A 558,997-nucleotide genomic window follows, 5' to 3' on the forward strand; every position below is an offset into this window, starting at 1 on the left:
GCGTGGCGCAGGTCGGCGCGGCGGGCAGAGGCGGCGCAAAGCCGGGGCAGCGGCGGCCAGCCGGCAGCGCCTGGGAGAGCAAGCAGCGCATGCCCAGCGCAGGCAGCCCCTGGCCGGCAGCACATGCGTGGTGCAGGGCGGCTCTAACGAGCGGGGCCAGCGCGGTGCAGGGGCATGAGCCGGGGCTTGCCAAATTGCTCTCAGCGCAGCGGGCACTCGGGGCATAAGCCGCGGTTTGTAGGGTTGCTTTGAACACCGCTAGCTGATAGCACAGCTAGCAAGAGCACGGTACAAATTGGCATTTGCAAGCAAGCACCGCTGGTTGGTAAGGGGCAGGAACCACCTGCAGGCAGCCAGCAAGCCCACCTGGACTAAGAGTTAAGTGTTTGCTGTGCGATAACACTGCCCTTCAGTCTTGACAGCTGTTACTAGGAGAGCCTTTGCATTAAGGGTTTTGCTGCTGCTTTTTTTTTTTTTTTTTTTTTGGTACAAGCTGAAATAAATGGGCAGGAGATCTTTCTCCTCTTTAATGCCTTTATTTAAAAGGATGAGCTCAGGTGGAGAGCAATCGACAGGTTGTGCCCACGCCGCTGCTGCTCCCAGGAGTGGCACAGAGGAGGAGGGTGATGCAGCTTTGTCCGCTGGTCTGCAGGCAGAGCTGGGGATTCCATCCTCTTGAGAGATTAGGAGATTCCACCTTTTTGGTCCATCACCTTGGTTCCTCTCTCTAGTCAAGATTCTTTCAGGTGAGGGTGAGAAGCAAAAAGGATCCAAGCAGGCATTGGACTATGCTCCCATCCTTAGACATGACCTACGTACCCATAGTTCTATGTTGGCTCGTTGTTTTTAGGGGTTTCCCTGGAACACTGCAAAATTTGGTGCAATGCATTTGTCATCTGCATACTCGCTCTGATGCCACTCCCATTCTCCTGGTACTTGCAGGGTCCCGGCATCCCTCCCTGGCAAGCCTCAGGGGGACAAGGGTTAAACGGTAACCATTAACAGGTAATTGAAGAAGAACTCTTAACAATGAAGCTAACTTAACAGCAACTGGTCCAACTTGTTTTAACTCTGCAATCTGAAAAAAAATAGATAACAATTTATTCATAACACAAGCGAGAGGTGATTTGCCCATGGTTGCTGCCTAACTTCAAGCCTGGGCTGGGAGAGCCCGGCCTCCGAGACATGCTCTACACAGGTGGTTTCAGCTTGAACCGAGTCAGTCTCTTCATCCATCAGGGGCTGGGTAGTCATAGAATGGGAGGATGGAGGGAGAGACAGAGTGTTCTTGGGAGGGATATACCACAGTTCAACACGTTGCTATCGAGCCTTTGACTGGGAACACCCCGCAGCTGAAAGAGTGCTTAGAAACGCCTTGACCTGGGGGCTTGAAGGGGTGATTCCCTGTCTTGAGTGCAGACTGACAGCTTTTCACTGGGAGCCAGACTGGCACACAGCTTGGGTTCTCCTTCAGTGCAGAAAGTGTCAGAGGAGGTGGTATTGTGTTTCATATAGACAGAGACCTGCATGCCGTGCATGTACCCCTGAACTCCCAAGATACCATAACCAAGAGGTACATGCAAGGTGTGAAATAGTGAATTTAATCTGTGGAAAAAGTCACCTAGACCCTGAGACATGGGAAGACATCTTTGAAGAGGGTTGGGAAAGGATAAAGGAGTGGCACAGCCGCATCAAAAGGAAGGATTGAGGAATTTTTTTCTTTTCTTTTCTCCCCAGTGGTTTGGATTGTACCCATAGGAGTTTGTAACTTTGTGTGGGACTGAGCAAACAACAAACAAGTAAAAGTTAATGGTGGATTGTTATATATTAATTATGAAAGTAATTTGTATTTAATGTTAATAACACTTAATTAATTAAAGTATTCTTGATTGTTAAATTGGTTATTAATATTTTTATACATTGATTATTTGATTAATTATTACTTTTTAAAAATAACTCTGAAGAAGGGGAAAAAAAGGAATTTTGATTTGAGACTCACATCTGGACATTCGGAACTGAGTAAGCTAAAGCTTGCTCTAAAAAGACATCATGGGAACAAGGCAGAGTTAGGAAGTACCTAAAGCCAGCCCATTCGGGTGTGTCTTAGCACATTGGAGAGAAATAGCAGGCAAAGGGGGCAGGCCAAATTTTTAAAAAGCCTAATTATATATTGCTCCCATTGGTGGCCATTCTATCACCTGGAGGATGGGGCAAGGTGGCCTCCTACAGGTACATTGGAATAGAATACCCTGTTACAGCTAATGTTGTTTCTATGGAGGGAAGGGAAATGGGAGGAGGTTTCTTATTGTGATATGCTTTTCTCCCTCCAAAATAACCCTGATTGGCAAAGGGACTGTGGCCTCAGAGCCCCCTCTGACCCCCTCGTTTTGGCTCTTGAAAGAGAAAACAGAAGCAAAATGGGAGAACTGAAATGGGGCTGCTCGGCCTGTACCATAAGACAGAGATGCAGCAGGACAGATAAAGTTTATCGCACAGCACTAGAGGAACAAGAACAAGATCTAGCTGACCTATTTAGCCCTCACTTGGGAGGGCAGAGGGGAAGGGGTAGAGACTTGGGAGGGGCTCCATCTACACCACCTCCACCACCTCCACCACCTCCACCACCTAGTCAACCTCTTCCACTACTACTCCTACTCCTACTCCTACTCCTCCTCCTTTGGAGAGGACACCAGCTCCAACCCCTCCAGGCATCCCAATAGCATCCCGAACCAGAGGACAAATACTGCAGGTCCCTTTGCAGGAGACAGTAAAACCAGGCAGAGAAATGATATTAGTTAAGGTGCCCTTCTCCACCCTTGGTTTGGAAGCATGGGAAAGGGTTGCAGGAAAGTACCAAAGTTACTCCATTTCCCACCCCACTCATTCTGTGCACTTTGTATCTTTCACTATTTACTCCTGTGAAAACTTTTCCCCTCCCATCCCTCTCCATATAGCTGTGCACAAAAAGTGTAACTTTCCCCAGAGATCTCGCACTCGCCCTGGTGTCCCTCTGCTGGTGGTTACCCGAACCTGCTGTCTCTCCGGTCCACCGTCTGTCCCTCAGCCTACCCTCCATGTATTCCTATCCTTTTTGGACCCTGCAATAAATCAGTTGAAATTATCCAGGACTCGAGCTGCCCTCCTTCTATCTGGTGAAGAGAAACATCTAGCCGGGTTCCAGCGGGTCAAAATCCTGACCCCGGCAGTTGGCGCCCTGGAACAGGGACTCTGGACTCTGTCTCCTTTGTCCTGGAGAGCGTCTCCTGAAAACCGAAATTCTGCGAGAAGCGATTTTTGGGAAATAAGCGCCGTTCCGAGCCAGCCCTTCAGGAGTGAAGCTTTCGTTAAAGGAAGCCATCTCCCCGAGGCTGCAGTGACGACTGGACGTTTGTGAGTTTCCACATCGACTTGAGAGAGCAGGTATTCTACAAGCTGATGGATCACTGTGCTTCACCAGCCTTTTCTGAGGACTTTTCGCAAGCAGCGTGTTACTATTGTTCCGGTGTGGTGAGTTTGCAGCAGGGTGCTGCATGTTATCCTGGGGGGGTGGGGATGAGCACTGCTCGTGTGTTTTTTACTTTCTGTTTTGTGTTTTACCTCAGAAAAGAGCAATTTAAGTGGTGAGAACAATGGGAAACAAACTTTCTCCTTCTGAGAAGAAGTTTTATACCCAAATTAGAGCTTCTGTTTTGTTAGAAAATATTTCTGTTAAGAAGAGAGAGCTGAAAGCCTTTGTTAAGTTGTTGTTCATGCATTTTCCAAATGCGGGTAGAGAGGAAGTGTTATCAGTTGCCTTTTGGGGAAAGGTGGGGCATTGCATTTATCAATGGCAAGTGTCGAGGGACTTGGGAGTGGCAAACTTTTACCCTGTTTTCGACGTCATATATGAGTTTGTGAAAAGGAAGGAAGGAGTTAAGAACCCTAGTTTGCCTTCCCTGTGTTCCTCCCCTTCCGATCCTATTCCCTCTTCCCCCAAGGACCAGACAGGACTCAGATCTTGCCCAAAACTTGCACAAGGTGGTAACCTGCTCCCTGCTGGCTCCTGCCTGGCTCAAATCCCTCGTCCAGCTGATGCTGGCCACGTCAGTTTGGATCCTGCCCTTACCCTCGCTCCTAAATCCCCTGATTCCGGTTTGGATTCCTGTTGTAATGTTTATAGTTGTCCCGATTTGGGGTCACAAAATGGCTGCCCTCCCTGATTTAAGGGTGAAAAATGATGGCTCATCTTTTCCAGTTTTGTCCTCAGTCCCAGCCACCACCTCTGAGGCTTTTCCAGTTGTGTGCTCCTTCCCTGCGTCGGGTTCCCCCCTTCACTCGCATTGTCGGGATTTGCCCCCTCTGCCCCTCCCCTCTCTGACGTGTTACTGGGAAAGCCTTCGGGGGCAGCTCGGTTTCTTCAGATAGTCACACCCCATGGGGTGGATCTAGCCATTCGTCATCGGGCCACACCTCGGGGGAAGGGACAGATTGCGCGTCGGCAGAACCCACCCCTTCAACCCCTCCTACTCCTTCCCTTTCCCACGGTGCCCGTGACGGGAAGGCAGTCACCTTGGTCGGCAAAAATTCCAGCCATCGGTCCCCGACAGCCAAAGCAAAAATCCACGCGCTCTCTCACTCCGCTTCATCCGGTGAGGATGAGGACAGAAGCAGCCCCGGTAAAAACCTCCAGCCGCATGAGAACTGGGGCAGGATCTGGGAAGAAGCAGTAAGGGATGGAGACCTGGAGTTAGTGAGAGATTTAGATTTGTTAGCCGCGCCATTCGTCTATGACACCAATGACCAAGCGCGGTGGGAATCTATTCCATACACAGAGTTAAAAGAGCTGGAAAAAATTACTTAAACCTTTGATTAAAAAACACTACCACCTAGCACAGATTTTCGAAGAGGATGACATTTTAAAGGCATTGGCAGGGGAGGGTGAATATTCTAAGCCTGCAGTACAAGCAGAACTCCCTGCTGAAATCTTAAATGACGTAAAAGCTGTTGGCAAATCTGCATTGCCGAGAATCCGAGATGGGAGCAGCCCTTTGCATAATTTCTCTGCCATTGTGCAGGGAGTGGTTGAATACTTAATAAAATTTGTAGATCAATTGCATGAAGCTATCGAGAGACAAACTGACAACAAACAAGCCAGAGACGAATCAATACGCAAAATGGCAATGACAAATGCTAATGCAGAAAAAAAAAGATTTAAGAGCATCACCTCAGGATCCTGAGTCAACCATAGCCCAAATGGTTGACGCATGCACAAAAGCATCATCCCTAGAGACTACACTTGCCTTTGCAGTGAGCAAGGGAGTGGGAGAAGCCATGACAAACATTAGCAATGTCCGTTGCTTTTACTGCGGCCAACTTGGACATTTCCAGAAAGACTGTCCTCATCTTCCTTTTGGGCAATTTATTAACTATTTATTAACTATTAACCTCCTAGGCCTCCTCCTTTCCAACAGTCCTATCGGCCCACATACAACTTTCAGCAGCAATATTATCAGCCGATCCAGGGAAACGCTTGGCAGAGCGCGGGGCCACACCGCGCGACAACAGCAAATTACCGGCCTTGCCTGCAAAGCCCACCTCAGCTGCCAGCCATCCAGGAGTCCCCCGCCCCAACAGGCTCCTCGCAGAGGACCGCAGTCATGAGGACAGACTCCGGTTGTTCCGCAGAACCCAGAACTTTTCCCAAAGCCTCCGACCAGTGTTAGTAAGTTCTGTCCATCTGCTTTTCCCCGACGAACATCTAGTTTGAGTTCCAGCTGGGTACCTTGAGCCCCCTGTCCACCATCAACCAACTACAGTCCTGCTGTTTGGGGACAGTGAACACACTCCAGATCAGATAAGTATATTACCAGAAGTTGTGACTGTAAATCCAGGCAATGAAATTACTGTGTCAGTTGTTTGTTACAATCCACCATTTACACTGTTCAAATTCTCACCTTTTCCACAAATGTTAATTTTACCCCACCAGGATTCAGAGGTTGACCCTGATTCCAATTTTGATGTGTTTGCATGTCACTTGATTTGTAAAGACAAACCCCTGATTGATTCTTGTATTTCCAAAAATGGGAAATCCATTGAACTTCGTCTCATGGCTGACACAGGAGTGGATGTTACTATCCTCCCCAGGGCAAAGTGGCCCCGTGACTGGGCGCTGGTGTCCCCTTGTGGCACAATCTCCAGTGTTGGTGGAGCTGTCAATTCCATGAGAAGATCTCATCTGGTAAGCATAGAGGGGCCTGAGGGGCAAGTCTCCACCATCTGACCGTTTGTTGTGTCATCCAATATCTCCCTATTAGGCAGGGATGTTTTATCCCAGTGAGGTGCCCGCCTTGATATCCCTGACCCCAAGTGGGATTTTTAGCATGGGCCACTGCAGAGTGAACTTCCTGAATTTCACTGAATTGGAAAACCAATGTTCCGATGTGGATGGATCAGTGGCCCCTCCCATTAAACAAATTAAATGCGCTCATCGAATCAGTCGAGGAGCAAGAACAACATGGGCATTTAGTTCCATCAACTAGCCCGTGGAATACCCCAGTTTTGTCATCCGAAAGCATGGCAAAGACAGCTGATGTCTACTCCAAGACCTTTGAAAAATTAATGAGGTTATTGAGGATATGGCCCCGTCAGCCTGGTAAAGAGAATGGACAGTGACACCAGAGCCAGCATGCAAATGAGAAATGCCTTGCACCCTGGGTTTTTACAGTTTTACAGTTTTTACAAGAAAAACCCCTAAAATCACGAGCCAACAAGTGACTTAAGTGGAGTCTAAGGATGGGAGCATAGTCCCGTACCTGCTTGGACCTTTTTGTTTCTCACCCTAACCTAAAAAGATACTGATTAAAGAGACACCCCGGGTTTTTAAACAAACAAGCTAGGACTCTACGACTCTCCCGTGAGGACAGAGTCCCCAGCTCTGTCTGCAGACCAGCGGACAAAGCTGCATCATCCTCCTCCTTCGTGCCACGCCTGGGAGCAACGGCGGTGTGGGTGCGACCTGTCAATTTCTCCCCACCTGAGCTGATTCTTATTAATAAAGACATTAAAAAGGAGAAAGATCTCCTGCCCATTTATTTCACTGCACACCTTGGGAGAGATCCCAAACCCTCTGCATGCCTCACACAGGATTCCAAATCCCTTGCATGACTTGAAGTGGACCCCAGTGCCCTCCATGCCTCAGAGGAAACCTAAAATATCCCTGGGTGTGCCACAAGGGACCCCAGCCCCTCGTGCACCTTAGGGGGACTCCAAAGCCCCCACGTGCCCTACAGGAAAGTCCAAGCCAGCTATGCCGAGTGTTTTGACCTGGAAATAAAGTCTGGTTGCACCTGGGTTGTTGTGTCTCTGGGGCTGCTCGCCAGCCCTGTCGGACCCTGAGGCCACACAGCCCTTCCCTTCCCTTCCCTTCCCTTCCCTTCCCTTCCCTTCCCTTCCCTTCCCTTCCCTTCCCTTCCCTTCCCTTCCCTTCCCTTCCCTTCCCTTCCCTTCCCTTCCCTTCCCTTCCCTTCCCTTCCCTTCCCTTCCCTTCCCTTCCCTTCCCTTCCCTTCCCTTCCCTTCCCTTCCCTTCCCTTCCCTTCCCTTCCCTTCCCTTCCCTTCCCTTCCCTTCCCTTCCCTTCCCTTCCCTTCCCTTCCCTTCCCTTCCCTTCCTTCTGGCCCTGGCTGAGAGCAGCAGACCCTGTGCAGCACCCTGCATTGGTGATGGCCCATCAATTAGGTCCTATCAAGTGTGTTAATTAGGGAGAAGCTTTGTTTTGCCTGCTGACATTGCTGGTCAGGCTGTGTCCCTGGAGATACTCTTGATGGCTTCCCTCTTTTCCTGGGCATGGCACTGGAGGAGGTCTGGGCCCAGATGATCCCATGGAAGGAAATGTCCCTCAGCCCAGGGACGCTCAGCATGGGCTGCCCCATCCCCTCGGGGCCCCACCGCTGGTCGCAGCAGCCCCTGCCTGGCTCCTGCCTGCCCACACCATGCCCATCCCCAGCTGCCCCTGGGCACGGAGCTCAGCCAGTGCTGGTGCCAGGTGGGCTTTGCTGCTACTGCCATCAGAGACTGGGGTGACAGCTCCATCTCTTTATTACAAGGGAAGAGGTGATTTTGGAAGCTCTCAGACAGTGCTAACTTGAGCACTTCTAAATCCTGTTCTAGGGCTTTCACCTTCAGCCCTGCATGGAGTGCTGGGCCTGTCGCCTCAAAGCACCACAGGGGTTGGAGGGGCAAATATACACTCATCAGACTCATCATCAGACTCAGAGCTGCTGCTATTGCTCTTCTGGCTGTAGAGGTCTCGTGACCAGCCACTAGCTTTCAGCTTTTCTTCAAGGTGGTGCCTGTGAAGAGAGGAGGTGGCTGAGGCCCCAGCTGCCAGTGGCACACAGGGACCCTCGTGCACAGCAGGGCCCAGAGCTGGCAAGGCTCCCCAGCACGGCTGGAGCTGCTGGCACAGCTGGGCCCAGCTGGACAGCTGCCCCTCAAGGCCCCGGCCAGCAGGGCACGGCTCTGGGCAGGGTCCCTGGCCAGGAGCGGGCCCCAGAGCGCCTCTGCCTTTCAAGGGCAACCTCGGCCCTGCTCTTTCTCCTCCCCACCTCCCTCTGCCTCTGCCCCGTGCCCCTGGGGCTGCTCTTGGCCAGGCAGCCTCAGTGGGAGCCAGCTCTGGGTGCAGCCCCAGCGGGGCCCCCAGGACAAGGCCCAGCAATTGAGAGGCCAGTGGAAGCACTGGGCAGCAGCAGAACCCTCAGTAGAGTTATTTGGAGAACCATGGACTGGCCACAACTCCACTGCAATCTCGCTGGGAATGTTCCCTGTCTGCAGTAGACTTTCAAAAGAAGCTGTTTGAGGGGGAGAGCAACAAAACATTCACCGTCTTCTCTTCCAGGAATACCAGATTCCAATGCAGCACAACGTGAAGACAAGCTCCCCACCAGCCACAATGGCCATTAACTCCAACAAACAGCGAGTTCCCTGACACAAACCGCTTCTGAGGCCCTTCTGGGCATCGGGAACACGTGTTGTGCTGCCGGCTACATCTGTGGGAGCAATGGGGAGCGTGAGCGCGTGCTGTGCTGCACTGCTGAGCTGGCAGCACGGTGGATACGGGCAGGACGTTCTCTGTTTCCACCAGAGCTGGGGCCTGCAGGCACCTTGCCGGCCCTTGGCACAGGCTGTGCCAGCCAACAAAGCCCAGCAGGCCGGGAGGAGAGCCCGGGGGCAGCGCAGCTGCTTGGGCAGTGGCTGCTGCCAGGGACAGGGGCCAAAGCCATCCCTGAGCAGCCACTGCCAGCCCTGGCCCTCCCTGCCCCGTGACAGCTCCCCCAGCCCCAGGGGACAGGCTCAGGCCCTGTCAGGACCCAGCACAGCCCCTGCTCAGTCGGGAGCCAGGTCTGGCTCTGGCCCTGGGCTGGCGGCAGGGCTCCCGCTCGGGGCTGCTCCTGTGCCTTGGGCCTCTGGGCACTCAGGGCCAGCTCCGCAGCAGCTGCAGCGCGAGGGACATTGCTGCACCTGTCTCGTTTCCCTGGGGCTCTGAACGAGTTCCAGAGGCCTGGAAGCCGAGGCGCCTCCAGCTTTGGCTGCTGCCAGGCTGGGCAAGGGCAGGCCCTGGGGGAAGAGGTGCTGCCACACAGCCCCGGCCAGGGCTGAGCCTGGCACAGCAATTACCTGCTGTGCCTGTGCCCGTGTCTGGCTTTGCCTTCTTTCCTGCAGCAGGGGCTGCCAATGAGCCACTGCTTCTCCCTAGGTGTTCCTCTATCTGCACAGCCTTTTGGTCCATCACTTGAGAAACATAAAACAACAGCTGGATCAGATGGAACAATTCACCATTTCTTTGGTGCCATCTTCAGGGCAGCCTGATAATCAAAAATGGGGATAAGATTCACAAAATATCTGGGCTTTTGGGGCTGGGCCAGGGCCCTCCCTCCTCCAAACAACTGGTAGTGCTGAGCATAAATTGTGAGGGGCAAGCGTAGGATGAGTCAAACACGTGCATTGTTTTGTGCTGTCACCTGCAGCTCTGTCTCGCTGGCCAAGTTTTGGGCTCATGAGCTGGCAGCTCTCCTAGGGAGGAAAGCCTTGACTTACCTTCACCATCTCCCAGAGGCTCAGTCCTGGACATGGGTTGGGAAGCCAGATCATTTTCACCAACCGAGTTAGCTGCAAAGAAAGCCAGGAGGCAACAGCTCCTGTGACCCTGCTGAAGATTCTCCTTCAGGCCCGAGTGGCAGTGAGGGCACCTGGGTGATTGGTGCCCTCCAAAGCACTCCCTCAGCTCTGCCTTCCACTCTGGAGCAGGGGCAGGGGGACCTCGTGCCTGCAGTGGCCCCACACTGGGATGGAAGGAGCCCCTTGCAGGGCAGTTGGGGCAGAAAGGACTCCCTGGAGCTGCCAGCAGCTCTAAACCCAGACCTGGGAAGGGCCAGGGCTTGGCAGTGGCAGCAGGAGCAGCTCAGGCTCCTTGGGGCTGGCAAAGGAGCTGCCAAAGGCTCAGCCCCGGGGCACAGCCCTGGGCCCGGCCCCTTCCCTCTCTGCTCTTCTCCCTGGCTGCACAGAGCACATGGAAGGACACACTGGCATTGCACACAGGAGGAAGATTGAAAGCTAAATGCTCCTTCCTCCCACTGACAGTGATCCTGTGGGATCCCTCAGAGCTCCAGAAGGGAGCAGGGGAAGATTTCCAGATTACTTTAACCCTGAGATTATGTGAAAGGGAAATGTAGCATGAGCAAGCTCTTGCACATGGACATTGATTATTCTGTCAGGAAAGTCACATTGAACTTGCCTTCGGCATCCTCCAAGGACTTAAAATGGTTATGCACCAGGACTTCCAAATAATCCATATCAGGATCCCAATCTAGAAGGGAGCAGAGATCAGAACGATATCAGTTGCATGCTGGGATCCCCTTCTGCCACAGAAGACTGGGCACTACAAGGGGGTCGGGTAAGACCGTGGGAGCCAGATGTGAATGGACATGGCCAAAGCTGCACAGGGGCCTGGGGAGCTCTGGACTGGCTCCTGATTACCCTCCACACTCTTTCCCTGCCCTCAGCAACATCCCAGGGAGGGGTGGCTGGAGCAGCACAGGGCCCCGAGGCTCTCTCCCTCACACACAGAGGAAATCCTCCCTAAAGCCCTGGGGAAAACTGCAGCAGGCAGTGCCACAGCTATCCATCCCTACCTCCCTCCCTCTGTCCCTCTTGCCCTCCTTCTGTGGGGACACCCCCCAGATCCCAAGGGCAAACAGCCAGGCCCTCTCAGGACACACTGGAACCTTGCTCTCCCTCTCTGTCCTTTCCCCACCGTGGGCACCCCGTGCAGTCGCTCCCAGGTTTCAGGACATGTCTCCCATGGAGGGACCCCAGCAGGACTGCTCAGGACCCAAGTGCCCTGAGCCTGCTCGGGATAATTCCCCTGGGCTGTGCCGCTCTAGTCCAGGCTGTGCCCGCACTGCCAAGCAGCAGAGAGGGCAGCTCAAGCTTCAGCAGGGCTCAGGCCCAGAGGCACAGCAATTACCTCCTGTGCCTGTGCCTGGCATGGCATCCCTTTCTGCAGCCGAGACTGGCACGGAACCACTGCTTCCTCTGGGGAGTGCTTCCATCTGCACAGGCTCTACTTTCATTTCTGGGGAAAGGAAGAGGGACAGCTGGATCAGATGGAGGTACTCCCCATTGGATAGGTGTCATCTTCAGGTGGGAATGCTTGTCGAAGTCATGGATAGGCTTCAGGAAATCAGATGGGCTTTGGGGTCTCTCCCTAAAACCCTTCCTCCTCCAAACAGTTGTGCCTCCTGATCTCCCTGGACACCAGGAAATTGTGGGGAATCTCAGGGTGAGCATGTCCTGTTGTGCAATTGGAGCTGCCTGTGAGCTAATGCCCAATGCCTTCCTGCAGGGGCTGGGCAGAAGCTGCAGCCAGGCCAGGCTGGGAAGCAGCCCTGCAGGGCGTGAATGCAGCAGCGGGGCAGCGAGGCTGCCATGGATCCCTTCCCGCTGTGCCGGGCACGGAGTGTCCAGATGTGCAGCCAAAGCCCCTGGCTGCTGTGTGCCAGGGGAAGCATGAGGGAAATGCACCCACCACGGCGTCTCTCCAGATCATTCAGCATCTGGTCCACAAGTTCAGAAGGCGTCAGGGATTCATTTTCTCCTTTAGCGTGGGTCTGTCCTGTTGGAGGACCTTAAGAGAAAGCACTTTGATTTCCCAGGAATGGATCCCACAAAAGCAGGGCTCAGCCTGTGGGGTCAGCAGGGACACACTACTCACCCCTGCCATGGTAATCGGGCTTGTGTGCTTCATCCAGCCCAGGAGCTGGAAAATTCCCCTCGGCAGACACATCTGTAACACAACAGCCACAGAAGCTTCTGTCACCTGGTTCTTGCCAGATTGTCAATTACTATTCTATGGTAAATATAGATATCTTACCTGGATCCAATCTATCTTCCAGCCAAGGTGCCAGAAAAACATTTCTAGCATCCCAATCTACAAGGGAGCACAGATCAGAATAATTTCTGTGGTATCAACTGACAGAATGAGAGGACACAGTCCTAAGCTTGCCAAGAGAAATATACGCTGGATATTAGGAAAAAGCATTTTACAGAAAGTGTGGTGAAGTACTGGAACAGTTTGCCCGGGGAGGTGGTGGAGTTATCATTCCTGGATGTGTTTTAAAAAAGACTGGAAGTGGCACTCCATGCCATAGTGTAGTTGAGGTTTTAGGGATGGGTTGGACTTGATGATCTTGATGGTCTCTTCGAACCCAGTGATTCCGTGATTCCGTAATTCATAGTGTGCTGGGATCCCCTTCCGTCTTAGGGAACTGGGCACTGCAGGGGGCTGGGTAAGGCCATGGGAGTCAGATGTGAATGGACATGGCCAAAGCTGCACAGGGGCCTGGGGAGCTCTGGGCTGGCTCCTGGTCACTCTCCACACTCTTTCCCTATCCTGTGCAACATTCCAGGAGAGGAATATGGGGTTGCCCAGGGCCTATTGGGACTCTCTCCCTCACACACAGAGAAAACCATCCCCAGCGCTTCCCAGGGAGCAGGGAGCGCTGTGCCGGGAAAGGGCCGCCAGGCTGCCGGCTCACCTGCTCCCTGCGCTTGCAGCGGAGCAGCCTGGGCAGCCCTGGCAGGCAGGGCCACGGCCAGGAGCAGCAGGAGTAGGAGGCGCAGAGCAAGGGCCATGCTGCCTTGCCCTCTGCCAGTCCCACAGCTCTTGCTGCCACCGCTGTCCCGACACCGCTGTCCCAACGTCAGCACCGCAGCTGCCACCGCCGCTGCTGCCGCAACAGTTGTGCTCAGGGACTGATGCTGGCTCCTTGTGCTGCTGTGCAACCACGGGGCTCTGGCACCTCTGGCACTTCTGTGACCTCAGGGCCTGCTGAGAGCTCAGCCTGCTGTGACCCCAGAGCCCTGCTGTGACCTCATGGCCTCAGCTGTACCCCCAGAGTGTGCGCCTGTCTGCATGAATGGACTGCCCTGATTGTAAATGTTGTGCTTCATCAAAGGGCCATTCCTCAGTGAAACCTTATTTTTCACCTACTGACATTGCTGGTCAGGCTCTGTCTCTGGAGGAGCTCAGAATTCATACAGAATTCACAGAATGACCAGGTTGGAAGAGACCTTCAATATCATCCAGTCCAACCCATGTCCCAACACCACAACTAAACCATGGCACTGAGTGTCACATTCAGTCTTTCTTTTAAACCCATCCAGGGATGGTGACTCCACCACCTCCCCTGGCAGGCCATTCCAGAATTTTATCACTCTTTCTGTGGAAAACATTTTCCTAATATCCAACCTACATTTCCCTTGATGCAGCTTGAGACTGTGTCCTCTGGTTCTGTCAGAGCTGCCTGGAGAAAGAAACCAACCCCACTTGACTACAACTACCCTTCAGGGAGCTGTGGAGTGATAAGGTCACCTCGGACTCTCCTTTTCTCCAGGGTAAACACCCCCAGCTCTCTCAGTCATTCCTCACCAGGGCTTGTGCTCCCAGCCCCTCACCATCCTCGTTGCCCCCTCTGGATGTGCTCGAGCGACTCAATGTCCTTCCCAATCTGATGGCCCAGAACTGGACACAGCACTCGAGGTGCGGCCTCACCAGTGCCAAGAACAGGGACAGAATGACCTCCCTGCTCCTGCTGGCCACAGGAGTTCCTGACACAGGCCATGAGCCATTGGCCTCCTTGGCCACCAGGCCACACTGCTGGCTCATGTTCAGCTGGCTGTGACCGGTGCCCCCAGGTCCCTTTCTGCCTGGCCACTGTCCAGCCACACTATCCCCAGCCTAGAACACTGCAGGTGCTTCTCGTGGCCAAAGTGCAGCACTGGGCACTTGCACCTACTGAGCTTCATCCCACTGGACTCTGCCCATCGCTCCAACCATTCCAGGTCTCCCTGCAGAGCCCTCCTACCTTCCGACAGATCAACACACTCTCCCAGCTTAGTGTTGTCTGCAGATTTGCTAATGAAAGACTCAATCCCCTCATCCATGTTGTCAATAAAAGCATTGACCAGAGCTGGCCCCAGCACAGAGCCCGCAGGGACACCACTGGTGACTGGCTGCCAGCTGGGTGCAGCACCGTTCACCAGCCCTCTCTGGGCCAGCCATCCAGCCAGTTCTGAGTCCAGCAAAGAGTGTTCCTCTCCCGGCCCTGGGCTGCAGCTTTTCCAGGAGCGTGCTGTGGAAGACAGTGCAAAGGCCTTTCTGCAGTCCAAATAGACACATCCACAGCCTTTCCTGCATCCACCAGGCAGGTCACTTGCTCATGAAAGGAGATCAGGTTGGTCGGACACGACCTACCCCTCCTAAACCCCTGCTGGCTGGGTCTGATATCCTGGCCATCCTGCAAGTGCTGTGTGATGGCACTCAGTATAAACTGTTCCATCACCTTACTGGGTACTGAGGTCAGACTGACTGGCCTATGATTACCAGGATCCTCCTTCCCACCCTTGTTGTACGTGGGTGTCACATTGGGCAGCTTCCAGTCTTCTGGAACCTCACCAGTGAGCCAGGACTGCTGATAAATGATGGAGAGCGGCTTCACCAGCTCATCTGCCAGCTCCCTCATCACCCTGGGGTGGATCCCATCTGGCCCCATAGATTTAGGAACATCCAAGCAGCTCAGCAGTTCTCTGGCTGCCTCCTCTTGGCTAACAGGGGGCCCATTCTGCTCCCTGACACCATCTACCAGCCCAGCAGGACACTTGTCCTGAGGACAAGTTGTCTTCCTACTAAAGACTGAGGCAAAGAAGGTGTTCAGCGCCTCTGCCTTGTCCTCATCTGCAGTTCCTAAGTTCCCTCCCACATCAAACAAAGAACAAAGGTTGGTCTAACCCTTCCTTTTATGGGTGATATATTTGTAAATACATTTTTTTATTATCAGAACAGAAGTCGCCATTTACAGAAGTCGCCATTTAAATTTCAAACTGAGCTTTGGCCTCCCTAATTTTTTTTTTTCCTACGTGCTCTAGCAGCTCCTTTAAAAACTTCCTGAGAGACTTGACCCTCCTTCCAAAGATGACACATCCTCTTTTTATTCCTAAATTCCTCCAAAGCCTCCTTGCCCATCCAGGCTGGGCGTTTGCCTCATTGACTCATCCTTTGGCACCCAGGGACAGACTGTTCCTGTGCCCTCAAGATCTCTGTTTTGAAGCATGCCCACCTTTCCTGGACTCCTTGGTTTTTAAGGGCTGCTTGCCAAGGAACTCTCTGAAGAAGTCTCCTAAACAGGCCAAAGTCTGCCCTCTGAAAGTCATGTGTAAAAGTCTTATTGATGTTCCTCCTGTTTTCACAAAATACCAAGAATTCTTGATACATTGGTGTTCCCCTGTCTGAGACATAACATACAACAGACCACTCGTGTTTCCTCAGAAAAACAGCCTTGTTTATTGTCTGGAGTGTTCTTTTATAGCCCATTCAAATCTCCTGGGCCAAGACAGCTCATTGGTCTATCTGTGTGCCCCCAGACTCTGAACCAAGACAATGTCTGCATCCTAGGAGAGTTCCCACTGCATGTGAGCTTCTGTCAGTCAGACACAGAGGCTAGTTCATGGAGCTGAGCTGGACTGCTTCTTAGAACTTGATTAATGCTGACTACAGATCAGCTTGCAATGCAACAAACTCTATCATTTCATGATCACTGTGCCCCAAGCGTCCTCCAGCCACCACATGTCCCCCCAGCCCACCTCTATCTGCAAACAGCAGATCTAACATAGTCCCTCCCCTGCTGGGCTCACCCACCAGCTGCAACCAACACTTGTCCTCCACACACTCCACAAATTTCCTGGGCTGCTTTTTTTCTGTTGTATTAAGTTCCCAGCAGATGTCTGGCAAGTTGAAGTCACCTACAAGAACAAGGGCTGATGATCCTGAAACATCCTCTAGCTGTTTATAGAATGAGCTGTCCACCACTTCTTCCAGGTTGGGTGGATGATAGCAGACTCCCAGTAGGATGTCAGCCTTGTTGGCCTTCCCCCTAATGCTCACCCATAGGCATTTCACCTCATCATCATTAATTTCAATATCCATGGTGTCCAAAGCCTCCCTAATATAAAGAGCCACGCCTCCACCTCTTCTCCCTTTCCTGTCTCTCCTGAAGAGCTTGTAGCCATCCAGTGTAGTGCTCCAGCCATGTGAGGCATCCCACCACGTTTCTGTGATGGCAATGACATCACAGCTCTGCTGCTGGACCATGGCCTTCAGCTCTTGCTGTTTGTTACCCATGCTGTGTGCACTGCTATCCATGCACCTCAGCTGGGCTGCTGATTTCATCCCTAACTCAGGCTTACCACCCTTGGGCCTGCTTCCAGACAGCCCAGCCGCATCCCGTTCCCTCTTCAAACCTACTTTAAAGCCCTCTCAACAAGTTCTGCAAGCTCATCAGCTAAAAAACTTCTGCCCTTAACAGAGAGCTGGAGCCCATCTGGTTCCAGCAGGCCAGGTGCCATCAAAGCTGCACCATGATCAAAGAATCCAAAATTCTGCCAATGACACCAGCCCTTGAGCCACTTGTTGATGATATGAGCTCTCCTATTGCTTTCACCATTTTTCTCAGCCACCAAAGGGACTGAGGAAAAAACTACCTGTGTCCCTGTCCTATCAACCACTTGTCCCTGTGCCCTAAAGTCCCTTTCAATGGTCCTGACACTCCTCTTCTCAATCTCATCACTGCCAGCCGGGAGTTTCAACAGTGGATAATAATCAGAGGACTGAATCAGCCCAGGAAGTCCCTCAGGAATATCCTGCACCTGGGCCCCAGGGAGGCATCAGACCTCTCTGTGGGGTGGGTCCAGTTGACATGGGGCCCTCTGTTCCCCTCAGAAGGGAGTCACCCACCACGATTACCCTTCTCTCCTTTTTGATGTTAGAGCTGGCAATCCAAGTTACAGATTAATCATAATTAGGAGGCTCTCCGGACAGATAATTTTCTTCTTGATCATTTGGCTGACTCTCTAGATCCAGGGGCTCATACCTTTTCTGAAGGGGCCCCTGGCTAGGGGACGGGGGTTGGGACGAATTTTTATCATAACCTCCCTTTGCAGGGACCATTTCCACTCCCCTTCATCTACCAGGTGTCCTTCTCTTGCCTGACAGTGTGCGGCATAGGAGTCCTGTGACTCTTGCTGGGCCTTCCGTAAGGATGGAAGGGCTGAACTCCACCAATCTATTTCCCTTTCACTTTCCCTGATACTCCTTAGTCTTTAAACTTCCTCCCTAAGCTCAGCCACCAGTGAAAGGAGATCATTCACCTGTTCACACCGCAGGCAGCTTTTCTCCGCACTGCCCCCTGAAACCACTGCTAAGCTCAAACACTCTGCATAGGAATGGGTCAGGACAGATACATCCTTTTTGGAGGGTTCCACCTAGTTACATGCACTTGTACTAACTACAGTTTTCGATTGCGTAAAAGCCATTACTACCAGAAAGTCCAAAGCCAAGCAACCAACAGAAACACTGCAAACAACACACAGTAAACCTCCCTAGCAAGAAAACCTGCAACCCTGCCTGCTTGCCCTGCCTGTGCAAGCTGCCTCGTGAATTGTCCCTCAGAGACATGCCATGGCCCTGTTTGCCCACTCCTGTTTGCCGTAAACCCTAGAGGCCTCTTTTAATCCGCTGGCTAACCAAGGAGGGAGGAAGCTGCACCCCATCCCTGCGTAACTCACAGGCTCTTGATGGCTTCCCTCTTTTCCTGGGCATGCCACTGGAGGAGGTCCAGGCCCAGATGGTCCCAGGGAAGGAAATGTCCCTCAGCCGAGGGACGCTCAGCATGGGCTGCCCCATCCTCCCCGGGGACCCGCCACTGGTCACAGCAGCCCCTGCCTGGCTCCTGCCTGCCCACACCGTGGCCATCCACAGCTGTCCCTGGGCACGGAACTCAGCCAGTGCTAATCCTGGCTGGGCTTTGCTGCTGCTACCACTCGGACACTGGGGTGACAGCTCCATCTCTTTAGTGCAAGAGAAGAGCTGGGCCAAGCCCTGCCCACCTTCAGTAGGGGCCAGAGAGCAGGGCCAGTGCCCTCAAGGGGAGAGGACCTTGTCTGGCTGGAGGCAGCATCTGCACAGCAACAAGCTGTTAAAGCAGCTGGGACAGGGACATCGGGCATGGGCATGGAGATGTGCGATGCAATTAGAGGTCCAGTTCTCCCTTAGGTGTTTGGCAGGACATATGAAGGGAGAAAGATACAACTGTGAAAGAGGCCATGGCAAGTGACACAGTGAACAGAGGCTCTGCTATACCTATCATGCACTGCTTGTGCCCATCCTGCAAGCAGAAAATCATTGGGATTCATCAAAGTGGAATCAGGGCATTTGTTCCTGTCTTGCTTTGAACCTCTACAAGATCCGTGGGGAGAGTGAGCCCGTGCTGTGCTGCACTGCTGAGCTGGCAGCACAGTGGATACAGGCAGGACGTTCTCTGTTTCCCCCAGAGCTGGGGCCTGCAGGCACCTTGCCAGCCCTTGGCACAGGCTGTGCCAGCCAACAAAGCCCAGCAGACCGGGAGGAGAGCCCGGGGGCAGCGCAGCTGCTTGGGCAGTGGCGGCTGCCAGGGACACGGGCCAAAGCCATCCCTGAGCAGCCACTGCCAGCCCTGGCCCTCCCTGCCCCGTCACAGCTCCCCCAGCCCCAGGGGACAGGCTCAGGCCCACTAAGGACACACTGGAGCCTTGCTCTCCCCCTCTGTCCTGTCCTCACCATGGTCACCCCATGCAGTCACTCCCAGGTTTCAGGATGTGTCTCCCATGGAGGGACCCCAGCAGGACTGCTCAGAACCTGAGTGCCCTGAGCCTGCTTGGGATAATTCCCCTGAGATATGCCGGTCATGCCTGGGCTGTGTAAGACTAAACATTAAGAATTAAAAGCAATTTTACTTTTTATTGCCAAAGTGTCAGAAGATTCTAGGTTTCCCTGACTGTAAAGCTACTTTATCAATTACAGAACTGTTGGAGGAAAGGGGAACAAATATCTGGTGTCCGTATTCTATGAAAAACTCTCCTCAATGCTACAAAGGAAAAATATATCTAAATGTTTTAAAATGAAAGACAAAGATAACATGAGGGTGCTGTTGGTCTGATGAGCCCCATGCCCAGCTGCTGCCTGCCCATGCCTGGCTGTGCCCAGACGAGCAGCTCCGCCAGTGCTGGTGGTAGCACACAGACACCTGAGCTGAAGCTGGGCTCGAGCCTGTGATAGATGAATAATGCGACAGTTGACTCTCACAATAAAGGAGAAATATCATGTATATTTGTTAAGAGAAGTTTTATATATAGATAGATATGTTTTACCCCTTGTTTTGTTGTTATCTTGGGATTACCTGAGTTTGAGACATTTAAGAGGGTCACCTTGCTACGACAGCAGCACCTGACCTCCAAGCGAGATGTAAGGAAGTAAACTCCAGCACTGGGCATCAAAGAAGGAGCCGATGGACAGAACTTTAAGAAGGGCAAAAGAGTTAAAAGGTGAGACCTCCATTGTGTGGATGAGAATGTGGTGGGAAAAATCCTCTACTCCCGGCACAGTAACATTGTCTTTATTCAGTGTCCTGTTATATTTCTAATAAGGTTTTTAATAAACATCTAAAATTTTTACAAGTAAATATAACTTTTCGAATAATCCATTCCCTGGCTAGAGGGCTGCACCTCCTGTCCTGGATGGGCAGCTAGGCCAGTCCCTTCAGGGAGAGACGGATCTGTTCTAGGCAGTGGTTGTAGCATACTTCCAGCTATGAGCTGGTAATACACCTGTGGAAGGGACAACGGATACTGGCACGGAGATGCATGATGACAGGCCAAGTTCCCCATGACTGAGGTATATGGCTGGACTAGGGAAGTTCCAGAGGTGCTCCTGTGGAGAGAGGAGGTGGCCGAGGCCCCAGCTGCCAGTGGCACACAGGGACCCTCGTGCACAGCAGGGCCCAGAGCTGGCAAGGCTCCCCAGCACGGCTGGAGCTGCTGGCACAGCTGGGCCCAGCTGGACAGCTGCCCCTCAAGGCCCCGGCCAGCAGGGCACGGCTCTGGGCAGGGTCCCTGGCCAGGAGCGGGCCCCAAAGCGCCTCTGCCTTTCAAGGGCAACCTCGGCCCTGCTCTTTCTCCTCCCCACCTCCCTCTGCCTCTGCCCCGTGCCCCTGGGGCTGCTCTTGGCCAGGCAGCCTCAGTGGGAGCCAGCACTGGCTGCAGCCCCAGCGGGGCCCGCAGGACAAGGCCCAGCAATTGAGAGGCCACTGGAAGCACTGGGCAGCAGCAGAACCCTCAGCAGAGTTGTTTGGAGAACCATGGACTGGCCACAGCTCCAATGCAGCCTCATTGGGAATGGTTCCTGTCTACATTAGACTTTCAAAAGAATCTCTTTCAGGGAAAGATGACCACTCACCATTTCTTCTTCCAGTTACACCAGATTTTGACACAGCACAACATGAGAATAAGGTCCAAAAACAGCAGGCCTGCCATTAAGCCTGCCCAGCAGCCTGTTCCAATATAGAAGCCCCTTCTGAGGCCCTTCTGGGCATCGGGAACACGTGTTGTGGTGCTGGCTGCATCTGTGGGAGCAATGGGGAGCGTGAGCCCATGCTGTGCTGCACTGCTGAGCTGGCAGCACGGTGGATACGGGCAGGACGTTCTCTGTTTCCCCCAGAGCTGGGGCCTGCAGGCACCTTGCCGGCCCTTGGCACAGGCTGTGCCAGCCAACAAAGCCCAGCAGGCCGGGAGGAGAGCCCGGGGGCAGCGCAGCTGCTTGGGCAGTGGCTGCTGCCAGGGACAGGGGCCAAAGCCATCCCTGAGCAGCCACTGCCAGCCCTGGCCCTCCCTGCCCCGTGACAGCTCCCCCAGCCCCAGGGGACAGGCTCAGGCCCTGTCAGGACCCAGCGCAGCCCCTGCCCAGTCGGGAGCCAGGGCTGGCTCTGGCCCTGGGCTGGCAGCAGGGCTCCCGCTCGGGGCTGCTCCTGTGCCTTGGGCCTCTGGGCACTCAGGGCCAGCTCCGCAGCAGCTGCAGCGCCAGGGACGTTGCTGCACCAGTCCCGTTTCCCCAGGGCTCTGAACCAGCTCCAGAGGCCTGGAAGCCGAAGCGCCTCCAGCTTTGGCTGCTGCCGGGCCGGGCAAGGGCAGGCCCTGGGGGAAGAGCTGCTGCCACACAGCCCCAGCCAGGGCTGAGCCCGGCACAGCAATTACCTGCTGTGCCTGTGCCCATGTCTGCCATCGCCTTCCTCCCTGCAGCAGGGGCTGCCAATGAGCCCCTGCTTCCTTGGGGAAACACCTCCTTCAGCCCTGCCTTTTGGTCCATCACTTGAGAAACAAAAAAGGACAGTTGGATCAGATGGAACCATTCCCCATTCCTTTGCTGGCATCTTCAAGGCAGCATGCTTATCAAAAATTGGGAAATGATTTACAAAGTATCTGGGCTTTTGTGTCTGGGCCAGGGCCCTCCCTTCCCCAGACAGCTGCCAGTGCTGAGCAGAAATCATGAGGGGATCGTGCAGGGCAAGAGGACACACGTGCATGGTTCTGTGCTGGCACCTGCAGCGCTGCCTCTGTGGCCAAGCTTTGGGCTCTTGAGCTGGCAACTCTTCCAGGGGAAAGGTCTTGACCTACCCTCAGCATGGCCCAGAGACTCAATCCTGAACGTGGGTTGGGAAGCCAGATCACTTTCACCAACCGGGTTAGCTGCAAAGAACGGCAGGACAGAAGAGCTGCTGTGACCCTGCTGAAGATTCTCCTTCAGGCCTGAGTGGCAGTGAGGGCACTTGGGTGACTGGTGCCCTCCAAAGCACTCCCTCAGCTCTGCCTCCCACTCAGGAGCAGGGGGACCTCGTGCCTGCAGTGGCCCCACACTGGGATGGAAGGGGCCCCTTGGGGGGCTGTGTGGGCAGAAAGGACTCCCTGGAGCTGCCAGCAGCTCTAAACCCAGACCCGGGCAGGGCCAGGGCTTGGCAGTGGCAGCAGGAGCAGCTCAGGCTCCTTGGGGCTGGCAAAGGAGCTGCCAAAGGCTCAGCCCCGGGGCACAGCCCTGGGCCCGGCCCCTTCCCTCTCTGCTCTTCTCCCTGGCTGCACAGAGCACATGGAAGGACACACTGGCATTGCACACGGGAGGAAGATGGACAGATAAATGCTCCTTCCTCCCACTGCCAGCAATCCTGTGGGATCACTGTAGGGTACAAGAGTAGAAATTTGGAGGCTAGGATTTCCACAATCCATCAAACTTCAGAGGATCTCAAGGGAAATGACAGAGGAATATTACTCTGGACAATGATTACACTTGGACAATGATTGCTCTGTTAGCAAAGTGTTGCTGAAAACCTACCATCACCAAGCTCCAACATCCTTAAACTGTGCTTTAACAGCGTTTCCCAGTGATGGAAGTCACGTTCCCAATCTAGAAAGGAGCAGAGATGGGAACTGTTCCATGCTGTGCTGGGATCCCCTTGTATAGGGAACCGAGCACTGCAAGGGGGTCAGGTAATGCTGTGTGCCTGCACTGCCAAGCAGCAGAGAGGGCAGCTGAAGCCTCAGCAGGGCTCAGGCGCAGAGGCACAGCAATTACCTCCTGTGCCTGTGCCTGGCATGGCCTCCCTTCCTGCAGCAGAGGCTACCATGGAGCCACTGCTTCCTCTGGGAAACTCAGCCTTCAGCACAGGCTCTCCTTCCATGTCTGCAGAAAGGAAAAAGGACAGGTGAATTAGGTGGGGTTGTTTCCCAATGGGAATGTGGCATCCTCAGGAGGCAATGCTTGTCTAAGTAATGGATAAGATTAAGGAGAAAGACCAGGGCCCTGCCTCCTCCAAAGAGCTGCCCCTCCAGATGCGCTCACAGACTGGGAAAGTGCAGGGGATCTCAGGGTGGGCCATGGTGCAGTTTGGGCTCCCTGGCAGCTGATGCCAAATGCCTTCCTGCAGAGGCTGGGCAGAAGCTGCAGCCAGGCCAGACTGGGAAACAGCCCTGCAGCGCGTCAAAGCAGCAGCAGCAGCATGGGGCAGCGAGGCTGCCATGGATCCCTTCCCGCTGTGCCGGGCACGGCGTGTCCAGATGTGCAGCCAAAGCCCCCGGCTGCTGAGTCCCAGGGGAAGCATGAGGGAAATGCACCCACCACGTTGTCTCTCCAGGTCACTCCAGATCCTGTCCATCTGTTTGGATGCCTCCAGGGACTTGCTGTCTCCTCTAGGTTTGTTCCTCCCTCTCGGAGGACCTTAAGAAAAGCATTTGCATTTCAGGTGAATGGATCCCACAGAACCAGGGCTCAGCCTGTGGGGTCAGCAGGCACACACTACTCACCCCTGCCATGGGAGCGGGGCTTGTGTGCAGCAACCAGGAAAGGAGCCTGAAAAGTCTTTCCTGCAGACACACCTGTAATTCAACAGCCACAGAAGCTCCTGTCACCTGCTTCCTGCCAGGTTCTCAATGATTATTATTTTAGCAACATTGACAACATACCTGCTGGAGGGTTAAGAGCCTGGAAATCTTCATTAAGCCAAGCTGCTGAAGAAGCCTTCCTAGTATGCTCATCTAGAGGGGAGCACAGATCTGATCAGACCCATTTCCATGGTGTGCTGGGATTCCCCTCTCCCTTAGAGAACTGGGCACTGTAAGGGGGTCGGGTAAGGCCTTGGCTGCCAGATGTCAGTGGACAAGGCCAAAGCTGCACAGGGGCCTGGGGAGCTCTGGACTGGCTCTGGTCACTCTCCACCCTCTTTGCAGGCCCTGTGCAACATCCCTGGATGGGTGGCTGGAGGAGCCCAGGGACCATGGGGGCTCTCTCACTCCCACACAGGAAACCCTCCCTAAAGCCCTGGGCAAAACCATCCCCAGCGCTTCCCGGGGAGCAGGGAGCGCTGTCCCGGGAAAGGGCAGCCAGGCTGCCGGCTCACCTGCTCGCCGCGCTTGGAGTGGAGCAGCCTGGGCAGCCCTGGTAGACAGGGCCACGGCCAGGAGGAGCAGGAGGAAGAGGCGCAGAGCAAGGGCCATGGTGCCTTGCCCTCTGCCAGTCCCGCAGCTCTTGCTGCCACTGCTGTCCCGACACCTCTGTCCCAATGTCAGCACCGCTGCTGCCACCGCTGCTGCAGCCGCAACAGTTGTGCTCAGGGACTGACTGCTGGCTCCCTGTGCTGCTGTGCAACCACGGGGCTCTGGCGCCTCTGTGATCTCAGAGCCTTCTGTGACCTCAAGGCCAGGGTGGAATTGTTTTTGGAGCTGGATCTGCCTTCTTCGGAAGGGAGCTCATCCTGCCCAGCTGCTCTGCCCAAGGGCTGTGACACAGTCCCAGCTCAGCTGATCTCACTGGTTGGGGCATGAAGAGATGCAGAGCAGCCCTGCCGAAAAGGACTTGATGTTGCAGCCAGATGAGAGGCTGGAGATGTGCCAGCCATGTGCTTCCAAAGGAGAGTGCCCAGCAGGTTGAAGGAGGTGATTCCACCTCTCTGCTCAGGTAAGACCCTGCTGGGAGTACTCTGGAAGGGGTTTTATAGTGATTTCTGTGAGCCATCAAGAAGTTTGATAACAAGATCCATGTTTACCCCTGAAAGAATTTCCTACCAATGTTTTTGACATGAAAACCAAGAAAGAAAGATAAATAAGAGAAACTTGCAACTCCCTATTCCAATGAGCATTTTGCTTGTCTCTTGTGACCAATGAATAAAGTGTAAACATAAGAGCTTTGTAAGAATGCAGAAAAAGCATGCAGGCTAGAATAAAAACAGGGTTTGAAGCCTTCTGGAAATGGAGTGTGTTGCTTTGTAGTGTCTCGGTCTCTACCACGACAGAGTACTGCATCCTGCTCTGGGTCCCCAAGGCAGGAAGGACATGGACATGTTGGATCTAGTCCAGAGGAGGGGCAAAATGCTCTGAGGGCTGGAGCCCTTCTGCTTTGGAGACAGGCTGGGAGAGCTGACAGTGTTCAGCCTGGAAGAGAGAAGACTCCAGGGACACCTGATTGCTGCCTTTCAGGGCCTTCTGAGCGCTTGTAAAGAGATGGGACAGAATTTTTAGTAGAGTCTTTTGTGACCAAACCGAGGGGGAATGGTTTTAATCTAAAAGATGGTAAATTCAGACTAGATGAAAGAAACACATTTTTTACACTGTTTGTTATGAAAACCTGGCACAGGTTGCCCAGAGAGCTGGACATCCATCCCTGCAGACATTCAAACTCCTGCTCAGAGCAACCTGACCTAGTTCAAGGTGTCCCTGCTCACTGCAGGCCATTGGGACTAGATGGCCTTTAAATGTCCCTTCCAACCCAAGCCATTCTGTGCTCCTGTGCACCATCAAAGCAGTGCTGCATTAGTGCTGGGCTGATTATGCTGGCACCTGTATTTTGGTACTTGTGCCATTTAGCAATTGGCCACGAGAGGATTGATGGGCTGGGCAGTGAAGTCTGCAAATAACAGTGTGCTCAAGGAGAAAAAGGAGAGCAACACGGCTTCCAGTTCAGATAAATGCCAGCATTTTGCTGCCCATTCCTGGTTAGAGAAATAAAGGAATGTCCTGAAGATCCCTTCATGTGGGTTCATTATTGGCCGTATCAGTACTTGTGTTCTGTAAAACAGGTTAAGTTGTTACAGCTTCTTGCCACATTTATCCCTGGATAAAACCCAAATACTGCATTGCTCCTTGTCTACTTTCTTCCAAGTCAAGGCAAATTTTGTTCATTACTGTGTGGGACATATTCATGTGTTCACAAGCAAATTCCTCTTGCCACTCACACAATGGCAAGACTGCTTTGTTGATTTGCTCTAATTGGACTGTAATTAAGGCTACCTCTCACTAGAATTAAAGCTGATGCATTGGGAGGCAAAGTGTTGAGACATTTCTCCTGGAATCTGGCACTGTAAAGAGTTGTTCTGTAAGTAAATGACATCCAAAGACAGGTGTAGTCTACCATACTTCTGGCATACTAGAAGTGAGAAAAAACCCTTTGAATCTGGATTTTATCCTTTCTTCTTTCTCCTCCTCCTCCTAGGAATTTTAATCTCTGAGGTCTAAGCTCTTCAGCTGCCTCACAAACATTGTTTTAATTCAGACAGTCATCCATGCAGTGAGCCACAAATCAGGACCGTGGTGTGAACCTTGAAGCAATGTAGGTTTATAGCACTGAAAATAATAATCCAATACCCAGGTTAAGCTAAGCATTTCCCAAAAACTCCACATGTCCTCAGATATGTTTCAAAAGGAATCACCGTTATAGGTGGGAGTGGGCAGAAAGAGTGTCATCAAAATAAAAAATTCAGCTTTCTGAGATCTTTATATTCCTATAAAAAGAGAGTCCAAGTTGTTCATGTATGGAACATTAACTAGGAAGTGAATGACAGATTGTGAAAATAATTACTTGGGGAATGAATAACCATAAATAATAACAAGTTTACATATAGGTAATAAGTAAACTGTTATAAAATGAGCGCAATGGGCCAGTCGGGTCAATTATATAGCCAATTTATTAATACAGAAAAGAGAAAGCAAATCGCAGCGCTGGGCGGCAGGGGAGTCCTCGCTCCACCAACTGCCGCGCCGAAAATTGTTCCGTTCCCCCTTTTGTACCCTCCCGCTTTCTTAGCCCCGTCGCATTTCCGGTGCTTCTCCGCGCATGTCCGCCCGGTTGTTAGAGGGTCTCTTTCTGCCTCCTGGTGGTCGTCGAATAGGGCCTCTGGTACTTTTCCTCGGCGCCCCCCTCTCTGGGAACCTGGGACTGGGAACAACTTGTATTTTGATTAGCTCAGCAATGTTTAGTCTCATATGTTATCGCATGCTAGTTGGCGGTTACTTATTTACATTATGTTTCCTCCTGTTTTCAGTGAACAAGAAGGTCACATTCCCATCACAACCTTATGCTCTCTCCTGTTTTTAGTGAACAAAAAGGGCACATTCCCATCACATAAACCATCATGCTAAGAAAAAAAACAGACCTGCCAAAATAAAAACCAATAAGGCTGTTTCATATGTCTGAATAGAAAAAAAAAATACTGAAAAGAATCAGAGATCCTCAAGGGCATTGCTATATATAGAAACTTCCAGCTATTCGGAAAAAATGAAGGAAACTGTAGTGTGCAATAAACAGAGGTAACCTGGAATTTATTGGTGGATTTGTTGCAGAATTTCAGAGAGCAGACTGGAAAAGCATAGGGGTTGATCAGACCATGTGTGGGCATTTACAGCAGTCTGATGGATGTTTCTGGGACCAACTGCAGGAAGGAAAAGCAGCACACAATTCCTGGGACAATCTCTTTGCTGGCTGTGGACTTTTTGACAGCCTGTCCCCTGGGGCTGGGGGAGCTGTGACGGGGCAGGGAGGGCCAGGGCTGGCAGTGGCTGCTCAGGGATGGCTTTGGCCCCTGTCCCTGGCAGCAGCCACTGCCCAAGCAGCTGCGCTGCCCCCGGGCTCTCCTCCCGGCCTGCTGGGCTTTGTTGGCTGGCACAGCCTGTGCCAAGGGCCGGCAAGGTGCCTGCAGGCCCCAGCTCTGGGGGAAACAGAGAACGTCCTGCCCGTATCCACCGTGCTGCCAGCTCAGCAGTGCAGCACAGCATGGGCTCACGCTCCCCATTGCTCCCACAGATGCAGCCGGCACCACAACACGTGTTCCCAATGCCCAGAAGGGCCTCGGAAGGTGTTGCTATTTTTGGAACCCTCTGTTTGCATGGGATAAGGGCAAGTTTGGCTATCTGTTTCTGCCAGGAAATTATTTGAAGAGCTCATCCGAGCCTTGACTCAGAGCTTCTCCATTGCAGTTCATGTTGTAATAAATAGGTGTGATTCCTGCTGATAAAATTGTAAAGTAATCAATATTGATATAATAATTAATATTTGGAAACAGTAAAACCGTTAGAAGGTGTAATGCCAAGGAAGAAAGGGAGAGGAGGGGCTCCCCCCCTTCTCCTGCAGATGTTCAGAACAGGAAGAAGCAAGAGATAAGTATTACTGAATTTAGTTAGAAGAGAGGAAAGTTTGGTTGGACATCCAGGAAAATGTTAATTATAGGAGATTTATTGCTTTGATGCTAGAACATAGTATTGGCTTGTATGATATTAGCTTTGGTTTACATTATACCAGCTTGGTGCGCATGTGTAATCCAAAAGGTGAATCAAAGGACATCGAGGAAGAGGAGAGGCCTTCATCAGAGATGACCCCAAAGAACAGTGCAACCACCTAAAAAACGGTGGAGCATGCGTGGTAAAAGTGATAATGAAGGTGGAGATACAAGTGTGACAAATTGAAAATGGGAAGAGATGGTGATGATGTACAGTGTAAAAAGAAGAATTTTAGGCTTGGCAATTTGTATGTGAGGGGACAGGGGTCGAGCCCTGCCCTCCGTACCCCCCGTGTACCCCGCACGGTTATTTTTCCTTATGCGCTATTATAAGAACCAAATTATCCCTTATCATAACCAAATTATATTGTCAATATTTTGAGTGGATTCAATTTCATATACTTTTCAGCTACTTCATTAAAATTGCTGCAACATTTAATTTGCTTGGTTTTCTTTCATGATACAGTAATTGGAGAAATATAACAAAATTTTTGACTGTAATTCAGTCCTAGCAGTCAGTTTTATACCCCTCCCCTTATTTTCTATTGTTATAGCATATTTTATTACCAAGGGCTTGCTCCTTTCCCCCCTGTGATGTTGGTTTTGCCCCACTTGTCCATCTCTCCAAAGACCTGCCCTTTTGTTCACTGTTCCTCCTCCCATTGCATGTCAGTCCCTCTCCAAGCCTGCCCCTTGCTCTAGAAATTTCCCTATCAATTTTGTATCCTTCGGAACCCCATTGGTTTGTTTAAGTTCTTCCCCTCCCCTGTAATCCCCAATTGGTTTAAACCTTGTATTCCCTGCCTGGTGTTCCACCCTCAGTTTCTCCCAATTGGCTAAAGATTGTATCCTGCCCTGGGACCCTGCCAAGTTTGTAAGTTGGTGTATGCCTTTAATGCAGTGTTGGCCTGGCCCTGATGGTCTGTAGAGTAATCACCTTAGGAAAACATAGAGCAGACCTCACCCTGTTCCTTGTCCCTACCCTCAGGACAGTCCTACCCCCAAGGCAGTCCACCTGTGCTGTAGAGCAGCTGTGCCCTGCAGCCACAGCCCAGATTCGACAGTTTTCTGGGGGTGGCCCAGTGCCACTGTGGGTGTGGGCAGCTAGTGGGGCTGAAGAAATGGGGCAACACAGCACTTCCCAAATCAGCTCTTCTGTTGCAGTAGAGAGATGCAGCTGTGACCAGATTGTCCTGGTGGTAGCAGCAGCAAAGCCCACCCGGCAGCAGCACTGGCTGAGCTCCATGTCCAGGAGCAGCCATGGATGGCCACGGTGTGGGCAGGCAGGAGCCAGGCAGGGGCTGCTGTGCCCAGCGGCGGGGCCCCGAGGGGATGGGGGAGCCCATGCTGAGCGTCCCTGGGCTGAGGGCACATTTCCTTCTGGGGGATCATCTGGGCCTGGACCTGAAGAGGCACAAAGGGATATTTTGGGGTCCCTGATGAGGGTTCCAGGAGTCCCGGATGTTTTAAATGAATTAGCTTTTTCTGATTAATACGGAGAATTTATTCCATAATTAAAATTCAGTCGTAGAAAATCTAGAAGCAAATATCAGATTTGGCCCTGAACCAGGCTGACAGCGTCAGGTGAGACAGGTGGGGCATTTCTCTCCCCTGTGCATCACGAAGGGACAGCTCTCTCAAAGTCTTTTTTGTCCATTTCCAAGCTCCAAGCGGTGTGGAGGGCAGGAGTTTTTCTGCTTTCTTATGGTTGTTTTTATCCTTTTTGCATATTCATGTATTTTTTTTCCTTTCTTGCTGCAGCTCTTGCTGAGAGTTTCCCCAAAACTGGTAAAAAATTCACTTTGTTAGAGGAAAATCTCCTGCAATATGCATTCTAGGAGGCACACATTTATCTTATAGATTATGCAAATTGAATGCACATTGCTGAGGTTTGGTCAGAGAAATAATCTTCTGGAATCAGCATTTTTGGGGACGAATATTCAGGCTAGGATTTTGGTGCATGTTGATTGCCCTGAACCCTCCTTTGTTATGCTAGGATTTTCATTAGGCGAGATTACTGTAGTCTCAGCATGAATTTGTGCATACAATCTATCAGAATCCCTCCCTTTCTCTATTAATTTATTAAATTTGTACTTTTAGGATACACTTTGACAAAGCTTACTTATTTTCTAATTTTATGTTTAGTATTTATAAAACTTAACAACTACACTTTCATACTACTAGTCAGGGTCTAAAATTAACAGCTCTTCTCATAAGGTAGATTATTCTAAATCTTTAATTTCTTTTCTTTGGATTGTCAATTATATTTTTTTATATCAATGCATGTGCTTATTGTACTTTAGATATATTTTGACTCCATAGTCGTTTAAGGCTGGTAATATTTGTAAAATAAGTTTTTCATGTTTTCTTATGTTGCCTGCTAAAATGTGTCTTTATAACTGTCTCATGTTCTTGTTTTCTAATTCTTGAGCAATTTGCTTTATTCTACTCTCAGGATTTATTTCTTCTCTAGCTCTTCCAGAACAAAAAGTTTTAATATATTGCTTACAAATTTTGCCATTTTATTCTTTTTGCTCTATTTCACATTTTCTTTATTCCAGTGTCTTTTACTACTCATAGTGCACCTTCTGAATTTGTTAAAATTATAGCGTACTACACTAACTTGGGAGTGTGCATATGGCTCATTCTTTTTGGGCTTGGATGACTGATACAGTGACAATAATCCTCTGCAGTTTTAACACTCTAGCTCTCTCAAAGCCCCTTTGGGTTGCAGCCAAAGGGCCAAGATGTGTATCTTCTTGCTAGCAGAGCTTACACCTTGGGATCTAGTCACTGGTGTCATTCGTCTCATTATCAGTATTTACTTCATAAGATTTATAAGAGCCTTTTAAATTGTTTTTCAGGATTTAGGATAGCATCTGCTTATTTCTAATTATTATAATTTTATTTCTTTGACATTTTAGCTCTAAAGTTGTAATTAGTCTGTACACTTCTCTTTCTTTCAGCTATACTTGGCTTTTTTCCTTTATTTTAATTTGATCCTTATTAAATATCTAACGGCTTTTGTTATATCCTATCTGATTTAATGTTACTTTTAGTGTTTCTTGGAACTTAAATCTGGTTTGTATCTTATATACTTAATTTTTTTCCGATTTTTCACGAATCATATTATTGTTCTAATATATTCTTTACAGTGTTTCATTAGCTTTTACTTCTATTAATTTTGTCTGTTATAACAAAAGCACTAAAATATTTTATTTTTTGAAATAAATTTGCATATCACACCTTAAATATTCAGTTCACTTAAAACAACCTCATGAATAATACAGTTTAAAATAAAATATTTTACTTCTCATACCAATGGGTTTTACAGCTTACAAGCTTAGGTATTAACATGCATCAGTCTATTTTACTTCAAGGAGTAGTGGTGACTTTTTAGTGAGGTTTGGCTGGTGTTTCTGCTGGTGGATTTACAGGTCTTCTGTCCTGCCTTTCTTTGCAGCTGAACCTGCTGGTGAAGGTGGTGCAGCTTCCCAAGCCACGTCCAGGACTGAGGCTCTGGGAGATGCTGAGGGTAGGTCAAGGCCTTTCCCCTGGGAGAGCTGCCAGCTCAGAGCCCAAAGCTGGGCCAGGGGGACATTGCTGCAGGTGCCAGCACAGAACCATGCACGTGTGTGCCCTCGCCCTGCGCGATCCCCTCACCGCTGCTGCGGCTCAGTGGTGCCCGTGCAGATCAGCAGAGATGGCAGAAGCTTCTGTGGCTGTTGAGTTACAGGTGTGTCTGCAGGGAGGACTTCTCCAGCTCCTTTGCTGATTCCTACACAGAAGCCTGGCAACCATTGCAGAGGTGAGTAGTGTGTCCCTGCTGATCACACAAGTTGAGCTCTGCTTTTGTGGGATCTGTTCCTGGGAAATGGAATTCTGTTGCTCTAAGGTCCTCCGAGGGGAAAGAACAAAGCTACAGGACACCAGAAACCCCATGAGCCATCCGAAAACATGAGGCAAATGCTGAAGGAAATGCAGCAGGCAGGAGAAGGTGGGTGCATTTCCCTCATGCTTCCCCTGGGTCTCAGCATCTGGGGGCTTTGGCTGCACATCTGGACACGCCGTGCCCGGCACAGCAGGAAGGGACCCATGGCAGCCTCGCTGCCCCGCTGCTGCTTTCACGCCCTGCAGGGCTGTTTCCCAGCCTGGCCTGGCTGCAATTCCTCCCCAGCCTCTGCAGGATGGAATTTGGCATCAGCTGATAGGGTGCCCCAACTGTACCGTGGGCCTGAGATCCCCTGCAATTTTCCAGTCGCCGGATAGAACAGAAAGGGCACCAGTTTGGAGAAGGGAGGGCCCTGGCCTTCCCAAAATGTTTATAGGGATTTCCTGATTCTTAGCCATGTCTTTGACAAGCATTCCCTCCTGAAGGCCTCACCTCCCCAGTGGGGAACTACCCCACCTGATCCAGCTGTCCCTCTTCCTTTCTGCAGAAGTGGATGCAGAGGCTGGGCATAAGGCGGCGTTTCCCAGAGGAAGCAGTGGTTCCATGCCAGCCTCTGCTGCAGGAAGGGAGGCCATGCCAGGCATAGGCCCAGGAGGTAATTGCTGTGCCTCTGGGCCTGAGCCCGGCTGAGGCTTGAGCTGCCCTCTCTGCTGCTTGGCAGTGCGGGCACAGCCTGGACAAGTCAGGCACAGCCCAGGGGAATTATCCCGAGCAGGCTCAGGGCACTTGGGTACTGAGCAGTCCTGCTGGGGTCCCTCCATGGGAGACATGTCCTGAAACCTGGCAGTGACTGCATGGGGTGCCCACGGTGGGGAAAGGACAGAGGGGGAGAGCAAGGCTCCAGTGTGTCCTGAGAGGGCCTGGCTGTTTGCCCTTGGGATCTGGGAGCTGTCCCAGCAGAAGGAGGACAGGAGGGACACAGGGCAGGATGGATACTTGTGTCACTGCCTGCTGCAGTTTTCCCCGGGGTTTTAGAGAGGATTTCCTCTGTGTCTGAGGGAGAGAACCCCAGGGCCCTGTGCTGCTCCAGCCACCCCTCCCAGGGATGTTGCTGAGCGCAGGGAAAGAGTGTGGAGAGTGATCAGGAGCCAGCCCAGAGCTCCCCAGGCCCCTGGGCACCTTTGGCCATGTCCATTCACATCTGGCTCCCACGGCCTTAGCCGACCCCCTTGCTGTGCCCAGTTCCCTGTGGCAGAAGGGGATCCCAGCACACCCTGGAAAGTGTTCTCATCTGTGCTCCGTTCTCGATGAGGTGTCTGGGAAGGCTTCTCCATCAGCTTGGATGAATAAAGTTTTGAAGCCCTTGGAGCCTCCTGCAGGTATGTTCTCAGTGTGCCACCAAGGAAGAATTGTAGACAAGTGGGCAGGAACCAGGTGACAGAAGCTTCTGTGGCTGTTGTGTTACAGATGTGTCTACAGGGAGGACTTCTCCAGCTCCTACCTGGGATGCTGCACTCAAGCCCAGCTCCCATCACAGGGGTGAGTAGTGTGTCCCTGCTGACCCCAAAGGTTGAGCCTTGCTTTTGTGGGATCCATTCCGGGAAATGGAAATATTTTTCTCTAAGGTACTCCAACAGGGAAGATCCAAGACAGAACAGACAAGATATTCCTGGAGTCACCCAAAGAGATGAGGCAAGAGCTGAAGGAACTCCTGCAGACAAGACAAGGTGGGTGCATTTCCCTCATGCTTCCCCTGGGACTCAGCAGCCGGGGGCTTTGGCTGCACATCTGGACACTCCGTGCCCGGCACAGCGGGAAGGGATCCATGGCAGCCTCGCTGCCCCGCTGCTGCTTTCACGCCCTGCAGGGCTGTTTCCCAGCCTGGCCTGGCTGCAGCTTCTGCCCAGCCTCTGCAGGAAGGCATTTGGCATCAGCTGGCAGGCAGCCCAAACTGTAACACACCCTGAGATCCCCCACTATATCCAGCCCTGCAGATTAGGAAAAGGGTGGCTGTTTGGAGGTGGAAGTGCTCACATCATGCCACTGTAATCTGGCCATTTTCCTGCTCCATCAATTTCACAAACATTACCTCTGGTGCCACCACCCAATTGGGAACAGCTCCATCTGATGCAGGTGTCTCCCTTCCTTTGCCAAGAGATGGACATAGTGCTTCAGTGGAAGGTGGCATTTCTTGAAGGAAGCACTCCATCTTCAGTGCCAGCCCCTGCTGCAGGCAGGAAGGCGATGGCAGACACGGGCACAGGCACAGCAGGTAATTGCTGTGCCGGGCTCAGCCCTGGCCGGGGCTGTGTGGCAGCAGCTCTTCCCCCAGGGCCTGCCCTTGCCCGGCCCGGCAGCAGCCACAGCTGGAGGCGCCTCGGCTTCCAGGCCTCTGGAACTCGTTCAGAGCCCCGGGGAAACGGGACTGGTGCAGCAACGTCCCTCGCACTGCAGCTGCTGCGGAGCTGGCCCTGAGTGCCCAGAGGCCCAAGGCACAGGAGCAGCCCCGAGCGGGAGCCCTGCTGCCAGCCCAGGGCCAGAGCCAGCCCTGGCACACAATGGAAACAGTTCTCATCTGGGTTTGCTTCCAGACTGGGATGCTGGGAAGGATTCTCCATTAGCCTGGCGCTATGAAGTTGTGAAGCCCTCTGAGCATTGTGCAGGTATGTTCTCACTGTCCCACCAAGGCGTAATGTTTGACTGACTGGTCAGGACCAGGTGACAGAAGCTTCTCTGGCTGTTGTGTTCCAGATGTGTCTGCAGGGACGACTTCACCAACTCCTACCTTGGATGCTGCACAAAAGCCCAGCTCCCATCACAGAAGTGAGTAGTGTGTCCCTGCTGACCCCACAGGCTGAGCCCTGCTTTTGTGGGGTCCATTCCTGGGAAATGGAACTACTTTCTCTTAAGGTCCTCCGACAGGAGAGACCAAAGACATGGCAGGCAAGAAATTCCAGGACCCATTAGAAATCCTGTGGCAAATGCTGAAGGAACGTCTGCAGAGAAGACAAGGTGGGTGCATTTCCCTCATGGTTCCCCTGGGACTCAGCAGCCAGGCGCTTTGGCTGCACATCTGGACACACCGTGCCCGGCACAGCAGGAAGGGATCCATGGCAGCCTCGCTGCCCCACTGCTGCTTTCACGCCCTGCAGGGCGGTTTCCCAGCCTGGCCTGGCTGCAGCTTCTGCCCAGCCTCTGCAGGAAGGCATTTGGCATCAGCTGACAGGCAACCCCAATTGCACCACAGTCCATGCCCACCCTCAGATCCCCTGCAATTTCCTGATGTCCAGGCAGATCAGATGTCGGGGCTGTTTGAGGAAGGAAGCAGCCTTGGGTTGTCCCAAAATCCTGGTTGTTTTCTGATCCTTATCCATTCCTTTCACAAGTGATGCTTCACCTTCCCCATTCCCAGTGAGGAATGTTTCCATCTGATCCAGCTGTCTCTTTTCCATTCTCCAGAAATGAAAGGAGAGCCTGTGGAGAAAGAAGCATTTCCCGGAGGAAGCAGGGGCTTCGTGGCAACCTCTGCTGCAGGAAGGGAGGCCATGCCAGGCACAGACACAGGAGGTAATTGCTTTGCTTCTGGGCCTGAGCCCAGCTGAGGCTTGAGCTGCCCTCTCTGCTGCTTGGCAGTGCGGGCACAGCCTGGACTAGAGCGGCACAGCCCAGGGGAATTATCCCGAGCAGGCTCAGGGCACTCGGGTACTGAGCAGTCCTGCTGAGGTCCCTCCATGGGAGACACGTCCTGAAACCTGGCAGTGACTGCATGGGGTGCCCACAGTGGGGAAAGGACAGAGGGGGAGAGCAAGGCTCCAGTGTGTCCTGAGAGGGCCTGGCTGTTTGCCCTTGGGATCTGGGAGCTGTCCCAGCAGAAGGAGGGCAGGAGGGAGTGTAGGAGGGAGGAATAGCTGTGGCACTGCCTGCTGCAGTTTTCCCCAGGGCTTTAGGGAGGATTTTCTGTGAGTTTGAGGGAGAGAGCCCCGGGGCCCTGTGGTGCTCCAGCCGCCCCTCCCAGGGATGTTGCTGAGGGCAGGGAAAGAGTGTGGAGAGTGACCAGGAGCCAGCCCAGAGCTCCCCAGGCCCCTGTGCAGCTTTGGCCATGTCCATTCACATCTGGCTCCCATGGCCTTACCCGACCCCCTTGCAGTGCCCTTTTCCCTGTAGCATTAGGGGTTCCCAGCATGCCACAGATATGGTTGTGATCTCTGCTCCCTTTTAGACTGGAATCGTGACATGGGTTTTCAGGAAGTCCTGATGAAGGATGGTTTGAAGTTCCTGGGGGATGCTGGAGGCAAGTTTTCATTCTGCCTTTCCTGAGTGAATAATCAGGATCAATGCAACAAAAGCTCATTTATAAACCATTTCCCTTAACATTATGTAAGGGCTGAAGGATTCTGAGAATCTTTCCCTGCTCCCTTCTGGATCCCTGAGGGATCCCACAGGATCACTGTCAGTGGGAGGAAGGAGCATTGATCTTTCAGTCCTCCTCCCGTGTGCTGTGCCGGTGTGTCCTTCCGTGTGCTCTGTGCAGTCAAAGAGAAGAGCAGAGAGGGAAGGGGCCGGGCCCAGGGCTGTGCCCCGGGGCTGACCCTTGTGGGCAACCTGAGGATCTCCTGCAGTGCCACAGGAGCTCTTCTGTCCTGCCTTTCTTTGCAGCTGAACCTGCCGGTGAAGGCCCCACATCCAGGATGGAGGCTCTGGGAGATGCTGAGGGTAGGTCAAGGCCTTTCCCCTGGGAGAGCTGCCAGCTCAGAGCCCAAAGCTGGGCCAGGGGGGCATCGCTGCAGGTGCCAGCACAGAACCATGCACGTGTGTGCCCTCGCCCTGTGTGATTCCCCCACCACGCCTGTGGCTCAGTGGTGCCCGTGCAGATCAGCAGAGATGGCAGAAGCTTCTGTGGCTGTTGAGTTACAGGTGTGTCTGCAGGGAGGACTTCTCCAGCTCCAGGGCTGGATGCTTGGCCCCAACCCAGCTCCCATGGCAGGGGTGAGTAGTGTGTCGCTTCTGACCTCACAGGCTGAGCCCTGCTTTTGTGGGATCCATTCCTGGGAAATGGAACTACTTTCTCTTAAGGTCCTCCAAAAGGAAAGACCCAAGTTTTTGCCGCCAAAAAGTCTCATGACTCAGATGAATTCCTGAGACAAACACAGAAGGAAGCACCTGGAGGATAAGGTGGGTGCGTTTCCCTCATGCTTCCCCTGGGACTCAGCAGCCGGGAGCTTTGGCTGCACATCTGGACACGCCGTGCCCGGCACAGCAGGAAGGGATCCATGGCAGCCTCGCTGCCCCGCTGCTGCTTTCACGCCCTGCAGGGCTGTTTCCCAGCCTGGCCTGGCTGCAATTCCTCCCCAGCCTCTGCAGGATGGAATTTGGCATCAGCTGATAGGGTGCCCCAACTGTACCGTGGGCCTGAGATCCCCTGCCATTTCCCAGTCTCTGAGAAGATCAGGAGGTGCAGCTGTTTGCACAAGGGAGTGCACTGGCCCAGCCCCAATTACCTGGGCTTTTTCCTGATCTTTACCTGTGACTTAGACAAGCATTGCCTCCTGAAGGTGCCACCTCCCCAGTGGGGAATATTTCCATTTAATCCGGTTGTCCCATTTTTCCTTTTTCAAGTGATGGAGCTAAAGGCTGTTCAGGAGGAGGAACACTCTGGGAGAAGCAGTGGCTCATTGGCAGCCCTAGCTGCAGGAAGGAAGGCAATGCCAGACACGGGCACAGGCACAGCAGGTAATTGCTGTGCCGGGCTCAGCCCTGGCCGGGGCTGTGTGGCAGCAGCTCTTCCCCCAGGGCCTGCCCTTGCCCAGCCCGGCAGCAGCCACAGCTGGAGGTGCCTCGGCTTCCAGGCCTCTGGAACTCGTTCAGAGCCCCGGGGAAACGGGACTGGTGCAGCAACGTCCCTCGCACTGCAGCTGCTGCGGAGCTGGCCCTGAGTGCCCAGAGGCCCAAGGCACAGGAGCAGCCCCGAGCGGGAGCCCTGCTGCCAGCCCAGGGCCAGAGCCAGCCCTGGCACACAATGGAAACAGTTCTCATCTGGGTTTGCTTCCAGACTGGGATGCTGGGAAGGATTCTCCATTAGCCTGGCGCTATGAAGTTGTGAAGCCCTCTGAGCATTGTGCAGGTATGTTCTCACTGTCCCACCAAGGCGTAATGTTTGACTGACTGGTCAGGACCAGGTGACAGAAGCTTCTCTGGCTGTTGTGTTCCAGATGTGTCTGCAGGGACGACTTCACCAACTCCTACCTTGGATGCTGCACAAAAGCCCAGCTCCCATCACAGGAGTGAGTAGTGTGTCCCTGCTGACCCCACAGGCTGAGCCCTGCTTTTGTGGGGTCCATTCCTGGGAAATGGAACTACTTTCTCTTAAGGTCCTCCGACAGGAGAGACCAAAGACATGGCAGGCAAGAAATTCCAGGACCCATTAGAAATCCTGTGGCAAATGCTGAAGGAACGTCTGCAGAGAAGACAAGGTGGGTGCATTTCCCTCATGGTTCCCCTGGGACTCAGCAGCCAGGCGCTTTGGCTGCACATCTGGACACACCGTGCCCGGCACAGCAGGAAGGGATCCATGGCAGCCTCGCTGCCCCACTGCTGCTTTCACGCCCTGCAGGGCGGTTTCCCAGCCTGGCCTGGCTGCAGCTTCTGCCCAGCCTCTGCAGGAAGGCATTTGGCATCAGCTGACAGGCAACCCCAATTGCACCACAGTCCATGCCCACCCTCAGATCCCCTGCAATTTCCTGATGTCCAGGCAGATCAGATGTCGGGGCTGTTTGAGGAAGGAAGCAGCCTTGGGTTGTCCCAAAATCCTGGTTGTTTTCTGATCCTTTTCCATTCCTTTCACAAGTGATGCTTCACCTTCCCCATTCCCAGTGAGGAATGTTTCCATCTGATCCAGCTGTCTCTTTTCCATTCTCCAGAAATGAAAGGAGAGCCTGTGGAGAAAGAAGCATTTCCCGGAGGAAGCAGGGGCTTCGTGGCAACCTCTGCTGCAGGAAGGGAGGCCATGCCAGGCACAGACACAGGAGGTAATTGCTTTGCTTCTGGGCCTGAGCCCAGCTGAGGCTTGAGCTGCCCTCTCTGCTGCTTGGCAGTGCGGGCACAGCCTGGACTAGAGCGGCACAGCCCAGGGGAATTATCCCGAGCAGGCTCAGGGCACTCGGGTACTGAGCAGTCCTGCTGAGGTCCCTCCATGGGAGACACGTCCTGAAACCTGGCAGTGACTGCATGGGGTGCCCACAGTGGGGAAAGGACAGAGGGGGAGAGCAAGGCTCCAGTGTGTCCTGAGAGGGCCTGGCTGTTTGCCCTTGGGATCTGGGAGCTGTCCCAGCAGAAGGAGGGCAGGAGGGAGTGTAGGAGGGAGGAATAGCTGTGGCACTGCCTGCTGCAGTTTTCCCCAGGGCTTTAGGGAGGATTTTCTGTGAGTTTGAGGGAGAGAGCCCCGGGGCCCTGTGGTGCTCCAGCCGCCCCTCCCAGGGATATTGCTGAGGGCAGGGAAAGAGTGTGGAGAGTGACCAGGAGCCAGCCCAGAGCTCCCCAGGCCCCTGTGCAGCTTTGGCCATGTCCATTCACATCTGGCTCCCATGGCCTTACCCGACCCCCTTGCAGTGCCCTTTTCCCTGTAGCATTAGGGGTTCCCAGCATGCCACAGATATGGTTGTGATCTCTGCTCCCTTTTAGACTGGAATCGTGACATGGGTTTTCAGGAAGTCCTGATGAAGGATGGTTTGAAGTTCCTGGGGGATGCTGGAGGCAAGTTTTCATTCTGCCTTTCCTGAGTGAATAATCAGGATCAATGCAACAAAAGCTCATTTATAAACCATTTCCCTTAACATTATGTAAGGGCTGAAGGATTCTGAGAATCTTTCCCTGCTCCCTTCTGGATCCCTGAGGGATCCCACAGGATCACTGTCAGTGGGAGGAAGGAGCATTGATCTTTCAGTCCTCCTCCCGTGTGCTGTGCCGGTGTGTCCTTCCGTGTGCTCTGTGCAGTCAAAGAGAAGAGCAGAGAGGGAAGGGGCCGGGCCCAGGGCTGTGCCCCGGGGCTGACCCTTGTGGGCAACCTGAGGATCTCCTGCAGTGCCACAGGAGCTCTTCTGTCCTGCCTTTCTTTGCAGCTGAACCTGCCGGTGAAGGCCCCACATCCAGGATGGAGGCTCTGGGAGATGCTGAGGGTAGGTCAAGGCCTTTCCCCTGGGAGAGCTGCCAGCTCAGAGCCCAAAGCTGGGCCAGGGGGGCATCGCTGCAGGTGCCAGCACAGAACCATGCACGTGTGTGCCCTCACCCTGTGTGATTCCCCCACCACGCCTGTGGCTCAGTGGTGCCCGTGCAGATCAGCAGAGATGGCAGAAGCTTCTGTGGCTGTTGAGTTACAGGTGTGTCTGCAGGGAGGACTTCTCCAGCTCCAGGGCTGGATGCTTGGCCCCAACCCAGCTCCCATGGCAGGGGTGAGTAGTGTGTCGCTTCTGACCTCACAGGCTGAGCCCTGCTTTTGTGGGATCCATTCCTGGGAAATGGAACTACTTTCTCTTAAGGTCCTCCAAAAGGAAAGACCCAAGTTTTTGCCGCCAAAAAGTCTCATGACTCAGATGAATTCCTGAGACAAACACAGAAGGAAGCACCTGGAGGATAAGGTGGGTGCGTTTCCCTCATGCTTCCCCTGGGACTCAGCAGCCGGGAGCTTTGGCTGCACATCAGGACACGCCGTGCCCGGCACAGCAGGAAGGGATCCATGGCAGCCTCGCTGCCCCGCTGCTGCTTTCACGCCCTGCAGGGCTGTTTCCCAGCCTGGCCTGGCTGCAATTCCTCCCCAGCCTCTGCAGGATGGAATTTGGCATCAGCTGATAGGGTGCCCCAACTGTACCGTGGGCCTGAGATCCCCTGCCATTTCCCAGTCTCTGAGAAGATCAGGAGGTGCAGCTGTTTGCACAAGGGAGTGCACTGGCCCAGCCCCAATTACCTGGGCTTTTTCCTGATCTTTACCTGTGACTTAGACAAGCATTGCCTCCTGAAGGTGCCAGCTCCCCAGTGGGGAATATTTCCATTTAATCCGGTTGTCCCATTTTTCCTTTTTCAAGTGATGGAGCTAAAGGCTGTTCAGGAGGAGGAACACTCTGGGAGAAGCAGTGGCTCATTGGCAGCCCTAGCTGCAGGAAGGAAGGCGATGGCAGACACGGGCACAGGCACAGCAGGTAATTGCTGTGCCGGGCTCAGCCCTGGCCGGGGCTGTGTGGCAGCAGCTCTTCCCCCAGGGCCTGCCCTTGCCCAGCCCGGCAGCAGCCAAAGCTGGAGGCGCCTCGGCTTCCAGGCCTCTGGAGCTGGTTCAGAGCCCCGGGGAAACGGGACTGGTGCAGCAACGTCCCTGGCGCTGCAGCTGCTGCGGAGCTGGCCCTGAGTGCCCAGAGGCCCAAGGCACAGGAGCAGCCCCGAGCGGGAGCCCTGCCGCCAGCCCAGGGCCAGAGCCAGCCCTGGCTCCCGACTGAGCAGGGACTGCGCTGGGTCCTGACAGGGCCTGAGCCTGTCCCCTGGGGCTGGGGGAGCTGTCACGGGGCAGGGAGGGCCAGGGCTGGCAGTGGCTGCTCAGGGATGGCTTTGGCCCGTGTCCCTGGCAGCAGCCACTGCCCAAGCAGCTGCGCTGCCCCCGGGCTCTCCTCCCGGCCTGCTGGGCTTTGTTGGCTGGCACAGCCTGTGCCAAGGGCCGGCAAGGTGCCTGCAGGCCCCAGCTCTGGGGGAAACAGAGAACATCCTGCCCGTATCCACCGTGCTGCCAGCTCAGCAGTGCAGCACAGCACAGGCTCACGCTCCCCATCGCTCCCACAGATGCAGCCGGCACCACAAGACCTGTTCCCAATGCCCAGGATGGCCTCGGAAGGGGTTTCTGTCAGGGAACCAGCTGCTGGCTAGGGTTACTGGCAGGCGTGCTTTGTTTGGAGCTTGTCTTCATGTTGTGCTGCTTTGGAATCGGGTATTCCTGGAACAGAAAACAGTGAGTGTTTTGTGCTCTCCCCCTCCAACAGCTTCTTTTGAAAGTCTAACGTGGTTAGGGAACATTCCCATTGAGGCTGCAGTGGGGTTGTGGCCAGTCCATGATTGTCCAAAGAACTCTGCTGAGGTTTCTGCTGCTGCCCAGTGCTTCCATTGGCCTCTCAATTGCTGGGCCTTGTCCTGGGGGCCCCGCTGGGGCTTCAGCCAGAGCTGGCTCCCACTGAGGCTGCCTGGCCAAGAGCAGCCCCAGGGGCACGGGGCAGAGGCAGAGGGAGGTGGGGAGGAGAAAGAGCAGGGCCGAGGTTGCCCTTGAAAGGCAGAGGCGCTCTGGGGCCCGCTCCTGGCCAGGGACCCTGCCCAGAGCCGTGCCCTGCTGGCCGGGGCCTTGAGGGGCAGCTGTCCAGTTGGGCCCAGCTGTGCCAGCAGCTCCAGCCGTGCTGGGGAGCCTTGCCAGCTCTGGGCCCTGCTGTGCACGAGGGTCCCTGTGTGCCACTGGCAGCTGGGGCCTCAGCCACCTCCTCTCTGCACAGGAGCACCTCGGGACACGAGTTGGAAGACGGTGGCTGCACCTCACAGCCAGACAGCGTGAGCAGCTCCTCCAGCAGCAGTAACGGCCTGGACAGCCCTCTCAAGTCTTCTGTGAAGAGGACCCCAGAACCACCGTCGACAAGGAAGCCTCTTATTGCCCCATAGATCCCACTGCCACCTGCTCTCCCCATGGGCCTCCCCAAGCTGCCTTCATTCCTTTTTTTCTCTCCGTCTGTCCCATCCCAGCCAACCCGAGTTCCTCTAGGGACCCCAGGACCTGCCCAGCACCTTCCAGCACCTCCTGAGACCAACACATCCCTTCCTCTGCCCCTGAGCCCCCTGGCCTTTCCCTCTAGGCAACACTGAAGGTGACACCCCACCCCCCCCACCCTCCCCCCCCCTCCAACTCCCACTTGCAGGGTAGGCAATGGCCCATTCCTGTGTTGAAATAAAGAGATGGATTTGTGTCCTAGTTTGAAAGCAAAACCAGTGAGAGGCTCCAAGTCAGAAATAGAATTTTTTAGGAAAAGGGAAAAAAAAAACAAAATACATGCAATAATACAAAAGAAAAACCACTGACAGGCTCAGAATACAGCCTGCTGACACCCTGCTAGTTAGGGTGGTGGTAGCAGTCCAGATGAAATGGACTTTTGGAAGTGGTGATCCTGTAGAAACAATCTGGTAGCTCTCATCCTCTGGAAAAGCAGTGGGTAAGGGCAGATGTTCCTCTGGGAATCCAGTGGAAAGACTGCTTGTTGTGTCCCAAAACCCAGATTATATCCAGCTGGGGATGCTTAGCTCCTCCCCCATGGGCAGAGCATCTCACAGTTGGCTGATATCATTCTGCCTCATGCTGTGGGTCCTTGATTAGCCATGAAACAGAAATGGCTCTGGGAGGGAGTTATCTCTGACTCATGTGGCAAGACATTGATGGGCCCATTAACAGGAGATAAGGAAGAAACAATGCCCCTCCTGGTTTCAGCAGCTCTTGAGGATGGGATTAGAATACATCTTTACACTGCAGCCTAGGACAAGCGGTCACCCCAGTGTCCAGGTGGCAGCAGCAGCAAAGCCCACCCAGCACCAGCACTGACTGAGCTCCATGCCCAGGAGGAGCCGTGGATGCCCACGGTGTGGGCAGGCAGAAGCCAGGCAGGGGTTGCTGTTGAAATGGAGGTTTTGGGGGGTTCAATTAAGTTAGCAATATATGGACTAAGCATTTAAATTTTAAATTGTAGAATTATGTGTTGAATTTTAACCTTTTACTTAAGAAACGTCTGCCATGGTACAAAGGGCATAGGAAAATGCAGATATCTGAAGCTTCTTGCTATGAAGGACAATACCAGTGTAATAAATAGGGCAGGAGATCTTTCTCCTTTATAATGCCTTTATTAAAATATTCAGCTCAGGCTGGGGAGAAACGACAGGTCGCCTGCATCCCCGCTGCTCCCAGGAGTGGCACGAAGGAGGAGGATGATGCAGCTGTGTCCGCTAGTATGCAGGCAGAGCTGGGGCTTCCGTCCTCGAGGGAGTAGTGGGAATTCTGCTTTTTTGGTCTAACATTCCAGGTCCTCTTTCTAGCTGACATCCTTTCAGGTTAGGGTGAGGAGTAAAAAGGATCTTAGCAGATACTGGATTAAGTTCCTCACATTTAGACATTACTTAGGTTTCTTAATTCCATGTTGACTTGTTTTTTTAGGGTTTCTTTTCCTGTAAAATTGCAAACTTTGGTGAAATGCATTCTCATCTGCATACTAGCTCTGACGTCACCCCCTCTACCCTGCTACCTGCAGGCTCTGGGGAAGCAGCAGGGGGACAATTGCGCTTGATTTCTAACCATTAACAGGTAATTGAAGAAAAACTATTAACAAGAGGTGATTGCAACATGAAGCTAGCAACAACAAATAGTCAACATTTCAACTCGCAACAACTGGCCCAACCTGTTTAACTTTGTAGCCTTAAAAAAATGGATAATCTGTTGGGGCGAACACCCCAGGTGTGGAGACACGAGGCTTGACTCCATTTCAGAAGGCTGATTTATTTTATATTCTATTAAGATAGTACATTAAAACTATACTAAAAGAACAGAGAGGAAAAAATGACCAGAAGGCTACAAAGAAGAAGAATAGAATGGAATGCATAACAAAAATCTTGTGACTGCTCACAGGCTCAACACAGTTGGCTATGATTGGTCATCAAGTGAAAACAATCCACATGGACCAATGGAAGATGCACCTGTTGCATTCCACAGCAGCAGCTAGTTATTGTTTACATTTCTTTCCTGAGGCCCTCAGCTCCTCAGGAGGGGAAAAATCCTAGGAAAGGATTTTTAATAAAATATCATAGCTACAGATGAATGTTTTACTCATAACACCAGGAGAAGACCAGGGAATGCAGGAAGCCTAGACTAAGGAGCTCCTCTGTCTCCAAGCTGATCCAAACCAACAGACGTACTCAGATAAGCACCAAGGGACCACAGTGCACACACAAAGGAGAAAAGTTCAAAAGTTCAGTCATGAGCAAGACCACAGCCTTCAGCCTCAGAGACCACCAAAGACCCCAGTGTGACCACCACAGGAAACAACGCGTGCCTGATGGAGAAGGAAGACTCGCTCACAATATGATGATCGACAAGTCTCGTCTTTATTCCCGAATCACCATTTATTATACACCTTTTAATTAGCTCATGCATAGTGCAAAATCCCAGCTCACCATTGGCTAACTAGCTATCAGCTAACTACGTGCTTTTTTTGGTATAACTATCACCACTTTCCCAGGCTATCCCGCTCCACCACCTGTGTCTGTGCATTTCTTCATCCGTGGGCCAAGGACACACAGTTTAATTGGAATGGCAACTCCCCTCATTCTCTATCTCGGTCAAATTAATCTCACTGTGAGCTTTAGCTCGGAGCCAGCTTGTTACAAAGCTCTCAACATTTCCCCCGTTTTCTTTTTGGGCCAGAAGTGTTGTTTTCCAAGCCCTTTCCATCATCTGACTCACCATTCTTTGTATGCAATTAAGCAAGCATGGTAATACAAGCATTAACAATACTATCACACAATATCTCTATAGCATATTGATACAGAATGATCTGATAAATTCATAGAACACATACTCTCAAATTCTTCACAACCATGGCCTTGAGCTAATAATAAGAAATCGATTGCTGCTCTATTCTGCAATACTGCATGATTTACACTTTGTACATCTTGAGACAGCATGTCCAATACCTGGGAGGTGGCGTTCAGTTCGTCTTTGGCCCAGCAGCCTAATTGCTTGGCCAAATTCATGGCCTTATTAGCTGCCCTTCCAGGTAAAAGTGTAGCTACTACTACCTGTTTCAGCTTGCTCCAGAATGTGGGTTGCCCTATTTGGCAGTCCCTCTGGAGCGAAGAGAACAGGACTTAAGTTGCTTGATGCAGTCGTCTAGTGCCTCCTCAACCCCACAGTCTTTTTTAATCGGTCCTACAGTGGATGTCTGTGTGAGGGGCACAAGCTTTCGACAGCGCGAAGCTATTATGTGAGTACGCACTTGCTTTTCTACTCACTCACACAAGGTCTTAAGTTGCCAAGTAACATATGCCAAAATAATTTGCTCCGGGGCTTCATATAAGTCTAACGATCCTCTCAAATCAAGCCCTGTAAAATCCCTTAGTGCTCGCTGCCACGAGTTCTGCAAGTTCCAGGAGAATCGGCAGCTTGGGCACCAGTTCTGCCGAACAGTCGATTGCTCCAACCAAAACACCTTATTACAGCCTCCACAGTCTAGCACGATCCATGCAGCGCATTTATTGTCCCCACAGTCCAAGCATGGCTGTGATTGAGGGGCTTTTACTTCTACCGTAACGTCCTGACACCACTCGATCCAATTGTCAGGAAGATGAACACAGGCACATCGCACGTCGTTAGAGTAGGGCTGGAGGCGTTGCAAATAGGGCCGCAATATCAGCGTCAGTTTGTTGTGCACCCTCTCTTTGTCCTCCGGTGACAAGGCCGCAATGGTCCTGAACATCAGCTCGAGTCCACTTCACAGGGATCCACAAGGGTCCTGTTGGAGAGGAAACACAAAGATATCCCCTCCCCCAGTATAGTACCGTGGCAGCTACTCCTGCTACATAAAGGGAGTCAGTCACAATATTCAAAGGACCTTTTAAATTCATCATTGCCCATACTACAGCTAAAAGTTCCAATGTCTGTAGACTGTCCCTGGCATCTGCATCCAACAAATGTTGTCGCCACTGTCCTTGCTGTTTCCATGTCACGGCTGCTCTCCTGGAGTTTTTACCAGCATCCGTAAAGGCCGTGATAGCCCCCCTTAATGGTGACAGACTCCGAATGGGCTTTGTTATCCAGTCCCATTCTGTCATCCACTGGAGGGGACTAGGATGCAGTTTCCCAGTCTCCACGACAGCTCCAGCTCCTAAAAGGGCTTCTTGGAGCTCCCCAGAGTTCACCAAATACCAGTCAAGCATGTCCTTTTTGATGGGCAATGGTATTGTGGAAGGCTCTGCTCCTGTAACTTGGATTGCCCTAAAACGTCCTTTCTGTATGAGGGATGCAATCATTTCAATTTTCAGTCTCACAGTTCTCTGTTGCTGTAGCGGTGGAGAGAGCCAGTCCAATACCCTGAGCTCCCCCGTTTTCTTTTCAAGCTGAGACAGGGCACCTGTTAAAACAGAAACAAATCCCACATCCCTGCAGGACTGAAGAATCTTCTCAAAATCCTGGAGGTGAAGAATGGGTCCTGGTTTCATTTTGCAATGTTACATAAAGAAATGTTAAAATAAAAGTAATTAGGAATTAATTTAGATAATACACACAATCAACAACACATACAAGATCAGAAAATTACTAAACACTACAACACTGAACTCTTATCCCAGAGTCTGCGACAGCTGATAAATCTTAAAATGACAGAGAATTGGAGAAATCATGTCCGGATTCATGTTTCTCCAAATTACCTCTGAAAATGGCTCAGCTGTCATAGATGGTCAAATCGCCAAGTCAAAAGGACTTGAATACTTTTTGATGCAGAAAACATCTGGGTGGATTGTCAGTCACTCCATCCAAATAGAGTTAGAACTTGGCCAGAGCTCGAACTCTAATTGGTGAGTGTCACTTAACATACCTTTTAAACAGGACTTTTAAAAACAACTGTTATAAACAAGAAACCTTAGGGTTACAAATCAATCAAACCAGCAAATAATTGAATCCTTCTGAAGTTTCTGTCAAGACAGAGATTTTCCAAACACAGCAAACTTCTTGAATTCTCTGCCGGAGTATTCCTGTAATAATAATTAAAAGAACTACAAAACTGGCAATTTGGATAAAAACCCTCAGAAACATCAAAATAGTTAGGAAATAAAAAGACAGGATTTTGAAGAGACACGTGTCTTGCAGGTGATCACACAAAAAAAATAGAAAAACACATGAAAGCCGGCTGCAAACACCACAACAACACACCAACAACAACTCTCATCACAAAAATCTGAAAACTCCCTAACAAGAAGTGCTTGAAGGGGTTAAGACAACCTTCCCAAAGTATTCATCTAGTATTAACAACAATCACTATCTATCAGCATTACTTACAAAAACCGAAAATAACAAAGGTTATAAACTTAATATAAATAATTCTTAAAACTTTGAATCATTGGGGAATTGACTGATGACCCCACAACAGGGTCTGATTCACTTTTCCCAAATGCTTTGTCTTCCAAGACACCTTGAGTAATTAAATCTTTACTAATACTTTCATCTTTACATGACATTTTGTTTCCCTGGGAACAATTTTTTACAATAGAAGCAGTTCCCTTTTTTCTTTTTTTTTTTTGGTTTTTTTTTTTTGTTTTTTTTTTTTTTTGTTTTGTTTTGTTTTGTTTTGTTTTTTTGATGAATCCAGCTGGCATTTTGTTACACTGAGATTTCTTACTGATTGACAACAATCATTAACTGATGGATAACAGGCTGGTAAGGCTGGACAGTTTGCATAGATATTTTAAAACAAAACTGAGAAAGATGACAGATAATTTCAAACACAAATAATTTCACTTAAAATAAGGACATTACAAAAACAATTAGCACATTTACATCCATTTATCTAATGCCATCTCTTAATGAATAAAAGAGAGCAAAGACCATAAAGACCATAGTATACAGAAATATTACAGTTTAAATCTTCTCACATGTAGTCCAAACAGAAACTAGGAAGTTTATTTAGATTCTGTTCCCTTAAAAGGTTGTTCCTCCCTCAGGTAAGGGAAAGGCAATTAAGTCATCAAACTTTAAGCCATCAAACCCAAATACTCAATCACTTTTAAAAAAGCAAACACATTTACAAAAAAAAAAAAAAACCAAACCGGTAAACAAACTGTAAAGCCTGTGGAACAGTTGGGTGAAATGCCCCGTATAACATCTGGATGAAGCACTGTGTGAATTTTCAGAAGTTTTCTATCCTGATCTTGAAGGAAAAAATTCCTGACCTGTTTTTTCTCAGACACTTGTTTGAATTGTTGCGATGGGCTGTCTGCTGTGGTTGCTAGGCAGCTGTGACAGGGCGGTGCCCTGAGGAATGTCTGCCCACGCCCGTCCCCGCCTGCTCCGGCACAGCCTCAGTCTGCGCTACCTCGGGGGTGCGGAAAGGAACGCTCTCGCCCGGACCCGCGCAGCCCCGATCTCCTTTGGGCTCCGCTCCGCCTGGGTCTCCGCTCGGGCTGGTTCCCCCTGGCTCTGCGCCAACACCCGCAGCCAGCAGGAGAATGTCCCACACCGCTGGTGTTCTTGTGCGCTTGAGAAAGGTGAAAAAGCCCTCCCAGCTCCAGCTTTCGGGTTTCGCGTTACTGGTGCGCGTCCGCCGCCGCTATCACTGGCACTGCGCTTGTCGCTGCCACGTATTTGGCCCCCACGTCTCGCTTTGGCTGGTCCGGGCCCTGGCTGGCACTTCCCTTGCGATCTGTGTGCTTTCCCCATGGACAGCTGCCGTGCAAGTTTTTGTCACCGTGCGCGTCACTGGACCCGCGGTGCACATGCCCGCCGCCGGCACCAAGCATGCCACCACTGCCACACGCGTTCTCGCCGCCGCGTCTGCCCCGGGCTCTCCCGCAGCCCCTGTCGCCCTCCTGGTCCCGAACTTACGCCACTCTGTTAATTCATGTACTGTATAAGGATTTTGAGAAACTCCTTGTGAATACCCATAAGCTAACAACTGTGGGAGCTCTTTCTGCAAGTCTATGTTCTTAAACTGATGCTTTTTTAAAAAGCAAACAAATAAATCATATTCTGCTTGCCTTTCCATTTCCATTTCCATTTCCATTTTCGAGAATATCGACGTTTTTGCAGCCCTTCAAGGTCTCGGCAGCACATATTGGCCGGGCTCTTCTATAAGGTCACCCAGGGCGCGGCACCTTTCGCTTTTTCAACGGTGCTTATTCGCCGTCCTTGCTGCTATAGGACCCGAACTCGTTCACCAATCCACCGTGGTTGCTGTTACCGGTTTCACGTCCGGGGTCACCATTTGAGGTAATTGGCAGAAGAAATGCGGCACTCAATATGAGTGATCAGCAAATCTCAAAACTTTATTGATAGGCACATACATTTATATTGGTGCTAATGAGGCCAATACATATTGCAAAAGGCGAGCTCATTATTGGTTAGTTACTTATCAGCTAACTACGCCTACCTTAGCATTCTTGTGGCTACTATGTTGCAGCTGTCCACATCTTTTCTTCATATTTCTAACTAACGATCCTCTCCCCCATCCTGATGTTGCACCAAGGGCACAGTGCCCTTGCCAGGTTGGGACACTGACTGCTGACTCCTATCCTCATCTCCTTCTTGCTTAACTAACAGTATTATATCAGTGTGACCTTTGTCAACTGGCTAGCTGTTCACAAATTCCTCCACAAAAGTTCTCTGTTCTATTCCAGCTCTGGGCTTTTTTCCCATACTGCGTGCGACAAGACTGTAATTTTTATTATAATTATAGTCGCTGTTATCCATCTAATTTTTAAGAAGGCTCCTGTGATTGATAGGACATTCCTTCCCCTCTCACACAGCCCGGCTCCAGCTTTCCGCTCCTTGATGCTCCTCTCTTGAAGCTCTTCAGGGAGGGACTGCCACGACCTAAGTCACCACCTCAGGTCTCCTTGATGTGCTCACTGCTGGACAGCCATCCCTCGCAGAACATCTTTCCCTCTCTGCCCAGACCTTCCTGATTCAGGGCAGCATCCCAAATGAGCTCCCAGAGAAGTTTCTGCATGTCACTGCTAGCCAGCGTGTCCCCGTGCTGGTGCAGGAAAGCTTTGTGAACGGCCACTGCTGGAAAAGCAGGCTGAGGTGGCACAAGCAGCTCCTGCACTGCAGTGCAAGCTTCTCAGAGCTCCTGTCACAGCCCCAGCCCTGCTCCCAGCTCTGTGCATTCTGCCCCAACAGAAACAGCCGCACCAGGCAAGAATTTACTGCTTTTGGAAAAATATTTATTTATCAAGATCAAGAAAACAATCATTATCTGCTAATACCAAGTATCACTATCACTAAATGTACCACTATCACAAAAACAATCACCATCCTCCAATATTAACTATCACTATCGCTAATACAATCACTATCCCCTAATATCAAATAACGCTATCATTAAAACCATCACTATCCTCTAATATTAACTATCACTATCATTAAAACAACCACCACCCTCTAATATCAAGTGTCCCTATCACTATCACTAAAAGAATCACTACCACTATCACTATTTATGGCTATCACTATCACTAATCATCTATCACTATCACTAATCATCATCCTCTAAGAGATAGTAGTCCTGCTGGTATTGGTAGGAGGGGCAAGAGGATGCTGTGGGCTGAGGTGACTCCAGGGAAATCCAGTGGTCCCGTGAAGAGGTGTTGTCAGCCAGAGCACAGAAGGAGCAGGTGGGCAGAGGTGACGGGTCTGCGCTCATGTTCTTGTACAGCTGGGCGAGCTCTGCTGCAAAGAGCTCAGGAAACAGGCGGCAGCTGTCCCTGAACCCGTTGCCTTGGGCTCTCTCGCAGCTTCCGGCTCCTTCTCCTGACTCTGCTTCACCTCTAGGCTGACCACAGCTTTCCCAGGAAGAGTCCCAGTCCTGTCCTGTTGCCTCTTTGTCCTCCTGGCTCCTCCTGTAGAAACAGATTTCCAAGAAGACTCCTCACAGATAGGAATTTGGAGCACAGTTTCCTCAGAGCCCTGCTAGGAGCCGCCTGGGCGCTCCTGCATGCTGCAAAGACTTCCTTGCCAATGGCAGCAATTAATAACTCACCTGTCTCTCTTCAGCAGCTGATGCATGACTAGATAGCCAGACACTGCCCCAAGCAGAAGCAAAGCTGAGGCTGCTACTGTCCCTACTAGGATGTAGTACTTGCTCGGGTCACAGTGTCCAGCAGTCTCGGCTTTTTGCCCACCGGATGACCCTGGCAGGAGAAGAGACAATGCAAGAGTCAGCGTTTGTGCTCTGCACTAGGCATAACCCCACAGTGTGCTTCAGCTGCCCAAGGACTGGCACTGCTAGTGGATCAGAACTGACATCTGATGTTGTCTTCAGAGATGGCTTCCTCTGGCTCTGGTGTCTTAGCATCAGGGACCAAGAGGGATCCCATCAAGCTCTCATGCACAAGAGCCCAGTGTGTGCCAGGGAGCAGCACTGCCCCATCTACTCCTCCGGGCTGCAGGCCCGGGCTGCGTGCTGGGCACCTGCAATTCACCCATGGAGAGCACTGCAGGGATACAGCAGAAATGCTGCTCTTTGCCCAAGACAGCATCTAGCAAGCACTCACCTGAATATTCCTCAGGCTCAGCAAGTGTCCTGGTGTCCTCTATTGGTTCTCTTTTTTCATGTGAGCCTGGCACAATGTCACTTTCTTCCACAGCTAAGGTCTCCGGCACAGTCTCAGAATCTGTCTCTTCAGAAAAACAAAACATTGCACACATTAACCAGAAGCCACTGCCCCTCAGCACAAGCACGGTACCATGGCCTGGGCATTCCGGCAGGCGGCGCTGACGAGGCCGCTGTCCCCCCCAAGACAGGAGGAATCGACAGCTGGATTTTCTGCAGTGCAACAAGAAGTGCAGACCCAAACCAGCCAAGACTTAATCAACCAAATGACCCACAGAAGGAGTACCTTCAGGTTCCCCCTCACCCTTGGACTCCAGCTTCAACCCGTCCCTGAGCCTGAGCTTTGCAAGGGGCAGCCAAGGCTTGCTCTGATGTCATTGCTGCTTCCATGCTGTGCTGAGCGTGTGGCGAACCCAAATTCAGCACTGGCCTTTGCCCAACATCTGGATGCCAATGTCTGCACAGAGCAGCCCTGGCCAGGAATGCTGCAACTGCAGCAGCAGCTGGAGAAGCCCCTGGCAGTCATCTGGAAGCACAGCTGCGAGCGGAGGCTGTGCTGGACCATCTCTAGGGCTCCCTGCAGGAGCTGTGAAATGGAGTGGGCCTGCAGCAGGACTCTGACTGAGTGCTTCTGCCTGTCCAGGATACAGCACATGCCTACAGGAAGCAAAAGCTCAGCTTCCCGGCTGCCAGGGTTAACAGAGTGGGATATACTAACCAGATGGGGCTTCATGCAAGGCTGCCAGGAGCTCCTCTGGAACATCCGGCAATCCTTCAGGGAACTCTTCAGGAACCTTGTCATCGTTCATCCCTATTGTTAGATTTACAAAAGCACGTTAACCCATGACGGTATTTTTCTCGTGAATAAAACAGGGAAAAGGGGCGCTCCTTTTTGTGAAGGCAGGACAGACTGACTACTCACGCTTGAGGTACCAGCTCGGAGTCAGCACGGTATCTGCCCCTCGCTCAGGGGCTGAAAGAGCACTCTCTGTGTCCACAACTACAACCAAACACCCACAAGAAGTTACCATCACGTGCACTGCCCTCATGGGCACACCTCAAGGCCTGGATGTGGAAGGCACTGATAGGGCACGCTCAAGCAGGTCTGCATCCTCACAGCTGCAGGGGGGTCTGGCTGCCCTTGGGACACTGAGCTGGTAGCTCCCACATGAAGGGAAAAGCCGTGGCGTGCCCACATGATCTGTGTGCGGGTCAGCCCTGGAGCCGGGCCAGAAGGCTGGACACCCAGAGCAGAGGGACGGACAGCCACTGCTGAGTGATGGAGAACTGGTGCTGAGCTTCCGGGCCTGACCCGACCCTCCCCACATCCTTGCTCCTTAGGAAGCTCTCTCCATGCTGCACCCTAAAGCAGCTGCAGCCCCTCACACCTCCCCTGGAGCCTCTGCCCCTCTGCCTGCCCCGTGCTGCCTTCCTGGCTCAGCCATCCCTGCTCCCGGCCCCGCTGCTGCCAGCCAGGGCTGTGTGCTGGCCCCTGCCTGCCTACCTGCTCCCTGCCCAGCTGCTGGAGCACTCTGGGCATTCTGGGCTGGCAGGGCCACGAGAAAGAGCAGCAGGAGGTAGCGGCTCAGGACCATGATCCCCCCTGCTAGCAACACTCTGCTGCTGCTGCTGCTGCTGCTGCTGCTGCTGCTGCTGCTGCTGCTGCTGCTGCTGCTGCTGCTGCTGCTGCTGCAGTGTTGCCCAGAGCGAGCACTGAAGAGCACAGTGGGGCTCTGGAACCTGACATCAAACAGAGCTCTGTGACCTCAGAACAAAGTGATGGCTGTGAAGGTCCCAATGTACACCCACGTTGCCTGTGAATTCCTGCACCTCCCCTCTACTGAATTTCCTTATTCTGCACAGGAATGGAAGGAGCCAAATGGAGAAGGGCTGGAGTATTTTGGAGGCAGCATTGTGCATGGGAATGCAGAGGCACTCATGTCTTATTCCTCAGAAATTCCCTAGAAGAAGACCTGGATGAAGGCTGCTGTAAAAAGCCCAAATTCAAGAGTGTTTCTTTGGTAGTATTTTTGTCTGAAAGAATTGTGGCAAAAACCTGCTTTTCCCATGACTTCTGCTACACTTTCATGACCTTTGATGGCAGCACTGCTTCCATCCTCCACTGTCACCCAAACATGGCTGTGCAGTGCTGACGCATCTCCCCCGTCAGCCTGGTTTACTCCCTTTATCACTTCCAATGCTACTTAAAGCTCTCTCAAGGAGCCCTGCTAACTCTGGAGCCAAGAGCCTTTTTCCCTTTCAGGCAGATGTAGCCCATGTGCCACCATCAGGCCTGCTGTCCTGTAGAGTAACCCATGGTCAAACTCCCACACTGTTGCTGGGAACACCAGGCTGCCGCCTTTTCACCTCTAGAGCCTTCCTGGGTCTGGCTCACTGCACGTGGCGGAAGAAAATACCACATGCGCCCCAGATCCCTCAAGCAGTCATCCAGAGCCCCTGAGATCCCTCTGCCTTGTCCTCGGACACCATCAGGCACCGCCACGGGACACACACAAATGTCTTGGTTGCTGCAGATATCAGGTAACACTGCTGGCCTTTTAGCCGAGCAGCTCTTCTGGCAAATAAATATGCACTAAGCTGCCACGCCATGGTCAATAGTGCTTAAAACAAAACCAGTAATTAAGCAGAGATTGATGTCACTCCCCCAGACCAATGACCAGGGGCAAATCCCTTTGGCTCAGTCTGCAGCAATGACCTTGAGTGGTGTCCCCACTGCAGGGAGGAATCTCCACACGCCCAAGAAGGGAAATGTCAGGAGATGCTGCCATTAAAATTTGGGACGGGGCATTTCTCGTCTCAAGTGCTGCCCTGTCACTCAGATGTGCCCAGGCTGGGCCAGCTCAGCAGCTCTGCAGAAGCTCTCAGTGGTGTTGCTTGGTTGTTCCTTTCTTTGGGGATTTTTTCAGTTCTGCCACAGCTTCAGCTCCCTCTGAGGATGTGTAACTTTGGAATGGAGCAGTCAGGCTGGTTTCAGCATTATTCATCCAAAAGCAGCATGACCCCCCTCCTTCATTTCCCACTGGGGGCTTTGCAAACAGGGCCTTGCTGGAGCCCACTGCAGGCACAGCCTCCTGCTCCAGCAGGAACTGCCTTTCCTGTGCCATCAGCAGGGCAGGTCCCGCTGCAGGAAAAGCCCCAGGCCAGCCCCAGCACAGGGAAGGGCTCGGGCACAAGGGCAGAGTGCCGTGCTGGGAGCTGTGCCAGGCAGAGCCTGAGGCACCAAAGGCACCGTGGCAGCAGCAGCTGCTTGCAGGGCATGGCCAGAAGCCTCCCTTGGCAGCCCGGCCTGGTGGCCAGCACTGCAGAGCTGCTGCCTCAGGGGTCCTTTCTGCCTGGGCTCTGAAAAGCCACTTCTGCTCCAGGAGCCTGCCTGGGAAGCCATTGGCCCCAGCACCTTGGGGACAAGATATGAATGACAAAACTCTTCATGCCAGCAGAGACAAGGCAGGGGCAGAGGAAAGGGCAGAGCCAGGCCCAGGGGACAGGGCTGCCATGGTGATGGCTGTGAGGTCACTGCCCCTGCAGCAGCCTGGCTGCCCTCAGCAGACATTCTGGCCAGAAGCGTTGTGAGGGCACCCAGCACATCAGAGACCCCACACAACAGGAATTCTGTGCTTGGGGAGGGGAAAGGGTTTCGCTATGTCAGGCTGCACAAAGCTCCTGCTCTTGGACAATTCTCTGGAAAAACAGTTGCAGTTTTGGGCCACTCTCATAATTGTAAAATATTTTCTTCTTTTAACAAATGTAAATCCACCCTCATTCAGTTGAAAGATGTTGGCCCTTGTCCTGTCACTGCAAGATTTGGGAGAAAATAACTTTGACTACTATTTTTCCATTTTCACAGACCTTGGAGAAGACTGAAAAATCTCCCAAGATGGGGTTTGGAGGCCTCTTCACATAACCAGCAGGGAGAGGCTGATGGCTCTGGGCTCAGTGGTGTGGAGACTGAGGACAGAACAGGAATAGCCTGGGAGGGAGTGAAGGGTGGTTTCAGAGAGGCTGGAGCTTTTCTTCATAGAGAATATAAGCATGAGAAGGCAATAATGGCACCAAGGGCAGCTGGGGAGGCCCAGACTGAATGCCATGAGAAAGGAATTTCCCTGCCAGGGCAGGGCTGTGGTGCAACACATCCCCCAGAAGGAGCCTGGAGCACCCCAAGGCTTTGTGTGGCAGGCAGAGGCAGGCAGGAGGCAGAGCTGTCAGCAAAGGAAGGGGCCAGCCAGGTGGGGCAGCGGGGGATGAGGACAGCCTGCAGGGACAGAGGCCAGGGCAGGGACACCATAGGACAGCCTGGGCTGCACAGGGCACAGGGATGGGCAGCAGCTGCCAGGCCCTGACAGAGCCACCTTGGGCAGCATTTTGGCCACGGCTGCTGGCCCTGGGCCTGAGCCAGGAGGGGACAAGTGACCCTGGCAGGCCTGGGGCCTCCTTGCCTCCTTGTCCCTGCTCAGCAGCCTGGCAGGGGCCGCCCCATGGTCCTGCCCTTGGCATTGCACATCCCCACATCCCAGAGCCCATCCCGGGAAGAGCCCTGAGCGAGGAGGGAGGGACAGGATCTGCCTGGCCAGGGGCTGGGGCTCAGGCCTTGGCCCTTTGCATTCCTGAAACACATCCAGGTTTGCTCAGCACCAGAGACACCTTTCCCTTGCTTGTCTGAAGCTGTCATCACTGCCTCCAGTGTTCTGCTCTATCTGGAACCTGGGGACACTTTCACATGAGTTTTATCCCTCAGTGGACCCCATTTAAACTACAAGAAATGTCTATGTTTCAGCTTAACTTGGAGCTCTTGAGAAGTTTTTTGAGCACACTCTGAAGGACTGAGTCTGATGCAAAGAGCACAAAGCCCCAGAGGGTGATTAAAGTCCTGGTGCTGTGTCTGTGCTGCTGAGCTGGGCCGGGCTCCTGGCCCAGATGCAGCTCCTGGCAAGGGCAGCGCTGCAGAGAGACAGCTCTGGCCAGGAGCAGCTCCGGGCACAGCCCAGCAGGGCTGGGGCACTGCCAGGGCAGCTCAGGGACACCAGCAGGGCACAGGCAGAGCTGACAGGGCTCAGCACTGGCAGGGGCTGGGGGATGTCCCAGAGGGGGCTGTGTCACAGCAGCACCTCTATGGCTGTCTCATGGAGGCACAGAGCAGCTGTGATGTCAGCAAGGGGCTGTGTGACAGCACAGAGTGCAATGTGTGAGGTCACAGATTGGGCTATGACACCACAGAGTTTGTTGTGTGAGGTCACTGGGCAGCTACAGCATCATAGAGGGGATTCTCTGTGACATCACAGAGCAGGCTGTGACATCATGGCATGGCTGTATGACATCATAAAACAGGCTGTGAGGTCAAAGTGTGTGCTGTGACATTACAGAGTGGCAGTATGACATCACAGAGAGGGTTTTGTGACATCACTGAGGGTGTTGTGACATCACAGAACTGTCTGTGACATCATAGAGTAGGGTGTGAGGCCATGGAGCAGAGTCTGCCGTCATGGAGGGTGGCTCTGTGACATAAGAGAGTGGGTTGTGACATCACCAGGTGATGGAGCAACATCATAGAGCCAGGTGTGCAATCACAGAACAGACTGTGACATCACAGGGTGACTTTGTGACATCACCAAATCTTCTGTGACATCACAGAGCAGCTTTATGATATCACAGACTGATATCCCAGCACTGGCCCTGTGATATCATGAAGGGGTTTTGTGACATCACAGAGCAGCTGTGTGTGTCATCACTGAGTTGCCAGTGATTTCATAGAGTAGGCTCTGTGACATCATAGGCTGGACATCATAGAATGGATTCTGCCATCACAGGGTATCTGTGTCACATCACAGAGGGGTTGTGACATCATAGAATGGCTGTGTGACATCCAGGATAGGTTGTGTGATATCACAACATTATCTGTGACATCATAACGAGGGCTGTGACATCACAAATGGGCTGTGTGACATCACTGGGGTTTTGTGACATCACAATGGGCTGTGTGACATCACAGGGGCTTTGTGACATCACAGGGAATGTGTGACATCACAATGGGGCTGTGTGATGTCACAGGGGGTTGTGTGACATTACAGGGGCTGTGTGAGGTCACTGGGGAGGTCACTCTGCCCCAGCCCCCCTCACAGCTCCCCCAGAGCAGTCCAACCCTGCTCGTGCACAGCGGGGTCCCCTGTCCCCCCTGTCCCCCCGCTCCCGGCGCCGCAGCCTCCCCCAGAGGATGTTCCACGAGATCGACCCCAGAGCCTGACACGGGGACGGGGGGCTGGGGCTGTGGGGGTGGGAGGGGGGCACAGGGACCCCCCGGCAGTGTCTGTGTGTCCCCCAGGGCCAGAGTCCGGGCCAGGGCTCCTTCACCCTGTTACGAACGAGGGCTTGAGAACGCTGAAAAAATCCCTGGGAAAAGATCAGCAACAACCAGATTTAATATTAAGCGACAGCATCACAAAGTTCCTTGGCAAGAGTCACTCTGCTCCTGACTGGACACTTCAGGCACACCGGGGGAACAAAGCATCAACAAAACCAAACCAAATCCAGGCAAATAAAGCAGAAATGAACTAAGAACGGTCCCTGTGTATGTGTGTGTGTGTGACACAAGGACAGTGAGGACAAGGATAAAAGGAATATGATCTAAAAGCTGAACAGAGCTCAAACTTAACAGGACTTAACTAATACCTTAACCTTAACTTCTCCCGTAAACTTAACAATTTAGTAAAAGAACAACACTTAACAGTCTTTAACCTCATTTATAACCTATGACTAAATAATTTAACAGTGGAATAACACTTAACAATAGTCATCTTAGCTAATAACTTAAATTAAACCTAACAAATTAGCAAAAGAGCAACTCTTAGAAGCAATTAACTTATCTTAGACCTTGTGACTTAACCTCACCTACAGGCCTGACTGACTCAGCTATGCAAGGCACTCCAACCCCTCCGAGAGCAGCATTTCTGCCACATTTCCCCAGCACAGGCACTCCTGTGTGCACACAGACACAAAGAGTCAGTGCAAGGCACCTGTGAGAAATTCCCCTGAGGGCAGGAAATGCTCCCTGTGGATGCTTTGGCATCTCCCCAGCGGGTGAAGGGTTGAGCCTGGAGGAGTGGGGGGATCGGCCCAGGCTCCCTCGTTGTTCAGGATCCCCGAGTGCAGCAAACGGGAGAGTTCCCGGCTGGGAGAGGCCCCACTCAGAGGGAGTCGCTGGCCCAGGAGAGCTCCAAGGGGCTCCTTTTGCAGCGCTGTTTGTAGGGCCCCAAGAGAGGGGCTCCAGTCACAGCAATGGTTCATCCTGGCCGCACCTGGCATCAACAGCTTTCTTTGGCACTGTGAGAACAGGGATGTTGTGCCACTGAGGGAACAAAACCAGTTCCCAGGGCTGCTCCTACAGAAAGCAGGAGCTGGTTGGGCAGCAGCAGTGCCTGGAGCAGACAGTGTTTGTGCTGAGCTGCAGAGGAGCTGAGCCCAGGGGCTGTTGGCCAAGGCTGAGACCCAAGGAGCATTTCTGAGCTGGCAGGGCGGCCTGAGAAGGGGAAGGGGGGAATGCAGCAGCACAGGGCCCATGGAACCAAGGGACCATGGTGACACTGTGAGACCCTATAGTGCCAAAGGTCCATTGTGACACTGTGAGACCCTATAGTGCCAAAGGTCCATTGTGACATTGCAAGGCCTCATGGCACAATGGAGAGGCCATTAAGAGACATCACAGCCTCATGGAACCAAGGGGCCATTGTGACACACAATGGAGTCAGGGGATCATGGAGACCATTGTGACACTATGAGGCCCCATGGAATAAGCAAAGCATTGTGACTCTGAGAGGCCTCATGGAACCAGTGAGATCATTGTGATCCTGGGGGTCCCCACAGAACCAAGAGGACCATTGTGATCTTGTGGGGCCTTGTGAAAGCAAGAGGCCTTTGTGACACTGCAGGGCTGCATGGAGCCAAAGGTTCATTGTGACATTGTGGGGCCTGGTGTCATCAGTGGTCCATTGTGACACTGTGGAGGCAAAGGAGACCATTGTGACACTGCAAAACCCCGTGGTCAAAAGGTCCATTGTAACACTGCAGTCTCATGGAATAGAGGAGTCACGTGTCATTGTGGGGCCTGGGGAACCACAGAGACCACAGTGACACTGCAAGGCCTTATGGAATTGTTGGGACCATTGTGAAACTTCAGGGCCTTCTGCAACCCAGGAGCCATTGTGACATTGTGTGACCCCATTGAACCAAAGCACCATTGTAACACTGCAGGACCCCATGGAATCAAATCACCATTAGGACACTGTGGGGCTCTGTGGAACCAAGGGGACCATGGTGATACTGCAGGGCCTCTTAAAACCACGGCAACACAGAAGAGGTCTGGCTGGTTTGGCCTCCCATGGACTGCCTGACTGGTCCAACTGACCATGGCATGTTGAAGGCCTCTTCTCTTCTGCTGTTGAAACACTGGTGCTCCATACTTTCTTTCATATGGAAAAGATCTGTCCTTCTCCTGCAGGCATCCATGGCCAGAACTGGGATTTCATCTCCAGATTTCCTTATATCTAGGGATTATTCCCATAGGAATATTGCCAGGACAAGACTGGCTGACAACGGTTTCATGAGGGTCACCTCTCATCAGTCCCCAAATCTCTGGGGAAGGCTCCATGCTTTCCTTCTTGTGGAAAGAACTGCCCTGCTTCTCCAGGCACCCATGGCTGAGATTGGGCTTCCACCTCCAAAATTCCCTACATCCAAAGACTGCTCCCAGACAAAATCTGCCATTGCTGACAAGTCTGGCTGGCCTAGTGAGACTCTCACCTGCCTTCCAAACACTGGGGCTCTGTGCTTTCCTTCCTATGGAAAAGAGCTCTCCTTCCTTTCCAGGTGCCCATGGCCAGAACTGGGATTTCACCTCCAACATTGCATCCTGTGACAGACTGCAGGAGATTGTTGGCTCAAAACATTTCATGTGTCGGGGAGGAATGGGCAGATCCAGCCTTGCCCTGCCCTGGAGCACTGCCCTGCCCTGGAGCACTGCCCTGCCCTGGAACCCCATTCCCCCCAGAGCCTCTCTCCCAGCCCAGCAGTGGCTGCCAGTCCCTGGCACAGCACAGGCAATGCTCCACAGCCACCTCTGGAGCCCCAGCCCAGCTTCTGAGTGACCAAATGACACCAAGTCCCACCTGGGGGAAGGGCCCAGCAAGACCAAGGGGTATTGAAGGCTGACCACAAGGCAAGCACACATCTTGACCCTACCTCCTCTTGGCATTTCCATCTGAACTGCTAGAGTCCAGGAGTTGGTAGCTCTGTCTGTGCTTCTATAAATCTTATTTTTCTTTCTCTCTTTCTGTGTCTACTTCTTCTATTTTTGTCCTCTTGCAAACTCTGACTAGCTTTAAATTGAACAGGTTTAGAGTTTGTGAAGTTGAACAGGGCAAGTTATTGCTTTGAGAAGTGTTTTTTGGTGATTGAATGATGCATTAAACATTTTGACTAAATTTCTCTGATTTTCTAAAGTTGCCAGTAAAGGCTGTTTTGTTGTTTTGAGCTCCTCAGAATCTCTTGTTGGTATTGTTCCCGTGCACCCAACTCAGAGTACACAAACAACTGTAATTCCTTTTGAATGTCTCCTTGAGAGAGTTTTTTAGTGGATGGGGGTCAGGGCCTTTTCAATCCTGCTTGGCACAGCCCAGGCAGGGCTTTCCCAGCCACATTCCACACTCCATTGCCCAGCTGGAGCCGCTGGTGCCTCTGAGTTCTGCTGGCCCAGCCCCAGGGACGCTCTCCTTGTCTGCCCATTCCCCCACGGTCTCTGGGCAGGGATGGCCTCAGTGGGGGCTGCTGACATCCTCAGCAACTTGGAGGCTGCTGCTGGATTTCACTGCTCCCGAGGCTTGTTCATCCTTCAGCTCTTCAGTGCAGGAATTCAGTGTCCCAGGGCTCATTCACATTCAGAACACCTTAACAAGCCAAGCCTCTGCGGATAGTTGTTTTCAAATCAATTTTTTCAAATAAACCTTTCAAATAATTGTGGTTAATTAGACTGATTTCAGGAGTGTATTCAAACTGAATACATTCTACTTTCAAGGACAGTGAGAAAACATTTTTAGGTCCTGTTTAGGGTTTTTTTCCTCTTAATAAATGGATATGTGCAATCTCCAATTGATATTGAATCCAAGTACCTCCTCATGCAGATATGAAAATCAAGGCCCTCCATGGCTGACAATCAATCAGACTCTGTCCCTACCCCCACCCCACCATTTCCCCCATCCAAGCCCTGGCACTCCGAGCAGCCTCGTGCAAATCTGAGCTCCCTCCAGCCCAGGCTGGACCTGCAGCTTTCAGCTCCTTGGCTCCAGCTCCCACCTGCTTTCCTTGGAGAAGGAGCTGCCTGAGACACAGAGGGATGTTCATTGATTGTCAGCCAACAAAGCCAAGGGAAGGCACAGCTCCATCAAATGCAGAAGTCATTCTTCTCCCTGGCTCTGCCCTGGCCCTGATCCCCACAGCCTGTCCTGTGTCCTTCATCCCTCATTTGCCAGGCACTTTCTGGGACAAGGGAGCTCTGCTCTGGCTATGGAGGGAGGTCCAAGTGCAGCCACTGGAGAGGGAACCACAACTCATCAGGTTTGTGCCCTTTGAGGAACCAGGAATTGGTGAGACTGAGAGGCACATAAAGGTTTCTCTTCATGACCAACATAAAAAATGTGAATGTGGTAAAATTTATGAAACAGCAAAACACTTTCCTCAGCTCCTTTTGATATCCCAGAAACATCTGACATGTTCACCACCAACAAAGGATTGCCACACAGGAAGGATTTTAGACAAAGACATAAGAAGAGGTGATAGAAAAGATAAAACTAAAACTAAGATGTTGACAAAGGAGGTATTTAAACTTCTGAAAGATTTGGATACTCCCCAAGTATCCCAAAGAACCTCAAAGCATGAAGCCAGTCAAGGCAGATGCATTGGAATGACCAGAGAACATCTGCAGGAGGAAAACTGGGAGCAAGAGGAAGGACAAAGCTCCAGCTGCTCTAAATGAAGAGATGTCGTTAGACATGGCCATTTAAACAACAGAGCTGAAAACACCTTAAGGAAGGTGGTCATGTAATATTAGAGTGAATGTTAGTGCCAGAAGTAGAGGGGAAGATCAGTATTTTTCGTCCTGCCATCAGGAGAAGAATCCATGAGATCCAGGAAATTCCTGTTCCTCCCAGGAAAACTTTGCCATTTTTTCAAAACTCCAATGACCCAGATAAAAAAGATTTGCAAGGATATTATGAAAGTAATAGGTATTAAAGCCTGTGCCCCTTTCCAGGCAGACATCAGTTGTGTGCCCATGAACAGGCAGTGCCACTTGTGCCCTGAGGTGCCCAGCTGGGATTGGATTTCTCCGAGAGCACCTGAGGGAGAGCAGAGCACCTTGCAAGCTGCAGGTCCCTGCCAGCCCCACAGGGCTCCTGTCCCATCAACATCTGCTCTGCTCCAGTGTGAAACAGGGCCCAGCATGGTGCTGGGATCATCAGAGAGCTGAGGTGTGTGCTGGAATTCAATGCCCTCCCCATGCCACAGCAGCCCTGCATTTCCCTGCTCCAGCCTTGGTCACCAGCACAGCCATGGAGGCTCTTTGGGCTCCTGACTGTTCCTGCAGCCCCCAAGGGCAGCTGAGCTCTGCCTGTGGCACAGTCAGCCCTGGCCAGCGCAGGCCATGCTCAGCAATTGCTTGTGTGTGCCTGGCCTTGCTGTCAGCCCCGGCAGCGGCTGCGTGGCCCCTTGGTGGCCCTGTGCTGGCCCAGCCATGGCGGCCCAGCCCCTGTGCAGGCCCAGCCCAGGCCAGGAGCATTGCAGCTGGGAACGGCCCCTGTGCCGTGGTGCCCACAGCAGCCTTGGGGCTCTGTGCCCCATGGCCTCCCTGCTGGGCAGCCTCTGCCAGCTCCTGCACAGCCCCTGGCACCTGTGGGCCTGCACAGACAGCCCTGCCCCGGGCTCTGCCGGCCTCTGGGCCAGCAGAGAGGCCGGCCAGGGCTGGCCATGGCCGGGAACAGGCCCTGAGCCCTGCAGGAGGATGGAGCTGGGCCACAGCCAAACTCAGCCCAGGGCAAAGCTGGGCTCAGCAGCCAGGGCTGCCAAGGGCTGGGCACAGAGGCTGGCGGTGACAAATGTCCTGGGCCCCCTCCCTGCTCTGTCCGTGCCCCCAAGGGCACAGAGCAGCCTCCTCTCTGGGGCACTTGCCTGTTTTCAATGCCTTGCACAGGCGCTGGCCCTGCCCCACAAGGCCTGGCCTGAGTCCCGCCCCTGCACGCTCAGCCAGGCTGAGATGGACACTGATGGTTTCTGGGGCAGGCTCTCTAAGCCCAGCCCAGCTCCCTGCAAGCTCTGCCAGCTGCCCTGAGCTCTGGGCAGCACCAAGGGCCTCTCCCCAGCCCAGCCCAGCCGGCTCTGGCCCCACAGCTCTGCTCAGGCCAGGCTGCTCTGGCCACTGGCCCCACGGCCTCAGCCCCTGCCAAGGGCACAGCAGCAGCTGCAGCTCACACAGGACTCAGCTCCAGCCATGGGGGAAGGTGCTGGGCCAAGGCCAAAGGAGGCTCCCTTGGTGCCCTGCTCCCCTCTGGCTCAGGTGCTGAGAGCTCTGCAGCCCCTGCTGCCATCCCATGTGCCCAGGGCAGCACAAGAGCCCCGGCCTTGGGGCCCTCAAGAGCTGCTCCTGCTCCAGGCCCAGGGCCCATCCCAAAGCTGGGGCAGCCACAAAGCTGTGCCCATTGCTGTTCATTGCTGCTCTGATGGGGATGGACCCTCAGCCCCTTGGAGGTTGATGATGAATTTTCCTCCTGCAGATGCCTCTTCTTTCTTGAGCTCTTCAGTTCAGGAATTCAGTGAGAAAAGCTCATAAATATTTGTTCAACATGCCCAAAGAAGAAAAGCCATTTGGAATAACAGAAGTTTTCAAGTTTTCTGTAATTAATTAGACAGATATATGAAGTGTATTCAAAGTGAATATGCTATATTGAAAACAATGCAGAGAGAACAGTTTGTTCTGTTTAATTTTTTCTCCTGTTTATAGATTTATATCAGCAATGTCCAGTTGATATTGACCCCCAGCACCTTCTAATGTAGACTGAATAGCTATGAAAATCAAGACCCTTCATGGCTGAGAGTCAATCAGACTGTGTCTCCTGCCCCCTCCCCACCATTTCCCTCATCCAACCCCTGGTACTCCTATGGACCAGGAATGGTGTGGCCAGCAGGACCAGGACAGCAATTCTTCCCCTGTGCTAGGCGCTGGTTGGGCAGCACTTTGGGTGCTGTGTCCAGTTCTGGGACCCCAAATTTAGCAAGAACGTGGAGGGGCTGGAGTGTGTCCAGAGAAGGGCAACAAGGATGGTGAAGGGTCTGGAGCAAAAATCCTGTGAAGAGAGGCTGAGGGAGCTGGGGTTGTTTATCCTGGAGAAGAGGAGGCCCGGGGGAGACAAGGTGGTGTCAGGGCACAGGTTGGACTTGATGATCTCCAAGGTCTTTTCCAGCCTTGCTGATTCTGGGATTCTCTGAAACCACGCTTGGAGCAGTTCCACAATGAGCCCTGGGCCTCCTCTTCAGAAGCTCCAGCAGCTCAGGTCCCTCAGCTTCTCCTGCCAGCACCAAAGCCCATCCTGTCATTCCTGCAGAGCCTCTGCAGCTCCTCCTCATTGCCCAGAACAGGGAGCCCCACATGCAGACACAGCAGCCCAGATGTGCCCCCCTGGCCTGGGGTGCCTCTGGCAAGGGAGCAGCATGAGGCACTGCAGGAGCCTGCAGACAATTCCTGCAGCACTTGGAGGATGATCCTGCTACCCAAGGGACGTTCCTGTGGTGCCAAGTCAGGAACTGCAATGGGGAGTGGGGCCAGAGAGGAAAGGGCAAAAAGGGATGGGCTGTTTGCAGGGCAGGGAACAGAGATGGGGAATAGGAAGAAATCTGGATCAGGGATGGGTAAAGAAAGCAGAGGTGAAGCCAGGGAAATGCTTGTGGCAGTTTGGGGGTGGCTGCCAGGCAGCCCTGGCTCTGAGCAACAGCGTCTGCAGTGGGACAGGAATCTCCCAGCTGATGGGAACAAACTTTCTGGCTGACTGCAGAGGCCAGGACAAAGCTGAGTGGTTTCCCTGGTGTCCCCCAGCCCTTGCTAGCCCCAGGGGCTGATGGCATTTGTGCTCCCTCAGGTTCATGTCCCCACAGCAGCAGCATGGGGGTGCTCCCGCCTGCTCTGTGCAATGCAAACAGGGGCTCCTGAGCCAGTGCTGCCGTGTCTGTGCCTGCAAGGATGCGGCACCTCTGTGAGCTGGTGGAGAGGCCAGGGCTGCAGAGGGGGGATGTTGTTGGCAGCTCCATGAGGACGCTCTGGGACGCTGCCCTGGGCTGTGCAGCGCACTGGGGATGGATCAGCCCCTGCTCTGCTGCTCCTTCCCGTCTCCCCCAGGGCCCTTGCAGAGCCCCAGCCATGCTGTTTGCCCCCAGCCTGCCCACGGCCAGCCTGGGGCTGCTCACCCTGGGGCTTTTCTGTGCTGAGCATTGGCCTGGCCGTGTTCTTGAGAGAGCCTGGGCAAGGAGCCTGGAGCCCCCAGGGCCTGGCCTGAGGCGTCAGCGCTGCCCCAGCAGTGCCCATGGCCTGTCCCTGCTGCAGCCCCGGCACTGCCACCCCCAGGACTGTGCCCGGCCCCGAGAGCACTCAGGCCCTGCAGCAACACCAGGGCCACCAGGGCAGCGGGGCAGGGCCACGGCAGCAGCACTGGCAACACCAAGTGCTGCTGCTGCTGCTGGGCACAGCTGCTGTGCCAGCACTGATCTGCCCCAGCTCTGCACACAGACATTGCTGCTGCAGCTCCAGAGAAGGCAACAAAAGGGGGATCTCTGCAGAAAACTCTGCTGGGAGATTCTAAATTCGTCTAAAGCCACTGAGAGCACAGCTCCTCATTGTCACAGTCTGCTGCCACTGAATGTGGAGAGAAAAAAAGTCAGAAATAGCAGAAACAATGATCTAGCTTTAGGAAGAATATTAAAAAAAAAAAAAAAGACAGGGAAATCAAAGAACCAAACCAACAGAACTATCAAAGATTGATTTTGTTACAAGTGATTTGCAGAAATTGGCCAGCAGTTTAATGCTTCCTAAGATGTCCAGTCATCAGTCTCCTCACTGCAGCCTTGAGCTCCTGGTTCCTCAGGCTGTAGATGAGGGCATTCAGGGCTGGAGGCACCACCGAATACAGAACTGACACCAACAGATCCAGGCATGCAGAGGAAATGGAGGAGGGTTTCAGGCAGGCAAATAGTGCAGTGCTGAGAAATGCATTTCCTCCTGCATTTTTCCTTTTCAGATTCTTTCAGTCATCTCTTGAGAGGTACCGTTTGTTCTGGGGCTTTTCATGAACTGATTGTATTCTTGATTTAGATGGAGACTGTAGAATTGATTTCAGATGTAGAAGAATCTGAACTGAACACAGAAACAAACTCCTTCTGTCAGCCCATTTTCATCTTCTAGATCACTTTCAAGATGTCCTTGGGAGTGTTGGAATGATTATCACACAGCTCTCCACTTCTGGCTGCAGTCTCTGGAGATTCTTTCTTTGCATTCAGTCAGGCTTGCACTCCCTAAGAGTTCCTGGTAGCCTGTCATATTTTCTTAGGGTAGAACAGTAACAATAAAAATGTTACCAATGGCACAACTGCCCAGCCCACAAGGAAAAGAAAAGAACAAGCTGCCAAATTCTTCAAATATTTGTCCTGCTTTGCTGCAAGTGTTGTGCTGCACCCACAGTGTGGAAAGCTGCAGTTGGTGGCTGTCATGGTTTGACCCTGGCACAATGCCAGGGCCCCCATGAAGGGTATATTTCCTAAATGGTTGCTGTGAGATGTGACCCAGGAACAGAACAAAGCAGGCTCCCATTCGGGGATGGAGGGAAAAACACAACACTTTATTTATTACAAATCTAGAAAGGAACACATACCAAGCTAAGAATGAAAACCTTCCAAATACCTTCCTCCTCCCCCTCCCTTTTCTCCACAGATTCACCACCCCTCAAATTATCAACCCTCAAATCCATCAGGGAGAGAGGAGTCCCCCCTTGCCTCATGGGCCTCCCCCGGAAGCACAATTAAAACCTCCTGTGCTTCCGCGTCACCCATGGCCCCACCCAGAGAACATCGGCCCTCGTGACTTCTCCCCCCATGTCCAGTGCTCTCACCACTGGACACGGGCCAGGACTGCTTTTAGGGCTCCCCGTTTAAAGATGCTCCACCCACTTCCAGAAACAGCAGTCTCTCAACTCTGGGACACCAGTCCCCCCCATATTTCACCCCCTGGGGCCGAGGGGCCTCGTGAACAGTGTTAACTTTGGGACACCAGTCCCCCCCAAATTTCACCCCCTGGGGCCGAGGGTCCTCATGAACAGAGATCTTCCTCTCCATGGAGACAGAGGGCATCTCACACCCCCTTCAGCCGTCTCTGTTCACGCCGCTGCTTCACTCTTGACTCCCAGGTGTTGCCTCCCCCTAAATACAGTCTCTGGGTCACAGGGAAAAAACACGGGTCTGTCCATGGCTATACAAGAAAGAGTCCAGCCCAAAGCCACTCCATCATCTCTTCCACTCAGGATTCTTCTCTCCTCTTCCAGCTTTCCTCACGCTTGCCCATTTCATCTCTCATCTCTCTCTCACCTCATCCTGATTCAGGAGGATTCAGTATTTGTAAGGTTTCTATTAGTCTACAAAGGGGTTAAAATCTTCACTTCTGCCTGTCCAGGACTCCCACAGCTGCCAGGCACCTCTCTGCCGCATCCCCCGCTTCTGGCCGGCTGAGCTGCCAGCACAATCTCTGTCCCTCTCTCCGGGGGGGCTGCCCAGACATCTCAAGTCTCATCAACCCCTGCATGTTCTCCTCCACCTCTGCACCTTTTGGGGCTCCCGGCCTCCTCCCTGTCATGGCCTCCCCCACCCAGGCGCAGCTGGGCAGGGGAGAGGTCAGACTCTACTCACCAACGCCGGATTCCCAAAGAGGAAGTTCTCTGGGAATCTCCTGCTTTTAACCCCCGTGTGTTCTCAGAGGCGTATCCAGATCCTCAATGGCCACATCACATGCCAATTTTGAATTTGGCCACTGATTGGCCCGACTTAGACCTTTCCAGAAACACATTTCCGGGCCAAACCACGACAACACCCAGAGTTGAGGCTTACAGGCATTGATAGAGGTACTCATAAGCTTTCTCAGCAGTTTCTATTCCCAATTTTTACATCACAATTCTATACACTATTACGATTTAGTTTTTCTCAGGATGTATCCCAGAAAGGAGTATCCCCAGATGGTGGGGTCCGGCTTCCGAAAGAAGAAAGAAGTCTCCCAGCTGGTGAGGTCCCGATTCCAGACGTGGGTCCACCTTTTAATTGCAAATCCCATAGCAGTGATGTCCAGCTTCCCTTGGTCGACACTATCAATCCTTGAGTAGATGTTCATCTTCCTTTCTCAAGCTGCTTTTCACTGTTTTTTAATGTATCAAGATAAGCATGTTTCCTTTTTATATATTCTAAATCTATCGTTTCAAAGATCCTTACTACAAGCAATATTCTAAAATTATACTTCAAGAGGTTATTATTGCAAAACTCTTTAAGGCTTAGCTACAAGCAGAAAGTTCCTGTCAAACAGCAACATCCTTAAAGCTTTAATTCAAATGATCCTAAATCAACTGAAGACTTACAAAGGGTAATTGCGAACAAAGGATTGGTTCAAAGGCCTTCTTCCATGCTTTACCTCCTCAGTTATTTATTAGAATTCGTCTTTATAACTGTCCCATGGTCAGTTTCCACACGTATCACAATCACAAATAGAGACGTTGCCTCTATGAACCTGACAGAAACACAGCTTTGTATTTCACAATTGCACTGCTGGCATGGCATTGGTCATCCATTCAAATCATTTCCCCATGGAATTCCCAGGGCGATGGGTTAGTGGGAGATCCATGCATGGAAGTCTCACCTGGCTGGGATGAGAGAGATCCGGCCATGGAAATTCCATGGCAATTTCTGCATACCCAAGGCCCTTATTCCTGAATCCCACTTCTCCACAGGAACTCCCCTCCTCTCCTTTGTGCTCCAGAGCCTCCCGACCATGTCTGATGGATTTTGGGAGCTCTTCCCCATATCTGTGTCTCAGGGAATGCTTCATCTACTCCACCATGATCCCTTTGCATTCCCAGCACCTCTGGCTGATCCAGGTGGCACCGTCGGACACTGCAAAGCTCCCGGGTCCCAGCTGGAAGGAGATGAAATCCCACCCCTTGAAGCCATAGAGATCCCATCCCAGCCCCTCAGAGTCCTCCATTCCCACAGATCCCAGCCCAGTGCCCCCCGCTCTGGTTGTACCGGCCCCGTCTCCAGGGCACTGTCGGCCACGGGCCGGTTCCTGTCCTTGAGCCGGGGCTGGCTATCCCAATATCCCAGCTCTGGCTATCCCAATATCCCAGTCCTGGCTATCCCAATATCCCAGCACTGGCTATCCCAATGTCCCAGCTCTGGCTATCCCAATATCCCAGCCCTGGCTATCCCAATATCCCAGCTCTGGCTATCCCAATATCCCAGCCGTGGCTATCCTAGTATCACAGCCCTGGCTATCCCAGTATCACAGCCCTGGCTATCCCAGTATCCCAGCCCTGGCTATCCCAATATCCCAGCTCAGCTCCCCCCACCATCCCCGCTCTCTGCGGCTCCATCCGGCCCCGCTCGCTGCTCCAGCGCTCGCAGGGGTCCCGTCCACGTCCCCCACAATCAAGGACTGGGGGACCCCGGGCCATGTTGTATTGTGTTTTATTCTCCTTGTTCTCAGTTTGCAATGGTTTCCCTGATGTAGCCCCGCTTCTTTCCTGACAATGCTTTGCCCCAAGTGCCTTCCCTCCTCCCTGTGGCTGCAGAGCCATTCCCCAGTCTCCTCCCTGGGCCCCTGTCAATCCCTCGGCCTCCCTTCCCCTCTTTCCAGAATCTTCCCCCAGGGGCGTGGAGTGATTGGGCAGAGGTCAGGGCCCTCCCTTAAGGTGCTTCCTCATTTGTGCTCCTTCATGTCCCTCGGCCCGGTTTGCACAGCCCCGTTTCCCCCATTGGTTGTTGGATGTATCTTTGCCTTGTTTGCGCCCCCCTTTCCAAGCTGGTACCGGGGCTGAGTGTGTGCTGTGTGCAGCAGGTTGCCCTGAGGGTCAGAGCTGCCCTGAGCCCTGAAATAAACCTTGGCTTTCCCCTGCCCAGAGTGGGCCCTTTCTTCCTGCAGCAGCGTCTGCCAGCTGCTCCTGTGGTTTAGGGCTGGCAGCCCCGGCCGCTCTCCTGTAGCCCGGGCACAGGGGAGTGTCCCCCGCAGTCGAGCGTGTCGGGCTGGGCGGGCAGGGCCCGAACGGGCACTGAGAGGACGCGGCGACAGGGCCGGGCTGCGACAGCGCCGCTGCCAGGTACTGCAGGGAGTGCAGAACTGGGGGGACAGCGAGATCGGGGAGCTGGGGGCTGAACGTGAGAGACTGGGGATCCAGGGGGGTCAAGAGGCCAAGGAAAGGGGGACTTGAAGGGCTGGCCGAGCTGGGAAGGAGGTTCAGGGGCTCAGAGTCAAGGAAAGGGGGTGCAGGGACTGGGAGAGCTGGGATGGGGTGTGCAGGGAATCCTGTGCCCAGGAAAGGGGGTGCCAGGGTGTACTGGGAGTGAAAAAAGGGGCGTCTGGGGGCTGGGAAATGCAGGAATGGGGGCCCAGGGGGCCCAGGTCAGGGAAAAGGGTGGGGCTGGGTGCTGGGAGAGGCGGTGGCCGGGAAAAAGTTGAGATGGTGCCAGATAAGGAGGTGCAGGGGGGGTCTCAGTGCTGGGCAATGGGGTAAAAGGGGGTCTGGGGTCTCAGGAATGGGGGTGCAGGGGAGGCTCAGGGTCATGGAAATGGGGGGCAGGGAAGGGGAGAGATAGAACAGAGTTCCAGGGGGCCTGGAGCCCAGGAAAGGGGGGTCCAGGGTTTCCCGAAAAAGGTGGGACATGGGAAAGGGACACCCAGGATGTTCAGGAAGGAGGAGTTCAGGGCATCTCTGGTTTTGAAGAAGGATGGGACTGGGGGCAGGGAAGGGCTGGAATGGGGGTCCAAGGTGTTCCAGGTCGTCCCAGGGTCAGGCACACGGGAACTCTGGAGGTGCTTTGGGATGTGGAGCTCAGCCCAAATATTCTGGGGGGGTGCCTGGGTTGGGATTTTTTGGGGGGATGTTTGGAGAATGAGGAGCTCCAAGGCTGAGCGGAAAAGGCCCCTTGGGGGGACATCGGGGGGTGGCGGTGGCGGCTGGCGGCAGAGGCAGCCTGGAGGAGCAGAGCCCTGTGTCCCCCAGGAGCCCAAAGTGGGGAGCCCAGAGAGGGGGGAGCGCCGCCATGGGCGGGAGCCTGCAGAGGCTGGAGAGGGGCAGGGGGGACTCCTTGGAGCCCCTGCAGCCCGGAGCAGAGCATGAGGGGAGAAGGGAGCCCAAAATGGAGCCCAAAAAGCCCCGGCAGCCCTGAATGGGGAGCGAAGAGGGGGCAGCTTTTGGAATTGCTGGGACTGCCAGCAGGCTGGGGAGGGCGGGCACCGAGGAGAAGGGGGACCCCCAATGCAAGCGTGACCCCAGCAGCTGGGACAGGGGGAACCCCGAACACCTGAGGGGAGGGTCCAGGTACGGGGAATTCCTGGGAGGCTTTTTAGGGCTGAATCTTGGTGTTTGGGAGATATTTCTGGAGCCCAGATGGCCGGTGATTTGTAGAGATGGACTTGGGCAGAGGGACCTTCAAACTCATCGTCCTCATCCCTTGTTTTTACCAAATTAGGATTTCCCATTGCCAGTTCTTGTGAGGCTGTGAGGAAGAGGAAGATGTCCCTGAACACTGAGGCAGGTGAGAAGGAAGTCAGTGCCCCTTTGGCCTCTGTGCTGCTCCATCTCCCAGCCCAGCAGGGCCCCGGCTGCAGGACAGCCTGGGGGCATCTCCTTGCCCTTGCCTGTGGCCCGGAGGCAAATGCCATCCTGTCCTTGTCCTTCCTCCCCCAGAGCAGGAGCTGAGGATGGAGAGTGGGGAGGACAAATCCCCGCGGCAGAACCTCGTGGCAGAGGCCGTTTTGAGCGGCTCCACGGCGCAGGAACCCCACGGGGAGGAAAAGCCCCGGAGATGCCGCACGAGGAGGTGCTGCAAACGCAGCTGGCAGGGATCTGAGGTGGAAAGAGCCAGCCTGGGCCGGGAAGGCGGCCGGAGATGGAGCCACAGCTCGGAGCTGGTGGTCCGTGAGGAGGTTCCTGATGGGGAGAAGCCCCACAAGTGCGAGGAGTGTGGGAAGAGCTTCAGGTGGAACTCCCACCTGATCATCCACCAGAGGAGCCACACTGGGGAGCGGCCCTACGAGTGTGATCAGTGCAGGAAGAGGTTTCAGACCAGCTCCAGTCTCCTCAAGCACCAGCGCACGCACACAGAGGAGAGGCCCTTCCGCTGCCCCGACTGCGGGCAGGGCTTCAGGCACAACTCCAGTCTTGTCGTGCACCGGCGCATCCACACTGGGGAGAGGCCCCACGAGTGTGAGGAATGTGGGAAGAGCTTCAGGCAGAGCTCCAATCTGATCCAGCACCAGAGGACCCACACTGGGGAACGGCCCTACGAGTGTGGGGAGTGTGGGAAGAGCTTCAGACATCTCTCCAGCCTGATTGTCCACCAAAAGATCCACACTGGGGAGAGGCCCTACGAGTGTTCCAAGTGGGGGAAGGGGTTTCAGACCCGCTTCCATCTTTTCCGTCACTATCAGAGTCACACAGAGGAGAGGCCCTTCTGCTGCCCCGACTGCGGGAAGGGATTCAGGCACAACTCCAACCTCGTCACCCACCGGCGCATCCACACTGGGGAGAGGCCCTACGAGTGTCCCCAGTGTGGGAAGAGCTTCTCCAGCAGCTCTAACTTGACCCAACACCAACGGAGGCACCGGTGAGGGAAGCCCTGCGAGTGCCCCGAGTGCGGGAAGAGCTTCGTGCGCTGCTCCAGCTCCATCCAGCTCATAAATGTATGAGAAATTCTAGTGGTGCTGGGTTTTGTGTTTAGTATGTTTGTAATACAAATTATTTTACTAAGGTGTGTTAGATTGTATGTTAGTTTTCTCTCTAGTACATTAGTTATTGAGTTAAAACTTTCAACAAGTATTTCCTGGTATATTATTTGCTTATTTATATTTATGGATAATGGTATACAAATAGTTGTTGATTTAGGTTGACTCATTATTGGAGTACTGTAAGTAAGAGTCAAAATTATAATATTTCATTTTAATTATAATTTATTTCTTTTTAATGATATTTTGTTGATTTAGAATTGTAATCTAATTTATTGATAGAATAGGAAGGAAATTCAAGGACAAGAACAGTTTTTCTTAGCTGGGAATTGGAATTCCAGACACTGGGAGTGGGTGCAGGACCACACAGACTGGGATCAAACATGGACTGGGATCAAATATGGACTGGGACCGTATGGAATGGGACCATACAGCTCAGCATGATACAGATTGGGATAAACTGGATTGAGATTACATGGACTGGGGTTGCACACGCTGGGGTTGCACACACTGGGGTTGCACACACTGGGGTTGAACAGGCTGGGGCTGCACAGCCTGGGGTTGCACACACCGGGGTTGCACACACTGGGATCAGACGGGCTGGAAAAGCATTGGCTGCCTTTGGCTGCCTTTGGCTCCATCCACGTCTAAAGGCGGCCACATCAAGTTGGCTTCATCCTGTTTGGGGCTCCCATCCCCCTCTTTGCCCCGCTCTCCCGCCCCTTCCCCATCGTTCCCCCCATCCCCAATCCCCTCCCCCGTGTTTGGGTTTGGGGGTTCCAGCCCCTCCTGCTCCGTTTGGGGGTCCCGACCCCGCTTTGGTTTAATTTGGGGCCCCGCCCCCCTTCTCCCCGCGCCCCCCGCTCCCCCCGCGGCCGGGGGCGCTGCCAGCACCACCAGTGCCACCAGTGCGGCCCCGGCTGCCCCCGCACGCCCCATCCCCATGCCCAGGGTCACCTCCCCCCTCCCCAAATTCCGCTGCCGGGGAGCGCTGGGCGCTGCGGCTCTGCCCGGCAACCGATGAGTCACAGCCGCGCCGGGCGCTGATTGGCTGCACATCGCCGGGCGGGGCCCAAGCGCCGAGCTCCCGCCCGGCAACTGGATCGGCACCAGCGCCGCGCGCTCTGATTGGCCAGCATCTCTTTTGGGCTGGGGCGGCAGGAGCTGGGCACCCCCAGGAGCCCCTCGGCTTTGGGGCTCTCGATCCCCGCTCGGCCCTCGGGCCGGCCCTGGGGCCACCCCAACACCCCCGCCATGGGCAGGGTCCCCGCAGCCCTTCGGAACCGCCAGCAATGGGCTGCGAGCGGCAGCAGCCGCCCCGAAAAGGGATTGAAGGGGCCGGGCCGGCGATGGGGGAGGCTCTGGCCATGGCTCCGCTCCGGCCTGCGCCGGGCTGCCATTGAGGGAGGCTCCGTTCAGCGCCTGCCGAGGGGCTGGCACTGCGGCAGGGGCTGGCACTGCGGAGGGGCCGCGGTTGTGGCCATGGGGCCGTGCCGGGACTGCGGCGGGGTCTCTCCCTGCCACTGGGCTCCGCCACTGGCTCACGGTCTCTCCCCTTCCCGATCCCGATCCCATTCCTGTTCCCCATCCCCATCCCGCCGCTGTTTCCAGGGAATGGCTCCGATCTCAGCCCCGACCCCAAAGCCGGGGGGTCAAACATTGGGGTCAAACACCCCAAATCCTGGGGTCAGCTGCCCCCGACCCCAAATCCTGGGGGTCCAAACACGGGGGGATCAAACACCCCCAAACCCAAACTCGGGGATCTCAACCTCCCCCCATGCCCGAACCCCAAATTTTAGGATCAAACCCTCCAAATCCCAGATCCTGGGGTGTCAAACACTCCCCAGTTCCCAAACGTTGGGGTTAAATCCCCCTGACCCCAAATCCTGGGGTTTGAAATATCCTTGGTGTCCAACTGCCCTGATCCCAAAGTCTGGGGGTCGGACACCCTGATCCCAAATCATGGGGTCAGTTCCCCCAAATCCCAAACCCTGGAGTGTCAAACCGCCCCAATCCCCAACGTTTGGAGTTATGACCCCCCAAACTCCTACCTCCCCCAAATCCACTCCAGTCCCGAGGCACAGTGGGGTTTGTTTGGGGTTTGTTTGGGGTTATTTGGGGTTTATTTGGGGCAGCTCCAGGTGCAATGTCTGCAGAGAGACCCTGGGTACAATGCTGGGAAGAAAAGGGGGACTGGGGTGGGAATTGGGGGATTCAGGATAGGGAAAGGTTCTGGGTGGGAAAAGGGGAATTGGGTGAGGAAAAGGAGGTTTGGGGGTAGGATTGTGGTGAAGAAAAAGGATTTAGGATGGTAAAAAGAGAATTTGGGACAAACAAAGAAGGATTTGGAATGGAAAAGGGGATTTGGGATGGAAAAGTAGATGTGGGATGCAAAAAGAATGATTTGGGGTGGAAAACAGGATTTGGGGTGGGGAACTGTGGTGGGAAGGGGAAATTTTGGGATGGGAAAAGGGACTTGAGAACACAGAAAGTATTTGGGGTTGAAAAAAGAGGATTTGGGGCCAAAAAAAGAGATTTGGGATGAAAAGAGATTTTGTGGTTGAAAAAAAGGAAGACTTGGGACAAAAAAGGGATGACTTGGGATAAAAGAAGGAGGATTAAGGATAAAAGAGGAGGATTTGGGGTGAGCTGAACTTACCTGGGGGAGCCGGACCGTTTTTGGGGCAGTTTTATTTTGGGGTATTTCTATGGCATTTGGGAGCAGTTTTATAGGGTTTAGGGTGTTTTGGGGTGGTTTCTGTAGGATTTTTGGGTGTTTCAATGGGATTTGGGGGTGTTTAGGTGGGGTTTGGGGTGCCGTGGGTCACCTTTTGGCGCAGGAGATCTTCCTGGCGCTGCTCTGGGTGATGCTGGAGCCCTGCAGGGCCTCGCGGGCGGCGCCCGCCTGCACCTCGGTGTCCAACTGCAGCCAGGCGATGTCGCGGCGCCCGGGCACCAGCGCAACTCCTGGAACCGGGAACCTGGGATGGGCACGGGGCCAGGAGAGCCCCAGACACCGGGAACGTTCCTGAGAAACCCGGGAATGTTCCTGAGAAACCCGGGAATGTTCCCTGAGAAACCTGGGAATGCTCCCTGAGAAACCTGGGAATGTTCCTGAGAAACCCGGGAATGTTCCCTGAGAAACCCAGGAATGTTCCTGAGAAACCCGGGAATGTTCCCTGAGAAACCTGAGAATGTTCCCCAGAAACCCGGGAACGTTCCTGAGAAACCCGGGAATGTTCCCTGAGAAACCCGGGAATGTTCCTGAGAAACCCGGGAATGTTCCCTGAGAAACCCGGGAATGTTCCCTGAGAAATCCGGGAATGTTCCCTGAGAAACCCGGGAACGTTCCTGAGAAACCCGGGAACGTTCCTGAGAAACCCGGGAATGTTCCTGAGAAACCCGGGAATGTTCCCTGAGAAACCTGGGAATGTTCCCCAGAAACTCGGGAACGTTCCCTGAGAAAGCCGGGAATGTTCCCTGAGAAACCCGGGAATGTTCCTGAGAAACCCGGGAACGTTCCCTGAGCAACCCGGGAATGTTCCCTGAGAAACCCGGGAATGTTCCCTGAGAAACCCGGGAATGTTCCCTGAGAAACCTGGGAACGTTCCCTGAGAAACCCGGGAATGTCCCCTGAGAAACCTGGGAATGTTCCCTGAGAAACCCGGGAACCTTCCCTGAGAAACCCGGGAATGTTCCCCTGAGAAACCTGGGAATGTTCCCTGAGAAACCCGGGAACGTTCCTGAGAATCCCGGGAATGTTCCCCAGACACCTGGGAATCTTCCCCAGAAACCTGAGAATGTTCCCCAAAAAATCCAGAATTGCTCCCCCAAAAATTCAGAAGTGTTCTCCAAAAAATGTCCAGAGACATTCTCAAAAAGAAATCCTGAACTATTCCCCCAAAAATTCAGACATGCCTCCCAAAGAAATCCAGAAATGTTCCCCCAAAAATCCTGGTACATTCCCCCAAAAATGAGAAACTTTCTCCAGAAAATCCAGAAACATTCCTCCCCCCAAAAATCCAAACCCAACCTGTTCCAAATCCAGGGGGCAAAAAAAAAAAAAAAAAGGTCCAGAAACATTCCCAAAAATCCAGAAACACCACCCCCCCCCCCCGCAAAAAATATCCAGAAACATTCCTCAAAAAATCCCCAAATCCCCCCTCAAAAAAATTTCCAGAAAGCCCCCTCTAAATAATCCAGATGTCCCCCTGCAAAAATTCAGAAATTCCCCCCAAAAAATCAGAAATTTCCTCCCCCCAAATCCTGGTATTTTCCCCCAAAAACCCACAAATTCCCCCTAATACACTCAGACATTCCCCCCAGAATCCCGATCCTTTCCCAAAACAATCCAGCCCCAAGCCCCCCTCACCCCTCTCACCCCCCAAGCCCCAAAATCCCCCAAAGCCCAGAGCCCGCCTGGATTCCCCGGAATCCCCGGGATGCCGGGATTGCCCCGGATCTCACTGGTGCAGAGCACGGAGAGCATCAGCTCCTCGGGCTCCTCAGGGAGCTGGGGCAGGAACAGGATGTGCTTCGGGGCTTTTCCCACAGCTGGGGAAACGGCAGAAAAACCCCAAAATCGGCAACAAATCTGCCCCAAACCTGCCCCAGCCAGGCCCAAAATCTGCCCAAAGTCACTCTGGATACACACCAAAAAATCTGCCCAAAATCCTGAGAAAATCCTGAGAAAAAAACCACAAAAATCCCACCAAAAACAAAACAAAACAAAACAAAACAAAACAAAACAAAACAAAACAAAACAAAACAAAACAAAACAAAACCACAACAATCCCCACAAAATCCCCCCTCCAAATAAAACCCACAAAAAATTCCCAAAAAATCCCTTAAAAAAACCCCACAAAAATCTCCCATAATCCAAAAAAATCCCAAAAAGGACCAACAAAAATCTGCCCAAGATCCCACCAAAATTCCAAAAACCCCCTCAGAAATCTAACCAAAATCCCACTAAAATCTCCCTTTAAAAATCCCACCAAGAACCCCCAACAAAATCCAATAAGAATCTCCTCAAAATCCTCACAAAAATCCTACCAACCCCCCCCCAAAATCCCACCCAAAAATCCCCCCAAAATTCCTGCAAAAATTCCACAAAGAATCCTCAAAAATCCCCCAAAATTCACCTAAACCCCACAAAAATGATACAAAAATTGCCCCAAAATCCACCATAGAATCCTCCCAAAATCCCATGGAATCCACAGAAAAAAAAATCCCTACAAATCACTCAAATTAGCCCACAAAAATTTCCCCAAAAACCCAGAAAAGCCACCCCAAATCCACTCAAGAAATCCACACCAAAATCCCACCAAACCCCTCTTAAATCCCCCCAAAGTGCCCCCAAGTCCCTTCAAATCCCACCCAAAGTCTGAGGAAATCCACCCAAAAATCCCCACAGGAACTTCCCTCAGAATCCCCGCAGAGCCCAACAGAATCTCCCCCAGCCCCCCAGCAATCCCCCCGGACCCCTCAAAGTGCCCCAGCCCCAGCAGAACCTCCCTCCCCTGCGCTGCCCCTGCGCTCCGGCCCCGCTCTCTTTGGGGCCGGGGCCTCTCCCCCCTTGGCTCCGCGCTTGTCCCGCTCCCGCTCCCGCTCCACCAACGTTCCCTTCCCCTCGGCCGCGCTGGCCGAGCCCGGCCGGGCGTGCTGGATCCGCTGGGACGGCACATTCCCGCCCGGGGCATCGGGGCCATGCCAGGCCCTTGGGGCATCTCCAGCAGGGACTGCGGGCACTGCCCAGAGGCATTTGGGGCTTTGCCAGGGCTCTGCGGGGCTGCCCGGGGACCTGGGGCTGCCCGGGGATCTGGGGAGGCTCCAGAGGGATCTGGGGAGGCTCCAGAGGGGATCTGGGGAGGCTCCAGAGGGGATCTGGGGAGGCTCCAGAGGGATCTGGGGAGGCTCCAGGGGGATCTGGGGAGGATCCAGAGGGATCTGGGGAGGCTCCAGGGGGATCTGGGGAGGATCCAGAGGGACCTGGGGAGGCTCCAGAGGGGATCTGGGGAGGCTCCAGAGGGGATCTGGGGAGGCTCCAGAGGGGATCTGGGGAGGCTCCAGGGGGATCTGGGGAGGCTCCAGAGGGATCTGGGGAGGCTCCAGAGGGGATCTGGGGAGGCTCCAGGGGCCTGGGGGGTGGTTCCAGGGGACTGGGGGGTGGTTCCAGTGGATTTGGGATCGCTCCAGGGGGATTTGGGGATGGTTCAGGGGGTTTTGGGGCTGTTCCCCAGGATTTTGGGAGGATCTGGGAGAGGTTCCAGAGGGGATTTGGGGCTTTCTGAGGGGTTTGGGGGAATTCAGAGGGACTTGGGGGAGTTCCAAGAGAGATTTTGGGGTTTTTCAAGGGATTTTCAGGTGTTCTGAGGGGTTTGGGGAGATTCCAGACAGGATTTGGGGCAGTCCCAAGAGCAATTAGGGACGTTACTGAGGGATTTTGTCAAGTCCTAGAAGGAATTTGGGGAATTTCAGGAGGATTTGGGGGGAATTCAGAGGAACTTGGGAGGTTCCAACAGGGATCTGGGGTCATTCCCAGGGGATTGGGGGTGGATTTCTGGCTGCATTTCTGTTTCTTCCCCAGATTTCAGGCTTTTGCCCAAAATTTCATGTTTTTCCAAGAATCTGTGGATTTTCCCCTGGGTTTGGGTCTCACTCTAGAGTAGAAGGGGAAGGTTTGGGAGATTCAGGGTGAATTCTGGGGGGTCCCTGGCTGGATTTGGGTGTTTTCCACGGGGTTTTGGGTGGGTTCCCAACTGAATTGTGGGGTTTTTTTCCCCAGAAATTAAGGATTTTTTCCAAAATTGGGGTATTTTACCCAGGATTCTGCTCTCACCATGGGTTTGTCCCAGAAGGGGAAACTTTGGGGGAGGTTCTAGCAGGATTTTAGGGATGCTTGAGACTGGATTTGGGTTTTTTCCAAGGATTCTGGGGGGTTTTCCCCCCAGAATTTTAGGATTGTCCCCAAAATTACAAGACTTCTACATGGATTTCTCTCTCACCGTGGGCTTGTCGTAGAATAGGAAGCTTTGGTGGATTTGGGGTGAATTCAGGTGGTTTCTGGTTGGATTTGGGGTTATCTGAGGCTGGATTTTGTTTTTTTCCCCACAAATTCAGTTTTTTTCCCAAAGATTTGGGGATTATTTCACAGAATTTGAGTTTTTTGCCCCAGAATTTCTGTCTCACATTTGGCTTGTCATAGAAGGGGAAGCTTTGGGGGTTCCTGGCTGGATTTTCAGGGTGTTCCCAATTAGATTTCAGAGATTCCTGAGGGGATTTTGGGGGAATTCTGGGTTGTTTTTTTTTTTTCCCCTCGGGATTTTTGGGTTTTTCCCAGAATTCCAGGATTTTCCCAGGATTTCTGTCTCACCATGGCTTGTCGTAGCAGGGAAAGCTTTGGGGTGTTCAGGGTGAGTTTGGAGGGATTTCAAGTTGGGTTTTGGGGATATCTGAGGGCAGATCTGGGCGGTTTTCCCCAGAATTCCCGTTCTTTCCCAAGATGCCAGAACTGCCCCAGTCTCTGTCTCCCGTGGGCTGCCGTGGAAGGGGAAGCCCTGCAGGGAGCGCGGGGCGTTGGTGCCGCTGCTCATCTCCTCGGAGGGGACGAAGGCCTGGCCCCGCAGGCGGAGACTGCGCCGCACCAAAATGTCCAAAATCTGCCCAAAGGGCCAGAAAATGGCGCCCAGGGACTGCTCCAGCTCTGGGGACAGAGGAAACACAGTGACACTGGGGACACGGGACACCACAGGGACACTGGGGACAGCCACGCCAAAATGTCCAAACTCCACCCAGACTGGGAGAACACGGCCCAGAGGGACTGCTCCAGCTCTGGGGACACCGTGAGAGTGGGGACAGCGACAGGGACAGCAGGGACAGGAACTGCTTCAGCTCTGGCAGCAACGGGGACAGGTGACAACGGGCACAGGGACAGCTCCAGCTCTGGGGACACAGGGACAGAGCGAGGGGACAGACACTGCTCCAGCTCTGGGGACAGGGACAGGTGACAACACAGACAGACACTGCTCAGCTCTGGGGACACAGGGACAGGTGACAACACAGACAGACACTGCTCCAGCTCTGGGGACAGGGACAGGTGACAACACAGACAGACACTGCTCCAGCTCTGGGGACAGGGACAGGTGACAACACAGACAGACACTGCTCCAGCTCTGGGGACACAGGGACAGGTGACAACACAGACAGACACTGCTCCAGCTCTGGGGACAGGGACAGGTGACAACACAGACAGACACTGCTCAGCTCTGGGGACAGGGACAGGTGACAACACAGACAGACACTGCTCCAGCTCTGGGGACACAGGGGACACAGGGACAGGTGCCAGCGGGAACAGGAACAGCTCCAGCTCTGGGGACACAGGCACAGCTGGCACAGGGACAGGTGACAATGGGGACAGAGAGCGCTGCAGCTCTGGGGACACACAGGGCACAGCCTGAGCCCCTGGGGACACCCAGGGACACTCTCAGCCCCCCAGCGTCCTTCCGGCTCTTCTCCTCCAGGCTGTTGGTGCAGATGCTGTGGTCGGGCCGGGGGTCCTGCCCCGCCATGGCCGGGACCCCTCTGTGGGGACAGGGGGGCTTCAGGGGGCGCCGGGGGGGCTGCGACCCCTTCACCCCCTGGCACCCCCCTTCAGGTGCCCCCAGAGCCCAAATCACCCCAGACCCACCTGAACCCCCCCAATTACCCTCAGACCCCCCAGTTCCCCACAAAATTGACCCCAGACCCACCTGAAACCCCCCAAATCCCATCAGACTGCCCCAAATCCCCCTCAGACCCCTCAATCCCCCCCAGAACCTGGGAAATCCCCTCAGACTCCCCCAAATTCCCCCCAGATCCCCCCAGTTCCTCTCACAATCCCCCAGAATCCCCTCAGACCCCTGCAATTCCCCTCAGATCCCCCAAAACCCACCTGAGAACGCTCCAGACCCTCTCGAGCTCCCCCAAAGCTCCCTAAAGCCCCCTCAGACCCACCAAAGCCCCCTCAGACCCCCTCACGCCCCCCAAACCCCCCGCACAGCCCCTGTTTCCCGTCCATCCCCCCAAATCCCCCGTTTCTCCTCAGGCCGCCCCAGGCCCGCCTCAGACCCGCCCCAAACCCCCCCGGTTTCCCCCGGCCCCCCCTCAGCTCCCTCCTGCCCCGCCCTCCCCTCACCATCTCCCGCCTCCGCCGCGCGCGCCGGCTCCCCCAGCCAATAGCGGCGCGCCCCGCCCCGCCCCAGCCAATGAGGGCGCGGCTCCCCTCAGCGCCGCCCGCCTCCCCGCGCCGCGGCAGCCAATGAGCAGCGAGCCCCTCCGGGCCGGGGCCGGGCCGGGGCCGGGCGGGTCCCGCGGGCGGCGCGGGGAGCGCGGGGGATCCGCGGCACGAACAAACTCCGCGCTTCGGGAAAGCTGCACCGCCGCTGGGTTTGTGACAGCGCCGCCGGGAGCCGCTCCCTGGGAGTGACACGCGTGCCTCCGGCAGCCCCAGAGCCCTTTCTGTCTCCCTCTCGAATGCGCGTGTGTGCAATGCCACCGCGGGTTCGTACATATTCGTTCCACGGATTTCGCCTGACGTTTGCTGCTCGTGTTTTTTATTAGCAGGGGTTCCCGGGTTGTTCTGCTCTGTTTTCCCGCAGCAGCCTCTCCGCTGCTGCAGAGTTCAGCCCCGTATCTCTGTCCCTGGCTGCAGCAGTTTCTCCGAGCAAAGGCTCGGTGCGAGAGCGGCGCTCGGAGCACACAGCTGTGTGTGCGGGCTGCAGCCTGCACCCCGAGATGTGCATTGCCCCTGCACCGAGATGGATTCCTGCTCTGCAACATCTACACTCTGTCCCACCACCCCAACTCCTTCCCTGCCCACCCAAATCCCCTTTTCCCACCCAGAATCTTTCCCCATCCTGAATCCCCCAATTCCCACCCCAGCCCCCCTTTTCTTCCCAGCATTGTACCCAGGGTCTCTCTGCAGACATTGCACCTGGAGCTGCCCCAAATAAACTCCAAATAACCCCAAACAAACCCCGGTGTGCCTTGGGACTGGAGTGGCTTTGGGGGAGGTAGGAGTTGGTGGGGTCATAACTCCAAACGTTGGGCACTGGGGGAGGTTTGATCCTAAAATTTGGAGTTTGAGGCGGTTTGACACTGCAGGGTTTGGGATTTGGGGGGACTGACCCCAGGATTCAGGATCAGGGCAGTTGGACACCCCGGATGTTTCAAACCCCAGGATTTGGGGTCAGGGGGATTTAACCCCAACATTTGGGAACTGGGGAGTGTTTGACACCCCAGGATCTGGGATTTGGAGGGTTTGATCCTAAAATTTGGGGTTCGGGCTGGGGGGGCGGAGGCTGAGATCCCCGAGTTTGGGTTTGGGGGTGTTTGATCCCCCCGTGTTTGCACCCCCAGGATTTGGGGTCGGGGGCAGCTGACCCCAGGATTTGGGGTGTTTGACCCCAATGTTTGACCCCCCGGCTTTGGGGTCGGGGTTGAGATCGGAGCCATTCCCTGGAAACAGCGGCGGGATCGGGCTGGGGAACAGGAATGGGATCGGGATGGGGAAGGGGAGAGACCCTGAGCCAGTGGCGGAGCCCAGTGGCAGGGAGAGACCCCGCCGCAGTCCCGGCACGGCCCCATGGCCACAACCGCGGCCCCTCCGCAGTGCCAGCCCCTGCCGCAGTGCCAGCCCCTCGGCAGGCGCTGAACGGAGCCTCCCTCAATGGCAGCCCGGCGCAGGCCGGAGCGGAGCCATGGCCAGAGCCTCCCCCATCGCCGGCCCGGCCCCTTCAATCCCTTTTCGGGGCGGCTGCTGCCGCTCGCAGCCCATTGCTGGCGGTTCCGAAGGGCTGCGGGGACCCTGCCCATGGCGGGGGTGTTGGGGTGGCCCCAGGGCCGGCCCGAGGGCCGAGCGGGGATCGAGAGCCCCAAAGCCGAGGGGCTCCTGGGGGTGCCCAGCTCCTGCCGCCCCCAGCCCAAAAGAGATGCTGGCCAATCAGAGCGCGCGGCGCTGGTGCCGATCCAGTTGCCGGGCGGGAGCTCGGCGCTTGGGCCCCGCCCGGCGATGTGCAGCCAATCAGCGCCCGGCGCGGCTGTGACTCATCGGTTGCCGGGCAGAGCCGCAGCGCCCAGCGCTCCCCGGCAGCGGAATTTGGGGAGGGGGGAGGTGACCCTGGGCATGGGGATGGGGCGTGCGGGGGCAGCCGGGGCCGCACTGGTGGCACTGGTGGTGCTGGCAGCGCCCCCGGCCGCGGGGGGAGCGGGGGGCGCGGGGAGAAGGGGGGCGGGGCCCCAAATTAAACCAAAGGGGGGTCGGGACCCCCAAACGGAGCAGGAGGGGCTGGAACCCCCAAACCCAAACACAGGGGAGGGGATTGGGGATGGGGGGAACGATGGGGAAGGGGCGGGAGAGCGGGGGAAAGAGGGGGATGGGAGCCCCAAACAGGATGAAGCCAACTTGATGTGGCCGCCTTTAGACGTGGATGGAGCCAAAGGCAGCCAAAGGCAGCCAATGCTTTTCCAGCCCGTCTGATCCCAGTGTGTGCAACCCCAGTGTGTGCAACCCCAGTGTGTGCAACCCCAGCGTGTGCAACCCCAGCGTGTGCAACCCCGGCGTGTGCAACCCCAGCCTGTGCAACCCCAGCCTGTGCAACCCCAGCTTGTGCCATCCCAGTCTGTGCCATCCCAATCCATAGGATCCCAGTCCATATTTGATCCCAGTCCATATCTGACCCCAGTCTGTGTGGTCCTGCACACACACCTAGCATCTGGAATTCCATTTCCCAGCAAGGAAAACATTTTCCTCTCCTCGAACTTCCTTACTATACTCTCAAGAAATGATAATAAAATAAGAAATCAATAAATTATAATTAAAATGAAATGAATTATTATAAAAATGAAATATAATAATTTTGACTCTTACTTACAATACTCCAATAATGGGTCAACCTAAAACAACAACTATTAGTATACCATTATCCATAAATATAAATAAGCAAATTATATGCCAGGAAATACCTGTTGAAAGTTTTAACTCAGCAGTTAATACACTTTAGATAAAAAATATCTAAGAAAACAAACACACAATCTAACAAACCTTAGTAGAACAATTCATATTACAAACATACTAAACACGAAACCAAGCACCACTAGAATTTCTCCTACATTTTAACCAAACAATTAAACTTTAATAACACCCTTAACTACTCTAAAACAATTCAAATTTTTTTTTTTTAAATTTAATTGTGGGTGAGTGGTTTTATCTGGATATTGATTTCTGATTGTTTGGGTCAGATGATTTAAAAAATGGGATTTTTATATTACATACATGCCACCCAGCCAGCCCCACACAATCCCCATCCCACCGCTCCCAATTGGGATCCCACTGCTCCCAATCCCCTTCCAACCCCATCTCACCCTGGTGGCTGTGGAATGGAGTGAGATTGGCCTGGGATTGAGTTTTTCTGAGGTGGGAACAAGCAATTTGAAGTGGGACTGAGCCTTTATGGGTTAAAATTAAGTTGTTTTCAGTGGGATTTGAGTGGTTTTGAGGTGACAGATCCATCCCTCTTGGCTTTTGGAGGGCAAAGAGAGGAAGAACAGAAAAAAATTAAAGCCAAACCAAAAGGAGAAGCAGCCAGGTGTGTTCCCAACAGGGATCACAGGGAATGTGGGTCACCAGGGCTGTGCCCAGCGTGGCTCCTGCAGTGGGGGATGGAGCTGGAGCAGCGCACGAAGCTCTTCCCGCACTCGGGGCACTCGCAGGGCTTCCCTCACTGGTGCCTCCGTTGATGTTTGGTCAAGGTAGAGGACTGAGAGAAGCTCTTCCCACACTGGGGACACTCGTAGGGCCTCTCCCCGCTGTGGATGCGCCGGTGGGTGACGAGGTGGGAGTTGTGCCTGAATCCCTTCCCACAGTCGGGGCAGCAGAAGGGCCTCTCCTCTGTGTGACTCTGATAGTGCCGGAAAAGATGGGAGCGGATCTGAAACCCCTTCCCACACTTGGAACACTCGTAGGGCCTCTCCCCAGTGTGGATCTTTTGGTGCAAAATCAGATTGGCGCGATGTCTGAATCTCTTCCCACACTCCCCACACTCGTAGGGCCGTTCCCCAGTGTGGGTCCTCTGGTGCTGGATCAGGTGGGAGCTCTGCCTGAAGCTCTTCCCACATTCCTCACACTCGTGGGGCCTCTCCCCAGTGTGGATGAGCCGGTGGGTGACAAGATGGGAGTTCTGCCTGAAGCCCTGCCCGCAGTCGGGGCAGCGGAAGGGCCTCTCCTCTGTGTGCGTGCGCTGGTGCTTGAGGAGATCAGAGCTGCTCTGAAACCTCTTCCTGCACTGATCACACTCGTAGGGCCGTTCCCCAGTGTGGCTCCTCTGGTGGATTATCAGTTCAGAGTTCCACCTGAAGCTCTTCCCACACTCCAAGCACTTGTGGGGCTTCTCCCCATCAGGAACCTCCTCATGGACCACCAGCTCCGAGCTCTGGCTCCATCTCCGGCCGCCTTCCCGGCCCAGGCTGGCTCTTTCCCCCTCAGATCCCCACCAGCTGCGTTTGCAGCCCCTCCTCGTGCGGCATCTCCGGGGCTTTTCCTCCCCGTTGGGTTCCTGCACCGTGGAGCCGCTCAAAACGGCCTCTGCCACGAGGTTCTGCTGCGGGGATTTGTCCTCCCTGCTCTCCATGCTCAGCTCCTGCTCTGGGGGAGGAAGGACAAGGACAGGATGGCATTTGCCTCCGGGCCACAGGCAAGGGCAAGGAGATGCCCCCAGGCTGTCCTGCAGCAGGGGCCCTGCTGGGCTGGGAGATGGAGCAGGAGAGAGGGGAAAGGGGCACTGACTTCCTCCTCACCTGACTCAGTGTTCAGGGGCATCTTCCTCTTCCTCACAGCCTCACAAGAACTGGCAATGGGAAATCCTGGTTTGGGAAAAACAAGGGCTGAGGACGATGAGTTTGAAGGTCTTTCTGCCCAAGTCCATCTCTACAAGTCACCGGCCATCTGGGCTCCAGAAATATCTCCCAAACACCAAGATTCAGCCTTGGAAAAGCCTCCCAGGAATTCCCTGTACCTGGACCCTACCCTCTGCTGTTCAGGGTTCCCCCTGTCCCAGCTGCTGGGGTCACGCTTGCATTGGGGTCCCCCTTCTCCTTGGTGCCCGCCCTCCCCAGCCTGCTGGCAGTCCCAGCAATCCCAAAAGCTGCCCCCTCTTCGCTCCCCATTCAGGGATGCCGGGGCTTTTCGGGCTCCCTTTTGGGCTCCCTTCTCCCCTCATGCTCTGCTCCGGGCTGCAGGGGCTCCAAGGAGTCCCCCCTGCCCCTCTCCAGCCTCTGCAGCCTCCCGCCAATGGCGGCGCTCCCCCCTCTCTGGGCTCCCCACTTTGGGCTCCTGGGGGACACAGGGCTCTGCTCCTCCAGGCTGCCTCTGCCGCCAGCCGCCAGCGCCACCCCCCGATGTCCCCCCGAGGGGCCTTTTCCGCTCAGCCTTGGAGTTCCTCATTCTCCAAACATTCCCCCCAAAAAATCCCAACCCAGGCACCCCCAGAATATTTGGGCTGAGCTCCACCTCTCTGGGCACCTCCAGACTTCCCATGTGCCTGGGATAGCCTGACCCTGGGACGACCTGGAACACTTTGGACCCCCATTCCATCCTTTCCCTGCCCCCAGCCCCATCCTTCTGCAAAACCAGAGATGCCCTGAACTCCCCCTTCACGAACAACCCGGGTGTCCCTATGCCATGTCCCACCTTTTTTGGGAAACCCTGGACCCCCCATTCCTGGGCTCCAGGCCCCCTGGAACTCTGTTCTATCTCTCCCCATCTCTGCCCCCCATTTCCGTGACCCTGAGCCTCCCCTGCACCCCCATTCCTGAGACCCCAGACCCCCTTTTACCCCATTGCCCAGCACTGAGACCCCCCTGCACCCCCTAATCCAGCGCCAACTCAACCTTTCCCTGGCCCCCGCCTCTCCCAGCACCCAGCCCTACTCTTTTCCCTGACCTGGGCCCCCTGGGCCCCCATTCCTGCATTTCCCAGCCCCCAGACGCCCCTTTTTTCACTCCCAGTACACCCTGGCACCCCCTTTCCTGGGCACAGGATTCCCTGCACACCCCATCCCAGCTCTCCCAGGCCCTGCAGCCCCTTTCCTTGACTCTGAGCCCCTGAACCTCCTTCCCAGCTCGGCCAGCCCTTCAAGTCCCCCTTTCCTTGGCCTCTTGACCCCCCTGGATCCCCAGTCTCTCACGTTCAGCCCCCCAGCTCCCCGATCTCGCTGTCCCCCCAGTTCTGCACTCCCTGCAGTACCTGGCAGCGGCGCTGTCGCAGCCCGGCCCTGTCGCCGCGTCCTCTCAGTGCCCGTTCGGGCCCTGCCCGCCCAGCCCGACACGCTGGACTGCGGGGGACACTCCCCTGTGCCCGGGCTACAGGAGAGCGGCCGGGGCTGCCAGCCCTAAACCACAGGAGCAGCTGGCAGACGCTGCTGCAGGAAGAAAGGGCCCACTCTGGGCAGGGGAAAGCCAAGGTTTATTTCAGGGCTCAGGGCAGCTCTGACCCTCAGGGCAACCTGCTGCACACAGCACACACTCAGCCCCTGCACCAGCTTGGAAAGGGGGGCGCAAACAAGGCAAAGATACATCCAACAACCAATGGGGGAAACGGGGGTGTGCAAACCGGGCAGATGGACATGAAGGAGCACAAATGAGGAAGCACCTTAAGGGAGGGCCCTGACCTCTGCCCAATCACTCCACGCCCCTGGGGGAAGATTCTGGAAAGAGGGGAAGGGAGGCCGAGGGATTGACAGGGGCCCAGGGAGGAGACTGGGGAAAGGCTCTGCAGCCACAGGGAGGATGGACATGGGCGAGGAGGGAAGTCACTCGGGGGAAAGCATTTTCAGGAAAGAAGCGGGGCTACATCAGGGAAACCATTGCAAACTGAGAACAAGGAGAATAAAACACAATAGAACACGGCCCGGGGTCCCCCAGTCCTTGATTGTGGGGGACGTGGACGGGACCCCTGCGAGCGCTGGGGCAGCAAGCGGGGCCGGATGGAGCCGCAGAGAGCGGGGATGGTGGGGGGAGCTGAGCTGGGATATTGGGATAGCCAGGGCTGGGATATTGGGATAGCCAGGGCTGGGATATTGGGATAGCCAGAGCTGGGATACTGGGATAGCCAGGGCTGGGATACGGGGATAGCCAGGGCTGGGATATTGGGATAGCCAGGGATGGGACATTGGGATTGCAAGGGCTGGGATATTGGGATAGCCAGGGCTGGGATATTGGGATAGCCAGAGCTGGGATATTGGGATAGCCAGCCCTGGCTCAAGGACAGGAACCGGCCCGTGGCCGACAGTGCCCTGGAGCCGGGGCCGGTACAACCAGAGCCGGGGGCTGGGCTGGGATCTGTGGGAATGGAGGACTCTGAGGGGCTGGGATGGGATCTCTATGGCTTCAAGGGGTGGGATTTCATCTCCTTCCAGCTGGGACCCGGGAGCTTTGCAGTGTCCGACGGTGCCACCTGGATCAGCCAGAGGTGCTGGGAATGCAAAGGGATCATGGTGGAGCAGATGAAGCACTCCCTGAGACACAGATATGGGGAAGAGCTCCCAAAATCCATCAGACATGGTCAGGAGGCTCTGGAGCACAAAGGAGAGGAGGGGAGTTCCTGTGGAAATGTGGGATTGAGGAATAAGGGCCTTGGGTATGCAGAAATTGCCATGGAATTTCCATGGCCGGATCTCTCTCATCCCAGCCAGGTGAGACTTCCATGCATGGATCTCCCACTAACCCATCGCCCTGGGAATTCCATGGGGAAATGATTTGAATGGATGACCAATGCCATGCCAGCAGTGCAATTGTGAAATACAAAGCTGTGTTTCTGTCAGGTTCATAGAGGCAACGTCTCTATTTGTGATTGTGATACGTGTGGAAACTGACCATGGGACAGTCATAAAGACGAATTCTAATAAATAACTGAGGAGGTAAAGCATGGAAGAAGGCCTTTGAACCAATCCTTTGTTCGCAATTACCCTTTGTAAGTCTTCAGTTGAATTAGGATCATTTGAATTAAAGCTTTAAGGATGTTGCTGTTTGACAGGAACTTTCTGCTTGTAGCTAAGCCTTAAAGAGTTTTGCAATAATAACCTCTTGAAGTATAATTTTAGAATATTGCTTGTAGTAAGGATCTTTGAAACGATAGGTTTAGAATATATAAAAAGGAAACATGCTTATCTTGATACATTAAAAAACAGTGAAAAGCAGGTTAAGAAAGGAAGATGAACATCTACTCAAGGATTGATAGTGTCGACCAAGGGAAGCTGGACATCACTGTTATGGGATTTGCAATTAAAAGGTGGACCCACGTCTGGAATCGGGACCTCACCAGCTGGGAGACTTCTTTCTTCTTTCGGAAGCCGGACCCCACCATCTGGGGATACTCCTTTCTGGGATACATCCTGAGAAAAACTAAATCATAATAGTGTATAGAATTGTGATGTAAAAATTGGGAATAGAAACTGCTGAGAAAGCTTATGAGTACCTCTATCAATGCCTGTAAGCCTCAACTCTGGGTGTTGTCGTGGTTTGGCCCGGAAATGTGTTTCTGGAAAGGTCTAAGTCGGGCCAATCAGTGGCCAAATTCAAAATTGGCATGTGATGTGGCCATTGAGGATCTGGATACGCCTCTGAGAACACACGGGGGTTAAAAGCAGGAGATTCCCAGAGAACTTCCTCTTTGGGAATCCGGCGTTGGTGAGTAGAGTCTGACCTCTCCCCTGCCCAGCTGCGCCTGGGTGGGGGAGGCCAGGACAGGGAGGAGGCCGGGAGCCCCAAAAGGTGCAGAGGTGGAGGAGAACATGCAGGGGTTGATGAGACTTGGGATGTCTGGGCAGCCCCCCCAGAGAGAGGGACAGAGATTGTGCTGGCAGCTCAGCCGGCCAGAAGCGGGGGATGCGGCAGAGAGGTGCCTGGCAGCTGTGGGAGTCCTGGACAGGCAGAAGTGAAGATTTTAACCCCTTTGTAGACTAATAGAAACCTTACAAATACTGAATCCTCTTGAATCAGGATGAGGTGAGAGAGAGATGAGAGATGAAATGGGCAAGCGTGAGGAAAGCTGGAAGAGGAGAGAAGAATCCTGAGTGGAAGAGATGATGGAGTGGCCTTGGGCTGGACTCTTTCTTGTATAGCCATGGACAGACCCGTGGTTTTTCCCTGTGACCCAGAGACTGTATTTAGGGGGAGGCAACACCGGGAGTCAAGAGTGAAGCAGCAGCGTGAACAGAAACGGCTGAAGGGGGTGTGAGATGCCCTCTGTCTCCACGGAGAGGAAGATCTCTGTTCACAAGGCCCCTCGGCTCCAGGGGGTGAAATGTGGGGGGGACTGGTGTCCCAGAGTTGAGAGACTGCTGTTTCTGGAAGTGGGTGGAGCATCTTTAAACGGGGAGCCCTAAAAGCAGTCCTGGCCCGTGCCCAGTGGTGAGAGCACTGGACATGGGGGGAGAAGTCACGAGGGCCGATGTTCTCTGGGTGGGGCCATGGGTGACGCGGAAGCACAGGAGGTTTTAATTGTGCTTCCGGGGGAGGCCCATGAGGCAAGGGGGGACTCCTCTCTCCCTGATGGATTTGAGGGTTGATAATTTGAGGGGTGGTGAATCTGTGGAGAAAAGGGAGGGGGAGGAGGAAGGTATCTGGAAGGTTTTCATTCTTAGCTTGGTATGTGTTCCTTTCTAGATTTGTAATAAATAAAGTGTTGTGTTTTTCCCTCCATCCCCGAATGGGAGCCTGCTTTGTTCTGTTCCCGGATCACATCTCACAGCAACCATTTAGGAAATATAGCCTTCATGGGGGCCCTGGCATTGTGCCAGGGTCAAACCATGACAGCCACCAACTGCAGCTTTCCACACTGTGGGTGCAACACAACACTTGCAGCAAAGCAGGACAAATATTTGAAGAATTTGGCAGCTTGTTCTTTTCTTTTCCTTGTGGGCTGGGCAGTTGTGCCATTGGTGACATTTTTATTGTTACTGTTCTACCCTAAGAAAATATTACAGGCTACCAGGAACTCTTAGGGAGTGCAAGCCTGACTGAATGCAAAGAAAGAATCTCCAGAGCCTGCAGCCAGAAGTGGAGAGCTGTGTGATAATGATTCCAACACTCCCAAGGACATCTTGAAAGTGATCTAGAAGATGAAAATGGGCTGACAGAAGGAGTTTGTTTCTGTGTTCAGTTCAGATTCTTCTACATCTGAAATCAATTCTACAGTCTCCATCTAAATCAAGAGTACAATCAGTTCATGAAAAGCCCCAGAACAAACGGTACCTCTCAAGAGATGACTGAAAGAATCTGAAAAGGAAAAATGCAGGAGGAAATGCATTTCTCAGCACTGCAGTATTTGCCTGCCTGAAACCCTCCTCCATTTCCGCCCCATGCCTGGATCTGTTGGTGTCAGTTCTGTATTCGGTGGTGCCTCCAGCCCTGAATCCCCTCATCTACAGCCTGAGGAACCAGGAGCTCAAGGCTGCAGTGAGGAGACTGATGACTGGACATCTTAGGAAGCATTAAACTGCTGGCCAATTTCTGCAAATCACTTGTAACAAAATCAATCTTTGATAGTTCTGTTGGTTTGGTTCTTTGATTTCCCTGTCTTTTTTTTTTTTTAATATTCTTCCTAAAGCTAGATCATTGTTTCTGCTATTTCTGACTTTTTTTCTCTCCACATTCAGTGGCAGCAGACTGTGACAATGAGGAGCTGTGCTCTCAGTGGCTTTAGACGAATTTAGAATCTCCCAGCAGAGTTTTCTGCAGAGATGCCCTTTTGTTGCCTTCTCTGGAGCTGCAGCAGCAATGTCTGTGTGCAGAGCTGGGGCAGATCAGTGCTGGCACAGCAGCTGTGCCCAGCTGCAGCAGCAGCAGCACTTGGTGTTGCCAGTGCTGCTGCCGTGGCCCTGCCCCGCTGCCCTGGTGGCCCTGGTGTTGCTGCAGGGCCTGAGTGCTCTCGGGGCCGGGCACAGTCCTGGGGGTGGCAGTGCCGGGGCTGCAGCAGGGACAGGCCATGGGCACTGCTGGGGCAGCGCTGACGCCTCAGGCCAGGCCCTGGGGGCTCCAGGCTCCTTGCCCAGGCTCTCTCAAGAACACGGCCAGGCCAATGCTCAGCACAGAAAAGCCCCAGGGTGAGCAGCCCCAGGCTGGCCGTGGGCAGGCTGGGGGCAAACAGCATGGCTGGGGCTGTGCAAGGGCCCTGGGGGAGACGGGAAGGAGCAGCAGAGCAGGGGCTGATCCATCCCCAGGGTGCTGCACAGCCCAGGGCAGCGTCCCAGAGCGTCCTCATGGAGCTGCCAACAACATCCCCCCCTGCAGCCCTGGCCTCTCCCCCAGCTCACAGAGGTGCCGCATCCTTGCAGGCACAGACACGGCAGCACTGGCTCAGGAGCCCCTGTTTGCATTGCACAGAGCAGGCAGGAGCACCCCCATGCTGCTGCTGTGGGGACATGAACCTGAGGGAGCACAAATGCCATCAGCCCCTGGGGCCAGCAAGGGCTGGGGGACACCAGGGAAACCACTCAGCTTTGTCCTGGCCTCTGCAGTCAGCCAGAAAGTTTATTCCCATCAGCTGGGAGTTTCCTGTCCCACTGCAGACGCTGTTGCTCAGAGCCAGGGCTGCCTGGCAGCCACCCCCAAACTGCCCCAAGCATTTCCCTGGCTTCACCTCTGCTTTCTTTACCCATCCCTGATCCAGATTTCTTCCTATTCCCCATCTCTGTTCCCTCCCCTGCAAACAGCCCATCCCTGTTTGCCCTTTCCTCTCTGGCCCCACTCCCCATTGCAGTTCCTGACTTGGAACCATGGGAATGTCCCTTGGGGAGCAGGATCATCCTCCAAGTGCTGCAGGAATTGTCTGCAGGCTCCTGCAGTGCCTGGTGCTGCTCCCTTGCCAGAGGCACCCCAGGCCAGGGGGGCACATCTGGGCTGCTGTGTCTGCCTGTGGGGCTCCCTGTTCTGGGCAATGAGGAGGAGCTGCAGAGGCTCTGCGGACTGACAGGATGGGTTTTGGGGCTGGCAGGAGAAGCTGAGGCACCTGGGCTGCTCGAGCTTCTGAAGAGGAGGGCCAGGGCTGATCGTGCAACTGCTGCAAGGGTGGTTTCAGAGAATCCCAGAATCAGCAAGGTTGGAAAAGACCTTGGAGATCATCAAGTCCAACCTGTGCCCTGACACCACCTTGTCTCCCCCGGGCCACCTCTTCTACAGGATAAACAACCCCAGCTCCCTCAGCCTCTCTTCACAGGATTTTTGCTCCAGACCCTTCACCAGCCTTGTTGCCCTTCTCTGGACACACTCCAGCCCCTCCACGTTCTTGCTAAATTTGGGGTCCCAGAACTGGACACAGCACCCAAAGTGCTGCCCAACCAGCGCCCAGCACAGGGGAAGAATTGCTCTCCTGGTCCTGCTGGTGACACCATTCCTGGTCCATAGGAGTGCCAGGGGTTGGATGAGGGAAATGGTGGGGAGGGGGCAGGAGACACAGTCTGATTGACTCTCAGCCATGAAGGGTCTTGATTTTCATAGCTATTCAGTCTGCATTAGAAGGTGCTGGGGGTCAATATCAACTGGACATTGCTGATATAAATCTATAAACAGGAGAAAAACATTAAACAGAACAAACTGTTCTCTCTGCATTGTTTTCAAGACAGTATATACACTTTGAATACACTTCAGATATCTGTCTAATTAATTACAGAAAACTTGAAAACTTCTGTTATTCCAAATGGCTTTTCTTCTTTGGGCATGTTGAAGAAATGTTTATGAGCTTTTCTCACTGAATTCCTGAACTGAAGAGCTCAAGAAAGAAGAGGCCTTGGGAGTCGGAAAATTCATCATCAACCTCCAAGGGGCTGAGGATCCATCCCCATCAGAGCAGCAATGATCAGCAATGGGCACAGCTTTGTGGCTGCCCCAGCTTTGGGATAGGCCCTGGGCCTGGAGCAGGAGCAGCTCTTGAGGGCCCCAAGGCCGGGGCTCTTGTGCTGCCCTGGGCACATGGGATGGCAGCAGGGGCTGCAGAGCTCTCAGCACCTGAGCCAGAGGGGAGCAGGGCAGCCAGGGAGCCTCCTTTGGCCTTGTCCCAGCACCTTCCCCCATGGCTGGGCTGAGTCCTGTGTGAGCTGCAGCTGCTGCTGTGCCCTTGGCAGGGGCTGAGGCCGTGGGGCCAGTGGCCAGGGCAGCCTGGCCTGAGCAGAGCTGTGGGGCCAGAGCCCACTGGGCTGGGCTGGGGAGAGGCCCTTGGTGCTGCCCAGAGCTCAGGGCAGCTGGCAGAGCTTGCAGGGAGCTGGGCTGGGCTCAGAGAGCCTGCCCCAGAAACCATCAGTGTCCATCTCAGCCTGGCGGAGCGTGCAGGGGCAGGACTCAGCCCAGGCCTTGTGGGGCAGGGCCAGCGCCTGTGCAAGGCATTGCAAACAGGCAAGTGCCCCAGAGAGGAGGCTGCTCTGTGCCCTTGGGGGCACGGACAGAGCAGGGAGGGGGCCCAGGACATTTGTCACCGCCAGCCTCTGTGCCCAGCCCTTGGCAGCCCTGGCTGCTGAGCCCAGCTTTGCCCTGGGCTGAGTTTGGCTGTGGCCCAGCTCCATCCTCCTGCGGGGCTCAGGGCCTGTTCCCGGCCATGGCCAGCCCTGGCCGGCCTCTCTGCTGGCCCAGAGGCCGGCAGAGCCCGGGGCAGGGCTGTCAGTGCAGGCCCACAGGTGCCAGGGGCTGTGCAGGAGCTGGCAGAGGCTGCCCAGCAGGGAGGCCATGGGGCACAGAGCCCCAAGGCTGCTGTGGGCAGCACGGCACAGGGGCCGTTCCCAGCCGCAATGCTCCTGGCCTGGGCTGGGCCTGCACAGGGGCTGGGCCACCATGGCTGGGCCAGCACAGGGCCACCAAGGGGCCACGCAGCCGCTGCCGGGGATGACAGCAAGGCCAGGCACACACAAGCAATTGCTGAGCATGGCCTGCGCTGGCCAGGGCTGACTGTGCCACAGGCAGAGCTCAGCTGCCCTTGGGGGCTGCAGGAACAGTCAGGAGCCCAAAGAGCCTCCATGGCTGTGCTGGAGACCAAGGCTGCAGCAGGGAAATGCAGGGCTGCTGCGGCATGGGGAGGGCATTGAATTCCAGCACACACCTCAGCTCTCTGATGATCCCAGCACCATGCTGGGCCCTGTTTCAGACTGGAGCAGAGCAGATGTTGATGGGACAGGAGCCCTGTGGGGCTCTCAGGGACCTGCAGCTTGCAAGGTGCTCTGCTCTCCCTCAGGTGCTCTCAGAGAGATCCAATCCCAGCTGGGCACCTCAGGGCACAAGTGGCACTGCCTGTTCATGGGCACACAACTGATGTCTGCCTGGAGAGGGGCACAGGTTTTAATACCTATTACTTTCATAATATACTTGCAAATCTTTTTTATCTGGGTCATTGGAGTTTTGAAAAAATGGCAAAGTTTTCCTGGGAGGAACAGGAATTTCCTGGATCTCATGGATTCTTCTCCTGATGGCAGGACGAAAAATACTGATCTTCCCCTCTACTTTTGGCACTAACATTCACTCTAATATTACATGACCACCTTCCTTAAGGTGTTTTCAGCTCTGTTGTTTAATTGGCCATGTCTAACGACATCTCTTCATTTAGAGCAGCTGGAGCTTTGTCCTTCCTCTTGCTCCCAGTTTTCCTCCTGCAGATGTTCTCTGGTCATTCCAATGCATCTGCCTTGACTGGCTTCATGCTTTGAGGTTCTTTGGGATACTTGGGGAGTATCCCAATCTTTCAGAAGTTTAAATACCTCCTTGGTCAACATCTTAGTTTTAGTTTTATCTTTTCTATCACCTCTTCTTATGTCTTTGTCTAAAATCCTTCCTGTATGGCAATCCTTTGTTGGTGGTGAACATGTCAGATGTTTCTGGGATATCAAAAGGAGCTGAGGAAAGTGTTTTGCTGTTTCATAAATTTTACCACATTCACATTTTTTATGTTGGTCATGAAGAGAAACCTTTATGTGCCTCTGAGTCTCACCAATTCCTGGTTCCTCAAAGGGCACAAACCTGATGAGTTGTGGTTCCCTCTCCAGTGGCTGCACTTGGACCTCCCTCCATAGCCAGAGCAGAGCTCCCATGTCCCAGAAAGTGCCTGGCAAATGAGGGATGAAGGACACAGGACAGGCTGTGGGGATCAGGGCCAGGGCAGAGCCAGGGAGAAGAATGACTTCTGCATTTGATGGAGCTGTGCCTTCCCTTGGCTTTGTTGGCTGACAAGAAATGAACATCCCTCTGTGTCTCAGGCAGCTCCTTCTCCAAGGAAAGCAAGTGGGAGTTGGAGCCAAGGAGCTGAAAGCTGCAGGTCCAGCCTGGGCTGGAGGGAGCTGAGATTTGCACAGGGCTGCTCTGAGTGCCAGGGCTTGAATGGGGGAAATGGTGGGGTGGGGGTAGGGACAGAGTCTGATTGACTGTCAACCATGGAGGGCCTTGATTTTCATATCTGCATGAGGAGGTACGTGGATTCAATATCAATTGGAGATTGCACATATCCATTTATTAACAGGAAAAAAACCCTAAACAGGACCTAAAAATGTTTTCTCACTGTCCTTGAAAGTAGAATGTATTCAGTTTGAATACACTCCTGAAATCAGTCTAATTAACCACAATTATTTGAAAGGTTTATTTGAAAAAATTGATTTGAAAACAACTATCCCCAGAGGCTTGGCTTTTTAAGGTGTTCTGAATGTGAATGAGCCCTGGGACACTGAATTCCTGCACTGAAGAGCTGAAGGCTGAACAAGCCTCTGCAGCAGTGAAATCCAGCAGCAGCCTCCAAGTTGCTGAGGATGTCAGCAGCCCCCCCTGAGGCCATCCCTGCCCAGAGACTGTGGGGGAATGGGTAGACAAGGAGAGCATCCCTGGGGCTGGGCCAGCAGAACTCAGAGGCACCAGCGGCTCCAGCTGGGCAATGGAGTGTGGAATGTGGCTGGGAAAGCCCTGCCTGGGCTGTGCCAAGCAGGATTGAAAAGGCCCTGACCCCCATCCACTAAAAAACTCTCTCAAGGAGACATTCAAAAGGAATTACAGTTGTTTGTGTACTCTGAGTTGGATGCACGGGAACAATACCAACAAGAGATTCTGAGGAGCTCAAAACAACAAAACAGCCTTTACTGGCAACTTTAGAAAATCAGAGAAATTTAGTCAAAATGTTTAATGCATCATTCAATCACCAAAAAACACTTCTCAAAGCAATAACTTGCCCTGTTCCACTTCACAAACTCTAAACCTGTTCAATTTAAAGCTAGTCAGAGTTTGCAAGAGGACAAAAATAGAAGAAGTAGACACAGAAAGAGAGAAAGAAAAATAAGATTTATAGAAGCACAGACAGAACTACCAACTCCTGGACTCTAGCAGTTCAGATGGAAATGCCAAGAGGGGGTAGGGTCAAGATGTGTGTTTGCCTTGTGGTCAGCCTTCAATACCCCTTGGTCTTGCTGGGCCCTTCCCCAGGTGGGACTTGGTGTCATTTGGTCAATAGGAGCTGGGCTGGGGCTCCAGAGGTGGCTGTGGAGCATTGCCTGTGCTGTGCCAGGGACTGGCAGCCACTGCTGGGCTGGGATAGAGGCTCTGGGGGGAATGGGGTTCCAGGGCAGGGCAGTGCTCCAGGGCAGGGCAGTGCTCCAGAGCAGGGCAAGGCTGGATCTGCCCATTCCTCCCCGACACATGAAATGTTTTGAGCCAACAATCTCCTGCAGTCTGTCACAGGATGCAATGTTGGAGGTGAAATCCCAGTTCTGGCCATGGGCACCTGGAAAGGAAGGACAGCTCTTTTCCATAGGAAGGAAAGCACAGAGCCCCAGTGTTTGGAAGGCAGGTGAGAGTCTCACTAGGCCAGCCAGACTTGTCAGCAATGGCAGATTTTGTCAGGGAGAAGTCTTTGGAGGTAGGGAATTTTGGAGGTGGAAGCCCAATCTCCGCCATGGGTGCCTGGAGAAGCAGGGCAGTTCTTTCCACAAGAAGGAAAGCATAGAGCCTTCCCAAGAGATTTGGGGACTGATGATAGGTGACCCTCATGAAACCGTTGTCAGCCAGTCTTGTCCTGGCAATATTCCTATGGGAATAATCCCTGGATATAAGGAAATCTGGAGATGAAATCCCAGTTCTGGCCATGGATGCCTGCAGGAGAAGGACAGATCTTTTCCATATGAAAGAAAGTATGGAGCACCAGTGTTTCAACAGCAGAAGAGAAGAGGCCTTCAACATGCCATTGTCAGTTCGACCAGTCAGGCAGTCCATGGGAGGCCAAACCAGCCAGACCTCTTCTGTGTTGCCGTGGTTTTAAGAGGCCCTGCAGTATCACCAAGGTCCCCTTGGTTCCACAGGGCCCCACAGTGTCCTAATGGTGATTTGATTCCATGGGGTCCAGCAGTGTTACAATGGTGCTTTGGTTCAATGGGGTCACACAATGTCACAATGGCTCCTGGGTTGCAGAAGGTCCGAATGTCACAATGGTCCCAACAATTCCATAAGGCCTTGCAGTGTCACTGTGGTCTCTGTGGTTCCCCAGGCCCCACAATGACACGTGACTCCTCTATTCCATGAGACTGCAGTGTTACAATGGACCTTTGGACCACGGGGTTTTGCAGTGTCACAATGGTCTCCTTTGGCTCCACAGAGACACAATGGACCACTGATGACACCAGGCCCCACAATGTCACAATGAACCTTTGGCTCCATGCAGCCCTGCAGTGTCACAAAGGCCTCTTGCTTTCACAGGGCCCCACAACATCACAATGGTCCTCTTGGTTCTGTGGGGACCCCCAGGGTCACAATGGTCTCACTGGTTTTATGAGGCCTCTCAGAGTCACAATGCTTTGCTTATTCCATGGGGCCTCATAGTGTCACAATGGTCTCCATGAACCCCTGACTCCATTGTGTGTCACAATGGCCCCTTGGTTCCATGAGGCTGTGAAGTCTCTTAATGGTCTCTCCATTGTGCCATGAGGCCTTGCAATGTCACAATGGACCTTTGGCACTATAGGGTCTCACAGTGTCACTATGGTCCCTGGGTGTCACAGGGCCCCACAGTGTCACCATGGTCCCTTGGTTCCATGGGCCCTGTGCTGCTGCATTCCCCCCTCCCCTGCTCAGGCCGCCCTGCCAGCTCAGAAATGCTCCTTGGGCCTCGGCCTTGGCCAACAGCCCCTGGGCTCAGCTCCTCTGCAGCTCAGCACAAACACTGTCTGCTCCAGGAACTTCTGTGCCCAACCAGCTCCTGGTTGCTGGAGGAGCAGCCCGGGGAACTGATTTTGTTCCCTCAGTGGCACAGCATCCCTGTTCTCACAGTGCCAAAGAAAGCTGTTGATGCCAAGTGCAGCCAGGATGAACCATTGCTGTGACTGGAGCCCCTCTCTTGGGGCCCTACAAACAGCGCTGCAAAAGGAGCCCCTTGGAGCTCTCCTGGGCCAGCGACTCCCTCTGAGTGGGGCCTCTCCCAGCCGGGAACTCTCCCGTTTGCTGCACTCGGGGATCCTGAACAACGAGGGAGCCTGGGCTGATCCCCCCACTCCTCCAGGCTCAGCCCTTCACCTGCTGGGGAGATGCCAAAGCATCCACAGGGAGCATTTCCTGCCCTCAGGGGAATTTCTCACAGGTGCCTTGCACTGACTCTTTGTGTCTGTGTGCACACAGGAGTGCCTGTGCTGGGGAGATGTGGCAGAAATGCTGCTCTCGGAGGGGTTGGAGTGCCTTGCATAGCTGAGTCAGTCAGGCCTGTAAGTGAGGTTAAGTCATGAGGTCTAAGCTAAGTTAATTGCTTCTAAGAGTTGCTCTTTTGCTAATTTGTTAGGTTTAATTTAAGTTATTAGCTAAGATGACTATTGTTAAGTGTTATTCCACTGTTAAATTATTTAGTCATAAGTTATAAATGAGGTTAAAGACTGTTAATTGTTGTTCTATTACTAAATTGTTAAGTTTACGGGAGAAGTTAAGGTTAAGGTATTAGTTAAGTCCTGTTAAGTTTGAGCTCTGTTCAGCTTTTAGATCATATTCCTTTTATCCTTGTCCTCACTGTCCTTGTGTCACACACACACACATACACAGGGACCGTTCTTGGTTCATTTCTGCTTTATTTGCCTGGATTTGGTTTGGTTTTGTTGTTGCTTTGTTCCCCCGGTGTGCCTGAAGTGTCCAGTCAGGAGCAGAGTGACTCTTGCCAAGGAACTTTGTGATGCTGTCGCTTAATATTAAATCTGGTTGTTGCTGATCTTTTCCCAGGGATTTTTTCAGCGCTCTCAAGCCCCTGATCGTAACAGGGTGAAGGAGCCCTGGCTCAGGCTCTGGCCCTGGGGGACACACAGACCCTGCTGGGGGGTCCCTGTGCCCCTGTCCCACCCCCACAGCCCCAGCCCCCCGTCCCCGTGTCAGGCTCTGGGGTCGATCTCGTGGAACATCCTCTGGGGGAGGCTGCGGCGCCGGGGGCGGGGGGACCCGGGGGGACAGGGGACCCCGCTGTGCACGAGCAGGGTTGGACTGCTCTGGGGGAGCTGTGAGGGGGGCTGGGGCAGAGTGACCTCCCCAGTGACTCACAGAGCCCCTGTGATGTCACACAATCCCCTGTGACATCACACAGGCCCATTGTGATGTCACACATTCCCTGTGACGTCACAAAGCCCCTGTGATGTCACACAGCCCATTGTAATGTCACAAAACCCCAGTGATGTCACACAGCCCATTTGTGATGTCACAGCCCTCATTATGATATCACAGATAATGTTGTGATATCACACAACTTATCCTGGATGTCACACAGCCATTCTATGATGTCACAACCCCTCTGTGATGTGACACAGATACCCTGTGATGGCAGAATCCATTCTATGATGTCCAGCCTATGATGTCACAGAGCCTACTCTATGAAATCACTGGCAACTCAGTGATGACGCACACAGCTGCTCTGTGATGTCACAAAACCCCTTCATGGTATCACAGGGCCAGTGCTGGGATATCAGTCTGTGATATCATAAAGCTGCTCTGTGATGTCACAGAAGATTTGGTGATGTCACAAAGTCACCCTGTGATGTCACAGTCTGTTCTGTGATTGCACACCTGGCTCTATGATGTTGCTCCATCACCTGGTGATGTCACAACCCACTCTCTTATGTCACAGAGCCACCCTCCATGACAGCAGACTCTGCTCCATGGCCTCACACCCTACTCTATGATGTCACAGACAGTTCTGTGATGTCACAACACCCTCAGTGATGTCACAAAACCCTCTCTGTGATGTCATACTGCCACTCTGTAATGTCACAGCACACACTTTGACATCACAGCCTGCTCTATGATGTCATACAGCCATGCCATGATGTCACAGCCTGCTCTGTGATGTCACACAATCCCCTCTATGATGCTGTAGCTGCTCAATGACCTCACACAACAAACTCTGTGGTGTCATAGCCCAACCTGTGACCTCACACAGCTCACTCTGTGCTGTCACACAGCCCCTTGCTGACATCACAGCTGCTCTGTGCCTCTAGGACACAGCCACAGAGGTGCCGCTGTGACACAGCCCCCTCTGGGACATCCCCCAGCCCCTGCCAGTGCTGAGCCCTGTCAGCTCTGTCTGTGCCCTGCTGGTGTCCCTGAGCTGCCCTGGCAGTGCCCCAGCCCTGCTGGGCTGTGCCCAGGAGCTGCTCCTGGCCAGAGCTGTCTCTCTGCAGCGCTGCCCTTGCCAGGAGCTGCCTCTGGGCCAGGAGCCCGGCCCAGCTCAGCAGCACAGACACAGCACCAGGACTTTAATCACCCTCTGGGGCTTTGTGCTCTTTGCATCAGACTCAGTCCCTCAGAGTGTGCTCAAAAAACTTCTCAGGGACTCAAAAGGGAGTGAAAACACTGAAGTTTCTCATACTTAAAATAGATCCTTTTGAAGGACAGGACCAAAAAAGTATCCCCATGTTCCAGGTAAAGCAGAACACTGGAGGCAGTGATGACAGCTGGGGAGAAGCAAGGGAAAGGTGTTTCTGATGCTGAGCAAACCTGTGCCTCTGTCCCTGCAGGCTGTCCTCATCCCCCGCTGCCCCACCTGGCTGGCCCCTTCCTTTGCTGACAGCTCTGCCTCCTGCCTGCCTCTGCCTGCCCACACAGAGCCTTGGGCTGCTCCAGGCTCCTTCTGGGGGTCGTGTTGTACCACAGCCCGGCCCTGGCAGGGAAATTCCTTTCTCCTGGTGTCCAGTCTGGGCTTCCCCAGCTGCACATGGTGCCTCTCTCTGTTTTATACAATGAAGAAAAACTCCAGCCTCTCTGAAACCACCCTTCAATCCCTCCCAGGCAACTCCTGTTCTGTCCTCAGTCTCAACACCACTGAGCCCAGAGCCATCAGCCTCTCCCTGCTGGTTATGTGATGAGGCCTCCAAACCCCATCTTGGGAGATTTTTGGGTCCTCATCAAGATCTGTGAAAATGGAAAAATAGTGGCCAAAGTTATTTTTTTCCAAATCTTGCAGTGACAGAACAAGAGTCAATATTTCTAAACTGAGTGAGGGTGGATTTACTTTGTTGAAAGGAGGAAATATTTTACAATGATGAGAGTGGCACAAAACAGCAACTTTTTCCAGAGAAGTGGATTCCCTATCACAGCACTACTCCAAGATCAGGAGCTTTGTGCAGCCTGACCCAGTGAAACCCTCTCATCCCCAAAAACAGAATTCCTGTTGTGTGGGTTCTCTGCTGTGCTGGGTGCCCTCACAACGCTTCTGGCCAGAATGTCTGCTGAGGGCAGCCAGGCTGCTGCAGGGGCAGTGACCTCTCAGCCATCACCATGGCAGCCCTGTCCCCTGGGCCTGGCTCTGCCCTTTCCTCTGCCCCTGCCTTGTCTCTGCTGGCATGAAGAGTTTTCTCATTCATATCTTGTCCCCAAGGTGCTGGGGCCAATGGCTTCCCAGGCAGGCTCCAGGAGCAGAAGTGGCTTTTCAGAGCCCAGGCAGAAATGAGCCCTGAGGCAGCAGCTCTGCAGTGCTGGCCACCAGGCCGGGCTGCCAAGGGAGGCTTCTGGCCATGCCCTGCAAGCAGCTGCTGCTGCCAAGGTGCCTTTGGTGCCTCAGGCTCTGCCTGGCACAGCTCCCAGCACGGCACTCTGCCCTTGTGCCCGAGCCCTTCCCTGTGCTGGGGCTGGCCTGGGGCTTTTCCTGCAGCGGGACCTGCCCTGCTCCTGGCACAGGAAAGGCAGTTCCTGCTGGAGCAGGAGGCTCTGCCTGCAATGGGCTCCAACAACTCCAGCAAGCTCTGTTGACATCAAATTGCTTCCTAGATCACTATATTTTAATAATTGTTATAGCTCCTATACTGTGGAGTAAATGACTCTCTTTTTTTAAATTTAATCTGTGGTGTAAACAAACCATTCTGTCTAATCATGATCAGAATCAATTAGAGCTGTATTTATATAAATTTATCTAGAATTCCATTGATAATCCTGTGGGACAAATTGCATTAAGGTTCAATTCTACCTGTCCAATCTTCTACACCTTTGACAAAGTCTGGGGCTGGGATTGGATCCAGCCACTCCCACTCTCCTGTACTAAAATAAATTTTGGAAGCCTAGGGGCCCTGCAGGGATTTGAGGATCCATGGTGGCTGTTGGGTGTCATTTCCCCATCTCATGACTCAGCAGGAGTTTCTCCAACAAAGAAATAAAGCTTTTGTCTGAAGCTGCCACTGTGCCCATGACAGGAACCCCTGTGAGTGTCTGGGACATCCCGGCTCTTTGGCAGCCTGGGGACTCCTGCGATGTCACCGTGCAGCCCCTGTGAGTGCCTGTGACAGATGGGTGCCTTTGCAGCCCAAGGTCCCCTGGGATGTCACCATGGAATGGCTGTGACTGCCTCTGACCACAGGGCTCTTTACCATCCCCAGAAACCCCTGGGAGGTCTCCATGGAGTCCCTGTTTCTGCCTGTGCCATTCCAGCTCTTGAACAGCCTGGAGTCTCCTGGAATGTCCCCATGGAACCCCTCTGAGGGCCTGTGACAAATCTGATCCTTAGCAGGCAACCATGCCGAGCCCCCTGCTGCTATGGTCAGTTTCCATGGCAACCATCCCCAGACCCTGCTGCTATGCTCAGTTTCCATGGCAACCATCCCCAGCCCCCTGTTGCCATGCTCAGTCCCTCGGCAGCTCCATGCACACCCCAGGCCAGGGGTGGGTGCCATGGACACCAGCTCAGGCCTGCAGCCAGAGCCCGTTGCCATGGCAACCATTGGCAGCCCCATCCCCAGGGTCATGGGATCCCAGATCCACAGAATTGGCTGAGCTGGGAGGGACCCATCAGGATCCTGGAGTCCAACTGCTGGCCCTGCACAGGACACCCCAACAATGCCAGCCTGGGCCTGGCAGCGCTGGCCAAACGCTGCTGGAGCTCAGAGAGCCCTGGAGCTGGGAGCCTTCCCTGGGGAGCCTGGGCACTGCCCCAGCAGCCTCTGGGCAAAAACCTTTTCCTGAGATCCAACCTGAGCCTGCCCCGACTCAGCTGCAGCCGTTCCCTCCAGTCCTGTCCCTGGGCACCAGAGGGAAGAGGTTCCCACAGCCCCAGCCAGGGACCCGCTCCCAAGGCTGTTGCCATGGCCAGCAGGGCTGGGACCAGCTGGGATGCTCGGTTTCCATGGGCCGGGGTTCAGAAATGGGATTCCCCAATTTCCTGCTCCCTCTAAAACCACGCTGCCGCTCGCTGCCCTCCCGCCTCCCATGGAAAGAACCAAAGGCAAAGATCCCAGGCTGGGATAAGAACGATTTACTGGGAACAGCAATGAGATAAGGAATAAACAGGAAAAAAAGCAATATTGATAACAGAAGGGATAAGAAAAACTATTTACAGGGAAAAGTACAACATCACCACTGAGTGGCTCTTCCTGGCCACGTATTTCCTCCTGCCTGGAAAGGACACCTTTCTCCTCAGGGAGAGAGAGAGAGTCCCTTTCCTGCCCCTGGCAATGACATGAGGTGGGAGTGAATGTAATGACACGGCTCTGGCCAGACCCTCTTGTTCTTCAATCCTACATCAGGTCACTAGCAGGGGCAGGAAAAGTGACAAGTGTCTTCCCACCATGGATCACAGGGAACATGGATCAGCAGGTCTCTTCCCAATGCGGGTTCTCCAATGGGGGATGAAGCTGGAGCAGCACACGAGGCTCTTCCCACACTCAGGGCACTTGCAGGACTTCCCTTACCGGTGACTCTGTTGGTGTTTGGTCAAGTTAGAGCTGTGGGTAAAGCTCTTCCCACACTGGGGACACTCGTAGGGCCTCTCCCCGCTGTGGATGCACCGGTGCCTGGCGAAGTTTGAGTTGCACTTGAAGCCCTTCCTGCAGTCTGGGCAGCGGAAGGGCCTCTCCTCTGTGTGAATCCATTGATGCTGGAGGAGACTGGAGCTGGTCTGAAACCTCTTCTGACACTCGGGACAGTCATAGGGCCTCTCCCCGGTATGGATGCGTTAGTGAGTGATGAGCTCAGAGCTGCACCTGAAGCCTTTCCCACACTCCCCACACTCGTAGGGCCGTTCCCCAGTGTGGGTTCTCTGGTGCACGATCAGGCTGGTGATCCACCAGAAGCTCTTCCCACACTCCAAGCACCTGTGAGGCTTCTCCCCATCAGGAACCTGCTCATGGACCACCAGCTCCGAGCTCTGGCTGAAGCTCTGTCCACCTTCCTGGCACAGGGTGGATCTTTACTCCTCAGAGCAACCTGGGCTGCGTTTGCAGCCCCTCCTCGTGCAGGATCTCCAGGGCTTTTCCTCCCCGTTGGGTTCCTGCGCCATGGAGCTGCTCAAAACGGCCTCTGCCACGAGGTTCTGCCGCGGGGATTTGTCCTCCCTGCTCTCCATGCTCAGCTCCTGCTCTGGGGGAGGAAGGACAAGGACAGGATGGCATTTGCCACGGGCCACAGGCAAGGGCAAGGAGATGCCCCCAGGCTGTCCTGCAGCCAGGGCTGTGCTGGGCTGGGAGATGGAGCAGGAGAGAGGGGAAAGGGGCACTGACTTCCTCCTCACCTGCTTGCATGTTCTGGGGCATTTTCCTCACAGCCTCAGTGGGGGTTGGCAATGGAAATCCTGGTTTGAGGAAAACAAAGGATGAGCAAATTGAGTTTGAAGGTCCCTCTGCCCAAGTCCATCACTACAAGTCACCGGGCATCGGGGCTCCAGAAAAACCTCCCAAACACCAAGATTCAGGGCTGAAAAAGCCTCCCAGGAATTCCCTGTCCCTGCTCCCTCCCTTCTGCTGTTCAGGGTTCCCCCTGTCCCAGCTGCTGGGGTCACGCTTGCATTGGGGGTCCCCCTTCTCCTCGGTGCCCGCCCTCCCCAGCCTGCTGGCAGTCCCAGCAATCCCAAAAGCTGCCCCCTCTTCGCTCCCCATTCAGGGCTGCCGGGGCTTTTCGGCTCCCTTTTGGGCTCCCTTCTCCCCTCATGCTCTGCTCCGGGCTGCAGGGGCTCCAAGGAGTCCCCCCTGCCCCTCTCCAGCCTCTGCAGGCTCCCGCCCATGGCGGCGCTCTCCCCTCTCTGGGCTCCCCACTTTGGGCTCCTGGGGGACACAGGGCTCTGCTCCTCCAGGCTGCCTCTGCCGCCAGCCGCCACCGCCACCCCCCGATGTCCCCCCGAGGGGCCTTTTCCGCTCAGCCTCGCACTTCTTCATTCTCCAAACATCCCCCCAAAAAATCCAACTGGGAGGAACTGGGAGTGACTGGGAACATGCTGGTGGTCACTGGAAACAACTGGGCTTCTACTGGGATCAACTGGGATCATGCTGGAGGTGACTGGGATCATCCTGGCAGTGAGTGCCACTGCACTGAGGCTGACTGGGAGTGCTTGGCAGCAAATGGGATCATACTGGGGAATAATGGGAGGGACTGGGAACATGCTGGAGGGAACTGGGATGCACTGGGAGATACTGGGAGTGACTGGAACCAAAGGGAGGGTGAAAGAGAGCAACTGGAACCATGTGGAGCACAACTGGTTCATACTGGCAGGGACTGGGAGCACACTGGGCTCATCTCTGGATCATACTGGGAGGGACTGGACTAATACTGGGAGAATCTGTGTGTGACTGGGAACACACCCTGCACATCATCCCCCATACTGGGACTGACTGGGAGCAACTGGGATTATACTGGGACCACACTGGGAGGGCTGGCATGTGACTGGGATCCAACTGGAGCTTACTGGGATCATATTGGGGTTGAAAGGGAGTGACTGGGATCACACTTTGGGCTACTGGGAGCACCTGAGAGAAACTGGGATCATGCTGCAAGAAAACTGGAGGAACTGGGCAGGACTGGATGCATGCTGGAGGCAGCTGGGATATTCTGGGCGTGACTGGGGGATCACACTGGGAGAACTGACACCTTCCTGGGGCCACTGGCAGCGCCTGGGAATGACTGCAGACATGCTGGGACAAGGTGGGAAATGTTGGGGGGTTTTGTGGATTTTGGGGGTTTTATTGGCACTTTGGGGGGGGTGTTGTTCTGGGGGTGTTTGGGGGTTTATTGATTTTTTTTTTTTTGTATTTTGGAAAGTTTCTGGGAGTTTTTATGGGATTTCTAGGAGATTTTGAGGCATTTACTTGAATTGAGGGGGCTTTTATTGGGATTCATTGGGGATTTGGGTTTTTTCAGAATTTTCGTGGGATTTTTGGGGTTTTGTGGGTTTTTTTGGGTGTTGCCATGATTTCTTTGGGTGTTGGGGGGCGGGATTTTATGGGATTTTGATTATTTAGGGGACATTTTTAGGGGGATTTGCAGGGTTTCACCGGGATTTTGGGCGTTATTGAGATTTCAAAAGATTTTGTGGGCTTTTATTGGGATTCTAGGGTGTTCTAATGGGATTTTGTGAGATTTATTTTGGATTTCATGAGTTTTATTGGGACTTTTGGGGCCTTTAAGGAGATTTTGATGCCTCTCAGTCCTTCCGCTAACCCTGGCACAACCCCAAAGGCCCCAGACGCCCAAATCCCCCACAAATTCCACTAAAAATCCCAAATTCCTCAAGAAATTACAGTAGGATCCTCCAAAACCCCAGAGAATCCCTCAAAATCCCAGTGAAACCCACCAAAACTCAAAAAAACTCCCCAAAATTTCACTAAACCCTCTCAAATCGCAACGCCCCCCAAGCCCTAATACAATCCCCCAAAATCCAAAACTCCCCAAATCCACAAAACCCCCAAAATCCCATAAACCCCCCGAAACACAATAGTTCTCTCCGAAACCCCAATAATACCCCCTCAACTTCCATCAAAACCCTCCAAAGCTCTAAAAAAGCCCTCCTAAAATCCCCAAAAACCCTCCCAAAATTGCCCCCAGAACCCCCCAGACTCTCTGGGGCCGTCCTGGGTCAGGGGCACCGGCCGGTGGAACAGGAGCCACCTCAGGGGCCCTCGGAGCTCTGTGGGGAGGGGGCACCATGGGAGACCCCCAAAAACGGGAGGGGGGGCTGGGAACCCCCAGGATCCCCAAATCTCCCCCCGGAACCCCAAATCCCCCTGAAAAGCCCCCAAGGTTGGCCCAGGACCACCCTGGAACCCCAAAGTCCCCCCAGCACCCCCAGGACCCCCCTCGAGACCCCGCTCGGGACCCCTCCCCACCCCCAGATCCCCCCACAGTGCCCCAGGACCCCTCCCCAGACCCTCCCTGACCCCTCACGATCCCCCAGCCAAGACCCCTCCCCAGACCCCGCCCCACACCCCGGAACCCTCCCCAAAGCCCCCCCAGCCCCCCGGACCCTCCCACGCCCCCCGATCCCCTCTCAGCCCCTCCCGGCCCTGTCCCGGCCGCCTCAGCAGCTCCCGGAGCGCTCCGGCCGCTCCCAGCGCCGCCCCCGCTCTCTGCAGCGCCCGGCACGGCACCGCCGCTGCGGCTCGCCTCTGATTGGCTGCAGCGCCGCGGGGAGGCGGGCGCTGCTGAGGGGAGCCGCGCCCTCATTGGTTGGTTCGGAGCGAGGCGTGCCGCTATTGGCTGGGGAGCCCGTGCAGGCGGCGGAGGGGGGAGATTCAGAGGCGAGCGCGGCTGAGGAGGGCGCTGAGGGGAAACTGGGGGGGTTTGGGGCGGTCTGAGGAGAAATTGGGGATTTTGGGGAGATTGACGGGAAATAGGGCGGTGTGCGGTGGGTTTCGGGGGAGTGAGGGGGTCTGAGGGGGCTTTAGGGATCTTTGGGGGCAGCTTGAGAGGGTCTGGAGTGTTCTCAGGTGGGTTTAGGGGGATCTGAGGGGAATTGGGAGGGTCTGAGGGGATTCTGGGGGATTGTGAGAGGAGCTGGGGGGCTCTGGGCGGTTCTGAGGTGCATCTGGGGGGATTTAGCGGAGTGTGAGGGGATTTCCCAGGGTTTGGGGGGGATTGAGGGGTCTGAGGGGGATTTGGGGCAGTCTGATGGATTTGAGGGGGGTCTCAGGTAGGTCTGGGGTAAATTTTGTGGAGAACTGGGGGGTCTGAGGGTCCCGGGAAGGTTTTGGGGGTCCAGGGTGATCCTGGGCCAACCTTGGGGGGGTTTGCGGCTCCCGGAGGGGTCCCGGGGGAGATTTGGGGGTCCCGGGGGGTCCCAGGCCCCCCCTGAACCGGGGTCTGGGGGTTTTGGGGCGAGGGGGCACAACAGGGGTTCCAGGCCCCCCTCCCGTTTTTGGGGGTCTCCCATGGTGCCCCCTCCCCACAGAGCTCCGAGGGCCCCTGAGGTGGCTCCTGTTCCACCGGCCGGTGCCCCTGACCCAGGACGGCCCCAGAGAGTCGGGGGGGATTTGGGGGGGCATTTTTGGGATTTTGGGGCAATTTTGATGAATTTTAGGAGGTTTTTTGGGGATTATCTTGGGGCTTCTTTAGGGCTTTATTGGGTATTTGATGGAAGTTGAGGGGGAATTATAGAGGTTTTGGAGAGAATTATTGGGTTTTGGGGGGTTATGGGATTTTGGGGGTTTTGTGGATTTGGGGAGTTTTGGATTTTGGGGGATTTTATTGGGGCTTGGGGGTTGGGTTTTGAGGGGGTTTAGTGAAATTTTGGGGAGTTTTTTTGAGTTTTGGTGGGTTTCACTGGGATTTTGTGGGTTTTTCTGGGGTTTTGGAGGATCTCATTGTAATTTCTTGAGGAATTTGGGATTTTTAATGGAATTTGTGGGGGATTTGGGCGTCTGGGGGCTTTGGGGTTGGCCCAGGGTTTGCGGAAGCGCTGAGAGGCATCAAAATCTCCTTAAAAGCCCCAAAAGTCCCAATAAAACTCATGAAATCCAAAACAAATCTCACAAAATCCCATTAGAACACCCTAGAATCCAAATAAAAGCTCAAAAAATCTTTTGAAATCTCACTAACCCCCAAAATCCCGATGAAACCCTACAAATTCCCATAAAAATGTCCCTTAAATAATAAAAAAACCCATAAAATCTCCCCCCAACACCCAAAGAAATCATGGCAATACCCAAAAAACCCACAAAACCCCAAAAATCCCACGAAAATTCTGAAAAAACCCAAATCCCCAATGAATCCCACTAAAAGCCCCCACAATTCCAGTGAAACGCCTCAAAATCTCCTAGAAATCCCAATAAAACTTCCAGAATTTCTGAGAATCCCAGAAAAACAAGGAAAATCCCACTAAAACCTTACAAAATACAAAAAAAAAAAAAATCAATAAACCCCCAAACACCCCCAGAACAACACCCCCCCCAAAGTGCCAATAAAACCCCCAAAATCCAAACCCCCCAAAATCCACACAACCCCCCAACATTTCCCACCTTGTCCCAGCATGTCTGCAGTCATTCCCAGGCGCTGCCAGGGGCCCCAGGAAGGTGTCAGTTCTCCCAGTGTGATCCCCCAGTCATGCCCAGAATATCCCAGCTGCCTCCAGCATGCATCCAGTCCTGCCCAGTTCCTCCAGTTTGCTTGCAGCATGATCCCAGTTTCTCTCAGGTGCTCCCAGTAGCCCAAAGTGTGATCCCAGTCACTCCCTTTCAACCCCAATATGATCCCAGTAAGCTCCAGTTGGATCCCAGTCACATGCCAGCCCTCCCAGTGTGGTCCCAGTATAATCCCAGTTGCTCCCAGTCAGGCCCAGTACGGGGGATGATGTGCAGGGTGTGTTCCCAGTCGCTCTCAGATTCTCCCAGTATTAGTCCAGTCCCTCCCAGTATGATCCAAAGATGAGCCCAGTGTGCTCCCAGTCCCTGCCAGTATGAACCAGTTGTGCTCCACCTGGTTCCAGTGGCTCTCTTTCATCCTCCCTTTGGTTCCAGTCACTCCCAGTATCTCCCAGTGCATCCCAGTTCCCTCCAGCATGTTCCCAGTCCCTCCCATTATTCCCCAGTATGATCCCATTTGCTGCCAAGCACTCCCAGTCAGCCTCAGTGCAGTGGCACTCACTGCCAGGATGATCCCAGTCACCTCCAGCATGATCCCAGTTGATCCCAGTATAAGCGCAGTTTTTTCAGTGACCACCAGCATGCTCCCAGCCACTCCCAGTTCCTCCCAGTTGGGTTTTTTGGGGGGATGTTTGGAGAATGAAGAAGTGCAAGGCTGAGCGGAAAAGGCCCCTCGGGGGGACATCGGGGGGTGGCGGTGGCGGCTGGCGGCAGAGGCAGCCTGGAGGAGCAGAGCCCTGTGTCCCCCAGGAGCCCAAAGTGGGGAGCCCAGAGAGGGGGGAGCGCCGCCATGGGCGGGAGCCTGCAGAGGCTGGAGAGGGGCAGGGGGGACTCCTTGGAGCCCCTGCAGCCCGGAGCAGAGCATGAGGGGAGAAGGGAGCCCAAAAGGGAGCCCAAAGAGCCCCGGCATCCCTGAATGGGGAGCGAAGAGGGGGCAGCTTTTGGGATTGCTGGGACTGCCAGCAGGCTGGGGAGGGCGGGCACCGAGGAGAAGGGGGACCCCCAATGCAAGCGTGACCCCAGCAGCTGGGACAGGGGGAACCCCCAACACCTGAGGGGAGGGAGCAGGGACAGGGAACTCCTGGGAGGCTTTTTCCAGGCAGACTCGTGGCTTTTGGGAGGTTTTTCTGGAGCCCCAATGGCCGGTGACTTGTAGTGATGCACTTGGGCAGAGGGACCTTCAGACTCAATGTGCTCATCCTTTGTTTTCCTCAAACCAGGATTTCCATTGCCAACCCCCACTGAGGCTGTGAGGAAAATGCCCCAGAACATGCAAGCAGGTGAGGAGGAAGTCAGTGCCCCTTTCCCCTCTCTCCTGCTCCATCTCCCAGCCCAGCACAGCCCTGGCTGCAGGACAGCCTGGGGGCATCTCCTTGCCCTTGCCTGTGGCCCGTGGCAAATGCCATCCTGTCCTTGTCCTTCCTCCCCCAGAGCAGGAGCTGAGCATGGAGAGCAGGGAGGACAAATCCCCGCGGCAGAACCTCGTGGCAGAGGCCGTTTTGAGCGGCTCCACGGTGCAAGAACCCAACGGGGAGGAAAAGCCCTGGAGATCCTGCACGAGGAGGGGCTGCAAACACAGCCCAGGTTGCTCTGAGGAGTAAAGATCCACCCTGTGCCAGGAAGGTGGACAGAGCTTCAGCCAGAGCTTGGAGCTGGTGGTCCATGAGCAGGTTCCTGATGGGGAGAAGCCTCACAGGTGCTTGGAGTTTGGGAAGAGCTTCTGGTGGATCACCAGCCTGATCGTGCACCAGAGAACCCACACTGGGGAACGGCCCTACGAGTGTGGGGAGTGTGGGAAAGGCTTCAGGTGCAGCTCTGAGCTCATCACTCACTAACGCATCCATACCGGGGAGAGGCCCTATGACTGTCCCGAGTGTCAGAAGAGGTTTCAGACCAGCTCCAGTCTCCTCCAGCATCAATGGATTCACACAGAGGAGAGGCCCTTCCGCTGCCCAGACTGCAGGAAGGGCTTCAAGTGCAACTCAAACTTCGCCAGGCACCGGTGCATCCACAGCGGGGAGAGGCCCTACGAGTGTCCCCAGTGTGGGAAGAGCTTTACCCACAGCTCTAACTTGACCAAACACCAACAGAGTCACCAGTAAGGGAAGTCCTGCAAGTGCCCTGAGTGTGGGAAGAGCCTCGTGTGCTGCTCCAGCTTCATCCCCCATTGGAGAACCCGCATTGGGAAGAGACCTGCTGATCCATGTTCCCTGTGATCCATGGTGGGAAGACACTTGCCACTTTTCCTGCCCCTGCTAGTGACCTGATGTAGGATTGAAGAACAAGAGGGTCTGGCCAGAGCCGTGTCATTACATTCACTCCCACCTCAGGTCATTGCCAGGGGCAGGAAAGGGACTCTCTCTCTCTCTCCCTGAGGAGAAAGGTGTCCTTTCCAGGCAGGAGGAAATACGTGGCCAGGAAGAGCCACTCAGTGGTGATGTTGTACTTTTCCCTGTAAATAGTTTTTCTTATCCCTTCTGTTATCAATATTGCTTTTTTTCCTGTTTATTCCTTATCTCATTGCTGTTCCCAGTAAATTGTTCTTATCCCAGCCTTTGGGATCTTTGCCTTTTGTGCTTTCCATGGGAGGCGGGAGGGCAGCAAGCGGCAGCGTGGTTTTAGAGGGAGCAGGAAATTGGGGAATCCCATTCCTGAACCCCGGCCCATGGAAACCGAGCATCCCAGCTGGTCCCAGCCCTGCTGGCCATGGCAACAGCCTTGGGAGCGGGTCCCTGGCTGGGGCTGTGGGAACCTCTTCCCTCTGGTGCCCAGGGACAGGACTGGAGGGAGCGGCTGCAGCTGAGTTGGGGCAGGCTCAGGTTGGATCTCAGGAAAAGGTTTTTGCCCAGAGGCTGCTGGGGCAGTGCCCAGGCTCCCCAGGGAAGGCTCCCAGCTCCAGGGCTCTCTGAGCTCCAGCAGCGTTTGCCAGCGCTGCCAGGCCCAGGCTGGCATTGTTGGGGTGTCCTGTGCAGGGCCAGCAGTTGGACTCCAGGATCCTGATGGGTCCCTCCCAGCTCAGCCAATTCTGTGGATCTGGGATCCCATGACCCTGGGGATGGGGCTGCCAATGGTTGCCATGGCAACGGGCTCTGGCTGCAGGCCTGAGCTGGTGTCCATGGCACCCACCCCTGGCCTGGGGTGTGCATGGAGCTGCCGAGGGACTGAGCATGGCAACAGGGGCTGGGGATGGTTGCCATGGAAACTGACCATAGCAACAGGGGGCTGGGGATGGTTGCCTGCTAAGGATCAGATTTGTCACAGGCCCTCAGAGGGGTTCCATGGGGACATTCCAGGAGATTCCAGGCTGTTCAAGAGCTGGAATGTCACAGGCAGAGACAAGGGCTCCATGGACACCTCCCAGGGGTTTCTGGGGATGGTAAAGAGCTGTGTGCTCAGAGGCAGTCACAGCCATTCCATGGTGACATCCCAGGGGACCTTGCGCTGCAAAGGCACTGATCTGTCACAGGCACTGACGGGGGCTCCACGGTGACATCGCAGGAGTCCCCAGGCTGCCAAAGAGCCGGGATGTCCCAGACACTCACAGGGGTTCCTGTCATGGGCACAGTGGGAGCCTCAGGCAAAAGCTTTATTTCTTTGTTGGAGAAACTCCTGCTGAGTCATGAGATGGAGAAATGACACCCAACAGCCACCATGGATCCTCAAATCCCTGCAGGGCCCCTAGACTTCCAAAATTTATTTTAGTACAGGAGAGTGGGAGTGGCTGGATCCAATCCCAGCCCCAGACTTTGTCAAAGGTGTAAAAGATTGGACAGGTAGAATTGAACCTTAATGCAATTTGTCCCACAGGATTATCGATGGAATTCTAGATAAATTTATAAAAATACAGCTCTAATTGATTCTGATCATGATTAGACGGAATGGTTTGTTTACACCACAGATTAAATTTTAAAAAAGAGAGTAATTTACTCCACAGTATAGGAGCTATAACAATTATTAGAATATAGTGATCTAGGAAGCAATTTTGATGTCAACAGAGCTTGCTGGAGTTGTTGGAGCCCATTGCAGGCAGAGCCTCCTGCTCCAGCAGGAACTGCCTTTCCTGTGCCAGGAGCAGGGCAGGTCCTGCTGCAGGAAAAGCCCCAGGCCAGCCCCAGCACAGGGAAGGGCTCGGGCACAAGGGCAGAGTGCCGTGCTGGGAGCTGTGCCAGGCAGAGCCTGAGGCACCAAAGGCACCTTGGCAGCAGCAGCTGCTTGCAGAGCATGGCCAGAAGCCTCCCTTGGCAGCCCGGCCTGGTGGCCAGCACTGCAGAGCTGCTGCCTCAGGGCTCATTTCTGCCTGGGCTCTGAAAAGCCACTTCTGCTCCAGGAGCCTGCCTGGGAAGCCATTGGCCCCAGCACCTTGGGGACAAGATATGAATGACAAAACTCTTCATGCCAGCAGAGACAAGGCAGGGGCAGAGGAAAGGGGAGAGCCAGGCCCAGGGGACAGGGCTGCCATGGTGATGGCTGTGAGGTCACTGCCCCTGCAGCAGCCTGGCTGCCCTCAGCAGACATTCTGGCCAGAAGCTTTGTGAGGGCACCCAGCACATCAGAGAACCCACACAACAGGAATTCTGTCCTTGGGGATGAGAGGGTTTCACTGGGTCAGGCTGCACAAAGCTCCTGATCTTGGAGTAGTGCTGTGATAGGGAATCCACTTCTCTGGAAAAAGTTGCCGTTTTGTGCCACTCTCATCATTGTAAAATATTTCCTCCTTTCAACAAAGTAAATCCACCCTCATTCAGTTTAGCAATATTGACTCTTGTTCTGTCACAGCGAGATTTGGAAAAAAATAACTTTGGCCACTATTTTTCCTTTTTCACAGACCTTGGAGAAGACAGAAAAATCTCCCAAGATGGGGTTTGGAGGCCTCATCACATAACCAGCAGGGAGAGGCTGATGGCTCTGGGCTCAGTGGTGTTGAGACTGAGGACAGAACAGGAGTTGCCTGGGAGGGATTGAAGGGTGGTTTCAGAGAGGCTGGAGTTTTTCTTCCTTGTATAAAACAGAGAGAGGCACCATGTGCAGCTGGGGTGGTCCAGACTGGACACCATGAGAAAGGAATTTCCCTGCCAGGGCCGGGCTGTGGTACAACACATCCCCCAGAAGGAGCCTGGAGCAGCCCAAGGCTTTGTGTGGGCAGGCAGAGGCAGGCAGGAGGCAGAGCTGTCAGCAAAGGAAGGGGCCAGCCAGGTGGGGCAGCGGGGGATGAGGACAGCCTGCAGGGACAGAGGCACAGGATTGCTCAGCATCAGAAACACCTTTCCCTTGCTTGTCCCCACCTGTCATCACTGCCTCCAGTGTTCTGCTTTACCTGGAACATGGGGATACTTTTTTGGTCCTGTCCCTCAAAAGGATCTATTTTAAGTATGAGAAACTTCAGTGTTTCACTCCCTTTTGAGTCTCTGAGAAGTTTTTTGAGCACACTCTGAAGGACTGAGTCTGATGCAAAGAGCACCAAAGCCCCAGAGGGTGATTAAAGTCCTGGTGCTGTGTCTGTGCTGCTGAGCTGGGCCGGGCTCCTGGCCCAGAGGCAGCTCCTGGCAAGGGCAGCGCTGCAGAGAGACAGCTCTGGCCAGGAGCAGCTCCTGGGCCCAGCCCAGCAGGGCTGGGGCACTGCCAGGGCAGCTCAGGGACACCAGCAGGGCACAGGCAGAGCTGACAGGGCTCAGCACTGGCAGGGGCTGGGGGATGTCCCAGAGGGGGCTGTGTCACAGCGGCACCTCTGTGGCTGTGTCCTAGAGGCACAGAGCAGCTGTGATGTCAGCAAGGGGGTGTGTGACAGCACAGAGTGGGCTGTGTGAGGTCACAGATTGGGCTATGACATCACAGAGTTTGTTGTGTGAGGTCATTGAGCAGTTACAGCATCATAGAGGGGATTCTCTGTGACATCACAGAGCAGGCTGTGACATCATGGCATGGCTGTATGACATCATAGAGCAGACTGTGAGGTCAAAGTGTGTGCTGTGACATTACAGAGTGGCAGTATGACATCACAGAGAGGGTTTTGTGACATCACTGAGGGTGTTGTGACATCACAGAGCTGTCTGTTATGTCACAGAATGGGATGGGAGGCCATGGAGCAGAGTCTGCCATCATGGAGGGTGGCTCTGTGACATAAGAGAGTGGGTTGTCACATCACCAGATGATGGAGCAACATCATAGAGCCAGGTGTGCAATCACAGAACAGACTGTGACATCACAGGGTGACTTTGTGACATCACCAAATCTTCTGTGACATCACAGAGCAGCTTTATGATATCACAGACTGATATCCCAGCACTGGCCCTGTGATACCATGAAGGGGCTTTGTGACATCACAGAGCAGCTGTGTGTGTCATCACTGAGTTGCCAGTGATTTCATAGAGTAGGCTCTGTGACATCATAGCTGGACATCATAGAATGGATTCTGCCATCACAGGGTATCTGTGTCACATCACAGAGGGGTTGTGACATCATAGAATGGCTGTGTGACATCCAGGATAGGTTGTGTGATATCACAACATTATCTGTGACATCATAATGAGGGCTGTGACATCACAAATGGGCTGTGTGACATCACTGGGGTTTTGTGACATCACAATGGGCTGTGTGACATCACAGGGGCTTTGTGACATCACAGGGAATGTGTGACATCACAATGGGCCTGTGTGATGTCACAGGGGGTTGTGTGACATCACAGGGGCTGTGTGAGGTCACTGGGGAGGTCACTCTGCCCCAGCCCCCCTCACAGCTCCCCCAGAGCAGTCCAAGGCTGCTCGTGCACAGCGGGGTCCCCTGTCCCCCCGGGTCCCCCCGCTCCCGGTGCCGCAGCCTCCCCCAGAGGATGTTCCACGAGATCGACCCCAGAGCCCGGCACGGGGCCGGGGGGCTGGGGCTGTGGGGGTGGGACAGGGGCACAGGGACCCCCCAGCAGTGTCTGTGTGTCCCCCAGGGCCAGAGCCTGGGCCAGGGCTCCTTCACCCTGCTATGAACGAGGGCTTGAGAGCGCTGAAAAAATCCCTGGGAAAAGATCAGCAACAACCAGATTTAATATTAAGCGACAGCATCACAAAGTTCCTTGGCAAGAGTCACTCTGCTCCTGACTGGACACTTCAGGCACACCGGGGGAACAAAGCAACAACAAAACCAAACCAAATCCAGGTAAATAAAGCAGAAATTAACCAAAAACTGTCCCTGTGAATGTGTGTGTGTGTGACACAAGGACAGTGAGGGCAAGGATAAAAGGAATATGATCTAAAAGCTGAACAGAGCTCAAACTTAACAGGACTTAACTAATACCTTAACCTTAACTTCTACCGTAAACTTAAGAATTTAGCAAAAGAACAGCACTTAACAGTCTTTAACCTCATTTATACCCTATGACTAAATAATTTAACAGTGGAATAACACTTAACAATAGTCGTCTTAGCTAATAAATTAAACCTAACAAATTAGCAAAAGAGCAACTCTTAGAAGCAATTAACTTATCTTAGACCTTGTGACTTAACCTTTCTTACAGGCCTGACAGACTCAGCTATCCAAGGCACTCCAACCCCTCCGAGAGCAGCATTTCTGCCACATCTCCCCAGCACAGGCACTCCTGTGTGCACACAGACACAAAGAGTCAGTGCAAGGCACCTGTGAGAAATTCCCCTGAGGGCAGGAAATGCTCCCTGTGGATGCTTTGGCATCTCCCCAGCGGGTGAAGGGTTGAGCCTGGAGGAGTGGGGGGATCGGCCCAGGCTCCCTCGTTGTTCAGGATCCCCGAGTGCAGCAAACGGGAGAGTTCCCGGCTGGGAGAGGCCCCACTCAGAGGGAGTCGCTGGCCCAGGAGAGCTCCAAGGGGCTCCTTTTGCAGCGCTGTTTGTAGGGCCCCAAGAGAGGGGCTGCAGTCACAGCAATGGTTCATCCTGGCCGCACTTGGCATCAACAGCTTTCTTTGGCAGTGTGAGAACTGTTGTGCCACTGAGGGAACACAAACAGTTCCCAGGGCTGCTCCTCCAGCATCCAGGAGCTGGTTGGGCACAGAAGTTCCTGGAGCAGACAGTGTTTGTGCTGAGCTGCAGAGGAGCTGAGCCCAGGGGCTGTTGGCCAAGGCCGAGGCCCAAGGAGCATTTCTGAGCTGGCAGGGCGGCCTGAGAAGGGGAGGGGGGAATGCAGCAGCACAGGGCCCATGGAACCAAGGGACCATGGTGACACTGTGGGGCCCATGGAACCAAGGGACCATGGTGACACTGTGAGACCCTATAGTGCCAAAGGTCCATTGTGACATTGCAAGGCCTCATGGCACAATGGAGAGACCATTAAGAGACTTCACAGCCTCATGGAACCAAGGGGCCATTGTGACACACAATGGAGTCAGGGGATCATGGAGACCATTGTGACACTGTGAGGCCCCATGAAATAAGCAAAGCATTGTGACTCTGAGAGGCCTCATGGAACCAGTGAGACCAATGTGACCCTGGGGGTCCCCACAGAACCAAGAGGACCATTGTGATCTTGTGGGGCCTTGTGAAAGCAAGAGGCCTTTGTGACACTGCAGGGCTGCATGGAGCCAAAGGTTCATTGTGACATTGTGGGGCCTGGTGTCATCAGTGGTCCATTGTGACACTGTGGAGGCAAAGGAGACCATTGTGACACTGCAAAACCCCGTGGTCCAAAGGTCCATTGTAACACTGCAGTCTCATGGAATAGAGGAGTCACGTGTCATTGTGGGGCCTGGGGAACCACAGAGACCATTGTGACACTGCAAGGCTTTATGGAATTGTTGGGACCATTGTGAAACTTCAGGGCCTTCTGCAACCTAGGAGCTATTGTGACATTGTGTGACCCCATTGAACCAAAGCACCATTGTAACACTGCAGGACCCCATGGAATCAAATCACCATTAGGACACTGTGGGGCCCTGTGGAACCAAGGGGACCATGGTGATACTGCAGGGCCTCTTAAAACCACGGCAACACAGAAGAGGTCTGGCTGGTTTGGCCTCCCATGGACTGCCTGACTGGTCCAACTGACCATGGCATGTTGAAGGCCTCTTCTCTTCTGCTGTTGAAACACTGGTGCTCCATACTTTCTTTCATATGGAAAAGATCTGTCCTTCTCCTGCAGGCATCCATGGCCAGAACTGGGATTTCATCTCCAGATTTCCTTATATCTAGGGATTATTCCCATAGGAATATTGCCAGGACAAGACTGGCTGACAACGGTTTAATGAGGGTCACCTCTCATCAGTCCCCAAATCTCTGGGGAAGGCTCCATGCTTTCCTTCTTGTGGAAAGAACTGCCCTGCTTTTCCAGGCACCCATGGCTGAGATTGGGCTTCCACCTCCAAAATTCCCTACATCCAAAGACTGCTCCCAGACAAAATCTGCCATTGCTGACAAGTCTGGCTGGCCTAGTGAGACTCTCACCTGCCTTCCAAACACTGGGGCTCTGTGCTTTCCTTCCTATGGAAAAGAGCTGTCCTTCCTTTCCAGGTGCCCATGGCCAGAACTGGGATTTCACCTCCAACATTGCATCCTGTGACAGACTGCAGGAGATTGTTGGCTGGGAACATTTCATGTGTCGGGGAGGAATGGGCAGGTCCAGCCTTGCCCTGCCCTGGAGCACTGCCCTGCCCTGGAGCACTGCCCTGCCCTGGAACCCCATTCCCCCCAGAGCCTCTCTCCCAGCCCAGCAGTGGCTGCCAGTCCCTGGCACAGCACAGGCAATGCTCCACAGCCACCTCTGGAGCCCCAGCCCAACTCCTGAGTGACCAAATGAGCCCAAGTCCCACCTGGGGGAAGGGCCCAGCAAGACCAAGGGGTATTGAAGGCTGACCACAAGGCAAGCACACATCTTGACCCTACCTTCTCTTGGCATTTCCATCTGAACTGCTAGAGTCCAGGAGTTGGTAGCTCTGTCTGTGCTTCTATAAATCTTATTTTTCTTTCTCTCTTTCTGTGTCTACTTCTTCTATTTTTGTCCTCTTGCAAACTCTGACTAGCTTTAAATTGAACAGGTTTAGAGTTTGTGAAGTCGAACAGGGCAAGTTATTGCTTTGAGAAGTGTTTTTTGGTGATTGAATGATGCATTAAACATTTTGACTAAATTTCTCTGATTTTCTAAAGTTGCCAGTAAAGGCTGTTTTGTTGTTTTGAGCTCCTCAGAATCTCTTGTTGGTATTGTTCCCGTGCATCCAACTCAGAGTACACAAACAACTGTAATTCCTTTTGAATGTCTCCTTGAGAGAGTTTTTTAGTGGATGGGGGTCAGGGCCTTTTCAATCCTGCTTGGCACAGCCCAGGCAGGGCTTTCCCAGCCACATTCCACACTCCATTGCCCAGCTGGAGCCGCTGGTGCCTCTGAGTTCTGCTGGCCCAGCCCCAGGGACGCTCTCCTTGTCTGCCCATTCCCCCACGGTCTCTGGGCAGGGATGGCCTCAGTGGGGGCTGCTGACATCCTCAGCAACTTGGAGGCTGCTGCTGGATTTCACTGCTCCAGAGGCTTGTTCAGCCTTCAGCTCTTCAGTGCAGGAATTCAGTGTCCCAGGGCTCATTCACATTCAGAACACCTTAACAAGCCAAGCCTCTGGGGATAGTTGTTTTCAAATCAATTTTTTCAAATAAACCTTTCAAATAATTGTGGTTAATTAGACTGATTTCAGGAGTGTATTCAAACTGAATACATTCTACTTTCAAGGACAGTGAGAAAACATTTTTAGGTCCTGTTTAGGGTTTTTTTCCTCTTAATAAATGGATATGTGCAATCTCCAATTGATATTGAATCCAAGTACCTCCTCATGCAGATATGAAAATCAAGGCCCTCCATGGCTGACAATCAATCAGACTCTGTCCCTACCCCCACCCCACCATTTCCCCCATCCAAGCCCTGGCACTCAGAGCAGCCCTGTGCCAATCTCAGCTCCCTCCAGCCCAGGCTGGACCTGCAGCTTTCAGCTCCTTGGCTCCAACTCCCACTTGCTTTCCTTGGAGAAGGAGCTGCCTGAGACACAGAGGGATGTTCATTGATTGTCAGCCAACAAAGCCAAGGGAAGGCACAGCTCCATCAAATGCAAAAGTCATTCTTCTCCCTGGCTCTGCCCTGGCCCTGATCCCCACAGCCTGTCCTGTGTCCTTCATCCCTCCTTTGCCAGGCACTTTCTGGGACAAGGGAGCTCTGCTCTGGCTATGGAGGGAGGTCCAAGTGCAGCCACTGGAGAGGGAACCACAACTCATCAGGTTTGTGCCCTTTGAGGAACCAGGAATTGGTGAGACTCAGAGGCACATAAAGGTTTCTCTTCATGACCAACATAAAAAATGTGAATGTGATAAAATTTATGAAACAGCAAAACACTTTCCTCAGCTCCTTTTGATATCCCAGAAACATCTGACATGTTCACCACCAACAAAGGATTGCCATACAGGAAGGATTTTAGACAAAGACATAAGAAGAGGTGATAGAAAAGATAAAACTAAAACTAAGATGTTGACAAAGGAGGTATTTAAACTTCTGAAAGATTGGGATACTCCCCAAGTATCCCAAAGAACCTCAAAGCATGAAGCCAGTCAAGGCAGATGCATTGGAATGACCAGAGAACATCTGCAGGAGGAAAACTGGGAGCAAGAGGAAGGAGAAAGCTCCAGCTGCTCTAAATGAAGAGATGTCGTTAGACATGGCCATTTAAACAACAGCGCTGAAAACACCTTAAGGAAGGTGGTCATTGTTATAAATGAGCGCAATGGGCCAGTCGGGTCAATTATATAGCCAATTTAATAATACAGAAAAGAGAAAGCAAAATCGCAGCGCTGGGCGGCGGGGGAGTCCTTGCTCCACCAACTACCGCGCCGAAAACTGTTCCGTTCCCCTTTTTGTACCCTCCCGCGCTCCTAGCCCCGTCGCATTTCCGGTGCTTCTCCGCGCATGTCCACCAGGTTGTTAGAGGGTCTCCTTCTGCCTCCTGGTGGTCGTCGAATAGGGCCTCCGGTACTTTTCCTCGGCGCCCCCCTCTCTGGGAATCTGGGCTGGGAACAACTTGTATTTTGATTAGCTCAGCAATGTTTAGTCTCATATGTTATCGCATGGCAGTTGGCAGTTACTTATTTACATTATGTTTCCTCCTGTTTTTAGTGAACAAGAAGGTCACATTCCCATCACAACCTTATGTTTTCTCCTGTTTTCAGTGAACAAAAAGGTCATATTCCCATCACAAACCCCCCTTTTTTTCTATGTCACTATTTTTGTTCACTGAATCTGGCAAGCTCCTTTCTGCTGAGCTCTAAGTAGTCCTCTGTGTTCCCATCGCTTAGAGGTTCATACCTTGCCTTAATGAGCATGAGGTGGGCGGCTTCCAATCTCCCCTTTACCACATTAATCAATCTATTAAATATGCAAGGCCCGAAAGTGATTGTTAGGATGAACAATATGAGAGGTCCCGCTATAGTGGACAGGAGTGTGGTGAGCCAAGGGGAGCGGTTGAACCATGATTCGTACCAGTTTTGTTGTGCTTCCCTTTCCCTTTTTCGCTTCTCCAATTGTTTTCTGAGCTCGGCCATGGTATCTATCACTATTCCAGTGTGGTCTGCATATGTGCAACATTCCTCTTGTAATGCTACGCACAACCCTCCTTGTTGTAGAAACAGTATATCCAATCCCCGTCTGTTCTGGAGTACTACTTCCAATAAAGATCTTACTGATTTGACTAGTCCATCTATTGCCTTTTCGATTCTACTTAGATCTTCATCTACTGAGGCTCTCAAGTCTTTCATACCCCGTTGCTGGTTTATTAGGGCAGTTGCCCCTGTTCCTACTCCTGCTCCTCCTAAGCCCAATAGGACGGCTACTGTGAGAGCTGTGGCCGTAAAGGGTTCTCGTTTCACTAAATGATGTTCAGGAGTGATCTGGTGTTCATATATGTATTCCTTTGGATGGTATATAATTCGGGGAACTATCACAACCTGTATGCAATATTCGGATGACTCATTGAAATGAGGTATAGATATACATGGAGTGACTCCCAGTGTATTGCATACCCATTTGGCATTTACTGCAGGGAGAAGCCACTTAGCCGGTTTTTCAGACTTAACGGTTGTCATATCTATTTCACACAGATGTTTTTTGTCTGATGGAATTTTTCCTACGCACCTCCCTTTCCCTGTTACCTGAACTATTGATATCCCTGGGGTTCTGTCCTGGCCTCTCTTCCAAAGGCACTCCCGTGGATTGGTTCCGTTAATCCTCCTAGGTTTTGCTGTAGTTCCTAAAGCTTCATAAAAAGGCGGGTTAACAGTATAGCACAACCAGCACTCATTGGTTAAATTTGGGTTCGTAGTATTGAGAACTCTGAATGTAGCTTGCATCACTTTCCACAGCATACTATACTCCCGAGCAGGTGGAGCTGTTAGTGGCCATTCTCCCGACTGAGTCGGCTTCCTTGTGTGATTTTCTACTAATGAATAATTGCCCCTTTCTCCCTTTCTCCCTTCTTCAGTAAGTACGGGGTTCGGCCCCACAGGTTCCGGATCATGAGGGACTGGCTCTTTTCTTATTAGAAAATGCCCTCCCCGATCCTTTCCTGGTTCCCATAATCTTGCCCCCCAGGTTTTTCCTGTGACCCAGACTGGATCGTTAATTTTGTCATTGGTCACGTTTATCTGAATGGACTGGCAGTTCCCCCCCGTTGTCACTCCGCCGGCAAAATCAAATCGGGGAGGGGTACAGCCCCATGGGTACCATCCGACTCTTATATATGAGTCCCTCCCTCCTCCTGGGGTAAAGCCATGAGCTATAGTTTCACATCCCCAATATCCACAATAAAAGTGTCCAGGATAGTTGCAGTATGGTTTCCCTGGGTTCGACGCTGGGCACATATAAAACCCTATCCTATTTAAACAGGGTTGAGTCTGGATAATGTCACATGGCTGACACCTAAAGGAGGGGACTCCTGAAGTTGTAGTTGTTGCTATGACTCGTTGATCTTCCCATCTGATAAGTGACCATTTGAAGGGTTCGTGGCTTACGCTGTCCCCTAGTGTTTCCCTGATTAATAACCATATCATCAATATTCGCATTAAAGTTGAGTAACATCCACTGCCAGTATGGGTATAAATAATCAGCCTGTCCAATTTTACCCTTCCTTCAACTTGAGTCCCCTGGCCCTTTTGATCCCTGCCTGTAAGCTCTATTGGTGCTCCCATTTTGTGAAGTTCCATCCTTCCACTAAGTATCCCTCCGCCTAGCTCGTCAACTAGTTTGCGGCTAGTTACGAGGGTTGTTATCTTCTCGGTGGCAAGGATCTTCTGAGGGATGGAGTTTACACCTCTTTCACCTCTTAAGGAAGTTGCACCTGTAGCTGTTGTTTCGCTCGCGAGTTTACCCTCACAAGGACCAAGAGACTGGTTAGGATACTCTGGAGTCTGTTCCCAAGTTATCCCTCCCAATAAGGTTGGCAAGTATTTTCTGGGAGCCCTCCCTCTCTGGCAGTGGACTCACCACAACCTTTCACAAAGTTTATGACAGGGACGGATTGACCCGGCTTTTCTTGATATGTAGGCATTCAAATTTAGCAATCCAATTATTTAAAGCTGTGTCTGGGTCTGTGTCTTTTCCTAGGGGTCCGACTATTGAGGTCCTTAAGTGTGGTACCGTATGTCGGCACCTTGCAGTTAGAATACGGGAATTGGCGATCTGTCGGCACTTTTTCAACCAACATTTAATTTGCCACCTTGCCCATGCTAACAAGAGCTGTTCTGGGGTCTCATACACACCCCGAAATTGAGTATAAGGTATTCCGTTCTCTCTTTCTAATGCTAGAGCCCAATCTCCCCTCCTAATATCCTTGCCTGCACACCTCCCGCACCACAAGTGATATATCGACCTTTGTTCTATCCAATAAACCTTATTACAACCTCCGCATTTAAAGGCTACCCATGCCTCACAAAGTTCTTTTCCACAGCTACAGCAGGGACTGTGTCTAAGAGGTCGGAACGAGGGTTCCTCTCGGGGTTCATAAGTTTCAATCCACCAAACCCAATTGTCTGGAGGGTTCGTTATGGCTTCTCGAGCTGCTGAGTTGAAGCGTGCTAAGCTTAGTAGATACGGCTGCAAAGTCAATGACAGTTTCTGCTGGACCCTCCTTTGGTCCGCTGGTCCTAGCCTTTCCCATTGCTCAGTCATCGGGATGACGGCCCATTTCTGGTGTTTTGGTGAATGTCAGTCTTAGGCCGTCTGGGGGTCCTTTTATTCTCCACTGAGAGTTCTGTGGATGCTCAGGGAAGTTGGAAGGGTTCACTGGTCCTTTTACTCGACTGGCGTGAGTCCACCCTTTTTCGGCAGTTCTCACAGCAGTGTCTGTGGTGAGCAGGGTGAGATATGGGCCTTCCCACCTTGGGGTTAAAGGATTTTCCTTCCAACTCTTGATTAACACCCAGTCTCCTGGCTGAACCTGGTGTAATACAAGATTCAAAGGAGGTTGTTGAACCCACATTCCCTTTTCCCACAGTTTCTTCCTGTATTTTTCCAAGGTAACCAAATAACTGTTCAAACTCTTATTACTGATATTGGGGTTTATCTGTACTTTTTCCAAGTTGTATGGCATTCCATATAGCATCTCAAAGGGGGATAGCCCTGTGTCTGCCCGGGGTTGTGTCCTAATGTTTAGTAATGCCAGGGGTATACACTTTACCCAGGACAATTTAGTTTCTAATACTAATTTGGTTAGCTGTTTTTTTATTTCCCCGTTCATTCTTTCCACCCTTCCCGAACTCTGGGGATGATAGGGGGTATGTTGCTCCCACCTTATTCCTAGGGAGTCGGCTAGATCTTGGGTTACCTTTGAGGTGAAATGCGGCCCTTTGTCTGAGTCTATGGTTTCAGGTACCCCATATCTTGGCACTATTTCCTCTAATAGGATTCTTACTACAGTATGGGCGGTTTCCCTGGTAGTTGGGAATGCTTCTACATAATGGGTAAGGTGGTCCACCATTACCAAAAGGTATCGTGTCCGCCCTACCTTTGGAAGTTCAGTGAAGTCAATTTGTATGTGTGAGAATGGTCTCTTTGCCAACGGCCGACCTCCTGGGGGCAACTTCCTCAGGTTGCTTCGATTAACCTGTAAACATGTTGGGCAACTCTTGGTAATGTATTTGGCAATATCATGTAGCCCTATAGTCATATATTGGGTTGCGAAGTGGTCTGCTAACCCAATGTGTACCTTGGTGTAGTTTATACAGGACTCTTTGGGCTACGGCTTTTGGCAATATTTTCCGCTTATCCCGAGTTACCCATTCCCCATTGAGTTTAGACAGTCCCATTTTCTTCAATTTGTCCTCCTCTTCAGGAGTGAAGACCAGTGCTGGATCTTCCTGACTATCCTGCTCCCTTGGTTTTTCTCTTAAGAGCATTTCTCTAGCCGCTGCTCGTTTAGCCTCTTGATCTGCTGCATTATTACCCCTAGTCTTGAGGTCTGTTCCTACTTGGTGGCCTTTCAAATGTACTACTGCTATCCTTTTTGGTCCCCTCAGGGCTTGCAGTACTTCAGTTAACAATTGTTGATGGACTAATCCCTTCCCTTGTGAGTTTACTAATCCCCTTTCTTCCCATAATTTTCCAAAGGTATGTACCACCCCAAACCCATATCTAGAATCGGTATATATCGTTCCCTCTTTCCCTTTTAAGAGCTTCAAAGCTCTTAGAATAGCGTATAGTTCACAGGCTTGTGCTGACCAGGATTTATCTAAGGCCCCTGATTCCACTACTTGTAAGTTTGTGCCCCCAATAATAGCGTATCCTGATTGGCGTTTCCCATCTACCACCCGGGAGGACCCATCTATGAACAACTTTTCTCCTTCGTCTAGCTCTTCTTCTTCCAGGTCAGGCCTAATCTTGGTTTGTTCTTCAATAGTTATTAAGCAATCATGTATTAAAGGTGCTTCTTCTACATTCCCGAACAAAAAGGTAGCCGGATTTTGAATAGCAGTTGTTTCTAAGGTAAAATTTGGTGCTTCTAGTAAAATCCCCTCATATTTCAGGAGCCTAGCATCTGATATCCATTTATCTGCCTTTTGCTGCATTACGCTCCTGATATTATGGGGGGGAGAAAACCTTAAGACTACTGTTAAAGGTAATTTTCCTAGCTTCTTCAACTAATAAAGCGCATCCGGCTAACATTTGTAAACACGTAGGCCATCCCCTGCTTACGGGGTCCAAAAGTTTCGATAAGTACGCTACAGGTTTCCTCTTGTCTGCCCATTCTTGGGTTAGTACTCCAAAGGCAATTCCCCCTTCTATATTAACGAATAAATAAAAGGGTCTTTTTAAGTCAGGGAGACTTAGAACTGGAGCATGCACCAAGCTTTCCTTTAATTCTTTCAGGTTTTCTGTATCCTCCTGAGTCCATTTCATCCACCCATCCTGAGTCAGTTTTTGGTATAAAAACCTGGCCTTACTACTGTAATTCTCTATCCATTGTCTACAGTATCCTGTTAAGCCTAAGATTTGTCTGATTTGTCTCTTATTCCTGGGGATTGGCAATGATAGAATAGCCTGCACCCTTTCCGGATCTATCCTTTTCTCACCTCGTCTCAAATAGTGTCCTAAGTACTTTACCTCTTCCTCTACAAACTGCAGCTTAGCCTTCGAAACCTTTAGTCCTTTAAGCCCCAGGAAATTCAAAAGTTTTATACTTTCTCTTCTTACTCCTTCCTCATCTTTCCCTGCTAACAATAGATCGTCTACATATTGTATCAGGGTTATCCCAGGTTCAGTTTGGTAATCCTCCAAAATTTGTTCCAAAGCTTGTCCAAATAAATTGGGAGATTCTGTAAAACCCTGGGGTAACACCGTCCATCTAAGCTGTTGTTTTCTCCCTGTCTCTGGGTCTTCCCATTTGAAGGCGAAATAATCCCTGCTTGCTTCATCTAAGGGGCAAGCCCAAAAGGCATCCTTCAGGTCGATTACACTGTACCAATGGTTATCCGGGCTTAGTTTGCTCAATAATGTGTAAGGGTTAGCCACCACGGGGAACCTAGCTATCGTCCTCTTGTTTATTTCTCTCAGGTCATGTACTAAGAGATAAGACCCGTTTGATTTCTTCACTGGTAAAATTGGGGTATTATAAGGGGACATACAGGGCTCTAATAATCCTTGTTTGATTAGTCGATCGATTTCCGGTTTCAACCCTTTTCTCCCTTCCAAGGACATCGGGTATTGTTTTATTCTTACTGGAATCTCCGGATTTCTAATGGTTACCTTGAAGGGGGTAATTTCTAATCTGCCGGCACTATCCGGATTATACCATACTTCAGGGTTGATTTTTCTCTCATCTTCTAATCTTAGGGGACACAACTTAATCTGGATCTCCTGTTCTACCACCTTGATTTGAATACCTAATTCTACAATCATATCTCTACCTAATAGGTTATAATCTGATTCTGGTACTAATAGAAAATCCCCAATACCCATCTTGGAGTCCGATTCTACTACTACCTCTTTTATAACTTTAACTTCGAACGGTTCCCCTTTTGCTCCCACTACTGTAACAGTTTCCCTAGATAACTTACACCCTTTAGGTAATGACTGGAGTGTGGACCTTTCAGCTCCAGTATCAACCAGGAAGGTAATATCCTGGCCCTGGGGACCCACCTTCAATTTTACCAAGGGCTCCCTTTGATGTTTCTGGGTCCCCAAGAGATAGAGCCCCTGACCCCCCTAGTCCTCCTTGAACTCCTTCTCGTCCCGAATCCGCGTCCGACATTCCCTCTTAAAGTGTCCTCTCCGTCCGCAGTAAAAGCACACTTTCAATTCCTGTTTATCCCGTGGGCTTTTCTGCCCACTCCGCCTCAATTCCCTTCTGTCTTGTTCGGGTCTCCTATCCGTTCCCTGGCTTTCGCGCACTGCCGCCATCATTATTCGGGCTTGTCTCCTATCTCGCTCTTCCTCTCTCCTCACATACACTCTTTGGGCTTCTCTTAGCAACTCGTCTAACCCTCTGTCTTGCCAATTCTCTAATTTCTGTATTTTCCTTCTGATGTCTTCCCAGGATTTAGAAACAAAGTGTACCTTTAGCACTGCCTGTCCCATCTGTCCATCTGGATCCATTCCTGAATACAACTGAAAATTCTTCCTTAATCTTTCTAGCCATTCAGTGGGGGTCTCATCCTTTTTCTGTCTTTCATTAAAGGCTTTATTGATATTCTGTCCTCTTGGAACAGACTCCCTGATTCCTTGCACAATTATTCTTCTGAGATCTTGCATGTGCACTCTATGGGCCGGGTTCTGATGATCCCAATTAGGATTTTGTAATGGCCATTTTATATCTGCTGCCGGCCCCTGCGCGTGTTGCGCATCCCAGATGCGCATTCCCTCCCTTCTAATCATATTTTTTTCCTCTGCCGTGAATAGGATATTCAATATAGATTGTAATTCCTCCCAGGTGTACATATTGGGTCCTAAGAATTGATCTACCCGCTCGGCCACTCCAAGCGGGTCCTCCAAGAGGTGTCCCATTTCTTTCTTAAATTCCCTAACATCTCCTGAGCTTAGGGGCACCGATACAAACCCTATGCCGGCCTGGGGTCCCCCCATAGGCATTTCTCTTAAGGGGTATAAACCTTTCTTGGTTCGACTTCGAGTCATTGGCCCTGTATATTCGGGCCCATCCGAATCCGAGTCTGTCCCTGCTGGTGCATTCGGAGGAGTCTCCGCTGCCTGTGCTTGGGGTGGGAGTACATAAGGTGGGGGTGGCACTAAAGTGTCTTCTGGTTTATTCCCCTTTTTCTTACTCTTATTCCCTTTCGATGTTTCAGAACGTTTGAAGAGAAACACTTCGGGTCTCTCTGCCCAAACTTTAGCATAATTACTCTCCTCCTGAGCACAGGGGGGTTCTCTACTATTTACCCAAATGTTTAAGGTTTGCCTTACCCAGTCTTCTGAAGAGCCAAATACAGGCCAAAACACCCTCTTGGAGATTTCTTTCCCTCCCCATACTTCCATGCAATAGTGAATCATTTTAGCCTTATCCTTGTCCCGTGTGCCTGGAAAGTGTCGCCAGTTTTCTATCATAAACCCTAAAGGGCTTTCTCTAGGTATCGGAGGGAGTTTCACCTCGGCAGGGGGCTTACTCTTCCCCTGTCCCATTCTTCCGGAGTGCCTTCTTTCACACAATCAACTTTCGCTTCCCCTGGTTCGTGGCCCAAGCCCTCGCGGGTCTGTGGGAAACGCACTACTGGGGGTCCGCACTCACTTGGAAAGTCTGGCTGCCAGCTCTCCTCTCACACACCACACACTCGCCGCACTCCGGGATCCCAACCCCACCCGGACGGATCCCGTAATACTTACGCGTCCCGCGTCTTCGTCCGGACTTTGTGCACAAATCTTTTAAGGGGTCTCCTTGGGCCCGCAACCTCCCTTTGCTTCCTCCTTTCCTCTTTTCGGGGTTCGTCGGACGGGGCCGGGAGCGGGTCCCTCAGGTCCCGGGGCCTCCGAATCGGAGGGGCGCCCCTTCCGGTATTGAGAGACCCCTCCGACGGCCACCGATCCGAGTCACGGCACCAAGTTGTTATAAATGAGCGCAATGGGCCAGTCGGGTCAATTATATAGCCAATTTATTAATACAGAAAAGAGAAAGCAAATTGCAGCGCTGGGCGGCAGGGGAGTCCTCGCTCCACCAACTGCCGCGCCGAAAGCTGTTCCGTTCCCCTTTTTGTACCCTCCCGCTTTCTTAGCCCCGTCGCATTTCCGGTGCTTCTCCGCGCATGTCCACCAGGTTGTTAGAGGGTCTCCTTCTGCCTCCTGGTGGTCGTCGAATAGGGCCTCTGGTACTTTTCCTCGGCGCCCCCCTCTCTGGGAACCTGGGACTGGGAACAACTTGTATTTTGATTAGCTCAGCAATGTTTAGTCTCATATGTTATCGCATGCTAGTTGGCGGTTACTTGTTTACATTATGTTTCCTCCTGTTTTTAGTGAACAAGAAGGTCACATTCCCATCACAACCTTATGCTCTCTCCTGTTTTTAGTGAACAAAAAAAGCACATTCCCATCACAGTCTGAACTAGAGATTTCTTGCAAAGCTTTTACCTTTGGGGCAATCCTTTGTAGTTTGAAAGGTTCTCTTACCTTGATCCTTTTAAATTTGGAGGTGAACATGTAATTTGCTTTTTCTTTTTTCTCCAAAAGCCCAGCATTTCAGCTGGAGAGTGGTAGCTGTCCCAAAAGAAATAACTAGAGCAGGGTTGAGCTGTTGAAGGATTTTTAGGTTTCCCTGTTGTGGTTTGCTTTGGGTTTTTTTAAAAATGTTTCTTGCCTGCTTCCTGGGACAGAGAAAACAGTTATGGAGCTCTGGACGGCTGGCAGAAACCTCTCCAAGCCCAAGGCTGATGGAGTCTGGCAGGATCCCAGCACTACAGCCCATGTATGTATGTCTGGATGCATGGGGAATGCCACCTGAGTCCCCTGGGAGTGTTGGAAAATGTCAGCCAAGCCCCCAGCAGTGTCAGGGAAACATTCCTGATAAATACCTGGTGGAGCTGCAGAGTTTCTGCTGTTGGGCCCTGGGGGGGCTGTGCTGGCTGTCACTGCCTGGGTCTGCCCCTGGGTGCCTCAAATCTGCCCTTTTTGCTTGCCTTCTCTGTCTTTTCCTCTCCCACTGTGCTTTTTGCATGCCCACAGGGTGTTCACCCCTGTCCTCTGCAGTTCCTCAGTGCAAGCAGTTGCAGCTGCTGCAGCAGCTCAGTGTCATCCCTGGGCTGCCTTTAGAGCAGACCTGCTCCAGCCTGGATTGGGAAGGGCTGGATCAAAGCATTTCTCAGTTCAAGGTGCCAGCAGCCAGCCAGGGGCTGCATCCTGAGCAGGAGCTGCTGGTGCAGGTGTCCCTCCCTCCCACTGCAGGTCCCTGTTCACAGTTATCTTCTTTTCCAGAGATGAGCTTCACCCACCTCAATTCACTCCCCATCCACCAAAGGAGATGAGAACATGTTTGCATTGCCCAGCGTCTCGATGGAGGCACTTCAGGGCTGGAAAGCAGGAGGCAGCCACAGCCCTGACTGAAGAGCAGGATTTGACCCAGTCTTCAGGAGTAGAGGTAGATTTTCTTGTACACCTACTGCTTGTGCTGCCTCCTTAGCCTGCCACCAGCAAGTCATGCTCCTGCTGAGCTCCCTTTTTGCTGCCCTGCTGTCCTGTGCCCTGACAGTGGCTGGGCAGCAGGGCCAGTGGCTGGACATGGGGCAGTGGGAGGGAGAAATAGGAGAGTTTTCCTTGGAGAAGCTCACTCAGATCCTACAGGCCTGTGTTGAGTGTGGGATTTTTTGTTTTGTTGCCTTCCCAATGCAAGATGAGGCTTTCATCTGCATCATGATGGGAAGAGCTGCAGCTTCCTTGGCAGAGCAAGCTGGGATGAGTCCTGATCTCCATGTGCCCTCTTCCCAGCCCAGCCAGACTCCCTGTTTGCAGGTCTCTGCTGTCACCCGAGAGCTGCTCTTGCACTGCTGGCCCTGAAGCTGTCTTACAAACTGAGACTTGGCAAAGTGGCTGTCTCTTCCGGCAGGCATAGAGAATGGCTTGTTTTTCAGGTGCCACCACAAGCTCCTGCAAACCCTCACCTCCCAGCAGGCCTGGAGGGATTCAGGTGCTGCGTGGGCGCACCGCACACTGCCCTGGGAGCGGAGAAGGGAAGAGGGAATCTGTCTCCCTTGCACGCTGTCAGTGTGGCAAGCAGGGCTGGAGCTGCCAGTGCCACTGGTGGCCCTGAGCATTGGCCACAGAGGGGCCTCCCATCCCTGCAGGCCCAGCACAAAGTGCTGCTGGAGCAGCTGGGTGTTGGAGAGGCCGTGCAGGACACGTTGTGGGGCTGCCCAAGGACGCTGTGCAGCACCTATGGAGGGCACTGCTCCCCCTGCAACTCCTCAGGTGGTCCAGAGGAAGGTTTTGCAGGAGCTTTTGCTGTAGCACCTTGAGGAAGCAGCATTTAAATCAGAGAGAGAGGGGAAGAGCCTCAGGAGTCAGATGAGCTGGGCTGGGAGTCCTTTGCTCAGCTCCAAGAGCTCTCACTCTGAGTCTCCTCCTTTTCTAAAAGCAGTAAGTTTTGAAACTTTTTCAAGGCAAGTTGTGCATCAGAGAGAATTTCTAGTGCCAGGAGACATCCCAGTTCACTTTCATGTAAGGTACTCATGAATGCATTGACCCGTGAGGATGGGAGGAGATTTTCCCCATGGTCCCTGCACTGGTCAGTGGCATGGATGCAGGATGAGATCAGGGTGATTCTGGCAGTGTTTGGGGAATAGGCCCCTCTGGCTGCAGCTGCACTTTGCTCCAAGCTGCTCTTCTGCATCCATTTCCATGCTCAACACCTCCATCTCTCCTGTCTTCCATGCAGGCTTCCAGTAACCTGCCAGTGTCAGGTGTGCTGCAGCCAGGAGAGAGCCAGCAGGTCTCCTTGCCCTTCTCTGGCCACCTCAACAGCATCTCCAGTGCCACGGCGCTGTGCCACGTGGAGGGAGGCCCCAGCTCCGAGGTGCTGGTGCCCGGGGAGGCCTCACGTGCCAGCTGCTCCCCGAGCCCCCAGGAGATCAACTGTGGCTCTGGGGCACCTCTCAGGGAGAGGTGAGTAAGCCTTCCATGGGTTCCTGCTCTCCATGGCTTACTGTCCCTGCAGGGCTTCCCTGCTCCAAGGACTCTGAGCTCAGAGGTGCTGCATAGCAAAGGCCAGAAGCAGCACAGGGATGGCCACTCTTGGCTCCCTGGCTCCCAAGAGAGGAAGCACCTTCTTCTGTTGGGACAGAGCATCTTCTTCTCTAGTTTAGTGGTGAGCCCTCCTGGCTCAGATGCTGCCTGCAGGGAGCTGGGCTCTGGCCCTGCCTTGGCACTGCCTCTAGAGGTGTCTTTAGCTCCATGGTGTTGAGTCACATCTTCTTCATCATCTCCCTTCTTCACCAAAACAGTGGGACTGTGGTGTGGGCCGGCGTGGGGCACAGACCAAACCTTGGTTTGGGTGCTGGTGCTGCCACAGATGAAGTCCTTGCAGTGCTGATCTGCCAGGGTTCTCCTGATGGTGGGACAGCAGCCATAAAAGCTCCTGTCCTTGGGGCTCCCCTTCAGCTGCAGCAGTGGGCAAGCACAGGAGAAGCTCTGCTCCAGCAGGGCAGCCCAGCTCAGGACACACAGGCAAAGTGTGAGCTGGGAGTGGAGGCTGCTTAAAGCAAGCCTGTGCATCAGGACTTCCTTCAGGCCAGGCTGAAGTTGGTTTCATGGGGAGGAGAGGGACGAGGCTGCTTCAGATGGTTTCCATGGCAGACAGCAGCAGCTGGCTTGGTCACAGCTGGCTTCCAGCAGGAAATCTGGCTGACAAGAGCCTGTCTTGCAGGAGAGCACTTCCTGCAGCCTTTGCTTTCTGACTGATGGGATTATTCTCATTTAGGATCAGGCTATGAGTTGTTAAAACCGAGGCTCACGGACAGTGACTCTCTAACTCATTGAAGTTAGAAAGTGGTATGTTTATTAACCCCGGCGGGCGGCACCAGAGTCGTCCCTACAAGGCGTGACTGCGCTGTGCAAGGTTCTTTGCCCTCTCTTTATTTCCCAGGATCTTACACACAATACATGTGCACAACCCCAGCACCTTCCCTCCCCGCTCTGTATTAAAATGAGGTCATTAGTCCTTCACACCTGTGCAATTCTTCTCTGGAATTGGGTCGGTGGTCTCCAATTGGGCCAGTGGTCTTAAGGGATGAAGTCAGGAATGTCTTCATCAGGTCTCTGTGACCCTCTGGCACCATCCAAGGTCCCCTGCTTAGTGACTGATTGACATAAAGCCCAGGTGCTAACCATTGTTCTGCTGGTTTCAAGATGTTCTTCTAACAGTTCACTTACTCCACTTCCTTCTATCAAGAAGCTCATCATGGTAAACAATATAACAATCAGCTCTGGCTGAAGCATCTAATCATCATTAACCTATGGTCTGCCTGTCTAACTGACATCCTGATCAATGTGAATTGCTTCTAAGCCTCAGCTGAAATCCGAACTCATTGAAATCCTGCTTCAGCTCTGCCCAGGGAGAAGGGGGCTGAATGAGCTGAGTAAGAATTGCAGGAGAGATCAGCAGACGTTGGCACTCTGTGCTCTGCTTGAAACTGGGAAGTCAAGAGACAAAGGGCGTTTTCAGGCACAGCGCAGAGAGCTGGTGGATCAGCCTTTGGCAGTGGGCTGGAGGTGTCTGGCTGTGCCTGGAGAGGGAGCTTGCACAGTCAAGCCCTTCTGACGGCAAGGCTCAGGCTTGGCTGGTCCTGGAGGTGCCCTTCCACCACTGCCCTCCCTTGGGATGTTCCCAACCTCTGTGGGTTGAGGAGAATTCACGGAAATGGTCTGGCACTGCTGCCTGGCCTCAGGGTCAAGGAATGAAGTGCAGGGCCAGCCAGGACGAGTGAGCCCAAGGTTCTGGTGGTGACTCTCAGCCATGTTTTCTGTTTTGTCTGCAGAAGGGAGCTGAAGCGGCCGGCTCCAAAGCTTGAGGAGGAGACAAAAGCCTTGGCGGAGGAAAGAGAAGGGGAAAACCAAACCCCCAGAGAAGAAGGAAAGCAAGGCCCCAGAGAAGAAGGACACCAAAATCCCAGAGCGGATGGAAACCAAAGCCCCAGACAAGATTGAAAACAAACTCCCAGAAAAGAAAAACAAACATCCAGAAAAGAAGGAAATCAAATTCCCAGAGAGGAAGGAAAGCAAGGCCCCAGAGAAGAAGGACACCAAAGCATTATTAGAGAAGAAGGAAACTAAATTCCCAGAGAAGAAGGAAACCAAAGCTCCAGAGAAGATTGAAAACAAACTCCCAGAAAAGAAATACAAACCTCCAGAGAAGAGGGAATCCAAATTCCCAGAGAAGAAGGAAACCAAAGCTCCAGAGAAGATTGGAAACAAACTCCCAGAAAAGAAATACAAACCTCCAGAAAAGAGGGAAATCAAAATCGCAGAGAGGAAGGAAAGCAAAGCACCAGAGAGGAAGGAATTGAAAATCCTAAAGAAGGAAACCAAATCTCCAGAGAAGAGAAGCAAAGCTCCAGAAAAGAAGGAAACCAAATGCCCAGAGAGGAAGGAAATCAAAATCCCAGAGAAGGAAACCAAGGCACCAAAAAAGAAGGAACCCAAAGCCCCAAAGAAGGGGGAAGCCAAAGTGCCAGAGAAGAGAGAGACCAAAGCCCCAAAGAAGAAGGAACCCAAAGCCCCAAAGAAGGGGGAAGCCAAAGCCTGAAAGAAGGGAGGAACCAAAATCCCAGAGAACCCAGCTGAGCTGGAGAAGAATTCTTTATTTTATTCACACAACTTATTTTATACAGTTTGACAAACCTAATGTGCCACTTTAGTTAGTTAATAGATTTCTTATTATTAGTTATGCCAATTATTCTGTTGGATAATAAAATATATTTTACTTGTGCATCAAATCTCTCTGTTGTATTGTTTGTATTGTTACCTATTCTCTTCATTGATTCTCATGGGACAAATCCCTTGTTCTTGCAGGTGCATTTGTTTTTCACCCTCAGATCAGATTGTTCACCAAGTCTCATTCTCAAAATAACTTCACATGGGAACTTGTGACTTCTTAGCTGCACTTAGAAGAGATGACAGGCCAGCTGTTAATATAGCAGAACAAGGCCTGGTTTCATAAAGCCTTTCTTTTATCATTATTCTACCTGTCTCTGACATCTCCCCTTTTTCTTCATTTAAAAAAAGCTCCTATGTTCTGATGTTGAAACAGCTCACTCTTGGGAGGGTATGATCTCATGAAGGTTTTCACTGGTTATCTGTTAGATGTAGGGTAAGATACATAAAAGACCAATTACAATCAACAAAACTTACCCAATTCTGTCAAGTCATTGACACAGGGTTTTGCAGCATGAGCAAACAAAAGAATAATGTCCAATGTCTCTTAGGGAAATGGAAAGAAATGGCCATTGTTTCCAATCAGCTGAGAAGTAGGAGAAGGTCCATTAGCTGGAAATGTTGATCTTGGACATCACTGAATGTCCTCCTGGAGCTGGAACAGGGAAGGACTGAAGAAGGTTGGGAGGAGCACTGTCCCATGATGATGCCATGAGGCTTTTGTTGGCCAATTGCCTCTGTCAGTTTCCAGGCGCAGCTGTGTCTTGGCAGTCCTACTCCTGTTCCTGTTCTGGCCACAAAGGCTGCAAGGGGATGAGGTTATTTCTCTTTCCACTGGGCCTCATTTCTTCAGAGCTGATCAGTATCTGATGGAATGAACAGGTGACTGCTTTGAGCTGTTGGTGATAAAACACAGGCATCTCTTCTCCTGAAGTTAATGAATCAATTAGGCTTCCCTGTGGGACACTCCATTGGGATTTAGATGGGATGATCTTTTCTCCAAATTTCTAATGTAAATATTGCATGATTCAAAATGATTAGTCGTCCAAATTTCTCATGTACATATTGCATTATTTGAATGTTCTTAAGGCATTCATTCCTCTCCTTTTTGTTTTTTAAGAATGAGATGCATGTCTTTTATGAGTATGAAAAAATATCATAGTAAAATAATACATGTAGTGGACAAGTAACTTAGAGCAATTAGGAATAATTTGGATACAACGATCAGGAATATTTCCAATAGCAGACAAAACTAACAACATAGGTGGAATGAAATAAATAGCAATCTCTGAAATAATGTACCATCACCCCAGAGTCTGCAAACAGCTGACAAACCTCGATTCAGTGGGGACTTGGATAATTATTTCCAGATAATAATTCCCAAGCTCCCTTTAAAAATAGTTCTACTGTCATGTATGGAGGGTCAAATTGCAAAGTCAAAGCAACTCAAATCTAGTTTTGATGCAGAAAACATCTGGGTCTGTTGGCTAATTCCTCTCCAGGTAGAGTTAAGGCCTGGCCACCACCCAAGCTCTAAGTGGGAGAGAATTCTCTAAATGTAATTTTAAACAAGGCTCCTAAGAATAGCACTTAGGAGCAAAGGTCTAGGGGTGAAAGACTGATGAACCATCCAATAGCTGTCTCCTCCAGAATTTCCTCAGCATGGAGATGCTTTAAACACAGCAAACTGTTGGAGTGGTTCTGTAATAACAATTGGGACTGCATCTGATTGCTTAAAGTAGATGTCACAATACCATCAGTTTAGAGGAGGCTTCTGACAAAGCTGAGATATCATTTCCTGGAACTCTGAAAAATACTTGAAAATCATGAGGCAGCACTAGGTCAAACCATGGAGCCCCAGTGCAGAGCCCAGCTAGAGGGGTAGTCTGGTCTAAGAGATACATGAGCAGCTAGAGAACAAAGGAGGGATCCTGAAACGACACGTGTCTTGTAGATAATTACACCAAAAGATGGTAAAACATATGAAAAGCTGGCTATAAAAACAGGAATACAAACATGAATGTATTTATGACAGAAAAAATGCAACAAAGGAAAACACTGAACAGCTCACTCATAAAATTTATGATACCTCAGATTAAATTACACTGAAATCTGATATAAATTCCTTTGGACAGTGATAGAGCTTAACAAGATGAACTTGATAAAACTCAGCCCTAAAAGGATTTCTGTCGCCAGCCGGGGCTGTGTACAAATCCCGAACGGGACGGGACTGCTGAGGAACGTGCCTTGGGCTGTTTTATTTTCCAGCATCAGTCTCGTTACATGGTTATGACAATGGGAAGATGCCAGCAGCTCACATGCCAGGCAGCAGACTAAGAAATTAATGTTACAACTCTATAAGTTTTTTGACCAATCACACAAAGCAAAAGCATATTTGACAGCAGTTGCATCCAACCACGATAAGCACACATACCTTTGGTTAAAACAATGCTTGCTTATTTCAAATACAATACCTGCGTCTAAGCATTAAACACAATGCACAGAGCTCCATTATTCAGCTTAGAACTTCCTAATATCTCGCTAGATATACTTTTCTGTAGCATAGGGAGTTATTCTAGCCAAGCATTAATAGACAAACCATTGTTTTATTTGGCCTTACTTTTCTACTTCTTACCTAATTTCTCTGTTGACCAATCTTATGGCTACTGTATAATCACAGTTCTGCTGTCTCTGAGGCCTGCCTTTTGCAGCTTTCCCAAAACCCTCTGATTTTAAGGATTCCCACAATTCCCCCTCTCAGTTCACCTTAAAGAAACCTTCATAACCATGTCATTTATTAACTACTTTGTGTTTTGTAGCTGTACTATAATATATCTGCTTATTACTTGCTTAAAGCATCTTTTTGCTTGCACTAAGCATTACTATATTACAACACAGCAATTTTAATGCAGTGAAAGTCCAGTCAGTTCAAAGGGCATAAGTCATGTCTGATAACAATTACAAGACATTGTTCAAAAAAGTCTCGTCAGTTCCAAGGTCTTAATTCAAAACCTTCCTCCATGTCTACACCTTCATCCACCATCTCAGTGAGATTTCAAGAACTCTCTGTGAATCCATTTCCTACCTCTCTCCTGTATGATAGAAACTTCTTTGATAGTTTTGTCCATCATTTGTCACACACACCAAAGTATGCAAGGAATTACTACCAGTATCACCACCAAAACACCCAACACATACAAACCTGTTTTACAAAGTTCCCTTAGCCAAGGTGCAAAGCTCCATTCTTGGAACAAATCACCTAACCAGGACCCACCATCTTCTTTAATTTCAGCTGCCAAATCTTTCAGCTTTTGTATGCTTTTGTGGATGGATTCAGAATGATCACACAGGTTCATACAACACAATCCTTTAAATTCTTCACAACCGTGTCCGTGTGCCAGTAAGAAAATCCATTGCTGCTCTGTTTTGAAGGGCAGCATGTCTAACACTGTTAACATCTGTCAGCATATCACTGATTGCAGTGGATGTGGCATTAGTTTGTTTACTCAGCCAACATCCAGCCCCATCGAATTGTTTCAATGCCATTGGTGAAGCCAGCTGGGGTAAAAACAAACATGCTGAAACCATTTTGTCAGCATTCCAAGGCATGAAATCCCTCTTACAGTTCTCATCATAATGATGAGCAGATCTTGTTCCCTATGTTTCTTCTTAATGACTGCTTTAGCAGTAGGGGCTATCCCAGTGAGCATTCCAGTGCTACATGGGCCACCTTCAAGGCGTGATGGAATGCCCTGCCCAGCCCTATCTCCACCAATGAACCAACATCCTTTTGACAATTGTCGTGGATATTAGTCAGCCTCGGAAAGCACATCCCAACTGTTTGAATAATTACACCAACAACTTGAATTTCTGTATGCAAAACAATGGGGAGTAACTTTGTACTTTGGAGGATCACCTTCTTGCCAATCATTAGCTGTAAACGTAAGGTAGAAATCCATTGTTAAAGGACCAAGGATTTGTAATTCTTGGGCTTCAGACGATGCTTTGGGATGTTCTTTGGCCCAAATGTTCCAATTCAATACAGGATTGCTCCCATTGTCAATTTCACCAGGCATCCTACTGGATTGCTTTTTGATCACAGGCAAATCCTCTACTGGCACCAACTAGACAGGTTGAGAAAGGCTTTTCTGGTTCCAGGTTAGGCAAACATATGGTGTCCGAGCCTGCTGCCCTGGCTAAGGTCACCCAAACATTTGATTTTGGTTGTTCCACAGGAAAATCTGCACTACAAGAAGTAATTAAAACCAACCAACACCAGTGTAACGTTCGATTTTGCTCCATCCTTTTCATGAGCTAATTTTTGGCAAAAAATCCTCCCATATATATCAGTTTAAAAACTTTGCTTTTGACCTTAAAATAACATTTCACCTTTGAAAGTCTAATAGAGGGGATAAAACAAAAACCACACTTTTGCCAAAAATCAGCTCTATGAAACCAACAATTGACACATCTATAAATAGCATGAAATCAGAGTTTGCAGTCTCACATTGGTTGCCAAAATCTGTCTTGCTTTGCTGTCACTATAGGACACGAAACCACAGGACGTGGACATGCTGCTCTTCCAAGGCAAGAAAAGGCCTTTTTTATTTCTGACTCCAACATTTATACATTTCCAAAAGTGACAGTGGATTGGAGGCTGAAAGTGCCACCCCTCCAACGACACTGGACAAACCAACAGTCCATCAAATTTCTCCTCCTCCATAAACAAATGAAAAACAATAAGTTATTTACATCAAGTGTGTGAGAAAGTTCGTTAGAAGAATGCAAACATCAGAAGGCTTAGAAAATCTTAAAAAACCAGGGCGACAGTTTGGAAAGCCAGGTGTCTGCTGAGGAAGGCAGGAGCCTCCCCTGAAATGGAAGATGTCAAGCCCCTCCCTCCAAATTATTATAATTTTGAAATTAAAAGGCTCTCAGGCAAAGATATGGGAATAGGAATAACAGTTCTTTACTAGGAAAACTAAAACTACAAATGCAGTAGTACAGACAAAAAAACCCTGGCAGGGTCAGAACAGGAGCTGACACCCTGAGGGTCAGGGTGCTGGCAGCAGTCCCACTGAACGGGGGCTGCAGCCTCCTGCAGTGCCAGGTTGGCTCTGCTGGAGCAGGGATCCTGTGGAAGGGTGGAGTTTTCCTCTGGAGCTCCAGGGGGGCTGTAGCTGCCGTCCGGGGGCAGCTCCGGGAGCGGGAGGGGCAGGATCCGGGAAACGGCGGCTGGGAAGGGACCGGCACGGACTGGGACATGCTGGGATGGACTGGGACAGGCTGGGATGGACTGGGACAGGCATGGACTGGGACAGGCTGGGATGGACTGGGACAGGCATGGACTGGGACAGGCTGGGATGGACTAGGACAGGCTGGGATGGACTGGGACAGGCATGGACTGGGACAGGCACGGACTGGGACGGACTGGGACAGGCATGGACTGGGACAGGCTGGGATGGACTGGGACAGGCTGGGATGGACTGGGACAGGCATGGGCTGGGACAGGCTGGGATGGACTGGGACAGGCTGGGATGGACTGGGACAGGCATGGACTGGGACAGGCACGGACTGGGACAGGCTGGGATGGACTGGGACAGGCATGGACTGGGACAGGCTGGGATGGACTGGGACAGGCATGGACTGGGACAGGCATGGACTGGGACAGGCACGGACTGGGACAGGCTGGGATGGACTGGGACAGGCATGGGCTGGGACAGGCATGGACTGGGACAGGCTGGGATGGACTGGGACAGGCTGGGATGGACTGGGACACACCGGGACACACTGGAATACAGCACGCCCAGGACTGGGATCCACTGGGAGCAGGATCAGAGCACTGGGACCCCGCAGGACCAGAACTGGGACAACAGGGATAATAATGGAAGAAACTGGGATATACTGGGAGTGTCTGTAACCATACTGGGGGTGACTGGTTTGACTGGGACCGTGCTGGGGGAGAATGGGATCACACTTGGAATGACTGGGCCTGTGCTAGGGGCAACTGGGAGCAACTGGGATCCGACTGGGAGCAACTGGGAGTATGCTAGGAGCAACTGGGATCATCGTGGCATCAGAGCAGGATCATACTGGGAGTGACTGGGTCTGTGTTAGAGGCAACTGGGATCATCCTGGGACCAAATGGGACCATGCTGGGGACAACTGGGATCATACTGGGAGCAACTTGGACCACACTGAGGGTGACTAGGGTCATACTGGGATCATATTGGAAGTCACCAGGAGCAAGCTGAGAACAGCTGGGACCATGTTGGGGCAACTGGGATATACGGGCAGTAACTGGAATCATGCTGGAGGTGACTGGGAGTCGCTGTGAGCAACTGGAATCATGGTGGAAGCTACTGGGAGCAACTGGGAGTGCGTGGAAGAACACTGGGGGCAACTGGGATATACTGGGAGCGACCAGGAGTGACTGGAATCACAGAGCAACCACAAAGGAAGCTACTGGAATAGTACTGGGACTATCTGGGAGTGACTGGGATCATACTGGGAGAGGCTGGAACCATCCTAGGGGTGAATGGTAACACCTGGGACCATGCTGGGATCATTCTGGGTGTGACTGGGATCATACTGGGTGTGACTGGGAGCCACAGGGCCCATGCTGGGAGTGACCTGGGCACCCCTAGTGGAACTGGGGCAACTGGCCCAGCTGGGGCTCAGGGTTGTTCTCCCCCAGGGCTGCCCCGGGTCCTGCTGCCACCTCTGACCTCAGAGAGCCAGGGGACAGGGGACAGGGACAGGGAAAGGGGACAGGGGACAGGGACAGGGGAGAGCTGAGGGACAGGGGACAGGAGACAGGAACAGGGGACAGGTGAGGGACAGGGACAGGGACAGGGACAGGGAAGAGCCAGGGAACACGGCCTGGCCGAGGGACACTGAGCACCAGCACTTGGGGCTGTTGCCCTTGGGCTCCCAGCACAGCCCAGGGGCAGAATCCCCTCCAGAAACTGTTGTTTGCTTTCAGCTTTGCTCTGCAACATTCCCCAGGAGCCCCTGCAGCGGCTGCAGCCCGGCCGGGTGCCCGGGGCCACCAAAGCCGCTCCGGCAGTGCCCTCCTGCCCCGGGCAGGGCACACAACAGCCAAGGAAAGGCTCCTGCTGGGCTCAGGGCAGGCACAGGGCACTCCCCTGGCGCTGCCACGGGCACAGCAGAGCCGGCCTGGGCACAGCATTGGCATCCATGTCCCATGCAATCCCAGCAGGGATTATGGCTCATTGTGTTACAAATGAGAAGCTTGATTAGGCCAATATTCAAGCAGCAATCAATTTATTAATTAATATGGTAAAGTATGAGCAATACAGGCTGGGTACAGTGGGGGAAGTTTTGCCTCCAACTGCACACCCATAGTTGAGGCTTACAGGCATTGATAGGGGTACTCATAAGCTTTCTCAGCAGTTTCCATTCCCAATTTTTACATCACAATTCTATACACTATTATGATTTAGTTTTTCTCAGGATGTATCCCAGAAAGGAGTATCCCCAGATGGTGGGGTCTGGCTTCCGAAAGAAGAAAGAAGTCTCCCAGCTGGTGAGGTCCCGATTCCAGATGTGGGTCCACCTTTTAATTGCAAATCTCATAACAGTGATATCCAACTTCCCTTGGTCAAAACTATCAATCCTTGAGTAGATGTTCATCTTCCTTTCTCAAACTGCTTTTCACTGTTTTGTTAATGCGTTGAGATAAGCATGTTTCCTTTTTATATATTCTAAATCTATAGTTTCAAAGATCCTTACTACAAGCAATATTCTAAAATTATACTTCAAGAGGTTATTACTGCAAAACTCATTAAGGCTTAGCTACAAGCAGAAAGTTCCTGTCAAACAGCAACATCCTTAAAGCTTTAATTCAAATGATCCTAAATCAACTGAAGACTTACAAAGGGTAATTGCGAACAAAGGATTGGTTCAAAGGCCTTCTTCCATGCTTTACCTCCTCAGTTATTTATTAGAATTCGTCTTTATGACTGTCCCATGGTCAGTTTCCACACGTATCACAATCACAAATACACACGTTGCCTCTATGAACCTGACAGAAACACAGCTTTGTATTTCACAATTGCACTGCTGGCATGGCATTGGTCATCAATTCAAATAATTTCCCCATGGAATTCCCATGGCAATGGGTTAGGGGGAGATCTATCCATGGAATTCTCACCTGGCTGGGATGAGAGAGATCCGGCCATGGAAATTCCATGGCAATTTCTGCATTCCCAAGGCCCCCATTCCTGAATCCCACACTCGCACAGGAACTCCCCTCCTCCTCCCACACCCACCTTTGTGCTCCAGAGCCTCCTGACCATGTCTGATGGATTTTGGGAGCTCTTCCACACAGCTGTGTCCCAGGGAATGCTTCATCTGCTCCACCATGATCCCTTTGCATTCCCAGCACCTCTGGCTGATCCAGGTGGCACCGTCGGACACTGCAAAGCTCCCGGGTCCCAGCTGGAAGGAGATGAAATCCCACCCCTCGTAGCCTCACCCAGGGGATCCATGGACATTCTGTGGGACAGGAGTTCACAGCTGGAAACCACCTGCAGCCTGTGGAGACCTGGGAACGAGGAGAGGACGGACCCAGGGAGTCGTGTCCCAGCACCAGGGAGCCCCTTGGAGCTCCCTGCATTCCAATTCCAGCCCCACGGATCACCCCCATCCCCAGAGATCCCATCCCAGCCCCTCAGAGTCCTCCATCCCCAGAGATCCCATCCCAGCCCCTCAGAGTCCTCCATTCCCACAGATCCCAGCCCAGTCCCACGGGACGTCTGGAGCCTGGGAGCCACGGGATGGGGAGAAAAAGGGGAGCAGGGGGTCCTGATGTCCAGAAATGGGGGATTCAGGGGGTCCCTGTGCAGGATACGGGGAGCAGGGGGGTGCGGTGCCGGCAGTGGCAGCTCAGGGTCCCGGTGCCGGGGGTCCCGCTCCCCCCTCGCCCCCAGGAGCGCCCCCAGCCCCAGCGCTGGAGCATCACTCAGGAGCTGCTCCCAGTACGGTCCCAGCACAGCCCAGTCTCTCCCAGGGATCCCACTGCTGGCATCCCCCGCTCTGCGTCCCGAGCTGTCCCGGCTCCAGCCCCGCTCCTGCGCGGGCTGCGAGGGCTCCGGGAGCGGGGGAGGAGGAGGAGGAGGGAGGAAGGGGCGGAGCGGCAGCAGGAAGCTCCGGGAGGAGGAGAAAAGGAATCTCGTGGCCCTGGCGGTTCCTGAAGCCGCCGCAGCCCCGGGAGCATCGCCCCCCATCCCGCAGGTGCCCGGGGAGGGGGAGCTCGGCCCGAATATCCCGGGGGTGCCTGGGTTTGGGGTTTTTTGGGGGATGTTTGCAGCTGGCAGGGCTCCAAAGCCCAGCCGCAGATGGCCCTCGGGGGCACATCGGGGGTCCCCGGGTGGGGTTTTTGGGGGGTCCCGGTGCGGGTGGCGGCAGAGCCCCGGCGGGGGGCGGGGGGATGCGGGTCCCCCGGGTGGGGGTTGGGCTTCCCGGCCGGGCCCCCCGAGCTCTGCCGGGGCCGCGTGGGGACCGGGGAGCGGCGGCAGCGGCGGGGGGACACCGGTTTGGGGAGCCCCGGGAGAGCCGCGGCTCCCCTGAGCCGAGCCCAGAGAGAGGAGAGCCCCAGGAGGGCAAAGCGGGACCCCGAGAGGGGGGGACCCCTGGGATTGCCGGGACCCGGCAGTGGGGGGTGCTGGGGCTGGAGGGGCGGGATGGCCGGGAAAGGGGTTCGGGGGTGCCGGTGCCGGCAGTGGCTGCTCCCAGTATGAGCCCAGTCACTCCCAGTCATTGCCTGTGATGATGGAATGTGCCCCCAGCAAGGTCCCAGTTGATCCCAGTTCCTCCCGCTTCCATCCAGTGTGTTCCCAGTTCTCCCAGTTGCCCCTAGCATAGTCCAAGTAATCCCCAGTATGATCCCAGTCTCTTCCAGTAGGATCCCAGTCACTTCCACTTGCCCCTGTCATGTTCCCAGTTCCCCCAGCACATTCCCAGTGGCTCCCAGTCTGGTCCCAGTCACCACCCAGATGGTCTCAGACACTCCCAGTATATCCCAGTTGAACATTCTCATCGTCATTGCCAGGCACTCCCAGTTACCTCAGCATGGTTCACTTACCCTCAGTTTTATCCCAGTTGCTCCCAGTTCCTCTAATTATGTCCCCAGTTGGCTCCCAGCATGGGCCTGGGAGCTCCCAGTAACCCCCAGTCAGGGTCCAGTCACCCCCACTCTAATCCCAGTACGATCGTAGCCACTCCCAGTATGATCCCAGTCTGATGCCAGTGCCCTCCCCTCCAGTGTGATCCCAGCTGCTCCCTGTCAATTCCAGCATGACCCCAGTAGCCTCCAGGATGATCTCAGTGACTCCCTGTCTCTCCCAGTACATCCCAATTACTTCCAGCTTTTTCCCAATCCCACTTTCTTCCAGTTGCTTTCAACACGATTGAAGTTGCTCACAGGCACTCCCAGTCAATCCCAGCATGATTCCAGTCACCCTCAGAGGGTTCCCAGTTGCTCCCAGCATGGCTTGAGCTGTTCCCAGTGTGGTTCCATCACTCTGCTATGGGTACAGACACTCCCAGTACGGTCCCAGTTGGAGCCAGTTGCCCCTGTTCTAGTCCCAGTCACTCCCCAGATGATCCCAGTCCCTCCCAGCACGGTCCCACTCACTCCCAGTTGTCCCGAGTGCTCTCCAGCATGGTCCCGGTTGTTCTCAGTGTAGTTCCAGTCCCCCCAGGATGGTCACAGACACTCCCAGTATATCCCAGTTGCCCCCAGCATGTCTGCAGTCATTTCCAGGCACTGCCAGTGGCCCCAGGAAGGTGTCAGTTCTCCCAGTGTGATCCCCCAGTCATGCCCAGAATATCCCAGCTGCCTCCAGCATGCATCCAGTCCTTCCCAGTTCCTCCAGTTTGCTTGCAGAATGATCCCAGTTTCTCTCAGTTGCTCCCAGTAGCCCAAAGTGTGATCCCAGTCACTCCCTTTCAACCCCAATATGATCCCAGTAAGCTCCAGTTTGATCCCAGTCACATGCCAGCCCTCCCAGTGTGGTCCCAGTATAATGCCAGTTGCTTCCAGTCTCTCCCAGTATGGTCCCAGCTGCCTCCAGCATGGTTCCAATTGCTTCCTGGATCAACCCAGTCAGTTCCAGTATGGGGGATGATGTGCAGGGTGTGTTCCCAGTCACTCTCAGATTCTCCCAGTATTAGTCCAGTCCCTCCCAGTGTGATCCAAAGATGAGCCCAGTGTGCTCCCAGTCCCTGCCAGTATGAACCAGTTGTGCTCCACATGGTTCCAGTGGCTCTCTTTCATCCTCCCTTTGGTTACAGAGGTTACAGACACTCCCAGTTCCTTCCAGTATGATCCCATTTGCTGCCAAGCACTCCCAGTCAGCCTCAGTGCAGTGGCACTCACTGCCAGGATGATCCCAGTCATCTCCAGCATGATCCCAGTTGATCCCAGTAGAAGCCCAGTTTTTTCCAGTGACCACCAGCATGTTCCCAGTCACTCCCAGTTCCTCCCAGTTTGGTTTTTTGGGGGGTTGTTTGGAGAATGAAGAAGTGCACGGCTGAGCGGAAAAGGCCCCTCGGGGGGACATCGGGGGGTGGCGGTGGCGGCTGGCGGCAGAGGCAGCCTGGAGGAGCAGAGCCCTGTGTCCCCCAGGAGCCCAAAGTGGGGAGCCCAGAGAGGGGGGAGCGCCGCCATGGGCGGGAGCCTGCAGAGGCTGGAGAGGGGCAGGGGGGACTCCTTGGAGCCCCTGCAGCCCGGAGCAGAGCATGAGGGGAGCAGGGAGCCCAAAAGGGAGCCCAAAAAGCCCCGGCATCCCTGAATGGGGAGTGGAGAGGGGGCAGCTTTTGGGATTGCTGGGACTGCCAGCAGGCTGGAGAGGGCGGGCACCGAGGAGAAGGGGGACCCCCAATGCAAGCGTGACCCCAGCAGCTGGGACAGGGGGAAGCCTGAACAGCAGAGGGGAGGGAGCAGGGGTGGGGAACTCCTGGGGAGGGTTTTTCAGGGCTGAATCTTGGTGTTTGGGAGATTTTTCTGGTGCCCAGATGGCCGGTGGCTTGCAGAGATGGACTTGGGCAGAGGGACCTTCAAACTCAATGTGCTCATCCTTTGTTTTCCTCAAACCAGGATTTCCATTGCCAACCCCCATTGAGGCTGTGAGGAAAATGCCCCAGAACATGCAAGCAGGTGAGGAGGAAGTCAGTGCCCCTTTCCTCTCTCTCCTGCTCCATCTCCCAGCCCAGCAGGGCCCCGGCTGCAGGACAGCCTGGGGGCATCTCCTTGCCCTTGCCTGTGGCCCGGAGGCAAATGCCATCCTGTCCTTGTCCTTCCTCCCCCAGAGCAGGAGCTGAGCATGGAGAGCAGGGAGGACAAATCCCCGCGGCAGAACCTCGTGGCAGAGGCCGTTTTGAACGGCTCCACGGCGCCGGAACCCAACGGGGAGGAAAAGCCCCGGAGATGCCGCACGAGGAGGGGCTGCAAACGCAGCTGGCGGGGATCTGAGGGGGAAAGAGCCAGCCTGGGCCGGGAAGGCGGCCGGAGATGGAGCCAGAGCTCAGAGCTGGTGGTCCATGAGGAGGTTCCTGATGGGGAGAAGCCCCACAAGTGCAAGGAGTGTGGGAAGAGCTTCAGCAGGAGCTCCAACCTGATCATCCACCAGAGGACCCACACTGGGGAACGGCCCTACGAGTGTGATCAGTGCAGGAAGAGGTTTCAGAGCAGCTCAAATCTCCTCCTGCACCAGCGCACGCACACAGAGGAGAGGCCCTTCCGCTGCCCCGACTGTGGGCAGGGCTTCAGGCACAACTCCCATCTTGTCCTGCACCGGCGCATCCACACTGGGGAGAGGCCCCACGAGTGTGAGGAATGTGAGAAGAGCTTCAGGCACAGCTCCACGCTGATCCAGCACCTGAGGACCCACACTGGGGAGAGGCCCCATGAGTGTGAGGAATGTGGGAAGAGCTTCAGGCAGAGCTCCACCCTGATCCAGCACAAGAGAACCCACACTGGGGAACGGCCCTACGAGTGTGGGGAGTGTGGGAAGAGCTTCAGCCACCGTTCCAACCTGCTCGTCCACCAAAAGATCCACACTGGGGAGAGGCCCTACGAATGTTCCAAGTGTGGGAAGGGGTTTCTGATCCGCTCCCGTCTCCTCCAGCACTATCAGAGTCACACAGAGGAGAGGCCCTTCTGCTGCCCCGACTGCGGGAAGGGATTCAGGCACAACTCCACCCTCGCCACCCACCGGCGCATCCACACTGGGGAGAGACCCTACGAGTGTCCCCAGTGTGGGAAGAGCTTCTCCAGGAGCTCTCACTTGACCCAACACCAACGGAGGCACCGGTGAGGGAAGCCCTGCGAGTGCCCCGAGTGCGGGAAGAGCTTCGTGCGCTGCTCCAGCTCCATCCCCCACTGCAGGAGCCACGCTGGGCACAGCCCTGGTGACCCACATTCCCTGTGATCCATGGTGGGAACACACCTGCCCGCTTGTCCTTTTGGTTTGGCCTTGATTTTTTTCTGTTCTTCCTCTCTTTGCCCTCCAAAAGGCATGAGGGATGGATCTGTCACCTCAAAACCACTCACATCCCACTGAAAACAACTGAATTTTAACCCATAAAGGCTCAATCCCTCCTCAAATTGCTTGTTCCCTCCTCAAAAAAACTCAATCCCAGGCCAAACTCACTCAATTCCACAGCCCCCAGAATGAGGTGGGGTTGGGAGGGGATTGGGAGCAGTGGGATCCCAATTGAGAGCACTGGGATGGGGATTGTGTGGGGCTGGCTGGGTGGGATGTATTTGACAGCAAATAAAACTTTCAGAGTTACTGATTTCTGTCCCATTCATTTTCAGTCAGTTCTGTTTGCAGAGTGCCGCCTTCTCAGCTGATTAATTTGCTATAAAAATCCCATTTTTCAAATCATCTAACCCAAACAATTCAAAAACCAATATCCAAATATAGCACTCAACTACATTAAATTTTGAAAAATATTTGGAATTGTTTGAGAGTACTTAAGGGTGTTATTAAAGTTTAATTGTTTGGTTAAAATGTAGGAGAAATTCTAGTGGTGCTTGGTTTTGTGTTTAGTATGTTTGTAATATGAATTGTTTTACTAAGGTGTGTTAGATTGTATGTTAGCTTTTTAGATATTTTTAATCTGAAGTATATTAGTTACTGCGTTAAAACTTTCAGAAGGTATTTCTTAGTATATAATTTGTTTCTATTTATTGGTAAAGTTATAGTAATAGTTATTGTTGTTTTGGCTTGAATCGTTGGAGTAATGTAAGAAAAAATATTTCATTTTTATTATAATTGATTTCATTGTAATTATAGTTTATTGATTTATAATTTTGTTGTCAGTTGTTGAGAGGATAGGAAGGAAGTTCAAGGGCAGGAACGTTTTTTTCCCCAGCTTGTGCAGCCCAAGTCTGGGTGCCATTCAGCCCAGAGCTATGGGATAATATTGTAGTGCCTCCCACACACATTCTGCCTCCAAGAAAAGTTTGGCTTGGCTTATCAGAGTGAAATAAATAGAAGCGTAATAAAATGGACAGTTAAACTCAACCCTCTTGAATGACTCTCTTGCTTTCCAGTGTCAATCCTGCACATCATGCTCCCAAGACTTGTTACGAACAAGTGTCTGAGATTGCTTAAAAATTCTGAGGCAAGGTTCAGCAAAAACCAGATTAAATATTAAGCAACAGCTCAAGAAAATTCATTGGCAACATTCCCACTATTACTTACTATTTGGTTAAGGAACAACATGGGAAAAAAAAGGCAAGAAACAAAATTCAGTCAATCAAATGAGAAACATTCTGAGAATTATGTGTGTGTGTGTGTGTTTAGGTGCATTTGAGAAAGGGACAGAAAGGACAAGGATCAAAAGGAATACGGCCTAAAAGCTTAACAGCACTGGAGCTGAGCAGTGGTTAAACTGGAGCCTCCAGGAGTGGGCTCTTGGCCCAGGATCCATGGCTGCTCAGTCATGCTGCCAGTGCAGCAGCTCGAGAGCGCGCTGGCTCTGCGAGGCCCCACTCAGAGGGAGGTTGCTGCTGGCACCTCTGGGCTCCAGGAGAGCCCCAGGAACCTCCTTTGGGAGCGCTGTTCATGGGCCACAGGCGAGGGGCCTCAGCCATCAACGCTTCATCGTGGCCGCACCGTGGGTCAGCAGCCTGGCTCTGAGAGTGGGAGAAGGAGGATGTCATGCCATTGAGGCAGGAAAAGCGGTTTCCAAGGCAGTTCACAGGACACCCCAGGAGCTGGTCAGACAGCACAAGTGCCTGGCAGCGCTCGGTGTCTCTGGGAAGCTCAAGAGGAGCTGGGCCCAGGGGCTGCTCAGCAAGGCCCAGGCTTGACAAGCGTTTCTCAGGTCACCGTGTGGCCGGACAAGGCCGGGGCCATTCACCACCACAATCTGAAGCACGAGGTTTTGATGTAGGGTAAAAAGCCATGGCCCAGTGGAAGTGGGCCGTGTCCTCAGGCCTGTGGGAGAATCACAATGCAGATCCTTGTGCTACTGATTCCATCGCTCCCATTTTTCTGAGTTCTTGGTGGCAAGGTCACTTAGGTTAGACACACAGCTCTCTGAAGCTTTCTGCACAATGAATTAAAGAGAGATTACACATCCCTGATCGTGTTCTGTTACAGTTTAACTGATTGATTTAAGAAATTTCTGGAGCAGAAAACTTGCTTCCTCAGATATTTACTGTGTGTGGCACCAAGCACAGAGGAGAGATTTAATGTCAAAGGCATGGCCCAGGCAATGCTCTTTTGACGAGTTCTGCCCTGAGCTTTCCTGAGGAAGATCTGAAAGGTTCGATGTCACTGGCACAAGCTCCTGCAGTGGCTGCTGGCCAGCAGAGCAGGGCTGTCAGCTGTGCAACAAGTGTTGCCACAAGCAGCAGCTCAGCCAGGGCAGCAAATCAAGAGCTGGGAAGGAGCTGATCTGAAGGCCAAACCTCCTTAGCTCCTAAAAGAGCTGGAACAGTTCCTCATTCCAATGAGGTGCAGTGTTGGACATGGCTCTGTGTGAGCACTGGACACAAGTTGCTCCCACTGAGTGCTGTGATGGTTTCTGCAGGAGCTCTGGGCTCCTGTGTGTGCTGGACACAATGAGGAGAGAAGGAGCCAAGTGCACTGACACACCTTTGCCTTGAGCATGACCCGGCCTGGACCAAACACACTGCAAGCTTTCCCCTTTGGCCCATGTCTCAAAATGTCAGGTCAGCTGTTGGACGACTCAGGTTGCTTTGGTGTCAAGGAATTTCCCTCAGAAATACTGGGTTTGTCTTCCTCTCTGCCTTCCCCTCAGCAGCCTTGGGGCTGCTCCTGTGAAGCCATGGGTCTCACACAGTTTGGGAGAACTTAATACAGGACACTCTGCAATGAGTCATCTCCTCTAAAGTGTTCCAACAATCCCCTTCCAGTAACAGGAAATGAACACTAATACATGAAAGTGGAAAAAAATTGCAACATTTTATTAACAAGCAGAATAGCTGAAAAGCAAGCAAAAAGGCCAGTGAGTTCTAGATATCAAACTGCCAGACCTCACCGTCCCCCTGCTGGGACAAAGACCCAGAATGCCGGAGGAAAATCCCCCCAGGACACGCGTTACAAGGGGGTGCTGGGTTCTCCCTCAGGAAGAACAGGAACTGTCACGGAGCAGCTGCAGCAGCAGATGAAAGCTCCATGCTTGTCCAGCGTCGACTTTCTCCCAGAGGCAGAGCTCTGTGGAGCGGTCACGGCAGGTGAAGCAGCTGGGCTGGAGCCCCTCGGTGTCTTTTCTCCCCGGCGTGGCTCAGCTCACGCTCTTGGGCTGGGAGCGGGGCTGCTCCACTCCTGCCGGCACCGTGTCCCTGGGCTTGGACAGTTTTCTTCCAGGAGAGCCCAGCATGCTGTTACACAGATCTCTCATAAAGGCCCAAACCAACTCCAAACACTCTGCCCACAGCAGCGTTTCACAAAGGGCTGCAGAAATCCAGGACAGCTGCAAGTGAGTGTCAGACGGCTTTTGTCTTGTTCTAGCCAGCAGAATTCTTGATGATCTGATGCAATTTTATTCAGATGTAACAGAGGAGCTGTGGTTTTTTATTGAAATATTTCATGATGAGTAACAAGCCTTGGGAGCATGAGGTACAGGACTGATGTGTGAAAGCATGAGCATATCCTCCAAAGTGACCAGTGTAATTGTCCATTTTATTACCCTTGTATTTATTCCACACTAATAAGCAAACTCAAGCTTTGCTTGGATATAAAACAGGCACGGCATACCCTACGGTCGCTTGCAGGGTCGCCAGGGCTGGCAGTGACAAAGCAGGCAGTCTGCTTCACTGTGAATCACTACAGATCTGCATCACAATGTGTTTTTAAGTAGCATGGTATTATTAAGATCTCCTTTTCTGCACGAGATACAAAAAGGAGGTTCTGAAATGATTTCCATGCAAGCAGGCCGTAAAGAACTGACCCTGCTATCCTAACGAAGCTTTGGCTTTGGCAATTGCACTCTTCCCATTCATCTTTTGACACAGACACTCCAGGTTTCCCCACACCCCTGCAAGGCTGGCAATCCCTGTTTCCCATTTACTGTTCTTCCCTAGAGCAAGTACAGTGGCTGCTTTGAAACTAAAAGCCCTGAGATCTGGGCAACTTGAAGGAGCATGAAATGCTAATTAAGATTTCCCATTGGTAATACCCAGGTCTGCACTCCCCAGAGCTCTGAAGCAGCAGCAGGAGGGCCATGCATCATTCCTGTTGGTGGATGTTCATGTTGCTGGTGTGCAAGAGCAATGGCTTTGAGGAGGGACAAAAATGCCCCTATTCAAACAGTGGCTGTGCAAGGAGATGTGAAGTTTCACTGCCTTTTTTAGGATAGTTTAGAAAGATCTAAGGATCTAAGAGATCCATACTGTGGCATGGAGCAGGTCCCTAATTTTGTCTCCAGAGAAATCCCCAAAGGACACATCTGCTCTGCTGGTGATGGCAACCCCATAAGCTCGTGGAGTTGTTTTCCCTGCAACATGCCAGCCTGCCTGGGCTTTACTAGGCCAGGACTAGACCCATAGCAATGCCAACACATGCAGCCACGTGACACCGAGTCAGACAAAGTTTTCCTTCAGAAAACTCAATTAACACATTCACATGCAGTTTCTTCTAGAAGATCAGAAGCTGGCAACCATGAGGACTTTGCTGTCAAAAGGTTACAGTTTGCACTGGGCCCAGAAATATTTTTCCCTAAGGAAAAACAAATTGAAATGTGAAGTTTAAATCTTCAAATGACTATGAAAGGAAACTGTGGAATAATTTCTGGAAAGGCAGCATTGTCAATGATCATGCAGCCCAGCAAGAGCTGGAGCGGAATCCAGAATTGCTTGTTCCAGCTATGCAGGAATTCATTACCCTGGCAAGCACTGGTCCATGGGAACAAATGATCCCATAGCCCTGGGCTGAATGGCACCCAGGCTGCAGTGGAGATAGATTTCAGGAACCCTTGTCACTTGTTATTGGCCTCACAGCCCACTCACCCCTTGGCAAGCAAGTTGCAAAAAACACTGTTGGACTGCTGTCCTGGGTAAATCTACATACAGATGACTTTTCCAAAGCAGGGCATCTTTTCCCAGTGAAATACACATCCTCTTCTTACCTATGAAATTGTGCCTGAAGTCACCTGTGAGCCAGATCTGTGTGAGATTGCAAAGGAGCAAAGCTTTGGCATTTGGGCACACTTGTCTTGGTTTCTTTGCTCAGGGCTTTGTTGAGCACAGAACACATCCATGTAGAAAACTTTTGACTCTACAGGATCTTTTGTTTCTATTGTCCCCCAAACATGTCAATGTGTGGCCCTGTTGTAATGCTAAGTAACAAAGAGCAGCACAAATGACACAAAGAAAACGTGGCAAAAGAGGAAGAGGAGATGCGCAGTGAGGAAAGGATGTGGTGAGACACTGGCACATCAAGCAAGCTGCACTCCCATAATCTCTAGGCTGGCAGGTCCTGGTCTCACATTCTCCTTTTGGCTTATTTAAATTAATATTTTTTTCTAATCATCAAAATAAAATATATACAATTATAAAGATGTCATCAATATTGAAAGATACAATCAAAACCTTTATTCAAAACGACATCTAAATATCAGAATATAAATCCATCTCTAACTATGAAGCCTAACACATAAATCCTATTCTTGTGACACTCTTCAGACACGCAGCAGCTTCTTCCTGAGCTTGGAGGAATTAGAGCTCTTCTGGATGGGAGACAAAGACTTTGTGGGTAAGAGAACATTGGAAGTGTCCAGAGAAAACTGCTTGGTAAGGCTGTAGGCAGTCAGATCTGCAAAGGAGAGACACAAAGTGTAACAGAGCCAGCAATACAAAACAAAATCATGTGAAGCTCCATATTTCATGGGACAGACTTCCTGGAAACTTCTAAATAGCTGCATATGGAAACATGCTCTTGCTGGCAGACATTTGGAGTAGGCCATAGGAAAAACCCTGCCCCACTTCCAGAGAGGCACCCCAGGAGCAGCCTGGCCTCTGGGCTGCCCTGGGACAGCAGGGAGCCCAGAGCCCTGTGCTCTCCAGCAATGGCTCAGCTGCACATGCACCCTCCTGCTCCTCTCCCTGCCCCACAGCTGAGCAGCCCTCCAGCTGCACGGGGCACTGGCAGCAGCACAGCTCATTGCAGGGCCACGTGCAGGGCACAGCTGTTCCCTGGCAATGTGCACAGCCTGGCTGGGCTGCCACAAGACCCTTCCTCCCAGCAGAGAGCGGCCCAGCTCCCCCCTCACCTCTGTGTGAGGCTGAGCCAGGCTCACCTTGCCCTCAGTCTGGAATTGCTCCAGGCCCCCCATGTCATGACTAAGAAGGGAAGTGGAGAGAGCAGGGGAAGATGCACACCCTTCCTTAGGCATCCACAGCTCCTCTGGGCAACTTGTTCCCAGTGCCTCAACAGCCTCACTGTAGAGAATTTCTTCCTAGAAAATTGCAAAGAGGATAAAAATGCTTCTGTAAATCCATCAGCAACAAAAGGAGGGCTAAGGAGAATCTCTGTCTTTTCCTGGATGTGGGTGGAAACACAGAACAAAGAATGAGGGAAAGACTGAAGACCTTAGTGCACTCTTCCCTGGGTAAAAACTGTCAGGATGGCCAGGCCCAGGGAGGAGTGGAATTCAATGGAATTAAATCCAGCTGGTGCCTGGTCACAAGTGGTGTTCCCCAGGGCTCAGCACTGGGCCCAGTTGTGTTTCTCATCTTTGCCAACAATGGGAAAGAGAGGATCAAGGGCACCTCAGGCAGTTTACAGACGATGCCAAGCTGGGTGGGAGTGCTGATCTGCCCGAGGGCAGGAAGTCTCTGCAGAGGGATCTGGACAGGCTGGATCATGGGCTGAGGCCACTTGCATGAGGTTCAAGAGGGTGAAGTGCCCGTCCTCCCCTGGGGCCACAGCACCCCCATGGATGGCTGCAGGCTGGGGGCAGAGTGGCTGGGAAGCCGCCCAGCAGAAGAGCACCTGGGGGTTCTGGTTGGCAGTGGCTGAGAGCCAGGGTGCCCAGGTGGCCAAGAATGCCAATAGCATCCCGTCCTGGGATAGGCTTTAGGGGTGGCCTTGGCAGTGTCAGCAGTCTCAGATTATTGGAAGGACTCTATGATCTTAAAGGTCTTTTCCAGTGGAAACCCTTCTGCAATTCTAAACTTCTATTCATGCTTTTGAAGGATGCAGTCCCAAATAGACCTGCATTTGTGTTTTTAAGGAATTTAGCATTGACCTCTCCTTGAAAGTAATAGGAATCAGGCTTTAAATGTTTTCAAAAGACTTTTATTCCTTGATCTTAAGCTGTGTGTTTGAATTGAGGTGCTTTTGTACAGGAAGTGGTTTTTTGGACCATGGGATAAATACAGGCAATTTAGCTGCAATGGCACTTGTTTCATCTGCTTTTCTGCATCCTTTTCCCATGGGTGGCAGATTTGGGAGTATTTTCTTGTGCTTTGACTTCTGGCTCAGACTTGCTCATGGATGTGCTGTAAAATTTTATCTACCCCTTAGTGAAAAATGCTTGTAAACTGGTGGGAATTGCTAGAGACAAGAATTACAAACCAGTCCCCAGTATGATTAGCCCAGTGTCCCTGCTTAAATCAGGTATGCTTATATTAAAAAGGAGCAAACTATTTTAACTCTCCTGCCCACTCCACTTAAAAAAAAAAAAAAAAATTTGTAGCTCTTGGGGCAAGTCCTGTGTGCCATTCCAACTCTGTTATCAAATGTGTGAAGTGATGCTGCTGCTGTAGGAGCAGCCTGAGTTGAGTGGGAGCAACTCCAAAGCACTGGGTTCTACAGCAGTGGGCATGGTGGGAGGCTTGCCTCTGCTGCCATGGCCATCCAGCCATGGGGAGAGCAGCTGCTGGGGCTTCCCCCTTCTGCCAACAGCAGTCTGCCTCCAACACGTGGACTGTGTGGCCATGATTTTGCCAGAAAGTGGGAAATGCATCGTTTGAATGTATTTTGATGTTGTGTGACATCACCTGACTGGAGCGGTTTGGTGGGCAGGACGCCCTGTGGGCAGGGCCGTGGCAGGGATCAGTGGCTGGCACTGGCACTGGCAGTGTTATTTTCCCAGGCAGGCTCCTGATACAGCTGTGGGGGAAGGCAGCAGCAGCTGTACCAGCCCAGAGAGCAGCAGCACATGGGGGAGACCCTCACTGCAAAGAGCCTGTCACCCCCTTTGCTCCCCCCATGGCAGCACAAGATGATTCCAGCAGGTGAAAGGCTGCCGCAGCCTGGAGACTCCTTCAGCCAGCACTTGTTGCAATCTCCTTGCTGCAGCTGTCCTGGAGGATGTTGGCCTGCAGAGGTGGTGCCAATGCCCAGGAATGCTGCTCGGCTCAGGGGCAGGGTGTGTACAAAGCTGCATTCAGAGCGCTGATCGCCAGACCCCGGAGCCGCTGGCAAGGGCAGCAGCTCTTCTTCATTCTGTGCAGGAGAGAGGCCAGCCTTGGAGCCTGGCCCTGGGGACAGGGAAACGCTCTGAGTATAGGTTTGAATTTTCAGGGACAGTCCAAATGAGAATTGCTTTGAGGCAGGTGTTGTAATGTTGGGTTTGGGTGTGTCTGCAGGAAAGAAAACAGGAATAAACCCCTTGCACAACAACGGAGAACTTTGCATGGCCAATTTACACCCTACAGATACACTGATCATGTCAGCCCACTGAACACTGGGGGCATCTAATGCAGAGATCTTTGAATAGATAAGAGAGATGAGACTTGAAGAATAATTTTGCAGATGCTGAAGAAGGGATCAGACCCACGTGTCCCGTGGGTTAGGCTTAGTTCTGCCAAATCAAGGATGATTAGTTTTATCTGCTCTGTTGGAGAGTATTTTAGAATGACCTGCCAAGTGCTATTTCTATTAAGAAAATTTTGAATTGTCAGGAACTGCCAGGGTCAGAAATGTTTTGAGGAAGATGATGTTTATGTTGGGTTTGGGTGTCTCTGCAATCAAGAAAGCAGGAAATAAACCCCTGGAACAATGAAGCAGAGCAAAAGTGGAATGTTTGGATGGTCAATTTGTTCCCTAAAGCTATCGGCCAGCTGAATTCTGGGGTCATCTCCTGGGGAGTGTGAGGCTGTTTTTACTTCCACCGCCCGGTGCCATTCTTTGTGTCCCAGCACTTTGTTTGATGTGAAGAGAAATTAACCAATTCCCACATCAACCAGCTGCAACCCAGAACTGAGTGGGAATTACAGAAATAAAGGACTTGAAAAATAGATTTGGAGAGGGTTTACTTCCTAGGCAGTGTGAAACCCTCAGGCCTGGCCAGGCTGGGCTCAGAGCTGGCTGCCCTTGGGAAGGGAAGGGGATGGAGTTGGGGTGGGGTTTTGCAGCCATGGAAATGAGAGAGCCGCAGGCTATTGCATCACAAAGGGGCAGCCCCATGGGCTGTTGTGTCACCAAGGGGCAGCCCCACGCTGGGGCTGTGAAGGCTGTGAAGGTTGTGGCTGGCACGGCCACAGCGGCAGCAGACGCGTCTGGCTCTGCCTCTCTGTGCCGAGCGCTGGCGATCGGAGTCACCCGGCCTTGTTCTGAGGCTGGGCACCAAGCTCCTGTCACTGGCTACACTGAGAGTGTTCCCAGAGTCAAACCCAGATCCTTCTGCCAGGCAGAAGCACGGGTTTGAAGATGGACTTTACTGGAAAAGGAAAAACCTCTGAAGGAAAAGGTGAGGATAGGAAGGAGCTGAAAGGCTGAAGCCAAATGGAAAAACAATCCCACCATATTTCAGGGAAAACTGGTCCATGGTGCTCAGTGCTGGCTCTGGGTCAGAGTAGGTGGCTGACAGATACAGATGATCGTGCAAGGATGCCCATGGCATCACAACATTCTGTCATTAGTTTACTCTGCTTTCTCCTTTTTGACAGCAGCCAAATCACTCATACTGTCAGCCAGGACAGGGACTGTGGCCACAGCTGAGCACAGATTGGACATGGTCATGACATGCAAGTCCTGTTGCTTTCCTTGCCATCAATGTCAGCTCTCACTACAGATAAATTTCCCATTCTTCCTCTGCTTGCTGGTCAGGTCCAACCCTGAGGATGGTATTACAGTGCTACAGAAACACCAATAAGGCCTGCCTGTTGCTGACAGGACTTGGTGGTTTACAGAAATAGCAGTCACAGCTGTGTGGGTTTTTCCTGTGGATTCACAGGCCAGACTGAAGAAGGAATATTTTCTCCTCTTATCATTGGAGCCTTCGCCTTTTCCCTTCAGACTTGCCAGCTTCATACTGTTGATAGGAATTAAATGCAGGCTAGTTCCATGAAAAATGCACCCAAATACATTTTCTCTAAAATTAAAAATTATTCCCCTTGAGTGCCACACCCATTAGATGTGTTAATGATAAAGGTGGGAATTCACCTAACTCCTTCCCTTGTGAGCATGGCTCAGCCTCACACAGAGGTGAGGGGGTAGAGCTGGGCCAATCTCTGGTGGGAGGAAGGGTCTTGTGGCAGCCCAGCCAGGCTGTGCACATTGCCAGGGAACAGCTGTGCCCTGCATGTGGCCCTGCAATGAGCTGTGCTGCTGCCAGTGCCTGTGGAGCTGGAGGGCTGCTCAGCTGTGGGGCAGGGAGAGGAGCAGGAGGGTGCATGTGCAGCTGAGCCATTGCTGGAGAGCACAGGGCTCTGGGCTCCCTGCTGTCCCAGGGCAGCCCAGAGGCCAGGGTGCTCCTGTGGCAGCCCTGTGGAAGTGGGTCAGGGTTTTCTCCTGGCCTGCCTCAAGTGCCTGCCAGCAGGAGCATATCTCCCTGTGCAGCTGTTTAGAAGTTTGCAGGGAATGTGTCCCATGAGACATGGAACTTCAGATGCTTTAGGTTTGCATTTTGGTTTCACTTATATTTTGTGTCTCCACGTTGCAGGCCTGTCTGGCTACCCTCTTGCCAAGAGGTTTTCCCTGGCAAGTCCCTCAATGCTCCTTCCCTCCAAGCCATTGCCTCCCATCCAGAAGAGCTCTCCTTCTACCAAGCCAAGCCTGATATGCAGCGGAGAGCAGGAGAATGGGAAAGATGGCATTGGCTATGCTGAGAACAGGAGAAAAGAAGAGGAGCTGAGTTCAGAGGGACAAGGACATAAGGTAAGGAGACCAAGCTAAGAGCAGTGTGGTCAATTTTCAGTTTCTGTGCTGTCAGCAGAGCTCTCAGACCTTTTCCCTGACTGGAAATGTCCCTCTCACTGAAGTTGAACAGGTCCTGATTTGGTTCTTTAGCTGGCCCAGAAATAATGGGATACAAACAAAGGGTGTGCATCTGCCCCTGCTGCCTCCATTCCCATTCCTGGCCATGGCATGGGGGCCCTGGAGGAACTTGGGCAGGCAGAGACCTTGCAGAGAGCAGCAGGGCAGGGAGCTGTGCTGAACATCCTAAAAGCCAGTGAGGCTGAGATGGTGGATGTGTGGGGGCTGGAGAGCAGCGAGCATCCCGAGAGCTCAGCAGCAGCATCTGGGCTCAAAGGCTGCTGGGGAAGTGTAGGAGGGAAGGGCAGCAGCAGCAGAAATGAGGGGCTTGAGAAGAGCAGGTTTTGGGCTCCCGCAGAATGGCTTTGTGGGGACATGACTGGAGATCAGCACTGGCTGTGAGGTACCTTAGAGGCAGGGAGTTATAAAGCCTCTCCCATGACATCCAAAATGCCCGTGGAGGCAGTGGCACCTCAGAACAACTTGATGTCAAACATGAGAATGCCAGCAGGGAATGCAGCCACTCTTTTATAAAACTGAGCACAAGGGGAGAGGTGCCAAATGTGTGCCATGGTCTCTCCCTCACCATCTCCCTTTCCATTCTCCCTCCTGGGCCAAGCTGCTCCATCAGTTTTCCTTGACTTTTCCTGCCAGGACACAGTTAAATGCATTTCTAAATGTCTTGAGGCATGAATGGGGACAAGGCTGCATGCTTGATCTGAGCACTGTGTTCTACTCTTTGCAGGCTTCCTTGATGTGTTCCAGTGGAGGGGATATGAAGAAGGGGTTATTGGGACCACCTCTGATCCCCCCCATAGGCAAGGCAGTAAGTCCCTCTCTTGGCAGTGCTGCGGGCTCTCTGCAAAGCTCTCCGCAGCTGGAATTCCAGGAGTCCCAGGAGATGAGGTAAGCCAAGGTGTCTGCTGCTGCTGCAGTGTGCTGTTCACCTGTGTGTTCCCATCCCAAAGTGTGGTTATTTTGCACAGGCAGGTGTCCCATGTGTTTAGGCAAACCTCTGTGTATTCCCCATTTTGCCCATCTATGATGACCCAGCACAATGTCAAAGCCAGCACCGATGTGCCAAGAGCAGAGGTGGTGGTGGGGAAGAGGAGGCAGGGCTTCAAAGCACCTCAAGATGGGTCCTCTGCTGCACTTGGCTATTGATTCCCTTTGTAATGGTTGTGCTGTTATTTGAGAAGTGAATTGCATGGGTCTGGGTCCTGCAGATGTTTGAATGCTGTCTTTCTTGGCTGTTAACTTCTGCACCCATGAGATTATGTATGGGCCAATACTGGCTACTGGAGAGGGGTTTGCAAATTCAGGTGCTGCTTCTGTAAACATCAGGGGTAATTTCTCTGTGCCTGGGCCTCCACTGTGAAATGAGATGCCAGAGAAGTTTTGGGGTATAGATGTATAATCAGATCAATGTTTAATATTTTGATCTGGGCTTAAGATCAAAGAGGGCAAGGTGGTAGACAAGAGTTATAGGACCGTACCTGATGGAAAGATATTGGCTTGGATATGTGAGAGAAAATGTAGCTGTGTGATAACAATAAAAAAGGAGACACAAAAGTATAATTTGAATTAGAAATCTTTGGGAGGGCTTTTAAAGTGCAATCTGAATATCCTCCCCTAGCAGCTGAGTTGGAAAAAGCCTTTTTGTTCTTGAAAGAGCCAGGAGGTGTCATAGCATTCTCGGAGACAGCAGTGCTCTGACCACATGTAGCATGAGACTGTCACCTCAGGTTTAGGCATGAGCAGGCAAAGTCAAGCTTTGGCACCTGTACAAAAGTAGCTGCCCTCCATACAGTCTCGTGTCTCAGCTGAGCAGCTCTTGCTGTTTCAGTGTGGCTGTAGGAGCCACTTGGCTCCAAAAGGAGAGACAGCAGAATTGGGGAGTTAGGATGCAAGTTGAGGAATGACTGATGGTGGTGAGGAAGAGGAGGCAGGACTTCAAAGCACCTCAAGATGAGTCTTCTGCTGGACTTGGCTATTGTTTCATACAGAGCTTGGCCAGCTCTCTGTGACTCCTGCAATGGAAAGCTTAAGGAAAATTAATCAGCTTTGCATCCTGGTGTGTTTCTGTGTTGCATTTCCTCATTCATCAGAGTGCCCATGCTAAGAAGGTTTATCTCTTTTCATGGTACAGGCATTCCCTCCCTTCTCTTTCTACCTCCTCACATGTTCATTGTCCTCCATTTTCTGCAGGCCAAGATCCAGCAGCAGAAGCAAGGAGGAGAACTCTGAACATGCAGGTAGGTACAGGGCATGTTTGTCCTAAAATGACCATTGTGGTCTTGACTTAGAGGTGACATTTGGAAAGCTTGATTAAAACCCATTCTTTTTTAAATTTCTTTAAATGCATTTCAGTTTTTTGACGGGCTCAGTGGACTCTCCCAGAGCCCAGTCACTGGGAGTGTTCTCTGGTGGTGCAGTGAAAATTCCTCCACTTTGCAGGCGTGACTAGGTTCATTTTGTCCAAGTCTTTCCGGCCATGTCCCTCTTCGCTCCTTCCCTCAAAGCCATTGCCTCCCATCTGGATCAGCTCTCCTTCTTCTAACAATAATAAAATGTACAACATGGAGCAAGAGAACAAGGACATTGGCACTGGCTATGATAATGACAGTAGAAAACACCAGCAGCAGAGTTCAGAAGGAAAAAGTTGTAAGGAGACCAAACTAAGTCCTGTGCAGTAGATTTTCAGTTTATGTGCTGTAGGCAGAGATTGGAGATCTTTTCCTGTGGTGTGACCTCAGGGAAGCAGCTGAGCCAAAGAAGATCTCAGCTGGACACTGTGCTTCAGGCTGTCTCTGCAGTGGCTGTGGAGTGCAGACTTCATATCCTCAGCATGTGTCAATAACAGGAGAGGTCTTTGAATGGTTTCTGGGCTCTGTTGTGGTTCCTCCTCTGTCTCATGGCTGAGAAAACACCAACAAGCAGTCAGAGCAGCTAAAGTTGTCCAATCTGGACAAGCTGTCCTTCTAGATTTAGTAACCTGTGGGTATCTGTGAGCCATGTCTATGTCTTGGTGGTGTTTTTTGTCAGCTGTGTCTGGTTGGGATGGAAAAAGGTCTTTGCTGGAGCAGGCAGTCCTGCAAAGTCAGTTCCAGGTTGTCTCAGCTTTTGACTTGTACAGCCATGCCCTCTGCACAGTTGTCTCTGCTGCTATTTCTAGACATCATCAGCTTCTGGGCAGCTGTGTGCTGTGGCATGGCTTTGTTTATTAGGTTCTGTTTTGTGGGGCCAGGGTTTTATGAGCCTTCAAAAGGGAACCTAATACACCCAAGGATAGCTTAGCTATTACCTTTGGAGGCGAAGAATGAGCAGGATGGCTTCTGCTGCAGTGTTTGAAACAAAAAGGTTTAATAAAAGGCAAAATAACAAACAGAAAATCCGAGCCAGGTACAGAGGTCTGTTCCTTCTTGAAAACACATTCACAAAAGCCTCGTGGTTCTTTTGTTCTCTTTTTTTCTACCTTATGGCCCAGGCGGGACGTTTTGGTTTCTATCCAATTAGGTGATCCCAAGGTTTTAGTGAAGCCTCTGGGGTCCTATAAGGTGGCTTTTCACCTGATTGTTGAGAGAAACTTCTGGGCTTCTTTCCTTTTTGGGGGGACAAAGGCTAGCTTTACCACTCTGTCATTAGGGGGCACTCTCCTGCACTCCTACACTATAGCTTTAGAATATATCAAAAGGAAACATGCTTATCTGGACGCCTTAACAAAACAGAGAAAAGCATCTTGAGAAAGGAAGATGAACATCAACTCAAGGACTGATAGTTTCGAACAAGGGAAGCTGGACATCACTGTTAGGAGATTTATAGTCCTTGCAATTAAAAGGTGGACCCACATCTGGAATCTGGACCTCACCAGTTGGGAGACTTCTTCTTCTTTTGGAAGCTGGACCCCACCATCTGAGGATACTCCTTTCTGGGATACATCCTGAGAAAAACTAAATCACAATAGTGTATAGAATTGTAACATAAAAATTGGGAATAGAAATTGCTGATGAGTAAAAACAGGAAATAGAAATTGCTGAGAAAGCTTATGAGTACCCCTATAAATAACTGTAAGCCTCAAGTATCAGTGTGCAGTTGGAGGGAAAATTTCCCCCACTGTAGCCAGCACTGCATTGCTCATACTTTACCATATTAAATTAATAAATTGATCACTGCTTGAACATTGGCCTTGTCAAGCTTCTCATTTATAACACCTTAGATAAACAAAACTCTCCCCCACCAAGGAATCCACAACTTGGTTATAAACTTCCTTCTCCCTCGCAGACAGTCTCGCTGTTCCCCATTGTACCCAAGTCGGGTTCATCCCGGCCACTAGAATACTCAGAGTGAGACAATCTGCTAGACTTTTTTCCACCCAATCCCCTAGGTAAAACAAAAACTAAAGGAAAAACACCCAAGAATCACCAGCCTGAGGAGTTTTTAATGTTGTGCACTATGCCTCCCCTACTCCCCGAGAGTCACCCCCACCCAATTTTAAGGTACCGCAGTCTGGTCTGTCCCAGCCTTTGGAATACTCACGAAACCAAAGATTCTTGGAAACGAAAATCTCGGAGGTAGTCCTTGATCCAGGGGAAACCTCCTCTCACATCTGGAATGGATGGGGTTGACTTTCCTGCCTGCTGGGAGCTGCAGCAAGCAGAAAGTGTGCGAATTCACCAGCAGCCCTTGACAGACCATGACCTTCACTTGGCAGGGGCGTCCCTGCACCCTGCAGACAGTCCTTTCCATGGGGTCTGTGCCCCCATGGCTGGGCGCCAAGCTGACATGTGCACCAGTGTGCCCCAATCCCTGGAGGCAATCGGGGCAGGTGCCAGAAGTGGCCGTGCCCTACCTCTGCCGCTGGCTGGCACGGTCACGGTGCAGCTGCTTGAAACGCGGGCTCAACGCCTAAGAATCCTGATAAAGGAAATAAGGAATGACCCTGTGCTGGCTTTTCCGAGCTGCTTTATTTCTGTCCCGTGCGAGGATGGCACTGCTTGGAATCGGCAGCATGGCACAGGAGCTGTTCTTTCCCACGGTGGCAGCAGCGCTGGCGTGAGTCAGATGGCGCAGCACTCCCAGGCAGCGGCAGCACGGCGGTGACAGTCTCTGTCTTCACGGTGGTGACAGTCTCTCTCCTCGCAGTGGTGACAGTCTCTCTCCTCACGACGGTGACAGTCTCTCTCCTGGAGGCGGTGACATTCTCTCTCCTGGCGGCGGGGACAGTCTCTCTCCTGGAGGCGGTGACAGTCTCTCTCCTCACGGCGGTGACAGTCTCTCTCTCTCCTCACGGCGGTGACAGTCTCTCTCCTCACGGTGCTGGCAGCAGCGGTGCTCGTGTGAGCGATCCCCCTCTTGCCAGGAGCCGCGGCCGCATGGGAGGCGGCAGCAGTGCTGGCGGCGTGGGCAGGAGCGAGGTGGCCGATGCCGCGCGAGGTGACCTCCTGGGCAATGAGGAGGAGCTGCAGAGGCTCTGCAGGACTGACAGGATGGGCTTTGGGGCTGGGAGGAGAAGCTGAGGGACCTGGGCTGCTGGAGCTTCTGAAGAGGAGGCCCAGGGCTCATCCTGCAACTGCTCCAAGCGTGGTTTCAGAGAATCACAGAATCAGCAAGGTTGGAAAAGACCTTGGACATCAAGTGCAATCTGTGCCCTGACACCGCCTTGTGTCCCCTGGGCCTCCTCTTCTCCAGGATAAACACTCTCTCACGTGCTCCTCAAAGGACTTATATTCCAGACCCCTCACCAGCCTTGTTGCCTTCTCTGGACATGCTCCAGCCCCTCCATGTCCTTCCTAAATTGGGGGCCCAGAACTGGACACAGCATTTGAGGTGTGGACTCACCAGCGCCCAGCACAGGGGAAGAATCACTGCCCTGCTCCTGCTGGCCACACCATTCCTGACCCAGGCCAGGAGCCATTGGCCTTCTTGGCCACCTGGGCACACTGCTGCCTCATGTCCAGCCTGCTGTCCCTCAGTCCCTGCAGGTCCCTTTCTGCCTGGCTGCTGTCCAGCCACTCTGTCCCCAGCCTGTAGCGCTGCAGGGGTTGTTGTGGCCAAAGTGCAGGACCTGGCACTTGGTCTTGTTCAACCTCACCTTGTTACATTTGGGCCCTGGATCCAGCCTGTCCAGGTCCCTGTGCAGAGCCCTCCTACCCTCCAGCAGATCCACACTCACACCCAGCTTGGTGTCATCTGCAAATGTACTGATGCTGGACTCAGACCCCTCACCCAGATCATCAGTGCAGATACTGAAATCCACGCTGGCTGGCTCTGATCCCTCAGCCATCCTGTGGGTGCCTTGTGATGGATGTCAAGGTGATCTGTTCCATTACCTTGCCGGGCACTGAGGTCAGGCTTACAAGGCCTGGAGTTCCCCAGATCCTTCTTCCAGCCCTTCTTGGGGATGGGCTCACATTGGCACCTCCACTCCTCTGGGACCTCCCTGCTGAGCCAGGACTGATGGTAAATGATGGAGAGCAGCCTGGGGAGCTCATCCACCAGATCCCTCATCCCTCTAGGATGGATCCCATCTGATCCCATCCACCTGTGAGCATCTGAGTGGCTCAGCAGGTCTCCAGCTGCTTCCTCTTGGATTCCAGGGGGCCGTTCTGCTGCCTGTGCTCATCTACCAGCTCAGGAGAACACTTGTCCTGAGGACAACCTGTCCTAATATTGAAAACTGAGACAAACAAGGTGTTAAGTAGCTCAGCCTTTTCCTTATATTTAGGTATTTTATTCTCCACTGCATCCAATACAACGTAGAGGTTCTCCTTATCCCTCCTTTTGCCATTAATTTTTTAATTTTTTTTTTTTTTTAATAGAAGCCACCATGTGAAGTTCTAACTGACTTATCACCTCTCCACTTTTCTTTCTGTGTAACCTAACATCGTCTTTGGAAACTTCCTGAGTTTTAAATAATTTTTTCCCATGAGTCCCCACAAAAGCTCCATGGGCAGCCAGAACAGTAATTTTTCTCACCAGCTCATCTTTTGCCACACTGGGACAGCCTGCTCCTTTCTTCTTAAGATTATTTTCTTGAAATGACTCTCTCCTTTCTGGACCCCTTTGTTTTTAAGGGCTGTTTCCCTTTAAAAGATCAGTACCTGATTCGGTACTCCCCAAATATGCATCCTAAACAGGCCAAAGTCTGCCCCTCCTAATTTTAGTGCAGAAGTTTTGTTGCTGCCCCTCCTGCTTACCCAGAATATTGAAAACTTGATTATTTCATGGTCACTGTGCCCCAAGCAACCTCTGAGCCCCACATCTGCCACCAGCCCTTCTCTGTTTGTGAACATCAGGAGACAGAGATTTCCTTGGCAGTGGGAGTGTTACCAGAAATTCGGTAAAACAGAAAACTCCTTAACACCAATGCAGCATTAAGCAGCATTATTTATTCAGGCGGATGCACGGGGGAGAGCTCCTCCCAAAGCCGTGCAGGCTGAGTACAGGAAGGTTTTTGTTTATTTTCTGTATTTTGCACACATATTCATTGATTGTCCTGGACTAAGCATACATATGATAATCATTTCCCAGAATCATTAAAATATTTCCCCTCCCCTTTACCCATGCGTTCTTCTGTCCTGGGGGTGTCTCTGGTGGTCCCTGGTGGTCTGGACCCCAATATTCCAGTGGGCCTGGCTGAGCTGGCAGGACATCGAGGCTGGTGAGCTTCCAGTTCCCCTCCTCACACAATGGGCATTGAGTGATTTCCATAGGCCTGGGGTTTTGGAGAACAAGCTCCAGGTGTCAGCTCACCTGGTGTAGGCAATTGATCATTTGGTAACATGAGGTCACAGAGTGGGCTATGACATCACTAAGCGGGTTCACAGACATCACAGATGTGAGGTCATGAAGAAGCTATGACATAATAAGCCACCTCTGTGACACCACAGAGCCAGCTGTGACATCACAGGGCAGAGGTCTGACATCACAGCTCAAACTATGACATCACAGAGCAGGCTGTGACATCAGAGACCAGCTGTGTGACACTACAGAATGGGCTGTGACATCACAGAGGGGCTGTGTGACATCCCAGGAGGGCTGTGTGAGGTCACTGGGTTGCTCACTCCGCCCCAGCTCCCCTCACAGTTTCTCCCAACAAATCCAATGCTGTTCATGCTCAGCAGGGTCCCTGTCCCCCGGTATCTGCCCAGCCCACCTGGAGCCACAGCCTCCACCGAAGGATGTTCCACAGGATCCACCCCAGAGTCTGACATGGGGACAAGGGGGCAGGGCTGTGTGACCAGGACATCAAGGACGTGGATTATCCAGGTCACTGTAGCCTGGTTTGGGTTCCCCAGGGCAGGAAAGATGTCTGGCAGCTGGAGCAGGGTTAGGGAAGGGCCTCCAAGGTGGGGCTGGAGCCCTTGGGCTGTGAGCAGAGCCTGAGGGAGCTGGGCTTGTCCAGCCCAGAGCAGGGAAGGCTGAGGGGCTCCTCATCCCAGCCTGGCAGTGCCAGCCAGGAGGGGATGGAGAACACAGAGCCAGGCTCTTCACAGGGGGGCCTGGTGGGAGACAGAAGCCAATGGGTGGAAGGGGAAGCAGGGGAGATCAGCCAGGACAGGAGGAGATGAAATGAATCAGGCTGGTTTCAGCATTTCCTCAACACCAAAAGCAGCCTGACCTCCCTTCTCCATCCACCACTGGCAGCTTTGCAAATCGGGAATTGTTGCAGCTGTTTTGCCCCCACTCCAGGATGAGCATCCTGAAACAAAAATTTAATTGTGTTTATCACAAAACCACATTGGTCTGAAATTAATTTTAGTATGGAAATCACTTGTGGATGGTGGACTCATCAGACACTGCTGGGATGTTGCACATGGCTCAGGGAAGAGCGTGATTGTTATTAAATTGCGTCCTGTTCAACTATGGTCTGTTGACCATGAAGAGAAACTTTCTGTGCTTCTGAGTCTCACCAATTCCTGACCCCCAAAGGACACAATCCTGATGAGTTGTGGTTCCCACTCCAGTGGCTGCACTTGCACCTCCCTCCATTGCCAGAGCAGAGCTCCCTTGTCCCAGAAAGTCCCTGACAATGCAGGGATGAAGGAAACAGGCCCAGCACATTTGTCACCACCAGCCTCTGTGCCCAGCCCTTGGCAGCCCTGGCTGCTGAGCCCAGCTTTGCCCTGGGCTGAGTTTGGCTGTGGCCCAGCTCCATCCTCCTGCGGGGCTCAGGGCCTGTTCCCGGCCATGGCCAGCCCTGGCCAGCCTCTCTGCTGGCCCAGAGGCCGGCAGAGCCCGGGGCAGGGCTGTCTGAGCAGGCCCACAGGTGCCAGGGGCTGTGCAGGAGCTGGCAGAGGCTGCCCAGCAGGGAGGCCATGGGGCACAGAGCCCCAAGGCTGCTGTGGGCACCACGGCACAGGGGCCGTTCCCAGCCGCAATGCTCCTGGCCTGGGCTGGGCCTGCACAGGGGCTGGGCCACCATGGCTGGGCCAGCACAGGGCCACCAAGGGGCCACGCAGCCGCTGCCGGGGCTGACAGCAAGGCCAGGCACACACAAGCAATTGCTGAGCATGGCCTGCACTGGCCAGGGCTTACTGTGCCACAGGCAGAGCTCAGCTGCCCTTGGAGGCTGCAGGAACAGTCAGGAGCCCAAAGAGCCTTCATGGCTGTGCTGGAGACCAAGGCTGGAGCAGGGAAATGCAGGGCTGCTGCAGCATGGGGAGGCCATTGAATTCCAGCACACACCTCAGCTCTCTGATGATCCCGGCACCATGCTGGGCCCTGTTTCAGACTGGAGCAGAGCAGATGTTGATGGGACAGGAGCCCTGTGGGGCTGGCAGGGACCTGCAGCTTGCAAGGTGCTCTGCTCTCCCTCAGGTGCTCTCGGAGAGATCCAATCCCAGCTGGGCACCTCAGGGCACACGTGGCACTGCCTGTTCATGGGCACACAACTGATGGCTGCCTGGAAAGGGGCACAAGTGTTAATACCTGTTAGTTTCATAATATACAATCACATCTTTATTATCTGGGTCATTTGAGTACTTTTAAGGAATGGCAAAGTTTTCCCACAAGGAAGAGGAATTTCCTGGAGTTGTACTGATGGGAGGAGGAGAAATACTCATCTTGCCTGGTACTGGTGTCACCAATATTCTGTTTATTATTTTCTCTCCCTCTTCCTTCAGATGTTTGCAGCTCTCTTTGTTGAAATGGCCATGTCAAAGGACATCTCTTCCTTTAGAGCAGGTGGATTTATGTACTTCCTACTGCTCTCAGATTTCTTCTTTCAGGAAGTCTCTGGTCATTCAAGTGCCTCTCAGTTTACTGGTTTCATGCTTTGATCTGCAGGTAGTTTCCCAATCATTCTGAAGTTCATATAAATATATAATTAATCGTCATCTTAATTGTGTATATATCTATCACAGAATTACCTTTTCTGGTGTCTTTGTCCAAAACTGTTCCTGTACAGAAATCCCTTGGGGATGGTGGACATGTCAGATGCTGCAGGGACATCTCAGAGAGCCGAGGGAAGAACTGTGATGGTGATTAAACTGTTCAAATATTCAACCTGTGTTTGTTGGGAAGAAACCTTTCTGTGCCTCTGAGTGTCACCAGGCCCTGAGACCAAAGGACACAAACCCAATGAGTTGTGGCTCCCACTTGGACCTTGGCTCTGCACAGGAGAGCTCTTCATCCATTTTCTCTCTTTTCTTCCCTCTGGGCAAGGAGGGAGCTCATGACTTCAGCACGTGACTTGTGTGTGCAAAGAACAAATCTGGGCAGAATCAGGGCAGGGAGGGTTTGGGGGGACCTTGGGATCTGTGCTGGGCACAGAAGGTGTTTTCCATTGCTCTGAGACTGTCTGCTATGGAAAGTGGACTTAATACCCAGCAGAGGAATGACTTTTGCATTTGATGGAGCTGTGCCTTCCCTTGGGTTCTATTGGCTGACAATAAATGAACATCCCTCTGTGTCTCAGGCAGCTCCTTCTCCAAGGAAAGCAGGTGGGAGTTGGAGCCAAGGAGCTGAAAGCTGCAGGTCCAACCTGGGCTGGACGGAGCTGTGATTTGCACAAGGCTGCTCTGAGTGCCAGGGCTTGGATGTGGGAAATGGTGGGGTGGGATTAGGGACAAAATCTGATTGATTGTCAGCCATGGACAGTCTTGATTTTCATATCTGCATGAGGAGGTACTTGGATTCAATATCAATTGGAGATTGCACATATCCATTTATTAACAGGAAAAAAAAACCCTAAACAGGACCTAAAAATGTTTTCTCACTGTCCTTGAAAGTAGAATTTATTCAGTTTGAATACACTCCTGAAATCAGTCTAATTAAACACAATTATTTGAAAGGTTTATTTGAAAAAATTGATTTGAAAACAACTATCCCCAGAGGCTTGGCTTGTTAAGGTGTTCTGAATGTTAATGAGCCCTGGGACACTGAATTCCTGCACTGAAGAGCTGAAGGCTGAACGAGCCTCTGCAGCACTGAAATTCAGCAGCAGCCTCCAAGGTGCTGAGGATGTCAGCAGCCCCCACTGAGGCCATCCCTGCCCAGAGACCGTGGGGGAATGGGCAGACAAGGAGAGCGTCCCTGGGGCTGGGCCAGCAGAACTCAGAGGCACCAGCGGCTCCAGCTGGGCAATGGAGTGTGGAATGTGGCTGGGAAAGCCCTGCCTGGGCTGTGCCAAGCAGGATTGAAAAGGTCCTGACCCCCATCCACTAAAAAACTCTCTCAAGGAGACATTTAAAAGGAATTACAGTTGTTTGTGTACTCTGAGTTGGATGCACGGGAACAATACCAACAAGAGATTCTGAGGAGCTCAAAACAACAAAACAGCCTTTACTGGCAACTTTAGAAAATCAGAGAAATTTAGTCAAAATGTTTAATGCATCATTCAATCACCAAAAAACACTTCTCAAAGCAATAACGTGCCCTGTTCCACTTCACAAACTCTAAACCTGTTCAATTTAAAGCTAGTCAGAGTTTGTAAGAGGACAAAAATAGAAGAAGTAGACACAGAAAGAGAGAAAGAAAAATAAGATTTATAGAAGCACAGACAGAGCTACTGTCCTGGCTTGTAAAATAAGCATGTATTCTATTTTGCCATCTGTTGGGAGTTAGGCAGTTTTTTCTTATCTCTTTCAGGAACAATGACACTGCCCGGAAGACAATGTCCTGCTAATGGGCTATATAATGTCCTGGCTTGTAAAATAAGCATGTATTCTATTTTTGCCATCTGTTGGGGGTTAGGCAGTTTTTCTTATCTCTTTCAAGAACAATGACACTGCCAGGAAGACAATGTCCTGCTAATGGGCTATTGAATCACTCACTGTGGCTGGTAAGATTAGTTACATCATCCCATTGGGAGATGCTCCACCCAGAGGGAGGAGCCAAGCATCCCTGCCACCATAAAACAAGCACTTCTGAGACCACAGACAGCCTTCTTCGCTGGATTTCCGAGAGGAATCAGGAACCGAGGCCCAGCTGCTCCTTCGCCGCATTTTCGGAAGGGATCTACATCCTTCTGCAGATCGCCACTCCAGGAGGAGCAGCCACCTTTTGGCTGGACTGCTATCAGCACCCTGACTTCTCAGGGTGTCAGGTTTTTTCTCACTTTGCCAGTGGTTGTTTTGCTTGTACTAAATTACATTGTTATTTAGTTTTTTTTTCTTCCTAGTAAAGAACTGTTATTCCCGTTCCCATATCTTTGCCTGAGAGCCCTTTTTAATTCTGAAGTTGTGATAATTCGGAGGGAGGGGGTTTACCTTCTCCATTTCACAGGAGGCTTTTGCCTTCCTTCACAGGCTCCTGTCTTTTCAAACCAAGACAGATTTTGGCGCCCAACGTGAGCCACGAGGGCATTGAGAAAAAAAGGGATTAACAGTTCTTAGGTAGTTTAATTTTTAAGTACCGCCATGTGGTCTAGTTTTCCCTGGTTTGGGTGGCAAGTGGTCGCCAGTGTATACTTCCCGTTTACAGGCCCTTATCTAAATATGGGTCCTATAACTAAGGCCACTGTGTTTGTTATCAAGTTTGTCCTCTGGGTGAAGGATTCATGGATCTTTAATTTCCTCTGGATGGCAGGTACATGGATTCAGAGCTATCACACACTAACTGCATGTTTTTGGAGTTACTTTAATAATGGTACCTACTGTGAGGAAATGACACGGGGGGAAACTTTCTCCCAACCTTTTAACCATCTTTTTGGGTCTGCTCCACCAGTTTTCGAAGGGTTAAGATCCACTCTAAGTGCTAATGATATCATACAATGGGTGGTGTTGCTGATATGCCTGTTATGTTTAGCACTCAGAGATAAGAGAAGATTAACCTGGATAACTACCCTGACACCTACACCAGAGATGAGGGATGCTGCTGCAGAGCCTGACACTACCCCAGAGACTGGAGATGCTACTGCTCCAGAGCCTGCCCCTGCCCCACAGCCTGCCTCAGAAACGAACCACCCAGATTGGGTGAGGGTGCTGGTTAAGGAGATGCAGGAGATGCAAGAGATGCTGAAGGGGTGCATTTCACCAGCTGGTGAGAAACCCGCCCTTTGCCGTGAAGAGGGACAGTCTAATAGTACAGCTGTGGAACCCACAAATGTTACAACTGTCCAGGTTCCAGCTGAACCACAAAGGCAGTCACAGCCAGCAGCAGTTGCCCCGGTAGAAACAAGGAGGTCTAAGATGAAAGCAGAGCACCCAGATAGAGATAGGAATGGAGGAACCTCACAACCCACAGGGGAGCCAGAAGTTGCGATCATCACCGAGTCCCTGACGTACGAAAGTCTCCGTAATCTGCACAAAGACATTGTGCGACGAGGGCGTGAGGCTTATACTACCTGGCTACTCCGGGTCTGGGACCTTATGGGTACAGGTGTGCAGCTGGACGGTGGTGAGGCAAGGAACTTGGGACCCTTAACCGAGGACTCAGGTATGAATCAGATTTTTGTAAGGGAGCCAGGATCCCTTTCTCTCTGGGAGCGGCTTTTAATGAGTGTCAGAGAGAGGTTTGTCCACAGGGAGAGAATGCAGGAGCACCACCATAGAATGCGTTGGAAGACCCTGGAGGAAGGGATCCAACAGTTAAGGGAAGTGGCAGTATTAGAGGTACTCTTTGGGAGGGATGGACAACATAATAATGACCCCGACAAGGTCAGGTGCACAGGGCAAATGCTGTGGAGTCTGGCAAATCTGGGGCCATCTCAGTACACCACTTTCATTGCAACAATTGATGCTGACACTAACCGAGAGACAGTGGGTTCTGTTGCCAACAAACTTAGAAATTATGAGAGTATGATTAATGGCCCAATGCAGGCTCATATCTCAGCTGTGATTAAGGAGTTCAAAGAAGAGATGAGGGAGGAAATGAGGAAGGTTCATGCAGCACCCGTACGAGTCACAGGCCCCAAAGTCAGAGCCCAACATTCCCCAGCTAGAGAGAGAGGGTACACCCCAAGGGCTAATCTGTGGTTCTTCCTGCGTGACCACGGGGAAGACATGGGGAGGTGGGATGGGAAACCCACTTCTGTCCTGGCAGCATGGGTCCGTCAACTCAAGGAGGGAAACTCTAACCGGGGGAGTTCCACCAAGGTGAAGGTAGCCTCAACCTCCCATGACCAAGCTTTTGGGTACGATCTGTCAGATCCCCTTGAAGGGACCTCTAGGATGTATACCCAGGAGAGGAATAATAACCAGTGTTAGAGGGGCCCTGCCTCTAGCCAGGGAGAGGCATGGGAAAACCGGATCTTCTGGACAGTGTGGATCCGATGGCCTGGCACATCAGAGCCACAAAAATACGATGCCCTAGTTGATACTGGTGCACAGTGTACCCTGATACCATCGGGACATGTGGGGGCAGAGCCTGTTTCTATTGCTGGTGTGACAGGGGGATCACAGCAATTGACCCTGGTGGAAGCCGAGGTGAGCCTGACTGGGAAGGAGTGGCAGAAACATCCTATAGTGACTGGCCCAGAGGCCCCGTGTATTCTGGGCATAGACTTCCTCCGGAACGGCTATTACAAAGACCCAAAGGGACTCAGGTGGGCTTTTGGCATAGCTGCTGTAGAGGCAGGGGACATTAAGCAATTGAACACCTTGCCTGGACTGTCAGAAAACCCGTCTGCAGTAGGACTCCTGAGGGTGGAAGAGCAACTCGTGCCAATTGCGACCTCGACAGTGCACCGCCGGCAGTATCGGACGGATCGAGATGCCGTGATCCCCATCCACAGAATGATTCGTGAGCTGGAGAGCCAAGGGGTGGTCAGCAAAACCCACTCACCCTTCAACAGCCCCATCTGGCCTGTGCGCAAATCTGACGGAGAATGGAGATTGACTGTGGACTATCGTGCCTTGAATGAAGTGACTCCACCGCTGAGCGCCGCTGTACCGGATATGCTGGAACTCCAGTACGAGCTGGAGTCCAAGGCAGCGAAGTGGTATGCCACTATTGATATTGCTAATGCGTTTTTCTCCATTCCTCTGGCAGCAGAATGCAGGCCTCAGTTTGCTTTCACCTGGAGGGGCGTGCAGTACACCTGGAACCGACTGCCCCAGGGGTGGAAACACAGTCCCACTATCTGCCATGGACTGATCCAGACTGCACTAGAAAAGGGTGAGGCTCCAGAACACCTGCAGTACATCGATGACATCATTGTGTGGGGGAACACAGCGGCAGAAGTGTTTGAGAAAGGTAAGAGGATCATCCAGATACTGCTAGAATCTGGCTTCGCCATCAAGAAGAGCAAAGTCAAGGGACCTGCCCGAGAAATCCAGTTCCTGGGAGTGAAATGGCAAGACGGACGGCGCCAGATTCCCACTGAAGTCATTAACAAGATCACCGCTATGTCCCCACCAACCAGCAAGAAGGAAACACAAGCTTTCCTAGGTGCCATAGGTTTTTGGAGGATGCACATTCCCGAGTATAGCCAGATTGTGAGCCCTCTTTACCTGGTTACCCGCAAAAAGAACGATTTCCACTGGGGCCCTGAGCAGCAACAAGCCTTCACCCAGATCAAGCAGGAGATCGCTCATGCTGTAGCCCTTGGCCCAGTCAGAACGGGACCAGAAGTCAAAAATGTGCTCTACTCTGCAGCCGGGAACAATGGTTTGTCCTGGAGCCTTTGGCAGAAGGTGCCTGGTGAGACTCGAGGTCGACCATTGGGATTCTGGAGCCGAAGTTTCAAAGGGTCCGAAGCCAACTACACCCCAACGGAGAAGGAAATCTTGGCTGCCTATGAAGGAGTTCAAGCCGCCTCGGAGGTGATTGGCACAGAAGCACAACTCCTCCTGGCACCCCGACTACCAGTGCTGGGGTGGATGTTCAAAGGAAAGGTTCCTACTACCCACCACGCCACCGACGCCACATGGAGCAAATGGATTGCCCTCATCACCCAGCGCGCCCGTATTGGAAACCTGAATCGCCCTGGGATTTTAGAGATAATCACGAACTGGCCAGAAGGTGAAAACTTTAGTCTCACTGACGATGAGGAGCAGGTACAAGCGACAAGAGCTGAAGAAGCTCCACCCTATAACCAACTACCAGCAGAGGAAACACGCTACGCTCTTTTCACTGACGGTTCTTGTCGCATCGTAGGGATGAACCGGAAGTGGAAAGCAGCCGTATAGAGCCCCACACAACAGGTTGCACAAGCTACCGAAGGAGAAGGTGGATCGAGCCAACTTGCTGAACTCAAGGCCGTTCAGCTGGCCCTGGACATTGCTGAAAGGGAGAGGTGGCCAAAGCTCTACCTTTATACTGATTCATGGATGGTAGCCAATGCTCTATGGGGCTGGCTGGGAAGGTGGAGAAAAGCCAACTGGCAACGTAAAGGAAAACCAATCTGGGCTGCTGATATATGGAAAGACATTGCCTCTCGGGTGGAGAAACTAACGGTGAAAGTCCGTCATGTAGATGCCCATGTCCCCAAAAGTCGGGCTAATGAGGAACACCGAAACAACGAGCAGGTAGATCAGGCAGCGAGAATAGAAGTGTCAAAGATAGACTTAGATTGGCACCATAAGGGGGAGTTGTTCCTGGCTCGATGGGCTCACGATGCCTCGGGTCATCAGGGCAGAGATGCCACCTACAAGTGGGCACGAGACCGAGGGGTGGATCTAACCATGGACAGTATTTCTCAGGTTATCCACGACTGTGAGACGTGTGCTGCCATCAAACAGGCCAAGCGGGTGAAGCCCCTGTGGTATGGGGGGCGGTGGTCCAAGTACAAGTATGGGGAGGCCTGGCAGATTGACTACATCACACTGCCCCAGACACGCCAAGGCAAGCGCTATGTGCTGACCATGGTGGAAGCCACCACTGGATGGCTAGAGACCTACCCTGTACCTCATGCCACTGCCCGGAACACCATCTTAGGCCTGGAAAAGCAAGTCCTATGGAGACATGGCACACCTGAAAGGATTGAATCTGACAATGGCACCCATTTCAAGAACGGCCTTATCAACACCTGGGCCAGAGAACATGGTATCGAATGGATATATCATATCCCCTATCATGCTCCAGCTGCTGGCAAAGTTGAACGGTGCAACGGACTCCTTAAGACTACCCTGAAAGCACTTGGTGGGGGAACATTTAGAAACTGGGAAAATAACCTGGCAAAAGCAACCTGGATGGTCAACACCCGAGGGTCCATCAATCGAGCTGGCCCTGCCCAGTCTGAACCCTTGCACACAATAGATGGAGATAAAGTCCCTGTGGTACATATGAAGGGTATTTTAGGGAAAGTTGTCTGGATTAATCCCACCTCAGGCAGAGACAAACCCATCCGTGGGATTGTTTTTGCTCAAGGACCTGGTTACACTTGGTGGGTAATGCAGAAAGATGGGGAAACCCGTTGTGTACCACAGGGAAACCTGGTCTTAAGTGAAAACTGAGTATAAGATTTCATTGTGACACAGATGGAAATAGAATAAGGGATGGATAATGTCCTGGCTTGTAAAATAAGCATGTATTCTATTTTGCCATCTATTGGGGGTTAGGCAGTTTTTTCTTATCTCTTTCAGGAACAATGACACTGCCCGGAAGACAATGTCCTGCTAATGGGCTATATAATGTCCTGGCTTGTAAAATAAGCATGTATTCTTTTTTGCCATCTGTTGGGGGTTAGGCAGTTTTTCTTATCTCTTTCAAGAACAATGACACTGCCAGGAAGACAATATCCTGCTAATGGGCTATTGAATTACTCACTGTGGCTGGTAAGATTAGTTACATCATCCCATTGGGAGATGCTCCACCCAGAGGGAGGAGCCAAGCATCCCTGCCACCATAAAACAAGCACTTCTGAGACCACAGACAGCCTTCTTCGCTGGATTTCCGAGAGGAATCAGGAACCGAGGCCCAGCTCCTCCTTCGCCGCATTTTCGGAAGGGATCTACATCCTTCTGCAGATCGCCACTCCAGGAGGAGCAGCCACCTTTTGGCTGGACTGCTATCAGCACCCTGACTTCTCAGGGTGTCAGGTTTTTTCTCACTTTGCCAGTGGTTGTTTTGCTTGTACTAAATTACATTGTTATTTAGTTTTTTTTCTTCCTAGTAAAGAACTGTTATTCCCGTTCCCATATCTTTGCCTGAGAGCCCTTTTTAATTCTGAAGTTGTGATAATTCGGAGGGAGGGGGTTTACCTTCTCCATTTCACAGGAGGCTTTTGCCTTCCTTCACAGGCTCCTGTCTTTTCAAACCAAGACAGCTACCAACTCCTGGACTCCAGCAGTTCAGATGGAAATGCCAAGAGGAGGTAGGGTCAAGATGTGTGCTTGCCTTGTGGTCAGCCTTCAATACCCCTTGGTGTTCTGGGGCCCTTCCCCAGGTGGGACTTGGGCTCATTTGGTCACTCAGGAGCTGGGCTGGGGCTCCAGAGGTGGCTGTGGAGCATTGCCTGTGCTGTGCCAGGGACTGGCAGCCACTGCTGGGCTGGGAGAGAGGCTCTGGGGGGAATGGGGTTCCAGGGCAGGGCAGTGCTCCAGGGCAGGGCAGTGCTCCAGGGCAGGGCAAGGCTGGATCTGCCCATTCCTCCCCAACACATGAAATGTTTTGAGCCAACAATCTCCTGCAGTCTGTCACAGGATGCAATGTTGGAGGTGAAATCCCAGTTCTGGCCATGGGCACCTGGAAAGGTCCTCTTGGTTCTGTGGGAACCCCCAGGGTCACAATGGTCTCACTGGTTCCATGAGGCCTCTCAGAGTCACAATGCTTTGCTTATTCCATGGGGCCTCACAGTGTCACAATGGTCTCCATGATCCCCTGACTCCATTGTGTGTCACAATGGCCCCTTGGTTCCATGAGGCTGTGAAGTCTCTTAATGGTCCCTCCATTGTGCCATGAGGCCTTGCAATGTCACAATGGACCTTTGGCACTATAGGGTCTCACAGTGTCACAATGGTCCCTTGGTCTCACAGGGCCCCACAGTGTCACAATGGTCCCTGGGTGTCACAGGGCCCCACAGTGTCACCATGGTCCCTTGCTTCCATGGGCCCTGTGCTGCTGCATTCCCCCCTCCCCTTCTCAGCCCGCCCTGCCAGCTCAGAAATGCTCCTTGGGCCTCGGCCTTGGCCAACAGCCCCTGGGCTCAGCTCCTCTGCAGCTCAGCACAAACACTGTCTGCTCCAGGCACTGCTGTGCCCAACCAGCTCCTGGTTTCTGGAGGAGCAGCCCTGGGAACTGGTTTTGTTCCCTCAGTGGCACAGCATCCCTGTTCTCACACTGCCAAAGAAAGCTGTTGATGCCAAGTGCGGCCAGGATGAACCATTGCTGTGACTGCAGCCCCTCTCTTGGGGCCCTACAAACAGCGCTGCAAAAGGAGCCCCTTGGAGCTCTCCTGGGCCAGCGACTCCCTCTGAGTGGGGCCTCTCCCAGCCGGGAACTCTCCCGTTTGCTGCACTCGGGGATCCTGAACAACGAGGGAGCCTGGGCCGATCCCCCCACTCCTGCAGGCTCAACCCTTCACCCGCTGGGGAGATGCCAAAGGATCCACAGGGAGCATTTCCTGCCCCCAGGGGAATTTCTCACAGGTGCCTTGCACTGACTCTTTGTGTCTGTGTGCACAGAGGAGTGCCTGTGCTGGGGAAATGTGGCAGAAATGCTGCTCTCGGAGGGGTTGGAGTGCCTTGGATAGCTGAGTCAGTCAGGCCTGTAGGTGAGGTTAAGTCACAAGGTCTAAGCTAAGTGAAAAGTTCTAAGAGTTGTTCTGAGTGTTGTTCTGAGTGTTCTAAGAGTTGTTCTAAGTGAACTGCTTCTAAGAGTTGTTCTTTGGCTAAGTTGTTAAGTTTAATATAAGTTACAAGCTAAGATAAATATTGTTAAGTGTTATTCCTCTTTTAAATTGATAAGTCATAGGTTTTAAGTTAGGTTAAATAGTGTTAAGTGCTGTTCTTTTGAAAAATTGTGAAGTTGAAGGTATCAGTTAAGGTTAAGGTGTAAGTTAAGTCCTGTTGAGTTTGAGCTCTGTTCAGCTTTTAGGCCGTATTCCTTTTATCCTTGCCCTCACTGTCCTTGTGTCACACACACACAGAGGGACATTTCATGGTTCATTTGTGGTTGGATTACCTGGATTTTGTATGGTTTTGTTGTTACTGTGTTTCCTTGTTGTGCCTGAAGTGTCCAATCAAGAATGTCTCTTGCCAAGGAACTTTGTGGTGCTGTCCCTTAATATTAAATCTGGTTTTTGCTGATCCCTTGCTGGGGATATTATCAGCGCTCTCAAGCCCTCATTCAGACCAGGGTGAAGGAGCCTTGGCCCAGGCTCTGGCCCTGGGGGACACAGGGACACTGCTGGGGGGTCCCTGTGCCCCTCTCCCACCCCCACAGCCCCAGCCCCCCGTCCCCGTGTCAGGCTCTGGGGTCGATCTCGTGGAACATCCTCTGGGGGAGGCTGCGGAGCCGGGGGCGGGGGAACCTGGGGGGACAGGGGACCCCGCTGTGCACGAGCAGGGTTGGACTGCTCTGGGGGAGCTGTGAGGGGGGCTGGGGCAGAGTGACCGCCTCAGTGACCTCACACATCCCCTGTGATGCCATAGCCCCCTATAATGTCGCACAGACCCCTTGCAATGTCACAGAGCCATCTCTGTGACTGCACAGAGCCCCCCTTTGATGTCACACAGCCTTCTGTGATGTCACATCCCACTCTGAGACCCCTTTGATATCAAAGAGCCAAATAGAGTCAACAGATGTCACAGAGCCAACTCTGGGATGTCACCCTGGAATGTCATGCTGCTGCACTGTGATGTCACAGAAGACTCTGTGACATCAGAATGTTACCATGTGACATCACAGTCTGTTCTGTGATGTCACAGCCTGCTCTATGATGTTACACAGCAACCCAGTGATGTCCCAACCCACTCTCTGATCTCACAGAGCCACCCTCCATGATGGCTGAATCTGCTCCATGGCCTCACACCCTACTCTATGATGTCACAGCGAGCTGTGTGATGTCACAACCCCATCAGTGATGTCACTAAACCCTCTCTGTGATGTCATACTGCCACTCTGTAATGTCACAGCACACACTTTGACATCACAGCCTGCGCTATGATGTCATACAGCCATGCCATGATGTCACAGCCTGCTCTGTGATGTCACACAATCCCCTCTGTGATGCTCTAGCTGCTCGACAACCTCACACAACAAACCCTGTGATGTCATAGCCCAACCTGTGACCTCACACAGCTCACTCTGTGCTGTCACACAGCCCCATGCTGACATCACAGCTGCTCTGTGCCTCTAGGACACAGCCACAGAGGTGCTGCTCTGACATAGCCCCCTCTGGGACATCCCCCAGCCCCTGCCAGTGCTGATCCCTGTCAGCTCTGTCTGTGCCCTGCTGGTGTCCCTGAGCTGCCCTGGCAGTGCCCCAGCCCTGCTGGGCTGTGCCCAGGAGCTGCTCCTGGCCAGAGCTGTCTCTCTGCAGCGCTGCCCTTGCCAGGAGCTGCCTCTGGGCCAGGAGCCCGGCCCAGCTCAGCAGCACAGACACAGCACCAGGACTTTAATCACCCTCTGGGGCTTTGCTGCTCTTTGTGTCTGCCATGGCCAAAGTGCTGCCCAAGGTGGCTCTGTCAGGGCCTTGCAGCTGCTGCCCATCCCTGTGCCCTGTGCAGCCCAGGCTGTCCTACGGTGTCCCTGCCCTGGCCTCTGTCCCTGCAGGCTGTCCTCATCCCCCGCTGCCCCACCTGGCTGGCCCCTTCCTTTGCTGACAGCTCTGCCGCCTGCCCGCCTCTGCCTGCCACACAAAGCCTTGGCCTTGATACCAAAAGGGCTAATTCAATTTTTACCATGCCTGTGAACTTTTAGCACAGGAACAAGGCATGCAAGGGCTGCTCTCCCAGCAAGGATGGTTGGAAGAGAAGAGGACATTTGCCCAAAGAATGCAGAGAAAAAAGAAGGACTGAAACTGGGACCTTGGGGTGGATTTTATGGACATGGGTAAATTGTAATACACATTTAGCAACTCTATATAAGCAACACACTGGTAGAATTACATGTCCACATAAGGTTAGGAGTTATCCCTCACTAAACCTCAGGCCTGAATAAATTATCCCCTCTTAAAGAGCAAATTAGTGTTAAGGAGAATTATTCTGATATTTCGGAGATTTGGTGATGGCAGGGCCTCATGGAACCAAGGAGTCAGCTGCGACACTGTTCACACTCATGGAACACAGGGTCCATTGTGACACAGAAGAACCTCATGGAACCAAAATCCATTTTGGCACACTGGGGCCACATTGAACCAATGGCCCATTGTGACACTGCGGATCCAAGGAGATCACTGTGACCCTGAGAAACCTCTCGGAACCAAGGGGCCGTTCTGACACAGCAAGGCCTCGTGGAACCCTGGGTCCATTGTGACACTGCAGAACCTCACGGAACCAAGGTGACCATGATCTACTACAGAACCTTACAGAACCAAGGGACCATGGTGACACTGCAGAACCTCGTGGAACCAAGAGTCCATTGTTACACTGTGGGGCCCTGTGGAACCAAGGGGACCACAGTGACTTTGGGGGGCCGCATGGAACAATGGAAACTTTTCTGACACTTTAGGACCCACAGGAACCAATGGGCCATTATGGCATGGCAGGGCCTCATGGAATCAAGGGGGCTACAGTGAACACTGTGGGTCTCCATGGGATGAAGGGTCCAATGAAACCAAGGATAACATTGTGACACTCTGGGGCATCATGGTGAATCATTAAAACTGAAAATCATGCACAAAGACTCTAACCAGTCCAAGTTAGAAAGTGGTGTGTTTATTATTGCCGGGGTCGGCTGTTACTTGTCTCTGCCCCAGCACGGGAAAAAGTGGTTCCAGGTAGGCTGCGCTCTCGAAGAAGGAGTCTGGACTCTTGCTTTTAGGTCTTCAGTCGAGTTTATTATTTCTTATCTACAAAGATTTTCTGTCTGTCCAGCTGAGGTCTGATCAGCAAGACAGCCAAAGGCACTCTCCCCCGCCCACGAGGCGGTTGTGTCTTTTATAATGAAAACTACGTATTAGATATTTACCTTTAATTCCCAATACTTTCTGCCCTTGTTGGCAAGTGTACTCTTTCTATGAACCAATCCACACATGCCAACATCATCCTGAACATGGATGCCAAGGAGAAGAAAGAAGAAGGACAGGGCACGCCCAAATTCCTCCATCTTGGGACTCCTGATCCATGCACAGAATTCTAGACCCCCCTGTACAATACATAAAACCCCCCCGTACAGTGCATTCTAACTTAAGTTCTAACAAGTGAATAACATCCCCTCACCATTCAGACTTGAAACTCCCTCATCTCTTCACATTCAGGTGTCATTTCTTTAAAAGGATCAAAGTCAAGCCCCAGGTACTTTTGGCAACATTCCAGGGCCTCCGAGCCCCCCAAGGGTTGTCTCGGTAGCTCTGGACATCCGGAGTGATGTACTGAGTTCCCACAATTATGCTGGCAGGCAGCACAGGGCAGTTGTTCTTGAAATGTGTGACAATGTTGTACAAGGATTTTTGCCTTCTATTTCCCAAAATAATACATATGCAAAACCCAGCACCTCCCCTCCCCGCTCTGTATTAAAATGAGGTCATTAGTCCTTCACGCCTGCGCAGTTCTTCTCTGGAATTGGGTCGGTGGTCTCCAGTTGGGTAGGTGGTCTTAAGGGATGAAGTCAGGAATGTCTTCATCAGGTCTCTGTGACCCTCTGGCACCATCCAAGGCTCCCTGCTTCATGATGGATTGACACAGAGTCCAGGTGCTGGGCATAGTTCTACTGGTTTCAGTATGTTCCTATAATGGTTCGCTTGCTCCACTTCCTTCTACAAATGAGCTCATAGTATAACAATTAGCTTTAGGTTAAGCATCTAATAATCATTAACCTATTGTTGGTGTATTTAACTTCAATATGAACTGGTTCTAACCCTCAACTAAAATCTTGACCCTTTAAAATCATGATTCAGAAGAAGTTAGGCTTCTTCCTTTTATGAGCTATAGCTGCTCTAATATTTCTTCCTTGCTTGATGCTGTTTCATTTGGCTCATCACCAGTGCAGTTCAAGGCCTGCAAGTAGTGACCATGCCCATGGACCAAAAGATGACTACATCTAAAACGGCACAAAGGATTATGGTGTTAAAGAAACAAAGTAATTCAGAAGACCCCTTCAAATAAGCGAGATTGACTTGTGAAAAAAAAGAGCAAATAATGAAGGCTAGAAAACAAGGAATATTGCTCAAGCCAAATGATTTATAAAAAGAAAAAGGGAGGACTGTGAAAAATGCATATTATATGACGGACTCTTTGCAAATATTAAAAGCAATACTGTATGCGTTGTGTTGGAAAGTTATGTTGTATTAATTTGTAGTACTGTATTAATCCTTTTAACAGGCTATTGCTTTTAAGGGTTAATCCTTTGCTAGGGAGGTGTGCTTTTGTGTGGCAGAGAGCAAAACACACCAAGACGTCTGTAATTCTATGCTTTTTATGGTCCTTTATTATACTAACTCTGACTGTCCAAGTTCTTATAGCTCTAATTATTATTACTATTTTCATAATTATTTTATTATTATTAAAATTTTAAAATTTTAGAACAAGCGATTGGCATTTTTCAAGATGAATCAGAGGAAAATTAAAGCCAAACCAAAAGGAGAAGCGGGCAGGTGTGTTCCCAGCATGGATCACAGGGAATGTGGGTCACCAGGGCTGTGCCCAGCGTGGCTCCTGCAGTGGGGGATGGAGCTGGAGCAGCGCACGAAGCTCTTCCCGCACTCGGGGCACTCGCAGGGCTTCCCTCACCGGTGCCTCCGTTGGTGTTGGGTCAAGTGAGAGCTGCTGGAGAAGCTCTTCCCACACTGGGGACACTCGTAGGGTCTCTCCCCAGTGTGGATGCGCCGGTGGGTGACAAGGTGGGAGTTGTGCCTGAAGCCCTGCCCGCAGTCGGGGCAGCAGAAGGGCCTCTCCTCTGTGTGACACTGATAGTGCTGGAAAAGATGGGAGCGGATCTGAAACCCCTTCCCACACTCCCCACACTCGTAGGGCCGTTCCCCAGCGTGCATCCTCTGGTGGCTGATCAGGGTGGAGCTGTGCCTGAAGCTCTTCCCACATTCCTCACACTCGTGGGGCCTCTCCCCAGTGTGGATGCGCCGGTGCAGGACAAGATTGCAGTTGTGCCTGAAGCCCTGCCCACAGTCGGGGCAGCGGAAGGGCCTCTCCTCTGTGTGCGTGTGCTGGTGCACGAGGAGATGGGAGCTGCTATGAAACCTCTTCCTGCACTGATCACACTCGTGGGGCCCTTCCCCAGTGTGGCTCCTCTGGTGCTGGATCAGGTTGGAACTTATCCTGAAGCTCTTCCCACACTCCAAGCACGTGTGGGGCTTCTCCCCATCAGGAACCTCCTCATGGACCACCAGCTCTGAGCTCTGGCTCCATCTCCGGCCACCTTCCCGGCCCAGGCTGGCTCTTTCCCCCTCAGATCCCCGCCATCTGCGTTTGCAGCCCCTCCTTGTGCGGCATCTCCGGGGCTTTTCCTCCCCGTTGGGTTCCTGCGCCGTGGAGCCGATCAAAACGGCCTCTGCCACGAGGTTCTGCTGTGCTGGGCTGGGAGATGGAGCAGGAGAAAGGGGGAAAGGGGCACTGACTTCCTCCTCACCTGCATCAGTGTCCAGGGACATCTTCCTCTTCCTCAGAAGAAGTGACAGCGGGCAATCCTGGTTTGGGATGAGCACATTGAGTTTGAAGGTCCCTCTGCCCAAATCCATCTCTACAAGTCACCAGAAAACTAGGCTCCAGAAAAACATCCCAAACACCAAGATTCAGTGATGAAAAACCCTCCCCAGGAGTTCCCCACCCCTGCTCCCTCCCCTCTGCTGTTCGGAGTTCCCCCTGTCCCAGCTGCTGGGGTCACGCTGGCATTGGGGGTCCCCCTTCTCCTCGGTGCCCGCCCTCCCCAGCCGGCTGGCAGTCCCAGCAATCCCAAAAGCTGTCCCCTCTTCGCTCCCCATTCAGGGATGCCGGGGCTTTTTGGGCTCCCTTTTGGGCTCCCTTCTCCCCTCATTCTCTGCTCTGGGCTGCAGGGGCTCCAAGGAGTCCCCCCTGCCCCTCTCCAGCCTCTGCAGGCTCCCGCCCATGGCGGCGCTCCCCCCTCTCTGGGCTCCCCACTTTGGGCTCCTGGGGGACACAGGGCTCTGCTCCTCCAGGCTGCCTCTGCCGCCAGCCGCCACCGCCACCCCCCGATGTCCCCCCGAGGGGCCTTTTCCGCTCAGCCTTGCACTTCTTCATTCTCCAAACATCCCCCAACAAAAAACCCAGCCCAGGGACCCCCCGGGATATCTGGGCCGAGCTCCCCCTCCCCGCTCACCTGCGCCATGGGGGGCGATGATCCCACAGGTGGGGGCTGCGAATGCACGGAGGGCTCGACCGCGTGCTTCCTGCGGCTCAGCCTTGATCCGCTTTTGTCCCTCCTCTTCCTCTTCCTGGCCCTTCTCCTATTCCATCTCCCCGCCTCCTCCTAATCCTTCTCCTCCCGAACCACACCTCCTTCTCCTTCTGTGGCTGCTCTCTCTCCGCCTTCCCCCTCCTATTCCATCTCCCCTCCCACCCTCCTCCTCCCTAATCCCGCCTCCTCCTCCTCCTTCATCCCTGCCCTTGGCTCCCTCCTCCTCCTCCCCCAGCAGCAGCGACCCCCTCGCTGCCCCGTTCCCGGAGCCCTCGCAGCCCGCGGCAGGAGCGGGGCTGGAGCCGGCACAGCTCGGCACGGGCAGCGCGGGGCTCTCGGCTGCTCCCGGCCGCTGCGGAGAAGGGGGGAAGCCGGCCCGAGCAAAAGGAGAGGCAAACTGCGACAACTGGGGGCCCCCCATCCAAACTGGGCCTTGCTGGGGAGCCTGCCTGGGCACTGCCAGCCCTTGGGGCTCCTCTCGGCACAGCCGGGAGCGGGGAACGCACAGAGGGCTGCGGGATCCCAGCGCTGGCAGCACTGCCACGGACTGGGCTCTGCTGGGACCATACTGGGATCATACTGGGAGTGACTGGGACTGCACTGGGTTTGTTCTGGGATCATACTGGGATCACACTTGGACTGTACTGGCTTTGTACTGATATCATTCTGGGATCATACTGGGAGTGAGCAGGAGCCTGCAGAGGCAATTGAGACCATGGTAGGGGCAAATGGGATCTACTGGGAATGACAGGGATTATGCTGAGGGTGACTGGGAGCAGCTGGGAGCAACTGGGATCATGACAGGAGCAACTGGGAGTGGCTGGCTGCATGCTGGGAGTGACTGGAAACAACTGGGCTTCTACTGGGATCAGCTGGGATCACGCTGGAGGTGACTGGGATCATCCTGGCAGTGAGTGCCACTGCACTGAGGCTGACTGGGAGTGCTTGGCAGCAAATGGGATCATACTGGGGAATAATGGGAGGGACTGGCGACATGCTGGAGGGAACTGGCATACACTGGGAGATACTTGGAGTGACTGGAACCAAAGGGAGGGTGAAAGAGAGCCACTGGAACCATGTGGAGCACAACTGGTTCATACTGGCAGGGACTGGGAGCACACTGGGCTCATCTTTGGATCACACTGGGAGGGACTGGAGTGATACTGGGAGAAGCTGAGAGCGACTGGGAACACACCCTGCACATCATCCCCCATACTGGGAGAGACTGGGAGCAACTGGGATTGTACTGGGAGCACACTGGGAGGGCTGGCATGTGACTGGGATCCAACTGGAGCTTACTGGGATCATATTGGGGTTGAAAGGGAGTGACTGGGATCACACTTTGGGCTACTGGGAGCACCTGAGAGAAACTGGGATCATGCTGCAAGCAAACTGGAGGAACTGGGCAGGACTGGATGCATGCTGGAGGCAGCTGGGATATTCTGGGCATGACTGGAGGATCCCACTGGGAGAACTGACACCTTCCTGGGGCCACTGGCAGCGCCTGGGAATGACTGCAGACATGCTGGGACAAGGTGGGAAATGTTGGGGGGTTGTGTGGATTTTGGGGGGTTTGGATTTTGGGGGTTTTATTGGCACTTTGGGGGGGGGGGTTGTTCTCGGGGTGTTTGGGGATTTATTGAATTTTTTTTTTTGTATTTTGGAAGGTTTTACTGAGATTTTCCTGGTTTTTTTTTTTTGGATTCTCAGAAATTCTGGGAGTTTTTTTGGGATTTCTAGGAGATTTTGAGGCATTTCACTGGAATTGTGGGGGCTTTTAGTGGGATTCATTGGGGATTTGTTTTTTTTCAGAAGTTTCATGGGATTTTTTGAGTTTTGTGGGTTTTTTTGGGTGTTGCCATGATTTCTTTGGGTGTTGGGGGGGGGATTATATGGGATTTTTATTATTTAGGGGACATTTTTGGGGGATTTGCAGGGTTTCATCTGGATTTTGGGGGTTCTTGAGATTTCAAAAGATTCTGTGGGCTTTTATTGGGATTCTAGGGTGTTCTAATGGGATTTTGTGAGAATTAATTCGGATTTCATGAGTTTTATGGGACTTTTGGGGCTTTTAAGGAGATTTTGATGCCTCTCAGCCCTTCCGCAAACCCTGGGACAACCCCAAAGGCCCCAGACCCCCAAATGCCCCACAAATTCCACTAAAAATCCCAAATTCCTCAAGAAATAACAATAAGATCCTCCAAAACCCCAGAAAAACCCACAAAATCCCAGTGAAACCCACCCAAACTCAAAAAAACTCCCCAAATTTCACTAAACCCCCTGAAAAACCAACCCCCCCAAGCCCAATAAAATCTCCCAAAATACAAAACTCCCCAAATCCACAAAACCCCCAACATCCCATAACCCCCCAAAACCCAATAATTCTCTCCAAAACCTCTATAATTCCCACTAAACTTCCATCAAATACCCAATAAAGCCCAAAAAAAAGGCCCAAGATAATCCCCAAAAACCCTCCCAGAATTGCATCAAAATTGCCCCAAAATGCCCCAGATCCCAAAAATGCCCCCCAAAATCCCCCCAGACTCTCTGGGGCCGTCCTGGGTCAGGGGCTCCGGCCGGTGGAACAGGAGCCACCTCAGGGGCCCTCGGAGCTCTGTGGGGAGGGGGCACCATAGGAGACCCCCAGAAACGGGAGGGGGGGGTGGAACCCCTGTTGTGCCCCCTCGCCCCGAAACCCCCAGACCCCGGTTCAGGGGGGGCCTGGGACCCCCCGGGACCCCCAAATCTCCCCCGGGACCCCTCCGGGAGCCCCAAACCCCCCCAAGGTTGGCCCAGGATCACCCTGGACCCCCAAAACATTCCCGGGACCCTCAGACCCCCCAGTTCCCCACAAAATTGACCCCAGACCCACCTGAGACCCCCCTCAAATCCATCAGACTGCCCCAAATCCCCCTCAGCCCCCTCAATCCCCCCCAAACCCTGGGAAATTCCCTCACACTCCGCTAAAGCCCCCCAGATGCACCTCAGAACCCCCCAGAGCCCCCCAGCTCCTCTCACAATCCCCCAAAATCGCCTCAGACCCTCCCAATTCCCCTCAGATCCCCCTAAACCCACCTGAGAACACCCAGACCCTGTCAAGCTGCCCCCAAAGATCCCTAAAGCCCCCTCAGACCCACCAAAGCCCCCTCGGACCCCCTCACGCCCCCCAAACCCACCGCACACCCCTCTATTTCCCGTCAATCTCCCCAAAATCCCCAATTTCTCCTCAGACCGCCCCAAACCCCCCCAGTTTCCCCTCAGCGCCCTCCTCAGCCGCGCTCGCCTCTGAATCTCCCGCCTCCGCCGCCTGCACGGGCTCCCCAGCCAATAGCGGCGCGCCCCGGCCCGAACCAGCCAATGAGAGCGCGGCTCCCCTCAGCAGCGCCCGCCTCCCCGCGGCGCTGCAGCCAATCAGAGGCGAGCCGCAGCGGCGGTGCCGTGCCGGGCGCTGCAGAGAGCGGGGGCGGCGCTGGGAGCGGCCGGAGCGCTCCGGGAGCTGCTGAGGCGGCCGGGACAGGGCCGGGAGGGGCTGAGAGGGGATCGGGGGGCGTGGGAGGGTCCGGGGGGCTGGGGGGCCTTTGGGGAGGGTTCCGGGGTGTGGGGCGGGGTCTGGGGAGGGGTCTTGGCTGGGGGATCGTGAGGGGTCAGGGAGGGTCTGGGGAGGGGTCCTGGGGCACTGTGGGGGGATCTGGGGGTGGGGAGGGGTCCTGAGAGGGGTCTCGAGGGGGGTCCTGGGGGTGCTGGGGGGACTTTGGGGTTCCAGGGTGGTCCTGGGCCAACCTTGGGGGCTTTTCAGGGGGATTTGGGGTTCCCGGGGGAGATTTGGGGATCCTGGGGGTTCCCAGCCCCCCGCTCCCGTTTTTGGGGGTCTCCCATGGTGCCCCCTCCCCACAGAGCTCCGAGGGCCCCTGAGGTGGCTCCTGTTCCACCGGCCGGTGCCCCTGACCCAGGACGGCCCCCGAGAGTCTGGGGGGATTTTAGGAGGGCTTTTTTAAGGGCTTTGGAGGGTTTTGATTGAAGTTGAGGGGCTATTAGTGGGGTTTTGGAGAGAACTATTGTGTTTCAGGAGGTTATGTGAATTTGGGAGTTTTGTGGATTTGGGGAGTTTTGGATTTTGGGGGATTTTATTGGGGCTTGGTGGGGTTGGTTTTTGAGGAGGTTTAGTGAAATTTTGGGGAGTTTTTTTGAGTTTTGGTGGATTTCACTGGAATTTTGTGGGGTTTTGGAGGATCTTATTGTAATTTCTTGAGGAATTTGAGATTTTTAGTGGAATTTGTGGGGGATTTGGGCGTCTGGGGCCTTTGGGGTTGTCCCAGGGTTTGCGGAAGGGCTGAGAGGCATCAAAATCTCCTTAAAAGCCCCAAAAGTCCCAATAAAACTCATGAAATCTGAAATAAATATGACAAAAACCCATGAGAACACCCTAGAATCCCAATAAAAGCCCACAAAATCTTTTGAAATCCCAATAACCCCCAAAATTCCCATGAAACTCCATAAATCCCCTCAAAAATGTCCCCTAAATAATAAAAATCCCATAAAATCCCCCCGAAGACCCAAAGAAATCATGGCAACACTCAAAAAAACCCCACAAAACCCCAAAAATCCCACAAAAATTCTGAAAAAAACCAAATCCCCAATGAATCCCACTAAGAGCTCCCACAATTCCAGTAAAATGCCTCAAAATCTCCTAGAAATCCCAATAAAACACCCCAGAATTTCTGAGAATCCCAAAAAAACCAAGTAAAATCCCAGTAAAACCTCCCAAAATACAAAAAAAAAAAATTCAATAAACCTCCAAACACCCCAGAACAACACCCCCCCCAAAGCACCAATAAAACCCCCAAAATCCAAACCCCCCAAAATCCACACAACCCCCCAACATTTCCCACCTTGTCCCAGCATGTCTGCAGTCATTCCCAGGCGCTGCCAGGGGCCCCAGGAAGGTGTCAGTTCTCCCAGTGTGATCCCCCAGTCATGCCCAGAATATCCCAGCTGCCTCCAGCATGCATCCAGTCCTCCCAGTTCCTCCAGTTTGCTTGCAGCATGATCCCAGTTTCTCTCAGGGGCTCCCAGTAGCCCAAAGTGTGATCCCAGTCGCTCCCTTTGAACCCCAGTATGATCCCAGTAAGCTCCAGTTGGATCCCAGTCACATGCCAGCCCTCCCAGTGTGCTCCCAGTATAATCCCAGTTGCTCCCAGTCAGGCCCAGTATGGGGGATGATGTGCAGGGTGTGTTCCCAGTCGCTCTCAGATTCTCCCAGTATTAGTCCAGTCCCTCCCAGTATGATCCTGAGATGAGCCCAGTGTGCTCCCAGTCCCTGCCAGTATGAACCAGTTGTGCTCCACCTGGTTCCAGTGGCTCTCTTTCACCCTCCCTTTGGTTCCAGTCACTCCCAGTATCTCCCAGTGTATGCCAGTTCCCTCCAGCATGCTCCCAGTCCCTCCCATTATTCCCCAGTATGATCCCATTTGCTGCCAAGCACTCCCAGTCAGCCTCAGTGCAGTGGCACTCACTGCCAGGATGATCCCAGTCACCTCCAGCGTGATCCCAGTTGTTTCCAGTCACTCCCAGCATGCAGCCAGCCACTCCCAGTTGCTCCTGGCATGATCCCAGTTGCTCCCAGCTGCTCCCAGTCACCCTCAGCATAATCCCAGTCACTCCCAGTAGATCCCATTTGCCCCTACCATGGTCTCAATTGCCTCTGCAGGCTCCTGCTCACTCCCAGTATGATCCCAGAATGATATCAGTACAAAGTCAGTACAGTCCAAGTATGATCCCAGTATGATCCCAGAACAAACCCAGTAGAGTCCCAGTCACTCCCAGTATGGTCCCAGTATGGTCCCAGCAGAGCCCAGTCCCTGGCAGTGCTGCCAGCGCTGGGATCCCGCAGCCCTCTGTGCGTTCCCCGCTCCCGGCTGTGCCGAGAGGAGCCCCAAGGGCTGGCAGTGCCCAGGCAGGCTCCCCAGCAAGGCCCAGTTTGGATGGGGGGCCCCCAGTTGTCGCAGTTTGCCTCTCCTTTTGCCCGGGCCGGCTTCCCCCCTTCTCCGCAGCGGCCGGGAGCAGCCGAGAGCCCCGCGCTGCCCGTGCCGAGCTGTGCCGGCTCCAGCCCCGCTCCTGCCGCGGGCTGCGAGGGCTCCGGGAACGGGGCAGCGAGGGGGTCGCTGCTGCTGCGGGAGGAGGAGGAGGGAGCCAAGGGCAGGGATGAAGGAGGAGGAGGAGGCGGGCAGAGGGAGGAGGAGGGTGGGAGGGGAGATGGAAGAGGAGGGGGAAGGCGGAGAGAGAGCAGCCACAGAAGGAGAAGGAGGTGTGGTTAGGGAGGAGAAGGATTAGGAGGAGGCAGGGGGATGGAATAGGAGAAGGGGCAGGAAGAGGAAGAGGAGGGACAGAGGCGGATCAAGGCTGAGCAGCAGGAAGCACGCGGTCGAGCCCTCCGTGCATTCGCAGCCCCCACCTGTGGGATCATCGCCCCCCATGGCGCAGGTGAGCGGGGAGGGGGAGCTCGGCCCAGATATCCCGGGGGGTCCCTGGGTTGGGATTTTTGGGGGGATGTTTGGAGAATGAAGAAGTGCAAGGCTGAGCGGAAAAGGCCCCTCGGGGGGACATCGGGGGGTGGCGGTGGCGGCTGGCGGCAGAGGCAGCCTGGAGGAGCAGAGCCCTGTGTCCCCCAGGAGCCCAAAGTGGGGAGCCCAGAGAGGGGGGAGCGCCGCCATGGGCGGGAGCCTGCAGAGGCTGGAGAGGGGCAGGGGGGACTCCTTGGAGCCCCTGCAGCCCGGAGCAGAGAATGAGGGGAGAAGGGAGCCCAGAAGGGAGCCCAAAAAGCCCCGGCATCCCTGAATGGGCAGAGCGAAGAGGGGGCAGCTTTTGGGATTGCTGGGACTGCCAGCAGGCTGGGGAGGGCGGGCACCGAGGAGAAGGGGGACCCCCAATGCAAGCGTGACCCCAGCAGCTGGGACAGGGGCAACCCTGAATACCAGAGCGGAGGGAGCAGGGTTGGGGAACTCCTGGGGAGGGTTTTTCAGCCCTGAATCTTGGTGTTTGGGAGGTTTTCTGGAGCCTAGGTCGCTGGTGGCTTGTAGAGATGGACTTGGGTAGCGGGGCTTTCACAGTCAACGTTCTCATCCCTAGTTTTCCCCAAACCAGGATTTCCCATTGTCACTTCTTGTGAGCCTGTGAGAGAGAGGAAGATGTCCCTGGACACAGAGTCAGGTGTGGAGGAAGTCAGTGCCCCTTTCCCCCTTTCTCCTGCTCCGTCTCCCAGCCCAGCCCAGCAGAACCTCGTGGCAGAGGCCGTTTTGAGCGGCTCCACGGCGCAGGAACCCAACGGGGAGGAAAAGCCCCGGAGATGCCGCACGAGGAGGGGCTGCAAACGCAGATGGCAGGGATCTGAGGGGGAAAGAGCCAGCCTGGGCCGGGAAGGCGGCCGGAGATGGAGCCAGAGCTCGGAGCTGGTGGTCCATGAGCAGCTCCGTGATGGGGAGAAGCCCCACACGTGCGAGGAGTGTGGGAAGATCTTCAGGTGCAGGTCCAGCCTGATCAGGCACCAGGTGATCCACACTGGGGAACGGCCCTAGGAGTGTGATCAGTGCAGGAAGAGGTTTCAGACCAGCTCCAGTCTCCTCGTGCACCAGCGCACGCACACAGAGGAGAGGCCCTTCCGCTGCCCCGACTGCGGGCAGGGCTTCAGGCGGAACTCCCATCTTGTCAGGCACCGGCGCATCCACACTGGGGAGAGGCCCCACGAGTGTGAGGAATGTGGGAAGAGATTCAGGCAGAGCTCTACCCTGATCCAGCACCTGAGGACCCACACTGGGGAACGGCCCTACGAGTGTGGGGAGTGTGGGAAGAGCTTCAGCCAGCATTCCAGCCTGATTGTCCACCAAAAGATCCACACTGGGGAGAGGCCCTACGCGTGTTCCAAGTGTGGGAAGGGGTTTCGGATCCGCTCCCATCTCTTCCAGCACTATCAGAGTCACACAGAAGAGAGGCCCTTCTGCTGCCCCGACTGCGGGAAGGGATTCAGGCAGAACTCCAACCTCGTCACCCACCGGCGCATCCACACTGGGGAGAGGCCCCACAAGTGTGAGGAATGTGGGAAGAGCTTCAGCCGGAGCTCCCACCTGATCCAGCACAAGAGAACCCACACTGGGGAACGGCCCTACGAGTGTGGGGAGTGTGGGAAGAGATTCAGACATCGCGCCAATCTGATTTTGCACCAAAAGATCCACACTGGGGAGAGGCCCTACGAGTGTTCCAAGTGTGGGAAGGGGTTTCGGATCCGCTTCCGTCTTTTCCGACACTATCAGAGTCACACAGAGGAGAGGCCCTTCTGCTGCCCCGACTGCGGGAAGGGATTCAGGCAGAACTCCAACCTCGTCACCCACCGGCGCATCCACACTGGGGAGAGGCCCTACGAGTGTCCCCAGTGTGGGAAGAGCTTCTCCAGCAGCTCTCACTTGACCCGACACCAACGGAGGCACCGGTGAGGGAAGCCCTGCGAGTGCCCCGAGTGCGGGAAGAGCTTCGTGCGCTGCTCCAGCTCCATTCCCCACTGCAGGAGCCACGCTGGGCACAGCCCTGGTGACCCACATTCCCTGTGATCCATGGTGGGAACACACCTGCCTGATTCTCCATTTGGTTTGGCCTTAATTTTTTTCTGTTCTTCCTCTCTTTGCCCTCCAAAAGCCAAGAGGGATGGATCTGTCGCCTCAAAACCACTCAAATCCCACTGAAAACTACTGAATTTTTGCCCATAAAGGTTCAATCCCTCCTCAAATTGCTTGTTCCCTCCTCAGAAAAACTCAATCCCAGGCCAAACTCACTCCAGTCCACAGCCACCAGGGTGAGATGGGGTTGGAAGGGGATTGGGAGAAGTGGTATCCCAATTGGGAGCAGTGGGATGGGGATTGTGTGGGGCTGGCTGGGTGGGATGTATTTGACAGCAAATAAAACTTTCAGAGTTACTGATTTCTGTCCCATTCATTTTCAGTCAGTTCTTTTTGCAGAGTGCCTCCTCCTCAGCTGATTAATTTGCTATAAAAATCCCATTTTTTAAATCATCTAACCCAAACAATCCAAAAACCAATATCCAAATAAAAGCACTCACCTACAATTAAATTTTAAAAAATAATTTGAATTGTTTTAGAGTACTTTAGGGTGTTATTAAAGTTTAATTGTTTGGTTAAAATGTATGAGAAATTCTAGTGGTGCTTGGTTTTGTGTTTAGTGTGTTTGTAATATGAATTGTTTTACTAAGGTGTGTTAGATTGTATGACAGTTTTTTTAGATATTTTTAATCTAAGGTATATTAGTTACTGCATGAAAAGTTTCAGAAGATAGTTCTTAATATATAATTTGTTTATATTTATTGGTAATATTATAGTAATAGTTATTGTTTTCGCTTGAATCATTGGAGTATCGGAAGGAAAAATATTTCATTTTTATTATAATTGATTTCATTTTAATTATAGTTTATTGATTTATAATTTTGTTTTCAGTTGTTGAGAGGATAGGAAGGAAATTCAAGGGCAGGAACATCTTTTTCCCCAGCTTGTGCAGCCCAAGTCTGGGTGCCATTCAGCCCAGAGCTATGGGATAATATTGTAGTGCCTCCCACACACATTCTGCCTCCAAGAAAAGTTTGGCTTGGCTTATTAGAGTGAAATAAATAGAAGCGTAATAAAATGGACAGTTAAACTCATCCCTCTTGAATGACTCTTGCTTTCCAGTGTCAATCCTGCACCTCATGCTCCCAAGGCTTGTTACAAACAAGTGTCTGAGATTGCTTAAAAATTCCCAGGCAAGGTTCAGTAAAAACCAGCTTGAATATTAAGCAACAGCTCAAGAAAATTCATTGGCAACATTCCCACTATTACTTACTATTTGGTTAAGGAACAACATGGGGAAAAAAAGCAAGGAACGAAATTCAGTCAATCAAATGAGAAACATTCTGAGAATTATGTGTGTGTGTTTATGTGTGTTTAGGTGCATTTGAGAAAGGGACAGAAAGGACAAGGATCAAAAGGAATATGGCCTAAAAGCTTAACAGCACTGGAGCTGAGCAGTGGTTAAACTGGAGCCTCCAGGAGTGGGCTCTTGGCCCAGGATCCATGGCTGCTCAGTCATGCTGCCAGTGCAGCAGCTCGAGAGCGCGCTGGCTCTGCGAGGCCCCACTCAGAGGGAGGTTGCTGCTGGCACCTCTGGGCTCCAGGAGAGCCCCAAGGGCCTCCTTTGGGAGCGCTGTTCATGGGCCACAGGCGAGGGGCCTCAGCCATCAAGGCTTCATCGTGGCCGCACCGTGGGTCAGCAGCCTGGCTCTGAGAGTGGGAGAAGGAGGATGTCATGCCATTGAGGCAGGAAAAGCGGTTTCCAAGGCAGTTCACAGGACACCCCAGGAGCTGGTCAGACAGCACAAGTGCCTGGCAGCGCTCGGTGTCTCTGGGAAGCTCAAGAGGAGCTGGGCCCAGGGGCTGCTCAGCAAGGCCCAGGCCTGACAAGCGTTTCTCAGGTCACCGTGTGGCCGGACAAGGCCGGGGCCATTCGCCACCACAATCTGAAGCACGAGGTTTTGATGTAGGGTAAAAAGCCATGGCCCAGTGGAAGTGGGCCGTGTCCTCAGGCCTGTGGGAGAATCACAATGCAGATCCTTGTGCTACTGATTCCATCTCTCCCACTTTTCTGAGTTCTTGGTGGCAAGGTCATTTAGGTTAGACACACAGCTCTCTGAAGCTTTCTGCAAATGAATTAAAGTGAGATTACACATCCCAAATCGTGTTCTGTTACAGTTTAACTGATTGATTTAAGGAATTTCTGGAGTAGAAAACTTGCTTCCTCAGATATTTACTGTGTGTGGCACCAAGCACAAAGGAGAGATTTAATGTCAAAGGCATGGCCCAGGCAATGCTCTTTTGACAAGTTCTGCCCTGAGCTGTCCTGAGGAAGATCTGAAAGGTTCCATGTCACTGGCACAAACTCCTGCAGTGGCTGCTGGCCAGCAGAGCAGGGCTGGCAGCTGTGCAACAAGTGTTGCCACAAGCAGCAGCTCAGCCAGGGCAGCAAATCAAGAGCTGGGAAGGAGCTGATCTGAAGGCCAAACCTCCTTAGCTCCTAAAAGAGCTGGAACAGTTCCTCATTCCAATGAGGTGCAGTGTTGGACACAGCTCTGTGTGAGCACTGGACACAAGTTGCTCCCACTGAGTGCTGTGATGGTTTCTGCAGGAGCTCTGGGCTCCTGTGTGTGCTGGACACAATGAGGAGAGAAGGAGCCAAGTGCACTGACATACCTTAGCCTTGAGCATGACCCGGCCTGGACCAAACACTCTGCAAGGTTTCCCCTTTGGCCCATGTCTCAAAATGTCAGGTCAGCTGTTGGACGACTCAGGTTGCTTTGGTGTCAAGGAATTTCCCTCAGAAATACTGGGTTGGTCTTCCTCTGTGCCTTCCCCTCAGCAGCCTTGGGGCTGCTCCTGTGTGAAGCCATGTGTCTCACACAGTTTGGGAGAACTTAATACAGGACACTCTGCCATGAGTCGTCTCCTCTAAAGTGTTCCAACAATCCCCTTCCAGTAACAGGAAATTAATACTAATAGATGAAAGTGGAAAAAATTTGCAACAGTTTATTAAGAAGCGGAATAGCTAAAAAGCAAGCAAAAAGGCCAGTGAGTTCTAGATATCAAACTTCCAGACCTCACCGTCCCCCTGCTGGGACAAAGACCCAGAATGCCGGAGGAAAATCCCCCCAGGACACGTGTTACAAGGTGGTGCTGGGTTCTCCCTCAGGAAGAACAGGAGCTGTCACGGAGCAGTTGCAGCAGCAGATGAAAGCTCCATGCTTGTCCAGCGTCGACTTTCTCCCAGAGGCAGAGCTCTGTGGAGCGGTCACGGCAGGTGAAGCAGCTGGGCTGGAGCCCCTCGGTGTCTTTTCTCCCCGGCGTGGCTCAGCTCACGCTCTGGGGCTGGGAGCGGGGCTGCTCCACTCCTGCCGGCACCATGTCCCTGGGCTTGGACAGTTTTCTGCCAGGAGAGCCCAGCATGCTGTTACACAGATCTCTCATAAAGGCCCAAACCAACTCCAAACACTCTGCCCACAGCAGCGTTTCACAAAGGGCTGCAGAAATCCAGGACAGCTGCAAGTGAGTGTCAGACGGCTTTTGTCTTGTTCTAGCCAGCAGAATTCTTGATGATCTGATGCAATTTTATTCAGATGTATCAGAGGAGCTGTGGTTTTTTATTGAAATATTTCATGATGAGTAACAAGCCTTGGGAGCATGAGGTACAGGACTGATGTGTGAAAGCATGAGCATATCCTCCAAAGTGACCAGTGTAATTGTCCATTTTATTACCCTTGTATTTATTCCACACTAATAAGCAAACTCAAGCTTTGCTTGGATATAAAACAGGCACGGCATACCCTACGGTCTCTTGCAGGGTCGCCAGGGCTGGCAGTGACAAAGCAGGCAGTCTGCTTCACTGTGAATCACTACAGATCTGCATCACAATGTGTTTTTAAGTAGCATGGTATTATTAAGATCTCCTTTTCTGCACGAGATACAAAAAGGAGGTTCTGAAATGATTTCCATGCAAGCAGGCAATAAAGAACTGACCCTGCTATCCTAACGAAGCTTTGGCTTTGGCAATTGCACTCTTCCCATTCATCTTTTGACACAGACACTCCAGGTTTTCCCCACACCTCTGCAAGGCTGGCAATCGCTGTTTCCCATTTACTGTTCTTCCCTAGAGCAAGTACAGTGGCTGCTTTGAAACTAAAAGCCCTGAGATCTGGGCATCTTGAAGGAGCATGAAATGCTAATTAAGATTTCCCATTGGTAATACCCAGGTCTGCACTCCCCAGAGCTCTGAAGCAGCAGCAGGAGGGCCATGCATCATTCCTGTTGGTGGATGTTCATGTTGCTGGTGTGCAAGAGCAATGGCTTTGAGGAGGGACAAAAATGCCCCTATTCAAACAGTGGCTGTGCAAGGAGATGTGAAGTTTCACTGCCTTTTTTAGGATAGTTTAGAAAGATCTAAGGATCTAAGAGATCCATACTGTGGCATGGAGCAGGTCCCTAATTTTGTCTCCAGAGAAATCCCCAAAGGACACATCTGCTCTGCTGGTGATGGCAACCCCATAAGCTCGTGGAGTTGTTTTCCCTGCAACATGCCAGCCTGCCTGGGCTTTACTAGGCCAGGACTAGACCCAGAGCTATGTCAACACATGCAGCCACGTGACACAGAGTCAGACAAAGTTTTCCTTCAGAAAACTCAATTAACAGATTCACATGCAGTTTCTTCTAGAACATCAGAAGCTGGCAACCATGAAGACTTTGCTGTCAAAAGGTTACAGTTTGCACTGGGCCCAGAAGTATTTTTCCCTAAGGAAAAACAAATTGAAATGTGAAGTTTAAATCTTCAAATGACTATGAAAGGAAACTGTGGAATAATTTCTGGAAAGGCAGCATTGTCAATGATCATGCAGCCCACCAAGAGCTGGAGCGGAATCCAGAATTGCTTGTTCCAGCTATGCAGGAATTCATTACCCTGGCAAGCACTGGTCCATGGGAACAAATGATCCCATAGCCCTGGGCTGAATGGTACCCAGGCTGCAGTGGAAATAGATTTCAGGAACCCTTGTCACTTGTTATTGGCCTCACAGCCCACTCATCCCTTGGCAAGCAAGTTGCAAAAAACACTGTTGGACTGCTGTCCTGGGTAAATCTACATACAGATGACTTTTCCAAAGCAGGGCATCTTTTCCCAGTGAAATACACATCCTCTTCTTACCTATGAAATTGTGCCTGAAGTCACCTGTGAGCCAGATCTGTGTGAGATTGCAAAGGAGCAAAGCTTTGGCATTTGGGCACACTTCTCTTGGTTTCTTTGCTCAGGGCTTTGTTGAGCACAGAACACATCCAGGTAGAAAACTTTTGACTCTACAGGATCTTTTGTTTCTATTGTCCCCCAAACATGTCAATGTGTGGCCCTGTTGTAATGCTAAGTAACAAAGAGCAGCACAAATGACACAAAGAAAACGTGGCAAAAGAGGAAGAGGAGATGCGCAGTGAGGAAAGGATGTGGTGAGACACTGGCACATCAAGCAAGCTGCACTCCCATAATCTCTAGGCTGGCAGGTCCTGGTCTCACATTCTCCTTTTGGCTTATTTAAATTAATATTTTTTTCTAATCATCAAAATAAAATATATACAATTATAAAGATGTCATCAATATTGAAAGATACAATCAAAACCTTTATTCAAAACGACATCTAAATATTAGAATATAAATCCATCTCTAACTATGAAGCCTAACACATAAATCATATTCTTGTGACACTCTTCAGACAGGCAGCAGCTTCTTCCTGAGCTTGGAGGAATTAGAGCTCTTCTGGATGGGAGACAAAGACTTTGTGGGTAAGAGAACATTGGAAGTGTCCAGAGAAAATTATTTGGTAAGGCTGTAGGCAGTCAGATCTGCAAATGGGAGACACAAAGTGTAACAGAGCCAGCAATACAAACCTAAAGCACCTGAAGCTCCATATTTCATGGAACACATTTCCTGGAAACTTCTAAATAGCTGCATATGGAAACATGCTCTTGCTGGCAGACACTTGTAGTAGGCCATAGGAAAAACCCTGCCCCACTTCCACAGAGGCACCCCAGGAACAGCCTGGCCTCTGGGCTGCCCTGGGACAGCAGGGAGCCCAGAGCCCTGTGCTCTCCAGCAATGGCTCAGCTGCACATGCACCCTCCTGCTCCTCTCCCTGCCCCACAGCTGAGCAGCCCTCCAGCTCCACGGGGCACTGCCAGCAGCACAGCTCAATGCAGGGCCACATGCAGGGTACAGCTGTTCCCTGGCAATGTGCACAGCCTGGCTGGGCTGCCACAAGACCCTTCCTCCCAGCAGAGAGCGGCCCAGCTCCCCCCTCACCTGTGTGTGAGCCTGAGCCAAGCTTGGCCTTAACCTTGTCCTCAGTCTGGAGTTGCTTCAGGCCCCACACGCCAGGACTAGGAAGGGCGATGGAGAGAGCAGGGGCAGATGCACGCCCTTCCTTAGTCTTGTCATTTTTGGCACAGCTAAGAGGTCGCATCCGGAGGTGTCCAACTCAGCCCTTGGTCAGCTTTCTGGAGAACACGATGGCTTCACCAGCCCAAAAGGCTGTTGAGGTTTTCCCGCAGGTGGGGAGGCTTGCTGGCAGCACACTTCCTCAGCTGGGTGCCCATCACCTCGCAGAGGGCACAGGCCAGCTTGGTGAGCACCGTGCGGACGCTGGCGCTTGGCACAGGCAGCGCCTTGTTCTCCAGGCAGGACCAGAGCACAGGCAGGGCGCAGCGCTGGACCGCTGCAGGGCTCCTGGCATGAACCCACTCCACCAGCACTGCCGGGAGAGAGACACAGCTCCTTACCCACCAGCCTCCATGCCAACAGGGATCTGCCTCTGCTTGTGCTTCTTGGGAGCCTCTCTGGCTGAGGTCAGTGAAACAGCACACAGAGCCCCATGACCCAGAAACGGGCAATGCAGCTGGTCATCCTTGAAACAGAACCACCAACCCCTCAGGACTAATTTGTCCAACCAGAGCCTTGTCCCTGTGGCAGACTTTGTACCTTTCCTAAAGCATTTCACAATCTGTTTCTGCAAGAACAATGACTGAAATGTCAAATTGCTTTTTATTTCCATTAAGAAGTTGTCTAAATCCACACTGAAGATTTGGAAATGCACCCTAGAGAGGCAATTGAGAGATTTCTAATAAGAGGGATGATTCAATTTTTGTAACTTTGATGTCAAGGGCCAGAAGTCTAACCTGGCTCTCCCCTTTGCTCAGTGGTGCACAGCAAAGGGCAGCATTAGAACCCACTTCAAAACTCCAGCCCACCAGAGATGGGTGCTGCCTGACAGCTGGATGAGAAACACCAGTGACTAGCTGGTGGCTTTGGCAGAATGCTTTTGAGGCTTCCAACAAAATGCTGTTTCAAACCTCAGGGTGTCTTAGAGAATTACCCAGACCCCATTGCTGTGGCATTTGGACATCTCCACATTTTAATGGCATTTCCACTCCCAGTGTTAATGGCATTTTTTCTTATAATGTCCACTGAAAAAGGGGCATAGCAGGAGAAAAATGCTGCACAGCAGATGGAAATTTAACCAAAACACAAGTGTTTTCTCACATTGTCTCTGAAATTTGCACTCTGCTCATTTTCTGAACTGAACCATATCAAACACAGACAAAAATTTACTACCAACAGGCTTCTTGCATGGCAGATTGGGCTGGGAGATCAAAACCTGAAATGCTCTGGAGACCATTCTTCTTTTCTGATCAGGCAAAATGTTATGTAGTAGCCATTTATCATCCTGTGCTGGAAGAGACTTCATTTTCTCTATGCTGTTAATCCACCAGCACCTTAATGCAACAATTCAGCATTGAAACAGCTCCTGAAAGACCCCAAACCAATTCTGCTAAGCAGGGAAAGGGTTATGGTACCCCTTTCTAAATGGGAGTTCATTTGAGTTTAAATGTAATTAAAGACATTGGTGACTATTGAAGGTGAGGAACAGCTGTCTGTTCCTACTAAATCTCAGAGAGAACATCTGCTCTTTCTAAAGTAGTCCTAATTTATGCTTAATTCTTTTATTTGAAAAAGAGATCCAAAGAACTGCAAAACTAAATTCCCTGTTGCTGGAGATCTATTTTATTCAAATGCTCTATAACGGGCCTTTGACATTCCTAATCACTGAACATGCCCTTTTGAGATTCCTAATGAAGACACAAAGTTATGACACCTTGCATCTAAAGATGCTGGCATAATTAGCAGTGGATTTAGCCCCAGCTAAAGCAAGGCTAACAATTGTCTTCTCTGCTATATATTGAGATTGTAATTTTTCCATTCTTTGGCTACTGCTGACATAGCAAGCTCCTCTGAGGAATCCATTAACAGCTGCATTTGTAGCATTTGGGACAGCGCAGACACAGGCAGACACTGTTTGCACACCCTGAAATGCTCACTCCAATGCCACTTGGATTCCAGCACAGGCAGGGAGCCCCAGCACTCTGCTTCTGCCCCTGTGCCCCCAAAGGCTGCCTTGCACTAAATCCGTGCCTCTAAGACGTGTGTTGAGTTTTGACCTAAGCTGTGACCCCCAGGCTCTGCATGGCTCAGCCTCAAAACTTCCCAAGAGAAAAACAAGAATTCTGTGAGAACAAAACAAACTGATTCCCTGAAACAGCGTTTGCCACCATTTTCCCTAAAGGATCACAGATGTCCCTGAGCTCCCAAGAGAGGAGCCAGCTGGGGTATTTGAGCCCTCCCTTTCCTACAGCTGGGTTCTGAGATGCCCCAGTGAGGGCTCAGCCCTGAGGCCGAGCGCTGCCCCAGCTCAGGTGCTGCACAGCTCTGCAGCAGCCAGGGAAACCTGCCAAATACACCTGCCTTGGGCACTGGGCAGGAAGGACAAGCTCAGCACCTCCTGATGTGGAGGAGCTACTCTGCTGTCTGCTCACAGGCATTCCCTGTAAATACTCCCTCGGAGACCTCTTGGCTTAGAAGGGGAGGCCATACCTGCGATACTCCCGGTGCCATCCAGCAGAGCTTGGCCACTCAGATGACTCCATTGGTGGCTGAACTCTTTCAGCAGTGATACTTTATCTACAAGTGAAACACATGTTTCTGCTCACTTGTCTGAGGTCATAGGAGAAAGGAGAGTGGGGAGGGAAAGGGCAGGGCAACCCCATTTTGTCAAAGAAAGTAAATTTCTGCTGATTTCTGAATTGTTATTGACTTTTCTTCCTGCCTACTTGGCAGGGTTTCAAATTCCAAAAGAAAAGCTCTCCTTTCACATTTGCAAATCCAAACTCATCTCCTGTACCAGGAGCTATGTTAAAGCATTTCACATCAGGGACCTCAAGAGGAGTTCAGTCACATGTAAGAAGCAGTGGAAAGGTTTTGCATCCCAGAGCAAAAAGGAAGAAGCCCATCCTTGGCACACAGAAAGGCACTGAGTCAGGCAGTTCATGACTTCACAGAGCAGCTGAGGTGGAGAAAGTGGAAACTCCCCCTGAAGATCTGTCACCTCAACACTCCATTTTTCAGGCATTTTCAGAGCTGACATAAGTCTATGTGGCAAAGGAATTTAGAGCAGCCCTTGCCCATGTAGTTCTTTGCTATTGCCATTTTGCCCCACACAAAACAACACGTAGAACAAGGCATCGTTGCAGCTGGATTTAGACTTGCTTGTTACAAAAAAATTAACTTGGTGAATCATAAATTCCCCTTTGAAAAAAGAAGAGAAAGAAGAAAGGTAGAACATAGGCAGCTAATGCCTATAATGTAGAGCCTGCCAGGTGGCTGCTCTGCAGACACTCTGATGGGCCAGTGCCCCTTCATGCCAACAGCAAAGCTGTTCATTTGGGAATTCAAATGGGGACCAAGAAAACTGCAAAACCCCTTTCCCTCTGAATTGTAGCAAAGTTGTAGTCCAGGACTTGCTCTTCAGAGCTGCAACACAGAGCCAAGGGCTGCTGGGACTGTTGGGCAATGCTGCTGCACATTCCAGCCTGCTGGGGACTGGTGCATAAGGACTGCACCTGCACAGCTTCTGTGGCTGCCAGCTGGAGCCTTCCACAGACAACAGCAGCTGCCAAGGCACTCAGCGTTCTCTTGTGTGGGAGAGACAGAGGCACAGGAGAGGAGAGTCCTTGCCAGGGCTCAGCCTTACCCAGATGAGCAATGGATTCTTCCAGTGCGTTCACAGCTGCGGCATGAACCCCGGGATCCTTTGAGTTCAGGTTCTTTGTTATTCCCTGCACCAAAGGGATCATCACCGGGTTCAGGGCATCTTCCAGGAGGCTGATGATTTCAGCCAGCACGTCCAGCGCCTTCTGCTTCACTTTCTTGTGGCTGTCAGATATTCTCAGGACAAAATAATCAAAAATCTGTGAAGACAACAAGCAACATGAAAGCTGGATTAGAATGTCTTTGTTTGAAGAGTGGATATAGCACTCAGCAATGTAAAAGATGAAAGTGATCCTCTCTCTCAGGTCAGCCCTTGCTTGCACAATTTCACTCTTTTCCTGTGGGCCACTCACTGGAATGGTAGCGCAACCTCATGCTGCTTGAAAGATTTTCTTCTGTTTTTAAGAGGTTTGGCTGGGGACAGATGAGTTCCTATTGTATTTCTCTCCATCTAGAAATCATTAAATCAATTCCATTTGTTAATGCAAAAGGCTACCTTTGCTTTACAAGTATGTAAGCAGATATTTAAAATGCCCATTTTTCTATACAGTTGCCTCAATACTGAGGGCAGCTATGATTTTGGCAAAACTATGGCTGGAGAAGATCTAAGTTTGATGTTGTCTGTCTCACAACCTGTGTCTGGAGAAGGGCAGGGCTCTGATCAACTCTTCCAGGATCCAGATAATTTCTCTAACAAAGAGGGAGATTTCTGAAATGAAATGTGCTGTACCGCTCTCCTTAGAGCAGGTTCAGTCCCTTGACAGCCACAGCATCAGGCACCGTATTCTGGACAAAGGGAAAAAGCAGCTACTGGGAGGAGAAAGGATGGATCTGTCCTTAGCTGTTTTCTTCCTTTCCAAAGAGAACAAAAGGTCCCCAAGAAGGGTGAGCACTGTCTTTACCAAGAGGAATAGGGACAAGTGGAAATGAGTTCCGTAGTTGTGTCTGAGCAAGACAAGATGGAGTTTACAGAAAAATTCTTTCAAAAAAGCTGGCTTTAAACCAACCCAGCCTAATACTTCTCTTCCCCATGCAAATCCATCATTTCTCTAGAGAACAACAGCCATGCTTTCAGTGGCTGGATTCTTTTCACTTAACCCAACTAGCAGTAGGAGACAGCAGCAATTACAGCAGCAGAAAATGCTGCCATCATCTGATGAGCAGCATCAGTGGGCACCTGCCAGACAAATGCAGCTGGACTAAAAAAACTTGTCCTGAAGCCTGAACCTGGTATAAATTTGTCTGGGTAAGAGGGACCAGCCTGTCCCAAACAGCCAGGATGGAGTGCCAAGACTCACTGAATTAACTTTACTTCTGCAGCCTTAGGAAAGGAGCTAAAGGAAAGGGACAATGAAGACACCCTACATACTTGGACAATGTTAGTGGAGATGAGCTGGGGGCTGGTTTTGCACAGGTCTAGGAGGAGTGCCACTCCTTCCATGCGTGTCTGAAACCCCTTGGCTTCCAGGAGATGGTAAAGCTTCTGGAGCGGCTCCGTTTCTCCCACAGCTGCAGGCAGCGTGACCTGGGCTTTGGCACGGTGTGCGAGGCGTCCATCAGAGGTAGGTTTCACCCTGGAAAATAAATCCAAATTAGGACCTGTTGGTGACAATGCCTTCAGTTAATTGTGAGCAAAACAGCTTGAGGAGCTTTCCTATGATGTTATTTCAAGCTAGAAAATCATGAGGCTCGGAAGAACAACATGGACCTTGTGACTATCATTATGGGAGACAATCTGCAAGGAACATTCTCACAGTGCTCACTCAGGAAAACCAAGGATGAGATGCATCTGATCTATCTTCAGATGGCTTCCAAGGCACACGAGTTACATTGCTTTGTGGGGAAAGAGAGACACTACTTCCAAGTTTAAATGCCTCTTCATATGGGACGTGTGTGCCTTATAATAAGGAAACTCATCACTCTGGAGAAGTGTCTCTACAAGCAGGCATGACAATCTGCAAAAGCAGCTCAGATGCATCTGAACAGATGAACAGGGGCATATCTGAAGGATCCAGAAAATCAGTAACAGAGATAAAACCAGAAGCCAGACATCCCAGAACTATGCTCACATTTTGTTTGCTTCCCTAGAGACTAGATGCACAGCTCAACAACCCCACAGGGAACAATTCTCCTGGATCAACCTGTCTCTTCCATGAGCATGGAAAGATGCTAGAGCCATGCTACTGAGGCATGTGGTCACGTTCCTGCCACTGCTGAGCACGACAGAGCTAAATAAATCCCCTCTGTTATCAGAGGAGCATAGGTAGCTCTGCCACTGGCATGAAGAGACAGCAAGGACCAAATTCCTGTCTTAAATGCTGATTGCAGCACAGGGGGAAATAAACCAAACACGCTTTCCATCGAGCAACATATATGAAGGACAGGAATATCAAGACAAAACGTCCACTTTGAGACAGCTGTTGACCAAAGTTGCAAAGGAATTGCCTTGCTACTTCCTACTCAAACTTGGTACAGTCTGAGGGTAAGAAAACCATCATTCAGCCAGGCCAAATCACATGGATGAGACCTGCATCTTTGAGGAATGGCACCTTGCTTCTAGTCCGGGACTTCTCATCAAAACACCCATCTGAAAAAGACTCCACTCAGATTAAAAAAAAACCCAAACGCCCTAGTTCAATTTACTTGTCCCAAGTCAGGCAGCAGAAAATTGGACCTCTCCTAGCCTCCACAACCCCGCCCTTGCCACTGCACTGGATCATCTGAGCTGCAACCAATGGATGTCTTTTTGTCTCTCCATTTTTTGTGGAAAGCCCTCCAGAGAAGTTGTGTTCAGCGTAATGCAGAAGTAGACATTTTTTATCCTAGAGCATTTGTAGGGAAAGGAAACAATCTCTGGCACTGGTCATCTCTGCCAGAAAGATTTGCCTGAGGAAGAGGCATGTAAAGCTTGTCATGTGCTTTGTCACATCTGACAAAAGTGCTCAGTACCGTTTGCTAGAAGGCAATGTGGCCTGGGGCTTCTTGGAGCCATCATTCCTCTTCTCCACCGGCTCCTTGGCATATGGGCGTTCACCCTTATGGTTTTCCATCCCCTAAAGAGACATAAAGAAACCCCATCAATCTTTAGGATATAAAACAGGAAATTCCTGTTTAAAACACAACTTAGAACCAGAATCACTGCGACCAAGGCCTAGGGAAAGATTTCCTAACTTACAGAAATAAACAGACCAGAGATTCAGTGATGCCAGCTCTTTGTTTTCAATAGCCCAAGGCAGGTTATGGGTGCTACCACACTGAGCAGCAGTCTAAAATCCCAAATTCATTAGTCCTGAGCACAAATGGGAATAATGCAAACTGGTAGGCAATGAGTGGTCTTAAAGGAAGCAGCAGAAAAAGTTGGACTCTTTGGGGGTTGGCCCATTGTGTTGGAAGTTGATTTGGTTCAACACTCACTCTCCCTGTACCTGAACAAAGGCACATTTCCTTCTATAATGTTGATTAAAAAAAATTAAATCCCCCTCCTAACAAACAAAGGATTTTTCACTGGATGCTGCTGAATTCACCAAGCTTCTTCCAGCTCCACAGGGCTTGACAGCAGGGCAGTATTCCCAAAAGACAGACAGTAATTGTAGTAACTAGGATTGACTTGGACATCTTTTGTATATTTGGAAATTTTCTTGGTACTACTGCTTCCATGTCTTTTGCAAAGACTCTGTTATCTTCAGACTCTGTTATGTTCAATTCTCACTTAATTGCTTTACTGGGGGCAGAGCAGGGAGAACGTGTGGGGGCTTACTCTTAAAGGTAAACCCATTTTCTCCTCTTTCCCTTTCCTCTTTGTGACCCATATTCAGAATATTCAAAACCCCACTTACTCCCTAATAATAGCAGTTTCTTTGTGGCCTGCAGATGAACAGGCTGAGGATTAACAGCTCATTCCCAGAAGCAAAATGATTCAGCAGAAGAGGAATGAGATAAAGACACATTGGGTATGCTTGACCTCATGTAAGCAGTGGCAATACTTGCACAAAGGAGACATTTCTCCTGTCAAGCACTTACTTTCTTCTTAATTCTTGTCAGAATATCTTCCAGGTCACGCGTGGAAAGAGATTGTTCCAGAAGCATTTTAAATTTTTGATGGCTCAGCAACATCTTCACCATCTCCTGTCCATAATGCCTGAGGAAGGATAGAAGGAAGGGCAGGAGAAAGGGAGACAGGAAGGGAGGGAGGGAGGCAGAAAGGAAGGCAGGCAGGAAGGAAAGAAAAGTGAAGAAAGGAAGAGTGTTAACAGAAGAGGCTGACACCTTAAACTCATCAGGTGCAACCCCTGCATGAGAAGGCATTACCTACTCAGCAAAGAGGGAGATTTACCTCCACTTGACACTGCACAGTGCTGTCAGCTGAACACAAGAGGCAAGAGGAGAATGTGGGGCCACAGAAAAATACCATTTCACTCTGACACTGTGGGTGTTCCCAGGGAATAAGCAAAACACATCTGCTTTGTTGTCAGAGCCTATTAGCAGTGTCTTGCTGCCATTGCACAAAAATTTGCCTTTCTTTAACTGGCAGGGAAGCCAGGACAAAACACCTCTTGCATCCTATTGCTTATTCTATACTATATGTATGCACAGGGGTAGCTAGTTGCTCTGGTGTTCTTGGCAGCTATTCATGGGAATTTCATCATCAAAGTAAGGGGATTTTGGTGGTTTGGGTTGATTTTGCCACTAGGAAACCACAGTTTTCTTCAAGAAGAAATTTGGAGGTCATTGAGCCACAGATAACAGCATTCTAGAAATCTGCAGAAGGGGTTTTAGAAAGAGGGAATACATTGTCTAAAGACCCCTGAAATATTTCTAGGAATGTCTTAAGTTAATGAGAAACAGATGTTTGGGATCCTTCAGTGATGAATATTAGCCAACTCTTTGGCTTTGTGTTTTGCACCTAAGGCCAATCAGAACTGTTGGACTGGCTAATCTGAGCTCTTTTGATCTCAGTAAAGAATCCTTCAAGTCACAGGAAGTTGGCAATGCTCCTTCTTGCTGGCCAACCTCAGGTTACCCAGTACAGTCATTTCCCCAGGCATTCCAGAGCAGTGGTCACAGCACCAAGGCTGACTGAACTCGAGAAGCATTTGGACAATGCACTCAGGCACATGGAGTGACTCTTGGGGTGCCCTGCACACGGCTGGGAGCTGGACTGGATGACCCTGATAGGTGCCTTCTAACTGGGCATATTCTGTGATTCTATGACCCTTATCCACACAGTGAGGTCACTTATTATTGCCTTGAGTTTCCACACTTTTCTGGTTTTACATTTAAAGCCAAACACAAAACGGTTTTCCTGTTTCAGGAAGTGAAATGAAGATCATTACCTTGTGTCCTGGTGACAGTCCTGAGCAAGCGTCCCTGCCACCTGTGCCAGTCTCTCAGCCCTGGCTGTGCCTGCCAGCTTCGTGACTCCCATTTTCTGCATCAGGGACAGGAGGAGTTGGGCCGCACACTTCCGCACCTGGGCGTAGCGGCTCCTGGGAAGGAGAGAGCAAACCCTGGGGCACGGGGAGAAGGAGCAGCAGCAGCACAGGCCTTGGCCAGAGCCTGCTCCCTGTCCTTGCTGGGGGAAGGGGGCCTGGCTTCTCCCTGCAGCTGCCGACACCTGCAGAAGGTTCTGGCCTCAGATAAACACAAAGTTAGCATTGGGCTGCTCTGTGCAATGATCCTGATGATCCTGAAGGACCCCTTCCAACTGGCCATATTCTATAGTTCTGTGATTCTGAGAACTAATAGGCTGCAGGAGGGCAGAAATAGGTGACAAGAGGAAAGAAATGAGGTTGATCAGAGAATGAAGTCACTGAGTTCCCAGAATGTTGTATTGTGCTTTTTTTTTTATTAGTAGGTTTATGGTTTGATTTGTGATTTGGTGGCTTTCCTTGGTGCTGTTTTCCTTTTTTTTCCGCCTTTCCCCAGCTATTTCGTCAGCTAGATTCTAGTTTCTATTTCTCCAAACTTTAGCCACTTATTGAAACCGCTTTTCCTCCCTTGGAATGTTATTGTTTCACTGCTGTTATCTCCGCCTAGGATTTTTACTCCCAACTCTCCTGATTTGTTGAAAGTTGCGCCTTCCCCTGAGACCTGCCCACACTTAAAAGTCTTTGTTTGCCCCTTGATCGGGGTCCCAGGAGAGGAAAAGGGGAAGTTTACCATCAAATAAAGTTTCCCTGGGACCCGTGTGCGCTGCCTGTGTTTTATATTGCGCCGAAACAATTGACAACTGGGATTCAACGGAGCTCCAGGGGGAACCTGCCGCCACCCCCCTCTTGTCATCAGCTAGCCGGGAAGCGGCAGTTTCGCGTTCCCAACATGGGGCAAGATAAGATCATTTACGAGCTCCTTTTATGACTCTAAGAGGAGCCCATCAGTGAATTTTATGGTTCTATGGACTTTCTCCGCCCTTCCTTCTCACTCAGAAGCGGAGAAAGAAAGCTTGCAGAAGACTCGACTGAGTCAGGACTTTGCGCAGACAGCAGGAAAAAAGCTGCTGGGCTCCTGCAGCAAGGCAAGGTGTGTGCACTGGGACAAGCACACCAGGGACCCACAGTGGCTGCGCCCTCAGTCTTGGGAACAGGCTTTGGAGCACCGGGAACATCCAAGTCCCTGGAGGCAGCAAGCCGAGGAAGAGAAAGTCCCCAGTCTGTCAGCGATCAGAACATCAGTTTCAGCACACCCTGATGAGAAGTGGAACTGCCATGGTGGTCAACCAGCGTCACTCATCCGGCAGAAGTGGGCTGGCTGGACGGATGTCTTGTCTCCCAGGAAAAATCGGCCAGAGGCCCGGCGCCAGTGGGTGAGCTGTGCCACAGCGGGGGTTTTTCTCTTTTTTCTTTTTTCTATCCCTGGCGGGTGGAATTTTCTCAAGGGCCCGTGGCCAGGCCCATGAGGATCTTTATCTCTGGCACGTTTCCCTCTCCCACCTCATCAGAAGGTCCTCCTCTTGTCCTTCTAAGAAGGACAGGAGCAAGACAAAAGACTTTCACAGGTCAGCAGCACACTGGAATTCCCCTGTTCCCTTGTCCCTCAGACTTTGCAAAAAAACCCTTCCCCGCCCCACCTCCCTGGGAGCTGGCTGGCCGCACTGCTCCGAGCGCCCGGCCGCTCACTGTCCAGGCCTCACTGGGGAACTGCAGCGAGTCAGGCCCCCCACCCCGCTCTTTGTCTGAGATGGAGGATGGCCACTCCACCTTAGACACGCTTTCCCCCCTGCCTTCTTTTCCGCTCCTGAATCTCTCCGGCAGCCCATCCTCCCCTGAGGGGGCCACATTCCACGGGGAAGGTGTCAGCCCGTTCCTGCTGAGGGGGAGGCGTGGGTCTGAAGCAATGTCTGCTCCTTCTCCCAGTTCCGCCTCTGGGGACGAGGACCCCAACCCGGCCCCTGCCCAGAAACCGCTCTCCTTGAGAGCCCCCTCCCCTCGGGAGGGGAGCCCTGCGGGGAAGAGGGAGAATTGGAAACCCGATCTGGTAATCGCAGTCTTGCTTTCCCCCACAGGGCAGCGGGCCCGGATCCATCCCCTCACATAACCCTAATCACTTGAGCAGCCAGCAATTGCTTTACAACATCTTCTGTGAAATTCAGATTGAATTAGCATTTAATTTTTATAAAAGACCTTTTAAATAATTTAGGATTTTAAAAAACCCTTGTAAGAAATTTTCAAATTATAGACTTGTGAATTTTAGTGATTGCAAGAAACAAGAAGTAAGCAGAGAACCAAAAGAACAATTTAGAAGGTTTTGTTATTTTTATGCAACTTTATCTATTTTTAATAATTAAAGTATTTTAATTTTTAACTCTAAGAAGTGCTGCTCAAGTTTCCCTCTCCAGTTTCCTAGTCAAACCTTACCCAATGTTCCTTTTAATTTTATATCACTATATATTGGCAAAAGCACAAATTTTAATTCAGTTTATATTTTTACAAAATTGACAAGTTTAAAAATTCAATTATAGAATTATCCTTTAAACCCTGGGTATTGCCTTTTTGCAAAGGGCCCTGCAAAGGCCATACTCACAGTGATGATATTAAAGGGTGAACTGAAAGTTTTTGCTTTAAATTAATTAGAGGTTTTATAACAATTGAGTTTTAATAATAATTAGTTTGTTAATTTGAAAAGTTATTAATGTGATTTGAAAATGCAAAATACCTTTTTAAAGGTTTTTAAGCAGTTTTTTTTTACAGAAGTAAAAGATTATTCATTTGATTAAATTTATAAAAGTTCAATTACTATACAGGTTTTCAGTTTTGAAGAATTAAGTGGTTTTATTTTGAACATGTTTTTGTATGGTTTTTAAAAAAATGAGTCATTTGTCATATTTGAAATCATTTTGGAAAATTAACCCAGTTGTTCAGTTGTATGTTTTAGAAAGAAGAATGTTATAACTACACTGAAGTCTACTATGCTACACTTGATCATGACCATTTTCTGAACTGAATTTCCTTGAAGAGAGAAAACCTTCAAACTTGAGTTTCCCAACAGAAGAACAAGATAACTGAAGTTTTGAAACAGAGAAGAAGATCCGCCAAATTGATGTGAAGAACATCTCATTGCTTTGCTTTGTATTATGAAATAAATTGTAGCTGTATTAATAAAAGAAATGTTAAATTGTTAAAAAAATAGTAACCAAGAGCCAATGGGTTTTTAATCAATTTAATACCATACCTTCAAGTTTTAAATCATAAGTTTTGAGTCAAAATGAAAAGAAAATTTATATTTATTTTACATGAAATAAATTTGTTTGTTTTACACATTTAACTCCTGGAAACTATGAAATATCTTTCTATGGAACATCCTTTTATGAAACGGTAAGCATTCTATGAAATGTTAAATTCTTTTTAAGTTTGTCACTTTTGAGTTTTTGTTTGACAATTTAAAACAATTTTTAATTACCTTTTGAGCCCAATTTTTACCAGCTAATTATTCAAAAATTAAGATATTATTTCACAGTGAATTGAAGAAATGAATAAAATGATAGTTAAAATACATAATCAGTGAAAAACAAGACAAGTATAAGCTAAATTAGACATATCCAAAATTATTTGAGTTTTTGAAAAATTTTTAAATTATAATTAGTTTTATTTTACGTTTGTAAAATTTTATGATTAATTACACTAATACCTTTTGTTCTTTCAGTTAAACTTTAATGTCGTTTTTGTATTTAAGAACGGGCAGATGTTGTATCATGCTTTTTGGTTTATTAGTAGGTTTATGGTTTGATTTGTGATTTGGTGGTTTTCCTTGGTCTCCGCCTTTTCCCAGTTATTTTGTCAGCTAGACTCTAGTTTCTATTTCTCCAAACTTTAGCCACTTATTGAAACCGCTTTTCCTCCTTTGGAATGTTATTGGTTCACTGCTGTTATCCCTGCCTAGCATTTTTACTCCCAACTCTCCTGATTTGTTGAAAGTTGTGCCTACCCCTGACCTCCCCCCGCATAGCAGTCTTTGTTTGCCCCTTGATCGGGGTCCCAGGAGAGGAAAAGGGGAAGTTTACCATCAAATAAAGTTTCCCTGGGACCCGTGTGCGCTGCCTGTGTTTTATATTGCACCAAAACAATTGACAACTGGGATTCAACGGAGCTCCAGGGGGAACCTGCCGCCACCCCCCTCTTGTCATCAGCTAGCTGGGAAGCGGCGGTCCTAGGCATGAAGATGCTCAGGATCTTCCACAGGTGCTCAGCAGGCAGTAGAATTGCGGCTGGATGTCACTCTGGAAATGCCAGTGGCTCAGCTGAGAGCTCTGGCACTGACTGACACTGCACTGAGAGGGGCCACAGTCCTGCAAGGGTCTTTCATCAGGAGCAAAGAGCAGCCTGGAGGGTGGGCAATGCTGGATCTGTACCACTGCGTGCTCATCCTTCACCTGAATGTGGAGCTGCCCCCAAAGTTGCCATGGATCACTTTTTCTTTTTCTCCTCTTGGGTATTTTGGAGCAGCTGTTCTATGTGGCTTTTGATGGTGATCCTGTGGCAAGCAGCCATTTGCTGCTGTGCTATCCTCACAACTAATACAATCTCTTCATTTCCGTTGGTTTTATTTGGGGTTCTTTATCTATTTGTTGGATCAGTTTGCATGGGTTTGTTTGTTTCTTTATTTGTTTGGGTTTTTGTCTGATTTGGTTTGAGGATTTTGTTTGCTTTTTTAGAAATGACTGGTGAAATTGACAAAGCCAAACTCAAGACAATGTAAACCATGATCAGCCTTCCAGAAATTACTTTTGGCTGGGTTTAGCTGCACCCCCCAGGCTCAGGATCACTAGTATATTTTCAGGTTTTGCTCTGCATATCAGCCTGCCCAGAAGCTGCTTGGTGTTTCACAAATGGAGAAGACAATGGACATTGTGCCAAGCTTCCTTTCCAACAGAAAAACCTGGGTCAGCATGACAGAAAAGAAGAAACAAAAAATCACCAGTTAGAAGAGAACCAGTGTCCCACCAGCTTCCTCTCCACTGTTATTAATTTTGTACATTTAGAGGCAAACGTGGGTCTAAAGCTTGCATCTCTCAGTTCCTGATGCTATTTGCTACCCTGCAGCCTTGACTGGCCCTGATGTGACTGACTGCTGGGCAAGTGGGGCTGGGGATGCTCAGCCTGGAGAGAGGAGACACTGGGAGGCCTCCCTGTGGCTCTGCAGGACTGGAAGGGTCCCGCAGGAAAGAAGGGGACAGAGTGTTCAGCAGGGCCTGTGCTGACAGGACAAGGGGGGATGGCTTTCAACTGCAGCAGGTTGATTGAAGCTGCATCTAGGGAAGCTGCTCTTTTCCACTGGGGGTGGTGGGGCACTGGCCCAGGCTGTGCACAGAGGCTGTGCATGCCCCATCCTTGGCAACAGGGCTCTGAGCAGCACGCTCTGGGGGAAGACTGCTCAGCTGGGAACAAGATGTTGTTCTTCAGGCTCCCTTGCAAGCCCAACCGTTCAGGGACTCCATCATTCCATGGTCTCCACTGTCCACTTCAGATGGAGCCTGGGAACTGTGATGTCACAGCCCACGCTCCAGCTGGAACGTCCAGCGCCCAGCAAAGGGCACAACACAACCATTGGCCGCTGTGTTTGCACACTCTTCACCCTGCTCCTGCCCACTCTGCTTGTCACCTGCCCCCTGATAACCCCATCACTCCTGAAAGATCCTTAGTGCCTGGATTTTGTCATCCAGCCCTGCAGGATGCTCCCATTTGTCCTGAGGAAGGTATGGTGCCATTCCATGGAGGTGGACACTCCCCACCTGCCTGGGTGGAATGGAGCTCTGTGGGGATGGAGTGGGACAGGGACCCCACTCTGAGGTTTTGCTACCTCTGCAGGCTGTCCCAGACGGAGAGGAGGAGATGGAGGTAGATGCAAAGATTGATATGGAGGAGGAGATGGAGGTGGATGTGGAGGTGGAAGAAGAGATGGAAGTGGATGTGGAAGAGTCCATTGAGGATATGGATATTGATTAAAAAGGTGAGGAAGAGGCCATGATCTTGGCATGAAGAGCAATGCCAGCAGCAGGACAGGCAGAGTGGGTCTCCTGCTGCCAGGCTGGGGCTGGGCTGGGTGCTCCCTGCTCAGGGACATTGTAGCCAGGGCACGGGATTCTGGTGGCCATCCACAGCCTGTCCTCTGCCTGCTTTGCTCCACACAAGCTCCATGCCAGACCCAGCCAGGCTCAGTTCTGCTAGCAGAGTCCTGCTGCTGGGCCAGCTGTGCCAGCCTGGGGGCACATGCAAGAGCCCTCTGTGCCTGACTGGAGTGACCGTGGCATTTGCTTTTCTTCCAGGTGCGACGGACACCACAGAGACATCACCCTTTTGTATATATGTTCTGCAGTTTGTTGTTTTTCTTTAGAATATAGAGTTTAGGGCAATTTTTGACTTCTGTAAATACGTTTCACATAGTTTTGCTAGGTAGGTTTTTCTGTATATATGTTCTATCGATTGTTGTTGTCACAAATATTCTTACAATGTAAATATCTTCTGTATTTTTGCTGCTGTTTTTCTGTAATAAACAAATTTTATTTTTCACACCCCAGTTCTCCTTGTATTTGCTTCAGGCACAGGCAGCATTTTCCCAAGTTGTAGTTTCCACTTGCTCCAGGTTCCCAGGGCTGGAGGTCACAAGTAGATGAAGGGGAAAAAATCCACAATTAAGAGTGTCCATGACACCCAGAGCCAAAAGAAGCCCAGGGGATCAGGAAAGAGGGAAGCACGTGCTCCAAACAACAGCAGAAATGAAGTGAGAGCTCTGGAGGGAACAAAAGAAAGAGGCAGCCTGAAGAAAGGAAAAAACGTCTCCCCACAAGTTGTTTTGCTTTTTTTCATTGAGAGTCTCTTGTATCATGTGGTGGAAACCCAGAAAAATAAAGGTCAGGAGAAGCATGGTTTATTGGGAACATTGCTGCATAGTAGACAATCCTTGTGCAAATCAGTCCATGCAGCACTCACATATTGAATTGCTTCTCTTCCTGGGGATGCAGAGTTGCTTTATTTACTCCAAGCAAGATTTTCTCCCTCCTCCCTGGCAAAGAACAAGCTCCCATCCTGGCAAGCGCTCGCTGCTTTCCTTAACACTCATCACAGCCATGCTAAGGAGAGTGGAGCAGGTTACTTTATCACTTGTTGCAAGTTCTAAGTCCTTCTTAGATAAGGACCATGCTCAGCTGAGTGACAGTGAAGCAAAATGGCAAGCCAGGAATACATTGCCCTGCACATAACATCCTCCATTCCCATGGATGGTTTCTCACTGGCACACAGGAGGAAGGAAGGAACCCAAATGCATCATTGTACATCAAGTCATACGTGTTGAGGGATGAACAGATCTCACGGGGATATGGAAACCCCCCTGAAAAGCTGTTCAGAGAAATCCTGAGCTGTTTTGTGGTCCTAGGCATGAAGATTTAGGCTCAGGATCTTCCACAGGTGCTCAGCAGGCAGTAGGATTGCGGCTGGATGTCACTCTGCAAATGCCAGTGGCTCAGCTGAGAGCTCTGGCAGTGACTGACACTGCACTGAGAGGGGCCACAGTCCTGCAAGGGTCTTTCATCAGGAGCAAAGAGCAGCCTGGAGGGTGGGCAATGCTGGATCTGTACCACTGCGTGCTCATCCTTCACCTGAATGTGGAGCTGCCCCCCAGGTTGCCATGGATCCCTTTTTCTTTTTCTCCTCTTGGGTATATTTTGGAGCAGCTGTTCTATGTGGCTTTTGATGGTGATCCTGCGGCAAGCAGCCATTTGCCTGCTGTGCTATCCTCACAACTAATACTAACTCCTCATTCCCTCTAGTTTTATTTGGGGTTTTTGATCTATTTGTTGGACTGGTTTGCGTGGGTTTGTTGGTTTGCATGGGTTTTTGTCTGATTTGGTTTGAGGATTTTGTTTGCTTTTTTAGAAATGACTGGTGAAGTTTTCCAAACTCAAGAAAATGTAAAGCAGGCTTGACTTTGCAGAAATTACTTTGGGCTGGGTTTAGCTGCATCCCCCAGGCTCAGGATCACTAGTATATTTTCAGGTTTCGCTCTGCATATCAGCCTGCCCAGAAGCTGCTTGGTGTTTCACAAATGGAGAAGACAATGGACATTGTGCCAAGCTTCCTTTCCAACAGAAAAACCTGCGTCAGCATGACAGAAAAGAAGAAACAAAAAATCACCACTCAGAAGAGAACCAGTGTCCCACCATCTTCCTCTCCACTGTTATTAATTTTGTACATTTAGAGGCAAACGTGGGTCTAAAGCTTGCATCTCTCAGTTCCTGATGCTATTTGCTACCCTGCAGCCTTGACTGGCCCTGATGTGACTGACTGCTGGGCAAGTGGGACTGGGGATGCTCAGCCTGGAGAGAGGAGACACTGGGAGGCCTCCCTGTGGCTCTGCAGGACTGGAAGGGTCCCGCAGGAAAGAAGGGGACAGAGTGTTCAGCAGGGCCTGTGCTGACAGGACAAGGGGGGATGGCTTTCAACTGCAGCAGGTTGATTGAAGCTGCATCTAGGGAAGCTGCTCTTTTCCACTGGGGGTGGTGGGGCACTGGCCCAGGCTGTGCACAGAGGCTGTGCATGCCCCATCCTTGGCAACAGGGCTCTGAGCAGCACGCTCTGGGGGAAGACTGCTCAGCTGGGAACAAGATGTTGTTCTTCAGGCTCCCTTGCAAGCCCAACCGTTCAGGGACTCCATCATTCCATGGTCTCCACTGTCCACTTCAGATGGAGCCTGGGAACTGTGATGTCACAGCCCACGCTCCAGCTAGAACGTCCAGCGCCCAGCAAAGGGCACAACACAACCATTGGCCATTGTGTTTGCACACTCTTCACCCTGCTCCTGCCCACTCTGCTTGTCACCTGCCCCCTGATAACCCCATCACTCCTGAAAGATCCTGAGTGCCTGGATTTTGTCATCCAGCCCTGCAGGATGCTCCCATTTGTCCTGAGGAAGGTCTGGTGCCATTCCATGGAGGTGGACACTCCCCACCTGCCTGGGTGGAATGGAGCTCTGTGGGGATGGAGTGGGACAGGGACCCCACTCTGAGGTTTTGCTACCTCTGCAGGCTGTCCCAGACAGAGAGGAGGAGATGGAGGTGGATATTGAGATTGATATGGAGGAGGACATGGAGACGGAGGGAGCAGACACTGGAGAGGAGGAGATGGAGGTGGATGTGGATGAGGAGGAAGAGATGGACCTTGATATGGACGAGTCCATTGAGGACATGGACATTGATTAAAAAGGTGAGGAAGAGGCCATGGTCTTGGCATGAAGAGCAATGCCAGCAGCAGGACAGGCAGAGTGGGTCTCCTGCTGCCAGGCTGGGGCTGGGCTGGGTGCTCCCTGCTCAGGGACATTGTAGCCAGGGCACTGGATTCTGGTGGCCATCCACAGCCTGTCCTCTGCCTGCTTTGCTCCACACAAGCTCCATGCCAGACCCAGCCAGGCTCAGTTCTGCTAGCAGAGTCCTGCTGCTGGGCCAGCTGTGCCAGCCTAGGGGCACATGCAAGAGCCCTCTGTGCCTGACTGGAGTGACCATGGCATTTGCTTTTCTTCCAGGTGCGACGGACACCACAGAGACACCACCCTTTTGTATATATGTTCTACAGTTTGTTGTTTTTCTTTAGAATATAGAGTTTAGGGCAATTTTTGACTTCTGTAAATACGTTTCACATAGTTTTGCTAGGTAGGTTTTTCTGTATATATGTTCTATCGATTGTTGTTGTCACAAATATTCTTACAATGTAAATATCTTCTGTATTTTTGCTGCTGTTTTTCTGTAATAAACAAATTTTATTTTTCACACCCCAGTTCTCCTTGTATTTGCTTCAGGCACAGGCAGCATTTTCCCAAGTTGTAGTTTCCACTTGCTCCAGGTTCCCAGGGCTGGAGGTCACAAGTAGATGAAGGGGAAAAAATCCACAATTAAGAGTGTCCATGACACCCAGAGCCAAAAGAAGCCCAGGGGATCAGGAAAGAGGGAAGCACGTGCTCCAAACAACAGCAGAAATGAAGTGAGAGCTCTGGAGGGAACAAAAGAAAGAGGCAGCCTGAAGAAAGGAAAAAACGTCTCCCCACAGGGTGTTTTACTTTTTTTCATTGAGAGTCTCTTGTATCATGTGGTGGAAACCCAGAAAAATAAAGGTCAGGAGAAGCATGGTTTATTGGGAACATTGCTGCATAGTAGACAATCCTTGTGCAAATCAGTCCATGCAGCACTCACATATTGAATTGCTTCTCTTCCTGGGGATGCAGAGTTGCTTTATTTACTCCAAGCAAGATTTTCTCCCTCCTCCCTGGCAAAGAACAAGCTCCCATCCTGGCAAGCGCTCGCTGCTTTCCTTAACACTCATCACAGCCATGCTAAGGAGAGTGGAGCAGGTTACTTTATCACTTGTTGCAAGTTCTAAGTCCTTCTTAGATAAGGACCATGCTCAGCTGAGTGACAGTGAAGCAAAATGGCAAGCCAGGAATACATTGCCCTGCACATAACATCCTCCATTCCCATGGATGCTTTCTCACTGGCACACAGGAGGAAGGAAGGAACCCAAATGCATCATTGTACATCAAGTCATACGTGTTGAGGGATGAACAGATCTCACAGGGATATGGAAACCCCCCTGAAAAGCTGTTCAGAGAAATCCTGAGCTGTTTTGTGGTCCTAGGCATGAAGATTTAGGCTCAGGATCTTCCACAGGTGCTCAGCAGGCAGTAGGATTGCGGCTGGATGTCACTCTGCAAATGCCAGTGGCTCAGCTGAGAGCTCTGGCAGTGACTGACACTGCACTGAGAGGGGCCACAGTCCTGCAAGGGTCTTTCATCAGGAGCAAAGAGCAGCCTGGAGGGTGGGCAATGCTGGATCTGTACCACTGCGTGCTCATCCTTCACCTGAATGTGGAGCTGCCCCCAAAGTTGCCATGCATCCCTTTTTCTTTTTCTCCTCTTGGGTATATTTTGGAGCAGCTGTTCTATGTGGCTTTTGATGGTGATCCTGTGGCAAGCAGCCATTTGCCTGCTGTGCTATCCTCACAACTAATACTAACTCCTCATTCCCTGTAGTTTTATTTGGGGGTTTTGATCTATTTGTTGGACTGGTTTGCGTGGGTTTGTTTGTTTGTTTGCATGGGTTTTTGTCTGATTTGGTTTGAGGATTTTGTTTGCTTTTTTATAAATGACTGGTGAAGTTTTCCAAACTCAAGAAAATGTAAAGCAGGCTTGACTTTGCAGAAATTACTTTGGGCTGGGTTTAGCTGCATCCCCCAGGCTCAGGATCACTAGTATATTTTCAGGTTTTCCTCTGCATATCAGCCTGCCCAGAAGCTGCTTGGTGTTTCACAAATGGAGAAGACAATGGACATTGTGCCAAGCTTCCTTTCCAACAGAAAAACCTGGGTCAGCATGACAGAAAAGAAGAAACAAAAAATCACCAGTTAGAAGAGAACCAGTGTCCCACCATCTTCCTCTCCACTGTTCTTAATTTTGTACATTTAGAGGCAAACGTGGGTCTAAAGCTTGCATCTCTCAGTTCCTGATGCTATTTGCTAGCCTGCAGCCTTGACTGGCCCTGATGTGACTGACTGCTGGGCAAGTGGGGCTGGGGATGCTCAGCCTGGAGAGAGGAGACACTGGGAGGCCTCACTGTGGCTCTGCAGGACTGGAAGGGTCCCGCAGGAAAGAAGGGGACAGAGTGTTCAGCAGGGCCTGTGCTGACAGGACAAGGGGGGATGGCTTTCATCTGCAGCAGGTTGATTGAAGCTGCATCTAGGGAAGCTGCTCTTTTCCACTGGGGGTGGTGGGGCACTGGCCCAGGCTGTGCACAGAGGCTGTGCATGCCCCATCCTTGGCAACAGGGCTCTGAGCAGCACGCTCTGGGGGAAGACTGCTCAGCTGGGAACAAGATGTTGTTCTTCAGGCTCCCTTGCAAGCCCAACCGTTCAGGGACTCCATCATTCCATGGTCTCCACTGTCCACTTCAGATGGAGCCTGGGAACTGTGATGTCACAGCCCACGCTCCAGCTGGAACGTCCAGCGCCCAGCAAAGGGCACAACACAACCCTTGGCCGCTGTGTTTGCACACTCTTCACGCTGCTCCTGCCCACTCTGCTTGTCACCTGCCCCCTGATAACCTCATCACTCCTGAAAGATCCTTAGTGCCTGGATTTTGTCATCCAGCCCTGCAGGATGCTCCCATTTGTCCTGAGGAAGGTCTGGTGCCATTCCATGGAGGTGGACACTCCCCACCTGCCTGGGTGGGCTGGAGCTCTGTAGGCATGGAGTGGGACAGGGACCCCACTCTGAGGTTTTGCTACCTCTGCAGGCTGTCCCAGACAGAGAGGAGGAGATGGAGGTAGATGCAAAGATTGATATGGAGGAGGAGATGGAGGTGGATGTGGAGGTGGAAGAAGAGATGGACGTTGATATGGACGAGTCCATTGAGGACATGGACATTGATTAAAAAGGTGAGGAAGAGGCCATGATCTTGGCATGAAGAGCAATGCCAGCAGCAGGACAGGCAGAGTGGGTCTCCTGCTGCCAGGCTGGGGCTGGGCTGGGTGCTCCCTGCTCAGGGACATTGTAGCCAGGGCACTGGATTCTGGTGGCCATCCACAGCCGGTCCTCTGCCTGCTTTGCTCCACACAAGCACCATCCCAGACCCAGCCAGGCTCAGTTCTGCTAGCAGAGTCCTGCTGCTGGGCCAGCATGTGCCAGCCTAGGGGCACATGCAAGAGCCCTCTGTGCCTGACTGGAGTGACCGTGGCATTTGCTTTTCTTCCAGGTGCGACGGACACCACAGAGACACCACCCTTTTGTATATATGTTCTGCAGTTTGTTGTTGTTCTTTAGAATATAGATTGTAGGGCTATTTTTGACTTCTGTAAATACGTTTCCCATAGTTTTGCTAGGTAGGTTTTTATGTATATATGTTCTATCGATTGTTGTTGTTACAAATATTCTTACAATGTAAATATCTTCTGTATTTTTGCTGCTGTTTTTCTGTAATAAACAAATTTTATTTTTCACACCCCAGTTCTCCTTGTATTTGCTTCAGACACAGGCAGCATTTTGCCAAGTTGTAGATTCCACTTGCTCCAGGTTCCCAGGGCTGGAGGTCAGAAGTAGATGAAGGGGAAAAAAATCCACAATTAAGAGTGTCCACGACACCCAGAGCCAAAAGAAGCCCAGGGGATCAGGAAAGAGGGAATCACGTGCTCCAAACAACAGCAGAAATGAAGTGAGAGCTCTGGAGGGAACAAAAGAAAGAGGCAGCCTGAAGAAAGGAAAAAACGTCTCCCCACAAGTTGTTCTGTTTTTTTCATTGAGAGTCTCCTGTATCATGTGGTGGAAACCCAGAAAAATAAAGGTCAGGAGAAGCATGGTTTATGGGGAACATTGCTGCATAGTAGACAATCCTTGTGCAAATCAGTCCATGCAGCACTCACATATTGAATTGCTTCTCTTCCTGGGGATGCAGAGTTGCTTTATTTACTCCAAGCAAGATTTTCTGCCTCCTCCCTGTCAAAGAACAAGCTCCCATCCTGGCAAGCGCTCGCTGCTTTCCTTAACACTCATCACAGCCATGCTAAGGAGAGTGGAGCAGGTTAATTAATCACTTGTTGCAAGTTGTAAGTCCTTCTTAGATAAGGACCATGCTCAGCTGAGTGAGAGTGAAGCAAAATGGCAAGCCAGGAATACATTGCCCTGCACACAACATCCTCCATTCCCATGGATGGTTTCTCACTGGCACACAGGAGGAAGGAAGGAACCCAAATGCATCATTGTACATCAAGTCATACGTGTTGAGGGATGAACAGATCTCACGGGGATATGGAAACCCCCCCTGAAAACCAGTTCAGAGAAATCCTGAGCTGTTTTGTGGTCCTAGGCATGAAGATTTAGGCTCAGGATCTTCCACAGGTGCTCAGCAGGCAGCAGGATTGTGGCTGGATGTCACTCTGCAAATGCCAGTGGCTCAGCTGAGAGCTCTGGCAGTGACTGACACTGCACTGAGAGGGGCCACAGTCCTGCAAGGGTCTTTCATCAGGAGCAAAGAGCAGCCTGGAGGGTGGGCAATGCTGGATCTGTACCACTGCGTGCTCATCCTTCACCTGAATGTGGAGCTGCCCCCCAAGTTGCCATGGATCACTTTTTCTTTTTCTCCTCTTGGGTATATTTTGGAGCAGCTGTTCTATGTGGCTTTTGATGGTGATCCTGTGGCAAGCAGCCATTTGCCTGCTGTGCTATCCTCACAACTAATACTAACTCCTCATTCCCTGTAGTTTTATTTGGGGTTTTTGATCTATTTGTTGGACTGGTTTGCGTGGGTTTGTTTGTTTGTATGGGTTTTGTCTGATTTGGTTTGAGGATTTTGTTTGCTTTTTTAGAAATGACTGGTGAAGTTTTCCAAACTCAAGAAAATGTAAAGCAGGCTCGAATTTGCAGAAATTACTTTGGGCTGGGTTTAGCTGCATCCCCCAGACTCAGGATCACTAGTAGATTTTCAGGTTTTGCTCTGCATATCAGCCTGCCCAGAATCTGCTTGGTGTTTCACAAATGGAGAAGACAAGGGACATTGTGCCAAGCTTCCTTTCCAACAGAAAAACCTGGGTCAGCATGACAGAAAAGAAGAAACAAAAAATCACCAGTTAGAAGAGAACCAGTGTCCCACCATCTTCCTCTCCACTGTTATTAATTTTGTACGTTTAGAGGCAAACGTGGGTCTAAAGCTTGCATCTCTCAGTTCCTGATGCTATTTGCTACCCTGCAGCCTTGACTGGCCCTGATGTGACTGACTGCTGGGCAAGTGGGGCTGGGGATGCTCAGCCTGGAGAGAGGAGACACTGGGAGGCCTCACTGTGGCTCTGCAGGACTGGAAGGGTCCCGCAGGAAAGAAGGGGACAGAGTGTTCAGCAGGGCCTGTGCTGACAGGACAAGGGGGGATGGCTTTCAACTGCAGCAGGTTGATTGAAGCTGCATCTAGGGAAGCTGCTCTTTTCCACTGGGGGTGGTGGGGCACTGGCCCAGGCTGTGCACAGAGGCTGTGCATGCCCCATCCTTGGCAACAGGGCTCTGAGCAGCACGCTCTGGGGGACGACTGCTCAGCTGGGAACAAGATGTTGTTCTTCAGGCTCCCTTGCAAGCCCAACCGTTCAGGGACTCCATCATTCCATGGTCTCCACTGTCCACTTCAGATGGAGCCTGGGAACTGTGATGTCACAGCCCACGCTCCAGCTGGAACGTCCAGCGCCCAGCAAAGGGCACAACACAACCATTGGCTGCTGTGTTTGCACACTCTTCACCCTGCTCCTGCCCACTCTGCTTGTCACCTGCCCCCTGATAACCCCATCACTCCTGAAAGATCCTTAGTGCCTGGATTTTGTCATCCAGCCCTGCAGGATGCTCCCATTTGTCCTGAGGAAGGTATGGTGCCATTCCATGGAGGTGGACACTCCCCACCTGTCTGGGTGGACTGGAGCTCTGTGGGGATGGAGTGGGACAGGGACCCCACTCTGAGGTTTTGCTACCTCTGCAGGCTGTCCCAGACAGAGAGGAGGAGATGGAGGTAGATGCCAAGATTGATATGGAGGAGGAGATGGAGGTGGATGTGGATGAGGAGGAAGAGATGGAAGTGGATGTGGAAGAGTCCATTGAGGACATGGACATTGATTAAAAAGGTGAGGAAGAGGCCATGATCTTGGCATGAAGAGCAATGGCAGCAGCAGGACAGGAGGAGTGGGTCTCCTGCTGCCAGGCTGGGGCTGGGCTGGGTGCTCCCTGCTCAGGGACATTGTAGCCAGGGCACTGGATTCTGGTGGCCATCCACAGCCTGTCCTGTGCCTGCTTTGCTCCACACAAGCTCCATGCCAGACCCAGCCAGGCTCAGTTCTGCTAGCAGAGTCCTGCTGCTGGGCCAGCTGTGCCAGCCTGGGGGCACATGCAAGAGCCCTCTGTGCCTGACTGGAGTGACCGTGGCATTTGCTTTTCTTCCAGGTGCAATGGACATCACAGAGACACCACCCTTTTGTATATATGTTCTTCAGTTTGTTTTTTTTCTTTAGTATATAGAGTTTAGGGCAATTTTTGACTTCTGTAAATACGTTTCCCATAGTTTTGCTAGGTAGGTTTTTATGTATATATGTTCTATCGATTGTTGTTGTTACAAATATTCTTACAATGTAAATATCTTCTGTATTTTTGCTGCTGTTTTTCTGTAATAAACAAATTTTATTTTTCACACCCCAGTTCTCCTTGTATTTGCTTCAGGCACAGGCAGCATTTTGCAAAGTTGTAGTTTCCACTTGCTCCAGGTTCCCAGGGCTGGAGGTCACAAGTAGATGAAGGGGAAAAAATCCACAATTAAGAGTGTCCATGACACCCAGAGCCAAAAGAAGCCCAGGGGATCAGGAAAGAGGGAAGCACGTGCTCCAAACAACAGCAGAAATGAAGTGAGAGCTCTGGAGGGAACAAAAGAAAGAGGCAGCCTGAAGAAAGGAAAAAACGTCTCCCCACAAGTTGTTTTGCTTTTTTTCATTGAGAGTCTCTTGTATCATGTGGTGGAAACCCAGAAAAATAAAGGTCAGGAGAAGCATGGTTTATGGGGAACATTGCTGCATAGTAGACAATCCTTGTGCAAATCAGTCCATGCAGCACTCACATATTGAATTGCTTCTCTTCCTGGGGATGCAGAGTTGCTTTATTTACTCCAAGCAAGATTTTCTCCCTCCTCCCTGGCAAAGAACAAGCTCCCATCCTGGCAAGCGCTCGCTGCTTTCCTTAACACTCACCACGCCCATGCTAAGGAGAGTGGAGCAGGTTAATTTATCACTTGTTGCAAGTTCTAAGTCCTTCTTAGATAAGGACCATGCTCAGCTGAGTGACAGTGAAGCAAAATGGCAAGCCAGGAATACATTGCCCTGCACACAACATCCTCCATTCCCATGGATGGTTTCTCACTGGCACACAGGAGGAAGGAAGGAACCCAAATGCATCATTGTACATCAAGTCATACGTGTTGAGGGATGAACAGATCTCACGGGGATATGGAAACCCCCCCTGAAAACCAGCTCAGAGAAATCCTGAGCTGTTTTGTGGTCCTAGGCATGAAGATTTAGGCTCAGGATCTTCCACAGGTGCTCAGCAGGCAGTAGGATTGCGGCTGGATGTCACTCTGCAAATGCCAGTGGCTCAGCTGAGAGCTCTGGCAGTGACTGACACTGCACTGAGAGGGGCCACAGTCCTGCAAGGGTCTTTCATCAGGAGCAAAGAGCAGCCTGGAGGGTGGGCAATGCTGGATCTGTACCACTGCGTGCTCATCCTTCACCTGAATGTGGAGCTGCCCCCAAAGTTGCCATGCATCACTTTTTCTTTTTCTCCTCTTGGGTATATTTTGGAGCAGCTGTTCTATGTGGCTTTTGATGGTGATCCTGTGGCAAGCAGCCATTTGCCTGCTGTGCTATCCTCACAACTAATACTAACTCCTCATTCCCTGTAGTTTTATTTGGGGTTTTTGATCTTTTTGTTGGACTGGTTTGCGTGGGTTTGTTTGTTTGTATGGGTTTTTGTCTGATTTGGTTTGAGGATTTTGTTTGCTTTTTTAGAAATGACTGGTGAAGTTTTCCAAACTCAAGAAAATGTAAAGCAGGCTTGACTTTGCAGAAATTACTTTGGGCTGGGTTTAGCTGCATCCCCCAGGCTCAGGATCACTAGTATATTTTCAGGTTTTGCTCTGCATATCAGCCTGCCCAGAATCTGCTTGGTGTTTCACAAATGGAGAAGACAATGGACATTGTGCCAAGCTTCCTTTCCAACAGAAAAACCTGGGTCAGCATGACAGAAAAGAAGAAACAAAAAATCACCAGTTAGAAGAGAACCAGTGTCCCACCATCTTCCTCTCCACTGTTATTAATTTTGTACATTTAGAGGCAAACGTGGGTCTAAAGCTTGCATCTCTCAGTTCCTGATGCTATTTGCTACCCTGCAGCCTTGACTGGCCCTGATGTGACTGACTGCTGGGCAAGTGGGGCTGGGGATGCTCAGCCTGGAGAGAGGAGACACTGGGAGGCCTCACTGTGGCTCTGCAGGACTGGAAGGGTCCCGCAGGAAAGAAGGGGACAGAGTGTTCAGCAGGGCCTGTGCTGACAGGACAAGGGGGGCTGGCTTTCAACTGCAGCAGGTTGATTGAAGCTGCATCTAGGGAAGCTGCTCTTTTCCACTGGGGGTGGTGGGGCACTGGCCCAGGCTGCGCACAGAGGCTGATCATGCCCCATCCTTGGCAACAGGGCTCTGAGCAGCACGCTCTGGGGGAAGACTGCTCAGCTGGGAACAAGATGTTGTTCTTCAGGCTCCCTTGCAAGCCCAACCGTTCAGGGACTCCATCATTCCATGGTCTCCACTGTCCACTTCAGATGGAGCCTGGGAACTGTGATGTCACAGCCCACGCTCCAGCTGGAACGTCCAGCGCCCAGCAAAGAGCACAACACAACCATTGGCCGTTGTGTTTGCACACTCTTCACGCTGCTCCTGCCCACTCTGCTTGTCACCTGCCCCCTGATAACCCCATCACTCCTGAAAGATCCTTAGTGCCTGGATTTTGTCATCCAGCCCTGCAGGATGCTCCCATTTGTCCTGAGGAAGGTATGGTGCCATTCCATGGAGGTGGACACTCCCCACCTGCCTGGGTGGGCTGGAGCTCTGTGGGGATGGAGTGGGACAGGGACCCCACTCTGAGGTTTTGCTACCTCTGCAGGCTGTCCCAGACAGAGAGGAGGAGATGGAGGTAGATGCAAAGATTGATATGGAGGAGGAGATGGAGGTGGATGTGGAGGTGGAAGAAGAGATGGAGGTGGATGTGGAAGAGTCCATTGAGGACATGGACATTGATTAAAAAGGTGAGGAAGAGGCCATGATCTTGGCATGAAGAGCAATGCCAGCAGCAGGACAGGCAGAGTGGGTCTCCTGCTGCCAGGCTGGGGCTGGGCTGGGTGCTCCCTGCTCAGGGACATTGTAGCCAGGGCACTGGATTCCGGTGGCCATCCACAGCCTGTCCTGTGCCTGCTTTGCTCCACACAAGCTCCATGCCAGACCCAGCCAGGCTCAGTTCTGCTAGCAGAGTCCTGCTGCTGGGCCAGCTGTGCCAGCCTAGGGGCACATGCAAGAGCCCTCTGTGCCTGACTGGAGTGACCGTGGCATTTGCTTTTCTTCCAGGTGCGATGGACATCATGGACAGAGATGCCACCCTTTTGTACATACCTTTTACATTTTGTTGTTGTCTTATAGGTTTTAGGGCTTTTTGACTTCTGTAAATATGTTTCATCTATTTTTGCTAGATAGGTTCTTATGTATATATGTTCTATCGATTGTTGTTGTTGCAAATATTCTTACAATGTAAATATCTTCTGTATTTTTGCTGCTGCTTTTCTGTAATAAACAAATTTTATTTTTCACACCCCAGTTCTCCTTGCATTTGCTTCAGGCACAGGCAGCATTTTGCCAAGTTGTAGTTTCCACTTGCTCCAGGTTCCCAGGGCTGGAGGTCCCTGGCATAGCCACCCCGGGAGTGGGGGTCCCTGTGCACAGAGGGGTCCCACTGACAGAGGTGAGCCTCTCCTTGCAGTTTCTCTGGACACACTTGGGAGCTGTAGGGGCAAAGCCCAGCGTACCCTGGCCCACGGATCCCATGTTGGAGCAGGGCTGAGCCTGTGGGGTCCTGCAGAGCCTCAGCCTTGGCTCTTCCCTGGGCAGCCCCAGGGCTAAGGAGGGAGCACTGGGTTGTGGGCAAGCCCTGCTCCTGGGCACCCTGAGGGGCTGGAGCCAGCCTGGAGGGAGCCTCAGCCCTACATGGACCACGATTTCCTTTGGAAACCCCCCTCTGTCCGCAGACTCTGCTGAGCACAAGAATTGATCCTCCTAGTTCAAGGTTTGACGTTCATTGGCACAAATGTGTCCCTTGCACTTTCTAGCACAGCAAATGTCAGTGCTTGTAATCCCTGTTCTGCACACTCTGCTCAGGCAGCAAAACATCTGAACCTGAGGGAACATCTTGAATTAGCACCAACCTGCAGAGAGCTCCAGGGGGAGAACCTACCCCCAAGCACCCAGAGAAATACTTGACACTGATAGTCTGGGGCAGAGCTGAAACTAAAGTATTTTAATGCCAAGAGAGAGGAATTTGTATTGCTGAATTCATTCAGCAAGAACAAGAATGGGAGCTTTTGGTCTCCTCACCTGCCACAGATGTGTATTGCCAAGGTTTGCTTCTGGCTTATGACTGTTTTAGATTAATCTGTTCAGAACTCTGATGCTGTTCCTGGCTAAGGTGCAGAGATGATATTTCAGAGCCAGATGAGCTCAGCACATCTTGTGCAATGCAGAATGTCCAGAGCCAGACATTCAGGCCATGCAAACTGATACGTTTTCATCTCTGTGCAAAGATCAGTATTAGGACATCAATGATGTACCACACACTTCTCAGAGCTGTCCCTTTCATCCAGCTCTCCCCAGTCACTTCACAGACTTCACTCCAAGCAGTTTCTGATAGAGCTCAGTAGCACATGGGATTTAATCCTGGTTTTTCTTCATCTTCTCCAGAGCTACCTCCAGACACGGTGTGTGGGCACTGTCTGACAGCAGCAGCATTAACGTGTCACCTCCCTGACACTGAGGTTCATGTCACAACTTTTCATCAAAAGCAGCAAATCAATGATTCCCACTGGGTCCCACACAGCTCCATGGGGAGTTTGTGTGGCTGCAGTACCAGCACCAGCCCTGGTCCTCAGGAATTTCAGGAGGAGATAGAGAAGGAACCATCCATTCACAGGGAAGAACATCCGTTTGCAGGGCCCAGATCCCCACAACAGAGTCCCCAGACTCTGCATTTACACTTTGGCCTCTGTGCCTTACTTTTCCTCTCACTAAAGTCCTGCCAGTTTCCCTCATGCTCAGGTTCCCAAGATAATTCAAACCAGCTTTAGGAGCAGGGATAGGTGATGGGAACTGTCCCAAGGCTTGACAAATTCTCAGGCCTGACAATTCCAGCCAAGGAGAGAGGAAAATCATGCATGAAAGAGGTGTGAAATCAAAGCAGTAATCAAATTGAGGTATAATGAGAGCAGCTGAAGCGGTTTCCAATGTTCAGAACAAGATTAGCAGCGCCAGGCACAGGAGGGATGTGACATTTTCCCTGCTGTAACAACTCTGTGATGCAAATTGCATCTCAAATCCTCCTCCCCAGCTCTGGGACCTGTTCAGCCACAAACGTGGTGCTGAATTTTTAAAGCAAAGTGGAAGCTGGTCAGAGAGCTGGTTTGCAAAAAAAAATCACAGAGGGCAGTTTGGAAGCACCAGCTGGAGCAGAGAGAGGCAGAGCCTGGCCCTGAGGTGCAGCACAGCCAAACATGCCTGAAACTCTAAGAAATTAAAGAACTTGCCACTTGTTTTCCCTCAGGAGCTACAGAAGGTGCTTTATGGAATCCCTGCCTCCTTCACACTGTATCAGCATGCAGGAGAGTGCAGGGATGAAGATTACAGCACCTTCTGCTGCTGCTTCCATCTCCTGACTCAAATCTCACCAAAATCTGTCACTATTGGGCCTCCCAAAGTCTGAGATTCACTTGGTCCTTGCAGGATTTCGGTTCTGAGGAGCATGAAGGGAGATAAAGGCACTTGCAGACACCAGAGATGCAGTTGGTGCCTGAGGTGCATTTCACTGCCCAGGTTAGTGCCTCTAGAACCATCCAAATCAGCCCCTTGGAGAGCACCAAGCCAAGAGCAGAACACCAGGGCCTGCACATGGCTGGAAATGCCATTGTTTAATATTCCTCTCCCAGTCTCTCATTTCATGGTGCCATTGCAGGGGTTAATCCCATCACTCAGCAGCAATTCTTGGCAATCAGCTTCAGATGGATTTTTAGTGCTGAGCAAATAAGAGGCAATTTTACTTTGTCTCCAATGAATGAAATTTCACCTAAATCAGACAAACTCTGTGTTCTGAGGCTGGTCAGGCACTCACCACTGCCAGGTCCCCAAGCCTGGATGTCAAACTGCTCTAATATTGAAAAGTTAAATTTATTTATCTTTGTGTACAAGGTTATTCTTTCTCAAAGCAATTGGGATCCATAGAATTGTATTTCCAAGCACTAAACTCAGACCAGCCACAAAGAGCACAAGAGACAAGCAAAGAAATAAAGATTTCTAAGGAGATGGAAATTGAATGCTGAGGTTTTCCCATTATAGAGTTCCATAAATTATCACCTGCCAGTTCCTTGCCTTCACTTGTGTGGCCACCACTGAATACACTTACAGATAAGAAAATGTTTGTCCTCCTGAAAACTGGGACCAGAAGTAGAAAAAGGCTCAGATATCTGAATTAAAAGGCAACATAATGAAAAGAGCTTCCTCATAAGAGCAAGATATGATGGACAGCAGGAATGGCTGAAGTCAGCAGAGATAAGTCCATGAACTATTCATGCTACAAAGATTTCTGACAAAACCTCCAATAACCCAAAAGCAATGTTTTGTCGGGCAAAGCTGATAGGAACCCTGTGCATTTAATTCAGTCATTGACAGCAAATGGAGATCAGCTTGAAGCTCCTTTGGTCCACTACTACTTATTTTTTTTCACCCAGCAAATGAAATTACATCTACTCTTTGGGAAGAAATTACTGCTTTGAGTGGTTCAAGGCAAAGAGTTTCTTCCCATACCCACTCGTAATCAGTCACCAAGAGAAATATTTTCTAAAAAGGTTTCTTCAAAATTTTGGAGTGACTTTCAACATAAATAACTTGGTTATTTTGCTCAAAATGATAAGGGAATTGAATTGGGCTCCCTCAGCTTTCAAAGAAGTGTTTCTTCCTAGTTCTTCACAAAGACGAACAAAACACTTTGTTGCAGCACACTGAAGGGAGGAAGAGGTTCCTTTCCCCCTGAGCTGCACAATAGGAGACAATTTTGTCGCCAAGAGGGAATAAACCCCAGCCAATTTCCAGGGTTTTTTTTGTGTAAGGGAAAAGCTCTGAGGATCGCAGCTGTGGGAGTCACAGAGAGGGAGGAGCAGGGATCTGCTGGGGGTTTTTGGGCTGGGGACAGATGAAAGACATGTTCAAGCAAAACCTGTGAGAGCTCAAGACTCCATCCCTCAGAGGAGAAACTCAGTTTGACCCAAATGCCATTCAAATCCAACAAACATTGAGGCATTTCCCGAAACTCTGCTGGGCCATCAGGTACCCCCCAAATCACTCTGTGGGACCAGGGCAGCAGGTCCCTGGCATGGGACAGAGATGCTCCCCTGGGAAACTGCCTGCATTGCCCGTGGGACTCAAGATCTACTTCTGAAGACCCCAACATCCAAAAAACTCCACACTAAAAGCCTTTAATTTGGGCTTTCACTTCTCCACTTGTCTGTTGTCACTAGGCAGCTGCTCCAGTTCAACACCCTTCTGATGGGTACAAATGTTCTCCTAATTTCCAGCCTAAACAGGAAGTTACTTCCATTCATTCTTCTCTAAGTACTGGGAGCTTGTACCTGATTTGCTCTTCCTCTCCTAGTGTGCATTTGTGCAGATAAAATGCCTAAGCCAGGAGTATTTCCTTCTTTAAATCATGTCATTTATTTCATTCCCATACAGTTGCACGGATTTAGCACTGGCTCAACACTCAGAATGTTGACAGCACAAAGTCCAGTTCTCACACCAACTCCTCCAAGTTTTGTACCAATTCTGCAAAGAAGGAAATACAGCAAAGAAATTCCAAACAGGAGCCCTAATAAAGATAATAAAATGCCACATGCCTATGTTTGCTGCAGGGAAGAACAGTGCTATTTATTCAATCATTACAAACAATTAAAGCAGCAGAGGGGAGGAAGACAGTGCTATCGTTGGCAGCTCCCCAGTCCTCTGCCCCTGGCATTAATTTCATAAAGCACAAATCTCCCAGCAGAAATCCCTCAGCAATTGATTTCCTCCTCGTGGAACACAGCAGGCACACACCCTGGCTTTCCTGGCCAGAAAAGAAGAATTTGCCTCGATGTTTTTCCCAGGCACGCAGCTGTGATGTCAAATTCCCCTCCCTGCCCTGCCAGGAGATTCCTCAAGTGACAAGTTTCTGTAGGGTGACAACCCTCTGGAGAGGCACAGAGAGCTTTGTGTCAGTGTAAGTCACCCCCACAAGGGCACATCCCTCATTCAGGCTCCATCTTTGTTCACAAGCAGTTCCCAGCAGAAAATTCGCAGTGATTGCATTTCCCCAGAACAGGTAATTTCAAGCACGTTTTTCTCTTGAGCTGTTCTGCCTTTCACAAAAGCAGCATGCCAGGGATTGCTTTGGAGCATCAGGAAACATAGCAACACCCAACAGCCAAGACCATCCAAAGCCACTTATCAGCTCATCCCTACATCTCCTGGACTCACTTGAATGCCCGGGAGAGTCTGAAAAGCCAACTGTTTTCCAAGAAACTTGTTGTTTGTTGTGCAATTGAAAGGTAAATGACAGGGACAACCAGCCCCACACAGGTGCCTCAGGCAGGGGAAGGAGCAGGAGGGATCCATCCCCAACTGGCAGAGGTGCAGCTCAAGTGATGCTCACTCACTATTTGGGTTGCTTTTTGTTGCTTTTACATTAACAACGCATCTCCACACCACAACTGTTCTCCCTCCCTGCAGCCACATGGAAAAAATTCGGTGGTCTCTCACCTCTTTCTGTCCTCTCTCTGCCTGAAATAATTTTTTTCCCTCATACAACCAGCAAAACAGGGGTTGTTTTCATGCTGGAAATAAGTCCACAAACTCTTGACTGATTTCAATAAGGAGAACATCACTACAAACCACCCATTACTCAGATGCCCCAAGGCAGCAGGGGAGGGAAATTTGACAACAGAGGTGCAACACCAGCCGTGGGTAACAGCATCACATTCTGCCTCTCTCACGGATGCTTTTCTTTCCAGTCCAGAAAATTCCCTGTCCTTTTTAGGGCTGTAGAAGGCTGCTGTCTGCCCCACAAAATGAGGAGCAAACCAAGCAGCAATGCTGCAGAACATCTCTGTTCCTATGATATTATTCTGCTGAAGCCATAAATTTGCAGAAGAATGGGTACTGCCAACTCATGATTGCAGAGGAGGGAGTTCGTCACATGCTCCTTGTAAATTAGGATTTATCAGAGATGGAGAATTGATTGCCAAGTAACCTGCAGAGACACAAAACTGCTCTGCAGTTTTCTAGGACTCATTGAGCAGTACTAAAAGGTTATTGATGCAGTTGGGGAGTGTTTCTGTACAGGATGTGCACCTCCTGACATCCCAGGCAAGGAAAAATTTACTTAACATTTGCAAGGAGAAAGCAATTCTTATTTAAAAAAAAAAAAAAAAAAAAAAGGAAAAAATAAATAGAAAATCAAGTTCATGGCAAAGAGCCTCAGTAAGAGTTTGCAGAATTTGGTGAAAACAGGTCATTTACAAGGAAATCATTTTCATCTGCCTTCCAGTGGCATTGTGAAGCAGGTGGAGATGGAGATGTCTCAGGCACTGAGTGTGTTCCTTACTGACAAAATGACACTGATATTACCAAGTATCAGAAGTGAAAAACTTCAGTGATAACTCAGCCCTCCAACACAAAACACCTTCTCCCACGCAGTCAGCACTTGTCTGAAATCATTCCCCTTGGCAGGAGGCCCTGCATGGCCTGGCTGCAGCCATCGTGCTGCTCCTACTCCCTCCCAGCATGATCCCAGTATGGTCCCAGTACAGCCCAGTCACTCCTACTCCTGGCATCCCCTCTCTGCATTCCGCCCTGTCCCGGCTCCATCTCCGCTCCTCCCGCGGGCTGCGAGGGCTTCGGAAACGGGGGAGGAGGAGGAGGGAGGGAGGAAGAGGTTGAGCGGGAGAGGAGAGAGGGAACCACGCCGCTCCAGTGCTTCCTGAACCCGCAGCGCCCTCCTGCCAGGGAGCTGTGCAGAGCCACAAGGTCCCCCCGAGCCTCCTCCTCTCCAGGCTGAGCCCCTTTCCCAGCTCGCTCAGCCCCTCCGGCTGTTCCAGCCGGGACAGAACACTAGTGCTACACAGAGAGCAAGGGACAGACCTGACAGAGGTGCCTCTAGCACCACATTTTAGGCTTTCGCTAATACTTACAGAAAGACTCTTCAGAAAGTTACGGCAGTAGTTCAAGTGACAATCTCCTTTGAAAATCACTGTGGTACGGCCCCGGCCCGAACCCACCCGGCCCCCCCTGAACCCGCCCGGCCCCGCTGGAACCTGCCCGGCCCCGCCGGAACCCGCCTGGCCCTGCCGGAACCCGGCCTGGCCCCGAGGTTCTGGCGCTGTGGTTGCCTGGTAACCGCGCGGGCGGCAGCGTCTGTGACAGCGGCGCTGCCTCAGTTGCCCGAGAACGCGGCCCTGGCTGGGTGTGCGCAGCCTGGGCTCGTACAGGCAGCTACACTGGGCCATTCGCCAAGTGAATTGTTCGCGGAGCATTGGTCTCTGCCAGCGAGTCCTTTGAATTCGCGGAGCATTGTGCCCCGCTGAGAATTCCTGAAAGTGCAGAGCATTGGCCTCTGCAAACAACATCCTGCACGTGCAGAGCATTGGCCTCTGCTAGGAGTCCTCAATTCGCGGAGCATTGGTCTCTGCAGAGGATTCCTCAACGTGCAGAGCATTGGCCTCTGGAAAAGAGCGTGAATTTCCTTTGAAGGTAAAGATTGACTAAAGTTGAACTGTTTGGTTTTGTCTCATGTGCACTCTGAGACAGAAGGCCAAAGGGAAATACAGGATGGGATAATGCCAGTCTTCTGGTGCAGCAGTTCAGTGGCATGCACAGCTGAGTGGATGAACAATAGTTCGTCTACTGATTGTGCTTTTTTCTTGCACTGAAGAAATGCAACATTTTCTAAATGTACTCATCTATACTTTTTTTTCCCTATAGTGATTGCTTAAATTGCTTCAAGGTGAATGAGTTCTGTTCAAGTTTCCGTGGGTTGTTATCATCTGGTTATTAAAATGATTAGGGAGAGGCCTCTGAATTGAGGTGCAAACGAGGCAATTTGCCAAAGTGAGTAGTCTGGATTTTATGGAACAATAAATGTGAGGAAGAGAGAGAAAGGAATAGAAAAAGGCGGGGGTGGGGTGAAGGGGGTGGAGATGGGGTTGGGAAGAGGGGGAAGAAAGCGAATGACAGAGACAGATTAAGTAAAAAATATCACCATTCCATGGATCCCATTGGCATACCATAAAATCCTCTTCTGGTCTTCTCTGTGGTGAGGTCTCGCAAAATATAAGATTCCAATGGATGAATGCAAATTTGGGCAAGATGGGACTGCCCAGGTACCTCCCTGGGGTGGGGCAAGTTTGACTGTCTATTGCTACTTTCAAATAATAGAAAAACATTAGCACCAGTATATCCTTTGAGTCTGCCATGAATTGGGTTGTGGATTTTTGGATATGTTGTGCTACTTTGCATGCCCTGCAATCATCTGGTGCAAGGGCTCAGGAATGGCTCTGGGGGCACTTTGGGGGTCTTTGATGGGCTATGACACCCCCTGAGCTGCCCCTGATGGGAATGTCCCCTGGATGTGGCCTTCTGGGGGTGGGGGGTTTTAGAGCTGAGCCAGTTTGTGGGAGGGAGGATGGGTGTCCACTGCCCCTTACCAGAGGTTGCGCCACAGACCCTAAATTTCCTGCTGCCCCTCTGTTGATGGGAGGTTTGTGTGCAAACCTGGCCTCAGCAGAGGAGTCTGTGGCTATGACCTGCCCAGCCTGAAGGCAGACAGAGCTGATTTTCAGGAGAGCTGCTGGCTTTGGCTTTGTTGTGGATCTATCTTTCTCCCTTGGCCTTGTTCACTTCTCTGGAGACCTGAGCTAATGGGACAATAGTGTCACCTTTATCTTGTCTCAAGTTCCCTTGTGGGGCTGAACTCCCAGTCCCAATTCCAGTCAGGAGGCATTTTCAGGGAAGGGTGGGCTTGGGTGCTCTCAGCTTCTTTATAGAGTTTTGTCACAGTGGGCAAAACGTCCTTTATAGCAATATTTAAGCCATGAGCCATAACATTGCAGTCTCTCCCAAGTCCAGTGAGGACCAGCTGAGAGAGCAGGGGGTGTTTAGCCTAAAGAAGAGGAGGCCCACTCAAGCTGATTTTAAGTAATATTTAAGCTACAGCTGTGTCTGCTCTAAGCATTATTAATGTTCAGCTTTTTAGCTCCAGGTTTCAGCAAGATCCATTTTTGAATTGCACAAGGTGAATTGCACACAATATTTGCACATCTAGTCCAAATAAAGTCCAACTAGAGGCCTAACAATACTAGCTACTTATGCCAAACAAGCACTTAGCTACTTTCAAATGATATAAAATGCTTAGCAGCATATATGCCTTGAGTGTGTCATGAATTGGGTTCTGGATTTTCAGAGTTCCATTGTTCTCCTTCCAGTTTTGCTGAGGCCTTGTCGCTCCTCTGTGACATCCTCCCTTCAAAATGGATTCTGGATTCCCAAAAAAGACACCAACACCTCGTCTTTTGCTGAGGGAAAGACTGCAGCCTAACACTGTGAGTAGCCAGTGGGGCTGTGCTCAGGCTGGCAAGTGCCCTGGTGTCCCTGGTGTCCCTGCCCCTGTTGTCCAGCAGCGCTGGGAAGCTGCAGAGCCCCTGCCCAGCTCTTTGTGCCGTGCTGCTGTTGGTGGGGGCTGTCCTGGTGCAGGAGGGAACAGTGTGTGATGTTTCAGGGACAGCCCAGCGCCTTGCCTGGCTGTGCCACGGGAGCCAAGTGAAAGCAATGTGCAGCTGAAGCCCTCAGCATGTGCTTCTGTGCCTGCCCTTTGCCACAGGAATTCCTTCTGTCAGGCTGGGCACTGCCCTGTGCTGCTGTGACCAACCTGCCCTTGGGCACCTGGGCATGTGGGGGGAGAGCTCAAACTGTGCCCAAAGCCTTGAGAGCCAAGGCTGGTTCCAGCCAGAAGAGCTCCCAAAGCAGCTGTGCTCTCTCAGCTCCTGGGTGGGCACAGCTCCAGCCCTGCAGGCAGCACTGCAGTCAGGGCCACCAAGGTCCCTTGCTGTCTGGAGCTCACTTGGCTGAAGATGCCCCAGTGCTGAGGCTCTGCCAAGGAGATGCCTCTGTTTTCTTCTCTGGAGGGCTCTGTCAGCCCAGACAGAGGAAACAAATGCTCATTAACAGAGAGAGCTAAAACTTGGACACATTCCTGTGCACCTCCCTCTTGGTACAGCTTTTCTTTCTTGCTTCTCTTGGACTCAGCCAGCAGTGCTGTCTCCTGCTGTGAGTTGTGAGTGTTGTGCAGGGATGGAGTTGGGGAAGTTCTGAGAGCTCCTTCCCACTCTCTGTAAAGGTCACTGCCTCAATCCTATGAAACATAAGAGGAAACAAATGGCCAAAGAGCAGAAATCCCCAAACATGTCACATCAGATCACAGAGAGACTAATGGGACACAGCCATGTGGTTGGAGTATGTGTATTGCACCCTGTATTATTAATTTATTCTTGCTATGCATTTCAGCAAGTAACTTCCAGGGCTTCCAGAACTATCCTAGTGGCTGTGATCACAAATTATTTGCCAGTGCCACTTGCTCAAGAAATGCCTTTCTGAACAAGCACATCTCTGAGCTTCTTGCTGATATGTTTTTTTTGGGTTTGTTTTGCCTTTCAGCTGTTTCCCTCTAAGTTCCAGCAGGACAAGTTTGCAAACACGAAGAAGGAGGCCAGCACTGGGGGGAGTATTCTGCCCAGAATTGGCCCATGGATAGACCTGAGCAAGACTGGTCCAAAGGTAGCCTTTTCCTGCTCTTTTCCTTTCTGTTTGATGGCAAGTTTGAAGAGGGTGTGTGCTTGTGACAGGTTTGCCTCCAGCAAAACACCTCCGTGTCCAGGTGCTGTTGTCATTGCAAGCTGCTGGCAGTGGTGGACTGGGAGTCCTGATGTGCACTGAGGCAACACAAATAACCTCTGCTGCAGCTGCTGGGCTGTGCTGGAGTGTGGCTGCCATTGCTAAAACAATGGGGGAAGGCTGGGGACACAAAGGCACAGCATTGCCATGTGCCATTCCCCTGCTGAAGGAGCCACCTCTTGCTTTGGTGTGGTCACCATCAAACGCTCGGGGTCACAGGATTCCCTCCACAGTGGCAGCATTGGCCTTGGAAGGCCCAGGACTTGCAGGAATTCCTTCAGATTTAGCAAAACCAATTGCATTCCTGCTTTGGGTTGGAACAATGTGTTGGACCCTGACGGGGTGTTAGATTTTGCAGGCTGCCAGATGTGCAGGGGACTCAGCCTGGGCAGAGGGGAATGGATGTGCTTTCTGTGGATCAGTGCCTACTTAGAGGTGTGTTTCAAGCTGCTTTTGTGGCAGGACTGGCTCAGTAGAAAGCACAGTCCAAAAGGGTAGGTGACCAAGGTGGGCTGTTGTTATGAATGAGGTCCTATATGTCTAATTTAATAAACCACAAAATTAGAATTTAGCAGCAATTTTAATTGAGCAGCAATTTTATATAAAATTATGCAATCAAATGTAATCAAATAGATGCAAAATAATTTGGCAGTGGTTAGGATAAAGCACAAGCAAAACTGATTGGGGTACAATCAGGGTATGGGGGGGTTTCTCACCCTGCCTCCCGTACAAAAGAGAAAAGAACCCAAACACAACTTATATACTGTATGCTAATCCATGTTCATCAACAATTTTTTGTAAATCTCCTCCTATTTTCAATTCTTGAAATCTATATCATTGTACTGCACAGTGCATGCTCAGCTTGTTTCCAAGGGGTCTTTTGGCTTTTCACTGGTTGCTTCCGACGAAGGCTTCTCCTCATCGTCACTGTCCTTTGAACAACCCCACAGGCTGCACATGCGTCCCAGGTCTTGTGTTATAGAAGCCAGCATTATATTCCAAAAATAAGCTATATTATTTCATAAACACCTAGAATCATCCTAATTTTGTCCATTTCAAGGCCAATTCTTTAATTATCCCGAGGCCTATTCCGTTTTGGGATTTTACTTATCTCACACTACATCCTGTCTCCTATTTTCTCATGAACATCTGAAAACATCTGTTTTGTGACACTAATTACATATCCTTTTCCTCTAGGACTTTTTAACATATATTTTCTAAAATATCGGTATAGTTCCAATTGTTAGCACGAATCCCATTCATTTATCACACTGTTGAGCAGTGAATTGGCAGCAAGAGACATTGAACACACTGGTTAAGGATTGCCTTGGAGAGGGGCGTTGGGAACACCTCAGGGAAGGGCACAAGTGGGGGACAGTGTGCTGCAGGCACTCCCTTCAGCAGACTGTGTCTGCCCTGGAGTCACACAGGAGAGCTGCTGGTGTCTCTGCAGTGACAGCAGTGTGGCTGGAGAAGGGCAGAATTTTCTCCAAGTAATGTCTCTGCTCCAGAAGCATTTGCTGCTGTTGTGTCATTCCAGACATGCCACTACAATGGTATCAAGTAAGGTAGCAATAATTACAAGAAAGCACCTGTTTAAAGCTCATGGAAAAAGGAGATACCAACTCTACTTTTACCCAAGTTGCTGAGAAAATAACTGAACCTTATCCTCATTCAGCATTCACTTCATTTGTCTTTTTCCTAACTTCTGTGGTACTTTATTTTTGCCTTTACCTCTGTTAGAAATGCACTCACTTTTAAATACAATGAAAGGGGACAAAATCATTGAAGCAAAAGGAAACTGTTTATTAGTAAGGACTCAGCTGAGCCGGGCGTGTCTCCCTCCCCATGGAGATGAACAAACACAGCCTCTGAGAAAATGGCAATCTTTCTATCCCCTTTATACCCGGTGAGGGCTGTTCTGTCCCCTTGCCCTTTGGATGGGTACTTGGGAACTTCCATTCCCTCCAAACGCCAGTTTTTCTGTCCCCTCCCCTCTCACCCTGCTTCCTTTCGGTCAGGTCTTCAACCCTGTTCCTCTCACAGCAACACCCAAGAAACCAACCTGAACAAATCCAAACCCCAAACAACACAGAGAATCAACAACTTTCATTCTTTAACTTGATAACCTTTTGGCTTCAGCCAAATATCACCTCATCTCTCACACCTCCTCTGCTACTGGTGCCTAAGTTCTAGATCAAAAAAGGTATTTGCAGTTGTGTGGGCCTTGGTTTCCCTGTGTCAGAGTGAAGGACATCGCAAAATCGTTTCCCATGGAGTCTGATGTAAATGTATGGGTTTTACTTACTCCATGAGTGCTCAGGCAGTGCCCCAGAGCTCTGTGACCGCATGGGCACAGGGCTGTGCTTAAGGTAAGTGCTGCCTGGCATTGTGGAGAATGAAAGCTGGAGAAATACATGTCAAAAGAGCAGCTTGGCTCGAGCCTGCTCTGTGTGGCCAGCAGCTCTCCATCAGCTCCGAGCAGAGGTGGGTGAGCCACTGTTTGCCCAGTGTGGGCTGGGCAGATGTGCTCCCCCAGAGTCTGCACTTCACTGGGGTCAGTGTAAGATTGTCCTTCATGAGCCTTCCTCCCAGCAGCTGAAGCTGTCCCTGCTCTCTCTCGCCTCTCCAGCTGCCGTCAGCTCCCCCAAAGCAGAACTTGTTGCAGATTTCCCCACCAGAGGTGATATTTCAGAACTTCAACACTCATGATGTCTCTGAAATGACAGTGTCTCTCATGAATGTGGACAAGGTAAGTGCTGGGACATGGAGCTTTATCGGTTTCTCTGGGTCGGGATTGAAGGCACTCGAGATGGTAGTTCACGTTCAGACTCAGGTGTTTATTATTTCTTATCAGTAAAACAGTCTCACAACCATGAGTTCGGCAGCTTGTCATTAGCAAGGCACAAAATGGCTAACAATCTCTTGTTACAAAGTCTTTTAAGACTAAGCTATCCAATTCAGAAAGGACACCTGGATTATTTTCCCTTTAAAGCCAATAACTGATCCCTGGAAGCATGCAATGCGGACTTTTCTGCCCAATTACACAATGCCACCCAAACCCATGAAGAACAAGGAAGAAGAAGTATGAAGAAGAAACTCAGGATGACACCCTGTGCCCTCCATCTTGCTTCTATCCACAAAAATCCCAAAACCTAAATTTCTCAGCAAGTGATACACCTACACTACTCTCTATAATCTATTTCACGCTTTTGTGGATTCTAGCCTATATTGACGTCTAGGAAAGTTTCTCCATGAATGAGGGTCAAAGTCAGTGCTCCCCCGGGGGTCAGGACAGCCCAGAGCAGACAGAGAAATATTCCCAGTGCCCTGGCCTAGGTTTCTACAGAGCTTTAACACTGTGCTGGAAGAGGAGAGAGCTGTAATTCCCGAAGTGTACAGCAATACAGGGTATCTGCTGCAGCACGTCCAGAAGAAAATGTCTCAGCACCTTTGTTCTGCAAGATGGTGGAAACCTTCCTGTGCTGGGAATTCTCCCCTGACTTTGGCCATGTGTTGACGGTATCTGTCCCAAAGGAGGTGCCTTCTCTTGAAAGCTCTGGATTGGTAGGAGTGTTGAGGCCTGTACAGTTCTTATCTGCTCTCGTGCTTTGCCTTGAGTGTTTACCACCTCCTGTGTCTCCTTGGTTAATCTTGGCTCCTCTGCCTCTCTCAGCCTGTTGGGCTCCCTTTGTGCAGCTCACAGTCAAAGCTCAGGGGCTGAGTCTTCTGCACTTTATGCTGGAATAACTTTTCATTAATGGCATTGGCACTGCAGGAGGTGTGTTGTGAAGCAGCCCTGGAATCAGAGTGACGTAGCAGAAGCAGCGGGAGCCCTTTAGGTGCCACTTGAGGCTCCTGCTAAGCTTCATCCAGCTCTGCTCAGCTTTTCCAAAAGCAACACTGTGCTCTGCTTTCCCTTTGGAGAACCACAGCACATCCAAAGCCGTGTGCTCCTGGAGGTTTTCATCTTCACTTGTAGAAATTGTGGTTGTTTTGCAGTTTGCCAAGAGAGCTTTGAGGGGAAAAGTTGAAAAATGTCAGCAGTTGTGTTCCAGTGTAAAGAGGAAAACAGAGACCATTGGAATTTCAGTCAGGGAAAACATTTTCTAAAAAGAGGCTTGTGCCAAGAGTGGGCTGGTGAGAAGAGACAGGAGGGAGTCAAAGTCATCTGGTTTAGACTTGTTGAGAGCATTTTGGTGCTCATTGGTTGATGATATCAGTGTGCTAGAAAATGCTTGTTTGCTGTGTCTGTGTATCGCAGAGGGCAGAACCTGGCATGATGGCTGCAGGCAGGAATGCCCAGCAGCCCAGCTTGCCTGCACAGGCAGCAAGAATCCCTGGAGAGCCAAAATTGTCTTTCAGTATTGGAACCACACTGCTGGTCCTGTTTCTCCAGGCAGAAAATGCCTTTGAAGCCCATAGTGATAGGCACAGCCTGTCTGTGTTTCTGTCACTTTTGACAAGCTGATTGCTCTCATGGTTTTATGACTCTTCCTTGCTGCTTTACTGCCCATTTAAATTCTCTTTGCCACCTCCTTGTTTTAGGGGTTGTCCTGCTGTGTTCCTTCTTTGGCTTTTCAGGTTTGCTTTTATTCCCAGTAAGGCCACAGTGTTTGGTCTCCTTTCTTGCTGGTCTGCCTGCATGACTGTATCCCCAGAACATCCCTACCCAAACCTGATGTACTAGAAGGGAATTCCTTCCTTCCCCCAGGACAATGTGCTGGTTTGCTTTCAGGGAGCACATTCCCCCTCTGGAACACGACTGCATGGCTGTGTGCTGGCAGGAGCCAGCAGGTTTTTTGGCCTTGTTGAATGTGCAGATGACTTGGTTCAGGTGCTCTGTCTCCATCCTGCTGCTGCTGACCTGCTCGGCCCTTCCTTCCCACCAGGCACCGCCCTACTGGGCCTGGTCAGAATGCTGGAGCCAGACAGAAGGAATTTGAGTTCACCCTCATGAATTTTGTGCCTGTACATGCACAGCTGAAAGTGCTTTGGAAAAGGGGTCAAGGAGGGATGACACCAGGGCATGGACAGGTCTCCTCTCATCCTGTTTCCACAAGTGACAAAATCATTGTTTCATGTCTTTCCTGCAGTTTCCTCATGTGGTGAAGGTCTCCATGGAGAGATCACCTTACTTCCAGGTCATGGGCTCCAACGATGCCTACCGTCTCCTGGTGCCGGCCGTGTCTGTCCCTGTGCGCATCCGCTTCAGCCCCGGCGAGAACAAGGTGAGCCTGGAGGAGCCAAAACACAGAATGCTCTCCAAAGCCACTGTTTTCCCTGCACTCTGGGTGCAGCCCATTCCGTGCTGGGAGCTTGGCTCCAGGCCGTGGGCAGGCAGCCTGCAGCCAGTCCCAGCTTGGCACGGGCTGCCAGGCACTGCAGCCAGGCCTGACAGGCTCTGCTTCCCCTCCCTGCACATCCCTGAGCATTGCCAAGGGAAGATGCCCAGGGAGCAGGATGAAAATGACAGAGGGCTGTTGATAGATGTTGGGCCATCTCTAGGTACAGTGGAAGGGGGTTCATGATGATGGAAAACACTGGAGGAACAAAGAGGTCTGAGAGCTTTCCTCCTTCCTGCCTGGCAAGAGCTTCCCTGCCTCCCCCTGGCTGGAGCAAGGACGGTGCTTTTTCCCAGCCTCTGTTCTGCAGCCTTGCAGCTCTGCTGTGCCAGAGCACAAGTGAGCATGGTGCAGCTGCAGGGCCAGGGCAGAGGATGTGCTGTGCCCGTGAGCCCGGCCTGGCACAGGCACCCTGGGCTCTGGGTGCCCTTGGCCAGCAGGAGGTTGCTGAGCTGCAGGGACTTGGACAGCTGCCTGCAGGAGCTGGTGTAGGGCAGGTGCAAGCTGCAGGCAGAGCTGTGAGCCCAGAGCCCGTGGCAGTGACGCTGCTGTGCCTCTGTCTTCATGCCTGTGCCTGTGCTTGCTCTGTCAGCTGGCACCCATTGCGTGCCAAAGGTGCTTTTGTGTGCAGGTTTGAACAGCAGTGCTGAGGCCCTGGCAAGTCTGATCTCAGTGCTGGGATCTGCATGCTTGTTCATCCAGAAGGGTTTAGGCCGTGGCATGGAAGGGAGGAAGCCTTGCAGGGAAACAAAGAGAGGCTCTTTCCAGCAGCATCCTGCTGCCTCTTAGCACTGTTCTCCTCCTGACTTGGTTGGAGAGGAGTTCTGAGGCAGCTGATGTTTCTACATCAAGCCAGAGGTGCAGGATCTCTTTGGGTGCAGCTGTTTTCTCATCTTCCTTTTGCTGCTTCGAGTCAGTTGAACACTTTGTCCTATTCTCAAACAGTGGGAATATAGAAAGCTGAAGAGGAATGTCCTGTGTTCCCTAGCTCCATGTTCCTTAGAAGGGACTTAGGAATTCTTTAACATCATTAAAATGTAGAGTAAAAATGATGGTGGCCTAGGGCAGTTCTCTGGATGACCAAGTGACAGAAGAGCTTAATGCCACTGAGATAGGTTTTGCAAAGTGTGCTAGTGCCTCTAAAATGTGACATATCAGTAGAGCTTAGTGTTCATTTAGGGTGGGATAGGTAAATTGATGCCCTTGAAGGGTTATAGGAAATGGTTTTTCTTCTGCCATGGGGACGGCACTAAATGCCCTGTGCTGAGGCAGTTTCTTTTCCTGCAGGATTATTCCCACCAGCTGGTCTGTGTCACTGAAAGGGAAAGGATAGTGGTGCCAATTCGGGCCATTGCTGCCCGAGCTGTCCTGGACTTCCCTGACCAGCTGGACTTCTCCACATGTCCAGTCAAGAGCAGCACCCAGAAGACTCTGCTGCTCCGCAACACCGGGAACCTGGAAGCTCGTTTCCAGCTGAGCACCCAGAGGTGAGGATCTGTCCTTGTGCAAAACACCTTTGGGTGATAACCGGGCTGGGAAAGAGCAACAAAAGGAGCCTGAGCATCCCTGCAGCCCTGGCTGGAAGGGAGCAGGATGGATGGCAGCTGCTCTCGCTTTCGGTCTTCTGAGCAGGATGCAGCCTTTGAGCTTTCTCTGTCCCAGCTTTCCTGGAGGCTGCTGCAACATGTTGGCAGCTGGCTTGCACCCTGCTGAGCACAAGCAGCTCCTGAAATGCTTTCTCAGCACTGTCAGCCAAACAGAGCCATTCTCTGGGAGGCCACAGGCACGTGGCTTTGCAGGGGTCCCTGCATCAGATGCCCAACATGAGCTGTGCTGCAGGCAGCCAGTGCAGTCCTGTTCCTGAAGCTGATCTGCTTTCCCTTGTCAGCTGAGGGCATCAGTCACCTCTTGTGTTCCATGATGAACCTTTGAAAGCCAGTTTAAAATTTCAAACAGAGATTTAAATCTCTGAATAAGGTTGTGCCCCCTTTTCCTTGAGATTTCTTTTTGAATACTCTGAAGTTCCTGTGTTTCTGCTGGTTTTTTTCATTTTGGTTTAAGTGTTTGACAAAAGATCATGAATTCTTCCTTGGGAACTTTCATGAAGGTCGAGCTCCTCTAATGCCTATCAATATACCACATGCCCATGGGTACTTGCAGAGGTGTGTAGGAAATATGAGACATTTAGTGAATATTTGAAAAGCAATTGGGCTGATTTAGAAGATAAAAGTATAGAATAACTTTTGGAGGGGAGCTCTGGCAATCATCTGAGCAGACACACTGCTCAAAGCAAGAGCAGTGTCTGGGGATTGCCAGGTGCCATTGGGAGATCTGGACCTGCCTTTAGATGCCATGCAAGGAAACAAACATCCAAAGGGCCGTAGTTAAAAAGCAGAAGAAAACAACCTATTGAAACCCTCTCCATACCTTATCTTTTCTGCCTGTCAGTAGTGCGGTAGTGCCTGTCAGGGTGCAGTAGTGATTCATTGAAAGGGTAGATCTAACAGGATGAGAACTATCTTAAGGAACAGCTCACAATTCACAGATAAAAGGCCAAAAATTTAGCTTGCCAGCCCCATCTATTGGCACTGGTATTTTCATTTGGTTATTCCAATGTCAGGGATGTCTCCTTCACAGCTCTTCTATCTGTGGGCTCAGGGAACAGCTTAGTGATGTTGGCTGAAATTCAGAGGAGTTAAGTTCAGCTGTAGAGCTTGTGTCCTTGGGTCTTGGGGAGCCAGGTCTGTGTGAGAGATGACTGCTCCAGCAGGAACAGAGGAGTCTGGTGGGTACAGCCCGGGCTGGGATGTAGGAGATGCAGGGGCTGATTTGCACTTGGTTTTTCAGTCCTGAAAACTGAGTGCTGAACTTGGCTGGATCCTCTTCTCCTGATCATTTGAAAAGAAGAAGATCCCTTCTTTCTCAGGCAAGCCCTGAAGTCTCCCCCAGGAGTGTTATTGCCATCCTGCCATCTGAGGGCAGGAGCATGTAACATGGGGCAGCAGTGGGAATGGAATGGAATGGAATGGAATGGAATGGAATGGAATGGAATGGAATGGAATGGAATGGAATGGAATGGAATGGAATGGAATGGAATGTAGTGCTGAAGTGTGGCCAGGGATTCCCTTAACTGGCAGCTTCTCTGTTCCAGTGAAATTTTTGGCAGAAGAATAAGAACAAAATGCTGTGCCTTGCCCAGAGCAGGCACTGATCCCCGAGCCCCAGCAGAGAGCTGCAGCAGCCCTGGCATCAGCCCTGGAGCACATGCAGGAGCTCTGGGGCTGCTGGGGCCTTGTCTTTCCACCCCTCTCTCCAAAGCCTCACATCCAGCACATAAGCACTGCTGTCCTAAGGCTTCTCCCTCAGCCAGCAGGGATGTTCTCACCAGTGGTAATGGGAACTGGTCAGGCCCATCATTGCAGCAATAGGTCCTTCATGAGCTGAACCTGAAGCAAGTTCATCACTGCTGACATGAACAAAGTTCAGCTTGGCAGATGTTCTCTTTATTTTTGTGTGTGATGCATTCATCACCAAAGTCCCCAGAAGACACTTGGAAGTGACAGATTGAGCAGCAGCAAAGCACCAAGGCCAGGAACTTTTGTTTCCTCAGTGGGGCTGTACAAAAGCACAAAGGCCAGCAGCTGCTGGGCAGAAGCACATTTCCCCTGAGCTCTCCCTGAGCATCAAAGCAGAGAGTCTTGTGTTTGTCAGGCAAGAGCTGTTCACCTGGTGACCAATCCTGATTGCTCCCGTTAAATCCAAAGTGCACCAACACATCTGTATAATTATTTCCAACACATTGCACAGAGTTTCTCTGCTGGGCCAAGCAAACAGTTACCAGCGTGGGTGACAACCCACAGTCCCAGACTGCATTGCTGGTAAATACAGAGAAACCTCCTGTTCTGCTTCCTTGATGTGCTCCTGTTCATGGTGCTTCATTGAGCTGGGATTGGATCCTTCAGACTGGAAATGGCATCCTCCTTTTGGGTTTCCATGTCACTGTATTGCTCTAATGTGCATTTGCACTCTTTCAGAGTTTTGACTGCTCCCTTTCTTAGCGTAGCTTTCATTGAAGTACTGCTAAAATGTGCCCTTTTTAGGCTCAATCAGGATCTTTTCAAGGTAAAACACACCAAAGAACCACACTGCAAATTCAACAGTAATTATTCCTTGGTCTGTAAAAAAGGATTAATACAACATCACTTTCCAACATCACACATATAGTATTCATTTTAATATTTGCAAAAAGCCAATAATATAATAGGCATTTTTCACAGTGCTGGTAACACGGAGCTGCAACCCAACTCTGTCTCCACTTCCCAGGGAAGTCCTGCTCCATAATCTTTATCTGCCTCCCCCAGCAGCTCAGTGGGAGGAAAAGCCACTTGAAGTGGCTGGTGGATTGTCCCTCAGTTTTGGCAGAGGCTTTGAGCCAGGAGGTTCCCTTGAGGGATTCTGGCTTTGGAAAGCTCTCCTGAGCCTGCAGGTGTGGAGTAAAACTACCTGCTGTGCCAGTGAACAGCAAGTTATCCTGTGATCCCTCTGAGACCCCCAGGGCTTGGGGTCAGCCCTTGCTGGGGAGCGGCTGCTTGTGAGAAATAGCCACTCACTTTTCCTAAGTTTAGAAAGGTTGATTAAACCTTATCAAAAATACAACAGAAGACTGGATAGAGAAGATGTTACGGAAGGATTTGCCCCACTGTGTGCTCACCCACACAATGGAGGTTTTGCCTTTTAACCCTTTAGCCTCTCCCAAAATTCTGACCATCGACCCCTTCTTCGCTGTCCTGTGGTGGAGTTCACTTCCTCCAGTCTTGATTGGAGGTCAGATGTCACCATGGTGACAAGCCGACCCTCCCAAATATCCCAACCCCAGCTGTCCCTTGATAACAACTCAGGGGGTATAAAACCTTTTCTTAACCTATAGACATGGTATTGGTCTGTTAATGGTGAGAGTCAGTCGTGGCATTGCTCATCTGTCACACTGCTGCTCCTCCCCAGGTGCTTTGCTCTCCTGCACTCGCACTTCTCTCTGCAAATCTGTGGCTTATTAAACGACCTGCTGGCTTTGTCTCTCCTCTGGCTGCAGGCAGAGTCTTTTTGGGCAGTCACAGAGAGAGCTGCGGCAGGAAAAATTAATGGAGGAGAAAGAAACAGGGAAGGAGAAGGGCTCTTGTGAAGATCGTGCTGCCCTCCTTAGAGCCTCGGGGGAGATGGCAAAGGTGCACCAGGACCCCATGTTCTCTGATGACGTTTTTTTCATTGAGCCAATGGTAAGTGATAGCTGAGAACCTCATTTTCCTCCTCTTCCTCCTCTCCCTCTTCCTCCTCCCACCCACTCCAATCCTGGCTGTGGTCACTGGGCAGATCCTCAGCTGGTCCCACATGCTGGGAGGGAGGGAATTGAGTTTCTGGTGCAGCTGCAGATCTCACCTAAAAATGCTAAAATGCTCAAAGCATTTCTGGCCTGCAGGCTCAAGGCAGGGCTGGGAGCCTGACAAAGCCGAGCTCTGCTGCCAGGGCTGGAGCTCAGGGCACTCCGTGCGTGTCCTTGCAGTGTCACAGGGAGCAGTTCTTGTAGGCAGGGGCTGCCCCCACACGTGGGGCTCAGCAGAGGCTGTTGCAGCACTGCCAGCTCACACACTGACCTGAAGCTGGCAATGGTTGGCTGGGAAAAGGAGGCCAAACTCAGCCCAAGGTTAATCCCAGAAATGCCAATGGCCTCCTGTAACCACGCCTTGCACTATTTCTGAGTCTGCCTTCCAGTGTCATCTGAGAGCCTGGACACAAGGCTGGAAGGTTTCACTGGGCCTTTTGAGTTCTCCTGCACACAGGGACAGAAAACCTTTTCCTTTTCTGTTTCTGCAAGCAAACTGCCACGTGCTGCCAGCAGCCAGAGCCCTGATTCTGAGCACTGGCATTGTGAGAGATGATGAATGCCTGGTGTCTGCACAGTGCAAAATCCCTTCTCCCCTTGGAGTAAAGCCCAGAATAATCCCAACCTCTGCTTTCTTTCAAAACAGGTTAAACTAATATTTTTATTTCTGGGGAAGGGGATCATGATCTCTCCTTGTGAAGAGCCACCAGTGCACATTGGCAGTTACATCCCACTGCAGCTGACAGCAGCATGATGTGAGCAAGAGCTTGTGTCAGAGCAGTAGGAAATTGTGGAGAGTGGCAGCTGACCAGCATTGAGAGCTTCCAGCACTGTGTTGAGCTGCCTTTGGAGGGTTTCCTTGGGCTCCTTGTGTTGTTCACTCATCACTGACGCTCTAAACAAAGGCTTACAGGACTATGGTTGAAAACAAGAAATGTGAAGTTTGAAGAGAAATGTTTTTCTGTTTCTGTTGTAGGAGGGAGAAATCGAGCCGGATGGTTTGGCCAAAATCAAGATGACTTTCAAACCCCTGGAAGCAGTGGAGTATCAAAGTATGGCTTACTGCAGCATCTCAGGTGCAGCTCCTTTGCCCTGCTTCTCCCCCTCAGTGCAGCCATGGTGCAAGCCTGAGCCCACTGGGCTGCCCTGGCAGTGCTGGGAAGAGTCCCTGGCCAGCAGGGCAGTGCTGGCACATCCCCAGTGGCCCTGCAGCTCCCAGGGAGTGTCCCGTGCAAGGCCAGGGCTCAGAGTGCTGTGTCTGGGTTCCTGATCCCAGCACAGCCCAGGAAGTGCAGGGAGAGGTTTTCATGCCATGCCTTTGCCAGCATTTCCTCAAAGGCCAGAGAGCTGCAGAGCAGAACAGCTTTAGTGAACAAGCACTAAGCCCCTGCAGGCCCCTGGCCTCCAGGACGGCTCCACTGGACATGGATCCATCATCAGGTGGCAGGAGCTGGGTTAGAAATGTGCTCCCTGAGCCTGGATCAGCTCCCACTGGCCAGACAGCACCAGAGCAGAGGGGGCTGAGCCCCACTGAGCCCAGGCTGTTGGTAGAAGGAGCAGCCTTGGCCAGCAGCTGCTTCTCTCCCTGTGTGGGAGCTGTCACCTTGCAGCTCTCAGTCTGTGGAAACAGAGCCCAGTGCTGAGGGTCAGAAGGTGAGGACTTGGGCAACAAAGTCCTGTGCTGCTGGGCCAGGTAGTTTGGTAATTGCCAAGCTCTGGATGAGCTTTGTGCCTTCACTGAATGGATTTCCAAGCTCCTCTAGGTGCATGGGAAGGAAAGCACAGAATCCTAGGATGTTAAGGATGGAGTGGACCTTAAAGATCATCTAGTGCCAAGGCCCCTGCCATGGGCAGGGACACCTCCCCCTAGAGCAGGTAGCTGCAAGCCCCATCCAGCCTGGCTTTGAACACTTGCAGGGCTGGGACCTGCACAACTTCCCTGGGGAACCTGCTCCAGTGTCTCACCACCCTCACAGGAAAAAATATCATCCCAAATATCTAACCTAAATTTCCTTTCCTTCAATTTCTACCCATTACTCCTTGGCCTGCCACTCCAGGACCCCAGAGATGTTTGAAACTCAGCAAACTTGTGGCTCCCATTGGAAACCAGCCCGAGGAATGGGTTAGGAATTACAAGTGAGCCCCAAGGGATATCTGCTGAGGGAAGAGAAGGGTCCATATCTTGTCCTGCAGCATCAGGAGCTGGTTGCATCCAGCTCAGAGTCAGGGACTAGCACTGAGGCAGCCTGGAAAAGACAGTGTGACAGAGGGAATGCTTGTACTGAAATGGACATCTCTCCCCAGGCCGTGAGAGCAGGCTGCCCCTGCAGCTCAGAGGGGAAGGCCAAGGACCCTTGGTGGAGCTCAGCTCTGACACTCTGGAGCTTGGGGACATTTTTGTCAACACCCCCCATGTCTGTGAGGTGAGCAGCAGGGCTGGGGATGGATGCTGATGGCTCCTGAGGCAGCAGCAAGCCTGGTGGAGCTGTGGAATTCCTGCCAAGCTGGGCAGTTGTGAGCAGGGAATATTTGATGTGCTGGTCCAATCTGGGGGGTCAGAAAGGTGTGTCTGTTGTTCATGAAGCCCCAGCCCCTGCTTTTGGGCAGCCTTCCTTAGGGATCAGCTGGGAGGCTTCCTGCAAAACAAGCCCTTGGCAGCACTGGGTGCAAAAGCTGCATGTCCAGAGGCTTTTGTGGCAGTGCCAGACACAAGGCACCTTTGGACTGGGCTCTGCAGAAGCAGCTGGAACCAACTGGCTGCCTTTGAGCTTCAGTCCACTGCCAACAGCTTCCAGTCAAGGGTCTCCTGCTCATTCCTGGAAGTCCCAGGAAAGCCTTGGGAGTTCTGTGCCTTGCTGACCAGTCCCACACTTCAGCCTTGGTGCATCTCTGGCTCTGGAAAGAGAAAAGTGTTCCTGGGAATAAAGCAAAGGATTTTTCTACCTATTTGCCTCCACCCCCCAATAGTGTCAAGCTTGTAAAAAAATCATGAAAGAGCAACTGAAAAGAGGTAGGAAATGAGGCACTGCATCAGGGCAAACACTTTCAAAAGCTTGACTGTAGAAGAGAAAGACACCCTGAGTTTTCTTACCAAAAGATGGTGCTGTCTGTACATTTTGCTGCTGATGCCTCATTATCAATGTCTTGTTTTCATGGTGTGGGAAAAGGTGAATGAGGTGATGGTGCTGTTGGAGCTGTGCAGGCTGGGGCAGCAGCAGCTCAGTGCTGATTCACCAGGCAGCTGCAATCACCCCACGTTGCTCTCAGGGCCAGGTCTCCATGAGCTGGGTGATGCTGCCCAGAGGTGCACTGCTCTGTGTCCATGGGATAACCCCAGGGTGACTGCAGGTCTGTGCAGCTGCCACTGCTTTGCATGAAAACCCAAAGGCAGAACTTGTCCTCTTGTATCTTTTGACTTGTGCCATTCAGCAGCACAAAGCATCTTCTGCCTTTTCTGGCTGTTCATTGCATCCTTAGACAATAACTCCCAAGAAGGGAAGATTCCACATGGATTTCCACTTTGCTTTCTTGCTGCTGCAGGTGAACCTGATCAACCAAGGAGCTCTTGATGCTCCCTTCAGATACATCCCTGCAGCCACAAAGGTGGGCTTGGGCTTCAAGCTGGCACCCCAGGAGGGCATCATTGCAGCAGGTGGGAGCCAGACTCTCCAGATCTCCTTCAGTGCCACCGTGTTGGGGAGGTTTGAGGAAGAATTCCGGTTCAGTGTGGCTGGATCTCCTACGCCTGCCATCCTGACCATCAGGTAAGGACCCTGGGAGCTTGGTGGGCACATCTGCAGCTGTCTCTGGGACATGCCCCAGCTATCCCCTGTTGGGGTGGAGCAGAGAGAAAAGGTGTTTGCTGAGGTCTTCATCTCTGCTCTGATGCTGGCATTGCTTTAGTGGGAGGATGCCTCCTGCCCTGTGTGGTACCTGGAGCTGGAATGACTCCTCCCTGCAGGGATCTCCCTCTGCCCTGGGCCATGGCAGGCAGTGGGATGGATCAGCTTTGGGCAGCAGCTGCTCTGGGATGTCCCAGCTGAAGAGCCAGCAAGGCCCCCAGGGCTTTGGAGATGGGCCAGCCTGGGGCATTCTGCAGCAGCAGCAGTGCTTTTAAAAACTTCTGTCAATAATCCATGCCAGATGGGCAGCAGCAGCCTCACCTCCCCTCTCCTGGCCATGCTGTGGGGGACAAGCTGTGCTCCCTGCTGCTGTGCCCAGAGGGCTCTGGTGCCTCCTGTGCACAGCCAGGCAAGGGCTGATGTGGGAGTCAGGGAACTGTGCAGCAGGAACTGTGCCAAGGACTTGGGCACCATCCCCTGGGCTGGTGCCATGGCAAGAGATCATCCTGGCCCAGCACAAGGGACAAGGGATGATGATAGGGGAGGCAGAGCTCAGTGCTCAGCACCACAGCAGCACGAGGTCCTGTCCCTGCCAGCCTGAGCCATGTGCTGCTAGGATAATGCAGTGGGAGCAGGAGAGCTGATGCTGGCTGCTCTGCAGCTTTGGAGCTAGGCTGCTGCTCTTGGGAGGCACTGGGGCAAGGCAGTGAAGAAATGAAAGCAATCTGCACTGGATTATAGCAGTAAGATGAGGGAGATAGATGAAAAAGAACAAGGAAGTTATTACTTAGCAAGAGCAAAGTGGTGAGTAGATCTGCCCCCAGTGGAGAAAGAATGATGATGGCTTTGTTCTTGGAGGAAAAGTGCTGCTTTTTTATTTTGGAGATCAAGAGGGAACCTTCCACCATCCAATAAGTGATTCTCCTCTGTCCCTCCCCTAAACTGGTGATGGGGTGTTTGTGCATCAGCAGCTTTCTCCTTGAGCAAGGGCAGGTGTCTCTTGTTGAGATGTGTGGAGCAGAGCCAGGGGCAGTGCTGTGAATCCAACAGAAGGCACAGGTCACTGGGCCTGGATTTTTAACCACAAGGCAGAGTGGGCATGGATTGGCATCAGCCATGAAATCAACTGGTGAGTGTTGTGCAGCTTCAAGTGCTGCTTTCAGTGGGTGTTGGTGACTTTTGCAGTGTGTCTGCTGAGTTCAAGGACAGGTGAGGTGCTGTGCTAGATTCAGGACCCCCTTGTTTGGTTGTTGAAGCTGTTGCTCTTGGCTGTGCCAGCTGCTGCACTGCTGACAAGCTGCTCCTTTCCTCTAGGATTCATCTGTGCCCTGTGTAGAAGTGTTGCTGCTCTTTTCAGAGGATGTTTGGGGCTGCCCTGGGTTCATGGCTCACAACTGTGTCTGTAATGATGGTGTGGGTCAAACTCTGCTGAGAAAGCTCCTCCATGGGAACAGCAGTTCCAGCTAAGAAGTAGCAAGGCAGGAACCTGTGGCTGGCAGGGCTGGTTACAGAAGTTTGTGGGGACACCTTGATGCCCATCCCATTGCAGATGGGGAAACTGAGGCCCGGAGCCATGTCTGGCTGTGTGTTCAGGGTCCTTCATGGGACCAGCAGCATCCCGGGGGCTTTTCCTGCCTGCCCTGTGCCCAGAGCCCATCAGTGGCTGTTGGCTGCTGGCCACTTGGCTTTAGCTGCCTCCTGTGCCCAGGGGCACTGTGCTGAGCACATGGTGTGTGCTGGTTTGAAAGGCACGGTGCCCTGACCCCAGGTTTGTGCCCCTGAGCCACGACAGCCGGAGCTTTGCAATTCCTTGAACCAAGGCATTTCCTGCTCTGTCCTCGCCATGCAGGGGCAGCGTCACTGGACCCAGTTTGCACTTCGACCTCCCTGAGCTCGACTTCGGGGACATCTCCTTTGGTGAGTGCTGCCTGGGCTGGGACACAGCGGGAGGGATCTGTGCCTTCCAAGGGAAAAGCATCCCTCCCTCCTGCTCTGCCCCAGCAGCCTCTTCAGGGTGGGAACTGCAGGGCTGCTGGTGCTGCAGGGAGCATTTGGCCATTGTCAGATCAAACAGAAGCAAGGCTGAGAAAGTCAGGATTTTCTGGTGTCTCTGTCCTGCTTGAAAAGACAGATGTCTGCCAAGGAAGGTGGGGATCTTCCTGGAATGGAAAGATGAGCCCCTGCCTCCAAATGATGATACCTTTGAAATTACAGGGCTCAAACGATGGGGAAAGGAATAACAGTTCTTTCCTAGACTATATCAGGAGAGCCCAGAGAACAGGAGCAGATGTTTACCAGCCGCCAAGTCCCGTTTTTTCCCTTTGGTGCAGTGAGGATCCCAGCAGGAGGAGCTGTGGGCTCTGGCAGGGCAGTGATCCCCTGCCAGCCGGCAGCGGCAGGGAAGGAGGGAAGGAGGGAAATGCTCCTTTTGCAGAGGGACAGAGGGCAGGGGGATGTGGGCAGTGGCTCAGAGCAGCAGGCAGCAGCGGGGAAGGCAGGCAGGGTGGGTGCCAGGCTGAGCTGCAGCCAGGGCAGTGCCGGGCCAAGCACACAACCTCCCGCAGCAGCACGCGGCCGAGCTCCCATCCCCGAGCGGGAGGAAGGGAAGCTCCGCTCCCTGCCCAGCCTCAGCTCCCACTGCACAGCGCCCACGGCATCACGCCACAGCTGCCAAAAACCCCCAAGGGAAAAGCCCACCCCCAGGGCCAAAACCCCCAAACCCCCTATCCCCCTTCCCAGACCAAGGGGAGCATTCACTACCAAGCCTGAACCCAGAACAAGGAAGGTCATGAACTTTTTAAGGAAACTACTTGCCTTTCCTGAGCTGCTTCTTCCCCACCCTGCATCACCATGGAGGCACTTGTCAAGTTGCCTTTTTGAAGAAATGAAACAAGAAAGGCAACCAATGGAACTATGGTTCTGAACCAGGAGATTGATCCTGCTGGATCTGCTTTCATTCCTAAGGTCTCTTCAGCTGAAGGCAGCTGTTGTATCTTTGCTTCTTTGGAACTGTTGACTGTTGTCTGCATGCCGTGAGCTCAGTCTCATTGCAGGTTTTGCCATCTGTGTTTGTCCTTGTTGTGCCTCTCTTGCCTCCCTGCTGGAGTCACTGCTGGAGCTGGCAGTGCTCACTGGGATGGGCACAGAGAAGCTCTGGGCTGCAGCTGCAGTTGTTTTTTCTCCCCATCTGTGTTCCAGTGCCTCTTGGTGAGCAGGCCTGGGGAGAAGTCTCCTCCCCACAGAGCTGGCCAGCCCAGCCAGATGTCCACTGCAGAGCAGCTTGTGGCTGCTCTCCGGGCTCTGCAGGACATCCCCACCATGAGTGGCTGCATCTCTGGCTTTCCAGCATGGAAAGCAAATCCCAGAGCTCCAGTGGGGTAAAGCCTTGCAAGCAGCAACCCCAGTGAGCAGCATGGGTGTGATGTCCCCATTTGTTGGGTGAGGTGGGACCTGGTTCCTCATTGCCAATCTCCAAGCAAGGCTTGGTGTGCCCCCAGTTGAGTGGGCTCTGAGCTGTCTCGTGCTCAGTCTGTTTGGCCCAAACCAAGAGATGCCTTAAAGATCCTGCAGAGAGAAGCTGCATTGAGGTGCTTTGCCTCACGTTCTAGTTCCTGATTCCATCCTCACTGTCTTTTGCTGTAGCTTCTTCTCAACGCTGACTCACTGTTTATCTTTCTGGAAAAGGGTGGGAGTGTTGTCAGGCTTAACAGGGAATTTGACAGCTTGAATTCTCAGAGGAAATGCTCGGTCTGGGTGCACACTCATCACTGGGAGATCACTGGTGCTGGTTTGGGGCAGGTGAGGCAGCTCCTCCCCATCGCCAAGAGAGAAGCTTGCAGTGTTCAGCAGGGCTAGGAGTGGGCATTTTCAAGGCTGCAGTCTGCAATCTGTGTCAAAGGGAACTGAGTGACGATTCATTCCTCATGCAGCTTCTGGCTGAGCTGTAGTTCAGATAATCCAGAGCTGAACTCCAGTGCCACTTTCATCGTGCCAGGCCATTCCCAGCAGGAGTCATGCCACGATGGGAGCCTCAATGGATGTTGGTGTCCTTTCCTAGGCTTTCCCTACACCCAGCGCTGCCGGCTCACTAACAGCTCCCCGGTGCCCGTGACGTTCCAGCTCCGCATGTCGTTCGATGGCACGCAGCCGGCCGTGGACAGCGTCGATCAGATCCGCTGCCACAGTGACCCAGCCTGGAGGAAGGGCATTCACTTGTATGTGGAGCCCCGGGAGTTTACAATCACTCCCAGCCAAGGGACCATCCTGCCCCAGGGACACCAGGACATCCAGGTACGGGCAGAGTGCAGCCAGAGACGCTTCAGCACCAGGGCTGCAGCTGCACTGCAGTGTGGGAGGGCTTTAGCTCTGCTGCAGCTTTGAGCATGGTGTGAGTGAGAGAGCTGCATTGCTCTGAGGCCTCTGCTAGCTGCCTTACTCGGGATGTTCCTCAAGGAGCACTGTTTTCTTTCCAAAATCATATGCTGAGGTCACATACCATATGGTCAAGGCCAGAAGTCACTCTTGGCTTCTTGAGAGCCATTTATTTGATTGCAAGTGGGCAGAGCAAAGATGAGGGCAAAAGGTGGCTGTTAGAGGGATGTCATTGTAGAAAGCAGTTAGCTTTTCTTCTTGGTCTCATTTCCCCTCTCCTGGGGAGCAGAAGGATTTGTGTTCACTGCAGGAATCTCCAGTGGGGACAAAAAACTCTGCAGCCATGAACTGCCCAGCACCTGCTGGGCCACACTTTGCCCTCAGCTTCCTGCTGTAAAGCTGAACTCGTGTTCAAGTCAGATTTCTTCTGCATTGATGTCATTGTAGTCAGATGAGAAATTGGCCCCTTAATTTGAATACAGTGGTGCGTAGAGCTTTAGTCTAATGTTTTAATGTAGCTGAGCTATGCCCTGATAGCAAGGTGTGTTTAACACATCTGCTATTGCCAGAAGGCTTTTGTTGCTTTGAGACTGTGCTCTACACATGGAGCAGCAGCAGAATTAATACAAAATCTTCCCTCAAGAGCTGGAGGATATCACATGTGGATAATGAGCTTTTGTAAGGAAGAATTTCCTGTTCTTCTCTTCCACCAGGTGACCCTGTGTTCCAACTCGGTGATGGAGTTTTATAGGAAAATGCTGGTGGATCTGGAGGGTTTTGGCAAGGGAGTGGCATCACTGGTCATCACAGCCAGGTACCAGCCCTTCCCTGGCCTCCCCCAGCCCCTGCCTTGCCCAGGCTTTGCTGGCTGCAGCTGCCAAGGAGAAGTGCTGGATCACGAGCTCATGTTGTGCCAGCTGGGCATGAGAAGAGCAGAGCTTGGACAGCAGCCTGTGGTGAAAAGCAGCCCTGCTCCCAGCCCAGCAGGGTCCTGGGCCCTTTTCTGAAGGCACCAGGAATGAGATCATTTCTTGGCCTGCTTTTGGTGCTTGAGGTGGAACAAATTTCCCCAGGGCCTCCTCTCCTTCTTGCTGCAAGAGGTGGAGTTGTGCTGGGTGCGAGCACCGTGCATTGGTTTGGGACACAGCAAGCAGCCTGCTGAGAGCCAGGCTCTGGTTCTGTTCATGAGGGCACGTGGCAGGGGGGAAGTGGCTGCCAGCAAGAGTGCTGAGGGCAAGGTCTCAGGAGGGGAAAGCAGCCATTGGTGTGGCAGCTCAGCTCTAGATTTTCTCCTTCCCTCTGCTTTCCATTGTGAGCTTGAATGTTCTCAGGGTTGAGAGCAAAAGTGGTTGTTGCTGCAGCAGAATTCCATCCTGCTGTGCTGCTGTGGGTGTCAGTGGAATGCCAGGAGGGATGCAGTTCCCTGGTGCTGTTCCCTCTCCCAGGCAGAGCCATCCAGGCAGCGCCTGGGCTGGCATTTTGTCAAGCAGGTGGGGCTGGGGACAGTCAGTGCCTGGAGCTGTGGAGGGAAGGAGCCAGGGAGCTGTAGGGCCTGGGAGGGGCTGATCAGCCACTCTGGAGGGCAGCTGGTGTCTCGTGCCCTCCAAGGCTGGGGCAAGCAGCTGAGTTCCCAGGCAGGGCAACAGCACCATGGCAGAGAAGGGAGTCATTTTTCCTGGGCACTGGAGTTGTGTGCTCCTTGAGCCTTAGTGAGCTCTGATCCTTGTTGGGATGGCTCCCCTAGAGCTCATGGATCTGGGAGTGTTACAGGAGTCCTTGCAAGCCTTCCTGGGGAAAGGAGGGGCTGAGGCAGCTGTGGGACAAAGTGCTCTGCCTGGGGCACTTGGCAGCCTCTGGGTGCTGCCTCTCAGGGTTTGCCCCTCCTTGACAAGACCTGTTGGAGTGGGAAGATGTAGAAGGCAATTTATCACTGCAGGGCTGTTATGCTCTGTTTTACAATCTTTGGGGGTAAATGTTCTCCATTCTCTCAGTATCTCTGATTCCCCTGGGCTCATCTCTTTGTCCAGATGTCTCGTTCCAAAGCTGCAAGTGTCCCCCCACGTGCTGCAATATGATGAGTGCCTCCTGAAGGTGCCATATGAGAAGAAGTTCATCATTAGGAATCCCAGCCACCTGCCTGGCTGCTACGGGCTCATTGAACAGGTTTGGCCTCCCATCCACCTCCCCCTCTCAAATATTATTGAGGAGCTTATTAGGGGAAAAAAGGATTTGAACATGACCTTGCTGGTTTCTATTCAGTCTTAAAGATCTGCTGAGAACAGGATCCTACCCGAATGTAAACTTGAGGATGCAGTTTAACCTGCTGAGGGAACAGTTGATGTTCTAGTCTTCAGGGTGTTTTCTTGTGGGAGATCTTAGAGGGTTGTGAAAGCTGCTGCATCCACAGACACCAGTGCCTGTGCTAGCAGCCTCCTTGCAGGATGCCCTGGGAATGCTAAGCCTACAGTTCTTGCATCTTGTTTGTGCCTTTTACCTTTGTCCTGGGCATTTTTAAACACGTGTGTCAGTTGCTGTTGCGGTGGATGTTAGGGAGTGTAAAGTTTCTTCAGAGGTGCCTCTGAAGCTGCATTTCATTGTGTCTCTTGCAGAAACGCAAGGAGGACGCTGCTGTGCTCTACTCCAGCCCCAGGCCCTGTGGGATTGTCCAGCCTCACAGCACTGCAGAGATCCCAGTGCTGGTGGAAGTGCAGGCGCTGGGCGCGCATCGCACCAATGTTCTCATCGGCGTGTTCGGGGATGAGAGAAACCCACTGGTGAGTGCAGGGGAGATGTGTGCCTCTGTGCAGCTGCTCCTGGCAGGCTGCAAAGGGCACGGGGATTCTCCCGGGGAAAACAGGCACAGGCTGCTGTGGAGAAGGCCAGGAGGGATGGGTGGCACAAACAGCTCGTGCCTCACGGGTGGTAATCTCAGTGTCTGGCACAGAATGTCGTTGGTCTGAGCTGGAATCCAGGGCCACTTTAGTGCATTACTCTTGAAAATGCTGTTAACTTTGGAAACATCTGTTTGGAAATGGCATCTCTCTGAGCACAAAAGGGGATGTCAGAAGACTTCTGGGAACCTTGAGCTTTCTGTCAAGGAAAGGAAAGCTGGCATTTGAAGAGTGGTTGCAAGGATTGAAACTGACATTAAAACATAAGGAAATGACAATGCCAAATTCCCTGAATGGCACCAAACATCTGAACCTGGGCCATTGTGGCACTGCATGTAAATCAGTGAAGAGGAAGGACAGGCAAGGCAGGCTGTGCCAGGGAGCCTGAGGTTTGACAGAACAGTTGCTTTCAACTCTCAGACTGCTTACCTTAAAGAGGAGGGCTTCTCCCCACCAGAGGAACCAGTTGTTTAACTGTCAGCCTGGTCTGAACTAGAGATTTCTTGCAAAGCTTTTACCTTTGGGGCAATCCTTTGTAGTTTGAAAGATTCTCTTACCTTGATCCTTTTAAATTTGGAGGTGAACATGTGATTATCTTTTTCTTTTTTCTCCAAAAGCCCAGCATTTCAGCTGGAGAGTGGTAGCTGTCCCTAAAGAAATAACTAGAGCAGGGTTGAGCTGTTGAACGATTTTTAGGTTTCCCTGTTGTGGTTTGCTTTGGGTTTTTTTAAAAATGTTTCTTGCCTGCTTCCTGGGACAGAGAAAACAGTTATGGAGCTCTGGACGGCTGGCAGAAACCTCGCCAAGCCCAAGGCTGATGGAGTCTGGCAGGATCCCAGCACTACAGCCCATGTATGTATGTCTGGATGCATGGGGAATGCCACCTGAGTCCCCTGGGAGTGTTGGAAAATGTCAGCCAAGCCCCCAGCAGTGTCAGGGAAACATTCCTGATAAATACCTGGTGGAGCTGCAGAGTTTCTGCTGTTGGGCCCTGGGGGGCTGTGCTGGCTGTCACTGCCTGGGTCTGCCCCTGGATGTCTCAAATCTGCCCTTTTTGCTTGCCTTCTCTGTCTTTTCCTCTCCCACTGTGCTTTTTGCATGCCCACAGGGTGTTCATCCCTGTCCTCTGCAGTTCCTCAGTGCAAGCAGTTGCAGCTGCTGCAGCAGCTCAGTGTCATCCCTGGGCTGCCTTTAGAGCAGACCTGCTCCAGCCTGGATTGGGAAGGGCTGGATCAAAGCATTTCTCAGTTCAAGGTGCCAGCAGCCAGCCAGGGGCTGCATCCTGAGCAGGAGCTGCTGGTGCAGGTGTCCCTCCCTCCCACTGCAGGTCCCTGTTCACAGTTATCTTCTTTTCCAGAGATGAGCTTCACCCACCTCAATTCACTCCCCAACCACCAAAGGAGATGAGAACATGTTTGCATTGCCCAGCGTCTCGATGGAGGCACTTCAAGGCTGGAAAGCAGGAGGCAGCCACAGCCCTGACTGAAGAGCAGGATTTGACCCAGTCTTCAGGAGCAGAGGTAGATTTTCTTGTACACCTACTGCTTGTGCTGCCTCCCAGCCTGCCACCAGCAAGTCATGCTCCTGCTGAGCTCCCTTTTTGCTGCCCTGCTGTCCTGTGCCCTGACAGTGGCTGGGCAGCAGGGCCAGTGGGTGGACATGGGGGAGTGGGAGGGAGAAATAGGAGAGTTTTCCTTGGAGAAGCTCACTCAGATCCTACAGGCCTGTGCTGAGTGTGGGATTTTTTGTCTTGTTGCCTTCCCAATGCAAGATGAGGCTTTCATCTGCATCATGATGGGAAGAGCTGCAGCTTCCTTGGCAGAGCAAGCTGGGATGAGTCCTGATCTCCATGTGCCCTCTTCCCAGCCCAGCCAGACTCCCTGTTTGCAGCTCTCTGCTGTCACCCGAGAGCTGCTCTTGCACTGCTGGCCCTGAAGCTGTCTTACAAACTGGGACTTGGCAAAGTGGCTGTCTTTTCCTGCAGGCGTAGGGAATGGCTTGTTTTTCAGGTGCCACCACAAGCTCCTGCAAACCCTCACCTCCCAGCAGGCCTGGAGGGATTCAGGTGCTGCGTGGACGCACCGCACACTGCCCTGGGAGCGGAGAAGGGAAGAGGGAATCTGTCTCCCTTGCACACTGTCAGTGTGGCAAGCAGGGCTGGAGCTGCCAGTGCCACTGGTGGCCCTGAGCATTGGCCACAGAGGGGCCTCCCATCCCTGCAGGCCCAGCACAAAGTGCTGCTGGAGCAGCTGGGTGTTGGAGAGGCCGTGCAGGACACGTTGTGGGGCTGCCCAAGGACGCTGTGCAGCACCTATGGAGGGCACTGCTCCCCCTGCAACTCTTCAGGTGGTCCAGAGGAAGGTTTTGCAGGAGCTTTTGCTGTAGCACCTTGAGGGAGCAGCATTTAAATCAGAGAGAGAGGGGCAGAGCCTCAGGAGTCAGATGAGCTGGGCTGGGAGTCCTTTGCTCAGCTCCAAGAGCTCTCACTCTGAGTCTCCTCCTTTTCTAAAAGCAGTAAGTTTTGAAACTTTTTCAAGGCAAGTTGTGCATCAGAGAGAATTTCGAGTGCCAGGAGACATCCCAGTTCACTTTCATGTCATGTACTCATGAATGCATTGACCCGTGAGGATGGGAGGAGATTTTCCCCATGGTCCCTGCACTGGTCAGTGGCATGGATGCAGGATGAGATCAGGGTGATTCTGGCAGTGTTTGGGGAATAGGCCCCTCTGGCTGCAGCTGCACTTTGCTCCAAGCTGCTCTTCTGCATCCATTTCCATGCTCAACACCTCCATCTCTCCTGTCTTCCATGCAGGCTTCCAGTATCCTGCCAGTGTCAGGTGTGCTGCAGCCAGGAGAGAGCCAGCAGGTCTCCTTGCCCTTCTCTGGCCACCTCAACAGCATCTCCAGTGCCACGGCGCTGTGCCACGTGGAGGGAGGCCCCAGCTCCGAGGTGCTGGTGCCCGGGGAGGCCTCACGTGCCAGCTGCTCCCCGAGCCCCCAGGAGATCAACTGTGGCTCTGGGGCACCTCTCAGGGAGAGGTGAGTAAGCCTTCCATGGGTTCCTGCTCTCCATGGCTTACTGTCCCTGCAGGGCTTCCCTGCTCCAAGGACTCTGAGCTCAGAGGTGCTGCATAGCAAAGGCCAGAAGCAGCACAGGGATGGCCACTCTTGGCTCCCTGGCTCCCAAGAGAGGAAGCACCTTCTTCTGTTGGGACAGAGCATCTTCTTCTCTAGTTTAGTGGTGAGCCCTCCTGGCTCAGATGCTGCCTGCAGGGAGCTGGGCTCTGGCCCTGCCTTGGCACTGCCTCTAGAGGTGTCTTTAGCTCCATGGTGTTGAATTGCATCTTCTTCATCATCTCCCTTCTTCACCAAAACACTGGGACTGTGGTGTGGGCAGGCGTGGGGCACAGACCAAACCTTGGTTTGGGTGCTGGTGCTGCCACAGATGAAGTCCTTGCAGTGCTGATCTGCCAGGGTTCTCCTGATGGTGGGGCAGCAGCCATAAAAGCTCCTGTCCTTGGGGCTCCCCTTCAGCTGCAGCAGTGGGCAAGCACAGGAGAAGCTCTGCTCCAGCAGGGCAGCCCAGCTCAGGACACACAGGCAAAGTGTGAGCTGGGAGTGGAGGCTGCTTAAAGCAAGCCTGTGCATCAGGAGTTCCTTCAGGCCAGGCTGAAGTTGGTTTCATGGGGAGGAGAGGGACGAGGCTGCTTCAGATGGTTTCCATGGCAGACAGCAGCAGCTGGCTTGGTCACAGCTGGCTTCCAGCAGGAAATCTGGCTGACAAGAGCCTGTCTTGCAGGAGAGAAATTCCTGCAGCCTTTGCTTTCTGACTGATGGGATTACTCTCATTTAGGATCAGACTATGAGTTGTTAAAACCGAGGCTCACGGACAGAGACTCTCTAACTCATTAAAGTTAGAAAGTGGTATGTTTATTAACCCCGGCGGGCGGCACCAGAGTCGTCCCTACAAGGTGTGACCACGCTGTACAAGGTTCTTTGCCCTCTTACACACAATACATGTGCACAACCCCAGCACCTGCCCTCCCCGCTCTGTATTAAAATGAGGTCATTAGTCCTTCACACCTGTGCAATTCTTCTCTGGAATTGGGTCGGTGGTCTCCAATTGGGCCAGTGGTCTTAAGGGATGAAGTCAGCAATGTCTTCATCAGGTCTCTGTGACCCTCTGGCACCATCCAAGGTCCCCTGCTTAGTGACTGATTGACATCAAGCCCAGGTGCTAACCATTGTTCTGCTGGTTTCAAGATGTTCTTCTAACAGTTCACTTACTCCACTTCCTTCTATCAAGAAGCTCATCATGGTAAACAATACAACAATCAGCTCTGGCTGAAGCATCTCATCATCATTAACCTGTGGTCTACCTGTCTAACTGACTTCCTGATCAATGTGAATTGCTTCTAAGCCTCAGCTGAAATCCGAACTCATTGAAATCCTGCTTCAGCTCTGCCCAGGGAGAAGGGGGCTGAATGAGCTGAGTAAGAATTGCAGGAGAGATCAGCAGACGTTGGCACTCTGTGCTCTGCTTGAAACTGGGAAGTGAAGAGACAAAGGGCGTTTTCAGGCACAGCACAGAGAGCTGGTGGATCGGCCTTTGGCAGTGGGCTGGAGGTGTCTGGCTGTGCCTGGAGAGGCAGCTTGCACAGTCAAGCCCTTCTGATGGCAAGGCTCAGGCTTGGCTGGTCCTGGAGGTGCCCTTCCACCCCTGCCCTCCCTTGGGATGTTCCCAACCTCTGTGGGTTGAGGAGAATTCACAGAAATGGTCTGGCGCTGCTGCCTGGCCCCAGCGTCAAGGAATGAAGTGCAGGGCCAGCCAGGACGAGTGAGCCCAAGGTTCTGGTGCTGACTCTCAGCCATGTTTTCTGTTTTGTCTGCAGAAGGGAGCTGAAGCGGCCAGCTCCAAAGCTTGAGGAGGAGACAAAAGCCTTGGCGGAGGAAGAGAGGCAGAAGGAGAAAGAGAAGCAGAAGAAAGAAAAGAAGGGTGTCTCTGTGGGGAAGGAACCTCCAAAAGCAGAGAAGGGGAAAACCAAACCCACAGAGAAGAAGGAAAGCAAGGCCCCAGAGAAGAAGGACACCAAAATCTCAGAGCAGATGGAAACCAAAGCCCCAGACAAGATAGAAACCAAACTCCCAGAAAAGAAAAACAAACATCCAGAAAAGAAGGAAACCAAATTCCCAGAGAGGAAGGAAAGCAAGGCCCCAGAGAAGAAGGACACCAAAGCATTATTAGAGAAGAAGGAAACTAAATTCCCTGAGAAGAAGGAAACCAAAGCTCCAGAGAAGATTGAAAACAAACTCCCAGAAAAGAAATACAAACATCCAGAAAAGAGGGAATCCAAATTCCCAGAGAAGAAGGAAACCAAAGCTCCAGAGAAGATTGAAAACAAACTCCCAGAAAAGAAATACAAACCTCCAGAAAAGAGGGAAATCAAAATCCCAGAGAGGAAGGAAAGCAAAGCACCAGAGAGGAAGGAATTGAAAATCCTAAAGAAGGAAACCAAATCTCCAGAGAAGAGAAGCAAACCTCCAGAAAAGAAGGAAACCAAATGCCCAGAGAGGAAGGAAATCAAAATCCCAGAGAAGGAAACCAAGGCACCAAAAAAGAAGGAACCCAAAGCCCCAAAGAATGGGGAAGCCAAAGTGCCAGAGAAGAGAGAGACCAAAGCCCCAAAGAAGAAGGAACCCAAAGCCCCAAAGAAGAAGGAACCCAAAGCCCCAAAGAAGGGAGGAACCAAAATCCTAGAGAACCCAGCTGAGCTGGAGAAGAACTCTTTATTTTATTCACACAACTTATTTTATACAGTTTGACAAACCTAATGTGCCACATTAGTTAGTTAATAGATTTCTTATTATTAGTTATGCCAGTTATTCTGTTGGATAATAAAATATATTTTACTTGTGCACCAAATCTCTCTGTTGTATTGTTTGTATTGTTACCTATTCTCTTCACTGATTCTCATGGGACAAATCCCTTGTTCTTGCAGGTGCATTTGTTTTTCACCCTCAGAACAGATTGTTCACCAAGTCTCATTCTCAAAATAACTTCACATGGGAACTTGTGACTGCTTAGCTGCACTTAGAAGAGATGACAGGCCAGCTGTTAATATAGCAGAACAAGGCCTGGTTTCATAAGGCCTTTCTTTTATCATTATTCTACCTGTCTCTGACATCTCCCCCTTTTTGTTCATTTAAAAAAGGCTCCTATGTTCTGATATTGAAACAGCACACTCTTGGGAATGTATGATCTCACGAAGGTTTTCACTGGTGATCTGTTAGATATGGGATAAGATACATGAAAGACCAATTACAATCAACAAAACTTACCCAGTTCTGTCAAGTCATTGACACAGGGTTTTGCAGCATGAGCAAACAAAAGAATAATGTCCAATGTCTCTTAGGGAAATGGAAAGAAATGACCATTGTTTCCAATTAGCTGAGAAGTAGGAGAAGGTCCATTAGCTGGAAATGTTGATCTTGGACATCACTGAATGTCCTCCTGGAGCTGGAACAGGGAAGAACTGAAGAAGGTTGGGAGGAGCACTGTCCCATGATGATGCCATGAGGCTTTTGTTGGCCAATTGCCTCTGTCAGTTTCCAGGCACAGCTGTGTCTTGGCAGTCCTACTCCTGTTCCTGTTCTGGCCACAAAGGCTGCAAGGGGATGAGGTTATTTCTCTTTCCACTGGGCTTCATTTCTTCAGAGCTGATCAGTATCTGATGGAATGAACAGGTGACTGCTTTGAGCTGTTGGTGATAAAACACAGGCATCTCTTCTCCTGAAGTTAATGAATCAGTTAGGCTTCCCTGTGGGACACTCCATTGGGATTTAGATGGGATGATCTTTTTTCCAAGTTTCTAATGTAAATATTGCATGATTCAAAATGGTTAGTCGTCCAAACTTCTTATGTACATATTGCATTATTTGAATGTTCTTAAGGCATTCATTCCTTTTTTTTTTTTTTTAATAAGAATGAGATGCATGTCTTTTGTTATGAGTATAAAGAAACATCGTAGCAAAATAATACATGTAGTGGACAAAATACTTAGAGCAATTAGGAATAATTTGGATACAACGATCAGGAATATTCCTAATAGCAGACAAAACTAACAACATAGGTGGAATGAAATAAATAGAAATCTCTGAAATAATGTACCATCATCCCAGAGTCTGCAAACAGCTGACAAACCTCCATTCAGTGGGGACTTGGATAATTATTTCCAGAAAATATTTCCCAAGCTCCCTTTAAAAATAGTTCAACTGTCATGTACAGACGGTGAAATTGCAAAGTCAAAGCAACTCAAATCCAGTTTTGATGCAGAAAACATCTGGGTCTGTTGGCTAATTCCTGTCCAGGTAGAGCTAAGGCCTGGCCACCACCCAAGCTCTAAGTGGGAGAGAATTCCATAAATGTAATTTTAAACAAGGCTCCTAAGAATAGCACTTAGGAGTAAAGGTCTAGGGGTGAAAGACTGATGGACCATCCAATAGCTGTCTCCTCCAGAATTTCCTCAGCATGGAGATGCTTTAAACACAGCAAACTGTTGGAGTGGTTCTGTAATAACAATTGGGACTGCATCTGATTGCTTAGAGTAGATGTCACAATACCATCAGTTTAGAGAAGACTTCTGACAAAGCTGAGATATCATTTCCTGGAACTCTGAAAAATACTTAAAAACCATGAGGCAGCACTGGGTCAAACCATGGAGCCCCAGTGCAGAGCCCAGCTAGAGGGGTAGTCTGGTCTAAGAGATACATGAGCAGCTAGAAAACAAAAGAAGGATCCTGAAATGACACGTGTCTTGTAGATAATTACACCAAAAGAAGGTAAAGCATATGAAAAGCTGGCTATAAAAACAATGTATTTATGACAGAAAAATGCAACAAAGGAAAACACTGAACAGCTCACTCGTAAAATTTATGATACCTCAGATTAAATAACACTCAAAACTGATATAAATTCCTTTGGACAGCAATAGAGCTTAACAAGATGAACTTAATAAAACTCAGCCCTAAAAGGATTTCAAATTAATAAACATAATTTCATTATCTCCTTAGTAGAACAAAAAGCACACTCGAGAGAACTCAAATTTAATCACTATTAATACCGAACATAACTGGATCCATAAAAAGCTGGAAAAGAACATTGTTCAAACTAAGTAAAACTGAAACTTAACAGAAATAAAATCTACCAAAATTTACTTAATAAAACTTAGCCTTATTCAATTTAACAGAATGGAACTGAGCATTACAATTTTGGGTGTTAATTTAACAGAATTAAAATGGACATCCTTAAAAGTTATAGATATGACATGATGTAACTCAGTCTAAGGTTATTAACACAAAAAGACAACTTAAAGGTGAATAAGGCATAAATGAAATAACAGCCTGATGGTGTCATGGAGGGATTAAAGTAGTAACAAGCATATTAGAATTATAAGTAAACCAGTTATGAGTAAAACCCATGGTAACTGCAAATTCCATGGAAACAGAAATTCAGTAGAACTTTTTAAAGTCCAGGGTTACTGGGAAATAAATATAATAACATGCACTTTAGCATATTGCTGAACAACCCAACTGCTTTTAGTGACTGTATCTGGCATCATTTTATATGGCAAATGTGTTAGCAATCTTGTTAGAGATCAGACCATGTTAAAATTAGATAGGTAATAAGGCGCTGCATTTACTGCTTTTCAACCTCTCCAGTAACTGTAAAACCATATAAAACAATCAGAATTTAGTCAGAAACTAAAATAAACTTTTAAAAACCCTAGAGCACCACGTTTTCAAGGCACACAAACACAGCTCTGGGCCAGAGCGGGGCCTGTGCCGCCCATGGGGGAGAGGGAAGGCGCTGCCCACAGGGAAACTATGGGGAGAACAGAGGACATCTAAACTGCAATAACACAACTGTACACCAATAAAGCTTCTCTCAACATTCACACAGTATTCATCCCTTAATTGCCAGAGCCAATCATCCCATTTTCCATCTCCCAGCAGGGCCCTGCGGCCGTGAATCCAGCCCGCCGGGGCTGGCCCGGCTCGGCTGCCACAGCCCTCCGGGGCCGCTGCACCTCTGCTCCCCAAACACTGCGGGGAAAAGAGCAGGGGAAAAGCAGCAACACACAACAAACCCTACAACCTGCACACAAAAGATAAACACAGAAGAGGCACAAGCTGCATTTTATTGCACCTTCTGCCAACAAAGTCACTGACTGAGAGTTGCATTTCCAAGGCCAAGATCTGTCTTTTGAGTAACTTCACATCCAGAAATACCATTTTTATTAGATGTGTGCAAGGCCAGGCCTCATTGGAGGCACAGCTTTTCTCGCAACTCTGCCTCATCTTGAACTGAAAAAGAATTAAGCAGTGTGCTCATGAGTTTGGCATCTCAGCCAGAAAGGCCAGGTATTAGAGGGAAGAAGTCAGCCTACAAAATCTGATTATTTTTTCTCTTCCATTGGTCTGTCAATAATGATAATCAGAATATATTTCTACATGTTAATATGAAGGTGCTTGTATTTACATAAGCAGTAATGAATCTGTAAAGGCTTTTGAATTTTCTTCAAGGGCAAGGAAATTTGAACCAATAACCCTTTCTTAACAGAGAGGCCCAGTTTAACTTTTCACTGAAGATGTTAAACCCAAGGGCAGTTCATGTAATGCTGTCTTCACATGTTGCTGTAGAGACAGACAAGACACCTATTTCTTCATGCACAACAGCCCATCTTTATTCTTCACAGCTCATATTTCTATGGTTTTCTGAAGGCATTGTGTTTCATTTTAATTGGTTAGTAACTTACTGCAACTCAGTTCATTGGTTAGTAGTTGCTCATGTAGGTGTCAGTCAAAACCTTTCCTCTCTAACGCTGTTTCCATTCTTGTCTCCTGCATAGAAGATGTGGGTAGAAGTCTTTCCTCTCACAGGTGCAAATTCCTTTCTCACAGGAACTTGTCAGGCTAGCTGTTAGCTGTACTTAGCCCAAGCAGCAGGCCTGAGCCATCATTTTACAAGGGTAACAAGGCTCTTCTTTTATAGGGCTTTACCTATATGCAACACTGACATACGGTTATTTCAATCTTAAAGAATCATCTTTAATTTCTTTCACGTGAATTTTGACCTCTGTAATATTTGTGTATGGTAGATTTGGAGTTCAACTCTGTTTTGACTCATGCCTTCATAGAATCCCAGACTCATGGAATCATTCAGGCTGGGAAAGCTGTGTGAGACCATGGAGTCCCAGCTGTGCCCGATGCCCACCTTGTCCCTGAGGCGACTCCGGCGTTTCGGGGTCTCCCCGGCCCCGGCTGCCGTGGGTGCCCAAGACAGAGAAGTCCAATTCAGCACGACCTGTCCGGGCCCCTCAGGCAGGCCCCAGAGCTGCAGGCAGTCTTAGCAAGCTCAGCTCTTTAGTGAGATCAGCTCTTTAGTGATTCTCAGCTCATTTGTGATTTCAGCTCTTGGCTTGCTGAGTGCCTTTGGCAGACACAGGAAGAGAGAGGAGAAGGCTGTGTGAGGTTCCACAGAGATGTCTTTATTGATGTCTTCTGAGAAGGTCTCAGGGACAGCTCTTCTGCAGAACTGGGCAGAAGTAGGGCTTTATATAGGGTACAGGAGTTTTAGAAACAGTCCAATAGTGAGGGTCGAGGCAAAAGTGACCTGTGGGCTTAGAGAGATAAGCAAGGCTCCGAGGGTGGAAGAGGGGATTCTTAGGTCCAGTCATCATGACCAGACATTTCCTGTCTTAGGCTGCTGAACACCAGGGAGGCATTGCAGGCCCTGGGCCTGCTACAACTCCACTTTCTGTATTTAGAAAAAAGGCCTTCCCTATAGTTCTTTTAAACCAATGGAAAAGGCATGAGAACATAGCTAATACAATGACAATTACAAGGAAAATCCACAACATTCCCTTAACCAAAGATGCAACCCATCCTGTGCATCCCCATTGACCGAAAAGGTCATTGACCCAGTCTGGGCTGTTTTCTACTTTTCAGTCCTTCACCAGTTCCTTCAGTTTCTGGATGTTTGCGTGGATGGATTCCCAATGTGAAGAGAGATTGAAGCAGCACATCCCTTCCAAGTCTTGGCAGCCGTGTCCGTGGGCAAGCAGCAGGAAGTCAATTGCTGCTCGATTTTGGAGTGGTGCATGTCTTGTGGTTTCTTCTTCCTTTCAAAGATCCCTCAGGGCAGCCAATGTAGCGCTGGCTTGCTTACTGAGCCAGCACCCAGGGTGATTCACTTCACCAAGGGCTTTAGCTGCAGTTACCCATGGTAGGAATAGGGAGACAGCAATCCTTTTTGGTTTGTTCCAATCGTATAATATGGGATTGCCATTTTCATCAAATTCTGTGTAGGATCTTTTGTGCCATTTTCATTCACTTTCTTTTTTTCAGTTATGTAGCAAGGTTATATTTGATGTGTGAGTAGAAAGTTTTCCAAGGGTACAGGGACCTCCCTGTAGCCATGAGGGGATCCCAGCCCATACTCGGTCACCACAGATGAGAAACGTTCCTTGGGTAGTACTTTGGGGTGAAGAGAGGATACAGAGATCACACGAGTAGTGTAATTACACCAATCAGGAGGGTTATAGGCTTTGTTAATTGGTGATGTGTCTTTCTGGTATCTGGTTTTGGTCTGGTCAATTTCTGGCCAATTATTTTTTGGATGTCTAAAGTAAATTTGACACAGTATGTTGCCTTGGAGGACCCCATCAGGTCCAATTCTTGGGGTTCCTCGAGAGCACTGGGCAGCATTTTTGTCCACTGGTCCCAGGTGCCCACCAGGTTGGGTCTCTTACCTGTGGTGAGGAGGAGCTCTGAGTTATAGACGGGCCAGGCATCGGCTGCGAAGGGAATTCCTACCAGACAGGTGGGAAGTGGGTTATCCATGCTTCCCATGGATAAGCACATGTTATCCTGTTTCAATGTCCTTGCTGAGGTTACCCAGACATTGTGGCCAGGCTGTGGGCTGATCCAGCCAATGGCACACGGTACGTGAGGAACATCCAGGCAGCAGTGAGGACAGCACCAACGGAGACATTTTTCATCTCTGGACAGGAATGGGGCTTCTGATAGGGAATATAAGCAAAATTTGTTATCTTGATGGTGGGAGGGGAGGGTTAGGGTTTTCTCCTTTGTTCCTTTCCTCGGTTCCTTCCCCTCCCCTTTTTTTTTTTTTTTACTTTCTTTTATTTTTTTTTTTAATTTTTCCTTAAACTAAGGATGGGGGAGTGGGTATAAAGTTAGGAGTTTTTGGTAAGAGTTGAGAAAGGGGAATAATAGGGCTTTTTAGCATATAAAGTGATAATAACATATAATTCAGAGAACAATTTTGTGTTCAGGCTGTGTCTGGCAGTAAACATGTTGCAGCAGAATGTTGTTCAGCTTTCTGTTTTGTCTGCTGTCCCGTGATGGGATGGTCTTTTCTTCTGTATGTGGACATTTGGCAACGTCTTCGTCTCCAGGCAGAACTGGTCTGGTTTTGAGGAGGTCTTGTGTTTGACTCAGGGGAATTCTTGTCAGTGTTTGTGGGAGTGGCTTTTGCAGTGCCTAGGTATGGTTTGTTTTTTCCTGGGTGCCATCCAGGAGCAGATGGTAGTAGAACACAGGCATCCCCTCTTCCCCAGGTAATCAATTGGAAAGGCCCAGAAATTTGATGTGTTTCTGGGTCCTTCCCCAGCACAGGTGGTTTCTCAGTGAACTTTGCTTGGGTGGTATTTGCAAAGTGGTGAAGTATTGGGGGGTCAGGCTCTGTTGTACAATTTAGGAAGTTGATGACGTAGAGAGCCTTGCAAAGTCTTTCCACTGGAGATTTGATTTTTGTTTCTCTTTGTTGCTGATTGAGGACTCTTTTGAGGGTTTGATGTGTCCTTTCTACGATGGATTGTCCTGTGGGATTTGCAGGTATGCCTTTCTTGTGTTCTATTCCCCACTCACTGAAGAACTCTTTTAACTTACAAGAGGTATAGGCAGGTCCATTATCAGCCTTGATCTCCTTTGGTGCTCCCAGGGTAGCGAAGGCAAGGAGGAAATGTTTAAGGGTGTGCTGTGTGGTCTCTCCTGGATGAGCTGGTGCAAATACTGCTCCTGAAAACGTATCGACCGATACGTACACGTATTTTGATCTCCGAAAAAGTGGGAAGTGGGTCACATCTGTCTGGCACAGCTGGCAGCTCTTCAGGCCTCAGGGATTGACTCCTGTCCCCATAGATGGTATCTGGTAGTTTTGGCAGTTCAGACATGTGGCAACAAGAGCTTTTGCTTGATCTTTTGAGAGCTTGAACATTCTGATAAGGGCAGGCACATTTTGATGAATGTGCTGGCAAGCCTGGGCAACGATCTCAGGGACATTAGCAGTTTCTATTGCCACGGCCAATGCATGTAATTCCCTGTTCCCTCCTGTGATGATACCTGGGAGGTCGGTGTGTGACCTCACGTGCATGATATGGTAAGGTTGCTTTCTGTGGGAGATTAAGTGTGTTAATGCACAAATCAGTTGGTGTAACTTTGGATTGGAAACCTCTTTGAGAAGAGCATGTTTGCTCTCATACTACACCACTCAGCCAAGAGCACCCTGTTACCTTTGGGGACACCCCTTAAATACCTTTTCCCTTACATCAGCCTGTTGCATATTCATAGACACTCATGCACAGCAAACTTTCCCCCAAACTAGTTTACATGTTCCAAGAACTGTTTGGCATGGCTCCTCCTTGCATCTGCTTTTTTAGAGCATGCAGATTCCTTGGCTGTGGTTTCAGTCCATTCTTATCACCTCCAGTTTTTGGGCCTTGCTCCACTCTGCCTTCAGACGCTGAGTGCTGACAGTTGGCAGATCTGTACAGGTGTCCTCATCTTGTGTTCATTGGATGTTATCCCATCCAAGCAGGCATTTTAACACAACCAGCCATTTCACTAAGCTTAATTAACAACAGAAATATAAACTATGTCTTTAGAACAAAGTTACTTTAGCACCACACATATAAAATCCATTTTATTATTTGAGCAAAGACAATATTCTAATATGTATCAATAACAGGGTGAAGGAGCCCTGGCCCAGGCTCTGGCCCTGGGGGACACAGGGACACTGCTGGGGGGTCCCTGTGCCCCTGTCCCACCCCCACAGCCCCAGCCCCCCGTCCCCGTGTCAGGCTCTGGGGTCGATCTCGTGGAACATCCTCTGGGGGAGGCTGCGACGCCGGGGGCGGGGGGACCCGGGGGGACAGGGGACCCCGCTGTGCACGAGCAGGGTTGGACTGCTCTGGGGGAGCTGTGAGGGGGGCTGGGGCAGAGTGACCTCCCCAGTGACCTCACACTGCCCCTGTGATGACACACAGCCCCAGTGATGTCACACAGGCCCATTGTGATGTCACACATCCCCTGTGATGTCACAAAGCCCCTGTGATGTCACACAGCCCCTGTGATGTCACACAGCCCCAGTGATGTCACATAACATCCTGTGATGTCACACAGGCACTGTGATGTCACACAGACACTGTGATGTCACACATCCACCAGTGATGTCACAGGCTACCTGTGATTTCATACAGCCACCTGTGATGTCACGCAGCCTGCTATGTGATGTCACAGAGCAGCTTTGTGATGTCACAGTAACCCTGTGATGTCACAGCATTCTCTGTGACATCACACAGCTGATCTGTGACATCACACAGCTGATCTGTGATGTCACACTCTATGTCACAACCCTCATTCTGATGTCACACAACCACCTTCTATGATGTCACAGCTAGCTCTGTGATGTCTCAACCCCCTCACTGATGTCACACAGCCCACTCTGTGCTGTCACACAGCCCCTTGCTGACATCACAGCTGCTCTGTGCCTCTAGGACACAGCCACAGAGGTGCTGCTGTGACACAGCCCCCTCTGGGACATCCCCCAGCCCCTGCCAGTGCTGAGCCCTGTCAGCTCTGCCTGTGCCCTGCTGGTGTCCCTGAGCTGCCCTGGCAGTGCCCCAGCCCTGCTGGGCTGTGCACAGGAGCTGCTCCTGGCCAGAGCTGTCTCTCTGCAGCGCTGCCCTTGCCAGGAGCTGCCTCTGGGCCAGGAGCCCGGCCCAGCTCAGCAGCACAGACACAGCACCAGGACTTTAATCACCCTCTGGGGCTTTGCTGCTCTTTGCATCAGACTCAGTCCCTCAGAGTGTGCTCAAAGAACTTCTCAAGAGCTCAAAGTGAGATTGAAATACTGAAGGTTCTTGTACTTTAAATAGATCCTGTGAGGGACAGGACTGAGAGAGTGTCCCCAGGTTCCAGGGAGAGCAGAACACTGGAGGCAGCGATGACAGCTGGGGACAAGCAAGGCAAGCTCAGTCTCTGGTGCTGAGCAAACCTGGATGTGTTTCAGGAATGCAAAGGGCCAAGGCCTGAGCCCCAGCCCCTGGCCAGGCAGATCCTGTCCCTCCCTCCTCGCTCAGGGCTCTTCCCGGGATGGGCTCTGGGATGTGGGGATGTGCAATGCCAAGGGCAGCACCATGGGGTGGCCCCTGCCAGGCTGCTGAGCAGGGACAAGGAGGCAATGAGGCCCCAGGGCTGCCAGGGTCACTTGTCCCCTCCTGGCTCAGGCCCAGGGCCAGCAGCCATGGCCAAAGTGCTGCCCTAGGTGGCTCTGTCAGGGCCTGGCAGCTGCTGCCCATCCCTGTGCCCTGTGCAGCCCAGGCTGTCCTACGGTGTCCCTGCCCTGGCCTCTGTCCCTGCAGGCTGTCCTCATCCCCCGCTGCCCCACCTGGCTGGCCCCTTCCTTTGCTGACAGCTCTGCCTCCTGCCTGCCTCTGCCTGCCACACAAAGCCTTGGCCTTGATACCAAAAGGGCTAATTTAATTTTTTCCATGCCTGTGAACTTTTAGCACAGGAACAAGGCATGCAGGGGCTGCTTTCCCAGCAAGGATGGTTGGAAGAGAAGAGGACATCTGGCCAAAGAATGCAGAGAAAAAAGAAGGACTGAAACTGGGAACTTGGGGTGGGTTTTATGGACATGGGTAAATTGTAATACACATTTAGCAACTCTATATAAGCACACACTGGTAGAATTACATGTCCATATAAGGTTAGGAGTTATCCCTCACTAAACCTCAGGCCTGAATAAATGATCCCCTCTTAAAGAGCAAATTATATTAAGGAGCCTTATTCTGATATTTCAGAGGTTTGGTGATGGCAGGGCCTCATGGAACCAAAGAGTCAGCTGCAACACTGTGCACACTCATGGAACACAGGGTCCATTCTGACATGGCAGAACCTCATGGAACCAAAATCCATTTTGGCACACTGGGGCCACATTGAACCAATGGCCCGTTGTGACACTGCGGATCCAAGGAGACCATTGTGACTGAGGAACCTCATGGAACCAAGAGTCCATTGTTACACTGTGGGGCCCTGTGGACCCAAGGGGACCACAGTGATTTTGGGGGGGCTCAGGGAACAGTGGAAACTCTTCTGACATTTAGGACCCACTGGAACCAAGGGGCCATTACGGCATGGCAGGGCCTCATGGAATCAAGGGGGCTACAGTGAGCACTGTGGATCTCCATGGGATGAAGGGTCCAATGAAACCAAGGATAACATTGTGACACTCTGGGGCATCATGGTGAATCATTAAAACTGAAAATCATGCACAAAGACTCTAACTAGTCCAAGTTAGAAAGTGGTGTGTTTATTACGCTGGCAGGCAGCACAGGGCAGTTGTTCCCGAAATGTGTGACAGTGTTGTACAAGGATTTTTGCCTTCTATTTCCCAAAATAATACATATGCAAAACCCAGCACCTCCCCTCCCCGCTCTGTATTAAAATGAGGTCATTAGTCCTTCACACCTGCGCAATTCTTCTCTGGAATTGGGTCGGTGGTCTCCAATTGGGTAGGTGGTCTTAAGGGATGAAGTCAGGAATGTCTTCATCAGCTCTCTGTGACCCTCTGGCACCATCCAAGGCTCCCTGCTTCATGATGGATTGACACAGAGTCCAGGTGCTGGGCATTGTTCTACTGGTTTCAGTATGTTCCTCTAATGGTTCGCTTGCTCCACTTCCTTCTACAAATGAGCTCATAGTATAACAATTAGCTTTAGGTTAAGCATCTAATAATCATTAACCTAGTGTTGGTGTATCTAACTTCATTATGAACTGGTTCAAACACTCAACTAAAATCTTGACCCTTTAAAATCATGATTCAGAAGAAGTTAGGCTTCTTCCTTTTATGAGCTATAGCTGCTCTAATATTTCTTCCTTGCTTGATGCTGTTTCATTTGGCTCATCACTAGTGCAGTTCAAGGCCTGCAAGTAGTGACCATGCCCATGGACCAAAAGACGACTACATCTAAAACAGCACAAAGGATTATGGTGTTAAAGAAACAAAGACATTCAGAAGACCCCTTCAAAGAAGCGAGATTGATTTGTGAAAAAAATGAGCGAATAATGAAGGCTAGAAAACAAGGAATATTGCTCAAGCCAAATGATTTATAAAAAGAAAGAGGGAGGATTGTGAAAAATGCATATTATATGACGGACTCTTTGCAAATATTAAAACGAATACTGTATGTGATGTCTTGGAAAGTTATGTTGTATTAATTTGTAGTACTGTATTAATCCTTTTTACGTAGTGTGGTAAATATAGTTTTAGGCTATAACACAATATTAAAATAGAAACTGCAATGTAAGATACTTTTTCTAACTAGATCAAGGAATGGATAAGATAATCTAGAAATTCTTTGCACTGAAATAACAGCAACAAGACACCAAAATCCCAAGAGAATAATTATTGCCTCCCTATTGGAAAAAAACAGACTTCGAGGAGCCAAAATATTGATGGACAAAATGAGGGGTGAAGTTGACAATAACCAGAAAACACGTTTGTTTAAAAAGAATTTTTGAATCATGTGATCATGAGATATATGAATATGCAACAGGCTATTGCTTTTAAGGGTTAATCCTTTCTTAGCGAGGTGTGCTTTTGTGTGGCAGAGTGCAAAACACACCAAGACGTCTGTAATTCCACGCTTTTTATGGTCCTTTATTATCCTAACTCTAATTGTCCAAGTTCTTATAGCTCTAATTATTATTACTATTTTCATAACTATTTTATTATTACTAAAATTTCAAAATTTTAGAACAAGCGATTGGCATTTTTCAAGATGAATCAGAGGAAAATTAAGGCCAAACCAAAAGGACAAGCAGCCAGGTGTGTTCCCAACAGGGATCACAGGGAATGTGGGTCACCAGGGCTGTGCCCGGCGTGGGTCCTGCAGTGGGGGATGGAACTGGAGCAGCGCACGAAGCTCTTCCCGCACTCGGGGCACTCGCAGGGCTTCCCTCACCGGTGCCTCCGTTGGTGTTGGGTCAAGTGAGAGCTCCTGGAGAAGCTCTTCCCACACTGGGGACACTCGTAGGGCCTCTCCCCAGTGTGGATGCGCTGGTGGGTGACGAGGGTGGAGTTCTGCCTGAATCCCTTCCCGCAGTCTGGGCAGCAGAAGGGCCTCTCCTCTGTGTGAGTCTGATAGTGCTGGAGGAGATAGGAGCGGATCCGAAACTCCTTCCCGCACTTGGAACACTCGTAGGGCCTCTCCCCAGAGTGGATCTTTTGGTGCCTGATCAGGTTGGAATGCTGGCTGAATCTCTTCCCACACTCCCCACACTCGTAGGGCCGTTCCCCAGTGTGGATCCTCTGGTGCTGGATCAGGTGCGAGCTCTGCCTGAAGCTCTTCCCACATTCCTCACACTCGTGGGGCCTCTCCCCAGTGTGGATGCGCCGGTGCAGGACAAGATGGCAGTTTTGCCTGAAGCCCTGCCCGCAGTCGGGGCAGCGGAAGGGCCTCTCCTCTGTGTGCGTGCGCTGGTGCTTGAGGAGATGAGAGCTGCTCTGAAACCTCTTCCTGCACTGATCACACTCGTAGGGCTGTTCCCCAGTGTGGCTCCTCTGGTGCACAATCAGGCTGGAGCTCCACCTGAAGCTCTTCCCACACTCCTCGCACGTGTGGGGCATCTCCCCATTAGGAACCTCCTCATGGACCACCAGCTGCGAGCTCTGGCTCCATCTCCGGCCGCCTTCCTGGCCCAGGCTGGCTCTTTCCCCCTCAGATCCCCGCCATCTGCGTTTGCAGCCCCTCCTTGTGCAGGATCTCCAGGGCTTTTCCTCCCCGTTGGCTTCCTGCGCCGTGGAGCCGCTCAAAACGGCCTCTGCCACGAGGTTCTGCTCTGCTGAGCTGGGAGATGGAGCAGGAGAAAGGGGGAAAGGGGCACTGACTTCCTCCTCACCTGCCTCAGTGTCCAGGGACATCTTCCTCTCTCTCACAGCCTCACAAGAAGTGACAATGGGAAATCCTGGATTGGGGAAAACTAGGGATGAGAACGTTAACTGTGAAGGCCCCACTGCCCAAGTGCATCTCTACAAGCCACCAGCGACCTAGGCTCCAGAAAACCTCCCAAACACCAAGATTCAGGGCTGAAAAACCCTCCCCAGGAGTTCCCCACCCCTGCTCCCTCCCCTCTGCTGTTCAGGGTTGCCCCTGTCCCAGCTGCTGGGGTCACGCTTGCATTGGGGGTCCCCCTTCTCCTCGGTGCCCGCCCTCCCCAGCCTGCTGGCAGTCCCAGCAATCCCAAAAGCTGCCCCCTCTTCACTCCCCATTCAGGGATGCCGGGGCTTTTTGGGCTCCCTTTTGGGCTCCCTTCTCCCCTCATGCTCTGCTCCGGGCTGCAGGGGCTCCAAGGAGTCCCCCCTGCCCCTCTCCAGCCTCTGCAGGCTCCCGCCCATGGCGGCGCTCCCCCCTCTCTGGGCTCCCCACTTTGGGCTCCTGGGGGACACAGGGCTCTGCTCCTCCAGGCTGCCTCTGCCGCCAGCCGCCACCGCCACCCCCCGATGTCCCCCCGAGGGGCCTTTTCCGCTCAGCCTTGCATTTCTTCATTCTCCAAACATCCCCCCAAAACATCCCAGCCCAGGGACCCCCCGGGATATCTGGGCCGAGCTCCCCCTCCCCGCTCACCTGCGCCATGGGGGCGATGATCCCACAGGTGGGGGCTGCGAATGCACGGAGGGCTCGACCGCGTGCTTCCTGCTGCTCAGCCTTCATCCGCCTCGGTCCCTCCTCTTCCTCTTCCTGTCCCTTCTCCTATTCCATCCCCCCGCCTCCTCCTAATCCTTCTCCTCCCTAACCACACCTCCTTCTCCTTCTGTGGCTGCTCTCTCTCCGCCTTCCCCCTCCTCTTCCATCTCCCCTCCCACCCTCCTCCCCCCTAATCCCGCCTCCTCCTCCTCCTTCATCCCTGCCCTTGGCTCCCTCCTCCTCCTCCCGCAGCAGCAGCGACCCCCTCGCTGCCCCGTTCCCGGAGCCCTCGCAGCCCGCGGCAGGAGCGGGGCTGGAGCCGGCACAGCTCGGCACGGGCAGCGCGGGGCTCTCGGCTGCTCCCGGCCGCTGCGGAGAAGGGGGGAAGCCGGCCCGGGCAAAAGGAGAGGCAAACTGCGACAACTGGGGGCCCCACATCCAAACTGGGCCTTGCTGGGGAGCCTGCCTGGGCACTGCCAGCCCTTGGGGCTCCTCTCGGCACAGCCGGGAGCGGGGAACGCTCAGAGGGCTGCGGGATCCCAGCGCTGGCAGCACTGCCAGGGACTGGGCTCTGCTGGGAGCATACTGGGACCATACTGGGAGTGACTGGGACTCTACTGGTTTGTTCTGGGATCATACTGGAATCATACTTGGACTGTACTGACTTTGTACTGATATCATTCTGGGATCATGCTGGAAGTGAGCAGGAGCCCGCAGAGGCAATTGAGACCATGGTAGGGGCAAATGGGATCTACTGGGAATGACAGGGATTATGCTGAGGGTGACTGGGAGCAGCTGGGAGCAACTGGGATCATGACAGGAGCAACTGGGAGTGGCTGGCTGCATGCTGGGAGTGACTGGAAACAACTGGGATCACGCTGGAGGTGACTGGGATCATCCTGGCAGTGAGTGCCACTGCACTGAGGCTGACTGGGAGTGCTTGGCAGTAAATGGAATCATACTGGGGAATAATGGGAGGGACTGGCAACATGCTGGGGGGAACTGGGATACACTGGGAGATACTGGGAGTGACTGGAACCAAAGGGAGGGTGAAAGAGAGCCACTGGAACCATGTGGAGCACAACTGGTTCATACTGGCAGGGACTGGGAGCACACTGGGCTCATCTCTGGATCATACTGGGAGGGACTGGACTAATACTGGGAGAAGCTGAGAGCGACTGGGAACACACCCTGCACATCATCCCCCATACTGGGCCTGACTGGGAGCAACTGGGATTATACTGGGAGCACACTGGGAGGGCTGGCATGTGACTGGGATCCAACTGGAGCTTACTGGGATCATATTGGGATTGAAAGGGAGTGACTGGGATCACACTGTGGGCTACTGGGAGCACCTGAGAGAAACTGGGATCATGCTGCAAGCAAACTGGAGGAACTGGGCAGGACTGGATGCATGCTGGAGGCAGCTGGGATATTCTGGGCATGACTGGGGGATCACACTGGGAGAACTGACACCTTCCTGGGGCCACTGGCAGCGCCTGGAAATGACTGCAGACATGCTGGGACAAGGTGGGAAATGTTGGGGGGTTGTGTGGATTTTGGGGGGTTTGGATTTTGGGGGTTTTATTGGCGCTTTGGGGGGGGTGTTGTTCTGGGGGTGTTTGGGGGTTTATTGTTTTGGGTTTTTTTATTTTTTGTATTTTGGAAGGTTTTACTGAGATTTTCCTGGTTTTTTTTAGGATTCTCAGAAATTCTGGGAGTTTTTATGGGATTTCTAGGAGATTTTGAGGCATTTCACTGGAATTGTGGGGGCTTTTAGTGGGATTGATTGGGGATTTGGTTTTTTTCAGAATTTTCATGGGTATTTTGGGGTCTTGTAAGTTTTTTTGGGTGTTGGCATGATTTCTTTGGGTGTTGGCATGATTTCTTTGGGTGTTGGGGGGGATTTTATGGGATTTTTATTATTTAGGGGACATTTCTGGGGGGATTTACGGGGTTTCATCAGGATTTTGGGGGTTCTTGAGATTTCAAAAGATTTTGTGGGCTTTTATTGGGATTCTAGGGTGTTTTAATGGGATTTTGTGAGATTTATTTTGGATTTCATGAGTTTTATGGGACTTTTGGGGCTTTTAAGGAGATTTTGATGCCTCTCAGCCCTTCCGCATACCCTGGGCCAACCCCAAAGACCCCAGACCCCCAAATCCCCCACAAATTCCACTAAAAATCCCAAATTCCTCAAGAAATTGCAATAAGATCCTCCAAAACCCCGGAGAACACCACAAAATCCCAGTGAAACACATCAAAACTCAAAAACCTCCCCAAAATTTCACTAAACCCCCTCAAAAACCAACCCCCAAGCCCCAATAAAATCTCCCAAAATCCAAAACTCCCCAGTTCCATAAAACCCCCAAAATCCCATAACCCCCCAAAACCCAATAATTCTCTCCAAAACCCCAATAATTCCTCCTGAACTTCTATCAAATACCCAATAAAGCCCTAAAGAAGCCCCAAGATAATCCCCAAAAACCCTCCTAAAATTCATCAAAATTGCCACAAAATCCCAAAATTGCCCCCCAAAATCCCCCCAGACTCTCTGGGGCCGTCCTGGGTCAGGGGCTCCGGCCGGTGGAACAGGAGCCACCTCAGGGGCCCTCGGAGCTCTGTGGGGAGGGGGCACCATGGGAGACCCCCAAAAACGGGAGGGGGGGGTGGAACCCCTGTTGTGCCCCCTCGCCCCGAAACCCCCAGACCCCGGTTCAGGGGGGGCCTGGGACCCCCCGGGACCCCCAAATCTCCCCCGGGACCCCTCCGGGAGCCCCAAACCCCCCCAAGGTTGGCCCAGGATCACCCTGGACCCCCAAAACCTTCCCGGGACCCTCAGACCCCCCAGTTCCCCACAAAATTGACCCCAGACCCACCTGAGACCCCCCTCAAATCCATCAGACTGCCCCAAATCCCCCTCAGACCCCTCAATCCCCCCCAAACCCTGGGAAATGCCCTCACACTCCGCTAAATCCCCCCAGATGCACCTCAGAACCCCCCAGAGCCCCCCAGCTCCTCTCACAATCCCCCAAAATCGCCTCAGACCCTCCCAATTCCTCTCAGATCCCCCTAAACCCACCTGAGAACACTCCAGACCCTCTCAAGCTGCCCCCAAAGATCCCTAAAGCCCCCTCAGACCCACCAAAGCCACCTCGGACCCCCTCACGCCCCCCAAACCCACCGCACACCCCCCTATTTCCCGTCAATCTCCCCAAAATCCCCAATTTCTCCTCAGACCGCCCCAAACCCCCCCAGTTTCCCCTCAGCGCCCTCCTCAGCCGCGCTCGCCTCTGAATCTCCCGCCTCCGCCGCCTGCACGGGCTCCCCAGCCAATAGCGGCGCGCCCCGCCCCGAACCAGCCAATGAGGGCGCGGCTCCCCTCAGCAGCGCCCGCCTCCCCGCGGCGCTGCAGCCAATCAGAGGCGAGCCGCAGCGGCGGTGCCGTGCCGGGCGCTGCAGAGAGCGGGGGCGGCGCTGGGAGCGGCCGGAGCGCTCCGGGAGCTGCTGAGGCGGCCGGGACAGGGCCGGGAGGGGCTGAGAGGGGATCGGGGGGCGTGGGAGGGTCCGGGGGGCTGGGGGGGCTTTGGGGAGGGTTCCGGGGTGTGGGGCGGGGTCTGGGGAGGGGTCTTGGCTGGGGGATCGTGAGGTGTCAGGGAGGGTCTGGGGAGGGGTCGTGGGGCACTGTGGGGGGATCTGGGGGTGGGGAGGGGTCCTGAGAGGGGTCTCGAGGGGGGTCCTGGGGGTGCTGGGGGGACTTTGGGGTTCCAGGGTGGTCCTGGGCCAACCTTGGGGGCTTTTCAGGGGGATTTGGGGTTCCCGGTGGAGATTTGGGGATCCGGAGTGTTCCCAGCCCCCCCTCCCGTTTTTGGGGGTCTCCCATGGTGCCCCCTCCCCACAGAGCTCCGAGGGCCCCTGAGGTGGCTCCTGTTCCACCGGCCGGTGCCCCTGACCCAGCACGGCCCCAGAGAGTCTGGGGGATTCTGGGGGGATTTTTGGGATTTGGGTTCATTTTGATGCAATTTTAGGAGGGTTTTTGGGGATTATTTTGGGGCTTATTTAGGGCTTTATTGGGTATTTGATGGACATTTAGGGGGAATTATAGAGGTTTTGGAGAGAATTATTGTGTTTCAGGGGGTTATGGGATTTTGGGGGTTTTGTGGATTTGGGGAGTTTTGGATTTTGGGGGTTTTATTGGGGTTGGGGTGGTTGATTTTTGAGAGGGTTTAGTGAAATTTTGGGGAGTTTTTTTGAGTTTTGGTGGGTTTCACAGGGATTTTGTGGGTTTTTCTGGGGTTTTGGAGGATCTTATTGTAATTTCTTTAGGAATTTGGGATTTTTTGTGGAATTTGTGGGGGATTTGGGGGTCTGGGGACTTTGGGATTGTCCCAGGGTTTTCCGGAAGGGCTGAGAGGCATCAAAATCTCCTTAAAAGCCCCAAAAGTCCCAATAAAACTCATGAAATCCAAATTAAATCTCACTAAATCTCATTAGAACACCCTAGAATCCCAATAAAAGCCCACAAAATCTTTTGAAATCTCAATAACCCCCAAAATCAAGATGAAACCTTGCTTATCCCTCCAAAAATGTCCCCTAAATAATAAAAATCACATAATATCCCCCCCCAACACCCAAAGAAATCATGGCAACACCCAAAAAAACCCACAAAACTCCAAAAATCCCATGAAACTTCTGAAAAAAACCAAATCCCCAATGAATCCCACTAAAAGCCCCCACAATTCCAGTGAAATGCCTCAAAATCTCCTAGAAATCCCAATAAAACTCCCAGAATTTCTGAGAATCCCAAAAAAACCCAGGAAAATCCCAGTAAAACCTCCAAATATACAAAAAAAAAATTCAATAAACACCCCCAGAAGAACAACCCCCCCCCAAAGCCCCAATAAAACCCCCAAAATCCAAACGCCCCCGCAAAATCCACAAAAGCCCCCAACATTTCCCACCTTGTCCCAGCATGTCTGCAGTCATTCCCAGGCGCTGCCAGTGCCCCAGGAAGGTGTCAGTTCTCCCAGTGTGATCCCCCAGTCATGCCCAGAATAACCCAGCTGCCTCCAGCATGCATCCAGTCCTGCCCAGTTCCTCCAGTTTGCTTGCAGCATGATCCCAGTTTCTCTCAGGTGCTCCCAGTAGCCCAAAGTGTGATCCCAGTCACTCCCTTTCAATCCCAATATGATCCCAGTAAGCTCCAGTTGGATCCCAGTCACATGCCAGCCCTCCCAGTGTGCTCCCAGTATAATCCCAGTTGCTCCCAGTCAGGCCCAGTATGGGGGATGATGTGCAGGGTGTGTTCCCAGTCGCTCTCAGCTTCTCCCAGTATCACTCCAGTCCCTCCCAGTGTGATCCAGAGATGAGCCCAGTGTGCTCCCAGTCCCTGCCAGTATGAACCAGTTGTGCTCCACCTGGTTCCAGTGGCTCTCTTTCACCCTCCCTTTGGTTCCAGTCACTCCCAGTATCTCCCAGTGTATGCCAGTTCCCTCCAGCATGTTGCCAGTCCCTCCCATTATTCCCCAGTATGATCCCATTTGCTGCCAAGCACTCCCAGTCAGCCTCAGTGCAGTGGCACTCACTGCCAGGATGATCCCAGTCACCTCCAGCATGATCCCAGTTGATCCCAGTATAAGCGCAGTTTTTTCCAGTGACCACCAGCATGCTCCCAGCCACTCCCAGTTGGGTTTTTTGGGGGGATGTTTGGAGAATGAAGAAGTGCAAGGCTGAGCGGAAAAGGCCCCTCGGGGGGACATCGGGGGGTGGCGGTGGCGGCTGGCGGCAGAGGCAGCCTGGAGGAGCAGAGCCCTGTGTCCCCCAGGAGCCCAAAGTGGGGAGCCCAGAGAGGGGGGAGCGCCGCCATGGGCGGGAGCCTGCAGAGGCTGGAGAGGGGCAGGGGGGACTCCTTGGAGCCCCTGCAGCCCGGAGCAGAGCATGAGGGGAGAAGGGAGCCCAAAAGGGAGCCCAAAAAGCCCCGGCATCCCTGAATGGGGAGCGAAGAGGGGGCAGCTTTTGGGATTGCTGGGACTGCCAGCAGGCTGGGGAGGGCGGGCACCGAGGAGAAGGGGGACCCCCAATGTAAGCGTGACCCCAGCAGCTGGGACAGGGGGAACCCCCAACACCTGAGGGGAGGGAGCAGGGGTGGGGAACTCCTGGGAGGCTTTTTCCAGGCTGACTCGTGGCATTTGGGACATTTTTCTGGAGCCCCAATGGCCGGTGACTTGTAGAGATGGACTTGGGCAAAGGGACCTTCAGAGTCAATGTGCTCATCCTTTGTTTTCCTCAAACCAGGATTTCCATTGCCAACCCCCATTGAGGCTGTGAGGAAAATGCCCCAGAACATGCAAGCAGGTGAGGAGGAAGTCAGTGCCCCGTTCCCCTCTCTCCTGCTCCATCTCCCAGCCCAGCAGGGCCCCGGCTGCAGGACAGCCTGGGGGCATCTCCTTGCCCTTGCCTGTGGCCCGTGGCAAATGCCATCCTGTCCTTGTCCTTCCTCCCCCAGAGCAGGAGCTGAGCATGGAGAGCAGGGAGGACAAATCCCCGCGGCAGAACCTCGTGGCAGAGGCCGTTTTGAGCGGCTCCATGGCGCAGAAACCCAACAGGGAGGAAAAGCCCTGGAGATCCTGCACAAGGAGGGGCTGCAAACGCAGCCCAGGTTGCTCTGAGGAGTAAAGATCCACCCTGTGCCAGGAAGGTGGACAGAGCTTCAGCCAGAGCTTGGAGCTGGTGGTCCATGAGGAGGTTCCTGATGGGGAGAAGCGTCACAGGTGCTTGGAGTGTGGAAGGAGCTTCTGGTGGATCACCAGCCTGATCGTGCACCAGAGGAGCCACACTGGGGAACGGCCCTACGAGTGTGGGGAGTGTGGGAAAGGCTTCAGGTGCAGCTCTGAGCTCATCACTCACTAACGCATCCATACCGGGGAGAGGCCCTATGACTGTCCTGAGTGTCAGAAGAGGTTTCAGACCAGCTCCAGTCTCCTCCAGCATCAATGGATTCACACAGAGGAGAGGCCCTTCCGCTGCCCAGACTGCAGAAAGGGCTTCAAGTGCAACTCAAACTTCACCAGGCACCGGTGCATCCACAGCGGGGAGAGGCCCTACGAGTGTCCCCAGTGTGGGAAGAGCTTTACCCACAGCTCTAACTTGACCAAACACCAACAGAGTCACCAGTAAGGGAAGTCCTGCAAGTGCCCTGAGTGTGGGAAGAGCCTCGTGTGCTGCTCCAGCTTCATCCCCCATTGGAGAACCCGCATTGGGAAGAGACCTGCTGATCCATGTTCCCTGTGATCCATGGTGGGAAGACACTTGCCACTTTTCCTGCCCCTGCTAGTGACCTGATGTAGGATTGAAGAACAAGAGGGTCTGGCCAGAGCCGTGTCATTACATTCACTCCCACCTCAGGTCATTGCCAGGGGCAGGAAAGGGACTCTCTCTCTCTCCCTGAGGAGAAAGGTGTCCTTTCCAGGCAGGAGGAAATACGTGGCCAGGAAGAGCCACTCAGTGGTGATGTTGTAGTTTTCCCTGTAAATAGTTTTTCTTATCCCTTCTGTTATCAATATTGCTTTTGTTCCTGTTTATTCCTTATCTCATTGCTGTTCCCAGTAAATTGTTCTTATCCCAGCCTGGGATCTTTGCCTTTTGTTCTTTCCATGGGAGGTGGGAGGGCAGCAAGCAGCAGCGCGGTTTTAGAGGGAGCAGGAAATTGGGGAATCCCATTCCTGAACCCCGGCCCATGGAAACCGAGCATCCCAGCTGGTCCCAGCCTGGTGACCATGGCAACAGCCTTGGGAGCGGGTCCCTGGCTGGGGCTGTGGGAACCTCTTCCCTCTGGTGCCCAGGGACAGGACTGGAGGGAACGGCTGCAGCTGAGTCGGGGCAGGCTCAGGTTGGATCTCAGGAAAAGGTTTCTGCCCAGAGGCTGCTGGGGCACTGCCCAGGCTCCCCAGGGAAGGCTCCCAGCTCCAGGGCTCTCTGAGCTCCAGCAGCGTTTGGCCAGCGCTGCCAGGCCCAGGCTGGCATTGTTGGGGTGTCCTGTGCAGGGCCAGTAGTTGGACTCCAGGATCCTGATGGGTCCCTCCCAGCTCAGCCAGTTCTGTGGATCTGGGATCCCATGACCCTGGGGATGGGGCTGCCAATGGTTGCCATGGCAACGGGCTCTGGCTGCAGGCCTGAGCTGGTGTCCATGGCACCCACCCCTGGCCTGGGGTGTGCATGGAGCTGCCAAGGGACTGAGCATGGCAACAGGGGCTGGGGATGGTTGCCATGGAAACTGACCATAGCAGCAGGGGGCTGGGGATGGTTGCCATGGAAACTGACCATAGCAACAGGGGGCTGGGGATGGTTGCCATGGAAACTGACCATAGCAGCAGGGGGCTGGGGATGGTTGCCATGGAAACTGACCATAGCAACAGGGGGCTGGGGATGGTTGCCATGGAAACTGACCATAGCAGCAGGGGGCTGGGGATGGTTGCCTGCTAAGGATCAGATTTGTCACAGGCCCTCAGAGGGGCTCCATGGTCACTTTCCAAGAGTCTCCAGGCTGTTCAAGAGCTGGAATGTCACAGGCAGAGACAGGGGCTCCATGGACACCTCCCAGGGGTTTCTGGGGATGGTAAAGAGCCCTGTGCTCAGAGGCAGTCACAGCCATTCCATGGTGACATCCCAGGGCACCTTGGGCTGCAAAGGCACCCATCTGTCACAGGCACTCACAGGGGCTCCATGGTAACATCCCAGAAGTCCCCAGGCTGCCAAAGAACCGGGATGTCCTGGACACTCACAGGGGTTCTTGTCATGGGCACAGTGGCAGCTTCAGGCAAAGTTTATTAGAGAAGCTCCTGTTGGGTCACAAGGCGAAGAATAGCCCACATAAATCCCCAAATGTCACTGTTGAGTCAGAGATGACACAGACTCAGATGAGAAGGCTAAGGGCCAAAAGCCACCCATTTGTTCAAGCCTATTCTTTTATACCTTGGCTTGCTACAGGTGGACTTCATTGGTCATTTAATCAACACATTTCACATGACTGGCTAATTAAGATAACACCCTTCAGTAAACCACTTGTTTACAATTCTTTCTCTCCAGCTCCCTAACAGTTCCCAGACCAATGCATGGGAAAGCTTATTTAGCTTTCTCTGTCTTGACCAGACTGTCATACCCACACCCAAACACCCCCAAGGACCTCCAGGCTTTCTAAACTCCTTCTGAGAGAGGAGCCTTGGAGCATCTGTCCAGTCCCATCCCCAGACTTTTCAAGCATTCATGTGGAAAGAATTTTCAAGCTGGAATTAAACCTTTATAGAATTTGTCCCACAGGATTAAGGATAGCAAACCAGAGATATTTATATAAATAATTCTTATGGTAATGATGAGACAAAATTATCTTAATCAGAAATATTTACTCCAAGATATAAGAGCTGTAACATATTATAACATATTATCTTATATAGAGCACTCAGAAGTGATTTCAAAGCAACTGTATTAAAACAAAACCAGTAATTAAGCAGAGATTAATGTCACTCCCCCAGACCAATGACCAGGGGCAAATCCCTTTGGCTCAGTCTGCAGCAATGACCTTGAGTGGTGTCCCCACTGCAGGGAGGAATCTCCACAGCCCCAAGAAGGGAAATGTCAGGAGATGCTGCCATTAAAATTTGGGACGGGGCTTTTCTCATCTCAAGTGCTGCCCTGTCAGTCAGATGTGCCCAGGCTGGGCGAGCTCAGCAGCTCTGCAGAAGCTCTCAGTGGTGTTGCTTGGTTGTTCCTTTCTTTGGGGATTTTTTCAGTTCTGCCACAGCTTCAGCTCCCTCTGAGGATGTGGAACTTTGGAATGGAGCAGTCAGGCTGGTTTCAGCATTATTCACCCCAAAAGCAGCATGACCCCCCTCCTTCATTTCCCAGTGGGGGCTTTGCGAACAGGGCCTTGCTGGAGCCGACTGCAGGCAGAGCCTCCTGCTCCAGCAGGAACTGCCTTTCCTGTGCCAGGAGCAGGGCAGGTCCCGCTGCAGGAAAAGCCCCAGGCCAGCCCCAGCACAGGGAAGGGCTCGGGCACAAGGGCAGAGTGCCGTGCTGGGAGCTGTGCCAGGCAGAGCCTGAGGCACCAAAGGCACCTTGGCAGCAGCAGCTGCTTGCAGGGCATGGCCAGAAGCCTCCCTTGGCAGCCCGGCCTGGTGGCCAGCACTGCAGAGCTGCTGCCTCAGGGCTCATTTCTGCCTGGGCTCTGAAAAGCCACTTCTGCTCCAGGAGCCTGCCTGGGAAGCCATTGGCCCCAGCACCCTGGGGACAAGATATGAATGACAAAACTCTTCATGCCAGCAGAGACAAGGCAGGGGCAGAGGAAAGGGCAGAGCCAGGCCCAGGGGACAGGGCTGCCATGGTGATGGCTGTGAGGTCACTGCCCCTGCAGCAGCCTGGCTGCCCTCAGCAGACATTCTGGCCAGAAGCTTTGTGAGGGCACCCAGCACAGCAGAGAACCCACACAACAGGAATTCTGTCCTTGGGGAGGGGAAAGGGTTTCGCTATGTCAGGCTGCACAAAGCTCCTGCTCTTGGACAATTCTCTGGAAAAACAGTTGCAGTTTTGGGCCACTCTCATAATTGTAAAATATTTTCTTCTTTTAACAAATGTAAATCCACCCTCATTCAGTTGAAAGATGTTGGCCCTTGTCCTGTCACTGCAAGATTTGGGAGAAAATAACTTTGACTACTATTTTTCCATTTTCACAGACCTTGGAGAAGACTGAAAAATCTCCCAAGATGGGGTTTGGAGGCCTCTTCACATAACCAGCAGGGAGAGGCTGATGGCTCTGGGCTCAGTGGTGTGGAGACTGAGGACAGAACAGGAATAGCCTGGGAGGGAGTGAAGGGTGGTTTCAGAGAGGCTGGAGCTTTTCTTCATAGAGAATATAAGCATGAGAAGGCAATAATGGCACCAAGGGCAGCTGGGGAGGCCCAGACTGAATGCCATGAGAAAGGAATTTCCCTGCCAGGGCAGGGCTGTGGTGCAACACATCCCCCAGAAGGAGCCTGGAGCAGCCCAAGGCTTTGTGTGGCAGGCAGAGGCAGGCAGGAGGCAGAGCTGTCAGCAAAGGAAGGGGCCAGCCAGGTGGGGCAGCGGGGGATGAGGACAGCCTGCAGGGACAGAGGCCAGGGCAGGGACACCGTAGGACAGCCTGGGCTGCACAGGGCACAGGGATGGGCAGCAGCTGCCAGGCCCTGACAGAGCCACCTTGGGCAGCACTTTGGCCATGGCTGCTGGCCCTGGGCCTGAGCCAGGAGGGGACAAGTGACCCTGGCAGCCCTGGGGCCTCATGGCCTCCTTGTCCCTGCTCAGCAGCCTGGCAGGGGCTGCCCCATGGTCCTGCCCTTGGCATTGCCCATCCCCACATCCCAGAGCCCATCCCGGGAAGAGCCCTGAGCAAGGAGGGAGGGACAGGATCTGCCTGGCCAGGGGCTGGGGCTCAGGCCTTGGGCCTTTGCATTCCTGAAACACATCCAGGTTTGCTCAGCACCAGAGACACCTTTCCCTTGCTTGTCTGAAGCTGTCATCACTGCCTCCAGTGTTCTGCTCTATCTGGAACCTGGGGACACTTTCACATGAGTTTTATCCCTCAGTGGACCCCATTTAAACTACAAGAAATGTCTATGTTTCAGCTTAACTTGGAGTTCTTGAGAAGCTTTTTGAGCACACTCCAAGGGACGGAGTCTGATGCAAAGAGCAGCAAAGCCCCAGAGGGTGATTAAAGTCCTGGTGCTGTGTCTGTGCTGCTGAGCTGGGCTGGGCTCCTGGCCCAGAGGCAGCTCCTGGCAAGGGCAGCGCTGCAGAGAGACAGCTCTGGCCAGGAGCAGCTCCTGGGCACAGCCCAGCAGGGCTGGGGCACTGCCAGGGCAGCTCAGGGACACCAGCAGGGCACAGGCAGAGCTGACAGGGCTCAGCAGTGGCAGGGGCTGGGGGATGTCCCAGAGGGGGCTGTGTCACAGCAGCACCTCTGTGGCTGTGTCATGGAGGCACAGAGCAGCTGTGATGTCAGCAAGGGGGTGTGTGACAGCACAGAGTGGGCTGTGTGAGGTCACAGATTGGGCTATGACACCACAGAGTTTGTTGTGTGAGGTCATTGAGCAGCTACAGCATCATAGAGGGGATTCTCTGTGACATCACAGAGCAGGCTGTGACATCATGGCATGGCTGTATGACATCATAAAACAGGCTGTGATGTCTAAGTGTGTGCTGTGACATTACAGAGTGGCAGTATGACATCACAGAGAGGGTTTTGTGACATCACTGAGGGAGTTGTGACATCACAGAACTGTTTGTGACATCATAGAGTAGGGTGTGAGGCCATGGAGCAGAGTCTGCTGTCATGGAGGGTGGCTCTGTGACATAAGAGAGTGGGTTGTGACATCACCAGGTGATGGAGCAACATCATAGAGCCAGGTGTGCAATCACAGAACAGACTGTGACATCACAGGGTGACTTTGTGACATCACCAAATCTTCTGTGACATCACAGAGCAGCTTTATGATATCACAGACTGATATCCCAGCACTGGACCTGTGATATCATGAAGGGGTTTTGTGACATCACAGAGCAGCTGTGTGTGTCATCACTGAGTTGCCAGTGATTTCATAGAGTAGGCTCTGTGACATCATAGGCTGGACATCATAGAATGGATTCTGCCATCACAGGGTATATGTGTCACATCACAGAGGGGTTGTGACATCATAGAATGGCTGTGTGACATCCAGGATAGGTTGTGTGATATCACAACATTATCTGTGACATCATAATGAGGGCTGTGACATCACAAATGGGCTGTGTGACATCACTGGGGTTTTGTGACATCACAAGGGGCTGTGTGACATCACAGGGGCTTTGTGACATCACAGGGAATGTGTGACATCACAATGGGCCTGTGTGATGTCACAGGGGATTGTGTGACATCACAGGGGCAGTGTGAGTCACTGGGGAGGTCACTCTGCCCCAGCCCCCCTCACAGCTCCCCCAGAGCAGTCCAACCCTGCTCGTGCACAGCGGGGTCCCCTGTCCCCCCGGGTCCCCCCGCCCCTGGCGCCGCAGCCTCCCCCAGAGGATGTTCCACGAGATCGACCCCAGAGCCTGACACGGGGACGGGGGGCCGGGGCTGTGGGGGTGGGACAGGGGCACAGGGACCCCCCAGCAGCATCCCTGTGTCCCCCAGGGCCAGAGCCTGGGCCAGGGCTCCTTCACCCTGTTACGAACGAGGGCTTGAGAGCGCTGAAAAAGTCCCTGGGAAAAGATCAGCAACAACCAGATTTAATATTAAGCGAGAGCATCACAAAGTTCCTTGGCAAGAGTCACTCTGCTCCTGGCTGGACACTTCAGGCACACCGGGGGAACAAAGCAACAACAAAACCAAACCAAATCCAGGCAAATAAAGCAGAAATGAACCAAGAACGGTCCCTGTGTATGTGTGTGTGTGACACAAGGACAGTGAGGACAAGGATAAAAGGAATATGATCTAAAAGCTGAACAGAGCTCAAACTTAACAGGACTTAACTAATACCTTAACCTTAACTTCTCCTGTAAACTTAACAATTTAATAAAAGAACAACAATTAACAGTCTTTAACCTCATTTATAACCTATGACTAAATAATTTAACAGTGGAATAACACTTAACAATACTCATCTTAGCTAATAACTTAAATTAAACCTAACAAATTAGCAAAAGAGCAACTCTCAGAAGCAATTAACTTAGCTTAGACCTTGTGACTTAACCTCACCTACAGGCCTGACTGACTCAGCTATGCAAGGCACTCCAACCCCTCCGAGAGCAGCATTTCTGCCACATTTCCCCAGCACAGGCACTCCTGTGTGCCCACAGACACAAAGAGTCAGTGCAAGGCACCTGTGAGAAATTCCCCTGAGGGCAGGAAATGCTCCCTGTGGATGCTTTGGCATCTCCCCAGCGGGTGAAGGGTTGAGCCTGGAGGAGTGGGGGGATCGGCCCAGGCTCCCTCGTTGTTCAGGATCCCCGAGTGCAGCAAACGGGAGAGTTCCCGGCTGGGAGAGGCCCCACTCAGAGGGAATCACTGGCCCAGGAGAGCTCCAAGGGGCTCCTTTTGCAGCGCTGTTTGTAGGGCCCCAAGAGAGGGGCTGCAGTCACAGCAATGGTTCTTCCTGGCCACACTTGGCATCAACAGCTTTCTTTGGCAGTGTGAGAACAGGGATGCTGTGCCACTGAGGGAACAAAACCAGTTCCCAGGGCTGCTCCTACAGCAACCAGGAGCTGGTTGGGCACAGCAGTGCCTGGAGCAGACAGTGTTTGTGCTGAGCTGCAGAGGAGCTGAGCCCAGGGGCTGTTGGCCAAGGCCGAGGCCCAAGGAGCATTTCTGAGCTGGCAGGGCGGCCTGAGAAGGGGAGGGAGGAATGCAGCAGCACAGGGCCCATGGAGCCAAGGGACCATGGTGACACTGTGAGACCCTATAGTGCCAAAGGTCCATTGTGACATTGCAAGGCCTCATGGCACAATGGAGAGACCATTAAGAGACTTCACAGCCTCATGGAACCAAGGGGCCATTGTGACACACAATGGAGTCAGGGGATCATGGAGACCATTGTGACACTATGAGGCCCCATGGAATTAAAGCATTGTGACTCTGAGAGGCCTCATGGAACCAGTGAGATCATTGTGATCCTGGGGGTCCCCACAGAACCAAGAGTACCATTGTGATGTTGTGGGGCCTTGTGAAAGCAAGAGGCCTTTGTGACACTGCAGGGCTGCATGGAGCCAAAGGTTCATTGTGACATTGTGGGGCCTGGTGTCATCAGTGGTCCATTGTGACTCTGTGGAGGCAAAGGAGACCATTGTGACACTGCAAAACCCCGTGGTCCAAAGGTCCATTGTAACACTGCAGTCTCATGGAATAGAGGAGTCACGTGTCATTGTGGGGCCTGGGGAACCACAGAGACCATTGTGACACTGCAAGGCCTTATGGAATTGTTGGGACCATTGTGACATTCGGGCCTTCTGCAACCCGGGAGCCATTGTGACATTGTGTGACCCCATTGAACTAAAGCACCATTGTAACACTGCAGGACCCCATGGAATCAAATCACCATTAGGACAATGTGGGGTCCCATGGAACCAAGGGGACCATGGTGATACTGCAGGGCCTCTTAAAACCACAGCAACACAGAAGAGGTCTGGCTGGTTTGGCCTCCCATGGACTGCCTGACTGGTCCAACTGACCATGGCATGTTGAAGGCCTCTTCTCTTCTGCTGTTGAAACACTGGTGCTCCATACTTTCTTTCATATGGAAAAGATCTGTCCTTCTGCAGGCATCCATGGCCAGAACTGGGATTTCATCTGCAGATTTCCTTATATCTAGGGATTATTCCCATAGGAATATTGCCAGGACAAGACTGGCTGACAACGGTTTCATGAGGGTCACCTCTCATCAGTCCCCAAATCTCTGGGGAAGGCTCCATGCTTTCCTTCTTGTGGAAAGAACTGCCCTGCTTCTCCAGGCACCCATGGCTGAGATTGGGCTTCCACCTCCAAAATTCCCTACATCCAAAGACTGCTCCCTGACAAAATCTGCCATTGCTGACAAGTCTGGCTGGCCTAGTGAGACTCTCACCTGCCTTCCAAACACTGGGGCTCTGTGCTTTCCTTCCTATGGAAAAGAGCTGTCCTTCCTTTCCAGGTGCCCATGGCCAGAACTGGGATTTCACCTCCAACATTGCATCCTGTGACAGACTGCAGGAGATTGTTGGCTCAAAACATTTCATGTGTTGGGGAGGAATGGGCAGATCCAGCCTTGCCCTGCCCTGGAGCACTGCCCTGCCCTGGAGCACTGCCCTGCCCTGGAACCCCAATCCCCCCAGAGCCTCTCTCCCAGCCCAGCAGTGGCTGCCAGTCCCTGGCACAGCACAGGCAATGCTCCACAGCCACCTCTGGAGCCCCAGCCCAGCTCCTGAGTGACCAAATGACACCAAGTCCCACCTGGGGAAGGGCCCAGCAAGACCAAGGGGTATTGAAGGCTGAACCTCAAGGCAAACACACATCTTGACCCTACCCCCTCTTGGCATTTCCATCTGAACTGCTAGAGTCCAGGAGTTGGTAGCTCTGTCTGTGCTTCTATAAATCTTATTTTTCTTTCTCTCTTTCTGTGTCTACTTCTTCTATTTTTGTCCTCTTGCAAACTCTGACTAGCTTTAAATTGAACAGGTTTAGAGTTTGTGAAGTGGAACAGGGCAAGTTATTGCTTTGAGAAGTGTTTTTTGGTGATTGAATGATGCATTAAACATTTTGACTAAATTTCTCTGATTTTCTAAAGTTGCCAGTAAAGGCTGTTTTGTTGTTTTGAGCTCCTCAGAATCTCTTGTTGGTATTGTTCCCGTGCATCCAACTCAGAGTACACAAACAACTGTAATGCCTTTTAAATATCTCCTTGAGAGAGTTTTTTAGTGGATGGGGGTCAGGGCTTGTCTGTCCTGCTTGGCACAGCCCAGGCAGGGCTTTCCCAGCCACATTCCACACTCCATTGCCCAGCTGGAGCCGCTGGTGCCTCTGAGTTCTGCTGGCCCAGCCTCAGGGACGCTCTCCTTGTCTGCCCATTCCCCCACGGTCTCTGGGCAGGGATGGCCTCAGTGGGGGCTGCTGACATCCTCAGCAACTTGGAGGCTGCTGCTGGATTTCACTGCTGCAGAGGCTTGTTCAGCCTGCAGCTCTTCAGTGCAGGAATTCAGTGTCCCAGGGCTCATTCACATTCAGAACACCTTAACAAGCCAAGCCTCTGGGGATAGTTGTTTTCAAATCAATTTTTTCAAATAAACCTTTCAAATAATTGTGGTTAATTAGACTGATTTCAGGAGTGTATTCAAACTGAATACATTCTACTTTCAAGGACAGTGAGAAAACATTTTTAGGTCCTGTTTAGGGTTTTTTTCCTGTTAATAAATGGATATGTGCAATCTCCAATTGATATTGAATCCAAGTACCTCCTCATGCAGATATGAAAATCAAGGCCCTCCATGGCTGACAATCAATCAGACTCTGTCCCTACCCCCACCCCACCATTTCCCCCATCCAAGCCCTGGCACTCAGAGCAGCCTTGTGCCAATCTGAGCTCCCTCCAGCCCAGGCTGGACCTGCAGCTTTCAGCTCCTTGGCTCCAACTCCCACCTGCTTTCCTTGGAGAAGGAGGTGCCCGAGACACAGAGGGATGTTCATTGATTGTCAGCCAACAAAGCCAAGGGAAGGCACAGCTCCATCAAATGCAGAAGTCATTCCTCTGGTGTATATTAAATCCACTTCCCACAGCAGACAGTCTCAGAGCAATGGAAAACACCTTCTGTGCCCAGCACAGATCCCAAGGTCCCCCCAAACCCTCCCTGCCCTGATTCTGCCTAGATTTGTTCTTTGCACACACAAGTCACGTGCTGAAGTCATGAGCTCCCTCCTTGCCCAGAAGGAAGAAAAGAGAGAAAATGAAGAGCTCTCCTGTGCAGAGCCAAGGTCCAAGTGGGAGCCACAACTCATTGGGTTTGTGTCCTTTGGTCTCAGGGCCTGGTGACACTCAGAGGCACAGAAAGGTTTCTTCCCAACAAACACAAGTTGAATATTTGAACAGTTTAATCACTATCACAGTTCTTCCCTCGGCTCTCTGAGATATCCCTGCAGCATCTGACATGTCCACCATCCCCAAGGGATTTCTGTACAGGAACAGTGTTGGACAAAGACACCAGAAAAGGTAATTCTGTGATAGATATATACACAATTAAGATGACGATTAATTATATATTTATATGAACTTCAGAAAGATTGGGAAACTTCCTGCAGATCAAAGCATGAAACCAGTAAACTGAGAGGCACTTGAATGACCAGAGACTTCCTGAAAGAAGAAATCTGAGAGCAGTAGGAAGTACATAAATCCACCTGCTCTAAAGGAAGAGATGTCCTTTGACATGGCCATTTCAACAAAGAGAGCTGCAAACATCTGAGGAAGAGGGAGAGAAAATAATAAACAGAATATTGGTGACACCAGTACCAGGCAAGATGAGTATTTCTCCTCCTCCCATCAGTACAACTCCAGGAAGTTCCTTGTGGGAAAACTTTGCCATTCCTTAAAAGTACTCAAATGACCCAGATAATAAAGATGTGATTGTATATTATGAAACTAACAGGTATTAACACTTGTGCCCCTTTCCAGGCAGACATCAGTTGTGTGCCCATGAACAGGCAGTGCCACTTGTGCCCTGAGGTGCCCAGCTGGGATTGGATCTCTCCGAGAGCACCTGAGGGAGAGCAGAGCACCTTGCAAGCTGCAGGTCCCTGAGAGCCCTGCAGGGCTCCTGTCCCATCAACATCTGCTCTTCTCCAGTGTGAAACAGGGCCCAGCATGGTGCCGGGATCATCAGAGAGCTGAGGTGTGTGCTGGAATTCAATGGCCTCCCCATCCCGCAGCAGCCCTGCATTTCCCTGCTGCAGCCTTGGTCTGCAGCACAGCCATGGAGGCTCTTTGGGCTCCTGACTGTTCCTGCAGCCCCCAAGGGCAGCTGAGCTCTGCCTGTGGCACAGTCAGCCCTGGCCAGCGCAGGCCATGCTCAGCAATTGCTTGTGTGTGCCTGGCCTTGCTGTCAGCCCTGGCAGCGGCTGCGTGGCCCCTTGGTGGCCCTGTGCTGGCCCAGCCATGGTGGCCCAGCCCCTATGCAGGCCCAGCCCAGGCCAGGAGCATTGCGGCTGGGAACGGCCCCTGTGCCGTGGTGCCCACAGCAGCCTTGGGGCTCTGTGCCCCATGGTCTCCCTGCTGGGCAGCCTCTGCCAGCTCCTGCACAGCCCCTGGCACCTGTGGGCCTGCACAGACAGCCCTGCCCCGGGCTCTGCCGGCCTCTGGGCCAGCAGAGAGGCCGGCCAGGGCTGGCCATGGCCGGGAACAGGCCCTGAGCCCCGCAGGAGGATGGAGCTGGGCCACAGCCAAACTCAGCCCAGGGCAAAGCTGGGCTCAGCAGCCAGGGCTGCCAAGGGCTGGGCACAGAGGCTGGTGGTGACAAATGTCCTGGGCCCCCTCCCTGCTCTGTCCATGCCCCCAAGGGCACAGAGCAGCCTCCTCTCTGGGGCACTTGCCTGTTTTCAATGCCTTGCACAGGCGCTGGCCCTGCCCCACAAGGCCTGGGCTGAGTCCTGCCCCTGCACGCTCAGCCAGGCTGAGATGGACACTGATGGTTTCTGGGGCAGGCTCTCTGAGCCCAGCCCAGCTCCCTGCAAGCTCTGCCAGCTGCCCTGAGCTCTGGGCAGCACCAAGGGCCTCTCCCCAGCCCAGCCCAGCCGGCTCTGGCCCCACAGCTCTGCTCAGGCCAGGCTGCTCTGGCCACTGGCCCCACGGCCTCAGCCCCTGCCAAGGGCACAGCAGCAGCTGCAGCTCACACAGGACTCAGCCCCAGCCATGGGGGAAGGTGCTGGGCCAAGGCCAAAGGAGGCTCCCTGGCTGCCCTGCTCCCCTCTGGCTCAGGTGCTGAGAGCTCTGCAGCCCCTGCTGCCATCCCATGTGCCCAGGGCAGCACAAGAGCCCTGGCCTTGGGGCCCTCAAGAGCTGCTCCGGCTCCAGGCCCAGGGCCCATCCCAAAGCTGGGGCAGCCACAAAGCTGTGCCCATTGCTGTTCATTGCTGCTCTGATGGAGATGGATCCTCAGCCACTTGGAGGTTGCTGATGCATTTCACCACTCCAGAGACCTTTTCTTTCTTGAGCTTTTCAGTTGAGAAATTCAGTGAGAAAGGCTCATAAACATTTGTTCAAAACACGCAAACAAGACAAGCCTGTGGGAGTAATATAAGTTTTCAATTCTTTCATAGCTTATTAGATAGATTTCAGAAGTGTATTCAAAGTGAATACGCTATATTGAAACCAATGCAGAGAGAACTGGTTTTTCCTCCTTTCTTTTCCTGTTTATAGATTGATGTCAGCAATCCCCAATTGATATAGACCCCCAGCACTTCATAATACAGTCTAAATACAAATGAAAATCAAGGTCCTTTATGGCTAACAATCAATCAGACTTTGTCCCTGCACCCTCCCCACCATTTCCCTCATCCACCCTCTGTCACTCAGAGCAGCAGTGGGATGGCGTCTCATCCAGGGGTGTCCCCAGGGCTCCGGACTGGGGCCAGGTCAGTGAAATCTCTTTACTGCTGATCTGGATGAGGCCATCGAGGGCATCCTCAGTCAGTTCCCAGGTGACTCCAAGCTGGGTGGGAGTGTGGCTGTGCTGGAGGGCAGGAAGCTCTGCAGAGGGATCTGGGCAGGGTGGAGCCATAGGCCCAGGACAATGGGATGAGGTTCACCAAGGCCAAGGACCGACTCCTGACCTGGGCTTACAACCACCTCAAATCCCTGGCTGTGCCCTGCCCCTGATCCCCACAGCCTGTCCTCTTTCCTTCATCCCTGCATTGCCAGGGACTCTCTGGGACAAGGGAGCTCTGCTCTGGCTGTGGAGGGAGGTGCAATGCCACCACTGGAATGGGAACCACAACTCATCAGGTTTGTGTCCTTTGGGTGTCAGGAACTGGGAAGACTCAGAGGCACAGAATGTTTCTCTTCATGGCCAACAGACCATGGTTGAACAGGATACAATTTAATAACAATCACACTCTTCCCTGAGCTATATGCAACGTCCCAGCAGTGTCTGATGAGTCCACCATCCACAAGTGATTTCCATACTAGAATTAATTTCAGAAAAACGTGTTTCTGTGATAGATCTAAACACAATTAGGTTCTTGTATCAGGATGCTCCCACCAGGCCCCCTGGTGAAGAGCCTGGCTCTGTGTTCTCCATCACCTCCTGGCTGGCACTGCTCTGGGCTGGGATGAGGAGCCCCTCAGCCTTCCCTGCTCTGGGCTGGACAAGCCCAGCTCCCTCAGCCTCTGCTCACAGCCCAAGGGCTCCAGCCCCACCTTGGAGGCCCTTCCCTAACCCTGCTCCAGCTGCCAGACATCTTTCCTGGGGAACCCAAAGCAGGCTGCAGTGACCTGGATCATCCACGGCCTTGATGTCCTGGTCACACAGCCCTCGCCTCTTGTCTCCATGTCAGACTCTGGGGTGGATCCTGTGGAACATCCTTTGGTGGAGGCTGTGGCTCCAGGTGGACCAGGGGGATACCGAGGGACAGGGACCCTGCTGGACATGAACAGCCTTGGACTTGTTGGGAGAAACTGTGAGGGGAGCTGGGGCAGAGTGAGTAACCCGGTGACCTCACACAGCCCTCCTGGGATGTCACACAGCCCCTCTGGGATGTCACAGGCAGCTCTGTGATGTCATAGTCTGCTCTGTGATGTCACAGCTCATGTGCTCATGTGACACACCTGGACTGTGATATCATAGTCTGCTCTGTGAGGTCACAACCCCTTCTCTAATGTCACACAGATGGTCTCTGATGTCACAGCCAGCTCTGTGATGTCACAGAAGTGGCCTGTTATTGTCATAGCTTCTCAATGACCTCACATACCCCAGTCTGCGATGTCGTATCCCACTCTGTGACCTCATGTTACCAGATGATCAATTGTCTACACCAGGTGAGCTCACATCTGTAGCTTGTTCCCCAAAACCCCAGGCCTATGGAAATCACTCAATGCCCATTGTGTGAGGAGGGGAACTGGAAGTTCACCAGCCTCAGTGTCCTGCCAACTCAGACAGGCCCACTGGAACATTGGGGTCCACGACCACCAGGGACCACCAGAGAGACCCCCAGGACAGAAGAATGCATGGGTAAAGGGGAGGGGAAATATGTCAATGATTTTGGGGAAATGATTACCGTATGTGTGTTTAGTCCAGGACAATCAATGAATATGTGTGCAAAATACAGAATATAAACAGAAACTTTCCTGTACTCAGCCTGCACGGCTTTGGGAGGAGCTCTCCCCCGTGCATCCGCCTGAATAAAGAATGCTGCTTCTTAATGCTGCATTGGGGTTAAGGGGTTTTCTGTTTTACCAAATTTTGGTAACACTCCCACTGCCAAGGAAAGCTCTGTCTCCTGCTGTTCACAAACAGAGAAGGGCTGGTGGCAGATGGGGTGGTCAGAGGCTGCCTGGGGCACAGTGAGCATGAAATAATCAAGTTTTCAGTGTTCTGTGAAAGAAGGAGGGGCAGCAACAAAACTTCTACACTGGAATGAGGTAGGGCAGACTTTGGCCTGTTTATGATGCAGATTTGGGGAGTACCGAATCAGGTACTGATTTTTTTTAAAGGAAACAGCCCTTAGAAACAAAGGGCTCCAGGAAGGATAGACATGCTTCAGGAAAGTAATCTTAAGGGAGAAGGAGCAGCCTGTCCCAGTGTGGCAAAAGATGAGCTAGAGAGGAAAACAACTGGCCTGGCTGCCCATGGAGCTTTTGTGAGAACTCAAGGGGGAAAAGAGGGTGCATCAACCTTGGAAAGAGAATCAGGCAACTCAGAAAGTGTTTAAGGATGTTGTTAGGTTATGCAGAAAAAAAAGGAAAGAGGTGAAAGCTCAATTAGAGCTTTACCTGGCCACTTCTGTGAAAAATAATAGGAAAAGTTTCTATAAATAAATTAATAGCAAAACACTGGATAAAGAGAACCTCTATTCTTTATTGGATGCACTGGGGAATGGAGTAACTAAATCTAAATAAAGGCTGAGCTACTTAACATCTTGTTTGTCTCAATTTTCAATATTAGGACAGGTTGTCCTCAGGACAAGTGTTCTCCTGAGCTGGTAGATGGGCACAGGGAGCAGAACAGCCCCCTGGAATCCAGGAGGAAGCAGTTGGTGACCTGTTGAGCCACTCAGATGCTCACAGGTGTATGGGATCAGATGGGATCCATCCTAGGGGGATGAGGGAGCTGGTGGATGAGCTCCCCAAGCTGCTCTCCATCATTTACCATCAGTTCTGGATCACCAGGGAGGTCCCAGAGGAGTGGAGGTGCCAGTGTGAGCCCATCCCCAAGAAGGGCTGGAAGGAGGATCTGGGGAGCTCCAGGCCTGTCAGCCTGACCTGGGTGCCTGGCAAGGTTATGGAACAGATCACCATGGGAGCCATCACAGGGCACCCACAGGATGGCTGAGGGATCAGAGCCAGCCAGCGTGGATTTAGGGGGGGCAAGTCCTGCCTGGCCAACCTGGTCTCTCCTTTTATGACCAGCTGACCCACTGGTGGATGTGGGGAAGACTGTGGATGTTTTGTGCCTGGAATTCAGCAAAGCCTTTGACACCGTCTCTGACAGCATTCCCTGGAAAAGCTGCAGCCCACGGCTTGGGCAGGTTCTCTCCTTGCTGGGAGATTTAAGAGCTGGCTGGAGGCTGGGCCCAGAGAGTGGTGGGGATGGTGCTGCACCCAGCTGGTGTCCAGGCACTGTCCCCCAGGGATCTGTGTTGGGCCCAGTTCTGTTTAATATCTTCACTGATGATCTGGGTGAGGGGATCCAGTCCACCATTCACAAACTGCAGATGACACCAAGCTGGGTGAGAGTTTGGATCTGCTGGAGGGCAGGACAAGAAGACACAGCATTAAGCTGCAAGAGGGGATGTTTAGGCTGGACAATGGGAGGAAGTTCTTCACAGAAAGAGTGATTGGGCATTGGAATGGGCAGGCCAGGGGGAAGGTGGCGGAGTCACTGTCCTTCTCCAGTGGCACTCAGTGGCATGGTCTGGGTGACAAGGCGGTGTTAGGGCATTGTTTGGACTTGATGATCCCAAAGGTCTTTTCCAGCCAATTTGATTCTGTCATTCTGTGATGATTGGGACACTCTGGGGCCATTGTGACACTGCAGGGCTTTGTGGAACTAAGAGGACCATGGTGACACTGTGCAGACCCAGAGAACCAGGGGTCCATTGTGGTGCTGCAGGGCCAAATGGAACCATGGAGTGCACTGTGACACTCAGGGTCCTCATTGAACCACAGAGGCCATTGTGACACTGCAGGGCCTTGTGTAACCAACGGGGTTTCGCCATTTTGACAGTGAGAAACCAAGGAGATCACTGGGAGACTCCAGGGCCCAGTGGAAACAAGGGGCTCTTCTGACACTGCAGGGCCTCATGGAACCAAGGGGACATTGTGACACTGCAGGATCCTGTGTAACCAAGGGGCCACTGTGACATGATGGGGCCTCAAGGGATCCGGAAGAACGCTGTGACACTGTGTGGCTCATGGAAACAAGGAGTCCATTGTGACACTGAGGGCACTTGTGGAACCTCAGAGACCTTGGTGACAGTGTGGGACCTCATGTAACCATGGGGCCATTGTGACACCCTGGGGCCCCATGGAACCAAGGGGCCACTGTGAAACTGCAGCACCAACGAGATCATTGTGACACTGTGAAGCCCCATGGAACCAAGAAGAGCATTGTCACATTTCGGGGACCCAGGGAACCAAGGAGAGCATTGTTGCTCTGCATGGTCTCATGGAACCAAGGAGAGCAGTGTGACAGTGCAGGGCCTGGTATAACCAAGAGGCCACTGTGATACTGAGGGGGCCCCTTGAAACCAAGGACATCTTTGCAGATGACACCAAGCTGGGTGTGAGTGTTGATCTGTGGGAGAATAGGGGGGCTCTGCACAGGGACCTGGACAGGCTGGATCCAGAGACCAAACCCAACCCAAGGTGAGGTTTAACAAGACAAAGTGCCAGGTTCTGCACTTTGGCCACAACAACCCCTGCAGCACTACAGGCTGGGGACAGAGTGGTTGGACAGCAGCCAGGCAGGAAGGGACCTGCAGGGACTGAGGGACAGCAGGCTGGACATGAGCCAGCAGTGTGCCCAGGTGGCCAAGAAGGCCAGTGGCTCCTGGCCTGGATCAGGAATGGTGTTGCCAGCAGGACCAGAGCTGCTGTGCCAGCACTGATCTGCCCCCAGCTCTGCACACAGACATTGCTGCTGCAGCTCCAGAGAAGGCAACAAAAGGGCATCTCTGCAGAAAACTTTGCTGGGAGATCCTTTAGTTCCTTTAAAGCCACCAAGAGCACAGTCCCTCATTGACACAGTCTGTTGCCAGAGGGAAGGTGGAGAGAAACAAAATGAGAAATTATACAAACAATGACTCTGTTTTGTGGACAATATGAAAAAAAATAAAACAAAGGAAACAAATCTCCAAAATTAAACTAACAAGAAGCATCAAAGACAACTTTTATTACAAGTGATTTTCAGAAATTGCCCAGCAGTTTAATGTTTCTGAAAGCATCCAGTCATCAGTGTCCACACTGCAGCCTTGAGCTCCTGGTTCCTCAGGCTGTAGATGAGGGGGTGCAGGGCTGGAGGCACCACCGAGTACAGAACTGACAGAGCCATATCCAGGGATGGGGAGGACATGGAGGGGGGCTTCAGGTGGGCAAATATCCCAGTGCTGAGGAACAGGGAGACCACAGCCAGGTGAGGGAGGCAGGTGGAAAAGGCTTTGTGCCGTCCCTGCTCAGAGGGGATCCTCAGCACAGCCCTGAAGATCTGCACATAGGAGAAAACAATGAACACAAAACAGACAAAACCTAAACAAACACTAACTGCAATGAGCCCAAATTCCCTGAGGTAGGAATTGGAGCAGGAGAGCTTGAGGATCTGGGGGATTTCACAGAAGAACTGGCCCAGAGCATTGCCATGGCACAGGGGCAGGGAAAATGTATTGGCTGTTTGCAGCAGAGCATTGAGAAAGGCACTGGCCCAGGCAGCTGCTGCCGTGTGGGCACAAGCTCTGCTGCCCAGGAGGGTCCTGTAGTGCAGGGGTTTGCAGATGGACACGTAGCGATCATAGCACATGATGGTCAGGAGATAAAATTCTGTTGCAAGAAAGAAGAAAATCAGAAATACTTGGGCAGCACATCCTGTGTAGGAGATGGTGGTGGTGTCCCAGAGGGAATTGTGCATGGCTTTGGGGACAGTGGTGCAGATGGAGCCCAGGTGGCTGAGGGCCAGGTTGAGCAGGAAGAAGAACATGGGCGTGTGCAGGTGGTGGCCGCAGGCTACGGCACTGATGATGAGGCCGTTGCCCAGGAGGGCAGCCAGGGAGATGCCCAGCAAGAGGCAGAAGTGCAGGAGCTGCAGCTGCCGCGTGTCTGCCAATGCCAGCAGGAGGAAGTGGCTGATGGAGCTGCTGTTGGACATTTGCTGTGGCTGCACATGGGGACCTGTTCATGGAGAAAAGACAGTGCCAAGTCAGGAGAGGCTGCTTTGAGCCAGACCTGGGCCATTCCCTGCAGACTGTCCCACTGGGACTCACCAACCCTTGTTCCTGCCCTGGGAAAACCTTTCCCCATGTCCCTGCCTGAGCTCCAGCTGTGCTGGCTGAGTGTGCCAGGAGCAGCCAGGGCTGTGCATGGGGGCTCTCAAGGAGCCATCCCTGCCATCCTGCCCTGGGTTTGCAGCCATGTGGCAGAGGGACAAGGCTGGATATTCAGGATTTGGCAATGGAATCACTCCTAATGCAGAAAGGCTTGGTTGCATCTGCATTCCCAAGTCTAAAGGATGGCAGGAGCTGGTTTTAGGAATTGTTTTCCTACCCACACATCATTATTCCTGGCTCTCTGAGGTCAGAAATCCCCAGCATTCCTGCTGCACTCCAAGTTTGCCACTGAGAGATGTGAGAGACAAAAGATTCCCTGTGGCTCAGGGAAGGTGAGGGGCTGGATGGGCTTGTTCCCAACTGCCCTGGCTTTGCACCTTTGGCTGCAATCAGAGCACAGTCACACTCCTGGGTCACTCTGGATAAACCAGACCAGAGGCATCCCTGAATATCTCACCCTCACTCAAGGTCACCGGGCAAGGTCTCAGCACTCCCTTTTGCCAAGAACACTCACGGCTCCCTTGGCAAACCCAGCAGCACTTCCCCAGCTGTGGCAGCTCTGCCCTTCCCCATGGGACATTCAGGGAATGGCCAGAGGCTCTGGCACAGATTTGCACCCAGGAGGGCAGCTCAGAGCTTGGAAGGGCACAGCAAGGAGATCCCTGGCTGTGCCCATGATGGGATCTCAGGGAGGGGGCTCAGCTCATTCCCCTTTTCCATGGACTACTTTGCCCACAGCCCCACAGGTCCCAGGGAAGCTCGGACACCCCATTCCCATGGACACCCCTGCCTGGCAGGAATGCCAAGGGCAGTGCCGGACTCAGCTGCTGCAAATGCCAGAGCCTCCCTGAGGGCAGCAGATAACAGTGACAATATCAGGGTAGGGCAGAAACAAGAGAAGATGCTGTGGTGCTGTGCCTGAGAGGGCAGGGCAGAGACAGCCAGGCACTCAGGACAGTGTTCCTGTGCCCAGCTGTGCCCGGCACCTCCCACACACCAACAGTGCCCTCCTGCCCCAGCACTGCTCTCTTCAGCCCCCTCTCCTTCCCTGAGCATCTCCCTGGGCCTGGACATTCCCTCCTGAGAGGAGCCTTGTCCCTGCCAGCGCTCACAGAGCCCATCCCACCCTGTGTGCCCTGGCCCCGGCCCTACAGAAAGCTGCCTGTGTGCAGGGCCCTGGCTGGGGCAGCCTCTGTGTGCAGGTGGGCAAGGGCAGCTCAGGAGAGCCCTGCTGGGCCCTGCAGAGGTGATGCTGCTGCTGTCCAGGGCTGAGGAGTGGCTGAGGGCCCTTTGGGAGGCTCCCAGCAGAGACTGACCACCCAAAGTTACAGTTCTGGTGTCCCTGTAAATGTTCCAACATTCCTTTGGTGATCCTGTGTGTCCCTTTCAACTCAGAATGTTCTGTGATTCTGAGATTACAATTCCTGTTCTGCCTCTCTCATCCCCCTGTTGCATATAACCAAAAGAGAAAAAAACCCCTTGCAACTGTGTTAGAACAGTAAAGTAAAAACCAGACATTTATTGGAAGCTTCCAGGTGTCTTAGTGGGAGTGGGGCACACCCAGCCCCTGATTTCAACAATTATTAAGGTTGATTAATTAGGGTATTTAACAGGAACATCCAATAGGACATTCAGTTAGCCCAGTTACACACCCCTGGCTCATCCCATTGGAGTAGGTCCAAGGGTTTCTTCACTTTTTGCTATGACTGCTCACATTCTGGTAAAAATCCAAAACATTTGTCTTGTAGATCCTCTTCCTTATAATAAGACTATAGAGTATTTCAGGAATGTATTTAGAAAGTCAGGTTATTGTTCTAAAATCTGAGAAAAAATTTAGGAAACCTACCAGAGTTAATTAAGGATTATGGTTATATAAGCATATAATAGTAGTTTAATTGAGTTAATTAAGTGTTTAATAGAGTTAAGTAAGGATTATAGTTTTATAACTTTATAATAGTAGTTTACAAGGCTACAAATATATGAAAAATGTATAAAAAGCAAAAATCTTTTTCACATCACCCCAGTTTTCCCATCCTTCTTCAAGCAGGAAATTGAAAACACTCTCAGGAAAGCTCCTGATCTTTCCAGCAATGCCAGGCTTACCTTCATTGGGAAGTGTCCTTCGGAGCTGTGCCCAGGCTGCTCTGGAGCTGGGAGCAGCCCTGCCCCGCCCAGCCCCTCTCAGCAGCAGCACCTGCCCTGCTCGGGGTGGCTCCTTCCCCCCACAGCTTCTCCTCAGCGCTGGGAGCAGCTCCTGGGCCGGCTGAGAGCTGTCCCTGGCAGGCAGCAGAGTCCCTGCCCCAGCACAGCGCCCTGGGCTGCAGGAGCCTGCTCTGCAGGACAGCCCTGGGCACCCCTGGCTGCACCCGCGGCTGTTCAGCCCTGCAGCAGAGCCTGGCAACAGGAGCTGCCCTGGGCTGTGCCTTGGCTAGGGCAGCAGGGAAAGCCAGCCCTGCCCTGGGGCCACATCCCTGCCCTGGAGCAGCTCTGAGAGTGCTCCTGAAAGCTCCTAAAAGCTGTGGGATGTGCCAGCTCCAGGAGATCCCTGCAGGAACTGCAGCTTCTCTTCCACAGCCAGAGAATGACTGTTTGAAACCCAGGATGATTTCTGCTCTAGTGAGCCCTGAGTGAGCTCTGCTCTGTGCTCCCAGCCCAGGCTGAGTTTAACCCCTCTGTGCCTCTGGGCTGTGCCCAGGTGGCTGCAGGCAGTGCCCCAGCTCTGCTGGGCTGGCAGAAGAGCTGCTCCTCAAGAGAAATGTGCTTTTGAAGCTCTTCTTGCTTACCAGGAGCTGCCTCTGTGCCAGGAGCCCGGCCCAGCTCAGCAGCACAGACACAGCACAAGGACTTTAATGAGCCTCTGGGGTTTTGTGCTCAGGCCCTGAACATCAGTCCCTCAGAGGCAGCTGAAGAATCCTCTCCAGGACTGCAAGTCAGAATCCAAATCCAAAGTTTCTTGGACTTTTAATGGGTCCCACTGTGGGACACAACTGAGAAAGTGTTCCCAGGCCCCAGGCAGAGCAGAGAACTGGAGGCAGGGATGACAGGTGGGAACAAAGAGAAGCCAAGTCTTGGTGCCCGGGGCACAGCAGAAGGGTCTGTGCCACCAAGGGCTGGGAGGAGACACCTTGTCCTGAGGCCCTGGGGCCTCCTGGCACAGCCCCAGCCAGGCTGGGCACTGTCAGCCCCTTGTCCTGCCCTCAGCATCCCCCCCTAGCCCACATCCCAGTGGCCTCAAGGATCTGCTGGAAGGAGTCCCTAGGGAGCCTTGCTCAGCAATGGCCCTGGGGGCTCCTGAATGCTCCCAGGGACTGCAGGATTTTCAAAGGACTTTGGGTTTGGCTTTTGCCTTGGAGTCTCTGAGAGCTTTGTGCAATCATGGCCTCCAATTATCTGCTGTAATTAGTCCCTGGAGAGGCTTTGTCAGTAACAACACTCAGTGGGGCTCATTAATGCTTCAGGGTACTTCAGTTATTTTAAGGTACTTGGTGTTTCCCTTTTGAACAAACTCTGTGAGAGGTTTGTGCAATCATGGCCCCAATTATCTGCTTTAATGAGTCCCCTGAGAGCTTTGTACTGACACTCGCTGGGGCTCATTAATACTTTGAGATACTCAAGGTTTGTTAAGGTACTTTGGATTTTCCTTTCCACACTGAGTCTCTGAGAGGTTTTTGTACCATCCTGGCCTCCAGTTCTGTGCTCCATGAGGAGCCTGTGTTGGGGATGGACCTCAGTGGGACCCTTTCATGCTTTGAGACACTTTGGGATTTTCTTCTGACTTTGACTCCTGGAAAGGTTTGTGCAATCTCCTCTCAGACCCTGAGGTACCAGGGCTCAGCTCCAAATGCACCATGAGGCTCATTAGGATCAAGCAAGTCCTGACAAACCATGGCTCTGTCTTGATTTCCCTCTGCTCTCGTGGAGTTCATTAGGAATATTTCTGTAGTGGCTTTGCTTTGCTATGTTGAGATTACTTGGTGAATGATTTAATTATTGTGGTAGGTTCAGTGTTGGCTAATTACCATTGCACTCACTAGAATATACTTAATAATTTCCTGCTGTGAGATAGGATTAGAGAAGGGCAAAGTAGGCTCAAAAACTTAAGAAATTATAAAGAAAGGTTTATCAATATTAACTAAAAGAAAGAGTAATAAGAATTCAGAACAGTTCTCTCCCTACAACGTTTTCTTTCTTACTGACAATGTAAGGAGACAAAACCTAAAATTTTCATCATTTTACCACCTCTAGAATAATCTTTCTTGCTTCTACTTAGGGAGAGGAGTCTCTCTTTAATTATATGGAGACTTCTCCGTAAGAAAACAGTTCTCTCATGGCTCTCACTTTCCATGAATAGCAACTGCCTAGAAAATCTGCAGTGGTGAAGTCCCTCCCATTTGTTCCTCCACAGGGTTTCCCACAGCTGTGTTTATGGGCCATGTCAGCTTATGTGGTATTAGTTTCAAGATGAGCTGTTAAAGAGCAAAGGTTCTCTTAATCTATTTCTAAAATCATCTTTGTCTCTGAGAACAGAGATCTTCTTCTCTTCATGAGGACCCAGGGTCTCATCACTCTGCTCTCTTTCTCTGTTCAAACTTCTCAGCTACTTCAATATTTGCTTACTTTAGCATGGTGGCCTTTGCTGAACAAGTCGTCTCCCCATAGTTTTCAATGCATTATAGGGAAAAAGAGAGTCTGATGGATCAATTACATCCTTCTCCATAGCTTTACAAGAGGATTTCATCCCCAAGATCAAGGCATATCCTCATCCCTCTCATATGGGACGCAACTTCTCCTCACTGACCTCGGTGTCTTCATGTTGCTCCTCTGTGTGCCTGCACTTTGTCCATTTCTCTCACTCCAGGGAGGATGGAAGCACTGAAAGAGTTAATATCTCTCCCGGGGCCTGCAGATGGTTCCGTGACCCCGGCCGGGCTGGGTCCTTGTGGCCGGAGCTGTTTTACGATGGAGGTTTCTGCAGCGGCTGCGCTGGGGCTGTGTCAGGATGGGCCGCGCTGGGGCAGGGCCAGGATCTCAGCAGCCAGGCCAGAGCACAGCAGCAGCACGGCCGCGGCCCATGGCTTCTCCTCCCCCTGCCCAGGGCTTGCGGGTGAAGCCCAAGGGTGGCAGAATCTTGGCCGAGCCGGCCCGGCCCGGGGCTGCTCCTGGGGCCCGGTGGATCCTGGCTGGGCCCGGGCTGGCGGCGGGGCAGGGCTCGGCAGCGCCCAGGTGTTGGCAACCGCAGCCATGGCCCGGCCCGGCCTCAGCCCCGCGGCCTCCCCTGCCCTGCCCGGCAGCCGATGGGGCCTGGGGGGCTCCCTGGGAAGGGGCCCGGCCCCACGGCAGGAGCCGCCCGGCCCGGCCTGGCTGAGACAGGGGCTGGGCCAGCCTTGTTACCTCTTTGCTGGCCAGAAGGGAAAGAGACCATCCCAGGCTTTCTCATCCTTAACATGTGTCTTCACAGAGGCATGTACAGTTTCCTTAGTGGTTTAACAGATTGTCAATTCTCAAAGCTAATTACTGATTGTTTTTTTTTGTCAGACATGGAGGAAACTGCTAGCACCTTCTCTTAGGACATGACTTCCGTGATGCAAAACCACCACAACAGCACAGAGCACAGAGCTCCTTTGTCCATATGTAGTAGTCATGTGCCAAAGGCCTCAAAACCCCACCTTTGGAGATGTCAGGGCCCTCTCCAAGGTGTTTTGAAATGAAAACATGCAGCTCTTCGTCTAAGAAAATCACCAGAGGACAGGGCCAGCTTGACCTGTCTGTCCTGGCTACTTTTGTCTGGGAGCAATTCTTGGATATACAGAATTTGGGAGGCCAAATTCTAATTTTGGCCATGGCCTTTGGACATGAAAGCCAGTTTTTTTTCCATAAGAAGGAAGCAACAGAGCCCCAGTGTTTCCCAGGCGGATGAGAGGTGACCACCAGAGGCCAAGGCCAGCCAGAGCTGCCAGGTTTTGTTCTGAGAGATGCCCTTGCATAGAGGAAATTTTTTAGGGAGAGTACCTATTTTGACAATGGGCACCTGAAAAGAGGGATGGTTCTTTTCCATAGCAAGGAAAGCATGGAGCTCCAGCACTCCAGGAGCTGATGAGAGGCAGCCCTTGACATCCCAAATCAGCCAGACCTGTCAGGTGGCACCTGGGAGGCCAAGCCAGCCAGACCTGCTCCATGTTCCCTCGGTTCCATGGGGCCCTACTGTGTCCCAATGGTCCCTTGCTTCCATAAGGCCCCGAAGTGTCCCAATGCCCCCTTGGTGACACAAGGCCTTGAAGGGTCAGAATGGTCTCCATGGTTCCATCAGGCCCCATAGAGTCATAATGGTCTCTGAGTTGCATGAAGCCCCGCTGTGTCACCATGGCCCCTTGGTTCCATGGGCTCCAGTGGTGCCACAATGATCCCCTTGGTTCCATGAGGTCCCCACAGTGTCCCAGGGATCTCCATGGCAAGGAAAGAACCCAGCCCCAGCGTTGCAGGGGCCGTCACCAGAGGCAAGGCCAGCCAGACTTGACAGTACTGGCAGATTTTGCCTGGGAGCAACCCTTGGATGTATGGAATTTTTGAGGTGGAATTCCAGTTTCAGACATGGACACCCAGAGAAGGATGGTTCTGTTCCATAGGAAGGAAAGCATGGAACTCCAGTGTTTCGGGGCAGATGAAAAGCAGCCATCAGAGGCCTAGGCCAGCTACACCTCTCTGTCCTGGTAGCTTTTGTCTGAAAGCAACCCTTGGATATAGGGAATTTGGGAGATGGAAACCCAATTTTGGCCACTTCTGTGTAGGTAAGATAGATCATTCTTTTCCAAGGAAAGTACAGAGCCCATATGTTTCAAAGGCAGATGAGGAGAGAGGTGGCTCCTGGAATGATAGTAATGATATCCTCAGGCCAGGTCTTATGAGCTCTTGGGGACCTATATTACACCAAAGATAGTTCAGCCACCTCAGATGGCATAAAATCAGCATGTCTTCAGTGGTAGTGTTGGAAACAGAAAAGTTTAAAAAAAAGATAAAATAACAAAGGTCTTTACAGAGAAAACCTACACCAGCGGCAAGAGGCTCTTGCTTCCGGTAAAAACCCCACAAAAGTGTTTAGTTCCTTTGTTCCACTTTTTCTAGTAAATTGTTTAGGAAGGACCTTTTTGCTTCTGTCGAGTTATCTATCCTTAAGTTTGAAGTAACGTCCCCAAAGTCCTATGAGGTGTCTTTTTACCAAAGTGAGGAGAGAAACTTCTGGGCTTTTTCCCTTTTTAAGGAGACAAGGATAATTTGGTTACTCCGTCAACAGGGGGCACATTCCTACACTGGGAGGCCAAGCCCGCCAGACCTGTTTGTCCTGGCAGCTTTTATCATGGAGGAATCCTTGGTTATATTGAATTTGGGAGGAGGAATCTCGATTTTGACCATGGACAGCTTGAGCAGAAGGATGGTTCTTTTCCATTGGAACAAAAGCACCAGTGTTTCAAAAGCAGGTGAGAGGCAGCCCCCAAGAGGCCAAGGGCAGCCAGACCTGTCTGTCCTGGCAGCTTTCATGGGGAGAAATCCTTGTATGTATGGAATTTTGGAGGTGGAATCCCAGTTTTGGCCATGGGCACCTGGTCAAGATGGATAGTTTTTTTCTACAGGAAAGAGAAGTGCGAAGTCCAAGTGTTCTGGAAGAAGATGAGAGGTGGCCACCTTCAGGCCAAGCCAGCGAGACCTGTCTCTCCTGGCACCTTTTGTCTAGGGGCTATCCTTGGCCATAGGGCGTTTTGGAGGTGGAATCTCAGTTTTGGCCATGGCTGCCTGGACAGGAAGAAGAGTTCTTTTCATTAGGAAGGAAAGTGCAGAGCCCCAGTGTTTCAGAGGCAGATGAGTGCCAGCCCTCAGGAAGCCAGACTAGTCATCCCTGGCAGTTTTTGTCTGGGAGTTATCCTTGGATATAGGAAATTCTGGAGGCAGATCCCCAATTTTGGCCATGTGTGCCTGGTTGAGATGGATGGTTTTATCCCATAAGAAAGAAAAGCACATGGTCCCAGTGTTTCAAAGGCTGATGAGAGGTGGCCCCCAGGTGGCCAAGGCAGCCAGAGCTGTCTCTCCTGGTGGATTTCATCTGGGAACAATTTTTGCATATAAGGAGATTTGGAGGAGGAATCCCAGCTTTGACAATGGGCCCCTGGAGGAGAAGGACATTTCTCTCCCATAGGAAGGAAAGCCCAGAGCCCCAGTGCTTCAGGGGCAGATGAGAAGCAGCCCTCAACATGCCAAGGTCAGCTGGACCTGTCAGGTGGTCCCCAGGAGGCCCAGCCAGCCAGACCTGTTCCCTGTTCCCTTGGTTTTGTGGGACCCCACAGTGTCACAATGGTTTCCTTGGTTCCACGAGGCCCCAGAGTGTCACAATGTTCCCCCTGCTTCTGCAGTGTCACAATGGCCCCGTGCTTCCATGAGACCTTGCAATGTCGCAATGGCTCTGTGGTTCCACAAAGCCCTGATGTGTCACCAGGGCCCCTCGGCTCCATGCACCCTCGCTGTGTCACAATGGCTCCTCTGTGACACTACAGGCTCCACAAGGTCACCATGGACCCTTGGTTCCTTGGGGCCCCTGAGTTTCACAAGGGAGACCTTCCTGGATTGCCAAACAGATTGCGTTCTCTTTGCAATCTGTATGGCAGTTGTCTTCTGTTAAGTGAGCAGTTTTCCTTATCTCTTCCACACCCACTCCTCCCTCCAGGCAGACATCTGCTGATAACAGGCTACTGAATGGCACTGCATGACTGGTAAGAACTACAACATCCCATTGTGAGATGATCCGCCCAGAGGGGAGAGCCAAGCATTCCTACCAGATATAATATTAAAAATTCTGGAACACCAGCATGGCTTTCTCCACTGGATTTCCCAGAGGAACAGCAGCTGCCTCTTCCACTGGATCTTCAGAGGAAGACTACACCTTTCTAAAGGACCCCTGCTCCAGCAGAACCACACCTGACACTCCAGGAGGACTGCAGCCACCATTCCAATTGGACTGCTACCAACACCCTGACCAAGAGGGTGTCAGGTTGTGTTCTGACACTGTCAGTGTTGTCTTGGTTTACTGCATTGTTTATTTCATCTTTTTATTTGTTTCCCTAATAAAGAACTATTGTTCCTGCTCCCATATCTTTGCCTGAGAGCCCCTTAATTCCAAATTTATAACAATTCAGAGGAATGGGGTTTAAATTTTAGATTTCAGGACAGGCTCCTACCTTCCTTGGCAGACACCCGTCTTTCCAAACCAAGACAGGGAGTGACATCAATCTTTGCTTAATAACTGGTTTTGCTTTAACACAGTTACTTTGAAATCACTTCCTAGTATATGATATATGATATATGATATGATATGATATGATATGATATGATATGATATGATATGATATGATATGATATAATATAATATAATATAATATAATATAATATAATATAATATAATATAATATAATATAATATAATATAATATAATATGATGTGATGTGATGTGATGTGATGTGATGTGATGTGATGTGATGTGATATAATATAATATAATATAATATAATATAATATAATATAATATGAGTTACAGCTGTTATACCTAGGAGCAAATTTTTCTGATTAAGATAATATGGTTTAATCATTACCATAAGAGATAGTATATATTTATAGAAATAGCTCTGGTCTGCCGTCTTTAATCCCATGGGACAAAGTCTATAAAGGTTTCCTTCCACCTTTATAATTCTTTACATACAAAATCTTGAAAGTCTGGGACGGGGATTGGAAACAGCTACTCCAAAGCTCCTCTCACAAGAAGGATTTTAGAAAGCTTGGAGGTCCTTGCAGGTGTTTGGGGAACTGTGGGGGCTATTGGGGGTCCAATTTACTTCCCGATTAACAGAAGATAACTGCCCTGCCTCTGACAGATGGCAAATAGAATACACACATTGTCTTTCAATCCAGAACAACAGGATTTCAAATTAATAGAATGTAACATAACATTGCTGAAATCTAACAATAATGAAGTTTAACTTTGCTTAATCTTGTCAACCCTGAATTTGCATTAAGTTAAACATCATAGAATTAAAAATTAATATCCTTAAATGTTATACATACAAAAAAATTTAACTTATTCTGATGCTATTAAGGGAAATAAGGCACTGAAAAAGTTGAACAATCTGAGATTGAAATAACAGCATGAAGGATTTACTGGAGGGATTAAAAGGATGTGATAAGTATGTCAGGTTTTTATGTAATTTAGTTTTGAGAGAAACCCATGGAAGCTACAAATTTTAGGCAAGCATGAATTGACAAAGACTTTTTAAAGTGCAGTTTTATTGAAAGAAACAACAATGTGGAATTCGGCAAACTGCCCAGCAAACCAGCAGCTTCTTGAAATTGTATTTAGTGTGATTCCAGATGGTAAATTTACCAGCATTTCTGTTAAAGTGCCTCTGGCCAGTGCCGTGGTGGGGGGGCCTGGCGGAGCCGCGCCGGGGGCTCGGGGGAACCGCGCCAGGAGCAGCCGAGCCACGCACCCCAAACCGCCCGCGGCTCCCCCTCCTGCCCCAGAGCCTGTGAATGTGCCTCCGTGCCAGAGGGAAGGGGCAGGAGATCCCCCAGTGCATCCCCAGCAGGACAGCATCAGCAGCGGGGTTGTCCTGCAGCCAGGGCCGTGCTGGGCTGGGAGATGGAGCAGGAGAGAGGGGGAAGGGGGCACTGACTTCCTCCTCACCTGCCTGAGTGTCTTGGGGCATCCTCCTCTTCCTTGCAGCCTTCTCCTCCATTGGGCCAATATTTGGGAATGGGAAATCCTGGTTTGGGGAAAAACAAGGGATGAGCACAGTGTGTCTGAAAGGCCTCTGCCCAAGTCCATCTCTAGAAGTCACCTGATATCAATAAAAACCTTCAAAAAGCAAAAGAGAATCAAAAAAAGCCACCAGGAGTGTCCCATTTCCATTCTCATCCCTCTGGGCTTCTGGTGGTCCCCTCTCTCATGGCTGCCAAGGATCCCAGAGCACCTGGGGTTCCCCCCTCTCCAGGGTCCTGCTTAGGGATGCTGCGGGGTTTTGGGGTCCCAGGGTCCCTCTCTCCAGCCTCCCCCCAGTCCAGGCACTTGGGGCTCTCTCCTCTCCCCACCGCCCTGTCCTGGTTTAGGGCAAATTTGGGAGAAAACCTCCAAAAGGGGTTTCCTCTGGAAAGCAAATTCAAGCAGCCTCTTCCCCAATCAGTTTGGGAAAAGATTTCCTTGGAGAAAAGTGGAAAAACCCTGTTTATTTAACAGACAAAGCATTCACGAGCACAGCAAATGACCAATATTAAACAATAAAACCTCTTGCCGCTCCAAAAGAGATGACAAACTCAGAAAATCCCTCTGTGGGCTGTAGCTCTGCTCACTCAGTCTCTTATCAGTCTGTTCTCAGTTTCTCCAGCACTGGAAATGCCGTGGACCAGGCTCGGACCAATGGGCCACAGGTGGAGCTGCCAGTGCTCTTCTGGATGTTCAGAGCAGGTTTAAACAGCTCTAAAGTAAAAGAAAAACCACAGTCCAGGGCACTTATCTGCCTTAGAGAGGTAAAAACTAACTAAAACCAAAGGAGAGTCCTGTCCTGCTGTCTGTCTGTCCAGCAGCCAGAATATGGAGGAGTGCAGTTTCTTAAAAACCTTGCTCACTTCCTCCCTCCCTTCGGTCTCAGAACCTGCCTTAAAGGTGCAGAACTCATTTCTGGGCTACACAGATGAAGAGGGTATGAGCATGATCCCAGGTTCAGCCCTTCTGGGGGTTTGGGGGTGTCTCTGTCCCTCTGACCTCAATGATGTTTGGGTGCAGTCACATCAGGGCTGAGAGGGACAGAGACCCCCCCCCAGCCTCCCCAGGGATGAGAAGGTCAGAGAGACCCCCCAGCCCCAAGCACCCTCAGCGGTGAGAGGGACACAGAGCCCCTGGTCCCCAGCCCTGCACAAGCATTCCCTGAGGCCAGAGGGATGGAGACCCCCTGAGCATCCCCCAGGGCAAGGGGACAGAGACCCCTGAGCATCCCCTGGGCTGAGAGGGACAGAGACTGCCCTGAGCATCCCCTGGCACAGGAGTGACAGGGAGGGAAACCCCCCCAGGCATTCCCTGGAGTGAGAATGATGGAGACCCCCTGAGGAATGGCGTGGGGTGACAGGGACAGGAACAGCCCCCACAAGCCCCTCCCAAGCATCCCCCAGGGCAAAAGGCACAGAGACCCCTTGAGCATCCCCTGGGCACTGGACAAAATAAACTTGGCAGAAATCAAATTCAACTCTGCATAAACCACTTTCATGAATATTTGATTTTCCCACAAGTCGCATGTCATGAAAACGCAAACCAATCCCAAGCATTAATAAACTGGCAATAGAAGCAAGTGTGTGAAAATTCCAAGTTCCATCGGTTCCTGCACAGCTCCAGCTCAGCTGCTGGCAGGTTCCCATAAAAGAAAAGTGGAAATTCAGCCCAGTACAGATTATAAAAAGCAAGAGAAAGCTTTGTGTAACTATCACAAAGGTGACAGGGATGAAGAGAACAGTGATTCTCACATTTGGCAAAGCCCCTAAGCCTGTGAATTTGGGAGTGATTCAGGAAGTTAGCTACCTTAGCTGGGCTTCCTGTGGCACTTTAGCAGCCTTGTGTTCCTCACCTTGGGGTGAATGAACCTTGTCAGCTTCACTGGTAATATTTGTTCCCTTTTCTCCAGTGATTTGAACAAACTTTTCAAGGAAGAACAAGAAAATATTTTCTTTACACTGGCTACCCACAACAACCATTTTCTCCCATAACTCGCTTAGGGGAAGATGCGTCCAAGTTTCCAAGAGTTCCTCCCAAACGATCTATGACCTCCTCAGAGGAGGGAACCATGCTGTTGTCAAAGGCACTTGGGGTCAGACAACAGTGCCTAAACTCACTGTGCCAAAATAATGTCACAATCTGGTTAAGAAAATGGTTAGAGAGATGCTTCTGCCCCAATTAAGGTGCTACCAAGACCAAATCCAAAGTGGATTTTATTGAATAATAAGTGTGAGGTAGAGAGAGATGGAAAAAGAGAAAAAGAGAGAAAAGGGGTTAGGGCAAGGTAGTGACAGGAACAGAGACTTCCCCTGGGCCAGGGCAAGAGTGACATTGTCCCCTGTGTGTGTGGCCTTCCCGGAGTGGGGGTTTTATACCTGAGCCAGTTTGGGTAAGCAGAGGTGGCGTTACCCCCCAAGCAGGGATTACCCCACTGTTTCAGGTTACAGTGTAAGATGTAACCAAATGCATGTTTTCCATCATCATCTTTACAAACTGTTATAAACAGGCGGGGCAGTGTTCTTTATCTCTTCCATGACTCAGCCCTGATAACGCCCTCCAGGGGCTATCTTCTGTTAATGGGCCACTGAGTGTCCCTGCAGGACTGACAAAATTACATCATGCCATTGTGGGATGCTCCACCCAAGGGGAGGAGCCACGCATTCCTACCTGGATATAAGATGAGGCTTGCAGCCCCAGGAGCACCTTGGCTACTGGATTCCCAGAGGACAAGAGCTCCATAAGCACCACTGGACCTTCAGAGGAAGACCAGACCCTTCTACAGGATCACTGCTTCGACAGAATCACGTTCATCACTGCAACAGGACTGCAGCCACCATTTAATGGGACTGCTGCTACCACCCTGACCAACAGGGTGCCAGGTTAGATCCTGACTCTGTCAGTTTAAGGCAGTGTATCATTGCCTCAATCTTAATTTTCTTAATTAATTGTAATTCTGGCCTAGAATCTCCCCCTGGTTTGCCTTTAAACCAGTACAAAACTCAATGTACTCATCTCTTGTTTTCCTCCCAGAACAGAATTTCCCATCCCAAAATCTTTCCCAGATGGAGGAGGAAGCTGTGAGGAAGATGAAGATGCCCTAGGACATGCAGGCAGGTAAGGAGGAAGTCACTGCCCTTTTCCCCCTTTCCTTTGCTCCATCTCCCAGCCCAGCATGGCCCCTGGCTGCAGGACAACACCACTGGCAATGCTTTCCTGCAAGGGATGAACTGGAGGGTTCTCCTACCCCTTCCCTCTGGCACGAAGGCAAATCCCATCCTCTTCTTGTCCGTCCTCCCCCAGACAAAGACCTGAGGATGGAGACCAGGGAGGACAAAACCCCATGGCACAACTTCGTAGCAGAGGCCATTTTGAGTGGCTCCACAGCACAGGAATACAACAGGGAAGAAAAGCCCCAGAGATCCCACAGGAGGAGGGGCTGCAAACCCAGCCCAGGGTGCTCTGAGGAGGAAAGACCCACCCTGAGCCAGGTGGGTGGACAGAGCTTCAGCCAGAGCTTGGAGCTGGTCCATGAGCAGCTTCATGATGGGGACAAGCCCCACAAGTGCTTGGAGTGGGGGAAGAGCTTCAGGCAGAGCAGCACCCTGATCTGCCACCAGATGATCCACACCGGGGAATGACCGTACAAATGTGGGGAGTGTGGGAAGGGGTTCAGCTACAGATCCACCCTTGTGACTCACCAACGCATCCACTCCGGGGAGAGGCCCTACGAGTGCCCCACGTGTGGGAAGAGGTTTCAGGCCCGCTGCAATCTCCTCAGGCACCAAAGGATTCACACAGATGAGAGGCCCTTCTGCTGCCCTGACTGCGGGAAGGGCTTCAAGCGCAACTCCCACCTCATCAGGCACCGACGCATCCATACTGGGGAGAGGCCCTATGGGTACCCCACATGTGGGAAGAGCTTCACCCAGAGCTCTGACTTGACCAGCCAGGAGTCACTGGTAAGGGATGTCCTGCCAGTGCCCCAACTGCAGGGAAAGCTTTGTGCCCTGCTCCAGCTTCTTCCCCCATTGGAGGACCCATATTGGAAAGAGCCCTGGAGATCTGTGTTCCCTGTGATCCCTGCTGGGAAGACACCTGTCCCTCCTCCTGCCCCTGCCAATGACATGATGGGGGATCAAAGACCGTGAGGGTCTGGCCAGGGCCATGTCATTACCTTCACTCTCACCTCTAGTCATTGCCAGGGGCAGGAAAAGGACTCTTTCCCTGAGGAGAAGGGTGTCCTTTCCAGGCAGGAGGAAATTGTGGCCGGGAAGAGACAGTTGCATTGTAGTTTTCCCTTTTGCATATCCCTTCTGTGATCAATATTGTTTTTGTTTCTGTTTGTTTCTTATCTCATTGCTGTTCCAAATAAATTGTTCTTATCCCAGCCAGGGATGTTTGCCTTTTGTTCTTTCCATGGGAGGTGGGAGGGCAGCGAGTGCCAGTGTGGTTTTAGCGGGAGCAGGAAATTGGAGAATCCCATTCCTAAACCTCAGGCTGTGGAGACCGAGCATCCCAGCTGGTCCCAGCCCCGGTGGACCTGGCAACATCCTTGGGAGTGGGGGAGAATCCCATTCCTAAACCCCGGTCCATGGAAACCAAGCATCCCAGCAGGTCCCAGCCTGGTGGCCATGGCAACAGCCTTGGGAGCGGGTCCCTGGCTGGGGCTGTGGGAACCTCTTCCCTCTGGTGCCCAGGGACAGGACTGGAGGGAACGGCTGCAGCTGAGTCGGGGCAGGCTCAGGTTGGATCTCAGGAAAAGGTTTTTGCCCAGAGGCTGCTGGGGCAGTGCCCAGGCTCCCCAGGGAAGGCTCCCAGCTCCAGGGCTCTCTGAGCTCCAGCAGCGTTTGGCCAGCGCTGCCAGGCCCAGGCTGGCATTGTTGGGGTGTCCTGTGCAGGGCCAGCAGTTGGACTCCAGGATCCTGATGGGTCCCTGCCAGCTCAGCCAATTCTGTGGATCTGGGATCCCATGACCCTGGGGATGGGGCAGTAGTATCGTGCTTTTTGGTTTATTTGTAGGTGTGAGAGTCTGTCTGAAACTTCCCTCAATTTTTGCCTCTCGATCGTCATGAAAGCCAAGACCACCGGGGAAAGGAAAAGATCCCGTTCTGAAAATCCAGGTCTGTCTGGTCCACCAAGCCAGATTATTGCCTACGGGTGTGTTTGCTCAACTCATGGAACACTGCACCCAAGAAGGGGCAGCGTGCTCTCCTTCGCCTGCATCACCTAGCAACGCTAGTGCTGGAATTTCTCCACCCTTCTGACTTGGCTGGACTTTCTCTCTGGAAGGACCTTCCCGGAGGTCACCACAAAAGGACCCTCCACTCACCGTACATCAACCACCGTGACAGATGGACTGAGATGGGAGAAGGTTCTCCCCTCAAGGACTGAGACGTGCGACCCCTACATGGAAAAGCTCCCCTCTTCTCCCCAAAAGGACTAAGACTGAAATCCCTACCGTAGGGTGAGGGAAGGCGTGCGTGGGGACCAAAGCAAGTTTTGCAAGCGACCACTGGACCGAGAAGACAATGGTTCCTGCCTACAACGTCTGCTGCTGATGACACCTGCTGCTGATGGACTACTGATGGACTCCTTGTACCCTTTATCAATAGACTATTTTGAAATGTGTCCACTTCCCCCATTTCAAAAGGACTATAAAAAAGGTTAGAGCTGACTGATACCTTGGAGATCTCCCCTGACATGAAGATGACAGGCTCTTTGTCAACCGGACTTCGAGGGACTTTGTCATCCGCACGTCTGGTAGCTATATACCTCCTTGTCCTCCCTCTCTTCTTTTTCTTTTCCTTATTCTTTCCCCTTTCTTCATTCCCCTTCTCTCTAACGCATCTTTGCTATGGCTACACAATAAAAGTATCTCTGTTGTGATTTTACTGCAAATGCCCTTGTCGTGCCAGTTTTTGCACCCTGAGATCAGTGAAAAAGAACCTTCACGAATCACGTCCTTAGGACGGATCGTGTCACCAGGGCCGGCCCGAGGGCCGAGCGGGGATCGAGAGCCCCAAAGCCGAGGGGCTCCTGGGGGTGCCCAGCTCCTGCCGCCCCCAGCCCAAAAGAGATGCTGGCCAATCAGAGCGCGCGGCGCTGGTGCCGATCCAGTTGCCGGGCGGGAGCTCGGCGCTTGGGCCCCGCCCGGCGATGTGCAGCCAATCAGCGCCCGGCGCGGCTGTGACTCATCAGTTGCCGGGCAGAGCCGCAGCGCCCAGCGCTCCCCGGCAGCGGAATTTGGGGAGGGGGGAGGTGACCCTGGGCATGGGGATGGGGCGTGCGGGGGCAGCCGGGGCCGCACTGGTGGCACTGGTGGTGCTGGCAGCGCCCCCGGCCGCGGGGGGAGCGGGGGGCGCGGGGAGAAGGGGGGCGGGGCCCCAAATTAAACCAGAGGGGGGTCGGGACCCCCAAACGGAGCAGGAGGGGCTGGAACCCCCAAACCCAAACACGGGGGAGGGGATTGGGGATGGGGGGAACGATGGGGAAGGGGCGGGAGAGCGGGGGAAAGAGGGTGATGGGAGCCCCAAATAGGATGAAGCCAACTTGGTGTGGCCGCCTTTAGACGTGGATGGAGCCAAAGGCAGCCAAAGGCAGCCAATGCTTTTCCAGCCCGTCTGATCCCAGTGTGTGCAACCCCGGTGTGTGCAACCCCAGTGTGTGCAACCCCGGTGTGTGCAACCCCGGTGTGTGCAACTCCAGCCTGTGCCATCCCAGTCCATGGGATCCCAGTCCATGTTCGATCCCAGTTTGTCTGGTCCTGCACACACACCCAGCATCTGGAATCCCATTTCCCAGCAAGGAAAACATTTTCCTGTCCTCAAACATCCTTCCTATTCTCTCAAGAAATGATAATAATATAAGAAATCAAGAAATTATAATTAAAATGAAATCAATTATAATAAAAATGAAATATAATATTTTTGACACTTACTTAAATAACTCCAATAATGAGTCAACCTAAAACAACAACTATTAGTATACCATTATCCAGAAATATAAATAAACAAATTGAATACCAGGAAATACCTGTTGAAAGTTTTAACTCAATAACTAATATATTTTAGATAAAACTAACATACAATCTAACACACCTTAGTAAAATAATTCATATTGTAAATATACTAAACACAAAACCAAGCACCACTAGAATTTCTCCTACATTTTAACCAAACAATTAAACTTTAATAACACCCTTAAGTACTTTCAAATTATTTTTTAAAATTAAATTGTAGTGCTGTTATTTGGATATTGGTTTTTGGACTGTTTGGGTTAGATGATTTGAAAAATGGGATTTTAATAGCAAATTAATCAGCTGAGAAGGTGGCACTCTGCAAACAGAACTGACTGAAAATGAATGGGACAGAAATCAGTAACTCTGAAAGTTTTATTTGCTGTCAAATACATCCCACCCAGCCAGCCCCACACAATCCCCATCCCACTGCTCCCAATTGGGATCCCACTGCTCCCAATCCCCTTCTAACCCCATCTCACCCTCGTGGCTGTGGAAGTGAGTGAGGTTGGCATGGGATTGAGTTTTTTTGAGGAGGGACTGAGCCTTTATGGGTTAAAATTCAGTTGTTTTCAGTGGGATTTGAGTGGTTTTGAGGTGACAGATCCATCCCTTTTGGCTTTTGAAGGGCAAAGAGAGGAAGAACAGAAAAAAATTAAAGCCAAACCAAAAGGACAAGCAGGCAGGTGTGTTCCCAACAGGGATCACAGGGAATGTGGGTCACCAGGGCTGTGCCCAGCGTGGCTCCTGCAGTGGGGGATGGAGCTGGAGCAGCGCACGAAGCTCTTCCCGCACTCGGGGCACTCGCAGGGCTTCCCTCACCGGTGCCTCCGTTGGTGTTGGGTCAAGTGAGAGCTGCTGGAGAAGCTCTTCCCACACTGGGGACACTCGTAGGGCCTCTCCCCAGTGTGGATGCGCCGGTGGGTGACGAGGGTGGAGTTCTGCCTGAATCCCTTCTCGCAGTCGGGGCAGCAGAAGGGCCTCTCCTCTGTGTGACACTGATAGTGCCGGAAAAGATGGGAGCGGATCCGAAACCCCTTCCCACACCTGGAACACTCGTAGGGCCTCTCCCCAGAGTGGATCTTTTGGTGCATGATCAGGTTGGAATGCTGACTGAAGCTCTTCCCACACTCCCCACACTCGTAGGGCCGTTCCCCAGTGTGGGTCCTCTGGTGCTGGATCAGGTGGGAGCTCCGGCTGAAGCTCTTCCCACATTCCTCACATTCGTGGGGCCTCTCCCCAGTGTGGATGCGCCGGTGCCTGACAAGACTGCAGTTGTGCCTGAAGCCCTGCCCGCAGTCGGGGCAGCGGAAGGGCCTCTCCTCTGTGTGCGTGCGCTGGTGCACGAGGAGATAAGAGCTGATCTGAAACCTCTTCCTGCACTGATCACACTCGTAGGGCCGTTCTCCAGTGTGGCTCCTCTGGTGGATGATCAGGTGGGAGCTCCACCTGAAGCTCTTCCCACACTCCTCGCACTTGTGGGGCTTCTCCCCATCAGGAACCTCCTCATGGACCACCAGCTCTGAGCTCTGGCTCCATCTCCGGCCGCCTTCCCAGCCCAGGCTGGCTCTTTCCCCCTCAGATCCCCGCCATCTGCGTTTGCAGCCCCTCCTCGTGCGGCATCTCCGGGGCTTTTCCTCCCCGTTGGCTTCCTGCGCCGTGGAGCCGCTCAAAACGGCCTCTGCCACGAGGTTCTGCCGCGGGGATTTGTCCTCCCTGCTCTCCATCCTCAGCTCCTGCTCTGGGGGAGGAAGGACAAGGACAGGATGGCATTTGCCTCCGGGCCACAGGCAAGGGCAAGGAGATGCCCCCAGGCTGTCCTGCAGCCGGGGCCCTGCTGGGCTGGGAGATGGAGCAGGAGAGAGGGGGAAAGGGGCACTGACTTCCTCCTCCCCTGCCTCAGTGTTCAGGGACATCTTCCTCTTCCTCACAGCCTCACAAGAACTGGCAATGAGAAATCCTGGCTTGGGGAAAACTAGGGATGAGCACATTGACTTTCAAGGTCTTTCTGCCCAAGTCCATCTCTACAAGTCACTGGCCATCGGGGCTCCAGAAAAACCTCCCAAACACCAAGATTCAGCCTTGAAAAAGCCTCCCAGGAATTCCCTGTACCTGGACCCTCCCCTCTGCTGTTCAGGGTTCCCCCTGTCCCAGCTGCTGGGGTCACGCTTACATTGGGGGTCCCCCTTCTCCTCGGTGCCCGCCCTCCCCAGCCTGCTGGCAGTCCCAGCAATCCCAAAAGCTGCCCCCTCTTCGCTCTGCCCATTCAGGGATGCCGGGGCTTTTTGGGCTCCCTTCTGGGCTCCCTTCTCCCCTCATGCTCTGCTCTGGGCTGCAGGGGCTCCAAGGAGTCCCCCCTGCCCCTCTCCAGCCTCTGCAGGCTCCCGCCCATGGCGGCGCTCCCCCCTCTCTGGGCTCCCCACTTTGGGCTCCTGGGGGACACAGGGCTCTGCTCCTCCAGGCTGCCTCTGCCGCCAGCCGCCACCGCCACCCCCCGATGTCCCCCCGAGGGGCCTTTTCCGCTCAGCCTTGCACTTCTTCATTCTCCAAACATCCCCCCAAATAACCCAACCCAGGCACCCCCCAGAATATTTGGGCTGAGCTCCACATCCCTGGGCACCTCCAGAGTTCCCGTGTGCCTGGCCCTGGGACGACCTGGAACACCTTGGACCCCCATTCCAGCCTTTCCCTGCCCCCAGGCCCATCCTTCTGCAAAAACCAGAGATGCCCTGAACTCCTCCTTCTGGAATATCCAGGGTGTCCCTATGCCATGTCCCATCTTTTTTGGGAAACCCTGGACCCCCCTTTCCTGGGCTCCAGGCCCCCTGGAACTCCGTTCTATCTCTCCCCGTCCCTGCCCGCCATTTCCGTGACCCCGAGCCTCCCCTGCACCCCCATTCCTGAGACCCCAGACCCCCTTTTACCCCATTGCCCAGCAATGAGACCCCCCTGCACCCCCTTATCCAGCACCAACTCAACTTTTTCCCGGCCCCCGCCTCTCCCAGCACCCAGCCCCACCCTTTTCCCTGACCTGGGATCCCTGGGCCCCCATTCCTGCATTTCCCAGTCCCCAGCCCCTCCTTTTTTCACTCCCAGGACATCCCGGCACCCCCTTTCCTGGGCACAGGATTCCCTGCACACCCCATCCCAGCTCTCCCAGGCCCTGCACCCCCTTTCCTTGACTCTGAGCCCCTGAACCTCCTTCCCAGCTCGGCCAGCCCTTCAAGTCCCCCTTTCCTTGGCCTCTTGACCCCCCTGGATCCCCAGTCTCTCACGTTCAGCCCCCCAGCTCCCCGATCTCGCTGTCCCCCCAGTTCTGCACTCCCTGCAGTACCTGGCAGTGGCACTGTCGCAGCCCGGCCCTGTCGCCGCGTCCTCTCAGTGCCCGTTCGGGCCCTGCCCGCCCAGCCCGACACGCTCGACTGCGGGGGACACTCCCCTGTGCCCGGGCTACAGGAGAGCGGCCGGGGCTGCCAGCCCTAAACCACAGGAGCAGCTGGCAGACGCTGCTGCAGGAAGAAAGGGCCCACTCTGGGCAGGGGAAAGCCAAGGTTTATTTCAGGGCTCAGGCCAGCTCTGACCCTCAGGGCAACCTGCTGCACACAGCACACACTCAGCCCCGGCACCAGCTTGGAAAGGGGGGCGCAAACAAGGCAAAGATACATCCAACAACCAATGGGGGAAACGGGGCTGTGCAAACCGGGCAGATGGACATGAAGGAGCACAAATGAGGAAGCACCTTAAGGGAGGGCCCTGACCTCTGCCCAATCACTCCACGCCCCTGGGGGAAGATTCTGGAAAGAGGGGAAGGGAGGCCGAGGGATTGACAGGGGCCCAGGGAGGAGACTGGGGAATGGCTCTGCAGCCACAGGGAGGATTGACATGGGCGAGGAGGGAAGGCACTTGGGGCAAAGCATTGTCAGGAAAGAAGCGGGGCTACATCAGGGAAATCATTGCAAACTGAGAACAAGGAGAATAAAATACAATAGAACACGGCCCGGGGTCCCCCAGTCCTTGATTGTGGGGGACGTGGACGGGACCCCTGCGAGCACTGGGGCAGCGAGCGGGGCCGGATGGAGCCGCAGAGAGCGGGGATGGTGGGGGGAGCTGAGCTGGGATATTGGGATAGCCAGGGCTGGGACATTGGGATAGCCAGGGCTGGGATATTGGGATAGCCAGGGCTGGGACATTGGGATAGCCAGGACTGGGATATTGGGATAGCCAGGGATGGGACATTGGGATAGCCAGGGTTGGGATAGCCACGGCTGGGATATTGGGATATCCAGGGCTGGCATATTGGGATAGCCACGACTGGGATATTGGGATAGCCAGAGCTGGGACATTGGGATAGCCACAGCTGGGACATTGGGATAGCCAGGGCTGGGACATTGGGATAGCCAGGCTTGGGATATTGGGATAGCCAGGGCTGGTATATTGGGATAGAGAGAGGTGGGACATTGGGATAGCCAGGGCTGGGATATTGGGATAGCCAGGGCTGGGATACTGGGATAGCCAGAGCTGGGACATTGGGATAGCCAGGGTTGTGATAGCCACGGCTGGGATATTGGGATATCCAGGGCTGGCATATTGGGATAGCCAGGGCTGGGACATTGGGATTGCCACAGCTGGGACATTGGGATAGACAGGGCTGGGATATTGGGATAGCCAGAGCTGGGACATTGGGATAGCCAGGGCTGGGATATTGGGATAGCCAGAGCTGGGATATTGGGATAGCCAGCCCCGGCTCAAGGACAGGAACGGGCCCGTGGCCAACAGTGCCCTGGAGACGGGGCCGGTACAACCAGAGCGGGGGGCACTGGGGGGAGCCAGGGGCTGGGCTGGGATCTGTGGGAATGGAGGACTCTGAGGGGCTGGGATGGGATCTCTACGGCTACGAGGGGTGGGATTTCATCTCCTTCCAGCTGGGACCCGGGAGCTTTGCAGTGTCCGACGGTGCCATCTGGATCACCCAGAGGTGCTGGGAATGCAAAGGGATCATGGTGGAGCAGATGAAGCATACCCAGGGACACAGCTGTGTGGAAGAGCTCCCAAAATCCATCAGACATGGTCAGGAGGCTCTGGAGCACAAAGGTGGGTGTGGGAGGAGGAGGGGAGTTCCTGTGGCAGTGTGGGATTAGGGAATGGGGGCCTTGGGAATGAAGAAATTGCCATAGGATTTCCATGGCCTGATCTCACTCTCATCCCAGCCAGGTGAGAATTTCATGCATGGATCTCCCCCCAAGCCAATAGACATGGGAATTCCATGGGGAAATGATTTGAATTGATGACCAATGCAATGCCAGCAGTGCAATTGTGAAATACAAAGCTGTGTTTCGTGTCGGGTTCATACAGGCAACGTGTGTATTTGTGATTGTGAAACGTGTGGAAACTGACCACGGGACAGTTATAAAGACGAATTCTAATAAATAACTGAGGAAGTAAAGCATGGAAGAAGGCCTTTGAACCAATCCTTTGCTCGCAATTACCCTTTGTAAGTCTTCAGTTGATTTAGGATCATTTGAATTAAAGCTTTAAGGATGTTGCTGTTTGACAGGAACTTTCTGCTTTAGCTAAGCCTTAATGAGTTTTGCAATAATAACCTCTTGAAGTATATTTTTAGAATATTGCTTGTAGTAGGGGTCTTTGAAACCATAGCATTAGAATATATAAAAAGGAAACATGCTTATCTCGATGCATTAACAAAACAGTGAAAAGCAGTTTGAGAAAGGAAGATGAACATCTACTCAAGGATTGATAGTTTTGACCAAGAGAAGCTGGATATCACTGTTATGAGATTTGCAATTAAAAGGTGGACCCACATCTGTAATCTGGTCCTCACCAGCTGGGAGACTTCTTTCTTCTTTCGGAAGCCGGACCCCACCATCTGGGGATACTCCTTTCTGAGATACATCCTGAGAAAAACTAAATCATAATAGTGTATAGAATTGTGATGTAAAAATTGGGAATGGGAACTGCTGAGAAAGCTTATGAGTACCCCTATCAATGCCTGTAAGCCTCAACTATCAGTGTGCAGTTGGAGGCAAAACTTCCCCCTCTGTACCCAGCCTGTATTGCTCATACTTTACCATATGAATTAATAAATTGATTGCTGCTTGAATATTGGCCTAATCAAGCTTCTCATTTGTAACACAATGAGACGTAATCCCTGCTGGGATTGCATGGGACGTGGATGGCAATGCTGTGCCCAGGCCGGCTCTGCTGTGCCCGTGGCAGCGCCAGGGGAGTGCCCTGTGCCTGCCCTGAGCCCAGCAGGAGCCTTTCCTTGGCTGTTGTGTCCCCTGCCCGGGGCAGGAGGGCACTGCCGGAGTGGCTTTGGTGGCCCCGGGCACCCGGCCGGGCTGCAGCCGCTGCAGGGGCTCCTGGGGAATGTTGCAGAGCAAAGCTGAAAGCAATCAGCCACCGTTTCCCGGATCCTGCCCCTCCCGCCCCCGGAGCTGCCCCCGGACGCCCCCCAAGGTGCTGCCGGGGCTCGGGGGCTTCGTGTTGGGCTTCGTCTGCTGGGCTGGGGCTCGGCCTCCCCTACGGGAGAAGGTGAGGGGGGTCCCTGGGGGTTGTGTCCCCCCTCAGAGCGTGTCTGACTCCCCCATGTCCCCCCATGCCGGGGTCACCCCCTTTTCTCTGCCCAGAGCTCCCGACCCAGCTCCTGCTCCCCCCTGGGAGGGGCTTTGGGGAGCCCCCTGGGGACCCCCTTGAATCCCCATTGCGGGGCACTGGGACCCCCCTGCATCTCCTTCCCCAGTTCCAGGACACCCTGCACTCCCTTGTCCTGCACCAACACCCCCTGCACCCCCTTTCCCGGGTATCCCCCTCTGCCAGCCCCTGGATCCCCTGTTTCCATGAGCCCAGGGACCCCCGGACCCCCATTCCTGGCCAGCCTGGGGCACCTCACCCCCAGGCCTCCCTTTGCTGGGAAACCCGGCCTGGGCACGGGGCTCTGCAGCTGCTCTGGGATTTGTGATCCCCCAGAGGAAAGGGAGGGAAATGGAGACAGAGAGAGAAGGGGATCAGCAATCAGGGATCACAGTCCCAGTTCCCAGTTCTGCTCTGCCAGGGGTGGGACCCGCAGCCACAGGAAAAATGGATCCAGGATTCCACTTGTCTTAGATTGGAAATAGGGGAATTCTATTCCTATCTGTTAGAGGTGGGGCACTGATTGTCTGTTAATTGGGCACTTTTCTTAATCTCTTCCACAACCAATCCCCCCCCCTGCCCCCCCCAACTTTGTTCCAGGGCAGGCAAGGACAGGACAAGGGAGAATGGATCCAAATGGAGACAGATTAGGTTTAGCTAAGGGATTCAGAAAAAAGACTCTCCTGGAACAGGCTGCCCAGAGAAGGTGTGCATGTCCCGTCCCTGACAGTGGTCAAGGCCAGGCTGCACGGAGCTCCAGACAAGCCGGTCTAGTGCAAGGGCTCCCCAGCCACAGCAGCGGGGTTGCAGCCATGGGATTTTTCAGATCCCTTCCAAGCCCAACCATGCCACGACCCCATGATTCTGGGATGCTTCCCCTGCTCATCCTCTGGCAGAAAAAGAAACTTGGCCCCAAGTTGCACACTGCAGACCATGTCTTTTGGCAGCCTGCAACTGTCTCAAGAGAGGATGAAAAGAGATGACATTACTGACACAATTTCCCTTTTCTACTTGAAAATTCAATGCTGCACTCCTGTCCACTCTGGCAAAACTGTCAGAAGAGGCAATTCTTCCCCATGAAATGCTTTGTCTCACCTGAAGAAGAAAGAAGCCACAAGCCAGCTCCATTGTTTTCTTTGGTTATTTCTCTAATGGGATTGGCTTTGGGGTGTGATTTGTTTGTTTCTCTCTTTCGTTCCGCGGGGCACAGCAGCAGCAGCAGCGCTTCTCTCGATGTGTTTTCCACTCGACTTTCCACTGGCTCCCCATCCCCTTGGCCCTCTCACACTCTCTCTGCTCCCGTCCCGTCCCGTCCATGTCCTGCCTCTCCCGGGCCGGCTGATGCCGCGTCCCGCACGGCGCCCCTCGGCGGGGCCGCCCGGTGCCCGCCGCTGCCCGGCCCGCCGTGGTTCCGCCTCCGCCGGGCTCTCTCTGTCCCGCCTGCGGCGCCGCTGGAGGTGCCGCTCGCTCTGCTGCTGGCGGAGCAGCACGGTCTTTCGTCTCCGCCAGGCGCGGGCTCTGGCCCGGCCCCGGCCGAGGCCCCGGCCCCGAAGGAAGCCCCTGCCGCGGTTCCACCCACAGCCGCCCCGCTGCCGCCCGGCTCCCGGCCCGTCGCCGACAGCGCTGCCGGCAGCTTCCCCGCTCCGAGCTCCGCCGCTCGCCAGCTCGGCCGCTGGCCTTGGCTCGCAGGCAGCCATCAAGCCAGCGTGCCGGGAGCGCGTCTGGGAGTGGGCGCGGCTGGTGAGGGAGCGGGACCCACGGAGGAGCCGGCGGGGCGTGCCGGGCGGGGCTGAGGCGAGGCCCGGCAGGGCGGCAGGCGGAGGGGAGCGAGCGTGGAGAGAGCGGGGCCCGCGCAGCGTGCCAGGCCGGGCAGTGGCGAGCCGCGGCGGGGCCGGGCAGGGGGCCCAAGGCGCGGTGCAGCATCGGCCCCGCTGTCGGCATCGCGGTCCCCCCACAGCACAAGGGCGCCCTTGTGGCCCTGGCGCTGGCGCTGCTGTGGAAGGTGTGGCGGCCCGGCTTCCGCGGCGTGGTGCGGCTCCTGGGCTGGCTCGAGGTGCCCGACGGCTTGGCGCTGGTCATGGAGCGTGCGGAGCGCAGTCAGGAGCTCTGGCACTTGCTGGAGGAGCGGGGCTTCCTGATGGAGCCCGTGGCGCGGGGGCCGCTCCGCCCGGTGCTGGAGGCCGTGCGGCACCGCAGCAGCCGTGGCGTCTGCACCGCGACATCAAGGCCGAGAACGTCCTCGTGGACCTGGGCCCGGGCGAGGTGAAGCTCATCGACTTCGGGTGCGGCACGATCCTCCAGGACACGTTCTACACCCGGATGTCAGGTGAGCCCAAAGCCGGGCCCAGCCGGGCAGCGGAGGTTCCCCCCTTTGCTGGCAGAGGGGGAACAGGGAGAGAGGGAGGGAGAATCCTTCTTCAGCCAGCTGCAGCCCAATTGCTTTTCGGCAGGGCAGGGGTGGCTGTTGTGGAACGGGAGCTGGCTGGGAGGGAGGGAGCAGCATGGGCCTGATGAGCTGCGCCTGTGTCCCATAGGAATGCCGGAGTACAGCCCACCAGAGTGGATCCTCTTTGGCTGCTGCCATGGCCAGCCAGCCACCATCTGGTCCCTGGGCATCCTGCTGTACAAGCTGTGCTGTGGGCACCTTCCTTTCCACAGCACATGTGCAAAGGCCATTGGATCCACACCATCCAAAAGACCTGGTTTTCCCATGCCTCTCCCTGGCTGGAGGCAGGGCCCCTCTAGCTGTGGTTATTATTTCTTTCCTGGGCATTCATGCTAGAGGTACCTTCAAGGGGATGTGACAGATCACACCCAGCAGCTTGGTCATGGCAGGAGGCTCCCTTCACCTTACTGGAACTCCCTCAATTAGTGTTTCCTTCCTTGAGTTGAGTTTTCCCTCCTTGTGCTGCTAAGACAGAAGTGGGTTTCCCATCCCACGTTCCCATGTCTTCCCCATGGTCACTCAGGAAGAAGCACAGGTCAGCTCGTGGGATGAACTCTCACTGTAGCTGGGGGACGTTGGGCTCTGACTTTGGGGCCTGTGACTTGCACTGGTGCTGCATTTATCTTACCTCCTGACTCATCTTCCCCATTTCCTCTTTAAATTCCTTTCTGAGGTCCTTAACCACAGCACAGACATGAGCCTGCATGGGGCCATTGATCACACTCTCATAATTTCTAAGCTTGTTGGTGGCAGAGCCCACTGTCTCTCGGCTGGTATGGGCATTAATGGTTGCAGTGAAGGTGGGGTATTGAGATGGCCCCAGATCTGCCAGACTCCACAGCATTTGCCCAGAGCCCCTGACCTTGTCGGGGTCATTATCATGCTGTCCATCCCTCCCAAAGAGTCCCTCCAGTACTGCCACTTCTCTCAGCTGCTGGATCACTTCCTCAAGGGTCTTCCAGTACATTCCATGGTGGTGCTCCTGCATTCTCTCCCTGTGGACAAACCTCTCTCTGACACTCATTAAAAGCCACTCCCAGAGGGAAAGGGGCCCTGGCTCCCTTTTGGATACCTGATTGACACCTGAGTCCTGGCTCAAGGATCCCAAATTCCTTGCCTCACCACATCCAGTTGCAGGCCTGCACCCATAAGGTCCCAGACCCAAAGCAGCCAGGTTGTATAAGCCTCACACCCCTTTCATACAATGTCTTTGTGCAGATCACAGACACTTTCATACATCAGGGACTCAGTGATGATCTCAGTTTTTGGCTCCCCTGTGGGTTGTGAGGGCCCTCCTTTCTTCTCCTTATCTGGGTGCTCTGATTTCATCTTGGGCTTCCTTGTTTCTACAGGGGCGACTGCTGCTGGCTGTGGCTGCCCTTGCAGTTCAGCTGGAGCCTGGATGGTTGTAATGTCTGTGTGTTTCACTCCTGCACCATCAGACTCTCCCTCTTTGAGGCCAGGGGAGGGTTTTCCACCACAGGGAGATGTACTCCTTCAGCCTCTGGCCAACTTCGTGTTAACTCCTTCACCAGAACCCCCACCCAGTCTGGTGGTTCATTTCTGAGGTGGGCTGTGGGGCAGGGCCAGGCTCTGGGGCAGCATCCCTGTTCTCTGGGGCAGGGGCAGGCTGTGGGGCAGCATCCCTGTTCTCTGGGGCAGGGCCAGGCTCTGGGGCAGCATCCTGTTCTCTGGGGCAGGGCCAGGCTCTGGGGCAGCATCCCTGTTCTCTGGGGGAGGTGTCAGGCTCTGGAGCAGCATCCCTGTTCTCTGGGGGAGGTGTCAGGGTGCTTATCCAGGTTAATCTTCCCTTATCTCTGAATGCTAAATAGAACAGGCCTATCAGCAACACCAAGCACTGCATGGTATCATAGCATTTAGAGTGGATTTGAACCCTTCAAAAACTGGTGGGGCAGACCCAAAGAGATGGTTAAAGGGTTGACAGAAAATTTCCCCTGGTGTCATTTCCTCACCCTAGGTTCCATTATTAAAGTAACCCCAAAAACATACAGTTAGTGTGTAATGGCTCTGAATCCATGTGCTTGCTTTCCAGGAGAAGTTAAAGATCCATGAATTCCTCACCTTATTCACCCATCAAACAAACCAGATAACAGCCACAGTAGCCTTGGTTACAGGATCCATGTTTAGATAAGGGCCTGCAAATGGCAGGAGCACGTGCCACCCAAACCAGGGTAAGCTGGACCACGTGGTGACACTTAACAAGGTGTCAATATCAGCACACAAAAATTAGGTTACTCAAGAACTGTTATTCCCTTTTCCACCCTCTTTCCCTTGATGCCCTCGAGCTTCACATTGGTTGCCAAAATCTGTCTTGGTTTGGTGTCACTATAGGACATGAAACCACATGACGTGGACACACTGCTCTTCCAAGGCAAGAAAAGGCTTTTTTTATTTCTGACTCCAACATTTCTAGATTTCCAAAAGTGACAGTGGATTGGAGGCTGAAAGTGCCACCCCTCCAATGACACTGGACAAACCAACAGTCCATCAAATTTCTCCTTCTCCATAAACAAATGAAAAACAATAAGTTATTTACATCAAGTGTGTGAGAAAGTTCGTTAGAAGAATGCAAACATCAGAAGGCTTAGAAAATCTGAAAAATCAGGGCAACAGTTTGGAAAGCCAGGTGTCTGCTAAGGAAGGCAGGAGCCTCCCCTGAAATGGAAGATGTCAAGCCCCTCCCTCCAAATTATAATAATTTTGAAATTAAAAGGCTCTCAGGCAAAGATATGGGAATAGGAATAACAGTTCTTTACTAGGAAAACTAAAACTACAAATGCAGTAGCACAGACAAAAAAACCCCTGGCAGGGTCAGAACAGGAGCTGACACCCTGAGGGTCAGGGTGCTGGCAGCAGTCCCACTGAACGGGGGCTGCAGCCTCCTGCAGTGCCAGGTTGGCTCTGCTGGAGCAGGGATCCTGTGGAAGGGTGGAGTTTTCCTCTGGAGCTCCAGGGGGGCTGTAGCTGCCGTCCGGGGGCAGCTCCGGGGGCGGGAGGGGCAGGATCCGGGAAAGGGCGGCTGGGAAGGGACCGGCACAGACTGGGACAGGCTGGGATGGACTGGGACAGGCTGGGATGGACTGGGACAGGCATGGACTGGGACAGGCTGGGATGGACTGGGACAGGCTGGGATGGACTGGGACAGGCATGGACTGGGACAGGCATGGACTGGGACAGGCATGGACTGGGACAGGCATGGACTGGGACAGGCTGGGATGGACTGGGACAGGCACGGACTGGGACAGGCATGGACTGGGACAGGCTGGGATGGACTGGGACAGGCTGGGATGGACTGGGACAGGCATGGACTGGGACAGGCATGGACTGGGACAGGCATGGACTGGGACAGGCTGGGATGGACTGGGACAGGCACGGACTGGGACAGGCATGGACTGGGACAGGCTGGGATGGACTGGGACAGGCTGGGATGGACTGGGACACACCGGGACACACTGGAATACAACACGCCCAGGACTGGGATCCACTGGGAGCAGGATCAGAGCACTGGGACCCCGCAGGACCAGAACTGGGACAACAGGGATAATAATGGAAGAAACTGGGATATACTGGGAGTGTCTGTAACCATACTGGGGGTGACTGGTTTGACTGGGACCATGCTGGGGGAGACTGGGATCATACTTGGAATGACTGGGCCTGTGCTAGGGGCAACTGGGAGCAACTGGGATCCGACTGGGAGCAACTGGGAGTATGCTAGGAGCAACTGGGATCATCGTGGCATCAGAGCAGGATCATACTGGGAGTGACTGGGTCTGTGTTAGAGGCAACTGGGATCATCCTGGGACCAAATGGGACCATGCTGGGGACAACTGGGATCATACTGGGAGCAACTTGGACCACACTGAGGGTGACTGGGGTCATACTGGGATCATATTGGAAGTCACTAGGAGCAAGCTGAGAACAGCTGGTACCATGTTGGGGCAACTGGGATATACAGGGAGTAACTGGAATCATGCTGGAGGTGACTGGGAGTCGCTGTGAGCAACTGGAATCATGGTGGAAGCTACTGGGAGCAACTGGGAGTGCGTGGAAGAACACTGGGGGCAACTGGGATATACTGGGAGAGGCCAGGAGTGACTGGAATCACAGAACAACCATAAAGGAAGCCACTGGAATAATATACTGGGACTATCTGGGAGGGACTGGGATCGGACTGGGAGTAACTGGAACCATACTGGGGGACTGGGACCATAGTGGGGGCAAAGGGCATTGTACTGAGAGTATTGGGAGTGACTGAGATGATACTGGGGGTGACTGGAACCATACTGGGAGAGGCTGGAACCATCCTAGGGGTGAATGGTAACACCTGGGCCCATGATGGGATCATAGTGGGATCATACTGGGATTGTACTGAATGCAAGTGAAAGTGACTGGGATCATACTGGGCGGGACTGGGAGCCACAGGGCCCATGCTGGGAGTGACCTGGGCACCCCTGGGGGAACTGGGACAACTGGCCCAGCTGGGGCTCAGGGTTGTTCTCCTCCAGGGCTGCCCCAGGTCCTGCTGCCACCTCTGACCCCACAGAGCCAAGGGACAGGGGACAGGGAAAGGGGAGAGCTGAGGGACAAGGACAGGAGACAGGGACAGGGACAGGGACAGGGCAGAGCCAGGGAACACGGCCTGGCCAAGGGACACTGAGCTCCAGCACTTGGGGCTGTTGCCCTTGGGCTCCCAGCACAGCCCAGGGGCAGAATCCCCTCCAGAAACTGTTGTTTGCTTTCAGCTTTGCTCTGCAACATTCCCCAGGAGCCCCTGCAGCGGCTGCAGCCCGGCCGGGTGCCCGGGGCCACCAAAGCCGCTCCGGCAGTGCCCTCCTGCCCCGGGCAGGGCACACAACAGCCAAGGAAAGGCTCCTGCTGGGCTCAGGGCAGGCACAGGGCACTCCCCTGGCGCTGCCACGGGCACAGCAGAGCCGGCCTGGGCACAGCATTGGCATCCATGTCCCATGCAATCCCAGCAGGGATTATGGCTCATTGCACTGCTGGCATTGCATTGGTCATCCATTCAAATCATTTCCCCATGGAATTCCCATGGCAATGTCTTGGGGACAGATCCATCCATGGAATTCTCACCTGGATGGGATGAGAGTGAGATCTGGCCATGGAAATTCCATGGCAATTTCTGCATTCCCAAGGCCCCCATTCCTCAATCCCACACTCCCACAGGAACTCCCCTCCTCCTCCCACACCCACCTTTGTGCTCCAGAGCATCCCGACCATGTCTGATGGATGTTGGGAGCTCTTCCACACAGCTGTGTCCCTGGGTATGCTTCATCTGCTCCACCATGATCCCTTTGCATTCCCAGCACCTCTGGCTGATCCAGGTGGCACCGTCGGACACCGCAAAGCTCCCGGGTCCCAGCTGGAAGGAGATGAAATCCCACCCCTCGTAGCCTCACCCAGGGGATCCATGGACATTCCGTGGGACAGGAGGTCACAGCTGGAAACCACCTGCAGCCTGTGGAGACCTGGGAACGAGTTGAGGACAGACCCAGGGAGTCGTGTCCCAGCCCCAGGGAGCCCCTTGGAGCTCCCTGCATTCCCATTCCAGCCCCACGGATCCCCCCCATTCCCGCAGATCCCATCCCAGCCCCTCAGAGTCCTCCATCCCCACAGATCCCAGCCCAGCCCCCGGCTCCCCCAAGTCCCACGGGACGTCTGGAGCCTGGGAGCCACGGGATGGGGAGAAAAAGGGGAGCAGGGGGTCCTGATGTCCAGAAACGGGGGATTCAGGGGGGTCCCTGTGCAGGATACGGGGAGCAGGGGGGTGCGGTGCCGGCAGTGGCAGCTCAGGGTCCCGGTGCCGGGGGTCCCGCTCCCCCCTCGCCCCCAGGAGCGCCCCCAGCCCCAGCGCTGGAGCATCACTCAGGAGCTGCTCCCAGCACGGTCCCAGCACAGCCCAGTCTCTCCCAGGGATCCCACTGCTGGCATCCCCCGCTCTGCGTCCCGAGCTGTCCCGGCTCCAGCCCCGCTCCTGCGCGGGCTGCGAGGGCTCCGGGAGCAGGGGAGGAGGAGGAGGAGGGAGGGAGGAAGGGGCGGAGCGGCAGCAGGAAGCTCCGGGAGGAGGAGAAAAGGAATCTCGTGGCCCTGGCGGTTCCTGAAGCCGCCGCAGCCCCGGGAGCATCGCCCCCCATCCCGCAGGTGCCCGGGGAGGGGGAGCTCGGCCCGAATATCCCGGGGGTGCCTGGGTTTGGGGTTTTTTGGGGGGATGTTTGCAGCTGGCAGGGCTCCAAAGCCCAGCCGCAGATGGCCCTCGGGGGCACATCGGGGGTCCCCGGGTGGGGTTTTTGGGGGGTCCCGGTGCGGGTGGCGGCAGAGCCCCGGCGGGGGGCGGGGGGATGCGGGTCCCCCCGGGTGGGGGTTGGGCTTCCCGGCCGGGCCCCCCGAGCTCTGCCGGGGCCGCGTGGGGACCGGGGAGCGGCGGCAGCGGCGGGGGGACACCGGTTTGGGGAGCCCCGGGAGAGCCGCGGCTCCCCTGAGCCGGAGCCCAGAGAGAGGAGAGCCCCAGGAGGGCAAAGCGGGACCCCGAGAGGGGGGGACCCCTGGGATTGCCGGGACCCGGCAGTGGGGGGTGCTGGGGCTGGAGGGGCGGGATGGCCGGGAAAGGGGTTCGGGGGTGCCGGTGCCGGCAGTGGCTGCTCCCAGTATGAGCCCAGTCACTCCCAGTCATTCCCTGTGATGATGGAATGTGCCCCCAGCAAGGTCCCAGTTGATCCCAGTTCCTGCCACTTCCATCCAGTGTGTTCCCAGTTCTCCCAGTTGCCCCTAGCATAGTCCAAGTAATCCCCAGTATGATCCCAGTCTCTCCCAGCAGGGCCCCAGTCACTTCCACTTGCCCCCATCTTGTTCCCAGTTCCCCCAGCACATTCCCAGTGGCTCCCAGTCTGGTCCCAGTCACCACCCAGATGGTCTCAGACACTCCCAGTATATCCCAGTTGCCCTGAACATTCTCGTAGTCATTGCCAGGCACTCTCAGTTACCTCAGCATGGTTCACTTGCCCTCAGTTTTATCCCAGTTGCTCCCAGTTCCTCTAATTATGTCCCCAGTTGGCTCCCAGCATGGGCCTGGGAGCTCCCAGTAACCCCCAGTCAGGGTCCAGTCACCCCCACTCTAATCCCAGTACGATCGTAGCCACTCCCAGTATGATCCCAGTCTGATGCCAGTGCCTCCAGTGTGATCCCAGCTGCTCCCTGTCAATGCCAGCATGACCCCAGTAGCCTCCAGGATGATCTCAGTGACTCCCTGTCTCTCCCAGTACATCCCAATTACTTCCAGCTTTTTCCCAATCCCACTTTCTTCCAGTTGCTTTCAACACGATTGAAGTTGCTCACAGGCACTCCCAGTCAATCCCAGCATGATTCCAGTCACCCTCAGAGGGTTCCCAGTTGCTCCCAGCATGGCTTGAGCTGTTCCCAGTGTGGTTCCATCACTCTGCTATGGGTACAGACACTCCCAGTATGGTCCCAGTTGGAGCCAGTTGCCCCTGCTCTAGTCCCAGTCACTCCCCAGATGATCCCAGTCCCTCCCAGCACAGTCCCACTCACTCCCAGTTGTCCCGAGTGCTCTCCAGCATGGTCCCGGTTGTTCTCAGTGTAGTTCCAGTCCCCCCAGGATGGTCACAGACACTCCCAGTATATCCCAGTTGCCCCAGCATGTCTGCAGTCATTTCCAGGCACTGCCAGTGGCCCCAGGAAGGTGTCAGTTCTCCCAGTGTGATCCCCCAGTCATGCCCAGAATATCCCAGCTGCCTCCAGCATGCATCCAGTCCTGCCCAGTTCCTCCAGTTTGCTTGCAGCATGATCCCAGTTTCTCTCAGTTGCTCCCAGTAGCCCAAAGTGTGATCCCAGTCACTCCCTTTCAACCCCAATATGATCCCAGTAAGCTCCAGTTGGATCCCAGTCACATGCCAGCCCTCCCAGTGTGCTCCCAGTATAATGCCAGTTGCTTCCAGTCTCTCCCAGTATGGTCCCAGCTGCCTCCAGCATGGTTCCAATTGCTTCCTAGATCAACCCAGTCAGTCCCAGTATGGGGGATGATGTGCAGGGTGTGTTCCCAGTCACTCTCAGATTCTCCCAGTATTAGTCCAGTTCCTCCCAGTGTGATCCAAAGATGAGCCCAGTGTGCTCCCAGTCCCTGCCAGGATGAACCAGTTGTGCTCCACATGGTTCCAGTGGCTCTCTTTCTTCCTCCCTTTGGTTACAGAGGTTACAGACACCCCCAGTTCCTTCCAGTATGATCCCATTTGCTGCCAAGCACTCCCAGTCAGCCTCAGTGCAGTGGCACTCACTGCCAGGATGATCCCAGTCATGTCCAGCATGATCCCAGTTGATCCCAGTATAAGCACAGTTTTTTCCAGTGACCACCAGCATGCTCCCAGCCACTCCCAGTTGCTCCCAGTTGGGTTTTTTGGGGGGATGTTTGGAGAATGAAGAAGTGCCAGGCTGAGCGGAAAAGGCCCCTCGGGGGGACATCGGGGGGTGGCGGTGGCAGCTGGCGGCAGAGGCAGCCTGGAGGAGCAGAGCCCTGTGTCCCCCAGGAGCCCAAAGTGGGGAGCCCAGAGAGGGGGGAGCGCCGCCATGGGCGGGAGCCTGCAGAGGCTGGAGAGGGGCAGGGGGGACTCCTTGGAGCCCCTGCAGCCCGGAGCAGAGCATGAGGGGAGAAGGGAGCCCAAAAGGGAGCCCAAAAAGCCCCGGCAGCCCTGAATGGGCAGAGCGAAGAGGGGGCAGCTTTTGGGATTGCTGGGACTGCCAGCAGGCTGGGGAGGGCGGGCACCGAGGAGAAGGGGGACCCCCAATGCAAGCGTGACCCCAGCAGCTGGGACAGGGGCAACCCTGAACAGCAGAGGGGAGGGTCCAGGTACGGGGAATTCCTGGGAGGCTTTTTAGGGCTGAATCTTGGTGTTTGGGAGGTTTTTCTGGAGCCCCGATGGCCAGTGACTTGTAGAGATGCACTTGGGCAGAGGGACCTTCAAACTCAATGTGCTCATCCTTTGTTTTCCTCAAACCAGGATTTCCATTGCCAACCCCCATTGAGGCTGTGAGGAAAATGCCCCAGAACATGCAAGCAGGTGAGGAGGAAGTCAGTGCCCCTTTCCCCCTCTCTCCTGCTCCATCTCCCAGCCCAGCACAGCCCCGGCTGCAGGACAGCCTGGGGGCATCTCCTTGCCCTTGCCTGTGGCCCAGAGGCAAATGCCATCCTGTCCTTGTCCTTCCTCCCCCAGAGCAGGAGCTGAGGATGGAGAGCAGGGAGGACAAATCCCCGCGGCAGAACCTCGTGGCAGAGGCCGTTTTGAGCGGCTCCACGGCGCAGGAACCCAACGGGGAGGAAAAGCCCCGGAGGTGCCGCACGAGGAGGGGCTGCAAACACAGCCCAGGTTGCTCTGAGGAGTAAAGATCCACCCTGTGCCAGGAAGGTGGACAGAGCTTCAGCCAGAGCTTGGAGCTGGTGGTCCATGAGCAGGTTCCTGATGGGGAGAAGCCTCACAGGTGCTTGGAGTGTGGGAAGAGCTTCTGGTGGATCACCAGCCTGATCGTGCACCAGAGAACCCACACTGGGGAACGGCCCTACGAGTGTGGGGAGTGTGGGAAAGGCTTCAGGTGCAGCTCTGAGCTCATCACTCACTAACGCATCCATACCGGGGAGAGGCCCTATGACTGTCCCGAGTGTCAGAAGAGGTTTCAGACCAGCTCCAGTCTCCTCCAGCATCAATGGATTCACACAGAGGAGAGGCCCTTCCACTGCCCAGACTGCAGGAAGGGCTTCAAGTGCAACTCAAACTTTGCCAGGCACCGGTGCATCCACAGCGGGGAGAGGCCCTACGAGTGTCCCCAGTGTGGGAAGAGCTTTACCCACAGCTCTAACTTGACCAAACACCAACAGAGTCACCAGTAAGGGAAGTCCTGCAAGTGCCCTGAGTGTGGGAAGAGCCTCGTGTGCTGCTCCAGCTTCATCCCCCATTGGAGAACCCGCATTGGGAAGAGACCTGCTGATCCATGTTCCCTGTGATCCATGGTGGGAAGACACTTGCCACTTTTCTTGCCCCTGCTAGTGACCTGATGTAGGATTGAAGAACAAGAGGGTCTGGCCAGAGCCGTGTCATTACATTCACTCCCACCTCAGGTCATTGCCAGGGGCAGGAAAGGGACTCTCTCTCTCTCCCTGAGGAGAAAGGTGTCCTTTCCAGGCAGGAGGAAATACGTGGCCAGGAAGAGCCACTCAGTGGTGATGTTGTAGTTTTCCCTGTAAATAGTTTTTCTTATCCCTTCTGTTATCAATATTGTTTTTGTTCCTGTTTGTTCCTTATCTCATTGCTGTTCCCAGTAAATTGTTCTTATCCCAGCCTGGGATCTTTGCCTTTTGTTCTTTCCATGGGAGGTGGGAGGGCAGCGAGCAGCAGCGTGGTTTTAGAGGGAGCAGGAAATTGGGGAATCCCATTCCTGAACCCTGGCCCATGGAAACCGAGCATCCCAGCTGGTCCCAGCCCTGCTGGCCATGGCAACAGCCTTGGGAGCGGGTCCCTGGCTGGGGCTGTGGGAACCTCTTCCCTCTGGTGCCCAGGGACAGGACTGGAGGGAACGGCTGCAGCTGAGTCGGGGCAGGCTCAGGCTGGATCTCAGGAAAAGGTTTTTGCCCAGAGGCTGCTGGGGCAGTGCCCAGGCTCCCCAGGGAAGGCTCCCAGCTCCAGGGCTCTCTGAGCTCCAGCAGCGTTTGGCCAGCGCTGCCAGGCCCAGGCTGGCATTGTTGGGGTGTCCTGTGCAGGGCCAGCAGTTGGACTCCAGGATCCTGATGGGTCCCTCCCAGCTCAGCCAATTCTGTGGATCTGGGATCCCATGACCCTGGGGATGGGGCTGCCAATGGTTGCCATGGCAACGGGCTCTGGCTGCAGGCCTGAGCTGGTGTCCATGGCACCCACCCCTGGCCTGGGGTGTGCATGGAGCTGCCGAGGGACTGAGCATGGCAACAGGGGCTGGGGATGGTTGCCATGGAAACTGACCATAGCAACAGGGGGCTGGGGATGGTTGCCTGCTAAGGATCAGATTTGTCACAGGCCCTCAGAGGGGTTCCATGGGGACATTCCAGGAGACTCCAGGCGGTTCAAGAGCTGGAATGTCACAGGCAGAGACAGGGGCTCCATGGACACCTCCCAGGGGTTTCTGGGGATGGTAAAGAGCTGTGTGCTCAGAGGCAGTCACAGCCATTCCATGGTGACATCCCAGGGGACCTTGGGCTGCAAAGGCACCGATCTGTCACAGGCACTCACAGGGGCTCCACGGTAACATCCCAGAAGTCCCCAGGCTGCCAAAGAACCAGGATGTCCTGGACACTCACAGGGGTTCCTGTCATGGGCACAGTGGCAGCTTCAGGCAAAGTTTATTAGAGAAGCTCCTGTTGGGTCACAAGGCGAAGAATAGCCCACATAAATCCCCAAATGTCACTGTTGAGTCAGAGATGACACAGACTCAGATGAGAAGGCTAAGGGCCAAAAGCCACCCATTTGTTCAAGCCTATTCTTTTATACCTTGGCTTGCTACAGGTGGACTTCATTGGTCATTTAATCAACACATTTCACATGACTGGCTAATTAAGATAACACCCTTCAGTAAACCACTTGTTTACAATTCTTTCTCTCCAGCTCCCTAACAGTTCCCAGACCAATGCATGGGAAAGCTTATTTAGCTTTCTCTGTCTTGACCAGACTGTCATACCCACACCCAAACACCCCCAAGGACCTCCAGGCTTTCTAAACTCCTTCTGAGAGAGGAGCCTTGGAGCATCTGTCCAGTCCCATCCCCAGACTTTTCAAGCGTTCATGTGGAAAGAATTTTCAAGCTGGAATTAAACCTTTATAGAATTTGTCCCACAGGATTAAGGATAGCAAACCAGAGATATTTATATAAATATCTCTTATGGTAATGATGAGACAAAATTATCTTAATCAGAAATATTTACTCCAAGATATAAGAGCTGTAACATATTATAACATATTATCTTATATAGAGCACTCAGAAGTGATTTCAAAGCAACTGTATTAAAACAAAACCAGTAATTAAGCAGAGATTGATGTCACTTCCCCAGACCAATGACCAGGGGCAAATCCCTTTGGCTCAGTCTGCAGCAATGACCTTGAGTGGTGTCCCCACTGCAGGGAGGAATCTCCACACCCCCAAGAAGGGAAATGTCAGGAGATGCTGCCATTAAAATTTGGGACGGGGCTTTTCTCGTCTCAAGTGCTGCCCTGTCAGTCAGATGTGCCCAGGCTGGGCCAGCTCAGCAGCTCTGCAGAAGCCCTCAGTGGTGTTGCTTGGTTGTTCCTTTCTTTGGGGATTTTTTCAGTTCTGCCACAGCTTCAGCTCCCTCTGAGGGTGTGTAACTTTGGAATGGAGCAGTCAGGCTGGTTTCAGCATTATTCACTCCAAAAGCAGCATGACCCCCCTCCTTCATTTCCCACTGGGGGCTTTGCGAACAGGGCCTTGCTGGAGCCCACTGCAGGCAGAGCCTCCTGCTCCAGCAGGAACTGCCTTTCCTGTGCCATCAACAGGGCAGGTCCCGCTGCAGGAAAAGCCCCAGGCCAGCCCCAGCACAGGGAAGGGCTCGGGCACAAGGGCAGAGTGCCGTGCTGGGAGCTGTGCCAGGCAGAGCCTGAGGCACCAAAGGCACCTTGGCAGCAGCAGCTGCTTGCAGGGCATGGCCAGAAGCCTCCCTTGGCAGCCCGGCCTGGTGGCCAGCACTGCAGAGCTGCTGCCTCAGGGCTCCTTTCTGCCTGGGCTCTGAAAAGCCACTTCTGCTCCAGGAGCCTGCCTGGGAAGCCATTGGCCCCAGCACCCTGGGGACAAGGTATGAATGACAAAACTCTTCATGCCAGCAGAGACAAGGCAGGGGCAGAGGAAAGGGCAGAGCCAGGCCCAGGGGACAGGGCTGCCATGGTGATGGCTGTGAGGTCACTGCCCCTGCAGCAGCCTGGCTGCCCTCGCAGACATTCTGGCCAGAAGCTTTGTGAGGGCACCCAGCACATCAGAGAACCCACACAACAGGAATTCTGTCCTTGGGGAGGGGAAAGGGTTTCACTCTGTCAGGCTGCACAAAGCTCCTGCTCTTGGACAATTCTCTGGAAAAACAGTTGCAGTTTTGGGCCACTCTCATAATTGTAAAATATTTTCTTCTTTTAACAAATGTAAATCCACCCTCATTCAGTTGAAAGATGTAGGCCCTTGTCCTGTCACTGCAAGATTTGGGAGAAAATAACTTTGACTACTATTTTTCCATTTTCACAGACCTTGGAGAAGACTGAAAAATCTCCCAAGATGGGGTTTGGAGGCCTCTTCACATAACCAGCAGGGAGAGGCTGATGGCTCTGGGCTCAGTGGTGTGGAGACTGAGGACAGAACAGGAGTAGCCTGGGAGAGAGTGAAGGGTGGTTTCAGAGAGGCTGGAGCTTTTCTTCATAGAGAATATAAGCATGAGAAGGCAATAATGGCACCAAGGGCAGCTGGGGAGGCCCAGACTGAATGCCATGAGAAAGGAATTTCCCTGCCAGAGCAGGGCTGTGGTGCAACACATCCCCCAGAAGGAGCCTGGAGCAGCCCAAGGCTTTGTGTGGCAGGCAGAGGCAGGCAGGAGGCAGAGCTGTCAGCAAAGGAAGGGGCCAGCCAGGTGGGGCAGCGGGGGATGAGGACAGCCTGCAGGGACAGAGGCCAGGACAGGGACACCGTAGGACAGCCTGGGCTGCACAGGGCACAGGGATGGGCAGCAGCTGCAAGGCCCTGACAGAGCCACCTTGGGCAGCACTTTGGCCATGGCTGCTGGCCCTGGGCCTGAGCCAGGAGGGGACAAGTGACCCTGGCAGGCCTGGGGCCTCATTGCCTCCTTGTCCCTGCTCATCAGCCTGGCAGGGGCCGCCCCATGGTCCTGCCCTTGGCATTGTCCATCCCCACATCCCAGAGCCCATCTGGGAACAGCCCTGAGCGAGGAGGGAGGGACAGGATCTGCCTGGCCAGGGGCTGGGGCTCAGGCCTTGGCCCTTTGCATTCCTGAAACACATCCAGGTTTGCTCAGCACCAGAGACACCTTTCCCTTGCTTGTCTGAAGCTGTCATCACTGCCTCCAGTGTTCTGCTCTATCTGGAACCTGGGGACACTTTCACATGAGTTTTATCCCTCAGTGGACCCCATTTAAACTACAAGAAATGTCTATGTTTCAGCTTAACTTGGAGTTCTTGAGAAGCTTTTTGAGCACACTCCAAGGGACTGAGTCTGATGCAAAGAGCACCAAAGCCCCAGAGGGTGATTAAAGTCCTGGTGCTGTGTCTGTGCTGCTGAGCTGGCCGGGCTCCTGGCCCAGAGGCAGCTCCTGGCAAGGGCAGCGCTGCAGAGAGACAGCTCTGGCCAGGAGCAGCTCCTGGGCACAGCCCAGCAGGGCTGGGGCACTGCCAGGGCAGCTCAGGGACACCAGCAGGGCACAGACAGAGCTGACAGGGGCTCAGCACTGGCAGGGGCTGGGGGATGTCCCAGAGGGGGCTGTGTCACAGCGGCACCTCTGTGGCTGTGTCCTAGAGGCACAGAGCAGCTGTGATGTCAGCAAGGGGCTGTGTGACAGCACAGAGTGGGCTGTGTGAGGTCACAGATTGGGCTATGACATCACAGAGTTTGTTGTGTGAGGTCATTGAGCAGCTACAGCATCATAGAGGGGATTCTCTGTGACATCCCAGAGCAGGCTGTGACATCATGGCATGGCAGTATGACATCATAAAACAGGCTGTGAGGTCAAAGTGTGTGCTGTGACATTAGAGAGTGGCAGTATGACATCACAGAGAGGGTTTTGTGACATCACTGAGGGTGTTGTGACATCACAGAACTGTCTGTGACATCATAGAGTAGGGTGTGAGGCCATGGAGCAGAGTCTGCCGTCATGGAGGGTGGCTCTGTGACATAAGAGAGTGGGTTGTGACATCACCAGGTGATGGAGCAACATCATAGAGCCAGGTGTGCAATCACAGAACAGACTGTGACATCACAGGGTGACTTTGTGACATCACCAAATCTTCTGTGACATCACAGAGCAGCTTTATGATATCACAGACTGATATCCCAGCACTGGCCCTGTGATACCATGAAGGGGCTTTGTGACATCACAGAGCAGCTGTGTGTGTCATCACTGAGTTGCCAGTAATTTCATAGAGTAGGCTCTGTGACATCATAGGCTGGACATCATAGAATGGATTCTGCCATCACAGGGTATCTGTGTCACATCACAGAGGGGTTGTGACATCATAGAATGGCTGTGTGACATCCAGGATAGGTTGTGTGATATCACAACATTATCTGTGACATCATAATGAGGGCTGTGACATCACAAATGGGCTGTGTGACATCACTGGGGTTTTGTGACATCACAGGGGTCTGTGTGACATCACAGGGGCTTTATGACATCACAGGGAATGTGTGACATCACAATGGGCCTGTGTGATGTCACAGGGGGTTGTGTGACATCACAGGGGCTGTGTGAGGTCACTGGGGAGGTCACTCTGCCCCAGCCCCCCTCACAGCTCCCCCAGAGCAGTCCAACCCTGCTCGTGCACAGCGGGGTCCCCTGTCCCCCCGGGTCCCCCCGCCCCTGGTGCCGCAGCCTCCCCCAGAGGATGTTCCACGAGATCGACCCCAGAGCCTGACACGGGGACGGGGGGCTGGGGCTGTGGGGGTGGGACAGGGGCACAGGGACCCCCCAGCAGTGTCTGTGTGTCCCCCAGGGCCAGAGCCTGGGCCAGGGCTCCTTCACCCTGTTACGAACGAGGGCTTGAGAACGCTGAAAAAATCCCTGGGAAAAGACCAGCAACAACTAGATTTAATATTAAGCGACAGCATCACAAAGTTCCTTGGCAAGAGTCACTCTGCTCCTGACTGGACACTTCAGGCACACCGGGGGAACAAAGCAACAACAAAACCAAACCAAATCCAGGCAAATAAAGCAGAAATGAACCAAGAACGGTCCCTGTGTATGTGTGTGTGTGTGACACAAGGACAGTGAGGACAAGGATAAAAGGAATATGATCTAAAAGCTGAACAGAGCTCAAACTTGACAGGACTTAACTAATACCTTAACCTTAACTTCTCCCGTAAACTTAACAATTTAGTATAAGAACAACAATTAACAGTCTTTAACCTCATTTATAACCTATGACTAAATAATTTAACAGTGGAATAACACTTAACAATAGTCATCTTAGCTAATAACTTAAATTAAACCTAACAAATTAGCAAAAGAGCAACTCTTCGAAGCAATTAACTTAGCTTAGACCTTGTGACTTAACCTCACCTACAGGCCTGACTGACTCAGCTATGCAAGGCACTCCAACCCCTCCGAGAGCAGCATTTCTGCCACATTTCCCCAGCACAGGCACTCCTGTGTGCACACAGACACAAAGAGTCAGTGCAAGGCTCCTGTGAGAAATTCCCCTGAGGGCAGGAAATGCTCCCTGTGGATGCTTTGGCATCTCCCCAGCGGGTGAAGGGTTGAGCCTGGAGGAGTGGGGGGATCGGCCCAGGCTCCCTCGTTGTTCAGGATCCCCGAGTGCAGCAAACGGGAGAGTTCCCGGCTGGGAGAGGCCCCACTCAGAGGGAGTCGCTGGCCCAGGAGAGCTCCAAGGGGCTCCTTTTGGAGCGCTGTTTGTAGGGCCCCAAGAGAGGGGCTGCAGTCACAGCAATGGTTCATCCTGGCCGCACTTGGCATCAACAGCTTTCTTTGGCACTGTGAGAACAGGGATGTTGTGCCACTGAGGGAACACAAACAGTTCCCAGGGCTGCTCCTACAGAAACCAGGAGCTGGTTGGGCACAGCAGTGCCTGGAGCAGACAGTGTTTGTGCTGAGCTGCAGAGGAGCTGAGCCCAGGGGCTGTTGGCCAAGGCCGAGGCCCAAGGAGCATTTCTGAGCTGGCAGGGCGGCCTGAGAAGGAGAGGGGGGAATGCAGCAGCACAGGGCCCATGGAGCCAAGGGACCATGGTGACACTGTGGGGCCCTGTGAGACCAAGGGACCATTGTGACACTGTGAGACCCTATAGTGCCAAAGGTCCATTGTGACATTGCAAGGCCTCATGGCACAATGGAGAGACCATTAAGAGACTTCACAGCCTCATGGAACCAAGGGGCCATTGTGACACACAATGGAGTCAGGGGATCATGGAGACCATTGTGACACTATGAGGCCCCATGGAATAAGCAAAGCATTGTGACTCTGAGAGGCCTCATGGAACCAGTGAGACCATTGTGACACTGGGGGTCCCCACAGAACCAAGAGGACCATTGTGATGTTGTGGGGCCTTGTGAAAGCAAGAGGCCTTTGTGACACTGCAGGGCTGCATGGAGCCAAAGGTTCATTGTGACATTGTGGGGCCTGGTGTCATCAGTGGTCCATTGTGACTCTGTGGAGGCAAAGGAGACCATTGTGACACTGCAAAACCCCGTAGTCCAAAGGTCCATTGTAACACTGCAGTCTCATGGAATAGAGGAGTCACGTGTCATTGTGGGGCCTGGGGAACCACAGAGACCATTGTGACACTGCAAGGCTGCAGCGGCTACGACTGCCTCTGGGTCCCCGGCTGCTGCGGGCAGTGCCACCGGCAGTACCGAAGCGGGAAGGGCACTCTCCCGCGGAGAGACTTCCTGGGGAGAGTGCTTAAGGCGAGATGCCTTTAGGAGAGCGAGAATTCCCGGAGCTGTTTGGAGAGAAGTCGGGCTGCGTCTCGCAGGAGAAAGACAGGACCGCGCGGACAGGGAAAAGGGAGGTGTTTATTGAAGGAGCGTCGGGCGCGGACAAAAATGCTTGCCCGGCAAGGCTTTATAAACAGGATACATTAACCAATCTAAATTTTTGAGAGGAGGGAATAACGCGTAACAAGCATCTCAGATCTCCAGTGGGAATAAACTGAGGGTTGAACCCTGACCTTCGGTCCAATCGCCCAGTGTCCTGGACAGAAGATTCTAGATGGAAAGGCATGGACTCTGAATAACGGACAGGCAGCCAGGGAGGTATTAGAAGAGATAAAAGTGTAACTGACAGGACAATCAAGAAGAGGGAGAGAGAGAGAGAGCCCGGGCAGAACCATAAACAGAATGGGGGGTACAGGAATAAACCAACTTAAAACTAATGCACCCCTACACAAGGCCTTATGGAATTGTTGGGACCATTGTGACATTCGGGGCCTTCTGCAACCCAGGAGCCATTGTGACATTGTGTGACCTCATTGAACCAAAGCACCATTGTAACACTGCAGGACCCCATGGAATCAAATCACCATTAGGACACTGTGGGGCCCTGTGGAACCAAGGGGACCATGGTGATACTGCAGGGCCTCTTAAAACCACGGCAACACAGAAGAGGTCTGGCTGGTTTGGCCTCCCATGGACTGCCTGACTGGTCCAACTGACCATGGCATGTTGAAGGCCTCTTCTCTTCTGCTGTTGAAACACTGGTGCTCCATACTTTCTTTCATATGGAAAAGATCTGTCCTTCTCCTGCAGGCATCCATGGCCAGAATTGGGATTTCATCTCCAGATTTCCTTATATCTAGGGATTATTCCCATAGGAATATTGCCAGGACAAGACTGGCTGACAACGGTTTCATGAGGGTCACCTCTCATCTGTCCCCAAAACACTGGGGAAGGCTCAGTGCTTTCCTTCTTGTGGAAAGAACTGTCCTTCTACAGGTGCCCATGGCCAAGATTGGGCTTCCACCTTCAAAATTCCCTAAATTCAAAGACTGCTCCCAGACAAAATCTGCCATTCCTGACAAGTCTGGCAGGCATTGGCCTAGTGAGACTCTCACCTGCCCTCCAAACACTGGGGCTCTGCCCTTCCCTTCCTATGGAAAAGAACTTGCCTTTTCCAGGTGCCCATGGTCAGAACTGGGATTCACCTCCAACATTGCCTATTGTGAGAGACTGCAGGAGATTATTGGCGCAAAACATTTCATGTGTCGGGGAGTCTTGTTTAAACTGTGTTCCCTTGGACGAGGACACGAGGCTTGACTCCATTTTCATCAGAAGGCTGATTTGTTATGTTATATATTATACTAAAATACTACATTACAACTATACTAAAAAGAACAGAGAGAAGAAGATCAGAAGGCTACAAAGACAAGAATAGAATAGGAATGAATAACAAAAATCTTGTGACTGCTCACAGCCTTGGCACAGGTGGCTGTGATTGGTCACTGATTGAAAACAATCCACATGAACCAATGGAAGATGCACCCGTGGCATTCCACAGCAGCAGATAGCCATTGTTTACATTTCTTTCCTGAGGCACTCAGCTCCTCAGGACAGGAAAAATCCTAGCAGAGGCTTTTTCACTAAAATATCATGGCAACATCTCACCCTTTTAAATTTATTAAATTAAATAGAAAAAGAAATGTTTGCAATCTCTTCTACTGGGGCCTTGCATAAGAGAGAACAACACCTCTTGAGGTTCATCTGTTGCCAATCAAAATCTCAATCATCTGCTGATGTGGAATGTTCAGGGAAATTCTTCACCTGTAGAACATTCAGGGAAATTCTTCACTTATCAAACATCAAATTCTATCATATCACTAAAACAATCTTAAAAAATAAGAAAATTCAAAACTCATGTAAAGAAAGTTCATTGTTTCGAGTCCAAACAGCTGAGTTTCAGGACAGAGTCCATGGACTGAAGATGTTCTTCTTTGACATCTCTGGAAGTCCCCTTTGGTCCTGAAACAGGCTTGCAGAATTCTGAAACAAAGAACTGCTAAAGAAAACAAGAATTATCAAAAATCCATTGACAGTCATGAAACAATTCAGAGAGAAAATTCTGGAATGCCCTGGCCACAGCCCTTCATTGAACCACTTGGGCTGAGGCTAATTTTTGACTTTTCAATGCTTTTGAGCTGCTAGCTCTTTCCACTTTTCTGTATTTTTTTTTTTTTTTCAAAAGAAGAAGAACAGCAGCAGAGGGTCTCTAGAACCCTTGGGTGGCCCTGGTCCTGTTGGATGGACCAGAGAACCCAGACCTGGCTCACAGAATGGTGGCCCAGGTCCCTGTGGGGAAAGCAAGGTCCCCAAACCCAGCACTGGACGGGGCGATGGCCCCGGCCCAGGGAAATGAGCCAAACGGCCCAGAACCAGCCTGTGAGGCGGGCTCTGTGTGCTCAGAACATGGCAGGACCATGCTGCCAGCGTCTTCAGAGCAGAAATGACCCAATGCTTCCTCCCCCCAGCAGCACCACCGGTGCACACCGGCAGCTCGGGAAGAGAAGCATTCTCAGGAATTGTCATCCCAGATGTGAGGGTTTCTTGTCCCCAGAGCAAGCGAGCAATGCTTGCTTTGCTCTGTGTCTCTTGCTCCTGCAATGCAAATGCCACTTCTCCTGCATTCTGCCCCTCGGCACCACCATCCCCACTGGGCTGGGGACCAGAGGCAGATGCCACAGGAGCCAACTCCCCCACACCGCTGGGGCGCTCGGGGGAAGGCAGGCACCCCAACCCCCGGGGAGAAGCCCCCGACCACGCGCGAAATGACCCACGAACCACACTGATTTTGAACACAGCCAGCCGAACTGCTCCTGCAGTCAGCTGGAGGGCCGTGCCTCCTCCACGGAAGGACAGGCTCTTCGCAGGGTCTGATGCGAATGACGGAGCTTCGGAAACCAGCGGGACAACTGGGGTGGGTGGTTCGGGCAGCACGGGCGCTGGTGTCGGCTCTTGAGGCGGTCCCGTGGGCTCAGCACCATTCTCGGCATGCTCTTGCACTGCAATCGGGTTGGCAGGGAGCGGCGGGACAGGCGGGGGCGGCGGGCTCGGAGCGGGGTCGGCCCGTGCCGGCGCCGCCTGCACCATTGCGAATTCATTTGCTGGCTGGGATGCAGAGGGAGAAGGCACGGAGGCAGCTCCTGCAGCTCCCGGGGACAGCAGCACAGCCGGGGAATCACTGTTGTTGATCGCGTTGCCTGGCAACACGGGCGGATCGGCGGGAGGCGGTTCCGGGTGCCGCGGTGCAGGCGCAGTCATCAGAGCCAGCGGAGCCGCTGCAAGAGGCCGCGGGCGGAGCCGGCTGAGGCGGAGCCGTGGGGTCCGGTGCCTCCCGCGGGGCTGGCTGAGGCGGGATCGGATCCGCCCCCTCCCGGGGTGGGGGGAGCGGAGAGTTCCGCGACGAAGCGGGCGGGGCCGGCCCGGAAAGCGGCGGGCTTGGCTCCCCATCCTCCCCAAGAGAAGGAGCTGGGGGGAAGGCAGCTCTGTCTGCTCCGAGGGAGCAGAGAAAAACTTTTGCTCAGCTGTGGGCAATGCGGGGGGGCTGCAAACCCGCGGTTCGTCTTCTTTGAGAGGCTTCTCTCATGCCGAATCTGGTGGGTACGGAGCGCGGCCGCGCCACCGAGCCATGATGTCCCCTGCAGCCCATCCCCATTTCAAAATAAAGACATAAATCCGTATGTGCACTGCATACACCGCTGGGGGTGCAACACCCTGGTCCACTGTCCACCTAAAAGCAGCGTTCATGAACTCCCAAAAATCCAAATCAAGGGAGTATACGACATCTGCAACAAATCTATGAAATTTTGCCCATCTGAAAAACTCATAACACCGTCTCTCCCACAATGAGTAACTCCGGCCTCGCGTCCCCATCTGTACCAGAATTTAATAACTTTCTTCTCTGACGCAGTAAACGGAACCTGAGCTTCCGATTTTTCCAACTTTCCTCCCACCTTTTGCGAATGGCAGGATTTTCAGGAAAGGAAAAAATAACAGTACCTTTAGACAGTGTCCTTGTGGATCCAGCTGTGCAGCTCTGCTGCTCTGCGGTCTCTGGACACAATGTCCAGGAAAGTCCAACAGGTTCTCCTGTTTGCCTTGGCTGTGAACTCTGCCGATCTTCAGGGTCTCGTTTCTTCAGCTCCAGGCTGGACTCCGTGGTCACTCTTGGGGTGACCATCAGTTTCACACGTCCAGCGGTCACCAATTCTTGTTTCGGCAAGAACCCCTTGTGTGAGGACACGAGGCTTGACTCCATTTTCATCAGAAGGCTGATTTATTATGTTATATATTATACTAAAATACTACATTACAACTATACTAAAAAGAACAGAGAGAAGAAGATCAGAAGGCTACAAAGACAAGAATAGAACAGGAATCAATAACAAAAATCTTGTGACTGCTCACAGCCTTGGCACAGGTGGCTGTGATTGGTCACTGATTGAAAACAATCCACATGAACCAATGGAAGATGCACCTGTGGCATTCCACAGCAGCAGATAGTTATTGTTTACATTATTTTCCTGAGGCCCTCAGCTCCTCAGGACAGGAAAAATCCTAGCAGAGGCTTTTTCACTAAAATATCATGGCAACACCCTTCCAACCCCATCTCACCCTTGTGGCTGTGGAATGGAGTGAGTTTGGCCTGGGATTGAGTTTTTTTGAGGAGGGAACAAGCAATTTGAGGAGGGACTGAGCCTTTATGGGTTAAAATTCAGTTGTTTTCAGTGGTATTTGAGTGGTTTTGAGGCGACAGATTGATACCTCTTGGATTTTGGAGGGCAAAGAGAAGAAGAAGAGAAAAAAATTAAAGCCAAACCAAAAGGACAAGCAGGCAGGTGTGTTCCCAACAGGGATCACAGGGAATGTGGGTCACCAGGGCTGTGCCCAGCGTGGCTCCTGCAGTGGGGGATGGAGCTGGAGCAGCGCACGAAGCTCTTCCCGCACTCGGGGCACTCGCAGGGCTTCCCTCACCGGTGCCTCTGTTGGTGTCGGGTCAAGTGAGAGCTGCTGGAGAAGCTCTTCCCACACTGGGGACACTCGTAGGGCCTCTCCCCAGTGTGGATGCGCCGGTGCCTGACGAGGGTGGAGTTGTGCCTGAATCCCTTCCCGCAGTCGGGGCAGCAGAAGGGCCTCTCCTCTGTGTGACTCTGATAGTGCTGGAAAAGATGGGAGCGGATCCGAAACCCCTTCCCACACTTGGAACATTCGTAGGGCCTCTCCCCAGAGTGGATCTTTTGGTGGACAATCAGGCTGGAACACTGGCTGAAGCTCTACCCGCATTCCCCACACTCGTGGGGCCTCTCCCCAGTGTGGATGCGCCGGTGCAGGACAAGATGGGAGTTTCGCCTGAAGCCCTGCCCGCAGTCGGGGCAGCGGAAGGGCCTCTCCTCTGTGTGCGTGCGCTGGTGCACGAGGAGATTTGAGCTGGTCTTAAACCTCTTCCTGCACTGATCACACTCGTAGGGCCGTTCCCCAGTGTGGCTCCTCTGGTGGATGATCAGTTCGGAGTTCCACCTGAAGCTCTTCCCACACTCCTCGCACTTGTGGGGCTTCTCCCCATCAGGAACCTCCTCATGGACCACCAGCTCCGAGCTCTGGCTCCATCTCCGGCCGCCTTCCCGGCCCAGGCTGGCTCTTTCCCCCTCAGATCCCCGCCATCTGCGTTTGCAGCCCCTCCTCGTGCGGCATCTCCGGGGCTTTTCCTCCCCGTTGGGTTCCTGCGCCGTGGAGCCGCTCAAAACGGCCTCTGCCACGAGGTTCTGCTGTGCTGGGCTGGGAGATGGAGCAGGAGAGAGGGGGAAAGGGGCACTGACTTCCTCCTCACCTGACTCTGTGTCCCAGGGCATCTTCCTCTTCCTCACAGCCTCACAAGAAGTGACAATGGGAAATCCTGGTTTGGGGAAAACTAGGGATGAGAACGTTGACTGTGAAGGCCCCACTGCCCAAGTCCATCTCTACAAGCCACCAGCGACCTAGGCTCCAGAAAACCTTCCAAACACCAAGATTCAGCCCTGAAAAACCCTCCCCAGGAGTTCCCCACCCCTGCTCCCTCCCCTCTGCTGTTCAGGGTTCCCCCTGTCCCAGCTGCTGGGGTCACGCTTGCATTGGGGGTCCCCCTTCTCCTCGGTGCCCGCCCTCCCCAGCCTGCTGGCAGTCCCAGCAATCCCAAAAGCTGCCCCCTCTTCGCTCCCCATTCAGGGATGCCGGGGCTTTTTGGGCTCCCTTTTGGGCTCCCTTCTCCCCTCATGCTCTGCTCCGGGCTGCAGGGGCTCCAAGGAGTCCCCCCTGCCCCTCTCCAGCCTCTGCAGGCTCCCGCCCATGGCGGCGCTCCCCCCTCTCTGGGCTCCCCACTTTGGGCTCCTGGGGGACACAGGGCTCTGCTCCTCCAGGCTGCCTCTGCCGCCAGCCGCCACCGCCACCCCCCGATGTCCCCCCGAGGGGCCTTTTCCGCTCAGCCTTGCACTTCTTCCTTCTCCAAACATCCCCCCAAAAAACCCAACTGGGAGCAACTGGGAGTTACTGGGAACATGCTGGTGGTCACTGGAAACAACTGGGCTTCTACTGGGATCAACTGGGATCACGCTGGAGGTGACTGGGATCATCCTGGCACTGAGTGCCACTGCACTGAGGCTGACTGGGAGTGCTTGGCAGCAAATGGGATCATACTGGGGAATAATGGGAGGGACTGGCAACATGCTGGAGGGAACTGGGATGCACTGGGAAATACTGGGAGTGACTGGAACCAAAGGGAGGGTGAAAGAGAGCCACTGGAACCATGTGGAGCTCAACTGGTTCATACTGGCAGGGACTGGGAGCACACTGGGCTCATCTCTGGATCATACTGGGAGGGACTGGACTAATACTGGGAGAAGCTGAGAGCGACTGGAAACACACCCTGCACATCATCCCCCATACTGGGCCTGACTGGGAGCAACTGGGATTGTACTGGGAACACACTGGGAGGGCTGGCATGTGACTGGGATCCAACTGGAGCTTACTGGGATCATATTGGGGTTGAAAGGGAGCGACTGGGATCACACTTTGGGCTACTGGGAGCACCTGAGAGAAACTGGGATCATGCTGCAAGCAAACTGGAGGAACTGGGCAGGACTGGATGCATGCTGGAGGCAGCTGGGATATTCTGGGCATGACTGGGGGATCACACTGGGAGAACTGACACCTTCCTGGGGCCCCTGGCAGCGCCTGGAAATGACTGCAGACGTGCTGGGACAAGGTGGGAAATGTTGGGGGTTTTGTGGATTTTGGGGGGTTTGGATTTTGGGGGTTTTATTGGCGCTTGGGGGGGGGGGTGTTCTGGGGTGTTTGGGGGTTTACTGAATTTTTTTTTTGTATTTTGGAATATTTTACTGATATTTTCCTGGTTTTTTGGGGATTCTCAGAAATTCTGTGAGTTTTTATGGGATTTCTAGGAGATTTTGAGGCATTTCAATGGAATTGTGGGGGCTTTTAGTAGGATTCATTGGGGATTTGGGGTTTTTTTTCAGAATTTTGGTAGGCTTTTTTGGGTTTTGTGGGTTTTTTTGGATGTTGTCATGATTTCTTGGGGTCTTGGGTGAAATTTTGTGGGATTTTTATGGTTTTTGGGACATTTTTTGGGGGATTTGCAGGGTTTCACCGGGATTTTGGGGGTTATTGAGATTTCAAAAGATTTTGTGGGCTTTTATTGGGATTCTAGGGTGTTCTAATGGGATTTTGTGAGATTTATTTCAGATTTCATGAGTTTTATTGGGACTTTTGGGGCTTTTAAGGAGATTTTGATGCCTCTCAGCGCTTCCGCAAACCCTGGGACAACCCCAAAGGCCCCAGACGCCCAAATCCCTCACAAATTCCATTAAAAATGCCAAATTCCTCAAGAAATTACAATGAGATCCTCCAAAACCCCAGAAAAACCCACAAAATCCCAGTGAAACCCACCTAAACTCAAAAACCTCCCCAAAATTTCACTAAGCCCCCTCAAAAACCAACCCCCCAGCCCCAATAAAATCCCCAAAATCCAAAACTCCCCAAATCCACAAAACCCCCAAAATCCCATAACCCCCCAAAACCCAATAATTCTCTCCAAAACCCCAATAATTCCTCCTGAACTTCCATTAAATACCCAATAAAGCCCTAAAGAAGCCCCAAGATAATCCCCAAAAACCCTCCTAAAATTCATCAAAATTGCCCCAAAATCACAAAAATGCCCCCCAAAATCCCCCCAGACTCTCTGGGGCCGTCCTGGATCAGGGGCACCGGCCGGTGGAACAGGAGCCACCTCAGGGGCCCTCGGAGCTCTGTGGGGAGGGGGCACCATGGGAGACCCCCAAAAACGGGAGGGGGGGGTGGAACCCCTGTTGTGCCCCCTCGCCCCGAAACCCCCAGACCCCGGTTCAGGGGGGGCCTGGGACCCCCCGGGACCCCCAAATCTCCCCCGGGACCCCTCCGGGAGCCCCAAACCCCCCCAAGGTTGGCCCAGGATCACCCTGGACCCCCAAAACCTTCCCGGGGGCCTCAGACCCCCCAGTTCCCCACAAAATTGACCCCAGACCCACCTGAGACCCCCCTCAAATCCATCAGACTGCCCCAAATCCCCCTCAGACCCCTCAATCCCCCCCAAACCCTGGGAAATCCCCTCACACTCCACTAAAGCCCCCCAGATGCACCTCAGAACCGCCCAGAGCCCCCCAGCTCCTCTCACAATCCCCCAGAATCCCCTCAGACCCTCCCAATTCCCCTCAGATCCCCCTAAACCCACCTGAGAACACCCAGACCCTCTCAAGCTGCCCCCAAAGATCCCTAAAGCCCCCTCAGACCCACCAAAGCTCCCTCAGACCCCTTCATTATCCCCAAACCCACCGCACACCCCCCTATTTCCCGTCAATCCCCCCAAAATCCCCAATTTCTCCTCAGACCGCCCCAAACCCCCCCAGTTTCCCCTCAGCGCCCTCCTCAGCCGCGCTCGCCTCTGAATCTCCCGCCTCCGCCGCCTGCACGGGCTCCCCAGCCAATAGCGGCGCGCCCCGCCCCGAACCAACCAATGAGGGCGCGGCTCCCCTCAGCAGCGCCCGCCTCCCCGCGGCGCTGCAGCCAATCAGAGGCGAGCCGCAGCGGCGGTGCCGTGCCGGGCGCTGCAGAGAGCGGGGGCGGCGCTGGGAGCGGCCGGAGCGCTCCGGGAGCTGCTGAGGCGGCCGGGACAGGGCCGGGAGGGGCTGAGAGGGGATCGGGGGGGCGTGGGAGGGTCCGGGGGGCTGGGGGGGCTTTGGGGAGGGTTCCGGGGTGTGGGGCGGGGTCTGGGGAGGGGTCTTGGCTGGGGGATCGTGAGGTGTCAGGGAGGGTCTGGGGAGGGGTCCTGGGGCACTGTGGGGGGATCTGGGGGTGGGGAGGGGTCCCGAGAGGGGTCTCGAGGGGGGTCCTGGGGGTGCTGGGGGGACTTTGGGGTTCCAGGGTGGTCCTGGGCCAACCTTGGGGGCTTTTCAGGGGGATTTGGGGTTCCCGGGGGAGATTTGGGGATCCTGGGGGTTCCCAGCCCCCCCTCCCGTTTCTGGGGGTCTCCCATGGTGCCCCCTCCCCACAGAGCTCCGAGGGCCCCTGAGGTGGCTCCTGTTCCACCGCCCGGTGCCCCTGACCCAGCATGGCCCCAGAGAGTCTGGGGGGATTTTGGGGGGCATTTTTGGCATTTGGGGGTAATTTTGGGAGGGTTTTTAGGGATTTTGGGAGGGCGTTTTTAGAGCTTTGGAGGGTTTTGATGGAAGTTGAGGGGGTATTATTGGGGATTCAGAGAGAATTATTGTGTTTCGGGGTTTATGGGATTTTGGGAGTTTTGTGGATTTGGGGAGTTTTGGATTTTGGGGGATTTTATTGGGGTTGGGGGTTGATTTTTGAGGGGGTTTAATGAAATTTTGGAGAGTTTTTTTTGAGTTTGGGTGGGTTTCACTTGGATTTGGTGGGATTCTCTGGGGTTTTGGAGGATCTTATTGTAATTTCTTGAGGCATTTGGGATTTTTAGTGGAATTTGTGGGGCATTTGGGGGCCTTTGGGTTGTCCCAGGGTTTGCGTAATGGCTGAGAGGCATTAAAATCTCCTTAATCTCCTTAAAATCCCCAAAAGTCCCAATAAAACTAATGAAATCCGAAATAAATATCACAAAATCCCATTAGAACACCCTAGAATCCCAATAAAAGCCCACAAAATCTTTTGAAATCCCAATAACCCCCAAAATCCTAATGAAACCCCACAAATCCGCCCCAAAAAATGTCCCCTAAAAAATCTTGCAAAATCTCCCCAAAGACCCAAAGAAATCAGAGCAACACCCAAAAATCCCAACAAAACTCCTCTAAATCCCACCAAAACTCCCAAAAAACCCCAAACTGCCAAAAAACCCAAATCCCAAATACATCCCACTAAATGCCTCCAAAATTCCAATAAATACCTCAAAATCTCCTAAAAATCCCAATAAAACCCCCAGAATTTATGAGAATTGCAAAAACCCCCAACAAAATCCCAGTAAAACCTCCCAAAATACAAAAAAAAAACCAACCAAAATTTTCAATAAACCTCCAAACACCCCAGAACAACACCCCCCCCAAAGCGCCAATAAAACCCCCAAAATCCAAACCCCCCAAAATCCACAAAACCCCCAACATTTCCCACCTTGTCCCAGCATGTCTGCAGTCATTTCCAGGCGCTGCCAGGGGCCCCAGGAAGGTGTCAGTTCTCCCAGTGTGATCCCCCAGTCATGCCCAGAATATCCCAGCTGCCTCCAGCATGCATCCAGTCCTGCCCAGTTCCTCCAGTTTGCTTGCAGCATGATCCCAGTTTCTCTCAGGTGCTCCCAGTAGCCCAAAGTGTGATCCCAGTCACTCCCTTTCAACCCCAATATGATCCCAGTAAGCTCCAGTTGGATCCCAGTCACATGCCAGCATTCCCAGTGTAGTCCCAGTATAATCCCAGTTGCTCCCAGTCAGGCCCAGTATGGGGGATGATGTGCAGGGTGTGTTCCCAGTCGCTCTCAGCTTCTCCCAGTATTAGTCCAGTCCCTCCCAGTATGATCCAGAGATGAGCCCAGTGTGCTCCCAGTCCCTGCCAGTATGAACCAGTTGTGCTCCACATGGTTCCAGTTGCTCTCTTTCACCCTCCCTTTGGTCCCAGTCACTCCCAGTATCTCCCAGTGTATGCCAGTTCCCTCCAGCATGTTGCCAGTCCCTCCCATTATTCCCCAGTATGATCCCATTTGCTGCCAAGCACTCCCAGTCAGCCTCAGTGCAGTGGCACTCACTGCCAGGATGATCCCAGTCACCTCCAGCGTGATCCCAGTTGATCCCAGTAGAAGCCCAGTTTTTTCCAGTGACCACCAGCATGTTCCCAGTCACTCCCAGTTCCTCCCAGTTGGGTTTTTTGGGGGGATGTTTGGAGAAGGAAGAAGTGCAAGGCTGAGCGGAAAAGGCCCCTCGGGGGGACATCGGGGGGTGGCGGTGGCGGCTGGCGGCAGAGGCAGCCTGGAGGAGCAGAGCCCTGTGTCCCCCAGGAGCCCAAAGTGGGGAGCCCAGAGAGGGGGGAGCGCCGCCATTGGCGGGAGCCTGCAGAGGCTGGAGAGGGGCAGGGGGGACTCCTTGGAGCCCCTGCAGCCCGGAGCAGAGCATGAGGGGAGAAGGGAGCCCAAAATGGAGCCCAAAAAGCCCCGGCATCCCTGAATGGGGAGCGAAGAGGGGGCAGCTTTTGGGATTGCTGGGACTGCCAGCAGGCTGGGGAGGGCGGGCACCGAGGAGAAGGGGGACCCCCAATGCAAGCGTGACCCCAGCAGCTGGGACAGGGGGAACCCCAAGAGCAGAGGGGAGGGAGCAGGGGTGGGGAACTCCTGGGAGGCTTTTTCAGCCCTGAATCTTGTTGTTTGGGAGGTTTTTCTGGAGCCTAGGTCACTGGTGACTTGTAGAAATGAACTTGGGCAGAGGGACCTTCAACCTCAACGTGCTCATCCCTTGTTTTCCCCAAACCAGGATTTCCCATTGTCAGTTTTTGTGAGGCAGTGAGAGAGAGGAAGATGTCCCTGGACACTGATGCAGGTGAGGAGGAAGTCAGTGCCCCTTTCCCCTCTCTCCAGCTCCCTCTCCCAGCCCAGCACAGCAGAACCTCGTGGCAGAGGCCATTTTGAGCGGCTCCACGGTGCAGGAACCCAACGGGGAGGAAAAGCCCCGGAGATGCTGCACGAGGAGGGGCTGCAAACACAGATGGCGGGGATCTGAGGGGGAAAGAGCCAGCCTGGGCCGGGAAGGCGGCCGGAGATGGAGCCAGAGCTCGGAGCTGGTGGTCCATGAGGAGGTTCCTGATGGGGAGAAGCCCCACAAGTGCGAGGAGTGTGGGAAGAGCTTCAGGTGGAATTTCGAACTGATCATCCACCACAGGGCCCACACTGGGGAGAGGCCCTACGAGTGTGATCAGTGCAGGAAGAGGTTTCCAAGCAGCTCTGATCTCCTCAAGCACCAGCGCACGCACACAGAGGAGAGGCCCTTCCGCTGCCCCGACTGCGGGCAGGGCTTCAGGCGGAACTCCCATCTTGTCCTGCACCGGCGCATCCACACTGGGGAGAGGCCCCACGAGTGTGAGCAATGTGGGAAGAGCTTCAGGCACAGCTCCACCCTGATCCAGCACCAGAGGACCCACACTGGGGAACGGCCCTACAAATGTGGGGAGTGTGGGAAGAGCTTCAGCCAGCGTTCCAGCCTGATTGTCCACCAAAAGATCCACTCTGGGGAGAGGCCCTACGAGTGTTCCAAGTGTGGGAAGGGGTTTCGGATCCGCTCCCATCTCCTCCAGCACTATCAGAGTCACACAGAGGAGAGGCCCTTCTGCTGCCCTGACTGTGGGAAGGGATTCAAGCAGAACTCCACCCTCGTCAGGCACCGGCGCATCCACACCGGGGAGAGGCCCTACGAGTGTCCCCAGTGTGGGAAGAGCTTCTCCAGCAGCTCTCACTTGACCCAACACCAACGGAGGCACCGGTGAGGGAAGCCCTGCGAGTGCCCCGAGTGCGGGAAGAGCTTCGTGCGCTGCTCCAGCTCCATCCCCCACTGCAGGAGCCACGCTGGGCACAGCCCTGGTGACCCACGTTCCCTGTGATCCATGCTGGGAACACACCTGACTGCTTCTCCTTTTGGTTTGGCTTTAATTTTTTACTCTTCTTCTTCTCTTTGCCCTCAAAAAGCCAAGAGGGATGGATCTGTCACCTCAATACCACTCAAATCCCACTGAAAACAACTTAATTTTAACCCATAAAGGCTCAATCCCTCAAATTGCTTGTTCCCTCCTCAAAAAAACTCAATCCCAGGCCAAACTCACTCCATTCCACAGCCACCAGGGTGAGATGGGGTTGGAAGGGGATTGGGAGCAGTGGGATCCCAATTGGGAGCGGTGGGATGGGGATTATGTGGGGCTGGCTGGGTGGGATGTATTTGACAGCAAATAAAACTTTCAGAGTTACTGATTTCTGTCCCATTCATTTTCAGTCAGTTCTGTTTGCAGAGTGCCGCCTTCTCAGCTGATTAATTTGCTATAGAAATGGAAATTTTTAAATCATCTAAGCCAAACAATCCAAAACCCAATATCCAAATACAAGCACTTAACCACAATTAAATTTTGAAAAATAATTGGAATTGTTTGAGAGTACTTAAGGGTGTTATTAAAGTTTAATTGTTTGGTTAAAATGTAGGAGAAATTCTAGTGGTGCTTGGTTTTGTGTTTAGTATGTTTGTAATATGAATTGTTTTACTAAGGTGTGTTAGATTGTATGATAGTTTTTTAGATATTTTTAATCTATGGTATATTAGTTATTGCATTAAAATTTTCAGAAGGTGATTCTTGGTATATAATTTGTTTATATTTATTGGTAATATTATAGTAATTGTTATTGTTGTTTTGGCTTGAATCATTGCAGTATCGTAAGGAAAAATATTTCATTTTTATTATAATTTATTTAATTGTAATTTTAGCTTATTGATTTATAATTTTGTTATCAGTTGTTGAGAGGAGAGGAAGGAAGTTCAAGGGCAGGAACATTTTTTCCCCAGCTTGTGCAGCCCAAGTCTGGGTGCCATTCAGCCCAGAGCTCTGGGATAATATTGTAGTGCCTCCCACACACATTCTGCCTCCAAGAGAAGCTTGGCTTGGCTTATTAGAGTGAAATAAATAGAAGCGTAATAAAATGGACAGTTAAACTGATCCCTCTTGAATGACTCTCTTGCTTTCCAGTGTCAAACCTGCACGTCATGCTCCCAAGGCTTGTTACGAACAAGTGTCTGAGATTGCTTAAAAATTCCCAGGCAAGGTTCAGTAAAAACCAGATGGAATATTAAGCAACAGCTCAAGAAAATTCATTTGCAACATTCACATTATTACTTACTATTTGGTTAAGGAACAACATGGGGAAAAACAGCAAGAAACAAAATTCAGTCAATCAAATGAGAAACATTCTGAGAATTACGTGTGTCTGTGTGTGTGTGTGTTTAGGTGCATTTGAGAAAGGGACAGGAAGGACAAGGATCAAAAGGAATACAGCCTAAAAGCTTAACAGCACTGGAGCTGAGCAGTGGTTAAACTGGAGCCTCCAGGAGTGGGCTCTTGGCCCAGGATCCATGGCTGCTCAGTCATGCTGTCAGTGCAGCAAGCTGGAGAGCGCGCTGGCTCTGCGAGGCCCCACTCAGAGGGAGGTTGCTGCTGGCACCTCTGGGCTCCAGGAGAGCCCCAAGGGCCTCCTTTGGGAGCGCTGTTCATGGGCCACAGGCGAGGGGCCTCAGCCATCAAGGCTTCATCGTGGCCGCAGCGTGGGTCAGCAGCCTGGCTCTGAGAGTGGGAGAAGGAGGATGTCATGCCACTGAGGCAGGAAAAGCGGTTTCCAAGGCAGTTCACAGGACACCCCAGGAGCTGGTCAGACAGCACAAGTGCCTGGCAGCGCTCGGTGTCTCTGGGAAGCTCAAGAGGAGCTGGGCCCAGGGGCTGCTCAGCAAGGCCCAGGCCTGACAAGCGTTTCTCAGGTCACCGTGTGGCCGGACAAGGCCGGGGCCATTCGCCACCACAATCTGAAGCACGAGGTTTTGATGTAGGATAAAAAGGCATGGCCCAGTGGAAGTGGGCCGTGTCCTCAGGCCTGTGGGAGAATCACAATGCAGATCCTTGTGCTACTGATTCCATCTCTCCCATTTTTCTGAGTTCTTGGTGGCAAGGTCATTTAGGTTAGACACACAGCTCTCTGAAGCTTTCTGCACAATGAATTAAAGAGAGATTACACATCCCTGATCGTGTTCTGTTACAGTTTAACTGATTGATTTAAGAAATTTCTGGAGCAGAAAACTTGCTTCCTCAGATATTTACTGTGTGTGGCACCAAGCACAGAGGAGAGATTTAATGTCAAAGGCATGGCCCTGGCAATGCTCTTTTGACGAGTTCTGCCCTGAGCTTTCCTGAGGAAAAGCTGAAAGGTTCGATGTCACTGGCACAAGCTCCTGCAGTGGCTGCTGGCCAGCAGAGCAGGGCTGTCAGCTGTGCAACAAGTGTTGCCACAAGCAGCAGCTCAGCCAGGGCAGCAAATCAAGAGCTGGGAAGGAGCTGATCTGAAGGCCAAACCTCCTTAGCTCCCAAAAGAGCTGGAACAGTTCCTCATTCCAATGAGGTGCAGTGTTGGACACAGCTCTGTGTGAGCACTGGACACAAGTTGCTCCCACTGAGTGCTGTGATGGTTTCTGCAGGAGCTCTGGGCTCCTGTGCGTGCTGGACACAATGAGGAGAGAAGGAGCCAAGTGCACTGACACACCTTTGCCTTGAGCATGACCCGGCCTGGACCAAACACACTGCAAGGTTTCCCCTTTGGCCCATGTCTCAAAATGTCAGGTCAGCTGTTGGACGACTCAGGTTGGTTTGGTGTCAAGGAATTTCCCTCAGAAATACTGGGTTGGTCTTCCTCTGTGCCTTCCCCTCAGCAGCCTTGGAGCTGCTCCTGTGTGAAGCCATGGGTCTCACACAGTTTGGGAGAACTTAATACAGGACACTCTGCAATGAGTCATCTCCTCTAAAGTGTTCCAACAATCCCCTTCCAGTAACAGGAAATGAACACTAATACATGAAAGTGGAAAAAAATTGCAACATTTTATTAACAAGCAGAATAGCTGAAAAGCAAGCAAAAAGGCCAGTGAGTTCTAGATATCAAACTGCCAGACCTCACCGTCCCCCTGCTGGGACAAAGATCCAGAATGCCGGAGGAAAATCCCCCCAGGACACGCGTTACAAGGGGGTGCTGGGTTCTCCCTCAGGAAGAACAGGAGCTGTCACGGAGCAGCTGCAGCAGCAGATGAAAGCTCCATGCTTGTCCAGCGTCGACTTTCTCCCGGAGGCAGAGCTCTGTGGAGCGGTCACGGCAGGTGAAGCAGCTGGGCTGGAGCCCCTCGGTGTCTTTTCTCCCCGGCGTGGCTCAGCTCACGCTCTCGGGCTGGGAGCGGGGCTGCTCCACTCCTGCCGGCACCATGTCCCTGGGCTTGGACAGTTTTCTGCCAGGAGAGCCCAGCATGCTGTTACACAGATCTCTCATAAAGGCCCAAACCAACTCCAAACACTCTGCCCACAGCAGCGTTTCACAAAGGGCTGCAGAAATCCAGGGCAGCTGCAAGTGAGTGTCAGACGGCTTTTGTCTTGTTCTAGCCAGCAGAACTCTTGATGATCTGATGCAATTTTATTCAGATGTAACACAGAAGCTGTGGTTTTTTATTGAAATATTTCATGATGAGTAACAAGCCTTGGGAGCATGAGGTACAGGACTGACATGTGAAAGCATGAGCATATCCTCCAAAGTGACCAGTTTAATTGTCCATTTTATTACCCTTGTATTTATTCCACACTAATAAGCAAACTCAAGCTTTGCTTGGATATAAAACAGGCACGACATACCCTACGGTCTCTTGCAGGGTCACCAGGGCTGGCAGTGACAAAGCAGGCAATCTGCTTCATTGTGAATCACTACAGATCTGCATCACAATGTGTTTTTAAGTAGCATGGTATTATTAAGATCTCCTTTTCTGCATGAGATACAAAAAGGAGGTTCTGAAATGATTTCCATGCAAGCAGGCAGTAAAGAACTGGCTCTGCTATCCTAACGAAGCTTTGGCTTTGGCAATTGCACTCTTCCCATTCATCTTTTGACGCAGACACTCCAGGTTTTCCCCACACCCCTGCAAGGCTGGCAATCCCTGTTTCCCATTTACTGTTCTTCCCTAGAGCCAGTACAGTGGCTGCTTTGAAACTAAAAGCCCTGAGATCTGGACATCTTGAAGGAGCATGAAATGCTAATTAAGCGTTCCTATTGGTAATACCCAGGTCTGCACTCCCCAGAGCTCTGAAGCAGCAGCAGGAGGGCCATGCATCATTCCTGTTGGTGGATGTTCATGTTTCTGGTGTGCAAGAGCAATGGCTTTGAGGAGGGACAAAAATGCCCCTATTCAAACAGTGGCTGTGCAAGGAGAGGTGAAGTTTCACTGCCTTTTTTAGGATATTTTAGAAAGATCTAAGAGAATATTGTGGCATGGAGCAGGTCCCTAATTTTGTCTCCAGAGAAATCCCCAAAGGACACATCTGCTCTGCTGGTGATGGCAACCCCATAAGCTCGTGGACTTGTTTTCCCTGGAACATGCCAGCCTGCCTGGGCTTTACTAGGCCAGGACTAGACCCATAGCAATGCCAACGCATGCAGCCACGTGACACAGAGTCAGACAAAGTTTTCCTTCAGAAAACTCAATTAACAGATTCACATGCAGTTTCTTCTAGAACATCAGAAGCTGGCAACCATGAGGACTTTGCTGTCAAAAGGTTACAGTTTGCACTGGGCCCAGAAGTATTTTTCCCGTAAGGCAAAACAAATTGAAATGTGAAGTTTAAATCTTCAAATGACTATGAAAGGAAACTGTAGAATAATTTCTGGAAAGGCAGCATTGTCAATGATCATGCAGCCCACCAAGAGCTGGAGCGGAATCCAGAATTGCTTGTTCCAGCTATGCAGGAATTCATTACCCTGGCAAGCACCAGTCCATGGCAAGAAATGATCCCATAGTCCTGGGCAGAATAGTACCCAGGCTGGAGTGGAAATAGATTTGAGGAACCCTTGTCACTTGTTATTGGCCTCATAGCCCACTCACCCCTTGGCAAGCAAGTTGCAAACAATACAGTTGGACTGCTGTCCTGGGTAAATCTACATACAGATGACTTTTCCAAAGCAGGGCATCTTTTCCCAGTGAAATACACATCCTCTTCTTACCTATGAAATTGTGACTGAAGTCACCTGTGAGCCAGATCTGTGTGAGATTGCAAAGGAGCAAAGCTTTGGCATTTGGGCACACTTCTCTTGGTTTCTTTGCTCAGGCCTTCTGAGAGCACAGAACACATCCAGGTAGAAAACTTTTGACCATACAGGATCTTTTGGTTCCATTGTCCCCCAAACATGTCAATGTGTGGCCCTGCTGTAATGCCAAGTGACCTGGTTTAGGGCAAGTTTGGGAGATAACCCCCAAAGGGGCTTCTCTACAAAAGCAGATTCAATTGCCCCTCCCCCTTCTAACCGGTTTGGGAGAAAATATCTCCTTGGAGAAAAAGTGGAAAGAAACTTGTTTATTAAACAATAGAACCCAAACAATATTAAACAATAAAACTTCTCACTGCTCCAAAGAAAGCAAACTCAGAACAGTCTCCTCCCCAGGTTGCAGCTCGGCTCACTCAGTCTCTGATCAGTCTCTCTGGTGCTGGAAATGCCGCGGCCCAGGCCCGGCCAGGGGCCACAGGTGGAGCTGCCGGTGCTCTTCTGGGAATTCAGTCCAGAACAGGCTTGAACAGGTCCAAGAAAAAAGGAAAAAATCACAATCCAGAGAACTTCTTTGCCTCAGCTAGCTAAAACTAACTAAAAGCAGAAAAAAAGGAAAAAGGAGCTCTGTCCGGCTGTCTGTCCATCCGCAGACAACACAGTCCAGGAGCAGGAATGTGGAGGAGTGAGAGCAGTCTGAAAACAAACTGCGCGCTTCTTCCCTCCCCTCTTCACTGTCTGGAAGAGAGTCTTAAAGGTGTAAAACTTATTATTTGGTATAAACAGAACAAGACGATTGGGCATAAAAGCATCATATAGTCAACCCAGGACATGACCAAGTCTCATTCTCAAAATAGCTTCACATGGGAACTTGTGACTGCTTAGCTGCACTTAGAAGAGAAGACAGGCCAGCTCTTAATATAGCAGAACAAGGCCTGGTTTCATAAGACCTTTCTTTTATCATTATTCTACCTGTCTCTGACATTTCCCCCTTTTTGTTCATTTAAAAAAGGCTCCTATGTTCTGATGTTGAAACAGCTCACTCTTGGGAGGGTATGATCTCATGAAGGTTATCACTGGTTATCTGTTAGATGTGGGGTAAGATACATGAAAGACCAATTACAATCAACAAAACTTACCCAATTCTGTCAAGTCCTTGACACAGGGTTTTGCAGCATGAGCAAACAAAAGAATAATGTCCAATGTCTCTTAGGGAAATGGAAAGAAATTACCATTGTTTCCAATTAGCTGAGAAGTAGGAGAAGATCCATTAGCTGGAAATGTTGCTCTTGGACATCACTGAATGTCCTCCTGGAGCTGGAACAGGGAAGGACTGAAGAAGGTTGGGAGGAGCACTGTCCCATGATGATGCCATGAGGCTTTTGTTGGCCAATTGCCTCTGTCAGTTTCCAGGCACAGCTGTGTCTTGGCAGTCCTACTCCTGTTCCTGTTCTGGCCACAAAGGCTGCAAGGGGATGAGGTTATTTCTCTTTCCACTGGGCTTCATTTCTTCAGAGCTGATCAGTATCTGATGGAATGAACAGGTGACTGCTTTGAGCTGTTGGTGATAAAACACAGGCATCTCTTCTCCTGAAGTTAATGAATCAATTAGGCTTCCCTGTGGGACACTCCATTGGGATTTAGATGTGATGATATTTTTTCCAAATTTCTATCATAACTATTGCATGATTCAAAATGATTAGTTGTTATCATGGTTTGACCCTGGCACAATGCCAGTGCCCCCATGAAAGTTATATTTCCAAAATGGTTACTGTGAGATGTGACCCGGAAACAGAACAAAGCAGGGTCCAACTTGGGAATGGAGGGGAAAAAACCAACACTTTATTAATCTACAACATAGAGACAAAAGGGGAAAAAAAAAGAAAAAAACCCCACACAACAATCCACAACGGAATACCTCCAAAACACGCTTCCTCCCCCCACCCCTCTAACACTCAATCCCCTCTAACACTCAATTCTCAGTCCAATACCATCCTTCACACAACTTCCCCCATTCATCAGGAGAGAGGAGTCTCCCTCTTGCACCATGGGCCTCCCCAGGAAACACAGTTGGAACCTCCTCTGCTTCCATGTCACACGTGGCAGCCTCCCGGAGACAATCTGCCGTGGTGACCATCTTCCTTCCATGTCCAGTGCTCTCACCACTGGCCATGGATCCAAACTGCTCCTTAGGTCCTTTTAAGAATGCTTTATCGCTCATTTCCAAGAAGCGGCCTTCTCTCACCATTTGGGACACCTGTCCCCACCATATTTCACCCCCTGGGGCCTGGGTCTCAGGAACAGAGATCCTTCGCTGAAGGCAGAGGGCTCCACCACACCCTCCTCATCAGTCTCTGCTCCCTCTACTTCTCACAACAGCTTTGCCACTCCTGGCTTCTGGCCAACTGCCTCCCCCAAGGTGCAGTCTCTACGTTTCAGGAAGAAATTGGTTCTGTCCTGTGGCCATGTAAGAGAAAAGTCCAGCCCAAAAGGCCACTCCAATCATCTCCTCCATCCAGGGCACTTCTCATCTGCTGACATTCCTTCACCTACTCAAACCTTCTTCTCATTTGCCCATCCTCTGTCCCGTCTCAATTCTCAGCTGGAGAGGATCAGTGTTTTTACAGCTTCCACTGTCTCAGCACCAAAGGGGTTAAAACCTCAGCTGTGGTCTGCCCGCGGCTGGGCACCTTGCCCCCCCCACTTCTTCTCCTGGCCATGGTGCCAGCACAAGATATCAAATTCAAGCCAGCACAGTCTCTATCACTCTCTCCCGGGGGGGGCTGCCCAAACATCCCAGGTCTCCTCCTTTCCTGCACCTTGCAGGGCTCCGGCCTCCCTCCCCTCAGGCCGCATGGCCTCCCCTGCCCCACCCAGACGCAGCTGGGCAGGGGAGAGGTCAGATCGACTCACTGCTGGACTCCATAGAGAGAGCCCCTCTGGGAATCCTCTGCTTTTAACCCCTGTGCGTTCTCAGAGGCGTATCCAGGTCCCCAGTGGCCACAGCAGGTGCCAATTTCAAATCTGGCCACTGATTGGTTTGACCACAACTTTCCCAGAAACTCACTTCCTGGTCAAACCACGACAACTCGTTTAGGGACATGCATGAGTGTCTATGAATATGCAACAGGCTGATGTAAGGGGAAAGGTATTTAAGGTGTATCCCCAAAGGTAACAGGGTGCTCTTGGCTGAGTGCTAAGATGCACCTGGCCATAATGACCTTTCTTCCATGGTCCTTTTCTCCCATTGTCCTTTAATAAACTTCTTACATTTCCACAGGAGACTGAATGTGTTTTTCATAGGCAACTTCACAGAAACTGGAAAACGTGGGGGTTTACAGGAGGGACCCCGCTGATCCAGGGCACCAACGTGCTGCGTGCAATCATCCAGAACCCTCCATGAGGAGCCTCCAGGGCTTTGCCATTCATAAGCTGCAGTAGACGTGTAGGGAAAGTTGACAAGAGCCCATGGAATAGTCCTTTTGGCAGGCAGATTAGCTGTGACGCCGGGGGTGGGGGGACCCGGGGGGACAGGGGACCCCGCTGTGCACGAGCAGTGTTGGACTGCTCTGGGGGAGCTGTGAGGGGGGCTGGGGCAGAGTGACCTCCCCAGTGACCTCACACAGCCCCTGTGATGTCACATAACATCCTGTGATGTCACACAGCCCCAGTGACCTCACACAGCCCCTGTGATGTCACACAGACCCTGTGATGTCACATAGGCACTGTGATGTCACACAGCCACCTGTGATGTCACACAGCCCCTTGTGATGTCACATAGGCACTGTGATGTCACACAAACACTCTGATGTCACAGAGACATTGTGACCTCACACAGCCCCTGTGATGTCACACAGCCCCTGTGATGTCACACAGCCCCAGTGATGTCACACAATCACCTGTGATGTCACACAACCCCAGTGATGTCACACAGCCCCTGTAATGTCACAGACTACCTGTGGTTTCATACAGACTCCTGTGATGTCACACAACCACGTGTGATGTCACACAGCCTCCATATGTTATCATTCAGCTGCTATGTGATGTCACAGAGCAGCTTTGTGATATCACAGTCACCCTGTGATGTCACAGCCTTCTCTGCGACATCACACAGCTGCTCTGTGATGTCACACTCTATGTCACAACCCTCATTCTGATGTCACACAGCTGCCATCTGTGATGTCACAGCTAGCTCTGTGATGTCTCAACCCCCTCGGTGATGTCACACAGCCCCTTTCTGACATCACAGCTGATCTGTGGCTCTGTCACACAGACCAGAGGTGCTGCTGTGACACAGCCCCCTCTGGGACATCCCCCAGCCCCTGCCAGTGCTGAGCCCTGTCAGCTCTGCCTGTGCCCTGCTCGTGTCCCTGAGCTGCCCTGGCAGTGCCCCAGCCCTGCTGGGCTGTGCACAGGAGCTGCTCCTGGCCAGAGCTGTCTCTCTGCAGCGCTGGCCTTGCCAGGAGCTGCCTCTGGGCCAGGAGCCCGGCCCAGCTCAGCAGCACAGACACAGCACCAGGACTTTAATCACCCTCTGGGGCTTTGTGCTCTTTGCATCAGACTCAGTCCCTTGGAGTGTGCTCAAAGAACTTCTCAAGAGCTCAAAGTGACATTGAACTACTGAAGGTTCTTGTACTTTAAATAGATCCTGTGAGGGACAGGACTCATGTGAAAGTGTCCCCAGGTTCCAGGGAGAGCAGAACACTGGAGGCAGCGATGACAGCTGGGGACAAGCAAGGGAAAGGTGTCTCTGGTGCTGAGCAAACCTGGATGTGTTTCAGGAATGCAAAGGGCCAAGGCCTGAGCCCCAGCCCCTGGCCAGGCAGATCCTGTCCCTCCCTCCTCGCTCAGGGCTCTTCCCAGTATGGGCTCTGGGATGTGGGGATGTGCAATGCCAGGGGCAGGACCATGGGGCGGCCCCTGCCAGGCTGCTGAGCAGGGACAAGGAGGCAATGAGGCCCCAGGGCTGCCAGGGTCACTTGTCCCCTCCTGGCTCAGGCCCAGGGCCAGCAGCCATGGCCAAAGTGCTGCCCAAGGTGGCTCTGTCAGGGCCTGGCAGCTGCTGCCCATCCCTGTGCCCTGTGCAGCCCAGGCTGTCCTACGGTGTCCCTGCCCTGGCCTCTGTCCCTGCAGGCTGTCCTCATCCCCCGCTGCCCCACCTGGCTGGCCCCTTCCTTTGCTGACAGCTCTGCCTCCTGCCTGCCTCTGCCTGCCACACAAAGCCTTGGGCTGCTCCAGGCTCCTTCTGGGGGATGTGTTGTACCACAGCCCTGCACTGGCGAGGGAATTCCTTTCTCATGGCATTCAGTCTGGGCCTCCCCAGCTGCCCTTGGTGCCATTATTGCCTTCTCATGCTTATATTCTCTATGAAGAAAAGCTCCAGCCTCTCTGAAACCACCCTTCACTCCCTCCCAGGCTATTCCTGTTCTGTCCTCAGTCTCCACACCACTGAGCCCAGAGCCATCAGCCTCTCCCTGCTGGTTATGTGAAGAGGCCTCCAAACCCCATCTTGGGAGATTTTTCAGTCTTCTCCAAGGTCTGTGAAAATGGAAAAATAGTAGTCAAAGTTATTTTCTCCCAAATCTTGCAGTGACAGGACAAGGGCCAACATCTTTCAACTGAATGAGGGTAGATTTACATTTGTTAAAAGAAGAAAATATTTTACAATTATGAGAGTGGCCCAAAACTGCAACTGTTTTTCCAGAGAATTGTCCAAGAGCAGGAGCTTTGTGCAGCCTGACATAGCAAAACCCTTTCCCCTCCCCAAGAACAGAATTCCTGTTGTGTGGGTTCTCTGATGTGCTGGGTGCCCTCACAAAGCTTCTGGCCAGAATGTCTGCTGAGGGCAGCCAGGCTGCTGCAGGGGCAGTGACCTCACAGCCATCACCATGGCAGCCCTGTCCCCTGGGCCTGGCTCTGCCCTTTCCTCTGCCCCTGCCTTGTCTCTGCTGGCATGAAGAGTTTTGTCATTCATATCTTGTCCCCAGGGTGCTGGGGCCAATGGCTTCCCAGGCAGGCTCCTGGAGCAGAAGTGGCTTTTCAGAGCCCAGGCAGAAATGAGCCCTGAGGCAGCAGCTCTGCAGTGCTGGCCACCAGGCCGGGCTGCCAAGGGAGGCTTCTGGCCATGCCCTGCAAGCAGCTGCTGCTGCCAAGGTGCCTTTGGTGCCTCAGGCTCTGCCTGGCACAGCTCCCAGCACGGCACTCTGCCCTTGTGCCCGAGCCCTTCCCTGTGCTGGGGCTGGCCTGGGGCTTTTCCTGCAGCGGGACCTGCCCTGCTGATGGCACAGGAAAGGCAGTTCCTGCTGGAGCAGGAGGCTCTGCCTGCAATGGGCTCCAGCAAGGCCCTGTTTGCAAAGCCCCCAGTGGGAAATGAAGGAGGGGGGTCATGCTGCTTTTGGAGTGAATAATGCTGAAACCAGCCTGACTGCTCCATTCCAAAGTTCCACATCCTCAGAGGGAGCTGAAGCTCTGGCAGAACTGAAAAAATCCCCAAAGAAAGGAACAACCAAGCAACACCACTGAGAGCTTCTGCAGAGCTGCTGAGCTGGCCCAGCCTGGGCACATCTGACTGACAGGGCAGCACTTGAGACGAGAAAAGCCCCGTCCCAAATTTTAATGGCAGCATCTCCTGACATTTCCCTTCTTGGGGCTGTGGAGATTCCTCCCTGCAGTGGGGACACCACTCAAGGTCATTGCTGCAGACTGAGCCAAAGGGATTTGCCCCTGGTCATTGGTCTGGGGGAGTGACATCAATCTCTGCTTAATTACTGGTTTTGTTTTAATACAGTTGCTTTGAAATCACTTCTGAGTGCTCTATATAAGATAATATGTTATAATATGTTACAGCTCTTATATCTTGGAGTAAATATTTCTGATTAAGATAATTTTGTCTCATCATTACCATAAGAGATATTTATATAAATATCTCTGGTTTGCTATCCTTAATCCTGTGGGACAAATTCTATAAAGGTTTAATTCCAGCTTGAAAATTCTTTCCACATGAATGCTTGAAAAGTCTGGGGATGGGACTGGACAGATGCTCCAAGGCTCCTCTCTCAGAAGGAGTTTAGAAAGCCTAGAGGTCCTTGGGGGTGTTTGGGTGTGGGTATGACAGTCTGGTCAAGACAGAGAAAGCTAAATAAGCTTTCCCATGCATTGGTCTGGGAACTGTTAGGGAGCTGGAGAGAAAGAATTGTAAACAAGTGGTTTACTGAAGGGTGTTATCTTAATTAGCCAGTCATGTGAAATGTGTTGATTAAATGACCAATGAAGTCCACCTGTAGCAAGCCAAGGTATAAAAGAATAGGCTTGAATAAATGGGTGGCTTTTGGCCCTTAGCCTTCTCATCTGAGTCTGTGTCATCTCTGACTCAACAGTGACATTTGGGGATTTATGTGGGCTATTCTTCGCCTTGTGACCCAACAGGAGCTTCTCTAATAAACTTTGCCTGAAGCTGCCACTGTGCCCATGACAAGAACCCCTGTGAGTGTCCAGGACATCCTGGCTCTTTGGCAGCCTGGGGACTTTCTGGGATGTTACCATGGAGCCCCTGTGACTGCCTGTGACAGATGGGTGCCTTTGCAGCCCAAGGTGCCCTGGGATGTCACCATGGAATGGCTGTGACAGCCTCTGAGCACAGGGCTCTTTACCATCCCCAGAAACCCCTGGGAGGTGTCCATGGAGCCCCTGTCTCTGCCTGTGACATTCCAGCTCTTGAACAGCCTGGAGTCTCCTGGAATGTCCCCATGGAACCCCTCTGAGGGCCTGTGACAAATCTGATCCTTAGCAGGCAACCATCCCCAGCCCCCTGTTGCTATGGTCAGTTTCCATGGCAACCATCCCCAGCCCCCTGCTGCTATGGTCAGTTTCCATGGCAACCATCCCCAGCCCCCTGTTGCTATGCTCAGTTTCCATGGCAACCATCCCCAGCCCCCTGTTGCTATGGTCAGTTTCCATGGCAACCATCCCCAGCCCCCTGTTGCTATGGTCAGTTTCCATGGCAACCATCCCCAGCCCCCTGTTGCTGTGCTCAGTCCCTCGGCAGCTCCATGCACACCCCAGGCCAGGGGTGGGTGCCATGGACACCAGCTCAGGCCTGCAGCCAGAGCCCGTTGCCATGGCAACCATTGGCAGCCCCATCCCCAGGGTCATGGGATCCCAGATCCACAGAATTGGCTGGGCTGGGAGGGACCCATCAGGATCCTGGAGTCCAACTGCTGGCCCTGCACAGGACACCCCAACAATGCCAGCCTGGGCCTGGCAGCGCTGGCCAAACGCTGCAGGAGCTCAGAGAGCCCTGGAGCTGGGAGCCTTCCCTGGGGAGCCTGGGCACTGCCCCAGCAGCCTCTGGGCAGAAACCTTTTCCTGAGATCCAGCCTGAGCCTGCCCCGACTCAGCTGCAGCCGTTCCCTCCAGTCCTGTCCCTGGGCACCAGAGGGAAGAGGTTCCCACAGCCCCAGCCAGGGACCCGCTCCCAAGGCTGTTGCCATGGCCATCAGGGCTGGGACCAGCTGGGATGCTCGGTTTCCATGGGCCGGGATTCAGAAATGGGATTCCCCAATTTCCTGTTCTCGCTAAAACCGCGCTGCTGCTCGCTGCCCTCCCACCTCCCATGGAAAGCACAAAAATAGAGGATCCTAGGCAGGGATAAGAACAATTTACTGGGAACAGCAACAAAATAAAGAACAAACAAGAACAGAAACAATACTGGTAACAGAAGGGAAAAGAAAAACTATTTACAGGGAAAACCAAAACACAACTCACTGGATCATCCTGGCCACATATTTCCTCCGGCCTGGGAAGGACACCCTTCTCCTCGCGGAGAGAGAGACCCTTTCCTGCCTCTGGCAATGACCTGAGGAGGGAGTGGATATAATGACATGGCTCTAGCCAGATCCTCATGTTCTTCAATCCTGCATCAGGTAATTGGCAGGGGCAGGAGAAGGGACAGGTGTCTTCCCAGCATGGATTACAGTGAACATAGATCACAGGTCTCTTCCCAACGTGGGTCCTCCAATTGGGTATGAAGCTGGAGCCAGGCACGAAGCTCTCCCCTCAGGGACATTTGCAGGGCTTGCCTTACCGGTGCTTCCGTAGGTGTCTGTTCAAGTCAGAGCTCTGGGTGAAGCTCTTCCCACACTGGGGGCACTCGTAGGGCCTCTCCCCACTGTGGATGCGCTGGTGCCTGACGAGATGGGAGATGTACTTGAAGCCCTTCCCGCAGTCGGGGCAGCAGAAGGGCCTCTCCTCTGTGTGAATCCACTCATGTATGAGGAGACTGGAGCTGGTGTGAAACCTCTTCCAACACTGGGCACACTCGTAGGGCCTCTCCCCAGTGTGGATTCATTGGTGGGTGACGAGTTCTGAGCTGCACCTCAAGCCCTTCCCACACTCCCCACACTCGTAGGCCCATTCCCCGGTGTGGATCATCTGGTGGTGGATCAGAGTGCTGCTCTGCCTGAAGCTCTTCCCACACTCCAAGCACTTGTAGGGCTTCTCTCCATCATGAGGCTGCTCATGGATCACCAGCTCTGAGCTCTGGCTGAAGCTCTGTCCACCTTCCTGGTTCAGGGTGGGTCTTTCCTCCTCAGAGCACCCTGGGCTGGGTTTGGAGCCCCTCCTCCTGTGGGATCTCTGGAGCTTTCCCTCTCTGTTGGATTCCTGGGCCATCGAGCTGCTCAGAACAGCCTTTTCCACGGGGTTCTTCTGTGGGCATTTGTCCTCCCTGCTCTCCATCCTCAGCTCCTTGTCTGGGGGAGGAAGGACAAGCAGAGGATGGGATTTGCCTCGGTGCCAGAGGGAAGGGCAGGAGATCCCCCAGTCCATTCCTGGCAGGACTATGTCAGAAGTGGGGTTGTCCTTCAGCCGGGGGCCGTGCTGAGCTGGGAGATGGAGCAGATGAGAAAGGGAAAGGGGCACTGACTTCCTCCTCACCTGCCTGCATGTCCCAGGGCTTCTTCCTCTTCCTCACAGCCTCCTCCTCCATCCGGCCAAGGTTTGGGAATGAGAAATCCTGGTTTGGGGGAAAATACAATGTATGAGCACATTGGGTTAGGGGGTTCCTCCTGCCCAAGTCCATCTCTGGTGTTGTGGCACATCCACAATGAGCCCTGGTGAGCAACCTGCACTCCCAGAGCCCGGAGCACGCTTGCTTAACCTGCTGATGGACAAGGCCAGAGACGGGTCTGTGCGCACAGCTCCAAACGCAGTTTATTGCAATGTAGAAGGTGCAGGGACAGAGACAAAATGGGGCTGAGGACACAGGGTTTGATAAGGGGGAAAGGGGCGGGTCTGAGGGCCAAGGACCAATGGGAACTGAGCACAGGCGGTGCAGAGGAGGGGCAGCCAACTGGGGAACCAATGAGGTAACAGGGGCGGAGCATTGCAGTAAACCTGGACCAATGGGGGACAAGAGAGGGGAGAACATTCTAGGGGGAGTACACATAAGGAAAAAAGGGCAGCTGAACTGGGTGATGCCAATGAAGCCTGCTGCATTCCCATGAGCCTGCAAATGCTGACGGTGAGACCATTGTCCTCAGAGGGGTGTCTCTCTGACCCTGGTCACCTTTGCCCTGAGGTATTACAGTTCCAATGTTGGGCCCCTGCACCTCCACACTCTAGAAGTCACCGGGAATCTGGTGCCCACGTAAACCTCCAAAACACCGAGATTCAGTCCCCCAAAATACACAAATGACCAAGATTCAGCAAAAAGACCCAACCCTGGGTTTCCCCTCTCTGGTCTCTCCACTTTGGGCTCCTGGAGGCCCCCCTGTCTGGGTTGCTGCGGGTCAGGTTTGTATTGGTGTTCCCCTCTCTGGGCTGCTGGGGCTCCTGGCAATCCCACAGGTTCCCCTTCTCTGGGCTCACCACTTTGGCATCACAGGCATCCCAGGGGTCAGCACTGTCCGGGGTCCCTGTTTCAGAGTCCTGGGGTATCCATGGGTCCCCCCTGTCCATGCTGCCAACATGTCCAGGCTTCTGGAGCACCCCCAGATCTCGCATTGCCCGTTTCTGCTCCCCCCAGTGCCGGTTTCCCTGCCAGCCCTGCCGGTCCCCGGCGATCCCCAGGTGGCTCTGGGCTGACAGTGCAGCCCCTGGGCCGGGCAGAGCCAGCCCCAGCACGGGGGGACCCTGCATCCTGCGCTGCCTCGGCAGCCGCGCCCAGCGCCGGGCACGGAGCTCGGGCAGCCCCCGCCGCCCCCTGCCCAGGGAGCCCCGGGACCCCCGCAGCCGGGGCTGGCTCTGAGCGAGGCGGCCCCGAGCCCGGCTGCGTGGCCAGGGGGGCACGGCGAGCCCGGGGCCTCTGTGCCAGCGCTTCCCCCGCTCTCCCTCAGCCTTTGCCCGGCCCGGCCCCCGAGCACAGAGCTCTGCCCGGGGCTCCCGGCCCGAGGGGCGGCTCCGGGCCCGCCCGGCCGCTCCCGGCTCCCACAGCCCGCCCGGGGCCGCCAACAAAACATCCCAGCACCAAATCCACAAACCAGCCACTGCCACCCTGTCCTGCTGCGCCTTGCCAGGGACCCCAGCCCCGCGGCAATGCCCCGGTGCATCGGGACAAAAAGCTGCTCCAGCCCAGCCCCTCGGAAGCCCCAGCTGCGGCCCGTCCCTGGCACAGCGATCCCGGCAGCTGCCCCGTGCCGCAGCTGCGGCTCTGGAGCAGGGAGGCTCTGCGGGACCCCCGGGCTGGGCCCCCTCCCAGCCCGTGCCCGCCCCGCACCTTCAGCCCGGCCTCTCTCGCTGCTCCGGCTCCTGCACAGTGCCCGCTCTCCATTCCTTGGCACCCTGGGCTCTCCTCTGGGGCTCCTACAACACCCGGCAATGGAAAACAATTGACTTTGGTGCTCTCTGGCCAGGCCACAACTGAAACTTGTTCCTTTGGCCTGGCTGCAGAGACCCCCAGGGCATTTTCTGCACACAGTCCCAGCCCCCAGCGCTTGCTGAAGGCGCTCCCTGCAAATGTCACTGTGCCAGGGCCCTGTCCTTGCTGTCACCTGCTGGGGCTGGCCATGGACAGAACTCCTGGACTTGCATTTCCAGCTGCTGTGGAGCCAAAGCTGAGCTATCTGCAGCTGCCTGAGTGCAAAAACTGCAACAGGAGCCTCTCTCTGCAGGGGGAAGTCTCCCCTCCTGTGCCGGCCCCTGGCAATGCTGCCATTCTCTGCTGCTGCTGCTGCTGCTGCTGGGGCACTCGGGGCTCTGGCTGAGCAGCAAAGGTGATCCTGAGCCAGGAGCTTTCCTTGGCTGCAGCAAAGCCTGGGCACGCAAAGCCCTTCCCAGCACTGTGCCCTGTGCCAGGAGGGATTGTGCCAGCTGAGCTGACCCGAAATTTCTTCTCCCAGGCAGCTTTAGGACACGCACCATGGAGAAGCCAGAGCCCAGTCTCAGCTTTGTGCAGTCCTGCAGAAGAATCCTGTGTGTGAAGCAGCCTGGGAACAGGGTTTAGTGTCAGCGGAGGGAAACTCAGAGCCCTTTTCTGCCCTGTGGGCTGAGCTTTTGCATTTCCAATGGGTCTGCAGCTGCCAAAGGGGTTTTTGGCTCAGCTGAGAGCAGTTCTGCTGAGAGTCTGTCTTAAACCTGCTTTACCTGCAAAGGTGCCCAATGAATCCTAGTTTTTTGAAGTCCCAGGTCTTGTGTGAGTGCAGGTGTGACAAGTGAATGATGGAACAGCTCTGCTAGGGGGGAGGTCTCCTTCTCTTCTTTTGGTTTTTATTTGGTTTGGTTTGGTTTGTTTTTTTGTTGTGTTTTGGTTTGTTTGTTTTTATTGGTGTTTTCATTGTTTTGTGGTTATTTGGTTTTTGTTTTTTTTTGTTTGGGTGGTGGTGGCGTTTTTTGTTTTGGTACAGTTTTGTTTGGTTTTTTATTGTTTTATTTTTGTTGGGGTCTTTTCTTTTCTTTTCTTTTCTTTTCTTTTCTTTTCTTTTCTTTTCTTTTCTTTTCTTTTCTTTTCTTTTCTTTTCTTTTCTTTTCTTTTCTTTTCTTTTCTTTTCTTTTCTTTTCTTTTCTTTTCATGAACTCTCCCTTTTAGCTCTGGGCAGAGCTCTGTAACTGTGTCTCACACTTGTCTGTGGCACTGTGCAGGTGGCCAGGGGGACCTTCCCCGAGCTGTGTGCAGAGGAATCCACATCAGCCCAGGCCGGGCTGGGCAGTGGCCGCTCAGTTCCATGGACTGGACGCGGCTCTGGATGCTTCCCTTGGAGCGTCTGCAGGGAGGGAACGCTGGGGCTGTCACTGCTGGGGTGTCACACACAGGGGAACACTGGGGCTGTCACTGCTGGGGTGTCACAGACAGGGGAACGCTGGGGCTGTCACTGCTGGGGTGTCACAGACAGGGAAACGCTGGGGCTGTCACTGCTGGGGTGTCACAGATGGGAACACTGGGGCTGTCACCGCTGGGGTGTCACAGACAGGGGAACGCTGGGGCTGTCACTGCTGGGGTGTCACACACAGGGGAACACTGGGGCTGTCACTGCTGGGGTGTCACAGATGGGAACACTGGGGCTGTCACCGTTGGGGTGTCACAGACAGGGGAACGCTGGGGCTGTCACTGCGGGGGTGTCACACACAGGGGAACACTGGGGCTGTCACTGCTGGGGTGTCACAGATGGGAACACTGGGGCTGTCACCGCTGGGGTGTCACAGACAGGGGAACGCTGGGGCTGTCACTGCGGGGGTGTCACACACAGGGGAACACTGGGGCTGTCACTGCTGGGGTGTCACACACAGGGGAACGCTGGGGCTGTCACTGCTGGGGTGTCACAGACAGGGGAACGCTGGGGCTGTCACCGCTGGGGTGTCACACACAGGGGAACGCTGGGGCTGTCACCGTTGGGGTGTCACACACAGGGGAACGCTGGGGCTGTCACTGCTGGGGTGTCACACACAGGGGAACGCTGGGGCTGCCCTGCTCCTGCCCTGTCCCCAACAGCTCTGCCAGTGCCTCGAGGGGACACAAAGGCTGAGCCAAAGGGTGAGAATTGCAGAAGGGGCTGAGCTGGCAGGGGCCCATTGGGATCACCAAGTCCAGCCCCCAGCCCTGCACAGACCCCCCATCAATCGCAGCCTGAGCAGCCCTGGGAGTGGTGTCCAAAGGCCTCTGGAGCTCCGGCAGCCTCAGGGCTGTGCCCATTCCCTGGGGAGCCTGGGCAGTGCCCAAGCCACCTCTGGGGGAAGAAGCTTTTCCTGATCTCCAGCCGAGCCCTGCCCTGGCCCAGCTCCAGCCGTTCCCTCGGTTCCTGTCTCTGCCCACCTGGACAGAGATCAGAGCTTGCCCAGAGCAGCTGTGGCTGCCCCTGGATCCCTGGCAGTGTCCAAGACCAGGTTGGACAGGGCTTGGAGCAGCCTGGGATAATGGAAGGTGTCCCTGCCCGTGGCAGGGGGTGCAATGAGATGAACTTTAGCGTCTCTTCCAAGCCAAGTAATTCTGTGATTCTGTGATTTTGGGAGAGAGGCTGAAGCTCTGGCTCAGCTTTATCTCCCCAGATGTCTGGGCCCAGCAGCAGCCATGGGTGGGATCATCTCCTCCTCCCTCTCCCTGTAGCTGGAACTCACCCAACGGAGCAACTGAATAATGTCCCTCATGGGCAGTGACTACCAGAAAGGAATGTTCCTCCTTGGGGAAACACATTATCCTTGGAATTCAGCCGAGCATTGAAATGGCCCCCTTGGCACCTCAGCACCACTGACATCTCCTCTTACTGTACTTGGCCCAGGAGATCTCCCGGAGCAGCTGCAGAGGAGTCGCTGTCAGGACGAGGGACATTTATCAAAGGTAGATGTAGATCAAAACAAGCTCTGGCACCATACCAAATCTTTATTTGCCACTGGGAAATAAATGCAGATGTCCCCATGTCACAATCTCAGTCCCCCCAGGGTTCCTTTGTTTAGTTTTATCCCCTGATATGGAGACACAGGAGCTCTCCCAGCTGGACAGGGTGTCAGGAATCCCTTCCTGAGCTTGACACCCTTGGGGAGGGTGAACAAGGAGGTTCCTTCTTGCAGGAGACTGTATGGGTTTTGGAAAGAGGCCAGACCTGGAGAAGCTGCTTCTACAACCCCTCAGCACCGGCAATCCCACATCTTTATTTGTGTAGCTGTCTTGTCAGAGCAGGGAGAGGGCAGAGAGGAGCCTCCTTCGGGCAGGGAGAGGAGGCAGAGACACCAAAAGCAGGAGTCCCAAAGGGATCTGGGCAGATCTGGATCCCATGGCTGCAGTAGGTGTGCCATTCCTAAATCCAGTTTGGAAGAGCCACGGCTGTGTTGCTGTGTAAGCTCTGAGGTATCTGCTGGTGGGAGGTGCTCAGGTTCCTCCTGTTTGCATCCCCAGGTCCTGCAGAGCCGCTGTTAAACAGCGCCAGGGGATGCTCCTGGCACTGACCCTGGCATGGCTCAGGGCTCAGGTTTCCTCCATCAATCCCACCTCAGAGCTTCACTCTGGTGGGCAGGTGTTAGTGGGTCAGGAGCAGCACAATCCAGAGAATTGGAGCATGGTTTCATGTTGGCAGTTCTGGGAATGGGTTTCTCTGGCAGGATGCTGGACACCAGGGATTTCTGCCCTCCTTTCTCAGAAGAGTTTGGGATTCTCCTGTTAGTGCTGTTCCACAGCTTCCACCATCCCTACTCCTTTCCTTGACACTTCCCCAGCTTCCCAGTGTCCTTTCTGAGGGGGAAGAAAGGAATGTCCATGGTGGCACCACCTGGCTGCCTCGGACTCCAGCTGCTCCTGCAGTTCCAGCGTGTCCGGCACAGCCGCTCTCAGTGGGGCTGGGACTTGGTTCAGGCCCCACAGTCCCTGTCAGTGGCCACTCCCCGCTGGGCTCACGCTCTGGCCGTGTGGGGCTCCTGAAGGGTCAGCGGGTCTGGCTGAGCACTCCCAGCTCTGCAGCTCCTGACTCATCCCAGGGATGGGGTCCCGCAGTCCCGCTCGGTGCCGTGTTGCCAGCGGGGCCCTGTTTTGGGGTGGCCATGGGTACCTGCTGTTCCTCCACCCTCAGCAGCCCCACAGCAGAAGGGTCCTCTGGGAGCCCAGGCAAGGGATTCAGCTGTGGAATTCTTCTGTCTCCACAGCATCTCTTCCAAAAGTCCTTTGGGCTCCCTGAAATGCTGTCTCCTGAGGTGATCCATGCCAAGGAGTCCTGGGGCCTCTGGGCCAGTCCCAGTGGGGTGTTTTTGCCATTCCCAGTCGTGGTCACTTCAGCTTCTGATGTGCTCAGGCCTGAGTGGCAGCCTCAGCCAGAGCTGACTTACAGGACAAACCCTGGGCATTATGTGACTAACACCATCAGTTTTATTGAGCTAAAAACAGATGACCCATATGATTCTGCTGCTGTTTAAAACCAAACCAGCTGCTGTGGAGACTTCCACATAATCTTGTGTAGTTACCTGCAAGAAATGCATCATTCTAAGAAATTTCCCCAATTGACATGAATAGAGGCTTATAGGATATTTTAGAGGAAACCCTCCAAGCTGAGGACTGTGCTCTGGCCAATCCCTGGCTCTCCTGGCCAGGAAAAGTGCCATGAGACCCAGGAGTTTATGTGCTAAAAATATAATCAAGTGACTTTGGCTTGCTGATTTGGGCCTATAAAAGCTGGACCTGCATTTGGAGCAAATTTGGAGAACTCACCTATGGGTGGATGCACCACATGGGATTTTCCCAATCTCTTGGAAGAGTTCTCCAGGTCCTTGCTGTGAAATGGGACCTTTCAGCAACTGCAGACTCTGGATGATGGTAAAGTATTTAGGCAATTGGTGATGTGTCTTTCTCAATCCCTATCCTTTCTCTCCTATAATAATGATTAAGTGCATTACCTTGCTTCTTTTTGCTTGTTGCTAAAGCCAAGCAGGTAGTTTTATTGAATGCATAATTTAACTTTTGTGTTGCCTTAACACTCACAGTAAAATAAGACCACTCTTCCCATTGGTTTCTGTGTTCTTTAAATCACCCCAGTCAGCTGGCAGAACAGGTATCAGAACCTGATGAAAGCCAGGCTCTGCTGTGATCTAGCTGGGCCCCATGGAATGCAGAGGGCCCCTGTCAGTCCATGGAACCCATGGAAGCAAGGCTCAGGTGTGAAAAAGGCCGGCACCATGGAAGCCAAGAGCCCCTCATGGAACCAGGGCTGCAGTGTGTCACCAAGGGAGGGACCTCATGGCAGCAGGAGAGCATTGTGAGGCTGTGCAACAACAGGGCACCAAGGTTCCACTGTGACTTGACAGAACCCCATGGACGTGAATGGCCCCAAATCGGGCCAAGAGACACTTCCCAGACAAAGCCCAAGGAGGGGATTTGCTTTATTCAGCCTGCTGGGTGTGCAGGGATATCTCCTCCTAACAGCGCACACAGGCACACAGCAGATTACAATATACAGTTATACTCTATGCATATTCATATTTCTCCTCAGAAAAGGTGAGGTTATATAAACGATTTCTCAGCACTCATTACAATCATTAGCATACACGAGGCACAGGTGCAGTGCACACTGGTGGTGGCACTGAGGAAGGCTCTGCGTCTTCCTCGGGGGTCTCCTGATGAAGGCTGGACGTCTTCATCACCGTGCCCTTTTCAGCTTTCTCCTCTAGGCATGCGCAGTCTCTTGTTGGCTGTTTCAGCAATTTCCTCACTGGCTTTAGCAAGCTCTGCCCTTCATTCCTGCCAGTTTTGTTCCCTATTTCTTGCAAAGTTTCATCCTGTGTCTTTAGCTTGTGGCTGAATTTTTGCAAGCGTCCATACTGGGTGCAATGTCTCTTATTCTTGCCCAAGTATGCCTGGGCACAGTGCTTTTAACCCTTTCACAGCCACAGACTGGAGAGCCACTCCTGGACACTGGGAATTCCTGCAGGTGCCTCCACCTTTGCAGCCAGTGAGGCTCCAACCTCACTGTGAGAGGCCACAGCTTTTACACTGTTAAACAAACAAGCTGACATCAGCGCTAGTGTGGGAATAACTGGTTTAATTCTCCTGTTTGGCTTCTTCCAAAGCCTGGCCACGGCTCAAGGAGGAGCCAAGGGAGGTGACTTTGATCCCACAGCCCCAAACAAAGCCAGATGGGGCCTTCTCCAGTTTCCAAACACAGAAAGGTAAATCCATGTTTCACCAATGAACACATACAGAGATCATATTGCTAATAATGATTCATTAATGAGCAGATACAAATATAACATTTGGTTGGAAGGTTTATCTAAAGGTCAGCTTTGGCTCGGGGCCTGTTGTTGAGGCTTCAGTCAGGCAGGGTCTGACTAAAACAGCCCTAATTAGTTGTTATTCTCTATGTTCTTTATTATAGCCCACTTTTTCTTGAGACTGTGTCTCTTTTTAGACAAATCTCAGTACTCCATTTCCAGCACAAGGTGTCACAACAACTCTAACATGGAACCATAACACACCAAGTGCTCACACCGCAATGATCACAGTGACTGCCATGAATGCATTTCACAGCAGCCTCCAATTTGGGAGCCAGTCCCACCAGGAAGAATTTTCTTCTTTCTGCCACTCTTCTCCTGATCTTTCTATCAAGGAGATTCCTGATTGCTGGACCTCAAACCCAGCACTGATAAACATCCCTGCAACATTCCTGTCCTACAATAGCCCAGGTTCCTCCCCGGCCAGCAAGCAGATAATCCAAGGCCATGTGGTTCTGCAGAGCCCCATTTGTGTTTGTTGGAGCTCACAGGAAGTACTATTGGATATTTTCACAGCATCATTTTTTACTTCATCTAATAATCAATTTAGCTTGTTAATGTAAATTGGGGGCAGCCGTGCACAGCCAGGGGATTCCATTTCCCCAGTGGGCCATTGTTAAGGGCATGGAGCACATCTGGGAGATGGGGTCTCCATGGGGACAGGTTCCCATCTCCTCATTTTGTCAACTGCTCTTTTAACAAACCTTCACCCATTCAACCAATGCTGCAGCTTGTAGGTGGTCTGGGATATGAAAAACCCAGCAGTCTTAATCACTGTATTTTTTACAGTAACAGACAAAGCATTCCGCATCACAGTATAAACAAATCCTATAAAAAAATGTCAATTTCATCCCTTCCTCCTTTATTCATTACACACAATTCACAAAGTTTACCACTGACATTTGGGTCTTGGCCAGTCCTTTTCTCTAGGGTATTTAGTGTTTACAGTGAGCAGCCAAAGCTGACAAATTATTGTCAGCCTTATTTCACATTATCAATTTTTAATTATACAGATATAAATATAGATTATTGTGTTATATATAATTATTATTATTATATCACTTGCACAAACAAACCTGAGCTCAAGATTGAAACCTTCTTCTGTCACTCCATGTGGGAGTGTTCCAACAACAGTTTTTCCTTCAGTTAGTGCTGTTTCCAATGTGTCATTAACAAAATTCACCCTTGTCTTCCAAAAACGCAAGTTTTTTTCCTTTTTCCGTATGCAATTATTGGATGCATTTTAAGACATCCAGGGGTTCGGCTTCTTTTAACCAGCTGCCCCACTGCTCACATCTGCTCTGACCTCAGCCCACTCCAGAGCCAGCCAACTCCAGTGAAGGGCTTCCCATCTGGGAATTTCTGATGGGACCGATTCCTCATATTTACATTTAAAAATGACATTTTCTTGTCGTCTGGCCCGACTGTGCCAGTTTTGTTTTACCAGTGGGCAGGGTCAGCACCAAAGACACACTCCTTCCAACTGAAGGAATCATTGTCATTTACTGCAGCTCAAAGCAGCAAAGCATCACAAAAGGAGCAGCTCAGCAATGCAGCCAATCAACAGAACCAAAGATTGCAGCAGTGATTAAGAAAGATCCAGCACCTGTTACCCTCAGACTTCAGCATCCCCCAGATCCACACAGCAGCGGGGGAAGCTGTCCCAGCCAAGGGCTGCAGAGCCACTCCTGGACACTGGGAATTCCTGCAGGTGCCTCCAGCCACAGGTGAGGCTCCAAGCCCGCTGTGAGAGGGCCCAGCTCTGACAGTGCTGAATGAACAAACTGACAGCACTTCTAGTGTGGGAACATCTGGTTTCATCCTGCTCTTGGGTTCCTCCCAAAGCCTGGCCAGGGCTCAAGGAGGAACCAAGGGAGCTGACTTTGATCCTTCAGCCCCAAACAGGGCCAGATGTCAGATTTCATGGCCCTGTCTGGCTTGCAAATACAAAAAGATCAATACATGTGTCAGCTACATCTATCACAATGCTAATGACCATGCATATTTCATTAATGAGCAGATACAAAGATAACCTTTGGTTGAAAGGTTCATCCAGAGGCCACCTTTGGCTCAGGGCCTGCTGTTCAGGCCTTGGCACTTCAGGGACATGGTTTAGTGCTGGGCTTGGCACTGCTGGGTGACCGGCTGAACTGGATGAGCTCAGAGGTCTTTTCCAACAGAAAGGATTCTGTGATTCCAGGATTCTATCTGCTGAATTCAGTTAGGTCCAGGTTAGCAGCACTCATTTGCTCAGAAAGTCTCCTCTTGCTCAGCTCTTGTGGCCTATGGCTGCAGCTCCTTCAGCTCCTGGTGCTAAGCTGCTCATGCTGAACGAGACGACTTGGAGAGAAAAACACAGTCCATCCAATTCCTTCTGGGACACGGGGAGGGGAGGGTGTGGAAACAGGAGCATTGTTTGGTGAGGCCTCCTCTGTGTCCTTCATGGCTTTCAGTGCTGTGAACCAGCCAAGAGCTTTCTCCAAGAGTGCAATGGAGCAGCTGTTCCTGCTCCCAGCTCTGGCTCTCTCCAGTCTCTGGCCTTGCTTGGCTTTGTCCCTCTTGCTGTGCCCTCTGTTCCCCCAGGGCTCGGTGGCTGCTGCCCAGGACTGTGGGACTGGCACAGGTCCAGTGGTCGAGACTCTCCTTGCTGTGGCCTTGGAGCTGCCTGGGCACAGCAGCCTCTTCCATCTGGAAGCTCCCCATGGACAGGGAGTCCCCAGCTCTGTTCCTTGCACAATCTCCAGGAGCCCAGGGCTGTCATCTCAAGTCCCTGCTGGCACTGGGGGCTCCCAGGTGCCTCAGGCTGCTGTGACACTGCTGCACACAGGAGGGAAGAGTGGCAGGGGCTGTGCTGAAATGTCACTATAGGACACAAGACAACACGACGCAGAGACGCTGTTGGTCTCAAGGCAGGAAAAAGGGCAGGTTTATTTATTTACTCCAACATTTATAGATTTCCAAATATGACAGTGGATTGGAGGGTGAAAGTGCCACCTCTCCGAGGACAAACAAACAGTCCATCAAGTTTCTCCTCCTCCATAAAATAATGCAAAACAATAAGTTGTTTACAGAAAGTGTGTGAGAAAGTTTGGTACAAGAATGCAAACATCAGAACACTTAGAAAATCTTAAAAAGTTAAGGCGACATTGAAAGTCAGCTCCATGTGCTGCTGCTGCTGCTGTGGAGCCATTTGTCCAGCCGTGTCCCAGAGTCAGGGATCAGATCCAGGCCCTGCTGCTGCTCCCTCGGGATCAGCCCCAGTTTGGGTGTTGCTGTCAGGGCCAGCAGGAGCGGTGGCTGGAGCAGCAGGTGCTGACAGTGCCCCAAGCCCTGGGGCTGGAGGGGTCCCTGGGCTGGGCTGGAGGGAGCTGCCCCTTGTTCTCCCTGTGCCCCAAGCAAAGCTGGGCCGGGCACAAGTGGGGCAGCACAGCCACCAGGGAGCCTGCGAGTCTCTGCCAGCCCTGGCTGCTCAGAGTTTGGGCCTTGGAGCCTCAGGTGGCCAAAGGCAGCTGCTGCTGGTCCCTCTGTGTGCCCCTGTGTTCAGCAGTGCTGCTCCATCAGTCTGTGCCCAGCAGTGGGGAAAAGCCTCAGCCCTGCAGGGCCAGGAGCTGCCGGGCTCTGCCTGAGCAGCTCAGCCAGCAGGAAGGGAGCTGCTCCACACGGGAACCAGGAGCAAAGGGCTGCAGCGCCTCGTGCTGGGGCAGAGCCCGAATTCTGAGAGGGAATAACAGAGTTATTCATGTGCATTGCTGCATCGGCACTGCGGGTGCTGTGCCAGCAAACACAGAGTTCAAGATGTGCAACAGAATTCTGCAGCTCTTGACTGGATCAGGATGTCAGCAGTGCTGAACTCCAGCTCAGTCCAAATGAAACACTTCACACCTCTGCTCATATCTGCTAGATTTTTTTCTTCAGGGTATCCAGAGAAAAGGAAACAGAGGAGGAGCCTACGTTTTCATTGTTTATCAGAAATGTATCTCATTTTGCTGTACATTCCTTTTGTAGGACGAGTTCTCTGTTAAAAACACTGGACAAAAAAGAAAAGAAAAAATATGAAAGATAAAACCAAAAAACAAATGTGTAGTGAAAATCCTTGGTAACTTTGGATTAAGAGGCAACTGATCTTTTTAAGAAGAGAAATCAGTTACTCTGTAAATGTTCTGATGGCATGGATTCATCTTACTGACCTCAGCATCCCTTTTTTAAAACATTCAGGGTTTTGTTTGCAATACTATGTTATTCTAAATTGTGATTGAATCAATAGGAAATTGAAAGATCTATTATGCATTTATGCATTACTGTGTCTGGAGTGTAAAAATATGGCAGTTGGAAATTTGGATTTAAAGTGTTGCAAATGAAAGTTATAAATCCCAGTGGATTGTCTGACAGCAGCTTTTCCTAGAGGATGTGCAGCACTCTAAGGACTTCATCAGTGGGGTTGGGGGTACTTGGACCTTTGTCCTGTGCCACTCTGAGAATGTCATGGAATGGAACTTTGCCTGCCACCAGCCCAGGTCACCCTCTGCCACCAAACCTCCTTGGACCTTGTGTCCCCCAGGCAGGCACAAAGTGTTTGTGCTGCTCCCGCTTTTGCACAAACCCACAGAGAGCTGGGATTTTTCCAAGTCTCACGTCTGCATTGGGCCATATTCCTAAAGAAGCAGCAGCCCATCCCAATGAATATGGCAAGTTATATGGATGGTTGTGAGCTCCACTTCCTACCTAGAAATCCTGAAACTGCTTCTGAATGCTGCTCCTTCAGCTCTTGGACATCTTCTCACACAGAGCTGGGAAAAAAATCCCCTGGTCTCTGGCTAAAGGGTGAGTTATGCCAAAGTTGGAGCTCTGTGCGAAGTCTCTATCCATCCCTATCTTATTAATATACCAATATGTGGGGGTGTGCATGGATGTGTCTTGTACACAAAGTAAGGAGTGTGCAAGCAACGTGACTGACACTTTCACTGTCCATGTTCTCCCATACCCATGGATACAGAGACATTATGGAAACCCTGGCACACACAGACCCTTCTGTCCCTGGATACAGAGACATCCAGGAACCCCTGGCACACACAGACCCTTCTGTCCATGGATACAGAGACATCCAAGAGCCCCTAGCACACACAGACCCTTCTGTCCATGGATACAGAGACATCCAAGAGCCCCCGGCACACACAGAGCCTTCTGTCCATGGATACAGAGACATCCAAGAGCCCTGGCACACACAGAGCCTTCTGTCCATGGTTGCACAGACATCCAAGAGCCCCTGGCACACAGAGAGCCTTCTGTCCCTGGATACAGAAACATCCAAGAGCCCCTGGCACACACAGAGCCTTCTGTCCATGGATACAGAGATATCCAAGAGCCCTGGCACACACAGACCCTTCTGTCCATGGATACAGAGACATCCAAGAGCCCCTGGCACACACAGACCCTTCTGTCCCTGGATACAGAGACATCCAAGAGCCCTGGCACACACAGACCCTTCTGTCCATGGATACAGAGACATCCAAGAGCCCCTGGCACACACAGACCCTTCTGTCCATGGATACAGAGATATCCAAGAGCCCCTGGCACACACAGACCCTTCTGTCCATGGATACAGAGACATCCAAGAGCCCTGGCACACACAGACCCTTCTGTCTATGGATACAGAGACACCCAAGAGCCCCTGGCACACACAGACCCTTCTGTCTCTGGAGGACAGAGCGTGGTGGGTGGGGGCGGTTGGTGGGCAGCGAGTCCCGGACAGCAGGCCAGACCCAGCTCCAGCCCTGCCAGGGCTCAGTACCAGCTGCTCTGGAATGGGAAAGCCCTTCATCCTTGTCCCTGCCCAGAGGGGCAGTGCTGGCCTGGCAGCACAGGTTGTTTTCCCCTCAGGCTGCAGGAGATGAGAACACAACACTTGCCAGCACTGAGTGCGAGGCACAGCTCCGGGTGCTCCCCATGAACCTCAGCTCTGGGAGCACTGTCTGCCCCAAGCTCCAGGGGTGCAGTGGGAGCCTGGCTGGGCTCTGCCCTGGGGCCATCCTGCAGGGACAGCTGGAAACAGGGAGCATTCGGCTGCCACAAACAGCCAAGCCAGGGCTGCAGGGCAGCTGCTCCAGCCCGGACTGCACTGCTGTGTGCTGTGCTCTGGGGCTGGGGCTCCCCACACAGGGGACTGGACTGGTGTGCCAGAGGAGACAGAGATGCTTTAGCTTCAGCCTCACTGAGGTGGCTGCGTGGGCTGGGAAGAGTGGGGAGGCTCAAGGGGATTCACAGAGCTCATCCTGCTGCAAGGATGAAGAAAAGGGAGTGGGAACTCAGCAGTGAGGAGAGCTGAGGGCTGGAGAGTGGCTCTGAATGACACTAAAATCCCACTGGACCTCTGAGACATTGCTGCTCCTCAGCCAGTGACAGCATGAGTCCCTAAACCTGGGGCTCGGCCTTCCTTGTGGTCAGGGGCAACACAGAAGGCCAGCAAGTAAAGGAGACTGCGATGGGCTGGGAATTCACTGGGGGAAAAAAGGGAGCAGTTGAGAAGTAAAAGGCAGGTGGGGGAGAGAACTGTTCAGAGAAGGGCTGAGCTACATCTTGAGCAAGCTGAAAAATGTCTTTTGGAGTCATCCCAGACTGATTTGATTTCAGAAGGTATTGAACAAGTTTAATTTTTGGGAGGTGTCATGTTTTCCCTTGGAGGTGTCCACGCTGCAAACTTGAGCTGCGTTGTCAAAATGCTCAAGCAAGTCTGTGCTGCAGGTGACACCATTTCTTCTTTGGCTAATTCTGGCCCGGTGCTGAGCTCCAGCAGAGCCCTGGCAGAGCCCAGAGCAGCCTCAGCATCTGCAGAGCCTGGCTGCAAGGAGAGAAAGCAGAAACTGCCCGTCAGCTGAGGGCTCCTGTCCCCTTGTCCCAGCTGCCCGCAGTGCCCAGGCCGTGCTGGCCGGGCTCAGAGCTGTGCCCAGAGCTGCCCATCAGTGCTGCCTTTGGGAGCAGGGCAGGAGGGCAGGACATGTGCCCAGCCTGCAGCCAGCCATGGCACATCCACCTGCTCAGCAGCTGCCCAGAGCAGGATGCTCCTGTGCTCGCTGCCATCTCCCAAAAGCTCTGATCCCACCCTGCCAAGCAGACGGGCACCCACCTCACACCATCCACGGCTGGAAGAAAAGCTGGTCCCAAACGATGTCCTCAGCCTGCTCCAAGGGCACGGCCCATCCACGCTGCAGCTGGTCCCAAGCACTTCCCAATCCAGACTGGACCACCTAGAATGCTTCCTCTAGAAAAAAACAAACAAGTTGTTGAAAAGAGGTTAGAGACAAAAAGGGAAAAGAAGAAGAAAGGTCAAAACTCTTAGCTCTGTCAGGGCCTTGAGGAAGGCCCAACCCCTACATGCTAGGGAAAAATCCAGCCATGGGTGAGGGAGGTCCACACTTTCTCTCTTTCCCTCTGCACTGCCCCCCAAAATAACAGTGATCCCAAAGCAAACAAGGGCAGTGGAGCAGCCCAAGGCCTTCCTTGCCTGCACAGCAAAGCAGCCCCTGCACAGGTTCTGGAGTCCCACCTCTGCTCCCACCATGGGGGTTTGTTTGTGTTGGGCTGGCTGCCCCAGCCCCAGCCCGGGGCACGGTGGGTGCTGGGGGCTGTTGGCAGGGCCAGGAGCCCACTCCCATTTCGTACCCACCCCAGCCCATCCCACCAACCCTGCCAAAAAAGCAGCTGGGCAGCTGACTGAAGATTTAGTTCCATCTGCCCCAGCAAAGGGGGAACCTTTGCTTCCAGGCCAGGGTGGGCAATGCCCAAATCTGGGAGCATTTCCCCAGGTGTGGACTCATCTGCAAACTCCCTGTGGAGTTTGGCTTTGAAGAAGGTGCCACAATCATAGTGCATCACCTTCAACTGCTGGTGGCCAGGTCCAGGGAGACGTTGTCATCCTTGATGTCATCCTCGCTGTCTCCTGCAGCAGCAGCCCCACCTGGTACAGCTTGTCTGGGAGCTCCTTCTCCTTCCCTGGGGTGAGACCAGGCTGTCAGGGCTCTGCCCAGGGCCCCAGCTGTCAGGGAACCAGGACAAGCAAAACCTGCTTGGATGACAGCCGCCAGGGCTGGGCAGAGCAGCTCAGCTCCAGCACAAGGGCTGCGTGTTCCCATCCCATGACCCTGGTGCAGTGACACGGGCTGGGTTCCTTTGCTTCTCATTGCCAAGGCATGTGTGCAGCTGTAACTTACCAGGGCCCTGGATCAAAGTGTGCCTGTGGCTCTCTCCCTTCTTCTATGGCAGAGGAATATCCTGCATCCAAGGATGACAGAACACCTCTTCTAATGAGGGTCTGGCCAAGGAGTGCATGGATAAACACCACCCGATCAGATTTTGGCACTCTGGGGAGAGAAACCAGAAAATGCCCGTCAGTTGGAGAAGGCTCCTGTTGGCTTTGCCCCACTATTCCCATGCCCAGGCCATGCTGGATGTGCTCAGAGCTGGGCCTAAACTTTCCCATCAATTCTTGGTTTTGGAGGAGAGCAGGACATGTGCCACCTCCTCAGCAGCTGCCAGAGCGGGACGCTCCCGAGCCCGCTGCTGTCTCCCAGCACTGGTATTGCACCCATGCCCAGAGAAGAGGATCCACCTGGAGAGAGCCGTTGTGGCAGTGAGAGCTGGCCCCAGCTGAAGTTCCAGCCCCTCCTGAAAGGCATCTTCCCACAGACCATCTCGTGCAGCAGGATGCCCAGGGACCAGATGGTAGCTGGCTCGCCATGGTACCAGCCAAAGCGGGTCCATTCCGGGGGGCTGTATGATGGTGTTCCTGTGGAATACAGATGGAGTTCATCAGGGGGATGCTGCTGCTCCCAGAGCCTGGCCCCAGCATCCCTGGGCGTGCGGGGGCTGCATCAGTGCACACAGGGTGACCACTGTCCTCTCACCAGCATCTGGGACTGGTGTACAAACTTGGGATTGCAAAAGAAGCCACTGGTGTGGGAAGGGGACAGTGGAAGCCCTGGCTAGGCCTGCCCATGACATGCAAAGGAAATACCCACTGCGTGCTGGGGAAAAACCATGCCCTCATTCTCCCTGCCTGCATTGCCCCAAACATATTATAAAGGCAAGACAAACAGGGCAAGTGGAGCAGTCCAAGCCCTTCCTCTTGCCTGCACACAAACCGGCTGGGACACAGGTTCCGACCTCCCTCTCTGCTACCCCCACCCACGGCTGTTTTTGTCAGGCTGGCTGTCCCAGCCCAGCCCCAGTCCTGGGCACAGTGGTGGGCAAAGCCTGCCAGCAGGGCTGGAAGATGGCTCCCCACCCAGCCCTGCTCTAAAGCAACTCAGCTGCAGATTCAGTCCCCTGAGTGGCAGCAAAAGGGAGAATCCCCACTGCCCCACCCAGCTTGGGCTGAGAGATGTTGGGCCATGAGATGCCAGGAGCGGGAGCACAGCCCTGTGTAGGCTCACCTGCAAAGTGAGTGTAGGCTGTGTCTTGCAGGTAGGTGCCACAGCCAAAGTCGATCAGCTTTGCCTGCCCGGTGGCCAGGTCAACCAGGATGTTCTCTGGTTTGATATCCCTGTGGAGGACCCCGCAGCTGGTGCAGTGCCGCACGGCCTCCAGCACCTGGCGGAACAGCGGACGCGCCACCTCCTCGCGCAGGAACCCCCGTGCTTGAATGAAATGCAGGAGGTCCTGAGACTGCTCTGGCCGCTCCAGCACCATGACAATGTCGCTGGGGAGCTCAAGCCACTCCAGCAGCTGGATGACACCGGGGAAGCCAGTGGACACCTTGTCCTGCAGCACAACCTCCAGGGTAGCGCTGGTGCCGTCGGGCTGCGGGAGGAGCACGATGCCATCAGTGGGGCTGATGCCGGGCCAGGGCTGGGCAACCCCTCAGCCAGCCCGGGATGCTCTGCGCCCTGCGCCGGCCCCACGCCCGCTCCCCCTCGAGACGTCCTGGCGGCTTCCACCATGCCGGGGCTCGGCTCATCCCCGCCCGGCATGGCCCGGCTTCTCCCGCTGTCCCGGCTCACTCACCAGCTCGCTCCAGTGCCGGATGCGATTCCGTGGCACCCTTTTGATGGCGACCTGCAAGCCAAGGGGAGCAGCGGGCTGAGCTCAACGCCCCCCCTGCCCAGCCCCATCCTCCTCCTCCTCCTCCTGCGCCCCCTCCTCCTCCGCCTGCCGCCGGCCCCGCCGCTCACCGGGGCGCCGTCCGAGAGCCGCGTCCCCGACCAGACGCTGCCGAATCCGCCGCGCCCCAGCAGGGAACCCAGGCGGTAGCGCTCCTGCAGGGCCTCCTGCGCCTTCCCTGCGGGCGGGACGCGGCTGTCAGCGCTCGGCCCGGGGCCAGCAACGGCCCCCGAGTGCCCCTCACCCGCCCCGGCCCGGCCATCCCCCGGCGTTCGCTCTTTGCAACGCGACACGGGAGGCTCGGGGCCGGCGGCTGCGCTGCCGAGCGGCGGAGCAGGGGCCGGGCAAGCCGCAGCGGAGGCGGCGGGAGAGGCAACGCCGCCTGTGTCCTCCGCGGGCCCCGGGAGGAGCCGGGGCCGGGGTCGGGGTCGGGGTCGGTGTCGGGGCCGGGACTGGACCCTGCGTCGGGGCCGGGGCCGGGGCCGGGCTCGGGCCAGGCGGAGCCAAAAGCCGGCGATGCCGCCCCAGCCCCAGGCATTGACGCCCGCCCAGCACCGCCAGCGCCAGCACGGCCAGAGCCGGGCTGAGGCCAGGTGGCGGCGGGACGGCCGGGGGCGGGCACGGGGCAGCCCCGCCCGGGGCGGGGGGCGGGCCGGGGGCATGGCCCGGCCGGGCACGGGGAGAGGGAGGCGGGGAGAGGAGGGGAGACCGGGAAAGGGAGAGTGGGAGAGGTACGGGTCAGCGGGAGAGGGAGAGGAGAAGAGACTCTCAAGTTTCTTCTGTCGCTGATGCTGCCGCTGCCGCCGCTGCTGCAACTGAAGCTCCGGGGCCGTTTGTCCCCGTGTCTGTTTGTCCGTTGCCCGCTCGCCCCCGCCCCGAGCCCCACGTTCCCCGAGGGCAGCCCCTGAGCCTCTGCAAACACGGGAACTTTGCCGAGTTCAGCCAAGAGCCAGAGTCTGGACTCCTGCACAGTGGCTCAGGAATCCCCTTGGTCCCTGCTGTGCATTGTCCCTGCTCAGGGTCAAACACTCCCAGAGCGCATTCCCTGAATGCAGAATTTGTACCTGACCCAAGCACTGCACTTACCTCTCCAGCATTGATTTCCAAGAAAAACAGGGGAAGCCAAACTGTGTGTAGGTCATGGTATCTTAAAATGTCTAAAACTTGCCAACTCATGGATCTTAGAAGTGAGATCTGTTTGGAATTAATGGGATGGACAACTAGTGCAAGATGGAAAAGGGGAGCATAAAAATAAATTGAGAAAAACGTCTTGAATTGTTTCAATTTTCATTTAATTTCTTAAAAGCTCTTTCAGTTTTTCCAGAATCTTCTCCTCAGTCCTGTTTGCTTTTTCCAAGAACCTTTCCCAGAAAATGAGGTGCAGCTTCTGTCACAAGGTGTGCCACCAACTGCAGCTTTCCACATTGTGGGTGCAGCACAACACTTGCAGCAAAGCAGGAGAAATATTTGAAGAATTTGACAGCTTGTTCTTTTCTTTTCCTTGTGGGCTGGGCAGTTGTGCCATTGGTAAGGTTTTCATTGTTACTGTTCTACCCTAAGCAAACATGACAGGCTACCAAGAACTCTTAGGGAATGCAAGCCTGACTGAATGCAGAGAAACAAACTCTAGAGCCTGCAGCCAGAAGTGGAGAGCTGTGTGATAATCATTCCAACACCCCCAAGGACATCTTGAAAATGATCTAGAAGATGAGAATGGGCTGACAGGGAGTTTGTTTCTGTCTTCAGTCCAGATTCTTCTACATCTGAAAACAATTCCACAGTCTCCATCTAAATCAAGAGTACAATCAGTTCATGAAAAGCACCAGAACAAACTGTACCTCTGAGGAGATGACTGAAAGAATCTGAGAAGGGAAAATGCAGGAGAAATGCATTTCTCAGCACTGCAGTACTTGCCTACCTGAAACCCTCCTCCATTTCCTCTGCATGCCTGGATCTGTTGGTGTCAGTTCTGTATTCGGTGGTGCCTCCAGCCCTGAATGCCCTCATCTACAGCCTGAGGAACCAGGAGCTCAAGGCTGCAGTGAGGAGACTGATGACTGGACATCTTAGGAAGCATTAAACTGCTGGCCAATTTCTGCAAATCACTTGTAACAAAATCAATCTTTGATAGTTCTGTTGGTTTGGTTCTTTGATTTCCCTGTCTTTTTTTTTTTTTTATAATATTCTTCCTAAAGCTAGATCATTGTTTCTGCTATTTCTGACTTTTTTCTCTCCACATTCAGTGGCAGCAGACTGTGACAATGAGGAGCTGTGCTCTCAGTGGCTTTAGACGAATTTAGAATCTCCCAGCAGAGTTTTTGGCAGAGATGCCCCTTTTGTTGCCTTCTCTGGAGGTGCAGCAGCAATGTCTGTGTGCAGAGCTAGGGCAGATCAGTGCTGGCCCAGCAGCTGTGCCCAGCAGCAGCAGCAGCAGCACTTGGTGTTGCCAGTGCTGCTGCCGTGGCCCTGCCCCGCTGCCCTGGTGGCCCTGGTGTTGCTGCAGGGCCTGAGTGCTCTCGGGGCCGGGCACAGTCCTGGGGGTGGCAGTGCCGGGGCTGCAGCAGGGACAGGCCATGGGCACTGCTGGGGCAGCACTGACGCCTCAGGCCAGGCCCTGGGGGCTCCAGGCTCCTTGCCCAGGCTCTCTCAAGAACACGGCCAGGCCAATGCTCAGCACAGAAAAGCCCCAGGGTGAGCAGCCCCAGGCTGGCCGTGGGCAGGCTGGGGGCAAACAGCATGGCTGGGGCTCTGCAAGGGCCCTGGGGGAGACGGGAAGGAGCAGCAGAGCAGGGGCTGATCCATCCCCAGGGTGCTGCACAGCCCAGGGCAGCGTCCCAGAGCATCCTCATGGAGCTGCCAACAACATCCGCCCTCTGCAGCCCTGGCCTCTCCCCCAGCTCACAGAGGTGCCGCATCCTTGCAGGCACAGACACGGCAGCACTGGCTCAGCCCCTGTTTGCATTGCACAGAGCAGGCAGGAGCACCCCCATGCTGCTGCTGTGGGGACATGAACCTGAGGGAGCACAAATGCCATCAGCCCCTGGGGCCAGCAAGGGCTGGGGGACACCAGGGAAACCACTCAGCTTTGTCCTGGCCTCTGCAGTCAGCCAGAAAGTTTGTTCCCATCAGCTGGGAGATTCCTGTCCCACTGCAGACGCTGTTGCTCAGAGCCAGGGCTGCCTGGCAGCCACCCCCAAACTGCCACAAGCATTTCCCTGGCTTCACCTCTGCTTTCTTTACCCATCCCTGATCCAGATTTCTTCCTATTCCCCATCTCTGTTCCCTCCCCTGCAAACAGCCCATCCCTGTTTGCCCTTTCCTCTCTGGCCCCACTCCCCATTGCAGTTCCTGACTTGGCACCACAGGAACGTCCCTTGGGTAGCAGGATCATCCTCCAAGTGCTGCAGGAATTGTCTGCAGGCTCCTGCAGTGCCTGGTGCTGCTCCCTTGCCAGAGGCACCCCAGGCCAGGGGGGCACATCTGGGCTGCTGTGTCTGCATGTGGGGCTCCCTGTTCTGGGCAATGAGGAGGAGCTGCAGAGGCTCTGCAGGAATGACAGGATGGGCTTTGGTGCTGGCAGGAGAAGTTGAGTGACCTGGGCTGCTGGAGCTTCTGAAGAGGAGGCCCAGGGCTCATTGTGGAACTGCTCCAAGCGTGGTTTCAGAGAATCCAAGAATCAGTAAGGCTGGAAAAGACCTTGGAGATCATCAAGTCCAACCTGTGCCCTGACACCACCTTGTCTCCCCCGGGCCTCCTCTTCTCCAGGATAAACAACCCCAGCTCCCTCAGCCTCTCTTCACAGGATTTTTGCTCCAGACCCTTCACCATCCTTGTTGCCCTTCTCTGGACACACTCCAGCCCCTCCACGTTCTTGCTAAATTTGGGGTCCCAGAACTGGACACAGCACCCAAAGTGCTGCCCAACCAGTGCTGAGCACAGGGGAAGAATTGCTGTCCTGGTCCTGCTGGCCACACCATTCCTGGTCCATAGGAGTGCCAGGGGTTGGATGAGGGAAATGGTGGGGAGGGGGCAGGAGACACAGTCTGATTGACTCTCAGCCATGTAGGATCTTGATTTTCATTGCTATTCAGTCTGCATTAGAAGGTGCTGGGGGTCAATATCAACTGGACATTGCTGATATAAATCTATAAACAGGAGAAAAAATTAAACAGAACAAACTGTTCTCTCTGCATTGTTTTCAAGACGGTATATACACTTTGAATACACTTCAGATATCTGTCTAATTAATTACAGAAAAGTTGAAAACTTCTGTTATTCCAAATGGCTTTTCTTCTTTGGGCATGTTGAACAAATGTTTATGAGCTTTTCTCACTGAATTCCTGAACTGAAGAGCTCAAGAAAGAAGAGGCATCTGCAGGAGGAAAATTCATCATCAACCTCCAAGGGGCTGAGGGTCCATCCCCATCAGAGCAGCAATGATCAGCAATGGGCACAGCTTTGTGGCTGCCCCAGTTTTGGGATGGGCCCTGGGCCTGGAGCAGGAGCAGCTCTTGAGGGCCCCAAGGCCGGGGCTCTTGTGCTGCCCTGGGCACATGGGATGGCAGCAGGGGCTGCAGAGCTCTCAGCACCTGAGCCAGAGGGGAGCAGGGCACCAAGGGAGCCTCCTTTGGCCTTGGCCCAGCACCTTCCCCCATGGCTGGAGCTGAGTCCTGTGTGAGCTGCAGCTGCTGCTGTGCCCTTGGCAGGGGCTGAGGCCGTGGGGCCAGTGGCCAGAGCAGCCTGGCCTGAGCAGAGCTGTGGGGCCAGAGCCGGCTGGGCTGGGCTGGGGAGAGGCCCTTGGTGCTGCCCAGAGCTCAGGGCAGCTGGCAGAGCTTGCAGGGAGCTGGGCTGGGCTCAGAGAGCCTGCCCCAGAAACCATCAGTGTCCATCTCAGCCTGGCTGAGCGTGCAGGGGCAGGACTCAGGCCAGGCCTTGTGGGGCAGGGCCAGCGCCTGTGCAAGGCATTGAAAACAGGCAAGTGCCCCAGAGAGGAGGCTGCTCTGTGCCCTTGGGGGCACGGACAGAGCAGGGAGGGGGCCCAGGACATTTGTCACCGCCAGCCTCTGTGCCCAGCCCTTGGCAGCCCTGGCTGCTGAGCCCAGCTTTGCCCTGGGCTGAGTTTGGCTGTGGCCCAGCTCCATCCTCCTGCGGGGCTCAGGGCCTGTTCCCGGCCATGGCCAGCCCTGGCTGGCCTCTCTGCTGGCCCAGAGGCCGGCAGAGCCCGGGGCAGGGCTGTCTGTGCAGGCCCACAGGTGCCAGGGGCTGTGCAGGAGCTGGCAGAGGCTGCCCAGCAGGGAGGCCATGGGGCACAGAGCCCCAAGGCTGCTGTGGGCACCACGGCACAGGGGCCGTTCCCAGCCGCAATGCTCCTGGCCTGGGCTGGGCCTGCACAGGGGCTGGGCCACCATGGCTGGGCCAGCACAGGGCCACCAAGGGGCCACGCAGCCGCTGCCGGGGCTGACAGCAAGGCCAGGCACACACAAGCAATTGCTGAGCATGGCCTGCGCTGGCCAGGGCTGACTGTGCCACAGGCAGAGCTCAGCTGCCCTTGGGGGCTGCAGGAACAGTCAGGAGCCCAAAGAGCCTCCATGGCTGTGCTGGTGACCAAGGCTGGAGCAGGGAAATGCAGGGCTGCTGCGGCATGGGGAGGCCATTGAATTCCAGCACACACCTCAGCTCTCTGATGATCCCGGCACCATGCTGGGCCCTGTTTCACACTGGAGCAGAGCAGATGTTGATGGGACAGGAGCCCTGTGGGGCTGGCAGGGACCTGCAGCTTGCAAGGTGCTCTGCTCTCCCTCAGGTGCTCTCGGAGAAATCCAATCCCAGCTGGGCACCTCAGGGCACAAGTGGCACTGCCTGTTCATGGGCACACAACTGATGTCTGCCTGGAAAGGGGCACAGGCTTTAATACCTATTACTTTCATAATATCCTTGCAAATCTTTTTTATCTGGGTCATTGGAGTTTTGAAAAAATGGCAAAGTTTTCCTGGGAGGAACAGGAATTTCCTGGATCTCATGGATTCTTCTCCTGATGGCAGAACGAAAAATACTGATCTTCCCCTCTACTTCTGGCACTAACATTCACTCTAATATTACATGACCACCTTCCTTAAGGTGTTTTCAGCTCTGTTGTTTAAATGGCCATGTCTAACGACATCTCTTCATTTATAGCAGCTGGAGCTTTGTCCTTCCTCTTGCTCCCAGTTTTCCTCCTGCAGATGTTCTCTGGTCATTCCAATGCATCTGCCTTGACTGGCTTCATGCTTTGAGGTTCTTTGGGATACTTGGGGAGTATCCCAATCTTTCAGAAGTTTAAATACCTCCTTGGTCAACATCTTAGTTTTAGTTTTATCTTTTCTATCACCTCTTCTTATGTCTTTGTCTAAAATCCTTCCTGTATGGCAATCCTTTGTTGGTGGTGAACATGTCAGATGTTTCTGGGATATCAAAAGGAGCTGAGGAAAGTGTTTTGCTGTTTCATAAATTTTACCACATTCACATTTTTTATGTTGGTCATGAAGAGAAACCTTTATGTGCCTCTGAGTCTCACCAATTCCTGGTTCCTCAAAGGGCACAAACCTGATGAGTTGTGGTTCCCTCTCCAGTGGCTGCACTTGGACCTCCCTCCATAGCCAGAGCAGAGCTCCCTTGTCCCAGAAAGTGCCTGGCAAATGAGGGATGAAGGACACAGGACAGGCTGTGGGGATCAGGGCCAGGGCAGAGCCAGGGAGAAGAATGACTTCTGCATTTGATGGAGCTGTGCCTTCCCTTGGCTTTGTTGGCTGACAATCAATGAACATCCCTCTGTGTCTCAGGCAGCTCCTTCTCCAAGGAAAGCAGGTGGGAGCTGGAGCCAAGGAGCTGAAAGCTGCAGGTCCAGCCTGGGCTGGAGGGAGCTCAGATTTGCACGAGGCTGCTCGGAGTGCCAGGGCTTGGATGGGGGAAATGGTGGGGTGGGGGTAGGGACAGAGTCTGATTGATTGTCAGCCATGGAGGGCCTTGATTTTCATATCTGCATGAGGAGGTACTTGGATTCAATATCAATTGGAGATTGCACATATCCATTTATTAAGAGGAAAAAAACCCTAAACAGGACCTAAAAATGTTTTCTCACTGTCCTTGAAAGTAGAATGTATTCAGTTTGAATACACTCCTGAAATCAGTCTAATTAACCACAATTATTTGAAAGGTTTATTTGAAAAAATTGATTTGAAAACAACTATCCCCAGAGGCTTGGCTTGTTAAGGTGTTCTGAATGTGAATGAGCCCTGGGACACTGAATTCCTGCACTGAAGAGCTGAAGGCTGAACAAGCCTCTGCAGCAGTGAAATCCAGCAGCAGCCTCCAAGGTGCTGAGGATGTCAGCAGCCCCCACTGAGGCCATCCCTGCCCAGAGACTGTGGGGGAATGGGCAGACAAGGAGAGCGTCCCTGGGGCTGGGCCAGCAGAACTCAGAGGCACCAGCGGCTCCAGCTGGGCAATGGAGTGTGGAATGTGGCTGGGAAAGCCCTGCCTGGGCTGTGCCAAGCAGGATTGAAAAGGCCCTGACCCCCATCCACTAAAAAACTCTCTCAAGGAGACATTCAAAAGGAATTACAGTTGTTTGTGTACTCTGAGTTGGGTGCACGGGAACAATACCAACAAGAGATTCTGAGGAGCTCAAAACAACAAAACAGCCTTTACTGGCAACTTTAGAAAATCAGAGAAATTTAGTCAAAATGTTTAATGCATCATTCAATCACCAAAAAACACTTCTCAAAGCAATAACTTGCCCTGTTTGACTTCACAAACTCTAAACCTGTTCAATTTAAAGCTAGTCAGAGTTTGCAAGAGGACAAAAATAGAAGAAGTAGACACAGAAAGAGAGAAAGAAAAATAAGATTTATAGAAGCACAGACAGAGCTACCAACTCCTGGACTCTAGCAGTTCAGATGGAAATGCCAAGAGGAGGTAGGGTCAAGATGTGTGCTTGCCTTGTGGTTCAGCCTTCAATACCCCTTGGTCTTCCTGGGCCCTTCCCCCAGGTGGGACTTGGTGTCATTTGGTCACTCAGGAGCTGGGCTGGGGCTCCAGAGGTGGCTGTGGAGCATTGCCTGTGCTGTGCCAGGGACTGCAGCCACTGCTGGGCTGGGAGAGAGGCTCTGGGGGGAATGGGGTTCCAGGGCAGGGCAGTGCTCCAGGGCAGGGCAGTGCTCCAGGGCAGGGCAAGCCTGGATCTGCCCATTCCTCCCCGACACATGAAATGTTTTGAGCCAACAATCTCCTGCAGTCTGTCACAGGATGCAATGTTGGAGGTGAAATCCCAGTTCTGGCCATGGGCACCTGGAAAGGAAGGACAGCTCTTTTCCATAGGAAGGAAAGCACAGAGCCCCAGTGTTTGGAAGGCAGGTGAGAGTCTCACTAGGCCAGCCAGACTTGTCAGCAATGGCAGATTTTGTCTGGGAGCAGTCTTTGGATGTAGGGAATTTTGGAGGTGGAAGCCCAATCTCAGCCATGGGTGCCTGGAGAAGCAGGGCAGTTCTTTCCACAAGAAGGAAAGCATGGAGCCTTCCCCAGAGATTTGGGGACTGATGAGAGGTGACCCTCATGAAACCGTTGTCAGCCAGTCTTGTCCTGGCAATATTCCTATGGGAATAATCCCTAGATATAAGGAAATCTGGAGATGAAATCCCAGTTCTGGCCATGGATGCCTGCAGGAGAAGGACAGATCTTTTCCATATGAAAGAAAGTATGGAGCACCAGTGTTTCAACAGCAGAAGAGAAGAGGCCTTCAACATGCCATGGTCAGTTGGACCAGTCAGGCAGTCCATGGGAGGCCAAACCAGCCAGACCTCTTCTGTGTTGCCGTGGTTTTAAGAGGCCCTGCAGTATCACCATGGTCCCCTTGGTTCCACAGGGCCCCACAGTGTCCTAATGGTGATTTGATTCCATGGGGTCCTGCAGTGTTACAATGGTGCTTTGGTTCAATGGGGTCACACAATGTCACAATGGCTCCTAGGTTGCAGAAGGCCCGAATGTCACAATGGTCCCAACAATTCCATAAGGCCTTGCAGTGTCACTGTGGTCTCTGTGGTTCCCCAGGCCCCACAATGACACGTGACTCCTCTATTCCATGAGACTGCAGTGTTACAATGGACCTTTGGACCACGGGGTTTTGCAGTGTCACAATGGTCTCCTTTGCCTCCACAGAGTCACAATGGACCACTGATGACACCAGGCCCCACAATGTCACAATGAACCTTTGGCTCCATGCAGCCCTGCAGTGTCACAAAGGCCTCTTGCTTTCACAAGGCCCCACAAGATCACAATGGTCCTCTTGGTTCTGTGGGGACCCCCAGGGTCACAATGGTCTCACTGGTTCCATGAGGCCTCTCAGAGTCACAATGCTTTGCTTATTTCATGGGGCCTCCTAGTGTCACAATGGTCTCCATGATCCCCTGACTCCATTGTGTGTCACAATGGCCCCTTGGTTCCATGAGGCTGTGAAGTCTCTTAATGGTCTCTCCATTGTGCCATGAGGCCTTGCAATGTCACAATGGACCTTTGGCACTATAGGGTCTCACAGTGTCACTATGGTCCCTTGGTCTCACAGGGCCCCACAGTGTCACCATGGTCCCTTGGTTCCATGGGCCCTGTGCTGCTGCATTCCCCCCTCCCTTTCTCAGGCCGCCCTGCCAGCTCAGAAATGCTCCTTGGGCCTCGGCCTTGGCCAACAGCCCCTGGGCTCAGCTCCTCTGCAGCTCAGCACAAACGCTGCCTGCCCCAGGCACTGCTGTGCCCAACCAGCTCCTGGTTGCTGTAGGAGCAGCCCTGGGAACTGGTTTTGTTCCCTCAGTGGCACAACATCCCTGTTCTCACAGTGCCAAAGAAAGCTGTTGATGCCAAGTGCGGCCAGGATGAACCATTGCTGTGACTGCAGCCCCTCTCTTGGGGCCCTACAAACAGCGCTGCAAAAGGAGCCCCTTGGAGCTCTCCTGGGCCAGCGACTCCCTCTGAGTGGGGCCTCTCCCAGCCGGGAACTCTCCCGTTTGCTGCACTCGGGGATCCTGAACAACGAGGGAGCCTGGGCCGATCCCCCCACTCCTCCAGGCTCAACCCTTCACCCGCTGGGGAGATGCCAAAGCATCAACAGGGAGCATTTCCTGCCCCCAGGGGAATTTGTCACAGGTGCCTTGCACTGACTCTTTGTGTCTGTGTGCACACAGGAGTGCCTGTGCTGGGGAAATGTGGCAGAAATGCTGCTCTCGGAGGGGTTGGAGTGCCTTGCATAGCTGAGTCAGTCAGGCCTGTAAGTGAGGTTAAGTCATGAGGTCTAAGCTAAGTTAATTGCTTCTAAGAGTTGCTCTTTTGCTAATTTGTTAGGTTTAATTTAAGTTATTAGCTAAGATGACTATTGTTAAGTGTTATTCCACTGTTAAATTATTTAGTCATAGGTTATAAATGAGGTTAAGGACTGTTAATTGTTGTTCTTTTACTAAATTGTTAAGTTTACGGGAGAAGTTAAGGTTAAGGTATTAGTTAAGTCCTGTTAAGTTTGAGCTCTGTTCAGCTTTTAGATCATATTCCTTTTATCCTTGTCCTCACTGTCCTTGTGTCACACACACACACATACACAGGGACCGTTCTTAGTTCATTTCTGCTTTATTTGCCTGGATTTGGTTTGGTTTTGTTGTTGCTTTGTTCCCCCGGTGTGCCTGAAGTGTCCAGTCAGGAGCAGAGTGATTCTTGCCAAGGAACTTTGTGATGCTGTCGCTTAATATTAAATCTGGTTGTTGCTGATCTTTTCCCAGGGATTTTTTCAGCGTTCTCAAGCCCTCGTTCGTAACAGGGTGAAGGAGCCCTGGCCCAGGCTCTGGCCCTGGGGGACACAGGGAAACAGCCGGGGGGTCACTGTCCCCCTGTCCCACCTCCCACAGCCCCGGCCCCCCGTCCCCGTGTCAGGCTCTGGGGTCGATCTCATGGAACATCCTCTGGGGGAGGCTGCGGCACCAGGGGCGGGGGGACCCGGGAGGACAGGGGACCCCGCTGTGCACGAGCAGCCTTGGACTGCTCTGGGGGAGCTGTGAGGGGGGCTGGGGCAGAGTGACCTCCCCAGTGACTCACACAGCCCCTGTGATGTCACACAACCCCCTGTGACATCACACAGTCCCATTGTGATGTCACACATTCCCTGTGATGTCACAAAGCCCCTGTGATGTCACACAGCCCATTGTGATGTCACAAAACCCCAGTGATGTCACACAGCCCATTTGTGGTGTCACAGCCCTCATTATGATGTCACAGATAATGTTGTGATATCACACAACCTATCCTGGATGTCACACAGCCATTCTATGATGTCACAACCCCTCTGTGATGTGACACAGATACCCCGTGATGGCAGAACCCATTCTATGATGTCCAGCTATGATGTCACAGAGCCTACTCTATGAAATCACTGGCAACTCAGTGATGACACACACAGCTGCTCTGTGATGTCACAAAACCCCTTCATGATATCACAGGGCCAGTGCTGGGATATCAGTCTGTGATATCATAAAGCTGCTCTGTGATGTCACAGAAGATTTGGTGATGTCACAAAGTCACCCTGTGATGTCACAGTCTGTTCTGTGATTGCACACCTGGCTCTATGATGTTGCTCCATCACCTGGTGATGTCACAACCCACTCTCTTATGTCACAGAGCCACCCTCCATGACGGCAGACTCTGCTCCATGGCCTCACACCCTACTCTATGATGTCACAGACAGTTCTGTGATGTCACAACACCCTCAGTGATGTCACAAAACCCTCTCTGTGATGTCATACTGCCACTCTGTAATGTCACAGCACACACTTTGACATCACAGCCTGTTTTATGATGTCATACAGCCATGCCATGATGTCACAGCCTGCTCTGTGATGTCACAGAGAATCCCCTCTGTGATGCTGTGGCTGCCCAGTGACCTCACACAACAAACTCTGTGGTGTCATAGCCCAATCTGTGACCTCACACATTGCACTCTGTGCTGTCACACAGCCCCTTTCTGACATCACAGCTGCTCTGTGCCTCCATGACACAGCCACAGAGGTGCTGCTGTGACACAGCCCCCTCTGGGACATCCCCCAGCCCCTGCCACTGCTGAGCCCTGTCAGCTCTGCCTGTGCCCTGCTGGTGTCCCTGAGCTGCCCTGGCAGTGCCCCAGCCCTGCTGGGCTGTGCCCAGGAGCTGCTCCTGGCCAGAGCTGTCTCTCTGCAGCGCTGCCCTTGCCAGGAGCTGCCTCTGGGCCAGGAGCCCGGCCCAGCTCAGCAGCACAGACACAGCACCAGGACTTTAATCACCCTCTGGGGCTTTGCTGCTCTTTGTGTCTGCCATGGCCAAAGTGCTGCCCAAGGTGGCTCTGTCAGGGCCTTGCAGCTGCTGCCCATCCCTGTGCCCTGTGCAGCCCAGGCTGTCCTACGGTGTCCCTGCCCTGGCCTCTGTCCCTGCAGGCTGTCCTCATCCCCCGCTGCCCCACCTGGCTGGCCCCTTCCTTTGCTGACAGCTCTGCCTCCTGCCTGCCTCTGCCTGCCACACAAAGCCTTGGGCTGCTCCAGGCTCCTTCTGGGGGATGTGTTGTACCACAGCCCTGCACTGGCGAGGGAATTCCTTTCTCCTGGTGTCCAGTCTGGGCTTCCCCAGCTGCACTTGGGTTCTGCTGCAGTAAGCAGTGCAACAACTCCTCCGGGCCCCGGAGTCTCAGACCTCAGGCAGGCACCGATGACCAACAGGGAAAGGAAGGCAACAGGATGGCTCTTGGTTTAGCACTACCCAGGATTCTTTATTGTGCCAGAGCCCAAGAAAAGAAATTAAGGGGGTGGGGTCATGGGTTTAGGGGTGAAGTTTAGGGTTGGAGTCCAATAGCAGGAGGAGCAGGGGACTGCAAAGGGGTGGATCAAGGAGGACAATCAAGGAAAAAATGTAAGCTGGAGACATTGCAGTAGAACATAAACCAATGAGGGTACAGAAAAGGAAGAACATTGTGAGGCCATTCCTTATTGACCAGATGGGGTGGAGTATCTTTTCCTGGGCTTGAAAGGGCACACCCCACAGGGTGGAGAGTGGGAATCTTCTTTAAATCACACCCCTTGCCCGATGGTGGCTCTCTGGGTAGAATCCCTGCCTCCTGGGGTAGGGACACTCCACACCCTTGGTGCCATTATTTCTTTCTCTGGCTGTTTTATACAATGAAGAAAAACTCCAGCCTCTCTGAAACCACCCTTCAATCCCTTTTGGGCTGCTCCTGTTCTGTCCTCAGTCTCAACACCACTGAGCCCAGAGCCATCAGCCTCTCCCTGCTGGTTATGTGATGAGGCCTCCAAACCACATCTTGGGAGATTTTTGGGTCCTCTCCAAGGTCTGTGAAAATGGAAAAATAGTGGTCAAAGGTATTTTCTCCCAAATCTTGCAGTGACAGAACAAGGCTCAATATCTCTGAAATAAATGAGGGTGGATTTACATTTGTTAAAAGGAGGAAATATTTTAAAATTATGACAGTGGCACAAAACTGCAACTGTTTTTCCAGAGAAGTAGATGCCTCATCCTCGGAATTGTCCAAGAGCAGGAGCTTTGTGCAACCTGACCCAGTGAAACCCCCTCATCCCCAAGCACAGAATTCCTGTTGTGTGGGTTCTCTGATGTGCTGGGTGCCCTCACAAAACTTCTGGACAGAATGTCTGCTGAGGGCAGCCAGGCTGCTGCAGGGGCAGTGACCTCTCAGCCATCACCATGGCAGCCCTGTCCCCTGGGCCTGGCTCTCCCCTTTCCTCTGCCCCTGCCTTGTCTCTGCTGGCATGAAGAGTTTTGTCATTCATATCTTGTCCCCAAGGTGCTGGGGCCAATGGCTTCCCAGGCCGGCTCCTGGAGCAGAAGTGGCTTTTCAGAGCCCAGGCAGAAATGAGCCCTGAGGCAGCAGCTCTGCAGTGCTGGCCACCAGGCCGGGCTGCCAAGGGAGGCTTCTGGCCATGGCCTGCAAGCAGCTGCTGCTGCCAAGGTGCCTTTGGTGCCTCAGGCTCTGCCTGGCACAGCTCCCAGCACGGCACTCTGCCCTTGTGCCCGAGCCCTTCCCTGTGCTGGGGCTGGCCTGGGGCTTTTCCTGCAGCGGGACCTGCCCTGCTCCTGGCACAGGAAAGGCAGTTCCTGCTGGAGCAGGAGGCTCTGCCTGCAATGGGCTCCAACAACTCCAGCCAGGCCCTGTTGACTCCAAAACTGCTTCCTAAAGCAGAATATTCTAATAATTGTTATAGGTCCTGTACTGTGAAGTAAATAACCGTGGTTAAGTTCTTTCTTCTAATCATGATCAGAATCAATCAGAGCCATATGTATAAAAATATATCTGGTATTCCATCATTAATTGTATGGGACAAATTGCATTAAGGTTTAATTCCACCTGTGCAGTCTCTACACCTTTGACAAATTCTGGGGCTAGGATTGGATCCAGCTGATCCCAGTCTCCTCTCTTAAAAGGAATTCTGGAAGTCTGGGGACCCTGCAGGGATTTGAGGATCCATGGTGGCTGTTGGATGTCATTCCTCCATCTCATAACCCAGCAGGATTTTCTGTAATAAAGAAATAAAGCTTTTGCCTGAGGCTCCCACTGTGCCCATGACAGGAACCCCTGGGAGTGTCTGGGACATCCCGGCTCTTTGGCAGCCTGGGGACTCCTGCGATGTCATCGTGGAGCCCCCGTCAGTGCCTGTGACAGATCAGTGCCTTTGCAGCCCAAGATGCCCTGCAGGTAGTTTTATTGAATGCATAATTTAACTTTTGTGTTGCCTTAACACTCACAGTAAAATAAGACCATTCTTCCCATTGGTTTCTGTGTTCTTTAAATCACCCCTGTCAGCTGGCAGAACAGGTATCAGAACCTGATGAAAGCCAGGCTCTGCTGTGATCTAGCTGGGCCCCGTGGAATGCAGAGGGCCCCTGGCAGTCCATGGAACCCATGGAAGCAAGGCTCAGGTGTGAAAAAGGCCGGCACCATGGAAGCCAAGAGCCCCTCATGGAACCAGGGCTGCAGTGTGTCACCGAGGGAGGGACCTCATGGCAGCAGGAGAGCATTGTGAGGCTGTGCAACAACAGGGCACCAAGGTTCCACTGTGACTTGACAGAACCCCATGGACGTGAATGGCCCCAGATTGGGCCAAGAGACACTTCCCAGACAAAGCCCAAGGAGGGGATTTGCTTTATTCAGCCTGCTGGGTGTGCAGGGATATCTCCTCCTAACAGCGCACACAGGCAGGCAGCAGATTACAATATACAGTTACACTCTATGCATATTCATATTTCTCCTCAGAAAAGGTGAGGTTATATAAAGGATTTCTCAGTACTCATTACAATCATTAGCATACACAAGGCACAGGTGCAGTGCACACTGGTGGTGGCACTGAGGAAGGCTCTGCGTCTTCCTCAGGGGTCTTCTGATGAAGGATGGACGTCTTCATCACGGTGCCCTTTTCACCTTTCTCCTCTAGGCATGCACAGTCTCTTGTTGGCTGTTTCAGCAATTTCCTCACTGGTTTTAGCAAGCTCTGCCCTTCATTTCTGCCAGTTTTGTTCCCTATTTCTTGCGAAGTTTCATCCTGTGTCTTTAGCTTGTGGCTGAATTTTTGCAAGCGTCCATACTGGGTGCAATGTCTCTTATTCTTGCCCAAGTATGCCTGGGCACAGTGCTTTTAACCCTTTCACAGCCACAGACTGGAGAGCCACTCCTGGACACTGGGAATTCCTGCAGGTGCCTCCACCTTTGCAGCCAGTGAGGCTCCAACCTCACTGTGAGAGGCCACAGCTTTTACACTGTTAGACAAACAAGCTGACATCAGTGCTAGCGTGGGAATAACTGGTTTAATTCTCCTCTTTGGCTTCTTCCAAAGCCTGGCCACGGCTCAAGGAGGAACCAAGGGAGGTGACTTTGATCCCACAGCCCCAAACAAAGCCAGATGGGGCCTTGTCCAGTTTCCAAACACAGAAAGGTAAATCCATGTTTCACCAATGAACACATACAGAAATCATATTGCTAATAATGACTCATTAACGAGCAGATACAAATATAACATTTGGTTGGAAGGTTTATCTAAAGGTCAGCTTTGGCTCGGGGCCTGTTGTTGAGGCTTCAGTCAGGCAGGGTCTGACTAAAACAGCCCTAATTAGTTGTTATTCTCTATGTTCTTTATTACAGCCCACTTTTTCTTGAGACTGTGTCTCTTTTTAGACAAATCTCAGTACTCCATTTCCAGCACAAGGTGTCACAACAACTCTAACATGGAACCATAACACACCAAGTGCTCACACCGCAATGATCACAGTGACTGCCATGAATGCATTTCACAGCAGCCTCCAATTTGGGAGCCAATCCCACCAGGAAGAATTTTCTTCTTTCTGCCACTCTTCTCCTGATCTTTCTATCAAGGAGATCCCTGATTGCTGGACCTCAAACCCAGCACTGATAAACATCCCTGCAACATTCCTGTCCTACAATAGCCCAGGTTCCTCCCTGGCCAGCAAGCAGATAATCCAAGGCTGTGTGGTTCTGCAGAGCCCCATTTGTGTTTGTTGGAGCTCACAGGAAGTACTATTGGATATTTTCACAGCATCATTTCTTACTTCTTCTAATAATCAATTTAGCTTGTTAATGTAAATTGGGGGCAGCCGTGCACAGCCAGGGGATTCCATTTCCCCAGTGGGCCATTGTTAAGGGCATGGAGCACATCTGGGAGATGGGGTCTCCATGGGGACAGGTTCCCATCTCCTCATTTTGTCAACTGCTCTTTTAACAAACCTTCACCCATTCAACCAATGCTGCAGCTTGTAGGTGGTCTGGGATATGAAAAACCCAGCAGTCTTAATCACTGTATTTTTTACAGTAACAGACAAAGCATTCCGCATCACAGTATAAACAAATCCTATAAAAAAATGCCAATTTCATCCCTTCCTCCTTTATTCATTACACACAATTCACAAAGTTTACCACTGACATTTGGGTCTTGGCCAGTCCTTTTCTCTAGGGTATTTAGTGTTTACAGTGAGCAGCCAAAGCTGACAAATTATTGTCAGCCTTATTTCACATTATCAATTTTTAATTATACAGATATAAATATAGATTATTGTTTATATATAATTATTATTATTATATCACTTGCACAAACAAACCTGAGCTCAAGATTGAAACCTTCTTCTGTCACTCCATGTGGGAGTGTTCCAACAACAGTTTTTCCTTCAGTTAGTGCTGTTTCCAATGTGTCATTAACAAAATTCACCCTTGTCTTCCAAAAACGCAAGTTTTTTTCCTTTTTCCATATGCAATTTTTGGATGAATTTTAAGACATCCAGGGGTTCAGCTTCTTTTAACCAGCTGCCCCACTGCTCACATCTGCTCTGACCTCAGCCCACTCCAGAGCCAGCCAACTCCAATGAAGGGCTTCCCATCTGGGAATTTCTGATGGGACCGATTCCTCACATTTACATTTAAAAATGACATTTTCTTGTCATCTGGCCCGACTGTGCCAGTTTTGTTTTACCAGTGGGCAGGGTCAGCACCAAAGACACAGACTCCAACTGAAGGAATCAGTGTCATTTACTGCAGCTCAAAGCAGCAAAGGATCCCAAAAGGAGCAGCTCAGCAATGCAGCCAATCAACAGAACCAAAGATTGCAGCAGTGATTAAGGAAGATCCAGCACCTGTTACCCTCAGACTTCACCATACCCCAGATCCACACAGCAGCGGGGGAAGCTGTCCCAGCCAAGGGCTGCAGAGTCACTCCTGGACACTGGGAATTCCTGCAGCTGCCTCCAGCCACAGGTGAGGCTCCAACCTCGCTGTGAGAGGGCCCAGCTCTGACAGTGCTGAATGAACAAACTGACAGCACTTCTAGTGCGGGAATATCTGGTTTCATCCTGCTCTTGGGTTCCTCCCAAAGCCTGGCCAGGGCTCAAGGAGGAACCAAGGGAGCTGACTTTGATCCTTCAGCCCCAAACAAGGCCAGATGTCAGATTTCATGGCCCTGTCTGGCTTGCAAATACAAAAAGATCAATACATGTGTCAGCTACATCTATCACAGTGCTAATGACCATGCATATTTCATTAATGAGCAGATACAAAGATAACCTTTGGTTGAAAGGTTCATCCAGAGGCCACCTTTGGCTCAGGGCCTGCTGTTCAGGCCTTGGCACTTCAGGGTCATGGTTTAGTGCTGGGCTTGGCACTGCTGGGTGACCGGCTGGACTGGATGAGCTCAGAGGTCTTTTCCAACAGAAAGGATTCTGTGATTCCAGGATTCTATCTGCTGAATTCAGTTAGGTCCAGGTTAGCAGCACTCATTTGCTCAGAAAGTCTCCTCTTGCTCAACTCTTGTGGCCTGAGGCTTCAGCTCCTTCAGCTCCTGGTGCTAAGCTGCTCATGCTGAACGAGACGACTTGGAGAGAAAAACACAGTCCATCCAATTCCTTCTGGGACACAGGGAGGGGAGGGTGTGGAAACAGGAGCATTGTTTGGTGAGGCCTCCTCTGTGTCCTTCATGGCTTTCAGTGCTGTGAACCAGCCAAGAGCTTTCTCCAAGAGTGCAGTGAAGCAGCTATTCCTGCTCCCAGCTCTGGCTCTCTCCAGTATCTGACCTTGCTTGGCTTTGTCCCTCTTGCTGTGCCCTCTCTTCCCCCAGGGCTCGGTGGCTGCTGCCCAGGATTGTGGGACTGGCACAGATCCAGTGGTCGAGACCCTCCTTGCTGTGGCCTTGGAGCTGCCTGGGCACAGCAGCCTCTTCCATCTGGAAGCTCCCCATGGCCAGGGAGTTCCCAGCTCTGTTCCTTGCACAACCTCCAGGAGCCCAGGGCTGTCATCTCAAGTCCCTGCTGGCACTGGGGGCTCTCAGGTGCCTCAGGCTGCTGTGACACCGCTGCACACAGGAGGGAAGAGTGGCAGGGGCTGTGCTGAAATGTCACGATAGGACACAAGACAACACGATGCAGAGACGCTGTTGGTCTCAAGGCAGGGAAAAGGGCAGGTTTATTTATTTACTCCAACATTTATAGATTTCCAAACATGACAGTGTATTGGAGGATGAAAGCGCCACCTCTCCGAGGACAAACAAACAGTCCATCAAGTTTCTCCTCCTCCATAAAAGAATGCAAAACAATAAGTTGTTTACAGAAAGTGTGTGAGAAAGTTTGGTACAAGAATGCAAACATCAGAACACTTAGAAAATCTTAAAAAGTTAAGGCGACATTGAAAGTCAGCTCCATGTGCTGCTGCTGCTGCTGTGGGGTCATTTGTCCAGCCGTGTCCCAGAGTCAGGGATCAGATCCAGGCCCTGCTGCTGCTCCCTCGGGATCAGCCCCAGTTTGGGTGTTGCTGTCAGGGCCAGCAGGAGCGGTGGCTGGAGCAGCAGGTGCTGACAGTGCCCCAAGCCCTGGGGCTGGAGGGGTCCCTGGGCTGGGCTGGGAGGGAGCTGCCCCTTGTTCTCCCTCTGCCCCAGGCAGAGCTGGGCTGGGCACAAGTGAGGCAGCACAGCCACCAGGGAGCCTGCGAGTCTCTGCCAGCCCTGGCTGCTCAGAGTTTGGGCCTTGGAGCCCCAGGTGGCCAAAGGTAGCTGCTCCTGGTGCCTCTGGGTGTGACCGTGTTCAGCAGTGCTGCTCCATCAGTCTGTGCCCAGCAGTGGGGAAAAGCCTCAGCCCTGCAGGGCCAGGAGCTGCTGGGCTCTGCCAGAGCAGCTCAGCCAGCGGGAAGGGAGCTGCTCCACACGGGAACCAGGAGCAAAGGGCTGCAGCACCTCGTGCTGGGGCAGAGCCCAAATTCTGAGAGGGAATAACAGAGTTATTCATGTGCATTGCTGCATCGGCACTGAGGGTGCTGTGCCAGCAAACACAGGGTTCAAGATGTGCAACAGAATTCTGCAGCTCTTGACTGGATCAGGATGTCAGCAGTGCTGAACTCCAGCTCAGTCCAAATGAAACACTTCACACCTCTGCTCATATCTGCTAGATTTTTTTCTTCAGGGTATCCATAGAAAAGGAAACAGAGGAGGAGCCTACGTTTTCATTGTTTATCAGAAATGTATCTCATTTTGCTGTACATTTCTTTTGTAGGACGAGTTCTCTGTTAAAAACACTGGACAAAAAAGAAAAGAAAAAATATGAAAGATAAAACCAAAAAACAAATGTGTAGTGAAAATCCTTGGTAACTTTGGATTAAGAGGCAACTGATCTTTTTAAGAAGAGAAATCAGTTACTCTGTAAATGTTCTGATGGCATGGATTCATCTTACTGACGTGGGCACCCCTTTTTTAAAACATTCAGGGTTTTGTTTGCAATATTATGTTATTCTAAATTGTGATTGAATCAATAGGAAATTGAAAGATCTATTATGCATTTATGCATTACTGTGTCTGGAGTGTAAAAATATTGCAGTTGGAAATTTGGATTTAAAGTGTTGCAAATGAAAGTTATAAATCCCAGTGGATTGTCTGACAGCAGCTTTTCCTAGAGGATGTGCAGCACTCTAAGGACTTCATCAGTGGGGTTGGGGGTACTTGGACCTTTGTCCTGTGCCACTCTGAGATGTCATGGTATGGAACTTTGCCTGCCACCAGCCCAGGTCACCCTCTGCCACCAAACCTCCTTGGACCTTGTGTCGCCCAGGCAGGCACAAAGTGTTTGTGCTGCTCCCCCTTTTGCACAAACCCACAGAGAGCTGGGATTTTTCCAAATCTCATGTCTGCATTGGGCCATATTCCTAAAGAAGCAGCAGCCCATCCCAATGAATATGGCAAGTTATATGGATGGTTGTGAGCTCCACTTCCTACCTGGAAATCCTGAAACTGCTTCTGAATGCTGCTCCTTCAGCTCTTGGACATCTTCTCCCACAGAGCTGGGGAAAAAATCCCCTGGTCTCTGGCTAAAGGGTGAGTTATGCCAAAGTTGGAGCTCTGTGCGAAGTCTCTATCCATCCCTATCCTATTAATATACCAATATGAGGGGGTGTGCATGGATGTGTCTTGTACACAAAGGAAGGAGTGTGCAAGCAACGTGACTGACACTTTCACTGTCCATGTTCTCCCATACCCATGGATACAGAGACATTATGGAAACCCAGGCACACACAGACCCTTCTGTCCCTGGATACAGAGACACCCAAGAGCCCCTGGCACACACAGACCCTTCTGTCCATGGATACAGAGACGTTATGGAAACCCTGGCACACACAGACCCTTCTGTCCCTGGATACAGAGACATTATGAAACCCTGGCACACACAGAGCCTTCTGTCCATGGATACAGAGACATCCAAGAGCCCCTGGCACACACAGACCCTTTTGTCCATGGATGCACAGACATCCAAGAGCCCCTGGCACACACAGACCCTTGTGTCCATGGATACAGAGACATCCAAGAGCCCTGGCACACACAGACCCTTCTGTCCCTGGGTACAGAGACATCCAAGAGTCCCTGGCACACACAGACCCTTCTGTCTCTGGAGGATGGAGCACTGTGGGTGGGGGCGGTTGGTGGGCAGCGAGTCCCGGACAGCAGGCCAGACCCAGCTTCAGCCCTGCCAGGGCTCAGTACCAGCTCCTCTGGAATGGGAAAGCCCTTCAGCCTTGTCCCTGCCCAGAGGGGCAGTGCTGGCCTGGCAGCACAGGTTGTTTTCCCCTCAGGCTGCAGGAGATGAGAACACAACACTTGCCAGCACTGAGTGCGAGGCACAGCTCCGGGTGCTCCCCATGAACCTCAGCTCTGGGAGCACTGTCTGCCCCAAGCTCCAGGGGTGCAGTGGGAGCCCGGCTGGGCTCTGCCCTGGGGCCATCCTGCAGGGACAGCTGGAAACAGGGAGCATTCAGCTGCCACAAACAGCCAAGCCAGGGCTGCAGGGCAGCTGCTCCAGCCCGGACTGCACTGCTGTGTGCTGTGCTCTGGGGCTGGGGCTCCCCACACAGGGGACTGGACTGGTGTGCCAGAGGAGACAGAGAAGCTTCAGCTTCAGCCTCACTGAGGTGGCTGCGTGGGCTGGGAAGAGTGGGGAGGCTCAAGGGGATTCACAGAGCTCATCCTGCTGCAAGGATGAAGAAAAGGGAGTGGGAACTCAGCAGTGAGGAGAGCTGAGGGCTGGAGAGTGGCTCTGAATGACACTAAAATCCCACTGGACCTCTGAGACATTGCTGCTCCTCAGCCAGTGACAGCATGAGTCCCTAAACCTGGGGCTTGGCCTTCCTTGTGGTCAGGGGCAACACGGAAGGCCAGCAAGTAAAGGAGACTGCAATGGGCTGGGAATTCACTGGGGGAAAAAAGGGAGCAGTTGAGAAGTAAAAGGCAGGTGGGGGAGAGAACTGTTCAGAGAAGGGCTGAGCTACATCTTGAGCAAGCTGAAAAATGTCTTTTGGAGTCATCCCAGATTGATTTGATTTCAGAAGGTACTGAACAATTTTAATTTTTGGGAGGTGTCATGTTTTCCATTGGAGGTGTCCACGCTGCAAACTTGAGCTGTGTTGCCAAAAGCTCAAGCAAGTCTGTGCTGCAGGTGACACCATTTCTTCTTTGGCTGATTCTGGCCCGGTGCTGAGCTCCAGCAGAGCCCTGGCAGAGCCCAGAGCAGCCTCAGCATCTGCAGAGCCTGGCTGCAAGGAGAGAAAGCAGAAACTGCCCGTCAGCTGAGGGCACCTGTCCTCTAATCCCAGCTGCCCGCAGTGCCCAGGCCGTGCGGGCTGTGCCCAGAGCTGTGCCCAGAGCTGCCCATCAGTGCTGCCTTTGGGAGCAGGGCAGGAGGGCAGGACATGTGCCCAGCCTGCAGCCAGCCATGGCACATCCACCTGCTCAGCAGCTGCCCAGAGCAGGATGCTCCTGTGCTCGCTGCCATCTCCCAAAAGCTCTGATCCCACCCTGCCAAGCAGACGGGCACCCACCTCACGCCATCCACGGCTGGAAGAAAAGCTGGTCCCAAACGATGTCCTCAGCCTGCTCCAAGGGCACGGCCCATCCATGCCGCAGCTGGTCCCAAGCACTTCCCAATCCAGACTGGACCACCTAGAATTCAGCTTCCTCTAGAAAAAAACAAACAAATTGTTGAAAAGAGGTTAGAGACAAAAAGGGAAAAGAAGAAGAAAGGTCAAAACTCTTAGCTCTGTCAGGGCCTTGAGGAAGGCCCAACCCCTACATGCTAGGGAAAAATCCAGCCATGGGTGAGGGAGGTCCACACTTTCTCTCTTTCCCTCTGCACTGCCCCCCAAAATAACAGTGATCCCAAAGCAAACAAGGGCAGTGGAGCAGCCCAAGCCCTTCCTTGCCTGCACAGCAAAGCAGCCCCTGCACAGGTTCTGGAGTCCCACCTCTGCTCCCACCATGGGGGTTTGTGTTGGGCTGGCTGCCCCAGCCCCAGCCCCAGCCCGGGGCACGGTGGGTGCTGGGGGCTGTTGGCAGCCCCACTCCTGGTACAGCTTGTCTGGGAGCTCCTTCTTCTTCCCTGGGGTGAGACCAGGCTGTCAGGGCTCTGCCCAGGGCCCCAGCTGTCAGGGAACCAGGACAAGCAAAACCTGCTTGGATGACAGCCGCCAGGGCTGGGCAGAGCAGCTCAGCTCCAGCACAAGGGCTGCGTGTTCCCATCCCATGACCCTGGTGCAGTGACACAGGCTGGGTTCCTTTGCTTCTCATTGCCAAGGCATGTGTGCAGCTGTAACTTACTAGGGCCCTGGATCAAAGTGTGCCTGTGGCTCTCTCCCTTCTTCTATGGCAGAGGAATATCCTGCATCCAAGGATGACAGAACACCTCTTCTAATGAGGGTCTGGCCAAGGAGTGCATGGATAAACACCACCCAATCAGATTTTGGCACTCTGGGGAGAGAAACCAGAAAATGCCCGTCAGTTGGAGAAGGCTCCTGATGGCTTTGCCCCACTATTGCCATGCCCAGGCCATGCTGGATGTGCTCAGAGCTGGGCCTGAACTTTCCCATCAATTCTTGGTTTTGGGGGAGAGCAGGACATGTGCCACCTCCTCAGCAGCTGCCAGAGTGGGATGCTCCCGAGCCCGCTGCTGTCTCCCAGCACTGGTATTGCACCCATGCCCAGAGATGAGGATCCACCTGGAGAGAGCCGTTGTGGCAGTGAGAGCTGGCCCCAGCTGAAGTTCCAGCCCCTCCTGAAAGGCATCTTCCCACAGACCATCTCGTGCAGCAGGATGCCCAGGGACCAGATGGTAGCTGGCTCGCCATGGTACCAGCCAAAGCGGGTCCATTCCGGGGGGCTGTATGATGGTGTTCCTGTGGAATACAGATGGAGTTCATCAGGGGGATGCTGCTGCTCCCAGAGCCTGGCCCCAGCATCCCTGGGCGGGCGAGGGCTGCATCAGTGGCACACAGGGTGACCACTGTCCTCTCACCAGCACCTGGGACTGGTGTACAAACTTGGGATTGCAAAAGAAGCCTCTGGTGTGGGAAGGGGACAGTGGAAGCCCTGGCTAGGCCTGACTATGACATGCAAAGGAAATACCCACTGCGTGCTGGGGAAAAACCATGCCCTCATTCTCCCTGCCTGCATTGCCCCAAACATATTATAAAGGCAAGACAAACAGGGCAAGTGGAGCAGTCCAAGCCCTTCCTCTTGCCTGCACACAAAACAGGTTCCGACCTCCCTCTCTGCTACCCCCACCCACGGCTGTTTTTGTCAGGCTGGCTGCCCCAGCCCAGCCCCAGTCCTGGGCAGAATGGTGGGCAAAGGCTGCCAGCAGGGCTGGAAGATGGCTCCCCACCCAGCCCTGCTCTAAAGCAACTCAGCTGCAGATTCAGTCCCCTGAGTGGCAGCAAAAGGGAGAATCCCCACTGCCACACCCAGCTTGGGCTGTGAGATGTTGGGCCGTGAGATGCCAGGAGCGGGAGCACAGCCCTGTGTAGGCTCACCTGCAAAGTGAGTGTAGGCTGTGTCTTGCAGGTAGGTGCCACAGCCAAAGTCGATCAGCTTAGCCTGCCCGGTGGCCAGGTCAACCAGGATGTTCTCTGGTTTGATATCCCTGTGGAGGACCCCGCAGCTGGTGCAGTGCCGCACGGCCTCCAGCACCTGGCGGAACAGCGGCCGCGCCACCTCCTCGCGCAGGAACCCCCGTGCTTGAATGAAATGCAGGAGGTCCTGAGACTGCTCTGGCCGCTCCAGCACCATGACAATGTCGCTGGGGAGCTGAAGCCACTCCAGCAGCTGGACGACACCGGGGAAGCCAGTGGACACCTTGTCCTGCAGCACAACCTCCAGGGGAGCGCTGGTGCCGTCCGGCTGCGGGAGGAGCACGATGCCATCAGTTGCGCCAATGCCGGGCCAGGGCTGGGCAACCCCTCAGCCAGTCCGGGATGCTCTGCGCCCTGCGCTGGCCCCACGCCCGCTCCCCCTCGAGACGTCCTGGCGGATTCCACCCTGCCTGGGCTCGGCTCATCCCCGCCCGGCACGGCCCGGCTTCTCCCGCTGTCCCGGCTCACTCACCAGCTCGCTCCAGTGCCGGATGCGATTCCGTGGCACCCTTTTGATGGCGACCTGCAAGCCAAGGGGAGCAGCGGGCTGAGCTCAGTGCCCGCCCTGCCCAGCCCCATCCTCCTCCTCCTCCTGCGCCCCCTCCTCCTGCGCCCGCCGCCGGCCCCGCCGCTCACCGGGGCGCCGTCCGAGAGCCGCGTCCCCGACCAGACGCTGCCGAATCCGCCGCGCCCCAGCAGGGAACCCAGGCGGTAGCGCTGCTGCAGGGCCTCCTGCGCCTTCCCTGCGGGCGGGACGCGGCTGTCAGCGCTCGGCCCGGGGCCAGCAACGGCCCCCGAGCGCCCCTCACCCGCCCCGGCCCGGCCATCCCCCGGCGTTCGCTCTTTGGAACGCGACACGGGAGGCTCGGGGCCGGCGGCTGCGCTGCCGAGCGGCGGAGCTCGGGCCGGGCAAGCCGCAGCGGAGGCGGCGGGAGAGGCAACGCCGCCTGTGTCCTCCGCGGGCCCCGGGAGGAGCCGGGGCCGGGGCCGGGGCCGGGGCCGGGACTGGACCCTGCGTCGGGGTCGGGGTCGGGGCCGGGGCCGGGGTCGGGCCAGGCGGAGCCAAAAGCCGGCGATGCCGCCCCAGCCCCAGGCACAGATCCCCGCCCAGCAGCGCCAGCGCCAGCACGGCCAGAGCCGGGCTGAGGCCAGGCGGCGGCGGGACGGGCGGGGGCGGGCACGGGGCAGCCCCGCCCGGGGCCGGGGGCGGGCCGGGGGCATGGCCCGGCCCGGCACGGGGAGAGGGAGGCGGGGAGAGGAGGGGAGACCGGGAAAGGGAGAGCGGGAGAGGTACGGGGCAGCGGGAGAGGGAGAGGAGAAGAGACTCTCAAGTTTCTGCTGCCGCTGCTGCTGCCGCTGCTGCTGCTGCTGCTGCTGCAACTGAAGCTCCGGGGCCGTTTGTCCCCGTGTCCGTTTGTCCGTTGCCCGCTCGCCCCCGCCCCGAGCCCCACGTTCCCCGAGGGCAGCCCCTGAGCCTCTGCAAACACGGGAACTTTGCCGAGTTCAGCCAAGACCCAGAGTCTGGACTCCTGCACAGTGGCTCAGGAATCCCCTTGGTCCCTGCTGTGCATTGTCCCTGCTCAGGGTCAAACACTCCCAGAGCGCATTCCCCGAATGCAGAATTTGTACCTGACCCAAGCACTGCACTTACCTCTCCAGCATTGATTTCCAAGAAAAACAGGGGAAGCCAAACTGTGTGTAGGTCATGGTATCTTAAAATGTCTAAAACTTGCCAACTCATGGATCTTAGAAGTGAGATCTGTTTGGAATTAATGGGATGGACAACTAGTGCAAGATGGAAAAGGGGAACATAAAAATAAATCGAGAAAAACGTCTTGAATTGTTTCAATTTTCATTTAATTTCTTAAAAGCTCTTTCAGTTTGTCCAGAATCTTCTCCTCAGTCCTGTTTGCTTTTTCCAAGAACCTTTCCCAGAGAACGAGGTGCAGCTTCTGTCACAAGGTGTGCCACCAACTGCAGCTTTCCACATTGTGGGTGCAGCACAACACTTGCAGCAAAGCAGGGGAAATATTTGAAGAATTTGACAGCTTGTTCTTTTCTTTTCCTTGTGGGCTGGGCGGTTGTGCCATTGGTAAGGTTTTCATTGTTACTGTTCTACCCTAAGAAAACATGACAGGCTACCAAGAACTCTTAGGGAATGCAAGCCTGACTGAATGCAGAGAAACAAACTCTAGAGCCTGCAGCCAGAAGTGGAGAGCTGTGTGATAATCATTCCAACACCCCCAAGGACATCTTGAAAGTGATCTAGAAGATGAAAATGGGCTGACAGGGAGTTTGTTTCTGTCTTCAGTCCAGATTCTTCTACATCTGAAAACAATTCCACAGTCTCCATCTAAATCAAGAGTACAATCAGTTCATGAAAAGCACCAGAACAAACTGTACCTCTCAGGAGATGACTGAAAGAATCTGAGAAGGGAAAATGCAGGAGGAAATGCATTTCTCAGCACTGCAGTACTTGCCTACCTGAAACCCTCCTCCATTTCCTCTGCATGCCTGGATCTGTTGGTGTCAGTTCTGTATTCGGTGGTGCCTCCAGCCCTGAATGCCCTCATCTACAGCCTGAGGAACCAGGAGCTCAAGGCTGCAGTGAGGAGACTGATGACTGGACATCTTAGGAAGCATTAAACTGATTGCCAATTTCGGCAAATCACTTGTAATAAAAGTCATCTTTTCTAGCTCTTTTGGTTTGGTTCTTTGATTTCCCTGTCGTTTTCCTTTTTAAATATTCTTCCTAAAGCTAGACGGTTGTTTCTGCCATCTCTGACTTTGTTTCTCTCCACCTTCCCTGTGGCCACAGACTGTGACAATGAGGGGCTGCAGTCTCAAAGGTTTTAAAGGAACTAAAGGATCTCCCAGCAGAGTTTTCTCCAGAGATCCCCCTTGTGTTGCCTTCTCTGGAGCTGCAGCAGCAATGTCGGTGTGCAGAGCTGGGGCAGATCAGTGCTGGCACAGCAGCTGTGCCCAGCAGCAGCAGCAGCACTTGGTGCTGCCAGTGCTGCTGCCGTGGCCCTGCCCCGCTGCCCTGGTGGCCCTGGTGTTGCTGCAGGGCCTGAGTGCTCTCGGGGCCGGGCACAGTCCTGGGGGTGGCAGTGCCGGGGCTGCAGCAGGGACAGGCCATGGGCACTGCTGGGGCAGCGCTGACGCCTCAGGCCAGGCCCTGGGGGCTCCAGGCTCCTTGCCCAGGCTCTCTCAAGAACACAGCCAGGCCAATGCTCAGCACAGAAAAGCCCCAGGGTGAGCAGCCCCAGGCTGGCCGTGGGCAGGCTGGGGGCAAACAGCATGGCTGGGGCTCTGCAAGGGCCCTGGGGGAGACGGGAAGGAGCAGCAGAGCAGGGGCTGATCCATCCCCAGGGTGCTGCACAGCCCAGGGCAGCGTCCCAGAGCATCCTCATGGAGCTGCCAACAACATCCCCCCTCTGCAGCCCTGGCCTCTCCCCCAGCTCACAGAGGTGCCGCATCCTTGCAGGCACAGCCACGGCAGCACTGGCTCAGGAGCCCCTGTTTGCATTGCACAGAGCAGGCAGGAGCACCCCCATGCTGCTGCTGTGGGGACATGAACCTGAGGGAGCACAAATGCCATCAGCCCCTGGGGCCAGCAAGGGCTGGGGGACACCAGGGAAACCACTCAGCTTTGTCCTGGCCTCTGCAGTCAGCCAGAAAGTTTGTTCCCATCAGCTGGGAGTTTCCTGTCCCACTGCAGACGCTGTTGCTCAGAGCCAGGGCTGCCTGGCAGCCATCCCCAAACTGCCCTCAGAATTTCCTTTGCTTCACCATTGCTTTCTTTACCCATCCCTGATCCAGATTTCTTCCTATTGTCCAGCCCTGTTCCCTGCCCTGCAAACAGCCCATCCCTCTTTGCCCTTTCCTCTCTGGCCCTACTCCCCATTCCAGTTCCTGACTTGGCACCACAGGAACGTCCCTTGGGGAGCAGGATCATCCTCCAAATGCTGCAGGAATTGTCTGCAGGCTCCTGCAGTGCCTGGTGCTGCTCCCTTGCCAGAGGCACCCCAGGCCAGGGGGGCACATCTGGGCTGCTGTGTCTGCCTGTGGGGCTCCCTGTTCTGGGCAATGAGGAGGAGCTGCAGAGGCTCTGCAGGACTGGCAGGATGGGCTTTGGGGCTGGCAGGAGAAGCTGAGGGGCCTGGGCTGCTGGAGCTTCTGAAGAGGAGGCCCAGGGCTTATTGTGGAACTGCTCCAAGGGTGGTTTAAGAGAATCCCAGAATCAGCAAGGCTGGAAAAGACCTTGGAGATCATCAAGTCCAACCTGTGCCCTGACACTGCTTTGTCTCCCTGAGCCTCCTTTTCTCCATTATAAACCACCCCAGCTCCCTCAGCCACTCCTCACAGGACTTGTGTTCCAGACCCCTCCCCAGCCTTGTTGCCCTTCTCTGGACACGCTCCAGCCCCTCCATGTCCTTCCTAAATTGGGGGGCCCAGAACTGGACACAGCATTCGAGGTGTGGACTCACCAGTGCTGAGCACAGGGGAAGAATCACTGCCCTGCTCCTGTTGGCCACACCATTCCTGATCCAGGCCAGGAGCCATTCGCCTTCTTGGCCACCTGGGCACACTGCTGCCTCATGTCCAGCCTGCTGTCCCTCAGTCCCTGCAGGTCCCTTTCTGCCTGGCTGCTGTCCAGCCACTCTGTCCCCAGCCTGTAGCACTGCAGGGGTTGTTGTGGCCAAAGTGCAGGACCCGGCACTTGGTCTTGCTCAACCTCACCTTGTTGGATTTGGGCCCTGGATCGAGCCTGTCCAGGTCCCTGTGCAGAGCCCTCCTACCCTCCAGCACATCCACACTCACACCCAGATGGTGTCATCTGCAAATGTACTGATGCTGGGCTCAGTCCCCTCATGCAGATCATCAGTGCAGATACTGGAATCCACGCTGGGTGGCTCTGATCCCTCAGCCATCCTGTGGGTGCCCTGTGATGGCTCTCAAGGTGATCTGTTCCATAGCCTTGCCAGGCACCAAGGTCAGGCTGACAGGCCTGGAGTTCCCCAGATCCTCCTTCCAGCCCTTCTTGGGGATGGGCTCACACTGGCACCTCCACTCCTCTGGCATCTCCCTGCTGAGCCATGTCTGATAGTAAATGATGGAGAGCAGTTTGGGGAGCTCATCCACCAGATCCCATCTGCTCCCAGGGACACCTGTGAGCACCTGAGTGGCTCAGCAGGTCCCCATCTGCTTCCTCCTGGATTCCAGGGGGCTGTTCTGCTCCCTGTGCCCATCTACCAGCTCAGGAGAACACTTGTCCTGAGGATGGCCTGTCTTATTGTTGAAAACTGAGGCAAAGAAGGGGTGAAGTAGCTCAGCCCATTCTTCATCTTTGGTAACCATATCCTTCACAATAAGAAATGCAGGTTGTCCTTACGCCTCCTTTTGCCATTAATGTGCTTATAAAAACATAATAATTATCCTTCACAGAAGTATCCAAGTTAAGTCCTAACTGAGCTTTCACCTCTCTCATTTTCTATCTGTTCAACCTATCAACATCCTTAAACCTTTCTTGATTTACCTGCCTCTATGTCCAAAGGTGATGCACCCTCTTTTTAACCCCTAAATTCCTTGAAAAGCTCCATGCCCAGCCAGGCCAGTCATTTCCCCCTCTGGGTCATCTTTCTGCACAAAGGGACAGCCTACTCTTGCTCCTTCAAGATTTCTTTTTTGAAGTGTTTCCTTCAAAACAAAATCCTTCCTGGAACTCATTGTTTTTACGGGCTGTTTCTCTTTAAAAAATCAATACCCCAAATCTGCATCCTCAGTAGGCCAAACTCTGCTCTTATAAGTCCAGGGCAGAAAAATTTTTGATGCCCCTCCTTCTTTCACGGAATATTGAAACAACTCAATAATTTCATGGTGACTGTGCCCCTAACAGCCTCTGACCAGCACTTCTCCCACCAGCCCTTCTCTGTTTGTGAGCAGCAGGAGACAGCTTTCCTTGGGAGTGGGAATTGCAGGAAACCTCCCCAAAGCACAGCTTGGAAGGTTGAGCCTGGAGCTGAGGAGAAAGCAAAGTCCCTGCCAGGGTGGAATTGTGGTGCTCGAGGTGTGGCAGCGTGAGGCTGGGCCATGGCCGGCTCTGTGTGCCAGGAGCCGGCAGCGCTGGGTGCAGGGAGCCCAGGGAGGGCACAGAAACGCTGGCTGAGAAATGCTGGGGCACAGCGAGAGGGGCGAGTGCAGCCGGCCAGGGCACAGGAGCAGCACGCACAGGGGGCACAGCCTGCAGGACAGATGGCCGAGGGCTGGGCAGGGCTGGCAGGGCCACGGGCACCCAGGCCTTTGTGCCCTGGGCTCGGGCAGCGCCTCTGGAGGCCCCACAGCTGGAACTTTCCTGGCAGGGGCTGCACTTTGGCTCTCCCTCGGCCTCCCTGGCCAGGCTGGCAGGGGCTGCAGGTTGATGGCATTTGTCCTTGCTGCCCCTCACATCCCCCTGCCCCACAGAGAGCCCCGAGCCACCCGTGAGGGACAGGCCCTGCTGGCCCAGGCTGGGCTCAGGGCTTGGCCTTTCTGCTTCCCCCAGCCAGCCCAGGCCTTGCTCAGCATTGCAGTTCCCTGCCCAGAGCCTTGGGCTCCCTGCACTCCTGGCCTCAAGGATCTGCTCTCATCATCCCTGGGGAGCCTTTGGCACTCCCTGCCCTCAGTGGGGCCCAGCCATGCTCCACGGCACTTGGAGTTTTGCTGCTGACTCCTTGAGCAGCTTCCTCATCCTTCTCTCAGTACCTCAGGCTCCTGGACCCAGCCCCAAATCCACCGTGGGGCTGATTAAAACACAGAAAGCCCTGGGGGGCTCTTTCTCTTCCTACAATTTTCCTCCAAGTCTCCAGGGCTTGTGAAGCTGCTTGGAGTCAGTCTGGAGTTCTGTTAAGGAGGGAGATTTCAAAGTGCACCGACGGCATGATGTTTGGTTTTAATCATGTGTGTGGTTTTTTATTTTTCAGTTCAGAAAAGAGGTGAAAGAACAATTCCCCTGGTGATCTTGATGCTGAATGTCTCCTTAGGAGATCTGGGCATGGAGAGGAACAAGCCCCTTGCAGGCTGACCCATTTTGGACAACCTGCTCCTCACCCCAGCCTCACCATGTCTGACATGGCCCACCTGGGACTGACATCCCAAAACATAAAAAAGTATGCATTTTTAAAATAAATAAGATTGATTAATTTATAAAATTATAATTATAGTTTTTTAATTTATATTAGTATTACTGTATATTTCTATTACCTTTGATATTTATGTGAAAAATTGAATACATTTTTAGCAATCAAAAAATTATTTGTCATTGGTTTTAAATAAAACAATTCCTTTCATTAAATCATTGACCGCTACTGGCCATTTATTTCTCCTTCTTAATGCTAATTAGTGCTATTTTTAGATCTTTTGACATATTTTTTTATTATTTTCACGGACAGGCTAAAAGGGTCCACTTTGGGGTCCCTGGAGACATTTGTGGGGCACATTTGGGGCAGTTTTGGGTCTGGGCAGTATGATAAACAAGTCCACTGAATTTAAGGATCAAATAATTATCTTTATTATTTTGCAAGCAAGAATAAGCAAGGACAGCGCTGGGCGGCCCGGAGTCTCCGCTCCACTTTGGCTCACAAAACTCCTATCCCCTGAGTCCACCCTTTATTGCCTTCTTCTCCGGGTTTAGGGATGACGTGATCTGTCTTCTGCGCTTGCTCGTTCAGTTGCTAGGGGGTCTTTTTCTGCCTTCTGGTGGTCGTGGGATGAAGGCTTAGTCCCCCTTAGTCTTCCTCTTTGTGAACGCTGGGTGAACTTATGCCTTATAAGGCATATCTATACAGAACACTATACACTTTCTGCAAGCTAAGCAATTCTTACTAGTACTATACACTTTCTGCAAGCTCAGCAATTCTAGCGAGTTTAAGGATTGTTATTACAGCTGCTTCTCATTACTTTCCTTTCACAATGCATAACTTTACAATGGAATTCCCAAAGCACTATAGTAAACCAGCAACCATATGTATCTGCACGAGAAGTTTTTTTGGCTATTTAACTATTGTTTTATATTGTATAGTTATTTAGCTATTGATTTAATTAATGAACAAACGTATTACTACTTATTACAAATCCCCCATTTCTTTTTTTACCAATTTTCTTCATTAAATCTTTCTAGTTCTTTCTTAGAAGGCATTGAATGAGCTGCCTCATCAGTTAAGCTATGTGCACTAATTATAGGTGCTGACTTCCTTAGTTTCTTCATCATATTCCAATTCATAATGAATAGAACTGCTGACAAAATAAAACCAAGCACAGTCAATATCAACAGAACAAAAATGGGATGGCATATACTGTTTAGGATCCCTGCAGCATTAAGAGACCAACCGAAAAGGGTATCCCACTGGTTGTCACTCTGGAAATGCCAGTGGCTCAGCTGAGAGCTCTGGCAGTGTCTGACACTGCACTGAGAGGGGCCACAGTCCTGCAAGGGTCTTTCATCAGGAGCAAAGAGCAGCCTGGAGGGTGGGCAATGCTGGATCTGTACCACTGCGTGCTCATCCTTCACCTGAATGTGGAGCTGCCCCCAAAGTTGCCATGCATCACTTTTTCTTTTTCTCCTCTTGGGTCTATTTTGGAGCAGCTGTTCTATGTGGCTTTTGATGGTGATCCTGTGGCAAGCAGCCATTTGCCTGCTGTGCTATCCTCACAACTAATACAAACTCTTCATTTCCGTTGGTTTTATTTGGGGGTTTTTGATCTATTGGTTGGATCAGTTTGCATGGGTTTGTTTGTTTCTTTATTTGTTTGGGTTTTTGTCTGATTTGGTTTGAGTTTTTTGTTTGCTTTTTCATAAATGACTGGTGAAGTTGGCAAAGCCAAACTCAAGAAAATGTAAACCAGGACCAGCCTTCCAGAAATTACTTTGGGCTGGGTTTAGCTGCAACCCCCAGGCTCAGGATCACTAGTATATTTTCAGGTTTTGCTCTGCGTATCAGCCTGCCCACACTCCACTTAGTGTTTCACAAATGGAGAAGACAATGGACATTGTGCCAAGCTTCCTTTCCAACAGAAAAACCTGGGTCAGCATGACAGAAAAGAAGAAACAAAAAATCACCAGTTAGAAGAGAACCAGTGTCCCACCATCTTCCTCTCCACTGTTCTTAATTTTTTACGTTTAGAGGCGAACGTGGGTCTAAAGCTTGCATCCCTCAGTTCCTGATGCTATTTGCTACCCTGCAGCCTTGACTCGCCCTGATGTGACTGACTGCTGGGCAAGTGGGACTGGGGATGCTCAGCCTGGAGAGAGGAGACACTGGGAGGCCTCACTGTGGCTCTGCAGGACTGGAAGGGTCCCGCAGCAAAGAAGGGGACAGAGTGTTCAGCAGGGCCTGTGCTGACAGGACAAGGGGGGATGGCTTTCAACTGCAGCAGGTTGATTGAAGCTGCATCTAGGGAAGCTGCTCTTTTCCACTGGGGGTGGTGGGGCACTGGCCCAGGCTGTGCACAGAGGCTGTGCATGCCCCATCCTTGGCAACAGGGCTCTGAGCAGCACGCTCTGGGGGAAGACTGCTCAGCTGGGAACAAGATGTTGTTCTTCAGGCTCCCTTGCAAGCCCAACCGTTCAGGGACTCCATCATTCCATGGCCTCCACTGTCCACTTCAGATGGAGCCTGGGAACTGTGATGTCACAGCCCACGCTCCAGCTGGAACGTCCAGCGCCCAGCAAAGGGCACAACACAACCCTTGGCCGTTGTGTTTGCACACTCTTCACCCTGCTCCTGCCCACTCTGCTTGTCACCTGCCCCCTGATAACCCCATCACTCCTCAAAGATCCTTAGTGCCTGGATTTTGTCATCCAGCCCTGCAGGATGCTCCCATTTGTCCTGAGGAAGGTCTGGTGCCATTCCATGGAGGTGGACACTCCCACCTGCCTGGGTGGGCTGGAGCTCTGTGGGGATGGAGTGGGACAGGGACCCCACTCTGAGGTTTTGCTACCTCTGCAGGCTGTCCCAGACAGAGAGGAGGAGATGGAGGTAGATACCAAGATTGATATGGAGGAGGACATGGAAATAGATGGAGAAGACCCTGGAGAGGAAGAGATGGATGTGGATGTGGATGAGGAGGAAGAGATGGATGTTGATATGGACGAGTCCATTGAGGACATGGACATTGATTAAAAAGGTGAGGAAGAGGCCATGATCTTGGCATGAAGAGCAATGCCAGCAGCAGGACAGGCAGAGTGGGTCTCCTGCTGCCAGGCTGGGGCTGGGCTGGGTGCTCCCTGCTCAGGGACATTGTACCCAGGGCACTGGATTCTGGTGGCCATCCACAGCCTGTCCTCTGCCTGCTTTGCTCCACACAAGCTCCATCACCAGACCCAGCCAGGCTCAGTTCTGCTAGCAGAGTCCTGCTGCTGGGCCAGCTGTGCCAGCCTAGGGGCACATGCAAGAGCCCTCTGTGCCTGACTGGAGTGATTGTGGCATTTGCTTTTCTTCCAGGTGCGATGGACATCACAGAGACACCACCCTTTTGTATATATGTTCTGCAGTTTGTTGTTTTTCTTTAGAATATAGAGTTTAGGGCAATTTTTGACTTCTGTAAATACGTTTCCCATAGTTTTGTTAGGTAGGTTTTTCTGTATATATGTTCTATCGATTGTTGTTGTTACAAATATTCTTACAATGTAAACATGTTCTGTATTTTTGCTGCTGTTCTTCTGTAATAAACAAATTTTATTTTTCACACCCCAGTTCTCCTTGCATTTGCTTCAGGCACAGGCAGCATTTTGCAAAGTTGTAGTTTCCACTTGCTCCAGGTTCCCAGGGCTGGAGGTCACAAGTAGATGAAGGGGAAAAAATCCACAATTAAGAGTGTCCATGACACCCAGAGCCAAAGAAGCCCAGGGGATCAGGAGAGAGGGAAGCACGTGCTCCAAACAACAGCAGAAATGAAGTGAGAGCTCTGGAGGGAACAAAAGAAAGAGGCAGCCTGAAGAAAGGAAAAAACGTCTCCCCACAAGGTGTTTTGCTTTTTTTCATTGAGAGTCTCTTGTATCATGTGGTGGAAACCCAGAAAAATAAAGGTCAGGAGAAGCATGGTTTATTGGGAACATTGCTGCATAGTAGACAATCCTTGTGCAAATCAGTCCATGCAGCACTCACATACTGAATTGCTTCTCTTCCTGGGGATGCAGAGTTGCTTTATTTACTCCAAGCAAGATTTTCTCCCTCCTCCCTGGCAAAGAACAAGCTCCCATCCTGGCAAGCGCTCGCTGCTTTCCTTAACACTCATCACAGCCATGCTAAGGAGAGTGGAGCAGGTTAATTTATCACTTGTTGCAAGTTCTAAGTCCTTCTTAGATAAGGACCATGCTCAGCTGAGTGACAGTGAAGCAAAATGGCAAGCCAGGAATACATTGCCCTGCACATAACATCCTCCATTCCCATGGATGGTTTCTCACTGGCACACAGGAGGAAGGAAGGAACCCAAATGCATCATTGTACATCAAGTCATACGTGTTGAGGGATGAACAGATCTCACGGGGATATGGGAACCCCCCCTGAAAACCAGTTCAGAGAAATCCTGAGCTGTTTTGTGGTCCTAGGCATGAAGATTTAGGCTCAGGATCTTCCACAGGTGCTCAGCAGGCAGTAGGATTGCGGCTGGATGTCACTCTGGAAATGCCAGTGGCTCAGCTGAGAGCTCTGGAGTGACTGACACTGCACTGAGAGGGGCCACAGTCCTGCAAGGGTCTTTCATCAGGAGCAAAGAGCAGCCTGGAGGGTGGGCAATGCTGGATCTGTACCACTGCGTGCTCATCCTTCACCTGAATGTGGAGCTGCCCCCAAAGTTGCCATGGGTCACTTTTTCTTTTTCTCCTCTTGGGTATATTTTGGAGTAGCTGTTCTATGTGGCTTTTGATGGTGATCCTGTGGCAAGCAGCCATTTGCCTGCTGTGCTATCCTCAAAATTAATCCTAACTCCTCATTCCCTGTAGTTTTATTTGGGGTTTTTGATCTATTTGTTGGACTGGTTTGCGTGGGTTTGTTTGTTTGTATGGGTTTTTGTCTGATTTGGTTTGAGGATTTTGTTTGCTTTTTTATAAATGACTGTTGAAGTTTTCCAAACTCAAGAAAATGTAAAGCAGGCTCGAATTTGCAGAAATTACTTTTGGGTGGGTTTAGCTGCATCCCCCAGGCTCAGGATCACTAGTAGATTTTCAGGTTTTCCTCTGCATATCAGCCTGCCTATAATCTGCTTGGTGTTTCACAAATGGAGAAGACAAGGGACATTGTGCCAAGCTTCCTTTCCAACAGAAAAACCTGGGTCAGCATGACAGAAAAGAAGAAACAAAAAATCACCAGTTAGAAGAGAACCAGTGTCCCACCATCTTCCTCTCCACTGTTATTAATTTTGTACGTTTAGAGGCAAACGTGGGTCTAAAGCTTGCATCTCTCAGTTCCTGATGCTATTTGCTACCCTGCAGCCTTGACTGGCCCTGATGTGACTGACTGCTGGGCAAGTGGGGCTGGGGATGCTCAGCCTGGAGAGAGGAGACACTGGGAGGCCTCACTGTGGCTCTGCAGGACTGGAAGGGTCCCGCAGGAAAGAAGGGGACAGAGTGTTCAGCAGGGCCTGTGCTGACAGGACAAGGGGGGATGGCTTTCAACTGCAGCAGGTTGACTGAAGCTGCATCTAGGGAAGCTGCTCTTTTCCACTGGGGGTGGTGGGGCACTGGCCCAGGCTGTGCACAGAGGCTGTGCATGCCCCATCCTTGGCAACAGGGCTCTGAGCAGCCTGCTCTGGGGGAAGACTGCTCAGCTGGGAACAAGATGTTGTTCTTCAGGCTCCCTTGCAAGCCCAACCGTTCAGGGACTCCATCATTCCATGGTCTCCACTGTCCACTTCAGATGGAGCCTGGGAACTGTGATGTCACAGCCCAAGCTCCAGCTGGAACGTGCAGCGCCCAGCAAAGGGCACAACACAACCCTTGGCCGTTGTGTTTGCACACTCTTCATCCTGCTCCTGCCCACTCTGCTTGTCACCTGCCCCCTGGTAACCCCATCACTCCTGAAAGATCCTTAGTGCCTGGATTTTGTCATCCAGCCCTGCAGGATGCTCCCATTTGTCCTGAGGAAGGTCTGGTGCCATTCCATGGAGGTGGACACTCCCCACCTGCCTGGGTGGGCTGGAGCTCTGTGGGGATGGAGTGGGACAGGGAGCCCACTCTGAGGTTTTGCTACCTCTGCAGGCTGTCCCAGAGAGAGAGGAGGAGATGGAGGTAGATGCAAAGATTGATATGGAGGAGGAGATGGAGGTGGATGTGGAGGTGGAAGAAGAGATGGAGGTGGATATGGAAGAGTCTATTGAGGACATGGACATTGATTAAAAAGGTGAGGAAGAGGCCATGATCTTGGCATGAAGAGCAATGCCAGCAGCAGGACAGGCAGAGTGGGTCTCCTGCTGCCAGGCTGGGGCTGGGCTGGGTGCTCCCTGCTCAGGGACATTGTACCCAGGGCACTGGATTCTGGTGGCCATCCACAGCCTGTCCTCTGCCTGCTTTGCTCCACACAGGCTCCATGCCAGACCCAGCCAGGCTCAGTTCTGCTAGCAGAGTCCTGCTGCTGGGCCAGCTGTGCCAGCCTGGGGGCACATGCAAGAGCCCTCTGTGCCTGACTGGAGTGACCGTGGCATTTGCTTTTCTTCCAGGTGCAATGGACATCACAGAGACACCACCCTTTTGTATATATGTTCTGCAGTTTGTTGTTTTCCTTTAGAATATAGAGTTTAGGGCAATTTTTGACTTCTGTAAATACGTTTCCCATAGTTTTGCTAGGTAGGTTTTTCTGTATATATGTTCTATCGATGGTTGTTGTCACAAATATTCTTACAATGTAAATATCTTCTGTATTTTTGCTGCTGTTTTTCTGTAATAAACAAATTTTATTTTTCACACCCCAGTTCTCCTTGTATTTGCTTCAGGCACAGGCAGCATTTTGCAAAGTTGTAGTTTCCACTTGCTCCAGGTTCCCAGGGCTGGAGGTCAGAAGTAGATGAAGGGGAAAAAATCCACAATTAAGAGTGTCCATGACACCCAGAGCCAAAAGAAGCCCAGGGGATCAGGAAAGAGGGAAGCACGTGCTCCAAACAACAGCAGAAATGAAGTGAGAGCTCTGGAGGGAACAAAAGAAAGAGGCAGCCTGAAGAAAGGAAAAAACGTCTCCCCACAGGGTGTTTTGCTTTTTTTCATTGAGAGTCTCTTGTATCATGAGGTGGAAACCCAGAAAAATAAAGGTCAGGAGAAGCATGGTTTATGGGGAACATTGCTGCATAGTAGACAATCCTTGTGCAAATCAGTCCATGCAGCACTCACATATTGAATTGCTTCTCTTCCTGGGGATGCAGAGTTGCTTTATTTACTCCAAGCAAGATTTTCTCCCTCCTCCCTGGCAAAGAACAAGCTCCCATCCTGGCAAGCGCTCGCTGCTTTCCTTAACACTCACCACACCCATGCTAAGGAGAGTGGAGCAGGTTAATTTATCACTTGTTGCAAGTTCTAAGTCCTTCTTAGATAAGGACCATGCTCAGCTGAGTGAGAGTGAAGCAAAATGGCAAGCCAGGAATACATTGCCCTGCACATAACATCCTCCATTCCCATGGATGGTTTCTCACTGGCACACAGGAGGAAGGAAGGAACCCAAATGCATCATTGTACATCAAGTCATACGTGTTGAGGGATGAACAGATCTCACGGGGATATGGAAACCCCCCTGAAAACCAGTTCAGAGAAATCCTGAGCTGTTTTGTGGTCCTAGGCATGAAGATTTAGGCTCAGGATCTTCCACAGGTGCTCAGCAGGCAGTAGGATTGCGGCTGGATGTCACTCTGCAAATGCCAGTGGCTCAGCTGAGAGCTCTGGCAGTGACTGACACTGCACTGAGAGGGGCCACAGTCCTGCAAGGGTCTTTCATCAGGAGCAAAGAGCAGCCTGGAGGGTGGGCAATGCTGGATCTGTACCACTGCGTGCTCATCCTTCACCTGAATGTGGAGCTGCCCCCAAAGTTGCCATGCATCACTTTTTCTTTTTCTCCTCTTGGGTATATTTTGGAGCAGCTGTTCTATGTGGCTTTTGATGGTGATCCTGTGGCAAGCAGCCATTTGCCTGCTGTGCTATCCTCACAACTAATACTAACTCCTCATTCCCTGTAGTTTTATTTGGGGTTTTTGATCTATTTGTTGGACTGGTTTGCGTGGGTTTGTTTGTTTGCATGGGTTTTTGTCTAATTTGGTTTGAGGATTTTGTTTGCTTTTTTAGAAATGACTGGTGAAGTTTTCCAAACTCAAGAAAATGTAAAGCAGGCTTGACTTTGCAGAAATTACTTTGGGCTGGGTTTAGCTGCATCCCCCAGGCTCAGGATCACTAGTATATTTTCAGGTTTTGCTCTGCATATCAGCCTGCCCAGAATCTGCTTGGTGTTTCACAAATGGAGAAGACAATGGACATTGTGCCAAGCTTCCTTTCCAACAGAAAAACCTGGGTCAGCATGACAGAAAAGAAGAAACAAAAAATCACCAGTTAGAAGAGAACCAGTGTCCCACCATCTTCCACTCCACTGTTATTAATTTTGTATATTTAGAGGCAAACGTGGGTCTAAAGCTTGCATCTCTCAGTTCCTGATGCTATTTGCTACCCTGCAGCCTTGACTGGCCCTGATGTGACTGACTGCTGGGCAAGTGGGGCTGGGGATGCTCAGCCTGGAGAGAGGAGACACTGGGAGGTCTCACTGTGGCTCTGCAGGACTGGAAGGGTCCCACAGGAAAGAAGGGGACAGAGTGTTCAGCAGGGCCTGTGCTGACAGGACAAGGGGAATGGCTTTCAACTGCAGCAGGTTGATTGAAGCTGCATCTAAGGAAGCTGCTCTTTTCCACTGCGGGTGGTGGGGCACTGGCCCAGGCTGTGCACAGAGGCTGTGCATGCCCCATCCTTGGCAACAGGGCTCTGAGCAGCACGCTCTGGGGGAAGACTGCTCAGCTGGGAACAAGATGTTGTTCTTCAGGCTCCCTTGCAAGCCCAACCGTTCAGGGACTCCATCATTCCATGGTCTCCACTGTCCACTTCAGATGGAGCCTGGGAACTGTGATGTCACAGCCCACGCTCCAGCTGGAACGTCCAGCGCCCAGCAAAGGGCACAACACAACCCTTGGCCGCTGTGTTTGCACACTCTTCACCCTGCTCCTGCCCACTCTTCATGTCATCTGCCCCCTGAAAAGCCCAGCAGTCCTACAAGATCCTTAGTGCCTGGATTTTGTCATCCAGCCCTGCAGGATGCTCCCATTTGTCCTGAGGAAGGTCTGGTGCCATTCCATGGAGGTGGACACTCCCCACCTGCCTGGGTGGGCTGGAGCTCTGTGGGCATGGAGTGGGACAGGGACCCCACTCTGAGGTTTTGCTACCTCTGCAGGCTGTCCCAGACAGAGAGGAGGAGATGGAGGTAGATGCAAAGATTGATATGGAGGAGGAGATGGAGGTGGATGTGGAGGTGGAAGAAGAGATGGAGGTGGATATGGAAGAGTCCATTGAGGACATGGACATTGATTAAGAAGGTGAGGAAGAGGCCCTGATCTTGGCATGAAGAGCAATGCCAGCAGCAGGACAGGCAGAGTGGGTCTCCTGCTGCCAGGCTGGGGCTGGGCTGGGTGCTCCCTGCTCAGGGACATTGTAGCCAGGGCACTGGAATCTGGTGGCCATCCACAGCCTGTCCTCTGCCTGCTTTGCTCCACACAAGCTCCATGCCAGACCCAGCCAGGCTCAGTTCTGCTAGCAGAGTCCTGCTGCTGGGCCAGCTGTGCCAGCCTAGGGGCACATGCAAGAGCCGTCTGTGCCTGACTGGAGTGACCGTGGCATTTGCTTTTCTTCCAGGTGCGATGGACATCACAGAGACACCACCCTTTTGTATATATGTTCTGCAGTTTGTTGTTTTTCTTTAGAATATAGAGTTTAGGGCAATTTTTGACTTCTGTAAATATGTTTCTCATAGTTTTGCTAGCTAGGTTTTTCTGTATATATGTTCTATCGATTGTTGTTGTCACAAATATTTTTACAATGTAAATATCTTCTGTATTTTTGCTGCTGTTTTTCTGTAATAAACAAATTTTATTTTCAACACCCCAGTTCTCCTTGTATTTGCTTCAGGCACAGGCAGCATTTTGCCAAGTTGTAGTTTCCACTTGCTCCAGGTTCCCAGGGCTGGAGGTCAGAAGTAGATGAAGGGGAAAAATCCACAATTAAGAGTGTCCATGACACCCAGAGCCAAAAGAAGCCCAGGGGATCAGGAAAGAGGGAAGCACGTGCTCCAAACAACAGCAGAAATGAAGTGAGAGCTCTGGAGGGAACAAAAGAAAGAGGCAGCCTGAAGAAAGGAAAAAACGTCTCCCCACAGGGTGTTTTGCTTTTTTTCATTGAGAGACTCTCCTAGCATGTGGTGGAAACCCAGAAAAATAAAGGTCAGGAGAAGCATGGTTTCTTGGGAACATTGCTGCATAGTAGACAATCCTTGTGCAAATCGGTCCATGCAGCACTCACATATTGAATTGCTTCTCTTCCTGGGGATGCAGAGTTGCTTTATTTACTCCAAGCAAGATTTTCTCCCTCCTCCCTAGCAAAGAACAAGCTCCCATCCTGGCAAGCGCTCGCTGCTTTCCTTAACACTCATCACAGCCATGCTAAGGAGAGTGGAGCAGGTTAATTGATCACTTGTTGCAAGTTCTAAGTCCTTCTTAGATAAGGACCATGCTCAGCTGAGTGACAGTGAAGCAAAATGGCAAGCCAGGAATACATTGCCCTGCACATAACATCCTCCATTCCCATGGATGGGTTCTCATTGGCACACAGGAGGAAGGAAGGAACCCAAATGCATCATTGTACATCAAGTCATACGTGTTGAGGGATGAACAGATCTCACGGGGATATGGAAACCCCCCCTGAAAACCAGTTCAGAGAAATCCTGAGCTGTTTTGTGGTCCTAGGCATGAAGATTTAGGCTCAGGATCTTCCACAGGTGCTCAGCAGGCAGTAGGATTGCGGCTGGATGTCACTCTGCAAATGCCAGTGGCTCAGCTGAGAGCTCTGGCAGTGACTGACACTGCACTGAGAGGGGCCACAGTCCTGCAAGGGTCTTTCATCAGGAGCAAAGAGCAGCCTGGAGGGTGGGCAATGCTGGATCTGTACCACTGCGTGCTCATCCTTCACCTGAATGTGGAGCTGCCCCCAAAGTTGCCATGCATCACTTTTTCTTTTTCTCCTCTTGGGTATATTTTGGAGCAGCTGTTCTATGTGGCTTTTGATGGTGATCCTGTGGCAAGCAGCCATTTGCCTGCTGTGCTATCCTCACAACTAATACTAACTCCTCATTCCCTGTAGTTTTATTTGGGGTTTTTGATCTATTTGTTGGACTGGTTTGCATGGGTTTGTTTGTTTGCATGGGTTTTTGTCTAATTTGGTTTGAGGATTTTGTTTGCTTTTTTAGAAATGACTGGTGAAGTTTTCCAAACTCAAGAAAATGTAAAGCAGGCTTGACTTTGCAGAAATTACTTTGGGCTGGGTTTAGCTGCATCCCCCAGGCTCAGGATCACTAGTATATTTTCAGGTTTTGCTCTGCATATCAGCCTGCCCAGAATCTGCTTGGTGTTTCACAAATGGAGAAGACAATGGACATTGTGCCAAGCTTCCTTTCCAACAGAAAAACCTGGGTCAGCATGACAGAAAAGAAGAAACAAAAAATCACCAGTTAGAAGAGAACCAGTGTCCCACCATCTTCCACTCCACTGTTATTAATTTTGTATATTTAGAGGCAAACGTGGGTCTAAAGCTTGCATCTCTCAGTTCCTGATGCTATTTGCTACCCTGCAGCCTTGACTGGCCCTGATGTGACTGACTGCTGGGCAAGTGGGGCTGGGGATGCTCAGCCTGGAGACAGGAGACACTGGGAGGTCTCACTGTGGCTCTGCAGGACTGGAAGGGTCCCACAGGAAAGAAGGGGACAGAGTGTTCAGCAGGGCCTGTGCTGACAGGACAAGGGGAATGGCTTTCAACTGCAGCAGGTTGATTGAAGCTGCATCTAAGGAAGCTGCTCTTTTCCACTGGGGGTGGTGGGGCACTGGCCCAGGCTGTGCACAGAGGCTGTGCATGCCCCATCCTTGGCAACAGGGCTCTCAGCAGCACGCTCTGGGGGAAGACTGCTCAGCTGGGAACAAGATGTTGTTCTTCAGGCTCCCTTGCAAGCCCAACCGTTCAGGGACTCCATCATTCCATGGTCTCCACTGTCCACTTCAGATGGAGCCTGGGAACTGTGATGTCACAGCCCACGCTCCAGCTGGAACGTCCAGCGCCCAGCAAAGGGCACAACACAACCCTTGGCCGCTGTGTTTGCACACTCTTCACCCTGCTCCTGCCCACTCTGCTTGTCACCTGCCCCCTGATAACCCCATCACTCCTGAAAGATCCTGAGTGCCTGGATTTTGTCATCCAGCCCTGCAGGATGCTCCCATTTGTCCTGAGGAAGGTCTGGTGCCATTCCATGGAGGTGGACACTCCCCACCTGCCTGGGTGGGCTGGAGCTCTGTGGGCATGGAGTGGGACAGGGACCCCACTCTGAGGTTTTGCTACCTCTGCAGGCTGTCCCAGACAGAGAGGAGGAGATGGAGGTAGATGCAAAGATTGATATGGAGGAGGAGATGGAGGTGGATGTGGAGGTGGAAGAAGAGATGGAGGTGGATATGGAAGAGTCTATTGAGGACATGGACATTGATTAAAAAGGTGAGGAAGAGGCCCTGATCTTGGCATGAAGAGCAATGCCAGCAGCAGGACAGGCAGAGTGGGTCTCCTGCTGCCAGGCTGGGGCTGGGCTGGGTGCTCCCTGCTCAGGGACATTGTAGCCAGGGCACTGGATTCTGGTGGCCATCCACAGCCTGTCCTGTGCCTGCTTTGCTCCACACAAGCTCCATGCCAGACCCAGCCAGGCTCAGTTCTGCTAGCAGAGTCCTGCTGCTGGGCCAGCTGTGCCAGCCTAGGGGCACATGCAAGAGCCGTCTGTGCCTGACTGGAGTGACCGTGGTATTTGCTTTTCTTCCAGGTGCGATGGACATCACAGAGACACCACCCTTTTGTATATATGTTCTGCAGTTTGTTGTTTTTCTTTAGAATATAGAGTTTAGGGCAATTTTTGACTTCTGTAAATATGTTTCTCATAGTTTTGCTAGCTAGGTTTTTCTGTATATATGTTCTATCGATTGTTGTTGTCACAAATATTTTTACAATGTAAATATCTTCTGTATTTTTGCTGCTGTTTTTCTGTAATAAACAAATTTTATTTTTCACACCCCAGTTCTCCTTGTATTTGCTTCAGGCACAGGCAGCATTTTGCCAAGTTGTAGTTTCCACTTGCTCCAGGTTGCCAGGGCTGGAGGTCAGAAGTAGATGAAGGGGAAAAAATCCACAATTAAGAGTGTCCATGACACCCAGAGCCAAAGAAACCCAGGGGATCAGGAAAGAGGGAAGCACGTGCTCCAAACAACAGCAGAAATGAAGTGAGAGCTCTGGAGGGAACAAAAGAAAGAGGCAGCCTGAAGAAAGGAAAAAACGTCTCCCCACAGGGTGTTTTGCTTTTTTTCATTGAGAGACTCTCCTAGCATGTGGTGGAAACCCAGAAAAATAAAGGTCAGGAGAAGCATGGTTTCTTGGGAACATTGCTGCATAGTAGACAATCCTTGTGCAAATCGGTCCATGCAGCACTCACATATTGAATTGCTTCTCTTCCTGGGGATGCAGAGTTGCTTTATTTACTCCAAGCAAGATTTTCTCCCTCCTCCCTAGCAAAGAACAAGCTCCCATCCTGGCAAGCGCTCGCTGCTTTCCTTAACACTCATCACAGCCATGCTAAGGAGAGTGGAGCAGGTTAATTTATCACTTGTTGCAAGTTCTAAGTCCTTCTTAGATAAGGACCATGCTCAGCTGAGTGACAGTGAAGCAAAATGGCAAGCCAGGAATACATTGCCCTGCACACAACATCCTCCATTCCCATGAATGGTTTCTCATTGGCACACAGGAGGAAGGAAGGAACCCAAATGCATCATTGTACATCAAGTCATACGTGTTGAGGGATGAACAGATCTCACGGGGATATGGAAACCCCCCCTGAAAACCAGTTCAGAGAAATCCTGAGCTGTTTTGTGGTCCTAGGCATGAAGATTTAGGCTCAGGATCTTCCACAGGTGCTCAGCAGGCAGTAGGATTGCGGCTGGATGTCACTCTGCAAATGCCAGTGGCTCAGCTGAGAGCTCTGGCAGTGACTGACACTGCACTGAGAGGGGCCACAGTCCTGCAAGGGTCTTTCATCAGGAGCAAAGAGCAGCCTGGAGGGTGGGCAATGCTGGATCTGTACCACTGCGTGCTCATCCTTCACCTGAATGTGGAGCTGCCCCCAAAGTTGCCATGCATCACTTTTTCTTTTTCTCCTCTTGGGTATATTTTGGAGCAGCTGTTCTATGTGGCTTTTGATGGTGATCCTGTGGCAAGCAGCCATTTGCCTGCTGTGCTATCCTCACAACTAATACTAACTCCTCATTCCCTGTAGTTTTATTTGGGGTTTTTGATCTATTTGTTGGACTGGTTTGCGTGGGTTTGTTTGTTTGCATGGGTTTTTGTCTAATTTGGTTTGAGGATTTTGTTTGCTTTTTTAGAAATGACTGGTGAAGTTTTCCAAACTCAAGAAAATGTAAAGCAGGCTTGACTTTGCAGAAATTACTTTGGGCTGGGTTTAGCTGCATCCCCCAGGCTCAGGATCACTAGTATATTTTCAGGTTTTGCTCTGCATATCAGCCTGCCCAGAATCTGCTTGGTGTTTCACAAATGGAGAAGACAATGGACATTGTGCCAAGCTTCCTTTCCAACAGAAAAACCTGGGTCAGCATGACAGAAAAGAAGAAACAAAAAATCACCAGTTAGATGACAGAAAAGAAGAAACAAAAAATCACCAGTTAGAAGAGAACCAGTGTCCCACCATCTTCCACTCCACTGTTATTAATTTTGTATATTTAGAGGCAAACGTGGGTCTAAAGCTTGCATCTCTCAGTTCCTGATGCTATTTGCTACCCTGCAGCCTTGACTGGCCCTGATGTGACTGACTGCTGGGCAAGTGGGGCTGGGGATGCTCAGCCTGGAGACAGGAGACACTGGGAGGTCTCACTGTGGCTCTGCAGGACTGGAAGGGTCCCACAGGAAAGAAGGGGACAGAGTGTTCAGCAGGGCCTGTGCTGACAGGACAAGGGGAATGGCTTTCAACTGCAGCAGGTTGATTGAAGCTGCATCTAAGGAAGCTGCTCTTTTCCACTGCGGGTGGTGGGGCACTGGCCCAGGCTGTGCACAGAGGCTGTGCATGCCCCATCCTTGGCAACAGGGCTCTGAGCAGCACGCTCTGGGGGAAGACTGCTCAGCTGGGAACAAGATGTTGTTCTTCAGGCTCCCTTGCAAGCCCAACCGTTCAGGGACTCCATCATTCCATGGTCTCCACTGTCCACTTCAGATGGAGCCTGGGAACTGTGATGTCACAGCCCACGCTCCAGCTGGAACGTCCAGCGCCCAGCAAAGGGCACAACACAACCCTTGGCCGTTGTGTTTGCACACTCTTCATCCTGCTCCTGCCCACTCTGCTTGTCACCTGCCCCCTGGTAACCCCATCACTCCTGAAAGATCCTTAGTGCCTGGATTTTGTCATCCAGCCCTGCAGGATGCTCCCATTTGTCCTGAGGAAGGTCTGGTGCCATTCCATGGAGGTGGACACTCCCCACCTGCCTGGGTGGGCTGGAGCTCTGTGGGCATGGAGTGGGACAGGGACCCCACTCTGAGGTTTTGCTACCTCTGCAGGCTGTCCCAGACAGAGAGGAGGAGATGGAGGTAGATGCAAAGATTGATATGGAGGAGGAGATGGAGGTGGATGTGGAGGTGGAAGAAGAGATGGAGGTGGATATGGAAGAGTCTATTGAGGACATGGACATTGATTAAGAAGGTGAGGAAGAGGCCCTGATCTTGGCATGAAGAGCAATGCCAGCAGCAGGACAGGCAGAGTGGGTCTCCTGCTGCCAGGCTGGGGCTGGGCTGGGTGCTCCCTGCTCAGGGACATTGTAGCCAGGGCACTGGAATCTGGTGGCCATCCACAGCCTGTCCTCTGCCTGCTTTGCTCCACACAAGCTCCATGCCAGACCCAGCCAGGCTCAGTTCTGCTAGCAGAGTCCTGCTGCTGGGCCAGCTGTGCCAGCCTAGGGGCACATGCAAGAGCCGTCTGTGCCTGACTGGAGTGACCGTGGCATTTGCTTTTCTTCCAGGTGCGATGGACATCACAGAGACACCACCCTTTTGTATATATGTTCTGCAGTTTGTTGTTTTTCTTTAGAATATAGAGTTTAGGGCAATTTTTGACTTCTGTAAATATGTTTCTCATAGTTTTGCTAGCTAGGTTTTTCTGTATATATGTTCTATCGATTGTTGTTGTCACAAATATTTTTACAATGTAAATATCTTCTGTATTTTTGCTGCTGTTTTTCTGTAATAAACAAATTTTATTTTTCACACCCCAGTTCTCCTTGTATTTGCTTCAGGCACAGGCAGCATTTTGCCAAGTTGTAGTTTCCACTTGCTCCAGGTTCCCAGGGCTGGAGGTCAGAAGTAGATGAAGGGGAAAAAATCCACAATTAAGAGTGTCCATGACACCCAGAGCCAAAGAAGCCCAGGGGATCAGGAAAGAGGGAAGCACGTGCTCCAAACAACAGCAGAAATGAAGTGAGAGCTCTGGAGGGAACAAAAGAAAGAGGCAGCCTGAAGAAAGGAAAAAACGTCTCCCCACAGGGTGTTTTGCTTTTTTTCATTGAGAGACTCTCCTAGCATGTGGTGGAAACCCAGAAAAATAAAGGTCAGGAGAAGCATGGTTTCTTGGGAACATTGCTGCATAGTAGACAATCCTTGTGCAAATCGGTCCATGCAGCACTCACATATTGAATTGCTTCTCTTCCTGGGGATGCAGAGTTGCTTTATTTACTCCAAGCAAGATTTTCTCCCTCCTCCCTAGCAAAGAACAAGCTCCCATCCTGGCAAGCGCTCGCTGCTTTCCTTAACACTCATCACAGCCATGCTAAGGAGAGTGGAGCAGGTTAATTGATCACTTGTTGCAAGTTCTAAGTCCTTCTTAGATAAGGACCATGCTCAGCTGAGTGACAGTGAAGCAAAATGGCAAGCCAGGAATACATTGCCCTGCACATAACATCCTCCATTCCCATGGATGGTTTCTCATTGGCACACAGGAGGAAGGAAGGAACCCAAATGCATCATTGTACATCAAGTCATACGTGTTGAGGGATGAACAGATCTCACGGGGATATGGAAACCCCCCCTGAAAACCAGTTCAGAGAAATCCTGAGCTGTTTTGTGGTCCTAGGCATGAAGATTTAGGCTCAGGATCTTCCACAGGTGCTCAGCAGGCAGTAGGATTGCGGCTGGATGTCACTCTGCAAATGCCAGTGGCTCAGCTGAGAGCTCTGGCAGTGACTGACACTGCACTGAGAGGGGCCACAGTCCTGCAAGGGTCTTTCATCAGGAGCAAAGAGCAGCCTGGAGGGTGGGCAATGCTGGATCTGTACCACTGCGTGCTCATCCTTCACCTGAATGTGGAGCTGCCCCCAAAGTTGCCATGCATCACTTTTTCTTTTTCTCCTCTTGGGTATATTTTGGAGCAGCTGTTCTATGTGGCTTTTGATGGTGATCCTGTGGCAAGCAGCCATTTGCCTGCTGTGCTATCCTCACAACTAATACTAACTCCTCATTCCCTGTAGTTTTATTTGGGGTTTTTGATCTATTTGTTGGACTGGTTTGCGTGGGTTTGTTTGTTTGCATGGGTTTTTGTCTAATTTGGTTTGAGGATTTTGTTTGCTTTTTTAGAAATGACTGGTGAAGTTTTCCAAACTCAAGAAAATGTAAAGCAGGCTTGACTTTGCAGAAATTACTTTGGGCTGGGTTTAGCTGCATCCCCCAGGCTCAGGATCACTAGTATATTTTCAGGTTTTGCTCTGCATATCAGCCTGCCCAGAATCTGCTTGGTGTTTCACAAATGGAGAAGACAATGGACATTGTGCCAAGCTTCCTTTCCAACAGAAAAACCTGGGTCAGCATGACAGAAAAGAAGAAACAAAAAATCACCAGTTAGATGACAGAAAAGAAGAAACAAAAAATCACCAGTTAGAAGAGAACCAGTGTCCCACCATCTTCCACTCCACTGTTATTAATTTTGTATATTTAGAGGCAAACGTGGGTCTAAAGCTTGCATCTCTCAGTTCCTGATGCTATTTGCTACCCTGCAGCCTTGACTGGCCCTGATGTGACTGACTGCTGGGCAAGTGGGGCTGGGGATGCTCAGCCTGGAGACAGGAGACACTGGGAGGTCTCACTGTGGCTCTGCAGGACTGGAAGGGTCCCACAGGAAAGAAGGGGACAGAGTGTTCAGCAGGGCCTGTGCTGACAGGACAAGGGGAATGGCTTTCAACTGCAGCAGGTTGATTGAAGCTGCATCTAAGGAAGCTGCTCTTTTCCACTGCGGGTGGTGGGGCACTGGCCCAGGCTGTGCACAGAGGCTGTGCATGCCCCATCCTTGGCAACAGGGCTCTGAGCAGCACGCTCTGGGGGAAGACTGCTCAGCTGGGAACAAGATGTTGTTCTTCAGGCTCCCTTGCAAGCCCAACCGTTCAGGGACTCCATCATTCCATGGTCTCCACTGTCCACTTCAGATGGAGCCTGGGAACTGTGATGTCACAGCCCACGCTCCAGCTGGAACGTCCAGCGCCCAGCAAAGAGCACAACACAACCCTTGGCCGCTGTGTTTGCACACTCTTCACCCTACTCCTGCCCACTCTGCTTGTCACCTGCCCCCTGATAACCCCATCACTCCTGAAAGATCCTTAGTGCCTGGATTTTGTCATCCAGCCCTGCAGGATGCTCCCATTTGTCCTGAGGAAGGTCTGGTGCCATTCCATGGAGGTGGACACTCCCCACCTGCCTGGGTGGGCTGGAGCTCTGTGGGCATGGAGTGGGACAGGGACCCCACTCTGAGGTTTTGCTACCTCTGCAGGCTGTCCCAGACAGAGAGGAGGAGATGGAGGTAGATGCAAAGATTGATATGGAGGAGGAGATGGAGGTGGATGTGGAGGTGGAAGAAGAGATGGAGGTGGATATGGAAGAGTCTATTGAGGACATGGACATTGATTAAAAAGGTGAGGAAGAGGCCATGATCTTGGCATGAAGAGCAATGTCAGCAGCAGGACAGGCAGAGTGGGGCTCCTGCTGCCAGGCTGGGGCTGGGCTGGGTGCTCCCTGCTCAGGGACATTGTAGCCAGGGCACTGGATTCTGGTGGCCATCCACAGCCTGTCCTGTGCCTGCTTTGCTCCACACAAGCTCCATGCCAGACCCAGCCAGGCTCAGTTCTGCTAGCAGAGTCCTGCTGCTGGGCCAGCTGTGCCAGCCTAGGGGCACATGCAAGAGCCCTCTGTGCCTGACTGGAGTGACCGTGGCATTTGCTTTTCTTCCAGGTGCGATGGACATCACAGAGACACCACCCTTTTGTATATATGTTCTGCAGTTTGTTGTTTTTCTTTAGAATATAGAGTTTAGGGCAATTTTTGACTTCTGTAAATATGTTTCTCATAGTTTTGCTAGCTAGGTTTTTCTGTATATATGTTCTATCGATTGTTGTTGTCACAAATATTTTTACAATGTAAATATCTTCTGTATTTTTGCTGCTGTTTTTCTGTAATAAACAAATTTTATTTTTCACACCCCAGTTCTCCTTGTATTTGCTTCAGGCACAGGCAGCATTTTGCCAAGTTGTAGTTTCCACTTGCTCCAGGTTGCCAGGGCTGGAGGTCAGAAGTAGATGAAGGGGAAAAAATCCACAATTAAGAGTGTCCATGACACCCAGAGCCAAAGAAGCCCAGGGGATCAGGAAAGAGGGAAGCACGTGCTCCAAACAACAGCAGAAATGAAGTGAGAGCTCTGGAGGGAACAAAAGAAAGAGGCAGCCTGAAGAAAGGAAAAAACGTCTCCCCACAAGGTGTTTTGCTTTTTTTCATTGAGAGTCTCTTCTATCATGTGGTGGAAACCCAGAAAAATAAAGGTCAGGAGAAGCATGGTTTCTTGGGAACATTGCTGCCTAGTAGACAATCCTTGTGCAAATCAGTCCATGCAGCACTCACATATTGAATTGCTTCTCTTCCTGGGGATGCAGAGTTGCTTTATTTACTCCAAGCAAGATTTTCTCCCTCCTCCCTAGCAAAGAACAAGCTCCCATCCTGGCAAGCGCTCGCTGCTTTCCTTAACACTCATCACAGCCATGCTAAGGAGAGTGGAGCAGGTTAATTTATCACTTGTTGCAAGTTCTAAGTCCTTCTTAGATAAGGACCATGCTCAGCTGAGTGACAGTGAAGCAAAATGGCAAGCCAGGAATACATTGCCCTGCACACAACATCCTCCATTCCCATGAATGGTTTCTCATTGGCACACAGGAGGAAGGAAGGAACCCAAATGCATCATTGTACATCAAGTCATACGTGTTGAGGGATGAACAGATCTCACGGGGATATGGAAACCCCCCCTGAAAACCAGTTCAGAGAAATCCTGAGCTGTTTTGTGGTCCTAGGCATGAAGATTTAGGCTCAGGATCTTCTGCAGGTGCTCAGCAGGCAGTAGGATTGCGGCTGGATGTCACTCTGCAAATGCCAGTGGCTCAGCTGAGAGCTCTGGCAGTGACTGACACTGCACTGAGAGGGGCCACAGTCCTGCAAGGGTCTTTCATCAGGAGCAAAGAGCAGCCTGGAGGGTGGGCAATGCTGGATCTGTACCACTGCGTGCTCATCCTTCACCTGAATGTGGAGCTGCCCCCAAAGTTGCCATGCATCACTTTTTCTTTTTCTCCTCTTGGGTATATTTTGGAGCAGCTGTTCTATGTGGCTTTTGATGGTGATCCTGTGGCAAGCAGCCATTTGCCTGCTGTGCTATCCTCACAACTAATACTAACTCCTCATTCCCTGTAGTTTTATTTGGGGTTTTTGATCTATTTGTTGGACTGGTTTGCGTGGGTTTGTTTGTTTGCATGGGTTTTTGTCTAATTTGGTTTGAGGATTTTGTTTGCTTTTTTAGAAATGACTGGTGAAGTTTTCCAAACTCAAGAAAATGTAAAGCAGGCTTGACTTTGCAGAAATTACTTTGGGCTGGGTTTAGCTGCATCCCCCAGGCTCAGGATCACTAGTATATTTTCAGGTTTTGCTCTGCATATCAGCCTGCCCAGAATCTGCTTGGTGTTTCACAAATGGAGAAGACAATGGACATTGTGCCAAGCTTCCTTTCCAACAGAAAAACCTGGGTCAGCATGACAGAAAAGAAGAAACAAAAAATCACCAGTTAGATGACAGAAAAGAAGAAACAAAAAATCACCAGTTAGAAGAGAACCAGTGTCCCACCATCTTCCACTCCACTGTTATTAATTTTGTATATTTAGAGGCAAACGTGGGTCTAAAGCTTGCATCTCTCAGTTCCTGATGCTATTTGCTACCCTGCAGCCTTGACTGGCCCTGATGTGACTGACTGCTGGGCAAGTGGGGCTGGGGATGCTCAGCCTGGAGAGAGGAGACACTGGGAGGTCTCACTGTGGCTCTGCAGGACTGGAAGGGTCCCACAGGAAAGAAGGGGACAGAGTGTTCAGCAGGGCCTGTGCTGACAGGACAAGGGGAATGGCTTTCAACTGCAGCAGGTTGATTGAAGCTGCATCTAAGGAAGCTGCTCTTTTCCACTGCGGGTGGTGGGGCACTGGCCCAGGCTGTGCACAGAGGCTGTGCATGCCCCATCCTTGGCAACAGGGCTCTGAGCAGCACGCTCTGGGGGAAGACTGCTCAGCTGGGAACAAGATGTTGTTCTTCAGGCTCCCTTGCAAGCCCAACCGTTCAGGGACTCCATCATTCCATGGTCTCCACTGTCCACTTCAGATGGAGCCTGGGAACTGTGATGTCACAGCCCACGCTCCAGCCGGAACGTCCAGCGCCCAGCAAAGGGCACAACACAACCCTTGGCCGTTGTGTTTGCACACTCTTCATCCTGCTCCTGCCCACTCTGCTTGTCACCTGCCCCCTGGTAACCCCATCACTCCTGAAAGATCCTTAGTGCCTGGATTTTGTCATCCAGCCCTGCAGGATGCTCCCATTTGTCCTGAGGAAGGTCTGGTGCCATTCCATGGAGGTGGACACTCCCCACCTGCCTGGGTGGGCTGGAGCTCTGTGGGCATGGAGTGGGACAGGGACCCCACTCTGAGGTTTTGCTACCTCTGCAGGCTGTCCCAGACAGAGAGGAGGAGATGGAGGTAGATGCAAAGATTGATATGGAGGAGGAGATGGAGGTGGATGTGGAGGTGGAAGAAGAGATGGAGGTGGATATGGAAGAGTCTATTGAGGACATGGACATTGATTAAGAAGGTGAGGAAGAGGCCCTGATCTTGGCATGAAGAGCAATGCCAGCAGCAGGACAGGCAGAGTGGGTCTCCTGCTGCCAGGCTGGGGCTGGGCTGGGTGCTCCCTGCTCAGGGACATTGTAGCCAGGGCACTGGAATCTGGTGGCCATCCACAGCCTGTCCTCTGCCTGCTTTGCTCCACACAAGCTCCATGCCAGACCCAGCCAGGCTCAGTTCTGCTAGCAGAGTCCTGCTGCTGGGCCAGCTGTGCCAGCCTGGGGGCACATGCAAGAGCCGTCTGTGCCTGACTGGAGTGACCGTGGCATTTGCTTTTCTTCCAGGTGCGATGGACATCACAGAGACACCACCCTTTTGTATATATGTTCTGCAGTTTGTTGTTTTTCTTTAGAATATAGAGTTTAGGGCAATTTTTGACTTCTGTAAATATGTTTCTCATAGTTTTGCTAGCTAGGTTTTTCTGTATATATGTTCTATCGATTGTTGTTGTCACAAATATTTTTACAATGTAAATATCTTCTGTATTTTTGCTGCTGTTTTTCTGTAATAAACAAATTTTATTTTTCACACCCCAGTTCTCCTTGTATTTGCTTCAGGCACAGGCAGCATTTTGCCAAGTTGTAGTTTCCACTTGCTCCAGGTTCCCAGGGCTGGAGGTCAGAAGTAGATGAAGGGGAAAAAATCCACAATTAAGAGTGTCCATGACACCCAGAGCCAAAGAAGCCCAGGGGATCAGGAAAGAGGGAAGCACGTGCTCCAAACAACAGCAGAAATGAAGTGAGAGCTCTGGAGGGAACAAAAGAAAGAGGCAGCCTGAAGAAAGGAAAAAACGTCTCCCCACAGGGTGTTTTGCTTTTTTTCATTGAGAGACTCTCCTAGCATGTGGTGGAAACCCAGAAAAATAAAGGTCAGGAGAAGCATGGTTTCTTGGGAACATTGCTGCATAGTAGACAATCCTTGTGCAAATCGGTCCATGCAGCACTCACATATTGAATTGCTTCTCTTCCTGGGGATGCAGAGTTGCTTTATTTACTCCAAGCAAGATTTTCTCCCTCCTCCCTAGCAAAGAACAAGCTCCCATCCTGGCAAGCGCTCGCTGCTTTCCTTAACACTCATCACAGCCATGCTAAGGAGAGTGGAGCAGGTTAATTGATCACTTGTTGCAAGTTCTAAGTCCTTCTTAGATAAGGACCATGCTCAGCTGAGTGACAGTGAAGCAAAATGGCAAGCCAGGAATACATTGCCCTGCACATAACATCCTCCATTCCCATGGATGGTTTCTCATTGGCACACAGGAGGAAGGAAGGAACCCAAATGCATCATTGTACATCAAGTCATACGTGTTGAGGGATGAACAGATCTCACGGGGATATGGAAACCCCCCCTGAAAACCAGTTCAGAGAAATCCTGAGCTGTTTTGTGGTCCTAGGCATGAAGATTTAGGCTCAGGATCTTCCACAGGTGCTCAGCAGGCAGTAGGATTGCGGCTGGATGTCACTCTGCAAATGCCAGTGGCTCAGCTGAGAGCTCTGGCAGTGACTGACACTGCACTGAGAGGGGCCACAGTCCTGCAAGGGTCTTTCATCAGGAGCAAAGAGCAGCCTGGAGGGTGGGCAATGCTGGATCTGTACCACTGCGTGCTCATCCTTCACCTGAATGTGGAGCTGCCCCCAAAGTTGCCATGCATCACTTTTTCTTTTTCTCCTCTTGGGTATATTTTGGAGCAGCTGTTCTATGTGGCTTTTGATGGTGATCCTGTGGCAAGCAGCCATTTGCCTGCTGTGCTATCCTCACAACTAATACTAACTCCTCATTCCCTGTAGTTTTATTTGGGGTTTTTGATCTATTTGTTGGACTGGTTTGCGTGGGTTTGTTTGTTTGCATGGGTTTTTGTCTAATTTGGTTTGAGGATTTTGTTTGCTTTTTTAGAAATGACTGGTGAAGTTTTCCAAACTCAAGAAAATGTAAAGCAGGCTTGACTTTGCAGAAATTATTTTGGGCTGGGTTTAGCTGCACCTCCCAGGCTCAGGATCACTAGTATATTTTCAGGTTTTGCTCTGCATATATGCCTGCCCAGAAGCTGCTTGGTGTTTCACAAATGGAGAAGACAATGGACATTGTGCCAAGCTTCCTTTCCAACAGAAAAACCTGGGTCAGCATGACAGAAAAGAAGAAACAAAAAATCACCAGTTAGAAGAGAACCAGTGTCCCACCATCTTCCTCTCCACTGTTATTAATTTTGTACGTTTAGAGGCAAACGTGGGTCTAAAGCTTGCATCTCTCAGTTCCTGATGCTATTTGCTACCCTGCAGCCTTGACTGGCCCTGATGTGACTGACTGCTGGGCAAGTGGGGCTGGGGATGCTCAGCCTGGAGAGAGGAGACACTGGGAGGCCTCACTGTGGCTCTGCAGGACTGGAAGGGTCCCGCAGGAAAGAAGGGGACAGAGTGTTCAGCAGGGCCTGTGCTGACAGGACAAGGGGGAATGGCTTTCAACTGCAGCAGGTTGATTGAAGCTGCATCTAAGGAAGCTGCTCTTTTCCACTGGGGGTGGTGGGGCACTGGCCCAGGCTGTGCACAGAGGCTGTGCATGCCCCATCCTTGGCAACAGGGCTCTCAGCAGCCTGCTGTGGGGGAAGACTGCTCAGCTGGGAACAAGATGTTGTTCTTCAGGCTCCCTTGCAAGCCCAACCCTTCAGGGACTCCATCATTCCATGGTCTCCACTGTCCACTTCAGATGGAGCCTGGGAACTGTGATGTCACAGCCCACGCTCCAGCTGGAACGTCCAGCGCCCAGCAAAGGGCACAACACAACCCTTGGCCGTTGTGTTTGCACACTCTTCACCTTGCTCCTGCCCACTCTGCTTGTCACCTGCCCCCTGATAACCCCATCACTCCTGAAAGATCCTTAGTGCCTGGATTTTGTCATCCAGCCCTGCAGGATGCTCCCATTTGTCCTGAGGAAGGTCTGGTGCCATTCCATGGAGGTGGACACTCCCACCTGCCTGGGTGGGCTGGAGCTCTGTGGGCATGGAGTGGGACAGGGACCCCACTGTGAGGTTTTGCTACCTCTGCAGGCTGTCCCAGACAGAGAGGAGGAGATGGAGGTAGATGCCAAGATTGATATGGAGGAGGAGATGGAGGTGGATGTGGATGTGGAAGAAGAGATGGAAGTGGATGTGGAAGAGTCCATTGAGGACATGGACATTGATTGAAAAGGTGAGGAAGAGGCCATGGTCTTGGCATGAAGAGCAGTGCCAGCGGCAGGACAGGCAGAGTGGGTCTCCTGCTGCCAGGCTGGGGCTGGGCTGGGTGCTCCCTGCTCAGGGACATTGTAGCCAGGGCACTGGATTCTGGTGGCCATCCACAGCCTGTCCTCTGCCTGCTTTGCTCCACACAAGCTCCATGCCAGACCCAGCCAGGCTCAGTTCTGCTAGCAGAGTCCTGCTGCTGGGCCAGCTGTGCCAGCCTAGGGGCACATGCAAGAGCCCTCTGTGCCTGACTGGAGTGACCGTGGCATTTGCTTTTCTTCCAGGTGCGATGCACATCCCAGAGACACCACCCTTTGTATATATGTTCTACAGTTTGTTGTTTTTCTTTAGTATATAGAGTTTAGGGCAATTTTTGACTTCTGTAAATACGTTTCCCATAGTTTTGCTAGGTAGGTTTTTATGTATATATGTTCTATCGATTGTTGTTGTTACAAATATTCTTACAATGTAAATATCTTCTGTATTTTTGCTGCTGTTCTTCTGTAATAAACAAATTTTATTTTTCACACCCCAGTTCTCCTTGCATTTGCTTCAGGCACAGGCAGCATTTTGCAAAGTTGTAGTTTCTACTTGCTCCAGGTTCCCAGGGCTGGAGGTCACAAGTAGATGAAGGGGAAAAAATCCACAATTAAGAGTGTCCATGACACCCAGAGCCAAAAGAAGCCCAGGGGATCAGGAAAGAGGGAAGCACGTGCTCCAAACAACAGCAGAAATGAAGTGAGAGCTCTGGAGGGAACAAAAGAAAGAGGCAGCCTGAAGAAAGGAAAAAACGTCTCCCCACAGGGTGTTTTGCTTTTTTTCATTGAGAGTCTCTTCTAGCATGTGGTGGAAACCCAGAAAAATAAAGGTCAGGAGAAGCATGGTTTATGGGGAACATTGCTGCATAGTAGACAATCCTTGTGCAAATCGGTCCATGCAGCACTCACATATTGAATTGCTTCTCTTCCTGGGGATGCAGAGTTGCTTTATTTACTCCAAGCAAGATTTTCTCCCTCCTCCCTGGCAAAGAACAAGCTCCCATCCTGGCAAGCGCTCGCTGCTTTCCTTAACACGCATCACAGCCATGCTCAGGAGAGTGGAGCAGGTTAATTTATCACTTGTTGCAAGTTCTAAGTCCTTCTTAGATAAGGACCATGCTCAGCTGAGTGACAGTGAAGCAAAATGGCAAGCCAGGAATACATTGCCCTGCACATAACATCCTCCATTCCCATGGGATGGTTTCTCACTGGCACACAGGAGGAAGGAAGGAACCCAAATGCATCATTGTACATCAAGTCATACGTGTTGAGGGATGAACAGATCTCATGGGGATATGGAAACCCCCCCTGAAAACCAGTTCAGAGAAATCCTGAGCTGTTTTGTGGTCCTAGGCATGAAGATTTAGGCTCAGGATCTTCCACAGGTGCTCAGCAGGCAGTAGGACTGCGGCTGGATGTCACTCTGGAAATGCCAGTGGCTCAGCTGAGAGCTCTGGCAGTGACTGACACTGCACTGAGAGGGGCCACAGTCCTGCAAGGGTCTTTCATCAGGAGCAAAGAGCAGCCTGGAGGGTGGGCAATGCTGGATCTGTACCACTGCGTGCTCATCCTTCACCTGAATGTGGAGCTGCCCCCAAAGTTGCCATGGATCACTTTTTCTTTTTCTCCTCTTGGGTATATTTTGGAGCAGCTGTTCTATCTGGCTTTTGATGGTGATCCTGTGGCAAGCAGCCATTTGCCTGCTGTGCTATCCTCAAAATTAATCCTAACTCCTCATTCCCTGTAGTTTTATTTGGGGTTTTTGATCTATTTGTTGGACTGGTTTGCCTGGGTTTGTTTGTTTGCATGGGTTTTTGTCTGATTTGGTTTGAGGATTTTGTTTGCTTTTTTATAAAAGACTGGTGAAGTTTTCCAAACTCAAGAAAATGTAAAGCAGGCTCGAATTTGCAGAAATTACTTTGGGCTGGGTTTAGCTGCATCCCCCAGGCTCAGGATCACTAGTAGATTTTCAGGTTTTGCTCTGCATATCAGCCTGCCCAGAATCTGCTTGGTGTTTCACAAATGGAGAAGACAAGGGACATTGTGCCAAGCTTCCTTTCAAACAGAAAAACCTGGGTCAGCATGACAGAAAAGAAGAAACAAAAAATCACCAGTTAGAAGAGAACCAGTGTCCCACCATCTTCCTCTCCACTGTTATTAATTTTGTACATTTAGAGGCAAACGTGGGTCTAAAGCTTGCATCTCTCAGTTCCTGATGCTATTTGCTACCCTGCAGCCTTGACTGGCCCTGATGTGACTGACTGCTGGGCAAGTGGTGCTGGGGATGCTCAGCCTGGAGAGAGCAGACACTGGAAGGCCTCACTGTGGCTCTGCAGGACTGGAAGGGTCCCGCAGGAAAGAAGGGGACAGAGTGTTCAGCAGGGCCTGTGCTGACAGGACAAGGGGGAATGGCTTTCAACTGCAGCAGGTTGATTGAAGCTGCATCTAAGGAAGCTGCTCTTTTCCACTGCGGGTGGTGGGGCACTGGCCCAGGCTGTGCACAGAGGCTGTGCATGCCCCATCCTTGGCAACAGGGCTCTGAGCAGCAGGCTCTGGGGGACGACTGCTCAGCTGGGAACAAGATGTTGTTCTTCAGGCTCCCTTGCAAGCCCAACCATTCAGGGACTCCATCATTCCATGGTCTCCACTGTCCACTTCAGATGGAGCCTGGGAACTGTGATGTCACAGCCCACGCTCCAGCTGGAACGTCCAGCGCCCAGCAAAGGGCACAACACAACCATTGGCCGTTGTGTTTGCACACTCTTCACCCTGCTCCTGCCCACTCTGCTTGTCACCTGCCCCCTGATAACCCCATCACTCCTGAAAGATCCTTAGTGCCTGGACTTTGTCATCCAGCCCTGCAGGATGCTCCCATTTGTCCTGAGGAAGGTATGGTGCCATTCCATGGAGGTGGACACTCCCCACCTGCCTGGGTGGGCTGGAGCTCTGTGGGCATGGAGTGGGACAGGGACCCCACTCTGAGGTTTTGCTACCTCTGCAGGCTGTCCCAGACAGAGAGGAGGAGATGGAGGTGGATATTGAGATTGATAGAGAGGAGGAGATGGAGACGGAGGGAGCAGGCACTGGAGAGGAGGAGATGGAGGTGGATGTGGATGTGGAAGAAGAGATGGAAGTGGATGTGGAAGAGTCCATTGAGGACATGGACATTGATTAAGAAGGTGAGGAAGAGGCCATGATCTTGGCATGAAGAGCAATGCCAGCAGCAGGACAGGCAGAGTGGGTCTCCTGCTGCCAGGCTGGGGCTGGGCTGGGTGCTCCCTGCTCAGGGACATTGTAGCCTGGGCACGGGATTCTGGTGGCCATCCACAGGCTGTCCTGTGCCTGCTTTGCTCCACACAAGCTCCATGCCAGACCCAGCCAGGCTCAGTTCTGCTAGCAGAGTCCTGCTGCTGGGCCAGCTGTGCCAGCCTGGGGGCACATGCAAGAGCCCTCTGTGCCTGACTGGAGTGACCGTGGCATTTGCTTTTCTTCCAGGTGCGACGGACACCACAGAGACACCACCCTTTTGTATATATGTTCTGCAGTTTGTTGTTTTTCTTTAGAATATAGATTGTAGGGCAATTTTTGACTTCTGTAAATACGTTTCCCATAGTTTTGCTAGGTAGGTTTTTCTGTATATATGTTCTATCGATTGTTGTTGTCACAAATATTCTTACAATGTAAATATCTTCTGTATTTTTGCTGCTGTTTTTCTGTAATAAACAAATTTTATTTTTCACACCCCAGTTCTCCTTGTATTTGCTTCAGGCACAGGCAGCATTTTGCCAAGTTGTAGTTTCCACTTGCTGCAGGTTCCCAGGGCTGGAGGTCACAAGTAGATGAAGGGGAAAAAATCCACAATTAAGAGTGTCCATGACACCCAGAGCCAAAAGAAGCCCAGGGGATCAGGAAAGAGGGAAGCACGTGCTCCAAAGAACAGCAGAAATGAAGTGAGAGCTCTGGAGGGAACAAAAGAAAGAGGCAGCCTGAAGAAAGGAAAAAACGTCTCCCCACAGGGTGTTTTGCTTTTTTTCATTGAGAGTCTCTTCTAGCATGTGGTGGAAACCCAGAAAAATAAAGGTCAGGAGAAGCATGGTTTATGGGGAACATTGCTGCATAGTAGACAATCCTTGTGCAAATCAGTCCATGCAGCACTCACATATTGAATTGCTTCTCTTCCTGGGGATGCAGAGTTGCTTTATTTACTCCAAGCAAGATTTTCTCCCTCCTGCCTGGCAAAGAACAAGCTCCCATCCTGGCAAGCGCTCGCTGCTTTCCTTAACACTCATCACAGCCATGCTAAGGAGAGTGGAGCAGGTTAATTTATCACTTGTTGCAAGTTCTAAGTCCTTCTTAGAGAAGGACCATGCTCAGCTGAGTGAGAGTGAAGCAAAATGGCAAGCCAGGAATACATTGCCCTGCACATAACATCCTCCATTCCCATGGGATGGTTTCTCACTGGCACACAGGAGGAAGGAAGGAACCCAAATGCATCATTGTACATCAAGTCATACGTGTTGAGGGATGAACAGATCTCACGGGGATATGGAAACCCCCCCTGAAAACCAGTTCAGAGAAATCCTGAGCTGTTTTGTGGTCCTAGGCATGAAGATTTAGGCTCAGGATCTTCTGCAGGTGCTCAGCAGGCAGTAGGATTGCGGCTGGATGTCACTGTGGAAATGCCAGAGGCTCAGCTGAGAGCTCTGGCAGTGACTGACACTGCACTGAGAGGGGCCACAGTCCTGCAAGGGTCTTTCATCAGGAGCAAAGAGCAGCCTGGAGGGTGGGCAATGCTGGATCTGTACCACTGCATGCTCATCCTTCACCTGAATGTGGAGCTGCCCCCAAAGTTGCCATGCATCACTTTTTCTTTTTCTCCTCTTGGGTATATTTTGGAGCAGCTGTTCTATGTGGCTTTTGATGGTGATCCTGTGGCAAGCAGCCATTTGCCTGCTGTGCTACCCTCACAACTAATACTAACTCCTCATTCCCTGTAGTTTTATTTGGGGTTTTTGATCTATTTGTTGGACTGGTTTGCGTGGGTTTGTTTGTTTGTATGGGTTTTTGTCTGATTTGGTTTGAGGATTTTGTTTGCTTTTTTATAAATGACTGTTGAAGTTTTCCAAACTCAAGAAAATGTAAAGCAGGCTCAAATTTGCAGAAATTACTTTGGGCTGGGTTTAGCTGCATCCCCCAGGCTCAGGATCACTAGTATATTTTCAGGTTTTGCTCTGCATATCAGCCTGCCCAGAATCTGCTTGGTGTTTCACAAATGGAGAAGACAATGGACATTGTGCCAAGCTTCCTTTCCAACAGAAAAACCTGGGTCAGCATGACAGAAAAGAAGAAACAAAAAATCACCAGTTAGAAGAGCACCAGTGTCCCACCATCTTCCTCTCCACGGTTATTAATTTTGTACGTTTAGAGGCAAACGTGGGTCTAAAGCTTGCATCTCTCATTTCCTGATGCTATTTGCTGCCCTGCAGCCTTGACTGGCCCTGATGTGACTGACTGCTGGGCAAGTGGGGCTGGGGATGCTCAGCCTGGAGAGAGGAGACACTGGGAGGCCTCCCTGTGGCTCTGCAGGACTGGAAGGGTCCCGCAGGAAAGAAGGGGACAGAGTGTTCAGCAGGGCCTGTGCTGACAGGACAAGGGGGGATGGCTTTCAACTGCAGCAGGTTGATTGAAGCTGCATCTAAGGAAGCTGCTCTTTTCCACTGGGGGTGGTGGGGCACTGGCCCAGGCTGTGCACAGAGGCTGTGCATGCCCCATCCTTGGCAACAGGGCTCTGAGCAGCCTGCTCTGGGGGAAGACTGCTCAGCTGGGAACAAGATGTTGTTCTTCAGGCTCCCTTGCAAGCCCAACCGTTCAGGGACTCCATCATTCCATGGTCTCCACTGTCCACTTCAGATGGAGCCTGGGAACTGTGATGTCACAGCCCACGCTCCAGCTGGAACGTCCAGCGCCCAGCAAAGGGCACAACACAACCATTGGCGGTTGTGTTTGCACACTCTTCACCCTGCTCCTGCCCACTCTGCTTGTCACCTGCCCCCTGATAACCCCATCACTCCTGAAAGATCCTGAGTGCCTGGATTTTGTCATCCAGCCCTGCAGGATGCTCCCATTTGTCCTGAGGAAGGTATGGTGCCATTCCATGGAGGTGGACACTCCCCACCTGCCTGGGTGGACTGGAGCTCTGTGGGCATGGAGTGGGACAGGGACCCCACTCTGAGGTTTTGCTACCTCTGCAGGCTGTCCCAGACAGAGAGGAGGAGATGGAGGTGGATGCCAAGATTGATATGGAGGAGGAGATGGAGGTGGATGTGGATGAGGAGGAAGAGATGGACGTTGATATGGACGAGTCCATTGAGGACATGGACATTGATTAAAAAGGTGAGGAAGAGGCCATGATCTTGGCATGAAGAGCAATGCCAGCAGCAGGACAGGCAGAGTGGGTCTCCTGCTGCCAGGCTGGGGCTGGGCTGGGTGCTCCCTGCTCAGGGACATTGTAGCCAGGGCACTGGATTCTGGTGGCCATCCACAGCCTGTCCTGTGCCTGCTTTGCTCCACACAAGCTCCATGCCAGACCCAGCCAGGCTCAGTTCTGCTAGCAGAGTCCTGCTGCTGGGCCAGCTGTGCCAGCCTAGGGGCACATGCAAGAGCCCTCTGTGCCTGACTGGAGTGACCGTGGCATTTGCTTTTCTTCCAGGTGCGATGGACATCACAGAGACACCACCCTTTTGTATATATGTTCTTCAGTTTCTTGTTGTTCTTTAGAATATAGATTGTAGGGCAGTTTTTGACTTCTGTAAATACGTTTCCCATAGTTTTGCTAGGTAGGTTTTTCTGTATATATGTTCTATCGATTGTTGTTGTTACAAATATTCTTACAATGTAAATATCTTCTGTATTTTTGCTGCTGTTCTTCTGTAATAAACAAATTTTATTTTTCACACCCCAGTTCTCCTTGTATTTGCTTCAGGCACAGGCAGCATTTTGCAAAGTTGTAGTTTCCACTTGCTCCAGGTTCCCAGGGCTGGAGGTCCCTGGCATAGCCACCCCAGTCAGTGTGGAGTTTGGACATTTTGGCGTGGCTGTCCCCAGTGTCCCTGTGGTGTCCCGTGTCCCCAGTGTCACTGTGTTCCCTCTGTCCCCAGAGCTGGAGCAGTCCCTGGGCGCCATTTTCTGGCCCTTTGGGCAGATTTTGGACATTTTGGTGCGGCGCAGTCTCCGCCTGCGGGGCCAGGCCTTCGTCCCCTCCGAGGAGATGAGCAGCGGCACCAACGCCCCGCGCTCCCTGCAGGGCTTCCCCTTCCACGGCAGCCCACGGGAGACAGAGACTGGGGCAGTTCTGGCATCTTGGGAAAGAACGGGAATTCTGGGGAAAACCGCCCAAATCTGCCCTCAGATATCCCCAAACCCAACTTGAAATCCCTCCAAACTCACCCTGAACACCCCAAAGCTTTCCCTGCTACGACAAGCCCATGGTGAGACAGAAATCCTGGGAAAATCCTGGAATTCTGGGAAAAACCCAAAAATCCTGAGGGAAAAAACCAACCCAGAATTCCCCCCAAATCCCATCAGGAATCTCTGAAATCTAATTGGGATCACCCCGAAAATCCAATCAGGAACCTCCCAAAGCTTCCCCTTCTATGCCAAGCCCATAGTGAGACAGAAATGCTAGGGGAAATCCTGACATTGTGGGAAAAAATCCAAAATCCTGAGAGAAAAAAACAAGCAGGAATTCCCCCAAAACCCAATCAGGAATCCCTGAAATCTAATTGGGAACACTCCCAAAATCCAACCAGGAACCCCCCCAAAGCTTCCCCTTCTATGACAAGCCAAATGTGAGACAGAAATTCTGGGGCAAAAAACTCAAATTCTGTGAAATAATCCCCAAATCTGGGGGAAAAAACCTGAATTTGTGGGGAAAAAACCAAAATCCAGCCTCAGATAACCCCAAATCCAACCAGAAACCACCTGAATTCACCCCAAATCCACCAAAGCTTCCTATTCTACGACAAGCCCACGGTGAGAGAGAAATCCATGTAGAAGTCCTGTAATTTTGGGGACAATCCTAAAATTCTGGGGGGAAAACCCCCCAGAATCCTTGGAAAAAACCGAAATCCAGTCTCAAGCATCCCTAAAATCCATGCTAGAACCTCCCCCAAAGTTTCCCCTTCTGGGACAAACCCATGGTGAGAGCGGAATCCTGGGGAAAGTACCCAAATTTTGGGGAAAATCCTGAAAATTCTGGGGAAAAAATCCCAAAATTCAATTGGGAACCCACCCAAAACCCCATGGAAAACACCCAAATCCAGCCAGGGACCCCCCAGAATTCACCCTCAATCTAAAAAATGTTCTGCTTCTTCACAATGAGACCCAAACCCAGGGACAAATCCACAGATTCTTGGAAAAACATGAAATTTTGGGCAAAAGCCTGAAATCTGGGGAAGAAATGGAAATGCAGCCAGAAATCCACCCCCAATCCCCTGGGAATGACCCCAGATCCCTGTTGGAACCTCCCAAGTTCCTCTGAATTCCCCCAAATCCTCCTGAAATTCCCCAAATTCCTTCTAGGACTTGACAAAATCCCTCCGTAACGTCCCTAATTGCTCTTGGGACTGCCCCAAATCCTGTCTGGAACCTCCCCAAACCCCTCAGAACCCCTGAAAATCCCTTGAAAAACCCCAAAATCCCTCTTGGAACTCCCCCAAGTCCCTCTGAATTCCCCCAAACCCCTCAGAAAGCCCCAAATACCCTCTGGAACCGCTCCCAGATCCTCCCAAAATCCTGGGGAACAGCTCCAAAACCCCCTGAACCATCCCCAAACCCCCTGGAGCGACCCCAAATCCCCTGGAACCACCCCCCAGTCCCCTGGAGCCTCCCCAGATCCCCCTGGAGCCTCCCCAGATCCCCCCTGGAGCCTCCCCAGATCCCCTCTGGAGCCTCCCCAGGTCCCCTCTGGAGCCCCCCCAGGTCCCCTCTGGAGCCTCCCCAGATCCCCGGGCAGCCCCAGATCCCCCTGGAGCCTCCCCAGATCCCCCTGGGGCCTCCCCAGATCCCCCCTGGAGCCTCCCCAGATCCCCCCTGGAGCCTCCCCAGATCCCCCTGGAGTCTCCCCAGATCCCTCTGGAGCCTCCCCAGATCCCCCCTGGAGCCTCCCCAGATCCCCCTGGAGCCTCCCCAGATCCCCTCTGGAGCCTCCCCAGATCCCCCTGGAGCCTCCCCAGATCCCTGGGCAGCCCCAGGTCCCCGGGCAGCCCCGCAGAGCCCTGGCAAAGCCCCAAATGCCTCTGGGCAGTGCCCGCAGTCCCTGCTGGAGATGCCCCAAGGGCCTGGCATGGCCCCGATGCCCCGGGCGGGAATGTGCCGTCCCAGCGGATCCAGCACGCCCGGCCGGGCTCGGCCAGCGCGGCCGAGGGGAAGGGAACGTTGGTGGAGCGGGAGCGGGAGCGGGACAAGCGCGGAGCCAAGGGGGGAGAGGCCCCGGCCCCAAAGAGAGCGGGGCCGGAGCGCAGGGGCAGCGCAGGGGAGGGAGGCTCTGCTGGGGCTGGGGCACTTTGAGGGGTCCCGGGGGATTGCTGGGGGGGCTGGGGGAGATTCTGTTGGGCTCTGCGGGGATTCTGAGGGAAGTTCCTGTGGGGATTTTTGGGTGGATTTCCTCAGACTTTGGGTGGGATTTGAAGGGGCTTGGGGGCACTTTGGGGGATTTGAGAGGGGTTTGGTGGGATTTTGGTGCGGATTTCTTGAGTGGATTTGGGGTGGCTTTTGTGGGTTTTTGGGGAAATTTTTGTGGGCTAATTTGAGCGATTTGGAGGGATTTTTTTGTGTGGATTCCATGGGATTTTGGGAGGATTCTATGGTGGATTTTGGGGCAATTTTTGTATCATTTTTGTGGGGTTTAGGTGAATTTTGGGGGATTTTTGAGGATTCTTTGTGGAATTTTTGCAGGAATTTTGGGGGGATTTTTGGGTGGGATTTTGGGGGGTTTTGGTAGGATTTTTGTGAGGATTTTGAGGAGATTCTTATTGGATTTTGTTGAGGGTTGTTGGTGGGATTTTTTAAGGGAGATTTTAGTGAAATTTTGGTTAGATTTCTGAGGGGTTTTTGGAATTTTGGTGGGATCTTGGGCAGATTTTTGTTGGTCCTTTTTGGGATTTGTTTGGATTTGGTCGATTTTTGTGGGGTTTTTTTTAAGGATTTTTGGGGAACTTTTGTGGGGTTTTTTTAGGAGGGGATTTTGTGGGGATTTTAGTGTTGGGTTTTTCTGGTTTTTTTTTGTTTTGGTTTTTTGTTTTGTTTTGGTGGGGTTTTTTTTTTTTTGGCATTTTTGTGGTTTTTTTCTCAGGATTTTCTTACGATTTTGGGCAGATTTTGGGTGTGTATCCAGAGTGACTTTGGGCAGATTTTGGGCCTGGCTGGGGCAGGTTTGGGGCAGATTTGTTGCCGATTTTGGGGTTTTTCTGCCGTTTCCCCAGCTGTGGGAAAAGCCCCGAAGCACATCCTGTTCCTGCCCCAGCTCCCTGAGGAGCCCGAGGAGCTGATGCTCTCCGTGCTCTGCACCAGTGAGATCCGGGGCAATCCCGGCATCCCGGGGATTCCGGGGAATCCGGGCGGGCTCTGGGCTTTGGGGGATTTTGGGGCTTGGGGGGTGAGAGGGGTGAGGGGGGCTTGGGGCTGGATTGTTTTGGGAAAGGATTGGGATTCTGGGGGGAATGTCTGAGTGTATTAGGGGGAATTTGTGGGTTTTTGGGGGAAAATACCAGGATTTGGGGGGAGGAAATTTCTGATTTTTTGGGGGGAATTTCTGAATTTTTGCAGGGGGACATCTGGATTATTTAGAGGGGGCTTTCTGGAAATTTTTTTGAGGGGGGATTTGGGGATTTTTTGAGGAATGTTTCTGGATATTTTTTGCGGGGGTGGGGGGTGGTGTTTCTGGATTTTTGGGAATGTTTCTGGACCCTTTTTTTTTTTTTTTTTGCCCCCTGGATTTGGAACAGGTTGGGTTTGGATTTTTGGGGGGAGGAATGTTTCTGGATTTTCCGGAGAAAGTTTCTCATTTTTGGGGGAATGTACCAGGATTTTTGGGGGAACATTTCTGGATTTCTTTGGGAGGCATGTCTGAATTTTTGGGGGAATAGTTCAGGATTTCTTTTTGAGAATGTCTCTGGACATTTTTTGGAGAACACTTCTGAATTTTTGGGGGAGCAATTCTGGATTTTTTGGGGAACATTCTCAGGTTTCTGGGGAAGATTCCCAGGTGTCTGGGGAACATTCCCGGGATTCTCAGGAACGTTCCCGGGTTTCTCAGGGAACATTCCCAGGTTTCTCAGGAACATTCACGGGTTTCTCAGGAACATTCCCGAGTTTCTCAGGGAACATTCCCGGGTTTCTCAGGGAAGGTTCCCGGGTTTCTCAGGGAACATTCCCGGGTTTCTCAGGAACATTCCCGGGTTTCTCAGGGAACGTTCCCGGGTTTCTCAGGAACATTCCCGGGTTTCTCAGGAACGTTCCCGGGTTTCTCAGGAACATTCCCGGGTTTCTCAGGAACGTTCCCGGTGTCTGGGGCTCTCCTGGCCCCGTGCCCATCCCAGGTTCCCGGTTCCAGGAGCTGCGCTGGTGCCCGGGCGCCGCGACATCGCCTGGCTGCAGTTGGACACCGAGGTGCAGGCGGGCGCCGCCCGCGAGGCCCTGCAGGGCTCCAGCATCACTCAGAGCAGCGCCAGGAAGATCTCCTGCGCCAAAAGGTGACCCACGGCACCCCAAACCCCACCTAAACACCCCCAAATCCCATTGAAACACCCAAAAATCCTATAGAAACCACCCCAAAACACCCTAAACCCTATAAAACTGCTCCCTAATGCCATAGAAATACCCCAAAATAAAACTGCCCCAAAAATGGTCCTGCTCCCCCAGGTAAGTTCAGCTCACCCCAAATCCCCTTTTTTATCCTTAATCCTCCTTTTTATATCCAAAGTCATCCCTTTTTTGGCCCAAGTCGTCCTTTTTTTCAACCACAAAATCTCTTTTCATCCCAAATCTCTTTTGTTGACCCCAAATCCTCTTTTTTCCACCCCAAATCCTTTCTGTGTTCTCAAGTCCCTTTTCCCATCCCAAAACTTCCCTTTCCCACTACAGTTCCCCACCCCAAATCCCGTTTTCCATCCCAAATAATTATTTTTGCATCCCACATCTACTTTCCCACCCCAAATGCCCTTTTCCATTCCAAATCCTTCTTTGTGTGTCCCAAATTCTCTTTTTTTCATCCTAAATCCTTTTTCTTCACCACAATCCTACCCCAAACCTCCTTTTCCTCACCCAATTCCCCTTTTCCCACCCCAAATCTTTCCCTATCCTGAATCCCCCAATTCCCACTGCAATCCCCCATTTTTGTCCCCAGCATTGTACCCAGGGTCTCTCTGCAGACATTGCACCTGGAGCTGCCCCAAATAAACCCCAAACAAACCCCACTGTGCCCCCAGGGCTGGAGTGGGTTTGGGGGGCGTTTGGGATTGGGGGGGTCATAACCCCAAATTTGGGATTGGGGAAGGGTTTGTTCCTAAAATTTGGGGGATGGCAGGGTTGAACACCTCAGGTTTTGGAGCCCAAACTGGGGATTTTGAGCCCCCACCTAGGATTTTTGAGCCCAAACTTTGGGAATTGGGGGTGTTTGATTTGGGATTTGGGGGTTTTTGTCCCCAAGATTTGGGGATCAGGGGGTTTGACCCCCAAACTTTGGGGTCAGGGCAGTTGGACACCCCAGGTGTTTCCAACCCCAGGATTTGGGGTCAGGGGCATTTAACTCCAAGGTTTGGGAACTGGGTGGATTTAACCCATGATTATGGGGGATTCAACCCCAAAGTTGAATCAGGGATCAGGGGGATTTGACACTGCAGTGTTTGGGATCGGGGGGGCTTTAACCCCAAAGTTTGAGGATTGGTGGTTTTAACCCCAAACTTTGCGGGTTGGGGGTTTTTGACACACCAGGATCTGGGATTTGGGGAGTTTGATCCTAAAATTTGGGGTTTGGGCGGGGTGGGGGAGGCTGAGATCCCAGAGTTTGGGTTTGGGGGTGTTTGATCCCCCAGTGTTTGGACCCCCAGGATTTGGGGTCGGGGGCAGTTGACCCCAGGATTTGGGGTGTTTGACCCCAATGTTTGACCCCCCGGCTTTGGGGTCGGGGTTGAGATCGGAGCCATTCCCTGGAAACAGCGGCGGGATCGGGATGGGGAACAGGAATGGGATCGGGATGGGGAAGGGGAGAGACCCTGAGCCAGTGGCGGAGCCCAGTGGCAGGGAGAGACCCCGCCGCAGTCCCGGCACGGCCCCATGGCCACAACCGCGGCCCCTCCGCAGTGCCAGCCCCTGCCGCAGTGCCAGCCCCTGGGCAGGCGCTGAACGGAGCCTCCCTCAATGGCAGCCCGGCGCAGGCCGGAGCGGAGCCATGGCCAGAGCCTCCCCCATCGCCGGCCCGGCCCCTTCAATCCCTTTTCGGGGCGGCTGCTGCCGCTCGCAGCCCATTGCTGGCGGTTCCGAAGGGCTGCGGGGAGCCTGCCCATGGCGGGGGTGTTGGGGTGGCCCCAGGGCCGGCCCGAGGGCCGAGCGGGGATCGAGAGCCCCAAAGCCGAGGGGCTCCTGGGGGTGCCCAGCTCCTGCCGCCCCCAGCCCAAAAGAGATGCTGGCCAATCAGAGCGCGCGGCGCTGGTGCCGATCCAGTTGCCGGGCGGGAGCTCGGCGCTTGGGCCCCGCCCGGCGATGTGCAGCCAATCAGCGCCCGGCGCGGCTGTGACTCATCGGTTGCCGGGCAGAGCCGCAGCGCCCAGCGCTGCCCGGCAGCGGAATTTGGGGAGGGGGGAGGTGACCCTGGGCATGGGGATGGGGCGTGCGGGGGCAGCCGGGGCCGCACTGGTGGCACTGGTGGTGCTGGCAGCGCCCCCGGCCGCGGGGGGAGCGGGGGGCGCGGGGAGAAGGGGGGCGGGGCCCCAAATTAAACCAGAGGGGGGTCGGGACCCCCAAACGGAGCAGGAGGGGCTGGAACCCCCAAACCCAAACACGGGGGAGGGGATTGGGGATGGGGGAACGATGGGGAAGGGGCGGGAGCGCGGGGGAAAGAGGGGGATGGGAGCCCCAAACAGGATGAAGCCAACTTGATGTGGCCGCCTTTAGACGTGGATGGAGCCAAAGGCAGCCAAAGGCAGCCAATGCTTTTCCAGCCCGTCTGATCCCAGTGTGTGCAACCCCGGCGTGTGCAACCCCAGTCCATGTAATCTCAATCCAGTTTATCCCAGTCTGTATCATCCTGATCTCTATGGTCCCATTCCACATGGCCCCAGTCCATATTTGATCCCAGTCCATGTTTGATCCCAGTCTGTGTGGTCCTGCACCCACTCCCAGTGTCTGGAATTCCAATTCCCAGCTAAGAAAAACTGTTCCTGTCCTTGAATCTCCTTCCTATCCTATCAATAAATTAGATTAAAACTAGAAATCAACAAAATATCATTAAAATGAAATAAATTATAATAAAAATTAAATATAATAATATTGACTCTTACTTACAATATTCCAATAATGAGTCAACCTAAAACAACAACTATTAGTATACCATTATCCAGAAATATAAATAAGCAAATTGTATACCAGGAAATACCTGTTGAAAGTTTTAACTCAATAACTAATATACTTTAGATAAAAAATATCTAAGAAAACTAACATACAATCTAACACACCTTAATACAACTATTCATATTACAAACATACTAAACACGAAACCAAGCACCACTAGAATTTCTCCTACATTTTAACCAAACAATTAAACTTCTAACACCCTTAACTACTCTAAAACAATTCAAAATATTTTTTTTTTAATTTAAAGTGTTTTTAGGGGTTTTGGAGAGAATTATTGTGTTTCAGGGGGTTATGTGATTTTGGGGGTTTTATGGAATTGGGGAGTTTTGGATTTTGGGGGATTTTATTGGGGTTGGGGGGATTGATTTTTGAGTGGGTTTAGTGAAATTTGGGGAGGTTTTTGAGTATTGGTGGGTTTCACTGGGATTTTGTGGGATTCTCCGGGGTTTTGGAGGATCCTACTGTAATTTCTTGGAAATTTTGGGATTTTTAGTGGAATTTGTGAGGGATTTGGGGGTCTGGGACCTTTGGGGTTGTCCCAGGGTATGCGGAAGGGCTGAGAGGCATCAAAATCTCCTTAAAAGCCCCAAAAGTCCCAATAAAACTCATGAAATCCGAATTAAATCTCACAAAATCCCATTAGAACACTCTAGAATCCCAATAAAACCCCACAGAATCTTTTGAAATCTCAATAACCCCCAAAATCCAGATGAAATTCCGTAAATCCCCCCAAAAATGTCCCCTAAATAATAAAAATCCCATAAAATCCCCCCAAGACCCAAAAAAATCATGCCAACACCCAAAAAAAACCTACAAACCCCCAAAATCCCACGAAAATTGTGAAAAAAACCAAATCCCCAATGAATCCCACGAAAAGCCCCCACAATTCCAGTGAAATGCCTCAAAATCTCCTAGAAATCCCATAAAAACTCCCAGAATTTCTGAGAATTCCAAAAAAACCCAACAAAATCTCAGTATAACCTCCCAAAATACAAAAAAAACTAAAAAAAAAAAATCAATAAACCCCCAAACACCCCCATCACAACACCCCCCCAAAGCGCCAATAAAACCCCCAAAATCCAAACCCCCCAAAATCCACACAACCCCCCAACATTTCCCACCTTGTCCCAGCATGTCTGCAGTCATTCCCAGGCGCTGCCAGGGGCCCCAGGAAGGTGTCAGTTCTCCCAGTGTGATCCCCCAGTCATGCCCAGAATATCCCAGCTGCCTCCAGCATGCATCCAGTCCTGCCCAGTTCCTCCAGTTTGCTTGCAGCATGATCCCAGTTTCTCTCAGGTGCTCCCAGTAGCACAAAGTGTGATCCCAGTCACTCCCTTTCAACCCCAATATGATCCCAGTAAGCTCCAGTTGGATCCCAGTCACATGCCAGCCCTCCCAGTGTGGTCCCAGTATAATCCCAGTTGCTCCCAGTCAGGCCCAGTATGGGGGATGATGTGCAGGGTGTGTTCCCAGTCGCTCTCAGATTCTCCCAGTATTAGTCCAGTCCCTCCCAGTATGATCCAGAGATGAGCCCAGTGTGCTCCCAGTCCCTGCCAGTATGAACCAGTTGTGCTCCACATGGTTCCAGTGGCTCTCTTTCACCCTCCCTTTGGTTCCAGTCACTCCCAGTATCTCCCAGTGTATGCCAGTTCCCTCCAGCATGTTCCCAGTCCCTCCCATTATTCCCCAGTATGATCCCATTTGCTGCCAAGCACTCCCAGTCAGCCTCAGTGCAGTGGCACTCACTGCCAGGATGATCCCAGTCACCTCCAGCGTGATCCCAGTTGGTCCCAGTAGAAGCGCCGTTTTTTCCAGTGACCACCAGCATGCTCCCAGCCACTCCCAGTTGGATTTTTTGGGGGGATGTTTGGAGAATGAAGAAGTGCCAGGCTGAGCGGAAAAGGCCCCTCGGGGGGACATCGGGGGGTGGCGGTGGCGGCTGGCGGCAGAGGCAGCCTGGAGGAGCAGAGCCCTGTGTCCCCCAGGAGCCCAAAGTGGGGAGCCCAGAGAGGGGGGAACGCCGCCATGGGCGGGAGCCTGCAGAGGCTGGAGAGGGGCAGGGGGGACTCCTTGGAGCCCCTGCAGCCCAGAGCAGAGAATGAGGGGAGAAGGGAGCCCAAAAGGGAGCCCAAAAAGCCCCGGCACCCCTGAATGGGGAGCGAAGAGGGGGCAGCTTTTGGGATTGCTGGGACTGCCAGCAGGCTGGGGAGGGCGGGCACTGAGGAGAAGGGGGACCCCCAATGCAAGCGTGACCCCAGCAGCTGGGACAGGGGGAACCCCCAACACCGGAGGGGAGGGAGCAGAGACAGGGAACTCCTGGGAGGCTTTTTCCAGGCTGACTCGTGGCGTTTGGGAGGTTTTTCTGGAGCCCCGATGGCCAGTGACTTGTTGAGAGTGACTTGGGCAGAGGGACCTTCAAACTCAATGTGCTCATCCTTTGTTTTCCTCAAACCAGGATTTCCATTTCCAACCCCCATTGAGGCTGTGAGGAAAATGCCCCAGAACATGCAAGCAGATGAGGAGGAAGTCAGTGCCCCTTTCCCCTCTCTCCTGCTCCATCTCCCAGCCCAGCAGGGCCCCGGCTGCAGGACAGCCTGGGGGCATCTCCTTGCCCTTGCCTGTGGCCCGGAGGCAAATGCCATCCTGTCCTTGTCCTTCCTCCCCCAGAGCAGGAGCTGAGCATGGAGAGCAGGGAGGACAAATCCCCGCGGCAGAACCTCGTGGCAGAGGCCGTTTTGAGCGGCTCCACGGCGCAGGAACCCAACAGGGAGGAAAAGCCCTGGAGATGCCGCATGAGGAGGGGCTGCAAACACAGCCCAGGTTGCTCTGAGGAGTAAAGATCCACCCTGTGCCAGGAAGGTGGACAGAGCTTCAGCCAGAGCTTGGAGCTGGTGGTCCATGAGCAGGTTCCTGATGGGGAGAAGCCCCACAAGTGCTTGGAGTGTGGAAGGAGCTTCTGGTGGATCACCAGCCTGATCGTGCACCAGAGAACCCACACTGGGGAACGGCCCTACGAGTGTGGGGAGTGTGGGAAAGGCTTCAGGTGCAGCTCTGAGCTCATCACTCACTAACGCATCCATACCGGGGAGAGGCCCTATGACTGTCCCGAGTGTCAGAAGAGGTTTCAGACCAGCTCCAGTCTCCTCCAGCATCAATGGATTCACACAGAGGAGAGGCCCTTCCGCTGCCCAGACTGCAGGAAGGGCCTCAACTGCAACTCAAACTTTGCCAGGCACCGGTGCATCCACAGCGGGGAGAGGCCCTACGAGAGTCCCCAGTGTGGGAAGAGCTTTACCCACAGCTCTAACTTGACCAAACACCAACAGAGTCACCAGTAAGGGAAGTCCTGCAAGTGCCCTGAGTGTGGGAAGAGCCTCACGTGCTGCTCCAGCTTCATCCCCCATTGGAGAACCCGCATTGGGAAGAGACCTGCTGATCCATGTTCCCTGTGATGCATGGTGGGAAGACACTTGCCACTTTTCCTGCCCCTGCTAGTGACCTGATGTAGGATTGAAGAACAAGAGGGTCTGGCCAGAGCCATGTCATTACATTCACTCCCACCTCAGGTCATTGCCAGGGGCAGGAAAGGGACTCTCTCTCTCTCCCTGAGGAGAAAGGTGTCCTTTCCAGGCAGGAGGAAATACGTGGCCAGGAAGAGCCACTCAGTGGTGATGTTGTAGTTTTCCCTGTAAATAGTTTTTCTTATCCCTTCTGTTATCAATATTGCTTTTTTTCCTGTTTGTTCCTTATCTCATTGCTGTTCCCAGTAAATTGTTCTTATCCCAGCCTGGGATCTTTGCCTTTTGTTCTTTCCATGGGAGGCGGGAGGGCAGCGAGCAGCAGCGTGGTTTTAGAGGGAGCAGGAAATTGGGGAATCCCATTCCTGAACCCCGGCCCATGGAAACCGAGCATCCCAGCTGGTCCCAGCCCTGCTGGCCATGGCAACAGCCTTGGGAGCGGGTCCCTGGCTGGGGCTGTGGGAACCTCTTCCCTCTGGTGCCCAGGGACAGGACTGGAGGGAACGGCTGCAGCTGAGTCGGGGCAGGCTCAGGTTGGATCTCAGGAAAAGGTTTTTGCCCAGAGGCTGCTGGGGCAGTGCCCAGGCTCGCCAGGGAAGGCTCCCAGCTCCAGGGCTCTCTGAGCTCCAGCAGCGTTTGGCCAGCGCTGCCAGGCCCAGGCTGGCATTGTTGGGGTGTCCTGTGCAGGGCCAGCAGTTGGACTCCAGGATCCTGATGGGTCCCTCCCAGCTCAGCCAGTTCTGTGGATCTGGGATCCCATGACCCTGGGGATGGGGCTGCCAATGGTTGCCATGGCAACGGGCTCTGGCTGCAGGCCTGAGCTGGTGTCCATGGCACCCACCCCTGGCCTGGGGTGTGCATGGAGCTGCCGAGGGACTGAGCATAGCAACAGGGGCTGGGGATGGTTGCCATGGAAACTGACCTTAGCAACAGGGGGCTGGGGATGGTTGCCATGGAAACTGACCCTAGCAGCAGGGGGCAGGGGATGTTTGCCCACTAAGGATCAGATTTGTCACAGGCCCTCAGAGGGGCTCCATGGTCAATTTCCAAGACTCTCCAGGCTGTTCAAGAGCTGGAATGTCACAGGCAGAGACAGGGGCTCCATGGAGACCTCCCAGGGGTTTCTGGGGATGGTAAAGAGCTGTGTGCTCAGAGGCAGTCACAGCCATTCCATGGTGACATCCCAGGGGACCTTGGGCTGCAAAGGCACCCATCTGTCACAGGCACTCACAGGGGCTCCACGGTGACATCCCAGGAGTCCCCAGGCTGCCAAAGAGCCGGGATGTCCCAGACACTCACAGGGGTTCCTGTCATGGGCACAGTGGGAGCCTCAGGCAAAAGCTTTATTTCTTTATTGGAGAAACTCCTGCTGAGTCATGAGATGGAGAAATGACACCCAACAGCCACCATGGATCCTCAAATCCCTGCAGGGCCCCTAGGCTTCCAAAATTTATTTTAGTACAGGAGAGTGGGAGTGGCTGGATCCAATCCCAGCCCCAGACTTTGTCAAAGGTGTAGAAGATTGGACAGGTAGAATTGAACCTTAATGCAATTTGTCCCACAGGATTATTGATGGAATTCTAGATAAATTTATATAAATACAGCCCTGATTGATTCTGATCATGATTAGACAGAATGGTTTGTTTACACCACAGATTAAATTTAAAAAAAGAGAGTAATTTACTCTACAGTATAGGAGCTAGAACAATTATTAGAATATAGTGATCTAGGAAGCAATTTTGATGTCACCTGAGCCTTGCTGGAGTTGTTGGAGCCCATTGCAGGCAGAGCCTCCTGCTCCAGCAGGAACTGCCTTTCCTGTGCCAGGAGCAGGGCAGGTCCCGCTGCAGGAAAAGCCCCAGGCCAACCCCAGCACAGGGAAGGGCTCGGGCACAAGGGCAGAGTGCCGTGCTGGGAGCTGTGCCAGGCAGAGCCTGAGGCACCAAAGGCACCTTGGCAGCAGCAGCTGCTTGCAGGGCATGGCCAGAAGCCTCCCTTGGCAGCCCGGCCTGGTGGCCAGCACTGCAGAGCTGCTGCCTCAGGGCTCATTTCTGCCTGGGCTCTGAAAAGCCACTTCTGCTCCAGGAGCCTGCCTGGGAAGCCATTGGCCCCAGCACCTTGGGGACAAGATATGAATGACAAAACTCTTCATGCCAGCAGAGACAAGGCAGGGGCAGAGGAAAGGGCAGAGCCAGGCCCAGGGGACAGGGCTGCCATGGTGATGGCTGTGAGGTCACTGCCCCTGCAGCAGCCTGGCTGCCCTCAGCAGACATTCTGGCCAGAAGCTTTGTGAGGGCACCCAGCACATCAGAGAACCCACACAACAGGAATTCTGTGCTTGGGGATGAGAGGGTTTCACTTGGTCAGGTTGCACAAAGCTCCTGCTTTTGGATAATTCCTGAGACGGGGAATCCAATTCTGTGGAAGAATGCAGTTGCAGTTTTGTGCCACTCTCATAATTGTAAAATGTTTCCTCCTTCTAACAAATGTAAATCCACCCTCATTCAGTTGAAAGATATTGAGCCTTGTTCTGTCACTGCAAGATTTGGGAGAAAATAATTTCTGCCACTATTCTTGTATTTTCACAGACCTTGGAGAGGACCCAAAAATCTCCCAAGATGGGGTTTGGAGGCCTCATCACATAACCAGCAGGAGGAGGCTGCAGACTCTGGGCTCAGTGGTGTTGAGACTGAGGACAGAACAGGAGTAGTCCGGGAGGGAGTGAAGGGTGGTTTCAGAGAGGCTGGAGCTTTTCTTCATAGTGGGAATGAGCCTGAAGAAATAATTGTGCTAAGGGCAGCTGGGGAGGCCCAGACAGGACACCAGGAGAAAAGCATTTCCCTGCCAGGGCAGGACTATGGTGCAACACATCACCCAGAAAAAGCCTGGAGCAGCCCAAGGCTTTGTGTGGCAGGCAGAGGCAGGCAGAAGGCAGAGCTGTCAGCAAAGGAAGGGGCCAGCCAGGTGGGGCAGCCGGGGGATGAGGACAGCCTGCAGGGACAGAGGCACAGGTTTGCTCAGCATCAGAAACACCTTTCCCTTGCTTCTCCCCACCTGTCATCACTGCCTCCAGTGTTTTGCTTTATGTGGAGCTTGGGGACACTTTCTCAGTCCTGTCCCTCAGAAGGATCGGTTTAAAGTATGAGAAACGTCTGTGTTTCACTCTCTTTTTGAGTTCCTGAAAAGTTCTCTGAGCACACTCTGAGGGACTGAGTCTGATGCAAAGAGCACCAAAGCCCCAGAGGGTGATTAAAGTCCTGGTGCTGTGTCTGTGCTGCTGAGCTGGGCCGGGCTCCTGGCCCAGAGGCAGCTCCTGGCAAGGGCAGCGCTGCAGAGAGACAGCTCTAGCCAAGAGCAGCTCCTGGGCCCAGCCCAGCAGGGCTGGGGCACTGCCAGGGCAGCTCAGGGACACCAGCAGGGCACAGACAGAGCTGACAGGGGCTCAGCACTGGCAGGGGCTGGGGGATGTCCCAGAGGGGGCTGTGTCACAGCGGCACCTCTGTGGCTGTGTCATGGAGGCACAGAGCAGCTGTGATGTCAGCAAGGGGCTGTGTGACAGCACAGAGTGAGCTGTGTGAGGTCACAGGTTGGGCTATGACATCACAGAGTTTGTTGTGTGAGGTCACTGGGCAGCCACAGCATCATAGAGGGGATTGTGTGACATCACAGAGCAGGCTGTGACATCATGGCATGGCTGTATGACATCATAGAGCAGGCTGTGATGTCAAACTGTGTGCTGTGACATTACAGAGTGGCAGTATGACATCACAGAGAGGGTTTTGTGACATCACTGAGGGTGTTGTGACATCACTGACGGTGTTGTGACATCACAGAGCTGTCTGTTATGTCACAGAGTGGGATGGGAGGCCATGGAGCAGAGTCTGCCATCATGGAGGGTGGCCCTCTGACATCAGAGAGTGGGTTGTGACAGCACTGGGTGATGGAGCAACATCACAGAGCCAGGTGTGACATCACAGGGTAACTTTGTGACATCACCAAATCTTCTGTGACATCACAGAGCAGCTTTATGATATCAGAAACTGATATTCCAGCACTGGCCCTGTGATATCATGAAAGGGCTTTGTGACATCGCAGAGCAGGCTGTGACATCACAGAGCAGTTGTATGTGTCACCACTGAGTTGCCTGTGACATGATAGAGTAGGCTCTGTGACATCATAGGCTGTGACATCATAGAATGGGTTCTGCCAGCACAGTGTATCTGTGTGACATCACAGAGGGGATGTGAGATCCCAGAATGGCTGTGTGACATCCCAGGGTAGGTTGTGTAATATCATAATGAGGGCTGTGTCATCACAAAGGGGCTGTGTGACATCACAGGGGCTGTGTGAGGTCACTGGGGAGGTCACTCTGCCCCAGCCCCCCTCACAGCTCCCCCAGAGCAGTCCAACCCTGCTCGTGCACAGCGGGGTCCCCTGTCCCCCGGGGTCCCCCCGCCCCCGGCGCTGCAGCTTCCCCCAGAGGATGTTCCACGAGATCGACCCCAGAGCCTGACACGGGGACGGGGGGCTGGGGCTGTGGGGGTGGGACAGGGGCACAGGGACCCCCCAGCAGTGTCTGTGTGTCCCCCAGGGCCAGAGCCTGGGCCAGGGCTCCTTCACCCTGTTACGAATGAGGGCTTGAGAGCACTGAAAAAATCCCCAGCAAGGGATCAGCAAAAACCAGATTTAATATTAAGTGACAGCATCACAAAGTTCCTTGGCAAGAGTCACTCTGCTCCTGACTGGACACTTCAGGCACACCGGGGGAACAAAGCAACAACAAAACCAAACCAAATCCAGCCAATCAAACCAGAAATGAACCAAGAAATATGTGTGTGTGTGACACAAGGACAGTGATGGCAAGGATAAAAGGAATATGGCCTAAAAGCTGAACAGAGCTCAAAGTTAACATTTCTTAACTTACACCTTAACCTTTACTTCTACCGTAAACGTACAATTTAGCAAAAGAACAACACTTAACAGTGTTTAACCTAATTTATAACATATGATACAGCAATATAAGAGATTAATAACGCTTAACAATATTTAATTTAGCTAATAACTTATATTAAGCATAACAACTTAGCAAAAGAACAACTGTTAGCAGTATTTCACTCAGCTTAGACCTTGTGACTTAACCTCACCTACAGGCCTGACTGACTCAGCTATGCAAGGCACTCCAATGCCTCAGAGAGCAGCATTTCTGCCACATTTCCCCAGCACAGGCACTCCTGTGTGCACACAGACACAAAGAGTCAGTGCAAGGCACCTGTGAGAAATTCCCCTGAGGGCAGGAAATGCTCCCTGTGGATGCTTTGGCATCTCCCCAGTGGGTGAAGGGTTGAGCCTGGAGGAGTGGGGGGATCAGCCCAGGCTCCCCCGTTGTTCAGGATCCCCGAGTGCAGCAAACGGGAGAGTTCCCGGCTGGGAGAGGCCCCACTCAGAGGGAGTCGCTGGCCCAGGAGAGCTCCAAGGGGCTCCTTTTGCAGCGCTGTTTGTAGGGCCCCAAGAGAGGGGCTGCAGTCACAGCAATGGTTCATCCTGGCCGCACTTGGCATCAACAGCTTTCTTTGGCACTGTGAGAACAGGGATGTTGTGCCACTGAGGGAACACAAACAGTTCCCAGGGCTGCTCCTACAGCAACCAGGAGCTGGTTGGGCAGCAGCAGTGCCTGGAGCAGACAGTGTTTGTGCTGAGCTGCAGAGGAGCTGAGCCCAGGGGCTGTTGGCCAAGGCCGAGGCCCAAGGAGCATTTCTGAGCTGGCAGGGCGGCCTGAGAAGGGGAGGGGGGAATGCAGCAGCACAGGGCCCATGGAACCAAGGGACCATGGTGACACTGTGGGGCCCTGTGACACCCAGGGACCATAGTGACACTGTGAGACCCTATAGTGCCAAAGGTCCATTGTGACATGGCAAGGCCTCATGGCACAATGGAGGGACCATTAAGAGACTTCACAGCCTCATGGAACCAAGGGGCCATTGTGACACACAATGGAGTCAGGGGATCATGGAGACCATTGTGACACTATGAGGCCCCATGGAATAAGCAAAGCATTGTGACTCTGAGAGGCCTCATGGAACCAGTGAGACCATTGTGACCCTGGGGGTCCCCACATAACCAAGAGGTCCATTGTGATCTTGTGGGGCCTTGTGAAAGCAAGAGGCCTTTGTGACACTGCAGGGCTGCATGGAGCCAAAGGTTCATTGTGACATTGTGGGGCCTGGTGTAATCAGTGGTCCATTGTGACTCTGTGGAGGCAAAGGAGACCATTGTGACACTGCAAAACCCCGTGGTCCAAAGGTCCATTGTAACACTGCAGTCTCATGGAATAGAGGAGTCACGTGTCATTGTGGGGCCTGGGGAACCACAGAGACCACAGTGACACTGCAAGGCCTTATGGAATTGTTGGGACCATTGTGACATTCGGGGCCTTCTGCAACCTAGGAGCCATTGTGACATTGTGTGACCCCATTGAACCAAAGCACCATTGTAACACTGCAGGACCCCATGGAATCAAATCACCATTAGGACAATGTGGGGCCCTGTGGAACCAAGGGGACCATGGTGATACTGCAGGGCCTCTTAAAACCACGGCAACACAGAAGAGGTCTGGCTGGTTTGGCCTCCCATGGACTGCCTGACTGGTCCAACTGACCATGGCATGTTGAAGGCCTCTTCTCATCTGCTGTTGAAACACTGGTGCTCCATACTTTCTTTCATATGGAAAAGATCTGTCCTTCTCCTGCAGGCATCCATGGCCAGAACTGGGATTTCATCTCCAGATTTCCTTATATCCAGGGATTATTCCCATAGGAATATTGCCAGGACAAGACTGGCTGACAACGGTTTCATGAGGGTCACCTCTCATCTGTCCCCAAAACACTAGGGAAGGCTCAGTGCTTTCCTTCTTGTGGAAAGAACTGTCCTTCTACAGGTGCCCATGGCCAAGATTGGGCTTCCACCTTCAAAATTCCCTAAATTCAAAGACTGCTCCCAGACAAAATCTGCCATTCCTGACAAGTCTGGCAGGCATTGACCTAGTGAGACTCTCACCTGCCCTCCAAACACTGGGGCTCTGCCCTTCCCTGCCTATGGAAAAGAATTTGCCTTTTCCAGGTGCCCATGGTCAGAACTGGGATTCACCTCCAACATTGCCTATTGTGAGAGACTGGAGGAGATTATTGGCTCAAAACATTTCATGTGTCGGGGAGTCTTGTTTAAACTGTGTTCCCTTGGACGAGGACACGAGGCTTGACTCCATTTTCATCAGAAGGCTGATTTATTATGTTATATATTATACTAAAATGCTACATTACAACTATACTAAAAAGAACAGAGAAGAAGATCAGAAGGCTACAAAGACAAGAATAGAATAGGAATCAATAACAAAAATCTTGTGACTGCTCACAGCCTTGGCACAGGTGGCTGTGATTGGTCACTGATTGAAAACAATCCACATGAACCAATGGAAGATGCACCCGTGGCATTCCACAGCAGCAGATAGCCATTGTTTACATTTCTTTCCTGAGGCCCTCAGCTCCTCAGGACAGGAAAAATCCTAGCAGAGGCTTTTTCACTAAAATATCATGGCAACATCTCACCCTTTTAAATTTATTAAATTAAATAGAAAAAGAAATGTTTGCAATCTCTTCTACTGGGGCCTTGCAGAAGAGAGAACAACACCTCTTGAGGTTCATCTGTTGCCAATCAAAATCTCGATCAACTGCTGATGTGGAATGTTCAGGGAAATTCTTCACTTATCAAACATCAAATTCTATCATATCACTAAAACAATCTTAAAAAATAAGAAAATTCAAAACTCATGCAAAGAAAGTTCATTGTTTCGAGTCCAAACAGCTGAGTTTCAGGACAGAGTCCATGGACTGAAGATGTTCTTCTTTGACATCTCTGGAAGTCCCCTTTGGTCCTGAAACAGGCTTGCAGAATTCTGAAACAAAGAACTGCTAAAGAAAACAAGAATTATCAAACAATTCATTGACAGTCATGAAACAATTCAGAGAGAAAATTCTGGAATGCCCTGGCCACAGCCCTTCATTGAACCACTTGGGCTGAGGCTAATTTTTGGCTTTTCAATGCTTTTGAGCTGCTAGCTCTTTCCACTTTTCTTTATTAATTTTCCTTTTTTTTTTTTTTTTTTTTTTTTTTTTGAAAGACGAAGAGTAGCAGCAGCAGCAGAGGGTCTCTAGGACCCTTGGGTGGCCCTGGTCCTGGTGGGCGGACCAGAGAACCCAGACCTGGCTCACAGAACGGTGGCCCAGGTCCCTGTGGGGAAAGCAAAGTCCCCAAACTGAGCGCTGGACGGGGCGGAGGCCCCGGCCCAGGGAAATGAGCCAAACGGCCCAGAACCAGCCTGTGAGACGGGTTCTGCATGTTCAGAACCTGGCAGGACCATGCTGCCAGCGTCCTGAGAGCAGAAATGACCCACTGCTTCCTCCCCCCAGCAGCACCGGTGCACACCGGCAGCTTGGGAAGAGAAGCATTCTCAGGAATTGTCATCCCAGATCTGAGGGTTTCTTGTCCCCAGAGCAAGCGAGCAATGCTTGCTTTGCACTGTTTCTCTTGCTCCTGCAAGGCAAATGCCACTGCTCCTGCTTTCTGCCCCTGGGCACCCCCATCCCCACTGGGCTGGGGACCAGAGGCAGATGCCACAGGAGCCAACTCCCCCACACCGCTGGGGCGCTCGGGGGAAGGCAGGCACCCCAACCCCCAGGGAGAAGCCCCCGACCACACGCGAAATGACCCGGAACCACACTGATTTTGAACACAGCCAGCCGAACTGCTCCTGCAGTCAGCTGGAGGGCCATGCCCCCTCCACGGAGGGACAGGCTCTTCGCAGGGTCCGATGCGAACGATGGAGCTTCGGAAACCAGCGGGACAACTGGGGTGGGCGGTGCGGGCAGCACGGGCGCTGGTGTCGGCTCTTGAGGCGGTCCCGTGGGCTCAGCACCATTCTTGGCATGCTCTTGCACTGCCATCGGGTCGGCAGGGAGCGGCGGGACAGGCGGGGGCGGCGGGCTCGGAGCGGGGTCGGCCCGCGCAGGCACCGCCTGCACCGTTGCGAATTCAGTTGCTGGCTGGGATGCAGAGGGAGAAGGCACGGAGGCAGCTCCTGCAGCTCCCGGGGACAGCAGCACAGCCGGGGAATCACTGTTGTTGATCGCGTTGCCTGGCAACACGGGCGGATCGGCGAGAGGCGGTTCCGGGTGCCGCGGCGCAGGCGCAGTCATCAGAGCCGGCGGAGCCGCTCCAAGAGGCTGTGGGGCCGCGGGCGGAGCCGGCTGAGGCGGAGCCGCGGGGTCCGGCGCCTCCCGCGGGGCTGGCTGAGGCGGAGTCGGATCCGCCCCCTCCCGGGGTGGGGGAAGCGGAGAATTTCGCGGCGAAGCGGGCGGGGCCGGCCCGGAAAGCGGCGGGTTCGGTTTTTCATCCCCCCCAAGAGAAGGAGCGGGGGGGGGAAGGCAGATCTGTTTGCTCCAAGGGAGCAGAGAAAAACTTTTGCTCAGCTGTGGGCAGTGCGGGGGGGCTGCAAACTCGCGGTTCGTCTTCTTTGAGAGGCTCCTCTCGTGCCGAAGCTGGCGGGGACAGAACGCGACTGCGCACCCGAGCCATGATGTCCCCCGCAGCCCGTCCCCATTTCAAGATAACGCCATAAATCAGTACGTGCACTGCATGCATCATTGGGGATGAAACACGCTGGACTATTGTCCACCTAAAAAGAGCGTCCATGAACTCCCAAAAACCTAAATCAAGGGAGTCTATGACATTTGTAATAAATCTATGAAATTTTGCCCATCTGAAGAACTCATAACACCGTCTCTCCAACATACATTGAGGAATTCTGTCCCTGCGTCCCCATCTGCACCAGAGTTTAATAACTTTCTCCTCTGACGCAGTAAACGGAACCTGAGCTTCCGAAGGTACATTTTTCCAACTTTCCTCCCACCTTTTGCGAATGGCAGGATCTTCAGAAAGGGAAAAAATAACAGTACCTTTAGACAGTGTCCTTGTGGATCCAGCTGTGCAGCTCTGCTGCTCTGCAGCCTCTGGACACAATCTCCAGGAAAGTCCAACAGGTTCTCCTGTTTGCCTTGGCTGTGAACTCTGCCCATCTTCAGGGTCTCGTTTCTTCAGCTCCAGGCTAGATTCCATGGTCACTCTTGGGGTGACCATCAGTTTCACACATCCAGGGGTCACCAATTCTTGCTTTGACTGCAACCCCTTGGACGAGGACACGAGGCTTGACTCCATTTTCATCAGAAGGCTGATTTATTATGATATATATTATACTAAAATGCTACATTACAACTATACTAAAAGAACAGAGAGAGAAAGATCAGAAGGCTACAAAGACAAGAATAGAACAGGAATCAATAACAAAAATCCTGTGACTGCTCACAGCCTTGACACAGGTGGCTGTGATTGGTCACTGATTGAAAACAATCCACATGAACCAATGGAAGATTCACCTGTGGCACTCCACAGCAGCAGATAGTTATTGTTTACATTTCTTTCCTGAGGCCCTCAGCTCCTCAGGACAGGAAAAATCCTAGCAGAGGCTTTTTCACTAAAAATCCTGGCAACAACACATTTTGCCCATCTATGATGATCCAGCAGAATGTCAAACCCAAGAGCAATGCCCCAAGAGCAGAGGTGGTGCTGGGGAAGAGGAGGCAGGGCTTCAAAGTGTCTCAGGATGGGTCCCCAGCTGGACTTGGCTGTTATTTCAGCCAGAGCTTGGCCAGCTCTCTGTGATTCCAGCAACTGAAAGCTTAAGGACAATGACTCATCTTTGGGATTATGTTTTGCAATTCCTCCTTCATCACAGGGACCATGCTTAGAAGGTTTGCCTCCTTGCATGGTACGTCCATTCCCTCCCTTCTCTTTCTACCTCCTCATATGTTCCTTTGTCCTCCATTTTCTCCAGCGCAAGACCCAGCACCAGAAGCCAAGAGAAGAGCCCAGAGTATGCAGGTAGGCACAAGGCTCCAGTGTACTGTTCACCTCACTCTTCCCATCTCCTGTGGTGATTTGGCACAGTCAGCTGTCCCACGTATTTAGGCGAACTTTTCTGTATTCCACATTTTGTCCGAAAGTGGCCTTTCTAGTCTTCACACTGAGTTGACATTTGGAAAGCTTGGTTAAAACCCATTCATTTAAAGGTATCTTTAAATGTATTTCAATTTCCTAATGGGCTCAGTGGACTCTCCCAGAGCCCAGTCCCTAGGAGTGTTCTCTGGTGGTGCAGTGAAAATTCCTCCAGTGTTAATTTTTGAGTGGAAGGAGCTGGAGGGGTACCTTGGGCTCTTGGATAAGCTGGGCAGGAAACGGATACATTCCTCTCCATCCTGCACATGCCTTTTATCTCCCTGCAGCCTTTCTAGTGCCAAATGGGGAATGGAAAAATAAGCCAATTAGCATGAAATGAGAAATGTTTCCACTCCTTCCGACTGCCCTTGAAGGAGAAAACCATTCCTTGGGGTAGTTTCTGATCTGAATCCCTTGAGATTTGAAGGAGATTCCTGTATATTGCCTGGTTTTGCACTGGGAGGAATAGGAATATCTTCTACGATGAAAGTCCTTTTGAATTTTCCAGTGAAGGAGAAGGAGACTTCCAAATGGCTGCAGCCTAGGCAGGGTGTGAGTTTGTCATCCTCTGACAGCACAAGCCCAAAGCCACCTGTGGCAGGTTCCCAATGACAAATCTCTTCCCCGGCTGTCTCTGCCTGTGTCAGTGTTGCAGGCTGAGGCTGGGAGAGGAGATGCCTCCTGCCTTGTCCCTGTCCCTGCCTTGCCTGATCCCTGACAAGTGGAATTGTGCTAGGCAAAATGCAGTCTCTGGCACCTCTGGGTCATCCACTGCTTTCAAGCTGTAAGCTTCAATGACACTGTTGTAGTTCCTTTGGCATCTCTGGTTGTGTAATGATAGGAGAGATGAGACTTGGAGAAGTAATTCTGCTGATGCAGAAAGAGGGATCAGATCCCCTGGTCCCTTTGCTCAGGGTTAGTTCTGCCAAATCCTGGGTATGGCCCTATTTGGAATGACTCCTTCATTGCTGGAATGCATCTGCAATGCTGAATGCAGCAGTAGACCAGTATTGCTCCATAAGCAGGGGGATAGTTTTTCTGGATTAATTCTGGATTGGAAATTACTTAAGTCGTTGAATGATTCCTGTCTCTCTTTTGTTACTGACCAGAGCATTGTTCAGTCTGAAAGGCCCCAGTTTTAAGAGAAGTGTTCGTTTTGTATTGCTTGGCTGCCTTTTTATTTTCCCCTTTGTGAAACAATGTAAAAAATTAGTTTTCTTACTTCTAAGAGCTCTGTTGGAGGGCATTTCAGAATCACCTGCCCTCCACTCTTCCCATTCAGAAAAATTTGAATTTCCCTTTGCTCAGGGTTTGTTCTGCCACATCCTGAGTATGGCACCCTTGGAATAACTCCTTAATTGTGTATATGCAACTGCAATGCTTACTGCAGCTAGGCAGCGGTAGTCCTCAGTAAGTAAATGACATTTTTTCTGGATTAATTCTGGACTATAAATCACTTCTGTCATTCATCCTTTCCTGTCTTTCTTTTGTTACTGACCCAATCATTCTGCAGGGTGATAGAATCCAGTTTTAAGACAGGTATACCTCTCATAGTGCTTGACTGCTACATGATTTTATCCTCTGTGAAACCATGTGAAGAATTAGTTCTCCTAGTTCTACCAGCTCTGTTGGGGAGTGTTTCAGAATGACCAGCCATCAGCTATTTCTATTAAGGACATTTTGAATTGTCAATATCAGCCAAGATCAAAATTATTTTGAGATAGGTCATGTTTATTTGGGTTTGGATGTCTCTGCTGAAAAGAAAGCAGAGAATAAACCCCTGGAACAAGGAAGGAGAGCAAAAGTGGAACTTTTGGATGAGCACTTTGTTCCCTGCAAATACAGGATTGCAGAATACTGGGCACATCTAATGAGGAAAGCAAAGCTTCTTTTGCTTCCAACACGTGGTGCCAGAGATTTACAGGAACCTTTGGTTCCATTCCCAGGCCTCTCACTGAGTCAGGCCAAGGAGACAGATCATCCCAGCAGTCCTGGTCTTAGGAGTGACAAAGAGCTGAGGGACAGCTTTGGAAAGGTAAGGGATAAGAACAGGGATGAGCAGACTTCCTTTCCAGTGGCTGTTTAGTGCTTGGCCCAAAATGCCACTGAAAATCATAATCTTCCACTCCTTGGGGGATGGGGATTCTCTTGGGAATGTATTTGACAGCTACAGAGCAATTGCTTGGCTATTTCCAGTAGTGCCAAGGTGACTGGTTTGGAGATGGTGCTAAGGTCACGCCAGAAGCATTCTTTATGTGCAAAGGCTGGTTTAGAGAAGTTCGGAATGGCAGATCATGCTAGACATCAGTGAATGTGGGAGAAGTGCATCCTTGGATGCAGAGAAGCAAAGACTCTAATGTTGAGTGTAAGCAAGGCTGCAAACTAAAATGGGAGAGTTTGCTTTTTCCTGGTTACCTTTGTGGCTGTATCTCACAGCCCTCTCATTCTCAAGTTTTCTGCTCATTAACATCAGCATTTGTGCAACTTGTTTTCACAAGACTCCTCCTTTTGGTCTGCTGGCCTCAGAGACCAAGTCCTTCAGAGCTGAGTCCTTCAGAAGCCAGGAAGTGAGAAACAGCTGCAATTCCTGGCCATGAGTGTTAAGCAACAGCCATTCCCCCTTCTTGCTGGGTATTGCACATGGTTTTCGTTCTTCTGCCATGGCCTGTAGGAACTGCACTGCCTGCTCACTGTCATGTGAGCTCTTCATCTGTCTTGGAGCACTCCTATGACTTTCATGCTTCAAGCAGGGCTTCCTGACATAGGTTGCAGTTGCAGCAGTGTGAGGTTGTGGCAGTGAAGTGTTCCACCTCACTGTGTGTAATTGCCAAGGCGAGCATGGGAGACATTCCTCTGAAACTATTGGAATGGATATGGAGCTGCATGGAAGACTGTGGCACTCTGTGCACTCTGTGCTCCTGATGAGATGTTGTGTCTGCTTGGTGTGTCTCTCCTTACAGTCTGTGATGTGTTTCCATTGCACCTAGACCCGCGCTGAATTGTGCAGGTTGGCTAAAGAGAACTTAGAGCAGAAGAAAATGGAGATTTTGTTGGAAGAGATGAAGAGGAGACAAAATGAAAAATCATTGCAGCTTCCTCCAGAGACATTTGAGCCTGGAGATGCAGCTGAAGCAAGTAAGTGGTGGCTAAACTTGTAGTGGTCCTTTTTGACCACTTGCTTGCCCTTTGCACAATGTTGCAATCAGACTGGGGGGGCTGTTCTGCTTGCATCTGAGTAAGAAGCTTGCATTAGGATTTAATTCTGTTTCCCAAAGAAAAATAGAGAGACATGAAGTGTCTTGCCCATGGCCTCATTGAGTCAGTAACAGAATATTAGCTTCCCACCTCCACTTGTAAAGTCTTTCAGAGTAGAAAATTCTGTCTTGCAAAGTACACTGGGGCTTCAGACTCTCTCCTGGAGAGCAGCCTCCAGGGAAGGTGAGGCCAAAAGGATGCTTTTCAACCAGGCTGCAACCTGGAAGGATCAAAATTCCATTCCTTCTGATGAAAACACCAGAGATCCTTCTCCTGCTGCTCCCTGCTGAGGAGCTGATGCTGTAGAGCTGTGCTGAAGCCCCAGGCAGTGCTTGTGTTTTCGTCCCAGGAGCAAGCAGCGTTCCCAACTGAATCCTGGCTGAGGGGCTCAGCCTGCAGGGCTGTGAGCGCTGCCCGAGGGCGGCAGCGGGGCCCTCAGGGGCAGCACTCAGCCCGAGGGCATCACACCAGGCTATCTGCACTTTGGTAACTTCCCTGCCTGCCTCTGGAACAGAAGAACAAAAGCAAAGCAATACTCTGGGTTTTCCTTGTTTCTTAGGAGAAGCGTCACTGCAGTTTGCTTTTAAACTAGAAGAGGGCAGATTTACATTAGATATTAAGGAGAATTTTTTTTTAAATGAAGGCGATGAAAAGCTGGCAGGATTTGCCAAGGGAAGCTGTTGTTGGTCTATCCTTGAAGGTGTTCAAGGCCAGTTTACGTAGGGCTCTGAGAAACCTGATCTAGACAACGTCCCTGCTCACAGGGGTTGGACTAGATGGTGGTTAAAGGTGCCTTCCAGCCCAAACTCCTCTGGGATTCTGTGATCACTGTCCCATGTTAGTGTGCCATTGTTATACCTGTAGTTCTTTGGGACAACAAAGAGATGTTACCCAGCTCTAGCAACTTCTCTGGCCTTTTCCATCGTCACCCCGTCCAGCACTCTCCACTTACAGGCTCCTCTTTGGTCCCTGCAGGCTTCAGCCTACCACCTATCAATGGCACAGCTCCCAGTGTACAGAGAAAAGATGCTGGTAGCGCCATGAAGAAAACAGTCGTGAGAAAGCAGGACACGGTGCCCTTACAGCCCAGTACGCCCACCCTCCATGGAGATGGCAGCTTCCCACGCAGCTCCTCAGGTAAGCCTGCTCCATGGCAGCATTTTCCTGCAGGGGTTTGTCCTTGCAAAAGGAGCACGAACTGCCTCCTGCCTCAGCCAGCACAGCCGGGATCTTGGGTTCATAGTGTGTCCTGAGAATGAACAGCAAATCTACTTTGGAGTTACTGGAGCTTGGTAGTCTAGAATATTTGAAGTCAATGGAAACAGAGGCACTGTCAGGTGGGAAGGGTCAGGTATGGCTGTTCCCTGGTAGCTGCTCCGTGGGGATTGAGCTGGGCCCAGCAGGGCTGGCCTGTTCAGGCTTGGCTTGGTGCTGTCACGAGGCAGCTGCAGGTCTCTCCTCAGGGACTTGCCGAGAGCCCCTGTCCTCAGGGCTGTGGGAAATCAGGGTGCTGAGACAAGAAGGGGCACTGAGGGGTTCCCTCCTGGGCTGGCCAGTCCTGCTGTTGGCACTGCCTGGCAGGGAGTGGGAGCTCTGCGGCCTCAGGAACCTGCCGCTGGCTGTGGCACCTGTGGCACTTGGAGCTGGGGCTGCGGGGGCAATTGTCAGGTTTAGCCTGGAGCTGTGCCCTGCTGGGGAGGCTGAGATAAAGCAGGGAGCCCCAGGATCCAGAGAGCAGGGAAGTCTCAGCCCCAGTGGCAGTGTGTGCCACAGGGAACCCTGGCTGGGAGATGGGGCTGCAGGCCGCTCCATGGCGGGGTGCCTTGCCCGGGCCGCAGCGCCCATGGCCGACCCTGTCCTTGCAGTGACCTCGCAGACGGCCACTGGTGCCCAGCGCCGAGAGGAGCCGCTCCGTGGGCACAGGCAGAAGGACAGAGCCTCTTCAGATCCACAGCAGGCCTTGCAGGAGGCACTGTCCTTGCTGGGCAGCGACGACTGGTAAGAAAGGCCCCATCACTCTGTGTCCCTCTTGGCGTTAAGGTCGGTCAGAAGCGTGTCTCGCTGGTGCCTCTGAGCCCCGAGAGCCCAGAGGGCCAAAGGGCACTGCTGAAACCACTGTGGAGCTGTGAGAGGATAAAGAGTGGAGAGCAGCCTTTTCTTGGCCTTGCTCTGCAGCACTGCTCCAACTGCAGCAGGTCCATGCTGTTTCCTGGCTTTGGCTGCTGCTCCATGGAGCTGCAAAGGAAATGCTGAGGGAAGAGAGAAAGCTGTAGGACGAGATGCTTTGCTGGCTGAAGGCAGAAGCAGGATGGCAGCAGTTTTGAGTGTAGAGATTTGGGTGCCTTGGGCCACTGGCCCAGTGGGACTGAGTAAGATTCCTCTCTGCTCCCACTGCTGACAGCAATGGCAGGGACTCCTGCATGTGAGTCCCAGAAGCTGCTCCAGGCAGCTCCTCTTTTTGAGAAATGGACTGAGTTGTGCCTTCAAGGCCTTCTGCCTACCATTACTCCTGAAGGGCTCATGGCAGAAGAGAAGGAAAGAGAAATAAAATCCTCTGGGAATCTTGCACTTTTGCAATTCAACTTTTCCTTCTCAAGGAATCATACGGGCTTGAGATGTTTTGTCAATACTCACAATGCGTCCCAAAACTCTACACAGACAGAAGGAGGCCCAGAGGTGATACCCTTCCAAATGTTAGGTGATATTGGTTGTCTTTTTGATGTCTGGGTTAGCATCCACTCACTGGTCGATGCTTCATTCTCACAGGGATAAGCATGAAAAATTAGCCACGTTGCATCTCCTTGTGCAGTCTTCTTTGCTTTGCCCTTTCTCTTCTGCTTTCTTGTTGAGAGCTTTGTAACAAGCTAGCTCCGAGCTAAAGCTCACAGTGAGATTAATTTGACCAAGATACAGAATGAAGGGAGTTGCTATCCCAATTAAACTGTGTCCTTGGCCCACGGATGAAGTAATGCACATACACAGGTGGTGGAGCAAATAGCCTGGGAAAGTGGAATAGTTATACTAAAAACAGCACGTAGTTAGCTGATAGCTAGTTAGCCAATGGTGAGCTGGGATTTTGCACTATGCATGAGCTAATTAAAGGGTGTATAATAATCGGTGATTCGGGAATAAAGACGAGACTTGTCGATCATCATCTGGTGAGCGAGTCTTCCTTCTCCATCACTTTCTCTTCCCCATTTCTCTTTGATGCCCTGGGAGGTGCAGAGAGCTTCTGCAGGTGTGGGGGTCCTGATGACACTCAGGGGTGCCCATGGGATCAGTTGCCATCCCTGGCTGCAGCCCTGATGCCTCACACACCTTCCTGTAGCTGAGGGCCTGCACAAAGCAAGTGCTGAGAGATGGAGTTGTTTGCACCTTTTCAATAACACTTTGCTGTTGTGGGCATTGTTTTAGGTCGGAGTGTTCTGGGAAAAGCCAGAGTTTTAACAGTTCTTGCCCAGGGGTGGAATCTTAATCTTCTGGCACATCCTGCTGCTTTTTTGGGGAATGTGTGAGGTGGAGTGGGTGACACACAGGCCTCGACTGTAGAGTGGAAACTCAGCTCTAGAGTGCCAGTGCAGACTCTCAGTACTGAACTGCCTGCTGGGGCTGCCAAAGAAGGAAAATGTCCCAGTAACAGCCCAATGGGACTGTGTCTCAGGGACAGGTACAGGGAGGTGACAAGAACCAGCAGCATGGCCTGGCCTCACAGCTTCTAGGAAGCAGTGATGACAGAGGGACTTAATAGCAGAGATTTTCAGAAAAGTCACAAATGAAGACTCTGAAAGCCCTCTCTTTGCCTCTTGGATTTGTGTATGCTTTTGACAGCCACAGCATCCTGTGGCAATGTGTTCCACGATTTCATTAAGTACTCCTTGAAAAGCACCTGCCATGCTTTGACTGAGCTGCCAGCCTGGTGATTTCAAAGGGTGCTGCCAAGTGCTTGGGTAGAGAGAAAAATCAATCTTTTTTGTACTTGCCTTTCAGGGAACGGAAGAAGAAGGGACTCTTGAACATCACACTGCTGGCTGAGTCCCATTCAGAAGTCCTGCTCTGTCGGCTTCGTGAGATTTGCTTGGCAGTTACCAGAGAGTTGAGAACATTGCTCTGAATTGTCCCCCATACTTGATACACGGCTTGTAGAGTAGAATATGTGCTTGTTCATCTCCATGTGTGCTCAGGGACTGCCTTCATTCTGGTTTTAGACCTTCTATTTCTAGTGTCTGTCAGCTATCTGTAGGATCTGTGTGTACATGTAGCTGTATTTGCTGGTAGGTCGAATATCTGACTTGTCTGTGAGTGAGGTACCATTATAATGCAAGGCAGAAAAGAGACACTAATAACATGATATGCCAGATTCCCAATCTCTGCCCAAGCTGTAATTGAACACTGCAAATGAGTCTGTAGACCTGAGCCTGTGTTTTCTGTTTTCTGCCTGGGTGCTTCAACTACAGGTGTTGCTTTTTTGAACAGGAGCATCTGACTGTTTTATCTTTATGCCTTGTGCCTTTATGGTTTGAAAGCAGCCCTTTCTTTATTTTGCTTCTATGTTTTTCAAATAAAAGGGCCTAAAATCAAAGCAGTAGACATTATAGAAGGGTTAAGTGGAACACTTTAGTGAAGCCTATTTTTCATGCCTGCAGTAAGAAGGTGTGTGGGCAGAAACTGGTGCCAGAGTAAGTGCCTTTCATGCTTGGGCTCTTCTGCTCCTACTGTGCTTTTATACACAGTGGGACGTGTTGTGATTTCCTGGGAGTCTTGTCTAAGGAAACTGGTTTTCTTTGCAAGGTGATGCTTATGTTTCCCCTCATGACTTCCCCAGGTGACCAACCTCCGGTCCAACGTGTCCTGCTCTGCAATTGTCACTCTGGGAGAGCTCTTTGCGATCTTGGGGAAGGACATGGACTCCGAGGTGGATCAGATTGCTGCAGTCCTTCTCCACATGTTGCGGAATTCCCCAGAGTTTATTCAGAAGGCAGCCTGTCAGAGCCTGGGCATGATGGTAGAGAACGTGACTCCTACACGAGCAATGACTGCTCTCATGGACAATGGAGTCAAGTAGGTTCTTCTTCTTTCTGTGATATTCTTGACCTTCTAGTGTGTGGGTGAGGGAAGGGATGACAGAGAGAACGGGAATGGTGGAAGGGAAGGGCCCTGTATCCTGCATCTTCTGTGGACTCAGTGACTTGATTCTCTGATCAACCTCATTTCTCCTTTCTGAGAAATAAGGAGGGTACTTGCTGGGGCATGGAGCACATCAGGGAGAATGTGCTGGGTGTGGCACAGCCTGCACAGCAGGTGCAGCTCCTGCCAAAAGGAGTCTTGTGTGACTGTCCTGGCCTTAGAGCTCTGTTTTCTATTCAAACTGATGTTTCATGTTAGCCCTGAGATGATGAAGCACTTTCCAGGCACCCTCACCAGCTGAGTGCCATGGGACAGCTGAAGCAAATGCTGCCTGAAGTGTTGGTGCTGGGCCTGATAGTTCCCAAGAGACAGCCTCTAGAATAGGACAAGCTGGATAAACTGACTGCCACCCTTTCCTCAGCTTTGGAATATGGTAAAGCACTCAGACGTATCCCTTGCCAAGCTTTACAAAAGAAACAGGCTGCATTGCTGGGTGTTCCTCAACTTCACGGCCCACGGCGTGTTTTCTCTGCATTTGTGTTTTCCCAGGGGTCTGCAGATTTGGGGATGAATGGGTGGAAAGAGCCTCATCCTGCTGCAGCTCTGGGTAGTGGGTGCCCTCTGATGGGTCAGCACGAATTGTCCTTAATTTCTAAATAATTCATATGTAACCTATTACTTTAATCTTTCTCCGAGTAAACTTCGGGAAAGAAATTGAGCATCCAATAGTGCAGGGAGACTGAATGCTTCCCTTTTCCATGCAGACAGCCCATCTGTACAATGCTAACTTTGTGTTTATCTGAGGACAGAACCTTCTACAGGTGTCTGCAGCTGCAGGGAGAAGCCAGGCTCCTTCCCCCAGCAAGGACAGGGAGCAGGCTGTGGCCAAGGCCTGTGCTGCTGCTGCTCCTTCTCCCTGTGTCCCAGGGTTTGCTCTCTCCTTCCCAGGAGCCACTACATCCCAGCACGGAAGTGTACGGCCGAACTCCTCCTGTCCTTGATGGAGAAAATGGGAGTCACAAAGCTTGCAGGCACACCCATGGCTGAGAGGCTGGCACAGGTGGCAGGGACGCTTGCTCAGGACAGTCACAAGGACACGAGGTAATGATCTTCTTTCACCTCCTAGAACAGGAAAACCGTTTTGTGTTTGGCTTTAAACTAAAACCAGAAAGAGTGGAGACTCAAGGCAATAATAAGTGACCTCACAGTGTGGCTAAGGGGCATAGAATCATGAATATGGAGAGTTGGAGGGGACCCATGTGGGTCATGCAGTCCAGCTCCCGGCCATGTGCAGGACAGCCCAAGAGTCACTCCATGTGCCTGAGAGCATTGTCCAAATGCTTCTTGAGCTCTGTCAGGCTTGGTGCTGTGACCACTGCTCTGGGTTGTCTGGGGAAATGACTGTACTGGGTAACCTGAGGTTGGCAGCAAGGAGCATTGCCAGCTCCCTGTGACTTGCGAGATTCTTTACTGAGATTACAAGAGCTCTGATTAGCCAGTCCAACAGTTTTGTTTAGCCTTAGGTGCACAAGAGAAAGCCAAGTGTAGGCTAATGTTCATCACTGAAGGATCCCAAACATCTGTTTCTCATTAACTTAAGACTTCCCTAGAAATATTTTAGAGGTCTTTAGCCAATGTATTCAGTCTTTCTAAACCTCTTCTGCAGATTTCTAGAGTGCTATTATCTGTGGCTCAGTGACCTCCAAATTTCTTCTTGAAGAAAATTGTGGTTTCCTAGTGGCAAAATCACCCCAAGCCACCAAAATCCCCTTCCTTTGATGATGAAATTCCCATTAATAGCTGCCAAGAACACCAGAGCAACTAGCTGCCCATGTGTATACAGATAGTATAGAATAATTAAAAGCAAGGATGAGGTGTTTTGTCCTGGCTTCCCTGCCAGTTAAAGGAAGGAAAATGTATGTGCAAGGGCAGCAGAACACTGCTAATAGGCTCTGACAACAAAGCAGATGTGTATCCCTTGTTGCCTGGGATCCTTTGATCCCACAGAAGCACACCCTCAGTTTCAGAGAGAAATGGTATTTTTCTGTTGGCCCACATTCTCCTCTTGCCTCTTGTGTTCAGCTGACAGCACTGTGCAGTGTCAAGTGAGGTAAATCTCCCTCTTTGCTGAGTCTAGGTAACACCTTCTCATGCAAACATTGCACCCGATGAGTTTAAGGTATCAGCATCTTCTGTTAACACTCTTCCTTTGTTCACTTTTCTTTTGTTTCCTTCCTTCCTTCCTTAGGCATTATGGACAGGAGATGGTGAAGATGTTGCTTAGTAATCAAAAATTTAAAAAGCTTTTGGAACAATCTCTTTCCACGCATGACCTGGAAGATATCCTGAAGAGAATTAAGAAGAAAGTAAGTGCTTGGCAGGACAAATGTCTCCTTTGTGCAAGTATTGCCACTGCTAATAGGAGATCAAATATACCCAATGTGTCTGTATCTCATTCCTCTTTTGCTGAATCATTTTATTCCTGAAAATGAGCTGTTAATCCTCAGCCTGTTCTTCTGCAGACCACACAGGAACTGTATTCTTAGGGGAAAAGTAGGGTTTTGAATACTTTGAATATGGGTCACAAAGAGGAAAGGGAGAGAGGAGAAAATGGGTTTACATTCACGTGTAAGCCCCCACAGCACTCTCCCTACCCTGCCCTCAGTAAAGCAATTAAGTGACAATAGTGCTTCTGAACATAACAGAGTCTTTGCAAAAGAGACTCTAAGTCTCTTAGTAGTACCAAGAAAATTTCCAAATATACAAAAGATGTCCAAGTCAATCCTAATTACTACAATTATTGTCTGTCTTTTAGGAATACTGCCCTGCTGTCAAGCCCTGTGGAGCTGGAAGAAGCTTGGTAAATTCAGCAGCATCCAGTGGAAAATAATTTCTTTGATTGGGAGGGATTTTATTCTTTATATCTACATTACAGAAGGGATTTTTTCTTTGTGCAGGGGCAGGGAGAGTAAGTGTTGAACCAAATCAACTTCCAACACAATGGGCCAACCCCCAAAGAGTCCAATTTTTTCTGCTGCTTCCTTTAAGACCACTCATTGCCTACCAGTTTGCATAATTCCCATTTATGGTCAAAACTCATAAATTTGGGATTTTAGACAGCAGCTCAGTATGGCAGCACCCACAACCTGCCTTGGGGTACCAAAAACAAAGAGTTGGCATCACTGAATCTCTGGTCTGTTTATTTCTGTAAGTTAGGAAATGTTTCCCTAGGCCTTGGTAGCAGTGATCCTGGTTCTAACTGGTGTTTTAAAGAGGGAATTTCCTAGTTCTATTCTAAAGATTGATGGGGTTTCTCTATGTCTCTGTAGGGGATGGAAAACCAGAAGGCTGAACGCCCACCTGTGCAGGAGCCGGTGAAGAAGAGGAATGAAGGCTCCAAGGAGCCCCAGGCCACATCGCCTTCTAGCAAACGGTACTGAGCACTTTTGCCAGATGTGACAAAGCCCATGACATGCTTCACATGCCTCTTCCTCAGGCACATCTTTCTGATGGAGATGACCAGTGCCAAAGATTGTTTCCTTTCCCTACAAATGCTCTAGGATAAAAAATATCTATTTCTGCATTGTGTTGAACACAGCTTCTCTGGAGGGCTTTCCACAAATACTGGGCGACAAAAAGTCACCCATTGCTTGCAGTTCAGATGATCCAGTGCAGTGGCAAGGGCAGGGCTGTGGAGGCTAGGAGAGGGCCAAGTCTCTGCTGCCTGACTTGAGACAAGTAAATTCAACCAGGGTTTTTTTCATCCAAGTGGAGTCCTTTTTAGATGGGTGTTTTAATGAGAAGTCCCAGTCTAGAGGCAGGATGCCATTCCTCAAACAAGCAGTTCCCTTCCATGAGGTTTGGTCTAGCTGATTGTTGGTTTTCTTACCCTCAAACAGCAGTACCAAGTTTGAGTAGTAAGGAGCAAGACAATTCCTAAGCCATTTTGGTCAACAGGTATCTCAAGGTGGACTTTTTGTCTTGTGATTCCTGTCCTTCCTACAGTTTGCTTGATGGACAGCGTGTTTGGTTTATTTCCCCCTGTGCTGCAATCAGCATTTAAGACAGGAATTTGGTCCTTGCTGTCTCGTCATGCCAGTGGCAGAGCTACTTGTACTGTTTTCCTCTGACAACAGAGGGGCTTTATTTAGCTCTGTCATGCTCAGCAGTGGCAAGAAAGTGACCACATGCCTCAGTAGCATAGCTAGCATCTTCCCATTCTCATGGAAGAGGCAGGTTGATCCAAGAGGATTATTCCCAGTGGGTTTGTTACGCTGTGCATCTAGTTTCTAGGGAAGCAAATGAAATGTGAGCGTAGTTCTGGGATGTCTGATTTCTGTTTTTCTCTCTGTTACTGATTTTCTGGATCATTTAGCTATGCCCCTGTTCATCTGTTCAGATGCATCTGAGCTACTTTTGCAGATTGTCATGCCTGGTTGTAGAGACACTTCTCCAGAGTGATGAGTTTCCTTATTGTAAGACACACACGTCCCGTATGAGGAGGCATTTAAACTTGGAAGCAGTGTCTCTCTTTCCCCATAAAGCAACGTGGCCTGTGTGTCTTAGAAGCCATCTGAAGATAGATCAGATGCATCTCATCCTTGGTTTTCCTGCGTGAGCACTGGAAGAATGTGACTTGCAGATTGTTTCCCATAATGATTGTCATGAGGTCCACGTTGTTCTTCACTTCAGAGCCTCATGATTTTCTAGCTTGAAATCACATCATTAGGAAAGCTCCCCAAGATGTTTGGCTCACAATTAACTGAAGGGATTATCAGAAACAGATCCTAATTTGACTTTGTTTTCCAGGGCAAAGTCTGCCACTGGTGGACGCCGCCTACACCATGCAAGAGCCCAGGTCACATTACCTGCATCTGTGGAAGAAAGGGAGCTGCTCCAGAAGCTTTACCATCTCCTGGAAGCCAAGGCGTTCCAGACACGGATGGAAGGAGTGGCACTCCTCCTAGATCTGTCCAAAACCAGACCCCAGCTGATCTCCACTAACATTGTCAAAGTATGTAGAATATCTTCATTGCTCCTTTCATTTAGCTCCTTTCCCAAGCCTGCAGAAGTACATTCAATTCAGTGTGTCTTGGCACTATATCCTGGCTGTTTGGGACAGACTGGCCCTTCTTATCCAGACAAATTAATTGAGCTCCAGGCTTCAGGACAAGTTATTTCAGTCCAGCTGTATTTGTCTGGCAGGTGCCTATTGCTGCTGTTCATCAGATGATGGCAGAATTTTCTGCTGGTGTAACCTCTGCTGTCTCCTACTCCCAGTTGGGTTAAGTGGAGGGAATTGAGCCATTGAAGACATGGCAATTATTTTCTAGAGAAAAAATGGGTTTGCATGGGGAAGAGAAGTATCAGGCTGGGTTGGTTTAAACAAAATGTTTTTAAAATGATACTTCTGTGAACTCCATCTTGTCTTGCACAGGTAAAACTCATTTCCATCCTCGTCCCTATTCCTCTTGGTAAAGATGGTGCTCACCCTTCTTGGGGGGCCTTTTTTTCTCTTTGGAAAGGAAGAAAACAAATAAGGACAGATCCATCCCTTCTCCTCCCAGTAGCTGCTTTTCCCCTTTTTCCAGAAAAGTGTGCCTGATAATGTGGCTGTCAAGGGACTGAACCTGCTGGAATGAGAGCTGTAGAGCACATTATATTTCACAAGTCCACCTGTTAGTCAGAGCAATGGTCTGGATCCTGGAAGAGTTGATCTGAGCCCTGCCCTTCTCCAGACACAGGTTCTGAGACAGACAAAATAAAACTTAGATCTCCTCCAGCCATAGTTTAGGCAAAATCATAGCTGCCCTCAGTACTTGAGGCAACTGTATAAAAAACTGGGCATTGTAAACATCTGCTTCCATACTTGCAAAGCAAAGGTAGTCTTTTGAATTAATAAATGGAATTGATTTAATGATTTATAGGATGAGAGAAACACCATAGGAATTTTTCTGTCCCCACCCAAACCTCTTAAAAACAGATGAAAATCCTTCAAGCAGCATGAGGTTGTGCAACCATTCCAGTGAGTGGCCCACAGGAAAACAGTGAAATTGTGCAAGCAAGGGCTGACCTGAGAGAAAGGATCACTTTCATCTTTTAGATTTCTGAGTGCTCATTTCTACATCGCCTCTTCAAAAAAAGTCATTTTAATCAAGCTTTCATGTTGTTTGTTCTCTTCACAGATTTTTGATTATTTTGGCCTGAGAATCTGTGACACACATAAGAAAGTGAAGCAGAAGGCGCTGGAGGCGCTGGCAGAAATCATAGGACTCCTGCAGGATGCCATGAACCCATTGATGATCCGTTTGGTTGAAGGCATAACAAAGAACCTAAACTCAAAGGATCCTGGGGTTCATGCTGCAGCTATGACGGCTCTGGACCAATCTGTTGTGCATTTAGGTAAGGCTGAGCCCTGGCATGGACTCTCCTCACCTGTGTCTCTGTCTCTCCGACACAAGAGAACGCTGAGTGCCTTGGTAGCTGTTGCTGTCTGTGGAATGCTCCAGCTGACACCCACCAGAAGCTGTGCAGGTGCAGTCCTTATGCACCATCCCCAACTGGCTGGAATGTGCAGCAGCATTTCCCAACAGTCCCAGGAGCCCTTGGCTCTGTGCTGCTGGTCTGAAGAGCAAGTCCTGGACTACAGCTTTGCTGCAATTCAGAGGCAAAGGGGTTTTGGAGTTTGCTTGGGCCCCGTCTGACTTGCCAAATGAACAGCTTTGCTGTAGGCATGAAGGGACACCGGCCCATCAGAGCTTCTGCACAGCAGCCACCTGGAAGGCTCTACATTATAGGCAGTAGCTGCCTGTTTTCCACCTTTCTTCTTTGTCTTCTTTTTTCAAAGGGGACCATAGGATTCATCAAGTTCATTTCTTTATAACACATGGGTCAAAATCCATCTGTCAATGATGCCTTGTTCCACACGTTGTTTTGCATGGGACAAGAAGGAAATGGCAAATACCTATAGAGGCAAGGGCAGCTGTAAATTTTTCTGCCACACAGATTGATGTCAGGTCTGAAAATGCCACACTGGGGGAATATGGCTGAACAATGGAGTGTTGAAGAGGCAGGTCTTCAAGGGGAGTTTCCACTTTCTCCACCTCAGCTGCTCTGCGAAGTCATGGACTGCCTGACTCAGTGCCTTTCTGTGTCCCAAGTATGGGCTTCTTCCTTTTGGCTCTGCGATGCAGAACCTTTTCATTGCTTCCATGTGACTGAACTCTCAAGGACCCTGATGTGAAATGTTTTAACATAGCTCCTGACAGGGCAGACAACTTTGGATTTACAAATGTGAAAGGAGAGCTTTTCTTTTGCCATTTTAAACACTGACAAGTAGGCTGGAAGGAAAGAAGAAAAGGATTCAAAAATCAGCAGAAATGGACTTTATTGTATAAAATGGGGTTGCCCCTGTCCTTTCCCTTGCCACTGTCCTCTCTCCTATGCCCTCAGAAGAGTGAACAGAAACGTGTGTTTCACTTGTAGATGAAGTATCACTGATGAAAGAGCTCTGCCACCAATGGAGTCATCTGAGTGGCCAAGCTCTGCTGGATGTCACGGAGCGTATCACAGGTATGGCCTCCCCTTCTAAGCCAAGAGGTCTCCGAGGGAGTATTTACAGGGAATGCTAGTGAACAGACAGTAGAGTAGCTCCTCCACATCAGGAGGTGCTGAGCTCTCACTGGGGCCCTTCTCAAGTCCCATAGTGGCCAGTGTCTTTAATTGCATTTAAACTCAAATGAAGTCCCATTTTTGAATGGGTACCATAACCCTTTTCCTGCTTAGCCAAATTGGTTTTGGGTACTTTCAGGAGCTCTTTCAGTGTTGATGACTGCTGGTGGATTAACAGCATAGAGGAAATGAAGTTTCTTCCACCACAGAATAGTAAATGGCTATTACATAACAGTTTGCCTGATCAGGAATCAAGACTGGTCTCCTGAGCATTTCAGGTTTTGATCTTTCAGCCAAATCTGCCATGCAAGGAGCCTGTTGGTAGTCACTTTTTGTCTGTGTTTGATATAGTTCAGTTCAGAAAATGAGCAGAGAGCAGATTCCAGAGGCAATGTGAGAAAACCCTCGTGTTTTGGATAAATTTCAGTCCCCTGTGTAGCTTTTTTCTGTCTCTATGCCCCTATTTCAGTGCACGTTGTAAGAAGAAATGCTATTAACATTGGGAGGGAAAATGTCATTAAAATGTGGAGATGCTCAAGTGCTGGGGCAAATGCCAGGGCAATGGGTCTGGGTAATTCTCCAAGACACCCTGAGGTTTGAAACAGCTCTTTGTTGGAAGCCACAAAAGCATTCTGCCAAAGACACCAGGCTAGTCTCTGGTGGTTCTCATCCAGCTGTCAAGTAGCAGCCATCTCTGGTGGGCTGGAGTTTTGAAGTGTGTTCTAATACTGCCCTTTGCTGTGGGCCACGGAGCAAAGGGGAGAGCCAGATTAGACTTTTGGCCCTTGACATCAAAGTTACAAAAATGGAATCATTGCTTTTATTAGAAATCTCTCAATTGCCTCTCTAGGGTGCATTTCCAAATCTTCTACGTGGGTTTAGACAACTTGTTAATGGAAATAGAAGGCAATTTGACGTTTCATTCATTGTTCATGCAGAAAGAAATTGTGCAATAATTGAGTAAAGGTACAAAGTCTGCCACACGTACAAGGCTCTGGTTGGAGATATTAGTCCCGAGGGGTTGGTGGTTGTGTTTCAAGGATGATCAGCTGCATTGCCCGTTTCTGGGTCGTGGGGCTGTGTGTGCTGTTTCACTGATCTTGGCCCGAGAGGCTTCCAAGAAGCAAGAGCAGAGGTAGATCCCTGTTTGCATGGAGGCTGGTGGGTAAGCAGCTGTGTCTCTCTCCCGGCAGTGCTTGTGGAATGGGCTCATGCCAGGAGCCCTGAAGCGGTCGAGCGCTACACCCTGCCCGTGCTCTGGTCCTGCCTGGAGAACAAGGCGCTGCCAGTGCGAAGCGCCAACGTCCGCACTGTGGTCACCAAGCTGGCCTGTGCCCTCTGCGAGACACTGGTCAGCCAGATCATTAAGTTTGCTGACAGCACACCTCCACATGTGCAGGAAAACCTCAACAGCCTTCTGGGTTGGTGAAGGTTTGATGTTCTCCAGAAAGCGGACAAGTTTCTGAGCTGGACACCACCGGACGTGACTTTTCAGCTGTGCCAGGAATGACAAAATACTAAGGAAGGGTGTGCATCTGCCCCCGCTCTGTTATCAGCATTGCCCTTCCTAGTCATGACATGGGGGGCCATAAGCAACTGCAGACTGATGACAAGGTAAAGATGAAGTATGGATCAGCCTCAAGTGAACCCAGACTGAGGAAAAGGTGAAGACTAAGCATGGATCAGCCTGAAGCAACTGCAGACTGAGGACAAGGTGAAGACCAAGCATGGATCTGCCTCACACAGAGGTGAAGTGGGAGCTGGGCCGCTCTCTGTTGGGAGGAAGGGTCTTGTGGCAGCCCAGAGAGTCTGTGCACATTGGCAGGGAACATTGGCTTGAATTACATAATGGCTGTACACATTGTGCCCTGCATGTGCCCTGCAATGAGCTGTGCTGCTGGCAGTGCCCCGTGGAGCTGTAGGGCTGCTCAGCTGTGGGGCAGGGAGAGGAGCAGGAGGGTGCATGTGCAGCTGAGCCATGGCTGGAGAGCACAGGGCTCTGGGCTCCCTGCTGTCCCAGGGCAGCCCAGAGGCCAGGCTGTTCCTGTGGCAGCTCTGTGGAAGTGGGGCAGGGTTTTCCTCTGGTCTGCTTCAAGTTGCAGCCAGCAGGAGCATGTTTCCCTGTGCAGCTCTTTAGAAATTTCCAAGGAATCTGTCCCATTAAATACGGAGCTTCAGATGCTTTAGGTTTGCATTCTAGGCTCTGTTAAACTTTGTGTCTCCACAGATACGACTGGCTACAGTCTTTCCAAGAAGTTTTCTCTGGGCATTTCTGATATTCCCTTACCAAGAAAGTCCTTGCCTCCAGTCCAGAAATGCTCTTTCGTCCAAGATCAGGAAGAAGCTACCAACTGTCCAAAGAATGTTTCAAGAATAGGATTTAGGCTTTAGGATTATCAAGAATAGGATTCATTAAGAATAGGATTCATCAAGAAAAGTATTCATCAACAATAGGATTCATCAAGAATAGGATTCATCAACTATAGGATTCATCAACAATAGGAGTTAGGATTTTGGAATAGGTTTAGGCTTCATAGTTGCAGATGTATCTATGTTCTGATAGTTTTGAATAAATGTGTTTGATTGTATATTTAAATTTTGATGACATATTTTAATTGTATATATTTTATTTTGATGATTTAAAAAAACTTAAATGAATCAATTAAATTTAAATAAACCAAAAGAAGAATGTGACACCAGGATCTCCTGGAGATTATGGGAGTGCAGTGTCTCACCACATCCTTTCTTCACTGGGCCTCTCTTCTTCCTCTTTTGCCATGTTTTCTTTGTGTCACTTGTGCTGCTGTTTTTAACTTGTCATGACAACAGGGCCACACATTGACATGTTTGGGGGACAATGGATCCAAAAGATCCTGTATGGTCAAAAGTTTTCTACCTAGATGAGTTCTGTGCTCACCAAAGGCCTGAGCAAAGAAACAAAGAGAAGTGTGCCCAAATGCCAAAGCTTTGCTCCTTTGCAATCTCGCACAGAGCTGGTTCACAGGTGTCTTCAATCACAATTTCATAGGTAAGAAGAGGTCGTGTATTTCACTGGGAAACGATGCACTGCTTTGGAAAAGTCATCTGTATATAGATTTACCCAGGCCAGCAGTCCAACTTTGTTGTTTGCAACTTGTTTGCAGAAGGATGAGTGGACTGGGAGGCCAATAACGAGTGACAAGGTTTCCTCAAACCTAAAGTGCAGCCTGTGTGCCATTCAGCCCAGAGCTGAGGGATCATTTGTTCCCATGGACCACTGCCTGCCAGGGTAATGAATTCCTGCATAGCTGGAACAAGCAATTCAGGATTCTGCTCCAGAATTGCTTGGTGGGCTGCATAATCATTGACAATACTCCCTATCCAGAAATTCTTTTGCAGTTTCCTTTCATAGTCTTTTGAAGCTTTTAAAGTTCACATTTCAATTTGCTTTGCCTTAAGGGAAAACACTTCCTGGGCCCAATGCATAGTGCAAGCTCTTGACAGCAAAGTCCTCATGGTTGCCAGCTTCTGATGTTACAGAAGAAACTGCGTGTGAATGCGTTAATTAGGTTTTCTGATGGAAAAACTCTATGTCACGTGGCTGCATGTGTTTGCTTAGCTATGAGTCTAGTCCTGGCCTAGTAAAGCCCAGGCAGGGTGGCATGTTGCAGGGAAAACAAGTCCATGTGCTTATGGGGTTGCCATCAGCAGCAGAGTGAACGTGTGCTTTGGGGCTTTCTCTGGAGACACAATTAGGGACCTGCTCCATGCCACAATATTCTCTTAGATCTTTCTAAAATATTCTAAAAAGGGCAGTGAAACTTCACATCTCCTTGCAAAGCCACTGTTTGAATAGGGGCATTCTTGTCCCTCCTCAAAGCCATTGCTGTTGCAGACCAGAAACATGAACATCCACAAACAGGAACAATGCGAGGACCTCCAGCTGCTGCTTCAGAGCACTGGGAATGCAGACCTGGGTATTACTAATGTGAACACTTAATTAGCATTTCATTCTCCTTCACAATATCCAGATCTCTGGGTTTTTAGTTTCAGCAGCTGCTGGACTGGCTCTAGGGAAGAACAGTAAATGGGAAACAGCGACTGCCAGCCTTGCAGGGGTGGGGGAAAACCTGGAGTGTCTGCGTCAAAAGATGAATGGGAAGAGTGTAAATGCCAAAGCCAAAGCTTTGTTAGGATAGCAGGATCAGTTCTTTACTGCATGCTTGCATGAAGGTCATGTGGGACCTCCTTTTTGTATCTCATGCAAAAAAGGAGGTCTTAATAATACCATGCTACTTAAACCCACATTGTGATGTAGCTCTGTAGTGGTTCACAATGAAGCAGATTGCATGCTTTGTCACTGCCAGCCCTGGTGACCCTGTGAGGGACTGTAGTGTATGCCATGCCTGTTTTACATCCAAGCAAAGCTTGATTTTGCTTATTAGTATAGAATAAATACAAGAATAGTAAAATGGACAACTAAACTGGCCACTTTGGAGGATATGCTCATGGTTTCACACATCACTCCTATACCTCATGCTCTCAAGGCTTGCACTCATCATGAAATATTTTAATAGAAAAACTCAGATCCCATGTTACATCTGAATAAAATTGCATCAGATCATCAAGAATTCTGCAGGCAGGAACAAGACAAAAGCCTTCTGACTCTCGCTTTAAGCTGTCCTGGATTTCTGATGCTCTTTCTGAAAGCTGCTATAGGCAGAGTGCTTGTAGTTGTTTTTATGGGCTTTATGAAAGATATGTGGAACAGTCTGCAGGGCTCTCTGAGCAGAAAACTGCTTGTCCAAGCCCAGGGACATCGTGCTGGCAGAAGTGGAACGGCCCCGCTCCCAGCCCAGGAGTGTGAGCTGTGCCACACTGGGCAGAACAGACATGAGGGACTCCAGCCCAGCTGATTCCCCTGCCGTGACCACTCCACAGAGCTCTGCCATTGGGAGAAAGTCCCAGATGCCAGACGAGCCACCGAACTTTCATCTCCTGCTGGAACTGCTCCGTGACAGCTCCTGTTCTTCCTGAGGGAGAACCCGGAGCCATCTTGTGACGCGTGTCCTGGGGGGATTGTCCTCCGGCATTTTGGGCCTTTGTTCCAGAGGGGGGACAGTGAGGTCTGACAGTTTGATATCTAGAAGTCACTGGCCTTTTTTCTTTAGTTTTCATTTCCTGTTGCTGGAAGGGGATTGTTGGAACAGTTTAGAAGACACAACTTATTGTTTTAAGTTGTCTCAAACTGCATGGGATAGATGGCTTCACACAGGAACATCCGCAATGCTGCTGAGGGGAAGGCACAGAGGGAGACAAACCCAGTATTTCTGAGGGAAATTTCTTGGCACCAAACCAACCTGAGTCATCAAACAGTGCACCTGATGTTTCGAGACATGGGCCAAAGGGGAACCCTTGCAGTGTGTTTGGTCCAGGCCGGGCTATGCTCAAGGCAAAGGTGTCTCAGTGCACTTGGCTCCTCGTCTCCTCCTTGTGTCCAGCACAAACAGGAGCCCAGAGCTCCTGCAGAAACCATCACACCAGCCAGTGGGAGCAAACTTTTGTCCAGTGCTCACACAGAGCTGTGGGGTCCAGCACTGCACCTCACTGGGATGAGGAACTGTTCCAGCCCTCTTGGGAGGAGCTAAAAGGGGGTTTGGCTTTCAGATCAGCTCCTTCCCTGCTCTGGATTTGCTGCCCTGGTTGAGCTGCTGCTTGTGGCAACACTTGTTTCCCAGCTGCCAGCCCTGCTCTGCTGGCCAGCAGCCACTGCAGGAGCTTGTGCTAGTGACACTGAACCTTTCCGATCTTCCTCAGGAAAGCTCAGGGCAGAACTTGTCAAAAGAGCGTTGCCTGGGCGATGCCTTTGACATTAAATCTTTCCTCTGTTCTCTGTGCCACAGACAGTAAATATTTGAGGAAGCAAGTTCGCTGCTCCAGAAATTCCTTAAATCAGTCAGTTAAACGGTAAGATAACACGATTTGGGATGTGTAATCTCACTTTAATTCATTGTGCAGAAAGCTACAATGAGCTGTGTGTCTAACCTAAATGACCTTGCCACCAAGAACTTAGAAAAGTGGGAGAGATGGAATCAGGTGCACAGGATCTGCATTGTGATTCTCCCACAGGCCTGAGGACACAGCCCACTTCCACTGGGCCATGGCTTTTTATCCTACATCAAAACTTTGTGCTTCAGGTTGTGGTAGTGAATGCCCCCGGCCTTGTCCGGCCACACGGTGGCCTGAGAAAGGCTTGTGAGGCCTGGGCCTTGCTGAACAGCCCCTGGGCCCAGCTCCTCCTGAGCTTGTCAGAGACACTGAGCACTCCCAGGAGCTTGTGCTGTCTGACGAGCTCCTGGGGTGTCCTGTGAATAGCCTTGGAAACCACTTTTCTTGCCTCAGTGGCACAACATCCTTCTTCTCCCACTTTCAAAGACAGGCTGCTGACCCACAGTGTGGCCATGATGAAGCATTAACAAAACACCCAATATATAGAGACCTATCTTGCAAAGTTGCCTTAGCCAAGGTGCAAAGCTCCATTCTTGGAACAGATCATCCAACCAGGATTCACCATCCTCTTTAATTTGGGCTGTCAAATCTTTCAGTTTTTGTACGCTTTTGTGAATGGATTCTGAATGATCAGACAGGTTCATACAACACAGTCCTTCAAATTCCTCACAACCATGTCCATGTGCCAGTAAAAGAAAGTCAATTGCTGCTCTGTTTTGAAGGGTAGCATGTCCAACACTATCAACATCGGTCAACATATCACTAATGGCAGAGGATGTGGCATTAGTTTGCTTGCTCAGCCAACACCCAACTCGATCTAATTGTTTCAAAGCCACTGCTGATGTCAATTGGGGTAAAAATATACTTGCTGAAACCCTTCTTGCAGCTTTCCAAGGCATGAAATCACTCTGACAGTTCCATCATAATGATGAGCAGATCTTGTTTTCCTTTGTTTCCTTTTCATGACCGCTTTAGCTGAGGGTGCAATTACAGTGAGCATCCCAATGCCACAAGGGTCACCTTCAGGGTGTGCTGGAATGCCTTGCCAAGCCCTGTCTCCACAAATGAACCAATATCCCTTAGGCAATTGCCGGGGATATAGGTCAGCCTCAGGAAGCACATCCCAACTGTTTGAAGAATTACACCAAAACCTCAAATTTCTATATGCAAAGTAATGGGGAGTAACATTGAAATTTGGAGGATCACCTTTTCGCCAAGCACTAGCTATGAATGTAAAGCAAAAATCTATTGTTAAAGAACCAAGGATTTCCAATTCTTGGGGTTCAGAAGCTGACCTCGGAAGTTTTTTGGCCCAAAGGTTCCAATTCAGTGTGGGATTGTTTCCATTGTCAATTTCACCTGGCTTACCATTGGATTGTTTTTTGACTAAAGGCAACTCTTTTACTGGCACACCAACCAGACAGGTTGAGAAAGGTTTTTCTGGTTCCGAATTAGACAACCATACGGTATCTGAGCCGGCTGCCTTGGCTAAGGTCACCCAAACATTTGGTTTTGGTTGTTCCACAGGCAAATCTGCACGACAAAAAAGAATTAAAACCCACCAATACCAACATACAACTTGCATTTGCTTCATCTTATCCATGAGCTAAATTTTGGCAGAATCCTTACATATATATCAATTTCTAAAATTTTGCTTTCAACAAAAACAAAAACCCAAACTTTTGCCAAAAGTCAGCTCTACAAAACAAACATTTGACATACAATTGACACACTTGTAAATAACATTAACACAAAACCAGAATTTGCAGGTTCCACCGATGCACAAGGAACGTCAGGCGTGACCAGGGATCTCTGTGCTTGGCTCACATCTGTGTACTTGCTTCCTCGGTTCTGGACTTGTCAACACGTTCTGGGGTGCGATATGGTTTGACATTTTTGGCTGGGACCCACCTAATTCCAGCACCTGTAGAGACAGAAGCATACCCTTTGCTCCAGGTTATTAATTGGAAAAGACCTTCAATTTGTCCAGATTCAGGGTTTCTAATTAAAACAGGTGGATTTTCTTTCAGTTTCGCCTGAGTGTTATTTGAAAAATGCCTAAAAATTGATGGATCAGGTTCTGCAAAACGAACTGTTTAGGAAATTAAAAACATACAAAGCTTTGTTCAGTCTCGTCTGCGGTGTGACCTCTGCTCCCCCTTTCTGTTGATCTAAAATGCGTTTTAATGTTTGATGTGCTCTTTCAATAATTGCTTGGCTTGTGGGAGAGTGAGGAATACCACAAACTTTGATGTGATCTTTTGCTTGAGCGAGTGTGGCAGTTGCAGGCTCCTTTATTCCTGTTTTTGGACTTGACTTAACTTTTAGTTCAGGGAGATTAAGACTCAGGCAATATAGATGGGGGTATTTCCTGCTCGATTTCTCAAGTGATGGAATGTAGGAAGGCCTTCCAGGTGGAAAGAAGTGACGGAGTGCCTGTCTCAGATGAAGAAAGCGAGGCACTGCAAGAAACCAGCTGTCCTGGGTTGACTATATGATGCTTTTATCCCCAATTGTCTTGTTCTGTTTATACTGAATAATAAGTTTTACACCTTTAAGACTCTCTTCCAGACAGTGAGGAGGAGAGGGAAGAAGCGCGCAGTTTGTTTTCAGACTGCTCTCACTCCTCCACATTCCTGCTCCTGTGTTGTCTGCGGATGGACAGACAGCCGGACAGAGCTCCTTTTTCCCTTTTTCTTGCTTTTAGTTAGTTTTAGCTAGCTGAGGCAAAGAAGTTCTCCAGATTGTGATTTTTTCCTTTTTTCTTGGACCTGTTCAAGCCTGCTCTTGACTGAACACCCAGAAGAGCACCGGCAGCTCCACCTGTGGCCCCTGGCCGGGCCTGGGCCGCGGCGTTTCCAGCACCAGAGAGACTGATTAAAGACTGAGTGAGCCGAGCTGCAACCCGGGGAGGGGACTGTTCTGAGTTTGCTTTTCCTTGAATTGTTTAATATTGTTTTATTGTTTAATATTATTTGGTTTCTATTGTTTAATAAACAGGTTTCTTTCCACTTTTCTCCAAGGAGATATTTTCTCCCGAACCGGTTGGAGGGGGGAGGGGCAATTGAATCTGCTTTTGTAGAGAAGCCCCTTTAAGGGTTATCTCCCAAACTTGCCCTAAACCAAGACAAATACAGTTAGTGGCGCCCAACGCGTGGCTTGAGAAAGTAAAAAAAAACCCTTTATTGATTGTAGGTTTGTTGTGCTTGGTGTGTAGTAGGTTAAAGTACCCAGTAGCCATGCTATTTGAATTTGTAATGTCTCTTAAGGAGGCCTTTATATGGCTCTGGTCTCTAGACCTTTTTGAGGTTTCAATACCTTTCTAGTCACTAGGATTATTGTCCCTATCACGTAGTTTTTGCAGTAAAGGGGCACGAATTAGATTAGCTATTGTGTTGGCCTTAGTAATAATGATTTATAAGGCGTTTACAAAAATACTGGCGTCTGTTTACGATATGTATGGTTTATGGTTTCTTCGTCCTACCACCCTGCATCCCAATTCTTGCAGTATGTTTTGGGAATTTATTAGTAATTGCACCCAGCTGGTTAGAGGAGGAGCAGGGAATGAGGCTTTCCAGCCTTTCCTTTCCTTCTTCTCCTTTGAATCTGTTATGTCACTTGTAGAAAATGTTCAGTTTCCCCTGAATATTAAAGAGACCATCTTTCTGGCATTTAATCTAGTAGGCTTCCTCTATATAGTCTGCAGCTTCTCTAGAATGAGGGCTGAGATGTCTAGAAAAGCTGATGAGACCCCTGACCCAGAAGCAGACCCACGTGTGGAGAATCCTGAGTGGGGTGGAAAATGGGAAAATATGAGCCAAATCCTGAAAGAATTCTCTGACCCTATAGTCTAAGACTTTCCCCATGAACAAATTCAGAACCCAGCTAAAGTGGGAAAATATCTGAAAGAGAAGTATCTCAATGATGGCCCTAAAGAGAAAAAGATCATTGCAGTGAGCTGGGCCCTGGCATATGCTTATCGCACACTGCTAGATACTCTAGGGCAGCAGACCGAGGAAGAGGGGCAGGGAGATACATCAAGAGCTATCCCAGTCGCTCAAGTTACAACCAACACTCCAGGCTCAAAGCCAACAGCTAAACCACATAGTGAGCCTAAGCCGGCAGTTAAACCAAACAATAAACCTCAACCAATAGCTGTTGCTACTAGCACTAAAAGTAGGAAGTGCACAGACAAGACCGATTGACCAATAAATGATAATTATGATGATGCAGGGGGATCACAAGACTTCACTTTAGTAGAAGCTGATGTAAGCTTGACTGAGAATGAGTAGAAGAAACATCCTATTGTGACTGGCCCAGAGGCCCCATGTATCCTGGGCATAGATTATCTGCGAAGTAGATATTTCAAAGACCCAAAAAGACTAAAGTAGACATTTGGGATAGCAACTGTAGTGACAGAGGGCGTCCAACAATTGAATACCTTGCCTAGACTGTCTGAGAATCCATCTACAGTAGAGCTTCTGAAAGGAGAAGAGCAACAGGTACCAATTGCCACTTCCACAGTACATCGTCGACAGTATAGAACCACTCGAGATGCTGTGATTCCCATCCATAAGATAATCCAAGAGCTAAAAAGCCAAGGAGTAGTCAGCAAGACCCACTCACCCTTCAACAGCCCCATCTGACCTGTGCGTAAATCTGAAGAAGAATAGAGACTGACAGTTGACTACCGTACATTGAATGAAGTGACTCCACCACTAAGTGCTGCTATGCCAGACATATTAAAACTCCAATATGAGCTTGAGTCCAAAGCAGCGAAGTAGTATGCCACTATCGATATTGCCAATACATTTTTCTCCATTCCGCTGGCAGCAGAATGCAAGCCTCAGTTTGCCTTCACCTAGAGAGGTGTGCAGTACACTTAGAACCGGCTGCCCCAGAGGTGGAAGCACAGTCCTACCATCTGCCATAGACTAATCCAAAGTACACTAAAAAAGAGTAAAGCTCCAGAACATCTGCAATATATTAATGACATCATTGTATAAGGGAAGACAACAGCAGAAATGTTTGAAAAAAGAGAGAAAATTATCCAAATTCTCCTGAAAGCCGGCTTTGCCATCAAGAAAAGTAAAATCAAGAGACCTGCTCAAGAGATCCAGTTTCTAAGAGTGAAGTAGCAAGACGGACGGCGTCAGATTCCCACTGATGTCATCAACAAGATAACAACAATGTCTCCACCATCCAACAAGAAGAAAACACAAGCTTTCCTAGGTGCCATAAGTTTTTAGAGAATGCACATTCCTAAGTATAGTCAAATCGTGAGCCCTCTCTATCTAGTCACCCGTAAGAAAAACACTTTCCACTGAGACCCTGAACAGCAACAAGCCTTCGTCCAAATTAAGCAGGAGATCGCTCATGCAGTAGCCCTTAGCCCAGTCAAGACAAAACCAGATGTGAAGAATGTGCTCTATTCTGCAGCCGAGAACCATAGTTTGTCCTGGAGCCTTTGGCAAAAGGTGCCTGGGGAGACTTGAAGCCGACCACTGAAATTTTAGAGTCGAAGCTACAGAAAGTCTGAAGCCAACTATACTCCAACAGAGAAGGAAATTTTAGCAGCCTATGAAAGAGTCCAAGCTGCCTCAGAAGTAATAAGCACCGAAGCACAACTCCTCCTGGCACCCCGACTACCAGTACTGGGGTGGTTGTTCAAAACAAAAGTTCCCTCTACCCACCATGCCACCAATGCTACATGAAATAAGTAGATTGCTCTCATAACACAACGCGCCCATATTAGAAAGCCAAATCACCCTGAAATTCTGGAAATAATTACAAACTAGCCAAAAAGTAAAAACTTCAATCTCACTAATGAAGAAGAACAAGAAGTGACACGTGCTGAAGAAGCTCCTCCATATAACCAACTGCCAACAAAAAAAACACAATATGCTCTTTTTACTAATAGTTCCTGTTGCATAGTAAGAATGAATCGCAAGTGGAAAGCAGCCGTATGGAGCCCCACACGACAAGTTGCAGAGGCCACTGAAGGAGAAAGTAAATCAAGCCAACTTACTGAACTCAAAGCTGTTTAACTAGCCTTAGACATTGCTGAAAGAGAGAAGTGGCCAAAGCTCTACCTCTACACTGATTCATAGATAGTAGCCAATGCTCTGTGAAAATAGCTAAAAAGGTAGAAAAAGGCTAATTAGCAACGTAGAAAAAAACCAATTTAGGCTGTTGAAGAGTGGAAAGACATCGCTACCAAAATAAAGAAGCTACCTGTAAAAGTCCGCCATATAGATGCCCATGTCCCCAAGAGTAGAGCCAATAAAGAGCACCAAAACAATAAGCAGGTAGACCAGGCTGCAAAGATAAGAGTGTCCAAGATAGACCTAAATTAGGAGCACAAGAGAGAGTTATTCCTAACTCAATAAGCCCATAATGCCTCAAATCATCAGAGTAGAGATACCACCTATAAGTGAGCACGAAACCGAAAAGTAGATTTAACCATAGACAATATTTCTCAAATTATCCATGACTGTAAGACGTGTGCTGCCATCAAACAGACCAAGACAAAGTCCCAGTAGTACATGTCAGAAGTTTATTAGAGAAGACAGTTTAGATCAATCCTGCCTCGAATACAGACAAACCCATTCGTGAGGTTGTTTTTGCTCAAGCACCAAGTTGCACATAGTAAATAATGCAAAAAGATAGAAGAACACGATGTGTACCTCAAAGAGATCTGATTGTTGAGTGAGAACCATGTATAAATATCACTATTTGCTGAATGTTGCCACCATTGTCTATATATAGCTGTATATTAGATGTATAATGTATGTGTTTGTAGAGTTAGAATATATATATTAGTTTTAGTAATAAGGTGACGATATAAGAATAAAGAGTAGAATATCCTGGGTTGACTATATGATGCTTTTATCCCCAATCGTCTTGTTCTGTTTATACTGAATAATAAGTTTTACACCTTTAAGACTCTCTTCCAGACAGTGAAGAAGAGAAGAAAGAAGCGCGCAGTTTGTTTTCAGACTGCTCTCACTCCTCCACATTCCTGCTCCCGGACTGTGTTGTCTGCAAATAGACAGACAGCAAGACAAAGCTCCTTTTTCCCTTTTTCTTGCTTTTAGTTAGTTTTAGCGAGCTGAAGCAAAGAAGTTCTCCAAATTGTGATTTTTTCCTTTTTTCTTGAACCTATTCAAGCCTGCTCTTAACTGAACACCCAGAAGAGCACCGGCAGCTCCACCTGTGGCCCCTGGCCGGGCCTGGGCCGCGGCGTTTCCAGCACGAGAGAGACTAATTAAAGACTGAGTAAGCCGAGCTGCAGCCCAGGGAGGAGACTGTTCTGAGTTTGCTTTTCCTTAAATTATTTAATATTGTTTTATTGTTTAATATTATTTAGTTTCTATTATTTAATAAACAGATTTCTTTCCACTTTTCTCCAAAGAGATATTTTCTCCCGAACCGGTTAGAGGAGAGAAGAGGAATTGAATCTGCTTTTGTAGAGAAGCCCCTTTAAGGGTTATCTCCCAAACTTGCCCTAAACCAAGACACCAGCATGCCAGGGAACTGCTGTCCTGGGCTCACGAGTCCGACTGACAGTGGTCCTGCAGGCCTTTGCCCATGCCTGCTCCAGCTGGGCCATCTGCAGCCAAAGCTGGAGGTGTGAGTGCAGCAAAGCTGCTGTCCAAGGAACGCAGCACAGCTGCTGTTGAGGCTGACTGTTGCCTGCAGTGTGTGGGGAGGATATTGCCGGCAGCAATTGCCGGAGAGATGCTTGAAGGCATCTCTGGACAGTGGGCTTTTGGGGGGGTCCTGCTACTTCTTGCTCGGGCGGTAAAGACTGTCCCAAGACAATGCTCTTCCCTTTGAAGTGATGAAGAGGAACCACTGAGCTCCTCACCCTTGTTCCTCTCCTCTGCTCTCCACAGCAGCTCCAGCTGCGCCTCTGCGCTGTCTCTTGTGGGCCTCTCTGAGATACTAGCAGCTCTGAGATAGCCACCCCCTGAGAGGGCAGCCCAAGGCTCTGTTCAGAAGAGAGCTGTGCCTCAACCCTTGAAGCAAGCCTCACAAACTCTTCTCATATAGACAGCCACACTTGCAGCCTTCCAGATGCACAACTGAGAGCTGTGGGACATATGCATGCTCATGCCCTGCAGTGCCCTTTCTGAAATGCCTCGGCTGCTTCTGAGGGAGCTGACATGCCACTGCAGCAGCAAAAGAGCTCTGGATTCAATGGGGTCCGGCAAAAAGCGTGCCTGGCATTTGCCTTGTGTGTTGCTCTGTCCAGTGGCCAGTGCCTTGGTTTGCCACCTCATCCCCGCTCTCTGCCACTGGGGCCGGGAGGGGCGGGCCTGGGGCTGTGGGGCTGTGCCGGCCCCGCTTCCCGGGCCGCAGCTCCAGCTGGCGCCGGTGCCTCGGAGCGGCCCCGCTCCGGCGCGAGGGCCCAGGCGCCGGTGCCGGGCCCCATTGGCCGCTGTCGTGCCGCCGCAGGAGAGCTCTCCGCCGTGTGCCGGCTGCAGAGAGCGGCTGCCGGGGCGGTTTGCCTGGGAGTCCGAAGCGAGCATGGCCCAGGGAGCGGAGCCGAGAAATAGAGACCTAAGAGACAGGGGCAGGAAGCAGAATGGAGAGACAAGGGGAGCAAAAGAGGGCCAGGGAACAGGGCCGGAGCTGCGGGAAGGGGCAGCAGGGACAGAGGAAGAGACGCAGAATGAGCAGGAGGGAGCAGGAGAGAGCGCAGTCTGGGCTGGGGCAGGATGGAGACTCTTGAAGAAGCTTTGGAGGGACAACAAAATAGAGAGCGAGTGGCAAAGAACAGGGCTATAGCGGGCAAGCAAGAGACTGGCAAGTGGCTAGAGCAACACACAAGGAGAAGCCCAGGGGCAGTTTTTGTATGCACTCCAGTAAAGCCCGAGGTGTTTTCCTGCTGCAGTGGTCGCTGCGAGCCAGCAGCAGCAGCTGGGGCTGAGGCCCGGCAAGCGGGGCCGGCACAGCCCCGCAGCCCCGTGCCCGCCCCTCAGGGCCCCGTGCGCAATGGCGGCAGCAGGGGACGAGGAGGCCGCGGGCTGCGGGCAGCGCTGCCGCCCCGCCGGGCCACACGCCGCGGGCGGCTTCAGCAGCAGCACAGGAGCTCTGGGGACACTGGTGCTGCAGCTGGTGACGGGCCGCCGAGCAGCACAATGGCGCGGAGCGCGGTAAGGGAGAGCCTGGGCGTGTGGCCCCTTAAGGAACAAAGGAGGGCCGTGTTCATCGGTGCTTCCCCTCGGGCAGGAATGGAGGGCCCGAGATGGCGCTCAGACCCAAGGCCGAGGCAGCTGGGCAGCCTGCCTGGGTCCTGCGTAGGAAGGAGATGTCACCAAGACATCCTCCAGCCTGCTCTGGCCCTCTGCTCATTATGGGCTGCGGCCTTCACAGTGGGCAGTGATGTGTGCTTGATTCCAGAGGATGCCATGGGCCGAGTTTCTGCAGCTTGTCAGCTGCATAGGACTCTTACGAGCCTTAGAGAGAGACCCGAGGGGTGGAAATCTGTCAGTGCCTCTTTGCTTGCAGCTGGAAACACCTGGGGCTTAAGTGGTGCTTCAGGGACAACTGTACCAAAGGTGCTCTAGAAGGCTGTCCAAGAGCTCCTGAGCGTAGGTTGCCTGGCACACATAAGTCATGCATATTTATTTGCCAGAAGAGCTGCTCAGCTAAAAGGCCAGCAGTGTTACCAGATATCTGCAGCAACCAAGACATTTGTGTGTGTCCCGTGGCGGTGCCTGATGGTGTCTGAGGACAAGGCAGAGGGATCTCAGGGGCTCTGGATGACTGCTTGAGGGATCTGGGGCGCATGTGGTATTTTCTTCCGCCACGTGCAGTGAGCCAGACCCAGGAAGGCTCTAGAGGTGAATAGCTGGCAGCCTGGTGTTCCCAGCAACAGTGTGGGAGTTTGACCGTGGGTTACTCTACAGGACAGCAGGCCTGATGGTGGCACATGGGCTACATCTGCCTGAAAGGGAAAAAGGCTCTTGGCTCCAGAGTTAGCAGGGCTCCTTGAGAGAGCTTTAAGTAGCATTGGAAGTGGAAAAGGGAGTAAACCAGGCTGACGGGGAAGATGCGTGAGCACTGCACAGCCATGTTTGGGTGACAGTGGAGGATGGAAGCAGTGCTGCCATCAAAGGTCATGAAAGTGTAGCAGAAGTCATGGGAAAAGCAGGTTTTTGCCACAATTCTTTCAGACAAAAATACTACCAAAGAAACACTCTTGAATTTGGGCTTTTTACAGCAGCCTTCATCCAGGTCTTCTTCTAGGGAATTTCTGAGGAATAAGACATGAGTGCCTCTGCATTCCCATGCACAATGCTGCCTCCAAAATACTCCAGCCCTTCTCCATTTGGCTCCTTCCATTCCTGTGCAGAATAAGGAAATTCAGTAGAGGGGAGGTGCAGGAATTCACAGGCAACGTGGGCGTACATTGGGGCCTTCACAGCCATCACTTTGTTCTGAGGTCACAGAGCTCTGTTTGATGTCAGGTTCCAGAGCCCCACTGTGCTCTTCAGTGCTCGCTCTGGGCAACACTGCAGCAGCAGCAGCAGCAGCAGCAGCAGCAGCAGCAGCAGCAGCAGCAGCAGCAGAGTGTTGCTAGCAGGGGGGATCATGGTCCTGAGCCGCTACCTCCTGCTGCTCTTTCTCGTGGCCCTGCCAGCCCAGAATGCCCAGAGTGCTCCAGCAGCTGGGCAGGGAGCAGGTAGGCAGGCAGGGGCCAGCACACAGCCCTGGCTGGCAGCAGCGGGGCCGGGAGCAGGGATGGCTGAGCCAGGAAGGCAGCACGGGGCAGGCAGAGGGGCAGAGGCTCCAGGGGAGGTGTGAGGGGCTGCAGCTGCTTTAGGGTGCAGCATGGAGAGAGCTTCCTAAGGAGCAAGGATGTGGGGAGGGTCGGGTCAGGCCCGGAAGCTCAGCACCAGTTCTCCATCACTCAGCAGTGGCTGTCCGTCCCTCCGCTCTGGTTGTCCAGCCTTCTGGCCCGGCTCCAGGGCTGACCCGCACACAGATTGTGTGGGCACGCCACGGCTTTTCCCTTCATGTGGGAGCTGCCAGCTCAGTGTCCCAAGGGCAGCCAGACCCCCCTGCAGCTGTGAGGATGCAGACCTGCCTGAGCGTGCCCTAGCAGTGCCTCCCACATCCAGGCCTTGAGGTGTGCCCATGAGGGCAGTGCACATGATGGTAACTTCTTGTGGGTGTTTGGTTGTAGTTGTGGACACAGAGAGTGCTCTTTCAGCCCCTGAGCGAGGGACAGATACCGTGCTGACTCCGAGCTGGTACCTCAAGCGTGAGTAGTCAGTCTGTCCTGCCTTCACAAAAAGGAGCGCCCCTTTTCCCTGTTTTATTCACGAGAAAAATACCGTCATGGGTTAACGTGCTTTTGTAAATCTAACAATAGGGATGAACGATGACAAGGTTCCTGAAGAGTTCCCTGAAGGATTGCCGGATGTTCCAGAGGAGCTCCTGGCAGCCTTGCATGAAGCCCCATCTGGTTAGTATATCCCACTCTGTTAACCCTGGCAGCCGGCAAGCTGAGCTTTTGGTTCCTGTAGGCATGTGCTGTATCCTGGACAGGCAGAAGCACTCAGTCAGAGTCTTGCTGCAGGCCCACTCCATTTCACAGCTCCTGCAGGGAGCCCTAGAGATGGTCCAGCACAGCCTCTGCTCACAGCTGTGCTTCCAGATGACTGCCAGGGGCTTCTCCAGCTGCTGCTGCAGTTGCAGCATTCCTGGCCAGGGCTGCTCTGTGCAGACATTGGCATCCAGATGTTGGGCAAAGGCCAGTGCTGAATTTGGGTTTGCCACATGCTCAGCACAGCATGGAGGCAGCAATGACATCAGAGCAAGCCTTGGCTGCCCCTTGCAAAGCTCAGGCTCAGGGACGGGTTGAAGCTGGAGTCCAAGGGTGAGGGGGAACCTGAAGGTACTCCTTCTGTGGGTCATTTGGTTAAGTCTTGGCTGGTTTGGGTCTGCACTTCTTGTTGCACTGCAGAAAATCCAGCTGTCGATTCCTCCTGTCTTGGGGGGGACAGCGGCCTCGTCAGCGCCGCTTGCCGGAATGCCCAGGCCATGGTACCGTGCTTGTGCTGAGGGGCAGTGGCTTCTGCTTAATGTGTGCAATGTTTTGTTTTTCTGAAGAGACAGATTCTGAGACTGTACCGGAGACCTTAGCTGTGGAAGAAAGTGACATTGTGCCAGGCTCACATGAAAAAAGAGAACCAATAGAGGACACCAGGACACTTGCTGAGCCTGAGGAATATTCAGGTGAGTGCTTGCTAGATGCTGTCTTGGGCAAAGAGCAGCATTTCTGCTGTATCCCTGCAGTGCTCTCCATGGGTGAATTGCAGGTGCCCAGCACGCAGCCCGGGCCTGCAGCCCGGAGGAGTAGATGGGGCAGTGCTGCTCCCTGGCACACACTGGGCTCTTGTGCATGAGAGCTTGATGGGATCCCTCTTGGTCCCTGATGCTAAGACACCAGAGCCAGAGGAAGCCATCTCTGAAGACATCAGATGTCATTTCTGATCCACTAGCAGTGCCAGTCCTTGGGCATCTGAAGCACACTGTGGGGTTATGCCTAGTGCAGAGCACAAACGCTGACTCTTGCATTGTCTCTTCTCCTGCCAGGGTCATCCGGTGGGCAAAAAGCCGAGACTGCTGGACACTGTGACCCGAGCAAGTACTACATCCTAGTAGGGACAGTAGCAGCCTCAGCTTTGCTTCTGCTTGGGGCAGTGTCTGGCTATCTAGTCATGCATCAGCTGCTGAGGAGAGACAGGTGAGTTATTAATTGCTGCCATTGGCAAGGAAGTCTTTGCAGCATGCAGGAGCGCCCAGGCTGCTCCTAGCAGGGCTCTGAGGAAACTGTGCTCCAAATTCCTATCTGTGAGGAGTCTTCTTGGAAATCTGTTTCTACAGGAGGAGCCAGGAGGACAAAGAGGCAACAGGACAGGACTGGGACTCTTCCTGGGAAAGCAGTGGTCAGCCTAGTGGTGAAGCAGAGTCAGGAGAAGGAGCGGGAAGCGGCGAGAGAGTCCAAGGCAACGGGTTCAGGGACAGCTGCCGCCTGTTTCCTGAGCTCTTTGCAGCAGAGCTCGCCCAGCTGTACAAGAACATGAGCGCAGACCCGTCACCTCTGCCCACCTGCTCCTTCTGTGCTCTGGCTGACAATGCCTCTTCACAGGACCACTGGATTTCCCTGGAGTCACCTCAGCCCACAGCATCCTCTTGCCCCTCCTACCAATACCAGCAGGACTACTATCTCTTAGAGGATGATGATTAGTGATAGTGATAGATGATTATTGATAGTGATAGCCATAAATAGTGATAGTGGTAGTGATTCTTTTAGTGATAGTGATAGGGACACTTGATATTAGAGGGTGGTGGTTGTTTTAATGATAGTGATAGTTAATATTAGAGGATAGTGATGGTTTTAATGATAGCGTTAGTTAATATTAGGGGATAGTGATTGTTTCAATGATAGCGTTACTTGATATTAGAGGAGGGTGATTGTATTAGTGATAGTGATAGTCATAAATAGTGATAGTGGTAGTGATTCTTTTAGTGATAGTGATATTAGAGGGTGGTGGTTGTTTTAATGATAGTGATAGTTAATATTAGAGGATAGTGATTGTTTTAATGATAGCATTATTTGATATTAGAGGACAGTGATTGTATTAGCAATAGTGATAGTTAATATTGGAGGATGGTGATTTTTTTTGGTGATAGTGGTACATTTAGTGATAGTGATACTTGGTATTAGCAGACAATGATTGTTTTCTTGATTTTGATAAATAAATATTTTTCCAAAAGCAGTAAATTCTTGCCTGCCGCGGCTGTTTCTGTTGGGGCAGAATGCACAGAGCTGGGAGCAGGGCTGGGGCTGTGACAGGAGCTCTGAGAAACTTGCACTGCAGTGCAGGAGCTGCTTGTGCCACCTCAGCCTGCTTTCCCAGCAGTGGCCGTTCACAAAGCTTTCCTGCACCAGCACGGGGACACGCTGGCTAGCAGTGACATGCAGAAACTTCTCTGGGAGCTCATTTGGGATGCTGCCCTGAATCAGGAAGGTCTGGGCAGAGAGGGAAAGATGTTCTGCAAGGAATGGCTGTCCAGCAGTCAGCACATCAAGGAGACCCGAGGTGGTGACTTAGGTCGTGGCAGTCCCTCCCCGAAGAGCTTCAAGAGAGGAGCATCAAGGAGCAGAAAGCTGGAGCCGGGCTGTGTGAGAGAGGAAGGAATGTCCTATCAATCACAGGAGCCTTCTTAAAAATTAGATGGATAACAGCGACTATAATTATAATAAAAATTACAGTCTTGTCGCACGCAGTATGGGAAAAAAGCCCAGAGCTGGAATAGAACAGAGAACTTTTGTGGGGGATTTTGTGAACAGCTAGCTAGTTGACAAAGGTCACACTGATATAATACCCTTAATTAAGCAAGAAGGAGATGAGGATAGGAGTCAGCAGTCAGTGTCCAAACCTGGCAAGGGCATTGTGCCCTTGGTGCAACATCAGGATGGGGGAGAGGATGGTTAGTTAGAAATATGAAGAAAAGATGTGGACAGCTGCAACATAGTAGCCACAAGAATGCTAAGGTAGGCGTAGTTAGCTGATAAGTAACTAACCAATAATGAGCTCGCCTTTTGCAATATGTATTGGCCTCATTAGCACCAATATAAATGTATGTGCCTATCAATAAAGTTTTGAGATTTGCTGATCACTCATATTGAGTGCCGCATTTCTTCCGCCGATTACCTGAAATGGTGACCCCGGACGTGAAACCGGGAACGGCAACCACGGTGGATCAGTGAACGAGTTCGGGTCCTATAGCAGCAAGGACAGGGAATAAACAGCACTGAAAAAGCGAAAGGTGCCGCGCCCTGAGTGACCTTATAGAAGAGCCCGGCCAATACGTGCTGCCGAGACCTTGAAGGGTTGCAAAAACGTCAACGTTCTCAAAAATGGAAATGGAAATGGAAATGGAAATGGAAATGGAAATGGAAATGGAAATGCAAGCAGCATATGATTTATTTACTTGCTTTTTAAAAAGCATCAGGTTAAGGACATAGACTTGCAGAAAGAGCTCCCACAGTTGTTAGCTTACGGGTACGCACAAGGAGTTTCTCAAAATCCTTATACCGTACATGAATTAACAGAGTGGCATAAGTTCGGGACCAGGAGTGCGACAGGGGCCGCGGGAGAGCCCGGGGCAGACGCGGCGGCGAGAACGCGTGTGGCAGTGGTGGCATGCTCGGTGCCGGTGGCGGGCACGCGCACCGCGGGTCCAGTGACACGCACGGTGACAAAAACTCGCACGGCAGCTGTCCGTGGGGAAAGCGCACAGATCGCGAGGGAAGTGCCAGCCAGGGCCGGGCCAGACAAGGCGAGACGCGGGGGCCGAATACGCGGCAGCGACAAGCGCAGTGCCAGTGATAGCGGCGGCGGACGCGCACCAGTAACGCGAAACCCGAAAGCTGGAGCTGGGAGGGCTTTTTCACTTTTTGCAAGCGCACAAAAGCACCAGCGGTGTGGGACATGCTCCCACTGGCTGTGGGTGTTGGCGCAGAGCCAGGGGGAACCAGCCCGAGCGGAGATCCAGGCAGAGCGGAGCCCAAAGGAGATCACGGCTGCGCGGGTCCGGGCGAGAGCGTTCCTTTCCGCACCCCCGAGGTAGCGCAGACTGAGGCTGTGCCCAAGCAGGCGGAGACAGGCACGGGCAAACATTCCTCAAGGCACCGCCCTGTCACAGCTGCCTGGCAACCACAGCAGCCAGCCCATCGCAGCAATTCAAACAAGTGTCTGAGAAAAAACAGGTCAGGAATTTTCTTCAAGATCGGGATGGAAAACTTCCGAAAATTCACACAGTGCTTTATCCAGCTTTTTATAAAAAAAAAAAAAAAAAGGGCAACTCCACAGAAAATGCAGCAGATGTTATACGGGGCACTTCACCCAACTGTTCCACAGGCTTTACAGTTAGTTTACCGTTTTGGTTTTTTTTTGTAAATGTGTTTGCTTTTTTAAAAGTGGTAGAGTATTTGGGTTTGATGGCTTAAAGTTTGATGACTTCATTGCCTTTCCCTTACCTGAGGCAGGAACAACCTTTTAAGGGAACAGAATCTAAATAAACTTCCTAGTTTCTGTTTGGACTACATGTGAGAAGATTTAAACTGTAATATTTCTGTATACTATGGTCTTTATGGTCTTTGCTCTCTTCTATTCATTAAGAGATGGCATTAGATAAATGGATGTAAATGTGCGAATTGTTTTTGTACTGTCCTTATTTTAAGTGAAATTATTTGTGTTTGAAATTATCTGTCATCTTTCTCAGTTTTGTTTTAAAATATCTATGCAAACTGTCCAGCTTTACCAGCCTGTTATCCTTCAGTTAATGATTGTTGTCCATCAGTAAGAAATCTCAGTGTAACAAAATGCCACCTGGATTCATCAAAAAACCAAAAAAACAACAAAAAACCAACAAAACAAAATTTAAAAAAAAAAAAAAAAGGGGAACTGCTTTTATTATAAAAAATTATTCCCTGGGAAACAAAATGTCGTGTAAAGATGAAAGTATTAGTAAAGATTTAATTACTCAAGGTGTCTTGGAAGACAAAGCATTTGGGAAAGGTGAATCAGATCCTGTTGTGGGGTCATCAGTCGATTCCCCAATGATTCAAAGTTTTAAGAATTATTTATATTAAGTTTATAACCTTTGTTATTTTCGGTTTTTGTAAGTAATGCTGATAGATAGTGATTGTTGTTAATACTAGATGAATACTTTGGGAAGGTTGTCTTAACCCCTTCAAGCACTTCTTGTTAGGGAGTTTTCAGATTTTTGTGATGAGAGTTGTTGTTGGTGTGTTGTTGTGGTGTTTGCAGCCGGCTTTCATGTGTTTTTCTATTTTTTTTTTTGTGTGATCACCTGCAAGACACTTGTCTCTTCAAGATCCTGTCTTTTTATTTCCTAACTATTTAGATGTTTCCGAGGGTTTTTATCCAAATTGCCAGTTTTGTGGTTCTTTTATTATTATTACAGAAATACTCCAGCAGAGAATTCAAGTGTGCTGTGTTTAGAAAATCTCTGTCTTGACAGAAACTTCAGAAGGATTCAATTATTTGCTGGTTTGATTGGTTTGTAACCCTAAGGTTTCTTGTTTATAACAGCTGTTTTTAAAAGTCCTGTTTAAAAAATGTATTAAGTGATACTCACCAATTAGAGTTCGGGCTCTGGCCAAGTTCTAACTCTATTTGGATAGAGTGACTGACAATCGACCCAGATGTTTTCTGCATCAAATAGTATTCAAGTCCTTTTGACTTGGCGATTTGACCATCTATGATGGCTGAGCCATTTTCAGAGGTGATTTGGAGAACCATGAATCCGGACATGATTTCTCCAATTCTCTGTCATTTTAAGGTTTATCAGCTGTCGCAGACTCTGGGATAAGAGTTCAGTGTTGTAGTGTTTGGTAATTTTCTGATCTTGTATGTGTTGTTGATGGTGTGTATTATCTGAATTTATTCCTAATTACTCTTATCTTAACATTTCTCTATGTAACATTGCAAAATGAAACCAGGACCCATTCTTCACCTCTAGGATTTTGTGAAAATTCTTCAGTCCTGCGGGGACGTGGGATTTGTTTGTGTTTTAACAGGTGCAAAGTCCAGATGGATTTCAATGAAGAATGTGAAACTCTATCAAGAGCAAGAGAAACGTTGACCATTCAACAAGCAAAGAAGACAGACAGATATTGGACTGTGTGACACAGGGCAGTGTCCGGAGACGAGACCTTAACCTCCCTATACAGCTGACAGTTTGGTGTGGAACTAAATACTTACTAGGTGCATTTACTCAGCAAAACAGAAAAACGGGGGAGGCGTGGGCCTTGGAATGGATATCTCCTCCACTTCAACAGCATAAAACCCTCCTTCAAAAAATTGAAATTTTGGCTGATTTCATCAAGAAGGGTCGTGAATGGACACCACAGATCATGGGAAAGGAGCCTGCTCAGACACGGGTACCAATGAAGAAAGATACATTGACCTGGTACCTGATAAACAGTATGGAATTACAAGAGGCACTGTTGGGAGCCGGAAGTGTGATCGCCACTGATGATATCCCCAATATACCGTTGAATTGGGTAGGGCAATGGGGTTGGACTCAATGCCCAAAAAGGTCACAGAAACCCCTGGCGGATGCCATAACAGCCTACACAGATGCAGGAAGAAAATCCAGAATTGCTGCAGTGACCTGGCAGGAAAAGGACAATGGCACCATCAGATTCTCCAGGCCTCCGAATTGGATACTTTACAAACCATGGAGTTATTGGCTGTTGTTTGGGCCATGATGCATTTTTCTGGGCCCCTCAATATAGTGACAGATTCTTTGTACGTTGCTGGAGTATGCGAGCGAATAGAAGATGCCTCTATAAAAGAGGTTCAAAACAGGAGGTTACATGAGCTGTTTATACAGTTACAGAGGGCAATTAAGCTGAGGAAGTATCCTTTCTCTGTCATTCATATCAGAAGTCATAAGTGGGATATTGGTCTAGGAAAGGGTAATGCCTGAGCAGATAAGCTAGTCTCAATCACACATGTGACTCCAATTCCCAGGCAGACTATGGCCAGAGGGGCACACTCCATGTTTCACCAAAATGCAAAAGGCCTCCATAGAGAATTTCAGATATCTATGGAAGAGGCACGGGCAATAGTCAAAGCCTGTCCCATATGTAGTCATCATAATGGAGGCTGCGGGTTAGGTCTAGGAGTTAACCCCAGAGGGCTGAATACAAATGAGACCTGGCAAATGGATGTCACACATGTTGCTGAATTTGGAAGGATAAAGTTTGTGCATGTTACTATAGACACCTATAGTCATTTTATATGGGCCGCAGCACAGACTGGTGAGAAAGCAGAGCATGTAGAGAGGCATCTCAGTAGCTGCTTTGCAGTAATGGGAGTGCCACGGCGTATTAAGACAGACAATGGGCCTGCCTACTGCAGCAAAAGAATAAAGCAATTTGTGCAAATGTGGGGGATAGAACACGTGACAGGCATCCCTAATTCCCTGACAGGACAAGTGATCGTAGAAAGAGCTAATGGTACCATGAAAAGATATCTAGGTAAATACAAAGATATTAGAGAGCCGCAAGAAAGATTGCTAAAGTGTCTATTTGTCTTAAAACACCTGTGTGTTTTTGGGGAAAGCAAAGTTCCTGCTGTAATTCATCATTATGTAACAGAGAAAGATAGTGTGAGGCAGGACGTATGGGTAAAATACAGAGATCCCAAGACAGGACAATGGCAAGGTCCTGCTAAGGTATTATACTGGGGCCGCGGGTATCTTTGTGTTTCTACCCCTACAGGATCCTTGTGGGTAGCTGCTAAATGGACCCCAGCAGCCGTGTTAGATGGAACCAGACCCCAGACAACTGAGTGAAGAGGACGGTCGGCGAGTGGAGGCAAAGCTGCTGATCACCATTCGACTGATACTTCTCAAGCTGAAAGGACACTGTAGCTTTGCCATTGACCGAGCAATTGATCGGTGTCAATCTCTGGACAGTATACTAAGCCTGATTCCGACACTTCATACATTTTATCATAGAAGGCATAAGAGATTAGCTTGTATTAAGTGTCAAAATACTCAGTGTGCTGCATGGATATTGCCTTTTTGCGGGGCTTGTCAGCAAACTAAGTGGGTGCTTCAGTCCCAGTTACCTGAGCTGTGGTGCAGAAGCTGTGCATTTTATTGGCAGTGGGATTCCTGGCAAGTAGAACTCCAGGCCTTTACAGGGTTACCTGGCTGCCAAGGGTTACAGTTGTATGAGTCCCCAGAACAAAAAATTCTCGCATGGTTTAGGTGGGAAACACAGCACTTTGCCAAACACGTTTACAGCAATCTCAAATGTGTATCTTACTGTGTAAGTGTGGTCGGGGTATTCTCCTCTCCCAGTTAGATATAGTAGGTCCGATTCTGGGGGATCAAGATCCCAACCAAGCGTAGGATGATTGTTTAAGGGCTCTAAAAAGATTAAGTCTGGGCAGCTCGAGAAAGAAAAAGGGGAAAGGAGAGAAGAGACTTTCTTAACAGTTTGTGAGCAACCTGTTAATTTCCCAAATGTCTGGATGGTTCAAAACAGCGCCCGGGAAAATCAGGGTGATGTGGCAGACTTATGCTGCTGTTTTACTCATTTTTACCCTCTTAATAGACAGCCCAGACATTGCCAAAGGAGTGGGAACCCATCAAGCATGGGCTCCACCTCAGCCCAAGACTAATATTTGGATCACCATGGCAAATTTAACTAACCAGGAGGCTATTTGCTTGTCATTATCTTCTCCCAGCAATCCATTTACCACCTGTTTGGTTGGACTACCGGCAGATCCCTGGCCATGCCCATCAAAAATACCCACCTGCAAAACCAATGACGCCAGGGTCAGTGTAGATAACTGGGACCAATGGATTTCTCATTTTCCTATAGCACCACAGGAACCCCAAGAGTTGGAACTGTTAGGCTCAGTGATGGCGGATGCATGCCTTAGGTTTAAGCATAAAAGTCAGCTGCCAGCCAAGAACTATTCTACTATTGTAACTTCTAGCATGGCCATTTACCGTAATGCAACAACCTGGTGCAATTATACCACAAAGAGGGTGTCAATCTCATCAAATGACCCTATTCAATTACCAGCAGGTTACTTTTTAATATGTGGGGACCGTGCTTGGCTTGGTGTCCCATCGATGCTGAGCGGGAGGCCATGTACAATTGGACGGTTGTCTCTACTCACACCCAATACGTCCATGATCTTAAATATGAGCCACCGCTATCATAGAATTAAAAGAATGGCCCGTGCGTTTACTGCTGACTGCAAAGATGATGTAAAATTTTGGTCCCCAGGGGCCATAGTGGCAGCATCCTTTTTGGCTCCAGGGGTATCAGCAGCAGGTGCCCATGCCATTTTAAACAAGCTGCGATGCTGGCTTGCTAAACAAACTAATGCCACTTCTTTGGCACTTTCTAGCCTTTTGCTTGATGTTGATTCTATTCGCCATGCAACGCTTCAGAATAGAGCTGCAATTGACTTCCTTTTACTGGCACAAGGCCATGGTTGTGAAGAATTTGAGGGCATGCATTGCATGAACCTCTCTGATCATTCCCAGTCCATCCACTCCCAGCTCTCTGAGTTGCGAAGGTTAACTGGTAACTTATAGGTAGAATCGGGCTCCGGTATTGATGAATGGCTCAAATCTTTAGGCTTGGGATCATGGTTGCACTCTATTCTTAGAGTCATCATTATAGTAGGCATTATAGCTTTGTTAGTAGTGTTAGTTTTGCCTTGTTTTTTGCATGTGCTTACACAACATGGTTCAAAGAATGATACTTGCTGCATCTAATCAGACTATGCTTGTGCAACAGAAAAACAGGGGAAGTGTGGAGGATTTTGTGAACAGCTAGCCAGTTGACAAAGGTCACACTGATCTAATACCGTTAGTTAAGCAAGAAGGAGATGAGGATAGGAGTCAGCAGTCAGTGTCCAAACCTGGCAAGGGCACTGTGCCCTTGGTGCAACATCAGGATGGGGGAGAGGATGGTTAGTTAGAAATATGAAGAAAAGATGTGGACAGCTGCAACATAGTAGCCACAAGAATGCTAAGGTAGGCGTAGTTAGCTGATAAGTAACTAACCAATAATGAGCTCGCCTTTTGCAATATGTATTAGCCTCATTAACACCAATATAAATGTATGTGCCTATCAATAAAGTTTTGAGATTTGCTGATCACTCATACTGAGTGCCGCATTTCTTCCACCGATTACCACAGGCCTCAACCCACTACTTTTATCCCAGCAAGTACAGTGAGACAAGAGCACTCCTTTAGATCCAATGCATTGAATTCAGCAAAGCCTCCCCAGCCACTCCCAGCTGAGATGTTCAGGAACCAAAGGAGGAAGCTCCACCATGATTTCATTGGCAGTAATGGGGACACGCCTCTGGAAGTGCTGCCAGCTGAGCCAGGGGCTGGGCCTGGGGGGGACTCCTGTGCCCCCATTGCCCTCTCAGGGCAAATGCCGTGCCTGCAACACCAAGGAAATGTAATGAACACTGCCTTGGGGATTTCATAGAGACAGAAAGGCAAAATGGAGCAAACTTTGGTTTAATGATAAAAACAGATTGTGTCTCAACAAAGACAAAATGTGAAAAGTTGAAGCATAGAAACACCAAACCTGTTACATTTATTGCTAAATCTAACACTACTGATACATCTTGAATAATACTTATATATCTTAGCTAATAAACAGAGAGATTACTATCATGTAAACTAATAGAAGAATAAACAATCCTAAAAACTTGAAAAAAAATCTTATTTCTATCTATCCTCTTGACGCCTAACTCTTGCTAGCCTGGGGCAAATGCAGGGCTAATTTGGCCTTTTCTTCTTGGGGAGAGGCTGTGCATCCTTGCGTGGGCAATGTCTTCTTCTGTGCTTGTTCCTCTCCTTGATTGTTTCAAACTCCCTGGAAGACAGGAAACAAACCATCCATTGTTAACTTCATACACACCATTAAGCCAAGCGCCGAGATCTCCCTTTTTGGATGAATTTCCATCTTTTCAGGCTGTGACACCTTTGTAAAGTGATCAGCACCATGAGTCTCATCTTTCTGGTTTCAACTCTTTGAAATGTCTTCCTCCTTTTGCTTCATCATAGGTTTAATTGGATCAGCAGCATCAAAGCAAGCTTTGATGCATGTGTTCCTGCTTCTATGAACTGTGTCTTGTTGGGGCATGGCAAGGTTTCACTGGGAATGCTGGGTTTGAACGAAGCTGTTTGGGTTTCAAGTGGGCTGTAAGCTTGAGCAGGGCTGCCAGGGGCGATCCTGCAAGTGGCCTCAGCTTGCCCTGTGGTGCCTTTGGAAAGGGTCAGCGTGCTCTAGGCCAAAGGGGCAGCTGGGAGCAGAAGGAGGAGGAGCTTGCGCACCGTTGGCACTGCCCGCACGGAAAGGGGCCTCCCGCCGGCTGGGGCGGCTGGCGCGGTTGGCAGCAGGGACAATCCGCGCTGCCAGCCCGCTTGCAGCTTCTCTTCCCTGTCTCCCCAGTCTCCTTCCTGGGAGGGCTTTTCCTCCTCTTCCGTTTGCCCGCAGTCTGGGAATCAAAGAATCCTTATCAGTGCTTCCTTCCTCTCAGAAAGCTGGAATTCACAGCATCCACCCCAAAAATCTATCAGCCTAAGCAAATTCTTCCAAACCCCGAAGAGCTGAGAAAAGGGCTGGATATGGCAGTGGGCTGCGGCAGGCTGCCAACCATGGAGGTTGGAGGAAAATACTCCCCTTCACTACAGCTCTAAGGGGGTGGGATAAACACGTGGCTATCTCTAGTTCTACATGTCTTATTTCTACCTCTCTGCCTAACATCTATTTATCTCTGGTTTTCCTCCCCACATGTCTAGGGCATGGGTTTTACATTCAATCACACTAGTGAAGACACATGATTACCTATATTCAGCTACCCAAAATGATCTCTCTCTCTCCCTCTCTCTGTCTCTCTCTGTGAAGAAAATTGTTCTTTGCTGGTAAGGAAAGTATTATAAAGGTGCCATGGCACCGGCAGCTCCTTCTTGGGGATATGCTGGGGTGCTACAAAAGATCTCTAAAATTTGGCAGCATCTCCATGAAGGCAGCCCAGATGGCTGATGTTAGCAAGCAGTGGGGAATGAAAGGTCTGATTGGAATCTGAGGGTGCCAGCCCTTGAGAAACCGATTTGTAGAGAGTCAAAGCCCATTTTGGTGGTGGTGCTGCTTTGTTGGGTCAAAGTTGTGCTCCAGAATTCCGTATTTTAGGGTAGCAGCACAAGAAAGCCCCGGGCAGCACCTGCTGCGCCTCTCCTGCTGCGTGGGACCAAGGGAGCCTGGCAAAGCGGTGTCTGGCATGGCTTGCAGCAGGGTTTGTGCCCTTCTGCCAGTTTCTTGACCCTGCTGGCATGTCTGGATTTTCTTCCCACTCACCTGAGCAAGAGTGCTGCTGGCAAGTTTCTGCTCTTTTTTCCAGCAGTAGTAGTACTCCACACACTGTGCCACGGTCTTACTTGGGATCTGTTGTGAAAAGCAAAAGAAGGAATCTGAAATGGCCATCCTGTAGGGTGCATTGGAGAACAATGAGATTACAGAGTAAAGTAGGAATTAAAGTCACAGAGAAAATTGAGGAGGGTGTAAAATGAAATCAATATGCAGGAGTCAGAGAGGCATTATGCAATGTAATAAACCGAGTATTGTGCTACGTGGTAACGCATGTAATGCACAGATCAACACCAAGTCCCTCTAGCAGAGTTCTTCTTTGCCCCGTTCACTGCAGTTATCCCAGCACAAGGTGTTGTGGAAGCAGCAGCACACCTGGGAGACAGGTTTAACAGAACAGAGCTTTGTCTTCCAAAACAGCCTGGAGAGAAGGGCTGCAGAGGAAGGATCACCATTTTCACACAGGCCTTCCATGTCCTGTTCTGTGACTACTTTAACAGTTCTGGTACTTGAGAAAAGAGGGACATAGGTGCAGTATTTGGTACCACAATAGTCAACTTGTCCTTCTGATGATCTGCCAAGGTGAGGTATGTCCTGTGGCTTTACCTGCTTCTGGATGAGATGGAAATCCTTGCCGTAGGTGTGGAAAGCCTTTTGGAAGGCCTCCTTCTCCTCAGGTGTCCATCTATCAGAGCCTGGCAAGAAAAAGCAGCAGCTGAATTGATCCCTCTAGCCATTGAAGCAGATCCCACTGGCTGCCGAAAGCAAGCTGGCGCCAGCCCTCATTCATGTGTGTGCATGTCTGCTCCCTCAGAAGGTGATGAAGACGAGAGCAGGCATTCCCCAGGGAAAAAAGCATGGAAAACGAGTCAAGCTGAAGGAGTAGATGCTGGTGCTTTCCCTGCCCCCAGAGAAGGCGAGATCGTGTGCTGGTTTTAAGCACAACTAGTTGAAGCAGAAATGCTTGACACAGCCATTAAGGGCACGGCAGCATGTGTCAGTGAAGGAAGAAGCTGGGCTTAGGTTACCTGCGTAATGATAATCAGCCAAGGGATGGCCTTGAGCTGTTGGAGGACCCCCTGAGAGCAACATCTCCAGAGCCTCCTGCAAGATGCAAAGGAAAAAGGCTTGAGCTGCCCCACAACACAAAAAAGGAGCCAAACTCCACCCATGCTGCCCTGCAGCTGCTTTGCCTTTTCAGCTGAGGATTCAGGCCACTGGATCTCATATGGGTCAAAGATTGTGCTTTGCTCCCAGTCCCTCATTTTTGCTGCCCAGCCCTTGGCTCCTGCTCCCAAGGGTAGCATTTTCCTCTCCAACTCCATGATTTTGCTCCTCCTGCACCCTGAATTGCCTCAGCTGACTGCGGCTTCTGGGAATTGCCCCTCAAAATGTCTTAGAGAACACAGATCTCCAGGAGGTTTTCAAGGCAGCAGGCTGCAGGACCCTGCGGCGCTGCCTCCAGGAGAGATCTTGTCCCTGCTGGAGCCATTTGGGCTCAGCCCTGCCGCAGCTGGACGAGACACAGCAGGCAGCGAGTGCTCTGCTGCTTGTGAACTCCCTTCTTCAAGGAGCAGCCAGGAAAGGCTGTCCCGCTGCCCGGACCTTATCAATTCCCTGCCCACTCTTGCCCGCGCCCAAACAGCCGCTTCCTACCGGAACGCTGCCGCCAGCCTGGTGCAGGCAGTGCAGGGTGAGCTCCAGCTGAGCTGCTGCCCCAGGAAGGCCACGGGAGCTGGCCATGTCCAACAGTTCTCTGACTGCAAGCACAACAAAAACCCACCCAAAGTCAGCATTGAGCCAACAAAGGGGAATGCTTGCCATACAAGGCAGGAGGAAAGCACAAGAGCTAAAGCCTGCAGCTTGGAGAGCACGAAAAGGAGAGCAAAGCAAGGGGAAGCTGAAGCAAGGGCCCACCTAGTGCTGCCTCTCCCTTCCAAGCAGCTTTTGGCATAAGGAGTGGGGGCCAATCTCCCCTCTTCCAGTGGCAGATGCCCCTGACCCATTTGGAGAGCAGCACAGTTGCTCTTTTTCCTGCTCTGCTGCAAAAGCAGAGCATTCTCCTTGCCCCTACCACTTCCACAAGGGAAGATGGGCATGACAAGGAGAGAAGCAGAGCCTGCCAAAAGCTGCCATTTTACCCAAAAACCAGCATTTTACATGCCCGACTATCTCAGGAGTGGAAGGAAAGCTTGACAGTTACCTCTGTCCGGTTTATCCATGTCAGGGTCGTCTTCCTCCAAGGGCTTCCAGACCAGGGTTGCAGGCTCTTCAGCCTCACTTGGCGGCCCGGTCTGCAGCTCGGGGAGCTCGGCCTGAAAGTCACTGCCAACATTGATGTGTCTAGAGGAAGAAGGAGGTGGATGTAAGAAAGGCAAGTGGTCAAGAGACACCTGGCGTGCAGCCACGGCCTTGGACCAATCCCCCCCTGACTCTGAAAGAGCAGTTGTCCTGCTCGCCGTTCCTCAAGTTTGCTGTCCTTTAACCCTAGGCCAAAACTCACGGCTCAGTGTGGGCTCTTGCTTTCCTTTTCATTGTGCCTCTCCTTTCCACCTGAAAGAGATCAAAACAACGCTCCAGATAAAACTCATTCTGCCAAGATGTGTCGGTAGCCTGCTTTTCATCCTCATCATCACTGAAAACCCCAAGCTCCTCTGTCCCAGCTCCCCTCCATTAGGTGTCATTGCTGTGTTTTTCACTTGGAATTTCTGAGGCAGGTCCCTCTAGCATTCTGCAGCTTCCTGAAGAAGGAAAGCTGAAGGGCAGGCACTAGAGTGCCGTGAGTCTTGGGGCCAGTGAGAAGAGCCAAGAGGATGCATGGAAGATGCACTACTGCAGGCTTGGGTTGGATGGAAGGAAAAGGTTCTTCAGCCAGAGGGGGCTTGGGCACTGGAACTGCCTCCCCAGGGAAGGGCTCCCAGCACCAAGGCTGAGAGAGCTCCAAAAGTCTTTGGACACTGCTCTTGGGCACAGGCTGGGATTCTTAAGGCTGTCCTGAGCAGGCCCAGGTGCTGGGCTCCATGATCTCTGGGAGTCCCTTCCAGCCCAGAAAATGCTGTGACACTGTGATTGTGTTCCTGAGAAGCACCACTCAAGAGGACATTTCACAGCTGCCTCTGACCGTGAGGCAGAGCCAGCCCTACACACATTGAACAACACAGGCAAATCTAGAGCAAGATCTCTCTGGAAAAGAGATGCAAGGCAGGTGGAAAAAAATCAAAAAAGCTATGAAAATAGAATATTGTTCCAGTGTCTGTAAGTGATGTAAGTATGTGAGTACATAAGAATTGCTGCAACCAGATCATTTCTGAGGATGAAAGCCAGTACTGCAGGACAAGCCCAGCAAACTGCTTCCATGCTCTGATGGGCAGGCATCCCAGAGGAGAAGTCCCATCCTTCTGGTTTTTGAAGCTTTGCAGGAGGTGTGACCAGAGTGAGGGTGTAACAGGATTAGTGGACACTGAACCCCTGACCTCCCCCGGAATGACCAAGTGGTTTTGGGGTTACCACAACGTAAATGGGTGCTAAGAACTTCTAATCAGGTGATCAGTGGACGAGAATCTACAAGTGCACCGTGACAGCTCCCTACATCCTCTATGGAAAGGTCTGTATTTCCCCTGGAGGCAGCATTATTCCTGGAGAAGTTGCACCCTGCTTTCATGTGCAACCTCGTCTGGGGAAAGTGACCACACACCATATCTCTGGTGGTTGGTGGCAGAGCCAGCTTGAGCCTCCTGCCGTTCTGTGAGTGCTTTGGGGGCCCACGGGGATTTTCTTACCTTGCACAGTGCCAAAGTGCTGTGGGGATGCCTGGCGGCAGACGAGGAGATGAGGATGTCGCTGCAGAGGCCAGCTGTGGCGCTGAGTGCAGAAGGTGGCTGCTGAGGGACAGCCCAGGAGCAGATGCTGCAGCTGCTGCTCCAGCTGCTCCACCAGTGTTCCACCAACGGCCGCAGGAGCAGCAGACAAGGGCAGTTGCTATGGGCACAGCCCAACATTCCATGCAGAACCCCAGGGGAGCCATGGGACAGAAACAGGGACAGGCCACCTTTGCCCCTTCTACTTCTTCTGCTGAGAGTTTGCTCTGAGGAGCTCCCCATTGGGGCTTTTCTCCTCAGTCCTCTGGACATGGAAAAGCAGAGCCGGAACAGCTCTGGCTCTCCTCTGTGCTTCTCTGTAAGGTGCCTGCAGCTGAACAGGCAGAGGAGGCTGGCTCTGTCCAAGGGCCCATTCCACATTTCCTGCACTGCAGAACCACAAGGACTCCTGCCGCTGCCTCTCCTCTGGCTCTGAGAGGAGCTAGAGCTTGCAAATCGTTCCATGCAGAACCAAGTGCAGAGCTTTCTCTCCAAGTGGCGGCATTCATCCTGCCCCCTTTCTCAATTGTCTGGTGCCCAATAATGTCACTTGATGTTTTCCCTCCTTTGGCCTGCTGAGCTGGTCTCTCACCTCAACACCCCATCTCGGAAACTTGGAGAATCGGGATGTTTCTCAGGGCAGCTGATGCGGACACACACACTGGGGCAGTGCACCAGCATTGCTGTAGTCAACAGGTCATGCAGAATTTCTAGGTCTCTCTTCCAGCTCCCTTGAAGAAGGGAGAATGTTCATCTCTACTACTCTGGCATTCCTCTAAGGAAGGAACACCAAGAGAATTTCTTTTCCACACTAATGACCTTCAGCTTTGTTTGACTACTTAGGTGCCAGATATAGCAAAACCCAGCCACTTGTACTGCTTCCCTGCCTAAGGTTTAAGCAAAAGCAAATCTTGCTTCCTTCCCAGCCTGCATGTTACACCTACGCCAGCCACCAGCTGGGAAAACACCTGGAACAAGGCCCACTGCAAGGCAGATACTTTGTAGGCTCCAGATCCCACCTGCACTGGCTCCAGCAGGCAAGGGCAAGCTTTGGTCACTTCCCAGAAGCAGCCTGGCCATTCCCCCCTGCCTCACCCCCTGCCATCCTCCACAGCCCCTGCTGCCAAAGCCTTGCTAGGCAGAGCCATTTGCTGGGCTCGGTAAAAGAGTGACTTGGATTCTTCTTTGGCGCAAATACCAAAGCTGTGAGAAGTGAGAGGATCAGGTTCACAGCCGCTCTGCTTTAGCTGAGGACATTACTGGAGGCTCAGCGCCTGGTCCTTTAAATAGAAACTGAATCTGAACTCCTGGTGTCTTTGTGGTGCATGTGGATGTTTCTTTTCTAGAATCAGAGAGGTTAGAAAAGTCCTCCAAGGTGCTCAAGTCCATCTGTCCCCCAAAACGAAACAAAGTTATGTTGCTGGGCAACAAAAAGGCCTCAACCCACTACTTTTATCCCAGCAAGTACAGTGAGACAAGAGCACTCCTTTAGATCCAGTGCATTGAATTCAGCAAAGCCTCCCCAGCCACTCCCAGCTGAGATGTTCAGGAATCAAAGGAGGAAGCTCCACCATGATTTCATTGGCAGTAATGGCGACACGCCTCTGGAAGTGCTGCCAGCTGAGCCAGGGGCTGGGCCTGGGGGGGACTCCTGTGCCCCCATTGCCCTCTCAGGGCAAATGTCGTGTTTCCAACACCAAGGAAATGTAACGAACACTGCCTCAGGGATTTCATACAGACAAAAAGGCAAAATGGAACAAACTTTGGTTTAATGATAAAGACAGATCATGTCTCAACAAAGACAAAATGAGAAAGGATGGAGCATAGTGAACACGTAACCTCTTACATGTAATGATAAATAACATACTATTAATCTACTAGTAATTTAACACAACTTATCATCTAATAGTACTAATACATCTTTTATATTATTAATGTATCTGAACTAATTAATTGAGAAATTCCTACCACGTAAATTTAATGGACGAATAAAGAATCCTAAAATCTTAAAAAGCTATCTTATTTCTTTCTAATCCTCTTGAGGCCTAACTCTTGCTAGTCCTGGACAAGTGCAGGGCTAATTTGGCCTTTTCTTCTTGGGGAGAGGCTGTGCATCCTTGCGTGGGTGATGTCTTCTCCTATGCTTGTTCCTCTCCTTGATGGTTTCAAACTCCCTGGAAGACAGGAAACAAACCATACATTGTTAACTTCATACACACCATTAAGCCAAGCGCCGAGATCTCCCTTTTTGGATGAATTTCCGTCTTTTCAGGCTGTGACATCTTTGTAAAGTGATCAGCACTGTGAGTCTGATCTTTCTGGTTGCAATTGCTTGAAATGTCTTCCTCCTTTTGCTTCATCCTAGGTTTAATTGGATCAGCAGCACCAAAGCAAGCTTTGATGCATGTGTTCCTGCTTGTACAAACTGTGTCTTGTTGGGGCATGGCAAGGTTTCACTGGGAATGCTGGGTTTGAACGAAGCTGTTTGGGTTCCAAGTGGGCTGTAAGCTTGAGCAGGGCTGCCAGGGGCGATCCTGCAAGTGGCCTCAGCTTGCCCTGTGGTGCCTTTGGAAAGGGGCAGCGTGCTTTAGGCCAAAGGGGCAGGTGGGAGCAGAAGGAGGAGGAGCTTGCGCACCGTTGGCACTGCCCGCACGGAAAGGGGCCTCCCGCCGGCTGGGGCGGCTGGCGCGGTTGGCAGCAGGGACAATCCGCGCTGCCAGCCCGCTTGCAGCTTCTCTTCCCTGTCTCCCCAGTCTCCTTCCTGGGAGGGCTTTTCCTCCTCTTCCGTTTGCCCGCAGTCTGGGAATCAAAGAATCCTTATCAGTGCTTCCTTCCTCTCAGAAAGCTGGAATTCGCAGTGTCCACCCCAAATGTCTTTTGGCCTAAGCAAATTCTTCCAAACCCCGAAGAGCTGAGAAAAGGGCTGGATATGGCAGGGGGCTGCGGCAGGCTGCCAACGATGGAGGTTGGAGGAAAATACTCCCCTTTACCACAGCTCTAAGGGGGTGGGATAAACACGTGGCTATCTCTAGTTCTACATGTCTTATTTCTACCTCTCTGCCTAACATCTATTTATCTCTGGTTTTCCTCCCCACATGTCTAGGGCATGGCTTTGACATTCAGTCAAACTAGTGAAGACACATGATTACCCATTTTCTGCTACCCAAAATAATCTGTCTCTCTCCCTCTCTCTGTCTCTCTCTGTGAAGAAAATTGCTCTTTGCTGCTAAGGAAAGTATTAAAGGTGCCATGGCACCGGCAGCTCCTTCTTGGGGTACGCTGTGGTGCTGCAAAAGATCTCTAAAATTCGGCAGCATCTCCATGAAGGCAGCCTGGATGGCTGATGTTAGCAAGCAGTGGGGAATGAAAGGTCTGATTGGAATCTGAGGGTGCCAGCCCTTGAGATACTGATTTGTAAAGAGTCAAAGCCCATTTTGGTGGTGGTGCTGCTTTGTTGGGTCAACGTTCTGCTCCAGAATTCTGTATTTTAGGGTAGCAGCATAACGAAGCCTTGGGCAGCATCTGCTGCACCTTTCCCAGTACATGGGACTGTGATTGGTGTTACCAGTCACAGCTAGAAGATCTGCCTTCTGATTCCCCAGTGGGAGACAAGCCAAACCAACTTGCAGAGCAAGCCAAATAATTGTTGATTAGACACTTCTTTTAGCATGGAGTGTTCTGCCCTTTTAGCTGTCCTGGTAATATAGGCCAAATCAGTTACTAGATTAAAAGGTTGTTGTAATTTTTTAAATGCTCTGACATCAGCAGCCAACTCAGGAATTTGGGGGGTTCCTTCAATGACTTGAACATCCTACTCCCACTTCTGAGTGTTTGGATCCTTCCAAGTGATAACCGATTTGTGTGATTTTCCAGAGCGATCTGTAAAAACTGTGAGGGCTTTAAGAGGAACCTTACCTTTTAGAGAATTTGGGACTAGATGGAATGTTTCTTTTAGTAGCTTGTGTTTTGGATAATGAATAGAGACTTGTCCGGGATAGCTGTCTAAATCAAACTGAAGGTATCCATTTGTCTGTAATAGCGATTCTAATTTGTGTAGTTGAAATGCTGGATAAATGTATGTTGGGTCACACGCTGCAGGGGTTCGGAGGTGGTTCCTGTCTTTAATGATTAACTGAGCTAAAAGCTCTTGAGGGATTGTAATAGTTTTTTTGGTGTGGCAAAAATACCCATTCTACAATTAACAATTTTTCTGTAGAAGACGGGTCCCACTGAAAAAGCAGTGCCTGGAAATGTGGGGATTTACCAAGACTAGCAAACTGGGAGGTTAGAGAGCGGTCAACGCGGTGTGCTTTTCGAGATGAGATAGCAGGTGCTACCTTTTGCAGCGCGTCGTGGGCATCTGGAGTTAAGATGAGCTGGGAAGTCAGGTCATGGCTCCCCTTCAGTAGGCTGAACAAAGGGCACAGCTCTTCTCTCGTGAGTCCAAGCAGTGGTCGGATCCAGGTGATGGAGCCACACAACTGTTGTATGTCCCTTAGCATTTGAGCCTTATCTTTGATGGAGATATTTTGGGGAATAATGGCTCACCCGCTGATAAGGAATCCAAGGTACTTCCACAGGGAGGTCTACTGGGTTTTTCAGGAGCAATATCAAAACCTGCATCTTCAACTGCTGTCATAGTCTTTCTGATCACTGGGTTAAGGTAAGTCTTTTCTTGGGAGCAAATTAAAATGTCGTCCATATAATGCCGAAATATAGCTTCAGGGAAGGTTTTCCTGATTGGAGATAGAATCCCAGCCACAAACATTTGACATAAAACAGGGGAAGTTTTCATTCCCTGTGCCAATGTGACCTAATGATATCTTTTAAAGGGTTCTTGACAGTTGATTGGTATCGAAAATGCGAATTTGGGAGTGCGGGACAGAGAGGGATGTTGAATAAACAGTCTTTGATATCAAGGATTGTGAGCTGCCAGTCCCTGGGAAGTACAGAAGGTGAGGGGAGCCCTGGTTGCAAGGAGCCCATGTCTTCTAAAACATCATTTACTTTCCAAAAGTCTTGTAATAACCTCCATTTGTCTTTGCCAGGTTTTTTATAAAAAGACATGGGTCAGGAGCTAGTTGATGGTACAATGTGTCCTTTTAATAATTGTTCCTGTACTGGGGCATGGAGCACTTCTAATTTGTCATTTGGAAGGCCCAATGATCCACCCACACAGGATCATACCCACAGGGAGGGATCATACCTTTTCCCACAGATGGACAACAGCCATATTGAGTGGTTTAGTTTTCATTTCTTTTTAATTCCCAAAGTTTCATTTTTTTCAACATTGTAATACAGCATCTCTATTCAAATCATTATACTCACCTTGGTTAATTAAATATTTATTAATTTATTTTGCCCCCATAATATCAGACAAAAGCATAGGACAAAAGCATAGGAAGAACAACAAGCAATTACAGAAATACAGTATCTTCCCTGAAAATCCCTTGGAAACCATGTTAAAACAATGGGAAGAACATCAACTTACTAAAGATAAAGACCCACAGCTCAAGATTGTGCATTGCATGTTAGAATGGCCAAAGAAGAAATTAAAACAAGGTCTTCGCTGGCTGAAGCATGGGTCTACCAGGATGTGGATTTGCGAAGTACTTTACAATTACGCCCAAAATAAATTAAATGCAGACTGGAATTGCAGTATGTGGAGGTCTGGTTTAAATATTGGAACAGCGAAAAGGAAGTAGAAACAGATAAACCAAATTCTCTCTGTAATGATCAATGATAAAGACACAAGGAGGAAAACCAATCAACCAAGGTGGGACTCATTAAATTTCCTCCCCCCTACTGCACCTCCCAACGAACCAGCTGCAACTGCAGCTGAGTCATTGGAGGCTTCAATGAGTCATGTAACTGAGAGGGCTGAAGAAATTGAAAGTAGCAGTGGGACATCAGAAGAAACGTATATTCTATCATTCTCCTCCAGGCAAATTACAAATTCAGCCATGCAGGAAGTTCCATCCAATCAAGAAGGTCCAGCCTTCTTCACTTGAAGGAGAACCCTGGTAGTACAAAAATGTTCCTCCTGCTCCAGCAGTAAAGATAAAACAAAGGTGGCATCCCTCAGAGAGGTCCCAATGGAGGGTGCACAAGGTGGAATAGGATATGTAAATGCACCCCTCACCTCTTCAGAAGTGAGGCATTTTAAAAAGGAAATGGAGATATTATTCAGTGACCCAGTAGGTATGTCAGAAAAAGTTTACCAGTTCTTAGGCCCTAGGATTTACCCTAGGGGAAAATGAAATTCAATAATGCAAACCCTTTTCTCTCCAGAGAAGAGAAAAGTTATTTAGACTGCAGGGATCAATATATTGGACAGAGAACATAATTTAGGAACAACTGGAGAGAAGAAATTACCATTAACAGATCCAGAATGGAACCCTAACTCAGATGAGGGAAGAAAAAGTATAGCAGAATACAGAACCCGAATTGTAAGGGGAATAAAAGAGGCAGTCCCCAGAGTTAATAACATGAAGAAAGCCTTTGGTAGCAAACAATAAAAACATGAGAGCCCAACTGACTGTATAACTCGCTTAAATAATAACATCCAATTATATTTAGAAAGAGATTTAGGTAGTGAAGGAGGGAAGACAATGTTCTAGGTCCACTTTGGGTTACATTCTTGGCCTGACATAAAACAGAAATTAGAGAAATTAGATGGATGGCCAGAAAGAAGTTTAGATGAGTTATTAGCTGAAGCACAGTAAGTTTATGCCAGGTGAAATGAAGAGAAAATGAAGACTAAAGCTAAGATGATGGCTGCTGTCCAAATTCCTAAACCAATTAGGCAGGATGGGGAGAATATTCAATTGAAGAAACCTATTTGCTTTTATTGTAAGAAAGAAGACCATATGCAATCCTGCTGTTTTAAGACATTGAGGGACTTAAGAGATTCTCCAAGTGGAGAATCAACCCTCAGAGAACTGAGGGGGTCAGGGGCTCTTCTTCTTGGGGCACAAAAACCATCTTCAAGAGCCCTTGATAAAATCAAGGATAGGACCCCTAGAACAATTAATGGAATTATTAGTAGACACAGGAGCAGAGACAACTTGTTTAACTGAAAAACCAAATGCATGTGCCATAAGCAAAGACACTTTCAATATTTGTGCTGCTAAAGGGGAATCCTTCCCCATTCCCATCATTAAGAATGTCACTATAAAGGGTAATGGACTAACCAGAAAGGGAGATTTGTTTTTCTACCTCCAACAGGTAACAACTTACTTGGCCAGGATCTCCAGATACCTTTGAAAGTTGGAGTAGTTCCACAAGAAGGAAGGATGAAGGTCATTTTGTTTACTTTATCCACACAAGATGAAAACTGATTAATCCTACAGTGTAAGCCCAACCAGGTAACTGGGATAAAATGAACATTACACCCATTGTAATTAATCTCCTTCCAGATATTAAACCAGCAAAAGTACCCTGGCACCCCCTTACAAAGACCAAACGGTATTGGCTAAAACCCATAATAACTGAACTGTGACATTATAATATACTAGAGCCATGTACTTCCCCATACAACACCCCATTCTTGCTATTAAAAAGCCTGACAATAGCTACAGGCTAGTTCAAGACCTACGTGAAGTACATAAAAGAGTGCAAGCTGTGTGCTCATTAGTACAAAACCCTTACACCTTGTTAAGTTATCACCTATGCACTCTTGGTTCTCAGTAACTGACCTGAAGAATGCATTTTGGTCATGCCCTGTAGATTCTCCTTCTAGACACCTGTTTGCTTCCACCTGGGAAGATCCAGACACTGGAAGGAAACAGCAGCTGACCAGGACCTGGTGACTGCAAGGGTACATGGAGTCTCCCACACTCTTCGGTCAGGCCTTGGAGAGCCCCTTAATTTCCTTTTCTCCACCCTCAGGAATACAAGTAACACAGTATGTAGATGACATACTACTCTCCAGAGAGCAAGAATCCACTGTAAAATTAGGCACCATTCAGTTACTGAACCTTCTAGGAGAGAATGGACTAATAGTATCTAAATCCAAATTACAATTTGTTAAACCAAAGTAAAATATTTCGGACATGTAATTGGTCATGGTACCAGAAAATTGAGTACTGAAAGGATAGAAGGGATTTTAAATTTACAACCTCCCCAAACAAAGAGCGAGGTTAGACAATTATTAGGCTTAATGAGGTACTGTAGAATATGGATTGATGAATACACACAAAGTGTCACAATTTTATATGAAAAATTAACTACATCAGAACCTATTAATTGGACCCAAGAGGATAATAAAAACTTAGAAAATTTAAAGCAAAAGATGATTCAGACCCCAGTTCTCTTTCTTCCTTCACTAGAAGAAGATTTTCACCACTATATTAACATAGAGAAAGGAATTCCTTATGAGGTCTTGGCCCAAGAGTGGTCAGGAATCCATAAACCTGTAGCCTACTTGTCCATATTGTTGGTCCCTGTGTCCCAAGGATGGCAAACATGCATCCAACCAATCACTGCAGCAGCCATCCTAGTAACAGCCAGCCAAAAACTTACATTTGAGAGAAATCTGACAGAATACATACCACACTCCACCCAAACCATTCTTAAACAACGAGCAGCCGAATGGCTAACAGACTCTCATATTATACAATATGGGAGCACCCTCATCCATTCCACAACTGTAACCCTGAAAACAACCACCCACACCAATCCTGCACAGTTCCTATGTGGAATTCCCCAAAAACAAGATCTCATGCACAACTGCAGAGTTTTTATAAACCTGCAAACAAAAATTCAAGAAGACCTCCTAGAGAGCCCATTAGATGAAGGAGAAATCCTGTTCATTGACGGATCATCTAGAGTAGTAAATGGAAAGAGGTGCTCTGGATACTCCATCAGAGATGGAATAGAACTGTACAGGTTAGAAAAGGAAAACTACCACCTTCCTGGTCTACCCAGGTATGTGAATTAGATGCTTTGGAAAAAGCATTGCACAGACTAGACAGAGCTATTGGAACCATTTATACGGACTCTAAATATGCATATGGAGTAGTCCACACGTTTGGGAAAAGCTGGGCTGAAAGAGGGTTTCCCACATCTAAGGCCAAAGACATTTTACACAAAGAACTTATATTAAAAATTTTAGAGGCACTTAAGTTACCGAAAGAAATTGCAATGGTACGTGTTCCAGGTCATCAAAAGGGAACTCTGGAGAAACCAGAGGAAACATCCTAGCAGACCATGCTGCAAAGGAGGCTGCTTTTGAGGGGGAATTAAAGGTATACAGATTTTATCCAAGAGACACACCCGAGAGTACACCAGACAACACCCTTCCTATCCCTATTTTTAAAGACAATGAAAAACAGAAACTCATATCACTAGCTGGAAAGGAAGATTCTGAGGGACGGTGGCATCTTCCTGATGGCCATCAAATGTTAAATAAAGAGCTCACTCGAGAAATTTTACAGAACCTCCACCAATCCACGCACTGGGGATCTAAAGCTTTAGCAGATCACTTTCTTCAGAATTTTGGATGTCGGGGAATTGATGAATTAGCTAATCAAATTACCACAGGTTGCATAATTTGCCAAAAAGTCAATAGAAAATTAACGAGGAGAACGAGACCTGGAAGAATTGAAATTGCAATTAGACCCTTCCAAAGTATTCAAATTGATTTCACAGAAATGCCCCATGCCCAAAGATGGAAGTATTTCTTACTGATTGTAGATCACCTTACCAATGGGGTTGAAGCATTTCCACTGTTAATGCCACTGCTCAAACAGTAAGAAAGGTAATCCTAGAAGAGATAGTCGCAAGATATGGAATTATAAATAACATTGATTCAGACCAAGGTACACATTTTACATCATTAGTATTGCAACAGTTGGCTCAACAATTAGGAATAACTTGGAAATTACATACCCCTGGCACCCTCAAAGTTCGGGAGGGGTAGAACGCATGAATCAGACTATTAGAACAACCTGGACCAAACTGATGTTAGAAATGAAGTGGACTTGGATAAAGTGCCTACCCCTTGCCCTTCTCAGAATCCAGAGCTAACCCAGAGCTGACTTAGGTTGTTCCCCATATGAAATGTTATACAGGCTTCCCTATTTAGCCACCCCGCATCAAGTAACTGCCAAAGAGTGAGGAAATATAAATGTGCAAAGGGATATTCAAATGATTGCCCAGAATCTAAAAGACTTAAAGCAGAGAGGTCTTGTACCCCAGAACATTCCTTTAGACTTCTATTTACATAAGATATGCCCCAGAGAGTAGGTACTTATTAAATGCTGGAAGGAACAATCCCTGACTCCATCAGGGGAAGGTCCTTTCCAAGTTCAACTGACCACAGAGACAGCCATCCGAGCACAGGAAAAAGGGTGCACTTCCGTCAGCCGAGTAAAAGGTCCAGTAACACCACCGCAAGATAACGAGAAACCTCCATGAACTACTCTCTACAACAGTCCTCCCCGGTGTTATTCCTGAAATTATTATATCAATTGTTATTCTCTCACTGTTTTACAGTAGAGAATCTAATGGTTATTGTACTTACTATTTAACAAGTTATTATGAATTTTCAATTCCATTTTTCCACCAGTGAAGAGTATCATTTCCCTGAGAAATGACCCTTCCTCTCCAATAACTATGTCTTTTTTTTTTTTTTTTTTTTTTTTTTTTTAAATTTCCTTGGGAGAAACAACATGAATAGAACCAAGGCCAGTTCCAGGTAGGACTTTCCTGCATTTAGGTCCCTTCCTGCATCCAGGTACACTCCCATGAAAACCAAGGGGTCTGAACCCAGTAGGAAAACCAGAGAGGTTGAATGGTCTTGACCACCTATCAAAGAGTACCACAGCACTTCAATCTTCCCATTGACCCCTGAGCGAGGGAAGGGAAGGTGCGCCCTACTCCTCATACTCTCCCTCTGGATCCTGTAGATCCCCCTTGTCAGAGCCTGCGTCTGCTGCCACCAATGCTAACATACAGTGTACCTGACCAAAGGAAACTCCTACCTCATAAAACACTCATTCCAGGCACATTCTTATGTAAATCCCTTTTGTTATAATATGATGACACTGAGTAGATACTGACAATCGGACAAAAACCAATGGATTGGTAGAAATATTGGAAATGCAAACCAGAAAAGGAATGGAGAGTGTCCTGATGAAGAGATTTGGCTATATGTCAAATTTAATTATATAACGAAAAAGAAGGATTTGTTAAAAAGGAAAACTTATGATGTTGATTTGATTCGAGAAATTGTAATAACTGAAAGGGGGAAACAAAAGGGGGACAATCCATTAGCTACCGATAAAAACTTATTTATTGTTTTAGCAGAACAAATTAGTAAAAATCAAAATATAACCAATTGTTGGGTTTGTGGAGGCACCTTCAAATCAGAAGCCTGGCCTCAGCAAGGAGTCAGTATTGGACCCCTCAAATGACTTAAACTAAATTATTTCCCCTACCAAACTCCAAGAGATCAAGACAATTGGCTATTGAGGGACACAGTTCTTGGAGAAGAATGCATCTGGAGAAAAGGAAAAAGATACACTGAGGAAGTTGTAGAAACTACCTGTAAAAGATATTTACTAACTGAGGATCACGTGGATGTATCAGTGGTGGATACTGAACGAACCAGATACCTTTTGGTCAAAGAAGAAAATCAGAAACAAGAACTGCATATTACATCCCAATGAACAACTTTATCAGTGCTGGGACCCTAAAAGTCAGCCTTTATTCAGTATTACCCCAAGTTTCTAAGTATTGGACCTCCACTTTTATCACGCTTTCACATTTTTGGGAGGCCCCCCAAGGTTTATACTGGAATTGTGGGCAAAGAGCATATTCTAAACTCCCTTCTTACTGGTGTGGCAATTGTACCTTAGGAGCAATACGACCTAGCCCCTTTCTACTATCAGAAGCAGCTGGAAACCAGCTCGGAGTTCCCCTAGATGATAAATTAAAGAGACAAAAAAGATGTGAAATAGGGGGAATGTAACAATGGGGTAAGGAAGAGTGGCCACCAGAGAGAATTTTAGAAACTTACGGACCTGCCACTTGGGCTCAGGAGGGGAGCTGGGGCTATCAAACTCCCATTTACATGCTAAATCACATTACTGGACTACAAGCCCTGATTCACGTCATATCTAATCAGGCCAAGAGTGCAATTGATTTTTTCAACGCCCAACAGAAGCAAATGAAAACAGCTGTATATCAAAACTCTTTAGCCCTAGATTATTTATTAGCCAAAGAAGGTGGAATATGTGGCAATTTCAACACATCAGACTATTGTCTGCATATTGATGACCATGGTGAAACTATTACTAAAATTACCCAAAACATCAGAAAGCTTACACATGTTCCAGTCCAGTTTTCACCTGATTAGTGGAAAAATATGTTCTCTAGGGAGTGGTAGAAGAAAGCCTTAATTATTTTTCGAGTTTCCTTAGTTAGCCTTCTCTTTCTCCCGTGCTTAATCCCATGTTTCATTCATCTAATTACCTCAGTAGTACAAAGCATGTTCGCTAGTCAAAATCTTCAAACGAGCCAACATTCTATGCCTACTGTCAAGAAAATCATAAATCTCAATCCAATCAAAAGAGATAGGAAAACGGGTAAAAAGGCCCAGCAAGTTTAGATTAATTTTAAACAATTAAACACTATCAACAAAGAACTTTTACATTTATGTAAATGCAAAAGCCAATGACTAACATAAGAGAAAGAGGGAGGAACTGTCATTTATAAAATCCCTTACATGGCTTTTGCATTTGTGACTGGTTTATATTTGTAACTGTTAATTAGCTTTTGCATTTATAACTGTTTAAAGTTACTAGTTTGATCAAATAAAAGTGTTCAAATTAATGAAGTAAATAATATAAAATCATTATCAAGTTATACTAGCTATTCAGTAGATCCCAACTGAATGTTTAACAGTCCTGTTAAAATAGGTAGCAAAATAAGAACTATATTATTTTTATAATCCTTTGTTCTTAACCTAATTACATTATTTGTAAATTTAATTATCTCTTTTTAGTAGCCTTATACTTTCAAAGTTCCCAGTGCAGTTTCCTCTCACCAACAGCATGCAGCATTTTACAGACAATTTCTAGCCCACTCCAGGTTGAACTGGTAACTTGATGCCACAGCAATGGTGCATACTAATGAGAGAGAGCTTCCCATCAAAAACCTCAGAGATATCATCCCACCCCAGTGACAGCACACTCTGGGAAAGAAGATCTTACCCCATCATCTACTAGCACCAATCACCTGAGACTATGGGGGCAGGACTGCAAGTACAGACTGAGGGGACCGAGAACATCAAAGGGGCAGCCTGGCCTGAAGAGCTGTCTTTGCTGTCTTTTACTGTTCCTGGGACTGTGACTTAGCTACAGCAGGGGACCCCACACTGCAGATTTCAGTCAATATCTCTTTTTAGAGACCTTATTCCAGATTTGAGGGCAGACTAAGTGCATTCACTGCAATGCCCTCGGGTTCTTGCCTTGGGGCCAGACGCCAGTTCAGCTAGAGATTTCCTCAATCCTTGGGCCTGGGACTTTATCCTTTTTTCTTTCTTTCCTTTCTTCTTTTTCCTTACCTCCCTTTTTGTTTTTCCCCTTTAAATAAACACCCTATTTTTGTTCAAATCGCCAAAGCTGTATCTTTTTACCACATTCAGTAAATTTTCAGACTTCATGCCAGCTCCTCGGAGCAAAGCATGAAATTACTCCACCAAGGCAAGTATGTGTAGTACTCCCTTGTGTTGGCATCAGTTCCCGTGGCAGAACATGCCTTCCCACTGGACACTCACCTGCACCTGAGCCTGTGGAGAAGCCCGGCTCCCTCCCCCTCTGCCCACAGCAACACAGACACTCCCAACCTTTCCCAAGAGCTGCAACACAACCACAGGCACAGCAGCATCCCCAGCAGTGACACCACTGCTCTGCTCCATTCTGCCCTGCTCTGCTCCTCTAGTCACAGCTGCAAGCCTGTATCTCCACAAGAGGCTGTGGCCTGGAGGCGAGGAAGGAAAAAGATCTTTGTTCACAAACAAACCGTGCCACAAACCCCATCCATGGGTCTTCCCACATAGCAGAAACACCTGACCATTCAGAAGCAAATTTAGAGCTTATTCACAGGGTGAGAACAAAAGGAAGCTTCCAACACAAAGGGTTTATTTATTTATTATAGTATTTATTCTGACTATCACTCATAACAAACTACAAACTACGAGCTATAAACTACAAACTACAAACTTCAAACAACAAACAACAACAAAGGCCTCTTCCAGGGCTAGAATCTCCTGTCGGCCATGAACTCCTGCGTGGCCATGATCAGAGGCGTCAGGGAGGAGGCTGGCTTGGCTGATGTTACAAATGGATGCTGCCCAAAGAGAAAAAGATGCAATGAGCTTCTACTTTCCCCACAGGCTGAAGCAGGCTTTCTCTGGCTAGCAGAAAGATACAGAAAGGAGGGCATTCTGTGCACCTCTCTCTCCACATCCAGGACCTGCAGCCGCTTTGCCTGTTACCTGCAGAAGTTCCTGGGCAGACCAGCGCCTGTCCTCGTCCCTCTCCAGGCAGCAGTGCAGAAAGTCTCGCAGCCACGCCGACTGCTGCCTGGGCTTCTGCAGCTTCGGGGGGGCCCCGGTGCTTATCAGCTGTTGAACCTAGAGAAGAAGGAAATGCCACACTCTACCTGTCTCCTTCGCACCCCAAACTGCTCACACAGAGCCCATTGGACAAGCTCCACTCTGCAGTGGCACTTTACTCCCTGCCACAGGGTGGCAGATACCTTTCCTACCCCTACTAAAACAACCCAAAGCCAGAGGCAGCCATAGCCAGTCCAGTAGGCAAAGGCTCTTGCCTTGACCACTCATTTCACTGGATGATGGAATCAGCAGCAGCTCCATCAGCTAAAGCACACTTTGCTTCTCTGAGCACTGACACAGCCTCTACAAGTGACATGGAAGAGTGACTTTCATCTCACTCTTCTATTTCCAAGGATTATTCCATAAAATGCAGCTCAGCACTGCTCACTGCTCCCTTAGGCAAAGCTTCTGCCAAGCAAAAGGCATCCTGATTTTTAGGTCCTGTTCATGCACAAAAATGGCAAGGGGATGATCTGGCCAAGAAGCACGAGAGACTGTGCAGCCTGGAACCTATCATTTTCAGGTGTTGGCAAGCTTCCCAGGCAGAAGAATGGGAGCAGATTTTGTTAGGGTGACAGCAGTGTCTGAGAGCAGCTGCAGCGTACCGTGCGGGAGGTTTTCATCAGGTACGGAGGCGCTCCGTCCACCATCTCGATCCCCACGATGCCAAAGGACCAGATGTCCACTTTGGGGCCATAGGGCTTCCTGGTGAAAATTTCTGGCGCCATCCAGTAAGTTGTTCCAACAGCTGATCTCCGTTTGTTCTGCTCGGTGGTGAGCTGAGCAGCAAGGCCAAAATCAGCTGAGGAGGAAAAACCACTCTGATCAAGCCAGCGTGAATTAGGAAAGCAAACAAAAGAAATCCCCATTGTACCAATGTCCAAGAAGGCAGTGTGGAACCCAGCTGTAAAGAGGCCATACCTCAGGCCTGCAGCCAAGGAAATACCGAATTGGCCACTTAGCAAAACCCCCCAGTTTCAGGCAGTGGATTTTAGTCCCCTGAAGCTATTAGACTGTAACTGCCTTGCTTGGGAAGGGACACACACAACCCAAAGCCACCCCTGAGCCCTTCTTCCCAGCAACACTTCCCTGCACCTTGTGGCTGTGCTCTGTGCTTGCAGCAGGGCAGCCTGCACTGCCACAGGCACCACTGCAGGGAACTGGAGCCACCCAAAGGCAACCCCACACCGCAGCCCGCCACGGGTGAGCCTGGCCACAGGCACCACTGCAGGGAACTGGCAGCCACCCAAAGGCAGCCCCACACCGCAGCCTGCCACGGCTGAGCCTGGCCAGCAACACCCACCCAACTTGACTGATCCATCCAAGCCCAGGAGAATGTTGTGGCTTTTGATATCTCGGTGGATCACTTGCTTGGAGTGCAGGAAATCCAGGCCTTGCAGGCACTGAGAGAGTGCAGTGGCTACTGCTGACCTCTTGGTCTCTGACTCGCCCGGCTGCACAGGCCAGCACCGCCAGCAGCAGTGAGGGGGGAAGGGCACTCTCCCGCTAGGAGACTTCCTAGGGAGAGTATTTAAGGCGGAATGCCTTCAGAAGGGCGAGAAACCCCCAGAGCCGTGAGGAGAGAAGCTGGGCTGCGTCCCGCAGGAGAAAAGGCTTTGGACCGCGTCGACAGGGAAAAAGGAGGTGTTTATTGATGGTGCATCGGGCACGGACAAAAAAGCTTGCTCGGCAAGGTCTTATAACTAGAACACAGCGACCAATCTAAAATTTTGAGAGGAGGGAATAACGCATAACAAACAGCTCGGATGTCCAGTGTACATAAATTAGGGGTTGAACCCTGACCTCTAAACCAATCCTTCAATGCCCAGGACAGAATGTTCTGGATGAGTGGGCAAGGACCCTGAATAACAGACAGGCAGTTAGGGAGGAATTTAGGAAAGATAAAAATGTAGCTGACGGGACAATTCAGAAGAGGAGAGAGAGAGAGCCCGGGGCAGAACCATAAGCAGGAATGGGGGGTACAGGAATAAACCAACTTAAAACTAATGCACCCCAACAAGAGAGGAAAAAGAAACACAAGCCTAAGTGGACTTCATCCCACAGGCAGAAAAGTGGCACATCTGCAACACTGACTTCCTGGGGGATGGTGAGCCATGGCAGGACAGGCTGCTGGCAAGGGCAGGAGCCTGCTGCTCCACCACGAGAACAGCAGTGCCTTTCTAAGTGAGGGTATGTTTGCTTCTGAAAGAGAAAGGGCAATTGTTCCTCTGGCCAGTGCCCTGCAAACACAGGCTGAAGGAGCCCTGCTGCAGTGGCTGTGCTCTCTGCAGCCAGACAGCAGTGGATGCTTTTGCAAACACCGCTTTGGGTGCAAGGCTCTCCTTTGAGGCTGAGCTCTGGGAAAGTCCTGTGAGTATCTCTTCGTCTTTGCCCCTTGCTTCACTTTGCACCACCAGCACCTTTGCCCTTACAGGG

The 558,997-nt window shown here is 51.7% G+C and overlaps 16 protein-coding genes, 11 long non-coding RNA genes and 2 pseudogenes across 42 annotated transcripts in view; 15 read left to right on the top strand and 14 right to left on the bottom strand.

The window, feature by feature from the left end:
• Positions 1–3,696: 3,696 nt before the first annotated feature.
• On the bottom strand, positions 3,697–13,196 carry LOC135292740 (uncharacterized). 4 transcript variants are annotated; one of them, XM_064406834.1, is made up of 10 exons: positions 13,071–13,196; positions 12,407–12,463; positions 12,248–12,319; positions 12,062–12,160; positions 11,501–11,608; positions 10,769–10,840; positions 10,072–10,143; positions 9,652–9,765; positions 8,858–9,023; positions 8,056–8,327 (listed from the first exon to the last, which is right to left on the bottom strand). In XM_064406834.1, the coding sequence occupies exons 1-10, from the start codon at positions 13,165–13,167 to the stop codon at positions 8,189–8,191; spliced, it is 996 nt and encodes a 331-aa protein (XP_064262904.1). In that variant the 5' UTR covers positions 13,168–13,196; the 3' UTR covers positions 8,056–8,188. The 4 variants fall into 4 exon arrangements, with proteins under 4 accessions (XP_064262906.1, XP_064262904.1, XP_064262905.1 ...); XM_064406835.1 differs by lacking the exon at positions 8,858–9,023; XM_064406836.1 differs by lacking the exons at positions 8,056–8,327; positions 8,858–9,023; positions 9,652–9,765 and adding an exon at positions 3,697–4,692.
• A 6,809-nt stretch (positions 13,197–20,005) lies between these two features.
• Positions 20,006–22,923, bottom strand: LOC135292742 (uncharacterized). Its single transcript, XM_064406838.1, has 5 exons — positions 22,781–22,923; positions 22,072–22,143; positions 21,652–21,765; positions 20,858–21,023; positions 20,006–20,332 (listed from the first exon to the last, which is right to left on the bottom strand). Exons 1-5 carry the CDS (start codon positions 22,797–22,799, stop codon positions 20,074–20,076), a joined length of 630 nt encoding a protein of 209 aa, XP_064262908.1. The 5' UTR covers positions 22,800–22,923; the 3' UTR covers positions 20,006–20,073.
• Positions 22,924–23,020: 97 nt separating this feature from the next.
• On the bottom strand, positions 23,021–24,443 carry LOC135292666 (uncharacterized). Of its 2 annotated transcripts, XR_010354887.1 has the most exons (5): positions 24,342–24,443; positions 23,908–23,979; positions 23,749–23,820; positions 23,564–23,662; positions 23,021–23,128 (listed from the first exon to the last, which is right to left on the bottom strand). It is a non-coding gene; the product is annotated as an uncharacterized LOC135292666 (long non-coding RNA). The 2 variants fall into 2 exon arrangements; XR_010354886.1 differs by lacking the exon at positions 24,342–24,443 and having other exon boundaries at positions 23,908–24,084.
• A 16,307-nt stretch (positions 24,444–40,750) lies between these two features.
• On the top strand, positions 40,751–43,281 carry LOC135292755 (uncharacterized). 2 transcript variants are annotated; one of them, XR_010354922.1, is made up of 5 exons: positions 40,751–40,823; positions 40,911–41,009; positions 41,454–41,567; positions 42,196–42,361; positions 42,891–43,281. It is a non-coding gene; the product is annotated as an uncharacterized LOC135292755 (long non-coding RNA). The 2 variants fall into 2 exon arrangements; XR_010354921.1 differs by having other exon boundaries at positions 40,757–41,009.
• A 7,995-nt stretch (positions 43,282–51,276) lies between these two features.
• On the bottom strand, positions 51,277–54,375 carry LOC135292729 (uncharacterized). 2 transcript variants are annotated; one of them, XM_064406827.1, is made up of 6 exons: positions 54,253–54,375; positions 53,671–53,748; positions 53,467–53,559; positions 52,690–52,815; positions 52,176–52,326; positions 51,277–52,035 (listed from the first exon to the last, which is right to left on the bottom strand). In XM_064406827.1, the coding sequence occupies exons 1-6, from the start codon at positions 54,341–54,343 to the stop codon at positions 51,672–51,674; spliced, it is 903 nt and encodes a 300-aa protein (XP_064262897.1). In that variant the 5' UTR covers positions 54,344–54,375; the 3' UTR covers positions 51,277–51,671. The 2 variants fall into 2 exon arrangements, with proteins under 2 accessions (XP_064262897.1, XP_064262898.1); XM_064406828.1 differs by lacking the exons at positions 53,467–53,559; positions 53,671–53,748 and having other exon boundaries at positions 51,280–52,035; positions 54,253–54,370.
• A 23,269-nt stretch (positions 54,376–77,644) lies between these two features.
• On the bottom strand, positions 77,645–83,387 carry LOC135292682 (U2 small nuclear ribonucleoprotein B''-like). The gene is made up of 5 exons (XM_064406789.1): positions 83,291–83,387; positions 82,332–82,522; positions 80,331–80,490; positions 79,288–79,374; positions 77,645–77,787 (listed from the first exon to the last, which is right to left on the bottom strand). Exons 1-5 carry the CDS (start codon positions 83,385–83,387, stop codon positions 77,645–77,647), a joined length of 678 nt encoding a protein of 225 aa, XP_064262859.1.
• Positions 83,388–87,575: 4,188 nt separating this feature from the next.
• LOC135292683 (zinc finger protein 850-like) lies at positions 87,576–364,426 on the bottom strand (annotated as a pseudogene).
• Positions 112,470–152,436, top strand: LOC135292784 (uncharacterized). The gene is made up of 3 exons (XR_010354948.1): positions 112,470–113,700; positions 152,098–152,157; positions 152,310–152,436. It is a non-coding gene; the product is annotated as an uncharacterized LOC135292784 (long non-coding RNA).
• On the bottom strand, positions 147,244–148,764 carry LOC135292786 (uncharacterized). The gene is made up of 2 exons (XR_010354951.1): positions 147,872–148,764; positions 147,244–147,653 (listed from the first exon to the last, which is right to left on the bottom strand). It is a non-coding gene; the product is annotated as an uncharacterized LOC135292786 (long non-coding RNA).
• LOC135292761 (zinc finger protein OZF-like) lies at positions 197,807–201,212 on the top strand (annotated as a pseudogene).
• On the top strand, positions 242,077–252,803 carry LOC135292671 (hydrocephalus-inducing protein-like). Its single transcript, XM_064406780.1, has 7 exons — positions 242,077–242,371; positions 244,102–244,218; positions 245,330–245,449; positions 248,199–248,318; positions 250,663–250,797; positions 252,199–252,398; positions 252,800–252,803. Exons 2-7 carry the CDS (start codon positions 244,147–244,149, stop codon positions 252,801–252,803), a joined length of 651 nt encoding a protein of 216 aa, XP_064262850.1. The 5' UTR covers positions 242,077–242,371; positions 244,102–244,146.
• Positions 258,596–262,048, top strand: LOC135292788 (uncharacterized). Its single transcript, XR_010354953.1, has 3 exons — positions 258,596–258,711; positions 259,829–260,052; positions 261,980–262,048. It is a non-coding gene; the product is annotated as an uncharacterized LOC135292788 (long non-coding RNA).
• On the top strand, positions 264,256–268,755 carry LOC135292672 (hydrocephalus-inducing protein-like). The gene is made up of 5 exons (XM_064406781.1): positions 264,256–264,420; positions 265,215–265,315; positions 266,529–266,664; positions 267,111–267,275; positions 268,750–268,755. Exons 1-5 carry the CDS (start codon positions 264,256–264,258, stop codon positions 268,753–268,755), a joined length of 573 nt encoding a protein of 190 aa, XP_064262851.1.
• LOC135292763 (proteoglycan 4-like) lies at positions 268,529–273,315 on the top strand. The gene is made up of 3 exons (XM_064406858.1): positions 268,529–268,912; positions 270,205–270,431; positions 272,285–273,315. The coding sequence occupies exons 1-3, from the start codon at positions 268,796–268,798 to the stop codon at positions 273,213–273,215; spliced, it is 1,275 nt and encodes a 424-aa protein (XP_064262928.1). The 5' UTR covers positions 268,529–268,795; the 3' UTR covers positions 273,216–273,315.
• Positions 293,522–295,063, top strand: LOC135292780 (uncharacterized). Its single transcript, XR_010354943.1, has 2 exons — positions 293,522–293,794; positions 293,946–295,063. It is a non-coding gene; the product is annotated as an uncharacterized LOC135292780 (long non-coding RNA).
• Positions 312,358–313,531, bottom strand: LOC135292765 (olfactory receptor 14A16-like). The gene has a single exon (XM_064406863.1). The coding sequence runs from the start codon at positions 313,529–313,531 to the stop codon at positions 312,599–312,601; it is 933 nt and encodes a 310-aa protein (XP_064262933.1). The 3' UTR covers positions 312,358–312,598.
• A 6,382-nt stretch (positions 364,427–370,808) lies between the features above and the next one.
• On the top strand, positions 370,809–372,608 carry LOC135292686 (zinc finger protein 436-like; the record flags this gene model as incomplete). Its single annotated transcript, XM_064406790.1, has 1 exon — positions 370,809–372,608. A coding segment is annotated over one exon (603 nt), but the record flags the coding sequence as incomplete, so codon positions are not given.
• A 12,726-nt stretch (positions 372,609–385,334) lies between these two features.
• Positions 385,335–387,718, bottom strand: LOC135292769 (zinc finger protein 397-like). 2 transcript variants are annotated; one of them, XR_010354928.1, is made up of 3 exons: positions 386,859–387,043; positions 386,671–386,749; positions 385,335–386,486 (listed from the first exon to the last, which is right to left on the bottom strand). XR_010354928.1 is itself a non-coding variant. In XM_064406871.1 (3 exons), the coding sequence occupies exons 1-3, from the start codon at positions 387,691–387,693 to the stop codon at positions 386,080–386,082; spliced, it is 576 nt and encodes a 191-aa protein (XP_064262941.1). In that variant the 5' UTR covers positions 387,694–387,718; the 3' UTR covers positions 385,335–386,079. The 2 variants fall into 2 exon arrangements, 1 of the variants encoding a protein (XP_064262941.1); XM_064406871.1 differs by lacking the exon at positions 386,859–387,043 and adding an exon at positions 387,604–387,718.
• A 2,869-nt stretch (positions 387,719–390,587) lies between these two features.
• LOC135292787 (uncharacterized) lies at positions 390,588–391,592 on the top strand. Its single transcript, XR_010354952.1, has 2 exons — positions 390,588–390,700; positions 391,271–391,592. It is a non-coding gene; the product is annotated as an uncharacterized LOC135292787 (long non-coding RNA).
• A 1,110-nt stretch (positions 391,593–392,702) lies between these two features.
• LOC135292782 (uncharacterized) lies at positions 392,703–395,606 on the bottom strand. Its single transcript, XR_010354946.1, has 3 exons — positions 393,541–395,606; positions 393,356–393,450; positions 392,703–393,111 (listed from the first exon to the last, which is right to left on the bottom strand). It is a non-coding gene; the product is annotated as an uncharacterized LOC135292782 (long non-coding RNA).
• Positions 395,607–401,642: 6,036 nt separating this feature from the next.
• LOC135292687 (serine/threonine-protein kinase pim-1-like) lies at positions 401,643–405,541 on the bottom strand. Its single transcript, XM_064406791.1, has 9 exons — positions 405,248–405,541; positions 405,075–405,176; positions 404,908–404,958; positions 404,337–404,703; positions 403,514–403,690; positions 403,116–403,265; positions 402,781–402,897; positions 402,032–402,166; positions 401,643–401,746 (listed from the first exon to the last, which is right to left on the bottom strand). Exons 1-6 carry the CDS (start codon positions 405,539–405,541, stop codon positions 403,159–403,161), a joined length of 1,098 nt encoding a protein of 365 aa, XP_064262861.1. The 3' UTR covers positions 401,643–401,746; positions 402,032–402,166; positions 402,781–402,897; positions 403,116–403,158.
• Positions 405,542–427,921: 22,380 nt separating this feature from the next.
• On the bottom strand, positions 427,922–430,821 carry LOC135292688 (serine/threonine-protein kinase pim-1-like). Its single transcript, XM_064406792.1, has 7 exons — positions 430,804–430,821; positions 430,631–430,732; positions 430,467–430,517; positions 429,896–430,262; positions 429,083–429,259; positions 428,685–428,834; positions 427,922–428,047 (listed from the first exon to the last, which is right to left on the bottom strand). The coding sequence occupies exons 1-6, from the start codon at positions 430,819–430,821 to the stop codon at positions 428,728–428,730; spliced, it is 822 nt and encodes a 273-aa protein (XP_064262862.1). The 3' UTR covers positions 427,922–428,047; positions 428,685–428,727.
• A 31,528-nt stretch (positions 430,822–462,349) lies between these two features.
• On the top strand, positions 462,350–463,236 carry LOC135292791 (uncharacterized). The gene is made up of 3 exons (XR_010354956.1): positions 462,350–462,491; positions 462,603–462,744; positions 463,061–463,236. It is a non-coding gene; the product is annotated as an uncharacterized LOC135292791 (long non-coding RNA).
• Positions 463,237–489,507: 26,271 nt separating this feature from the next.
• On the top strand, positions 489,508–496,437 carry LOC135292781 (uncharacterized). Of its 2 annotated transcripts, XR_010354945.1 has the most exons (4): positions 489,508–490,895; positions 491,903–491,949; positions 495,051–495,198; positions 496,294–496,437. It is a non-coding gene; the product is annotated as an uncharacterized LOC135292781 (long non-coding RNA). The 2 variants fall into 2 exon arrangements; XR_010354944.1 differs by having other exon boundaries at positions 489,508–491,949.
• A 768-nt stretch (positions 496,438–497,205) lies between these two features.
• On the top strand, positions 497,206–510,834 carry LOC135292762 (TOG array regulator of axonemal microtubules protein 2-like). Of its 5 annotated transcripts, XR_010354925.1 has the most exons (11): positions 497,206–497,316; positions 499,306–500,376; positions 501,391–501,543; positions 502,691–502,808; positions 503,258–503,302; positions 503,772–503,875; positions 505,252–505,456; positions 506,628–506,844; positions 507,928–508,014; positions 509,307–509,861; positions 510,341–510,834. XR_010354925.1 is itself a non-coding variant. In XM_064406854.1 (10 exons), exons 2-10 carry the CDS (start codon positions 500,219–500,221, stop codon positions 509,540–509,542), a joined length of 1,323 nt encoding a protein of 440 aa, XP_064262924.1. In that variant the 5' UTR covers positions 497,206–497,316; positions 499,306–500,218; the 3' UTR covers positions 509,543–510,834. The 5 variants fall into 5 exon arrangements, 4 of the variants coding, with proteins under 4 accessions (XP_064262924.1, XP_064262926.1, XP_064262927.1 ...); XM_064406854.1 differs by having other exon boundaries at positions 509,307–510,834; XM_064406856.1 differs by lacking the exon at positions 503,258–503,302 and having other exon boundaries at positions 509,307–510,834.
• Positions 510,835–523,415: 12,581 nt separating this feature from the next.
• On the top strand, positions 523,416–528,437 carry LOC135292767 (uncharacterized). Of its 2 annotated transcripts, XM_064406866.1 has the most exons (6): positions 523,416–524,794; positions 525,299–525,376; positions 525,488–525,580; positions 526,228–526,353; positions 526,714–526,864; positions 527,005–528,436. In XM_064406866.1, exons 1-6 carry the CDS (start codon positions 524,704–524,706, stop codon positions 527,366–527,368), a joined length of 903 nt encoding a protein of 300 aa, XP_064262936.1. In that variant the 5' UTR covers positions 523,416–524,703; the 3' UTR covers positions 527,369–528,436. The 2 variants fall into 2 exon arrangements, with proteins under 2 accessions (XP_064262936.1, XP_064262937.1); XM_064406867.1 differs by lacking the exon at positions 525,299–525,376 and having other exon boundaries at positions 527,005–528,437.
• A 7,773-nt stretch (positions 528,438–536,210) lies between these two features.
• LOC135292770 (zinc finger protein 541-like) lies at positions 536,211–539,668 on the bottom strand. Its single transcript, XM_064406872.1, has 4 exons — positions 539,110–539,668; positions 538,688–538,776; positions 538,073–538,159; positions 536,211–536,587 (listed from the first exon to the last, which is right to left on the bottom strand). The coding sequence occupies exons 1-4, from the start codon at positions 539,171–539,173 to the stop codon at positions 536,579–536,581; spliced, it is 249 nt and encodes an 82-aa protein (XP_064262942.1). The 5' UTR covers positions 539,174–539,668; the 3' UTR covers positions 536,211–536,578.
• A 5,337-nt stretch (positions 539,669–545,005) lies between these two features.
• Positions 545,006–555,462, top strand: LOC135292772 (uncharacterized). 2 transcript variants are annotated; one of them, XR_010354930.1, is made up of 3 exons: positions 545,026–549,305; positions 549,667–549,844; positions 552,605–555,462. It is a non-coding gene; the product is annotated as an uncharacterized LOC135292772 (long non-coding RNA). The 2 variants fall into 2 exon arrangements; XR_010354929.1 differs by lacking the exon at positions 552,605–555,462 and having other exon boundaries at positions 545,006–549,305; positions 549,667–549,856.
• Positions 555,463–556,145: 683 nt separating this feature from the next.
• The window catches only part of LOC135292768 (serine/threonine-protein kinase PAK 3-like), a 10,638-nt gene continuing 7,786 nt past the window's right edge, over positions 556,146–558,997 (bottom strand). The window contains exons 9-11 of one of the 2 annotated variants that reach the window (XM_064406870.1): positions 557,167–557,363; positions 556,442–556,579; positions 556,146–556,293 (exon numbers count right to left, since the gene is read on the bottom strand). In XM_064406870.1, coding sequence (XP_064262940.1) covers positions 557,184–557,363 — 180 coding nt within the window. In that variant the 3' untranslated portion in view covers positions 556,146–556,293; positions 556,442–556,579; positions 557,167–557,183. Of the gene's footprint in view, positions 556,294–556,441; positions 557,364–558,997 lie in introns of both variants that reach the window. The other variant, XM_064406868.1, reaches the window with a different exon arrangement.

Source organism: Passer domesticus, unplaced genomic scaffold (assembly GCF_036417665.1).
Source record: "Passer domesticus isolate bPasDom1 unplaced genomic scaffold, bPasDom1.hap1 HAP1_SCAFFOLD_44, whole genome shotgun sequence".
NCBI lineage: Eukaryota > Metazoa > Chordata > Aves > Passeriformes > Passeridae > Passer > Passer domesticus.

Bases quoted from the DNA above. Each gene is read 5' to 3' on its own strand.
- LOC135292740 (XM_064406834.1), bottom strand. From the start codon at position 13,167: ATGGCCCTTGCTCTGCGCCTCCTACTCCTGCTGCTCCTGGCCGTGGCC. The intron at 12,161-12,247 runs GTGAGTAGTGTG...CTTTCTCTTAAG, and splicing joins GCCCGATTACCATGGCAGGG to GTCCTCCAACAGGACAGACC. The intron at 10,144-10,768 runs GCAAGTTCAATG...CTTTCTTTGCAG, and splicing joins GTCCTTGGAGGATGCCGAAG to CTAACTCGGTTGGTGAAAAT.
- LOC135292672 (XM_064406781.1), top strand. From the start codon at position 264,256: ATGTCGTTCGATGGCACGCAGCCGGCCGTGGACAGCGTCGATCAGATC. The intron at 265,316-266,528 runs GTACCAGCCCTT...CTCTTTGTCCAG, and splicing joins TCACTGGTCATCACAGCCAG to ATGTCTCGTTCCAAAGCTGC. The intron at 266,665-267,110 runs GTTTGGCCTCCC...TGTCTCTTGCAG, and splicing joins GCTACGGGCTCATTGAACAG to AAACGCAAGGAGGACGCTGC.
- LOC135292742 (XM_064406838.1), bottom strand. The intron at 21,766-22,071 runs GTAGGTCAAGAC...TTGTTTCTCAAG, and splicing joins GTCTCTGGGCCATGCTGAGG to TGATGGACCAAAAGGCAGGG. The intron at 20,333-20,857 runs GTGAGTGGTCAT...CTCTCTCCACAG, and splicing joins TGTAACTGGAAGAAGAAATG to GAGCACCTCTGGAACTTCCC.
- LOC135292770 (XM_064406872.1), bottom strand. From the start codon at position 539,173: ATGTTGCTCTCAGGGGGTCCTCCAACAGCTCAAGGCCATCCCTTGGCT. The intron at 538,777-539,109 runs GTAACCTAAGCC...TTTTCTTGCCAG, and splicing joins GGCTGATTATCATTACGCAG to GCTCTGATAGATGGACACCT. The intron at 538,160-538,687 runs GTAAAGCCACAG...TTTTCACAACAG, and splicing joins TCCATCTCATCCAGAAGCAG to ATCCCAAGTAAGACCGTGGC.
- LOC135292762 (XM_064406854.1), top strand. From the start codon at position 500,219: ATGGACTCCGAGGTGGATCAGATTGCTGCAGTCCTTCTCCACATGTTG. The intron at 500,377-501,390 runs GTAGGTTCTTCT...TCTCCTTCCCAG, and splicing joins CTCATGGACAATGGAGTCAA to GAGCCACTACATCCCAGCAC. The intron at 505,457-506,627 runs GTATGTAGAATA...TTCTCTTCACAG, and splicing joins TCTCCACTAACATTGTCAAA to ATTTTTGATTATTTTGGCCT.
- LOC135292763 (XM_064406858.1), top strand. From the start codon at position 268,796: ATGAGAACATGTTTGCATTGCCCAGCGTCTCGATGGAGGCACTTCAAG. The intron at 268,913-270,204 runs GTAGATTTTCTT...TCTTCCATGCAG, and splicing joins CCCAGTCTTCAGGAGCAGAG to GCTTCCAGTATCCTGCCAGT. The intron at 270,432-272,284 runs GTGAGTAAGCCT...TTTTGTCTGCAG, and splicing joins GGGGCACCTCTCAGGGAGAG to AAGGGAGCTGAAGCGGCCAG.
- LOC135292769 (XM_064406871.1), bottom strand. From the start codon at position 387,693: ATGGACAGGGGGGACCCATGGATACCCCAGGACTCTGAAACAGGGACC. The intron at 386,750-387,603 runs GTGAGCCCAGAG...CCCCCAAACCAG, and splicing joins ATGCCTGTGATGCCAAAGTG to GATTTCTCATTCCCAAACCT. The intron at 386,487-386,670 runs GTGAGGAGGAAG...TTCCTCCCCCAG, and splicing joins GCCCTGGGACATGCAGGCAG to ACAAGGAGCTGAGGATGGAG.
- LOC135292671 (XM_064406780.1), top strand. From the start codon at position 244,147: ATGGATTCTGGATTCCCAAAAAAGACACCAACACCTCGTCTTTTGCTG. The intron at 245,450-248,198 runs GTAGCCTTTTCC...TCGCCTCTCCAG, and splicing joins TGAGCAAGACTGGTCCAAAG to CTGCCGTCAGCTCCCCCAAA. The intron at 248,319-250,662 runs GTAAGTGCTGGG...TCTTTCCTGCAG, and splicing joins CTCTCATGAATGTGGACAAG to TTTCCTCATGTGGTGAAGGT.
- LOC135292682 (XM_064406789.1), bottom strand. From the start codon at position 83,387: ATGGCGGGGCAGGACCCCCGGCCCGACCACAGCATCTGCACCAACAGC. The intron at 82,523-83,290 runs GTGTCCCCAGGG...CTCTGTCCCCAG, and splicing joins GGGGCTGAGAGTGTCCCTGG to AGCTGGAGCAGTCCCTGGGC. The intron at 79,375-80,330 runs GTTCTGCTGGGG...CCGTTTCCCCAG, and splicing joins GGGCAGCGCAGGGGAGGGAG to CTGTGGGAAAAGCCCCGAAG.
- LOC135292687 (XM_064406791.1), bottom strand. From the start codon at position 405,541: ATGCCTGGGGCTGGGGCGGCATCGCCGGCTTTTGGCTCCGCCTGGCCC. The intron at 404,704-404,907 runs GTGAGTGAGCCG...CTCCTCCCGCAG, and splicing joins TCCGGCACTGGAGCGAGCTG to CCCGACGGCACCAGCGCTAC. The intron at 403,266-403,513 runs GTGGATCCTCTT...TTCTCTCCCCAG, and splicing joins GCCACAACGGCTCTCTCCAG to AGTGCCAAAATCTGATCGGG.
- LOC135292729 (XM_064406827.1), bottom strand. From the start codon at position 54,343: ATGGTCCTGAGCCGCTACCTCCTGCTGCTCTTTCTCGTGGCCCTGCCA. The intron at 52,327-52,689 runs GTGAGTGCTTGC...TTCTCCTGCCAG, and splicing joins TGAGCCTGAGGAATATTCAG to GGTCATCCGGTGGGCAAAAA. The intron at 52,036-52,175 runs GTGAGTTATTAA...CTGTTTCTACAG, and splicing joins CAGCTGCTGAAGAGAGACAG to GAGGAGCCAGGAGGACAAAG.
- LOC135292765 (XM_064406863.1), bottom strand. From the start codon at position 313,531: ATGTCCAACAGCAGCTCCATCAGCCACTTCCTCCTGCTGGCATTGGCA.
- LOC135292688 (XM_064406792.1), bottom strand. The intron at 430,263-430,466 runs GTGAGTGAGCCG...CTCCTCCCGCAG, and splicing joins TCCGGCACTGGAGCGAGCTG to CCGGACGGCACCAGCGCTCC. The intron at 428,835-429,082 runs GTGGATCCTCAT...TTCTCTCCCCAG, and splicing joins GCCACAACGGCTCTCTCCAG to AGTGCCAAAATCTGATTGGG.
- LOC135292767 (XM_064406866.1), top strand. From the start codon at position 524,704: ATGGTCCTGAGCCGCTACCTCCTGCTGCTCTTTCTCGTGGCCCTGCCA. The intron at 525,581-526,227 runs GTTAGTATATCC...GTTTTTCTGAAG, and splicing joins CTTGCATGAAGCCCCATCTG to AGACAGATTCTGAGACTGTA. The intron at 526,354-526,713 runs GTGAGTGCTTGC...TTCTCCTGCCAG, and splicing joins TGAGCCTGAGGAATATTCAG to GGTCATCCGGTGGGCAAAAA.